This window comes from Mchenga conophoros, linkage group LG23, assembly GCF_057382185.1.
Source record: "Mchenga conophoros isolate Kocher_MC1m ecotype Shallow Benthic linkage group LG23, M_conophoros_male_GT1.1, whole genome shotgun sequence".
NCBI lineage: Eukaryota > Metazoa > Chordata > Actinopteri > Cichliformes > Cichlidae > Mchenga > Mchenga conophoros.
The window spans coordinates 16,468,541-17,013,915 of record NC_140547.1 but is presented as its reverse complement, the minus strand read 5'-3'; the positions used below and the strand labels follow the sequence as shown (position 1 = coordinate 17,013,915).

General features: G+C 40.0%; 4 protein-coding genes and 1 long non-coding RNA gene across 8 annotated transcripts in view; 3 read left to right on the top strand and 2 right to left on the bottom strand.

Annotated features, from left to right (window-relative positions):
• Positions 1-59,908: 59,908 nt before the first annotated feature.
• LOC146546934 (uncharacterized) lies at positions 59,909-60,801 on the top strand. Its single transcript, XR_014890773.1, has 2 exons — positions 59,909-60,205; positions 60,740-60,801. It is a non-coding gene; the product is annotated as an uncharacterized LOC146546934 (long non-coding RNA).
• Positions 60,802-71,833: 11,032 nt separating this feature from the next.
• On the top strand, positions 71,834-387,860 carry nlgn1 (neuroligin 1). 4 transcript variants are annotated; one of them, XM_085263596.1, is made up of 12 exons: positions 71,834-72,276; positions 101,488-102,551; positions 103,297-103,356; positions 187,599-187,658; positions 200,019-200,171; positions 370,329-370,541; positions 372,266-372,532; positions 372,612-372,973; positions 374,645-374,805; positions 376,552-376,708; positions 377,661-377,738; positions 379,712-387,860. In XM_085263596.1, the coding sequence occupies exons 2-12, from the start codon at positions 102,014-102,016 to the stop codon at positions 380,309-380,311; spliced, it is 2,649 nt and encodes an 882-aa protein (XP_085119722.1). In that variant the 5' UTR covers positions 71,834-72,276; positions 101,488-102,013; the 3' UTR covers positions 380,312-387,860. The 4 variants fall into 4 exon arrangements, with proteins under 4 accessions (XP_085119722.1, XP_085119723.1, XP_085119724.1 ...); XM_085263597.1 differs by lacking the exon at positions 103,297-103,356; XM_085263598.1 differs by lacking the exon at positions 187,599-187,658.
• LOC146546933 (uncharacterized) lies at positions 241,277-247,367 on the bottom strand. Its single transcript, XM_085265420.1, has 7 exons — positions 247,270-247,367; positions 246,955-247,060; positions 245,195-245,265; positions 243,129-245,094; positions 242,672-242,830; positions 242,537-242,590; positions 241,277-242,107 (listed from the first exon to the last, which is right to left on the bottom strand). The coding sequence occupies exons 4-7, from the start codon at positions 244,789-244,791 to the stop codon at positions 241,860-241,862; spliced, it is 2,124 nt and encodes a 707-aa protein (XP_085121546.1). The 5' UTR covers positions 244,792-245,094; positions 245,195-245,265; positions 246,955-247,060; positions 247,270-247,367; the 3' UTR covers positions 241,277-241,859.
• LOC146546932 (histone-lysine N-methyltransferase set-1-like) lies at positions 258,305-261,654 on the bottom strand. Its single transcript, XM_085264585.1, has 5 exons — positions 261,127-261,654; positions 260,312-260,432; positions 260,066-260,228; positions 259,755-259,947; positions 258,305-258,433 (listed from the first exon to the last, which is right to left on the bottom strand). Exons 1-5 carry the CDS (start codon positions 261,163-261,165, stop codon positions 258,305-258,307), a joined length of 645 nt encoding a protein of 214 aa, XP_085120711.1. The 5' UTR covers positions 261,166-261,654.
• A 35,251-nt stretch (positions 387,861-423,111) lies between the features above and the next one.
• The window catches only part of naaladl2 (N-acetylated alpha-linked acidic dipeptidase like 2), a 526,866-nt gene continuing 404,602 nt past the window's right edge, over positions 423,112-545,375 (top strand). The window contains exons 1-3 of the mRNA XM_085263600.1: positions 423,112-423,175; positions 427,660-427,705; positions 518,990-519,062. The gene's annotated coding sequence lies outside the window, so the exon portion shown is untranslated. The remainder of the gene's footprint in view (positions 423,176-427,659; positions 427,706-518,989; positions 519,063-545,375) is intronic.

The window sequence follows — 545,375 nt, the reverse complement described above, 5'->3', positions numbered from 1 at the left end:
GGCCATCTTTGCAGTACTTTATTGAACACGACATTGACAAAACAAAACAGCAGTGCAATTAATTTGTTTTTCTCTGTAAATGGGCAACAGCAAAAGGCCAGAGAGGCAACATGGTTACAAAAGAACAAAGCACAGGTGCCAACACTGAAGGAAAGAAAAAGTGAAGTTAAAAAAAGACATTCAGGAAAAGCAAGGGGGAACTGTGACAGCAGATACTAACAGAGACTTTTAAAGACAAGGATTCATGGTGCATGCTGTTGCAGAGGAACTTTAAATATAAATTCTGCACTGAAATAAAAGATTGACTCGCACAATGACGTGTAGCCAGATGAAGATGTTTCACCTGAAGTGTCAGTTCAATTAAATTTGATATCCCGATTCCACACGATTCCCTTTGTCCTATTAAAATTGGACTTCCCAGCCAATTTGAAGAAGTGTTAGTGGACACTGAAAAGAATCTTTATTTTTCATGCAAGTTCTCTGTAATTACATGTCACATGTGTTGTATGTGTTGTTTTTGACGGTACAAAAAAAGGTACAGTTTGCGTCATAACCTTCTCTGTAGGTACACAAGGACTTTTTCAGAGGTAAGAAAATTGCCTGTTATTTTTCAGTTGTAGTATTTTATTTATAATAAAGTAATACTTATACTTATGAGTGCTGAAGTCTGTTTGAATGCAAGAACACAATAGCTATGATCAAAGAAAGTATGATGTTTCTAAGTTCATGCAATAATTAAAAAGTTTGACCAAAAAAAAAAAGGGTGCAAGTATGCACTTATGTCAACAACATATGTTGTATGTATTAGCAATATACTTATCTGGGACTGAGCTTTTGACCAGATGTTAAATGTACACTCATGGGTTACGCCAGCAAACCAAAGTTAATGTGGTCACTGGTTACGATGTATATTGGCGAGGCACAAACAAATGGATGGACAAAGGTGACCATGGAACCTTCTTGTCACAGGGAGATAATTAATACCTCTCAGTTTAGTCCATTAGCAGAAAAAACAAAACAAAAAAGTACAGCACAAACAAAACGGCAAGAAGAAAAATATGGCTTGTTTTCTGTCTATTTAAGACTCTTGCTGCTTGGCTTTTGCAAATTCAGTGTAAATTCTAATTAGTAAAAAGAAAACATTGGTTGTCCAAAAAAACCCACCAAAACTACAAAAACCAAGTGGAATAGTACTTCTGTGTTGTATTTACAATGTAGTTTTTTTTAGTTTCCTTACACTTACAGATGATAGAATTAGTACGGCCTTTTGCGCACAGAAACAAAATGATCCCACAAAAACTAGCAGGATCAAAACTACTGGGATTGCTGATGCCAATAGTCAGTTGTGTACCCTCTTTCCTGGCTAACAACCTGCAGTCAATTGCTGTAGTTTTCAACAAGTCTCGCACGTGTCTCCTGAGCAATCTCAGCTCATTCTAGTTTGGTGAATCACTCAAACCCTTCTGGATTTGATGGTCTTCTGACATATGCTTTGGGTTGTTGCGGTGTTGGAAGCCAAAGGGAATTCCAAGACCCAGTTTTGCTGCTGACTGCTTGAGGTTTTCTGTCACATATCCTTCATATAGCCTTCTTTTGTCATGATTGCTTCCACTTTGAACATCACAACAACTATAATACTCTCAACATCCTGTTTCATTGTGGGCTAGTACGATTTTTCCTTTTCTCTCCAAACATAATCAGCACCTTTAATAGCAGAAACGCTCTACTTTCATCTCATCTGAAGGACACGCTTCCAGGTTGTCCTTACCATACTTCTGTCTGGCCTCAAGGTATCTTTTCTGTAGAGGTGTCTTTTTTTTTTTTCTTGGTCTGCAACCTTGCAATCCATTCCTGTGCATGGTTTAACCCTTTAAAACCGGTCAGAGTGGGCACACTCCGTTTTGCTTAACTATTTTTAAATCCCTGTAGAACCGGAACCACGTACGCTAGCACAATAATTTTTTTTGCAAAACCGAAGGAGCTTGTCCTAAGTCACGGTTTACTTAAACATGGCTTTGCAAAAACTGCATAAAAAGCACTTGCAGCAACAAAAACAATGTTCCAGAAAAACGCTTTGCCGATCTGATCATCTGTTCGTAACATTTGCTACGTTGGAATAGACGTCAGCGCGAACTATCACGTGTCCACCATTACTTGGCCGAAGCCGGAAATGACGCCATTTCCGCGGAAAATGTAGGTTGTTTTTTTTTTTTTTGTTTTTTTTTTTTTTTTTTTTTTTTTTTTTTTTAATACCTTCGGGGCCTTATAAGCCTATACTGGTGTTTTTAAAAGTGATGTTTGACTTCATGCTTTTCTGAATAGTTTCTGGGATGCTTAGAACTCAAATTTACTGACGAAAAAAGTTTATTTTGATGCACATGCTGGTTTTTTTGCAAATTTGCATTATAATATTTAATTTTGTTTTTTCAGCAGTACATAAAAAACCTCTTAAATTTCTCTAACTAGAAATATATGTTATAAAACCAAAACAATTTTCAATTTTTTATAGTTTATTGCTCTTTTGAAGAGATTTAGAGTAGACAAATTGAGAATCGGTAAAATTGGAGTAGAGTTAATATGAGTGAGACTAATGGATAAGGACTAAGAAAATAAACAGTGGCTAGTTTCTTTAAGCTGAAGATACAGATCAGCTAGAACTTTGTGAAACAGAAGTAGACTAGGACCTCAAAGAGGACGTTTCACACAAACTTTCCCTGTCATTATCCTTTCTTCACTTAATCGGCAACCAACAATGCTACAAACAACTTTTGTAAGTAGTACAAAGTACTTTTGTACGACTACTTGATACGTGTGGTTTTGGATTTGAGAGAAAGGGAGATCAGTAATATCGCTGATCACTTGTCTGCCAGGACTTGTCACTTACCTCTGGAGTCCCAAAAGCTTTGCTCCAGATGTGCACTTCATGGGCTCATTGTCATGCTGAAAAACTAAGCAATCCTCAGTTGGGCAACTTTCCAGAGTATTTTCCATAGTTAAAAAAAATCTAATTTTAAAGATTTATTTAGTAGTTTAAATTCATCACTAAGACCAAAACATCTATTGCCATTGATTATCAGTCTAGTTCTTCTGTAATTTCACTTACCACACCATGTTCTCCCTGTTTTTGACTTACAGCTTCTTGACAGCTACCTTTCCACTATGACCAGATCTGATGTGGTTTCAGTGAACCATAGATTCATCAACTTAAGGGCCAAATGCAGATCTCTCAAGTCGTGTGTCAGGTTTTCGCTAGACTTTTTCCTTTTTGTTAAGGATGTTATTTTAAGATGATGTTTAGTTTTTAGGCCTGATGCTTCTTTTGTCCTCCATTTGTCTAGTGTCCTCCTAGGACACACTGCATATCATGGTGTGATATGCCACATTTTTGACTAACAGCTCTTTGGTTTGTGCAAAAAATTGTACATTATTCTTGTCAATTTTTTTAAAAAAAATATTCAGATAAGGTAATTTTTGTGGCATAGTCTGCCAGCACCTGATGACTGAGAACCTGCACAGAAATCTACTACAGTATAAATAGTTTACTATACTCCTGTTTCAGGTGTATAGTATTCCTTAGCTCCTTGTTTTCTCTGTTTAATGTAGTCTTTCATAGATTATTATTCACCTCAACAACAGGAAAAGTAAAACATTGTAGAAATCACATGCACACATTATCCATGCAAAGAAAGCAAATGCTCAAAATACAATTCATTGCATGAAGCATATCTATCCATGTACTGTATCGATCACATTATTCACATAATATGAGATTCTGTGAAGTTATGCAGCATCTTTATTAACAATGTTGACCTTTAATCTGAGCAGACTTGCTTGCATATTGCAAATTTGTTCATATTACAGTTTATGAGCATACAAATGTGACTCATTTATAGCAGAGAAAGCTTAAAAAAGTGTGAAAAGCTCAAGCAGTAGTGCTCCTTGAGCTATCATGGTTTGTATTTGTATACCTCAGCCCCAACATTTACATATTAAAGCCTCCTGTAAGCCAGAGGGCAGAAGGGTGAACTGCCAGTGGAAAATCTCTGTGCTGGCTCCAAATTCCTGTCAAGAGTCATTAACCTGCAATTCCACAGCAATTTACAGGGATGCTTATCAGGAAAATCCTACTCTTCTTGCAGTGTTCATGTTTTTAGTCACCTGGCAAATTTAGCAATGTTTCTGTATCATCCATTTAATAAGGTACATTGGTTTTTCTTTCTTTTAAAATAGTTCCATCCCGTCCTTTTTGGATGTCTAATCTTAACTGTAAAACCTAATGCCTTCTCACAGTTTTAAACTGTGAGCAGAACTGAAACATTTCTTTGAATATAACTAAAATGAATAAAGTTAAGGTACAAGATTAGTAAACATAACAAATGCAGAAGAAAAGCCATGTCTACTTAGCCCAGTGAGAACCAAAAACCTGAAGCCTACATTAATCTAAAACATCTATTTTATTGCTGTAGGGGACACTCTACGTTCACTTGTTATACTTTAGCTATAAGCACATAGACTTTGCAAATTTAATTTGCTGGGTGCTCCAGTCATTTTATTCAATTAAATGTACCTGAGACAGTTACTTTTCACAACCACGTAGCTTTACATATCCTTGAAAGTGTCTGAGGGAAATCTTTGAAGCTTTAAATAGAAAAGAAGTTATGGAACATCCATTGAGTCTTCCTTTCTCTATTTTTACCTTTCATTTTATCAGAGATGTCTCACCTTGCTCCCTGTTGCAGTTTGAGTGGATCATCTGGGAGAGTGGTCAGTTCCTGTTTACTTTGACTCCTACGGAAGTTTCAGGGTCAACCATTAATATGCTTAAAAGTGGTTTAGCCCCAGGTAAAGAATATCGAAGTAAGATTCAACAAAAGTAGCAGAGATAAGTCAGAGCCAAGGACAAACAGATTGGTACAGATGCCAGAGAAGGAGAATATTAGATTATCTGTAAATGTGAATTCTCCATCCGACATTTGACGGTGGCTGAAAACAGATCCATATTTTGCTGGAGGGAAGTGCAACACACACACAAAAACTATTAAAAGGTCTTTAAAAAGATGGAAACTTCATTATTCCGGAGCTACTACTAGATCCAGCGAGGCACGCATTTACAAGTGCAGTCACACAAATGCTCACCAAGGCACACACACAAGTGGCAGTGGCAAGCCTAGGAACATGATGCTGACGAAGTAACGCGAAAGACACTCTGTATGTTTTTGATTGGAAAGAGAGACAAAGATTACTGTGGTGGTACCAGCTATCTGCCTCTAATTTTACTTTACCATAGATACCTTTGATCCCCTGGCATCTGACACAGTTAAATGATGGCATTATATCTTAATAATGTACACTACTGTGCAAAATCATTTCTATGTACAGGGTGCATCGAAAAGAATCATTTTTTTGAAATAAAGCCTATATAAATTTTTAAATACATGGCTGAATATCAAGTTTTACATGCAAAACTCCACACGATAGTCAAACCTATCCCAATCACAACTGCTGCTATTGTTATGCTAGCTACCGAGAACCACAGGAAATTCACAAATCCCCTTTTTCGTAACGGTACGTGTTTTGATTGTTACTGAATGTTACAGAGTCAAAGTACTACAAGGTGTATCAAAAATAATCATCTGATTTCAGACCTTCTTGTAATTTTTAAAGTGATCTTGAGAAATAGTTCTCCAGGATTCTCTTTTGTTCATTCTCTTTGGACATTGGCTGCTTTTCCATTCATTTTCAGTCAAGTCCTGATATCTGACTATTTTTTGATTTTTTTTTTAACTTGTTTGTTACACCACTTAACACTGTATGAATTATTCAAACACAGAAAAGGATGAACCAGATTTGTACTTATACAAAGGAGGCAACTTGGCAAAGAAAGTAAATCAAATTCTCTTTTTTGTTACTTGTAACCAGTTGCAAAAAAACAAAAAACATGGCAAATGCTAGAATTAGGGGTGCAACGATACACAAAATTCACGGTTCGGTTCGGTTCGATACTTTGGTGTCACGGTTCAATATTTTTTCGATACAAAAACAATGTTCATGCCTTTTTAATTTGTCATTTATTAAATTTTCACGGCACATTTAGCACCAAATCTCTGTGCGTTCATCATTTGTTTGAAGCCAGCTCACCTCCTGCAACCACTTTTCCGAGAATACGTGCTTCTTTTGTGGTTCGGACTCCTTCTGACATTTCTTTGGAGGTGGAGGAACACCACAGTAGCTTAAAGGAGCTTCTTTGGCATCTTTAAGAGTTCTAAACAAATGTCTGTCCTCCTCCTGAAAATCTTATGTACGCAAACACGCGTTGCAACTTATCTTGTGTGTGTTATTTATTTTGACAGCGAATGCGCACCTGCGGACCACTTATGTGCAGCCCTGGTTATTTAGCTTGTCATATCGCAGCCACAGAAATTATTTTGTCCATGAAACCATAAAGCTGCACTTTCTTTTTGCCTTACAGTCTGATTTGTCATAACTTTTCCGTTTTGTAGTAAGCTTTTCTTTGGCTGTCACTTTTTCACCCTGACCTGTCTTATTTGGCTCAGCAGAACTAAAATATATATCCTTGCTGCTGCTTTTACACACGCACTCACATAAGCTCAGCGAGTCTCTGCGCGATCAACCTCTCACATGTTTAAGCTTGTTGCGGGAGAGTTCACTTGTCATGTTGACAGTGGCTCACCGATGCCAATGACATAATTACCCAGCGACATTTCTGAAAGAATGCAAAAGCATTGACATATATTTTTCCTTCCTACGATAGGCCGACGGGCAGGGCAGAGATAGATTTTGGTAGCCCGACTGGAAAAATCGCTAGCCCCGGGACGTTGGGCTAGCGATTTTGCGAGCCCTGTATCTGATTGAGGAATCACTCATCTTTGAAATTCAATGGTATTTTTAAAGCAGCAATTTTACTCTGCACTGTTACTAAAGCTTTAATTATTAACTAGCATATTTGGCAGAATTAATGTAAAATATATAAACCAGTAAATAAATTACTGTGTGAGTTATATTGAATTAGTCCCAGCTCCATCACTGAAGTGTTGTACACTTGATTCAATAATTATATCGAGTCTTGGACAGTCTTGGTCGTTGTGTCCTTGGGCAAGACACTTCACCCGTTGCCTACTGGTGGTGGTCAGAGGGCCCGGTGGCGCCAGTGTCCGGCAGCCTCACCTCTGTCAGTGCGCCCCAGGGTGGCTGTGGCTACATTGTAGCTTGCCATCACCAGTGTGTGAATGTGTGTGTGAATGGGTGGATGACAGGTTGTGCAAAGCGCTTTGGGGTCCTTAGGGACTAGAAAAGCGCTATACAAATACAGGCCATTTACCATTTAAAGTTAATGTTATTAGCTGTAGTTACAAATTAATATTAACTGTCCACGGATTTAGTTCCAAGGAGCTATACGTTACCTATAGCTAACTATTAACCACTGAGGGTTGAGCCATTCCTAAGTGCACCTACTGTAACTAGTAATATATTTGAACCTAGTTATTTATTAAAGCGAAGTCTTATTAATCTAGATTACATCAATAATGATCGGCTCAGCAGAAGATAAACTTAACATTTTATTTATTAATGAAAATTTCAAATAAAAACTGCTTCTGGCCTTTATGGATATTTTCTTTTGCAGACATGCTTGTCACTGTAGTGAGCCCAGGGAAATTGCAAAAAGCTAAGTTGCAGATTGATATTAGGTGAGGTGTCACTCATAAAAAGGAGCAACAGTTCATAATAGCTGAGCACTAAACTTCCATGCCTATCTATGCAACAGTTTCCCACACAGATTTCTAATATAAAAGTCAGCTTAAAGTGATAAACCTATCTGTTGCATCACCCCTTTTCACTTTTACACTCGCACAGCAAATTCTACTCGATTGCCATTTTACCTATTTGGTTACTCTCTCATTTGTATTTATTAATTTCAGTACTTTCTTTTCACTTCAAAAACTATTGCAAATATAAAGTTGGTCAATAATCATCCAAGTTTTCTTGCTTGGCTTAAAAAACTTCTTGCCATCTCATCACACATCTACTATTCAAATAGCTTAATTTTACCTCAGTTCTGTAGCTTCCTGCTTTTCCTATTAGGGCGTCCAGGTTGCTAATTACCCATTTGGCTTCCTGCCAAATTCATTTGTGATTCAAAATATTCAAGAGCTAACCGTTTGGGAAATCTAAACACCCCGATGTGCTTAGACCACCAACTTTAGAATGGATAGCTATAGTGACTAAGTTTTAGGGCTTTCGAACACATAAATGCTTCTCCAATGAATGATGTACCCACTTTCTCATGGTATCTTCATCACCATCATCAGCCCTTGACTGGGTTATACATTTTAAGCTCCTAAGGAATATGTAAAATATGATTTAACTTGTTAAAACATACAAAGTTAAGATTTGAAAAAAAAAAAAAGAAAACTTTTGATTTTGCATTAAAAAGTTCTTAACACTTTTTATATGCCAGCAATTTTCTGCTTATAATGAGCCACACTAGAGAAGGAGTGAACTCTTTCAGGAGAGGTAGATGTTGCCTGACTCAGTTTGAGATTTTATGTAAATGTAAGTAGCGAAAGTGGGATTGTTCAAGGGTCTTTCTGTGGCATTGTTTGTAGTCCACAACTTAATTGTTTCAGTCATTTTGACAAAGCATCCAGAAATCAGCTCAAAGACTGAAGATGTGGTCACATGCTGCCACAAACAGAAAGGCAAAGCCTTAAACTGTCAAGGCTCTCTTCAAGGCTCCGTCTGTCGCAGTCTACATCACAAAAATTCACTGTTTTACTACAGTTTGACAGCACATTCCTGTGAGGAGCACAAATCCGAACACTTAAATATCATCCCACACACATACTGCTGGAGATACACATATCTCTGTATGTGTATCTCTTGATGAAAAGAAGTGGCAGGATTTTGGAGAGTGTAAACAGAAAGTGTAGTGTACTGTAGCGTGAGTATCTGTCCCCTCAAGGGATGTGTTGTACAGCTGGCTGCTTCCTCTGTTATCGGTTTGTGTCTGTGTGTGTGCGTGTGTGTCACTTGTGAGACAGTTGATGAATGTATGTCATGTCATTTCAAGGTAGAAGCTAAATGGCCTAAGTGGTGGTGTGTCCATCACTCTTCGGTTAGCACCTGCTGACAGTAAGAGACACTTTCACTTAGACACGTCACGCATTATGTGTGATCAAAGTCTGTGTGGAGCAGAGGTAATCAACACTGTAAAGTATATATGTGGCTGTCAGAATGTATGAGTGAAGAAAACTCATGGAAAAAGACAAAGAGGAAGTCCACTTTCTAGCTTAGCTGGTGCCAGCAAAATAAGCTGTGAACATGGTACAGTCATATTATGAGGTTCATTTAGCTCAGGTGAATCAGTTGCCAGTAAAATGTTGCATGTCTGCTTAAATTAAAGTATTCCTACATTTATTTTGTCCTATTAGTGAAGAAGAGCATATAAACAAATAATTATTTAAAATCAGTAACAGGCCTACTAGCAACTTATTTATACTGTTCTGCTTTAAAACCTGTTAAGTGGCTTTAAAATGCCTTCTGGCCATCAAGAAATGAACAAAAACCACATTTACAAACAGAACTTGATTTCAAGCAGATTGAGTAACTACTGGTATGCTAAAAAGCTTAACCCTAACGTGTACTGAACAAGGCACCAGTTTAGTGCAGAGCCAGTGAAAACCAGTGCAAGGATATGTTACTGAGTTCAGGTGCTTGTAAAGAAATGAAAAGAATGATGCAGCCTTTGTCATCAGAAATACTACTCGGCTGAAAACCTTTACCAGACATGGACTTGAATGTTTGAATAAATGTAATTTGTTCATTTTCTTTGTCCATCTGACTGTTTGTTAGCAGTCTGGTGTCCACAGTTAACAAGATATCATTTTCAAATTTTGAATCTGAATCCTTTATCATCCGCAACTGAAAATAGTTGTGGATGATTACTATATCTTTCTAATGTGACGTTGTTGTCCCTGGCTCTCTTTCTCTGTCTCTCCCTCCCGCTCTGTTCCTGTGCTACAGCGAGTGTAACTACCGCCCCTCCCCTCTCTTCCCAGCGCAAGCACAAGCCTCGCGTGCGGAGTGAAGCGAAAAAAAAGTGCAAGAGAGAGAGTGAGAGAAGGGGGGGAAAAAAAAACCTCACGGCTCGCAATAAGGAGCCAGCTCGCGTCATTCACGTTAAAGATCTGGCTCTAAGAGCCATTTTGTTCGCGACCGACACATCACTACTAAGCATTTGACCTTGACCTTCATTGGTAGCACCCAAGGTCAAAGTTGACCTTGAAATTTTAAAAAAAAAAAAAACCAAAATATGACAACCAACTGTATTTCAACTTGGGCTTGTCCAAATAGTGCTTCCGCTATGAGGGCTTTGGTGGATTCTTCTAAGCCTTTTACACAAGAATGTAATGCTTGGAAGCTAATTTTAGCCATGATCTCAGTCTCTGCTTTTCATTCCATTTTACCCTTCTTATGACCTAAATCTAGCAAGCTTAGTTCCCTGGAGTTCATGTTTTGGGAATTGATTGCAATACCAACAGCTTGGTTGTTTTTAAACTACAGTGATAGCATATGGTCTGCTAGCTAAGTAACCCTCGTGTTATCCAACTCCATCCAAAGGCTGCCTTGTATCTCCCAAAGTGACAATGTTTGGGCTTTTGTTTGGCTTGAATGTAGACACCAAAGATGTGCAGTCTATGAGGTTTTGATTTGTCTAGAAGGTTCTTTTGATGTAAGAATATGACTAAACCAATTGTGAAATCTTTTGGTCACAGAATTTGTTTATTTATTTATTTTAACTGCAGGCAGGTGTGCAATTTTATAATGCAATGACAATCTGGTTCAGTCATATCAACACTGTTAATCACAATACAAGACCACGTCCAGATTTAGTTAAGTTGATGATTTAGTGAAGATTTAGCTGATGTCTGATTTAAATGTTGGACACACCATTGTATAAGAAAGTTGTTCAACACCACTGCAGACCTGGAGACATTTTCGTGCTTTGCAGCATCCTTTATTAAGATTTACGGTTGCACAGCACGGAAGGCCACGCCCCGTCATGCACTTTTTGTTTTATATCAACCTGTTTTGGGGGTTTCATCTTAGCATGCCTATCCTGATGGTAAACAACCAAAACTTTCCACCAGAATCCCCATCAAAAAATCTATTTTTCCCTATCATATTTTTTAAGGCCTTCAGACACTTTCTCACTATATTTATTCATTTTTGTTGTTTTGTTCATGTCGTAGTTAAAATGAAAAGAATATATTAGAGCTTGAAATAACCTTGTGGCATTTTTTAGCGGCGCATTGTTTCTCTATGTATTACAGGTAAAACTGGTTCCTGTCCTGTCTTACACTACACTAAATATCTTGACAAAATTGCCCTAATTATTACTGTGAACTGCTTTTTTTCCACTACATTTTTTAGAGCACGGAAAGCAAAATGTTTGAACATAACATTGCTTCATGTATCACAAAATTAGGCAATTGGGTTCCGCTACTGATCTGTACTTTGCAAATCTGGGTTGAGACACACTGGCTCATGCACTGAGAATACTGCGAGCCAATTTTGTTTGCTGCCAAAAGAAATTTGGAAAAAGAAGTCTTGTGACAAGTTGGTTACCTAATGAAGTGGCAGATGAAATTGACAGGCATTTGGCATCAGTTTTTGTTTCAGCCTGTGGTCTGAAAAAATACAAAAAGAAAAGGTTGAAAATAAATTTCAGAGGTCAGAGACTGCAGCTTCAAAAGCAGATAGTGTGTGTGTTTACTGTATTTGTTAATATTTTGTTGCAGTACACCATGTAAAATAAGTTAAGTCCCTCTCTGGGCTAAGGCATATCAGGAGTCTGCAGCTTCTCTTTCAACAGGCTAAGCTTACTGAAGCAGTGGCACTACACTTGCATTATACCTTTAATGATCACTAACCGGGTCAGCACAGCCTCATTCATCATGGATTTATTTTGAAGACTCGGCAGCAGTATACAGTACACACTGCATCTCCGCCAAGATTTGGGCCACATTTTCTATTCTGTGTATGGAAGATTAGCTGAAGGTTTCACAAAAAAGAGAACTGGCAGGAGGATGTGTTTGACTGTGTGTAGAACAATGTGTCTCATCACAAACAAATGCAGACTTGCCAATTGTTCCTGTTTTAGGGATAAGACTCATTCAGAGCTTGCAAACAGGGAGCATTGTTTCTCCTGATTAAGCTTCTCATCCACACACCGCAGTCTAGACATGAGGAAAAAATTAACAAATGCGCTGTAAGAATACCATAACAGGATTTAAGCACAATGTCTTATCTGGAGGTGGTGGAGACATTAAAGGCACACCTTGACACACACTGTAGAGTATGCAGTCGGGCACATTTTGTTTTGTCATTTTGTAGCCCTAAATGAAATAAATAAAGTGCAAGGCCTACTGTTTCATTAAAAGAAGTCTTAGAAAGGTTTATTTTTTAATGAATCTCCTACTCTTGGTGTCAGGAAGGGCCTGTTCTTGCAAGAAAAGAAACTGAATCCATTTATAGGTTTTGAGATATTTGTGAACTACAAAGAGTGTCACCCCCTTAAGAAAATTTAACACAGCAAGAACTAATACACAGCATACATTCAACATTCAGACAGAGTAATCGCCGGTGATTGTGTCACTCAAGAACAGCTTGTGCCACTAAGGGGTAGGTTCAGTTTTCTAGAGTATATGTCAAATAAGCCCATCAAATTTGGCCTAAAGCTGTTCTGTGTTTGTGATGCACACATCCTCACCTCAACCCACAACTGATCACATTCTTTGACAAGAATAAAGGAGGTGTAGATACTACAGACTAGATGGTTGGCACCTACACCTGTAAGTGTCAAACACAGGTGGCCCATGGTGCTGTGGTACACGATGGCACCCTAAAAGCCTACACCTTTTTGATGGCTAAGCGCCCTGAATTCTCGAATGGTATTACCAATGGACAATGACTCTTCTTGACTGAGCTCTCAGAGCGTACCACACCACATATGAGAAGTTGACTGGAAGGTTGCGCCAACCTGCAAACCCCAATCACTGAAGCAATGGGGTCACAAAAGCGCCAACAAAGAAGCAGACAGGGCCAACCATAGACAACAAGATTTCAAGTAACGAAAATTGTAATGTCAGACGCAATGTACCACGCAATGTGTGCAGGGATTACAGCCAGAAACAGGTGATTTGTCACAACTCCGTACAGTGAGGAGACAAGGCATAAAAAGAGTGGACTTGTCTGTACAGTTACACACATTTGCATATACTCTCGCACACAAAAAAAATGGGGAAAAAAAGGGGACAAAATCTGGGACTCTCCACTAGTTGCACTTAGAACTGAAGAAGCTCCTTGGATGAACAGTGAAACGTCTTCAAGGAAACTCAAAGAAGTCCAGATGCTTTTCTTTCCGTAGACTACGATGACCAGGATGACTGAGAACCTTCACAGACATTGTAAAATGTAAAAAAAATGAAAAATGCAAAATATTTTGAACATTAAATCATTATTGTGAGGACCAAAATATAGTAGAAATTGTAATATAAATAATCATTCAACATATTCGCGTCAACATGTTAGCACGGTTAGCTTGTTAACGTCGTTTTAACGGGATTAATGCTGACAGCACTAATATAGAAAGAGAGACAGAGTAATCGGTCGCATTTTTGAGTAGATGTTTGTGGAGGATATCTTAATCCAGTTTTGGAGTGAAAGGATGTCTGGCTGATGATTTTCATGCCACATTAAATAAATGTAGCCAAATAGATGCAGTCTATTAAACATCCAAGGTAGGTCTGAAATGGTCATTATACTTACAAAGAAGAAGCAAGCGTGTGCTCTTTCATAATGAAAATGTACTGAATCTGTGCACACAGAAGACTGAGAAAAGAGAGACAGTTTTTGGTTGTGTGTGTGTGTGTTTTCTTTTTTCAGTTTTACCATAAAAAAATGTAATTCATAAAGAAGGTTATATACATTTCTTCGGAAGGTTTTGTATTAATCTGAATTACCTTCAGGGAAACTAGACAGTAAGCTATTCAGCAGAAAGGGCTCTGTTTTTGCACCAGGTTTGAGTCATAAGCACATGGAGATTATATTTATATGACAGTTTTTAACAAACTCGGCATAGAATCTGGCCGCATCTGAGATGTCTGAACAACGTGTTACAAAACGGTAACAGGGTGTTGTTTAGTAACTTTGGGCCTGACCAAAGCGAGAGTGCATCTATAGTGCATATAACCTGAAGGGGAGTTCATATTTTTACCTTTTGCTAAATCTTGCTTGATTCAGTGTGGTAATTGGAGGCAATTAGCTTAACTGTAATTATCATTTCTCACTCATCCAACAAAAGAGTGTTGGCTAGTGCGTCAGTTGTACTGACTCTACCTCTTACCACCGCAGCAATGAAGCCAGTACCACAGTGGCTGAGTAGCAGCATTTAATGGGCCCTCGTGGTGTGAGACAATACTTGACTGCAGTGTCCAAAGTTACAGAATTAGCTGTGGATAGAAGTGTGTTTTCCATAATTATGATAAGTACCTGTACTCAATGCTTGATATTCTGACACTCAAACTGAGCATCAAATGTAACCTGGCAACTAGATTATATAAATGACTTCTATGTTCAAGCAAGAAATACGCAACAAGTTTCCATCTGCCTGCTGATACGGATAGTTTTTGGTTTTCTCTGATGAGTAAACAACATTAGATATTAACTGCTGCATATAGTATTTAATATTGCTGTCAGAAATAAAGCCAGAAGACAAAACTTGTGCTGTCTTCTTTTCTGACTTATTAAAGAAATACACTTGAGTTCATGGCAATGTCAGTTATAAACATGTAATAGAACATCACCCCGCCAAGGTTTAAATTCCAAAAGTTATTTATTTTATTATTTACATGTATTTAGATGTTTGAATATTTACATATAAACCTATTAAAATGGCTATAATAGTGTGTTAGATCTGTCTTCCCACTTTACCTTTGTCTAAAGTCTTCTAGTTTCTGATTGATTAGGGTTAGTTACCTGTCTCCATCTAGCCCCATCTCTTCTGTAGATTGTCTGCTCTTTTCCAACTCTAGCAGTAATCTCTCACTGAAACGCCTGCAGCAACAGAGCTACTTACACGCTATCCAGTCCATCTGCCATGCAAAAGGACGACGAAAGTGAACTTAAATTCCCTGCAATGAACAAGGGTAGTGAAGGCTAGCCTTTGGAGGCTGATTTCACTGAACAAGAAATTGCTGAAAACCTTGTTGTTTGCTATAGTTAAAATATCTGAGCACACTACACAGCTTGAAGCTGAAAAGCTAGAGACAGATCACAGGGCTGACCACTGCACACCACCAAAATGTTGGACATTTATGTGTCAGAACTGAAACATAAAAAGTTCAACAGCTGACTTTGCTTTCAGAGTCACAAGATTTCAGTTTCAATGAAACATCTATGGAGGCAACTTGGAAGATGAGCCTGATTCCCACCAAGACATTTCCACAGCTTACCTAATACAACAGTCCATGCCTCCATGTTTCAGTTTTGTGGCTGATATTTATTACTCTAATTTTCTAAGACACATACACATGGACTCATAAGTTCTGTGGTATTACTTCTGTGTCAGTTGGCACGTTAAGGATTTTTTGTTTTTGTAGCAAAGTTTTCTCCATCTTTTTTCATTGCCTATTTACGGTGAAAAGGTTATGAAAGATGTGTTGGAAATATAAATACTAATAAAGGAAATTTTGGAAGAAATTTTAAATGCAAATTTATGGAGACGATTCATTCAGAGCAAGTTCTAATCCATTAGAAGAGTGAAATCTCAGCACCATTTGGTAAGAAATGTCTTCTGCCTTTCAGCAGGCTGATAAACGGTTATTATATTGCTGCCTATTAATAAATGGCCTGTATTTGTATAGAGCTTTATTTAGTCCCAAAAGACCCCAAAGCGCTTTACACGTTCAGTCATCCACACATTCACACACTGGTGATGGCAAGCTACATTGTAGCCACAGCCGCTCTGGGGCGCACTGACAGAGGCGAGGCTGCCGGACACTGGCACCACCGGGCCCTCTGCCCACCATCAGTAGGCAACGGGTGAAGTGTCTTGCCCAAGGACACAACGACCGAGACTGTCTGAGCCGGGGCTCGAACCAGCAACCTTCCGATTACAGGACGAACTGCCAACTCTTGAGCCAAGATCGCCCGTAATAGCAATGTTATGTCTGGTGCTGGTAACCACAAATGTTAGTATGTTTAAGTAAATCAAAGACTCATTCCACAAGTGTCCTGTACAAAACACCAAGGTGGGGGTGTAGGTGTAAATCACATGAGGTCCCTTGGTGATACTCATCCCATTTTATGGCTTAAAATAGTCTTTCACCTATACATGAGCCTTTTATATACATATATATTATATCATATTTGCAGAATTGTTCAATTGAGTTTGATACATGAGCTTGGCCTGGATGTTGGACATGAGGACATGCTTCCATTTCACCTTAGGTGCACTGGCATTTTTTGTTTTAGTTTCCTTCCTTTGCTCATGTGTTTTAATAAGGTCTCGTGTGTGCAAATGTCTAATAAAATTCTTTTTATTTTGAATTTGGGTAGGAGGCCTTTGAGAGTACTCAATTCCAAAAGGTGGAACCAGTGATGCACTTGTGACTCGTAAACATGTTTATATATCATTCATTACCTTTTGAAAATGCTACAAGTTCACTTACTGCTCTGGGAGCAGCTATTTGCATTAAACCCTCACTGCAGTTTTGTTCTCACTTACTAACACAAGACAACATCAATCAATAACAGGCCTCAACCAGTCCTCTTGTATTAAAAAGCAAACACACATTTAGTGTGCATTTGCATTATAAAATGAAGTGCTGGAATGCTTCTTCCCAGAGATATTCCAGTCTCTGCTCTTGCTCTAGCCCATCCAATTACTGTTGTAATTCATTTTCTGGCCTCTCACTAGTGAAAACCAATGCTTTCAGATTAATAATATTTTCACATAAAATTAGATTAGATGATATAATGCTAGATTGGCTGTTGTCTGATGTTTATTTGGTGAAAGTGTCCAATCTATGTTGTTAGTAGAACCGGTATAGCTGGGCTGACTATTCCAGTTGGAGATGTAATGTGATGTGCATATTAATCCACAAGAATATTCATTTTCCAATCCTGCATTCTTCACTGCTAATGTATTCCCTGTTGTAAATACCTTGAGGACTAGCAACACTGCCTCTTATAAATAATGCACCACTGATAAATGAAGCACTGTGCGGTTTAGTTTGTGTGTGTGTGTTAGAGTGAAAGAATGTGTGCAAAAGCAGTCATTCCATTTTGTCTGACGAGGTTGTGTGTGTTATTTTGTCAGTGTGCTGCTATGATAAAAACGCAGCATATGTTTCTTGCTGTACGAACGCCTCTGTCACAACCAGCACTCTTGTAAGGTTCTCTCCCCTGACAGAACAGCTGTAGCAATTATCCACATGCAAGCGTACAAAGAGACATACTCTAGCACTGATTTAGGCACTAACCTACATTCCTAAAAAAGCACTTACAAATCATCATTCTGTGCACATATTCTTGGATCGGACTGAAAATCATGCAGAAATCATAAAAACTGTGGAAAAGACCGTAATTTTGTGTTGTTGATGGTTTTACATGACTGGACTTTGTTGCTGACATACAGTTACAAGATAAGTGGAAGAAAAAGCTGAATTCTTAACCCTTTGTAATTTTGGTGCGTTCAGTCACTTAGAACCTGATTATTTTGTTCTAACTTTTGGTACCACTTTACAATAAGGCTCCCCTTATAGATGCTAATAAATAGTTTATAGCTATATTATTAATTAATTTGTAAATGCTTTATAAACCATTATTAATGGTTTATTATGCATTAGTTAAGGGTGAGAAAGAGGAAAAAAACTGACCGGTTTCTTGCCAAATAGTGAGCCAAATGTGTTCACCTATATATTTCATCTAGAGTTGCTATATTAAACATTTCAGACTAAGTTACTATCCTGTAAGCACAATCAGCATTTGTAAACATATTTTTTATCATATAAAATTGTACTTCAGAAATGCATTATAAATATCCACAACTATCAATCGGAGCTTTGTTGTAAAGTGTAAAGCATAAAACCATTTATTAATGAATAATAAACATTTATAAATGCCAAATGGGAGCCTTATTGTAAAGTGTAAAGCATGACACCATTTATTTATGACTAATAAACATTTATAAATGCCAAATGGGAGCCTTATTGTAAAGTGTAAAGCATAACAGCATTTATTAATGACTACTAAACATAAATGACAAAAGAGAGTTTTGTTGTAAAGTTTAAAACATGTCAACATTTATTAAGGACTAATAAACATTTATAAATTGCTATTAATGTCTACATCTACATATACCTGTAAATGAACTTCATCCAACTGAAAAGAGATGTTTTTGATTTCTCAAAGAGATAGCCAGTTCTAATTGTTCTGGAAACTCTCCTATGACTTGCTCTTTTGCAGCACCTGAGAACATATCAATGAGTTAAGTAAAGAAATGGACCCTTAAACAAGAGCATTAATTGAAAAGATAATCACAAAATTAAGTATGAAGAAAATAATAATGAAAAGAGGTTAATGCTCCCTCTTGCATTGATAACCGAAATATTTTGTTATATTTACTACATGCACTACATTATCATGCATTATACATACCACATATATTGGTCTTTCTTCACCACGGAAATCATTTTCATCTTATGGTGACAAACAGGACATCTAAGCTTCTTTTTTAGCAGGTGTTTCTTCTGCAGCCATTTAATGAGCCTTAGTGCCTTATATTTAGTTTGTTTTCCTTCTATTCTGGCGCGCAATCTCATTCCCAAAGACATTCTGGTGGAAAAAAATGAGTAATTTATTTTATTATCACCTCGAAACACCGTAAAATACTCTATGGGAGTCTAGTGCAAATCGGTTCAGAGTTAAAGGACTTCACATGCTATATAAAACAAGCCCTATAATCAAAAATAGTCCCACGCAAAAAAGAGGATTGTCTCACCTGTTATAATGTATCTCCGACTTTGTTATGTAGATCTAACCCGCTGGATTCATGCTAAAAAAATATGTTCTGCTGCCAAAGGGAGGGAAAACAAATTTAATTTAAACGCAGAGGAGCTTATACAAGCATCCAATCACAGTTAACTTTATTAAGGAAAGCCCCTCCTCTCAGAGCGCGACAGGCAGTGGAGCGCTCTGGAAGGTCAAGCCAAAGGGGCACGAACAGACACACTGAAGGCGCTCGTTCAAGTTGCTGCGCCATGGATGGAGCAGAAGATAAAAATTTGTGTGCGTCTGCGACTTACACAGTTAGCACACGTTCGAAGAGATACAAAAAGCAGAGACTGGATGATCTAGATTGCACTAAGCCAACGACGTCAGCAGTTAGACATGAAGGTGAGTATAATGCTAGCTAGCTAGCTACCGAGCCATTTGGCTGCTAGCTACAGTGGCTAACTAACATCACATAACATGTGAATAGCTCTATTACTATTGGTTATTCCAAACGATTGATATCACTTAGTTGTATATTTTTAGTTTTGTTTATGTGCATCATTAAATTTATATTAAACACCCTGGTAAGGCAGTACACATAAGAATTATTTGCCTTGTTTTAGAAATGCCTGAACCACCACATGTGTATATAACATAATTTTTACAAAGTGGCTTTTTATAAATTCAAGTTGTAACCGTTTTTAATCAATATTTTATTTGAGTTTCCCAAGTTTAGATTATAAATTATTTTAGTATTGTAATTTAATAATTGTTTGTTCTTTAGATTCTTCTTCTAATCCTGCCCCTACTGCAACTGCCCTTCTTAACAAGGAGCGAGAGAAACTGACTTTTCTTAAGGAGGAACTGGAGCGCGACACCCTGATGGACCACTGGGACGCTTATTTAAGGACATACAAAAAATATTTCCAGTTTGAACCAGTCTGGCATGAACTTTTTTTGGAGTGGGTGACTGTTTGGTGTTTTAAAAAACACATTTAATGTTACATGTGTTACTCTTACAATACATTGCCATTTTTGACAGTAGTTAAATGTTATTTCAAGCACTGATTGTAATTTAGGTCTAAGTGTTATAAATGGTGACATTATACATTTAAGACTCACTTTTGGCAATTATAAATGTTTATTAGTGATTAATAAATGTTGACATGTTTTAAACTTTACGACAAAGCTATCTTTTGTCATTTATAAATGTTTATTAGTGATTAATAAAAGGTGTTATGCTTTACACTTTACAATAAGGCTCCCATTTGGCATTTATAAATGTTTATTAGTCCTTAATAAATGTTGACATGTTTTAAACTTTACCACAAAGCTATCTTTTGTCATTTATAAATGTTTAGTAGTCATTAATAAATGGTGTTATTCTTTACACTTTACAATAAGGCTCCCATTTGGCATTTATAAATGTTTATTAGTCCTTAATAAATGTTGACATGTTTTAAACTTTACAACAAAACTCTCTTTTGTCATTTATAATGTTTAGTAGTCATTAATAAATGGTGTTATGCTTTACACTTTAAAATAAGGCTCCCATTTGGCATTTATAAATGTTTATTAGTCATAAATAAATGGTGTCATGCTTTACACTTTACAATAAGGCTCCCATTTGGCATTTATAAATATTTATTATTCATTAATAAATGGTTTTATGCTTTACACTTTACAACAAAGCTCCGATTGATAGTTGTGGATATTTATAATGCATTTCTGAAGTACAATTTTATATGATAAAAAATATGTTTACAAATGCTGATTGTGCTTACAGGATAGTAACTTAGTCTGAAATGTTTAATATAGCAACTCTAGATGAAATATATAGGTGAACACATTTGGCTCACTATTTGGCAAGAAACCGGTCAGTTTTTTTCCTCTTTCTCACCCTTAACTAATGCATAATAAACCATTAATAATGGTTTATAAAGCATTTACAAATTAATTAATAATATAGCTATAAACTATTTATTAGCATCTATAAGGGGAGCCTTATTGTAAAGTGGTACCTAACTTTCTTCAACATCTTTGCAAAGTAAAAATAGATTTGATTGAATTTAAGTATAAATTTAAGCACAGAAAGTAAAAGTGAAACAATGCTATTCTCACTTTACCTAACAATAGAATGGACATACTGCCTTTTACCTTGACACTAAATGCTAGTTAGATGTAAATCATGCGTAATCACATAGGACCATTTTTAAAGCTCCTTACTTTACCTGAACAGAGTGGTTCTCTTTTACATTTTTGTCAGACTCCTTCCTCAAAAAGTAACAAATAAATTGTGAAATTGGAAAAAATTATAAAATCGGTCCTGTATAAACAATTATTGGCATTCCCTACAGCAAATCCAATTAGTGTGTTTTTTTTTTTGTTTTTTTTTATCATTTACATCTTTTGATCTCGTCCTTTCCTTTATGTATGTCATGTTTGTTTACAGCGACAAGGAGTGGGGCAGATATTCATTTTTAACTGCCTCAGTTTTATCAAAGCTGACAAAAACTAGAGGGCACAGTGAGATGAAGAGCAAGATGGAAGGCCACAGGCAGTCAGAGCCCTCACAAATAATACCAGAATAATAAACACACTGAGCAAATCAGAGAGGCCATGCTGGCAGACATCTCTTTATCTGGAACGTCACTGCAGCTTGATTTAAGATTCACCATTTCTAACACATTAGCTGCTGCCACCTGGAACGGCAAATGTGTGCCATGTTACAATTCAAACATCTCTGATTTGTGTTGAAGGAGAATATATTAGGTTTCTAAAATGGCACTCAGGATATTTTAATACCTTTTCAATAATGCCTGGAATTCAATTCAATAGAACTCCCAAAGATATTTTGTAAAAAGTGGAAAGTTTAAAATCAGCAGAATACAACAGAAAACAACTTACTCTTATGCAAGAATTGTTTCCCCTACTTAACTAAACAAAGGTTATTTCAAGGTCCACCACTTGAAAAGCTTTGTATGATTCCAGAAAGCTATATTTATGTTGCCTTTTAGATAGCCCTTTTCTTGGAGTGTGTTAATCGCCCTTCCCTCTAAAGGTACATTTTCTCATTTTTCTAATGTGTGTGTACTTCTCAAGCTCGGTTCCTCTACCAGTAACCTAGATGTTTAAGGGAACTGCATGTGAAATTTTGGTCAGACACCTCTGATGTTGTGATTTGGCACTATATAAATAAAACTGAATTGACTTGAACTTACCAAGTCCAAATTACATCCTAATGTCCTTGTTGTAGATCCTGGTCAGGTGGTTTAGTCAACGTCTCACTCAAACCTGGCTTGATCTATATTCCACTCCAGTCTTACTGATGAGCTAGCTTAGACTGTTGAAGCCTATGCAGAAGAGCAGCAGGGATAGTACACCATGGTACTTTCTGCACTTGATAGTGACTTGTGTGATTGCTTTGAAGTAGGCTTCCAGTGTTGTCTTCCAGTCCCATTGAGCTCCTGATGAATGTTATCTGTCTGCTGTTAGCCTTGTACAGTCCCAGGCACTCTATTATCTATGTGTGGAGCACTGCGTAGTAGGCTCTCTTGTTGTCAATCAAGAGAGTGCTCAGGTTGGACTGCTTGGTCAGAGTGCTGGTGTACTGCTCTATCAACCAGTAGCTGGTGCTTTGATTCTCTGGTGTTATTTCCAGTGACCTTCCGAACTGTGCTTACTGTGTCCCTTCAATACTTGGTTGGTTTCATATTACTGTGAGGGAACAATGATGTATTAAAGAGTTAACATAAATGTTAACCTAGCCTGTAAAGAATTTAACATTAGCTAATTAACTATTAGCAGTTACCTGATAGCCCCGTTAGTCACTTATTATCATTAATGTACTGGATACCAGATTGCAGGTCATGGATGGAATATTGAGCTGTGCTAGAACAGATTACAGACGCATGGAGAACGGGCAGGTTGCTGGTTGTTCGGAGCTGAAACCGCTGAAACCAAGCAGAGCTAAGCTGAGCAAATAACAAATAAAATCAGAGCAGCCCAGTCAGATGGTTTCAGTCCTTAAGATATTTTCTTATAGCTAATACCACACTTCATCCAAACTTTATTTGCAGATTTTCCATAAATCTTTAAATTTGATCTTCTTCTACAATAATTAAAGCATTTAGATGTGTTAGCTACTGTGTTGTTTGTTGTACCCTTGTTTTGGATTTTTTAAAAACCCTGGAGAGTTCAGGTTGTGCTGAAGAATAAAGGCGGTTATACCAAATATTGAATTTCAAGCTCACTTGAATTGTACAAAGCTTTTTTCTTATGTATATCTTATGTTCTTGTGTGTGTGTGTGTGTGTGTATAGATAGATGGTTATATCTATAGATACATATAGATATATCTATGCATATAATTCCTGCAGTGTCAAATACTGCACCAGTGTGCTTTGTTACTAGATCAGCCATCTAAGAATGCCTTGTGAACGCAGGCTTGCTTTATTTTCTGTTGCTGGTTCACAACATTAACCCTGCATGCTGTGTCCCTGTGTACAGTAGAGGCATTCAGAAAGAGTACTGAGATCTGAGTAGGTCATCCACATTTTGTCAGTGCTCAGAGTCCACAATCATTGTAGTTACTTATATAAGGAAAATAAACGTGAAGTATAAAAATAAGCTTTGGATCTCATATGCATATAGCTCAAATAAATCCAGGCTGTTCCACTGCCTGTGTAGACAGATGGATAGAATGAAATCTGCATAACTGTTCTGCAGGTGGAACAACTAAAAATGTGGCTGAAATGCTGTCACTGTAAACAAACCTTAAGAGTATCTGTTAATGAAAAGTGGGGAAAAAGTGGGAACCACTTGATTTTTATTGCCCTTGGATGAATATGGGGGCTTGCAAGAGACAAGTTGGACGTTGGACACTCTACATGAGCAGGCTGATCCCACAGGTATTAAAGTTGGTTTGAGGTCTGTTGTTGTTTGTGATAGGTCAAGCATTATGTCTTGGACGTGAGTCAGATTTTAAATAAAAAATAAAGTAGGTCAATTCAGGAGTCCTGTATTTTATATTGACATGCAACTGACACACATGGAATACTGCAGTCACAGCACCCTCAACCTTAACCTCAAGATGCTTTATATTGCAAGGTAAAGACTATAGAACAATAAGAGAAAACAATCACCTCCTTTAAGAAAGTGCTTGCAGCAGTGGGAAGGAAAAACTCCCTTTTAACAGGAAGAAACCTCTGGCAGAACCAGGCTCAGGAAGAGCAATCCGCCCCAACCAGGTGGGGATGATGGGAAGAAGACAGGACAAAAGCCACACTGTGGAATAGAGCCAGTAATTAATAATAACTAATGATTAAATGCAGAGTGCTGTATAAAGACATAGAGAGTGAAAAAGGGGGAGTGTAGAAGACCACTCAGGGCATCATGGGAAGCCCCCAGCCTGGGCCTATGAAATGATTTAAGGCTAATTTTAAATGTAGAGAGGGTGTTTGTCTCCTGAATCCAAACTGGGAGCTGCTTCCAAATGGGCCTGAAAGTTGAAGATTCTATACCCCAGGAACCATACGTAAAACAGCAGTCTGAGAGTGAAGTGGTCAATTTGGGTGATATATTTTAAGATAAGATGGGGCATGAGTATTCTAAGGATGTTAAACTCTAGATTTAACAGGGAACCAAGGAAGAGAAGCCAATATGGGAAAATGTCCTCTCTATTTCTAGTCCAGTACCATAGCATTTAGAGAGCAAACAACAGAGGAGCCGAAACGTCACCTCTTTCACTGACCACTGCAGAGGCTAATTGTAGCTCTAGTTGTGATTGCAGTCACTGGATGTCATGGCTCTTTGTAATTGCATCTGTTTGTGTTTTGGCTCTTGTGATTCTGGCTGTGACACCTTGGTTTTTAATGAGCGTAACCCTGACTACATGCAGTTGTTGTGTGCATGCAGTGATGGTTGTGCTGTCTGAGCATTGCATTGAAGCAGCGTATTCCTGAACTCCTGCAGCGTGTTTTAACACATCTGTCATAGAAGCACAGTAGGTTCAAAGCTGCAACCTAAGTCAAAATAATAACCTCAAAATTACAATGTTTTTAGACTGAACCAAGATGCAGATGCAAAAAAAGACTCAAGCACTGACTGAAAGACAAACAAGTTCTATCGAGGAAACAAGGGAAATTTGGGTGTATGTAAGAAAAATCAGGGACAGGTCAGTGAATGGGGTTGACAGGAGGTAGGACCGAGGACAAGTTAGCAGCTGAGGAAAATAAAACCCACCCAGAGACATATGTAAACTATTTAAAGGGATGTCAATGGCATGGAATCATCAAGAAGAAGATAAAGAAGAACAGACACAAAAGAGAAGAAACTAAAATAACAAAACATGAGCATAGTAAAATAAAAACTGCATGATGAACTAAATGTAACATTTCTGTATTAGTCTTGTGTTTTTGCCTGTGATTCTGTACTACACCTCCCTACTTGGTTTGCATATATATGTTTCTTTATTGGATAAGCTCTTTCATCACCCTGACGATATTTGACACTGATGTGTTTCTTGGTTTTTTCTTAAGGATATCCATAACAAGGCGTATAAAGGCTTGTTTCGCTCATTATTTAGAGGTCTAAGCATATAACAGTCCATTAGTGAGTTGGAAAAAAACAAGTACATAATACAAGATATCTGGTGTCATCCAAAGTGAGTCTAAATTCCTGCATGCCAGGCACAATTACATTAGAAGAGAAAAGTGTGGAAGTGTGAGTGATAGGGAAAGTAGAAACACAAAAGAAGAAAATTCCTGTGCTTTTCAGATCCACAATCTCTGACACATTTGCAGTGTAACTTTTGACACACTATCATTATTTCAGCGGGAGCTGATGGGTGGAATGCACAGCAGAGAGCAAGGTCCTCATCACAGCAATGAAGATGGACACGGTAAGCACCCGTGATTTTATAATGTAACTGACATTTCACTTTAGATCCTCCTCTAGAAAATAATTATAATTTCCACACACATAGTAAGACGTCAATGGACCCTGAAGTCACATTTCACCTTTCATTTTCTAAGAAAAATTTTTTATTTTGACAGGTAAGTAGGAGTCTGAAATTTCATAATATAATACGCAAACTGTAGTAACTTTAAAGAGTTTTGCAAAAATTCATTGTCATTTTAATGTCACAGTACTCTGCTTACAGAAAATCTGAATTAAAAAGTCATTTTGTGAGGTAAGTCATAAAATCTATAAGCCTGTGATGGTGAATATTTGAACCTACACCAATTGTAAAACTTTTTTCCATCATTTCCACAAGCAAATTTATATTAAATATGAACTGAAATCAATTCTGCTACTTTACAAGATGTTGTCTTAAATAATAAATATGATGTGAGCAGCTGTGACATTGTTGTAGTTCTTGGCATGGCATGGAGAACAGTATGACCACTAGGTAGGTCTTTAGTCTGATGTAGTGCTAAATGTCAAAATGTCAGTGTGAATGTTATCTGAAGACCGTAAGACCCAACAAGAAGAGGAAAACCGTTTGTAGTGTTGTATCAAATACAAAATTATGTTGAAAATACTCACTATATAATGCAATCATTTGCAAACCTAAAGAAACAACAGAAATATTAGCGATGAAAAGGTACAATCTGCTGTCACTGGGTGGTTGTAAACACTGGATCTTGAGATGAAAGCTCTTGATGAGTTGCTCTTGTCAAAACAAGTTTTTGTTATGTTAAATCAAGTAGTATGAGGTTTGCTGCCTTTGCAAACTGTGGAGGAAAACCCTAACACTTACACCGCTCAGGAGTGTGTATCTGGTCAACTTGCTGCATCACACCAAGTAAACACTATTTGTCTAACCCAAGGGTAGCAGCCAAATAACTTTTTTTCCCCTTCCATCTACTGCCAGGAAAAGTAGTTTTTTGTGTTTTGTTGTGTTAAAGGAAAAGACAGTGAGAGCAAGTGAGATGTAAGATATAAGGAAGTGTGAAGAGAAGGAATTTAAATTGGCTCTCAAGCCACAGGTTGCACACCAATGAGGGTTTACCCCTGGCCAACAAATGTGATCTTAAAGTCAGGGTCAATTTTGTTTGCAGATGGAGGTTGAGAAGGAGGGGATGAGGGGCCCTGAAAAAAAAGGACTACTGGTGAAAGAAATAGGAAGAGGTGTGTGGAATTCATATAGCTTCAGCCCTATCAAGTCGACCTTGCTACAAAATGACAGAAACAAATTGTTTCAGATTCTCGCTTCTCATCCTCTCTGTTCCTCCCCTCCCTTTCCCAGCGAATACTCTTTCGCCTACTGTTTCCCCCTCCTTTTCTCTACAACACTTATCAGATTACACTTAATTGGAAAAGTCATTTTGATGGAGGGGGAAATTATTTGTTTCTCTATATTTGTTAATCTATTTCACTGTCATTTCCTTAGCTTCAGGAAGCCAATGTTGTCATTCCACCGTTACCTCCTCACTCTGTCTCCTCATCATCTTTATCTTTCTGTCATGTGTCAGTAAGCCTTGACTGTTCTGAACAGTCCATCAGCTTATGGACAGTGGATTTAATGTTGAATTAGTGGCCATTTAATTTGTGAGAGGTTGATAACCACTTTCACCTAACACATCAAAAGTGGTGCAACTGTTACGTAGTTGGTTATGAAAAGCCAGTGTTGGGGAGTAACGGAATACATGTACCGCCGTTACGTATTTAAAATACAAAATATGAGTAACTGTATTCCGTTACAGTTACCGTTTAAAAGGGTGGTATTCAGAATACAGTTACTTTGTTGAAATAAATGGATTACACTGCGGTACTTTCCTGTTTCATTTTGTCGCGGGTCAGGACTGTTTGGGTTTTGTTTGACAGCTACGTGCTCTTGTTCCAGGCGGCAGCGTTATGGTTGACTGTGTGTTTGCGACTGTGTGTTTCCTGGGTGAGAGAGCGCCTTTTCGTTGTTGTTGTTGTTGTTGTGCTAAGCTAACAGGCAGAATGCTACAAGCATAGCTCTAAAGAATGTAGCATCATGGGCAGTGTAGTCCGTGTTGCAGGGAGAATGGACTGCCATACACGTTATGTGTCTGTGAGCGCGAGGAGGGAGAAAAAGGGGAGTGGAAAGGTACGAGTTGTCATCGAGGAAAAACGGCAGCTGGAAGCATGTAAATATAATAATAACCAGTTCAGCCAAGAAGAGTGCCTGACGAGCCCAGTTGTAAGTAAGCTATTTTGTGGTAAAACAATCAGCATGCTGTCGTGGTCTGGGTGAGTCACAGTGCCTGGCTTTCCTCTTCTGGGTGGAGTCATCATCACTCCTCCCAGGGTTCCCACCTGGAGCTGATTACTCACGTTGGGCTTTTCTGTTCCACCATAGCTGGTACGATCCACTGTATGTTCTCCAGTCTTCGCTGCCTGCCTCCCTGCCTCACCATCTAGAACTCAGGATCCATTTATCACCATACTCACGTAGGCCTCACATCCACGCTCCCCCCCCCCCCCCCCCCCTCCTGTGCTACTCTACTTGCAAACAATGCCCTTCACCCCTGACTCTCGAAACCCTGTTTTCCAGTCAAGCTTTGCCTGTCACTGCCCGTGCTCACAGCCCTCCTCGCTTGGGAATATCACAGCTCATGTTCATGCTCCAAGCTCATGGTTAAGCTCACAGCGCCTAGCTCGTGCTCACGCCCATAGCTCTATAGAGAACACAAACGAACTGCAGTTTATGAAAATTAAACTTATGCCTTTTGAAGCAAGTTGGCTTCAGTGCGGAAGCCCAACTTTTACTTTGAAGACATGCATCCTCCATTACTGGTTTCATCACACTTTTTCAAGTATTACTACCACTTAGCTAGTGGTAATGTTTTGCTACTAGTGCAGACAAGTGACCAAAGCAGCACATTTTTGATGCAGCACCAACTTTTTGACTTTACTTAACCACAACCAACAGCTTCAGTGAACCATTCACCAACCACACACATTGTTCCCTCGCAGTCAGTGGTTGTATCTCTTCTAATACGGTGGACCTGCTTTGTATGCACAATTTCACATAAGAAACCTTTATGCTAGTGAGGTAACCGTCATTTCTGAAGCGCAGAAACATCGATAGCTTTAAGGATCTGAGTGACTGTAATAAAGGCCACACAATGATGGCTAAAACAGTGAGTCAGAACATTTCTTCAGTGGTAGGTTTGACAGTTTGCAGATCAGGTACATGTCTTCATCACTGAAAACAGAAGCTTTATTACAGTTTTTGCCCGTTGCTTGAACACATTTTGCAAAACTTTGCTCATTGTGCCAAAACTCTAAACACAAGTAAACATGACACAACACTGGGAAATATACAATTCACATCTGTGCCAAATTAAAACTCTACTCTCAAAACCTAAACTCTGCTGTCAAAACCTAACATTCCTTTGTCAAAATGAAACTCTGTTGACAAAATGACACATACTTGCATCATATACAAACACTTACAGATCAGGGGGAACACACTAGTCTACTTTATATAAAACACTGCAGTCTTTGATTTTCATTGTTTATTCAGACGCAGATGCACAGGCAGCTCAGTGCGCACTCGCGGAGCAGATACTGCACATGGAGCGGACATTCCCGGACTCTCTCATCATTGCTCTTGGGGACTTTAACAAAGCCAATCTGAGCCATGAGCTTCCCAAATACAAGCAGTATATTAAATGCCCGACCAGAGAGGAGAGGACATTAGACCACTGTTACAGCACGATCAGCGGGGCCTATCGCGCGGTGCCCCGCGCTTCACTCGGACTTTCTGACCACGTCATGATCCACCTAATCCCCGCGTACAGACAGAGGCTGAAGCTCTCCAAACCTGTCGTGAGGACTAAAAAACTGTGGAGCAACGAGGCTGTGGAGGAGCTTCGCACGTGTTTGGAGTCTACAGACTGGGACACAATGAAGGCTGCTTCTAACAGCTTGGACGAGTTTACGGACACTGTCACCTCCTATATCCACTTCTGTGAGGACAGCATTGTGCCATCACGCACCAGGGTGAGTTATAACAATGACAAATGAACAATGACAATGAAAAGAGAAAGGCGTTCAGAAGCGGAGACAGGGACTGCTACAGAGAGGCCAAGTACAGGTTCACTAAAGAAGTGGACATTGCTAAACATCAGCACTCTGAGAAGATGCAGCAGCAGATCTCAGAGAATGACTCGGCCTCTGTGTGGAAAGGTTTTAGGAATATCACCAACTACAAGCCTAAAACCCCCCACTCCACTGATGACTTGCTCTTAGCCAACACCCTTAACGACTTCTACTGCCGTTTTGACGAGCCATCAGGCAGCCTTCACACCTCCAACGGCCCCAACAATAGAGGCACTTTGGACACTAATTCCCCCACCTCTCCCCCCTCCATAGAGCCATCACCACCTTCAAACTGTTCACCTACAACACCCCCCTCCTCACCCCACACAAAAGAGGATTTCACACCACCTCCTCCCACCACAACTCTTCATATTCATGAAGCAGATGTGAGGAAGCAGTTTAAGAACCTGAATGCTCGGAAAGCTCCCGGCCCAGACGGCGTGTCTCCTGCCACCCTCAGACACTGTGCAAACGAGCTGGCCCCAGTGTTTTCTGGCATTTTCAACTCCTCACTGCAGGCATGTCATGTGCCTGCCTGCTTCAAGTCCTCCACCATAATCCCTGTCCCCAAGAAACCTAGGATCACTGGACTAAATGACTACAGACCCGTGGCTCTGACATCTGTGGTCATGAAGTCTTTTGAGCGCCTAGTTCTCTCCCATCTCAGGACCCTCACGGCCCCCCTCCTGGACCCCCTGCAGTTTGCATATAGAGCCAACAGGTCTGTAGACGACGCCATCAACATGGCCCTACACTTCATCCTGCAGCATCTGGACTCCCCAGGAACCTACGCCAGGATCCTGTTTGTGGACTTTAGCTCTGCCTTCAACACCATCCTTCCAGACCATCTCCGAGACAAGCTTTCCCAGATGAATGTGCCTGATCCCATCTGCCGGTGGATCACTGACTTCCTGACGGACAGGAAGCAGCATGTGAGGCTGGGAAAGAATGTCTCGGACTCCCGGACCATCAGCACCGGCTCCCCTCAGGGCTGTGTTCTTTCTCCTCTGCTCTTCTCCCTGTACACCAACTGCTGCACCTCCACCCACCAGTCTGTCAAGCTAATCAAGTTTGCAGATGACACCACCGTTATTGGGCTCATCTCTGACGGGGATGAGTCTGCCTACAGGAGGGAGGTTGAACGTCTGGTGTCCTGGTGCAGCCACAACAACCTGGTGCTGAATGCCCAGAAGACAGTGGAGATTATTGTGGACTTCAGGAAGCACACAGCCCCACTCCCCCCCCATCATTCTGACTGACACCCCCATCACCTCTGTGGACTCATTCCGCTTCCTGGGTACCACCATCACCCAGGACCTGAAGTGGGAGCCCACCATCACCTCCGTCATCAAGAAAGCCCAGCAGAGGATGTACTTCCTGAGGCAGCTGAAGAAATTCAACCTGCCAACACGGACGATGATGCAGTTCTACACTGCAATCATCGAGTCCATCCTCACCTCCTCCATCACCGTGTGGTACGCTGGAGCCACTATCAGGGACAAACAGAGACTGCAGCGTGTTGTGCGCTCTGCTGAGAAGGTGATTGGCTGCAGACTCCCATCTCTGCAGGACCTGTACACCTCCAGGACATTGCGGCGTGCAGCTCGGATCTCAGCTGACCCTTCTCACCCTGGACACAGTCTGTTTGACCTGCTCCCCTCAGGCAGGAGGCTCCGGTCCATTCGCACCAGAACCTCTCGCCACAAGAACAGTTTCTTCCCCTCTGCTGTTGGACACATGAACAATAACCATAGGACTGTTCCCACCACTAACACATGACCCTACGCTGTGTCACTGCATCATTCCATGTTTGGCACTGATCACCACCTGCACTCATGTATATATCTTTCTACGTAGCACTCTTAATTCTTATTCTCATGTATATATCTCATGTATAGCTCATGCACATATCTTTCTACGTAGCACTTTTAATTCTTATCCCTACTTTTATTTTTTCATGTCTATTTAAGTGCTATTTATGACACTATTTAAGTGCTATTTATGACACTATGTTTGCACTGAAGCACCGCAGCAATTTCCTAATGTTGTAAACCTGCTCAACATTTGGCAATAAACCCCTTTCTGATTCTGATTCTGATTCAGAAAGCATATTTTCAGGAGACACATTTTCAAACAACCAAAAAAGCAAATAGGCCTACTCAATATTGTACATTGCAATACCATGAATTCAGATAAAGCAAAAAAACAAAAACAAAACAAAACAACACAATAATATTGTAATAGAAAAAAACACTATACTGTAAACACAAAAAATCATGACAATTGTGCATACATGGGCTCATGGATCCCGCCGTCTGTTGGGGTCTGGCCACAGGACCTCATTAACATCGCAAGCAATGTCTTCTCCCGCTAGGCACCAGGGAAACTATCCTCTTGCATGTCGAAACCATCCATGGATTGCTGTCACCTGAATGTCACCGCAGGCCTGTTCCATTGCCTGCAGAAGAGGCATGCGGGCATGTGGTTGGCGGTCATATACATGCCATCTCTGTGACGGCCAGTGGGCTGGCCTTGTGTTTTGTTTTTTCTTTTACCTGTTTCTTGCAGGTAGGTGGAGCTGACCCAATTAGCACACCTGAGAGGCCAGTCCCAGTGTATATAAAGACACCTTGACTGAACCAGTGGTGGCTGGCTTTGACGCTCTCTCTGGCACTTGTCATGTTCATTTGGAAGTTTCAGTTATGGCTGTTATGTCCTTTAAATTGTGTTTAAGTTGCTTTACCTTATTTTCATTAAATATGTTTTACAGCCTTTAAAAGCATGTGTGTGGTCTCCCATTTGTTTGTCACTTCCTATGAGCCGGGTTGTGACAAATGGGGGCTCGTTCGGGATCGTCTGTGCAATTATCCTGGTTTGGTAAGCTTTCTAACATTTGATTGATAGCTGGTCTGTTTGCAGCTGCTTGTCTAGTTGTGTCTTGGCCTGCGCTTGGTGCCTGGTAGGCAATTGTTGAGTTGATTGCTGATCAGTTTGGTTATTTGTGGTGCTTTGATATTCTGGGTCTGCTGTGTATTGTGTTTGGGAGGCCATTTGGGTTAGGCAGATTGAGTGGAGGCAGTCATGTTAATACTGTTGTTTGCTGTAGACTTGAGCTAGTGTTGATGTGCTGTCTTGTGTCAACTTTGGAGCGTATGAGCTGTGTTGATTATTGAATATGCAAAGTTAAAATCAGTGCTTTCCCTGTTAGGTTGAAGGAGTGTTTCTCTCGAGAATCATTCACTGAAATTTCTGTTGCAGTGAACACGGTTAGAGCAGTTGTCTCGGGAGCACGTCCCCAGGATTGAGGGGGTCGCTGTTTGTGCAGTTGCCTTTCTCTTTCTGGCGTTTTTAGTGCATAAGTACCCACTGTAAGTAACTGCATGAAGACTAGGCTTTAGTTAAGTAGATTTTGGTTAGGCAGTTAGTGGGAAAGTGCTGTTTTCAATTGCATGTCGAGAATCAATACTTCGCTGTTATGGCTACTGTTGATGCTTTTGTTCAGTCTCTATCGGAGGAACTCTTGAATAGTCGTACTAAAGAACAACTCTTGAAGCTTGCTGAACATTACGATGTCGACGTTGGAGATAAACGGTTGAAAGATGAGATTAACCCTTTAGAGCCGATCGGAGCGGGAACGCTCTGTTATGCGTAACTATTTTTAAATCCCGGTAGCACTGCAACCACGTAAGCTAGCGCAAAAATTTTTTTTGCATATGAAACCGGAGGAGTTGTACTTACATATTGTGCCATCAGCTTGTCCTAGGTCACGGTTTCCTTCCACATAAAGCTTTGCAAAAACTGCATAAAAAGCGCTTGCAGGAACAAAAACATAATATTCCAGAAACACGCTTTGCCGGTCCGATCAGCTGTTCAAAACACTTCCTACGTTGGAATAGACGTCAGCGCGAACTTTTGCATTTCCGCCATTACCTGGCCGAAACCGGAAGTGACGTCATTTTCGCGGAAATGTAGTCTTTTTTGCGATCAGGGCCTCAGGGCCTATACTGCTCTTTTTAAAAGTTATCTTTGACTTTATGACTTTCTGTGTCGTTTCTGGGATGCTTAGGACTCATATTGCACTGCTGGAAATAGTTTATTTTGATGCATATGCTGCTTTTTTGCAAATTTGCAGTATAATATTTATTTTCGTTTTTCCTGCAGTGTATAAAAATTGGTGTATTTCAAAAATAAAACTATGAAGACACTCAAAATAAATTTCCTGTGGTGGGAAACTATTTTGTGCAACTTTTTTGTATTTACAGTTTTGAGGGATAAGCCTCTTAAATTTCTCTAACTACAAATATATGTTAAAAAATCAAAAACGATTTTCAATTTTTTTGTAGTTTATTGCACTTTTTTGCAATTTATGTAATTACTATGCACTTAATGAATACATATTATTAAAATCTGGGCTATAATGGTTGTATTGATGTATAGCAACTTGAAATGCTCCCAAAAATGGCTCCACAGCATGTAAAAATATAATATAAGCTCTGGCGGACTTGGTTCTATGGTAGGTCTTAAAGGGTTAAAGGAGTGTTGAAGGCTGCATTAGTAAAGAAAGGCGTGTTGCCACGTAAAATGCAGACCTTAGTGGCTGAGGTTGATCAGTCTGTGGTCTCAACTGCCGTTGCTTTGTCTTTTGAGCAGCAAAAGGAGTTGTTACTCTTACAAATGGAAAGAGACAAGCTGAGCATTGAGAAAGAACGTGTAAGGCATTCTTTAGAAAAGGAAAAGTTGGAGCTAGAGCAGTATCGGCTAGACCTAATCAAGGCGGGCAAGTTATCAGGTCGTGTTGAGGCTAAAGAGTCTTCTCCACAAGGAGTTGAAACTTTTGATGTCGTGCGTAATTTGCGCTTGGTGCCGAAATTTGATGAAAGAGAGCCAGATGCCTTTTTATCCCTTTTTGAACTCATTGCCGAATTGAGAGGATGGCCAGAAGCTGACTGTGTGATTATGTTACAGTCTGTTTTGACTGGAAAGGCTCAGGAAGCTTATTCAGCACTCAGTGCAGTTGATTGTCGGAGGTTTGCTACTGTTAAAGATGCAGTTCTGAAGGCATATGAGTTGGTACCAGAAGCTTACCGTCAACGTTTCAGATCATGGAGGAAGTCTGATAAGCAGTCGCATATAGAGTTTGCGAGGGATTTAACTAAACACTTCAACAGATGGTGTTCGGCACTGGGAGTGACAACTTTTCAGGATTTATGTGAGTTGATGGTTTTGGAGCAGTTTAAAGAGTGTGTTCCTCCTGTGGTTGCCACTTATATTGCTGAACGGGAAGTGACAACAGTTTCTGACGCTGCTAAATTGGCAGATGAATATATCTTGGCACATAAGGGGCAGGTTGGTAGAAACTGTTTTTCAGTTGGTGCTCCTGCTAGAGCTTTTGGTCAAACTAAGTTTATGTCATCGGACCCTGCGAAGGCCATTGGTGGTGTGAAGCCCAGTAAGTTTGGTCAAGCATGCAACTACTGCCATGGCGATGGACACTGGAAAACAGAATGTCCCTTGTTGAAAAGCAAGTTGGCGCGTACAGGCAAACAGGTTAAGCCTGCAGCTCTTACCATTCCTGCACGGGAAATTTCAGTAGTCTCTCGGGAGACGCCAGTTTCGACTAAGTCTGACTCAGAGAGCTATTCAGGGTTTGAGGATTTTGTGTCCGATGGGTTTGTATCACTCCCGGGTGATGTTCATAAAGTTCCTGTAAAGATTTTGCGTGACACAGGAGCGAAGGATTCTTTTATCTTAGCCTCCGTGTTGCCATTTTCACAGGTTACTGATACTGGTGAGTGTGTGCTTGTTCAAGGCATGGGTTTAACCACTATCTGTGCTCCATTGCATAAAGTCAGGCTGTCATGCAGTTTTGTGGATGATGATATCTGCCTTGGTGTTTGTCCTGCTTTGCCACTTGAGGGCATACATGTGATTTTGGGGAATGATTTGGCTGGAAATCGAGTCTGGGCTGACAATTCTTTACCTGTTAAATCTAGAGTTCTGAATGATTCCCATGAGTGTGAACAGGGTTTTTCTGACTTTGCAGCTTGTGCTGTTACAAGGGCTGCAGCTAAAAGGGATGCAGAGCCTGTAACTCAAGCAGAAGAGTGTCAGGTTGAACCAGATTTGATTGTTCCTGAACATTTGTCAGTTTCCCAGCAAGAGTTAATTCAGGCACAGCGTGCTGATGCTTCACTGACTGAGCTGTTTCACAAAGTGCAACCTAGTGATGACGCTAGAAGTGCGGCCTCTGGTTATTTTCTGCAGAAGGAGGTACTAGTCCGTAGGTGGATTCCGCAAGGGTTGGACTGTGTTGGGAGTCCAGTTGTCCAGATTGTGGTTCCAACTAAATACCGTGACGAGGTGTTGAAGTGTTCTCTTCTTTCTTTCTTTTTTGCCTGTCCCGTTTGGCTCTTTTGCCATCAGAATTGTTGTCTAAAGGCAAAGAAAGATGCCCAACGGATTTACTTTACCAAATTGACCATCCCAGCCTTGCCGTAATGGTCCATTTGATTCACCTTTTATTGTTTATTTTATTTTCACTTACTGAATACGGGACAGACTTGACTGGGGGAAAGAAGGGGAGAAAGAAAGAGGGAAAGAGAAACAGCTGAGAAGAGGGACGGGGGAGAAGGGCAAAAGACAAAAACCAACAGAACGGGCAGAAAAAAAAAAGAAAAAAAAAGAAGAAAAAATACATATATCAATCACCTGGATCACCTGCTGAGAAAGAAAAAAGAAAACAAGCAGAAGAGAACAAGAGTAATAGAATAAACAACATCACAATGATATATGGGAATATGACAGTAAATACTAAATATTAAACATTATTGTGCAGCACATAAGATCAACAGAACACAGTGTGCTTTGAGGTAGGAGCCAAAACGGGTGTAGTTTGTGGGTGTGATCACCCGTGTGTACACCTGTGAGCATGGACGCGCTTGTTTGTTTTTTTTAAAAGGTTCCTTCATGTAATGATCTGCTAGAGGGTGTGGGGGGGCCACAGCCCCGTCCTCCAGGGCATGAAGCAGGTATGGAGGAGATCAAAACTCCAGACATCCAGAGGCCCCCAGAACACAAGAGACCAAGGAAGACCAACAGAGGGGCAGCCGCGCCACTGTCCCAGAAAGAGCTGAGGAGAGTCCCAGATGAGGGCTCACTCAGCAGCCGCGGAGCAGAAGCCAGGGGGAGTTGCAGTGACGCGCCCGTGAGCTCCGCCGGCAGCCAGCCGTGCCTGAGTGACCGAGGCCCAGGCCGAGAGGCCGGGGGCACCCCACCTCCGAAGTGGCCCGAGCGAGCCCCAGGCTCCAGGCCCCGATAAGCGGCCGCCAAGGAGTGAGCCGGTGTGTACCTGGACGCCCATCCCCGGACACAAAGAACCACCAACGCACTGATGTCTGAGGGAGTCCGCCACTGGCAGGGGAAGTGGTGGTAGAGCGAGATAGGCCTCCATACCTTGGAGAGCCTGAGATGTCCCCAGAGAGGTGGCGCCTGACACCCAACCTGACATATAGACACAGACATACAGGCACACACATATACAAACATCCATTCCCACCCTCATGCTCTCATATGCACTTACTCCACACTCAACCAACGTGGAGACAGACATAAAGAGACGTTGTACACACGATCACACTCCCCAAGCGTACTCTACGAACTGGGTCTAGGTACCCTTGCCCCTGGAGGGGGGAACTGCACCCAGACCCAGGTGGTGTTACCCTTTTCCCTGCGGTGGGGGGAGGCAGACCGCCCTGACTCCGCAGCAGCAGGGAGGCCCCACACTCCAGACCGCAGTCGGACGGCCAACACCTCCTCCTAGCCCCCCTGCTCCAGCAGGCCGCAGAGAATGGGGGTGAGAGAAGACTCCAAACCTCCCTCCACCCGCTCATTGTAGTGTTGATGCATGTGTGTTCTAAGGTACATTTAAAACCCAGGAGGGCATGGAGCTACCTGCCAGAGAGCAGCAGGTAAGCGCATGGTCCCTCCTGCTAGCCCTCAATGTCTACGTGTATTTAAAATTGAGAGGTGGGCAATGACGCCAGGGGTGAGGTGTACACCCTGATGGTAATTTGGATTCCGTGTATCGTGCCTACCCCCAAGATCCTATATGTATGTGTAATGAGAGTGTGAGTAATGTGAATGTCTAAGTTGTGGGATAAAATTGAGGCAGAGGCAGCCAGAAGGGGACAGGGGGGGGGGAGGTAGCCTCCTCTGCACCCTGGTGACATACCCCTACTCCAAGGTCCTGCATGTGTGGGTGGTTGTGGTGGAGCGGGAAGGGGGAGGCAGCTGGAGATGGGGAGGGAGGGAAGGAAGGGAGGGGCAAGTGACCCCTCCCTGGGGCCAGCTCCCCCGCTGACCCCAGTAGGCAGCCCCATACTCAGCGACCCGCCAGGGAAAGGGGGCCCAGGCCCATCCAGACCGGAGTTGTTGAAGTGTTCTCATGACAAATCTGGGCATTTGGGAGTGACGAAGACTTATAATTACATCTTGCGCTACTTCTTTTGGCCACGTCTTAAGCGTGATGTTTCAGCTTACATTAAGACCTGCCATACTTGCCAAATTGTAGGCAAGCCAAATCAGTCTATTAAACCTGTTCCACTTTGTCCCATCCCTGCTGTGAGTAACCCATTTAAACATTTGATCATTGACTGTGTGGGCCCTCTTCCTAGATCAAAATCTGGTTCGGAGTATCTGTTGACTGTAATGTGCCAGGTTACGCGTTATCCTGCTGCATATCCGCTGCGTACCATCACAGCCAAGTCTGTGGTGAAGGCTTTGACACAGTTTATTTCTATATTTGGCATACCGAAGATTATTCAGAGTGACCAGGGATCAAACTTGTCGTCACATCTATTTTCACAAGTTCTTAAGCTGTTGAATATTGTACATAATAAAGCCTCTCCTTATCATCCACAGAGCCAAGGTGCTTTAGAGCGCTTCCATCAAACACTGAAGTCCTTGTTACGTGCCTATTGCACCGAAATGAGGAGTGACTGGGAGGAAGGTTTACCGTGGCTTCTGCTGGCAGCGCGAGAAGTTTGCCAGGAGAGTACTGGGTTTAGCCCAAATGACTTGGTCTTTGGCCACAAAGTTCGGGGACCATTGACAGTGCTGTGCGATAAGTGGTTGTCAGGGGAACCACCAGTGAACTTGATAGATTATGTTAATGGTTTTCGGCACAGACTGTATGTGGCAGGTCAGTTGGCCAAACAGAACCTTGAAAAGGCTCAGGTCAAGATGAAATATTTTTATGGCTGGCGGTCTGAAGAGCAGCAGTTTAGTGCGGGTGACCAGGTTTTGGCTTTACTGCTGATTGCAGGGTCACCGTTCCAGGCACGGTTTGCTGGGCCTCACACCGTGGTACAGAAACTGTCTGAACAGAATTATCTGATTGCTACCCCAGATCGCCGGAAAAGAAATCAACCTTGCCATGTTAATTTGTTGAAACCATATCATGTTCATCCTTTATCCGTCGGTCTGTCAGGCTCTTTCATTTCTCCTTCCGCATCAAATCCAGGGTTGACTGCTTGTACAATAGCACAGTCAGTTTGTGGAGGGGAGGATGTGGCAGCACCTGATGATCCTTTATTGCTTGGTCGTCTGAAGAATTCAGAAACTCTTCAGAACTTGGATGTGCTGTTGGGCCATTTTCCTGCTGACAAATGTGCAGAACTGTCTGCATTAATTAAAAGGTATCCAACCTTGTTTAGAGACATACCTTCTAAAACAACTTTGATAGAGCATGATATTGATGTGGGTGATGCAAAACCAATCCGGCAGAGGTTCTACAGGGTCTTTGAGGAAAAGAGGAAAATAATTGATAAGGAAGTTCATTACATGTTAGAAAACAACATTGCAGTGCCATCGTCATCAAGCTGGGCTTCCCCATGCTTGTTGGTTGAAAAAGCTGATAAATCACCACGTTGTTGCACAGACTTCCGTAAAGTAAATGCAGTGACCAAACCCGATTCCAATCCCTTGCCTCATATTGACGACTGTATTGACCAAGTCGGTGCAGCAGAATATGTGAGCAAGTTTGATCTGTTGAAGGGATATTGGCAGGTGCCACTGACTCCCAGAGCTCAGGAAATATCTGCTTTCATCACGCCATCTGGTCTTTATTCATATACAGTCATGGGTTTTGGTTTACGCAATGCTCCAGCTACATTTCAGCGACTCATGAATATGGTTGTTAATGGGCTGAAAGGCTGTGCTGTTTACCTAGATGACATGGTGGTATATAGTAGCACCTGGGAGGATCATCTGGATCGCATTCGCACTCTGTTTGAACGATTAGTTTGGGGAAATCTGACTATCAACCTGGCAAAATGTGAATTTGCAAAAGCAACTGTGACCCATCTTGGTAAGGTTGTGGGCCAAGGTTATGTGAGGCCAGCTGATGCAAAGGTGTTGGCCATCAAAGAGTTCCCTGTTCCAGTAACCAAAAAAAAACTCATGAGATTTTTGGGTCTGGTCGGTTATTATCGCTGTTTTTGTTGAAACTTCTCAACAGTGGTTGCTCCTCTGACTGATTTGTTGAAGGCCAAAGTAAAGTTTATTTGGTCTGCAGCATGCCAGCAAGCTTTTTGGGATGTAAAAGCTTTACTGTGCTCTGAACCTGTGCTTTTATCCCCTCGTCTGGATCAGCCCTTCAAGCTGTACATGGACGCAAGCCACATTGGTGCAGCTGAATTATTTGGTCATTGAAAAGGAAGCTTTGGCATTAGTCTTGGCCTTGCAGCATTTTAGGGTATATTTAGATTCTGCTCGGCCAATTGAGGTATTTTCTGACCATAACCCTCTCACTTTCTTGAACACATTGCAGAACCCAAATCAGAGGCTTATGCAGTTGCAAATTCATAATGTAAATGTGTTTGCCAATTCAGGGTGAGACCCTGTTCTATGGGGGGAAGTGTGACGGCCAGTGGGCTGGCCTTGTGTTTTGTTTTTTCTTTTACCTGTTTCTTGCAGGTAGGTGGAGCTGACCCAATTAGTGATGCAGCACACCTGAGAGGCCAGTCCCAGTGTATATAAAGACACCTTGACTGAACCAGTGGTGGCTGGCTTTGACGCTCTCTCTGGCACTTGTCATGTTTATTTGGAAGTTTCAGTTATGGCTGTTATGTCCTTTAAGTTGTGTTTAAGTTGCTTTACCTTATTTTCATTAAATATGTCTTACAGCCTTTAAAAGCCTGTGTGTGGTCTCCCATTTGTTTGTCACTTCCTATGAGCTGGGTTGTGACATCTCCAAGCCAAAAAAAATTCCTCTATAGGGTTTAAAAATGGTGAGTAAGGGGGCAAGTATACCACTTCAAGTTGGTTGTGGTTGGAGAACCAGGCCTGGACCAGAGCAGCCCGATGGAAACTGACATTATCCCATATCATCACAAACCTGGGCTGATCTGGTCTGTTCTGTACAACTGTTATGGAGAGCATCTAGAAATGTGAGTATATGTTGGCTATTGTATGGACCTAGTTTTGCATGATGATGCAGAAGCCCTCGAAGGGTTATGGCGCCACACAATGTGATATTTCCCCTGTGCTGCCCTGGGACGTGCACAATTGCCCCTTGGCCAATGACATTACGACCCCGTCGTCTTGTTTTGCATAGGTCGAATCCAGCTTCAACAATGAAAATGAATTCATGAGGCTGTGCAGCTCCATCCATGGCCAGGATTCTCTGTTTAAAAAAAAAAAAAAAAAAAAAAAGAGAACGTATTACTGTACTACAGTGCTGCACATACAGAACCCTCACCCCATCACACAGGTACCTGTGTAGCTTTCAGAATGGATCCATGTGGTATTGATATGGTACATATTCAGCTGCTACTGGATTTCACCAATACTGTATTGTACATGTAAAGGACAGTTACACTTACCCATACATGTTCAGCTCGACAAATGGGACTCTGTAGAGCTGCTTCATGGTGATGCTGTGTTTTCCCAAGATGCGCCTGATGGTGGTGATGCTCACAAAGTTTATGTTGTTGAACACTTGCCTGTCTGCAAGTATTTGCTTTCGTAGCTGGTGGAGACGGATGGCATTGTCTGCCCTCACTAGATCCACAACGGCAAGGTCCTGCTGTTGTGTGAACAGGCGTTGGCGTCCTCCCCTTGAAGGTCTTCGAGTCATTCTAGAGAAATACAACCACATATTGTCATCGCTTTGCTTATTTTTCTTACAGTACTTTACTGTATATACTGTATCATCCACTGTATAACACTGTACTTCAATATAAGTAATCATGGTATGTTTCACAGAAACTACCACTTTAGCTGCAAAATGAGCATTAGCACCCTTCAATACCCTGAACACTTGATGTGGTAATGTGATATACTGTGGAACAGTGCTATAAAAACCATCAGAGTAGAGTAGAAGGTAGAGAGGTGAAGACATACCTGTTTTCTAGTCGGAATGTTCTTGTTACAGATGCCACTGTGAAGCGGCTTAGATGTGGGTGGACTCTCTGCACAGCTTCAGGCCATGGTTGATGACATGGTCCACCAAAGTTGCTCTTATATCATCAGAAATATGGGTCCGTGCATGGCCTCTTCGTCCTCCTCCTCCTCCTCCCTCCATCCATGCTTGCAAATTTCTTGAATTGGCTAAACTGAGGGCTTTTTGTAGTTGGCTAATTGGTGTTCAGTTTTGCAAGTAAGCGCCTTCAGGTGTGTATTTGAGTGGTTGCAATTACACGATGTGTTTTGTATTTTGGATACATGTGTTTTCCAAATGGCACCCTGAAATTTCATTTTGTGAACGAAGTGTCTTATGTATGGAATAGAGTGTAGTATGCAGGACCATGTGTGTTGCATAAAGGAGTAAGTGTGTTGCATAATTGCAACTAGGGTGCAAAGCAGTGCTTTTGTTTAAGGTAACGGTGCATGTGTTTGAGGTATGGTAACAAAAGCTTCAAGTTGTGTTACTTTAGTCTAAGCATGGGTTTATAGTGTTCAAGCAACGGGCAAAAACTGTAAGTAGGATAAAGTGGTTTTCTTACTAAAACTGCTATTAATATCAGGGTGTTTAAAATGTCATCAATCAAGTTTTGGATTGATGAGAGAGGCACAAAGGTGATTTTTAATTTTGTGATTTGTGAGTGTATATTAATTACAAATTTCATCTAACTGTATACGGATTTAGTAAAATGTATTCCATAAGTGGTTCAAATTTATGTAGATGAGAACGGACAAAAGAAAAAATTAGGCAGCCTTGTGTCTCTAATGGAAGCAGGCCAAGGTCCATGAATGAGGAGATCAGCCAGTATATTACTGGAAACTGTGTGTGCGTGTGTGTGTGTGTGTGTGTGTGTGTGTGTGTGTGTGTGTGTGCGCGCTTGCTGTCCTGGGGCAGGAGTGACTGAATGTGTAACTAATGATCTGCTTTTAATGATGGTACCTGAAGGCATTTCTTTCAGTATGAACTTCTGAATGAGTAACTGGCCACCTTGAGCAGGAAAAGCACAGACAGTGTGTGGTTACTGAAATGATTCAGGAACAGCCAAATGGAAAACAAATGAACTGGTACTGCAAAAAGCAACGACAGGAGTCTACTGAAGTGAGGTGAGCAAGCTTAACTGGCAGCCCAGTGCCAGTAACAGTGTGAAGAAATCAAATAAATAATCAGAAAAAATTGGCATTGTGAAAGCTTTGATGTTAATGCTTTGCATGTTAGAGCAATCAGATCAGCCAGATATAAAACTGCCAACCATACATGTGCAATAAGAATAGTTTTTGTATTAGAAGTTGGCAGTCTTTACCTGCTTTTTCTTTATTGTTCAGTTGATTTTAATTTGATATGTGATATCTGGATTAAAAACAGAATTTAGTGCAGATTGTAACTTTAAAGATTTAGGGAAGGCTAGAACTAGATTTCTCAAGGAAAACTACTATAAATAGGAGGATAGAAGAGCTTGGCCTTCCCAGTTGGACTCCCAGGAATATAATTGAATTGTTAATGTAATGAGGCAACACGCAAACCTGACATCCAGCCAGTAACACTACTGTTTTTATCAGTGGCATTAAGCTTTGTTAGGGTGGATAAGGCAACTCTGGCCACTCTTACTGGACTCTTTTGTACTGTAATGACCTTCACAAGAACAAGGAAAGGTTGGGGTGAATAAGGAAAAACAGTCTAATCTTGGCTCTCCAGACTTACTGCTAAATAATCTCAATAAAATGCTGCTGAAAAAGTGTTTTCAAGGGCGAGCAATGACATCTCACTCAAGTGGGGCTTTGATTGTTTAATGCATGGTCAAACTACAGAAAAATTAGCTTCATACAATCAGATAGTATATTGTGTTACACTGCAACACACACATTATAGAGATTGCTTTTCACATTGCATTGTGAGAAACCTTTCTCGGCTGGGTTGATTGGAACTAGGTAGAAAAGCTAAATTATTGTTTGTTCATCACCGTTCTTTTCACACAGTCTCTGCCAACATCTCATCACTGTGGTCACTTCCTGAGAATTCAGAAATAGCCACTTTGATCGGAAACAAATTTACCTGACTTATTTCTAATTATGAGCGGTTACAGCTGAAGAAAAGCAAGGAATTTTTGAACTGAAGAATATGTTGTAATTAAAGGCTTTTTGAATCGGAAATAGCAAAATTATTGGGTCCCAGCTGGTTACCCCTTGGACTAGGATTGGTCAGTAGGTGAAATAAATAGTCCATTACGACTTGAAAGAGCATAAAAAGAACACTGCACAGTTTCTGTTGCCTAAGACCCTCATTAGAGCATAATTATGGAAATGAATGAGCTGTAATTTGAAGGGCTACCCAGCATACCAGAGTCGGTATCTGTGCTTCCATTATCTGGACACCTGGGCATTTTAGGACAGGAATAACGGCATGCTAAGTGTAGCGTGAGTATGACCTTAACAGACAATCATCAGTTTCAGTTAGTAATTTAATTGTTGATACATAATATAATTGTAGCTATACTTTTAGACTTTTTCTTCATTCACAGTTTGTCTACAGACAGATTAGATAATGAATAAATTCTGTTATATTTTAAACCAAATAATTACCTATTACTTAGTCTGAATAATGGGGTGGTTTTTCAGGAGATGGGCTTGACCCCTAGTTTAAGCAAAACAAACCTTCAATGTTTTAGCATTCTAAGACATTTTGGACAATTTCATACTTCCAACTTTGGGGGAACAGTTTGGGAATCAACTCTTCCTGTTCCAATGTGACTGTACACCAGCACACAAAGCAAGGTCCAAGAAGACATGAATGTGCAAGTTTGATGTTTTTGTAGGTTCTCAGTCACCTATGTCATGGTAGTCTAAGGAGCTTGGAAAGAAACAAGAAACTGGACATCTTCAGGTTTTGAGAACATGCTTCACCTCTCATCCAAGAGGCCTCTACAGTTCTAAAACCAAAAGGTGGAGATTCCCAGGTATTTAAACCCTAGTGGGGGTTGTCTCTTAAAATATTGTTTTTGTTCACTATTAATTATGCACATTGTCACAAAGGTGTAAGTCATTACCATCAGAGGTTCAGGTGAAACCACTATCATTGTGTCACTTGACCAAAGTAATGTGCAAATCCAGAAACAGCTGTTCTTTTTATTTCGTTGTTCTTTGATTGTAGGACAATTCAAGGACTTTGTGAAAATGCAGAGAAAAAGCACAGAGATCAAATGTATTAGTTAACATATTTCCAGATTATATAATAGTGTGCAAATAGTTTTGCTTCATGAAACAACTCGCCATATTCTGTATATTATTGTTATATCATAAATCTGTTGCATTCTAACATTTCTGCACAAATATTTTTCATTTCATTTTATTTTTCATTGCATCCTTCTTTCTCAAATAAACTAAACCTTAATTGTCTAACAATTGGAATTTTAGCTTCAGATATCAAACACATTTAAATATACATTTTATTGAAAAAATAAAGCATATTTTTCACACATTTGACACAAATTTCACAAATCTGAGGCAATAATAGATACATCTGATTATTAGTTGTGGCATTTTTTTTCCTTTTACTCTTTCAATGCATTTCAGCTCTGCTTGTAATGCACATTTTATTTAATGCAGTAACAAATCAAAACTATCCTCCGGTCATCACTGGGCTTTTCATTTACTGTGCATGACATAAGCAAATACGAACAGAACATGCATGTCTATCAGATGATGAGGCTTTTGGGAAACAGGGAGACGTAAGCAGTGCTTTGGAAGGATTTAGAGCCAGTGAATAAGCCAGCCATAAGAGGGTTTTGCAGCTACAAATACATTTATTTCACCCTGAATTAAAGGTTATGTTGGACCAAGCTGAATAGGGATTATTTGTTGAATCATAAGATTGACAGCCACCTGAACATTAGTTTAAAATAAACTACATATTTACATTTATTTAATAAGTAGAACAGGAATCAAAGCAGTAATTAGGAAAGCAAAACATTTCTTCTTTTACACGTAGTATCCAGTATGTCTTCTAAATCTGCTTCCACAAACACATGAATCATACTAGCTGGTGATCCATTCACCAGATGGCTCAACCGATCTCAGCTGGAAACAAATATCAGCCAATCTGCACCTCCTAGAACCATCTCACAAAATATGAAATATCATTGGTAAAATATGAGTTAGTTAAGTGGAGGGCTAGATATACCAAGTCGTTATGTTTCATCTTCTGGGGATCATGAATTTTACAGTAACCCATAAAATTCATGATGCCCAGTTGATGAAATTTCCATCTGATCCAAAGTGGTGGAACAGCTGGCCATCCACCAAATTCCACTGAAGTTTGTTTCTGAATACTTGACCAGATGTTTGATAAACTTACTGTTCCTCATTACAGATAAAGAACTGAGTGAAAAATCTCATAAAATGTATAATTATTGTTTTTACACTTTTATACAGCTTAAATAAAAATCAATGATTGATAAGAGTGAACTTGAGTGGTGCTGGCAGATTCCTGGATGCAGCCAGGCTGTTGTGCTTAGCAAACCAAGAGGTCTCTGTGATATAATGTTAAATATATATATAATATATAATGTTAAAATAAATAACAATAATGTTTTAACTTTGAGAATCTTTTTCTTGAAATCGGATCTTTTTCAGTGTAACATGTAAAAATAAAGGGGAATATGGTTTTGCAAAAATCATGATCTTGTTTTCACATAATAGAGGTGTGGGTGTGTGTGTGTGTGTGTGTGTGTGTGTGTGTGTGTGTGTGTGTGTGTGATATGGAAATAATGTGTGACAACTGACTTACAATTCATACATGTTGCATAAGCTTGTCAAAACATTTAAAACTACTTATACCCCAAAAGGTTGATTCTGTTCATCTGGACGTAGCGTTTTCAGTGGGAGGAATGTTTGTGATGCTGGAAATCAATTTTTTCAGTTAAGGTTCTGATTCTGCCAACATAAAAAGGGGCACTGCACGAATCATATGACTCTTTTTCTACACTGTCCTTAAAACGTGCTGTAAAAGAATCAGTGAAAACCTGGTGTTTTCTGTTGATTTAAGTGCAACCTCAGAACATAGCCCACTCCTGACTAAGTTATGTGTTTCGAATATGTTACCTTGGTGATTTAGCCAGGAAAAAGGAAGCCACTTACATATCACAGAAAACTGATTTTTAGGTCGACATAGTTTAGTAATCCGTTAATCTCGCTTGGTAGTATACCTGTCAGTACAAGCTTGAATAAACAATACATTTATTGTGAGCTGCCATGGCTTTAGCAAAAAAATACTATCCAGCATGATGTGACAGACCAACTCTGGCACTGACTGCAAGCAGCGGACAAAGATAGTCGCACATATGCACATATAGGTCACCAAAGAACGAGAACAGCTTCATGTGCATTAAGCAGTTTAATAAAAACATTGCTATTATTCCATGCATTTTTAATGTAACCAAGAGTGCACACTTGGCTTTAGAAGCAGCCACACTACCGTTCTGCTTAGCATTCATTCAGGGGTTGCATACATTCTTCTCCATGGTTTCCTATAGAGGAAAGGTTGGATTGGTGAAGCGATGCAATGACATTCCCCGTTGGTAAATAATGGGTTTGTGCGCATTCATCCATCCATCCATCTTCATCCGCTTTATCCGAGGCCGGGTCGCGGGGGCAGCAGCCTAAGCATTCATGATCATGTGAACTGCATATTTTTCAAAAAATACATTTTCACTGCAATGACCTGTTATGGTTGCGTATAAATGTGTGAATGCATAATGTTTTGTTTATTAATGAACAGTAAATGTGTTGTCTAGTGAGAAAAATGTAAATGTATTTTATATTTGGAAATAAGTTCAGAGTTAGATTTATTTAGATTGTCTTCATAGGCTGTCACGTAAGTGTTTGTGTGTCCTAGAGCAAACAGTGATAAATAGAGCAGGAGAACAAAAGAGATAAGAAAGTAAGTCAAACAGGTTTTTGCTTTTTTTTTTTTTTTTAAAGATGGAAAACAACCTGCAGGATTGCTCTGGCAGCCTCTTAATTCCATATGTCAGTTTGTGGGAAAAAAAAAACAACAACAACAAAACAGTTTCTTGGAAAACTGGTTAAACATTAATGCCATGGCCTTGTAGTCTCTTTCATCCCTGTTACTTTTAATCGAGAGCTGACACATTGAATATGTGTTGTTCATGTAAGCACCCGCTTTCTTGGTACATAGTAGATGTCTGGTTCAGTAGGTGGCCATATAAGCTTTTCAATTTAAATAAAAGTTAATTAAAAGTTCTCAGTAAGAAAATTACACTTCACCATCTAGAAACTGGCTGTTTTAAACTGCACATGCAGATAATCCCATTTTAAGCACTCTTCTTGAAAAACTGTGATCTTCTGTCATAAGGCCATAACCTTGCACTCTTTTTTTTTATACCTCCACCCCTCTTTCTTTTCATAGCGAGCTGAGACTGTTGAGATACTGAATATATGTTGTTCCTCAAGTAGGCAACTGCTTTGTGGCTGTATAGTAGCTGCCTCGATTAAAGAGTGCCACAACTATAGATTAAAAAGAGACTTCCAGTGTTCTCCTTTAGTTCTTTCCCTTTGAAGCACTTGCAGATACTAATGTAAAACATTTTACTTTGTAGTTATATTGGCAGAATGAAATGTGTCTCCTTCATTGTGAGATACACACACACACACACACACACACACACACACACACACACACACACACACACACACACACACACACACACACACACACACACACACACTTATATACTCATTACAGGGCACCTGCATAACTAATTAATGCTGACAGCTCACTCTCTCTCCCAAAGAAACACTTACATACTCTCACACACAGCAGCATCAATCACAAATAGAAGCGTTTTCATTTCCATTAATTTGGCTGTGGATTAAAGCTGACCCATTTTTGCTAATGGAGCCTGCTTTGGACAGGAGAGATGGGGGAATGAGGACAAACCAGATTAATGGTTATTATACACCTACATAAAGACTGGGGTACCTACGTGTTCTCTGACATGCTGTTCCTTTTCTGATGTTTTTACTCTGAAATTTTGTTGAAATGTTTGTTTTTTGTCATCACATGCCTCTGAGGAAAATATGGTTCACATATAGCTAGAACAAAATTATTTAAATTGATTTGAAAAAATAATAATAACTTTCTTTTTATTTATTGCAGTGTATTCTCTGGTAATGTCTTATTTTCAGACACTGCAACTGTCTTCTGTTTGCTGCTGCTTGAATTTTTTATTTTTTGTAGTTCAGTGACTTTAAGCTAGTCTGTGTGAGTTCTGGAGAAACTCACTATTAAGAGCAAGGATCAAGCAGCACAGTGCAATTTAGGTGTCAAGGATTAGTGGGATTTTTGATTGCCCCAACAGCTTCAAGAAGGTCTAGCATTTTAATAGCAGCTCAATTTGGCTGTGAAAGGTCATTTGGTTATTTAGATGTTTCTTAGTGGAAGAATGCTGAGAGCTGCTGTGATGCAGTCTATTTAAAACTTAAAATATTTCTTTCATTATTAAAAACAGAGCTAAAAGGCTGTGGGAGGGATTATGATTCTTCAAGTGAAACATATAATAATATTAAAGAAAGGTATTTACAGGTACCTGTTCTCCCAATAGCTTTTGAATGTTCTTTCCCTTTCTATATGTAGTTTCATACATACATACATTACACAGCCACCTTCAACATGTTGCATCATTTGTGCTGTATTCATTGGATATTTACAACCATTTCAAGGCAAGTAAAATACTCCACAAATATCTGAAACATGATATTTTTTAATGATGGTGTTTGATATTAAACTCTTGTGCATTTTCTTATTAAAAACAGTTGGTTTTATTATTGATCAGTTTGGAGGTTTGGGTAACTACCAAAAGCATTTCCTTACTGAGAAAATCTATAATAAATTTTAAGCACTGAATATTTGATAAAATGATTTGTGTTCTTTATAGATTTCACCGTAGCTACAGAGGTATTTAAAAGGGACCTTGGGTTCCTGTCTTCAAGCTTTGGAGGCTTCCTTCAGCATATTAACATACACACCCACACAGGAAGTTTGTGAACTGTCTTGTACAAACAACACTTTTTTCTTCTTCTTCTTTCCACACCGATACAGTTTACACAATACTATGTATGTACACACTGTATGTGTGTTTTTAGCTCTTGTGGAGGTCTGTATATAAGATGCAGTATCACTCTTTGTCACAGGCAAATAAAGTTAAGGAAGAACTGGAAATGAATAACTCGAAATCTGAATCTAAATGAAAGTATAATATTGTATGGTATATGCCATATCAACCCACTTTGCTGATTCTTGAAGAGTTATAAACATGACATGTTCAGTAGCATCAGACATTAATTTAATCAACAATACAAAATGCCCTCTTATATTGCCCTACTGGACACTGGCTAATAGAAATCTCCACTAACCCTGCCATAATCAGACATCGTCCTTGCCATTTCTTTTTTAGTTATCAACATCTAGCTCAACCAACTAGCTAAATTTAACTAACTGGACCGGTCTGAGCTGAAGTCTTTTTTTTTTTTATGAATATCTTAGCCGGGACACTTTAACTGACATTCTTTAAAAAGTTGTCTACCAACCTAAACTGCCCCAGTGATGACCAAACTACGGTTTGTGGGGTTTGAAGTGATGTAGGGCTTTACGTGGTTGGTTATAGACACCATCTGCTCTTCCCAGGCGACACCTTAGATCCTCTGCAGTTTGACTGTCGCCCTAACGGAGCCATCAGGCATTGCACACCATACAAAACCACCTTGACAGCTGGCACGGGAACTATACCCCCACTTGCAGATGGGTGAAAAAAATTTGGAAAAAGAAAGAAAATGATTATTACTCGAGTGAATCATCTTTGAGTATCCCAGAAGGCGAGATGCCAGGTTGTATGAGGGGGGAAAAAAGTTCACATCTATTCAGCCCAAATCTACTAAAATCTGATGTGTGTATTCTTCTTCTTTTAGCTTGAGGGATCATCACAGCAGATTATTTGCCTTCATCTTACCCTGTCCTTAGTATTCCCATCTGTCACACAACCTCTGAATGTCCTCCTTCCTCATTTCATCCTACCTGGTAGCTCCATATTCCACATCCTTTGTCCACTATGTCCACTAACACCTGTCCAAACCATGTCAGCCTGCTTCTCTAACCTTTGACTCCAAACCGCTTGACCCTACTTGTCTCTCTGACCTACTAATTTCTAATTCTGTCACTCCCAATAAAAATCAACTCCTCAACTCTACCACCTCCAGCTCCACCTCCTATCTTTTTCTTAGTGGTATCATCTTACGATTCACATATCATAGCAGTTTTTAAACCTGTATTTTCACTTTTGCTGCTGTCTTTCTGTTACATGTCACCCCTGACACTTGTCACCCTCCCTATAGTCTCTTCTTCACCTCTCTTGTGCACGGTCCATTGCTTTAGATGGTTGGACCTGATATTAAAATTCCTCTACCTTCACTACCTCAACTCTTTCCCTCTTCACCTTTTCACCTGTCTCCCTCTCATTCACACACATGTATCCTGTCTTACTTGTATTTCTTTCATTCTTCTTCTCTCGAGAACATATCTCCTTCTCTAAGCTCTCTTCCACCTGCTACCTACTCTCACTACAAATTAATGTTGTCCTTCAAACGTCATACTCCATAGACACTCTTGCCTGACTTCAGGCATATGCCAACCCGTCCATCATCTCATCAAACAAGAAGGGGAAGCTGAGCTCTGATGTTATCCCACCCTCACCTTGAAATCATCTGCCACTCCTACAACACACCTCACCACTGTTTCACTGTCCTCATGCATGTTCTGGCCCACCCTCACAATTTCTCTGTCACTCCTGCCTTTCTCTTTCAGTACCACAATCCGTCTCTTGGCACCCTGTCGTGCTTTCTCTAGCGCCTCAAAGACACGATGCAATGACTTCTGACCTTCTCTATACTTCTCCATCAACACTCTTACAGAAAATACAGCTTCTGTAATGCTCTTTCTTGGCACCAAACCATACTATGACTTAATTCACCTCTCTTCTTAACCCAGCCTCAACAACTCTTTCCCATATCATCATGGTCTTCAAGGTCACATCTTCATGGATCATTAACTTTATCCCTCTGCAGTGACTACAGCTCTGAACATTACCATTGCTTTTGAAAATCTGTACCACTTCCTCCCCATTCCTCCGGCATCCTCTCACTCTACAAGACTGTGTTAACCCTTTAGAGCTGGTCGGAGCGGGCACGCTCTGTTTTGTGTAACTATTGTTAAATCCCGGTAGCTCTGCAACCACGTAAGCTAGCGCAATAATTTTTTTCGCATATGAAACCGAAGGAGTTGTACTTACATCTTGTGCCATCAGCTTGTCCTAGGTCACGGTTTCCTTCCACATAAAGCTTTGCAAAAACTGCATAAAAAGCACTTGCAGCAACAAAAACATAATAATAAACATGCTTTGCCGATCCGATCAGCTGTTCGTAACACTTCCTACGTTGGAATAGACATCAGCGCGGACTTTTGCATGTCCGCCATTACTTGCCCAAAACCGGAAGTGACGTCATTTTCGCGGAAATTTAGTTTTTTTTTTTACCATCAGGGCCTCAGGGCCTATACTGGTGTTTTTAAAAGTTATCTTTGACTTTATGACTTTCTGTGTCGTTTGTGGGATGCTTAGGATGCTTAGGACTGCTGGAAATAGTTTATTTTGATGCATATGCTGCTTTTTTGCAAATTTGCAGTATAATATTTATTTTCGTTTTTCCTGCAGTGTATAAAAATTGGTGTATTTCAAAAATAAAACTATGAAGACACTCAAAATACATTTCCTGTGGTGGGAAACTATTTTGTCCAACTTTTTTGTATTTACAGTTTTGAGGGATAAGCCTCTTAAATTTCTCTAACTAGAAATATATGTTAAAAAAGCAAAAACAATTTTCAATTTTTTTGTAGTTTATTGCACTTTTTGCAATTTATGTAATTACTATGCACTTAATGAATACATATTATTAAAATCTGGGCTATAATTGTTGTATTGATGTATAGCAACTTGAAATGCTCCCAAAAATGGCACCACACCATGTAAAAATGTAATATAAGCTCTGGAAGACTTGGTTCTATGGTAGGTCTTAAAGGGTTAAACAATATTGTCAAAAAAGACACTTTTGTCATCTGGACCACCTTTCCTCTTCATAGCAGTTCTCAGTTCCCCTTACTAATCCTCTGCACTTCCTAATTAAGGAATCCTTCTATTTTCTATACTTTAATTTTCTTCATTCATCAGCTTCTTGAAGCACTCTTTCCACCTTCTCAGCACACTCTCTTCACTTGTGAATACATTTCCATATCTATACTTAATCACCCCAAGCAGCTGCACATCCTTTTCAGCTCAATCTGTCTGGCCACTGAATATAAGTCCTCCCCTTTTAAATCATTTTTAGTGTGTTATCTTAAAAAAATCTTAAGGCTTAGGGAAATCTTAAGAAAAAAAAATCTCTTCTGAAACTTTAGTTTCTGTAAGCAAAACAACTCAACAACAGAGTACAAGAAAATTGTTACTAGTCTGCCTCTTTGAAACAGGTCCCAACCTTATTGTTCTAATAACCATCTCAACACACAATGTTGAGATGGTTTGAACATGTGTAGAAGACGAATGTGAATATACTGGGGAAATCTTGACTATTAAGTTGCCAGTAAGGAGAAATAGAAGAAAACCACAGACAAAATTCATGGATGTACCGAAGGAGGACCCGTAGAGGCTTGGGGTTCCACATTAGAATCTGGAGGATTACATTTTGCAACTTTTAGGCATAAATTGTAATCTCAGCTTTGGTTTCCTTCATGAATCTGGCATTTAGTCTGAGATCTTAAATTAAATGTATAGATTTGCGTGTAAGGTACCTTTAGAAGAGAGGCTATGCCAGACTGAACACTGTATGTATGTGTGTTTACTTGGCAGGGGCGACCAGTCCCCAGAGTCTCTCTGTCTCCACTAACATCTGGCCTCTCCCAGAAAAAGCCTGGAGACACATACACATACATGCAAACACAGACTGACTCACCAACTCTATCTTACAAATGCACACACAGTCACGCACATGCATTTTCACTCATTTAGTCTTATGCACTGCAGGCTGATAAATTTCTCCAGTCTTTGTGTTGCCAGCTCCTAGTGTGAGTGATTGATCAATTGTAATGAAGAATTATTTGGTCCAGCTGAGACTAATAAGTACTGACAAATAAGTACTATTATGTCATTGATAAAATACATCCAGGCTTGGGCCATGGCTAATTGGTGCTTATGTGGTCTGTCGGAATTATGTTTTGCCCTTCAAGTCTCTAGACTGGAAACTATAAATAACTGATGCGAAAGCTGTCATAATGAGGAGGAAATGTGTCAGATATTTTCAGATAGGCTCAGTCTATTCAGAAAGATATTCAAATTGGGGTTCCAGTACAAAAAAATGTCACATTGAGAGAACCCAATGTACTTTCTCACCTCTTCACCACTGGCCATGCACAAAACAAAGTGCATGTCAAATGGTCTGTTTTGGGATTTCAGATGCATAGTTGTAAATATGCTCCCTAATCTAATGTCAGAAGGTGCAGGAAATGGGACGTGAAAGCAATCCGATTTCCTGTCAAGCATTTCAAACAGAACCTGAAGTCAAAGGAAGACTTGGCTCTCTTGCACAGCTTGTCTCTGTCCTGTCTTTCTCCCCTCACTATCTATCAGTTGAGGCTGATCACCACCCCTCCTGCCCCACTTCTTCTTCAATCGTCATGAGGTTTCTTCCTGTTTAAAGGGAGTTTTTCTTTCCTACTTTCGCCACAGCATTTGCTTAAAAGCAGCCACATGATTGTTGGGGTTTTCTGTGTTATTTTAGGGGCTTTACCTTACAATACTTAAAATATAAAGTGCTTTGAGGCAACTCTCATTTTGATTTCATGCTATATAATTAAAATGGACCTAAACTGAGACTAACTCAAGATCATGTATGTGGGATAACAATGTATCTCACATTTTCACAGCACCTTACAGTAAGTGATCTAATGGCTGTTTCATACCTAATTTTTGTGAAGAGACTTTCAAAGTAGAGCAGTAAATGCATTAAACACTGCTCTTGACAAAATAAAGAGCAGTGTTTAATGCTTTGAAAACAACTAACCAGAAGGCTTTGGTGTACAGCAGAATATACTCTAGTATCCTCATCAGTGTTGGGTAAGTTACTTTAAATTAGTAACTTAGTTACATTACTAGTAACTCAGTTACTTCAAGTTACTTGTTACTTTCAAAGTAACTAGTTACTAGGGAAAGTAACTTGTGTGTTTCTTCCATAACTTTGCCAGTCTTCTAGCTTGCTTACTTGCCACAAGTGCACTGTGCCACCTACCAATAGAAAGGAAAAGATAATGTGCATATTTCCACGAGAGAAATCCCACGCCTGGACCGTCATTGACTGCTGCCATGATTCTAGCCTACGTCACAGCGTCATGTGCGCCTTTTACATCCAACACAAAAACTGCAATTGTGGTGCTTTCGATTGTACTCAGAACTCGGAAATTCTGCCTTCTGAATAGGAAGATGTAGGTAACACCAGACTGCAGATGAGCTGCATACAGAGCTGGACTGGGACAAAAAATTGGCTCAGGCATTTTGACTAGAGACCGACCCACCATTATAGGAAAAATCATAAAGACTTTGAATGAAAACAAACGCTGTTGTGACAGTGATGTACACTGTTCTGATGGTACATATGTATCAATTTGTTGTAAGATTCAGATAATTATTTTTTAAAAGCTAGACATTTTAAATGAGAATAAGAAAGAAAAGTATTTCCTTGTGCTCCCCTCTCCCTGTTAATGCCCTACCTGGCCCCCTGGCAACACTTTGCTAGATCCGCCCCTGCACAGTTACCAGCTGTCAGCTACTTAGAAAAGGATCCTGGTGTTATTTGTCTCTCAGAAACAGTTCATAACTTCCCTTCAACTCATTCATGTCACCTAAAAGGTAAACCTGTTTCTCCATCACCTGTTCAGCTCTGATGATCCAGTAAGGACATCTCCTGGTTTCATCTTCATGTTTCCCTCTCACCAGATAACCAAAACGACATCATGACCAGCAGCTTTTACAGCTGTGGCTCCAGCAAACATCAGCTGATACTAGAAATTAATATTAAATAAATTCTAACAACAGCTGATCAAACTTAAACGTGCTGCTGTTGTTTAACGTGACATCGGCTGATTTCCACTTTCTGGCGCAAAGTGGGCGATAAACAAACGAGAGCTGATCATTGATCAGTTTTCATGATTGAAGTAGAAACAGGAGAGGGAGGGGGTAGAATGGGAGAAGAAGAGGCAGCTGTGCAGCAAAGACAGAATAACTCCAGCTTTGTGCCTTTTTCATTGTAGCTGAATTACGGGACAAACTGTTCCTTTTCACCTCAATAAGAAACGCGTAATATTTTCTCTGAATACCAAACGGGACGGTTGGCAACTCTAATAACATATGAACAAAATAAAGTTCAACATCATTAACATCATAGCACCCACCCAGCTGTATAGAAACTCCGTCATGCTAGCTAGTACGCAGTATGGAAAAAGTCAGAATAACGAAAATAAACTCCACCAAAACTTGGTTTATATCTGACCCAGAGAGACTGCAGGTCATAACTTCTTACCTGAAGTTCAGTTCACACTTGGACCGGCGGCCGCCTCGGGTCGCTCTTCCTTCTGTGTCCCCTTTCCCTCCTCCACTTGCTAATGTTACTGAATGTGTGGAAGCTCCGCGATAGCCACCACACGAAGTAACGAGTAACGACCCTATGTTCCTGATTTTGGCATAATAACTAGTTACCGTGCTCGTTACCACAATAATAATGTAGTTACTATAACGCGTTACTTAATAACGCGTTAGTCCCAACACTGATCCTCATCCATACAAATAATAATGGATTTCCTTTAGACCCACATGGAGATCATTTTGTTCAGGTTAAAAAGTTGATTTAGGGAAACACTGCTGGCTAAAAGTTAAATAAATTAAAAAAAAGACCAAACATTTTTTTTTTAATTGCAGCATGCAGCTTTCTGTTGTCATTCATTTAGACAGTGCAGTTAATATAGTGAGAAAGCTTTTTTTTTTTTTTTTCAGGAAGCTCTGCAATTAAAACTTGTCTCAAAACTGTCAAACTACAATCTAATTTTTATGTCACATGAGAGCGTGTGAGCAAAGCCTTGTGAGATATCTAATACCAGCTCGCAGCAAAACAAACAAGATTTCAATGTAGGCCTGTTTCTTCCTTCCACTGAAACATGAGGAGGAGGAGACCGTGAATAACTTTGACAGTAGCAGTGATATCATGTGCTGTGTAATTTCATATTGAAATGTGATTGCAGCAGCCACGTGTATTTTTTTGATCTCATTTGAAAATCAGCAGCTACGTCTCACAGTATGACAAAATGTTTAACACAGTTTTTCAGTCGTTTTTTGTCTGGGATACAATGGTATTTTCATAAATATAGATTAATGATTAAACATATATAAAGAAATATACATATTGTATATAAAATGTTTAAAATCTATCTATATCTAATTAAAATGTTCTGCCTGTGTCGACAGAAGAAAGAACAAAATGAGACACCAAGAAAATCAGCTGGATTTTTAGTTAACCTCTTGATTAAAACAAACATTGATTCAGAAGGTACAAAGTACATGAAAAGGTACATTGTGTGCTTCTAAAAGTATTAACTAACCTGATGACCTACTTTCAGTTCACTTTGTATTAATATGCTGCCTAATTGCATTAGACAAGCTTCTACATTGAATCTTTACAATATTTTTGTTTCCCATTTTCACCAGACTGCAGAGGCTACAGACAGGCAGCCAAAAGGCTCTTTTTCCAGCAGTCTTTTTCATTTTCATGCCAATGGGAGAACCAGTGATTTGCTTAGAAGCTATCAACTTGGAGGAGCATACGGAAGCAAAGGCACAGCGTGACGACATAGGATTTTGACAGAGATGAGGCTGGGAAGGGAAAAGGAAAAAAGGAAACAAATTAGTGGTGAAGTGGACATGGTTTTCATTTTATAACTGTAACATAATCTGTCCTGCTAAAGAAAAGACCTTTTACAGATAGGCCAGGATTTAAGCATGGCCAATAAAGAATTTCTGGATCTGACTAAGCTGTGTTCATGTTCACCAATGGTAATGAGAAATGTTTGTCTCAGAAGGGATGCTACCGGATGGTCAGGTGAACTAGCATACCTGCAGTCAGTAGCAGAGCTTCTAACGTCCTTGCCAGCGATGTCGCGTCCAGTTAGGATCCATTTTTTAAAAAGCAGATATTTTGGCTGTAAGAAGTTTGTGTTTAACACCGCACCAGTCTTTGGTGTTAGGTCAGTTAATAATTGTTGGGATGCCTTTACTACACCTACAGTAAAGTAAGTGCGATTATTTAATTGACAAAAAAGACACTTATTTATGTGGGTTTTTTCTTCGCTTCTACTATCACTCCTCTGCTCTAGTGTGCTTTGGTGAGGAGATGAACTGTGGAGAAATACACACACACACGCACACACACACGCGCACACACACGTGCACACACACACACACACACACACACACACACACACAAACTCAGGGTGAACAGAGAGGAGAGAGACCCCTAAGCGATTCTAAAGGACAGAATGAATCGTATAATTTTGATGTTCTGTTGGCACCGAGGGTGGCCAAAAAACAAAAACTGTGCGTCATCATAAAAACGTTGAACAAAACTTTAAAGCAATCATTGGGATTTTCTTTTAAATGATGAGTTAACAGTGCATATTTGCAGATGGCATCCCAGGTGTACTCAGATATTGTGTTGTAGGTGCGAGTCACTGCAGGTGCGCTGTGTTTAATCCAGTGCAGGTGTGTGGAGGTGAGTGTTTCATTGAAGGTGTTTTGCATAGATGACATTTTGAGTTCTGTACCTGTTTGTGAAAGGCTGGAAATGTGGTGTGCACGTATACTGAAAGTGTTAGATATCGCTTCTGTGTGTGACATCACACGTGTATCTGCGATACTGTACCTATTTAAAGTGTGACATTCGCAATTGCTTGTGGGATTTACATGTGCATGTATTCCATTTGTATGAAGCAGGTATTGGTAACATTTCAGTGGTACAGTGAAATGAACTATTTGCTCCGTACCTGATTCTTATCCATATTTGTTACAATTTAAATCATCGTGTTTCAGTATTACACAGCAAATTCAAAAGTGTTAAATTTTTTGGTGTTAATAGTCTTCTTGCAAAAGTAGAGTTAATTTTACTCTAAGCAGAGTCACATTCTTTTAATGTAACTCTGAGGTGTAAAATGATAGTAGTTAAAATCGAGTGTTAAAAATGAGTGTTTCTCTGTCAAATCTGGAGGTGTTACAATGGAAACATTAACTCTTGACCTCTTAACTCTGAACTCCTACAGGGGCTATGACACCAACAGAGTAAATTCACAGACTCCGCCCCCAGCACGGCTCCAATCGAAGCTGAAGTGAAGCCGTTTCGGAACATTTTGCTCTACATATTTGAGTTGTTTGCCATGCTTGGTAAGTCATTTTTTCAAAGCTTGTTTCAATTATTATTATGAGCTTTTACTTCTGTGGCTCTTTGGAGTTGAGACAAAGCTGTGTGGAAGGCATTAGCCATGTTGCTCGGTGATAGCATAATATTCTGTTTTAGCTAGCTGAAAGGTATTGTTTGCGGGCAAATACCACAGCCTTGAAAAAAGCTTGCATGTGAATTTTCAGTCAAACTTTTGGTCAAATACACCTAAAACAATGTCTAGAATGTGAAATGTTGGTATAATGGTGCTACTTGAAGCCTGAAAACGATCGCCCATAAAAATAAAAAAAAACGAGCAAACAGCAGTAGCAGGCGTCCTGACTGGATTCTACGTTAGCATAGATCCCTCCAGAGTTTTGTGCACACGGTTTAGGTAAAAATGAAAAAGTTTTACATTTAGTTCAGTATTACCTGGCTCAAAGAGGATTCCTTTTTTTTTTTTACTGTGCTGCAATTGTTTACTGGATTATTTGTGCCATTAATTAGTGTCAACTAATTTTTATTCAATCTCCGCACAGGATATGCTTGTGAAGATGGAATATGGGGGAGAGCAGAAGTGCGTTGAAGTTCCACAAAGTGATGAATGAAGGACATGCATATTGTATTGAAGAAATAAGTGATGAGATGCTGTTATTTGCATTTACCATGTCAGACCTTTTGATAAACAAAATTCTAATGAAAGTGAGAACATGTATACTGTTACATCTTTCAGAAAATGTTTTGAAATTGTGGTGCACAGTTCAGAATAAATGTTTTTCAAAAACCATTGCATCTTTTTAGTAAATGTTTATTTCCAAAAGAAATTTCTAGAAGTTCAGAACAGTAAAATTCCCGCTTTTTAGAATGAATTAGAAGATAACTCTTACGTAGTTAAACTAAAATACTCTTTGAGAGTTAATATATAAACTCTTAACACCAAGTGTTAAATTATCAACTCCAGACAGATTTGGTGTTTAACACTAAATCAGAGTTAATGTACCAACTCTCCAAAAAGAGTTAAATTAACACTCTCTGGTGTGGACCCATATAGACACTTTAATAGTGTTGAAATCAAATCCGACAGTGTTAATTTGGACATGCTGGATTTGCTGTGTAGACAAATATCACCCAATTAAAGACAAAATACTGTGTTTAAATGATCATTTCATTCATTAAGGGAATAAAACTATTCAAATGTACCTGGCCCTGTTGGGCCACACCCAGGCCTGATTACTCCCAGACCCAGACTCCCAAACTTAAATAGAACCTGTCTGACCTAGTGAAAAAAACATTTTCATTTTTTGAAAGCTTTAAGTCGCATTATAACTAGTTTAAAACTAACACGGCATTTCGTAAAAAGAACATTCAAACATGATGGTAGTGTGATAGTCGGAGGCTGCTTTGCTGCTTCAAGATCTGGATGACTTGCTGTATTGATGAGAAAGCCTGGTCATCAGTTTGTGCTCTAAAGCTTAAGCTCACTTAAGGTCACTTGTTATGCAGCAGGACAATGATCAGAAATACACCTGCAAGTCTACCTCTGTATGGCTCATACAAACAAACAAAGAACAACAAAGATCTAGGAGTACCTCAGGAAGATGAATGCAAGTGATCATATACTTAGTGAATACCTCAGGTAGCAAAAAAGTGAGAAAGAAGAGGACCAGGAACAGGAACCATCACAAAAGAACAGGCCCCTGCATGGCACGTACCATCAGCAGATAGAAATCAAGAAATCCTAGACTGGACTGAAAGACAACACAGTGTCACTATTCATGGCAGCACAAAAAAGGAGCCCTGAACACAAAATCGATAGACCTCAGACGTAGACTGTGCAAACAATCCCCCTGAGACAATCCAGGACGTAACAACATGGTGCAAAATGCCAACAGGCGGAGCATGCATGGAACACCAAAACCACATAGCTGGCATGGTATACAGGAAGATCTGTGCCGAGTATGGCCTAGAAATCCTGAGGTCACAGAATATGCCCCCTAGGGTGATTGGGTATAACTAATATAAGATTCTTTTGGACTTCTAGATAAAGATGGGCAAACTGGTGATGGCCAAACAACTGGACATAGTAGCGGTGGATAAGCAGAGGAGAAGAGCTAGAGAAAATGTGGAGAGTGAAGGCAATAGTGGTCCCTGGGGCAACTCAAACTGGACGAGTGGCCCTAGCAGATCCCATGAACGCCATCCAAGATCCCTGGCCAGAAGAGTGCAGTCGTAGGACAATCAGATAACAGGAAGTTGATTCTATTCTTTATTCTTCAAGTTTGAGTCCTCTACCCGAGGCCTGGGAGCTTAGCAGTGTCTTTGCTGTTCTAGAGCTGCACTCTTTTGAACAGAGATCTCAGGTGTCGTTCTTCATATCTGGGGGAGCCACTTGCCCAGTTTGGGGCTTACTACCCTGAGTCCTCTGATTACCATGGGGACCACTGTTATTTTCACCCTCCACATCTTCTCAAGCTCCTCTCTCAGCCCATGGTACTTCTCGACCTTCATCCCAATTTTGTTGTCACTTGATATAGCTACATCTATCACTACAGCCGTCTTCCTCTGCCTATCCACGACTACGATCTGTGGTTGGTTAGCCATCAACAGTTTGTCCATATATATCTGGAAGTCCCACAGGATCTTAGCTCAGTCATTCTCAGCCACCCAGGTGTGTGTCCCATTTTTACTTCAGGGCTTCTAGACCATATTTAGCACAGATGTCTACTTATATAACACCTTCTATCTATACCTGATGACATCTTTGAAGATGCCTTTAGTTTTATAAGGGCCAAATTGGCAGTTGTATAGTAGTGAAGGAATTTTTCCATTACTGTATGCGCTGGGAATTTGCAGGAAGTCCACTAGAGGACATTGCAGATATCTGTTCTAACAAAGCTTAAAACATGTTTCCAGTGAAAAAATGCCATTGACATTAGTGTTGGCATAAAATATTTCTAAACACAGTCAGTTCAAGATTACCTGATGTTATTGGCAACCATGTGAACAACAATAGCTGAGGTCAGTGAGAGCCAAGGTTATTATCGTTAACGAAAACTAACGGAATAACGAAAACTAGAAATGAAAAAACATTTTCGTTAATGGAAATAAAAATAAAAACAAAAAAAGGAAAACTAACTAAAAATGTAATGAGTGTTCACAAAACTAACTAAAATTAACTGAATTTATAGCAAAAATGTGTTTAGTTTTCGTAGATGTGTGCGTGTCATACAATAGTCAAGAGTGAAAATGAAGTTTAGTTTCCAGATTTTTTTCTTGCTGTCTCACTATGCCAGCAGGTGGCAGTACGTTAGTCGAGTCGTCTGTGTTGCTGCTCCGTCCACGCGCAGAATCATGTCAGGAAAAGTCGGGAGAAAGCGCCAGAGTCCAATTTGGGATTACTTTGAATATGACTGTGTTTTGGATAAAGCAAGTGTCTTGTAGTGGAAAGAGACAAATTATGAGGGACATTTCTAAAGGGAAAAAAATCCCACAAACCTTAAAGTGCACTTGAAAAGCTCACACAAGAAGGCTAACCTAGCTTACCTTGAGAAGGTAAGGGAGCACACTCAACCCTCATCCCCAGAAACAGAAGCTAACCCCAGGCAAGGCAGCGTGATGCATCCCGAGACAACAGGACGGGGACATCTACATAACTGTGTGAGTCAATTGCCTTCAAAAAGTTTATCAATTCACTTGAACCAAAATTACGAACACCCGGTGCTGCAAGAGTTAATAGTCTCATTGGGGCCAAGATATACATTTTATAGTTGCCTGGTATCAGTGGTTGTTCATCTGCCTTTATTTATTTATTTATTTATTTAAAGAACCCATAGGTGGGAATGTGAGTTGTCTGTCTCTGTGTGTTAGCCCTGTGACAGACAGGCGACCTGTCCAGGGTGCAGGGTATGGTAGCTGGAATGGCAACATACCCAAGGATAAGCAGAAGAGAATGACTGATATGATGAAACTGGGATTTTGTTACACTTAATTATTGCAAACACAACTAAAACTATAAGTGAAACTAATCAAAACTAAACTGAAACTAAGGATTTTCAAAAAATAAAAACTAAACTAAACTAGCAACCAATTGGTAAAAACTAATTAAAACTGATATAAAATTGAAAATCTGAAGTCAAAACTAAATAAAAATAAAAACTAATGAAAATTGCAAAACTATTAAAACCCTGGTGAGAGCAGGGATGAGCTTAAGCAGATGCAGGATTTAGCTGCCACACATATGGTAGCTTAAATCAACGGGGTAATTCACAAATTATTGAATCTAATTAGATTCTTCGAGAAAAGAGCTGTTTCTTTCAGCACCACTGCAGAGGGCACATTTGAAGGAGGTTAAATGGATGGAAACACAATTACCATTGTCTCTGCTGACTCAATATGAGACCATCAGCTTTAACACTGTTCGCAAGAGTGCAAGGAATGTTACCATAAGGAAGTAATAGAACTCAAAATTGTAATTTGAATAAGAAGTTGTCATATTTTGACTAAATTAACTTACAAAGTTATCTATAGTGATTTAGTCCTGGTCCTTAAAATCCTAGTATTTGTTAGGCTTTTACTTAGCTCTAATTAACAGGTGTCTGTGTTATTTCAAGCTACATTTCATAACCCATAAAGTTTATGAAATGTAGCTTGCTAGCTTTTCATGTAAAAACAACACACACACGCAAAACAATCAAACAAAAAAACAAAACACACTGGAGGCTAATGGGCATATTTACACTCTGGTCCTAGACAGTCATGAAGCAAAAATGATTTGTATGTATCTGTCTAACCATACAGGACTTTGAACTTTAAAAAATAAGCACAAGGTCATTTGAGTTGCCAGAAACTACATTGACTTTAATGATAATAAATGTAGATATAGTAGATATACTAACTCACAGTGTTGCAAAAAAAAAAAAGAATAATACGTTGTAAGCACTTTATAAAGGGTTGTCTTTATCAAAATGACACATTGGGTCAAAATGTAGCTGTAACAAGGACATATCCAAAGAAAAATCTCCGTTCACTGTAGCTTTAAGGTGCATTACATGAAGCCTTGTTGAAACCCTTTATTCATCCACAAAGTTATTGGAAGACCATGAGCTCTGCACCTCTGCACTGCCATGATCCCAGGCATTTGTTGAGGCTGGTGTGGCTCTTGTTTGGAAGAACACATTTAGAAATTTTTCAGACACTTCACATTATGCTTCAGTGGCATCATGAGATAGATTAGTTGTTTAATGTCTGTGTGCATACATATCAAAGTGTTTTGTAAATTTGTTACAGGGTGGAGAATAAAAGATGCTTATGACAACATAATTTTTTAACATAAATTCTTCACATATCCTTTGTTGTTGTAACTTTCCTGTATTGTACATTTGGAAACAAAATGTGACTTATGTCAATATGGCACATCGTCTGTGTGTTTGTGGCATTTGTGTACTAGTAAAGATTAGTAGAGTACTAACTACTACTAGTCCTACTACTAGTTCATTTAGTTAGAGTAAATAGGAATAACTTGCACAAATAAAAAAATAAACTAAAGTGCTCCTACTTCAAGACAGTCTGTGAAGCTGCCTTGGGAGAGGAGGTTAGCTGTATAATAAACTAAAAACACCTCAATGTACATGTTATTCTAGATCATTTGCAGTTCTATTGCATTGCCATTATGTTTCCTCATATTCTTTAGCAAACATTACAATATTTTTTACTGTTATTGAAAGCCTCCAATGTGTATATAGACCTGTTAAAGAAGATGATATTCCAACTCGGCTCCATAGAGAGAAACAGACGGGGAAACATATCATATAACTGCAAAGTAAAGGAGTTTTGAGATTACTATTATTTATGTCACTTTTCAAGTTGTTTTAGGATTGTTTCTCATTTTGTTACTGTCACGTCCGGTGTGGCAGACGTGTGGAGTTGTAGAAAGGACCCAAAAGGCGGCAGCTCTGGTGCAGGTGAGTATTTATTTACAGGAGTGGGTACAAACAGCAATGGTGGGTGAACAAGAAACTGGAAAACCTAAACTGGGTAAAACTAACAAAACAAAACAGGAGCACCCATCCATCCAGTCGCTTCCGCTTCTCCTTGTCAGGGTCGCGGGAGCCTATCCCAGCTGTCATAGGGTGAGAGGCGGGGTACAACCTGGACAGGTCGCCAGTCTGTCGCAGGGCTAACACACAAGGACAGACAACCATTCACACTCAGATTCACTCGCACATTCACACCTAGTGGCAATTTGAATTATCCAATTAACCTATCCCCACAAGCTGCATGTCTTTGGACGGTGGGAGGAAGCCGGAGTACCCGGAGAGAACCCACGCAAACACGGGGAGAACATGAAAACTCCACACAGAAAGACCCCGGCCTGATGGTGGAATTGAACTCAGGATCTTCTTGCTGTGCGGCAACAGTGCTAACCACCGTGCCACCGTGCTGCCGGTGCACTAGGAGCACCGGCAGCGGACGGAGGTCCGGAGGCCAGCCACGCGAATGGCAACGGCGCCGAAGTGGACACAGTTCAGGGGGCCAACCGTGCGGAAGGCAACGGTGGCGACTCAGGTGAAGGGAGTCTGGGGGCCGCCCACGACGGTGATGGCGCCTGGCCAGTGGCCTAGAAAGTGGCCGGTTAGCTGCAGACCCAAACGAGGCCGGACCAGGCAACGCCGAAGACAAGGAAGCCGGACCAGGCGACGCCGAAGACACGGAAGCCGGACCAGGCGACGCCGAAGCAGAAGCTGCAGCTGGCGTGGAAGATGAGGCCGCAGCTGGCGTGGATGATGAGGCCACAGCTGGCGTGGATGATGTAGCCGCGACGAGTCTGAAGCCGGGCCAGGCGAGGACGACGAGTCTGAAGCCGGACCAGACAAGGCTGAAGGCGGCGGCGTGGAACCCGGAGACGGTGGCGCTGCAGGTGGCGGCGTGGAAGCCGGAAACGGTGGCGCTGCAGACTGGACTGATCCCTCGGACCCTCCAGCGACGACAGGAGACGAAGGCCGGACGGGCCCCTCAGGTCCTCCAGCGGAGACACGAGACGAAGGCGGGAGCGGTCCCTCGGACCCTCCAGCAGAAGACATCACCAAGCCAGCAGTCATGGAGCCCACTAGCTGACACAAAGGCGATTGGCTATGCACTGAGCACTGGCTCTGCCCAGGCAACGCTGACATGGTGCAGTTCTCAGGTGGCTGCTTAAACTTCAGGGGTCCAGAATCAGCTGGGGACTGAGACCTAGCCTCTGGGGAAGCCCTGGAGCGGCAAACTGTGCCAATGGCGGCTAAACCATGAAAAGCACCTTGAGTAGAAACAAGTCTTTCTCCCTGCATGGAGTGAATAAGTGAAACTGGTGATACTGGAGCTTGAACTACGAGTAACGGTGACACAGGGGCCTGAGCTACAGGTGACACTGGAGGCGCTGGAGCCTGAGCTACAGGTGACACTGGAGGCGCTGGACACTGAACTGAAAGTGACACTGGAGGCACTGGTGACAGAGCAGAGAGTGGCTGCGGGGCAGCTAACTGAGCTGAGAGTGGCTGTTGAGCAGGTGATACGCTGTTCACATAATCATCTGCCGCACAGAACACAGCCCCTGAATGAACAGTCACACAGTCCGAAAACGGAAAAGAGTCCTCACTCACCACAGCCGGCGAATTAGAAGCCCGAATGTCCGGCTGTGGGGTGGCGCGCCGGCGGCGCGATCAGCGTTTCCTCCCCGCAGACGGCTCTGACAGGCCGGGCAAGATCACATCCGGCGAGTCGGGCAGTGAGGCAGGAGTGGCTGAGAGAAGGTGAGGTGTGAGCCGGAGAAAAGCCTGCATGGTCGGAGGAAGCGACTTCAGAAGCCATGGCAGGCCAGAAAAGAGCCGTTGTAGCCGGCTTTCATAGCTGGACTGGCCATCGGGCATACCGGGCATTTGCCCGGTGGGCCGCTGGCGATTTTTTGTTTTTATGGGCCGATGGATTTTCTTTTTTTTTTTTAGGAAGGGTATATATAATGAAAGGTGTTGGATTGGCCAATTGGTCATGATCGACTCTGGGCTGGACCAATTACAGCCGAGGAGGCTGGATGCACCCTCCCCCTTGTTTAGCAATCACGTGATTTTCGCGCATTGCATGCCGGGAACTCGTGGCAAAACAATCCAAGTACCGCATCAAATGCAAGCGTTTGCAGCACCGCTAAATGGTCATTCTCCGGTTCCAATACCTTCTTGTTTTTTCTTTGCCGCACAAAAAAGGAATGTACAAAACAAAAGGAGAACAATGCCGGTCCGTACAAAGACAGACTCGACGAAAAGACAAAGAAAAATACGAGGAAAAAATCAAAGGAGTGAAAGGGTCAGACCCTTAGGAGCACCCAGAGTGGACAAAAGACGTCAGCGTGCTGCCCAACTTTCACCACGCTCAGATTTATAATTATACGGTTCTTGGAGTGAGTACATACACTCGTGAAGTTTAGTAACTTCAGATCACTGCAACAAGCCCAGGTACAGTTTACCGACGGATGGGTGCAGGACCTTGAAATGCACCGTGTAGAACGAAAGACCATCGTACGAACAAAGGTAAGTTTACCAGTCTCACAAATCGTCCTCATAGATACACATTCGTTAACCGTTTATTAATATAACCTTTGAGCTCAACGGTAATTAATTAGTAGTGGAAATAATTTCTGGTAGCATCACAGAAATGTAGCAGTGACAATAATATTGTATGCTGTAATCGTACTGGACAATTAGTGATACAAAACAACTGTTTTACCCTGTGAATAAAAGTATATGTTTTTGTCAATGTACCATGGTAATAACAGAAGCGAAACGCAATATTGTGTCAGGACAATTCACTATTTATGCACAATAAACAAAAGAGCATAGCGCGACAATTTCTGTTCAGCGCCAGACTTGCTTGTAACCTATATCACCAATTATGTTAAGAAAAATGACGTATTAACTACTACAGCAGACTGACCTTTGTGGGAATGCTTGGAGCAGACTAACATGTGAGCTGAAGTGTTCTGAGACGTTATATTTGGTATATCCAGACCATCCGTCGGCTCTTACTTCGGAAACATGGCTTAAATTTCTCTTCAACGACGTAATCCGATAAAAAAAACCGATCTCTTTACCCGTCGGCTTCCCGTGGCTGTCATGCGACCAGCTATTGCAGTTAATAATACAACACCTTCTTGGCATTTTTTGGGTTTCTTTTTATCGCTAGTACCTCTTGCCACAAGTTCCCAGAATCCTTTGCGGTTTTACCCCTGAATGACGTCACATTTTCAATCTTTATCCTGGTGGGCCGGTCTCTAGTCAAAATGCCCGGGCCGATTTTTTGTCCCAGTCCAGCCCTGCCGGCTTTCCACGGTGCGGCGAAGCTCCTCCGGAGGGTTCTCTAGCCACAGCCCGAGGAGAATCTCCACATTATACGTAATGTTGTCCCGGAGCTCCTCGGACGGATTTACTGCCGCTGGGTCCATGGTGGCTGGTTCGTACTGTCACGTCCGGTGTGGCAGACGTGTGGAGTTGTAGAAAGGACCCAAAAGGCGGCAGCTCTGGTGCAGGTGAGTATTTATTTACAGGAGTGGGTACAAACAGCAATGGTGGGTAAACATGAAACTGGAAAACCTAAACTGGGTAAAACTAACAAAACAAACCAGAAACAAAGATGCAGGGAGGTCCGGGGAAATACATAAGGAGAGACGCATGGAGACCGAGGGGAAACAACACAGACGAACCAGCAACGACTAAGACAGGAGACAAGACTTAAAAACACTCAGAGAACACAGGGAGATCACGCACAGGTGGGGGACACAGCTGGGAGTGATTAACGTGATGAGACTAGGGAGGCAAACTAAAAACACTCACATAAGACGCAGACCTTCAAAATAAAACAGGAAACACATACACGCAATGACACAACAAACAAACTTCACACAGACTGGGGAACACATAGGAACATGAAAACAAAACCCAGAATAATAATAACTACTAAAACATAAACACGGAGTCACAAACTCCGGATCATGACAGTTACCTGCATAATCTGAGATGTTTCTTTTTAATTTTTTAACAGGTTATTTTTAAGTCAACCAGTTTCTAATAAAAATTTTCCAGTGTAATATGTTCTATCAAGTAACATTTTGTTCTGTGTATAGTAAGAACACTTGGTCCATGAAAGAAACTTTCATGGAACAAGTGTTTTTGCTTTTATTACGGACATGTCATTATCAATGTGCAGTTTTGTGTTGAGTCTCATATATGGGCTTAGAGCAGAGAGATCGAGTAGACAGAAAATGTGGTTGCCATGCTGCTGCCATGTGCATTGATGTCACACAGAATAAGATGATGGTTAGTATAAAACAAGCTACTGGTTCAGGAGGAACATTTTTCTATTTTGGATTGGTTTTGATTGATTTTTTTATTTGCTTTTGTATAACTTTTGTTTGTGTATAATTAAAAATAAGTAGGTTCCTTTTGATAAACTGAAAGCACAGACATCTTTTCTCTTCTTTTGGTATTCCCACTTTCTCAGCTCCAGAAGCTCTTCACAGGAGAAAAGCCAAAGGTCTCCATGTCTTTCTAAGTGTTAGAATTAAGCTAACCCATATCCCCCATGAGGGGAATGTAACTCAGACTACTGAGAAAGAGACACTATTTTAAGGTAAATCAGAGCTGAGACTTGTGTTTGGCAGTTAGACACCAGTAATCCCTGGGAGTAGAGATTTTGGTGACAGTTTACCTTCCACCTCAGTAAGAACATGGTAATAATTTAATCAAGGTCGTTTATAAATTCCTATGTGATTTCCAAATGGATGACCATGCAATAACCTGTTACTAAAATTTATATTATAATAGTGGCGTAGAATTCAAATGACAGCATTATGAATGACTAGAAAAAAGATAATATTACCGAGAAACCCTTTTAAAGATGCCAGCAAAAACCTCTGACTAATATTATGGTAATATTTTTGTAATAATACAGTAGACTGCTAACAATCAATTTTAAACATTTTAAACATTCAGCCTAATGCCTTTAAAATCATATGAAAATATCTATATGTTGATAATGGTGATAGACATATAATTTCAGTATTTGCACTATTTACTTGTTTTATTTTAAGGTAATGCAAAAATGTTGTGTTTTTTGTTGTTGTAGCTTATATGAAACAGGCTTCAAAATACAAAACGATACATTTTGAAAACTACTTTTAATATTAATATTTTCAAACATTATTATTTATAATTATTCATAAAGCATGAGTGTTAAAGATATTTTACTGTACACCAATGGGCAATAGGAGTTTCCCTTTTTTTAAATCTTTGTTATATATAAGCAACAAGCTGAATGGTGGTCTAACTTTTCAAATCACACTTCACGAAGGTTTTATTGATTTCTCTTTTTACACACACGCAAAAAAGTCTCACATTTTAATGTTTCTTTAAGAGCAGTCTGTATAGGGGGCGGGGTGGGAATAAACTCATGTGGCTGTGGAGTTCCCTCTTAGGCCGCTAGGTGCGTCTCTGCTCCACGAAAGCTTCCGAGAGAGACTGGGGGCTGGAGGAGAGGAGGAGGAGGAGGGGGGAGAGGAAGAGAGAGCGAGAAAGAGAGGACGGCGTTTTATCAGCCAAGTGCAACCTGAATCGTGAGGAGCGGACGATGGGGGGGAAAAAAAATCCCACTGTTCTTTCTTTTTCTCTAACGTGACCGTCATTAACATGTAGACCGATTCGCGTCAAAAGACCCGGAGCGTAATGGTTTCTTCTGTCACAGGAGAATTTTATAGTTGTGAATAAAAAAACCATTTTGGATTAACGGAGCACTTGTTTTGGACTAAAAGGGTTTCCTTAATTTCTTTCTGCCCGTGTGTAAATGTTGGACCGCATTTAACCCGAGTTTCTACCCTCTGGAGTGAAAAGTGCGCCAGTCTTATTTCCAAGGCTTATTTCCAACGCTTGAGCGTCGGGATTTTTTCAGGGGTACTATGTGGCTTTTGGAAGGACTGGACCTTAACCTAACGGGACTTAAGGCACAGAGGAATATTGTCTGAGGTGGAAAAAACAGCGCATGGGATCGTTTCTTAACGGTAAACACACGCTCATACTTAACTCTGAGCACTGTCGGGTTTCTGTGGGCTTTGAGAATTCACCGGTAGAATCAGCAACTGTGATGCAGTGGGTTGATTTTGTTTTTTTGTTTTTTTGACTTCATGATTTACACTGCAGAATTATTTACAAGATGTGGTCGAGGACAAGTTTATGTGGTTGAAATAACGAATAGCATTAAACATCTCCAAATGACCCTGTTTCTTCTTAGTCTAAGATGTAAGTCATGGGAGGATCTGCGCCTTGATGAGCGTCCCGTGCACAGCAGAAAGCAGCATCTCGTCTTCTTCTGTCTGCCACTTTTGACTCTCTCACTCCGTTCCAAGCGCATGAACGCACAGAGCTGCGCACTCTCGCCGACCAAGCTGCGCAAAATACTTGCTTTAGAAAAGAAACCTTTAGGTGAAAAAGGCTCAGTGATTCTTGTTTTTCGTAAAAATACTGACTTGCTTTTGAAATAGGACATATAGCTGATATTCGTTACCGTCGGTCGATCGCTTACCACCTGCAGACTGTTTGTGAGCGTGCATTTCTGTCACTGTTCAGGAGGAGCTTCTGTTAATGAAAGAGAAAATATTTTTAAAAAATTGTCAGCATTAAACATTTGAGGCAATGTGTTTAGTGTGCAGCTGATACTTAACATTTATCGAAATTTGTCTTCGTTTTCTCTTGGTAATCAAATGAATGCAAACCTCCTCTCAGGCTGATTGCTGAGGGTCAGGATGGAGGGAGATTCATAAAGTGTGTGTGTGTGTGTGTGTGTGTGTGTGTGTGTGTGTGTGTGTGTGTGTTGAATGGAGTCTCTCTATCCTCTCCTCGATCCAGGAGGAGGAGGAAAGTTGCGCCCGTTGGCCGCTGCGGGGGCACCATCATCATATAAAACTGGATGAATGCGGTATTTGTGTGTGCACGCCTCAGCGACTTGTCACACACACACACACACACACACACACACACACACACACACACACACAAATGCAGCAAAAAAGGACGCGTGGATGCTTCGATGTACTCCGGTCAGATACAATATTTAATGGCATTACCCCTTACCCCGTTACCCTTACACCCCTTTAAGTTCAGCCCAGATCAGGTACCTTTTGAGATGGTGAGAAAGAGCTCAGGTACAGAAATGTCTGCACTTCTTGAGCTATTAGAGCATCTTTTCAAATGCCCCGAAGATCCCAATCAAGGCTGGACAATCATGCATATTTATGTATTTGCTTCAAATAGGCTACTGTTCAAAGGCAGCACAGCAGATCAAGATACTAATGCATTTGTTGAGATTTCCAAAGATCTAGTAACTAAACTAGGGAATGCGGATTCCCCGGACTACATATGCCACTACCACCTACCCCAAATTACCACAGTATGTAATTAAAGCACCTTAGGGCCCACTTGATTAAATTAAAAGAAAGACATGGCATAACTCATAATGACATTCTGGAATAAACACGGAACGCATAGTATAAGAAATCTCAAGGCTAAACTGTTTCATTCATCTAGTAATGAGATGTGGATGAAGAGTGAAAGGAGGGCAATCATGTGAGCAGAACACTGTTCCTGGCAGTAGTTGATGATGACATGATCTGCAGATGACCTTTTTAATGAAGTTTCGCATTGCTGTGTTTGCTGTGGATGTGTTTGTATGTGTGATTTGGATGGAGGTAGGGGGCAGTCAGTTCATACCTCTGTGTCTCAGGGGATCTGATCTACATAGCTTAGCCCTGAAAGAAAATGTCCATTCGCCACTCATCAGTGTGATCTTCTTTTTGCTCATCACACACCTCTATCCTTTTTAACCAACATTTTTCTACTTTCCTTCTCATATACCAGTTCTGTGCATGGCAGGGAGCTAGTTTGTAAATTATAGATTTGTTGGTGACTCATGCTGTGGTCCTGTTGTTTCACCTCACTCTCCACTCGGTTTTTATTTATTTGTTTTTACGTTTTTATTTATTTCTTTTGGAAGTTTCTCTTGTGTAAAGCAGGGAAGTTCTACTTTAAACTGTTTTTGTGCCACTGGGTTTGGTCCTTGTGAATAATCCTCCAAATGTAACACTATGAACACTGATCTGAGCTCAATATAAACTCCAGCCTGTTCCTTCTTAACAATTTACCAGCATTCTTGAGATATTTTCTTTCTCCCCAGACACGAGAGCACTGGTTATTCTACTCATATCTGTGTTGTTACTAATAAACGGACAAGCCATGACTTACTACTAACCACTTTTTTAAATTGGTCATATGGAAACGGGACCTATCTAAGGGTTTTAAGTGGTAAAGTGAAGATTATGTATTGTTGAATCAGTGGTATAGAAACACTGCTGAATGTACCATATTTTAAGATCTAATTACACTCGAATCGTGGCGATGAAGAAACAATTAGAGGATTTTAAATATGCGTCTTTCTTTCCTGAGACAGCACAAAATAAATTAAGTATTGACAGAGCTACAGAGAGGGCACAGGGATTTTCACTGAGCTAATTTGTCTTTAATATTTAAGATAAAAGTGGTTCAAGTTTACATTTGCAAGTTGTTGGTGCTTACAGATCCAGGCCACGATATACAAGAATAGAGATTCAGTTAGTTATTATTTTTTTTTATTAAATAAACCAAATCAACCCAAAGTAAAGTAGGGGGGAAACATAAACAGACACATATCAAGGTTATCCACTCATGCAAAACACCACTACATGCTGTGTTTATTACAGCTACAAAACACTTTTACGTTTGTGGGGAACCTATGAACAGTAGGAGTAAGAGTATAAACTATAATTCCTCTTCTCTGGCTTTAATAGTTTGATGCTGAGATTCTGCTTCAACATTTGGAAGCTCCTGGGCTCTAGGATGTGCTGAAGCTCATGTCGCTTCTTTTATCTTTTTGAATTTATTAATTGCATGGATTGTGAAATAAAACAGTCAGTCTGCATGCTTAAAAACAGAAGGTACAGACAGGATGTATCAAAATGTGAAACTCATCAGAAGTGATCATTTACACATTGACATGATATATGAATGGAGCCAGAGAGTCACAATTCCACCAACAGACCCATCCCTATAAAATATTCTGAGATGGAGCAAGCTGTTCCTGCTCAAATGAAGTAGACACGAAGGTGCACCAGGGATGGCCGAGGGGATAAACATGGTGTGCAGCAAAACAGAATACTGTTTTGTGCGACTTCTTTGTGGGAACCTTGTTTATGGCAGGTGCTGCTGAAAACGGCGCAATGGAGTGAGAAGACAATTGAGCCTTGTAACATCTCAGGAGTCCAATTTTTGTTTAAAGAGTTGGAGAACCTTGTCTGTAGCACAGAATTGCACAGGAGGTCTCAGGAGGACCCAGATTTGTTGAAGTACCTTTTAACTGCAAACTTGTCATCTGCACCATGTATTGCCACTTCTCTTCTTAATGTTGGAACCATTGGTTAGTCATATGTGCATGCTGTAATCCAGAAGTTACAGTTGAATGTGGAATAACTAGGAGCAGATTTCACAAAATGACCTGTTGCAACAGTGGCACCCTTTTACAATACTACAATCGAACTCAGTGAGTTCTTTATTGTGACTCATTCTTGTTTGTAAAGGTAGACTGCATAGCTAGGTGCACACCTAGTAGGACTGAAAAAGCCCGAATTAAAAAAATAATAGGTGTGGTCCAATAGCTATATTTTTCTATATAGTTGAACTATCATAATGTCCTGCACTGATAATGTATTATCATGTTGTGCAAAATCTAAGAGAGTCAACAAGAGTCCCCCATTATGTGAGACTATGTACTCTACTGTCCTACTTATGTCATGTGACAAGAAACTGTAATAACTAAGGAAATGTCTGAGAAATTCGTCAAGGTTTGTCTTTTACCTTGTTAAAGGATATAATTTAACCTTAAATTCACCACACACTTTAAACCTTAATCAAATTGTAATAAAAAGGTACATTTGCATACAGAAGTAAAATCTATAAATAAATAAAAAATATTCATACATAAGAGTTGAATGCTTGTCTGCTGGTGTCAGAAATTATGTGCTGTCCACTGTTGCACACACCTCGTAGTTCAGATATTAAACACTTTTTTCCTCTTGACATCAAAAAACAATGATTACACAAGAGCCTTTTCATTAAAAGAGAATGTGAAGATCCAGAGTTCACATGAGTAACCGGTGAACTGGGATTAAGAAGGTCTTGGTTACGTGCACGCTGGGTCACCCTTAAAATTTTAATAAACAAAATAAAAATGTACATTTTTTTTTTTTTTTTTTTTTTTGGCCTGTCCCGTTTGGCTCTTTTGCCATCAGAATTGTTGTCTAAAGGCAAAGAAAGATGCCCAACGGATTTACTTTACCAAACTGACCATCCCAGCCTTGCCGTAATGGTCCATTTGATTCACCTTTTATTGTTTATTTTATTTTCACTTACTGAATACGGGACAGACTTGACTGGGGGAAAGAAGGGGAGAAAGAAAGAGGGAAAGAGAAACAGCTGAGAAGAGGGACGGGGGAGAAGGGCAAAAGACAAAAACCAACAGAACGGGCAGAGAAAAAAAAATGCATATATCAATCACCTGGATCACCTGCTGAGAAAGAAAAAAGAAAGCAAGCAGAAGAGAACAAGAGTAATAGAATAAACAACATCACAATGATATATGGGAATATGACAGTAAATACTAAATGTTAAACATTATTGTGCAGCACATAAGATCAACAGAACACAGTGTGCTTTGAGGTAGGAGCCAAAAAGGGTGTAGTTTGTGGGTGTGATCACCCGTGTGTACACCTGTGAGCATGGACGCGCTTGCTGACGGACGTGGGTTACTGACCTGGTAGCCTGGCTGGCCCTGGGTGGGTCTGGGATGGGCATGAGGTTCTGGGGGCGCTCCGTCTCTGGGCTGGGACCCGGACCGGGCCTCGGGGGCTTGGGTCCTGGTTGGTGTGTTGCCGGGGTTGTGGGCGGGTGGGTGCATGGGGGCCCAGCCCTGGAGCAGGGTGCCGCCGGTGCGTCGAGCCACCTGGGGGGCTCTTCAACTGGTGGGGGAGATTGTCACATCTTGCAGGAGCTTTCCTCTCCTCAGGAGCTCCCTCTGCAGGAGGGGGAGATACAGGAGAGGTGGAGGAAGATCTCAGCCTGGGTGTTTATTGTCTTATGTAGTCTGGAAGATGAGTGGATGGTGGGGTGGGTGCAGTTTTCTCTGTGGTGGGGTTGGGTGGACTGTCCCGGGCTCTGTGGGGCCGGGCGGCGCTGCTGCACTGGGCCCGGTCTGGATGGGCCTGGGCCCCCTTTCCCTGGCGGGTCGCGGAGTATGGGGGTGCCTACTGGGGTCAGCGGGGGAGCTGGCCCCAGGGAGGGGTCACTTGCCCCTCCCTTCCTTCCCTCCCCATCTCCAGCTGCCTCCCTCTTCCCGCTCCACCACAACCACCCACACATGCAGGGCCTTGGAGTAGGGGTATGTCACCAGGGTGCAGAGGAGGCTACCCCCCCCCCCCCCCCCCCCCTCTGTCCCCTTCTGGCTGCCTCTGCCTCAATTTTATCCCACAACTTAGACATTCACATTACTCACACTCTCATTACACATACATATAGGATCTTGGGGGTGGGCACGATACACGGAGTCCAAAGTACCATCAGGGTGTACACCCCACCCCTGGCATCGTTGCCCACCTCTCAATTTTAAATACACGTAGACATTGAGGGCTAGCAGGAGGGACCATGCGCTTACCTGCTGCTCTCTGGCAGGTAGCTCCAAGCCCTCCTGGGTTTTAATTGCACCTTAGAACACACATGCATCAACATTACAATGAGCGGGTGGAGGGAGGTTTGGAGTCTTCTCTCACCCCCGTTCTCTGCGACCTGCTGGAGCAGGGGGGCTAGGAGGAGGAGTTGGCCGTCCGACTGCGGTCTGGAGTGTGGAGCCTTCCTGCTGCTGCGGAGTCGGGGCGGTCTGCCTCCCCCCACCGCAGGGAAAAGGGAAACACCACCTGGGTCTGGGTGCAGTTCCCCCCTCCAGGGGCGGGGGCACCTAGACCCGGTTTGTAGAGTACGCTTGGGGAGTGTGATCGTGTGTACAACGTCTCTTTATGTCTGTCTCCACGTTGGTTGAGTGTGGAGTAAGTGCATATGAGAGCATGAGGGTGGGAATGGATGTTTGTATCTGTGTGTGCCTGTATGTCTGTGTCTATATGTCAGGTTGGGTGTCAGGCGCCACCTCTCTGGGGACATCTCAGGCCCTCCAAGGTTTGGAGGCCTATCTCCCCCTACCACCACTTCCCCTGCCAGTGGCGGACCCCCTCAGACATCAGTGCGTTGGTGGTTCTTTGTGTCCGGGGATGGGCGTCCAGGTACACACCGGCTCACTCCTTGGCGGCCGCTTATCGGGGCCTGGAGCCTGGGGCTCGCTCGGGCCACTTCGGAGGTGGGGTGCCCCCGGCCTCTCGGCCTGGGGCTCGGTCACTCAGGCGCAGCTGGCTGCCGGCGGAGCTCACGGGCGCGTCACTGCAACTCCCCCTGGCTTCTGCTCCGCGGCTGCTGAGTGAGCCCTCATCTGGGACTCTCCTCAGCTCTTTCCGGGACAGTGGCGCAGCTGCCCCTCTGTTGGTCTTCCTTGGTCTCTTGTGTTCTGGGGGCCTCTGGATGTCTGGAGTTTTGATCTCCTCCACACCTGCTTCACGCCCTGGAGGACGGGGCTGTGGCCCCCCCATACCCTCTAGTAGATTATTACATGAAGGAACCTTTTAAAAAAAAAAAAAAATGTACATTATATTACATTTTTTTCTAATACACACAACATGCTTTTTTACTTTAGATGTGAAAAAACGATATAAACTTGATGTTGTTCTTTTTTTCCCCAGACGTTTCAGGCAGTGCTTCCTGTAATGTAGGGGATTTTTAAGACACTGAGAGCTAGCCTCTAGATAGGTCAAAATGGACTCAAATGAACTCTAGCTCATTTACACTCATTTCTAGTACTTGAAACTCCACCAAAACCAGATAGAGATGAACCACATCTACATGGCCACTTCTTCCTTGCAATTTGTGAGGTTTATGCAAGAAAAATGTCAGAAAAATGTAATAAATAGCAGTTAGAGGACAAATAACAAATATGTCTATTCATTTTTACATCAAGTAGTTTTTTAATGTGACCACCTTTACAGTCAGTTTCATTAAAAGCTATATGTAATGCACATATAATGTTCAGTAGAACGCAACATGACTTCCTACCAGTCACATGATTTGCAGGAAGTAGTGTTGCAGGGTGACATTTGTTGAACGTGTCAAATAACTGAATCACCATATGACTTCACACCCATCTACATTTCTGTGTAAGAAGCCAGCATGCAAAAAAAAACTGAAGCAGAATTGAAATAATTATTTTTATTCTCAGTCTGGCCAAAATGAGTCACTGCTTTAATGAGAATTTCTGGTATAAATGGTGATTAACGCGCTGATATGCAACAATGGACTGTGCGAAGATACCATAGCATTAAATTTAAGTATATGCTATACTCTACCTTTCTCTGATTTTGTCAGTAAGGAGAACCCTCGAATAATAATGGGCAGGGACAAAACATTCATTTGACAGAAAGGTCTATATAGGCACATTGGTGAACTCTTTTTCTTGCTTTCTTTGCTGTGTGAGCCCAGCTGAACGAGCTGAACAGGTGTAGAAAATGTAAATGTCATTGTGATACAGACAATAAAGTGTTTTGCTTTTGCCACAAAACCATCATCCTACACTTAACACTACTTTTGAAGAGTATAGCAGTTAGGAAACCATAATAATAGTCTTAAAAAGAAACAGCCCGATGTTGGAAACCAAACTGTGGGATTAACTGTGGGAATCCAACTCAAACTGCAAATTAAATATTGAAACAGAGCCAAATATCTTCCAACTGGATGTGCTTCCAAGTGAGAAACAAACTGCTAGCTACTATATTGTGAACATGTTGCAACTACTTGTCTAATGTTACTGCATTATTAAAATGATGAATGTAATATGTCAGGATTTGTTTGGTAGCTGTATGCAGTGGTTGAAAGTACTCTGTTTTATGTTTCTCTGAGCTTATCTGTACTAAAACATTTGTTTTGAGATTAGAAAGTCTGAAACGAGTAAACCGGCATTTTCATTTGTTACTCACTGGTTTAGTGATGTTGAGCTGAGGGGTGGTGTGTGGGGGATGGCTCAATGCAGCAGCATTCTACTGTAGCCTTCTTTTGCTTTTCTGGGAGGTTTTTCTTTGTAAACAAGTGCTTCTTGTTACTGTATACCCAGTGTCCCTAGAAATCCCATTCAAACTAAATTGTTCTTCAAAACAAGAATTATTTGTGCCAAGAGTAACAGTCAGAACTGAATAGCTATGTATTGTGTAGTAAGTAGAATGTAGCAGTGTAACAATTTTATAAACAGTCTAAAATTGTGATTTAAACATTCACAATTTTTTACCGAGGTTTTAAGCTCCCTGTGATTATCAGTGTGGAGCTGGTAATGCCTAGTTAAATTATGTTGGTCAGATAAAAGCTGTAATATTAAGATGAAAGTTATTTAGACAACAAGTGAAATGGAAATAAATCCATACCTTTATAACATAACAAGAGCTGTTACAAGTCTGTGTCCTGTTGCCTAGTCTTACATTAGATGAGTTAGGTAAATGGAACATAGTTTGTCATTTCTTCAAATTATGAGAAAATGTCATGCCTTTCCAGTCATGACTTTCTTTAATAGATTAATAATCTGCAGATTAGAATATATTATCATTTTAAATTTAGTATGGACACCCAGGTAAATACTTGACACTCAATAGATTTTTACCCCTCAGTTGTAAAAGGCTGATGGGGTACTGTTATTACCCTGTGGGACAGACGAGCAGAGGAGCGGTATGGACACCAAATTTGTGAATGTAATAACTTGAGAATCAGTCGATTTAGGATTTTGAAAACGATACCATACGTGCAGCTATTAAACATCTCAGACGAGCTTGAATCTCAGCGACATAAAGGTCAAAGGCAGAAGTCAAGTTTACTAAAAATGTTATGGATGCGATAACTCAAGAAGGAAGTCACCTAGGTTTGTCAAATTGATACCATAGGAACAACTCCTTAAAATCTTGTTTGAGCCAAGGCCCAGGTGACATTGATTTCAAGGTCTAGGTCAGAGCTCATGTTTTCTGAAAAACACAAAAAAATGGGAGTTTAGTTAAAAGTTTACATTTTAAGACAAACACTGTTTAGACTTAAATATTTTCGTTATCTTGTTAAATGAACACTGTCAATTAACATTACACTGATAACACCCCTGATAACATTTCCTGTCTCACGCCAACATTGGCATTGTTATTTCATTAATTAGACATCGCTCTTAGCCACTACCTTACCTGATTACAGATGGCTGATTTTGCTGTTGGTTATTGGTCGCGAACAGTTAAACAGCTAATATTAATATATTTGCCAGTCGCGATAACGTTTATGATAACCGTTCATTAAAATGTAATTGTTCTTGTTGAAATGGGAGCTTTACTGATATCTTGATATCGCTCATAAAATGTTGTAAGGTGTTCTGAACATCAACGGATTATCTGCCAGTGAGTGGAGTGGGTGTCTGTCTGCAACTCTATGCAATGGTATACATACATATGTGAAAGTAAAATCTTAATTCTGAAACAGTAAAAGCTTCTGGTGTTACAGTGTCAACTAAATTCTTTGGCCAGTAAATAAATGTAGATGTAGATATGGATCCAAAAACATCTGAAAAAAATATACTTGCTCATGAACAGTGTAGTTATATAATATACTGTAAATATACTGTATATATAGATAAACTCATATTCAGGCCGTTTTCAATTATTGGGGAAAAAAAATCCAGATATAAATAGATGCAATCAAAGGAGAACATAAAAAATCACGTATTAACTCAGCTGTGCTACATTGCTAACAATAAATAAACTTAAAAAAAAGTTTTTTTAAAGAAAAAAAAAAGAAGTGCAGTACTGCCTCAATAAAGTGGGCATTGATGCTCATACAGCTGATGGACCAAGTGTGTAACTTGACCATTCCTAAGTGATAGTGTGACAGTTGTTTGGCTCTATAATCTGTTTATACACTGGAAACTACCATTTGACTGAGAAATGTTTTTGGTAACAAGAGTCAGTACTTTCATCTGCTGCTTAAACTGAACATTTTTTGACTGCTCTTGTTGATATCGTGTATTTTACAATAAGGTATGCTATTGTATTATGACATCAGTGTCTTTCTTTATTTTTTGTTGTAAGGTATGGTACATAAGTGTTTGGAACTGTGAAGTCTTGCATTGTGCATTGCATTGTGCAAGTAAACAGTCAACTGTGCACCGTGCGAGGATGGCACTGCTTCAGAAGCATAAAAAGAATTTGTGGTGTTATCTGCCTTTGGGGGAACGTGCTTTTGACACAGTTTGCAGTATATGTCACTCTGCTTCTTTGTTGGACTTTAAATAGCCTGGGTCTGTGTCCCTCAGGGTGTCATGTCTGTTGTTCAAGTTTTCCATTGTCTTCACATTTGCCATCATCTTTTACCTTCCTCACATTGCTAACATACTAGTGCGTACGTCTGGAGTAGCCCATGCACCTGCACATGTGCTGCTGCCGGCTGCTCTTCCTACGCCATGTGTGTCAATCTAATCTGACGTGACTCCAAGTCTGTTCCAACCACATGATTGGTTTGGCAGGAAGCTATTCTTATTGTTACTGCCCTTTTAAATTGTCTGTCAAAACATGGATGAGATGAATTCTGTCCATTTCACATTGACCATGACTCATATTACAACTGAGGAAAGGTTTTTAGTTATTAGCGGTAGTTATCTTTATCATATTATTGCTCAGCCCTAGTTGACACCCATCTTATCTGGGTTATCAGTGGTCATATTATCTTTGAATGGTCTGCTACAGGATAATCCAACTGCATGTCAACAGGTGTGACCATTAACAAAACAATTCTGCGTCGCACAGGCACACGGTTTTATGCAAAGTGACCCACTGAACTGTCATTTAGTGCTCATGATTAGCTTTTCGTCACTCTGCCCTGGCCCTTGCTCTTAGGTTATGAGAGCCTTTTGCTAGCATTCTGAAATGACTTCGTACAGACGCTGTGGTGAAAGCCGATAATCATTGGCTGTGTTTACATAATTTTTTTTCTCCCAGATTTAATAACTGTGACAGTCCCTGCTGAATTATCTGCAAGTGCTGAATAATACTTTTTTATGCTACAGTGCAAGCAGCTTGAAAGACTCGACACAGTATCCTCCAGGACTTCTTGAAAAATAAATAAACTATTTCCATAGTGTTGATGTGAAGCCAAGTTGATGAATTATGAGATGATGGCTTTGCTCTTTTTTGTCTTACATTTGCCCCAGAGGGTGTCACTTTTAGAGTCTTCAAGTCCTTTCACACATTTGTATTAGCTGAAAGCTCACCTGAGGATGAAGCTGAAAAGAACAGACTGTGCTGGCAGGCTGATAGGGCTGTTAAGGTTAAGGCTGTTACATGGCCAGGGAGTGTGTCTTTGTATGTGCATGAGTGTGCCTATGTGCAGGCATGCATTACTCAGACTAGAGGTTTGTAGAGAAACAACAGTAGAAGTGGAGCAACGTTAATGGATAGCTGTACTTCCAAGAGACAAAGCTACTGAAGTCTTCTCTTCTCATCTCTTCTCTTCTCTTCTCTTCTCTTCTCTTCTCTTCTCTTCTCTTCTCTTCTCTTCTCTTCTCACACACAGACACAGACACACAGACACACACACACACACACACACACACACACACACACACACACACACACACACACATTCGCCTACCAATGGCAGTGGAGATGTTATGGCAGGTGGTCATCTGTTAACAGCAACCAGCTCCTTAAGGGTCTCTGTGGAACCTCAGGGACTCGAGAGAGGAAGGTTTTTCAAATGTGCTCCTCAAACTAACTGGCTACAGTAATTATGTCTTTGAAGTAGACTTGAACTCTCACCAAGTGTAACACAGGTTGGAAAGATGAGTCGAGTGATTAAGAGAGGTAATGGATACTGGGGAGGGTGAATGTAAAAGGTTAGGAATGAGGTATAATGATCTAACCTGCACAGGTTCCTTGTGATTTGGGTGCATAATTGTGTGTCCTTTTATGTGTGATTGTGCTTTAAGTTGAATGTGTGTGTGTGTGCGTGTGTGTGTGAAAGCTTTCAGGAGGCAGCCTGTACTTGCCTGTGCCTCTGTCCTGAAGGGATACATCTCACGCTGAGCCAGTGTGGTGGTGAGGAAAGCCAGTTTCACGCCAACCTACTGCTTTCCCCATTGACCCCAACCCCTTGCAACCACGCAAAACATGTCTGCCAGGTGAAGCAAACAGAGTAGGGAGAACTCAGCTCTTCCACCACCCACACAGATAACACCGGTCACTTTCCATTTTATCCCTGCTGTGGTACTCATGGCACCAAGCCGCTTAGTATGGACGCCTACTGTTAGACTTTGTGACCGAGAGAAAATTTCCACACATTGATTATTCTCTGTCTAGGTGACTGAATTGAATACAATGCAGGCCGATGAATGCTTAATGCACACATAATTCATGTAAGGTTATTAGGCTGTGTGTGTGTGTGTGTGTGTGTGTTTGGCAGGGCACATTGGACTGCTGTAAGAGGCCGCTGCCTTCAGGGAATACCACTGCCATGAAGGATGTGCATGGTCTGCAGCAGCATTTGTGTGGGTGGTATGTGTGTAACATTGAAGGTTTCTAATCAGAACATCGCTCTAACATCATACTGGATGATCTTCAAATTCTATAAATCCAAGCACATATACACACTTAATTTCATAGACATACAAAAGTGTTTTCTCCACTCACATTGTCTACATGAATGGATGTTGACGCGTCACTATTTCATAATTTGCATCTAATTTATATATAACTGTTGCTGCGATAAAGATGACATCTAAGGTGTGCAAAACACCTGACCAGAGAGGACATGAAAATGTTTTTGATTCCTTCTGAAATTGTAAACAGATGAAAAATGGAAAAACTGTTAGTTCACCGGGCAGTCTCAACATTAGTATGAATGGATCGAGCTACTTATGGCAGCACATTGACAAAGTTACAAAGAACAAAAAAAAAATAACCAATGAAATGAAGCACACAGTAAATTTGCAGTGAATACTTTGAAGGGTGAATTTCACAAAATAGTATAAGTAATTGTGTAAACTTACAACAAAAGTCCACAAAATACAAGAAATGTAAGCTTTGTTATTTAAGCTTTCCTACACTTCAACATGTGGGCCTTGACCTGCTCTAGAAAACATCGCTAACCCTCCATCTGAAACATACATCAGTTCTGCAAAAGTTCTTTCAGGTTTTATACATCCTGCCTTTGTCTCACAGAAATACTTGAAATGACCAATTACTATTAATACTTCATTGCTTGGTGGTAACATGTTTTAATATGTTAAAATTATGTGCCCAGCAAAACAATCCCAGTAAAATTCTTCTTGAAATTCCTGTAGTTCAAATGATATATAAAACAAAGTCTTGTTTAGGGAGCGCATTACAATCCAAAATCTGTAAGCCTTACCGCAAGCCATCTCTTTATAGTATATCATAAATACATGGATATACAATGTATTTAACAGATTACATGCCACTTTACAATCCTAGGCATTTTCATTTATTTCTTGGAGAACAGGGTGTTTCCTGAAGTGGAGAGGGGAAAGGGTTTAGTTGATTTTATCAGAGTAGATTGAGCATGTGACAACATTTTCTAATGTGAGTAGAAAGAAAGGGGGGGGGGCAATGAAAGCTGTTTGATGAGAAGGTAAAGAAAGGAAGAGAAGTCGAACATGGTGAACACATGGACACATCCTCTCAGTACTCCTATACCTTACTGTTCCGTAGGCTAGCATGTGTGTATTTTTTTGTGTGTGCTTGCGTGGACCGTGTGTGCGAAGTGCCCTAGGCTCTGTGCTGGAGTTTAACTCTGTTCGTGAGAGCCAAGGGCACACAGCACACTGATCCAGACTGACAGGCCAGCACACAGGCTACATTCCCTAGTCAACAGCCTGAACAACAGCCAGTCAGCCTTGTTCACGAGTAGGCTGCCTCGAGACACGACAGTCAGCAGGCTAGGTTTTTTTTTATATGAAACCAGCACAGTATCCATCATGATTTCAGCATTTCTGTCCAGTGCCAATAATGAAAGATAAGAGAATGGACATTTAAGTGTAGAGTATCAAACTCAAAGCAGAGAAGTAGAAAGTTGTCTGCTTATAGTCTTCCGTGATATTTCCCCAGTCTTACCTATAGCGTAGATTTATTCAGAGGTTTTGTAAAAAATGTAAATGCTAATTGCTGCAAATGTTGCAATTATTGTCTTAAAATATCTTGAGAAATGCTGTAATAATTACCCAGTACCAGTTTTCTCATCTGACAGTGAGATTGAGAGATAAGATCAATACAGCAAGTGTAAAAATAAGGACATTTTATTGCAGTTAGCTAAAACATAATGAAAATATTTAAAAATATAAAGAATGGTAAATATTCTGAAATATGTAAAAATATGTATAACAAAAAAATACTATGAAGTGTAGTTGCAAAAGCGACCTGTGGAATTAAGATTTTTCTAGCTAGTACGAGCGCTGTATTTCATATTTTGGGCTAAACAGCTGAGGAAAGACTGCGAAATCTACATGAAAACTATGAGAACATGTCCATGGTGTCCTTGATTCTACAGCATCATGCATAATAAGGATACAGTAGCTGAAAAACTGAAGCGTAGTTCAGTATTCTGTTGTCACAGAGGTAGCTGTGCTGCTCGTGCTTTCTCCTTTCTCTTGGCCTGCCTAGCCGTCTTTATAAACTATATTTGTAAAATGTCCATATTATTGTAATCATGTACCGTATATTCTGAAAAATTAAAACCCAGAGTGCAAATCACCAGCACCAGATTCAATATCTTTCACACACGCTTGGTTGTACATACAGGCATCATAATTTTTAAAGTGACTAGTTCTCTCAGACCACTGAGAAGTTGAATCTCTCCTGCAAGCTAAGCACATCCCTCAAATAGTCATAAGCACCTCTTCAATAAATCCCTTCCACAATCCCTGATGTGTGTGCACCTGTGTGTGTGGTTGCCACATACATAGGTGAGATGAGATGCTTAAAATAGGACAGACAAAGGGATAGAGGGATGGCTAAAATGCTGTGATGTTGTGAGGATTTATCACACAAGAGCAGCTAGAGGAGAGATGGATGGATGGACGATGGAAAATAGAAGGTGGATATGGATGAGACTGACTAAAGCATAGGCTGATGGAGTGTTTAGCTGAATGACTGACTAAGCCATAAGTCTCCTGTGAGCCCTATGCTTCTCTCTCACTCCCCCCCCCCTTGATCTGTTCTCTTGCTCTCTCTGCCTCTCTTTAAAATAACACTATGTTCTGTGTGGTGACAAGCCAGGATAAAATGATTGGCCCTTAGTTTTCCCCCGACTGCCCTCTCAGATAATCACTACACCTACTGGCTGCCTCCACATGCTGACTCTACTTTATTAAAGGCAATCTGTCAATGCATTATCTTACTGTGGTTAGGTGTCACTGCTTTGACCAGGGGTGGGTTTTAAAAAAATCCATCTATGTACTTCCTTTAATTTTGTACTCCATATACATCTCTGATTTTTTGTCATTTAGTCAGCGAGCAACAGGCAATCAAGTGGGTTATAAGCAATTAACTTGGCAACATCTCAGCCCTATTTACCAACGCAATTTGAAGGCAGACTTCGAGTGATGTGACGAACGAGTGAAATATGCAAATGACAAAAACTCCACTAGCACCTTACAGATAATTTAAGCAGACTGACATTCAGCAATTTTAATTGACAGTGTGTTTATTGAAAAAGAAAGCTGGCGTATGCTACTCAAATCATTCTTTTGCAGAGCAGCACTTTGGGGGTTGAAAAAACAATTCTCCAGTCACAAATCTGGAGATTTATATCATGCGCAAAATGTTGATGTAGAAGAACATTTATGAACAGTACTTTGAAAAAGTCATGAGATACCCCTCATTTCTTTATATTTTATTGGGAAATGGGTGCAGTGATTTATTGAAGAATGTGCAAACGACTACAGGAACAGGGTATACGCTTGTATATGTCAAACAAGCTTAAATGTAAATATTTCTATATAACCTAAACTCTCATATTCAAGCGTTCTTAGAATTTCTTTAATTAATCTTCAGGAAATGTTCTCTGAACATTCAAAGCACTTTTTTGGATGTTAGGTGCCTCAGCGCTTCAATTGAGGACCAGACTCTGGGAAGCTAATTCATGACTAAAAGTGTTCCTTTATCTGTTCAGTTGTATCCTTTTTACTAAGTGTGTTTAGAATCACTGATATGATGACAAATCAAGGCATTGCCAGCCAGTTTCTCAATGGTATTGCACGGTGGATCAGAATTTCATCTAATTTTGGCAGGACGGACCATGTCTCTTCCTAAACGGGATATATAATTAAGGGGAATACAATTCAAAAACAAACAAATAAATAATACAAGAGTAGGAAAATTCAGTGAGGTGTTTGCGCAGCTTGACCTTTCTTTTATAAACAACAAAAAGGGTTAAAGTCTTTGCCACGGTTATGGTTTCAATTATCATCTTCTGCAAATATTCTCCAAATTAATCCATTCTGAATCTTTATTTATTTAACGAGTCCTTCGGCACAACACATTCTTGATAGAGCTCAGTTATTTATAGCTCTTTTCAAGTATTGGAGTTACTAAACCATGCCATTGGTTGGAGTAGATAACAGTTAGAGGGATGACAAAAAGATCCGGTAGTGCAGCTCCTGTCACTAGCCTATATTTTTATTTTGTAACAATTTCTAAAACACTGAATTTATTCAGCATGACTGCTGGTGAACATATTTCAGTATTTATGAGGCATTATCAAATACTCATCTGTGGTCTGATAAGAGAAACAAACACAAAGTAAATGAGATTTGTGAATTGGACTGTTATAATGTTGGAAATTGGATTGCAGAGACCGGGGAGATGAACGTAAGTTTAATTGGATATCAATTTCCCTTCTTTGCTTTTCTTCTTCTTGACTTTTCTCTAATAAATGGTTTTTAATCCATGAACTGCTTACAGCCTGATCTGATCTCCAGTGGGCCAGGCTAGTAAAACCAATGCATGATAATGTAGTGTAAAAATATGCAGGTAAATTCTGAAAATCTTCACATGTACTGAACCTTTTTATATAATAGTTGGTGAGCAGCCTGATATCTCTTTAGAAAAATACAAGCAGTTCCAAAAAAAAGTACAAAAGTCAGTCTACTGTCATTCCAAATTAAAACTACTTAATGTAAATCATAAAGCGGTCAGCACAGCTCTTTGGCTTAACTATCTTACTTTGGTATGTGGACCTAGGATGATGTATTTAACAGGGAGAAGGCTGCAAAACTGACAAATGTCAAATCTCCAGCTCAGAGGAAATTAAAAGTTTAGATAATCACGTTTGTGATGTTATCAATTCTTATTGACCTGCAACACAATGAAAGGTTAACAAGTAGGTTAGATTGGATCAGTTGCTTTCCTGTGTTAAAGTGGGAGTGGGGGGGTGAAAGGAATAATCATTATAATGATATAATATAATAATTGTGCTTTTCTACTCTTATCAGCAACTTAAAATGCTGTAGACTTCAAGCCCAAATCACCTATTCACACATATTTATAAGGTACAATTATTGTGTACCCACAGCACTCATACTACTACATACATCTTGTAACAACCCTTACTATGGTGTAGCACCGCTATGGGGTGTCGTCCCGTTATTATAGTAGTTGGAGAGTCTCCTAGTGCGAGTGCAGTGGCAGCCATTACAGCCGAGCATGCTGCTCTCCGTGCATCTGTTTAGAGAGACCGTACCATTGTAATGGGCTGGCGCTGGCGACTACCTAACCTCGGCACATGTATGTATGAATAGTGTGGAGCCATGGAGACCAGGCTTGTATGTTGTTCTGTTAACGCCAAATAAAAGCCTGTTGTTCTATTTAACTAACTGGCCTCCAAGTTGTCCGGCTAACCTCCACACCACATGCCCGCTGAACCTGCTGGCCGCTCCTTCCTCGCCGGGCCGCCGTTACAATATGTAGACATTAATATGTGGCAGCTATTTGCGTGGCGGGCATTGTTTTGTTTATTGATGCTTCAGTTGCATTTGTCTGTGTTAGACCTGAACTGTAGCTCTTCAGTGACTGATTTTACAGTTGTGCTATTATTTTTGCCTTGGTAAGCCTAATTTTCATTTATGTGTTGTTTTTGGTTTAAATATTTAAATTTTTCAGCTTTGAGGCCCTTAAACACCAGACGCGTAAAATTTGTGCAAAAGTTTTGTCTGTTTAAAATATTTTTTGGACATACCTATTTTTAATTCAAACTGACACCATGAATGAATTTGCAAGATTGATTGTTTTGGATTAAGTTAATTTTTTCACATTTTATATGTGAATAAACACATTTTACCAGTCTGACCAATGTATTTGGCAACAAGTGCGATGCTAGTACAAAACATTCACCAGTACTGAATATACAATGATATGGAAATGATAAAATAACACTATTCTATTCTATTCTATTCCAGGTCAGTCAACTGACTGAACGATAGCTCAAACTGTCCCATTGACATCCTGAAATATGTGTGAAAGTACATTTGTTGTGATACAGCATCAACTCCTGGATCCAACCATCAAATTCTCTCTGCTGTTGTCTTCTCTTGAGAATTGGATGAACCGAGAATCTCTTGCTTTTTTTCTTTCTTGCTTTTCTTTTTTAGGAACATCAGGACCAGCTCAATAATGCTTGATGTTAACTTCACTTTTTTGCAGGGTGTCTTTTGAGGACACGTTTTTGGAAAAACATGACATGTACATACTTTAGAGACCAGTTTGCATCTGAAAAATTCAGAATTTCATGTAATTTTATTACAACTTGCTTGGTGTGTAAAGGCCTTTAAGCTTGAGACAACATCCTTCAGGTACACATATGTATGTGCAACCATCAAGACGCACATGTGTCATACAGCTACTCTTCAGAGGACATTATCTTGACTTAAATGCATATTTCATGACCTTAAGATAAACCTAACCCAACCCTAACATTAATGTGAGTCTTCCTACTTCATTTAAAGATTTATGTTACAGTTGTTTTTTGTTCATAGGAGAGATGCGGGTACCCACAATGTGACTGTGTAAACAGATTTGTGTCCTCATGACATGAGTAATACACACACACGGACACACACCACTTTAATGGCTGTCACTGAGCGTCAGTGAAATGGCAGCAGTGTGGCTGCGGGCTGCCGTGGCTGATCTGAGCTCATTAGAACAGCGACTTAGACTGAGGGGATTCAGTGGGGATTTGTTACGCAGCTACAGCACTTTTGCCCCGGCCAGGAGGTGAAATTGGGAGAGATGAAGTGAAGGATGAGGAGCAGGGAAGGATGAGGAGAAGGTAAAGAGGTGAGGTTAAGGGAGGAGACCAAGAGGAAATTGAGAGCAAAGGGAGGAACGTGATGAAAAAGAGACTGGGAAAAGGAAGAAAGAACATTAGTAAGAAGACAACAGAGGAGTTGAAATGGAAGCGGGAAGAGGAGTGATAAGTAGAGGAGTAGGGGAGGACAAGCAAAGAGCAAAAAAGAAAGAAAGGAAGTTAAAATGTGGATAAAAGACAAAAGAATAAAGACATAAATTGAAAAAGTTAGAAAACAAAGTCTCAGAGAGTTGCAGAAGAGAAGAGCAAATATGTGGGGAAAAAAGGAGGTGAAGGCTGGATGATCTTATTAAAGGTGTGAAAAAATGAGAGTTGAGGATGAAAAGTAGGAGTGGATTGAAGAGTACGAGCTAAGAGTGTGCAAACAGATAAGAGGAAAATTTTATTGATCCCTGCAGGGCAAAGTAGCAGCAGAAATGAGTGGAAAAAGCTTGAGAATATAGATGATAAGAGGGGAAATCCAAAGTATAAACCATGTACGACTCACAACTTCAAAACCTGGTCATGTTAAGATAAGATAAGATAAGATAACCTTTATTAGTCCCACACGTGGGAAATTTGTTTTGTCACAGCAGGAAGTGGACAGTGCAAAAGTTATGACGCAAAAATTAGAATACAATAAGAATAAATACAGTACACAGCTGTACATAATAGAATAAAATAATATACTATATACAGTAGAATAAAATAGAATAAAAATATACAATAAGATAAAAATAGAATACGAATGCTATATACAACTGAGTAAAAATACAACGATGCCAGAAAAGATTATTGCACTTAGTGTTATTGCACATGTGTGGATGTGTGTGTTTGTTCAGTTAAAGTCTTTGTTGTGGAGTCTGACAGCAGTGGGGAGGAAAGACCTGCGAAATCTCTCCGTCCCACACCGTGGGTGCCGCAGTCTCCCACTGAAGGAGCTGCTCAGTGCTGTCACAGTCTCCTGCATGGGGTGGGAGACGTTGTCCAACAGGGATGACAGCTTAGCCGCCATTCTCCTGTCACTCACCACCTCCACTGGGTCCAGAGGGCATCCTAGAACAGAGCTGGCCCTTCGGATCACCCTGTTCAGTCTCTTCCTGTCCCCAGCAGAGATGCTGCCGCCCCAGCAGACCACACCATAAAAGATAGCAGAAGCCACCACAGAGTCATAGAAGGTCTTCAGGAGTGGGCCCTCCACCCCAAACGACCTGAGTCTCCGCAGCAGGTACAACCTGCTCTGCCCTTTCCTGTAGAGGGCGTCTGAGTTATGAGTCCAGTCCAGTCTGTTGTTCAGATGAACACCAAGGTACCTGTAGCTGTCCACAGCCTCAATGTCCATACCCTGGATGTTCAGTGGTTGCAGTGGAGAATGCTTGTGCCTGCGGAAGTCTACCACCAGCTCCTTGGTTTTACTGGCGTTGATCTGGAGGTAGTTCAGCTGGCACCAGTCCACAAAGTCTTGAGTCAGTCCTCTGTACTCCTTGTCGTCCCCATCAGTGATGAGGCCGACTATTGCAGAGTCATCAGAGAACTTCTGCAGGAAGCACTGGGTGGAATTGTGGGAGAAGTCTGCAGTGTAGATGGTGAAGAGGAACGGAGCCAGAACCGTTCCCTGTGGGGCCCCCGTATTGCAGACGACCCTGTCCGACACACAGCCCTGAGTCCTCACATACTGTTAAGTAGAAACTAATAAGTGAAAATATCTAAAAATGTATGAGATGGTGCAGCAGAAAGTGATGAAAAGAGACAAAATTATCAATATTAATGTCAGTTTTTGTGTGTATTTTATAGCAGATAGGAATATGAGAGTGTGATAAAAGACTGTTGCATAACAGATAAGAGAGCATATACATATGTACATTAGAGAGAGTGAATAATGTGCTGGTATCCACATTAACAGGTCTGCAGAGGGTCAAGTATGTATAGAAATAAATCAAGGAGAGGAGCAGGCAGGAAAGGGAGGGGAAATTAATCTGAGGATAAAAAAGAAATGGCTATGAAATGAAGAGATGTGAGTGAGTGGAGGATAGTAGGAAGAGGAAATGGAATGAAGACGAGAGGTGAAGATTGAAGAGGGATTTTCCAGTTGGTTACCCGGTCTCGACCACGTGTGAAATTTGCTCTGAACACCCGGTGGCATTCAATCACCACTCAACTGAAGCAACAAGAAAATTAACACAAAAGTAGAGAGGAGGAAATGGAGGGAATTAAAGAAATAACAGGAAAGTGACAGATTTATGACATTTTATAACAGCATTCTTTAAGCACTCCGTCTGCCCAATAAAACATTTATATTCAAAATATACAGACTGGCTGAAAATAGTTTATAAGTCTTTAAGTCAGCTATTGAGTCTGAAATTGTACTTTTTACAGGAATACAAGTGAAATATTCAGCCAGTGAGGTAATTGTATTTTTCATATTAATTTATTTCATTTTCTGAGCAGTCTCATATTTTGAATATTTTATCACTGCACTAGAAAGTATTTTTCTACATTGTTTCAGTAATTTATACTTGTTATTGTAAATGATAACGCGACGAGAAATTGCTGTGAAAACAATTGCAGTTATTTCCTAATTTTTGCAGACAATGTGCTCTGAAGCATGTCAGGATGCTAGTGACTTGGTTTTATAATATATAACCTATTGTTATAATTTAATAGAAAAACAGTTGGGGATTGAAATGCATGTTGCATCGTTTAAACTGCTGTGAATTTATTAAAGTATTAAGTTTGTATTTTATCTTCTTTCTTAAGATTAAAAAAGGCCCTGCAAAGACTTAAATGAACAATAATGCACCTCTTTGACAACTGTTCTGGCAGTTCCATAATCTTAAGAAATAAATGAACTGTATTCATTGACGTTGTCAGAAGTTATGAAAATAAAATGGGTAACCAGTAATTTTATCTACTCTTGGACATTAATCACCATCTGTAGTGAAGTGTTCTGCAATAAGTCCTGCAATAAGTGCAGTAAGACTGACACATAGAATTATATGAAGCGTTTTGAATTTAAAAAATACAGGGGATCTAACTACAGACTAGGGGTGGAGCCGAACCTGAATACAGTATTTGGATAGGCACAAATAACGTGTTTTTTACGAATATTTATTTCAAGCAAATACTTTTAAAAATTTTGTATTCGGTAACAAGGGAAAACTTTATATCAAAAAGCTGAGTTTCCTTATGAGACTATTTTTTTTTGGTCTCAGATTTTTATGGATGGTATACATTTTCTTAGTTTGAATCAATCATAGCGTTGAAGCCAAAAAAAACACCCCTGCATTGCTTGATCCATGAAGGCTCAGAGTCGTTGCTATATTGGAATACTTCTAAGACATAAACTCTGTCCACTGTATTGTGTTTGAGTTCTGTAAGAACTGCTGGAAGTTTAATGTCAATGTAATTTCAATTTTGTTGCCAATGTGGCTGAAATCTATTTTTAGACCAAGTGGGAATAAAATTTGAAACATTTTCTTCATGTCTGTGAAGTTTCTCAGTCATCCAGGTCATCGTAGTCTAAGGACCTTGGAAAGAAAAGCGTCTGGACTTCTTTAAGTTGCTTGAAGACGTTTCACCTCTCATCCGAGAAACTTTTTCAGTTTTAGGGTCAAATGTGCTATCCGAGGGAAACCAACTCTTTAGGCTGTTTTCACACAGGGCTTAAATCTGGGCTCAAATCTTCATATGAACTGGTTTCAGTAGGGCCAGCTATATTGTGTGAACCCTCACTAGCAATAGCAATGCACTCTATAAAATGCATTCGTGTATAACACTGGTCATCTGCCTCTCACCAGCTGCATAAATGGAACGGCATCAGGATGAGTTTCTTTTTAATATATATTTATTTATTTTATGGCTAGAAAGGGAAGAGGCAGAGAGTGTAATTAGTAATGGACAAGTTATTTAAAAAAGTAACTAAATAAATGATTACTTGAATTGAAAAATGACAAGTAACCTCACCAGTCATATCAGGAAACTAACCTGCATATTTCAATGGGTTACTCTGTGTTGTTACAGCAAACACATCCCAAGGTAAACTTTGACAGCTTTTGTCATTTCTTTCTTTCTTTGTCAAGTTCTTCTTTGAACTTACCTAATTGCGTTTCAGCAGGACAAAAATGAACCCAGGAGAGGAGACAAAAGCCTAGAGTGTAAAGACTGTCATCACAATGACAACTATAATCAAACAGAGTACTTAAGAAAAATATAATCTTGTGGCTATAACGATTTTGCTTTAGATTTTGCATTTTATTGTATTTTGATTTAGTCAGCTGAGAGATAGAGATGCACAGTTAACATTGTGTATGCAGCAAACACATATTAGTACGAATCAACATTGCAAAAGCAGAAAATGAACACCAACAGTAATACATTCAGATAAAAACGAGCACAAATTTTATAACACAGCAGGACAAAATTGAAAATACCTTGAATTAAAATTGGTCTTCAAAGAATGAAAAATGAACATGGCTATATATAGAAGAAAAAAACACACAAAAGATTGGATGGAGACAAACAAGCTTCTTAGACGTTAGATTTGATCTGATGACAGGCTAAGCATAAATTGCAGGAGCTATTGGCAGCTGCACATATACACAACATGAAATGAGGCTGGCATGTCTAAGTTGATAGCTGCTGACTGAATTAGCACCTCAAGCACTGATAAATTTCTCTCTGCAATTTAGATGGATTTATAATCCTGCAAATTGCATTAAAATTTTGGCTAGATAGTTGCAAGATCACTGCAGTACCATTGCCACCAAACAAATCAAGTAGATATAACACAGCTGTTTTGAAATAATCACTTCATGTGTTCCTGTCTTTAGTAGTAGAGTTTCCCGTTCTTTCCATGCAGATGCATCAATTACAGATGATGACTGCTCTGTGTTTACCACCCATGAGGGAGACTGTTGTATTTAGTGACAGTGTCATATCATGCTGTCTACTCTCCACACAATGTCAAACTCTGCCTTTATACACACAGATATTTAGTGTGTACCAGCCAGAAGAGATGTGTTGTAAGTGTTGTGTTATGTGCTCGTGACCTCAGGATTCTGGCTACGTGTGTCATAGTCTCAAATGTCCTTTTAAAAAGTTTTTCTTTAGCTTTTTATGAGTTTTGGTGTTTTGTTTTTTACCTAGTTTGTGTGTCTCCTGTTTTTGGCTTTCTCACTGTCTGTCTGCTTGCATTGTCTCATTTGGTAATTGCTTTCTTTGTCTTTAGATGTTAATTTTCTGTCTTTGTCTTCTCTACCATCTTCAGGATTGGTTGGCATCTAATTAGTTTCACCTATATTCTGTTAGTTATTTAGTTTTCTATTAGTTTTTTTTTCTTTTTTTCACTCCCCTGTGTGTGTGTTTTTTTAACCTCTTCCTGCATCAGTTGTTGGGATCTGATTCCTAGTGTATCCTAGTATATCATTTAGTATCTCAGCAACTCCCCTGAAATCCCTTCAGATGATTTGTCTACATATATAAGTTCAGTAACATTGCCTCATAGTTGCCTTGTAATTCACTGTATTTCATTTCAAAAACCCAGTTTTTTAATTCTGTTATTTTTCTGGTTAATTTTTCATTTGGTAGTGTCTATCTTCATATGACATTCACAGAGATATTCATCAGGCAGCTTCTGTAATGCTAAGCAAGACATGAGTTATCGTTTAGGGCAATGTGGAAGTAAAAACTACTGAATTAAGTTCTTGTTGGGATGACTCCAGGCAAGGAAATCCAGAACTAATTTGCTGTAAGTGAAAAATTCCATATAACCTTCGACCGTACAGGCTGACCCACATACAGCCTTTTGTCTAGCAAAAATTCCCTTTGAGACTGATACTACGGTTTAGAGCCTGTTTGTGTGATTTCATACTGAAAATAAGATGATACAGTTGTAGAATAATAATTTGAAGATTTCCAAACACACCGCTTGATCTGATATATTGCTGTGATCTGTGCACAAACACAAAGTTGAATAACTTTCTCCAGTGTGGTGCTAACATGCAATTTTCCTCCTGGCTTTTAACTATTAAGTGTCTGACTTGATGTGTTCATAGCAACTACTACTGAAAGACCATGTGATTGGTTAAACAGTTGTGCTCGTAAACAGTTTCTTTGGAATGTTGAATGACATACACCAATCAACAATGCAGCAGCTCAACTGGATGAACCAGATTCCACCAAAAAGCTTCAACATAATAAGAAGGATTTTGACAAATCAGTGGTTCAAATTCTAAAGTAGTTTCAGACGTCTCTGCTTCTGTAATGACCAGCTCTTAACTTGTTGACTGGTTTATGTGCCCCTCCAGCATTTCATGTGCTCATAATGACAAAGAGTATCATGTCAGTTGTTTCTCTTCAGCCTTGCTGTAAAAATACTTGCAACTAGTTTTATGGACTCATTGACAAAAGAGTGGAACAATCAATGCAACTGCTTTCTTTCAGCGCTGTCACAATGCTCCTGTTGTTTGTCAGCCATTATTGCGTGAATGTTGGATATTTGTTTTACATTTGTTTGCGTACGTGGATTTCTCAGTGCCATTGTCGATAAGCGCTGGTTTATGTAGAAATATGGCTGTTAGGAGGAGGGGCAGGAGGGCTTCTGTCTGCCAGGGTGGTTGTTTGTGCTCTGAGGATGGAGAAGATTGTCAGACTGTCAGCTTTATCGTCATGTATACTGGGAGTTCACAATTCTTGTTCCTCTGCGTGGTTTGACTGGAGACAGGTCCCACGTCTGGGGTATCTTAGTCTGACTCAACAGATGTTTCAAAGGAAAAGTAAAGATCTCCATCCCTGTTTCTGAACTAGCAGATGGGAGACTGAAATAGTGTGACCCTTTAATGCTTCACCTTCACTCCCACATTGTGACCATTCAGCTGACTGCAGCCTGCCTCCCATGAGGCCTCAGAAGAAATAACAGCAGATGCAAACTGTCACATTTGAAGGTTTAAACTGAAAATATAGAGGACCTAAGAAATAACCTCCTTACATTGTGTCATATTCACAGTCTGTTTGTGGGTTGGAAACTAAGTAGTAATAGGAGAAGAATTTTACTGTTTTCAATAATTTTTCATAATTATCTCATGACATACAGACAGCCATGATTTTTTTTTTGTTCTTAATTAGCCATTATGTCTTTGTAAACTCACACATGTTGTCTTACCAGGTTGAACATATTAAACCTTAAAACAAAAGGAAATGCACTCATTTCCAAAGCTAGATTACGTGCTTTACACTTCTTTTCAGGAGATGATTGGCATCATCTTCAGCTGTTTCTTTTAATTATTTTTTAAGCATGTTTTTAGTCTATACAGATCTGTAACTTATTTTTATTAGTTTAACTTACATTTTTCCCCTTTAAAAATATGGCTCTGGTTTGGACAGATGACAAACCACACACAGCCTTACAACGGTCATGAGATTTTACCGCAAATATCTCTAAACACTTGAAAAATTAATGAATTCAGTATTGTCACTTTTTACAATAATTAAATGAGTAAAGAGAAAGGACAAAGCCATGAATAGATAAATATAAAAAAAATATTGAATATTAAAAATTTAAAATATTGAGATTGTTTTTTAGTTTTCTCTGATCCAAAGTATGGGAGTCATATTGTAATGTTCAGCTCCAACAGCCCTCTGTGTTTGCAGCTGCTGTAATTTTCCATCATTATGCAGAAAACGTGGGTATATTCCACTAGTTCCCTTGTTTGACATGATCCAAAGGGACTATTTAGCATGCTTCAGTTTGCTAAAAGTAAAAGAGGTTTAGTAGGCAATTCTTCTGTGTCCCTGAACAAATAACAAAAACTGCTGACTTTTAAAGGCGGCCAACGAAGCAGTTTATCCTCTGGCATCAACATGGCTGCCAGCATAATTTTATACAATGAATATGGATGGTATACAACTGGCCTATGTGTAAGAAAGAAAATAATTCAATCTAGAGTCAGTCCTTTTTTTAAATTATTTTAAATTTTCAGTGTATACGTTAGATTAACTACAAATAATAGTATACTGAATATTAAATGTGGTCATGTGTTGGTAGTTATTAGGATTTCTTTGAAGATGCATGGCTCCAGATATATTGTTTGTTTTGGGTTTTTTTTTAAATAATTAAAAAAAAATTTTTTTAAATGTCTTCAGCAAAATCATTTGGTGTGTGTGTGTGTGTGTTGTTCATAAATCAGAAGGTGATGTTCAGAAAAAAAAAAAGAAGCACTTATCCAATTCACACTCACTGGGGGCATGGGTGTTGACCCTATTCCAGCTGTCATAGGCCAAGAGGTGGGGTACAGCCTGGAAGGTTGCAAGTCCATCACAGGGCTAACACAGAGATAGACACCCATTTTTGCATTCCCGTTTACAGACAGTTTCATATTACCAATTACCCTAACTGTAGCTACTACACATCATTTGACATCATAATGGTGTGGGTCCTTTCAGGAGTTTTTATTCCTTAAGCTGATGAATTAAAGCAAAATTGAGATATAGAAGAAATACATTGACACAGTGAGAGGGCATCAGCTGTATTCAAAAAAAAAAAAAGAAAAGCATTATGCTAACACAATGTTTTCAACAAAATATTCAGTCTTGCAGGATAGTGACAGTAACTGGGGCTGGGTAAGATATTATCAGATATTAATATGTAGGATTGTGCATCAGTCAACTTAGCCTCCTTAGATTTCCTGTTTGTGTATGGACACTTAGGTTCAGGTTCTAGTCTTCCCTCATTGTCGTGTTTCTTCCGTTAATCACAGTTGTACTTGCTTGCATGATCAATCAGTCTTTCATATACAGATATACACATAAACTTTTAGGAGTATAACATGTTAGTGTTTTAGTGAAAATGCAGTTCTGTGTTAATTTTAGCTAGTTTGACAGTTTGCTGTGTGTGTGCAGTTAAACAGGATTACCTCAGTGTATGAAATTGAAGGTGAGCTCATCCAGATGGAACAGTGACTACTAAGAAGTGTGGGAAAGGTAGAAAACCACATAGTGTGAAGGACATACCTTCATGTTCGACAATTTCATGCACACACACAAACACATAGTGGCGTAAAGGGTGAAGTAAAAATTGTGTGTTACCTTGTTTCAGCTGGAATTAATTTGTGTTACTACCATATATCTCATTAGACAGACTTACTGGGAGAATGGTAAAACAGGCAAAGTTTCTGGGGAATGTTAATACAAGGTCTGTGACATGACACAAACTGTAGCCACCTGTATGAAGTTCCTTGCTACATACCCATTTACCATCTCCAAATTTTGCCTCTCCATAACATGTGGTACACTGGCACTAATGATGTCACAATATCCACTTTCATTGAAATGACCTGTGGCTTTGACTGTAAGCCTTGTTGCTGCTGGGATCCAAGTTAAGGTCTGTCTAAATATCAGCCCCTCTCGGTGGGATGGAGTGTCACACAGTCAGTAGTGTATACAATTAAACTCTACATTATAATTTGTTGCCATGCATGCTGATTGATACCTTGTGTGTTGCTCAGGAATGTTATCTCATGTAACCATCCGTGCATATGGGTATGAGACAAATTAAATGGCATGTCTACAATGCTGTGAAGTAAGAAAAATAATTTTGTACATTTAAAATGGTACTGGTTAAAAATGGTCATTGCCTTCTTAGTGTGAATGCTAAAGGTGTGTTTACTGTGTTGCAGGGGACCAACTTTGGACTTGACTCTTCACAGTACAAGTACCTACTAGACCCACTGCACCGCAATCGCTGCTTCTGCCGCTGTACATGGCAATATGGAAACCATCACCACTGACTGGCTTGTCTATCTCCTGAGAAGTGGTGCCTAAAGATGAAATCTTCAGTGTTTTCTTCTTCAGTCCAGTGATTGTTTACAGGACCTTTTTGGGGAATATATTTCCATACTGTGAGGAATATTTCACAGATTTTCTTTCACCAATTTGGAGGAAACTGATGGCTGCTACAGTTCTACTGGATGCTTTGCAGTGCTTTGGTTTTAAAACGGATCATTAGCATCCACAACCCTCATTTGCTCCGGAGTTACCAATTTCCTTATACCTTACTTTTGTATGAATGTCAGTTTTGTGATTGTGTTTGTGTTTGCATCTGCATGGTATAAGTGAGAAAAAGGAAATAAGTAGTTTGTTTCACGAGCAAGAACTGGCCAAAAACAGAGAAAGCAACCAAGTGTAAAACGTGGGACAGCAGCCATGTTCGAGTGGAGGCAGCATTCGAGGATTGGATGTCGGCTACTTCAGAGTGCTACATGTGGGAGCAGAAGCATGGGATATGTAGGTCTAGAAGGTTCCTTAAAGGCTGGCTGGTGGGTATCCACTCTAATATGGCTGGGATTGCTGCTTCTGCAGGCATGTCCAGCTGTTGTGTTAGCTCAGAAACTTGATGAGAATGACCCAATAGTAACCACAGCCAATGGCAAGCTTCGTGGTATCAAGAAGGAGCTGAACAATGAGATCCTGGGTCCTGTCATACAATTTCTGGGCGTTCCATATGCCGCTCCACCTACTGGTGAGCGCCGCTTTCAGCCACCTGAGCCAGCGGCACCATGGCCTGACATTCGCAATGCCACACACTTTGCCCCAGTGTGTCCCCAGAGCATCATCGAGGGCCGTCTGCCAGATGTCATGCTGCCAGTGTGGTTTACCAACAGCATCGATGTGGTGTCTACCTACGTCCAGGACCAGAGCGAGGACTGCCTCTATCTTAACATCTATGTTCCCACTGAGGATGGTGAGTTTGCCTGCAAGCCCAGGGTAGGATGGCTGAGTACAGAGGGAGGTGGGGCAGAGAGAATTAAACCCACAACCTTCTGATAGAGGAAAAAAAAAGTGTTGTTGGGGTGTGTTGTTACTATGTGAGAGTGAATTTCTGTTTCTGTCCTTGTATGTCTGTCATTAGAAGGGAAAGCATGACCTTGTGCATGTTAAATGTGCATGATATTTCTTATACTACATGAATGTGCAAGAGTGACGTGTGAAAGAGAGAACAGTGTGCATACTTTTAATTTCACTCCACATCTGCCTCAATATTTTTTCTTCCACATTCATTCTTTCAGACTTTTTGAACAGATTTTCCTCTCAGCTCCTCTTTTTTCTAATTTCTTTATTTGCCCTGCTCTGCAGGCCCCCCCCCCCCCACTCTCATGTCTGCAGCTCATCATAGCGTATTGTGCTCATCCACAATGGCTACAGTTCATTAAACAAGACAGTTGTTGTCATGATCATCACCGATTGATTTGGCTGACTGGCTGAATGACTGGCTGGCTGGCCGACTGATAGAGTGAATACTGCTCTGATTGAGCTGGTGTTATTCATTCTTTCCCCCTGTCTTTATTTCTCCCTTCCTTCCTCTCCAAGTCTTTTTCAGTCAATCAGCGCTGCGTGAGTGTTCATGTGTGCGTGTGCATGCCAGCTCCTGTGTGCACTGCGCGTCCAGGGGCTCCATGTTATTCTTTAGTTTTCTATTCATTTTACAGTCAAAAGAATATCCAAGGAATGTGCCAGGAAACCGGGCAAGAAAATATGTAGACAAGGAGGTATGTATGATCTGACTCCAACCTATACAATGCCACAGAAAGAAGAACACCCTGCAAACAGGAAGAAAAAAGAAGAGCTATATGTTACAGCATGAGAGAGAGAGAGAGTGAGAGAGAGAGTGAGAGAGAGAGAGAGAGACTGAGATGGAGAGAGAGATGTGAAATCAAGGTCTACAAGTTATTAGAGTCTTTACTCTGCTGGTTTTTAGAATGCTGCAATTAAGAGACTGGGCCTTTTAAAACACTACCTGAAAGTGAATTTAGGGCCAATTTAAAAAACCTTAAGAAGAAAGTGAAAATGTCAGAAGCAGTATTCTCACTGAACACAGCTACTGCATTTCAGAAAGTATAAGTGCGCACATCAGGAAATACTTTTTTGTCATTTGTCAGGTCTTGTAAAGACCCTCTGATATACTCAATGTAATAACAGCAACATACTTGCATCTAAAACCCTGAATAAGACAAGTAATTTGCAGACCTTGTGATGGTGGATTGATGTGAGGTGTGTTGCACCACATCCCCAGTACTCATGTGTGCTCGCCTTGGTCAGCAATAGTGGGGGATTTGATTGGCTGCCAGATCATAGGTCTGGAGGTGTGCAGTAATTATGGCTGATGTGTCGCAAGATAGCAGCATATTAGATCATACACACTGTCACAAACACACATGCACACACTCACAATGATGTAGTTGTATGCAGTGTTAAATAAGATGAGCTCAGGCTGGACCTTGACTGTGTAATCTCCATTAAAAGAAAGCAGAGCTATGTTCTGGTTGGCTCTGGCTACTGTATCAAGCGCTGTTTCATCAAGATAATGTCCTCCACCTCCTCTCTGTCTTTCTCTTTTAGCCTCTCCCTTCTTGGCTGTGTGTGCACTTTTTTTCTGTATAGATATTTTTGAGTCAGAGTGAGTGACAGAGAGAGCAAAAGCGAGAGAGGGGGAGAGATGTGCTGACAGCGTCCTTGATAAGTTCTGGGTGTTAATGTCATTGTCTTGGCAGCAGTCAGCATTATCGCTTATTGTATATTTCCTTTTTTCGTACTAAATAGATACGTGCACATTATAAATTCACTGCTCTTCTTCGCCTCTAACATGTTACACATACAAATACACTGAAAGGAAATGCACTGACAGATTACAGAAGCTTATTTAATGTTCACACACCATGGAAAAATCATAATTCAGAAAACAAGATTTTGTGATTTGATAATAAAGGAAGAATAGCTGTGAAACACAGTGTATTGCACAGAAAAAGAAAAGCAAGATCGCAGAAATGTCCCTTAGTTACAGGAGAAGTTGCTTTCCTTGAGTTTGTTTCTGTGTCTGCAGTTTGCCACCCAGTAACTATGCACAAAGTTGAAAATAACAATAATTATTTTACAGTATACAAGAAGACACATTAATTTAGATATTCAATACATGGAAAAGCCCTAAATAAAAGTGACATGAAGAATACAGATCCTAAGACAATACTCTATGGTCTATAGAATTAAACGGTTTTTTTTAAATATATTTTTTGTTTTTTATATTTATAAAATTGATAAAAGTGAAATTTTAGCCTTACGTAAAAGGCACAGGTCGGAAGCAATTTTTTAGAGACTAAAAAGTGACATTTATCGACCAGAACTTAGTAGTCTTACATCCTAGAGACATCACTTCTGACTGGTAAATTAAGTGTAACTTTTAGAGACTGAAGTGCTCAACTTCATGTTTTAAAATTATATTATCTTTCAGAACAATACATTATCTAAAGCAGTATGCCTCAATTCTGAAAATGTTAGTACATCAATTGCTTACTTGTTTTCCCGAATAACATTTTATGCAAAAAACCCCAAAACAAAACAAGAAAAAAACAATTTTGATAAGAGATGATGCCATGGATATCAGCCGATCCAAGCAATCCATCTAAGTAGATAGTCAGTATTCATGTAGTTCAATCACTGTGACATGGGAAGAAACTGTTGGAATTCAAGTAATTTTACTGTCTAGTGTAATCTGTAAGAAGTCATTATTCTAAAGATTTAATTTCACTATTTACATTTTGTGCATAAACATCTAAACTGAGGTCTGAATGATGGAGGGTCACTCATTTTTCGTCTTCTGCTACTGGCCTGCGATTTACATTTGACTTTTTATTTATTGTTAACCAAACACATCTTCCCCAACTATACCTTTTCTATAGTTTGTCATAAGAATGGGTTTCCCATAATGTTAGCCATATTGAAATCTATTCGCAATTAAATTGAATATAATGAGAATTTTCAAACCCAAGGTACTGAAGAAAAAAAAATGGCTTTATAGTGTCATTAAATGTTGACATTCTTACGTGGCAATAGTTCTCTGTGCACGACTGTGCTGGGCAGTTGAGCCTGGGTTGAACACCAAATCGTGTCTTGCTACTGATGCTAACCACGGACATCCAATTGAAGTCTGCACTTTTCAGATGAATATTTCTAGGCAGAAATGACTAAAATGTACCACACGTTTCATTTCTCAGGAATCATGAACATGTATTGGGATGGTGTTCTTCAGTACATGTGCATGGCTTCTATATTCAGATATTACAATTAAAGTGTGCGTTGTTGAGTTACTAGCCATGCTGTCCAGGCTGGGATATCAGTTTTACAGCATCAGATAATGTTTTCTGGTACATCATTAGAGTCTAATGTCAGTTCCGCAGTGATGGTGGTGGTTTACTTTAAAGAGGCAAAAGCTATTTCAGTGGATACTTTTAGAACTTGAGTCATTATCAGTGACACAGTAGTGCAGTGTACTCAGTGGTGTGTGGGGTGAGTGGATAGATTATGGTGAGTGACTAGGTAATTTCATGGCTAGATGTGTGCAGCCACAGTGATGGATTTTATAACATGTTTGGATAGGAAGTGGAAATGGGGTATTATTAATAAAATCAACTATAATGTCTTCATACAAGTGACATATTGACAGGCAATACACTACAAATATTTTGTGATAAAAAGCACATTTTAGCTCTCAAGTTTTTCCAAAGGAAAATGATCAGGTGCACCTGCAGAATTATAGTGAATATGTGAAACTTAGGATTTCATCTGCATAGGTGAAAATTTGGAGGGCAATCTTACAGCGTTCCCAAATGCTTCAGCATCCACTGATCAATAACTACACGGTTGCTGACAGATCTGTAGATAACTTATGATGCACAAAACACATCATGGAACATATACACTGTTTATTTTTGGTTTTAGTTCCGTAACAGTTTGTATAACACTTATACCTTCAGCTAACATGAAATTCTGATGTGCTTTTGTTAATGGCTGTTCTCCACACCATCATGGAAGACTTCTTAATGGACAAAACAAAGAAAAACTGTATGACTGAGGTGATTAGAAGGAAAGCTAGCGATGGAAAGCTATGAAGACATATGACTGTGTTAAAGAAGATATGGGGTAGTATTAGAAAGACAGACAAAAACAAAGTAAGAGCAGGACACACGCAGCCAAACAATAGAGCAGCGGTGAAAGTGAAGAAGGCAGAGTGTAATTGCTGTGGGATTTGCCTCTTTGTCCACATAAGGACTATTGTACTGTCCTGTGTCACACAGGTTCAAAGAAATCTTCTGTGGTTAAAAGTAGTGCTTTTTGATGTCTCTGGGATGGAGTATGACCATTAAGTTATCACATGCTGGGATAATGGTTTCTGTGTTGAGATCAGAGGTAGCAGCTCTGTGGTTGGTCTTCGTTCTCTGTGCATGCATTCACAATTCATTTCTGAAAATGAAATAAATGAATATGAGTGGCTTGAAATTCAATTATGGAATTTCAGACTTGGGTTAAGTAAAACTCATTCTGATGCATGAGTCAGATGTATTTATGGCTATGGAGGGCCAAGCCTTCAGTACGTTTGGGGGAAATGCTCTTTTTGCTGCATAGAACACACTCAATACCAACTCTGGGGGGAAAAAAACAAAAACCTTTTTTGATAAATAAGATAAATCTGTAGACTTTTTAATGATTTCCAAAAATGAAAAAACAACAAGGAAACAAAACAAAAAATTAATAAGATAATGCAGTTTGCAGTTTGAAGGAAACACTGCAGGACAAAAATTTTTTTTTCATTTCTTATTGCCTGTTATATATTTTTACTACTCTTCACATAAGGCCAGAGCTGACTCAACTGTGTGGGTTGTCAAAAGACATCATGACTACAAGCACAAGCCAATATGGAAGCAGATGAGATGCGGTGAAGGTAATATTATTTAACACAAATCTTTACATTTCAATCCATAAGAACAAATGTCTTAAACTCACATGCTGACAATATTAGCACAGAACTGTGTCACAATACTGAAGGTGTTGTTTCTTTAACAGCATGTGGCGAGACTGTCACTTTGTTGCTGCTTCAGTGCCTTAAATGCATCTCATTGCATATGACACTTTAGCTATTACTGACAAAGTTGAGTAAAAGTTTTCCTGCCTGACCAAAGATTTGCTGAAAGAAAATGTATGGGGCTGTAAGCACTGAAAATTTGCATTGGCAGTTTTGAATCTGGACAATACTAATTTGTACAAGTTTAAGCTGTCTTGATGTTAAATGATCAACTTGCACTCTGAATAGAGCATTTTATTTAAAAGGTCATAGCGCTTTGCTTACCATGTGAGAAAATAAACTAGCTGCACATGCTTTGTAATTCATAGGAAAGTTGGTTCCCAAATACACAAATAATGTTTTATTACTAACAGCGATGGTACAGTATTGGCACCACTGCTAAGTGCTGTTAACTTTCTTCCACTTATTATATTCATGGTGGCAGGAGCTTATAACTGTCCTAGCGTGAGACTTGTTACACTCTGAACACATCACCGGTCTGTCACAGAGCTAACACAGACAGAAAAACAACCATTCACTCTCAGATTCACACCTATGATTAAGTTTAGAATCTGAGAATCTAACAGAACCCCACACATGATGTTGGGAGGAAGCCAAAGTACCCAGAGAGACCCGTCACAGACTTGGGGAGCACACGTGAACTCCACGCTAAAGGCCCCAGACTGGATGGAACCCAGCAATACGTTAGTTGAGGTTTAGATTCCAATTGTTGTGATTGTGCCTTGTGATTTCTAGGGTTTTTGTGCTTGAGAACAGTGTTGAGGTTGAGCTAAAAATGAACCACCATTGTGGAACTCCTACTGCAAAAGTCATATCATGCAAATGTTGAGCTACACTGTAAGTCATAGTTTAAGAAAGACAAGAAACCGATTAAGGATGAGGACATGTATATTTTATCGTAATAAACTGAATATCCGGATATCCTAAAAAAACCTAAGATAACAGTATAAAGGCAACCAGACAGCTGGCTGTCTTATACTGTAAACAGCACAATACTGTTTTGTACAAGAGGATATTGCTGTTATCATTCCCAATAGGTAAACTGTAAAATTACATTTTTATGCTGCCAGTGTAATTCAACAAGGTAACTTCTATGCACAGCATTCGGTCTTGGTCTAGAATCAGTGTCACTTAGGGTGGTGGGGTTGGCTCTGTTTTGTCTGCTTTTCTGATTCCCTTTTTCTTTCTTACATTCTTACATTAAACTGCAAACTTGATCTACTATCCCAGGACATGTACACACTGTTTAATATCTCCAGTAGTTCTCAAAATATTTTAACAAGTTGTATTGTTCTAAAATTTCTTTCTGCTGTTATCACTCCAGAGGGGTTTAGAACAGAAGTCCTGCTGTAGATACGAATTCCGTCAAGATTCAGTGAACTTCACACATTGTGAATGTTTGACTGTTTTTTCCCACAATTTCCCATTTCCCTCATTACCTTGTTCTTCTCATGTCTCTTTCCATCCATCTTGGTTTCCCTCTGTACAGGTTGGCTTTTTCCCTTGTGTCTGTCTCTGTCTCTATCCGTCTTGACCTTTTCACCCTTTACCATCTCACTTTCCTCTTATGTCCTTTTCTCTTGCTTTTGTCTCTTATTTTTTTCCTGTTATTCCTTGGGCTTTGTCTTAGTTTTGTAGTTGTTGAGGGACGATCCTTTGGGAGGTGGCATGCACACATGCCTACAAAGACACACAAATGGGCAGGAATAGGCATGGCCCTGCTTGTGTTTGGGTTTCCCTTGAGGGCCTCTGTCACCTCCACTCACAGCTTAACTTTTCCACACTGGTATTTCTTCTTATGTTAGTGTGTTCTAGTCTGTGTGTCTGTCTGTATGTGTTTGTGTCTATACCACATACTCAGTATGTGGTGAGCTTGCCATTTCCAGCTCAGCCTAACCAAACTTTCAAATTGAGTTAAAAACAACAAAAATACTGAAAGAAAAAGACAATTATGTTAGATTATGACCAATTTCTTGTGAAGAATTTAGAGTTTAACATAGTTGTACTAAAACCCCAAAAAAGGTGATTTAAAAGTTTGCTGCTGGGACAAACTTTTAAATCACCTAATAACGGTCGTGGTATGGTCTACTTATTTTTTTTAGCGCTCCATTCATACAGGAAAGTCATAACCAGAGGACCTCAAGTGCAATACCCCCTGCTGTCTGCGTTTTTGATGTGCAAAGACTGTTTCACTTGGATATACTTGGTCTACTCTGGTCACCAGCTAAGAACCTGCACTCCAGACTAACTTGTTATTGCCAAATGAGCCGCCTTGTGCAGGACACAGCAAAGGGAACCTTACAAAAGCAAACTAAATAAACTGAACTAGATCAACAATCACATCATCCCTAAATATTTTTTTTTCTTGGAACCAGGAAAGCTCTAATATAGTACCCTTTATCAAACTTGCATAGTAATATTTCTCTGTAACAAAATGTAGTGTATTTTGAATTTGAAACTTTAGTTCAGGTTGATATTCCTGTATGGAAAAACAACTTGTTTTAGGGTTTTTTGGTATTTGTTGTTATGTTTTGTTTTTCAGCACTTCCAGGTACAACTGTTAGGAGTGTTGCTTTTTATCAGTTGTTCCTGTACAAGTCAGTGATTTAGTTTTCACACTGGCAATATTATATTCTCTTTTCTAGTCAAGTCAATTCATTTATATAGCACATTTAAGCACAACAGACATTGATGAAAATGCTTTTAGCACTTTGATTGATGGATGCAACAATATTTTGAAATTGATCCTGTGCTTCAAAGAAGGCTAGTGCAATTGACTGGCCGAAATATTATCACGCCTCCATGTGCCTGTCAAGAGTGTAGCAACAGCATTTTGAACCAGCTGCAATTGTGATATTAGTGTTTTCCTCAGTCCGATATATAATTCATTGCAGTAATTCCTGTGTGTGGGATTATTGCTATGGGTGTGGCTAACACCATGATCATTCACATGAGGTTTAAGACATGATGACATGGGCTCAAGATCTGAGGGGGTCATGGAAAGTGAAATTGTCTGTCATTGATTGGGATGAAACACTAACATGGTGGTTTTATTTTCATTAACTTTCAGAAATTTTTTTTAGTCAGGTTTCAACCTTAGCTAAACAACAAATTAATAAATTTGTAGAGGACTTGGTGCCTGGTTTAAAAGGCAGATATGTCTATTTTTTATTTAATGTTATTATTGTTATTATTTTTTTAAAGAATATAGAATGAAAAAGGGACTGGACCCTTGAAGTATACTATAGGCTAATGGGAAGAGTGGGAAGAATGGGAAGAATGTTAGAAGAGTGAGTGCCAATACTTGTATTGCCACTTTGTCTTGTGCACATGACAATACAAGTATCTAAGTACAGGGCTATAGACTAACTTTTTGCCATGGGCGCACCGGCACAAAATTTAGGCGCACTCATATTTTTCAACTGCATCGCTTAACACCGCAGTTTTACATGTGCACATTTTGGGGGGGGATTGCAGTCCATACAGAAAATATTAATTTCTAAATTATTAACTAACAATCTTGTGCTTAAAGTGCTTTGACAATATTGTAGAAAATGTTAAACTTAATCATCATCTCGCCCTCCTCTGACGACCTGTTTGCTGTTGCATGCTGCTGAAAGGCAGTGGGGAGAGGGGACACTTGCAGTGCATTTATTGCAGCATATAATGTGTTTTCTGGATACACTGTGCTTTTTCAGCATTCAGAGGTTGATAGTACTGTGTCAGAGCACTGGCTATGAATTTCATACGGACCAGGCCTTAACTTAACAAAAAAGTTATCAGTAGTTATTTTCATCTTTTCTTATTACCCACAGCTACAGCTAGGCCTAGGCTGCTCACTAGGGCTGGATATTATCACTGATTTCTATAATCCATTCGATTCCGGTTTGTCAAAGTCCTGATTCGATTCAATTTAGCCTCAGACAGTCAGAAATATTATAATTCTGATCATTTATCAGTACTGATACATGTGAGACTTCATCAGAATTGTGAACATCACAGCAGATGCCTTTGTGTCAAAGTAACTGAGAATAAAACACAGAAAAACTTGAAGGAGATTTTTCTGACCTGACTTTTTATAGCAGATAACCTTAAATTATTCTGCGATATTCTGTAATTTTGCATAATTTTAAAAAGTTTTAATTTCTTCAGTATTGAACAGCAGGTTTTCTTGTCCGAGGTCATTTAAGTGAAAAAAAAGAAAAAGACAGCGGCCGACAGTGCTGTAAACAACGGTAGACTGGTGGGTAATAAGCGAATGAATAATGCAGAAAACAGAGATTTGAGACGGGAAACTGTTCTTGAAGTACAGAGAGAGAGCTGTGCATGAACTGTGATTTTTATCGTGGTGGAAGCAAAACAGCAAAAATCAGAGGGAATTCATGATGACATTGATCAAATGTAAAGCCTAGTTTGCTGCTTCTTTTGCTGCTGGTTCGAACAAGATTTTTTTTTTAGTCGCACCACTGAAAAATTTGGTCGCATTTGCCAAATTGGTCGCCCTCTAGAGCCCTGACATCAGAGTTACCAGCATCGATAATTATAGATGGGAATCAAGAACTGGTTCTTGTAGAGAACCGGTTCCCAGTAGTCCAATTCCTTTAAATCGTTAGTCTCCCTGCCTAGCGATCCCACTTATCGGTTCTTCTACTCTCACTACGATCAGCTGATTTTAGTTTGTGTGCTAGAGAAGGACAATAGTGGCACAGCGTAGATATGGACATTACTTTTATTTTTATAAAGAGCATGATGGTAAAATGGAGACTGCTCTAGGACAGAAACGACTGCATTATGTTGCTAACATTAAAGGTGGGCAGATCGATCGAAATATCGATGGAATCAAGCAATGTTCCCTCTAATTTTTCATGTGTGTGAGCGAACGCACAAACTCCCCGAGCGATCCCTTGGACCACTCTGAGCAACAGCAGACGTGTGCACTGTGGTCACGCCAGCATCGAATCCGTCCAAGTTACATGGTTTATTAAAATAATCAAATCACAGCATTTACATTTATGTTAGACTACTTTTAATTAACTGCTTTATCCCACTTACAATGAAAATGTAAAAAAAAATCTTGTTGATGACCTGTGTAGTATGTTAACACTATTGGAAGTAAAAATAACTTGAACTCCAATTTTGAAAACACAACTTTTTTTTTTCTTCTTCTTCTTCCTTTTTTTTTTTTTAATTTTAAATAAAGCTCTGACTTGTATTATGAGTCTGTGGTCTGAGAGAGAGTCCTGTAACTCTCTGACTACAAAATACAGTATATAATGACCAATGTTGGACAATTAATTATTTAGTTACTTCTACAAAAACATAACTGAGTTTTGCAGCGAAGGCATTTTTTAAAATAAACATTTCAAACTATTTACAGCACAATCAGCTGTTCTGCATCAAATTTGATGCCACACAAATTATTTGTGCCACTCCAAAAAAATGTTTCTGTCCACTATGAGATAAAGGAGAACAACATGATATCTGCAGGCCTGACAACAGGAGATGTATCACTGCTGTAACGCCTGTAACATTCAGCAGTTGCCTCATTGTTCTGACACACACAACAAAACTATTGACTACACTACACACTAACTACACAAGAGTTGTGCTAAACATCGCAAATCTCTCACATGTCAAAACACCACCATCACTCCTAAAGCTTCCCCCTTCCTAAACAACTAAATGCCATGTTGCCATATAATTTTCTGATTGGTCAACATGGTACATTTTTCGACCAATAGGAAAGGGTGGGGTTTTTTTGGTTTTGTCTTTTCTCTCAGGCGGAGAGTGCTTTCGAGCGTTTTCCTTATAAAAGCTGTTTTTACCGTTTCTTCCTGCAGTAAATATAAACAATGATAGTATTCAGGAAGAAAACCAAACATTGCATATATTTTTATCATAACTCTGGTTTTACGTGGCCTATCAACACAATTTAAAAACTGGTATAAAGTCCACAATTTTTCCATCAATTGTTCCGACTGTCCTGCTCACATCTCCAATGGTTGTACACGTTGTCATTAACGTGGCTTCACTGCACATCAGCCACGCCGCTTTGCTAGCTAAAACACCGGTGTCGGCACATAAGGACGCTGTCATAGCCTGTCAACAACGTTGATTAGCTGCCTATATACGAATGTGAATCACATTATTGGCTGCTCCCGTATGGGATAAGTTGACATCGTTCTAATCCCATACGGGAGCAGCCAGTCACTGACTGACTAACACTGCAAAACAGAATTGTTAAAGTATTCATTTTAATTTCAATTCAGGTTAGAATTTTTTTTCTGTGTGCAACGCAGGTTTTCTGTGCACAGAAACCGTGCCAGCAGTGCGCAATTGCGCACCGAGCAGCTTAGAGGGAACATTGGAATCAATACCCTACACTACTCTCCCCCAATAAGCTGCCTGAATAACTTAAAATTATTGGTACTGATATCGGCAATACTGGCCCTGTAATTACTTGGTATTGGATCGATACCAAAATTTGTAGTGTGGGACATCACTACTGTGAATGAGGGAAAGTGTGAATGTTGAATGTTTTTGTTGAAATGTCCAGGCAAGTAAATGTTAAATAACAAGATATGTGTTCAAATAGCGTAAATTAACACACAACTTCAGGTTTGTTTTCTATATGATAATTCTTCATAATTCAACAATAACAAGTTGTCTGATGGCCGTTATCATTATGAAGCTGTACCGGTAATTTGAAATACAATAACAAATTCAATTTTTGTACAAAGTATTGGTAACGGACCAGTATCGTCGATACCAACCTGAATTTTAATTGGTATCAGATCGGAAAGGAAATCAGTGGTATCGCAAATCACTAGCTAATGCAGTGGTTTGCAAACTTTTTTTTCTGGGTCCCCTTTTGTTTTACAAGAAAAATGTTCTCACCCCCCCATTTAGTAAACAATTAAGTAATTACAAGTAACCTGCAATAAATTACAGGTAGTAAGAAAATATACTACTAACTCATTTACGCTACGTCCGCACCTACACGGGTATTTTTGAAAACGCAGCTGTTTTGTCCACACGTAAACGGCGTTTCGAATCACTGAAAACGAAGATTTTTTAAAACTCATTTTTTGCGTTTACGTGTGGACGAGGAATGCAGAGTTCGTCACGCAACGTTAAAGGTATGTGCCTTTTTCCACGTTATTGTTTACATGAGATGAATTGCAGAATAGCAGATAGTCAGATTAACAGTATTTTGTCTCTATCTTCAGGTTTTACACTTTTATATATACACGCAGTTACTGTCCCTCCATTTACAAAGGCAGAGGCTCACGGTGTGATTATTTTACATGTAGTTGTTTTTTTCCTGTGTAATAATATTCAACATTGCTATCAATACATTTTTCAAAAAATGTCTCTCTGTGCAAAATGGGTTTAAAAACATAAACAGCTGTAGGATACTGTTTGTCCGTGATTTAGACAGGGGGAACAAATTGTGAGCCTGATATTATTTGTATCCCACTGTAACTTTACTGTATAAAGAGCTAACATCTCCAAAATGTCAGGAGTAGTTAGTCATTACAACAAATGTTTGTGAAGTAAAAATCATGAATGTGGGATACTGTTTGTCCGTGATTTGAACAGCCCAGTGCGTGCTCCCCAGGAAGGGAAAATCAATTATGCAGGTGAAGCCAAAGGGAAGATATGCTTCACCATATTTTCTAGTCTTTGGCTTAGAATGAAGTTGGTTTGGAAACATATTCAGCTATGCTTCATCTCCTGCTTTGCTTTTGTATGGGTGCCGCTTGCCAGCAGTGTCCAAGCTTTGTTTTTTTTTTGTTGTTGTTGTTTTTCCCTTTTCATACCGTGCCCCCCCCCGCAATGGCTCTGTGCCCCCCCCCCCCCCCCCCCCCCCCAGGGGGCAGGTCCCGCACTTTGGGAAGGTCTGAGCTAATGCAACTTGTACCTGTACAGACAGCATGCTAATGCTAAGCTAGCAAGAGCCCAGAGTGGTGTTAAAGCTGAGTGACTGCTGTGACCAGCCCAGCACTGTGAGCCGTCATTTGTGCTGAAATCGGTCCTTGCTGAACTTCAACAGTCAGTGGTAGTCGATGTAATTATGGTAGAGAGTGAAGCGTAGTCCTAGGTTTTGTCCCTTACCTCAGGAACCCTGATTTAATAAAATGATGAGGCACATAGTCAGGAAAAGTGGATATACTGCAGATATAGGAAGCAATAGAACCAAATCAAGTGTGTGGCCCAGCCAAGACTCAATCGGATCAAAATAACCCCCAGACTTTATAATAACTTTAATAAGAATTAAAATCAATAAGAACTAAAATGCTGTCACATTTAACACAAATTCATTTAAAAATTCAGAAAACTCTTGGATAATTAAACAGTTATAAACAGCTGCAGTTCAAACTAGAGAGAGTTTTGAACTGTAACAGAGAATAATGTTGCCATGTATTCCTTCCACTAGGTGACAGTCAAATATATTCTTACAAACTCAAGCTGGTTAACTGGGGAGAATTAATAAATACACATTTATTGGGCAAAAGTTTAAAAAAAGCACGGGACTCACCAGTTAGCCAGGTCTTGGTCACACATACTGAGAGGAAAAAAAGGTGATTTAATATAAAGACTTTATGGGTGATCTCTTTTAAAGAGGTAATAGCAATTCTGGAACAGGTTGAAATTGTCAGTTGTCAATTTTGTGCAGTCTGCAAGTTAACTGAAGCCAGGTGTAGAGACTGAGGGGCCTACTAAAGCATTTGTAGCCACCTCTATTATCTTCAAAAACTGTGATAGTTTAGAAGTCATCAATAGCAATTTAATAGAATGCCATTTTGTAAACTACATATGCCAGGATGACTTACTGAATAATGACACACAACAAGCTGTTTTCCAAATAGATTAGAGTAAAACAAATGATTAAGCAAAGCAAAGAAATAAATGTAGATTATTTGATGGGACAAACAAAGAGAGAAACTTGAGTCCAAAGGAGAGTCTAGTATGATGTGGTTAATAATAGAGACTGAAAATTGGCAGAATATGTTTGCACTGGTGGGAACAGAAAGCTCAACCAGATATTTTGCCAGAAATTTTAATGTGCCAACGTTTTTGATTTAGTCGCTCTGAAAGCTGATAACAGTAGGGATCTCGTTTACTCAGCTTTCTACTCCCAAGCAACATTCAGTATTTTAAAGTTTTGCCCCAACACTTGATGGTTGTATAAATAGCAACAGAACTGACTTTAAATCATATATCAAAGCTCTTGGAAATTGGAGACATCAGGTTCTTAACTATATGTAACTAAGTGAAAACAAATATCAGTCCTTTTAGTATCCAAGATGAAGAAAACAAATCTCACAACTTCAACTGGTTGTATCTACATGCTTTTCTCTGCCTAACTGTACAATTTACCTTGGAAACTGAGTAGTGTACATTCTGTAAGTGCTGAATGTGTTACAATAAAAAAATGGCTGTTCTGTGACTTCTGCTATATTCACATGCAAAATGACCACTGATCGAAAAAGTTTGAAGCCACATGAAGCCAAAGTTGAAATAGTGCTTACATTATTTTCCTTTGCATGCAGAAACAAGTTTATTTTACATAACCAAAAACCAGTGGTGTTTCATCAGCAAGTCTAAAAATAGGCATTACCGAAGTAAAGCTTCTTTCAGACAGTGCTGTCTTAGAGCTCCTGGTCTGTTAATTAATATGCATCCCTCCTTTACGTTACTGCCACCTTGTGGCTGCTGTTGGCTATTGTTGCGCTTCTTTCAGTTTTATAAGGGACTGTAGCAGTCTCTGTTTTGAGGGTTGAGCTGGGGAAGTTGATAGACCAGCAGCTTTTTCAGGTAATTTATACGCATGGATTGTGGATAAACTGCTGGTCTTTTCACAGTAAACTTAGTGGAGACCAGGGCACAAGGCAAGCTGGTGCTGGCCCAGCTTTCACTGCTCTAAGCTCACTTACGGTCTGTTCTTTGAGTGAAAACACAGCTAGCATTAGCAAGTAAATGAGCTTCAGTGATTTAGCATCATAAGAGATGAGCTTCCTCTTGCTCGCCACGTTGCACCTGATATGTGTGATACAGAGAAGATGGAGTATGAAAAAGTTGTTAATGACTCTTTTAGGATATTAATGAGGAAATCTGTGATGATGATGGAGAGAAGCTCTGATTATGTCTGCTTTAATATGGTTGACCAGGTGCAGGCTCAGCAGCACTTTCAGATGAGCATCTGTGGGAATGTCTAAATATAATCCTCAACGCTTTTAATTCAGCTGATTTTTAAAATTATTATTAAAATATATATATTTTTAAAAAACAATCAAGATGTACGCCTGTGTTCATGAGCTCATTTTAAAAGATATGTGGTCCTCACAGGACAGCTATTGCAAACATTGGTTATGGAATATGATACTAGACATTAAACAGAATATAAAGTATTTAAAATGAGCTTAGTCTTAAACCTATGTTGCTGTAATATGAATCCATTTAACACTGATGCAGAATGGAGACATATGCTTTGGGTTATTGTTGTCTTTGAAGGCAAAGTAACAACCCAGACCTAGTTTTTCTGTTGCCTGCTAGAGGTTTTCTCTCAAAATCTTCACATATCCATCCTTCTTCATGAGTTCCTCCACCTTGATGAGATTCTTAATTCAAGACATACTGAAGCATCCCCATAACATTATACTCCCACTCCCCATAATACTCTCCCCACTGTGTTTCACTCTGGGACAGTGTACTTGGGTTGTATGCCTCTCCCTTCTTTCTCCAACATAAGCAGCGTGTCTTTGGTCAAAGAGGTCTAGTTTTGTGTCATCTGACCAAAGCATTCACTTCTGGTATACATTTTTCCCCTATGTTTTCTTTTTTTTGTAATTTGCGATCTATTTAAGAATAGTCACAAAAAACAAGAAAATTCCTGTTACAGGTTTCTGTTAAATACTACAATGCGTACTCACAAGAAACCAACTCTGTAGTGTCACATCTAGTTGCTACCAAATGTCTATTCAGAACCAGGAACAACCCTGGCTGTGTACAAGAAAAGTCAGAGCTGCAAATTGTAGCATATTGTCAGAAATTTTAAAATATAGTGCTTGCCTTTAATTTTATATGACCTAATTGACCACAAATACAGCAATAGAGGCGTATATGGCTAGATTCAGCTGCTCCCTTATTCACAAGTGGTTACCACAGTGGAAATCTCTGCATCTTTGATTTGGCAGATTTTTATGCCGGATGCCCTTCCTGACACAACCGCAAAGGGATTTGTGTCTCCTCCAAGGATCAAATCAGGGATCGTTCTCTTGTTAAGCAAATGTGTAAACCACTACACTTGGGGCACTATACTAAAATGCTTTTCTCTTGTTATTATGCTTAGTTTTTGTTTGTTTTTGTGGGGTTTTTTTATTGGAGCACTGAAGGAACGTACTTTCACCGATACAGTACTTTGTTAGTTTTTTTTATCAATGCAGGGATTCATTCAAATAAAGCAAGACAGAGAGAGATAGAAGGCGACTTCCCAAAAAAGCTATTTACTAGTATATTAATCTTAACAATGTATTGTTAGTGATGATGAAGTACATTAACCTTTCTTGTTTTGGAGCATAACAGGTAAATCATATAACTACAATCAACATCTGCCTTTCTTTCTTTAAGATCTCTAAGATTTTATTTCCAGAAATGTAAAGTTTTTAGGGTTTTTTAAACTAAAAATCCAGTTTTATGTGTGTCCTGAAATATACATTAACAAATGTATGTGTGATGTAAAAAGATAAGTATTCCAAAAACAACCTAGATATGAAGTAGATCAAAGATACTGTACACCTCAATAAAAATGTTGTTTTTACATGCTAATAAAATAGATTAATTTGTTAATACATAAAAGTCAATTTATCTCAATCTATGCCTAATCTTTATGTCAGACATTCAACATAGTGCACCTCTCTTTATTCCATTTTATTTTATTCGTTCATGTGTATTGGAAGAGTTATACGCTTTATAAAAGCTCTGTGTTATCAGCCAGAGATGGAGGGAAGTTTCAGTACAGTACATCTGATATGAATTTTAATAAAGTATGTACAACATTCCTCAAAATTAAAGGAATTTATTCCCAATTTTACAGTCACTATGGTGACCATATTTGTTGAATAGGACCACTGCTGTCTGAATACCCAGCACTAGTTTATAGCTCAGTGAGGTAAATGTCAAAGAAAAAGGAGAGACTGACCTTGAGTGCTTGTATAAACTGGTTTCCAAGCTTTTGTTTTTCTAAATAGCTGCACATACGCATCAGCCTCCACCCACCTAAACTCAAACCTGCACACGTACATGCAAGCCACTCTGCTCAAGGTGACAGCATTGATAGCTGCTCATACATATTCATGACACTTGCATTACAATAAATAAATAAGCTGCTTATGTTTTTCCCCTTTCCTGAATATTAAATAAAGGACATTTGAACCTTCAGCACATTGCCAGTGTGAGCCATTGTAGTGGCACAAAGACGCACGGATACAAATGTCATAACATTACCTCCTTTTTAAGATTCATCAAAAAAAAGGGAAGAAAAGAAAATCAATCTTTTTTTCATTCCCTCTTGTCTTTAGTGCTTCGTTACTACAGTTGTAGCGAGGACACATTTTGCCTCATACATATTTCAGACACAGCACATTGTGAACAACAAAAGTAGACACACTGTGGTGAGAAGTAACAGCTTTTTCCATAGTTTCTATTTCACTTCTAGTCATTATTTATGAGGGCCCTTTCCAAAACAGCCGTACAAATATGTAATGCATGAAGCTATTTGCTTCAATGATGATGGAGAGGCTGCTGTAAACTAAATATGGGCAATGATGTTAGCCATTGCACACACATGGCAAGAGAATGGAAACGACTGACTGAATTATAACAATATTTCTCTTGCACCACATTTTTGTTCCAGTGATTAGAATTGTATGGTAAGTGGTATGTGTCTGGTCGCTGAGGCGGATATGTACTTAAAAACAGACAAACTAACAAACAAACAGAAAAACTCTGTAAAACGATAATTTTAAAAGAGGAAATACAAAAAAGGTTTACATGACAGAAGTGAATAAATTGCTGTTAATGCTTCAAAAGTATTAAAAGAATTAAAGCAAGACAGTATAACCACAATTGACTTGTGGCCAAAAATAGCCATTAAAGGTCCATGTCATCATTTTGAAGTAATAAAATTCAATATAATAAAAAAAAAAGTCAATTCTTCTTGCTGAGAGATATTTATTTAGCTGAGTACTATGTATGCTAATGGTTTAGTCTTTGGGGTATATCGAGTTCATATAGAAGTGATTCGTGCTCTTCTGGAGCACTGAAGTGCACTTAATATTGATAGCATATCTTAAATAGCTGCACATGTTGTCATGTCTCACATGGTCACAAGAGTTACAAAGGTAATTGGTTAGACGGGCTGTGAACTTACTCAAGAGTAACTCAAAAAGGAATGAGTACGCTGCATCAAATGTAGACCCGCATGTATATTAGTGCAGTCAAGGAGAAATAAATCCATGAAGTATGTATGTTATTAAAATATTTTAGGTAGTCATTCACAACTTGGATGAATTTTTAACAAGCTATTGTCAGAGGTGCATCCCAGAGGCAGCCTTTAAGAAGTAAAGATGGAGGAAGCATTCATTTATTTCAGTGTTTTTATTTTACCTTTCACTTTAACACAGGTGTTAAAATGTCATTTCAGTTATACTTTTCTTTACTTCTACCAAGACCTGAAAAATCCTAGCTAAGATTCATGTTCATATTTATCCTACAACAAATAACTATTCCAGTAATTAGTTTATTTATGGAAACAGTAAGCCACCTCATGTTGGTGTGGTATTCTGTGTTACTCCTGTGTTGCATGTGATCAAGCATCCCCCTCCAACAAGCTCTAGTGCAAGGGACTAGGAAATCTGCTCTTAGGGACTGCCAAGTCTCTTTAATTATGCTGTGATGTTAAATTGGGTAAGAAGGAATAGAGCAGGTTGCATGCTGTAATGCTGGCCCCATGCCCAGCTTCATTCTACCCATAGATACATACAGAGTTCTACTACTTTCCAGTCCTTTACAGAGCTTGTTGGCACAAGGAAGTCATCTAAACCTCACGGTTTGGAGAAAGAAAGATGTCACAAAGTTTGCTGTGTTGCCACACTATATCCCCTCTAATGGCTTCTGCTCAAACACAGAACTACTGAAATGACATTTGTATTCATTCACATGTAGTAGTGTTTTATTTTGGGGTTTTTTTTCCTGTTCATGTTTATACTGTGTGAGTGTGTGCATTTGGAAAGGTAATGGATAAAGTAATGCTGGTTTGGTGGTGCTCAAAACAGAAGCCAAGGTGTCACTTTAGCTTATGAGACAAAGTTGGTGTGGTAGGGCCAGTGGATTGGATTGGATTAAGAAACACAAAATAATCTAATGATTTGTCAGTACACAGTTAGTTTAGTGGGAAGGTTCACTGTTAATACGATTTTTACATAGTCTTCATGGATGGTATAGAAGTTCTTAATATAAAAACTGTGATGTACAGTAAAGCAGCCTTTTATAGAAAAAAACTGAGTATACACAAATAAGCTGTAATGCTGTCAAAATGTCCTTCATTAGTGTCACTGCAATATAAATAAGTCTTTTGAAAATAGATTAGCTTTGCTGGGGGAGGCTCAGCAGCATCCACTCTGTGTAATCACACAGCCTGTCACATCTCACACTGTCTGATTATCTTGATTTTTCATTTTAGGACTTTAAAATATTTTATTTCAAAATGTGTGGATCGCTATCATATCCTCCTGGAGTCTCTTTCCTCCACTTTCTGTTTACTATTTACTCACACTTAAGCTGATGAAAAGTCATTAGCTCTACCGCAATTACTACCTAGTGCCTAATCTGTAATATTTATGTGCTGCACTAGCAAATACAGAAGAATGACAGAACACTTTATTGCTACAATAAGACATAATTAGATGTAATTTGCTTTTGCACAACTATATAAATCACTTAAAGGTGTTCAGTCATATCCACTCCAAAGCTGTTTTGCAGTGGACCTGCCTTGCCATTAATTGATCCTTCTCGTTCTGTCTCTCTGTCTTTATAAAAGGAGAAAATGGAAAACATTCAAGAAAGCTAACAGTCTTCCCAAGACTTCTGGAGCAATTTTCTTTGGACAGATGAGACTATGAGATGAGTGGAGATGTTTGGCAATAGTACACAGTGCCACATTTGGCAAAAACCACACACAGTATATTGGCACAAACACCAACTGTCAAACATGGTGGTGGAGCAGTGATTCAGGCTTATTTTGCAACCACAGGACCTGGGTACCCTGCAGCCATTTCTGCTGCTAAAGTTAGTTATACAAGCTATTTAATTAGGTGTATTTAATTTTTCACACACTGCTTCTGCATTTTGGCATCATCAAAGAAATAATGGCAGAAAGGCCAAATGTGTGTGTGTTTTTTCTTGTATTACTATATCCTGATACAGTAAAAGCCTGTAATTTGTGTACTTTGTTTTCATGACTGTACAGCAACCTTTACATGGCTAGAAAGTTTGAGACGGCAAGAAGATTAATTCCTGGCTGCATTTCAGAAAGACTTAGTAAAAAATAAGCATCTTATGGAGAACCACAGACTGTTTTTTAAAAATCCCTGGCTGTGGGTGGAGGTCAGTTCAGTAGAGTGAAATTTAGTTGCTTGATCCTTCAGGTTGTGTTCAACATTCTTATCTTTAATCCAAAAAATACTTAATATTGCAATTATGCCTTCCTTTGCGTTACAGGAGCTAAGAAAAACCTGGTACTGTTTTACTGGCTGTGAAAAATGCTGATGCTCTCTTTACTGTAGCTTGTTGCACTCATATTGCATCACAGCATAACATGAAGCCACTTTGTAAATAGGGAAAATAGGCACATATATTGTACTAATTATATACATAAAAACTACTGTATGTCTGTAATTTTCTTTCTCTAAGCTATAGAAACACCATTAATGTTTGTGCTTGCAGTGCTCTCTAGAGCTTAGTTTCATTACTCCTTGTTGAAGTTTCTTTACAAAATATGAGAGTAAAGCAAAATAAATCATATTATTTATTTTCCATACCATTAGAAAATTACTCCAAAGTGTTAGCTTTGATCATTGACAGAATAAGTAGCTTATAATCTGTAGAACAAATAATTCTGAATAGCAGTGATATGCAAAATAGCTAGAAATGACCCCAGGTTTATCAATGGGCAACACTGGGCCCATGTTAGAGTGGTACATTTAAAAAACAAACAAATAAAAAGCAACAAAAAAGTCCTTTAAGCATTATTTTGTTTGTTTTCAAATCGCGTCTGCCATTGCAGTTTTTGTCACTTTCATAAATCGACCTCCGTGCTGTGTACAACAGCTTTACAGATGGAATGGCCATACAATGCCATGACAAGTAAATTTACTTGTCACAGCTGGTGCACTGTTTTGTTCAGGACTGAATCATGTCAACAAGCGCAGCATAGATTGCCACAACACTTTGGACTGATGTCCATGTATTTCTTGTGGGCTTCCTGTGATTTCTTTAATGCTCCTCTGACTCATCCAGGGCAGATAATTACACGTCCAGATACATGCAGGGATAATGTTACAATCAGCTGTAATTGTGAGCAAGTTAGCTTGGTGATATTAATATTAGTTTTATGCCACCAGTGTCCAGCATGACAGAGCCACTAGCACAGCTTTAGACTTTCTGTCTTACTAAAAAATTCTATGAGAAAATTGAGAGTATTGAAGGCATGAGCTAGATACTGAAACGGCAGTATTTAATGACAGTGCACGATTCAGAGGGTTGGGGAATTATTCAGCTAAGATTTTTACTAAAAATGAAGATACTGCTATCTCAGTGTCTGCTATGCTTCTAATGAAGTTTTGATCATTCTTCAGTTAACTGCTTTGAGTAGTCTGTAAAACTGAACAGGTTAGATTGTTAATTTCATGGCTGGTGTATTGGTTGGTTGCAGTTGCAGCTTTGTGTTATAATAAACTACATTTGATTTTTTCTTTATTTCTCTGTCAGTAAATCCTCACTTTATTTATCTATATTACAGCAGAGACTTATTAGGAAATTGTTCTAGAAAATGAATTCATATTTGAGCACCTTAAATCATTTGCTGTTGGGCTTTAATATTTAATTTCACACCAAATGAGAGGAGGGGGCAGGGAGGAGGAGGAGGAGGACAAGGTGGAAGTAGGAGAGGGAAAGAGGATCACGGGGGCGGATACATTTGTTAATTTTATGTGTGTTTGGGGGAGTCATGGGAAACTAAACCATAAATCCTTCATGGGGCCTTTTCTCATCCAAAGCATATTTGTTGTGTGTGTGTGTTGGAGGGCAGTTGCAATTGTGTGCAAATATAGTAATTGGTCTCAGTTGTGCACTGGTTCTGTGGTTCTAAATAGACCCTTAAACCTACTGTATCTCAAATATGTTATTGTTAAACCTAACCTAAGAAGCTGAAAGACACAAACCCATACTGAATTATTGAATCTTCATAGAATGCATATAGCTGTGCATTTCTACACATGTATGCTCATTCAAAGAAAAATAGCATTCATCAACCTGTGTGCTTAATGATGATGTGCTCAATATTCAGGCAATGCCAGCAACACACCCCTCCACACACACAAACAAAAATATACACAGGTGCACACGCACAAACTTATAATGAGACATAACTGTTTTTGCTTGGAGTGCTGTATTGGACATTAGATCTAAATTCCAGGGCCATCCATGTGCGTGTCTGTGTGTCAGCACACAGGAGACAGCAGTAGACACCTCAGCAGCTTTAGCTACAAGCAGCTGTCAATAACTCATCACTTCTTTCATTAAGTGTATTGGCAGACAGTCAAACAGGGTGTGTATGTCTTCTTCTGTTCCTGCCTGTTCAGTGACTCTTTGACTGCGCTGGCTTTTCTTTTTTTAAAATTCAAGGCCCATTTAACCATTAGGCCACTGTTTGGGTCTGTGTGTGTCTGTGCGTGTGTGTGTGCCTATTGGCATAGCCCACACAGATGGAAATGTAACACTTAGTAATGAGTCTCAGCATGCAGTCTGTGTGGGTCCTTGCTGACAGGTAAAAGCAAAGGTGATGGATAATGTGCTGTACCGTGGAGGGGATTGACGTAGGCGGAGGAGATGGTGTATTAAGAGACCGTCGGTAAACACGTTAACTCCTCTGAGACAGGAAGAGAGCGGGGGTGCGGAATGAGCAGAAGCTAACAATCGTGAACAAGAGATCAACAGTGATCTAGAGGAAAATAATGAATTAAGCCTAGTGGGTGACCATCTGAACAAAGCCTCTCGTTGTGTGAATTTTACACACTCAGACATGGGGCTCTCTGTCTGTGGAAGCCCTACTGAGAGTACAGAGTCAAGACTAGTGACTAAAGGGGCAGTTTGGTTCTCTCTGCAACAAATGCAAACTATACAGTACAAAATTAGTTGAAATGATGAGTAATGATGAAATTTTAGGAAATAACAGTGATTAAACGCTCTCTAACCCCTAAACATATTTAGACTCAGATCAGAAATTATTTATTGAGACTAAAGCATAACCACTGTAAAGGGAGACTGGAATATCTGTGTGTAATTATGGATAAAGGCTTGACACACATACTGTCCGCAGCAACTTTATGAGAAGATTCAATACATCCCTGAAGCCACGTCAAGGCATTAAGATTCTCATTTAAGGAGTGCCAGAGCACAACATTATTACCCACAGCATGCTACTCTGATTACTAAAAAACAAAATTACCTTCAAATAACAGCATGATGCTACAAAAGAGTTTGACACTGAGACGCGGTTCACTACATGCCGCCACTTCCTGCATGCGTAGGCTGTTCACCTACAGCGCCTATGCACCTGAGACAGCATGGCATTTCAGATCAATTGCCATGGGCTGCGTTTGCCACAGATGTGTGTGATCCCACGTCTCTCAGGTGGCTTATTATAGTATAAACCTAAAATGTGCATGTAACAGCTCACCTGAAGGATGTCTAGAAGAACAGAAAATATTATTTATAGTCAGATCCTGAACCAGCCATGTGTTAATAAAGCTGTTGTTATTATGACACTATTCACTTTTTCTGTGCCATGTAATGCTGGAGGTATTTATTCAAAGTTAATAATACTTATCAAAAGATTCAGATATAAGTCTAATACAGAGATCTGCCTTATTAATAACTGTAGTTTGACAATGCAGTAATGTAATGTAGAGGATCGTTGCGCATCTTGTATAGGGATTAGAACGCCTTGATGCTCTTTCAGCCAAAGTCCATACCTCAACCTGTTTGAGACCTTAATAGAGCTGCGCATAAACATGTATATGCAGACTTTAATGAACTAAAGCAACGTTGTAAAAAGAGTGGACCAAAATTCCTCCACAATGACAATGACTGATAAAAGTCATACAGAAAATAGTTACTTTAAGTTGGCTCTCAGCATTCAGGCTGAGGACTCAGCGATGAGCTAAAGGAAACGTCCAAGTCCTTGACACCAGGAACACCACTATCTGCCAATTATGCAGTTGTTCTTATAACATCTCCCTGTGTCCTTCTAAATAAATACATTTTAAATAAATTCTAAATAACGTTCATAGCTGAAACAATCATAGCTACATCCAACACCATATAAGTTTATTTGCCTTGAAGCTAAATTTGACTACATTTTCCTGCCTACCTTAGTTAATCACATTTACACAATTCATTTAAATATTGTCCTCCTAAAATATTTAATTTCAGAAAGGGAAACTATGACAATTCTAAACTCCAGCTGCAGAAAAACTAACTCTGTCCAAACCTTTCAGTCACCAGACTGACATTGCACCTCTTCTTAAATCCCTAGAGTAGTAGTGCATTGACTGGCACTAGAGCTTCACATGATATTGGCAATACAAATTTTTTATTCAATCAAACTCTACCTGAAAACCCCAAGCTTGTAATCGTGTTACTGTGAAGACAGTCTTCATATGGGGAAAAGCTGACAAGTTCTAAGAGCCTCAAGGCTTTACTTTAACAGCAGCATCACAAGAGAAAAGCTGCAGATGAACAGGCCCCTTTAGTGACTGTTGGCATCGCTGGTCCTGCCATCATGTACATAAATAGAAAAAGAAATGATTCATGTTGATTACATTGAGGTAAAAACAGAGAAGAGCAAAGAGAGAAAATAATGACAATGTGCTTAATTAAAAGGAGACCTCAAAACAGAAGGCATTCATTTCAAACACCTTCAGTCAAGCCAAAAAGAGTCTTCATCGAAAGAGAGTAAAGACTTTCATATCTTCAGGTACGCTTAGCTACTGCCATGAATTAGATCTCATTTTTTTGCAAATACTGCATACCTTACTCTCAGCTCAGACAGGTGGTAATACAGTGGCTTGCAAAAGTATTCGGCCCCCTTGAACTTTCCCACATTTTGTCACATTACAGCCACAAACATGAATCACTTTTATTGGAATTCCACGTGAAAGACCAATACAAAGTGGTGTACACGTGAGAAGAACGAAAATCATACATGATTCCAAACATTTTTTTTACAAATAAATAACTGCGAAGTGGGGTGTGCGTAATTACTCAGCCCCCTTTGGTCTGAGTGCAGTCAGTTGCCCATAGACATTGCCTGATGAGTGCTAATGACTAAATAGAGTGTACCTGTGTGTAATCTAATGTCAGTACAAATACAGCTGCCCTGTGACGGCCTCAGAGGTTGTCTAAGAGAATATTGGGAGCAACAACACCATGAAGTCCAAAGAACACACCAGACAGGTCAGGGATAAAGTTACTGAGAAATTTAAAGCAGGCTTAGGTTACAAAAAGATTTCCCAAGCCTTGAACATCCCACGGAGCACTGTTCAAGCCATCATTCAGAAATGGAAGGAGTATGGCCCAACTGTAAACCTACCAAGACAAAGCCGTCCACCTAAACTCGCAGGCCGAACAAAGAGAGCGCTGATCAGAAATGCAGCCAAGAGGCCCATGGTGACTCTGGACGAGCTGCAGAGATCTACAGCTCAGGTGGGGGAATCTGTCTATAGGACAACCATTAGTCGTGCACTGCACAAAGTTGGCCTTTATGGAAGAGTGGCAAGAAGAAAGCCATTGTTAACAGAAAACCATAAGAAGTCCCGTTTGCAGTTTGCCACAAGCCATGTGGGGACACAGCAAACATGTGGAAGAAGGTGCTCTGCTCAGATGAGACCAAAATGGAACTTTTTGGCCAAAATGCAAAACGCTATGTGTAGCGGAAAACTAACACTGCACATCACTCTGAACACACCATCCCCACTGTCAAATATGGTGGTGGCAGCAGCATGCTCTGGGGGTGCTTCTCTTTAGCAGGGACAGGGAAGCTGGTCAGAGTTGATGGGAAGATGGATGGAGCCAAATACAGGGCAATCTTGGAAGAAAACCTCTTGGAGTCTGCAAAAGACTTGAGACTGGGGCGGAGGTTCACCTTCCAGCAGCACAACGACCCTAAACACAAAGCCAGGGCAACAATGGAATGGTTTTAAACAAAACATATCCATGTGTTAGAATGGCCCAGTCAAAGTCCAGATCTAAATCCAATTGAGAATCTGTGGCAAGATCTGACAACTGCTGTTCACAAATGCTGTCCATCTATTCTGACTGAGCTGGAGCTGTTTTGCAAAGAAGAATGGGCAAGGATTTCAGTCTCTAGATGTGCAATGCTGGTAGAGACAGACCCTAAAAGACTGGCAGCTGTAATTGCAGCAAAAGGTGGTTCTACAAAGCATTGACTCAGGGGGCTGAATAATTACGCACACCCCACTTTTCAGTTATTTATTTGTAAAAAATGTTTGGACTCATGTATGATTTTCGTTCCACTTCTCACGTGTACACCACTTTGTATTGGTCTTTCACGTGGAATTCCAATAAAATAGATTCATGTTTGTGGCTGTAATGTGGAAAAGTTCAAGGGGGCCAAATACTTTTGCAAGCCACTGTATACATGTGAATTCAGATGCACAATATACAGCAGGAACAATAAATCTCAAATGTCACCAGTTTTCTAAGTAAAAATATTTCTTTTTTTTTTTTTTAATATATTTTTATTGATTTTATAATTGAGTAGCATACAACAATCACCTTCAAAAGGAACACAATAGAAGGTGAACGGCAAGTCAACAATGTGGTGATACATCATACATAAATGTCAAGACATAGTATACTTCAATTAAGGTTGTCCATCAGGCTAACGACCGGTTGCCAAATCTTATCAAACACACTCTCTCGGTTAGACAGGGTAAACCTGATTTTTTCCAGATGGAGTACATTTCCAAATGCTCTCAACCACATTTCGAAGGTAGGGGGTTTATCAGACTTCCAGCAGAGAAGTATCAGCTTTCTAGCCACAAGTGTGGTCATTGACACAACCTGCATCTCCGTCTTGTCCCTTGCCCATCCCAGTTCACACACCCCAAACAACGCTGCAAAGGGGGTACATGGGACCACCCTGCCAATGGCTTTGGACAAAAAATCAAACAGATGATTCCAAAAAGGCCGCAGCCTTTGGCATTGAAAGAAAAGGTGAGATAAAGTTCCTCGACCACTTGAACACTTAACACAGAGGGCTGAGACGTTCTTATATATCTTTTCCAGTTTAGTGGGAGAGAAGTGCAACCTATGCACAACCTTAAATTGGATCAAACAGTGTCTAGCATTTACAGAACTACAATATACATTCTTAATGCACTCTTGCCAAAGATCATCAGGAACATCCACCCCCAGTTCTTCCTGCCACTGCTCCCTAAAAGTATCAGAGTAAGGACTGCACATATCCAGTAAGGCCCTGTAAAAGCGGGACACAGCACCTCTAGTATAGGGCTCAACCGACATGAAGCTGTCAAGCACTGGGCTTCGAGGAATCAGACCGTATCGTGGAACAGATGCTTTGATGAAATGTCTTAACTGTAAAAATCTGAAAAAATGTGAATTAGGAAGATTAAATTTCACCCTCAGTTGTTGAAAAGATGGAAAATATCCATTAATGTAAATATCTTTGAGAGAACAAATCCCTCTTCCCTGCCATGACACAAACGTGCTGTCCTCCAGCCCAGGCCTGAAGGCATGGTTGTTACATAGCGGAGCATCCAAATACATTTTAGGAGCCTTTAGGAGTCCAATAGTTGGTTCCAAACCTTAATTGAATTTTGAACCACAGGATTTCTGCCATATAGTGTATTCTTCACTTTTATCGGGCTATTAAGCAGGGCCGGGAGACAAGTTTGTCTACAAGATAGGTGTTCCATCATCAACCATGCGGGTTGTCCTTCCAAACTAGCACCTGGAGCACACCTTCGCCAAAAAGAAAAAAACATTTAAGTGTGCAGCCATATAATATAACCTAAAGTTTGGGAGTCCAAGGCCACCACAAGTCTTATGTTTAACAAGATGTTTTCTGGAAATTCTAGGAACCTTACCCGACCAAACAAAAGAGGATACAATAGATTCCAACTTCTTAAAATATGACTGGGGAACGCACACTGGAATTGACTGAAAGATGTACAAAAATCTGGGCAAAACTACCATTTTGATGGCATTAATCCGCCCCACCATGGAAATTGGCAATGTGACCCAAAACTCAATATTCTTCTCCAATTGTTTAACTTTTCTATCCCAATTTTTCTTTAAAAGCTGTGACACCTTACGCGTGACTGTGATACCAAGACATTCAAACATATCCAGCGCTATTCTAAATGGAGTACTATGTAAGTAAGTCATGTCCACCCCGTCCGACAGAGGCATGAGTTCACTCTTTGTCCAGTTTATCTTATACCCCGAGAGAGAGCCAAATTCGTTAATAAGTTGCAATAGTGGACCGATCGAGGTCTTGGGTTTCGACACGAATAAGACAACGTCATCAGCATAAGCGGAGAACTTATGAGGAATACCCTGATGCATAATCGGTTGTATATCAGAACTGAGCCGTATACGGGCTGCTAAAGGTTCTAGGGCCAGGGCAAAAATAAAAGGAGAGATGGGATCTCCCTGACGCGTGCCCCTGTGCAATCGAAAAGGAACCGATACATCATTATTAGTCCTCACCGAGGCCATAGGTCCTTTGTACAGAATTCTAATCCAATTAATAAAAGAATCACCAAATCCAAATTTGGATAATACAGTAAACATATACGGCCACTCGACCTGATCAAAAGCCTTTTCAGCATCCAAAGCTATTACCACAGAATCATCCGAACACCTAGCAGAACTATATATGAGATTAAACAATCTACGCAAGTTAAAATAAATGTAGCGGTTAGGGATAAACCCTGTTTGATCCGGGTGGATAAGTTTAGCAATATGATCCTTAAGGCGGTTTGATAAAACTTTCGTTAATATCTTGGTCTCAACAGAAAGGAGAGATATAGGTCGATAGGACGAGACAGACATAGGATCACGATCTTTTTGAAGAATCAACGAAATTACCCCATGATATAATGAACTTGGCAAAGAGCCAGACAATTTTGAGTAGTTAAACATACGCAAAATCAGAGGAGCTAGCAATGAGGAGTAAGCTTTATAGAACTCTGCTCCAAAACCATCCGGTCCAGGGGCCTTATTATTTGACATCTGTTGAATAGCTGTCTTAATCTCATCTAATGTAAAGTCCACCTCCAAATCTGCAACTGCCTCATCATCCAATTTCGGGAGATCACACTTTTCCAGAAAGTCCTCAATTGACGACTGACTCGCAGAACTCTTAGAGCTATAGAGATCACGATAGAAGTCTTCAAAACACTTGTTTATTTCTTGGGGGTTTCTAGTGGTCTGCCCATGCTCGTCATTGATTGACAGTATTGTTTGCGATGCTTGTGTTTTTCTAAGTAATCTTGCAAGCAACCTATGAGGCTTATCACCTAGTTCAAAGAATGTTTGCTTACACTTAGTGATTTGAAGGCAAACTTGTTTGCTGAGCAGAGAACTATACTCGCACTTCAATTTAGTAATTTTGCCCAGTAATTCTATATTGGGAGAGGACTGATAAGTTTGTTCTAGCTGCAGTAAATTTAACTCAAGATCCTTCAAAGCCATTTCCTGGGATTTACGTTTAGCTGCAGAGAACGAAATAATGTGGCCTCGAATTACTGCCTTCATACTCTCCCAGAGAATTGCATCGTCAACATCGCCTTTATCATTATCATTAAGAAAATCCAAAATGTGCTCCTCTAATTTCTTATGAAAGGTCTCATCTTTAAGCAGAGTTGGGTCAAAGCGCCAATCCCGTCTCTGTAAGGTAGCTAAACCTGCAAAATCCAGATTAATGGACACAGGGCCATGGTCAGAAATCAAAATGGGATGGTAGGTAACATCCCTCATAATATGAACAAGTTTAGAGTCCAGAAAGATATAATCAATACGGGAGTACGACCCATGTACGGAAGAGAAAAAGGAGTAAGCCCTGCCTGTGGGGTAGAGTAATCTCCAAGTATCCACCATGTTCATGTTTTTCAACGCACTCTTCACAGCATGACTGGATTTAGACTGTTGGGTATGGGCCGATGCACTTTTATCCAAGCGGGTGTCCAGTACCAGATTCATATCCCCAGCTATTACAATATGAGAATTATCCACATTTGGCAGCAGCTTAAAAGTCCTTTGAAAAAACTCAGGGCAATCAAAGTTAGGACCGTATACGTTTACAAAGGTGACAGGTAAGGAGTTCAAGAGACCTGTAAGAATGAGGTACCTTCCCCCTGGATCCGCAGTAACTGTGCTTTGACAGAAGGGAATATTCTTCCTGAACAAAATTGCAACCCCTCTTGCTTTAGCTCCAAAATTAGCATTGTATGCCTGACCCAACCAATTGGCACGGAGCACTGACTGAACCTTGCGTTTAGCATGCGTCTCCTGTAGAAAAATTATGTCAGGTTGCAATCGTTTAAGGTGTGCAAGAACTTTAGCCCTTTTTACAGGATTACCCAGGCCTTTCACATTCCAACTAATCAACCTCAGTGTAGACTTATTGAGTGTATTTAACATAAATGCTACTTATCCCAATTCGACTAGCTAACCAGTAGTCATACACTCTGAAATTATCACGTTTAAGCTTGTACCACCATAGAACAAGAACATCCAAACATAAAACACAAAAAACAGTCCCACCAAAAATGAGGGGCCCCCCCCATCGAAGCCCGTCTCCACCCAACATACCCAGTAGGAACATAGTAGTAGCTACAATCCTTCCCATAACCCATCCCGCAGCCCCACACCAGCAAAGAGAGATTTATAAGACACTTTATAAGAAAGAAAAAAAAAAAAAGAAAAAAAGGCGAAAATTCAGATAAATTAAAATACGAGAGCCATATAAACCATATATGTGCGAGCATTACTAGGCTCCCATACAGCAAATCAAAGAATAAACAAGGACCCTGAGGGCATATATTGTCCACATTGTACGGAGCAATATCAGCAACAATACTGACCCAAGCTATATGAGTCCACAGCAACACGCCCAGAAGAACAGCAATAATAAGGCTTATACAGAGAAAACATATAATCGAGGACGTAAACCGTTGTGTTGGAGAGCCCTACTCATCCGACCCCGCGGCCAGTTTCTGGTCCAGGAATTTTTTGGCTGCCTCTGGCTTATCGAAAGTCTGTGTGACCCCGTCCATCGTCACCCGAAACCGAGCCGGATGAATAAAGCCGTAGCGTAGATTGGCCGCCCTGCATCGTTTGCGGATTTCTTCAAACTTCTTGCGCCGTGTCAGCACCTCCGCGGTCAAATCCGGAAAGATAAAAACTTTCGCCCCATTGTACTGCAGCGGAGCTTTTTGTGCTGCCATCCTCAAGATACGCTCGCGGGTTTGGTAGTAGTGCAGCCTTACAATTAAAGGACGAGGCCGGTCCCCGTCAGCTGGCTTGGGGCCCAGGGCACGGTGTGCTCTATCCACCACGACCCTGCCCGGAAAATTCTCACTCCCCAGGAGCTTAGGAATAAGCTCAGAAACAAAGTCCAGCGGGTTCCCTTTCTCTGTTCCCTCCGCGACTCCAAGGATCCTGATATTCTGTCGTCTGGACCGGGACTCGAGGTCATCCAATTTTTTGTGATGTAAATCGTAGCCTTTCTGGAGCGAGTCGCAGAGCGCCTCTAAGACGGCAATCCTCTCGTCATGCCCATTTACAGTTTCCTCAACATCATGTATCCTCCCAGTTACCGCGGAAAGAGCGGCCTCCACAGCATTCATCGTGGTTGAGATAGCAGTCAATTTGCTATCAACCGAAGCCTCCAATCTAGTGATTGCACTCATTATGTCGGCGGACGTCGGGTTAGCCACTTGGGAAGTTACGGGGCTAATTGCACTCGGCTCCCCAGCTAGCGCGTGCCCGTTAGCTAAACTAGCTGGTTCACCTCCATCTTCTCCGATTTTCTCAGTCTTTTCATGGACTTTTGGAGCCTTAGGCTTCGTCATTGTTATAAGATATATCCAAACGTCAGAAATCAACAGAAAGGTGTCAAAAAAACAGATGGGTATAAACAGAAAATTACAGGCTGGTGCGGAGCTCTTCCAAAAAACGTCCTACGCCATTGCTTGCTAACCACGCCCCTCAGTAAAAATATTTCTAACCAACCCATCCAGTCCACACATACAATGAGATCAAATGAAAGATTTCGATAAATTAAGTTATGTGAAAAAAATAAGAAATGACAATGACAGTATTGAACACGCTAGCTGAAATGTATTTAATACTTTGTACAAAAGGATTACATTACAGTATTTCAAGACACCTCCTGTATGGAGAAACTAGTTGCATGCATGGCTCAAGTGTAATTTTGGCCCATTTTTCCACACAAAACCGTTTTACACTCATTCTTACGAGCCATGGCAGTTGAGTTCATTTCTTCTTGTTTTCTTTGAAACAGCTGTGTGTGTTGATTCCAGGTCTTTGTGTAGTGCTCAACGAGTGGTCTTTGGCTCTTGAACAGGTCTTCTGATAATTCTTTTCACTCCTGTGTGTGAAATGTTGCACAGAGCACCTATGAGTTTGGCGGAACAGGGTTAGGGTTGTTGGTGAAATGATGTTCTTTCCGCTTCTAGATAGTGGCCCCAACAGTGTTCACCAAAATCTCCAGTAACCTTGCACTAAGAAGCAGGATTGCTTTCTAATTACTGACAGATTTCAACCAGTGTATGACTTTCCATGCCTTTTTGCACCTCCCTTCCTTCACATGTTACAAATCCATACAGTGGACCTCAAACTCCATTATAAACTAGTAACCAGCCTGAACATGTCAACCACGATTATGGTTTTTAAACATAGATGTGTCACATTCTGCTGGAAGTTATCCTCCTAAAATCTGATCCTAAAAAGGTTTTCAGTTAGCTTTAGATTTACTGGCTGTCAAGGCCTTACCACATGACTCATATAATATTATCACTCATCACTCAGTGAGTCCTTATAAACCCAACTAAATCTGTTGAGTGCCCACTCATTTAATTCATTAACTTGTTGCTCTCTTTTGAGCATTATGGCATTTTTGTGGCTGGACTGATGTCTGAGAAAAGTACTGGCATACATAGATCTAGATATGAAATTGAAGATGATATAAATACACCAACGTTGTACTAAAGCTGAGAATATTTAGAAGGTTGATGTATATTAAACACGCTAATGTTACATTATATAAACATTAAAATGGTGGAAAAAGGGGAGACAAGAGGACTGTCATATCTGCCATCACATGAGATCAGGCTACAAATTCGAGTTCTGCCTGTCTCCTCAAAACAGAAAATAGGCCACTTCCTGTTCAACACAGCCACTGCATGGCACTCTTTGACAGTAGAACACAATACATTATATAGGACATGACAACACAGCTTCAAAGGGAATTATTTAGTACTCAGGGTTTGCAACAGATAATTTCCTGTTGCGCACTGTATATTAAAATATGATTGTTACATACAGATTGTGTTTATAATGCACAGTTTTTAATGTATCTTGAGTTGTGCTTGCTTTTTAAAATGTTTTGCTGTACTCATCCTGTTTAATCTGTCTATAACACTTGTGTATTACCGACTCGTGGAAACAGTTTTCAGGAGCTTTGGGGAAGTGGATTTTCAGTGATATTGTAAGTTAAGATGTCTAATCAATTTTCTGTTTTTTTTTTTTTTTTAATTAGATGTAGTTAAAGCGTTTAGCGAGGAGAATGATTTGTTTTATATCAAAATCACAAACTGTTGTTCTCAATCCAACGAATAATGGACTAAATAAATACCTTCACTTTAATGAAGACAAATTTTGAAAAGGTAAAACAGACGTTTATCACGACTGCCATCATCATTATGAACATGGTTTCATTGTTTTGCTCAGCTACTTCTTCGATCTTTGATCTTCACATGTGACCATTACATTAGACGGATAACATAAAAGTATGTCTCTGAATGTTTTTGGATTCTATATGACCCAATTTGACGATGATATATTATGTTCTGGTAACAGTCTAAGTAATTTCCTTGTTAATACCATGTGAATGGCTGTCAAAGTCAGCAGCTGTTCCACTCCCTGCTCTGTCTCAAGTGCCAAACCCACATGTATTGATCAGCCTTTTGTGATGGTAGCACTTTTAATTTGGTGCCCTTAAAAAGAGGAAGGTGAAGTGGTTGTTGTTACTGGAGCTATTGCTATTTTTCTTTACAGAAATTACAGGTTTGTTTCTTTTTAGGAAACCTTGAATTTAACAAATGGGATTTCAAGTTGGATTACCTGAAACTGATTGAAAAGGCAGATTGTTTTATTCGTTTGTTCATTTGTTATTAACACTGCATTTGATGTTGAATTCACATTTCATTTCTGAGCGAGAAAAGAAAAAGAAAGAAAGAAGAAAAACAAGACTGTAAATCAATATAAATGAGGAGTGTTAGTTATTAGCAAAAATGTAACCTGCTTGTATCCTCAAGGCCAAAGCATTGAGCACTGAATGTTAATGCGGGTTTGTTTTTCCTTTTAAAGCCTGTCATGCAACTAAGGAAATGTGACCACAGGTGAGCTTATGTTAATTAACGAAGTACTGATAATAGGTGGAGCCATGTCTTTCAAAGAATGTCTGGACTAACTCTTAGAGATACGCTGAGAGGTCCTGTCACTCAGGAGGACATCAGAGTACAGCTGCTGCTCCTATGCATTAAAATGAGCCTCCTGAATGGTTGGATGTACCCAAAAGTGTTTTTGTACATCTAACCAGGAGGAGAGGAGACATTGTGGAAGGGTCATGTCCCTCACTTGGTTAGGCATCCCTTAGTATCCTCGCTGGAAGAGCTTGAGGTTGTAGCTGAAAAGTTCGCCTCTGTAAATACTGCTGCCCCTGTGACCAGGACCTTGGTAAGAGATAAAAGATGGTTTTATGGATGTTACAGTGAAATTCATAGAACATAAGTGAGCAAAATTTGGGCTTCAATGCATCAATTTATTAATATTTAATATAATTAATGTAAAAGACAACCACTATCACCACCAAAATAAACTAAAACTTTTTTAAAAAGCTGGCCAAGCCTAAAAGCTGGTAAAATAAGAGCAAGTCAGTTTTGTGGCGTCTTCACAGTAGGCACTGCCATAACAATAAAATTATTCTGTAACAAAAGCACTAATGTAACATTCAGTAAAAAAAAAAAAAGAAGCAAGAACACAAAACAGCGATCTCGATACTCTAACTACCTTAACCACAGAAGAGAAAACTAGGATGGCAAAGACAGCGAGAGAGAGAGAGAAAGAAAGAGGCTCTGTGACATAGTGGAAAAGTCAAGGATGTCTTTACCTGATATCCATACAACCTGATATCAGCATATCAAAGCTCATCACCTGGTTGAAGCCTTGTCTGAGCTTTCCGAAGGGAATGTCAAACATGAAAGAGACGGTGTTTGAAGAGTTAAGGTAGAACTGAGCTCAACTGCCAGCTCCTTTTTAAATTGTCATTTCAGTTGGTATGGACTTCTGAACTACTTGAAACTTAAGAAGTAGCCTTGAAATGATGAAATGCTGCCATGGCTCTGTATCCAAGCTTACAGAAATCTGATGCTTGCATTCCTACACTGCTGGTCATTGAACAGAAATTGTGTGTTTACGTAGGCGCGTGGGTGTGTTTGTCTGTATAAGTACACGTTGTTGTACTGCTTATAAGTTTAAAATATGGTGTTCTAAGATGGATTGATTCATTCAATCAACACGCATCACATAGATAATATATAAATAAATAAGATAAATGTCAGCTGGCAAATGCAATCTTAGAACTTTTCTTGAAACAGTTTCAGCAGCAGCTATAATTTCAGCTGTGTGCAGGCAGGGCGTGGACTCAGATGCAGGACTCGGAAACGGAAGTTAACTGAAAGCGCAGCTTTATTTACTGGAACATCCGTTAATTTCACCTGAAGACGGGGGCGAGACAGCGCAGAGAAGGTCAGGGTGACGTTAACGACGCGACAAAGAACTGAAGGAGACGCTGACATCAATACACAGAAAGATAACGATGACGTGGAAGCACAGCTGACACGGATAATCAAGACAGGGGAGGAGCAAAGACCACCTGACGTACACTGACGGAGACTAAGTAAAACAGGGAGTACACAGAGACCCAGACTGGAAGGGGAGAGAGAGAACACGGAGGAGCACGAGGGAGAGAGGCAGACATGACGGGCAGGAAAAACAAGATGGAATAAAGGACAAGGGGAAGCAAGAACTCACAGTACAACATAAACAGACACACAGAGGGAGACACAAGGGGGAACCCTAATAACCAAAAGCTAAACTGAACAACCTAGGTACTATAGAATAAACACAATGGACCTGAAAACACAAATACTAACACCAAATGACAGAAAATACAAGACAACTCAAAACACTGGGTCAAAAGGACCCAGGACCATGACAATGACAGTGATCTATGATGGATGCTTAGTGGAACACAGGGGCATGTGTGAATGTAAACTTCCTTATTCTGTAAGTAATAAGACCCACTTCTACACTCGTGCCAAATAACCTTATTCTAGCTCAAGTAAGTAAGGAGTCAGTAAGCCATCAAGGTTGTACTTTTTAGACCACTGGTGCCAGACTCGTTTTACTCTATGGCCCGTGGACAGCATGATTTGATATCAAGTATCATCCTAGTAATGTTTTGCCAGTTTCCCTTTTCCTTTGAAAGTTCAGATAGAACATCCGTTTCTTTATTCTTTTATATATTTAATATTTTATTTCAAACAAGAAGGAGCCAACAAAGGTTGCTCACTACTTTTATAACCAACTTTTATTGACTGTACCGGTTTTTGTCCACCATAGCAGGTATAAAAACACCTCAAAGGCAGTGTTTCAAACCAATATATTAAGAGTTTCTTTGGGATTGTTCTTTTACTTAATCTATAGGATGAAGTGATGGACAATGACAGGGGTTAGTGTTTTTAGGGACAATCTGCTGCCAGCACAACAAGAGTAATGACAAAGGATCACTCAGCTTTGAATAATTATAGTCAGGCACCGTGTTAGGAGTGACTGACTAACACAGTGTGTTTGTGTATTTGTGTGTGCTTGTGGGAAAGAACTTTAGGAGGAAATGATGATTAATGAGTGAGCAGACCTTGGGAAGGACAGGCTGCCAGTGGGACAGATGACAGAAGATGAAAGGATAGGAGGAGGAGGGACTGAGTGGAGAGGTGGACAGAAGTCTATAGAACCTCTCATTCTGGCAAATGACTGTTGAATGCTGACACTTACAATAGCACTCAGTTCCTCACCATGCTATTTATTTTCCTACATTGCACTGATTGATGATACATCATTTCTTAATGCCACAGCCACTGTTAGTTGGGTTAGAAGGCAGGTTGCTATTTTTGTAACCTCCTCTGTAATGAAACTATACTGCTTCTCCTGGAATTGATTCTTCCACCTGGGCTTTTCAACGAATTTTACTTAAAAGCAAATGTAGTTCACTTTCTAGTTCCCTGATTAACACACGTAATACTCAAATTTCTGGTTTTGCTTGTTTATTTGTTGGACTGATTTCTGAACAGCTTTACTTCAAGATAAAAGTGGAATTCGTCTACATGAAAGACATGAAACATTATGCCTGTGTGAACTGATGAGAGACGCTGAAATTGAGGCTGATTGATGCCCCTGCTATACAGGCATGATTAGGTTTCAGTAGTTAAGCACAGAGTGTTGACCTATGTACTAGCAAAACCGCTAAAAGAAAGGAAACAAAGGGCTGATCCAGGCATTGATACTGTATTCTCTCACATTTTAATTTAAAAAATGTAATATAAATTTTGTGCAAAAAAACATGTCATACAATATCATTCAAAAGTGGAAACTAATTGATTGGATTTTATTTAGAGGCGAGAATTGAGATATTTCTTTGCAGGCAACATGAATTTTATTTCCTTGTTTAATTTAGGTGGTTGCATTTGTCATTGTTCATAGTGAAATTAAAATGCATCTTATTTAAACTGAACAAAAAAAATGAATTGTAGATGTATCTGAAACTTCAGTTTGGTGGCAGCCCTACTTACTTGTGCACAATAAAACCAGAAATGTCAAATACAACGATATATAAGGACATAAAGACAAAAAACAAAAAAAAAACTCCTATGTTTGCAGTGTTTTATGATTGTTGTGCTTGTGATGCATGGCTAACTAGAGAAATTATTGGAGAGGGCGGGTGTGATTTTGCTGCCACAGTGTAGATAATTGTGAGTCATCTAAAAGCAAACGCAGATACATTTGCCTTTGCAAGTGTTTCTCACACAGAAGCAATTTGAGAAAAAAAACACTAGAAATATGCAAAATACTTATTGAATGATCTATATGTCATTATAACATTTCCCACAGTTCTAGCCTAAACTTGGAAGTAACAGTAAAATGTGTTGTTTCTTATTCCTGTTATAGCTGGAATCTTGTTATATATATAGGAGTCTACCATGAGTATATTGGGACTTTTTTTTTCTTTGAAAACCTTAGAAATCCATGATGTACTGTTGCTTTCTTATAGCAGTGGGTCTTATGAATTGGCATGAGATGAGTCCAGTGTGGTGCAGTAGTGAGTTGGCATGCCACTGCCTCAGATTATGCTATTCTTTAATCCATTTGTTCCAGGCACTCATATGAGGACTCCAGTCAGCAGTCTCAAAGAAAAGACTCCTCTTCACTCTCATCCACTGGGATAACACCATGGCTAAAGCACAGGCACCCTGAGAGGCAGTTGCTGTCTGCTACACACATCATACTCACACACATACAGTACTTGTGTAGTCCTCTTTCACACAGTCTCCTGGGAGCCAGACACGGGGAGACCATCCTAGTGTGAAAGCTCTTGGTTGGGGTCGTCTGAGAGAAGAAATGAAGTCTTATGGTTATGTGTTGATGCACACATGCATGTCTCCTTGAGTCAGTACACAGATGTGTATGTGTAGTCTACCTTTACTTGAACTTGTGTATGTGTGACATAGAGCGAAGTGAGCTGGAGCAGTGTGACCATATTTGGCATTTAGTTTGAGCAGAGAGGGATTGAAGTGCTGAGCCAAAGATGCTTGACTGCTGACCCTTTTATCTTTCACTGCTTCTCTCTTTCACACATTGTCAGACTTTAGAGGTATTTTATTTTTTCCCACTAACTAAGTAATTAATGTTAGTTGTTAACAAAACTACCTGTACTGATATAAGAAAAGCCACAATATGATTCAGCATGTTAGAATCTATGCTTTGTATGTGTTTGGATAGATTAAATCAGTTACTTTATTGGCTAATCTCTAATTTCTTAGCAAGTGGGGGCTAATGCCAGTGTTTCAGGGCTTCTGGCATAGCCAGCAGATATCTACATAACTAATATCCAGGCTAAGATGTCCCATCCCATGGGGTGGGCATTGTTTATAGTTTTACTATGAATGTAAAATATATTTTAACATTTAATAGGAAATAGTTGTCAGACTATATGCAGTTATTTCAGTAGTGCGTCCCACTTTAGTTCACAGACTGTGAAAACCTGCATGCAGCCAAACACCTCTGCATATATTGGTCAAGAGAACAAAGATCACAGTAAGCTGGAGACTAACAAGCTTCCAGTAAAGAAACATCTATTCCCTTGCCTACAGACTAAATATTCATATTCAGTTTTCAGTTTTTAGAGATTATACATTAAGTAAGGTCTGTGCAAACTTTGTGTTTCGGGTTCATAGCAGTTTGTGTGTGTGTCATTTATTGACAATGTGATGCCATAGGTGTTGACTGGGCTCCTGCAGCCGTGGTAACAGGTGTGAATTTATACACTGTAATTGGCAGATGAAAAACAAATAATTGAATCTGTTGAAAAGCTCACAAATGCCTGACTGAGTAGAAGTGGGTCCCCGTGTGAGCAACTGGGGTATATTTAAAAAATATTTTCTTTGTCTGCAAGAAATATAAAGAACAGAGAATCTCACTCAGATAATAGCTGTGTTGTGTTTGATCGTTTTGAAGAAAGGATTTTGATCATCATTGATTACAGTAAATATTTTATGCTAGTGTTTTGCAGCATTTATCTAAATTTATATGACATTTATATGTCTCTTTACATGGCCAGTTCATCTTGCATTGCCTGTAGATAAGTGTTAGGTGGATGGGTATATTAAAATATTCAAGGCATCTCAAACGTCACGATTCAGTTTCATTCAGCAGTCATTGTGTATGATATATATAAATTAAACAAAGCTTCATGGCCTTCAAATGAAAGCTGTTTGTTATAAAATGACATTTTTTGAAATTGTAGTCCCGTTTTGCACTTCATAATTACTGTTTGCTTGCAACCAAAGCTGTCCTGCTTTGTTATGCTAGTCTTTCTCACCAATCAAGCTTACTGGCTACCAGATTCCAACATTTCTCTATTTTGCCCAAAAGAGGAAAACAAAAACATTTGTTATTATGAATAAGCTTTGCTTTGGCACTGGAGGTAGAAGAGCAAAGTTTTAAAAACTTAGATACCCTTTAGATATGGTCGATATGGGAGGAAAGGAGGGAAGGGAAAATGAAGACTGTTAGTTATCTTTCTCCCCTTATTTCAGTTGGGTCACAGAGAATCAGTTGCTTCCATGCTGCATCAGTCTTTCTGCTGTGATGGTAAATTAAGAAGTTGTGAAATGGCAGACAGCCTCTCTGTTGCTACAACTAACCTCTCCAGCTTCTTATGACTCTGAATACAAATGAAACTTAAATGTGTCTTGGTGATTATGTGTGTGTGCGCGTGTGCATGTTGTCTTTAATACGACACAGACTCAGGTAATTAGCAAGATCTCACTTTGTGATTTCTCAGTCAAGAGTCAATTAGTCTAGTGGTTTGTGGATGAGCCAGCGTCAGTCCTGTGGTACGGGGGAAAAATTGTTAATGTGTTTGTGTAATGCGAAAGGCGAGATGGCATATTGAGGAGTTTGACAAGTATTCATTATCTCAGGGCTACCCAGAAATCTAGGAAATCAAATGTGGGTGACACATGTGTCTTAAACATAGAAATACAAAAGCCACTATACACTAAATGAAGTCCTAAAAATTTCACAAGAAACTAAGTTTATTCATATTTTTAGCATCGACAAAGGAGTTGTTGAAGTTGTTCTTGCTAGGCTTGCCATCAAGTTCCAATGCCTTGAAGACTTGTTGTATGCCTCCAGAGGAGCACTTGCATTTTCAACAATTTTCAGCCACCTTCAGAAGCAAGCCTCTATGACGTTTCGCAGAATCTCTTTCCCAACTTCGCTGCAGACCGTGCAGATTCTTTCCTCAAACTGTGACAGGTTAAGGGGCTTAGCATACAGCTTGCTTTTGATATAGCCCCACAAAAAAAGGCATGAGGTGTAAGGTTAGAAGAGTGCAGAGCCCATTCAAGTGTGATGGCCATGAAGCTTTTCAAACTCGTGCTGAACTGCAGTCGGGGACTGAAAAACTTCTTGCCAAGCAGGAATTTTGCAAAGCAGCTCCAATGTCAACTGGTGAGCAGGCAAGGCAATGATATCCTTTGAAAAACTGCAGAGCCTAAGCTGTCATATGCTCATTTATGTCCTCTTTAATGGACAATTGTTTTTGGTCTATATCATTTGACTTTTCTCTTGTTATTTCAGTTATATTTGAGCTACCCTAACAAGTCCTGTTGTGCTCAAAAGTGGACGTCTTGGCTTTTCCAATGATATCTCATGTGCTTGGGTGGCCACTGTCAGCTCCAAATAGGCAGGACATCTAAAAAAAAAAGATACTTGTTTCCTCAGTTCTCAGGAGGATATGCTGATGGCCTCAAGTCTCTCTGAATGATACCTGGAACAAAATAGAAAAAAGGAATTGTGTAGTGCCTTTTGGGACACCCACCCTCCAGTAGGCACAGGTTTTGGCAAACTGTCATACCTTAAAATTTATCGATGTCATGTCTTTAATGTGCAGTCTTCAAGAAACATGCTGTCTGTCTAACTCTGAAATCTCAGAGATTAGTCTCTACATTATTTCATTACTGATTCAGTATTCAAAAACTGATAAATTGATAAAAGCCATGCATCTGATCCAGTCTTTCATCACTGCACTATTAAACTGTTTTTTTAAACTCCCAACTAGACTTGGAGTTTTTCAGCGATGTTTTAGTAAATTAATCCTCAATTGTCTTTTCCCATTAAACATATTATGTAGGTCACCCAGTTTCATTAGTCCAACTTACTTTTACTCACTTAGTAACTTATTTTTTAATAGATAATAACATTTAAAAAAACAACCCTATGTGGTCATTGATATTTACACAAATTATGAGAGTAAGGGCTTCTAAAATGTCATTATAATGCCATATAATTAAGAGGATTTCATTAGTGGTCTACATACTATGTTTTATTTTCTACCCAACCAACAGCATCAGGTTGAAATCACAGGAGCTGATGTCAGTTGAAATCCTGAAGGTGATATCTATTCCTGGGCTCCATTTATTCCTTTCAGAGTTTTTACCTCCTATGGTGTTCCTCACAGGGTCCCTTTCTGTCTTAGCGGCTGTCATCCTGGCTTCCTTGCAGCTCTAGGTTTTGGTAATGAGCAGCCTCAATACTCATTGCCCCCTCATTACAGTCATGGGCCTGCTAGAATTGCAGCTTCTTTTTCTTCTCTTCTGGATGTCGCTATCAAAGAATCCACTTGCTCACTGCTAGACACAGGTATGCTTCTGGCAGGCTCTGTGACATATCTGGGTATACAATATAAAAAAAATCAGTATCTAGTATGTACTGAATCTATTTTACATTTCTTCTCATTTTTCTGCTGTCTTTGTACCTTATTATTTTTTGTTTGTTCTCCCAAAAATATTGGAACTCTTTACCCCGTGTGTGGTTAATTAGTCTTTCTTTGCAAAGCATAAAACAAAGATCTGAGGACCTCGTCAAACTCTATTAGGGAAGAATAGAGAGCAAGATGTGTTTGGTATAGGAAGAAGTTGCTGTCTAGTTCTACAACAAGTACTCTTAAATTAAAATGAAGGCAGTCTTCTTTGGTTGAAACATGACAGTCAACTGTAGTTGAGAGCCAGACAGCTACAAAGGAGATTCAGGTATAGGTTAAAATGTCCTTCACAATATTCAGGACAGTAAAAAATATTATGAAAATTAACTGAACCTTTAAAACGTAGTTATATACACACATATCTTAGTGAGGACATCTTATTGACATAATGCTTTCACTAACCGCTTACCCTAACCATCAAAAGTGAATGCCTAACCTTAACCCTTAGCCTAAACCTAACCATACCTCACAAAGATGACTAAACATGTACACATAAACACACACACACACACACACACACACACACACACACACACACACACACACACACACACACACACACACACACATATCCCCTGGGTTTTTGTTTTCCCTATTGAATCCCACTCCACTTGTCCCCGTAGAGATTATCTTGCCGGCTTGCACACGGTGCAGCAGACAGCTCATTCCAGTGCTACAGGCCACCAAGGCTCAAGACTTTATTACCCACACAGGCCAAAAGAAATATTTGTGCCTCTGCCTCTCTCTCTAGTTTACCTTTGAAGCTTGAAGGCTTAGCCATTATTGGCAGGGGAGTAGTATTGAGCCCTGGAGAGGTGCTATGGAACCCCCTACATTTAAATTTATCCCCCTGTTTTATCTCAGCTTTCTCATTAGCAACACAGGAGACTACTTGTTACTTGTTAAGTCTTTGTTTCTGCAGGTCTTTTAATGTATTCTCTCTCTCTCTCCTTCTCTCTCTCCCGCTGTATGTGTGTGTGTTTTTCCTCTCTCATCCTTTCACTGTGGCACAATGGTTGGGGCGTTTCTTTGTATGATGGTAATTAACTTTTATGATGTTGCTATGAGCATGGTCTTTATGCTGCCATGGCCGCCACTCTGTTCAACCTGTCACTTTATCACCCCACTATGTTCTGAGCAATTAGTCTGCAGGGACACCTCTTGCCCTACCTCCTGCTGCCATTGTCCAGCTATATCCTTCCAAACCTCAGCACAGAAAGATTGCGCTTTTACAGAAGGAATGAAAATCAGCCGGCTCATGCAGCTTTCCTTTTTGTCTGTAGGAGGAGCTGTGTCTGACCTGCCATTTAAAGACTGAAAATATAGTGTTTTCCACTGCATGTTATTTTGCTAAACACCAGGCTCTGGATGGAAAAATTGTCAACACAGAAAAACAGGAATGTCTGTGGTATCTTGTAGTGGACAATTGTTATTTGACTTCCCCTCCTTTGTGTTGGGTCCCTACTCCGCACAATTATAGCTGTTGTGTGCAGAATTCTTCTCAGCAAGCTGGCTTTGGAGCATAATTTGTGTATTTATGAAAACTGATCTGCCCACACACACCACATGTTATTACCAAATGCCAACCCTCATTTAGATATTTATCACAACAGAGAAACGCCTGGAAAAAAAATAAAAATAACGCTTTTTTTTTCTTTTTTTTTTTACCTTAAGCAGGTATTTGTCATAATTACCTGACTGTCGTTAGATGGCTCGAAACTTTACAAAACTGTGAAATGAATATACCGTATAGTCATTTGTGACTCTTTTATTGGTCTCTTGGGATGCCATGGAAAGCCCGCTGTTATGATAACAGTGTCCTTCTGAAAGAGTCCTAATTAAATGAGTGTATGCATACCTGGGTGTTGTTTTGAAGTGAACCGCTTTTAAATCTAACTGGATGAAATGTAAGAGCAAGGCTGCTTTTATGCATAGTTTCACTTAACTGCACTTTGTTGACTGCAACCCATTTCACACACACATCCTTCCTCTTATCCCATGAGAATTAGAATATGTAATTTTACTGCACTCTTCTATTCAGTAAACAAAAGTGTGGCAGGTGTGAAATGGTGTAAAATATGCACATTTAAAGTATGTGAGTAGGTAAAAAAAAGACTGAAAAAGCAGAATCAGGCAGATCAACTAGTTCTTTACATGTAAATCTGACACTGAAGAAGTGAGATAACCAAGCACTGCTTATGAATAAAAACAGGTTCTTTCCCAAAATCCTAATTTGTTTCCATAATGTTTTTTGTTTGCCATAATTTACAGGCATATATATTAAATAATTACCGTAAAATACCAGTTTTAGTTATTACTTTCATTCATTACTTCCATCTTAGATGGAACAACTGAGATCTACATCTACCATATACCCAGTCAATAGCTGCTTTGACTTTACAGCTCCAGTAAGAATGTCAGATTTGAACCCAGGGAAACATTTGAACTCCTGAGTCCTATTGGTTGTCTCGTCACTGAGCTGTGGTCTTTCCTTCTTAGCTCAGATATTGATCTACCGCTTAGGCAATTAGTCTGAGCAGACCCCTTTTACCTTTTTTATCCTTTCTCCTCCCAGCTCCAGTCTAAAGCTCTTAGAAAATACCAAAGGATTGCCTGCAGTCAAAAGAATCTAAATTACCCGCTCTTCTTTCATTGTGATCACCTGCCAGCTTTAGGAGATGGGAAAGGTTTTCCCTGTTGATGCAGCTCAATCATCCCATTCTTTATCCCCTATACTACACAAATGATCTGCAGTTCAGTGACAATATTAGATCAGAAAAACAGAAACACTGGAAACGTAGGGATTGACACATATTACTGTAGGATTATTTTGAAAACAGAAAGATAATTTAAGCTACAACCAACAAACTCCGAGTGAAAACTCAGAATATAGTCAGAAAGTAAACCTCTCTTGAGACGTAACCATTGTTGTTTTTTATTTTTTATTTGTATTGCCTGTAATTTCCTCTCATTGATCTCTACTCACATGCTCACAGATCAAATGGCACTAAAGCTACCAGGTGAGGCATCTACCTGCCATCAATAGCAGTGGAGGAAAAATTAATGCAGACTATGTAGCCACATTTACTTTAGTACAATTCATATAGACACTGTCCAAGAAAAAAGAAAAACAGATTTTTGTTTTCAGTAGTGCTGCTATTTTTTTAAAGCTCAGTTGCCTTAAATTTTCTCCAGTTTGACAGTGAACTCAAATTGGCCAGTCTCCTGTTTAGGTAGTCCTCATTCTGCCTGCTTTGCCCAATTTTGTCTCTGTTGTTGTGAAAGAAATGTGAGAGAAGCAGAATAATGATCAAAAACTGTTGCAGCTTGTCTATTTGTCTTAAAGGTGTCCTCGAGGTTTTTCTTGAAAATAAACTGCTTAAGACTGTGTGACAGTCGTTGGCGTCAAAACGTAAAGTCTACAGCTGCTGCAAACGGTCAACAAGATGATACAAATATATAAGAAGGGCACCGGAAGTGGTAAATGATTAGATTGGGAAGGTTAGTATTTTTGTGTACGCAAATATTCTTGTGAGACATATAAAGTCTTCCAGTGTAGTTAAACTACTTCTGGTTGTCGCTGGCTTATTAAGATTGTGCAGCTATTAAGCACAAAGGATTGTCTCCCTTTGTCATCATTTTTCCCCTCGCCTCATCAAACTGGCATCATTAATTTACCAATTGAAAGGGTCTTTAGGCAGTTGACTTGCCATTTTTAAAGTAAACAGTGTCTAGGAAGGGAAAAAAAAAATCTCTTAAAAAATCGTTAGCTAATGAAGCCTTAACAGCAATGATTATTTTCTTACTTGGAAGGCAGTGTGTGTGAAACTAATGACTTCTGAGCAATAATTAATTGATTCTTGGCCACCTGAATAAGCAGAATTTTAATAAGTAGTGACAAAGAGGACAAATCTCATTATAACCATCTATTTAGCATATGTAAGAATCATTGCAATGCTTTGAGTGGTGTGGAAGGAAAATATACACTGAGCCTAGATCATTCCACACTCTAATTAAAAAAGAAACCCTACAAATACGAGCATCGAAGCAATATAATGTTGATTGTGGTCTGCGACACTTGACATTTTAGCCATTTGTTTAGATTTTTAAAGGGTATCTGTTAGTGGCAAATGAAATAGTGACTTCTCAGTAAAACTTTAGGACTAGTTGGATTATTTATGCAGAGAAGAGCAGCAGCTACATAAGCGTGAAGTAGTAGTTGTGAAGCTGGGGTTGTGTAAATCTCTGTGTTGCTGCTCTCAAGTGTGATGGTGTAAAAGTTTTCACTCTAATACACATTTTCCAGACGCTTGAGGTGCGATTGATTGCTGTTTCTCCCTCTCATTTCCCCCCCAGATCTATTATAACTGCACCTTTGGGCCCGAAGAGAGTTCTTTCAGCAGACAAATATATACCACGAATACACACAGAAACCCTCTGTGGACATAGCGCCAGTCATTGTTGTATAGTGTGAATGTGTGATACATCTCATATTAAAAGTTCTGCAGTGAGCATTATGAAAGGTAAAGGTTTCTTAAATAGCCAAGGGTTGACAGAATAGATTATCGAGAACTTAATGGCTTAAAACCATAAAAAGATGTCACCTCTGTAGTCATCAGTACAGAGACTGATATGCTGTTTGTGAGTGAAGGCAATTCCCTCAAGGCTCACAGGCACTCTTATCTGTCTAAACCAGGGGTGTCAAGTCATTTTACATCACATGCACATACAACCCACTTTGATCTTAAGCGGGTTGGACCAATGAAAGTCTACTTTCTGTAAAGTAGTCACAACTGTTTTTTGACATGATACACACAAAGCTGCTGTGATAAAGAAAGAAATCTGTCAGCATGACTCTTTGGACTTAAATTGTCAGAAATAAATGTGTTAAATTATAGAAAAGGTTCTGGTAGCTCATTGCTCAGACTGTCCAGTTTATTGTTGTTGTTGTTTATCTATGTATTTATTTTTATAGTAGTCATAAAAAACAATTTTTTTTAGTTGAAAGTGAAAAACAAGCTTTTCTGATTTTCACAGTTACAGAGGTTTTATTAGAGATATAGCTAAGCGTTTTGTAATTTGGCATAGTTTATGAAAATTTCCTCGGTATGAATAGCAGAAATTTGGCTTTGTTGTCAGAGGTCATTTTGGGGAAAAAAATAAAACAGTGGCCGCCAACACGACACGACGGTAGACTGCTGTGTAATAAAGTGAATAAGGCAGAAAATAGAGATTTATGATGGGAAACTGAAAGTGAACTGTAAATTTAGGCTTTTTCAAGGAAGCTGTTTTTATTCAGTGTTTTAATAAAAGCCTTATTTTTATGCATTTACTACTACTAGGGGGAATTCACATGAGGTTTAAGGCCTGGACAAGTTTGAAACCTTTTGTCCTCCACAATGGAAAATGGATCAAAATAAAAAAACAGTATCGCTTTAGCCAGCTCCTAATTTTTTAAATTCTGCACTCTTAGTCTCCAGCATCGTTAAATGCTGCTCATTTTCTCTCTGTGTACCTGGCCTGTGCCACTAAACTTGCTCTTCAGAACTTCTGCCCCCTTCCTTCCTTCACATAATGGTATGATCTAAGTCTGTCTTTGCATGTGATTGGGTGCATGGTGTGCCCATCAAAATAAAGTCCCACCCCTGCCTGTATGGGTTCTCAGCAGGGCTGAAGATTCAGCTCGCACGTACTGATGGGCCATTAATAACTGTCTTAAGAATTTGTCTCACAGGCCCGATATAATTCTATGGCGGGCCGGATATGACCCGTGTGCTGTACGTTTGACACCCCTAGTCTAGACTATACTGTGAAACTGATTTTTTTTTTTTTTTTGTTTGCCTCTCAGTGGATACGTTTTTTATATCAGTTTGTCCGTGAGTATGTCCTTTGGATTTTTAAATGTGAAGCTGGAATACAGCTTATTTTGAAAATAAAAAACAGTTTTTTCTTCAAAGTGTGAGGATAAAGCTCAAGTAAGATGAACTAAAATTTCTAAACACAGTGTTCTCAGCAATGACCATCATCAGAAAACTTTGCTAGTATCCAATTATGCAAAAGCCCTCATGCAACTGTTGAAACTTGACTAAGGTTTGGGAACGCAATAGTTTAACAAACATTTTAAACCATTGCAGCTCTGTATTTGCCTTGTCTAAAAGTCTCGTACACTGCAAAAACAATCCTTAACTGCCATTTGTATTCTCATTACATCAAATACTGCTGTTTTGTCAAAGGTGTCTCAAATATATGCACAAGGGATCCCGTTTGCTGGCCTTAGGAGAGTATGATACAGGTGATGCAGGTATTTCACTCCCATCTAGTCCCTTATGGACATGCATGAATGTAGGTACTACCTACAATTAAGCCTAAATAATTTCTTCCTCACTCTGTCACTCTAAAAGCCTGTGGGTTAAAAACTATTTATAAACTTCATCCCACTGAACTTTGCTCTCTGTAAACACATTTAGAATAAATTAATGTTTAGACTGCTTCTCTCCAGCTAATGAGTTAGCAAATAAGGAATTTTGTTATTAACCCCCCAAACAACAGAATATCTGACTGTTCATTGGATGACATGATATTCAGTCAGTTATGTGTTAAATTTGACACAGTCATTGCCAACATAACAACAGTGAGTGAGGTTACTGGGTTATAGCGTTTACTTTTAGAAAGTTGCTCATGGCTACTAACACATGCATGGATACATGTGTGCCATGCTGTGGTGGCAGCAGGGACTCAGCATTCCCATGCACGACACGTACTAGGGCAATTGCTGCGGCGATTTACCCTCTGCTCTGTTGCCGTGGTGACTGAATCACTAAGGAGAAGTGTGTGTGTGTGTGTGTGTGTGTGTGTGTGTGTGTGTGTGTGTGTGTGTGTGTATCCAGACGGGATCATACAAGGGCCCTTGTTACTTAAAGATGATAGCTCCCTCTCCCTCTTTTTTTGTATCTCGTTTTTATGTTGTCTTTCACCCACTCACCTTTTCTCTGCATCATTTCATTGTCCTCATTGCCCCAATCATGCATTCTTTCCTTTATCATTTTCTATTGCTCCATTCCTCTCATTTTTCAAATCGTACGTCTGTTCCTTTATCATTTCCCATTTTTTCTTGAACTCTGAGTATTACAGTTTGTTCGTTCCTTTCCTTCATAGCAGTTGCCACTAAAGAGTTCCTGTTACCTTGTGTGATATTCTGCATATCTGTGGCTAAACAGTCTCTATACTTCCATAGCCACCATTGGTTCTTTTAAGCTTTGTGGGGACACAATATTAAAATGAATGTAATCAGTTAGCATGAGACAATCGTTGTTTGTCTTAGCATGCTGAATGTTTCTCATGAAAAGAAAAAGCTGGATAACACAAGACTCTCACTGAAAATCCTTAATAGTGTGGATGAAAGATAATACAGTGCTTAGTACTTTATTAAAGGTCCAGATTAGGAGCTGGAGAAAAGAGTGCTCTGCTGTAAATCCTGGAGGTTTGGATAGCTTAAGGTGTGATGGGAGAGGTATTAAAATCGTGCAAGTTTATATGCTGATGAGATGAGAGTCAGATAAGACACCAAAAACAGGATCAACAGAGAAGAGATGTAAATGTCAAGAGAGGTGGTTGTGGCGACAAAAAATATTAGGAATCTTAGCTTTCTATTCGTCATATCTGCCTTTTTTATTTAGCTCAAAGCTCTTAATAATTTTATTTAGATTTTTCTGCCTTACCTGTGTCATGTCAGTCCAATTAAGTAATACATAACTGTCTTCTTTCCCAGCTAGACTGACTTCTTGAAACTCCATTTCCCAGTCACATAAGGGCTTCCATTATGCTTTTTGTAATATATTTGAGTTGAGAGTTGTTTTGTTTTTTTTGGTTTTTTTAATGCATGGGCTTATTGCACCTTGCATGCCAGTTTCCGTTGCTTCACTATCTTCATATGTCACCCTAGAACATAGGTGTCAAACAAATTTGGCCCGCAGCCTACTTACATTTGGCCCGCGAAGCCATACCAAATTACTATCAGAGCTGGCCTACTGGTATTATACAGCTAATGTATATATTGTTTAGTATTAAGCTTTGCTTGTTCCATATTCAGTTTTTCAGCAAAACGTGTTTGAGTCCATAAGAAAAGATTCATTCTTATGTCTGGAGGAATAAATATATTTCAATAAATATTAACGTTAGCTCGCGACTTTGTTCCAGTTTTGAATTTTGGCCCACTGTGTGTTTGAGTTTGACACCCCTGGCCTAGAATATTGGATTTTTGTCTGCCTTTGAATCTTTTTCTGCATTTGAGCCCACTTCTCACAGATGTGGTGTTGTGATTGCAGTTTTTCAACCAGAATTCTCACAATAATAAACTTTCAATTGTTTTTTTTTTTCCTTTAAAAAAAAAATATTTTTCTTTAGCTGTATAGGTCACCACACAAACTCATATATCTGCTATTTTGACATGTGCAGAAAATTATTTAAAAATAAGGGAGTCCATTTTTCACAGATGGGGTTTTGTGGTCGCCGTGAAAACCCTTAGTTACGTAGAAATAAAGCCAAATGAGCAAGAGGGACACAAGGAATTAAGGAATGATTTTGCTTTTTACTCCAAATATGTTGTTTTTACTCATAATAACATTAAGTTCAAATACAGCCCTGCAATAACAGATTCACTCTTCACTACAGTAACAGCACATCTTACGATAATACATAAAATTTCTGTCTGTTTGGCAGCAAGCTTGATGTGACAAAGTATAGTTCATCAACCAAACATGCCACACAGGTACATCCAAAGGACTTGAAGGTTCAATATTAGATATTATGATGTCAACCTGTTATTTAGTAGCCACTTACCAATGCGCTAACACGACACATTTTTAACATTTATTCAGTTAAAAACATTGTATAACACTTTCCTGTTTACATGATTATACATTTTAATGTCTTTACATTGTTTAATAATAGACTCAACTGAAATGTATACAGTATAGCAGAGCAGGACCGGAGCATTGCAGTAGACTTCAATATAATCTTATATTTATTTTGATGAACAAGATCCACCACCCCTATTCTTCTCTTCATAGTGCGATTGAGAATAGTAGTTTGCCATTGGCACAAGTAGACCACACAGTACACGCAGATTCTGTTTATCCCTCGTGTGTGACAGTGATATGCAGCTTGTGTAACCGTTGCCGTGAAAAGGTTATATACACATTAACCTGTTCTCACTAGAAGGGTAACAGATACTGTTGTTTTGCCAAACCTGCTCTCATTTCACTGATATGCGCCTGCTAGAGCAGTTTAAATAATTAGATGGGTCTTAGTCCCAATTGGTTAAATGCAGATCTCATTTAATAAACACACTGGGTAGGACTCATTCTTCAAAGTACAGTGTTAATGCTGTGAAAGGGCATGTTTTAACTGAAACCGCAATCTTTTTATAATTGTACAGAAGCACATAGTCGTGCTTAAATATTCTCCTGACAGATTTACACTTTGCTCCATCTCCACCCCGCCTATCATGAAATACAGCTATATTTATGGCAGTAAAAGGAGACCTTGTCCGTGTCTCTGTCAGGTAAGTGGTGTTTGACAGAATATCAGTATTTTTTTCTGCCCTTGAAAAAAAGAGGCTGCGCCACATGATTGAAAAAGCCATCCTTTAATTTAATCCTTCAGATTCATTTTGAAGTTTGGCGATCCTTTGATTTACTGTGATAACAATTAATTATTAAAATAAGCAGCTATATGACAGGAGAGTATCACGAATCTGCCAACTCTATTCTCTTAACACATACTTTACATCAGCCTGGTACAGCCATGCATATTTCAAAAACAGAAACTATGTTGATCATGCAGCAGTGAACAGCAAATGATTCACTTAATTAACTCACAATACCATAATCTCCTTTAGCTGTATCAAAGATCTGGAACCTAAAAAAAGTGTTTCACCTGACCCAGAAAGTTAATGATTAAAATTACACCTCACCTGACTACAGATTTTGACACTTTGACAGCATTAGGAAACAATAAGACGAGCACGCATCTTGTCTGCAATTACAGCGATAGAATTGTCAGTTTAACAAAGTAACTGAATAAAGGCAACAATGTTAAAGGTTGACATAATACGGCTATTATGATAAGCCAATCTGGCTTCTCTGCCTTTTGTTCATTCAACAGATTATTATGCTGCTATGAACTGAATGGAGATGAGAGTGTGCAGACATTCACTAAATTTGACATTGCCCTTCAGATCCACAGGGAGGAAGCCTTAATTTAGGTTGCCTGAGATTCAGCCTTTCTGTCTGGGGGAAGGTCAAGGAGTGTTAGGCAACACTTATTCACCAAAGCAATTATATGTAGGCCTGTTGAGCTCCAAAAGAGGGACCAAGTCAAACTGTTGCAAAGCTGACAAGGTGAAAAAGGATAAAAGGAAAAAAAAAGAGAATACTACAAGTTATACTAATGACATGACAAACACAACTTTTTCCCTATTCAAATTGTTTTGCTAGCAAAGCTTAATCACACCTGATTCATAGCAATGTTAACTCCTCAAAATTATTTTCATACCACAAGAGCCATTGTGGCATTATGTACAAAACACCTCAGGCACATTTATTAGGACTGGATAGAATCGAATCGAATAATCCTTTAATTGTCCACAAGGGGTAATTTGGTTGTAACAGCAGCCAGAAAGACACATATATAAACAAACAGTACACAGGACACAGAACAGAAACATACACAATTTTTTCTTACATATGTACATCAAGGACAATGGTTACTATAAACAGAGTACTGTACAGGTATTACATTAACTAAAATTAACTACAGATAAAAGGCAAACCCAGGTTGTAGTGTGAATCGGTTGATTAAATTATTGAAGTGATTAGATCAAAGGTTGCCTTGGTATGAACGGGTAAGAATTTAGTGGACAAAGTTTAAAGATCATAGTCACTACAAATATAAAGAAACAAATAGTTTAGTTTATCAGTATCTTTATGGCAAGCACAAAATTTAAAGAAAGACAGTAATGAATGGGTCAGATCTGTGTGGAGTCCATTATGTACGCCTTTATAAGAGCACACTTTAGCCCGTTTTCCATTACTACCTACTTGGTACCAGGTACAATGACTTAATGGAAAACCCTGAAAACCGTGGCGAATCGATCCAAGTACTACCTACTACCTACTACTCCTGCCGAGTAGGTACTACTCGGCAGGAGTTCTAAACCAATCAGAGCAGGAGCTAATATGTGACATCATCAGACTTCATGCCACAGATTGACTGGTCAGTGGCATCACACAACGAGTCATGAGAGGGGCTTGCTCACAAAAATATAAACCACTATTTTTGAAACCTGGCAACGAGGGAAATGGCTACAAAAAACAACTTGCTGCTCAGTCTGGCAGAAAGCCACAGACTGGTTAGCAGGTACATCGTCACCTCGATGATACCTTTATAGCGTTCGTGTCGCATACTAATTACGTCACAGGATACTCAGCAGCTGTGTTGCTGTAAGGATTACCATGCACATTAGGTGGTATCCAATTGTAATGGAAAACCAGTCGACCCGAGTTTGAGTTGTGGTGAGGTGATCCCAGTAGGTACTAATGGAAAAGGGGCTTTTGTAGTCTCATATAACCTTCACATCTGCATAATCAACTGTTTAACAGTGAATTGCCAAAATAGATGCCCATTACACACAGACACTAACACACACGCACACCAAATAGTTTGGGTGTCATTCACAATAATTACAAAGATGCAACGTGCTGAATATACCATGGAAATAAGATACTGACACATAACTTAAACCTAAAATATGTTAAACGATCCAGACAATATTCCATCTTAATAATATTGATTTATTATCGTACAGTCAGTACTCACTTTTTAATTAATACTAGACAGAGGTGGTAATAAAATATTTGTCATATGCAAAACACACATGGGCTAGAAGTCCCTTAACAATTAGTTTTTCTGGTGTCCTTTTCCTAGGCTGTTTATTTCTAATTTCAGATCTTTATTAAATGTGTTCACAATGAGAGGGAAATACAGAGAGGTTATATTATTGGCTTTAAACTAGTGTTTAATTCCATTCCAGGCTTCTAGCAACTTCGTTTCCTTCATAGTTTTTAGAACAGATGTGCTAAGAGCATCAGAGCATCTAATTAATTACTGTAGTCACTAACAAGCAGAATGCATATGCGAATGAAATGTTTCAGTATAAACTGAACTTTATGTAAAGGAAGCTATGGCAGGACCTCTGATATTGCTGATACTGCACCACAGGTTGCAGAATGAATTGTGGGAACCATTCTTAGTGGATTTTTCTCTTTCTTTCATTGAGCCAGTTCCTATACGTAAGAATAAAATAAGCTCCTATCCGATCCCATCCTACCTTAAGTATATCTGAGATACACTTAAGGTGTTTTTTGAAGTAGCTGCTATGATGTACCTGTTGCAGTGAAAGATTTATTTCCTTATTCATCACATACAGACATCTGGCAAAGTCTCCTTGGTTAGACACTGTGTGTGTGTGTATGTTAAAGGGCATACTTAACCTAAAAACATGATCATCACGGCGTTAATACCTAAACCCAATCAACCAGGGACTTGAAGTGAAACAATACAGTGTTGAACAAGGAAAACCTGCAGTTTCTAGGCTCACAGTTTTGTGTACTTTAACTCTTTAAACATTTATACATTCGTCCTATTATTGGTTGATTGATTGATTGATAATACTTTATTCATCCCGAGGGAAATTGGGTTAAGGCTGCCAGCCGTCCCACCGCCATCTTACCCTTCTGACCATGCATACATTACACAAACATCACGTGGGGTTGACAGGTCAGAGAGGTATAACAAGGGAAATGCACAACATGAGGAAAGACGAGGAGAAAAAAGAACTCCCCCCAGACTGAGCTCCAACAGGAAGATCAGTTTGAGAACAAAAACCCACCTCAGCACAAAACACATGAATCATCTCACAACATAGAAGACATAAGCTTCGAAGGCGTTTGGAGGGGGGGTGGGGTGGGGGGGGGGTGAGTGCAGGTCTGTGTCAGTGTACATGTGTATGTGTGCGTGTGTGTGTGTTCCGTGTTCAACCAAGAAAAAGTGTCCCTTCACCCGGTTAAGCAAAAGTCAACAATCTTCGATCTACGTGGATGAAGGAGGGACAAGAGTTCTGACAACAATCATTATAAGAATATAATAAACTGGAATATAAAATTTCTAATTATGCACCTGCAACCACCATAACATGCATTAACGCCACCTTGTGTATAGGGATTTTCTTTTGTAAAACCAAGTATTTACGCATTTTTTGCTCTGAATGAATATAGAATTTTTACGATTTTCATGATTATGATGGTTTAAAAATTAAGTTTAACTGTTAGGGTATGCAGCTGTTATTGGGGTAAATACTGGCAAATGCAAATGCTGTTAGGGTATGCAAATAAATAGGCCAATATATAAGAAGAAATGGGTAGTGCTACCTGGCAGTAAACTATTTCCTAAATAAATAAAATGCTATGCACTGTGGATGTCTTTACAGATAAATATTTATGATATCCACCTGACAAATGCTCCTTTTTTGTTCATTTTATTTATTTGTTTACAGAGTAAAGTCAACTTTTCCACTTACTCATCAGTAGTGGTTTTTGATACGGGCGACATGGGCGGTTGCCCGGGACGGCATCATGGTGGGGGGGGGGGGCATCACGGGCATCGGCAAAAAAAAAAATTACTCGTACTCGTGCTGCCCCGACGTCATGCCAGCGCATATCGGGAATGTCGTAGGCACCGATTGGTTTTCTATCGCCCATTTGCTGGGAGTAAGGGTGCCCTCTGTTTGCCATGTGCGCCTGCTGCTTGCTGCGCAGGTAGGAGAGGGCGGGGCGGCGGGGGATTCTCTGGCTGGCTGGAGCAGCAGCTAATAACCAACTCGCAAAATAAAACAAAATTAAAACAAACCAACAAACACGAAAACACCAGACATCATGATACAGACTTATAATTTGCACCGATGTTTTTTTGAAATTCTATACGCGAAAAGTGAGCGCGAGAGCCCTCGGTGCGCCTGCTTGCTGCTGAAGTCAAAGTAAACTTTATTGTCATCTCCGCTACATACAGTCCAGTATATAGAGACGAGATGACGAGGCTCCAGTTACAGCAGTGCAAGTAAACAAACAATATATATAAGAAGAATAAGAAAATAAATATACACTTTAGGACCAGGGGTAAAGGGATCAATAACAATTTAAAATTTATAATTTACAGTTTGATGATTTAAAGTCTCACACACAAGCCGTCGAAAGGGGAGGGGGCCCTGCTGCTTCCAAATAGAGCACATTTCATTCATAATGATGTAAATCCAAGTCCATTATGTATTCATGATTTGAATCCTGGGTTGTGCGTAATCCCAGAAATAAACCCATGACAAAGTGAATCTGTGAAGTAAGGTGTAGGTCTATTAGGTTATGCTGTGGTGATCCTCGGGTTGGGGGGTGATTGTTCATACTGGAGTGCAAAATTAAAACCAATGGAAGATGGACAAGAAAAGTACAAAGCTATCAGGTCCTCAGTTTAGAAAAAAGAGAAAAGAAGAGGAGGAGAAACGAGCAAAAGATGCAGGTAAGCAGATGTGTCATTGGATAATGGCAGGTCATCCTGAAACAATCAGAATCATATTCAGAATACTTTATTAATCCCTAAGGAAGTTATGTGGGTTACAGTTGCTCCAAGAAGAAATGGTAAAAAGGGGAGGGAGTGTTCGCCCAGGGTGCCAAACAGGCTAGGACCGCCACTGCTACTTATAACTTATTTTACTAATTGTGAAGTTGCACTGATATCCTGTTTACAAAATGCCGAGCATATGTTTTTATATTTTAAGAATTATATGTGTTTAAGAAAAAAAAACAAGCAAAAATACATTTCCAGAACACATATTTTGTTTTAACTGTCAAGAAACGTCAAGAAATAACTTTTCAGTCAGGTAGATATGTGACAGTTCATGTGTGTTAAGCAAGACTTGTATCTCTTGAGTTGGCTATACTCAACACACAAGCACACAAAGGTGCAAAAGAAATCAATCGAACTAGAGAGGCTTGCAGTCTATCTGTAGTGCGGTGCATTCTCCAACGATTTCCTGCCGACATTTTAATGTATCTATAGGACAGGTCGATGAGCACGCCGGAAAGAATTCTATATTTCTGCCTGATGAACTACTTAATCATCTCAGGAATGGTTGGCTGAGTGAGAAAAATCCATATCCATTTTACCTTTTGTCTTTCATTGGCCACTGCCTCTCAGGTCATCAAAAAATAGAAAGAGAAATGAGGCGGGAAAGTGAAGGAGGTAGCGAGGGTGGATAAGAAAATATATCTCAAAACAGAACATGTGAGAAAAAAGAAAAAAATAACGGTAGGTGCAAATCATAAATAAATAAAGAAAAAACAAAGCTGTCATTCCAATAACAAAAATTATGTTTACAACATGAGGATTGTTTAAAAAATATTTTAAACAATTAGTATCCAATCATTGATTAATAATAATGTATTGAGAGCAAATTATTCACTATTATGATTTTTTTTTTTCTGTGATACAGACGGGGTTAAAATTTAAAGGGTACATTAAATTGTGACACACCACTAGCTTTTAGAGACTTTGTTACTGCTGTCTCTCCTTGCGTATCATTTGTCTTAATTTCACTGTATTTACATGGATAAAAAATGGTTCTCAGGACTCAAGACCCAAACCTCAAGTCTAACTCCAGTCTGAAGTCTTTGCTTTCTGCGACTTGAGTGCGACTCGAGTCTAAGTAGCAAGTGTCAGTTGCCATCTCTGCTAAAAGAAGAACTTTTTCCATATCCATATTATTTTCACAAGCTGCAGTGATTTAAAGGAGTATTCATCGCATGGTTTCTTGTTCAATGTGAAACACATATTTTGCTGTCTTGGAGGTAGGATTATATATATTTATAAAGTATAAACTTGATCCGACTCCTTTTTAAGCATGCAAATTGTGTGGTATATTGAGTTATTCATGACAACTTGATTTATGTATTTTGTTGTTATTTTATTATCTATATTTTAATGTTCAAAGTAAGTCAGTCAATCAATCGCGTGCTGCTCTATCAACCAGCAGCTGGTGCTTTGATCCTCTGATATTTCTAATACTCTACTGAGCTGCACTCATGTGTTGACTGATCTGCCAACTCAGTTTGATTGCTATGATGCCAGAGGAGCTTCCAAGTCGAGGTGAGACAGGTAATCACTCAGTAGTTCAAAGATGTTTTACTCTTGCGGTGAACGTTCGTGACTAGGATTGTCTCGCCCTGTGTTAGCCAGTCTGAGTACCTGAGTATCTGTTGTTAGAAGCCCACTTATTTGTGCATCCTGGTGCTTATGGGGTACTATTACCTTCTTCAGCTAGGTGTAGATGTCAGTGCATATGTCTTCATAGTCCAGCGTGTTTGTTGGAAACAAGTCAAAACTTTATGATATTAACTGGCTCTGGTCTGGTACTATCTATCTGTCTGTCTAATATTATTATTTTAAGGCCAATAATATGAAGGACTTGTTTCAGATGGAAATATTCTGCTGTACTACACTTGTCAGATAAATGTAGATATGTAAGTATTCGAGAGTTATATGTAGGTAGAATTAGCTCCACTTCAAGCCATGCATGGTTAAGTAGCACTCAAAAGGACATACTCTTCAAAACCTTCTTACGTAATATTGTTAGTACTTCCAGATGGCTATGGATCTCTATTATTTTTTTTTTAGTAATTTTACTTTGTGACGACTGTAATGAAAATATTTTGATACAGATTAACGTCTACTTCTGGAGAGCTCGATATGAAATAGTCTATATATTAATTTACAACATGTAATTGAATTATGTTTAGAGCAAATTTAAGGTTAATTTTACCAGTTGTTAATTAAAGTGATAGGATTAATCTTGTAGTTTTGCTGCTTTTTTGCAATAAAAACAAAGATCAGCAACAAAAAAATATACATATTGTTTGGAATACTTTTTGTGCAAGGGAGGTAGTATATGAATAAACTCACAAAATAAACACAATATGTGAGTTTATTAGTTTATTGCAAATCTTTTTTTACGCAGTCTAAAATATGAACAATTTATTTGAATCCCATAATAGGTATATCATTTCCCCTTATCTCTGGGAATAATATGTTTTATTCTGTGTTTAGTCTCAGCTGATTCTAGACTATCCAAAAGAGCCATAACATGGTCAGATTAACCAGTGAGAGTACTCCAGTAAGACTCTTTTAATTACTAAAATACTTGGATTGAGAGGAACTCAATTAGCTAGAACTTACTGCTGACACTCTTAACTAAAATGCAAACAGAGAACAATGATTAGGCTTCAGGCTGGGCTGTAACATTTTCTACCCAAGCAAAGATTTTCTACTTAAACTGCAAGGATGAGCAGCACCAACCATTAATCACAGAGAAGGGAGCAGCTAGGAACAAGGGAGTTGGATCAGAACTGATTTAATGTCACTTTAGTGGGATTAAAAAAATAGATCAAGTTAGGTGCATCCTCTGATGTGATGTGGTCCATAACCACAATGTTTTTAGTGTTTCATGATATCTGACTCAAGTGGGAATCTGTATGAAGTTTGTCTCACTGTGCCTTAAGGGAACTGTTAACGTACCAAATGGAAGTTCATTAGAAGGCTTTCTAACAGGGATTAGTGTCACATCATGGTCCAAGCGTTCTCTTCTTGGTTCCGAGCATTAATCATTTGCGTAAAAAATAGATACAGATGTAAAGATACTTAGTGTTCACTAGTACAGCAGTGTTGACTAAAATATCTGAGATTCCTTCACACATTTTGTCCTATCTATGGATTATTGGGGAAACAGTTCTGGGCTGCAAAGCCTCTGGTGCGTGTCTGAAGATAGATGAGCAAAATTTGTCAGCCAGAGCACCTATAATTACACACAGGAATTATGGGTGCACACTAAAATTACTGACTGAATAATAAGAAGGAACGCAAACACTTAGATTCATTTCACAGGTGCTTCACACGTAACCAACAGCTAATTGGGTGTGGGACCCAGTTTTCTGAACAAAGCCTCGGCTGTGAACACATCTCTTGAGATAAGATGTCTTTAAAAAGCATCCACAAGTGAGAGTAAAAGGGGAGACAATGATCTAATGTATGTAACAGGTATGGTATGTATGTGACCCTTAAATTGCAGTTGGTATGAAAGAACATTGTCACTTTAGGTCGCTAAACAGCATGGTGCACCGCATAGAGTTTTTATACAAAAGATCTGTATTGTATCAGACCAAGAAAGCATCAACTAGTCCCACGTTAACTAAGGATTTTTCTTTATGATCAAATCACGGATGATGCTAAGCTGTACATTTATAGTTTCTGTGAATACATACAACTTTACATTCTTCCTCTCCATACTCCTCTTGTTACCCTTTCGCAGCCTGGAGAAAAAACAAAACAACTTCTGCCTGAATTCTTGCTGAATCTGTTCGTGCAGTCGATTACACAGCAGCTCTTTACCATTTTAGTGGTGTTTCCCATATTTTTCCATGTGAATGCATCAATGGCACTGACTGCTACATATTTTCCATTTTTACTGTTGTGACTTCTGTGCTTCTGTATGAAGACATTAAGGAAATACTCTTCTCTTTGAATGGGACATACAATGAAGCTGTGCTGAAACACATTATAAACTTGTATTATTACGAGAATTAGTATCTTTACAACATGAAATAAAGTTAAGCATTTTATCTATAGAATAGAACAGAATAGCCCTTTATTGCCATTGTACATGTAAAACAAAATTAAAGTCTGAGTGATAAATATATTGAATGAAAGCCTAAATATAGAATGAGCACAGACATGTGATGCTGCGACAAGAATCGGTAGCGTGGAACGTGGAATTGGCTGACGGCGTGGAATCGGTAGTACAATGCACTACGCCAAACGCATGCACTGTCCAAACTAATACTAGTAATAGGGTTCAGTATTGTACTACTGAAGAAGAAATTTAGTCACTGGTTGATAATAGAAGGCAGAATGTACTGAACCTTTAGTTGACCTTTAACTATGCTCAACTTAACAGAAAATTCTTGCAGAGAAAAATTATCCCATTTTCAAATCTGTAAATTCTATGTGTCTCACTAAATACTTCGGTAAGACTCGGCAGTGAACCGGTCGGGGAGGGTTTGGCTTTAAATAATTCAAGAGCATTCCTTGAAGTATAGGAATATAGGAGATGGGAATAATTTTTCTTTTTTTAGCATCCTGTTTGGACCTTCATGTTGTGCATTTAATATCTCTCAGCAAGTTATTTTGCAAATTGGAAAGCAGGTCTGAAAAAACATCTCAAAACTTGGTAGATTGGACACCATACCCAAAGCACCCTATTGATGTGACACACCACTAGGTTTGGCAAAACAGCATTTGCATTTGGAAAATTAACTGTACGTTCTTTTATGTTTAATCTACAGGCCTAGTATAATAGATTTTCATATTTAGAAATGCAATTGAAGTAAACTTTATTCTAATGAATTTCTGATATATATATATATAGATAGACAGATGCTTACAAAATCATGCCATACAGGTCATCAAAAGTTAATACATAGACCTTTTGAGGAGTGTTTCCTATTCTGACTGTCAGTCTCCTGCTGCAATGTAAATATCAAAGATGAAATGGTGAGCAGTCGCTTGGCTAAACAACTAAAACAGCTGAGAACAATAAATCAACATTCAATTTCGAAAACTGTGACAGCAGAGATAATAATAGCATCCAAACTTAAAATAACACTTTTTTTTTTGTCAAACAGGAAACTATCCTCCTCTCAGTGGTTTTATCTCTCAGCTTCCACTTCTCCATTTCTGTCTGCCTCATTATTCCCTTCCCCTCTTCCCTACCTACCCTTGGTGTTTTAAAAATAAAAAGAATCAGTGAGAAAGAAAATGATGTAAAATGTTCCTCCAGTGTGTTCCTGCATTGCTTTGGTAATGTCTCCTACTTCTGCTTATCAGGAAATATGATTCGATTTTTGGCTCCAACAAGGTATGTTAGGGGAAGGTAAATCACATAAATACAAATTACTTTTTGTTCTTTTTAGTAGAGAAATAGAAAAGAAATGGTATTCACTAACTAGAAAATATAGTTAGATAACACACTTAATTTTATTTTTAAACACACACTATAATTCTCTATTTTCTCTAAAATGTCAGCATGTTTCTGAAAAAAATGCCTTTGGTCTAACTTCTTTTTGTCAGCAGTTAATAGCAGTATATATTGTGCTGGCAGTATTTATTTATTTTATTTTATTAATTATTTTATGTCTCTGTGTGTGTTTTCTATTCTTTTCTATTTCTATAAGATTTTGCAAAGCTGCCCGCTTAATATATAAGGCAAAATAGAGCATCACAGAATCACAGAATAGCTGAAGCTGATTTGATGATGTAAACTCTGCTCTTGCTGACTTCTGCTCTGCCAAACTTCTATATGCCATTAATAAACTAGTTAAAAGTAAACTTAAACTCTAAATTAAACAAAGCAGCAGTTTGATTGGCAGACAGAGGCTCTAGAGGAACCATACAGGTACAGCTACTGGCTGCTCCCAGTCCACTGCCAGCCGGCTGTCATCAAGCTCCCAGTGGCTCCCGAGGCATATCTATTTTCCATCATTAATCCGCTTTGGAAATGGAAGGCTGTTCTCTTTTCAAGTTCAAAATTATGTGCAAATACAAAATAAATAAATAAATAAAATAAATCTTTCAATGCAACTTTCAGTGCATACAGTGTCAGGGCTTCTGTTTTGAGTACAATTTGCCACTTTTGATTCACTTCTTATTGCCAAAAAAGTGCCACTTTTCTGGCTAACTGATGACTGCAGCCTATTGTAGAAATAGATAAATTAGGAAAAATAAAAATCAATTTTTATGTCTCTTGCCTTCTACTAGTGGATAACACAAAGTAAAATCATCTTAATTCGTGGCTAGAATATCATCAGCAACCAAGCTAGTAGCTTTGAAATCATCAACAAGTCCCATGACAAGGATATAAAATGGGTTTCATGTGGGGTAGAGTTTAATGTATTTAATTTTTTTTTTTTTTTAATTTGAAGGCAAACATTGATCTCACAGGAAAATATGACGAGAGATATTTTAGTTGAGAATTACTGTTTTTTACAAATGCGTACAAAATAGCAAATATAACCACACATAAATACTTCCAATATTTGTTTGCTATTATGTTAAAACCTGACCCTCCAAGACAAATAACTTGACCCCAGCCTGACTTGGTTATCCATTCCACCGTGAAGCAAATGACTTCCAAATTCTCCCATAGTTGGTGCTGATTTAGAGAACTAGAAAGAGCAGAGCCAAGGATGGATAGATGAAATATTGATGAAAAGCTAAATGTGTGATTTGTAGCATGGCATCAAAGGCATCTGCTTCACTGGTGCAATGAGGAAGAGAGGGAGCAAGAAGTGAAGACGGGAAGGTAGTGAGAGAAAAAGATATATGGATGCGTCCAGACCACAGATGATGACAAGAAGTGAACGAATTCCTTCACCGACAGTATGATAACATCATATAGCTGTATGATAAGGCATCTCTTTGTAGCTATTTTTGTCACGCTATCAGAAAGATACCATATGAAAATATTACTTTCTAAATATCTTTTTTATTGTAAACTAGCTTTAGATTTGGATAAAAATCGTCATCATAAAATGCAATGTGATGAAGATGTGCTACATATTTGGAGTTGGATGAGTCTGTAATCTACAAACATATATGCAATTGGCGATGTAAATTTTGACTAGAATAATAAATATTTGCTTATTGCACCTTCATAAAAGTGAAGAGCTTTTGGCTCTATTCCCTTTCATATAATTGCATAAATGCCTTTGCACTCCAGAAAGTTTTAAAGAGGAGACCCATTACACTAGAATCTGTTGATCACTTGGGCTCATTTTATGAGTATGATAAATGTCTCACTTTATTTTTTCCTCACCCAAGGCTTAAGAGTGGGTATTATTTAAGGTCATATTAAGCCATCATCTACACAGGTGAATGGGAAACCACACTGGCCTCTTATACCAGATGTTTTGAATTATATGTCTAAGCAGTGTTGCAAGATGTTCTCTTTCCGCACATCAACATTCCTCAGCTGGACAGCAGTCATAATTCTTTCATATACTGATTGATTTTCACTGCAATTGCAATTCTATTGCATAGAAAATAGCACCTAAAGTGCTGGCATCTTTAACTTTTCCGAGCTCATTGAAAATTTAGATTTAAATGCAGTAACATCTATAAGGATAGCATATGGCATTTGACACATCATTATGTTGATCAGAATAAAGGAAGGACGTGGAACAGGATCTCAAAATCTAGATGATGGCGGTGGTGAGAGAGTATATTTATGTTTGGAAGAGATTTTCTGAACATCTAGAAAGAGGTGAGCGTGTGAATAAGAGGTTCCATATATGATGGTCTCAAAGGGAGAATAACAGGTGAGATTTAAAGTATGTGGAGTGGAGGCTGATTGGCCTGATTAAGGTAGGCAGAAAGATGATTGGACTACACCAGTGATGTCAGCATTGAGCTTGACATCATGGGAAAGTGGAAGTGATGTAAATCATAGATTAGCCACCAAACACCTGGGAAGCAGAGAGATGTGTGACTACAGATGTTCCTTATTGAACGTCTGTGAAGGTTCTCAGTCATCCAGGTCATCGTAGTCAAAGGAGCTTGCAAAGAAAAGCATCTGGACTTCTTTAAGTTGCTTGAAGACGTTTCACCTCTCATCCGAGAAGCTTCTTCAGTTCTAAGGTCAAATGGTGGAGAGTCCCAGATTTAAACCTAGTAGGAGTTTCCCCCCACAGAGGGACAAAAGGACCCCCTGATGATCCTCTAATCGCCTGAGCCAAGGTGTGAAACTGGGTGTGGGTCCCAATCAGCCAGGGTTTCGGGTGAGCTCAATGTAAAACCTGGCCCCACCTCATTCCACCATTTGACCTTAGAACTGAAGAAGCTTCTCGGATGAGAGGTGAAACGTCTTCAAGCAACTTAAAGAAGTCCAGACGCTTTTCTTTGCAAGCTCCTTTGACTTCCTTATTGAACCTACTCATGTGCTTCATTAATATTTTTGTAGCTACTGTTGCTAAAGTGTGGGCATCTTGAACTTTCCGAGCTCATTCAAACTTTTGATTTAAAAGCAGTAAAATCTCTAAACATAGCATATGACATACAACACTGCATTGTGTGGTCCTGAATGTATAAAAGAGAACAGGATCCCAAAGACTAGATGGTGGCGGTGGTGCTAGAGCAAGGTTATGATTGGACGAGATTTTCTGGATGACCCAGGTGACTGTGGGAAAAGGAAATTCCATAAATGATGGTCTCAAAGGGAGAATGATAGAACTGATGATGATTGGTAATGATATGGCCAAAAACGTTGGATCACAGTTTTGAAGACTGGATTGAGAGAAGAGCTCGATAGCTGGGAGAAAATGAAGCTGAAAGAGCAGAGCAGCAGGATAACTCAAGAACCTGTGTTACGCTTAATAAATGTATAGAAAACCCTCATTTTAACATTCAGGGTGTTGCGTATGTCCTGCTAGTTTTCTCAAGTGAAGTCAAGTGAGTTATTTTTCACCAGTTTGAGAGGTAATTTTTTTGACTTGCTAATTGTCTTGTCTTATAGATAAATTAAATGTTATAGTCCATACTTAATTACTTACCACTTGCAAATGCAAAACCCTGACATACACATTAGGTGTATCTGATAAATGCAGCAGCAATAAAATTGTGTGCTGTAAAAACCCATAATTAAAGATGATGGCAGACAAACAGGACACCAGACACACCATACAGTACAGGACGAGCACCCATTGCAGTGGGTAACGTTCTGCAACTAATTTTAGAAATGGCAAAAAATCTGTGGCAGTATCGGTACATAAAGTACCGACTTATTGCTCTGTTTGCTCGTCTTTCACCCGTTCCTTCTTTTGCTACCCTTCTACCCCTCCACTAACTTTTCTTTTATCCAAGCCAAATGCTAATGCAGCCAGAAGGTTCTTTGAAATTGAAATGATGTGAAAATAGAATTTCAGTGGCAAATGAGCTGTGTTTGCTGGTACCGCCGGGGCCAAACGAACCCTTTGAACGTGTCTCTCCCCCAGTGAGGAGGCCCTGTTCTGGGCCGCTGTCTCTCTGGCGCGCCCCTCCCTTTTGACGTCAGCTGGGAAGCTCCCAGTGGAGAAGAGATCAAGCTGAAGCTGAAGTAAAGTAATTGAAATTTTGTTTCACACAAGCGTGCATGCACACGGATCTATACATATCCACATTTGCACATAAACATTGTCATGACAAACTTCAAGACAAACACACATTTGAACCTCCATTTGTACTTTCTTCAAGTTCACAGTCCTTAAATAATTTCCCCCAGGGATCAATAAAGTATTCTGATTCTGATTCTGATAAAAAGACAGGAATCAGGATTAAAATAAGCCAAATTCTTTATTTTTTTCTTTTCTTTTTTTTTGACTGGGGAAAAGAAAGAGGGAAAGAAAAACAGCGGGGAAAAGGGACGTGGATAAAGGGCAAAAAAACGAAAACCAACAAAATAAGCAGACAAAGAATACATATATCAATCACCTAGATCACCTGTTGAGAAAGAAAAAAGAGAGCATAAGCAGAAGAAAAAAAAAAGAGAGTAACATAATAAACAACATCACGATGATATATGGGAATATAACAGTAAATACTAAATATTAAACATTATTGTGCAGCACGTAAGATCGACAGCGCACAGTGTGCTTTGAGGTAGGAGCCAAAAAGGGTGTAGTTTGTGTGTGTGAGCACCCATGTGTACACCTGTGAGCATGAAGCAGGTATGGAGGAGATCGAAACTCCAGACATCCAGAGTCCCTCAGAACACAAGAGACCAAAGAGGGGCAGCCGCGCCACTATCCCAGAAAGAGCTGAGGAGAGTCCCAGATGAGGGGTCACTCAGCAGCCGCGGAGCAGAAGCCAGGGGGGGTTGCAGTGACGCGCCCGTGAGCTCCGCCGGCAGCCAGCTGTGCCAGAGTGACCGAGCCCCAGGTCGAGTGGCCGGGGGCACCCCACCCCCGAAGTGGCCCCAGCGAGCCCCAGACTCCAGGCCCCAACAAGCAGCCACCAAGGAGTGAGCCGGTGCGTACCTGGACGCCCACCCTCGGACACAAAGAACCACCTACGCACCGATGTCTGAGGGAGTCCGCCACTGGCAGGGGAAGTGGTGGGGGGAGATAGGCCTCCATACCTTGGAGGACCTGAGATGAGCCAAATTCTGACGTGAAATAAGATAATTAGATATACCTGAGAGTTAGTTAGTGAATGATTTTAACATATTCAAACACTGTAACTTTCAAAGACTTACACAACTCATAGCCTTTGCTATATTTCAAATCCAATGTGCTTGAGTGTAGAGATCAAACAGTGGACTGCTTTGTAGATGAAGATTAGACACATGCACAACAGACCTGTCTTGAACAGTTTTTTTGGAATGGTGTCAGTGTCAGGAAACCAAAGTTTAAAAACTCTGAGACACGGAATTTGATCAACAACATCCTCTTGTGGGGAAAGACAAACACACCGACCCACCGAAGACAGCCAGGAGATATGAAATGAAGAAACGGAAAGAGAAAACGCTAACGAGAGATGAGAGAAAGCAAAGACAATGGTTCAACTGAAGAGAGTGTTTAAATTGTCATTGTTTCAGATGACAGCAGTCCCAGCCCAAATCCCTCTGAACATGCTCTTTGCTTTCTGACACGTGCATACACACGCAAATTCTGCAGGAGTGAAAAGACGCACACTAAAGGAATTCATAAGAGCATCAAATGTGTCTTTAACTTGCATTCTTCCTAATTGCTAGCAAGGGGCTCCTCCTCTGGCTCCAAAAAGACATCTTGTTGTACTGAAACGTATGACCATACTAGTCACTTGATCTGTGGCCTCTGGAAAAAGTCTCTTATGAAACCCATGCATTTTGTGATTGCTACTTTTAGGTTTGGTTGAATATAACATGATGTACATTTTGTAAATCATGGTCTGAAATTCCAATAGACACACATGATTACCGTATGAGTGTGGCGTGCCAATGGGTTTATGAGTCATATGTGCCTTTTGGTTTCAAAACACCACAAAGGCCGTGGCAGGAATGTGCAGCTCAAAGCTTAAAGATGGGTTTTCACTAACAAATCTGTGAGATCACAGTGGCTTCATCTACAAGATACTTTTACTTCTAATGGCCATATTAAGTGATTTACCAGTATATGAAAATTGTGGAAATTTATTCCAGTCCAGTAATCACATTTCCAATTATTTGTTTTTTTGTTAGTTTGTTTTCTTTTCCCACAAACGGGTGGGTAATGTGCATTTTGTTAAATATGTCATGGAGTAATTTAATTATGGGAAAATAGGTGTAAATGACAGAGTTATTGGGACAGACTGGATACTGGATTAGAAGCAGAGCAAGTGAGTCACACATCATGGTAGAGTAATGAAAGATATGAATGTGATATCACTGTGTGGGACTGAGACAACAGGTTGTTTTGTTTTTTTGCTGGAATATGCGATGATTGCATACTGCAGTATATGAATGTACAGTGTGTGTATGCGGGAGCGGCGGTTGTTTACTTGTATAAGTGTTTGGGTGTACGCTCCTTTGTTCCTGTAGCAGACATGTCAACACTTGTCAAGTCACAAAAACTTCAAGCAGTTGCTTTCTTTGAAAAAGAAAGAGTCTGAACTTCACAATCAGCGGTTGTATATGAAACACGAGCATGGCCTGACATGGCCTCTCTTCAGTCTCTGCGTAGATGCCTTTGCTGCCTTGTGCATCACATTCTGGCCCTCTGCCCAGTATGGAAATATCCCTCAGCCTTAATGGACATTTCATTTAATAATCAGTGATTGATCACTGCTGGTAATCGTGTATAAGTAGGAAGATTCTGGGATGAAGAATATTCTCAGTCAATAATTGGAAAATGTAGAGAGCTCTGCAGAAAGACATGCTACTGCGCTGCCAATAGCAGCATGTCTCCTTAACTCTCCACTTGTCAATATGGCATCTCTTTATTTGCCAGTGGCAATTAGCACCATGAAGTCATGTTCCTGAGTTAGAGTCACATCAACCTCACAGAGCTAATTAGACACACTTGACCTTTTCTGTAAGAAGCTAATTTTAGCAATGAAACTTCACTTGAAGATGAGACTTAGACAATTTGTTTTCGATTGTAAGTGGGGACATGTTAAGTTTAGCTTACATGACAATTCAAAATTTGTTTGTGGGTGAAGTACTTAATAATAACCATGGAATAAATAGTGTTTTTGAATTGCTTTTAATAGTGTAGATCGATAGCTCTGTTAAAATGTCCTGCCTACAGAATTAAGTCATAAACAGTCATAAATATACGTGTTGTTATTGTAGATACATTTGAGTTAAAAAATAATGAAAAGTAATTGCTATGGTTTTTATTTATTCTTGTTTGTATATTTTCTGACAGATATTATGAACAACATTGACAAAGTTCAGAATAGTCTAATTCTATAAACACTACGAAATGCTTCCGTTTTCAAACAAAAATGTGTTTCTAGTATTAGAACTGTTAATAAAATAAGGATGTAACATTTTCATGTATGAATCTAGAAAGTTATAAAATGCTAAAAAAAAAAAGTTGCTAAATGTTTAAAAACGAAATATGTGTTTTATAAAAGAAATGATCTAATGTGAAACGGTATCAGTTTAAGGTAATTATTGTAGAGCCTGCCACCCTGTCTCATTTGATGGTATCTAGATTCTTATCACTTAATATGGCAATCCAGGTTGTGTTTTAATTGTATTGGTATTCAATCTGGCTTGGGTCAGCCCTATACAGTCAAGATGTGTAAATAATTGAACAGCCAACGTTAAACCTTTTTTGTGACTAATGAGCTTCTCAACATCAGTTTTCATTGATGTTTTTACCTCCTCTGGTCCATAGCAGATATGACCCCAGGAGAGATTCTCCAATCAGACGCACACAGGGATAAGATGCACACTCAAACACGCACACACCTGTCTTAAGACGTTTAAAAGTCAACCATGTTTGTGACATTTTATGACATTTATTATTCATGAATGTGGCAGTTCGGTTTCTGTTTGTGATAGAGTAACAAATGCAATTTACATTTCATATTGCTACTTCTCTAAACTGAACATGATGGTATCCATCAGTGGATGCGAGCAGAGAAAATGTGTGGCTGTGTGTGTCTTAGTTCATGTCGGTCAAACAACCTATACTATACAAATGAATAGCATCCTACTCTTTGCATTGTGCACTATGCTGCAGAAACATAAAGCTTCCTTATTGAGAAATTATTCATATCAAGCATGCAAAAAAATATACCATGTCCTGTGACAGGTCCTTTTTGTAAGGGCCTATCAATACATTTTACAGAATATTAAGAATAATGCCTTTTAAGGGCTTTAACTGTTAATCTAGAAGGAGTACTTTGTTGACGTGTGATCCAAAAAGGCAACTTTACGTACTTTCATCTGCTCCCTTTCTACAAGGGGTTGCCACTTTGGGTTGCTCGTTATGTTTCATTTGGCAGTTTTACTCTACATGCCCTTCCCAGTGCAACTCCAAAGGTGATTTGTGTATTTAAACAATAAACTTTAATGGACTAAAATTGTTATTGTCAGTCACTGACCTACAAAACTAGTTCACACCTTATTTATAAATTCTTGAATTTAGTTTTTATGGCACTTTAAATGCATGTTATTTGTTACCTTGAATGAGAATAACGGTAGATCTACCCTTTTAAAATGTTTTAATTCAATTTTCATGTGTTTTATACTGTAGAGACAGATGATAAGGAAAAGTGAGAAAGCTGAGCTGCGATTCATTCCCATGGAGCTAGATGTACGTGGCTTTTATAGTAATTGGTTTTATTCCCATGAAGCACGTTGCTTCCTTTTTAAGGTCTCCTTTACATCGTGTGCACAAAGCAGGAAACAAATATTTTGGGAGATGCTTTTTAACACGCAAATGCGGCTTCTGGCTGCTTCGGTAGCTCGGTAGGCCAAGGCACACGCACTGTTTGTTCCTACCAAATCCCATCCTGTTTCATCTTTTATGTCATTGTTGGTGCCCGCTGTCTACAAAAGAAAACAACTTTGAAACGGTGCCTTAAAGAAAATAAAATTGTTGGCTTTTATGGTGTATAATAAACTGAGCTCAGTCTGGTGGTGATTATGAAGAGGTAGAGGCTTAATGCAGCTCTCAGCCCCTGTTGGATTTTTTCCATTTTCATTATTATTATTATTATTATTATTATTATTATTATTATTATTATTATTATTATTATTATTATTATTATTATTATTATTATTATTAACCAATCAAAAAAACACTTTGGTTAAAATAATATTTCTGATTATCTGAACAGTGCCACAGCGGTTGGCATGGTCACCTCATGGTTCAGATACATTTTCCTGGAGTTTGTATGTTCTCACTGTGTATGTGCAGGTTCTTTCTGGATATTCCAGCTTCCTCCGGTGGTTCAGACATGTATGTTAAGATATTCTGAATTGGTTGTGACAGGCTATGTGATATACTGGTGTACCCCACCTCCCATGCTATTTGGTGGGTGACTGTGTTGGCCAACAACTGTTTGTTTTTTGGGGTGGTGTGTGGCAGTGGAGGAATCTACATAAATAAAAATAAGTTCATAGAAATTGATGTCAAATTTTAAACTCTTACATGGATATAAAGGTCAGCTAAAGCACACATTAAGCTCATAATGCTGAATTTTCCAAAGATAAACTGAAGCATGTCATTTATGTCATGTAATCTAAAAATAAAAGCTGTGCCATACATGTGTTTAGACCATTAAATCACCAATGAATTACGATACATTCTATCACCGGAGCCATTTCTTATGCAGTTCTACACAAACATCTTTTCTCCCGAGCCTTGCCTCAAAGCCTGAAGTCAAAATCCATATTTCTTTCTTGTGTAAGTAGGGTTGCATACTCGGGTTTAAAACCTCTGCAGTTCCTGTCATGGCATATTTCACAGAGCAGTGGGTGAACACAGAGCAGAGCTGACAAGTCGCACTGCATGAGGAGAGAAGGCTCAGTTCAAAAACAGCTTGACACACTGATAAATGCACTGGCCACTGGCCTATTAGCTGACAGTGTTGGTCAAAATGAGTCAGTTAACAAAACGAGAGAGACAAATAGAGAAAGACAAAAACATTGTCTCGTTTGATGACAGACATGCTGTTCTGACACATTTTATCGTATACGTAAGATTCATCAGTAACTACTCAACTATGCTGGCTGAGGTTCAGTCTCCCAACCATTTTTGGTAATGGGTTGAGTCAAGACTGACAAATCCAGTAATACTAGTGCTGTCCCTGCTGGCGTGGACATACACTGCTGTGTGATTCCGCCTGTTTATGGAGGCTTTACAGCTACATACTTGGTCCAGTAAATCTACTCCTTTTTATCATGACTCTCTCTAAGCAAGACTGACTTCAAACTTAATGCTTCACTTATTTGAGTGTCCAGAAATAAACCTGGCAAGCCTGAGGTAGTCCATCTTAATGTTTATGCGATAGGTAAGAAGAAGACTAACCACATGCAGAGATTTTTAAGTTCATATGTGACATAATGACAATTCCCAACAGTCTGATTACTGAGTACCCCAGCTCTTCTTTATCAATATTTCCAGGTTTACACATTTATTACAATCGAAGTGACTTTATACTATGAAACACAAGAGACGATTTTACATATGTCAATCTGTCACTCCAAACTAATCTTTTCATGATATATTTACAGATATAATCTTCATAACAACTAGGTCTCTCCTGTGTTCAGTTAACAAAATAAAAAAGGGGAGGCAAGTCACGATCTGAGGAGGCAGACCGTGCGGTGGTGTGTGTGGTGGACCCAGGTGCGAACACACGAAAGTAGACTGGAGTAAACTTAACTGAAAGCGAGCCTTTATTGTGGCTGGTGACAAGGAGTGCAGACAAGGCAGAAACGCAGTGACAAACTAAACTATGACTAAACTGGGAAAGTAAAACTAGGAAAAACTAAGAAGACACAGGAAACCATAACTATGAATACTAAGACTGGCTGTGACAACATGGAGGGTAGGAACACAGACAACGCGACACAGACTACATGAAACACAGAGACTAAATACACATGAGGGATGATCAGGGGAAGTGGCCACACATGGGAGCACAGCTGACACACATGAACCTAACGACAGGACAGGAGGAGTGAAACTGAATACACTGACAATGAATACAGACTTTCAAAGTAAAACAGGAAACATGGAGATTAGACATGACAAGAACTAAACATAACCACGCAGACATGACACATGAACCAGGGAGACTTAGTACAGGGGGAGATGACATAAACAACTAAGGAACAAAACTAAACTGCAATCTAGAAATTAACTAGGTGAACTAAGCTAGGTGCAGATGAATACAAAAGATACATGAAACTCAAATACTGGGTCGCTTGACCCAGGACCATGACAAGGCACTCTTTAACTCTGGAAAACAACTTTAAAACAAGATCAGTCATCCAGGTTATCGAAGTCTAAGGAGCTTGGAAAGAAAAGCGTCTGGACTTGTCTAAGTTTCTTGAAGGTAAAACATCTTCAAGAAAGAAGACTTCAAGAAGTCCAGACGCTTTTCTTTCCAAACTCCTTAGACTACTTTAAAACAAGCAGATGTGTAAATACCCTTGAATAAACCCATTGCTTTAAACTTCTGACTTCTGTTTGAGCTGCTGCTTTAATTGTTGACTAAAACATAACCAAAAGCTTTCGTCCCACCTTATGCTGATGGACATTTAACAGATATTTCTCTATAAGACCTCTATAAGCAAGATTTCTGCAGGAGTCAAAAGCTCCAATTGGTAAAAATGAGTTTTTATTTGATAATTGACGCATGTTTATGCAAATGCAGGTGCTGTTAGCAGATGAATTCCTCAAAAAATGTGCAAATTAAACCTAAGAGCTCCTGACATTTATTTTTTGTTCTTCTCTTTCTTCTTACTTCTCTGCTGTTCTTTTTTTTTTTTTTTTGCTCGCTCGTTTGCATACTAGTCACACATCTTCGCTCATGTCCTCCCCTCCCAGACTTTGACTCGCTGACATTGACAGTGTGGGTGTTTGTTTCATCAGAAAGCAGTAGAAGGAGAAAGAACAGTGGAAGAATACAAAGAAATTAGCAGTAGCAGGGACGGATAGGAGAAGAAGAAATATGAACAGATAAAAGGAATGACAGGAGAAAGCAAAACAAAAAAGAGAAAATAAATGCAGTGTGAAACAAGTCAAGGTGAGAAGGATATTTAAGTGGGTGTGAAAGCTTTTAGTTCTCCAGAACATTACTTTGTAACTAGTTACAGCTCAGTTGATCTTTCCAGATTTTTATTGCTGGTCTTTCCAATTTTTTTTCAAATTTTCTTTTCTCTAATTATTTTAGAAAAATTGTTTTAACAACTTCAAAGTTTTATGTTCACTGGCACCGGTTCATGTTCTCTTCTCTTATGTTCCTTCTTGTGTCATTTGCAGTAGGTAAACATGTTGCCTGAATTCAATTCTGTGATCAAGTTTATTTCAAGTAAAAATAGTTGGACATATTTTTCTACTGTTGACAACCAAAACTAGGTATGTCTGCATTTTATTACTCATTTGTGTATAGTCACGAAATGTGGACCCACTTCCCTTAAGGTACCATAAAGCAACCCCCTGTAAATTCAATTAGTCGGTTTTGCAATGGCAAATAGTTTAAATCACACGGCACACCACCAAACAAAAATGTAACACAAAGCATATTGATAATTTTTTCCTGCACACCTGGCATGGTGGAATTGGCTTGGTTTGTCCTCAGCATACCCTCTTTTGCTTTCCTCTGACCACTACTCATGCTATGGCCTTCATCTGGGTCAGAATTTTCTCCAGGACCCAGGTCAGATTGACCACTTTTTTTTTCTTCAGATATTTATCTATTGCTATTACGTGTTGTGTCATCTCACAGCATGACTATTATGTCATTTCTTCTTCTGTTTTACTGGCAGTTGGCAACCTATTTAATTAGAGCTGGTAGTTGTACTGCCCTCTAGTGAAAGAGAATTTAACTGTTCTGCCCGTAACTCACGCCGATCACTTAGAGTACTAATCAGGTGGAACTAGATAATTTTCCATGGCACACCTATGCACCGCGGCACAGTGGTTGGGAAACACTGGTCTAGATTATCTTACATGAAGCATAGAGTAAGTGTGATACCCTCCACTGTACTGAGTAGTTACCCAGTTATCATATGTTAGTGGTAGGTATTACATATGCATATGCTTTTTTCTTAATTTCACATTTACCCTCAATATGGAGAATGTTGTTTGAAAAGTTGGTGCTTGTACCACCTACACATTACTGCAGAACTGTGCATTTCAGTGATCAGCATTTCTTGCAAAATGCATCGACTTCTTTTATTTTGTTGCCACTGGTATTGCTTCTAATATTCACATTACTGCTACCATAATCTTTCATAGGTCTAAGATTAGTTCCATTTTTTTCACTTGTGCTGGTAGAGGGAAAAACTGAAAAACTCATGAAATGATGTTCAATCCTGTCTGTCTCTTCTGCCTAATCTTACTTCATATGCTTCAGGCATAGTTCCTGATGATGATATGGAATATTAATGCATCTTCCCCCATGAACAGACTTCCCTTTAGGTTTTCATAATCTTAGGATCTTCTGTGTTTGGACACATTTTCCCATTTGCATCACATATTTCAGTCATTTCCCAGACAGCTCGTACACATTATGTTTCACAGTCATCTGAATAAATGGCAGCTTTATTCTGTTCTCTGATGCACAACTGTTTTGATGGATAGCTTCTTTTTTCTCTCATTATAAGTAAAGTATATATATTTCAAAGCCCAAACACTTCAAATCTAACCATAAAATGTATGGACACTTTTATAGAACAAGCTTATGTACATTGAGAAAAGGATAACAGAATGTAAGATAAGCGCCAGTTTTTATTGGTTATCATTAAAATATTTGACTGAGGAATAGGAAGTCTTTCGTCTTTGGTTCAAAGATACCAATGGTGACTGATTGTTGGAATGCAACAATCATTATAACAGTGTTAATATTTCAACAACACTGCAATATTAACCAGTTATAAATATTAACCCAGCTATTGCACTGTGCATGTTAACATTAGGTGCTGAAACGTTAGTAATTACCCGCATCAGTATTCTGTTATCATTAAGTTAGCAGCTAGCGGTTATGGTTATCATGATCCTGTACTTCTGTGATGTTAATAGACAGTCTATGGAGCTTGGAAAGAAAAGCGTCTGGACTTCTTTAAGTTGCTTGCAGACGTTTCACCTCTAATTTGAGAAACTTCTTGAGTTCTAAGGTCAAATGGTGGAGAGTCCCAGACTTAAGCTCTGTGGGAGTATCCCCCCACAAGGGACAATGGACCCCCTAATGATCCTCTACCTAATCACATGAGCCAAGGTGTTAAAACGGGTGTAGGTCACAATCAGCCAGGGTTTCGGGTGAGCTCATTGTGAAACCTAGCCCCATCCTATCATGTGATTTCCTGAGGTCAGATGGCCCAGCATGTGAGTGGGCGTTAAGGGAAGGGGAAGGGATCTTAAAACTGGATTATGGATGGCAGACAGTTGGTGTCGTAAACCCCTGACTCTGTTCAAAGATGGTCACTCACAACATCCCAGTTTACTTCAGCAGCAGCACACTCAGACAGAAACTGGTTCATCCCAAAGACAAAACTTCTAAACACAAACTTAATAATGTGGTGTATGCTGTACAGTGTAGTGAGGAATGCCCAGACCTCTACATTCGAGAGACCAAACAGCCACTTCATAAACGCATGGCACAACATAGAAGAGCCACCTCCACGGGACAAGACTCGGTAGTCCATCTGCATCTAAAGGACAAAGGTCACTCTTTTGAGGATGTCACATTTTGGACAGAGAAGATAGATGGTTTGAAAGAGGAGTGAAAGAAGCCATCTATGTCCACTGTGAGCGACCATTTTGAACAGAGGCGGTGGCACCAACTGTCTGCCATCTATAATCCCGTTTTGAGATCGCTTCCCAGATGCCTTAATGCCCACTCACATCCTGGGCCATCTAACCTCAGAGTGGGGCCAGGTTTTACAATGAGCTCACCCGAAACCTTGGCTGATTGTGACCTACAACCATTTTAACACCTCGGCTTGTGTGATTATGTAGAGGATCATTAGAGGGTCCATTGTCCCTCGTGGGAGGATACTCCCACAGGGCTTAAATCTGGGACTCTCCACCATTTGATCCTAGAACTGAAGAAGCTTCTCGGATGAGAGGTGAAACGTCTTCAAGCAAATCAAAGAAGTCCAGACGCTTTTGTTTCCAAGCTCCTTAGATTACAATCACCTGGATGACTGAGAACCTTCACAGACAAGTTAATAGACAGTTTCAATATAGCGGGATAACATGAATTTGATCTAAAAGGCGATTCTTCCAAAGCCCCAGATTGACCCTGAAAATTTTTTACCAACAACTTGACATGACAGCCTATCTTACCTACTCAAATATATAATATGTATCAAATTATGTGTAGCTGTATCTGTTAGGTGTGGCTGTGTGCAGGCAGGAATAGGACCCAAGGTGCAGACTCCGGAGACAGACGTGAACTCAAAAAAGGCTTTAATTTAATACTCAAAATATAACAAAACTAAAAAAACTCAAAACAAACTTAACCTGGAGAAATGACAGAACACACAGCTAGGAAAACGGTAGATCGCGACACAGACACTAAGAAACACAGGGCTTAAATACACAGAGGGAGTAATCAGGGAATGAATAACAGGAGGGAAATACAGCTGGGGCAAATCAGAACTGACGAGACAAAAGGAAGCGTAAACTGAACACACTAAGACAGAGACCTTCAAAGTAAAACAGGAAACACATAACATAGACTCACATGCAGGCACTACAGAGGGAACAGAGACGTGGGACCAGGGCAGACACAAACACTGACTGAACACGGGGATATAGGAACTAAGGATACATAGAGACGCGAACTAGACAAGGGGATGCAGGTGATAGGGGAGACAAAGCAACTAAAGAAGACAGAGACATAAGCCATAAGACGGAACTCAAAGAAACCAAAAACTAGAAATTATAAATAATATCGTAAACTCAAAAACCCTGGGTCAACGACCCAGGCATCCTAACAGTATCAAGTTTGAAAGTGAAGTATTGTGACAACTCTACATCCTTAACACAATTACTTTAAAAAGAACTGAATACTGATGGTAGGTCATGGAGAAAAGTCTAGAAACCTCTCAAATGTCTTAAATTTTATTTTAAAGTTCTGTATGTCTATATTTCCATAACACATCATTTTACACACAAGACTACAATAATCCAATGATGAAAATAAATAAATAAATAACTTCAGTTCACACAAAAAAGGACTGCAGGATTTAATATGATCTCTTGAGAAGAAACGAGTAGAAACCAAAAAAGATATTTTTGGACATCAGACTCATTGTATGACACAGTTCTAACATATCTGTAACACACCTCTCTGAGGTTTCACACATTCTGCTTATTTTCATGCTTCCTGAGTGATTCTCCTCATCAGAGAGTTTGTTGAAGTGCATTAAAGTCCCAGTTCTACCTTGGGTATGGATTCTGTATTTATAGTTTACAGCCTGTGGGGATTTTATCCAAGGTCAGTTGTAGATTACCTATTTGGCTCATTGAGCAGCGAGCTCTGTTAGATCCCCTTTTTAATGTGCATCGGTGATTGATTATGCTAGTGTGTTTCTATGCCAGTAGAGGCCTTGACTGATGCATACAGAGAGCAATATATGTATGTGTGGATAGCTCTTGTGCAGAATGTGCAATCGATGCATGGACTCTCCTCACAATAATTACCTCATCCAGAAGAGGGGAAAGCCTGAGGGTTTAGTGTGTGTGTGTGTGTGTGTGTGTGTGTGTATCTATCATTCTTGCTTCCCAGCTGGCTTTTTGAGTCATGGATTGTTGCAGTGTCAGAGAGCGTGAAACTCCTCTTCATCAGTCTCCAATCAATGCTGTTGGTGGAAGCAGGGAGATATGAGGATAGAAGGGAAAACGATGGACACAGAGAAAAAGACACCACAAACGTCAGAGAAAGGCAGACGATGTAGACTGAGAGACTGAAAATCAAAGTGTAATATTTTGCTCCACTGAATGATGAAGAGGAAAAAGAAAAATGAAATGTGCTGTACGGGGTCCTTTTAGGTATGAAAAGGAAACTCAGTGTCCCTTTCATACTTAAAAGAATTACAGGAACCATAAGAATATAACAGGGGGACCTTGGGTATTTCTCTAGCTTTAACTTGATAAGTGCTAATTTTTAACGACCCACTGACCAAGTTAACTGCACATATCTGTGAATATAATAATTTAAAACATGCTGAGGCCATAAGACACAAGACTTCCAAGTCCTAAACAAAGTCAGACGAACTTCATTGTAAAGGTATTATAGTGAGCTGCTGGGTTGGATAACAGTCTGCACTAATTTACCTAATTAAATGGTAACTGATTGCATATTTCAAATAATTCATAGAGCATTTTTAATCTTTGCCCGGTTTTCTCTGCAGAACTAGTACCAAATTTCTAAATTTCAACTTCTATCTTCAAACTTCTTTCAGTGTGTTTACTGAGGTCCTGTTTGAAGCAATTAAGCTCTTTCCCTCTGAATTACACCTCTTTCACATTTACAGGTCAGCCTGTTAGTCTACCAATCTGTGCTTTTGTTTGAAAAACAAAGGGGGGTATAGTGCAGATATAAGAGAACAGCAATTTGTTAGCATGCAGAAGTAAAGGTGAAGTGATAAGAAGTAGTCACACAATGTAGAAAAAGATAACCTATTTTGAAAGCTGTTATCCCATTGAATCACCATCAGTTGTTATCTATCTTATATTGCCAGTAATTGGCAGGTTCAACCAACTGGTAGGATACTGGTTTGTGTCATTAACTCTTTTAACTACGGTTTTGCTGCACTGCTCCAAAAGACACATGTGCCTAATCACACGTTAGGCCAGTGTTATACTTTCCTTTGCCATATACAAGACGCAAAAGTCTGCTTACACAAAGGTGATGCAAATTTTGTTATCAGAGGGTGAAAGAGACTCGTGGATGTATGCGTGAATTCCAATTTGCTGCGACTCCACAGACCTGTCAGCACCCACACAGCAGACTAAAAGGGCACCAACTGTGAGCCCTTGTAGTCTAGTAGACTACGCACATAAGGACAAATACACCTGTGTTGCGTCTACAGTGGGGATAATCCTAGCTGTAGTGAGTTTTATTTACTTTTTTAATATATATATAAATACCAGGGTGAAAATATACAGGCACATTTTTCTAGATGTCTACATTCCTTTCTTTTTATTGGTGTTAAAATGGATTATAAATGACTTCATGGGTTGCAATAGAAGTACAGTATATTTGGTTGGTTATTATCTATGGTAGGGATTAAAACAAAGGTTATCTGAAAAATGTTTGAAGTGTCACGTTCCTAATCACTGATCAGAGCTGATGCCAGCTGAGACTTCACCAGTATCTCTGCTTCAGTTACCCACACACATATGAAAGCACGCATACACTGGTTCAAAATAGCAGGTGAGGACAGGTCGGTGTCAGGACATTCTTGTCACAGCGACGTTCAGTATTGGCACATGATTGTTGAATGATGTCTCTCTCGTTTTCTCTCTCTCCACGTGTGTGTGTGTGTGTGATATGACATGTCATGCAGCTGTCTTGCTCTGATCCCAACTAACCCTAAGTCAGAAAAGGTGCTCCTATAAAAGCAGCACATGTGCAATTCAGAGAGCAGTCGCATTGTTTTTGTCTTTTCTTTTTTAAATTCTCATAGGTTTTCCAGTTGCTCACAGCTTTTTAATGTTTTTATTTATTTACTTATTGTCTTTCGATGATACTCATTTCATGTTGATGGTGTTGAGACATATGTAGTATATTCAGTGTACTGTGCCAGTTGAAGTATTTTAACATTCTAAAATGGATAGTTGCTTTGGTTCATGGAGACTTAAGACTAGACTAGATCTGGAAGTTAGGCTTCTACATCCTATAAATATAAATAACACAGATAAAACAGCATTTTAAATTTAAATGTCCTCTTGTAGTTTGGATATTTTTCAGTCAAAAACATATAAACACACCACTTTGTTTTGCTAATTTTATATCTATCTATATATAAAAATTAATTGTGTACTTGTCTGTCCGAACATGCATTTAAATTGTAGATGCAACAGTTTGAAAAGTAACTGTAGGCTTGCTGTATATTCAGGTATTAGCACGAAGACATATATCACTCAGCGTCGTGTATGCTGAAAGGTTACCACAGATTTCTCACAACCTTTATGTATTGTTTTGTCAGTGATCTCTCTATGCGGCATACTCTATAAACAGGTGACACATCCCTAGACAGTGGCTGCTTTCTCTTTCTTAGACATTTCCCATTTCCTAAGAAGCGACTTGGTGTCTCGGTGCTTATTCAGCACATTGAAAGCACGAGTCAGCTCTCCCTTATCAAATTGCTTGTCATATTCACAAAAGAGAGCTGGGAGACTGCTGCAGGACACACTGATATGCAGTAAGCCAGCCTCCTTTTTAAAGTCATTGGAAAGAAATCAGTGAGCTTAAAATAAACCAAGATATTATGATGGAGGAATTATTACTCTTGGATATGAGTTACTGGCTAGAACCATCTTAACCATTTAAGTCAGTCATCTGCCATTATGATCTATTTCATAAACATTAACAACAACTCATTTAGTGACATTTCTAGTTTAATATGAGCCATTTATTAGCGTTGACCTTATAAATAGAATAAACTGCTAGATCAGTTTTTAAAAATGGAATTGAAGTATATTTGCATAAAAGTGCCGGCTATTTGCTGCTGTGGTCAATTAAGATAGATTAAAGGACTAAAGTGGTGATTTCCTCATCCACTGATGGCACTTTGAGGCACAACGGGCTCACGTGTTGTCGATGCCATTGCATGTGTGCGCAACTGTATGTGTGTGTGTGTGTGTGTGTGTGTGTGTGTGTGTGTGTGTGTGTGTGTGTGTGTGTGTGTGTGTGGTGGGTTGGGGGAGGACCAGTATGCTACTGATGCTATTCTATGTGTCATGCACCTTGACAGCTTCTGTTATTTTTTGTTAAGACTGCATGTTTCTGATCTTGTTTGGAAGATACATGTATATTCTTTTTGTATTTGTGTGTTTGTTTGTTTGTAGGTGTGTAAATACTTTAAGCTAGCATGCATTTTTTTCTCTGTGTATGTAAACAATACTGATATTAAAATGACAAACTGTTGTTTTTATGGAGAAGCATCTAACCACTTCCCTTGACAGACAATTGCCTGATAAACTTAAACACTACACAAACACTCAGGTTGAACAAAAAAAATGTTTAAAGAGTATTTAAAGAATCTACTGAAAAAAAAAGAAAAAAGAAGTTTAATTCAGTACCCTTATTGTATCTGCTCAAAGTGTCAGATGCTTTCATACTTTACTTTTTTTCTTGTATTGATTAAACAAACATACATAATTAATCTCAATATTATTATGCCAGAGCAAAGTCATTATTGTGTTATTGCTCAGTTTGTTTCCTTTAAATAAAACTGATTATTCTAAATTGTATTATGAAAATTACTATGTGTGCTTATTCATGCTTTATGATTTATAGCATGCCTTGGCAAAAGCATGAAAATAAATGGATAAAGAATAACCCAATAATCACTCAAAAAATATATATTTTTTTGGGGGGGTCTCCTTTCTTTCTCTCACTGCCTTTAAAATATTGGGATAGTTGATATTCTAAACAGGGATATGTATGGACAGATGTTTGTGTGTGTTGTGACATCAAATCACTTTTAAAATCCATTTGGGGAAGTTGTCACATGATTCTCTAGAGTGCTCTGCTCTTAAAAAAAAACTCTGCTTCTTTTACAGTCTTTGTTTGTTTTTCTCTTCTATTCTGATCAATTCAGTTGTTACCACAATATCTGATGTGTGTAATTTATGCTACTTTATGCAATGTTTTAAAGTTTATGATCTTGAGACGTTTATCTTTAGTTCAGTCTTCATTTTCAACAGAAAACTAACATTTTTTGCCTCTTTTTTTAAAGTCCCTCTTTTTTTGGTCTTTAACTTCTTAAATGAACTCAAGCAGAGTAAATTCCAACATTAAACAAAGTGGACATTGTGGTAATGTTTGCCCAGTCTGCTTGTCAATGTGAGGATTTTTCTAAAAAGAAAAAAAGAAAAGAAAAGAAAAAAGGGGGCTATAAAATCAGTAATGATTGAAAAAACTTTCTTTCTTTTGAGAGCATCTTTTGAAGACTGTTTGTGTTCTTGATCACCCTGTTTTCCTCCATCTTCTCCTTCTTGGTCCTATAGGTCCCCTTACAAAGAAACACAGTGATGATTTAGGTGATAGTGACCGCACGGACGACGAAGGTATTTTTTCCCCCAATGCCAAACTGATTTGCATGACAAGGGAAATCAAACTTACCCTTTCTCCTACAATTTTTATCTTCTTTGATTTTCTTACATTTCTTGTCCTTTTTTTGAAATTGATGGACATTTTCTTTTTGCTCTTTACTCGTAAACTCTCTTTTTGGGCTGGATGTGTTTTGTCCTCTTCAGCTTGATGTCTAAAATTTACATGTCTTCCACCATTCTTTGATATTAAAACTGTAACATATGTAGATTACCTGCTTGGATTTGCTGTTTCCTTTTCTTTACTTTTCTATGTTGCATCCCACCAGCAGATAGAATAACTATTAACCCTTCAGTCAGCTCTTAACACATTTTTGCATGTTTTTTTTGTTTTGATTTGCCTCGTTTCTAAATTATGATCATGTTCAAAAGTTTAACCGTTGGCTAACTGGCTTTTTTCTACATTAACAGATCTATTTATGTTTTTGGCATCAAAATAACCTTTGTAAATATGATAAAAATACTAGAAGACATGTTAACATCTTTCTCAGCCCTAGTTGCTGCAAAGACTTGTGGGGTGCAATGCTGGACCAACTTACTACCTATTAATATGTAAAACTTGAATAAATACACTTATTCAGCATTTGCAAGGAACCCACATGACATAGCATTATGTTTAAGGTTTTCACCGATGTCCTCACTGTACATAAACACTTCTATCACTTGGTAATTTCAGTGGAGCAATCATGTTGCTTCTTTGATTGCAGTGAATGCTCACACCGCAGATTGCAATTAAAATTTAGCAAACATCTCTGTGAGACAAAGCTGCTTCTCAGGGGCAAATACCTCACTGGTGGAATTAAATCTCCTGTGAACCAACTCAGCAAAAGGTAAGACAAGGTGAAGTAATTATTGTGGCTTAGCTGATCAGTTTTCAAAGCAGACAAACTTGTAGTTAGAATGTATGTAATATATTATCATTAATATATTTAATTTCCATTAATATTGACTTTGGTAGGTAATTATTGATCCTGGTAATTAAAGACTGACATGTAGCTACATGTTTTAATTTAAAGCTCTGGAAAAGTGGACCCTGAAGTAAGATTTACTTTATACATTTTTTTCTGTAAATAGTATATCTTTACAGGGTTAAACAGATTCCAATCTGCTGCACTTTAGGTCACTCATTGTAATATAAATAACTATATGGGCTAGTTATATACATTATATATAAAATCTGTGTCTGCATAGGGACAAGATCAAGGATGCTAACCCACAGTTTCCTGCCACAATGTGCTAGTACAGAAAATTATAAAGAGAAGACTCTATAACCATATATAGTAATCAAGACATGCTAATTAACCCATAAATATGCCTGGTTCTGTCAAACTCACCATGTGTTTGAAAATAAGCAACATTGTTACCTGTTCTGCTCTTATTGCCATGAATTTTCTAAACTCAAATGCAATAAAAATAAATTATTTTGTCCCCATGTACTGCTAATCATTTAAAGCCATTTAATCCTTTAATGCAAGGCGTGTTGTATTGTTTAAAAAAAAAACACTTCAGGGTTCCGGCGAATGTCTTTTGAAAACTGCAATGACTCTTCTTTGTATTGAAATGAGTGGTGTTATGATGCTATGGCATTCCACTTGAAACCCATTAATCTCATCAGTAGAAGAAAGAAGAACCTTTGCTCAATTGCCATAAAATAAGAGATCTTTGAAAAGTCATATTACAAATAAAATGTCTTTGATAAAACCCAGAGATAGTGTCATATCCCCTTGAGACTGCTGCAGTGCAATTCTAATGACAGGCAGAAAGTCTTAATAAAGCACCTCTACTGTATAATGTGATGGAGTAAACAGCAATTACATCCAAGTAAAACTCACAACCATCCAGATCCTTTTGATCTGCATCATCATGCAGTTTTTATGGGAGTTCAAACACACACGCATACACACACACGTCAGTAAGATTATAGAAAGTCACAAAGCTCACACAGATCTATTCAATGAATTCCATGCTAGCTTCAAGTGTTATCTCGATAAAGGATGTGGAGAAGACAAGTAATCCAGTTTAATTTACAGGGAAATATGTTTCAGAATGCCTGCATGGACACGCAGACCCTCACTCTCTTTCAGGGCAACTCCAATCAGTCTGAACTCTCCCTCCCCATTTTACTTTCCACGTAGCTCTAGAGGCTTTGACCTTTGACATAGTGTTGCCTTTTATCTGCCAACTCATTGAGGACATCCCTTCACAACCCCTCCCATCCAGTATCTTGCATTTTATAATCTCTTTATATTCTCTAAAGCTGCTATTTGTAATCCTTTTTGTGCTGGGAATAGAGATGTAAACAGGAAAGCCCAGAGAACTTGTTAGAAGCTTCTGTTTCAACATCAAATATTGCTGGAATAGTTAAGAGTCAGAATGTGGAAGTGAAGCTGTTTCAAACTGTGGCATCTACTTATGGAGGCTCTAAGTATTACATGTTATTACCTGTGAAAGATTAACCTCCAGGGATACAGTATAGATTAGAGTGTTAGGGGCCCAGAGATGTTGCTAATACCATGTAGACAATCTTGGAGTAAAAGAAAAGATCATAACAGTATCAACGACTGTAGGAGGAAGCCGGAGTACACAGGGAGAACTTGCAGACTCCACAATGAAAGAGGTGAATGGTCCAGATGGTGGAATCGAACTCAGGACCTTCTTGCTATGAAGCATCAGTGCTTACCACTGTGCTCCCCTTCTTTAGTTCTGTGGATTTAAATTCATACAAGATGGTAATTTTCCTTTGGCTTCAGGTCAGGGAAGCGGGTTGTCACTATTGATAGTGCTTAGATGCCGAGACTAGCTTAGAACACCTGGCCTTCTTGAAAATCTTGGGTGGGGTGCTGCAAGCATCCCTCCGAAGGCACTCTTGTCTACTAGGTACTTCAGTGCTCACATGGATAATGATAATGTAACCCCAAGAGTAGTTCTGTTTCTAGAGTTCAGTGCCGATCATGGATAGTCCATAACGGAAACTATGTTTGACCATGATTGTGTCCAAAGTGCACTTGGCAACAGGAAATGTTGCCAAGTTTGGTTGGATTCTGGAGGTAGCTGATCAATGCTGGAAAAAAAAAAAGGACATGGCTCTGTCAAATCCATACTGGCAAACTTTGGGAGAAGTCTGATGAGGCCAGGGAACAAGACTTTCAGTCGACTTCAAATCAATTCTGGCAAACCGTCAGGTATATATGGTTGGGTTGGCGTGCTGACGTCAACTGAGGACACAAGAAATAGAAGCAGTGTTTGTGTGATGCATATGACTTCCATCACTAGGTGTGAAGTCACTGAGGTAGAGATGGCTGAGCTTTCCCTAGACTCCATTCAGACTCTGGATGTTGTGGAAATGAATTGGCAAAGTGTAGTGGTGGAGAACGCATTTAAGCACTTCCCTTGTCCTCTGGAGCGTGGTGGTGCGGGGGCTGTCATTGTTGGCTATTTAGTCCACGTAGAGCAGTAGTAATAGTTTGTTTTTCATTGCTGGCAAGAAGTTGGACTCATTTCCCTTAGGTATGGGGCTCCACCAGGTCTGGCTCTTGTCATCGATTCTGTTTGTGATTTTAATGGACAATGTTTCTAGATTCAGGCAAGGGGAGGACAGTTTCAGGTATGGTAGCCTCAGGATCTTATCTTGGATTTTTGCTGTTGATGTGGTGCTCTTGGCTTCACTGGTTGATGGACTCTAGCTTTCACAGCCATGGTTTGCAACCAAGTATTGAGCAGCTAGGATGACAGTTAGTACCCCAAAGTCTGGTTCTCATCAGAAAATGAAGGCATACCCACTTGGGGCAATGATCCACCATCCCAAATAGAGAAGTTTAGGTATCTTTGGGTTTTGGTCATGAGTGAGGGAAGAAGGGAGTGGGAGACAGTCAAATGGATTGATGTAACACCCTGCAATAATGGGGTAAATATAGAGCTTAATTCAAAAGTGTGACCTTACTACTTGAGCTATGTTTTACATTTTTACCCTTACGTATGGCCGCAAGCTCTGGGTAGTGACTAAAAAAGTGATACACAGATAGAAGTTGTGGAAATGGACATTATTGAAAAGGTTCCCTGGCCTCAACCTTAGAGATATTGACCTTAATCATTGGAAAGGAGCACAGGGTAGAGCTGCCAACTGGATGTCCAACTGATAGAAGACCCTGAAACAGAACCAGGACAGCGTTTATTGTAGATTTAAATGTTAGTTGATTTGGGAATGATCAATGTTTGTACTGCATATTATAATTTAGCTGAAATATGGTTTTCTAATTATAATAAAATGATTGGTCACTGTTAATACATGGTAGATTTAAATAAATATATCTAAATCTCTTCATCATACATCTCTACATTGATGCCTTCTTAACCATGTTAGTGAAGAAGTTTTTATGAACAGTTTTCACTGAATACATTTTATTAGGCAGCCTTTGAATCAGTTTTTAGCACTTGGCCTCATTTTTTTTCTTGCTGGCCTTACCAGGATTCCTGTGTCTTTATTCCCTGCAGCAAAAAGCTAGAGCTAAAGAAAAAAAAACAACCCTTTTCTTCTTGTGACTGTTGTTGGTTTGATAAGTCCTCTACACTGGCAAAGGGAGAGGATACCAAAGTTTTTGCAACAGCCTGGGGGCCTCTCTTAGGGTTTGCCCAGAGAAATCTAAAGCACCTGAAGCTCTTTGATCATAACCTCATCCTCAAGGAAGCAATGATCTACTCCATGCTGGCATGGCACCTCTCCTCTGACAAACCCTCCCTGACCCATACTCATCCCAGGGAAGATTGAGTGGTAGAATCACTACATGATTGCATCTTATTTTCACTCATCTTAGAGCAAGCTTTCATCTTTCTGCTCACTGTGAAATACACAAACCCACACACACAGACACACAGAAAAGAGAGAGAGGACAGTTGAATTTTCCTGCCTGATTCTAGACACATTCATTGAAAATTAAGTTACAGGAATCAATATTAACTACTGATTACAATAATCACACATGTATTTGCTAGTTCAATAATCACCTCAAATACAATTTATTCACTGATGGAAAGTGGTGGGTGGTAGAAAGTGTTGAAATATGCTGAATAAATTGATAAGTAAGGGGAATGAATGGAGAGGCTGGGATTTACAAGATTTTTTTGGCTCTGAATGCTGCACTTGGCAGCCAATGTAGGTTGCCAGGAAGCCATACTGAGAGCAAGCTGGATAGCATAAACTTAAAACCTTAATATATAATATGTTGAGTATACACTGGGAGTTGCTTTAGTCAGTAAATCCAGGTAAATTCAGGTAAATCCATCAATGTTCGAGCGTCGCTGTGGCAATTTTATCCTAACCTCACCTCATTACCGCTGACCTTCAGCAAAGAACAAAAAAAGCCACACTGGATTTATATCACTTCAGCAGAATTTAATTTCTATTTTCAAGTAACACTTGAGAGGACTCATAAAAATACAAGTGACTCTAATAATACACAGCTTCCATTCTCAAAAATTATGATTTTTATCATAACTCTTTCCTTATCATTTTGTTTACAAACCCATGTTAACAATTACAATTAATGCTATTCATGTTTTTTATTATATAAAGCCCATTGGATTTCACTGTAATTTGCGGTTGTTGTAATCATCTACATCATCTTCATTTGTTGTTCATAGCCATGATGTTGGCATCATCTCTACCATCTTCACTGTTGTTGCCATTATCAAAATCCAAGCCATTCTTTTCCCCAGAATTTCAAATATTGCAGTTTTTTTTCAGCACATATTTGGCACAGATGCTTTGAACCACAAGCTGTGGCGGTGTTATTAGACACTAAGAGTGAATGGTCCTGTTTGACAAAATCTCCAAAAGGAAGCAGAAGGGGCGGTGTCATCAATCACAATACTGTCAACCAGGAAACTTCACTTTGTCCTGTTTCAGAAGTTTGTTTGTTTTTTTTCATTCACTATATTTTAGTTTATACACCAAAATTACCAATTTAGTTTAAAAAAAGATAATAGTTTGGGTCAAAATATTTGCAATTTGGATTACATTTTAAAAAAACATGCTTGTTGAAAAACAGCCCTTTTGTTCCAACTAGTCAAAAATTCACAGGTTGGAAGTTGCACGTTACCTGGCCCCACTGCTGTTTTCGTAACATGATGTTGACTACATCATAACTGCCACCACAGTAACATTAATATTAGCATAATTGTTGCAATATTGTCCTTTAGTAACATCATTGTCTTGATCATAGCTATTGTCTGTTATACTTGTCCTCATTGCCATCAATGTAATAGGTAGCTATCATGATTTTTTAGCATGGTTGTTATTTGTCACTGAGATCATTTGCACCATAATAGTTTTCAGTATCATTACTATCAACACCATTAGCAATGTAATAGTTAATCGCTTTCATAGTTAGCTATTGCCGTCATCAAAACCATCTTGGGTGACACCAGCAAAAAGTATTTTTATTTCCATGATTGTCACCACTATCAAGTACATTACCATTACTGTCACTATCATGGTTGACATCATTGACATCATTGTCTAACTCATTGCAATCACCATTTAACATTCCCACAGCTGATTCCACTATATATCCAGTATTAATTGCCATTATCCTCATCTCTGTCATCATCAAGGCTGTCAGTTAATTATCACTACTGCCACTGTCATGCCAACATGACTATCAGCATTATCATTACCATTGCATAACCACCATCATAAACAGAATCATATCATCACAATTACCCAGTTCATTCATTCTTATTATATGCTCGGTTTGTCTCCCCTCCTCTCCTTTTGTTAGGTTGCACATATATCTGGACTGTACAGCACCAGCACACATACGCACTTGCCATAATCTCCTGACCTTTTTTGTCAGGAGTTTCTGGAAGTGTTCCAGAGGAGAGTTATGATGTGTCGGTACATTGTGGCTAGTGCCTGCTGCGACAGAGGGAGCTGAATAGCTTAAAAAAAACAAAACTGTAAAAGGACAGAGACTGTGGAGTGATGTAATGGTCTCTGCACTCAGGGAAACAGAAGAAAAGACAAACATAATACAAAGACATGCATTCAGAGAGAATTTTACCAGAGCCAACCTACCTTTTCTTTAATCCCAATTCCTTTTCTGTGTAAGGTCATTCTGACTAATAAAAAAAAAAAAAAAAACACCCAGCACGCCCCTGCGGGCGGTTTATCCTTCAAGCTCGGGTCCTCTACCAGAGGCCTGGGAGCTTGAGGGTCCTGCGCAGTATCTTAGCTGTTCCCAGGATTGCGCTCTTCTGGACAGAGATCTCCGATGTTGTTCCCGGGATCTGCTGGAGCCACTCGCCTAGCTTGGGAGTCACCGCACCTAGTGCTCCAATTACCACGGGGACCACCGTTACCTTCACCCTCCACATCCTCTCGAGCTCTTCTCTGAGCCCTTGGTATTTCTCCAGCTTCTCGTGTTCCTTCTTCCTGATATTGCTGTCATTCGGAACCGCTACATCGATCACTACGGCCGTCTTCTTCTGTTTGTCTACCACCACTATGTCCGGTTGGATAGCCACCACCATTTTGTCCGTCTGTATCTGGAAGTCCCACAGGATCTTAGCTCGGTCATTCTCCACCACCCTTGGGGGCGTCTCCCATTTTGACTTCAGGACTTCCAGATTATACTCGGCACAGATGTTCCTGTACACTATGCCGGCCACTTGGTTATGGCGTTCCATGTATGCCTTGCCTGCTAGCATCTTGCACCCTGCTGTTATGTGCTGGATTGTCTCTGGGGCATCTTTACACAGCCTGCACCTGGGGTCTTGCCTGGTGTGATAGACCCCAGCCTCTATGGATCTTGTGCTCAGAGCTTGTTCTTGTGCTGCCATGATTAGTGCCTCTGTGCTGTCTTTCAGTCCAGCTTTGTCCAGCCACTGGTAGGATTTCTGGATATCAGCCACCTCCTCTATCTGCCGGTGGTACATACCGTGCAGGGGCCTGTCCTTCCATGATGGTTCCTCGTCTCCCTCCTCTTTCTTGGGTTTCTGCTGCCTGAGGTATTCACTGAGCACTCGGTCAGTTGGGGCCATCTTCCCAATGTATTCTTGGATGTTCGTTGTCTCATCCTGGACTGTGGTGCTGACACTCACCAGTCCCCAGCCCCCTTCCTTCCGCTTAGCGTACAGCCTCAGGGTGCTGGACTTGGGGTGAAACCCTCCATGCATGGTAAGGAGCTTTCTTGTCTTTATGTCAGTGGCTTCTATCTCCTCCTTTGGCCAGCCTATTATCCCAGCAGGGTACCTGATCACGGGCAGGGCGTACGTGTTGATGGCCCGGATCTTGTTCTTACCATTCAGCTGACTCCTCAGGACTTGCCTGACCCTCTGCAACTTGGTGGTTGCAGCTTTTCTAGCGGCCTCTTCATGGTTCCCATTCGCCTGCGGGATCCCCAGGTACTTGTAACTGTCCTCTATGTCTGCAATGTTGCCTTCTGGTAGTTCAATCCCCTCAGTTCTGACTACCTTCCCTCTCTTTGTTACCATCAGACTACACTTCTCCAGTCCGAATGACATTCCAATGTCATTGCTGTATAGCCTGGTAGTGTGGATCAGTGAATCGATGTCTCGTTCACTCTTGGCATACAGCTTGATGTCATCCATGTACAGGAGGTGGCTGACAACTGCTTCGTTCCGTAGTCGGTATCCGTAGCCAGTCTTGTTAATGATCTCACTGAGGGGGTTCAGGCCTATGCAGAACAGCAGTGGGGACAGAGCATCTCCTTGGTAGATCCCGCACTTGATGGTGACTTGTGCTATGGGCTTGGAGTTGGCCTCTAGTGTTGTACACCACATCCCCATTGAGTTCCTGATGAAGGCTCTTAGGGTCCCATTGATCTTGTACAATTCTAAGCATTCCAGTATCCAGCTGTGGGGCATTGAGTCATAGGCCTTCTTGTAATCAATCCAGGCAGTGCACAGGTTGGTCAGTCTGATCTTGCAGTCTCGGCTGACTGTTCTGTCTACCAGTAGCTGGTGTTTTGCGCCTCTGGTATTCTTGCCAATCCCTTTCTGTGTCCCGCTCATGTATTGACCCATGTGCCTGTTCATCTTAGCCAATATGATGCCTGACAGGAGCTTCCATGTAGTACTGAGGCAGGTTATTGGTCGGTAGTTGGAGGGGACCGGTCCCTTCTTGGGGTCCTTGGGGATCAGGACCGTCCGACCTTCGGTTAGCCATTCCGGGTGTCTCTCGTTAACTAGCAGCTGGTTCATTTGTGCTGCCAGAAGCTCGTGGAGTGCAGTCAGCTTCTTTAGCCAGTAGGCGTGAACCATGTCGGGCCCTGGTGCTGTCCAACTCTTCATACTGGAGACCCTTTCTTGGATGTTGGCCACTGTGATGGTTACTGGACCCTGTTCAGGGAGGTCGCTGTGGTCTGCCCTCAGATCCACTAGCCACTGAGCATTGCCGTTATGGGTTGCGTCCTTCTCCCATATGCTCTTCCAGTATTGCTCCGTCTCCAGCCTTGGTGGTGCTGTTCTCTTATTATTATTGTTCCCTTGCCACTGAGAGTACACCTTTGCCTATCTCTCTGGTGTACCTCCTCAAGCGGCTGGGCAAGGCTATGAGTCTTTGCTTGGCAGTTTCCAAGGCCTCAGGTATGGACAGCTTGCTGTATTTCTTATGCACCTTCTTTGTCGCACCTTTCTGCAACTCCATTAGTTGGCTGACCTCCCTCCGTGCTACTTTGATCTTGCCCTCTAGCCTCCTTCTCCATGGAGGGTACTGCCCCTTGTGGCTGTTCAACTTGTAGCCAAGCATCTCACTGATCACTGCTGCCGTATTGTAGATCAGCTTGTTAGTGTCGGTAATCGTGGTTGTAGGTATCGTCCGTAGTGCTGCATTAACATCATCTAGCAGACCTTCTGAGGGTACTTCACGTAATCTTGGTAACCGACTACGGGGGATACAGGTTTCAAGCTTGGCGATGATCCTATTTTTCAGGTCAGTTCCTCTTGCACTCAACGATCCTTCTCCTATCGCACTTGGGGCTATGTACCCAATCTCGGGTGGGGGTGATGATATCTCCCCCCTGACCTGGCGTCCTGACTCCTCCTTGCCATAGCATTTGTGTTGTACCTCGTCAATCTCTAGCTGTGAGAGCAGTCCCTTCTTTCGAATGTTGGAACACTGAGCTACTAGTTGTTTCGCCGTCATTGTGGATGTTGGATATCGAAGAATCCATAGGTCCCGCATCCTATTCATGTAGCCCCTTCCGCCGGGGTTACTTGCGTAGTAGCATTCCAACAATGCCCTGTTTTTGTATTATTATTGTATTATTATTGCAGAACACAATGCATAATCTAGGAAGAATACTACAAATAAATTAAGTTATAAATAATACAAAGTGCCCTGTAATATATATATATATATATATATATATATGTATATATGAAGACCCCAGGTGCAGGCTGTGTAAAGATGCCCCAGAGACAATCCAGCACATAACAGCAGGGTGCAAGATGCTAGCAGGCAAGGCATACATGGAACGCCATAACCAAGTGGCCAGCATAGTGTACAGGAACATCTGTGCCGAGTACAACCTGGAAGTCCCGAGGTCAAAATGGGAGATGCCCCCAAGGGTGGTGGAGAATGACCGAGCTAAGATCCTGTGGGACTTCCAGATACAGACGGACAAAATGGTGGTGGCTAACCAACCGGACATAGTGGTGGTAGACAAACAGAAGAAGACGGCCGTAGTGATCGATGTAGCGGTTCCGAATGACAGCAATATCAGGAAGAAGGAACACGAGAAGCTGGAAAAATACCAAGGGCTCAGAGAAGAGCTCGAGAGGATGTGGAGGGTGAAGGTAACGGTGGTCCCCGTGGTAATCGGAGCACTAGGTGCGGTGACTCCCAAGCTAGGCGAGTGGCTCCAGCAGATCCCGGGAACAACATCGGAAATCTCTGTCCAGAAGAGCGCAATCCTGGGAACAGCTAAGATACTGCGCAGGACCTCAAGCTCCCAGGCCTCTGGTAGAGGACCCGAGCTTGTAGGATAAACCGCCCGCAGGGGCGTGCTGGGTGTTTTATATATATATATATATATTAGAGAGAGAGAGAGAGAGAGAGAGAGAGAGAGAGAGAGAGAGAGAGAGATCTATAGATAGATATAGATATAGATCTATATCTCTATATATAGAGAGATATAGATATAGTCCTAAATTTTAGTTAAAAAAGGAGCAATAATGTTAAAATGATGCTGATGCATTGCATTTATAGGGGCACCTACAAACTATTTTCATATCAGTCTTTTAGTGTCAAGAAGTTCCATCAAAATGTGTGTTTTTCTTGAGGTTTCTAATTTGCCACTCCTCTGGTTTAGAAAAGTATCAAAAAATATTGACAGAATCTGTCTTTTGTTTTCTTGGTTGGTTTACTTTTAATTCCCCGCACACTCTCTCATCTCTCTCTGGACCTGATCCCTCACTATAAAACATCATTAGGATAAATGATGTGTACTGCTACATGTACTGATAGAAACAGTTAAGAAACAACATGAAAAGGCTTATCACTGAAAAACGAGATGAAAGTGGAACCTTGTTTTGAACATGGGCTCTCACATGTTGTTAGATCTCCTGGGCCATACCTTACATTTGCCAGGTGCAAGTACACATACTTCTTTTTTACATTATTAGATTCTCACTGCTCAAAATGATTAAATCTGCTTTAAATCACGCTGAGTTATTTTAAAAGACAAGCTTAGTTAGTTTTTACATCTATCAGTCTGTGCTTATATGCATTCATATTCACAAAGTCAAGGTAAGCTTTTCGCTGCAGTTGAAAAAAAAAGGATACACTACTTTACTGAAGTAAAATTATGTCCCAATAAAACAAAGCTTTTTCATAAAGTTGTCAAACCTCATGTGCTCTTAAATTAAATTAAATTAAATTAAAATTTATCCCATGTTATTCTCTGAAGTTCCTCAGTATAGTGGGACATTTCAGATTGCCATTCTGGCATTTTGGACAGTCCATTGCCTGAAGGAAAATACAACTCATTAAATTAAACACATCAAATATCGTTTTTCCTTTACATGCATATGGAATTTAGATACATTGATAAACAAATTAAACAGTATATCTCAATAACAACAGTCATATAGTGCTTTCATATTGACAAAATATTTTGATGCCTAAAACTGACAAGGTCTCTATGTTGAAAGCCAGTGTGCCAAAAAGGTTGGCGAAAGCCCCCTACAAATGAAAGTTTTGAAAGTGAATCCCTGACCGTCGCTTTCAATATGTCATCTAACCAGTCCTTCTGCCTCTTCCACCTTCTCCTTTTCACCCCCCCACCCCCCCTCCTCTAGACATTAGGGAGAGTGGAAGCCCCAAACCAGTGATGGTTTTCATCCATGGGGGCTCCTACATGGAAGGAACTGGGAATATGTTTGATGGCAGTATCCTGGCCAGCTATGGGAACGTGATTGTCATCACTTTAAACTACAGACTTGGCGTCCTAGGTAAGGATCCTGCAATGAGTGACCATTATTGCTGTCATGTTGTGTCGTGTCTGTTCTTCCTTTATTTATGCCTTTTGTCATGTTGAGTCTATTACGTTAGCCTTAAAAAGACGAAGACCAGGGATATCTTTATTTCTTTCTTTTCCTTTCTTTCTGCCTTCCTTTCTTTTTTTGGTCTGTACATTGTTCTGGCTCAAACTGGTATTTCTTGCTAATATCTGGTCTCATTTCTTTGTTGATTGATTGCGATATTTCCAAAGACTGAATTTGAGCTTTCTATGAGATGATTGCTTTTCATTCTTCCTTGACTTTGACGCTAAAGTAGGCAGGTGACAGGCATAGTAGTACAAAATGTTTGTGCCATCCCTTTTCTGATCCTTTGCTCATCTACGTATTTGTTTAAAGTGACATGTTGATTGCATCTCTGCATAGTTTGAACCTGGTTATCACTCTGCTGTACATCTCTTGCCTCCTTTCATATATAGTTAGTACAATGGATTTTCAGTCCCTCTTGTTTCTGGATATCTCAGTTTTCTGTCTCCCCTGTCTTATTTTTTCTCATCAGAGTAATTCCTAATTCCTTTTCCCTTCTTTTAGATGTCACTGCCACATGATAGAAACAAAGGTGTGCTGAATGAGATTATGCTGTCATGGAATGGACCGCTTTCATTTAAATGCTCTTTTGGTTTATGGGGTTTTCACCCGGTGTGATCAACGGATAGCAGAATAAAGACACAGGGCAATATCCGCCTTTCACTCAAATATATATTAAAAAAAGTTTTCTTGGCATGTGTGTGAGTGTGCGTGCATGTACAGCTATGTGTTTGTGTGTGTCAGGGCGTATTTAGCGAATTAATATAAATGCTCACATAATATTCTTTGTGAAGAGCTGAAACACAATATCAGTGAAATATTAGTGTGATCTGCAGGTGGTCTGCATCATCTCTGTAATCTCAAAATTATTCCCTCTGATATTTTACATTAGTTATATTTTAATGGGAAATACTAAGACTGGCTGAAAAACCTGTTGCTTTCTTACAGACGTCCTAATGATACCCAAAGATCAACAGTGGTACTAAAATTCTTGACAGCTAGAAGTCAGATAATTAATATACATATATGAATATTTAAAAAAAAGATCTAGTGATTAGATATGTAGCCTTCCTATCCACCCTAAAGTTTAGCTTCATTGCAGACTATTACAGTTTGTAGAGACACCATGTGTATAAAGTGCACATACTCTACATACACTAAAAAACTGAACTCCACACTCCAAAACCTGCTGTTCAAAGCTGAAATCTTGGATTTCCCTGTTATGAATAAACTGGCGTAGCCAATTCAAACTCTGTTTGCAAATAACATTTAAAGCTTTAGATTATAGTTATAAAGCATTATGGAAATTACATAAGCAGCTGAAGTGTACAACCACTTCCAAACATCAAAAGCTTGAGAAAGGATAAAAAAGGCAAGTATGGTGAGAGTAATCCAGCCAAAGATCAGTCAGTTACATTTTAGAACATTTAAAATTATTTTAAAAGTGGTGAAATCCTCAGTCCCTTAGGCATTCCCTCCTTCTCATTCTTTTCTGTTTTTTTTCCCTCCGTTCCCCACTCGCCCCTTTTTCATGTGCAAGCTCTTAACTGCTCCAAGCCTCATAGTGTTGAGGGAAAGTGTATTCCTGCTGGTTAACATGAGGCACTGCTGTTTGCTCTCAGATTAAACTCTGTGTGTTTGTGTTTACCCCCCTGGCAATGGGCAAAAGTGTGCAGCTTTACCTTACCCAACCTTCTAGTGGGCTGTGTGTGTTTGTGTGTGTCTGTGTGTGAATGACAGTAGATATAGGACTCATAATCAGTGGGCTTGTGGGCTTTCCATTCAGTTATCCAGTATAATTGAGTACAAGTTCTGTGTTGGACTCTAAGTTGTTTTTCTTTCTCACTGTTAAGAGTCAGAGCCCACACGGCTCTGACATTTATATGGGAGTTCTTCCTCTCCGAGGTCACCAAGTGCTTTTTCAAAAGGGGGACGCAGTAATATTGCAGGGCCTTAAGGTTACATTATATAGTACCTTGATATTACTGTTGCTGTAAACTGTGAACTGGATATATTAATAAACTGAATTGAATGTTAATGTTTCATTGGTCCAGACATGATGTATATGTATTATCAGCCTCTTTAATTAAAGTCAGCCGACCACATGTTCGTAATATGAATAAACCCGTATATTAGGTATGATAACTAAACATGTGTTTGGTTTAACATTTGGTATGGGGGAAAAAAGCTCTTTATTAGAGAATGAATACAGGAGTTAATGAAAGATATTACACATCTCAAAAATTAAGAAGGACTAGGAAACAATGTTTGTTTAAACCTTTTATACCTACTAACATTTACCAGGCTCTCAGCATTATTATTATGTTCTCTAGTTAGCCAGTTGGCCAATGTTGGCTAAAGTGTGGGACTGACCTATACGGACGATCGTGGCTCAAGAGTTGGGAGTTTGCCTTGTAATTGGAAGGTTGCTGGTTCGAGCCCCGGCTTGGACAGTCTCCGTCGTTGTGTCTTTGGGCAAGACACTTCACCTGTTGCGTACTGGTGGTGGTCAGAGGGCCCGGTGGCGCCAGTGTCCGGCAGCCTCGCCTCTGTCAGTGCGCCCCAGGGTGGCTGTAGCTACAATGTAGCCAGTATGTGAATGTGTGTGTGAATGGGTGGCTGTAAAGCACTTTGGGGTCCTCAGGGACTAGAAAAGCGCTATACAAATACAGGCCATTTACCTTGCCCAGCCAGCCATTGCAGCACCTGTTTGCTTGGAGATGCTGCTCAGCTGACAGAAATCCCTACCCTCGCTCCAGTGATTTTTCTCCTTGGTTTAGTGTGTTTGTGTGTGCAAGTGAGCACTACGAAGGAAACCATTAGCGGCTTTAAATATGTAGAGCTGCTGGCGCGAAGCTGTATTTATGGGTTAAGGGCCTTGGCTGCAATGATTTTGGCCATGGGGCATGCATATAGTATGCTACTGTCAGTGTGTGTTCATGGGTGTGTAGGAGGTTGTGTGTTTAATGAATCAGAAGTTTCTCCAGGGTGCAGATTGGGTGTTTATGAAACACATAGTATAGTGCTATCAAAGTGCCATCTCAGTCCCCCTTGGTTTATAATCAGAAGTCCTGCTGTGAGGTTAGTTTTGGTTTGAATTGTTTGGAAGTGCTTAAGAAGCTAAATGCTCTATCACAAATATGGTATGATGTTTTTTTTTCCCTTTAAAGTGACATAATATTCTGAAATTTGCTGGATATTATCATATAAAATCTTGCCTTGTCATAAAAACATTTCGATTCCCATCAGTGTCCCCAGTGAATAAAACTTATATAGGGGATTGTTACTGAGCAGTTATGAAACTGTCACACTGAGTTATTTAATATTGTTTAATCCCAGATGTCTATCATACTGGCATTGTGACAAACACAGAGTCACAAATGTTGACTGCATGTGGTAATATGTGAGTTTTAAGCCTCCACGCTTGGCTGTTGGAGTGCTGAAAAGCGGACTGTGCCTTTAAGGCCAGGCCCTCACAGTGCGGAGTTTGTTTCAGCCCAGCCAAAACCTTTAATCATGCTGATTGATGAGGTGCATTTCCCTGACTCAAACCTTCTCCAAATACCCCTTCCATTCCAGCCATACATCAGCCATTCAGCCAATTCATCAAGCCTCTGATTGTTTTAAGATATACCTGGCCAGTAAAATATCCATTTCTCTGCATGCTACTGCTCCTCTTACTTTCAGCACTGATCAAGCCCATAGAGACCTGGCATGAGAAAAGGACCGACTAGCAGAATATAGATGTTTTAAAAACATGTTAATATAATAGTTCGATAATTATGCATTTAAAATGAATCCATAACTTGATCCATTTGTCAATTCTTCCATTTATTGTTTTACTATACTAAGGTTCATAATGAATATGTGAGCTCCGTGACAAATTTTAAAGATAAAGCAACCACAAAATAAAACAAAAAATTAATAATAAAGAAAACATATACAGGACATTTTTATGAGCCTAAACACTAGCGCTATCGTTAATTATTTGATCAGCAGCATAGTTTAGTCCAAACAGTCCCAAGATATGTGCTGAGAAACTTTACTGATTGCATGCTTGTTATTTTTTCTGCATGCTGCACACATTAGAAAATCCACAAATATCAGATTTGGCTAGCTAGTTATTTAAATTAGGACTGTGTGCATTTCACACAGGCATTTCCCCTAATATTTACCTTCCCAAATAATGCTCGCTCTCTCGCTCCCTTTTTTATTCTAATATATCTTCTTTTCTTTTCCCCTTCCACAGTAATTGGACTTTTTCTTTCCTGTTAGTTTTTGTCCTGCTGGCAAAGTGTGGAGGACTATTATTTTCATGCTTATTAATTTCTTTCTCCCTGAAACAAATACTCCAATGATTTAGGTTCATTACTCCTTTTGCGCCTCTTTTCTCTACCTTCTCCTCTTGCTAGTACTCCTGACACAGCTTTCTCAAAAACTCGAGAGCATCTAATCTTTAAACAAAAGTGTTTGAGTTCTCATCCATGTGTAATGATTGCTCCACCTGCAAACATTGGTATTGCTATTAGTTCTCTTTCATTTTGTCACACTTTTCTCAGGCTTTCTCCTGAGCTAACAATAAACACATTTTCAAAAAGTCCTTAGCCATTACCTGTATGTGTGCAGATATTTGACAAGGGCTTTTGGGAGGGGCAGTTGTGAAGCTTATTCCTCGTATGTAACTAAGGGAGTAAACGTATCAGTAGTAGGAGTTGTGGAAGTCCTTGCAAAGCTATTCAGCACTATTAAGCCATTTTATGTACAAAAACTTTTTTGCCATAAAAGCTTTACAGTGTTGTAATGCTTGTAGTTTTGTATCCTGGACACTAATTGTCACAAGCTCTCTCTCTCTCTCTCTCTCTCTCTCTCTCTCTCTCTCTCTCTCTGTGTGTGCACATAGGCATATTTAAATGCATCATCAGCAGTCCTTTGCCGTACTGCTTGGATGTTCTTTCTTGTAAATTTGCCAAATAGGGCTCAAACATTTCCTCTGCTATTTTAGGGCAGAGAAGTCTTTGATCAGTGGACAGACTGCATTGAGACATGTTGTACTATTTGCTTCAATATTTCCCAGTTTCACTGTGCTACCCGCTGCCAAGATCCCAGCATTTCTGAGGAGAAAGCTAGCAAGCTGACAAGACAGATGACATGATTGGAAATCATGACTTTCTATCCTTTTGGTGTGAAATCAGCCCAGATGTGCCCTTTGATTAAAGTGCAATCTGCCCCGATCTGTGTGGTCCAGTATTTTGCATGTTAATTTAATTGCTGATAGTGATACTAGAGTATTTCTTTTTCATTTTGTTTAACAGAATACACGTTCAGATAGAGAATTTGTATTAATTCCTAAACTGTTTTGTAATCAGGCTGCCTTGTACTGGCGGTTTCTATACTGTACCATTCGAAAGGTTTTTTTCCCCCTTGGTAAGAACTGTGTGTAAACAGTAAGTACTGAAGAAATCACAAAATAACAGCAAATATTTACTGCATCTGTAATACTTGTGTGGACGTTCATTAACAGAACCAATTAGATCAGGTTAGCAAGTTTTAGTTGAAATTGCTAGAAGTATTTCAGTCATATGAAAATCATTCTTTTTTTGTCATTGCACTGGACTTATGTTGAAGTATTCTGGTTGTGAGGTGAGCTGTGTATGTCAGTGCTCAGTTTGCTTTTCACCTACTCATTTGGCTGAGTTTTTCTGTGATTTATTCATGAGTGAGCAGCAATACTAATGGAAGCTATGCTATGCTAATGGTGATCTGGCAACAGCAAGGTTGGCGATGGAAGGTTACAGCAGCTTTCCCGATGCATCACGGATTGGATTAATCTAGCCAAGACTTGGACAACAGTCAGCCATCTGGGCATGTTTAACAATGCCAGGTTGCTCTAGCCAGAACCATTGCACCTTGCCACCAACACACCTCACAATAATATGCACGGTTCATGGCTACTAATAGCTACAGGCAAGATGGCAAGATGGCGCCGGTGTGTGTGGCTGCTCGTCTGTCACTGCCAAGTTTGTTCCTGTTTATGTTATTTTTAATTTGTGTCATCCATGAAACAAAGTCTCTGCTGAGGTATGATCGCCAGACACTATTGGACCTCAAACCTGTGGTCCAAAATATTGTGTCCTTTGGAGCTGGTGGGCAGCAACCCCTGCCCCCATTTGCATCGGAAACCCCGGGTTACCTGTACCGGGTTCCCACGCTACCTTCCCGGCAAAAGCGTCCTCGTCGCCGGGGTAAACGAAGCGGTCGCTTGGTAAAGCTAAAGGTTTACCTAAAGAATTATTCTGCTGTTTTCCGACCAGTGCATGGATTCTTGCCAAGGCTGTTTGCGTCTCGGCGTTTTCTGGATCCTGTTGATGCCTGTTTGGTGCCTGTGGTCGGCTTTGATGATCATGCTCCTCGGCCTCGCTGCCCATGCCCTCCCAGGCTAAACCTCCGCTGTCAACATTATCGGAATCTGAGATCGCTGCGGCGGGTTTCTGGACCCCCTGAACCCCGAGCGCCAACTCCAGCTCCCGCTAGGATTGGCCTGGTGAACGCCAGATCACTTTTAAACAAAACTTTTATTCTTCGGGACTTCTTCAGTTCCCGTGATCTGGATTTTCTGTGTGTGACTGAGACGTGGCTGAGTGTTGGTGAGTCCAGTGTTCTATCTGAACTTTTACCTGTGGATTGTTGCTATTTTAACTCGCCACGGACGTCAGGCAGAGGTGGAGGCACAGTGACTGTTTACAAAAAGGATTTTAAATGTAAGCAGTGTTTTCTACAGCCTTCGTTCTCCAGCTTTGAACTTACCTCATTTGAGGTGAGTCGTACAAACCCGATTTTCTGCGCTGTCATCTATCGCCCCCCGAAATACAATAAGAACTTCATAAACGACTTTTCTGATTTTTTAGCTGGGATTATGCCCAACTATGATAGTGTTCTTATTGTTGGAGATTTTAATATACATGTATGCTGTCCTGATAAGCCACTGGTAAAGGACTTTTTAAGCCTTATTGACTCTTTTAGCCTGGTACAGTCCGTACGTGGCCCTACACATGAGCACGGACACACACTGGACCTTGTTCTGTCATATGGTCTGCCTGTCACTGACTTGGAGATTTGTGACTGTGCACTCTCAGATCATATGCCTGTGTTATTCAACGTTGGTTTGACATATACCGCAGTTAAACCTGGCGCTGCTACTCGGTGCTGTCGGGTTATTAACCCCGCCACTGCTGCGCAGTTTTCTGCTGCTTTTAATCAGCTCGGCGGGCCTTCTGACTTTGTTTCCTCTGACACAGAAGACCTACATTCCTGGTTTAATTCTTGCTGTCAAAAAATCATGGACTCTGTGGCTCCTTTAAAAACCAGGCAGCTTAAGGCTAAACCTGAGCCTTGGTTTAATGAGAGCAGTCGTGCTGTTAAGAGGGAATGTCGTCGAGCAGAACGGAGGTGGAAAAAGGATAAACTGCATGTATCATTTCAAATTCTCAAAGACTGCTGGCATCGCTACCAGAACACTGTTAAAGAGGCAAAAAGGGAATATTTTGCAAATATTATTTCTTCCAACTGTCATAACCCACGTGTGTTATTTAGGACCATTGACACTGTTCTTAATACTCCTTTGAATGTCTGTTTGGAAGTTTCTCCTGAGATTTGCAATGATTTTCTGAACTTTTTTATTGAAAAGGTTGTCACCATCAGGGCTCTTATCACAGCTCCTGACTCTGACCCTTCTGTCTCTGTCCCTTGCGCTGCTGTTTTCACTCAGTTTGAGCTTGTGACGCTCTCCTCTTTAGAGGATGTGGTTCGCCATATTAAGCCCACAGGTTCCCCACGGGATCCTGTCCCTCCACAATTCTTTAAAGAAATTTTTCCTAGTATACAACAGTATGTCCTTGACATTATTAACAGCAGTCTGTCTTCTGGTGTGGTTCCTGCAAATTTCAAACATGCAGTAGTACAGCCACTGCTTAAGAAACCTGGCCTTGATCACACAGTTTTAGCGAACTATAGGCCTATTTCCAAGCTGCCTTTAGTCTCCAAGGTTTTAGAGAAAATTGTTTTTAGTCAACTGAAAGATTTTCTAGATGAAAATGGAATCTTTGAGGTTTTTCAGTCAGGTTTTAAAACCCTTCACAGCACAGAATCTGCATTACTAAGGGTTTTTAATGACATCTTTCTGGCATGTGATTCTGGTAACCATGTTGTTCTTGTCTTGCTTGACCTAACTGCTGCCTTTGACACAGTAGACCACAATATTTTAATTTCTCGATTACATGATGTAGTGGGTATTGGTGGCACTGCACTCAATTGGTTTAGGTCTTATTTTTCAGATAGAACTTTCTCTGTCAGCCTTCTCGGTTACGAATCGTCTTCTGCTCCTCTGTCATGTGGTGTCCCACAGGGCTCAATTTTAGGGCCACTGCTCTTTTCTCTGTATCTACTGCCTCTGGGTTCTATCCTTAGAAGGCATGGGATCTCATTTCACTGTTATGCCGATGACTGCCAAATTTATTTGACACTAAAACGCAAGGATGCCATCTCCATAAAACCTCTCTTGACATGTCTAGATGACATTAAAGCTTGGTTGGCTCGAAACTTTTTAAATTTTAATAAAAAGAAAACAGAAGTGTTGGTGTTTGGACCCAGTGGTCCCTGTGAGTCCTCCTCTGTTGTTTTAGGATCCCTGGAAGTCTATTTTAAATCTGTTGTTACTGACCTTGGTTTTAAGTTGGACAGTGATTTTAAATTGGACAACCAAATCAGAGCAGTGGTGAAGTCCAGTTTTTATCATTTAAGGCGACTGGCAAGACTAAAATCTTTTCTTTCGAGGCAGCACCTTGAAACAGTGATCCATGCTTTTATTTCTTCCCACCTGGACTACTGTAACTCACTTTATGTGGGGGTCAGTCAGTCATTGCTCTCACGTCTGCAGCTGGTTCAAAATGCGGCTGCACGACTCCTAACAGGAACTCGAAAAAGAGAGCATATAACCCCTGTGCTGGCCTCTCTGCACTGGCTGCCTGTGTCTTTTAGAGTTAATTTTAAAATTCTTATGTTTGTTTTTAAATGCCTACACAGTCTTGCCCCGCCTTACCTCTCTGAGCTTCTTCATCCCCACATACCCTGTCGGTCTCTCAGGTCAGCTGACCAGCTGCTCCTGGAGGTACCGAGATCCAGGAGGAAGCTCAGAGGGGACAGGGCCTTCTCTATCGTGGCTCCAAAATTATGGAATAATAATTATCCCACAACTTAGACATTCACATTATTCACACTCTCATTACACATACATATAGGATCTTGGGGGTGGGCACAATCACGGAGTCCAATTTACCATCAGGGTGTACACCTCACCCCTGACGTTGTTGCCCACCTCTCAATTTTAAATACACTTAGTCATTGAGGGCTAGCAAGAGGGACTATGCGCTTACCTGCTGCTCCATGGCAGGTAGCTCCATGCCCTCCTGGGTTTTAATTGCACCTTAGAACACATATGCATCAACACTACAATGAGCGGGTGGAGGGAGGTTTGGAGTCTTCTCCCACCCCCATTCTCTGCGGCCTGCTGGAGCGGGAGGGCTAGTAGGAGGAGTTGGCCGTCCGACTGCGGTCTGGGGTGTGGGGCCTCCCTGCTGCTGCGGAGTCGGGGTGGTCTGCCTCTCCCCACCGCAGGGAAAAGGGTAACACCACCTGGGTCTGGGTGCAATTCCCCCCTCCAGGGACAAGGGTACCTAGACCCGGTTTGTAGAGTACGCTTGGGGAGTGTGATTGTGTGTACAGCGTCTCTTTATGTCTGTCTCGACGTTGGTTGAGTGTGGAGTGAGTGCATATGAGAGCATGAGGGTGGGAATGGATGTTTGTGTCTGTGTGTGCCTGTATGTCTGTGTCTATATGTCAGGTTGGGTATCAGACGCCTCAGGCCCTCCAAGGTTTGGAGGCCTATCTCCACCCACCACCACTTCCCCTGCCGGTGGCGGACTCCCTCAGGTGTCGGTGTGTTGGTGGTTCTTTGTGTCTGGGGGTGGGCGTCCGGGTACACACCGGCTCACTCCTTGGCGGCCGCTTGTCGGGGCCTGGGGCCTGGGGCTCGCTCGGGCCCCTTTGGAGGTGGGGTGCCCCCGGCCTCTCGGCCTGGGGCTCGGTCACTCAGGCGCAGCTGGGGGCCGGCGGAGCTCACAGGCTCACTGCAACTCCCCCTGACTTCTGCTCCGCGGCTGCTGGGCGAGCCCTCATCTGGGACTCTCCTCAGCTCTTACTGGAACAGTGGCGCGGCTGCCCCTCTGTTGGTCTTCCATGGTCTCTTGTGTTCTGGGGGCCTCTGGATGTCTGGAGTTTTGATCTCCTCCATACCCGCTTCACACCCTGGAGGACGGGGCTGTGGCCCCCCCACACTCCCTAGCAGATCATTACATGGAGAAACCTTTGGAATGCAAGCATGCTGATCCACACAGGTATGCACACATGGGTATTCACAGACGCGGACTAAAGCTTTCTTGGCTGCTACCTCAAAGCACACTGTGCGCTGTCTATCTTGCGTGCTGCACAATATCGTTTATTATTTAGTAAATATTGATATCTATGGCTAGCTAGTTTATTGTGATGGTGCTTTGTTTTCTCTATTATTATGTTGCTCTTTGTTGTTTGCTGTCTCCTCTGTTTGTTTTTTTTGTTTGTTTTTTTTTTTTTCTCCATACAGGTGACCCAGGAGTTCTTTTTTTTTTTTTCTCTCTCTCTTCCCCCCCTTCTCACCGTCTCTTCTCCCCTTTGGTTTTCTTTCTTTCTCTCTCCCTCTTTCTCTCATTCATTCCCCCTGTCCTATTTATTAAAAAAAAAAAAAAAAAAAAAAAAAATGACAAAGGATGAACTGAAGCTCTGCCATCACGTAATGTCGCATACTGCTGTTTCTGATGTCATTTATAAAAAATAAAAATAAAAAATAAAATAAAATAAAACCTCTCTTGACATGTCTAGATGACATTAAAGCTTGGTTGGCTCGAAACTTTTTAAATTTTAATAAAAAGAAAACAGAAGTGTTGGTGTTTGGACCCAGTGGTCCCTGTGAGTCCTCCTCTGTTGTTTTAGGATCCCTGGAAGTCTATTTTAAATCTGTTGTTACTGACCTTGGTTTTAAGTTGGACAGTGATTTTAAATTGGACAACCAAATCAGAGCAGTGGTGAAGTCCAGGTTTTATCATTTAAGGCGACTGGCAAGACTAAAATCTTTTCTTTCGAGGCAGCACCTTGAAACAGTGATCCATGCTTTTATTTCTTCCCACCTGGACTACTGTAACTCACTTTATGTGGGGGTCAGTCAGTCATTGCTCTCACGTCTGCAGCTGGTTCAAAATGCGGCTGCACGACTCCTAACAGGAACTCGAAAAAGAGAGCATATAACCCCTGTGCTGGCCTCTCTGCACTGGCTGCCTGTGTCTTTTAGAGTTAATTTTAAAATTCTTATGTTTGTTTTTAAATGTCTACACAGTCTTGCCCCGCCTTACCTCTCTGAGCTTCTTCATCCCCACATACCCTGTCGGTCTCTCAGGTCAGCTGACCAGCTGCTCCTGGAGGTACCGAGATCCAGGAGGAAGCTCAGAGGGGACAGGGCCTTCTCTATTGTGGCTCCAAAATTATGGAATAATTTGCCCATGCATGTTAGAGAGGCCCCTTCACTGTCCACTTTTAAATCACGTCTTAAAACCCACTTTTATTCCTTGGCTTTTAACCTCAGTGAGACTTAGTTTCTTTTTTAATGCAGTAGTTATTTAATTAATGATTTCACTCTTCTTTTATTTGTTTTTTATTTATATCTCATGTAATTTTATTTTACAGTTCCAATGTACAGCACTTTGTGTCAGCTGTGGTTGTTTTAAAGTGCTTTATAAATAAAGTTGATGATGATGATGATACAGCCTTTATGTGAGCTTTCACCACATAGTGTTTGGAAGCATTCCTGAAATTGATCAAACATGTGTAAACTCTTGTTGCTGGTTTCATTCAGGCAATCACGGTGTTCTAAACCCTGCACCCTTTTTTGAGTACAAATTAATACTTTTACAAACTTCCAAATCCTAATCAGCTTTTAAAGTTTTTAAGTTTAAAGTAACTAAAATCCCATGTAATACAACTCTTTAATACACAAAGTGCTCAGATCAGAAGAGCTAAAATGAAACCAGTACTTAATTCTTGCATGTGCATGCTTCCAGTCCCTGATACATGATGAAGTAGCAACGTTCTCACTCTCCTCCACTGCTTTACTGTCCAATGGAATCAATTATACAAATATTAAACATACTAACACCAAATATACTAACTGGAGTGAATATTTTTAAATGTAGTAGTGTACTAATTCTACTCATCTAAAATATACTAACTGAATTGCAAAGTGTGCTTAATGTATGGAAAAACTGTGAGCTTTAAAATTATTTTGAGCTTTGTTTGCTTTCTACCTCCATCTTACTCACAGATGTGGCGTGAATGCTAATGTCTGCTGATGTCTGAATGCTCATACAGCTAACCTCCCAAGTAACTATTAACAGTAATTAAAAGTAGCACACATACACACACAAACACACACACACATACATATACATATCAGTATGAGCTTTCAGACTAAGCAAGCTCTTTTCATTTCCTCCTCATCCTTTTTTGTCGCTTCTTTGTTTTCTTTGCACATTTTATGCTTGGATTTCTTTTGTTCTGTGAGATCAATAATCAAACCAAGCAGTTGTGTTTTTAACCCCCCTCGGTGTTTTACAAAATGTCCTGTTTCAGCTACATGCTTTAAAACGATTTACTTTCACAGCTGCTTTGATGGTGGCTTGATGTGTCTATATACCTCTCTGTATTTAATAATTATTTATTATTACTCTTTGGCTCTCTTCCACAGTGTGTCTTTTATACTGTCCTCCTCCCATCACCCCCAACCAGTCCCAGCAGATGACTGCCCCTCCCTCACCCTCGTTCTGCCGGAGGTTTTGTCCTTTTTAAAGGGAGTTTTTCCTTCCCACTGTTGCCACGTACTTGCGCATACGAGGTTGTCTAATTGTTGGGGTTTTTACTGTATTATTGAAGGGTCTTTACCTTACAATATAAAGCATCTTGAGGTATTTGATGTGATTTGGCACTATACAGTACAGATAAAATAAAACTGAATTGAACTGGCTGCATATTGAAGAGTTTGACCAGATGCTGGGCTGATGTGGTCGTCATTGTTGTTTTTTACTCTAAAATCTATTTGAATTTAAGTTACATCAATCAAATTGGATTTGACTGGATGACTGATATGACTCTACAGAGTTGGATTCCTGGGCATACTGGAATTAGTTCTGACCAGATTTGCGGTTGTATTTCACATGCACTCTTGTGTTAATACCACTGTTGTTCTGTCTGAGACAGCTGATTGGTACAGATTGTACTGAAGCTGATTAGCTGGGTAGAGACGCAGGGGGCAGATGGAGAGACGTGTTGAGAAAAAATAGATATTACATCCCTTCATATCAAGCTATTACTAAGCATCTTTTTGCAGTCTACATGCATAGGTAACCCGTGTATATTTACACAACCCCTGTGACAGTGTTAAGTATTTATCAGAGTGTATCTTGTGCTTTTGTATTAATGACTGCTTACACATAGATGCCCACAGGTATAAACCATCCTGTGGGTTTGCCTGTCACGCTACATGTCCATCTACCCATAACAAAGTGTGTGGTGTGCAACAGGTCCAGTCACTGCAGGATATAAATGTAGTGGAGTAGATCAGTTCTGTCTCGAGCAACTACATCTGTATGATTAGTTTTCTTAAAGGGTTCATTTTAGAGCTGCCTCACTCTATTCATTTCATTGGACTGATGTATTTACTGGTAAGTCTGAAGTTGATATGTTTAGTTTCTCAGTCTGCCAGCCTTTCTGCAGCCCAATAAGAAACTCTCATACTATCTGCCGGCACCAAATAAAACCATCGCCAACAAGCAATAAAGAAGACAGAGAGACCAAGGGAGAGAACTATGAAGAGAAAATGTGATTTAGGACTCTATGGGGGTTGTCCTCCGTGCACGACAAAAAACATCTGATTGGTTATCAGCTTGAGTCACAAATCTGCCGTCACCATATTTTTAGAGGTCAGATAGCAGCATCTTGCTGAGACACCAGGCAGCTAGGGAGGGAGTGGAAAGCCGAATGAGAGTATGTTAAAGTGCAAAACAAAGAAATAGTATGTGAATGCCTTTAAAAGTTTGAGAGCTCTGGTTTGAGCAATATACAGTATGCATTTTTTTTTAAATTAAATATAGGAATATTTGATTAAAGAAAATGTGCCAGAAGCTATTAATGTCACGGTTCTGGGTCAGTTTGACCCAGTATTTTGAGTTGTTATGGTTTGGTTTATTTTTGAATGATGGTTTGTTCTTTGTTTCTCTGGTGCTTTGCTGGGTTTTATGATGAATCTGTGTTTCAGTTATTTTGGTGTGTTTTTGCATTATGGATTGTTTTCTTATTCTCTTGTAGTGCTTGTGGTGGTGGTGGTGATGATAGATCATTATTAGTTTCTTGTTTCTGTTTATCCATATTTAAGGATTTGTTGTTTCATGTATTGTTCGAGTTGCATGTGTTATATTCTGTCTGCCTCTCTGTCTGCGTCTTTGTTTAGTGGGTTCTTGTTTCCTGTTTTGTTGTGAAGGTCTGTGTCTCATGTGAGTGTGTTCAGTTCTACTGCGCCCCTGTCTCGTTAGTCCACTTTCTCCCAGCTGTGTCTCCCTCCTGTTTCTCATTCCCTGATTACCTCCCTGTGTATATAAGCCCTGTGTGTTCCTGTGCTTTCTGTCGTGTCGTACCATCAGATCATGCCTGTGTGTTTCCGGTTCTCAGTGTTCATTGTTTTGTGGTTTGCCAGCAATAAAGTTGTGGTTTTCTGTTGAAATTTGATGAATGAAAATATTCAAGCTGAAAATCTTTACTGGCATACATTGTGTAGTTTGTTGAGAACAAAATGATATCAGTGAAAATGAAAATCATCAACCATTCGCGAGCTGATCCAGAATGAAGAATGATGATCCTGGTATTCTACTGATTTATCTGCAGTGCCGAAAGCAGAAACTAGTGCCCTTTATACTGCACCTTTAAAAATGGGAGGTGTGGAGCTCAGGGTGATGGATGCACACACAGTGCATCTGATTTCATACGGGGTGCATGGAGTTAATTTCATTTGATAATCAATAAACACAGGGCTGCTATCCTTTTCTGTGTGTGTTTATTGCATACCATGAATAAACACAAAAATGCTGCTAGAGTTGACCTTACGTTGGAGGATGGCTGCCCCCTCTCCTCTGCAGCCTCTTGTTTCTCTCATCTGAAAATTCCTCTGGGATTAAACAGGCTCGTCTAATACAGATTATTCCTCTCACTTCTAACCATTTGTTATCATGTACCCACTCCTTTTTTAAATGTATGTAGTTTTTTTCAGTTAGTTACCAGCAATACAAAGAAATGCAGCCTACAAGAGTAGTTAAACGTGATCATAACTGCAATGCCAACATTTCGTTCTGCTGACTGGGTTGCTAAAACTTTGTTGAACAGTCAAGAAATGTATGGACGCATATCAAAGCATGTGATGTGCAAGCTAATCCAGATGGAAAGAAAGAGTGAGAGATGCCCCAAACCAATATGATACTGTATTAATAAATCTAACATTAAGTATGCAATCAAACCTTCTAGCCGCTGACAAACTATCCTGTACTCTGACAGGATCAGAATGCATCTCTTCTGGGATTAGTGATCTGCTTTTCGGAAACCTTTACATTAACACATTGATCCTTTCCTTTTTGTCCTCTATTCTCTTGCTCTCTGTGCAATTCAGGCTTCTCACTATCAAATAGTCTATTTTACCGAATCCATCTGCCATATTTGCCTCCTCGCTTTGTTCTTAAACAAATCCCATAATCCTCTCAAAGGTCAGCATTCTCTTTTGCTGCTACTGCTCTCACCGCTCGCTGTGTATTCATTTGTTTTTTTCTCGATGGAAATAATAGAACAATATGGAAGATAAAAGAGAACGAGGAGGTGGTGGAGACGCAGGAAGATCCTGTTGTTCCTCTCCATCTCCCTCATGCATTATTGTTCTCTCTTGCTCTCCTTTTTTCTTTGTTTTTAATTCATTTGAATTCAGTTGAATTATTTATTTGCATAAGAAGTGTTTTCAGAAGCCAACAAACAGCATTTTACACATAGTACTGACGTGGTGGGTTCCAAAACTTGAATGATCACTTTCAACCCATCATTGATATTTTTAATAAAGGAAAACAACATTTTTTATTTGAATAATTAAAAACTTGGTGAGTGAATGTGTGTGCATTTGGATATTATCTCACAAACTCCTGGCAAAGAGATTTCAATGCCTCGAATCACTAACTGCTATCCTAAGACATCATCTTCTACAGAACCTTTTATTCAAAGTTAAATATACACATTGTCCCTTTTTTGGCTCAGTTTGTTTAATTTGTGGTGTTGAATCTGAATTTGTTGTAATATTTGTATTGTTACAAATGAAACATGAAGGATCTTGTGTTTCTTTCACCTGAAAATGTAGAACAAGTTAACACCGCAACCTCGGCTAAATTGCATTTTGTGAAGGAGTGAAGTGCCATATCATCACTGCAGACTCACTGCTTGATTTGCATGTGTAAAATTAATCCACAGCATATTGCATCCTGCTGATGCTAATTAGAGAAGTAACCATTAATATCAACCACTTAATCATCAGTATTAATATGCATAATTATTAATGATTCGGTTTCTCCCTTCAAACATAACAGCACTGCAGGGCTTCAGCTACTTGTGTTTACACCAACATCTATCTTCATTATACACCTTCAATTAATCAACTCTCTCTCTCCTTATTCTGCTCTCTCCTTCCCCTCTTGCGTCTCTTGCTCCGACTGTATGCGGCTGTCATTTGAATTGGAAGCGTCTCCCTTGATTACTTTTTAGAATGCAAATGACCTGTTAGTGCCTGCCCCATATTTGGTATAGTTTAATTAGGATGACATAGATTTAAGTGAGTCTCAGTACAAGTCGTAGGTATTTGACCTATACCAATACCCATACCAACTGTTGCAGCCCTCTTTCTTCTTCTTGTCATTACAAAAACAAAACAAACAAAAGTAAAACCTCAGATTCACAATAGGTACCAGTTAGTCTGTGTGTTTGCTGAGTGTTTGTGTAGGTGCGTGTTTGTGTATTAGAGAGAACAGGAGTAAAGATCCATAAGTGCTGGGCTTGCAGTTTCATAACAGACCCCAGGGAGCTGTGAACTGGTCATAGTGTTGACAAGTTGTGTGTGTGTGTGTGTGTGTGTGTGTGTGTGTGTGTGTGTGTGTGTGTGTGTGTGTGCGCGCGTGTGTGTGTGTGTACGAAGGTGGTGTCTCTCTGGCTTCTCTAACGGAGAAATGAAAGTGTAGGCGCATTTCATTTACTGCCCCAGAGAGACCTTTCCACCACCCTTACATTTATTAACACTTACACTGTTAACCGCTGCTGACCCCTGCTTATAGGCCGAGCCTAGCTAACCTCTGCTTTCAGTCTATATCCTTATTGAACAAATCTGCCCTTCGGCCTCCTCAGTCTGTACTAATCACAGAATTTCAGGAAGCTGAACAATTTGATTATATTTTCATTTCAATCCTTATGTTCAATTTAAGGCCATCACACAAAACCACTGGTAACTTATACCAATATGATGCTCTTTCACTGCTGCTGATCAAGCTTGGGCTGAACATCCTTTTAAGACCATCGCAAAGAACTAACATGGATTAATCAAGAGGGTAGCTAACACTGAAATAGGTGGAGTTACCAGAAGGGTGTAAACATATGACAGCTTACACCATATATACCATGTATACACCATGACAATTTGTGTTTCAGAGATAGTGAACAGGGGGAAAGAAGCACTCTTGGAAGCATAAGAAATGAGACCATTGGATTAACGTCTAAGTGAGTACATTACAGTGGAAAACAAAGGGTGATGAGGAGGAAAATAGAGGAACTGGCTGACATCGAGATATCCAGTCAGCTGCTTGAATAGGCTCAAGGATAACGCAGAAGGTTTGCTCTTATTGCAGAAAATGAAGAGTAATAGAGCCACACAGCTTCTACAGCAGACTGAATCTGAACTGCAGAGATAATGTCCGAAGTCCAGCACAGTGGATAAGCTGAAGACTTTGGACAGTATATTCCAGTAAAACTGCCTGGAATATTCTATTCCATAGGCGAGCTTAAGCACCCCCATATTTCATCAGAGCACTCCTAAAAATAACTATATTAATAGTAGTAATAATAGAACTTTTTAGTATCATTTCCTGACATTGTCTTCAAATGTTATATTTTCCTAACCTGTCTGTTGACAATAGTACAGAATAGAATGAAAATAGGTTTTCGTCCAGCATTGTTGACGCTATAGTGTTACACTTACAGAGGCGTTGCTGCTTTAATAGTGCAGTTTGTCATTAATAGCCTAATGAGACTTTCATTGTTGTGGCAGAAGGCAGAGGAAAAGGGAATTTCATGACAGAAATCAGCGATGCATTTTTAAAACACACTTTAACTGAAATGCAAAAGTTCAAACTGTTCTGATAATGTGGAGTTATTGTTGTGACTTGTAACGTTTCTGCTTATTTTTATTTGTTCTCTAAATAGCTTCAAAAACATTTTCTGATGCTTAAATCTCTAGAAATTATTACCTAATTATAACCTTCTGATCCACTAGGCGGCTGGTATGTTGGGGGTTGCCAGCTAAGGAGATCATGTACTTTATTATTTTAGTTTGAGAGCAGGACAAAGAGAACATAGCGACCAAAAAGAAACAAGTAAGAGTGGACATAGACGCAGAGAAGACAGAGATATACAAGAACAGTAAGAACGAGTGAGCAAATAGTGAACTTAGATGGAAGAACAAAAAACATTTTTCACAAAGTCATTTTTCATGTATTTCAAGGATGCTCAGTGTGATTTCCAGTAGCATGCTTAAAAACTGCCAGTGGACGTTCTAAACAGAAAACATTGATATGAAAGAATGTGCATGTTTCTCATCTTATCTGTTTTGCCACAAATAGTTATTGAAGTTCTTTGACGACTGAGCCTCAGGTTTGATAAGTAAAGGCTCCACACTAAAACCAGTGAATATGTTGAAATCTCTGTATTATTCACTCTGAATTATTCTCAGACACTACAATAGATCATCCAACTAATTAGGTTGCTTTTGAAGCTAACGTTATATTGTGTATCCAGTTGGATTGAGGTTTGCAAATGTGAAAAGAGCTGATTACATTTGGAAACAGCATATTCCCTTAATATTAATTATAAGGGACTGTATGGAAGACATAATGATTTGGAGGTGAGGCCCACTAAAGGTTTGACCCTAGAATCACCCCAGTTTTATTCAATTCAATTCAATTTTATATATATATAGCCAAATCACAATAACAGGCAAGGCGCTTAATATTGTAAGGTAAAGACCCTACAATACTACAGAGTGACCCCAGCAATGAGACAAACCCCTAAGAGCAATCGCTTCAGTGACAGAGGGAAGGAAAAACTCCCTTTTAACAGGAACAAACCTCCAGCAGAACCAGGCTCAGGGAGGGGCGGGGCCATCTGCTGTGACCAGTGGAGGGTGAGCGGAGGGAGATATGACAAAGAACATCTGTGGTGTGGAACAGAAAGAAAAGACGTAAATATGCTGAACAATAGCTATACTGAATAAACAGATATACTTTCAACAGCCATGGGCAAAAATAACTGAATACAAACTAAAAAAATGTAATGGAGCATTTGTCAAAAGATCTGATATATTATTAACTGCAAGTTAATACTATTAGTATTACCATTAGCCATATCTAATCTCATTGACGTCTACTGGTTTAACTTAGACTAATCCCATAATAGATTCACTGCACGTTCCACATCCCATGGGACACATAGGCATAAGAGTTAAGATACACACACACACACACACACACACACACACACACACACACACACACTAGAGAACAACTGAGGCAGCTGTACATGCTTCCAATATGCCTTCAGGTCAAGTTGTAAAGAAAGCCATAGACTTATTGATTGGAATAAAGTTAAGTGACAGAGTGCAGAAACATAGCGCTTGTGGGGTGGATTATGAAGAGCCAAATGTGTTGTCTTCTGGAAATCTACTTTCTAAAGTGGCTAATATTAATACCTTTATTTTAAAGTATATCACTGTATATGTGCGTGTGTGTGCAAACTCTGTTTTGCCAAGGCCAGAGAGATCAACCAGGGGTTTGTTCCATGCATCGTACAGGTTACGGTCTTCTCTCAGAGTGTGCATGTGTGTATTTCCTCCTTATTATCTCCCTCTCTCTCAATTTGTGGACTCTGCACACACAGCAGGATAGTTGGGATTTGCCAAATAGCCCCAAACACCCTGATAAACTCCACACACACACACACACACACACACACACACACACACACACACACACACACACACACACACACACACACACACACACACACACACACAAAACGTAAAAACAACTCCCACATACCACTGAATCCTTCTAGTTCCCTAAATGTGACCAAACTATAACTAATCAACATAGAATGCCCACTCTGTGTGACAGTGCGGCTGATTATGTGATGAGGTGTGTGGTGGCGGTGACCTTTGCGTTGCATTTAACATATAGTGGCATGGTGTTCTTGAAATGAATGGCACAAGATTTGCCATTGTTTCACTCCAAAAAGTGAAACATTTTAAAAAGGAGTGAGCGTATTTCCTTGTATATATGGTGCTGTGTGATTCACGCTGTTAAGGACTTTAAAAGTGACACATGGTATTAATCACAGTAATCCAATTCTCTTTATCAGTACCCACTGCTGTGCTTTAATGAGCGATTCACATGGAGAGGCTTTCACATAGACGGGGTGTTGCTGGAAGATAACCGACTCACTAACTGACTCTTAACCGTGCACGCCTTCTTGTCAACCTCAAATCTTATTAGTCGAGAATACAGGTGTTTTTCTTAATAGCACTTCTATTTTATTTGTGTTCTGAAAATGAACACAATTTATTAGAATATGTATATATAATGAAGCATCACCTACATGCTGGTCGATACTGACAAAGACTATTATTGTTCAAAAATAAGTTTTGGGCATAGCAGTCCACTTTATTCATTCATGTGTGCCTTTGCATTTCTGCTCATGAAACAACATACATTGGAACAACCTTCCCTGCCAAATGCAACATGATAGAAAAAAAGTTAAAAATGTTAAAGTTAATGGACCTCTAAGTTTAAGAAATGATTGGTAAGGTATGTCTCAGGTAAAGATTTTAACAAATGCTTGCCTAAAATGACAAGATCTCAGCAAATGGAGTGTATTTTATGTAAGTATAAGTAAATGGAATTCCAGTGTGAGTCGAACCTCAGTATGAAAGTTGTAACTGGACTTTTATCAGTTTGCTGAACTGCTGTCCCCAGCTTTTAGCCTTAAGGCCTTTACACACTGGACATGTAAAATCCGTGTGATTATTTTGTGGGTTAAAAATAATTTTCTGACTCACCTGTTCTTAATGCAGCTTATTACACTAACTGTGTAATTTCACTGGACAAATGTCCTGCATTTATTTTTTTGACGCAAGCAAAATTTTTTAGATTTTTAAGAACCGAGTAAACATATCTGACCAATCAGACCAACCGCATTTGGCAAAAAGTGCAAATGTAATTCAAATTGTGCACTAGTACTTAATACGCAGTACAACAAATCTCCTCAGGTGTGGCCCCAACCCTGATAACATGAGTGCAAATTGCAAATTATGTATGAAAGCGGACTGCGATACAGCTGTAACTCCTGGATCAAAACATTCAATTCTTCATGCTTCTGCAATTTTGTGAGAGTTGGATGGACCCAGAATCTGTTTCTTACTTTTTTGTTTAGAAAAATGAGGACCAGCTCGTTATTGCTTGATATAGACTTAATTTTTTAGGTGAAATAATTCGCAAAAATGGCAAATTCAAATCTGGAAAATTTCGAATTACGTGTTGTTTTTTCACAACGCGTTCAGTATGTAATGGCCTTTAAATTTAATCTTGAATAAAACACCAATACCAACTCCAGTCTCAAGCATGAAACCTGCACATGCTACACAGTTATTCATCACATTAAATGGCCTCAGTGCGGGTGCACTGCTACTGAACATTAGCATGTGAATTATCAGGCATTTAATGAATTTGTAGCTTAGTTGCAAAGATTACCTTTGGTCCTGCATTCAGCGGAAATTGCTTCAAATGAGTTTGGAAAGAAATATAATTACTCTCTGAAGATATTGTAAAGATCCACACTGATGTTGTATTTTTAGTTTTTCCCACCTATTTGACCATCAGCTGCAACTGTAACTAAGTTGTAACTATTTCCAGTGACCTAGGCAAGATCTACATTCTAGATGAAACAACTACTTTGGCACCAGGGAAAAATTATGTTAAACTGTGATATTACTTGACACTGTCCAGAGCAATCTGGAAGATAAAATAAAGTCAAAATTGCTGATCTCTTATTAGTAGTTGTCATGCATTATGCATCTGAATTTCAAAGAGCTGAGTAGGTCCTGGCTTCAGCTAACTGCAACACAACTCTCTGTGTTTTTGTAAACGCCAGTAGCAGTGACAGGATGGAAGATGTTTTGGCCCTCTGTGGTCTTTCTGTGAGAGCTGCAATCACATTCAAGTGATTGTGATTGGCCTGGCTTGAAGGAAATTGATTTAGCTGCTTGAGCCTAGATATGGAATGCTTCTCTGATATCACTGGTATAGAGAGCAAAAGGGAATGAGAGAGCAACGAAGTAGACAAGACAAGGAGACATAATAAGGGGTGGATGTTACTCTGAGGCCCATTGTAATCTTTGGAACTATCATTTCCACTGTCATTGCCATTGTCACTGGCATTTCACTGGATTCCCACGGTAGTGTTCGGTAGTTCTGACAATAGGACAAAATTTGAAAATTGCTCATACACAGGGTGACATTTTTTCTCTTGGGCTCGCATTGATCAGTTGCTAGTCATTATTGTCCAGGTCCTGATCCACCATGATCAACTAGAACAGTGGAGCCAACTTTTGAGTAGGATATAGTATGCAGTAGCACTGAACTACTTAGAAAACTCTCCCAATTCTTTAGGACGTTTATCGGGATTACTTTCATTTTTAAAAGTTGAAATGTGGGGACTTACTGACCTATGTACTGTTTTGTTTCTTGTAAAGAGCATATTTGATTTCTTGTCATGATTTGTTCTTGATGTAGTCTTAACCTTAGTAGCATTGATTTAATTTGAATCCCTGCTGGTTTGTGTGAAATGCAGCGCAAGAAGAGGGTTAACATAATTTGTTCATTATCTACCTACCTACCTCCCTCTTTGTTATTCTTGAAGGCTGTAGTGAATGATAACATTGGAGGATTGTTGTGGTTAGACTTGACTAGGGTCAAATCCCTACTGGCCCAAGCAAGATTTTCTTCTTCTGTTTATGTTTTGTTTTTTTCTCGGTGTCAGTGCCACATTCCATTTCTTTTTAAACATGGGATTGTTTCCCAAGGCTTCAGACCTCTGCAACCTTATCAGGTCACATCCATTGATCTCTTACCAAGAGGTCGAACTCTTACGAGACAGAGTGTGAGCAGCACTTTCATAGTCCAATCACTGCTATAGTATGATCACACTGTTTAAATCAATATTGCCATGATCAGCACGCAGTTGTTGTCACAGCATTTCATCTGCTTGGGGTCATTTGTGGCACACAGCCACTATTTTGTCCCAGCTGCTTCTCCATTCATTAAGCTACACTAACTGCCAGAAAAACATTTTCAGATATGCTGATGAAGGAATTCAGTGCGTTCATAAGGGAAGCTTTACATCTCTTTTATCTTTGTTTGTGTCATGTACAGGGTTTTTGTGTGTACCATTGCTAAAATCAGGCTGTCGAATTTTAGATTAATAGAATTTCATACATTTTTATTGCTAATATACAGAAAACAATAGACTGCATAAGTCAGCTTGGAAAATCTCAGCAGGCATTGCTCAGCATGTCCAGAGAGTCCAACACAGTCAAATAATAACAGCCTGCAAAGCCTACCGGCAGGTAAATTGTGAGATGGTAATGGTGCTCGTCATTCGAGCTGCTGCCTTACTTCACATATCACTCTTTTCAGCTGCTCTTTATTTATACTGGAACTATTGTTCTGTTAAAGTTTTATATGAAAAAATCAGGGAATATAATAATTTCGAGGTCTTTCTGCCTCTAACTGTCTGCAAAAAACGTCCAAAAGACCCCCTGCCTGCAACTGCCTCTGTCATCTCCCATTTGTCAAGCTTTCATGGTTTGTTTATTCTTTAAATGCAATTGCACCTATTTAGATTTAACAGTGAAAGATTGTTTTCATTAGCGAGTGACATTAAATGGGATATTTAATCAGCTGACTGGCTTTTCAATTTCACATCTCAAGCATCACAGCCGCACAAGACGCTTAGCAGCCACTGGTGAAGGAAGACAGAGAGAATGGTAAGGAAGGCATAACGAACAGAAAAAGATGGATACACGGTTTGTTAAAACTGCTTAACATTTGGAGTCGTAGCAGTCTAGGCAAATCGGTTTATGTCCATGTCAGGGCAAGTTAAGCAGTCTGTGATTATTGTGAGGAATGGAGAAAGTCAAATTTGATCTATCGCCTTGCCTTCAGGAGGTTGAGGTGGTATATTTGTTTGGCTCCACCCCTGTCAGAAGGCACCATCTCTTAATCGACATTGCCATTGACCATGTGACCACAAGGGATCCTTGCCACTTGGCAAGTAACTTTGAGCTGGAAGAAGTGAGCAATACAAGTACTTTAATTCCGGGAGTAAAATGTCGGAGTCTAATCTCTCTGTTGTGCAGTTTTCCTGTGACAATCTTTCCAGTGTGTGAGCATTTGCTCTCAGGTCTATGATATATTGAATTTCATTTTAATTCGGGCTTGGTTCCTCCTAGCCTTTTTTTTTCAAGTTGGTCCAACACCCCCTGTGGCTTCCTAGCAAGCAGCAGTTCAAAGGGATAAAATCCTGCAGAGGCCTGGAGCACCTCCTGCCCTGGGAATCATGGGAACCATCAGGGGCTCCTGATAAGGCCTTGCAGGTCCTCCCTCCCTAATAGCAGTGTTGGACAACTTTGCATTTGTTAGCACATCAAAAGTACCTCATGTCTTTAGGTATTGGGAGTGTATACCTCAGTCAGTAAACCAATCTGATATTACTTTATGATGATAGCATTCAGTGTGCTCTGATTAGCATGTGTGTGCACTGACAGCAAATTTTGTCTAGTAATACATCTAAAAATGTATATTTGCAAGATGAATTAAAAAAAGTCTTGTATGGTAGTTTTGAAATGTCATTTAAAACTGAGATTTACCCAAATCATTCCTTCATTTCTTCCTTCTCAACCACCCCTTGGTGGAATCATTGCTGTAGCATCAGAATCAGCACAAATTCCAGATTCTGGTTCTGTTTCAGAATTCAAAATTGGATAAATTCCTGCAAGCTGTCTTTCCCCCTCAAGTAGCGAAGTAATCTCATGTCATACAGAGAAAATTTAAACACCATGCTTTACACTTAGCATAGCAGTCATCTGCAGCAATCCTAGGCTGCCTTTGGTCTCCATCCAACTCTTACTGTGACCAAAGAGCATCAGTTTTACAGTATGCTTAGTATTGGACTGGGGAAGGGCTGACCACACCGTCACGTCCTTTGCAACTAGTAATGGCTGTAGTAATTATAGTTGAAGTGAAAATTTTCTATTAAAGTAAATTTGAGATGTTTTGTAATGTTTTTCAGGGTCACACACATTTACACTCTTGGTATGAAACATATTTTGTCCATAGCAAAAAAAGTAACTTTTTTTTGTCCAAATACAGAAGTCACATATTAGTGATCTAATCAAATTTATATTTTGTGGATGGGGAAAGAAAAGCAATGAATCCCTGTAACAGCCTTTTTACACCATTCACATCATTTGTAAGTCCTAAACTGTTAAGAGGATACGCAGCTAGACAGAAACATGATATTCATCCATATGTAGCATCTTTATTTAAATTTCAGAATGGCAATCACCACTGGGACTATGTCACTGTCATATTATGAAACTGGGAAGAAAAGTATAAGAAGGTCAAGCATTGTATTGCAGTGAACAGTTTCTCATACTAGAAGATCAAAGATCAGATTTGGTTAGATAAGTGAGCTGAGATCCTTTCTTGTGAAAAATGAGCCCTGCAATGTATGTCTATAAAAGAAAATCGAAAGAGTCAAGGTAAGACAGAAGTTCTTTCCAAATAACTACTAAACCCTTAATGCATAAAACACAACTTTTCTACATCTTGGACAAACTTTTAGTTGTTGATGCTGTTTGTGTGTTCTCTGGGTGTTTTGCTTCTTCTTTGATGCATGAGGCAGGTTGTTTGATGAAGACATGACAGCTTCACACAGTTGTGTGTGCGTGTGCGTTTGTCTATTGACAGCTCCAGATTGCTGTGAAACGCACAGAGAGAACAGTCTATTCCCTTTTCAGTCTGAAGAACAGGCAACATCCATCACCACTGACAGAGAGAGGGGGAGGAAGGAGTAGAATGCAGGAGGGGGGAGTGACAGGTGAAGAAATGATCTTAATTCTGAAGGGATTTTTTTTGTGTTTAAAGCTTGAATACACACACGTTACATTAGAAAGAGAAATGCTGAGCGTAGATGCAGTAATGGTGCTTTCCTTCTCTGCTTTTTTGGGATGGTTCGTTTGTTTTGCCCATCAGCAACTCCACCAAACCCAGCCGACACCAACCACTGCCACCACAGAACACAGACTGCTCTGACCTGTATATTTTACAGGTAGAGTGGCCAAGTTGGGACTGACAAAACAGAAATACTTAATGAAACCTTCTCATCCTATCTCTGCTCCTATTTCAAAACAAAACATGAGCCAGACTTGTTTTTTTATGCCCTCTACTTTCCTTACTGTTTGCTTTTAAAAAAAACCCACAACCATCCTCTCCTTCCCTCTTTCTGAGTCTTCCTCTTCCTCTCCTACTCTCCATTCCATCTGTTTTATCTGATTAGAGTAAGAGTTATAACTCCTTCTACCTAATCTATATAGTTGTCTATCCTATTTACAGGGGCATCCATTGGATTATACTGGCTTTTCTGCTTACATTAAGTTTGTCTTATGGGATTGATGACTCACACACATAAGCAATACACAATGCACGTGCATATAGATAGTGAAACCACACAGCATGCATACTTATGTATGCACAACTGTTGATCCAAATTTACAAATGAGTGCAGATAAGCATGAGTTCAGAGAGACATACTTTCATACAGTTAAATAAGTCACATCTTAAAGTAATGTATAATCTTAAAGTAATGTATTCTTGGATTCTGACTCAGTATTAATGGACTTTGAACATAAGATAGGAAACTATGCACTGTTATGCACAGTATTTGTTTTTGTGTTTTACAGAGTAAATCCATTTTAAGTGAATCTTAAGAATGAACAGTAGTGTTCAAATCATTATCACAGATTTTTTTTATGATACACTGACTGGATTAAAGCTTTTTAACTTGAAATAAAAATTGCAATATTTCGACACCTTAACATGTTGGACTAGAGTACTTTGAGGACCTGAGGAATGTAGAATATGAGAGAGAGAGGAGGGTGGCTGGAGCGCAGTTTGTAGATCAGCAATCACGCAGCATTGGTAAGGAGAGAGAGGACACCTATGAAATGGATGAAGAGTGGAAATACCTGTTGGCATACCTGTAGAGTTATGGACATGTCTAAGAGCAAGGGCAATGGACATTCTGACCAGCCCAATTTTGGAGATTGAGAGGATGCCTAAGGAATGGAGAAGGAGTGTAGTGATACCAATTTTAAAGAACAAGGGAGATGTGCAGAGCTGTAGTAACTGCAGGGGGATAAAGCTGATGAGCCACGCCATTAAGCTTTGGGAAAGAGTTATTGAAGCTAGGTTAAAAGAAGAGCTGGTGATCGGTGACAGCAGCACGGTTAATGCTTTGATTGTCTTTGTGTAGCTAGAGAAAGCATAGGGTACCAATACAGGAACTGTGGTACTGTGAGAAGAAGTCACAAGAGGCAAAGAAGTATGTGAAGGACATATCAGGACAGCAGTGCAGTGGTGAGGTTTGTGGTAGGGGTGAGAGATGGGTTCAAGGTGGGGGTGGGATTACATCAGTGATCTGCTCTGAGCCCTTTCCTGTTTTAACTTGCTAGACTGGCAGGAGTCTATGATGTTTGCAGATTAAATTGTGTTCTATAATAAGAGCAAATACCAGGCAAAAAAAAAAAAAGCCTGGAGAGGCAGAGGTATGCACTGGAAAGAAGTGGAATTCAAGTCAGTACAAGAAAAACAGAATACATATCTGTAAATGAGAGGGAAACAGATGTGTCGAGGTGAATATGCAAGGGTTAGATTTGTAAAGTTGTGACGTACCTGGGATCAAACATTCAAAATAACAGACGATACATAAGAGCTCAATAAGAGGGTGCAGGCAAGGTGGAGCAAGTGGGAGTGTCAGGTGTGAGGAGTGGAAGTCAGTAATGGTTTGTTTTATTTTCAGTATACAAGAAACATTTTAACTCCTCAGAAAGGAGATCCATTGGACCAGACAACGGTTCAGAGGTGTGCAAACTGTGTTCTCACCTTACTGAGGCTTTGACGGATGCAGGTGGTGGAGAGTTTCAAAGGGATGTTAAATAAGTCACATAAGAACTGGTAAATCTAAATCTTATCCAAACAGTCCACAATTGATCAACAGTGATTTTTAAAAATGCTTTTAGTTTGATTAACCAGACATTGTAATAGAATTTTTGTTGCAAATATTAAAAATATAAATGAATAAAAAATCTCCTAAATATGTCATTCACACTTTAGTGAACCAATTGTGCAAATTCAAAAATATGGGTTGATATGAGATGCATCAGCTGCCCTCGCTTGGTTTAGCTGGCTTGCAGATACCATTGCCAAGACTGTAGCTGCTGCGACATGTTGGGAACCTTTAGAAGTCGAGTCACTGGTTTGAGCTGGTGGGGAACAACAGAGGACGAGGCTGTCTCAAGAATATGATAAGAGTTTCTACTAGAAGCACTGCCCCTCTCATGCAAAACCAATACATGTTTTTAATTGACCTAATTATTTGGCGTCATTGTACTGTTCTCTCTGTAGTGTCGCACACTAGGGAGAAAAAACAAAACAAAACAAATGGGTGAAGCACATTCAATAAACTCCCTGACATCCTCTGTTAGAAATACTTCTAACAAAATGAAATGCCTTTTTATTCTAGCAGCACTTGACTCAGGGGAGCTCTGCAATCCAGCACAGTGCAGCTATATGTAATGTAATGGTTGTAGTGGTCTTAGTGAATTTCTGTCTTAGCCTGTCCCAGAATATCCTGAGTAGATACTTCCTTTCAAGTGGCGTTTGCTCTGTGGCTGTTGAGTTCACTAGTGCCAGCTTGCTTATCCGCTTATCCACTGAGCCAGTCTAGCTGGTACAAAAGCAGTCTGGGAAGAGGTGTGTGATCCCACTGTAATTGTGCTCTTGACTTGAAGAGATTGCTCAAGCAATAATTGTAGAACCCTTTGCTCTGGGTAAATCAATCTAAATGGAACAGGCTTGGATGACACTACTTGACCTACTCGGTTCCTTCCTACCTCTGATTTTCTCAATCACTTCCCAGATGCTCAAGTGACTGTTAAATTGGTTAAACCTTACAGGAAAATATGCAAGTATGGGCTCCACACACACGGAGACCCACTGCATACATTACATTCATGAATGAGATGGTTTCACAGTTTTGATAAAGTAAGGCAAAAAAAAAAAAAAGCCAACAAATACATTTTTTTAAATGTATCAATTGTAAGTGTCATCATCAAATTATGTCATTATTATTATTAGTAGTAGTAGTACTGACTCGCCTTTGAAATGGACTAGGACCAAGACTGGGATCACTTGTAATCAGCTGCTCTCTTCAGAGTGATTTTGGTAAGTCAACATGGGCATAAAGTCTGCTGTCAGTCTGTCTGCTATCACTCTGTGATTTAATGGGGTCAAGCTGGCAACTACATGCAAACAGTTTGTGATAAATGTGTGACAAATAACTGAAAGTTGCAAGTTTGTTGCGGTCTACTTACACATAAACTCACATTAAACAAAGTTTCACATTAACTACTTAGATTCAGAGATCAGCCAGAGGTGGTAAAAGTACAGGCATTCTGTACTTAAGTAGAAGTACAGATACTAGTGTACTCAAGTAAAAGTTAAAGTGCAGGTGGACGTGGAAATGTTTTCTACTCTTTACTTATGATCAAATATTTTATTTTCCTGTGAACCGTTGTGCCTTCTTCTTAAATATGCATACCTATACATAATATGGTTTTTACTGTGTACATCTCCTAACATATCCCAGGTGTGACTTTGTATTCATAGAGCCCCCCATTGCATTCTGTAATCGTGCATGCTAATGATTTTTGCTATTATGATTTCACAGCATGTTCCTGCTAACATGGTTGTTTTGCCTTGTTTTTTTTGGTTTTTTTGCTATTTGAAAACAGTAACAATTACATCTTGTACATTATCTAGATAGAATAATTAAAATGTATTTTTGAAAATGAAAGAAATGTGAAATTCAGATCAAAAAGTATCAAAACTAAACCTTTAAATGCAATTTTAGTATTTAGAGAAATGGCTCGTCCACTTAATATGCTGCTAATATGCTGGTACAGCTGATTGTCTAAAAGCCTGAAAACTACTTTTAATACTATATGCAGATTTCATGGCATTAATATGCCAGTGACAACCTTGAAAACACCACAGCAGTGCATGGCGATGGAACTGGCACTATAGCAACTGTAATTCAGAGCTTCTTGTAAGGGTTGGAGCTTTGTTGTCCCTCTCTGTTCTTACAATGAACAGAGTGCAACATAAAAACACTGGTCTCCTCTTCCCAATTCATAAGAACCAACATGATCAGGATTTAGCAACATGCTTATTTAAGTCTTTTAGCTTCCAGATGAGGTAAATGCAAAATTAGTGCTGTTTCACCTTCAACTATATTCAAATCAAAGTATTTATAACGTATAACTTAACAACACAAAACTAATAAACAAAAAAAGTTAAAATGCCATCCGCCCTTTCCAAACCTCGAGCTATTACTAAACAAATTCAGCATCCTGCACACGAAAACATTGCCTGGCTGAGCGTGGAAAGAAGAGCGCTCGGAAAAGCTGTTGAAAAGCTGGCCGTTAAACTTCACGGCTGGTGGCTGGAACCAATCAGCTCCTTGTAAACAAGCTACACACACACATACAGTCACAATCACTCACTCAACCAATCAGCCCAGCTCACCTGCGTCACATCAAGCAGAAATCTCAGCAGGCTCAGTAGAGGGAGAGAGAGAGAGATGTAAAAGCGCGTGCACAAATGGCAGAGGAGGATAAAATATAGATAAAATGTTCAGACAACCACAGGGCCATAATAATAAGTTGAAGTAATACATGTGGTGGTCTGGTTGCCAGTCCGATTTTAATGCAGAGAAGAAAAGCTCTGTTCACTGACAAGGCTCGTCTGCCTCATACTGCTCAAAAGGTGACGCCACTTTCTGCCCTGAGGTCCACTAATGGGTTAACTGGGCCATGTGTTTACGCCCACAGCTTTGGAAGCTACTCAGAACACAATAAGCTCTGATGGCTCTTTCTAGCAGTCTCTCACCTCCTTTGGTTGTGCCTACATTATGCTTCTGTGTATCTATTTGCCCCTGCCCCATATCTCCGCGTCTCCCTCTGTCTGTCTCTGTGATGCCCCAGGTTCATGTCACACCATAACAGGATTCATCTAAGTCAAGGGTTAGATAAAAAGCAGTAGGAGGGACCGAAATAAAATAGGAGAGAATCCTCCTTTTCATCTTAGCCCCTTGCTGTCTCACTGTCCCTATAAATGCTTGTACAGCCTGGTGGAGCATTGCGCCTGCGCCGCAGGTCTCTGCCCTAGCCAACCATTGCTCTAATCCTGTTTACACTTTCACATGCTCTGTGATAGACTACTTTGGGGTGCATTTATGCTCTGAAATAGTCTGTGTGAGCTATTTCATGCACATTGTGAAATGTTGACTGCCTGTTTCTCTGTGCCTACAGTGCCAGGATATGTGGTGAGATAGTGAGCGTGTTGGTCAGTAGATCCAGGAAAATATATCGTGATGATTTATGGGCAGCAGACCCACCCTAGAGGTCATTGTGGGAGCATGGTGCATTACAATGATTGAAGCCGATAATGCACCAACAGACTCCATGTGCCCCTTTTAACCCAATCACAACTCTGCTGATGGCAAGCCCCGACATCTGTGCTTCTTTGATTGGATGGAGGAATGATGTATGTGCACTTGAACCTCTTCCACTGAGTTATTGTGGCCTGCTGTAGTCTTTAAGACAAGACTCGGTGGTCATTTTTCATCTGCATACAGCAGTTTGTCGTACTGTCCTGCTTTGTCCTCAATTCACTTAATCTTTGATACAAAGATAAAATACCTCATGCTATCGCAGATAGTTGTGTGATGTATTGTCATTTTCTCTGTCTTCCCGTGAATGTGTTAACAAAATGTAATAGTGGAAAAATGTAATCTCATCAGCAGTACTTGGATAGAGTTGTTTTGCATGAAACTACATTGTAAGTATTTTGAAAATGTTAGGTATAATTAGATTAAACGAATGCTTCTAACTCAGTGATGGAGGAATCATATACTTTTAACCTTTTGATTTATAAAACAAAATCTTCTCTAAAACTGACAAAATCATGATTTAAACCTCAAAATCTATGATATGATTGAGCTGAATGTGACTATTCGTAATATGAATGAAAATGGGAATATAGCATGTAGCATAAGATGTGACATTGTAACATATACACAATACATATACATGTATAGTCTAAAGGTGTTGCAACTTTACTCATTATATGCCATTACACATGCCCTTTTTTTCTTCTCTTTGCTTTATCACAATTTTTTGTGTGTGGATGTCTACGTAACACATACTGGAAGGAAGAGTAGAAACATCTCTTGCTGCATAATTCTCAGTGCCAGGGGAGCAGTGCCTGGTTGGTTCATTCAATGAGCTCTCACAGTATTTGAAGAAGCTAAAATAGAACAGTACAAAGCCTATCAGGGTTAAAATTAATATATAAATAAATGAATCTGTATTCCCAACACAGACTCTGCACAGTGAAACCTGGGAATAGTCTGTCTGCCTGACTGACTTCACTAATATTTTTTTGCAACCCCCTGAAAAAAAAGAAAGAAAAAGCTCTAAATTGAGAAGGACTTTAATCTTTGAAGTAGTTGTAGATGGGGATTCGGTTTTCCAAATCCTTTGGGAATGGCTCTATGCATCTCTGCATGAATCCCAAAAATGAATGAAAAGATTGAGTCACGTAGCTTTACGTTTAGACTCTTACTCAGGCAGAAAAATAATACATATTTTATGATTTGGTGTTTTACAATCAACCTTTTCTGCATGTTTTGTTTCTTTTTTATTTGTCTTTCTTTCTTTCTTTCTTTCTTTCTTTCTTTCTTTCTTTCTTTCAAGGTATCCCATTATATTTAAGTTATATAACTTAAAAACAGCTTAACTATAGCACTGTATTGTTTTACAGTGTTAGGTTTACACACTCACTTTGCAGTTTATCACAGCTGTCTTTTCTGTTATCAACTGCTCTACTGCAAGCACTACACACCTGTCTACAAACTCTAAGGATGATTAAAGAACGATGACAACAGCTGAAAACGATCACTTTTCTGCCACAGCTTCTTCTACATTAAGAGACATTCACTTCCCACAATGAAGGTACTGAGTACATGCAGGTGTTGTTGCTTCAATGAGTGAAGCATTGGAGGCTGTTGAGGAATTAATTATTAATTTAATTATCATTTTGCTGCCTCACGTTGTTGCTCTTTCTACATTCTTCGTGTAAATACAATATGTGCAGCTCATTATAAACTAAGAAAAAACACAATCCGTAGACCCATATGGCCTCACCCTTTCTATCATTACTATAATCCACTTGTGGGAATAGATCAACCCAAATTCCACATGTTGGTTCTTTAAAGAAGGATGAAGCTGGCAAAGCTGTTCATGTTCTTGTCTGCACTATAGTCAGTGACTAACAACCTTTAAAAACATATCTTGTTTACTTGTTGTCTTTAGGTAACACACAGTGTGTGGAAAGAATTAAATAATTTACTTTCAAAACTCTTCTACTTTCATCTTAGCATTGTCGAAAAATATTGTGGTTTTCTGTGAGGATTCATAGTGTTGCTTCACAATGGGAATAACTGAATTTTGTAGAGAGCATACATATATATACATATACAGTATATATCTTTTTCTGATCAGGTATATGTATTGCTCTTAATACTGAATCTTAAAATTGAAATCCCTTCATTGCAGTCCACATGTTATAAAGAAAAAAAGATGAGTCATTGGAAAAGTCTAACTTTAAACTGTCGTCAAGGTGGAGGTCACTGCATGCATGGTTACCTTTGTATAAATGCCAGTGTGTACAATATACCCCTGTGTCTTTTCCCCTTTCCTTCATCGGCTCTTGTTCTTTTGCTCCAGATCTCCTTTACTGTTTCTTTTTTTTTCTTTACGTAGCCTTTCCCTTTGTGTCACTCCTCTCAACCACTTTACTGGAACTGGGGTCAAAGGGCTGTACACCCTAATCTAATCATGCCTGAGAGAATAGTTTCTGTGTCACCTATGTGTATGTGTGGTACAGCTGAATAAAACAGAAAAGACACCTAACAAAGACATGAGTCCTTTGCCTTGAAACCAAATTCAGTTCACCTTCATGCCATACTAGAGTCAGAGTTTGTGTTTTCATTGGATTGGGAATTCCTCAGTATCTAACCCGAAAGTGGTGAAAGAGTTGACTGAAGAGAAAGGTCTTAGACTGCTGCCCTCTTGACCTAGACCGGGGGGGAGTCTGACGCCTGGGTGGTTTGCTGCATCAGTGGATGAATGGATGAACAGGCAAATGATGGATGGATGGATAATATGTTATGCAGTCTTTTACTTTGATACTTTGGAGTATATATACAAAACTAAATCTCTGTGTGGTTAAAAATAGCAGTACGTTAAGAATATATTTTTTACAATCTTTAGACTGAAATAGTAGCTCTAATTTTTTTTTGTAGTTTTTCATGAGGTGGGATGAATTTGCATTTTATTAGGGACATATAATAGTCAGGAACAAATGCAACTCTGGAGTCAGGTATCCCACAATGCAACAAAATTAGCTGAGCTGGCAATAATAACAACTTCAGCGTTATATAACTGACTCCAATGGGTGCAAGAATTTTGATAAATGACTTTCTTTTTTTATGTAAGAATAGACGCATTTTACTGAGAGATGACTGCTGAAACTGTTTGTTGTCACTGTCATACTGAGCAGCATTTTACTGAGCAATTTACTGAGCAGTGACCAGATAAAAAACATATTTTGAAACACGTTATTGAAATGTGGAACACAGACAAAGGAATTTAACACGGAATATCTGAAATAGCTGTTTTAATATCAATTTTCACTCAAATATTTAGATAACATCACCTATGCCTAGCATTTTATTAAAGGAACTATTAAGAAATAAAATGACTCTTCTGTTTTTCAATTTACTCAGTGAAGCCTTTTAAAAACATAGACGAGAGCCCTGAACTCTTCCTAGTCTTACCTTTATGGAGGTGTTTGTGTGAATGCAAAAGCTTTGAGGACTTCATCTGACTTTAACCAGCTAGTTATTTTGTAGAAATCCCACGTAATGTCATGTCGTGCTCAGGTGCAAACAGTCTAGGAAATATTCAGGTTCAGTCACTGCTAGTGAATTTGACCCCTGTACTACTGAATGGAATAGATAAATTTGGTATATTGTATTCGGCAAAAATAAATTAATAAGTGCTCCAAAACTTTTGTACAAGTCATATACAGATAAGTTCTTATCTGTATACTTTTCTCACAAAAGGTAGAAAAGCTTTACAGGATGCTACCGAATGTCCTCTGTCAACTCCCCAATTCCTCACACAGTAAGATCATTTATTGCTTCTGCGTAAACACTTTTGGTATCTTTGGTGTCTCGCATGTTAAACCATTCACCCGTAGAAAACATTACAAGTAAAGTGCAAGTTAATGGTACTTCCCCATAAATGGAGCAGAAAAGTTGGACTTCTAAGGATAATTTTAAAAGCAATTTGCAACTGATAAAGTTTAAAGACGTTGATAAAACTGACTTGGAACTCACTAAGAGCAAGCTTCAGAAATGGTACAAAAGTCTTTTTTCAGGGAGCCCTCATTGTGCTCTTATAATTCCTTTCTGCGTATTTACTACCATCCTTGCATCAGGCAATCCCCTATCCTTTAACAAGGGGCAAAAGGCTGTGGCCTGTATATCTTTTAATATCCACAATATAGTCAGCACACATAAGTAATGTGCAGGGTGCAGGTTTATATCCACAAAGAATAGTGGATGGAAAGAGGGTAAGGGGAAAGAACAGTAAAAGGAAAAGATATGAGATTAGAAGTGTGAAATGAGGAGTGTGAGGGTTGGGATGGGAGCTAGAATGGTTGCCAGGGTTACGGTCAGGGTTGTGACCTCTGATGTCAATCCATCCATTTGGAGCATATTGCAGAATAAGAGGATTGGATTTTTATGGAAATGGATTTCATTTGCTGGAACACTCTGTCTATACCTATCTCCACTCCCTTCTATGTGCTGTAATGATCACACTTTTTCTTCATGTTTCTAGCTGTTTTTATCAGGGTTTTTCATATTTAATGTGTTCATTCGGCCACATCAGGATGTCAATTCATAAAATAGGTTCTGTGTTTACTTTTGCTGTCTGTCTGAAGGTTTCACTCAGAAGTGACAGAGAGGCTGTGATGGAGACAGCTTACCTGGCTGTGTCACTTTTTTCTCTTTCCATCTGCTTCACGCAACGACTGTCAGATTGTGATTGTACTTTGATACTGTTTGATGTACTCCACTACAGAGAGCACAAGTTAGCAGTTCAAACCCATTTGTTCTTTGTATAACAAAATGTGCTATTGAGCTGGATGAACATTAATTAATGCTTCAGATTTGAAATATGGTTCTTGGGTCTTTATAAACAAGCTACTTACCAGAAGCTTTTAAGGTGGCTGTAATTAAACTACTACTTAAAAAGCTCTTACTTGATCCAGCTGTCTTAACTAATCGCATACTGATTTCTAACCTTCTTTACATTTGAAAAAATCTTGAATGAGTAGTTGTTAAACAGGTAACTGATCATTTGCAGAATTATTTATTTGAAGAGTTTCACTTAGGATTGCATCACATTACATAAACAGCAGTGGTGAAGGTTAAAGATGATCTCCTTACGGCCTCTGACAGAGGACTCACCTCTGTGCTTGTACTGTTAGATATCAGTGCAGCATTCACAATATTTTATTACAGAGATTAGAGCACTTCACTGGTACTGAAGGAATTCTGCGGCACTGATTTGAGTCATATCTCCCTGATAGATTCCAGTTTGTGCATGTAAACAGGGAGTAATGGAATTTCTTGGAGTTCCATTCTGGGACAAATATGTTTTACATTGTACATGCTTCCCTTAGGCAATATTACTAGAAAACACTGCCAACATTTTCATTGCTAATCAGATGACACACGGTTTTATTTAACCATGAATCCAGATGACACAATTAACTAGTTAAACTACAGGTATCCTCAAAGAGATGAAGGGTTAGGGTGGATGACCACTAATTTCCTACCTTGAATTCAGAAAAAGTTAAGGTTATTGTACTTGGTCTTAAAAACATGGCGTCCGCAGAGAATAATACCTGGGACTGCAGTCGCTGCAGATGGATGTCCCTGTCTGAACCTGGTTCTGCCAGTGATTTCTTCCTGTTAAAAGGGACGTTTACCTTCTCACTTTCACTAAGTGCTTGCTCACATGGGGTTGTTTGATCGTGGTGGTTTCTTTCTAATATTGTAGGGTTTTTACCTTACAGCATAAAGTGGGTTGAGGCAGCTGTTGTTGTGAAACTGGGCCCATATAAGTAACTGCTAGCAGTTCGTTATATTGAACTGTGGATGTTGAGACAGAGCATGGGAACATATTTTGTCTGTGTAGCTTTGGGAATGAAGCAATATGTGGAAGCTACACTCTGAACAGTAATATGAAAAAGATCTGTAAAGTTTTTCTCATACAAACTATGGGTGACCACAATTAGGGAAGTAGGGAAGTACACATTTTTCCCTTGCACCCAGTTACCGGGGGTCACTAACCAGTCTCCACGCCTGCCTCAATGACTGCTAGCAACCACTCACAACAAGTTGAGAAATACTGATTTTTCCTTAGCAACTAGTGGTTGGCAAGTGGTCACCTACTGACAGAAATTACTGCTAAGAACTTTGTAATAAATGACCATTACTACCCTTGGTTTCAGTTCATCGTGGGTGTTTTAGTGTCTCGGTTTTGTTGCAGACTATTTTTGATGTATTTTTTGACTTTAGTAAAAGAAGACACTTTTACTTTATCCTGTTTAAATTTGGTATAAAAGTGGTGTGACAGTAGGAGATCAGTTCTGTATTCTCATGTACAAAGCGTGTTTACTGGAATTAGAAATATATGAATATATTTAAGTCAGTCAAGACTGGGGTTCTTCTAATTAGCCAATTAAAAAACAATGACATCAGTGTGGGCTGAAATGTTGGTGCTAAGCGGATATGCATGCAAATGCATAGTGTTTATGGGTTAAACGCTTATTGAGACTGAGGCATTTTATGGGCTAATTGTTGGTTTTTTGTTCTTTTTGTTCTTGTTTTTCTGCCATAAAACTATACTAACAGTGTCATGCTTTGAAGCTACTGTGTATAGCTGCTATCATTAGCAGTTTAATGGAGCTGTTAGATTTACATATTCTAATCAAGTCTCAAAAGTATGGAGAAGTTATAAGCATTTGCCTGACAGTTAGTCTATATGTTTTTATTGTGATAGATTATTTGCCCAGAAATTCTGCAGAACCTTTTTTCCATTTGGAGAAAGATGAATGAATGATAATGCTTTCATGTTTAGAAATCTGACCTTTCATGTCTGTCTGCCCAGGATTCTTTTGGGAGAGACTCAGTTATAGTTGTACAAGAAAGCAACAATTCAACTGATTATCAAGAACAAAGAGCAGGAGAGTGTGTTTTTTCCCCCCAATAAACATATTTTTTATACTTTTATTGTAAATTCTTGGCCATTTGTAACACTGTTTGTCAGTGGATGTATTGCCAGTCTGTATTGCCACACTTGGCTGCCAAATTGTGAGGCCTGACACTAATTTGACTAATATCTGTCCTTGTTTCAGATGCTATAAATTTATGTGCATGATTGTTTCTATCATTTAGAAATGGCCGGAAACGTCATTCCACTTTCTGTGTTTGAATCTGTGTTTGAAATTGTAATCTTACACACAACTTATTATTTTTTAGATTTAATATTGTGTGCTACTGCTGACCAAGCAACCTCTGTCCAGGTCTCCATTATAAAAAGTCAAAATTCTCAGACTGAGCTTCCCTAGAGTGCTGTGCAGCTGATGTAGCTATGACATCTTGGCTATGAAAGTGTTTGTCTTCACATTTGGAAATTTCTTTCTTTTTTTCCATAAGCATCACCTTTCTAAAACAGTCCAATTCCACAAAAATAATTTCTGTTGCTAGCCTGCACTCAGTAGCGCCGTGGTGTGTCTTCCTTCTCTCTCTGCATTCATTTAAAGTTGAAATGCTTCCCACTCATGCAGCTAGATCAATCCTCACTGGGGAGTCACCATGAGAAATCAGCACCATGAGTTCACACTAAGCACCTCGCTATAAGGCACCTGATTTGCTAGTGTATATCCCACACCCCAACCCGCCAAGTTTCCCAGCTGTTTCAAGGAATTCAGTTGGTGACCTTGGCAGCATAATCCTGCTTCTTGAGGCAGTGCCCACCCACGGCTCAGCAACTCTACATTGTGAAATAATGAAAAAAGTCTGCATCTTGACACAGTATCTGTATCTATAAAGAGGAGAAGCCCAAACTATATAGTACAAAAAAACCTTAAACTGATGACACTCAAACAAACTAGATACATACTAACCTGACAAGGGAAAACATGTTATGTGTCAATCAATTTCTAATTCATGTTATTTATGACTCTGTGTTGCCTATGCAGCACCTCTGGTTTAGCCGAATGCATTTATTAATTTGCATACACTGTGTGTGTGTGTGTGTGGGGGGGGATGTATGTTAGCAGAAACTTGTGCCAAGTTCCTGACTAATCTTATCGTGCCAGTATCCTGCATTGGTTTGCATGCTGGGTAGGGTAAAGACTGACTAAACTGTGTGTGCATGTTTATGTGTGTGTGTCTGTGTGTGTGTGTGTGTGTGTGTGTGTGTGTGTGTTTGTGTGTGAGGCTACCAGGTTAATATGTCACTCAGCTGGGGGTTCTGGTAAAAGCTGACTTTTTGTGACACCCCACATTGCACCAGCGGCACTGCTTACTGTGTCAGAGGATATTTGTGTGTGTGTGCGGTGTGAGTGAGAGAGAGATCCAAACCTCCATCCCAGTGAGAGTCACAGTGGAAATAGCCTCTCACCGTTAAACGAGCCCATCCTTCAGAGATGGAGCTTTCCTCTGCATAATGTCTCCACTGTAGAGTCCACACACACACACACACACACACACACACACACACACACACACACACACATACGGGTCTATGTGGTATGGCGGGACTATACTACGTCAATCCGCCCGGTGGTGGTTTAAGTGGACTACCCTTTTGAAAGGACTTAGAGCCAAGGGAGCGAGGTTAAAGTGTTCGAAAAAATCTGAAAAAAATTTGGGTCACTTCAGACCTCATACACTCCCTATAGAAGTCTAGATACACTGATACACACCAACCAGACTCTATTGTGTTTTCTGGAGACATTGTCCACTTGACAACAATGTGTTTTATGAGGTCCAAAAAAAACAATATTGGGTCTTTAAAGGGACAATGATGTAATATGTAAATAGCTCATCATTACCATGAATACACATCTGACAGGACACAGGATTACTGGAACATCATTTTATTAGTGTTCTTGGATCTGAACATTAATTTTAACCATAAATAAAAAAAGAAATCTATGGACAAAAATGCCCACGCTTCCCACAGAAATATAAAAATATAGAAAACAGAAAAATTAAAAACATTTAAAATGAATTTTAATAGTTTAAAGGTAAATATTAAGGGGAGAAAATATGCATTTATAATTTTTTATTTTAAATATAACCCGTCAAAAAAAACCCTAAATAAATTAAATGTAAAAATTATGAAATACAAACTACTTCTGTATTTAACAAGAACTTTTTTTTCTTTAAACAGAACATCAGTGTTAACAACAATTGGCAATCTGACCAAGATGTAAAACCACAGCTCTCTAAACAGTTATTTTAGTTCATTTTTTTCTGCCTTTTTGCAGTTAATCCTCTGTTTCTTACAAAATCTCTTATGTTTTGAACTGTTCTTCCTGCCAACACCGGATCTTCTACCAATTTGCAATGACTGCATTCATTTTTGGTGGCTAGTTTCCCTTCGTTTATGTGGTCTTTAAAATGCCTCATCACTGCAGCAACCTCAGCCTTGGACCACATGTTTTTGGGAGCTCTTCGGGAATTGTGGGATTGAGCAGCATTTTTCTCTGGAAGATATATAAAGTAGTAGTAGTTAAAACAAACAAAAAACCAAACAAAAAAAACAAAAAACATTTGGTGGTTAAAAGAATGGATGCTACCCTGTACTAACTTCTGAAATGTGTTGCTACCATCAATATCAAAACGAGCTAAAATTCTCTTTGAAAATTTATCAAATTTCTAAAATGAGACATTTAGTGTTCCGCTGTGAATAAAAGACTGAATAAAAAGTTGAATAAAAGTCTCTTGATGCATGCTCAATCATCCAGGTAAGTAAATCCCAAAACGTTGATTCTGTTAATCTGGACGTAGCGTTTTCAGTGGGAGAAACATTTTGTCACTCATCCAAGTGACTTTTTGCCACCACTCTGCAGTTTGCCATATGTTGCAAAGTGATGAAACAATAATAAGCTTAGAGAACCAACTGCACCCCTTACCTTCAGAGGGAGCAGCAGTCTCACTTGCTGCAGGCATTGTGAGTGGTCCTTCATCTGCTGATTACACAATTTGATTAAGTTTTAATATTTGTAACAAACATTTTATCCACAGAAACCAAGCTAGTGGTAACTTACCACAATCTACAGTGTCTTGGAGCTGCGCTGTGTTTGTGGAATCAGCTACTGCATGTACAGGCTCACTGGTGCCACACGCCAACATTGTGAGTGCTGTGTCATCATCATCTGATTCACTCTCACTGTCCTTTGTTTCAGCATCACTTAATGCAATTTCATCTGAGAAATTGTGGGAAAACCCCCCCAAAAAACCAAACACAAACCCCCCAAAAACCTCACATTAACAACGAGATATGACAAAATACAGAACAAATACTGGAAATTATAGTACATAGTTTTACTATTTAAGGCCACCACTCTGCAGTTTGCCAAATGTTGCAAAGTGATGAAACAATAGACTTCAAGAACCTTAAATCATGGACATTTAACAGAATGGTCTGTGCTTTTAGGTTTTAATTCGGTTGATAAAGCATAATATTCAACTACTGCCCTAATATTTGCTCCTTTCAATACAAACCTTCTATTTTGATCTCATCCAGTGATTTCCCCTGGATCTGGGAAAGTTGTCCTTTTTCCAGTGTTAAAAGCAGTTTGGAAATCTTGGCCAGCTGTGTTGTGGGAACTGGTAATCTGTAGAATTCGCGGTGAACGCGGATATCATGACCCAGGAAATCTGCAACCTGATCAAGTTCGTTGTTTTTCAAATTAAGGACTTGTGAGAGTGTGGCAACATGTTTTCTGAGCTGTGTCGATCTTAGATACTCAGGCTGCTTTGCTCCACACTGGTGTGCATGAACACGCAAGGAGTCCATTCCTCTGTAATGACTCATTGATCGGGGTCTTGCAAAGAGGTAGATATTAGTGGCACAAATACCACAGTCAGGCCTCCTACTAACCAGTAGTGACAGAGCATCCAGCATGCTTGGTGTTAGCAGAACTGGAACATTTCTGTCCCTTTTTCCCATTATTTCTATTCTACAGAAATAGTTACAGAGTCTCTGTTCCATTTCTGAGAGCCCCATGGCAACATCTGTGTGGAGTGCTGTTTTGTCTCTTTCAAGAAAACTTTTGAGGCGCATCTTTGAAACCTCTCCAGAACGTCTTCGGTTGAACACAATGATTTGTGAGAGTGTAACTTGTGCAAGTTGGGCATAATTCTGAGCTGTGGCTTCGTTCTCCAAGCTGCAAAAGGCACTTTCTGCAGATTTTTGAAGGTAGTGATGGAGAATCCGAACATCTTCTGTAAAGGGCAATGTTGATGGCTTGTTAAACTTTGCCTCACTCAATGTGTTCAAGGCACGGTGAGACACCATCTCAGACCATTTGGAGACATACAACTTCTTGAACGCATCAGTGGACTTGATTAGGGCTTCATCCTCTGTCATGAGGGCACGACAATGGATAATGTCAGACATTTTATGCAGTGTATGTCCCAGTTTCAGCGCAAGGCTTGGAGTTTTGTATGACAGTGTCTCTTCATCAAAACCTGAAACTTTCTTTACTGCTTGCACAACTCTCTGGAAATTAGCAGGCTTAATAGCTTCTTCCATGTTATGCACTGAGAATTCTGTGCGCAGACACAACAACAAACGTCCCGCTTCACGAAGCTTCTGTCGTATATAATCATACTTTGTAGGGTCTTGTCCATGTTTATTGTAGAGGGACTGGGCAAACTGAATAACAGTAAAGTCATTTCGCACAGCTGAGGCAATCTCATCTTGTTTCATAACAGCAAGAACCTTCCAGACTCCACTTGACACCTGCGGATAACACTGAGACTCCAGAGTTAAAGCCAGGCCGAGTACTTTGGTTCTTCCAGGTTCTTTATCCGTGTCATCTTTTGGTTTGTTAGGACATCTGCGGACATGTCTCCAAAGATCCTTGCGAACATACATCCCTTGACAATAAAAGCAATGAGCAAACTTTCCCTCTACTGCTTTAATCTTGGGTCTTCTCTTCACTTTCAGTGGTCCCACTCCACCATGCAAAACTGCAGCATTATGCTTAAAATTTCCCTTATTTCTCAATTTCTCTAACAGACTTTTACGCTCGTTTGAGTCTCTAGGCAGGGAAAATGCATGCACAACATCAGGAGCCGTTTTGTGCGTTTTCAGGTGGCGGGAAATTTTAGCTTGTGGTTTGCCACAAAAATAGCAGTAATTTCTTTTACTTAAAGTCATTTTTTCTGATTCAGTTTCGCAAAGCTCACTTTTATCTTGTGGCTTGTCCTTTGTCAAGTTGTGGATTAAATTCGTTGAATCTGATTGTTCATGCGCTTTGGAGATGTCATCTTGGCATAGCAGACCTTTTGATGTGCTTGGCAATAATGAGATGTCTTCATCTGAATCTTCATCATATGACTCTGAATCTGGCACATATTCTTCTTCTGATATGCTGTGGTTGCCATCATCATCGCTTGATATTTGATCCAGAACTGAATGTGGCAATCCATCCTCCCCTGAATATTCAGAAATTTCTTCTTTCTGGAATGTAAGAACAAAAGTTTTTTTAATTGATCAATACTTTAGACAGGTAAAAAATAAACTGAAAAAAAGTCAAGCCAAATATGAATGGGATACACACCTGTGTTGACTGGTGGCAATTCTGATTTGCCAATTTTGCAAGGCAAGATTTGTGCCAGACCCCTAAACAAACTGAAACACATTTTGATAGACTTAATTTAGCTTTGCAGTTCTATTTAAGTGAAGTAGTTTTTTGTCAAAGCATTGCAGTAATGTCAAATGCTGAAAAAACAAAAAAAAACAAAACTGTTCACATTAAGGATATTTTAATGACTACACATACACTGCTAATCCCCCTCCCCCCCCCAAAAAAGGACATCCCAGATGTGAATGAAGGAATTATTCTTATTAAATACTTTGTTCTTTAGGTAGTTGAGTGGCATGAAAGTGTGTAGTTGAATGTGTGTGGCCTCCAGATGCCTGTACGACTTCCCTACAATGCCTGGGCATGCTCGGGATGAGGTGGCGGATGGTCTCCTGAAGGATCTCCTCCAAGACCTGGACTAAAGCATCTGCCAACCCCTGGACAGTTTGTGGTGGATGGAGTGAGACATGATGTCCCAGATGTGCTCAATTGGATTCAGGTCTGGGGAACAGGCGGGCCAGTCCATAGCATCAATGCCTTTGTCATGGAGGAACTGCTGACATACTCCAGCCACATGAGGCCCAGTGTCGTCTCGCATTAGGTGGACCCCAGGGCCAAATGCACCAGCATGTGGTCTCACAAAGGGTCCGAGGACCTCATCTTGTTACCCAATGACAGTCAGGCTCTCTGGCAGGCACAGAAATGCCACCCCTCACCATTACTGACCCACTGCCAATATGATCATGCTGGAGGATGTTGCAGGCAGCAGAACATTGCCCACGGCATCTCCAGACTGTCACGTGCTCAGTTTGAACCTCCTTTCAGCTGTGAGGAGCATAGGGTGCCCGTGCTGAAGTTGCCAAACTTTGTGTTTTCTGGCAAATGCCAAACATCCTGCATGGTGTTGGACTGCAAGCTCAATCCCCACCTGTGGATGCTGGACCCTCAAGTCACCCTCATGAAGTCAGTTTCTGACCATTTGAGCAGACAGATGCACATTTGTGGCCTGTTTGAGGTCATTTTGCAGGGCTCCTCTTGTTCCTCCTTGCACAAATGTGGAGGTAGCGGTCCTGCTGCTGGGTTGTTGCCCTCCTATGGCCTACTCCACATCCAGGTAGCACCTCCATGCTCTGGACACTACACTAACAGACACAGCAAACCTTCTTGCCACAGCTCACATTGATGTGCTACGCTAGATGAGCTGCACTACCTGAGCCCCTTGTGTGGGTTGTAGACTGTCTCATGCTACCACTAAAATGAAATCACCGCCAGCATTCAAAAGTGACCATAACATCAGCCAGAAAGCATAGGTGCTGAGAAGTGGTCTGTGGTCACCACCTGCAGAACCAGTCCTTTATTATGGTGAATTGACTATAATTTCCACTTGTTGTCTACTCTATTTGCAAAACAGCATGTGAAACTGGTTGTCAGTGTTACTTCCTAAGTGAACAGTTTGATTTCACAGAAGTGTGACTGACTTGGAGTAACATCGCATTGTTTAAGTGTTCCCTTTATTATTTTGAGCAGTTTATGTTATGGAATGGGGAATTGAGGACAATCCCAAGTATACCATTTTTACAAGGTCCTGCACCAATGAGGTAATACTGCATTTCTTTAATTAGACGTGACCACCCATTAATTAAAAAGGGAGCAGTGTTCATTTCAGCACGTCTTAACTTGTTGAACTCTATTAATGCTTTTTACTATACACTGTACCTATTCACTAAATGTCTCACCTTTGCACTTAAAGCCAAGCCACTTGAGGGAGGAAACCGGTCCCACACACTGAATGCACTTGTCCAAAGATGATATTGTTGTGCACACCAGACGATGATTGTGACACTGTTAGCAAAATATTGCAACATTTATTTGTTTTGGACAGTTGGAAAGGTGTGTTTTCAATTCAGTTGCAGATATCAACTAATAAACTTCGTCCATGTAAATCACATCACACCCAGGTGACTGCCAAACACACACACACACAGCATCCATAAAGAATGATGATAGATTAAATTATTAGTTCATTAAGTGGTACACTGGATTATATTTACCCTTTCAGGCTCTGGATGTTTCAGGTCCAGATCATTGTTTGGAAAGCTGTTTGGTTGCGGCTTTAGGCAGCTCACAGTCTTCTGAATCTGGCTGGTCTCAGTCTTCGTGTGTAACAGATAGAGAATGAAGACAAAAGAACAGTAATCTGACAGTTACTAAAAATGCATCACTCAAGAGGATGAATAGACCATTTCACTATTGGCAAATAGCGTAAGGTACACATCGTGCATGAGAAACATTCATTAAAATCTGTCCTAGGTCAATGTTACCTCTTCAAAATCTTGCACTGAAGAAGAATGCATGGCTTCTGAGCCTTGCTGAGGCATTTCTTCATCAAGATCCTGCAACAAAGAAAAGATGGCACAAAGATTAGACCAAGTGCTCTTCTTGCAACTGTACTGGGCAGTCCTGTGCTTCTGTCTTTAATTTGCATGTGTGTGTGTGTGTGTGTGTGTGTGGGGGGGGGGGGGGGGGGCTTTCCACTCAAGAAATGTTTTCTTCTGAAAAAAATACTGGCTACAATAATTAACAACTGATTCCTTTGCAATCATCCATCCTCTTCCACTTATCCTTATCAGGATTGTGGGGTAGCAGTTTTGGGGCCTATACCAGCTACCATAGGGCAGTACAACCTGGACAGATCACCAGTCTAACATGGAAGGACAAGCATTTGCATTCACACCAAAGGGCAGTTTTGAATCACCAGTTAACCTAACCCCATAAGCTACATCTTTGGACTGTGGGAAGAAGCCAGAGTACACAGCGAGAGAGCCCATGCACTACCAGCAGTAAAAAGTGCCTAAAACAAGTTAAGTTGTATAGTACTATCTATCTTAATGTTCAAGCCTGAGTTTCAAACCACATAGAAACAAAGCACATGTAGTCAGTTCTGCATGCTGTAGGTCAAACTGTCAAGAAATACGAGAAGACCCCTCCTAAAACCAGAGTGATGTCACCATGAAGCAAACTTTGACAGAGTCTCCCAATAACAGTGTGGTCCTCCTAAGTCACATTTGGGTGGTTAACACACACACACACACACACACACTCAGATGTTATCCAGACTTGCACTTTGAAACAATGAAAAGGACCTACAAGCCACAGTCCATGTAAATCACATCACACCCAGGTGACTGCCAAACACAAACACACACACAGCATCCATAAAGAATGATGATAGATTAAATTATTAGTTCATTAAGTGGTACACTGGATTATATTTACCCTTTCAGGCTCTGGATGTTTCAGGTCCAGATCATTGTTTGGAAAGCTGTTTGGTTGCGGCTTTAGGCAGCTCACAGTCTTCTGAATCTGGCTGGTCTCAGTCTTCGTGTGTAACAGATAGAGAATGAAGACAAAAGAACAGTAATCTGACAGTTACTAAAAATGCATCACTCAAGAGGATGAATAGACCATTTCACTATCGGCAAATAGCGTAAGGTACACATCGTGCATGAGAAACATTCATTAAAATCTGTCCTAGGTCAATGTTACCTCTTCAAAATCTTGCACTGAAGAAGAATGCATGGCTTCTGAGCCTTGCTGAGGCATTTCTTCATCAAGATCCTGCAACAAAGAAAAGATGGCACAAAGATTAGACCAAGTGCTCTTCTTGCAACTGTACTGGGCAGTCCTGTGCTTCTGTCTTTAATTTGCATGTGTGTGTGTGTGTGGGGGGGGGGGGGGGGGGGGGGCTTTCCACTCAAGAAATGTTTTCTTCTGAAAAAAATACTGGCTACAATAATTAACAACTGATTCCTTTGCAATCATCCATCCTCTTCCACTTATCCTTATCAGGATTGTGGGGTAGCAGTTTTGGGGCCTATACCAGCTACCATAGGGCAGTACAACCTGGACAGATCGCCAGTCTAACATGGAAGGACAAGCATTTGCATTCACACCAAAGGGCAGTTTTGAATCACCAGTTAACCTAACCCCATAAGCTACATCTTTGGACTGTGGGAAGAAGCCAGAGTACACAGCCAGAGAGAGCCCATGCATTACAGCAGTAAAAAGTGCCTAAAACAAGTTAAGAAGTTGTATAGTACTATCTATCTTAATGTTCAAGCCTGAGTTTCAAAAAATTTCAACATAGAAACAAAGCACATGCAGTCAGCTCTGCATGCTGTAGGTCAAACTGTCAAGACATACGAGAAGACCCCTCCTAAAACCAGAGTGATGTCACCATGAAGCAAACTTTGACGGAGTCCCCCAATAACAGTGTGGTCCTCCTAAGTCACATTTGGGTGGTTAACACACACACACACACACACACACTCAGATGTTATCCAGACTTGCACTTTGAAACAATGAAAAGGACCTACAAGCCACGGTCCATGTAAATCACATCACACCCAGGTGACTGCCAAACACACACACACACAGCATCCATAAAGAATGATGATAGATTAAATTATTAGTTCATTAAGTGGTACACTGGATTATATTTACCCTTTCAGGCTCTGGATGTTTCAGGTCCAGATCATTGTTTGGAAAGCTGTTTGGTTGCGGCTTTAGGCAGCTCACAGTCTTCTGAATCTGGCTGGTCTCAGTCTTCGTGTGTAACAGATAGAGAATGAAGACAAAAGAACAGTAATCTGACAGTTACTAAAAATGCATCACTCAAGAGGATGAATAGACCATTTCACTATCGGCAAATAGCGTAAGGTACACATCGTGCATGAGAAACATTCATTAAAATCTGTCCTAGGTCAATGTTACCTCTTCAAAATCTTGCACTGAAGAAGAATGCATGGCTTCTGAGCCTTGCTGAGGCATTTCTTCATCAAGATCCTGCAACAAAGAAAAGATGGCACAAAGATTAGACCAAGTGCTCTTCTTGCAACTGTACTGGGCAGTCCTGTGCTTCTGTCTTTAATTTGCATGTGTGTGTGTGTGTGTGTGTGTGGGGGGGGGGGGGCTTTCCACTCAAGAAATGTTTTCTTCTGAAAAAAATACTGGCTACAATAATTAACAACTGATTCCTTTGCAATCATCCATCCTCTTCCACTTATCCTTATCAGGATTGTGGGGTAGCAGTTTTGGGGCCTATACCAGCTACCATAGGGCAGTACAACCTGGACAGATCGCCAGTCTAACATGGAAGGACAAGCATTTGCATTCACACCAAAGGGCAGTTTTGAATCACCAGTTAACCTAACCCCATAAGCTACATCTTTGGACTGTGGGAAGAAGCCAGAGTACACAGCCAGAGAGAGCCCATGCATTACAGCAGTAAAAAGTGCCTAAAACAAGTTAAGAAGTTGTATAGTACTATCTATCTTAATGTTCAAGCCTGAGTTTCAAAAAATTTCAACATAGAAACAAAGCACATGCAGTCAGCTCTGCATGCTGTAGGTCAAACTGTCAAGACATACGAGAAGACCCCTCCTAAAACCAGAGTGATGTCACCATGAAGCAAACTTTGACGGAGTCCCCCAATAACAGTGTAGTCCTCCTAAGTCACATTTGGGTGGTTAACACACACACACACACACACACACACACACACTCAGATGTTATCCAGACTTGCACTTTGAAACAATGAAAAGGACCTACAAGCCACGGTCCATGTAAATCACATCACACCCAGGTGACTGCCAAACACACACACACACAGCATCCATAAAGAATGATGATAGATTAAATTATTAGTTCATTAAGTGGTACACTGGATTATATTTACCCTTTCAGGCTCTGGATGTTTCAGGTCCAGATCATTGTTTGGAAAGCTGTTTGGTTGCGGCTTTAGGCAGCTCACAGTCTTCTGAATCTGGCTGGTCTCAGTCTTCGTGTGTAACAGATAGAGAATGAAGACAAAAGAACAGTAATCTGACAGTTACTAAAAATGCATCACTCAAGAGGATGAATAGACCATTTCACTATCGGCAAATAGCGTAAGGTACACATCGTGCATGAGAAACATTCATTAAAATCTGTCCTAGGTCAATGTTACCTCTTCAAAATCTTGCACTGAAGAAGAATGCATGGCTTCTGAGCCTTGCTGAGGCATTTCTTCATCAAGATCCTGCAACAAAGAAAAGATGGCACAAAGATTAGACCAAGTGCTCTTCTTGCAACTGTACTGGGCAGTCCTGTGCTTCTGTCTTTAATTTGCATGTGTGTGTGTGTGTGTGTGTGTGTGTGGGGGGGGGGGGGGGCTTTCCACTCAAGAAATGTTTTCTTCTGAAAAAAATACTGGCTACAATAATTAACAACTGATTCCTTTGCAATCATCCATCCTCTTCCACTTATCCTTATCAGGATTGTGGGGTAGCAGTTTTGGGGCCTATACCAGCTACCATAGGGCAGTACAACCTGGACAGATCGCCAGTCTAACATGGAAGGACAAGCATTTGCATTCACACCAAAGGGCAGTTTTGAATCACCAGTTAACCTAACCCCATAAGCTACATCTTTGGACTGTGGGAAGAAGCCAGAGTACACAGCCAGAGAGAGCCCATGCATTACAGCAGTAAAAAGTGCCTAAAACAAGTTAAGAAGTTGTATAGTACTATCTATCTTAATGTTCAAGCCTGAGTTTCAAAAAATTTCAACATAGAAACAAAGCACATGCAGTCAGCTCTGCATGCTGTAGGTCAAACTGTCAAGACATACGAGAAGACCCCTCCTAAAACCAGAGTGATGTCACCATGAAGCAAACTTTGACGGAGTCCCCCAATAACAGTGTGGTCCTCCTAAGTCACATTTGGGTGGTTAACACACACACACACACACACACACACACTCAGATGTTATCCAGACTTGCACTTTGAAACAATGAAAAGGACCTACAAGCCACGGTCCATGTAAATCACATCACACCCAGGTGACTGCCAAACACACACACACACAGCATCCATAAAGAATGATGATAGATTAAATTATTAGTTCATTAAGTGGTACACTGGATTATATTTACCCTTTCAGGCTCTGGATGTTTCAGGTCCAGATCATTGTTTGGAAAGCTGTTTGGTTGCGGCTTTAGGCAGCTCACAGTCTTCTGAATCTGGCTGGTCTCAGTCTTCGTGTGTAACAGATAGAGAATGAAGACAAAAGAACAGTAATCTGACAGTTACTAAAAATGCATCACTCAAGAGGATGAATAGACCATTTCACTATCGGCAAATAGCGTAAGGTACACATCGTGCATGAGAAACATTCATTAAAATCTGTCCTAGGTCAATGTTACCTCTTCAAAATCTTGCACTGAAGAAGAATGCATGGCTTCTGAGCCTTGCTGAGGCATTTCTTCATCAAGATCCTGCAACAAAGAAAAGATGGCACAAAGATTAGACCAAGTGCTCTTCTTGCAACTGTACTGGGCAGTCCTGTGCTTCTGTCTTTAATTTGCATGTGTGTGTGTGTGTGTGTGTGTGTGTGGGGGGGGGGGGCTTTCCACTCAAGAAATGTTTTCTTCTGAAAAAAATACTGGCTACAATAATTAACAACTGATTCCTTTGCAATCATCCATCCTCTTCCACTTATCCTTATCAGGATTGTGGGGTAGCAGTTTTGGGGCCTATACCAGCTACCATAGGGCAGTACAACCTGGACAGATCGCCAGTCTAACATGGAAGGACAAGCATTTGCATTCACACCAAAGGGCAGTTTTGAATCACCAGTTAACCTAACCCCATAAGCTACATCTTTGGACTGTGGGAAGAAGCCAGAGTACACAGCCAGAGAGAGCCCATGCATTACAGCAGTAAAAAGTGCCTAAAACAAGTTAAGAAGTTGTATAGTACTATCTATCTTAATGTTCAAGCCTGAGTTTCAAAAAATTTCAACATAGAAACAAAGCACATGCAGTCAGCTCTGCATGCTGTAGGTCAAACTGTCAAGACATACGAGAAGACCCCTCCTAAAACCAGAGTGATGTCACCATGAAGCAAACTTTGACGGAGTCCCCCAATAACAGTGTGGTCCTCCTAAGTCACATTTGGGTGGTTAACACACACACACACACACACTCAGATGTTATCCAGACTTGCACTTTGAAACAATGAAAAGGACCTACAAGCCACGGTCCATGTAAATCACATCACACCCAGGTGACTGCCAAACACACACACACACAGCATCCATAAAGAATGATGATAGATTAAATTATTAGTTCATTAAGTGGTACACTGGATTATATTTACCCTTTCAGGCTCTGGATGTTTCAGGTCCAGATCATTGTTTGGAAAGCTGTTTGGTTGCGGCTTTAGGCAGCTCACAGTCTTCTGAATCTGGCTGGTCTCAGTCTTCGTGTGTAACAGATAGAGAATGAAGACAAAAGAACAGTAATCTGACAGTTACTAAAAATGCATCACTCAAGAGGATGAATAGACCATTTCACTATCGGCAAATAGCGTAAGGTACACATCGTGCATGAGAAACATTCATTAAAATCTGTCCTAGGTCAATGTTACCTCTTCAAAATCTTGCACTGAAGAAGAATGCATGGCTTCTGAGCCTTGCTGAGGCATTTCTTCATCAAGATCCTGCAACAAAGAAAAGATGGCACAAAGATTAGACCAAGTGCTCTTCTTGCAACTGTACTGGGCAGTCCTGTGCTTCTGTCTTTAATTTGCATGTGTGTGTGTGTGTGTGTGTGGGGGGGGGGGGGGCTTTCCACTCAAGAAATGTTTTCTTCTGAAAAAAATACTGGCTACAATAATTAACAACTGATTCCTTTGCAATCATCCATCCTCTTCCACTTATCCTTATCAGGATTGTGGGGTAGCAGTTTTGGGGCCTATACCAGCTACCATAGGGCAGTACAACCTGGACAGATCGCCAGTCTAACATGGAAGGACAAGCATTTGCATTCACACCAAAGGGCAGTTTTGAATCACCAGTTAACCTAACCCCATAAGCTACATCTTTGGACTGTGGGAAGAAGCCAGAGTACACAGCCAGAGAGAGCCCATGCATTACAGCAGTAAAAAGTGCCTAAAACAAGTTAAGAAGTTGTATAGTACTATCTATCTTAATGTTCAAGCCTGAGTTTCAAAAAATTTCAACATAGAAACAAAGCACATGCAGTCAGCTCTGCATGCTGTAGGTCAAACTGTCAAGACATACGAGAAGACCCCTCCTAAAACCAGAGTGATGTCACCATGAAGCAAACTTTGACGGAGTCCCCCAATAACAGTGTGGTCCTCCTAAGTCACATTTGGGTGGTTAACACACACACACACACACACACACTCAGATGTTATCCAGACTTGCACTTTGAAACAATGAAAAGGACCTACAAGCCACGGTCCATGTAAATCACATCACACCCAGGTGACTGCCAAACACACACACACACGGCATCCATAAAGAATGATGATAGATTAAATTATTAGTTCATTAAGTGGTACACTGGATTATATTTACCCTTTCAGGCTCTGGATGTTTCAGGTCCAGATCATTGTTTGGAAAGCTGTTTGGTTGCGGCTTTAGGCAGCTCACAGTCTTCTGAATCTGGCTGGTCTCAGTCTTCGTGTGTAACAGATAGAGAATGAAGACAAAAGAACAGTAATCTGACAGTTACTAAAAATGCATCACTCAAGAGGATGAATAGACCATTTCACTATCGGCAAATAGCGTAAGGTACACATCGTGCATGAGAAACATTCATTAAAATCTGTCCTAGGTCAATGTTACCTCTTCAAAATCTTGCACTGAAGAAGAATGCATGGCTTCTGAGCCTTGCTGAGGCATTTCTTCATCAAGATCCTGCAACAAAGAAAAGATGGCACAAAGATTAGACCAAGTGCTCTTCTTGCAACTGTACTGGGCAGTCCTGTGCTTCTGTCTTTAATTTGCATGTGTGTGTGTGTGTGTGTGTGTGTGTGTGTGGGGGGGGGGCTTTCCACTCAAGAAATGTTTTCTTCTGAAAAAAATACTGGCTACAATAATTAACAACTGATTCCTTTGCAATCATCCATCCTCTTCCACTTATCCTTATCAGGATTGTGGGGTAGCAGTTTTGGGGCCTATACCAGCTACCATAGGGCAGTACAACCTGGACAGATCGCCAGTCTAACATGGAAGGACAAGCATTTGCATTCACACCAAAGGGCAGTTTTGAATCACCAGTTAACCTAACCCCATAAGCTACATCTTTGGACTGTGGGAAGAAGCCAGAGTACACAGCCAGAGAGAGCCCATGCATTACAGCAGTAAAAAGTGCCTAAAACAAGTTAAGAAGTTGTATAGTACTATCTATCTTAATGTTCAAGCCTGAGTTTCAAAAAATTTCAACATAGAAACAAAGCACATGCAGTCAGCTCTGCATGCTGTAGGTCAAACTGTCAAGACATACGAGAAGACCCCTCCTAAAACCAGAGTGATGTCACCATGAAGCAAACTTTGACGGAGTCCCCCAATAACAGTGTGGTCCTCCTAAGTCACATTTGGGTGGTTAACACACACACACACTCAGATGTTATCCAGACTTGCACTTTGAAACAATGAAAAGGACCTACAAGCCACGGTCCATGTAAATCACATCACACCCAGGTGACTGCCAAACACACACACACACAGCATCCATAAAGAATGATGATAGATTAAATTATTAGTTCATTAAGTGGTACACTGGATTATATTTACCCTTTCAGGCTCTGGATGTTTCAGGTCCAGATCATTGTTTGGAAAGCTGTTTGGTTGCGGCTTTAGGCAGCTCACAGTCTTCTGAATCTGGCTGGTCTCAGTCTTCGTGTGTAACAGATAGAGAATGAAGACAAAAGAACAGTAATCTGACAGTTACTAAAAATGCATCACTCAAGAGGATGAATAGACCATTTCACTATCGGCAAATAGCGTAAGGTACACATCGTGCATGAGAAACATTCATTAAAATCTGTCCTAGGTCAATGTTACCTCTTCAAAATCTTGCACTGAAGAAGAATGCATGGCTTCTGAGCCTTGCTGAGGCATTTCTTCATCAAGATCCTGCAACAAAGAAAAGATGGCACAAAGATTAGACCAAGTGCTCTTCTTGCAACTGTACTGGGCAGTCCTGTGCTTCTGTCTTTAATTTGCATGTGTGTGTGTGTGTGTGTGTGTGTGGGGGGGGGGGGGGGGGGGGGGGGGCTTTCCACTCAAGAAATGTTTTCTTCTGAAAAAAATACTGGCTACAATAATTAACAACTGATTCCTTTGCAATCATCCATCCTCTTCCACTTATCCTTATCAGGATTGTGGGGTAGCAGTTTTGGGGCCTATACCAGCTACCATAGGGCAGTACAACCTGGACAGATCGCCAGTCTAACATGGAAGGACAAGCATTTGCATTCACACCAAAGGGCAGTTTTGAATCACCAGTTAACCTAACCCCATAAGCTACATCTTTGGACTGTGGGAAGAAGCCAGAGTACACAGCCAGAGAGAGCCCATGCATTACAGCAGTAAAAAGTGCCTAAAACAAGTTAAGAAGTTGTATAGTACTATCTATCTTAATGTTCAAGCCTGAGTTTCAAAAAATTTCAACATAGAAACAAAGCACATGCAGTCAGCTCTGCATGCTGTAGGTCAAACTGTCAAGACATACGAGAAGACCCCTCCTAAAACCAGAGTGATGTCACCATGAAGCAAACTTTGACGGAGTCCCCCAATAACAGTGTGGTCCTCCTAAGTCACATTTGGGTGGTTAACACACACACACACACACACTCAGATGTTATCCAGACTTGCACTTTGAAACAATGAAAAGGACCTACAAGCCACGGTCCATGTAAATCACATCACACCCAGGTGACTGCCAAACACACACACACACGGCATCCATAAAGAATGATGATAGATTAAATTATTAGTTCATTAAGTGGTACACTGGATTATATTTACCCTTTCAGGCTCTGGATGTTTCAGGTCCAGATCATTGTTTGGAAAGCTGTTTGGTTGCGGCTTTAGGCAGCTCACAGTCTTCTGAATCTGGCTGGTCTCAGTCTTCGTGTGTAACAGCTAGAGAATGAAGACAAAAGAACAGTAATCTGACAGTTACTAAAAATGCATCACTCAAGAGGATGAATAGACCATTTCACTATCGGCAAATAGCGTAAGGTACACATCGTGCATGAGAAACATTCATTAAAATCTGTCCTAGGTCAATGTTACCTCTTCAAAATCTTGCACTGAAGAAGAATGCATGGCTTCTGAGCCTTGCTGAGGCATTTCTTCATCAAGATCCTGCAACAAAGAAAAGATGGCACAAAGATTAGACCAAGTGCTCTTCTTGCAACTGTACTGGGCAGTCCTGTGCTTCTGTCTTTAATTTGCATGTGTGTGTGTGTGTGTGTGTGGGGGGGGGGGGGGGGGGGGGGGGCTTTCCACTCAAGAAATGTTTTCTTCTGAAAAAAATACTGGCTACAATAATTAACAACTGATTCCTTTGCAATCATCCATCCTCTTCCACTTATCCTTATCAGGATTGTGGGGTAGCAGTTTTGGGGCCTATACCAGCTACCATAGGGCAGTACAACCTGGACAGATCGCCAGTCTAACATGGAAGGACAAGCATTTGCATTCACACCAAAGGGCAGTTTTGAATCACCAGTTAACCTAACCCCATAAGCTACATCTTTGGACTGTGGGAAGAAGCCAGAGTACACAGCCAGAGAGAGCCCATGCATTACAGCAGTAAAAAGTGCCTAAAACAAGTTAAGAAGTTGTATAGTACTATCTATCTTAATGTTCAAGCCTGAGTTTCAAAAAATTGCAACATAGAAACAAAGCACATGCAGTCAGCTCTGCATGCTGTAGGTCAAACTGTCAAGACATACGAGAAGACCCCTCCTAAAACCAGAGTGATGTCACCATGAAGCAAACTTTGACGGAGTCCCCCAATAACAGTGTGGTCCTCCTAAGTCACATTTGGGTGGTTAACACACACACACACACACACACTCAGATGTTATCCAGACTTGCACTTTGAAACAATGAAAAGGACCTACAAGCCACGGTCCATGTAAATCACATCACACCCAGGTGACTGCCAAACACACACACACACAGCATCCATAAAGAATGATGATAGATTAAATTATTAGTTCATTAAGTGGTACATTGGATTATATTTACCCTTTCAGGCTCTGGATGTTTCAGGTCCAGATCATTGTTTGGAAAGCTGTTTGGTTGCGGCTTTAGGCAGCTCACAGTCTTCTGAATCTGGCTGGTCTCAGTCTTCGTGTGTAACAGATAGAGAATGAATATACAGTGCATTTTTGAAGAGGCTTTTGAAACATTAAATAAACTGTATGAGAAAGATAAGTTTCAAGCTATTGTCTTTAAAATATTCACTGTCATGTATAGAGAATTTAAGGCCCTATGATTAAGAGACAAATAGTCAGTGTGATTTCTTTATTTTTTAAGCCATTGCTAAAGGAGTAAAACAATCACCTGTAGCAGCAACGAACTGTCACTAGGGCCCATTTATCTTCAAGGGACAAAATTTAAAATGAATCTAACTAAAGAGGCTACACAGCAAAATCTCCAGTGTTAAATTAACACTAGAGAGTGTCTATATGGGTCCACACAACACTGTTGAGTGTTGAATTAACACTTTTGACAGTGTTATATGTTTAAAAGTAACCTAGTCAGTTTTGAAGATTAACAAAGACTAACACTGAGCAGTGCTGATTTTCTAACACTGGAATATTTCTAACATTTTGAGTTATTTTCCAGTGTTAGAAAATCAGCACTGCTCAGTGTTAGCCATTGTTAATCTTCAAAACTGACTAGGTTACTTTTAAACATATAACACTGTCAAAAGTGTTAATTTAACACTCAACAGTGTTGTATTTAACACTCAGAGGTGTGGACCCTTATAGACACTCTCCAGTGTTAATTTAACACTGGAGATTTTGCTGTGTAGAATCACATTAAACATCAATCACTGTTAAAATTTAGAAACCGAAAGCCATTTTTTATTTCTGCATACCTGCTGATATTTTTTTAGTGCTTTTAGAGGGCTTTGATGTGGCAGCCATCACAATTGCCTGTTTTCCATTAGTACCTACCCCTGTTTTTCCAGTAGGTTATAGTACCATGTAGTTTTTCAGTAACTACTGCACCAAGGTTCCAAGTGATCCAAAGTGATCAGAAAATTTGACATAGACTGAATGCCACCAGGTGGCTGGTCAATGGTGTCACTCGATAAGTTATGAGTGCGCCTCCTTCGTGAAAATCCAAGCCATCATTTTTGAAACTCTGAAATGTTTGAAATAGCGACCAAAATTAACAGCGTGATCCCTGAATTGAACACTAAAGTATAGACTGAGCAGCAGGCATTTTGTCACCTTGACGTCCATGCTTGCTGTGGCATTTATATCACTGGATGCTCGGCTGCATTGCTATAGTTACCCCAGGCACAGTAGGTGATACTCAATTTCAGTGAAAAACTAGATGCCCTAAGTCACGTTAAGCCAATTTGAGTAGGTACAAATGTAAAAATGGCTTAGGGTATGCAATTTATCAGTTCCAAAAAGTACAATTGTAGAAATACCTTGCATCTCCAGAGCCAATCCGAGTCACCATAATTATAGTCTATTTCTTCGCCTGGACTTATGTCTCTGCTTGCAAATAAGCATAGATGGGGCTTTCCATTGATATTTAATATTTTCATCTTAGCACTTGGACTGATGTGGTTGTCCTTGACAAGTCTGCCTAATGACCCATCTTCTTGAGATGCATCCACACTGTGGGGTTAGGCAAAAAAGTATTAGCTTAACTAGTTAGTTAGGAAGCTTTTTTTTTCATAAATCAAAAGCAATGTGTCATTTAATCTTAATCAAACTACACTGATATAATACGCACCACCAGAGTTTTCCATCAAACTTGAATTCAAACATGAACACCTTCAGGCTGTCATGATAAACTCTGTGTCTCCGCTCACATTCTTCTTTTGTTATGAGTTTACCTCTGTATTCCAAAAGAAAGTCTCCTTTTTGGAATGGAACAGTCGTGAAAATGCCCCGACCTGAATTGCAGAGGCATACCAAGTGAGTGACAAAAGACAAAGTGACAAACTCCAAATCTAATCCAAACTAAAGACCAACTTACCTTTGAAGGCATTTATGTAGTGGATATCAAGTCCCAGTTTGTCCCTTCCAGCAGAAACATGACAGACTGCATCCTCCCGTGGAGGAATGCGTCTCCTTCGCATGTTCTCCTGTACGATTGGCTGTATTACCAAAGCATATAAAGTATTACGATTATCGTCATCATTGTCATCATCATCAGTAGTAGCAGAACTAGCAGTAGTGTAGTTTACAGCATAAACACAGCTGACTTATTCATAGTGCTAATTTATGCCTTCTTTTAAAATGTTAAAGGCCTAGTACTCAAAATGGCGACATGTGACATTTCTGTAATGGCGACTGCAGAGAGTGATACAAGTACTGAGAAAGCTTAGGCATCAAAACTGTAAGAAGTTTTTTCTTCAGGCATATAAATAAATACACGACTAAATACACTTATACCCTTGCTTTTATTTTAGGGCTGTCAGCAGAATGGACAGACATTGGACAAACTGCCCGAAATTAGCTAACAGCGACATCAGGGATTTTGACTCAGACTGCGCTGGTTTAATTGTTAATCGCGTTAGTCGCGATGTCGGCATTAACACGTTTAAGCCACAATAATGCTTTAACACCGAGTAAATCCTAACACGGGTTAGCCCGCTTTATCGCGTTGACGCGGTTAGTCGTCAGCCCTATTTTATTTACTCAATGACAAACGCTGGGGCCGTTTTACTTCTTCAAAGACTCACTAACAGTCCATAAAGCATAAATTAAACCAGTTTAATATAGGCCTGTGCACCTATAATTTCATATAGTATTAAAGTCATGGTGCATTTTACATTAAAAAAGGCTTACCTTTGTGTTTTTAATCCGTCTTCGTATTGCCGTCGACATACACTTGTTAAAGGGCACGCGCGCGAAAGTTGTGGCGCCGTTTCCTGTAGGTACCGCCTATATATATAGCCTACCAATCACAATGACTTCCGGCCGTGTGTATTGAAAATGTGTATTAAATTGCAGTACCTACACACATCCACTCTAACTCGAAACGTCGCTGTGCAATACACTGGAATACACAAAAATCAGGTGAGGGGTATAGGTGGACTTTTAAGAAAATCAGAAAATCTTTTAATTATAGTTTAATAAATGAATTTACACTACAGTTTAAGCAAATACAGGTCAAAAGATAAATAATGACCTCATAAGAAGTAGAAAAAATTATTATTTAGACACTTAAAAATGCATTTACAAGTCATGTTTTAGGGGGACACATGAATACACAGCAAAAAGTCGAAATGTCCCCGGAGCCCAGGTACAGCGCAGGTCAAATGTCAATCCATACCACATAGACGCACTCACACACACACACACACACACACACACACACACACTCAGGAGAAAAAGAGAGTTTCAGATCATTAATCTTTGTAACTCCCACCCCCTTAACCCCCCACCTCTGCTCTACTGTCCTCACTCCCCTTGGCAAAGTCATCGCTGTCTTCCTTGACCAACACAGACCCCCCGAAGCATAGGAGTGTGTGCTTACAATCCTCTGTGTGTGCAGATTTCCTCTGTATGCCTGAAGGCCCGGCATGTGTTTGCACTTGTATGTGCCAATGTGAATGTACTGTAAATGAGTTTGTATGGGTGTAGCGCTGACAGAGGAACGGTAAAACACAAAACAGAGAAACATGGGAAAGCAGAGCATGTGATATGATAAAAGAAGAACACATATCCTTATTTCAGTGCCAATATCAGGACTTCATGCCAGCAAAAAGGATGCAGCTTTCTCTAGAGGATCCAGTCCTTATTTTTGAACCCCCACAAATCAAAAAAAGAAAACACTAGTGGGGAAATGTATTTGTGCGAACTGCCAATTATCACTGAATAGATTGTATGTTTTTCTTGGAACAACTAAGTAATTTATTTTTTATTACTTGTAGTCACACGATTAAGTTCAGCACAGGAATAGCTTTCAATAGATCCGTTTTGTTTTTTTCTGAATATCTACAGTACAGCGTATACTCTCTCGACTGAGAATATAAATATAAATCCAAGGACAAATACATATGCATGGCACATATGTATGTTCTAATTAGAAAGTGAAAGCAGTGTTAGATTTTTTCGATGACAAGAAAATAGCATAGAGTAGGTGCTGCGTTACTGAGAGATAAAACCTCCAGTAAAGAGGTTCTACAGCATGTCTTGCTCATTCATTGTGTATTGAGGAAATTCACATTTTACACCTTATAATTGTGTAATTACAAATCCATTAAACAATTACCGCACATATCTGTGTAGCATAATTTAATGTGACAGTTCAGATAAAAAGAAAGCCAGTACACAACGGCACATTGTCTTAACGTAATCCCTGCACGGTGGGGGCTGAAGCCCTTTATTCTTCTCCCATGACACTATCAGCCTGCAGCCACAGTGGCAAATCCCACTGTTGTTGGAGGAAGACAAGGAATTACTTCCTGTGTCAGATTAGGGTTATCGTAACAGGCCTGAGAGTTATTATTATTGTGACTGACATAGGCACTGTCTCACACACACACACACACACACACACACACACACACACACACACACACACACACATAGTGGAAGAGATATAGTATTTACAGTTATCAACCCATTATAATGTTGGATAATCTGCACTCTGGGGCAGTTAGCTGGCAGTTAAATTCTTCATGGGGAATTTGGGCTACATAAAAACTACAAAAAGCAAATCCACGGTCATACTCAGTAGAGACATGCTGCACATTGTTGGCTAATCAAAAAGCAAAACAAACAGACAAAAAGCCACAACAAAAAGCTGTTCATCAAGAAGTGCATTTTTAAGGCATTTGGAAATGTAACTATACAGGCTAAAGGGGTGGCTCTGAACACTGTTTGGCAGTTGTGCAAATAAGACACAGATGGAGTAGAGAGAGCAAGAGAGGCAGTGAAACCAAAGAAAACTGATTGTCTGATTGATGTAAAACAGAACAAGTGCATTGTACAGCTACAATATATTTTTCTTTCGTTCTTTTAGGAAACATTAAGAGTACCTAGAAACATAATTGTCAAATATTTATAATAATATAAAAGAGACAAGGTGACTTTTTAGAGTTTAGAGTAAGACATAGAAAATGTTGCAAAAGAAGGCTGCATTAATGTATTTCTAATTTCACAAACACATTTACATTTACATTTTATTATATAATATGTCAATTATTCCTTTAATAAAAAATAGCCTCCAATCAAAAATCATGGTTCTATATAAAAAAGAAAGGGCCACTTATCCTGAACATCAAAAATAAAATTTCACATGAAAATGTGAAAAAGTCACTTAACTTAAATTTGATTTTACATTATGTATAAAAATGTCTACATAATAGCAATTTACCTTGTTTTAGAAATCACACAAGTTGTATTCTCACAGAAAGAAGAACTTCAAAACTTCATCAAAATTTACAATCAGACAATATCAGACAAAGAGAAAGGTGACAAGTTTACCTTGAGTTGGCAAGAGTTGGTAAAAAGAATTATTACCAGAACATCAGCTTTACTGAGCGTTATTCTGAGACTCAACATCTAGATGTTGTTTTCATCCTTAGTGGCCAAATTATTTCAAGTCCACACACTGAGATTTTTTTCATTGTAGTGACCAAGTGTCAAGCACAGTGGATCATTTTTGAAGTTTCAAGCTTAAATTGTATCATTTTTTTAATTGCTTGTTTTCTTTTGAAAATCTCACTTGAGTTCTGTGGGAAAAGATGCTCATATACTTTGTATCCTTGCTCTGCACAACTCTGCTGTTCAGCTGTATGTGAAATATTAGGCAATCATGCCTGCAATACTTGATCTGGACACAAAATATATCCAGCATGTCAATCCATATCTTACTTTTTCATGAAGAAATACACAAGCTCTCAATGTGATTAAGATAATGGAAGTACACAAGGTATCTGCCCTTTTGGTTAAATGCACAAAATATGATTATTCGTCCTTTATGTTTGTTATTTTCAATAAAGAAGAACGTGATTCAGTTGGTCTGAAGAAGATTACATTTGCAATGTAACTTTTTAAATTATAATTTAAATATGATTATTTATAAATTATATGTTAATTATGTGTACTCTAATTAAGATAAACAATTGCTGTTTTTGGTTCATTTTACTGTTATTAGCAGTGGTAGATATTAACTCATTTATATTGTGTTGTATGAGGTAAAAGGAAGCTATGTGCCAGTAAATGTAGGATGTAGGTGTTTGTTTGTGGTCAGAAATCATAGGTTAAGAAACATAAACAGGGATGTGGACTGTGTGTTAGAAATACTAAGTACAGTATAGAGGCTATAGACATTTGCTAAATATAAACTTTAAATCTAAAGTTTTATATCCTGGAGAAAATAGGTTGTTTTGTTTGTACGTGTAACTGAAATGAAGGAGGGTAGGTCAACAGTAAGTGACATTTTCTGTTACTCCTGTAATGGTTGGAGAATGTTTTTATATGCCGACAGTTATTACAGTTAATATTCTATCCCTTCATCTTTCTCCAACTCTTTGATCAGCCAGTGCTCACGTCTTTCTTCGATTAGTCACATTAGAGTCCCTTTTTAAAACAATGCTAATAACTTGTTGAGTTGGTCCTGCTGCTGCTGTTATCAGTGTATTCTGATGGCTGAAACAGCTTGTTGTCAGATCAATAATAATTACATGATGAAAGGCCTCCCATTAATGATTTTTACAAAGCAGAGCTCTATTAGAGGAGTCTGGGTAATAAACATTGCTCTTTTGTATAGGGAGAGGGGAAAGTGGGTAAGTATGAAAGTGCAGTAAAAATAAAGGGCAGCAGTGGGTGGTGATATTGAGGTGGAGTTATTCAGTCACTTTTACTCTACACGTTCACATTTCTTTGGCAGATAGGATCATTATCAACATTTTTCATGAGACTGCGTGCACTAGTCTCAACAGATATAAACCAATGTTCTGTCACACAGAGTCTAAAAATGTTGCTTAAGGCTTTTAACCGATAAGACAGAGCGTCATCACAATCAAATTAGGTTAGGTTAGATCAGACTTTAATGAGCCTCGTGGGGAAGCAAGTCCATTGCAACAGAAAACAAAGTAGTAGCATAGAACCAATAAAAGTATAGGGAAGAAGAGCAGAACACATCAAAGTGATGTGTGAGCTTTGTGGAATAGCCACAGAATTAAGAACATTATTCTTGTTCATGAGATGTGAAGTGTGAGGTGACAAGGTGATGGGGCTTTCTCTTCATGAGCGAAATGTGGGATCTTCTTTTTCTCTTTTAAAGCTCTCAAAAGTCAATTTCCTTTTCTAATATTTGAAATAATGACTTGGGATTTAATTTTCAATGCCTCCTATGTGCTTAGAAGGATAGAAGAAGGAGAGCAGGGGTCTAGTAGGCAAGAGACATGAGGATAAAATAGGAATAACATTCATTTTAATTGTAACAAAAATATGTAAATGATTATTCAATGGTATTTAAACTAGATATAATCATGAAAATATTGTAGCTAGGGATAGGGGATAGACGTTGTGTGGAAGTCCAAGATTTTACAGGGTCATCTCCTTGATATTCAAGTGGCTTAGAGGCCCAAACTATTAATCTAACTGGTCAAGATATCTAAGATAGATGCACAACTTGCAGCTCATTGGTCAATACGAGTTATTTAAACACATTATAGATATTGTCTGATGTTCTCATATGAAAAATATGAGCACATCAGGCATAATGATAAATAATAATAAGAATAAAACCTTCTTGCTTCCGATACATTATTTGCCTCCACTCTTCTGTATGTTTGTGTTACTGCTGGTATCTTTTTCTTACTGGAATAAATTGCTTTTATCCATATGATATTGCCATTTTATAACAATTGCGAATTCATCCTGTCCCCTGGCAATAAAGAAAAGGTGAAGGTGCATTTTTGCTTTGCGGCTTGGAGGGTATAAGTCTGTAAAAGCTGCAGTGAAAGCTTCCTCACCCCAGCTTAAGGAGCTGCTAACCCACCAAAAACAATTTCATTTGTCATGGTGTCAGTGGAGAGTTTCAATGGCTCCATGATGGTGTGTAAGGGCTTTTTCACTCCCGCCAGTGAGTGTAGCAACACCTGTGGTGGAAAGTCTGTTAAATCCTGGGCAGAAGAGCAGCCACGAAGAAAGTCATGGGAGGCAATAATGTGATCACTTTTTTCAGTGATGAGCGTTTTGAGGGATTGCACTTTCACTGTAACTAGTGTCATATTTTTTACAGTAATACTCTCAGTGATGCTCAGGTACTCAAATTTAATACCGTTGTAACAGAATTGTCTACTTCTAACTGCAGCAGTATTATGGTGACTTAACTAAAGGCTAAGCTAAGCAGCACATGTAAAATGCAAATGTCCTCCGACTGCTAAGTTGTCGGCTAAATTTCAGACCTTCATTTAAAGCTGCAGTGAAAACAGGTTTGTTTTTGTGAACTTTGGAAAACTGTTCAATTTCAGGAATAAGTTACTCAGTGAATTTAAAAATGATATTATACTTTTAACTGCTTTGGGCAAATAAAACAATTTGTTTTAAATTTCGAAATAATTGGTTCAGCATATAACTCTTCATGTAATACAGGACATGCCTGCGTCTTTCACTTAGTTTACTACAGCATTACGCAACACAACCTGGTTTAAAAAGCTGTTTGGTGCAGATGAAAAGGACTAATATATTAGCTATTTTCAGCCAGAATAAATAATTAAAATTGTTAATGACTATCCAAATCTCATAATACTGCTTCTCAAAGTCTCTTCTCTTATACTCGTCTCCTTTCTTGATTTATGTGTTTTTCACTTTGCTGCCATAGCACTCGGTCAATCTTGTGTTTCTCATTATTACATCGTGCACTTTCTGGGTGACCCCTCATAAACTCTGTTTTGCACTCTTTGGGGGTTTTGATATGATATATTCAAAGGTTGATGTGCGAAGGCAACTGTTTGTCCTTCTTGTGTCTTGCCTTGTTTCTGGTGACAAGATGAACTGCACCTCAAATAGTGAGATGGCAGCCAGTTGTACATGGCAAATAGGAAATTTAATCAGTAAACTAACTTTCATTAAGGAGCAATGTCAGATGTTTTCCTTGCTGAGAGCATTGAGAAGCACTGACTGAAGAGAGAAGCGAATGATGCAATACACTGATTGTGGCATCCATTTTAATCATGAGGTAATTGCTGTTTTATGCAAATGATAATACAGGATGTACTTGAGGTTTATTGTGTTGCTCTCTTCATACCCGTCGTCAAAATCCACTTTATATTGTTTTGTAACAAACCATTATTTCCTCTCCCTCTTTCCTCAAATTGTTGTATTAAAAACATTGGAGAAAATTGATAAATATTGTTTTACTAAGTTAATCGAGTGTTATTAGTTGTTATCATTCATGGAATTTACCCTACATCCCTGACTGCTCATCTGTCCCAGCACTTTGTGTATCCTCCAGGCATTTGCCTGTATCAGGGAGTGGTAAAGGGGGTCACCTCAGGATGGCCTTGGGGGGGCAACCCATCCAGGAAAAAGCTAACAGTGTTTAAACACCTCCTCCAGCATCCCCCAGAGCTCAGTAGGAGACACAGCAGGAGTGTGCTTATCATGAACTAAATGTCTTGCTGTGATACAGAAACTCCAGAGAAATATTCAGGCTTCAGGTACCAGGAAATCAACAGTGTTTACATGTGCAGAACCAAACTGACAAATCAGAGTGTGTCAGGTCTTTGTGTGAGTTACCATCTGTTTAAAATGGCTTAGTCAATTCTGACTAAAGAGTTACAGCTTGATTTGGCAGTGTATGATAACAAGTAGTGCTCTCAAATAGAAACTATCAGTAATTAGTTAAAAGATTGATGCTGTTACATTTGATAAAAAGGACTAAATCTCTAATGGGGAACCTGTACCAGTATAGCATTTATTTACCATTACCAGTCCAGTCATGCAGAATCTTTACTGTGATGGCTAAGGAGTATGTAGGATAGTGAGTGTACATGTGTGCATGTTGAGCTACTCGTGTTTGCAGTAAAAGCATCTCTTTTCAGGAGCTCTGACACGGACAGCTCCTCATCGGCCCTCGGGGTGACTTTTACCCCTGAACACTCTTACATTTGAGAATAACTGGTTGGCAATATTTTAGTTTTCTGCTTCACTGAGCCCCTACTGGGCATTCTGGATGACTGTCATGGTAAACGCATGGATGGATGGAGGGACAGATGGATGGCTAAGCAAGGTGAAGATGTCGCAACATGGAAAAGAAGCAAAATAGCTAAATAAAGGATTTATTTATGTCTATATATATTGAGATATTGCTCAAGTATTTCAATAAATCTTATGGCACTGAAGGACAATGTAGCTGGGTGACATGCTGCCAGCGGCTGTGGGTCCATGCACCTGGATAATATTTTTAAAAATCAAGCAAAAAAAAGAAGTAATAAGACAACAAAACAATACAAATGTACTTAATTTGCCACATATCTATATGAATAAACCTACAAAATATAAAGGCATTTTATTTGTCACCAATTACACAGACACACACACACAAAAAAAAGAAAAAACACCCAAAAAAACAAGTAACTTTTTATTGTCTATTAAAAAGATGAAGCCATGCAGACAATAATGGTTGTCTGCATGGCTTCATCTCAAAAGAGAGCAGCTCACTTCACACCCCTTTTTCAGAGAGAAATTGCTCGACTTACATAATGTACACAAACACACTGAGACAGACACTAAGAGATTCTCAGAAATGCTCTGACAAATTGCACATGTAAACGCTTGAGCAAGTGGAGCCGAGTGTGCCATCAGCTTGTCTGCCCAAGAGCACTTCTATGTAATTGTGCATTTAAAATAGCCGAGTTATTGTTGTTGTCATGCAGAAGGAGCAGAGAATGAATGGGCAGATTTGGGCTTTATAGTGCACCACTTAATGTGGCAGCAGACACTAGTTGCTGGCAGCAGAAATCAGTGTTGAATATGTGTGTGTGTTTATGTGTGTTGACAGCCCAGACATCAGTGTAATGTACTCTGTGTTGATTGAAAGGCCCAGTAGGGGAGTTTGGGGACTAATAACTATTATGAAATTGATAATCTTGGCAGTCGTCAGCTCAATTCGCACCTGCTACTGTTTTCAATAAAACAACAGAAAAGCAACATCATTGAAAATTATGCCCCAAATATGAACCCACTTCATTTTATTCTGCCATTTCCACTCTGCCGTAACAATGGCAAAGCAGGAGAGAGGGAGTGTAATGGCTTTGAGTAGTGGGGTTGTGACTGGCATCTCATTGATGTGAGTAGCTGCATCGGATGAAAATCCTGGTCATTTAGGGGAAACGGAAAATCTCTTACACTACAGCTGTGAAGTGCTCGAAGCGAGGCATTGTCTGCCCATTCATTGCTTCATACTTACACTTCACAAACCTGTCAGGACCTCTGCTATTAATAAAAAGTTGTAAAAGTCATCACATCAATTAACCTTTGACCCTATCACACTAGTTCCTGGATACTAGTTCCTGTTCCTGGTCCCTGACCTTACACACGTAGGGGAAAATTATAATGTTAGCGGAGCAGCTGCAAAAAACCCATGGAAAGGATGTGCAGCAACTGTAGGCAACCTAAACAGTGTGCTTTATGTTAATTTTGCCTGTCAGGTTCATAGTAGGGCGTCACCTGGGGGATCACCTGATCTACTTGGCTTGTGGCTGACCATAGGTTTGTGGCCTCTTCAACATTAAGCTAAAGTTTTAGAAAATGTATTGCACAGGTAAAGTAAAAAAAGAGAGAAAAGAAAACATTTGTTATCTGATTATCATCTTTATTCATAGTTCAGTAGTGAAAATGCACATTTTACAAAGCCACAAATATTAAAATTAAATTAAATCTTTTCTCTCTAACTAGTATTGTAAATGTAGCTGTATGAATGGGTAGTTTTAGATTCCTTGTACCATTATGAAAGTTTTTTTTTTTAAATGTATTTAGAGATTCACAGTTTCATCTGTTTTTCCTGTCTTTCACTCTCTCTCTGTCGCTCTCACTCACTCAGTCACTCACACAAACAGGTCCTTTAAAAAAGATGGAAAGAGACAGCAGGAGAAACATTAAGAGAGGCAGATGAGTGAGAAAACACAGATAGATCTCCCTCATACTTTATATGCTAATTGAGGTGATGCTCCGACACGCTGTAAGCATCCTGAAAGCAGCAGTCAAACAATGACCTCAAGGTGATCGTGAGTGTAACACACTGTCAGTAGCTGATGCCAAGAGAGTGGCTGCAGCCAGAAAGTAGTCTCATCTCAACTCATCCTGTGCACTGTGCACCTGGCACGCTGGACTTATCCTCCTTTTATCTAATTATTTTTCGTCGTTGCTATTCGTCTGTTGTTCTCTGATTGGCCCGTGTCTGTTGGATCAAGAGTCAACAATATAATAGCCGGGAATGTACTTTGCACATGCTGGAAGTAGAAATTGCTTAATATTCAGATCACGCATGCAGCTATCCTTTCAACAAATTAATCTCCGCTGATTTTTCATTTATTTGCTGATTAGCACAAATGGTAAACTTGTTGTTTTGTAATTAATTGGTTGGAGGCGAAACGTAAAAAGAAACAGATGATGCAGAGATTTTTTAATATTAAAAGTATAATAGATGTTGAAGTTAATGATGAATGAATTGACCTGAAGCTTATTGGTAACATATAAGTAATTTATGCCTTCAGCAATATGTTTTACATTAAAAAAAATGAACTATTTATAGACCAAAAACTGACATAGACAGCAATATTACAATTAAGCAATAAAAATGACATGTAGCTGACTAAACCATGGTGGACACGTAAACATTCAGCTTTGGCAAGAAACAATGAAATAACTTCACAAAATAACAGGCTGCATGCTGAGTTCAACTTCTTTTAAACAAATGTTTCCTCGGGAAAGTCACTTTAAGATGTGTGATTGTGGGATCGGATTCCTTTCCCCTAATATTTCATCTTCCTGTTTGTGTTTTCAGTAACACAAAGTTATGCCTATAAGAGTAGATGACCAAACAGCTATGCAAAGTGGAGCTAACCTTTTGTTACTCTATCTAACAAAAGTGTATAAAGACCAGCAACCATCTGGGCTCACTATGGCAGATTATCTTCTGCACAGCATTTTAAAGAAAAAATGTTATGATTAAATAGAATACATCTGTGCTTGACAGCTGCTGGATATTGCTATTCTGCCAGAATTCGTGAAATGAACTAATGGTTTGAAATGCAGTGGTTCTCTTTGGGATAAAATGCCTAAGTGCTAACTTGTTAAATACGATGCTTTTTGTCTGCTCGTATGTGTTACCTGATCAAGAACACTTTCCTGTAGTTTAAAGATATTTCGGAGTGGATTAGTAAACATGAAATCACCAGACGTCAACTAGACGGCTTGGTAAAAGTGGACTAGAGTGGCAGAGCAAACATAGCTGCTCATATTCACAGAGCTGATACCCAATCAGGGCAAAGAACAGGTGTTTGCTCTGTAAGATTGTTATCAGTGTTGTAGGTACAATGTGATTATATCACTAAGGACAATTGTATAATCATGTTGCCTGGCATTTATAAAAGTAGTTCTCATCTCTTTTCTATTTTTTTATAATAGATAATAAACCAGTTGTTTTATTTAACCCAAATTGAATTGATTTAGATAAAGATGAAGTAATAAAAGCATTTCAGCAAGACATTAAAGCTTAACAATTAAAGGCTAACAGGATAAATATTAAGCACAATAACCCCTGACAATTAATGTGGCCTGCACTTTATGAAAAATAAAAGTGTGCATGCAAGCGTGTGTGAGAGAAAGAGTCCATAAAACGACACTACTGGAATTATTCTTTTAGTTGACCGATACTGGGAAAGCCTTATAGACACAAAAGCTTTAATTAAATTAGTTGGAGGGTTTACAAGATTGGGAAGCTGTTCCCATAATTCTGCTTTTGTAAAATCACAATAAATAACTCAAACGAAACGATGCTGACCAAGCATCCACATTCAGTTGTCACTGCAATGACCCAAATGTCTGCAGTACTGTCTAAATGATTTTTAACCACATTCCATTGCCATTTCTGGCTTTGATTGTGCTTGTAGGTTCATTATGAGCTAAAATAGTTGTGATTCTTTCATTTTGAAGAGTAGAATATGTTTACTTCCCATCTGTGGCGGCATCATTTTTGAATAAACAATCATGTGAATAGGGCTGCTGCACAGAGAGATAGAAAAATGGAGATGGAGGAGCAGAATAGAAAGTATGAGTGTGGCAGGGCTGGTGTGTGAGCAGAATCCTTAGCGCCAATGGGCTAATTTATCATTGCCCCCTGTTACTATGGGAACCAGCATTCTGGGCAAATCAAGGAACGCTAGAGTGGTGTTTTTCTCCTCTTTTTCTTTTTCATTTCTTTTTTTAAGGCCATTTCAAGGGAGTTGTGAGTTTAGAATGTCTACAGCAGAGCACAGTAAGAGCAAGAGGTCTCAGGAAAGTGTAGCTTTAATAAGTCATTAAGTCAAGCATTTAGTGGATCCATATCCAGCTTTTATTACATGTAAGAAAGAAAGAAGGAAAGAATGAATGAATCAAGTGTTGAAGTGAGATGATTTCACTTGGCTTGAATGTAAATTGGCTTTTTCTTGAGTACACATCTCATGTTTCTCGTGTCTTGAAAGACACAGGTGAATCTGGCTTTCAAGAGAGAGAATTATGTGAACCTAATGGCACAATCTTTTCACTTTCTTACAAAATCTTCACACTAATTCAACCACTTTATTAACTGAAGGATTTTTAGGAACCATTCTGACGTGTAGATTTTAGGTAAAATCATGTTAATACTACTTCTTGATGTAGTGTAACATTAACTGATGTTAAATGCCTCTTCAGAAAACATTTAAGAATATGTTTTCTGAAGAAATTATTACAGTTAGAGCTTTAAATTCTTTAGTGTTTATATATCCTTTGTATATGTGATTTGTAGTGCCATTGTGTGCTGAGTATCTATGCGTAAAGCAACACACAACTTAGAGGGCAGTGGCTTTTTTCTGGTGGTTTGCGCATGAGCATTGTGGACGAACCGCTGGTCTTTGACGGTAAACTGAGGGGAGAGTGCGAGGCAAGCTGTCGCTGGCTCAGCTTTTACTGTCCTAAGATCAGTTACAACCTGTGCTTCGTGTGGAAACACAGCTAGTGCTAACCGGTAGACGAGCTTCAGCGAGTTAGCATTGTAATAGCTGAGTTTCCTCTCGCTCCTTTAATACACTAGCAAGGAAAGCTGTAACCATGATGGAGAGGGGACGGCAGCTCTGAGCATATCCGGTCTAATAAAACAGGGAAGCTGAGCAGATGCAGTTTAAGGAGCACTTTCTGATTAGCATTTATGAGAATAACTGAATCTAATATGTTAACCAGATGCTTTGTTAGCACTCTACAGTCACACATAATCCACTTTTCCCTTTCATCTAAGTTCCCCTGTAAATGTTGACAGTTCAGCTGATTGTTTTGTTATTAATATTTCAATATAATAAAAAAAAAAGATTTAGGCCTGTGCTCATGAGCTCATAAACTATAAACATATGATTTATAAAATATGATGCTGGACATTAAAAAGAATATAAAGTATTTAAAATGAGCTCTATCTTAAGCATGATTTAAGATAGAGAGGAAAAAAAAAGGGTGTACGGCGGTCATCATGTGAAAAAGGATTTCATATGCTATTTTTATTTTTTACTATTTTGTTTGTTTTTTTCTTTGTTTTATTTTTCTTTATTTATTTTTTTTGATGATAATTGTCGCAATGATAACATCACTGTGAAACGTCATCTCCTGTAGTGCATGCTATGCATCCTCTGCATGACTTTGTGCTAAAAAATATCCTGCACTATGGGAGTTGTATGTGACTTTGTAGCAGACTTTGTCAGAATATGCCAGATAGTAATAGTGATAAAAAGAAAAAAGAAAAGATACTATTTGATCTGCAGGGGGTGCTCATCTTGAAGCACGGCACATAAAATGAAGCTATTTTTTCTTTCTTTTAAATTTGTCATATGCAAAGCCTCCTCAGCACATAGCACAGCTTGGCTGTCAGCTGTGAGTGGGCAGGACACATTTAACACCGTGCTTAGGAAGACAAAGAGTGGTTACTTTGCAGTCCATTCAGCAAGGTTTTGAGTGAGTGTTTGAGGTACTTTTAATTAATTTGAAGCATGCTCATACTTATCTGTGCTACTTTTATCTTTAGTGGTTTGGTTGCCTTAACTTCACTAAACACCAAGTGAAAGCCTCCAACACCCAAAAGTGCAAAGGTGTTTCTTTAACTCAAGTCAAAGTTCTTCGACCGCCACCTCTCCTTCACCCTAATGTTGCTGTTAAAGTGAAAATACTCTGCCCATTATTTCTGTTCAACAAGGCGGCACAACCACCATTAAATGAGGTGATAACTGCCTACTGAGCCCAGTAGTTGGTGTAGGAAGCTGGAAACTAGCGGTATCAAAAGGAATATCAACTATCAATAGCTGGCAATGGACTGATAACACTGGAATAGAGTGATGAATTCAATTGTTTCAGGTACTGTATTGTTTTTTAACCAATCGCGCCAAAAACACTGAGACCCCCATCCTAAATTCTTTTCTGTCTACACCTGTGGTAATATCTAATTAAAGTTCAACCAGTCTGGACACACATACTCACTCTATTGTGGCTCTTTTAAACAATTTAGAGTCCTGACAACCCTCCAAAATCAACACAAGACATGACTTTGACCACACTTCACCTTTTCTTTGCATCAGGATGTTTTCTTGTTTTGATTTTCAATGCAAAGGATTATGAAAAAGCACCCAGCTGTGTTCCCTGTTTCTACCCTCCACCCCCTCAAATTATGGTAGGAAGGAGGAAAACATGTTTACTGTGCTTTCTTATTCTCTCTCCCTCTCTCTTCGCAAGTTGACAGCACATCATAAATCCATCTCAGCCTGGAGGAAGAGCGTCTCAAGGCTGCTGCTTCTCCCCTAAAAAAAATTCTTATTAGAAAAAAAGAGAGAGAGAGAGAGAGAGAAAGATCCTCCAGAGATCGTGTACAGTGGGGGGAAGATGAGGAGGACGAGAGAGGAAGAGAGAGGTAGAGAAGGACAAGCAGGAGCAGTGAGAAGAGAAGGAGGAGAAGAGAGGATATGATAGATATGCGGCTCAAAGAGAATTATTCAGCTTCTGTTTGGTGAGCAACTTTGTCTAAATGAGGCTTGACAAGCGGCTATAGCAACATACAGAGACTCCCTTCATATAACACACACATAGTGTTAGTATGTGCAGGCTGAAGCTCAACATTCACAGATCCTAGCAGACGCATACATTAACACTTCTGATTTATTTAAGATGATGGACACTTTATGGTTGTGGGCTTGTTATACTAGTTATACTAAATGAAAATGATCCCTGTATGTGTGTCACTGTGTTACCATATATATATATATATATATATATATGGTATATATGTATATGTGTGGCTGATTGTATTTGTCCAGTCATGATGTTCTGAAACAATGTTTCACTTGCCTTTCGCTGTGCTCATTTAATCCCTAAATTGGTTGATTACAAGGGCAAAGACGTGATGATGCATTCTAATGTCTTTCTAAGGAACTTAGAGTAAGAATGTGTGGGGCTTAAAATGACTGTGCCTGGCCCAAGGGCACAGTGATATTGCTAACTTTAGTGGCACAACTTTTAAGAACTCATTAGTTCCTGTTGCGTTCTGCAAAATAGTTCCTTCATCTTTAGATGTGAAAAGAAATGACACATGTTAAAAAATGCCTCCTATAAGTTTCATTTATCCATACTTTTAGTAAGACTGTACTTTAAAAAAAAGAAAAGAAAAGAAGCAAAACAAAATAAAAAACCCCAAAAACAAAATCATCCATCATCCATTCATCCACGTGTCTTAGTTATAGTGGTGTGATTTGTTAAATCTGCTAACACACTGTTGGCATTTAAGCTAGCTTTCCTTTAACTTCAACAACAGGTTCAATTTTATTAATATAGCAGCTATTTTAAAATCCTACTGATCAAAGAATTAAAGGCACTCAAACATTCATACGTCACCTTTCCTCTCACACATACTCACACTGCTGATTTGTCTGCAGCAGCCGTTACTTCAGTCAGTATTATGTTTAACATCTTTAGATTTAATATTATAGTTTTATTTAACCTTGTACGTTCAGCCGCTCTGCTGTCAGTACACTTATCCATGGCTATGATTGGTCAGATGCTGCCACCACCACCTGTTTCATGTAAATGTGCAAGGCAGACCCTGGGTTAGCATAGCGAGCTAATAAAACCAGCTTTGTGCAACTGCTTATCCTGATTATGGATGTTATTTTAATATTAGATTAATATTTTTTACACAAAGGTGATTATCACCTTTACCAGTTAACATAGAGTTTAGGCCTTCAGTCTGTGAATTTTCCAGGTCATTTGAATCCTAACACAGATATTTCCCTCTCAGAAACAGTACTTAATTGCTCACATAATGTTTCTTTGGCAGAATTCTACTCAACTTTGATTTTTCAATATCCTTTATAGATTCTTTCGAACTTTGGGAGTAAGAGACCTTGTCAGTGCCTCAAGTTGCTGCTTGCAGAACATATTCTTTTGCTTTATTAAAATCAGTCTGATATCCTCGATAGACCTCATTGTATGAGAAGCAGAAGTGTTTAAGTTCACTTGTGTATATTTCCATCCCTAACAACACTTCTCTGATAATCCTAGTCTGTGTCGTTTACTCTAGCTGTGTGTCCCAACTCAAGCAATACTTGACTGCTCATTAACTTGGGATTTCTGAGAGCTTACACTTATGATAAACGTCTCACTTAATAGAAAAAGACCCAATACTTAACAGCCAATAAAAACACTCAAACACTCTAGAGTGACATTTTAGTGAAGACCATGCCAAGACTCTTTTACTATGCATGACAACTGGACAAATATTTTTCCCACAGATTACTGAGTTATCAATGGTTTCATGAATTTATAGGCAACCTAGATAGGAATGATAACAATAACCCATTTATTACCTCTCATCATTCCACCTGTTAGTGGGTGGGATATATTGGCGAGCAAGTGAACATTTTGTCCTCAAAGTCGATGCGTTAAAAGCAGCAGAACAGGGCAAGCGTAAGGAGCAAACCTGTTGAACTGTATCTATATCTCTGAAACTGCAGCTCTTGTTGGGTGTTCCTGGTCTGCAGTGGTCAGTATCTATCAAAAGTGGTCCAGGGAAGGGAAAGTGATGAACCAGTGACAAGCTCATAGGCAAATTTATACATACAACCTGAATATTAGAAGTCAGTGCTTTCAATGTTATGGCTGATTTGTGTAAGGTGGATACCTTAGGCTAACAATCTGTTAAAGTTAAGTAGTCACATGTTACTTGTCTGGCCTCAACACATTGCTTAACCCCATCTTTAGCTTTTAAACTATAACACAGGAGTCACAGAAATGGCAGAGATGAAGTTTTTCATTATAATAGAGGGTTTGAAGTGAAAGTAGGCCACCTATTTCTGACTCATTTTCATTACAGCTAAAAGTCAGAAAAACTGAAGGAAGTGGAACACCTGGGTAAAATTGAGTGAGAGCTGTGTGTGTGTAAGTGCCTGTGTGTACGTGTGCACAGATACGAAGCACTTCCGACGGTTCACTGAAGGGCCAAGTATTTACTTACATGGCATCGCTGTCGAGCAGACAAGAGAAAGGACATGCGTGTACTTTGTCTTCTGTCTCTCTGTCCTGTGACACGGAAGAAAAAAATACATGCGTACGTACACCCTGCCCTCATACTTTCTCTCCCTTTGATTGTTGTGTGCATGTACCACTGAGGCATAGTGATGGAGAGAAGCAGACAGAGAGAAACGGAAAAGGCCAGTGAAGAAGAGAGATGAACAGAGTGAAAGAGAGTGACAAAGTTAGACAGTCGAGCGGCAAAGAAATATATACTTATGGCTCTTTCACGCAACAATCTGCTTCCTGAGCATCTCCCAACCAAAGTGGTTGATGTTCTGTATTTAGAACTGGTGGCAGCTGACTGCTGCAGGTACTGGCTGCATCTTAATCTTCCACTGTCGAGAGAGGTGGGACATAGAGAGGTTTAAGTCCCCACGTCTTTTCTCTGACATCTGGGAAGGGGTGAAGGGTCTTAACATCCAGCCTATGTGTTTAAAATGATTGGAGTGCTACAACAGAGCTTTTCGTTGTTTAACTCCATAAAGCATTTTTATTCTTAACTAAAAATATAATTGATGCATACGTCTGATTAGTATGTAAAATGAGAAATGTAGTTTCAGTAGTGAAAATGTCTGAATTTTGTGTGCGTGGAGTTTCTTAAAGCATAACAACAAATGGTTGTTAATACAGGTTATATAGGTCACTGATCAAAGTCACTGAGTAGATTAATAACTAATGGTTAAATGAAGAGTATTATATAAACACATAGTGAGTGTAAAACCACGAGTGAACATTCTTAAATATGACTGACTTCATGTATATGACTTGGGTGCATCCCAGCTAGAACTCTCCTTTACAGTTGTTCCTATTGTTTTTGGTCACCACAGTCACATGATCACTAAGGGCAAGTTAGACAAATGCAGCAATGGATGACCATGACGGATGAAGATAGGCAAGTGCCTTGTCCCTCATCACTACTGTCTACTTTTTATTGACATTGCTGCGACTATTCAAATATGAATGTGCCTTTGTAGACAAAGAGCGATTTAGACAGACAGAGACTGATAGGGGAAGTCAGATACAGTTACAGAGGTTTAGAGAATATAAAGTAACACAAAACAGGACTAAGCAGAATAAAAAACATACAGAACTCAAAACAAACAAACAAACAAACATGTAAATGTCATCTTGTTGTAATTTGAAATACATACTCCAGCCCGTCCTTTGAATTGTTTTAATTTTATTCTTGTATATTTGATTTTGGAACTGTGAAATTCTATCTATCATTTTTACACTTAGGCTTGAGTGTATACAATCAAATATTCACCACATGGGAAATAAACCAAATTGTTGCAAATAGACAGAACAAACAATGGCATTGTCTTGCTAAAGGAAGTGTTACAATTTTTAGATTTTTTTTTGAATTGCAGAACTAAATAAAGATTCATAGAGAGTGAGTCTGCCAGAAGAGACTGAGCTCTTTATCATCTCTGCAGCTTGTATCATGCACAGTCGTATTATCCATCTAGCTGTCAGATCCAAAAGCAGCATTGCTGCTCGATGACTTTCTTGCATCTGCTTCTCAAATATGTTTTTTGTTTTCCTCAGTCGGTGTGGCACAGACTCTGACCTGTTTTATTCTTCTGTTTCCATTCAAACATCTATGGGGTGGAGAAAACATGCATAAATGTGAAAGCTTTATTTTTGAAGCTCTTGCAAACCTCAACCAATTAGCACGCAGCTAATACCAGTAGAGAGACACACTGATGCATGCCTCAGTATATAGATGAACACACAAACAAACACACAAGTAAAAACAGGGATTCAAATTTAATTGGTTTCTGTATAAAAAATAAAACAAACTAATTAAAAAAATGAAGCAAAATGTTATTGCAGTAGCTCGGTTCATGAAAGCGTAAATGTAAATGTCATCCTGTTGTAATTTGATATACACTAGTCTCAATATAAAATTTCTAATGGGCAAGAATCTTTTTTTTTTAAATCCTTGAAAGAATGAACTGACCACAGAGATGAAGTTTAGCACAGGAATCAGGCGACAGCCACTCTCCTCAGTTATGATTATTACCATTTTAAATTTAAAGAGGTTAATAAGAAAGTAGAAAAAGTGAAGAAAAGAGCAAATGTGAAGAAAAGTGGCAGGAACTTCTAACGATAATACATTAATAGGTAGTGAGCGATTAAAAAAGACTTTCAGCTGACAGACACGGAGAAGGGAGTTGAAACTGGGGCATGTATAGGGTGGGAAAAGGAAGGCAAAGAGACTACGGAGGAGAAGCAATAAAGAAGCAGAGCTGGAGGCCCAAAATGCAACAGTGACGGTAGTTGTTACGTTCCCCTGAGGGGTCTAGGCGGGGAGGGGGAAGTAACAAAAGTGACCGGGTCAGAAAAAGGAGTCAGGGAGGCAAAACAGTTAAATAAAACAGTTTTATTGAAGTAATTCAACTAAAAGAGACGGACAAGCCGTTATCACCATAAAAGAAACAAACAAAAACTCAGGCGTCGGTCAGTAAGGCAAAAAGTCAAAAGGAAAACGCAGCTCACTAGCTGACAACCACAAAACACAGCTCACCAGCTGGAAACACCACAAAAACACTCAGCTCACTAGCTGTAAACCACACAAATGGCACTCTGGCCCAGAGCTCACCTTTCCCTGGGCTTAAATCTCCTTGATTACTGACGAGAGTCAGCTGCACAAAAGGGAAAGGTGGCACCTCAGGCAGAAGAGGTAGTGTGACACGCCCACACAGGCACCTTCAGGAGGAGGCCCTGCTAGGGCCGTAACACCCCCTCCCATAAATACAAACCCGTGGTTTGTCAAATGATTATGATAACCAAAACAACTAATCAAGTCCGTAACCATCGCATCAACAAATCGCAGGCTTTCCACCTACCAAACCCCATAGCAACGGTTAGGCATTTCCTGCGGAAGCTGCCAACCCCATCTCAGTGGGTTCACAACATTGACCGAGAGTGGCCCCAGACCCTCGAAACAGTGTCCCATGTGATAGCCAGGGCTTTGGACCATCACATGTGGAGAACACAGCAGGCAGTCAGAAGACCTTACTGCAACAGTTTTCAGACAATTGCTCAGGTCACGGGTACAGGCATGTTTGTTAGTCAGGGGTGCAGGTCTGAGTGGTGGTGTTATACATGATCTGTCCACCTGCAGGTCATGTTGAGGAACGGGGACATTGTCAACCAGCAGCAGCTCAGGGTTAGGTGACCTCTCACACTGACTACATGACACGATTGAGCAATTATGCTCCAAGTGTAGCCTTTTACTAGGCCTGGCAACCTTGTCGGTTTGAGAACCACGACTAGCTTTTCTCAAAGCAGGCACTTGTTGCTTTGAGTCGGCTTTCCGTTTGAGTTTCAATTTTGAACAGTCAGCAATGAGGTGTCCAGGGTTGTGGCAGAAGAAACAAAGCTTTGTTTTGGGTCTCGAAACCACAACTTTTTCAGCCTTGTTAGCTGGCTCCCTCCTAGCTCTCCAAGATGTGTTACCGTGAGAAGGGATGTCACATTCCACCGCGTTTGTTTTATGAGTTAGGGTAAACCCATCCGCCAGTATGGCAGCCTGCTGTAGAGTGGAAACCCTTTGCTCACTTAAATAACAAGAAATAGACTCAGGAACAGAGTTTTTGAAATCCTCCACAAGCATGAGCTCACGTAATGACCCCAAACTGTTAACCTGGCTTGCAGAGCACCACCTACCAAAAAGCTTTGCCTTCTCCCGAGCAAAGTCAAGGTAGGACTGACCCTGTGCCAACTCCAAACCTCGAAAGTTCTGCCTATAGGCCTCAGGCACAAGTTCATAGGCTTGGAGGACAGCACTTTTAATCTTTTCATAAACTAGGCTGTCCTGCCTAGACAGACCAGAGCAAGCTTCCTGAGCCTTAGCTGTGAATTTACACAGCAACATCACCCCCCACACATCTTCAGGCCACTGTAATGCAGTTGCTATGCTTTCAAACACACTGAAGAAGCTCTCAACACTGGATTCACAGAAAACGGGAACCAGGTGGATGTTATTGCTTACAAACGAGCTTCTAGACACCTGTGCACTGATGGCTTCATCAGCCATTTTGGGGGCCGGAGAAGGGTTAGAAAACACCCTAATTAGGACACTACCACACCTGTCTGCCAACTCACACAGACTACCCAAAAATTAACCGATTAATGGAAAACTACACAACTTACTTTAACTGACCAACTTACCTCTTGCAGTATACACTAAACAAACACAACTTACCCAGTTCCTAAGCACAACAAACTTTACCTATCTTCTGGAGCGTGCCGGGCTCGAGGCAACTTGAAAGGCGAAACTTCAGCGACTGGAGCCCTGAATTGCCTACCCCCAACAGGGAACTAATCCCCGCCCAGGATTACTCCGAAAATAAAAAAGGCAAAACAACAAAAGAGTGCCCGAAGGAAGAACTTAAAACAAAGCTCAGCTGGACACTCACCTAACTAAACTGGGAAGTTGAATCTCCAAAGGTAAAAAACAGCCAGATAATCAAAAACCAATTCCAACTCAAAACTCCCTTTTCAACGATCCCGGACGAGCCCCCACTTGTTACGTTCCCCTGAGGGGTCCAGGCGGGGAGGGGGAAGTAACAAAAGTGACCGGGTCAGAAAAAGGAGTCAGGGAGGCAAAACAGTTAAATAAAACAGTTTTATTGAAGTAATTCAACTAAAAGAGACGGACAAGCCGTTATCACCATAAAAGAAACAAACAAAAACTCAGGCGTCGGTCAGTAAGGCAAAAAGTCAAAAGGAAAACGCAGCTCACTAGCTGACAACCACAAAACACAGCTCACCAGCTGGAAACACCACAAAAACACTCAGCTCACTAGCTGTAAACCACACAAATGGCACTCTGGCCCAGAGCTCACCTTTCCCTGGGCTTAAATCTCCTTGATTACTGACGAGAGTCAGCTGCACAAAAGGGAAAGGTGGCACCTCAGGCAGAAGAGGTAGTGTGACACGCCCACACAGGCACCTTCAGGAGGAGGCCCTGCTAGGGCCGTAACAGTAGTCATACAGAGAATTTGAGCACTAAGGGAGCAGGAGTGTGCTGTAAATGGGGTTCGAGACAGGCCAGTACACAGTACCAAACAATCGTGATTTAGTCTACACTATCTGACATATGGTTTTTGTCTTGTCTTGTCTGGTCTTTTCATGTGAACATATTCCATCAGAAAACAGCAAATTTGTCATTTATTTTTGGTAACTTGTATTTTGAAGACCTCAACTTAGTGGTTCAAATCCTTTTAGGTGGAAGAGTGTTTCAGCTATCCACTGTTTAGACCATTTAGTAGATCAAACCTTTTGCTACATTCAGAACTTCTTCACTGATTCAAATTCAAAGATTTTAGTATTTTTGTAACATCAGGAAGAGCACTACATAAATAAGAAGAAAGATTGGGTGACATTCAGCTTCAACGAAAATGTATTTGTATGGCAAACACACATATTCAGTGAAAGGAACTTGTGCAACATTGATAATTAATGCAGCAAGGTTCTTCAGGTAAATGGCGCTGCAAATACTGAGTGAATAGCTTCATTATTTTGCTCTGATGCACTTTGGTCAGTTGCTAAGCTCCTAATATGAAAACTCATGAATTCATTGATTTTTTTAAAAAACTTTTCTCACTGTTCTTTCGACTCGATTATACGGAGAGCAAAAAGTCCAGAGTGATCATGTCCATCAGCGGACAACCAGCTACATTGACAGGATTTCTGAAGCTATTATACATTTTTATTCAAGCTTATTTAAATGTAAAAAAAAGATCACAGAAGCCCAGCCCATACTCTTAGTTTTTAGCATCAACAGAAGAAAACACTATAGTTTACTTTTATTAATCTATAACCAATTATTATACATTTTTTCCATGATTATGTTTTAAATCTTGTGTTGTGGAAAATTCATAGCCAAGTAGTTTCATCATTTTTAGTTAACTGACAAATGGAGCTTTATATCTTATGGTAATTATGAATTAAAACAAGGCATTGTAATTAAGACTTATTTCCACAGTGGATCTTCATTCTTCACAGTTTCTTGTCAGCAGAAATAATTTATATGCAGCTGGTGTCTTCAGATGCTGAGCTGTCATAAATTCGTTTAAAAGGGTGACAGTATTAAAGGAAAAAGACAAAATTGTTAGTCGGTACTTTCCACTCTCCACACTATATTCAGACATTGAACCACAATGAAATCTGTACTGGGACTTAGCAATGCACAGCTTGTCGAAACATAGGTGAGTGAAGCAAAACTTTTTATTGTTATATATAAATATAATATTTCACTTTTTTTCTTCTCATATTTCTCTCATCATAGTTTTCTGGCACTCTGATTAAATTTCATCACGGATATTATCCAGACCTGGGCTATATGCGTATGTGCGCGCACGAGTGACCATAAATCTTATGAATCTGGCGCCCCATTGAGCCAGGATATTGGCCAGTAGCCTTTTGATGAGTACAGAGATTGTTATATCCTCAAATACGTAAAAGATGGATCTGCCCTTCATCTTCTGTCAGATGGCTTCTAGCTGTGACACAGATCATTATGTGTCCATGTGTATAGTGAGGGATAATGAAGGTTTCAACTTATGTCATTAAATATTTTTTAAACCCTTTTACCGTTTCATGTATTCGTTCCCGAATAACTTCTGGGAATAAATTCTGGAACTATAAGATTGGATGCCAGTTGTCATAATTTCTGTCTCATTTGTACATTTGCATGATGGGTTATTAGTAAAATACTTACAGTAGGAAGAAAAGGTTAAGTTTGTAACATTATTAATGTCGCTGTCTCTCCTCTGTGTGCATGTGTGTTTTTCAGACATAAGATTAATCTTCTTATAAATGTTTCTTATAAACGGTCCAGTATAAGATTTACAATGTTGCATGTTAGACTGACAGCGATTTCCAGTTCTGCCACAATTACTGTGTGTGTTACACATAATTGACTACTGGGATGTTTTGTACTTGAATGCATTGTTACAGATGGTGGAGGTGGGTTTGTTGAAGGATTTCAGGTGGTTGTAAGAGTACACTCTGTCAGGAGACGGTAATCAAAAATTGAAAGCAAGTGGCAGAAAATAGGAGGTAGAAGCATATAATGTAGAAACAAGCTCAAGACCATGACCATTCATTTACGACTGTGCTTTCTTTGAGTTTGGGAGGGGAGGGGGGGTCCCTGCCAAAGCAGCAACTAAAAGATATAGAATCATGAAAGACATAAAATGATTACCACGCACTGGTGGTTTGTGCTAATTTAAAGCTCTACTTGCATTTTTTTATTTTATTTTTTTTTGATATTCAATATCTTTGATAGCTGCCAGGAATTTCCCAAGTCAACAAGCTTCCGTAACACGACAGTCTAACAACCGACAGAGCACAGAGGATCAGAAGGAGCAGCCTGTTGACACTGTCTGGCTGCTTCGGTAATAAAGCCGAATGATGGCAAACAGCAAGACACAATTTCAGCTCAGCGATGGAAAATAAAGCTGTGTAATGAAAGCGCAGATGTAATCTGTACACTGTCTGCAGAGTGAGTGGAGGAGAGACAGCAGAAGAAGGATAGAGGTAGACGGAGAGAGTAATTTCTTGCAGATCGATAGAGAGATGAAAAAATTTGTTAATAGCTCAGTTTCGGTGACACAGAGTAGTGTTGCTATTGTTGTCCTTACTGTGGGAATCCATGAGTCATCAAAATGGTATTTTTTTCTCTGATATTTGCAGCCATGTTCTTTCTTGGGATGAAGTTTAATAAAATGGTGAAGATTACGAAACTAACATTACATTCTGTCAGTATTGTTTTTATTCAGTGAAAATATCAAGAGTTTAAAACTGCACATGGTTTAATGCAGGAAAAAATAGTAAAATAAGTCTGTTTTTGCACAAAAGTAAATTTGTCTGATTTATGTTTTCTTACCTCTGGCACTGTATTGTAATGCACAGCACGCATCATAGTATACCCTCCTCCATCCATCTGTCTGTTGATGCTCTGTCCTGGTGCCTACCTCTTTAGTTACTCTATTCCGTGCTGTTCTCCTCTTGCTTCCTCTTACAGTACTTTCAGTCGCAATATATGGGTCACTCCACTATGATGAATTAAAACTATGTGTGTGTGTCTGTGATGAATTATGGCATTATGTGTTTAGTTGTGTGTGTGTGTGGTATGTGTTTGATATATTAAAACAGTGCGTGTCCTGCATCCATCTAAAGCAGCCATTCTGCGCCTGCTATAAATCAGCATCAGCTTCGCCATCACATCCAGGAAGCCTGACAGGACACGCCACAGCATCAAGACACTGTGGGGGTGTGTTTGGATGCCTTTCAGGGTGTGTGAAGGGATCCCATCAGCTGCTTGGTTAATAATGTAACTCAATGTTATAATTTTATATATATTTTCTTGTTTGATTTGATGATCGCTCGTGATAGTTCACGAGCCCAAAGCAACTGATGGGCAGAGCTGCACACCATAATAGAGGGAGTAGGCGAAACAGGATTGAGTAACACTGTTGCTGATAACTGACGCACAAGGATGGCATATCATCGTCCAAGGGTTACGGGAATTCTTTTACCTGATTTGAAATTTAGATTTTCGAGAATCATCTACCCGTTCCCATCTCTTCATTTTCCCTGACATTGCCTGTTCTCTAACAGATTTCTAATAAGAAAGAGATTCGATTTTTTTGTATGAATTAAAAAAATGGTTTTAGACTCATGGTGTGTCTCTTTTCAAAAAGCATTTAATGCAATGATGCTATACGAATAATAAAGTGAACAGACAGAACACAACTGATTTTATCAGAAAACGATGAGAAAAATTTATTGTCCCCAGTGATAATTTCAAAAGTATGATCATACTGTTTAGCATACATACACGCTCATGCTCACGTGCATGTGCCACCCACTACAATGGAATAAAATCAAATTATGCTCTATTGGATTTACTTATAGTCCTGCGACAGACTGGCGACCTGTCCAGGGTGTACCCCGCCTTTGGCCCTATGACAGCTGGGATAGGCTCCAGCGCCCCCCGCGACCCTGAAAGGATAAGCGGAAGCGAATGGATGGATGGATGGATGGATTTACTTATCAGACATAACAAATGTAAAAGTGTAAAGTAAGAGATTCTTTTAATAAAAAGATCCATTGGACTTGAATCATTGTTAAAGAGATGATGTTTGGTCTTTAGCAGTGTAGAACTAGTATGGCATTTTTATTAGTAGCCCATTAAATTTAAAAAAAAATAAAATTTAACTAACGCCAGTTCAATGCACTGCAGTAGATGAGACTTTAATCCATGTTTTAGTGTACAGATTGAATGCAAAACACAAAGACGTGCTTTAATCTGACAATGGCTTTTCAATCCAGCAAAGGGGTTTTTAGAGCTGCTTCGTTCTGTTAACATAATACATACACGCATACACGCATACACACACACGCACACACGCACACACACACACTGCAACACCTCAACACCTGGTCTGTATGAGATGGCAGTTGGTCACAGATGTGGCCATCTGGCATCAACTCTGATGTGTGTTTATCTACATGTGTGTGTTTTTATTTTTATCTGTGTGTGTGTGTGTGTGTGTGTGTGTTTGCCCTAAAAGAACAGTGAGTCCTAGAACAGGGCTGTTTTTCCTCTATATTAGCAACCTCCTGAAAAACTCCTGGGGGCTGGATTAGGAAGTACAGGCATTTTAGCAGTGAAAAATAGAAAATATCACACGAGACTGCGTGTTTGGGGGTGTTAGTGGTGTTAGAGAGAGAGATAAAGAATATTCAGAATATTCAGAGGTTTTTGTGGGTTATTATTTCAAACAGTGCTCTGTGCATTCTTCAAAGATCCTCCTCAGGAGTTTACACCCTCCACCTTTTGCAAGATATTTCACTGAGATACTTTTTAAAATAGTTCTAAAGGGATATTTTTCCTAGATTCTTTTCTTTCTGCAAAAGACTGAGTAAATTTGTTTTGTGGACAAAAATCCCTCTTTACATTTTTTAATGATGTGATATTATCAATCCTGAAGAAAGATATTAGCCCAGGCTTAAACTTGATCACCCAGTCACGTGTTGGCTTTTCAAATTGGAGACAGTTCCAAACAAACGGACATATATAGATTCAAGACTAAAACTGTGTGAACACACAAATGCAGATATCCATATATACATTGTTATTTTTGTCAGAGTTTTATGAAACACTGAGGTCCTCTCTCATATATGTCTATCATCGTGATTGCAAAAACTCGATCTTCATTGCTTTTTTTTAGACATGATTTAAAGTCTTGAAAACTTGCTTTCCATATAAAAGAATGAAATTTGCACCACAAACTTTACATAGAAATGTAAATAAGTAGAGTATCCCAGCAAGGGAGATGTAGGAAGGAATTGCCAGACAAGATCTCTCAAATATTCCTCCATAGTTCAAAACCTGTTTTATTTTTCTGTTTTCACCACTTTTACCTTGATTTGCTCCAAGCACAAATGTGCACGCCTGCTCTAGAGCATGTGTGAGGTATATTCTCCCAGCAAATTTCTACACAAGTAGCAGCATGTGTGGAAAATGCTGTATGCATGCTTTTTTATAATATACATATCACACATAGATAAGGCTCTCGATTCCACAGTGTCACCCTGTCTGCCTGGGGCCTCTTAAGAATTCAGGATCTCAACCGTCTTATTTGCATTTCTGTTGTCTTTATTAGCTGTCATTATTTCTTCTTTTGTATTTTTTATTTTCCTTTTATTATAAATTTGTGTTACTTCTTCCCTCCATCGTCATCTTCCTATTTTTAAACCATCCTGTCTTTTTTCTTCCTTCTCCTTTTTGTTCCCTTTATCTTCTTCCTTTAACGCCGCAAATCATTTTCTCATTCTCTCCGTCGTCTTTCTCATCTCTTTCTCTTCCCTCTTTAACCTCTATCCATTTACTCATCTGTCTTCTTGCTCATTTTGAGGTCGACCCCTTCGTCTGTTTCTGGCTCTGTGGAGGAGGAGGAGGGAGAGGGCGGCACTGACTCACCCTCCTACTCTCATTATCTCATTAAGATGGCTGTCAGAGCACACTGCAATTACCAAAGCAGCTATGTCACTACTCCTCCCTACCTATATCTGAATTTGCATGCATGTATCCATACATTATGGCTGCGTACATTCATCTCTGTTTGCCTGAGCACGAATGTATGAGTGTGTTAATTGCGGGACTGGACACATCTCATTTCAGGCACCCCGCAGAGACCTGCTATGAACTGTCTGCCACATATGACGCACTGTCCAAAGAATACTGATGAAAGGTGCTGCTGGAATGGACTTCATTGTGTTAGTTTGCATACGAAGCTGCCAGATGTTCACTGATCACTGCTTCATGAATGCAAGTGTTTATATCTTTCAAAGTGCAGTCATGTGTGGTACGAACAACATTAGTAATTCGTTAATCTTTCTCATGCACTGAACAGCAGTTCAGCTTATCCTTTTCAAATATGTATCACCAATTTTAATTGCAATTTTCACTTGTTTTTAGAGTAGCATTTAGAGTGTGACATGCAGATAAGTGACAATGGCTCTCTCAGCCAGAAGTATACACATTTTAATGAGGATCTTTATATATGAAATATATGAAATACACCATAGGTGCAACATCAGTCAAATAGGTATTGGCGAACAGTATTTAGTATTTCAGAAGCAAATGTTCAAATAAAATTCATGCTTTCTTTTACGGCTGCTCAATTAATTGAATTTTAATCACGATTACGATCTGGGCTTTCAACGATCATTAAAAATGACTGAGCCGATTATTAGCCCCTCCCTCGTGCTTTACTCTCGCGCTGCTCCGTGTGGCAAATCGAGCGCACCTCTCTGCATTTCGAACACGTGTCACAACAAGAGGACCGAGGGAAGCTCGGAAAGCTAAGCAGAAGTTATTTGGAGAGGAGAGTGACTGCCGTTGGTTGAAAAGAGAGGTAAAAAAATCCAAAAAAAACCAGACGTGGATCAAGTAGACATAGTGTGTAAACTTTGCTACAGTGTCGTAGCTGCACCACAGAGCAACACTGCAAAGTTCACTAAACATAGATGTTTACATTTTTCATTTATTTTTTATATTGCAAACATTTGCACTGTTATCAGTATTTGCACACTATTTTATATTATTTTTTGACAGTCTTTAAAGTCATTATTCAATACATTGTTATTGTTAAATAAATATCGTCAAATAATCGAGATCTCAATTTCAGTGAAAATAATCGTGATTATCATTTTTGCCATAATCGAGCAGCCCTACTTTCTTTTTTCTTTTTCTTAAAGTTAATTTTGTAAAGATGCTATTGTACATCAAAATCACTCAGTAGTCCATGCAAAATATTTCAAACTTGCAAAAGATTCCAGTAGAATACCCTCTTCCATTTCTGGATTTAGTGGGAGTAATAATTCTGTATATCTGGGTTTGGAGCCTTGACTGAGTCAGCGGTTCATTGCAGGTTTGATCTGGTTATACAGAGTATACAGGCAGCTCAGAGAAAAACGTCAGGGAAAGAATGAGACGAAGAGCTTGATGAAAGAGATTTATTTTGGGTTCAGATTTGATAACCTGTATTCAATCTTCTCTCCAATGTCCTCAGCCAGGCTCTGCAGATGCTGTGTGCCATTTTTTTCTCTCCTCTTTCATAATTTCTTTTCAATCAGTTCCACCTGCCTTCAGTGATGGTGCTGAGATAAAATATTGGGCGAGCCCAAGCCTCTAAAGTGGTTTATCGCCATAGAGACATGGTACAATACTGCACTGAGGCCTGTGATAAAACACTGCAGTGTACAAAGCCTCATCAAAGAATCACCATAGCTAGTCGTGAAATCAAAGCTGAAGGCCGGCGCCGAATTCACAGCGATGGCTAAAACAAGATTTCAACAAAGAGGTCATTTTAAATTTGTCATCCAGTTTAACATGTTATGAAAAAACATCTCTGCGCTTTTTGTGATCATTAGTCATCAACAAGTAAATAAACTTTTTCAATTCTTTGTTCTCACACAGTGAGATGCCTCACAAACATCACTTATTGCATGCCAATTTGGCAAGAAGCCCTTTTTTTTTTTAAACATGAATTTGGGAAAACTTTGAGTTTTCTTGTCTAACAGCACACTCGAGGAGTTTGTGTCCACCATGTTCTCAAAACTTGAATTTACACCAAATACCATTTGGTGTATGGGAGGGTGCCATCTTGGTAAAGCATGCAGAAGGCGGAACACAGAACAACCACTCACTAGCTGTGAAATCACTGCTGTTACTACGCTACTCTTCACTGCTACACTATTACTAGACAGTCTCCTGGGTTATTCCCACTTTGATGCAAACTAGCACAATCCGATATCCCACAGACTTTACTAGGAAGCTTGCAAGTTAGACTGTTCAATAACAAACCTGACAGCATCAGACATTTACACTGTGAAATGCCAGTGCATATGTAAAAATGGCTAAGGTGACCATAGCCATTCAGTAAGTGAAAATGAAAGTTTTATGAAGAAATACGTCATAGGGAACCAATCAATCTAAAGTCATTAACGATGGATTTGCATCATAAATGCCATCTACATGATATACTATCAACTCATCAAAATAATGTAGTGTTTGAAATGCAATAACAAAGCAATAAAAAAAGAAAATCTACTCTTCATTTGTAGCTTCAAAACAACCTCACAACGCTGAGTTGAAAAATATTTTGGAGTAAGAAATATGTAAACGTAGCACAAATCACCACAAATAGTTTGCAAAGAACAAGGGACGGGTCTGCAGTCACGTCCATGTGTTGGTAACGATGCAACGAGCAGCACCCAGGTTTATAAATCATAAGACTAAAACTGTCAACTGAATTCAAATACATTGTTTGGTTTTTAAATCTACCGGTGTAATTATTTTCAGTTTTCCCCGAGTAATCAGTGAGATAATTCACACATAAGTGCATGCTTACTTTCAACCAAACATAGCAAACATCTGTCTGAAGGTTTGCACTCTGAGCATTGCTCCTGTCATCGGTGTGATTTAACAGTCATCTCATCAAACAATATAAACATCAGATAAGATCCATAAGTCCATACTGATAAGTTGTACCCACATCATCGCTTTGTTAAGAAATTAATCATTTTCATTTAAAGTTTCACACAAAGGCAGGAGACAAGTTTCACAGTAGTTAATTGAATGAGCTTTTTTGTTTGTAGCATTTAGATTTAGCCCTCTGGCTAAAACTCCAGTAATGTTGAATGCTCTGAAGGTTTTCTAGGAATTTGTAGAAGATCAGATTGTTTGCACATTTCTGGTATCTTCCAAAAGCCCTTTCTGTTAATCTGACATCATCTGAATGTGTCAACTTCATGTCTGAGCGACACCGTGGTCACTTTACTCTATCTCAATATTACTAGGTTGGTCGTTTGAAGCGAGAGAGGATGCACTCATATTGTGGCTTCCTCTGTCACTGTTGCGGGTATGTCTGAGTGCAGGTGTGAAGAATATTAAGGTAGAAGTAAAATATATTTTGAAAACAGAATGCCGTCTCACCATCAGTGTTGTAATGGTGGTTCAGAGTAGACAACAGAGATGCTAATTTGAATCTATTTACCAATTTTCTCAGACACGCAGACATGGCAACACTTTTTTTTTTCTTCGTGGGGTTGCTGCGACTATGCATTAAAATGTTTTACTACAAATAGCCCCCAAAAATGGCAGAGTTCTTTATTTGTTATGATAGTAATTCAATTCAATTTTATTTATATAGCCCCAAATCACAACAACAGTTGCCTCAAGGTAAAGTGAGGTAAAGACCCGACAATAATAGAAAGAAAACAGAGAAAACGCCACCAATAATAGAGAATATACAGTGTTATTTTCTGATTTTTTTTTATTTAAATGTTGCAATTTTAGATAAATATGTTTAAAATTGAAATAACTGTGCTATATGTAATGACAGAAAACAGCAACGTGTCTGCTGTTGTCACTCCGTTATAATCTAATCTAATCAAATGTAATCTCATACAATCAAATCTAATCGAATACAATCTAATAAACACAATCATTAGCTGGTATCTTTTTCTCGTTGATGCTTGTGCTGAGGTGGCTTGCAGCCGCTGATGTGTTTCTAAGATACATAGTAAACAAACAGGGGGAAACAAATAAAAACAAATAGAGCAGAGGCCAAGCAATGTCCTGCAGAGTTTCCATAGTGACTAGTTAAGCATGTTCGTTGCCAGAACCTTTTTCAACCTGATTTGCATTGCAAGCAGCAAATCTCTGGGTGCAGTGGCTTCACTGTGCTTGCATATAAGGTGTGTGTGTGTGTGTGCGCGCGTGCGTGTGTGCATGTGTGTGTGTGCGTGCACGCGGGAATGACTGATGCCTCAGCCAGGCAAAGAAGGAAGGTTTAGTTGGAACTTCATGGTTAGTCTGCCGAGAAAAAGCTCCTGTCGTTCCCAACATCTTTAGTTTGATTGGCTTTTTGCTACTGTCTGTTTTTCAGATTCACATATTTTGCTCTGTTAAATTGCTCCGCCATGTGAACTGCATGCATGAACAGATTTGTTGTTCCATATGCACATTTTATATGAATTCTTATTAACACTGATTTATCGTTTGGCAACACTAGAGGAATCAGCATTATTGCGGAACCACTCTGACTCTGCAAACTGACAGGCTGACAGACAAGCAGGTTAACACTCTCCTTTCAATCCTGTCATCACGGCACTGGGAGCACAGGAAATTCAGAAATACTTAGTCGTAGCTTCCAGGGTCTTAAAATCAAACCAAACACCATAAAGAAGTGGGACAGCTGTTGATTTCTTTTTAAATTGATAGCAGTTGCAAATCAAGTTCCATTAACGTTTTAAATGAAAGTGAAAGCAAGAGATTTGGTTCAGTGTGTGTGCTGTTTCCCTTCATTCATATTTAAAAAGTTTGCAGTTAGAGGAAGTTCAGATTGCTTCACATCCACAACCAGCATTGAACATATCATTTGATCATAGATCAAATTATTCTATTATATAGTATCTTAGTTTTAGCTGCAAATCTCACTAGCATGAGAAAATGTTTTTGATCAAATAATGAATATTTTACATGTGTTCTTTTATCTCTTACATATGTGGACATGTCATGTTTTCCAAGGGGCAAAACCCCACACTGTTCTATACCTTTTTCTGTTTCTGTTGCAACATGTTTATGAATTATTTTGTCTGTTGCTTAACATTAGCTTAAAAAACATAATTACTTAGAATCTTTTAAACAAGGATCAGTATACTGGATTCATTAAAAATTAAGAAAATCTAATTATTTATTTATAGAATAAATTAAAAATAATATTGAAATCTGGACTTTTCAGTCTCCAAAAGTTGTTTTGGTTTCTTGAAATCATCCTTACAGTGCAGATGCCCCTCTGTCACCCAGCAGACGGTTTTTGAAGCTATTTACTCTTAAGTTTCATTATTCATGATTACTTATTGCAAGTAGCTCGAATTATGGCGTCAGGTTACCCTCCAGCCAATTGGAACACTACCTCATGAATAATGCAAATTTGCATATGCCATATCTTTGATGTAATAATTTCACCTGGAGATGTAAAAGCGGATGTTCATGGACTAGACTATGATCTTGAATAGAGAGTGCAACAACTTGCAAGCAGCACTGGAGAGATTGTTTTAAGCTGCCTAACAATCAACAAAGCTACACTTCTGTCCTGCGCTGATTACCTCTGGCTATTGGAGTTAGGTATGCATTTGAAATGGGTGGCAGAGAGGGCAGAAGTCCTACTTGGTGACACTACTGCGTGCGCAAGAAGAGGAGATAGTTGAAGTGCTTCAGATAGCCTCCTGCGCATGCAATGCCTCAAGTTTCCAATGGAGAAACATAATAGAGAAAAGATAAAAACAGTAGTACTGAGAATGGGTGGAAAGAGACTGAGACCAAGGAAGTAACAACACCTGAGAACATCTAAAAGTAGCTAGAGAGGGAAAATGAAAGGTGGATTAGATCTAACAAGACACAAATAATAGTGGAAGAGCGATACCTTGCTTATTTATAAAATCTGTTCCTTGATTCAGACTCGATCTATCCAAAACATCCCATGTTTCTATCCTCTCTTTAAAACGTGCCTTCTATCTTTAGCTGCCATCACTGTCCTAAATAGACTTCCTCTCTATTTCTTCCCTCTACACACACACACACACACACACACACACATACATACACAGACACACACATACACATACACAGACACACACACACACACAGACACACAGACACACACACACACACACACACACACACACACATACACAGACACACACACACACACACACACATACATACACACACACACATACATACACATACACAGACACACACACACACACACACACATACACATACACAGACACACACACACAGACACAGACACAGACACACACACACACACACACACACATACACAGACACACACACCTACACACAGATACGCTGAACAGAAAAGCAGCTATTAAGATATCTCGTACATCCCCGGTGCAGCTTTTATCTAAAAAGCATGGAATGACCACATATAAATCCATTCCACATGCTTTTTTAAGTCAGGAATGAGCAGACTGTCCAAGCTTGAGGATCAAACCTGATTGGCCACTGCTAGTTTCCCTACCACCATAATTAAACCAGTTCACTTATCTCGGAGCTGCACTCTGCCAGGCAAGTATTTGTTTGATCAATTTCAGCCTTCGATACTTCACAAGTTGGGCAGATTGTTTTTTTACTAAGGCTTATACACCACTGTATCTGAAGGAGGTTTGAAACTAATTTACAGAAAAGTCGCAATAGACAAATAGAGACCAAATCAATTAATTTGCATGTTTTTTATAATAATTCAAATAATTTATTTATCACCAAATCTTAGATGCCTAATTTATATATATAATATATATTGTATTTGTATATCACAAACATAGGGACACTTTGTATTTTATAGCAGTAAAAAAACCCATAATAAAATGAAATAATGGCAGCATGGTTCTTGTGACCATAAATAGACTGAGTTTGCTGTTGTATGTGCTCAAACTTTATTTCATCAAGAAAAAATTAGATATTAATGCTTTTTTAAAGATGTGATTCAAGTGGGTTTCTTTCTAGGTTGTGCGCACTTTGGTTCTGTTTGATATAAAACACTAAACTAATGAGCCTTACTGGAAATTTGTTAATATCCAATATGTGTCAAGGGACAGGAAACACTTCTAATTAATATATCAAGGCATAATTGTGAAATTCAGATGTATTAAATGCCTTCATTAAATGGAGATTAAAGGTGGATATGACATGAAAATAAATGCTGTATAACTGAGTTAAAATCCTGCAAACGTCATTTTGCTACAGTTACTTCATGAAATGGTAAATGTGTAAACATATAATTTCCACATTAACTAATGAAGGAAACTGTGATATTAACTATGATGTTTTTATTTCTTTACTTTTCTGCACACCTCCTTGATCCCCACAGCACCAGCATTTAGGAATTTATCATGTTTTTTGGACATTTTTGTTCATTTTCTTGGGTTGGATGATAATGTCTCGAAAAGTTTTCGCACATTTGGTCTAAAGACACACGCCTGTTTAAATAAAAGCTTAAAGACGATATTTAGATGAGAGTTTTCATAAATTCTCTCTCAGGAAATCCACACAATGGTGGAATAAGAATAAGAACCAGGGGTAAAGAAATCAGTTAAAATCAATATGTACCAACCAGACAAGTTGCAGGGTGCGTACTCCAATATCTTTCTTTTTGTCGGTCTTGTTTCTTTATCTGTCTTTCTTTCTTTTTATCCCTCCATCTCCATAGCTCTTCCTTCTCACCTCGGGTGCAGGCTGTTGCTAAGAAACGAAGCCAGTGTATGTGTTAGATATGCTTTCTTTCTTCTTTTTCAAGTCTCTGTGACGAGTTCGAGACTTTTTCAGTGGGGAATGTCAAAGAAAATCAATCTCTTCCACCCTCCTCAACTTCATTTTACTCTCTCTCCTGATCTGTTCCTGCTCTTTTGCATTCTACCTTCCGTCGCTGGCTTCAGTCTAAATATACACCAAGAAGGCAGCCTGTCTGTGCTGGGTCTTCATGACTGCACAACATGTTGACTTTCTTAACTCGCCAGTGTATTGTGAACATTGCTCAGCTCTCCTTGGATTGTTTTTCATGACATAAGAAAAAGACTATGTAGAGTTTTTTTCTCAGCTATACAATTAAGCAGGATCCCTGGTTCCTGAGACTTTCTCTATCGCACCAGAAACAACTGGTCTGTGGAGCAGTGGGCCTCAGATCTCTAAAACGTTGGTCACTGATGACAATTTCAGATGATGGAAAAACAACCAAGCAAATCCTCTAAATCCAAAATATCAAGCAGCAAATAACCAAATAACTTGATCTCATTATTTTTTCTGAACCTTTCTGATTCATCCCACTGGACTAAACAACTGATTGCCTGTTTATGAGGATTCTTATTTTCCATAATTAGGGCCAAAACAGTCAAATGGAGACAAATTTGAGATTTCTCACATTCATTCTCTCAGCATCTTGTGAAATTATACTTTAGCCACAGCAACCTGAAGCACCCCCACAAGGACCTTGACTTAGTTTAGTCTACTGTTAGCCCAAGGTGAAGGGCAAGACCACCTTGGGTGAAATGAGGGGTAAAGGAACACATTGAGTCTGTCTGCAGAGGGCCAGCACTAATGGAGAATAAATTATGTCAATTAACACTCTCAGCTGGGAAACATTAATCAGCTAATGATGGTTCAGTGACAACCAGAAAAGAGATGGAGGGGAGAAGCTGTATTTGACTGCATTGAAGAGATGAGATTACAGAGTATTTAGCTCGCTGAAACAAGTGTATATCACAGTCTTAACTTGGAACACAAATTATGAAAATATAACCCTCATGTTAAAGATGGATGTTTAATTATAGATACTTCTTCTTTGTATTTATTTTATAGTGTTTATGCAGATATACTTGCCCTCATTTTTGAGTTTAGTTAATCATAGCATCTTCAGAAAGAATGTCCATCACTTATTATTTCAGAAAGGTTTGTTTTGAAAAGTCAGTAAGTGAATTTATTTAAATATTTGTTTAAATATTGTCTTCACATTTCTTGTATAACTAAGTTAACACAGACCACTTACACTTAATGCATTCGTATGAATATGCCTTCATTAAATATATCACTTTCTCTTTCATAAACTTTAAGTCTCAACCCAACTTCTCTACCTCTGTATTTTAGTGCTTCTCACTCTGCCTCCTCTGTGTTTATGCATCCATAAACACACTGGAAACTTTCCACAAATGCTTACTGTCAGGTGTAGACCTAGAGACAGCACAGTCTGTTTATTTTATGCAGCTAGTTTTCGTATAGTTAATGATCTGTAAAATGTAGGTCAGAGTTCCACTGTATTTTGTAGAAGAGGAGGATATATGAACCACTGCTTCTCAAAGAGGGGCTTGTGGACCCATAGGGATTGTTGGGTTAACATAGTCCATAGAGAGGCAGTGTTTGATTACTTTTTAAAATCATATATTCAAAATAACACATACAGTCCCCCTATTTCCTGAGCCTTGGTTTTGCTTCATATGCAGCTGATTAAAAGCTTTCTGTTGGTTGAGAGATGACCAATGGGTGTATGAGACATGTAATCATCACACAAGTTATTTGCAGTCTTTAGCCAGACCAGATCAGACCACAAATACTGGAATGTATGTGAATTTTAATCTAAAATAGAGATTAAACAATAATATCTGCCTGTTTCCACATGGGGTGACGTATCTGCTAACATATCAGGACGTTTTTGCATCCCACACTGTCCTATATGTGTAATAAGGCCAATTAAATTGTTATTTTGCGCATAAATTGATACCATATGTGTATATTTATAGTCAGTCCTCATGCATATAACGTATTTATAGTAACTAGTTATCTGTCCTTTATGTATTACATAATTTATTCACTCTACACCATTGCACAATAAATATGCTAGATTTTGTTTCTGTCACATTGTCAGTATTGTCTGTTGTCTACTCTGTTACCTGAGAGCAAAGGACCAGCCAGAGCCCGATTCATTGTATGTGTACACAGACTTGGTCAGTAAAACTGATTCTGATTTTAATTCGAAATATTTTTATTTTTTTACAGAAATGTTCAAGTCATGCTTATTTCAAGGGTGAAGCATTTTCCGTTTTAGCAGAGAGTCTGGATTTCATTTTTTTCCCTCCGTGAGTGTGGCTCAGCTTGCAGGCTTGCATTTACACATGCAAATGCTTTCACAGACAGTCTGTGATTAGAATGTGTCTGGCCACCAGCAAGCACTTGAACTAACTGTGGTAATAATATTCATTCCAGTATTAATATGGCTCCTTAGTCTGAAAAGTGTCAGGAAAAATAAAAGATTTTCATTTCAATTTTGATTCAACAGTCCACCAACTGTCAGAAAAATATCATAAAATCAGTTATAATTTAGCTTTAATCATTTTCAGCGACTCTTAGTTTGTTTAATGTTGGTCTTATTATTAATATGAACTAATAGTAAACCTGCTATTGGTTTACTTATACTAGTAGAAGATATGTCCTTTCTGCTACGGGTTCAATGCTCTGATAGACTAAATAATACGTCAAGGTGAAATGACAAGCTGAGTATTTGAAAATTTGACAACATGAAACTTTGATTGACCAATAAGGTGATTTGCACACTAGACTGTAGACATAAATCATATACTCAGGTTGTTTGCAGGTTTGGCTGCCATGTATATGCATGCTTAAGTATTTCACTGATCACTGCGTGGGTAGCTAGACAGGAAGGCAACAACAGAAAATCTGATTTTTCAGCATCACTTACAGCTCTTTTGCTTATAGGAAGAGCTGTGAGGGCTTTTACATCCAAAAACATCACAGAAATGAAATGTAAAAGATGAAATCTCATGAACAGATGACACTAAGGAATATAAAGGTCTTAACTGACTGTTTAGGATTTGACAGACTTTTTTTTAAAGAAAAGTGGAGTCTTGACTGAAACAATATGTCTACCTGACTGATTCCACTTTCTTATCCTTTTATACTGAGTTTGATGCATCCTTCATCTGGTGGACGCTTAAATTTATGCAAATTCCTCTTCACTCCAGTAAGGTGACAGTTTCAGTCCCTGTTTTGATCCTAGTTGACTTGACAGACTAAAGTTCTGTCTCTTTCTTTTGAGTAGAGAATATGCTGCCTCTCACTGTGATGATACACTCCCATGTCCCTGTGGGATTGGACTCACAGGGCCTGATACACTGCAATTCACCCCCCACTCCCTCCCCAAAAGGCAGGAATTGTCAGTTTTCTTCAAGAGATAGAGGAGCTCTATCGGTAGGAGGTAATATAAAGTACGTATTCAATATCATGATCACATGGAATAAAAAAACATCTTTACTTGACGATTGTTTTATATGAATAAATGAATGAATACTTCTGCTATCCTTCATATTCGAATAGTAAGAAGAAAATGTGAGTAATATAGTTGTTTGTTCCTCCCTCTGTGCTCGCAGATTAACTTTGAAAATTGCGTCTCTAAACAAGCTTATAGTCAATGTACTCCCACTGTGTTAGACTGTATTAGATTAAATAAATAAGGATTTAAAAGCAGATCAAGTTTTTTAAAAAATACCGGCGTTTTAATTCTCACAGGTTAGATTTAAACATCTGTTGAATTCACTTTATAAATGAAACCCCCAGCCTTCGTTTTTCAGTAATTATTCTGCATCTACTGAAGCATAAAAAGGAGGTTTTAGAGGAGGAGAGAAAACAATAAAATCCACTTAAGAATAGCTCTTTTGCACAAACATTGTAGTCCCCTCAGATGGTCGAAACATGTTTATTATTGTCATTCACAGAAGCCCCAACGAGTTTAGTATGCACTATATCACATGCTCTCGCATTATTATTTTTTCTTTTGTTCTCGCCACTTTTGCCCCTGTTAAATATAAATAAATAAATACTGTAATTGAAACAAAAAGGACCAATCTGTCTTTTTCCACACATACAGTGGGGATGTTTGTGAGACAGTCTTCCATAGTAGAAGGAAATTTAGAGATAGCAACCACTGACTTGTTGTACATCTTTTATTAGAGAGACCACAGTTAGATCTTGTTTCTTAATCTATCAAGGCAGAGAATTGGAAAGAGATTTGTTAGTTTTGTAGCTAAAACTTGAGGCTTTTTTGTGACAAGACTACACTTGAGCTGTACTTGTTTAAAAAGAAAGAAAAGTCTGCAGCCCTGTCTTTCCACCTGTTCATTTGCCATTTGCTCTGTGTTCATCCAGCGCCTAATTACACAAACAGAGGTGAAATTTCCAAGTATTTAATGGTTCTCATTGAGGGGCTGGCCAGTGTGCTGCTGGATGGTTCACAGTGAACGGACATCAGGCTCTAATGAGGCACAAAGAGAATGGAAGGGGTTTGTCTGGACTAATTTCATTAGTGTCCTCCTGTCCCCGGTCATTGTAGTTAGAGATAAAAAGAACATTCTCAGATGGGGCATAATAGTCCAATAGAAGGCATAATGCAGAGATAACAGCTGATATATTGTTTAAAGGGAGGTGACTGGTTAGGGTGTTTTTTCTGCTCGGCTCTTCGTGTGTGTTTAAGAGAAAAACTTTTTAAACAAGATTTATACATCGTGATGTGATGTATATGTTATTCCCACACTTATTTATGATACTCGACACCAGCAATGATATCTCCCTGTTGATTATAATAATCAGACTCTCTGGCTCCATGCCGTAGACCGCAAACCTCACTGACAACATGTCCCACTCTAAGTAGCTGAAGGAAAACAGATGTGTTAGTAAAATATTGTGATGATAAAACTCAACTGTAGTTACTATCTTTCATGAACACTCGTGATTGGATTGTTGTTATTTACGCTAATAGTATCGCTACTGTGACTGGGAGGCCCAATGAGAAACAACTTAAAGAATTTTATTCTTTTTTTTGTGTGATGAATGTTAAATTTAAGGAGAAATTTAAAGGGAAAAAAACATCCTATGGATTCATATATGTCATCTGGTTTGCTTTTAAAGTGCTTAAAAAACCCTACATTGTTGTTTAATTTAGTTAGAAATGCAAAATAATGAACGCATTACAGGTAATTATAGAGTCTCTGGTTTCACCCACCTTGTTGTAGTTGCTATGCACTGTTGACAGTCAATGCAATGCAGGCAATATTGTCTCGCAGTATGGATTAAAAAATATATTTTAATTTTTTTTATTATATTAGTTACACATAATTTAGGCGACTTCATTTTAAGTACAAATTATAAATGCAGTAAAGCGGGCAGCAGCTGCTGCTAGGTGATTTGTTGATGACTCATTGATGCCAAAATGGTACCCAGAACACTTAACTGATAGATCAGCATTAAACAGAGTTAAATGCTGCTGCTGTTTTATTCCACAGATATTTATCTAAACTTTGCAGCTGAAAGAAGGCCTCGTTCCTTCTCTCTATTTCACCTTCCATCGCTCACACACACTCTCTCTCTTCTTCTCTCAAGGTGCCATTAAAGAAATCCCCAATTACTCCTAATAATGATGTAATGAAGCACGGCTGACGTGCCAGCGAGCTTTAATTAAGTTATTAATTAGCTGAATAATGGGGTTTTTATTCACCGGGACAGAAGCCACAGACTCCCACGGCAAAAGAGAGAAAGCGAGAGAGACACAGTCGAAAAGAGCGACAGTGAAACCGAGAGGACTGTGTGGGTGACCACGTGATATTACGTCCAGAAAGAAAAACAAAGTAATTTGAAGATATCTTCTAAATTGTAAATAACAATTTTTTAATATAAATCCTGCACATATAATTTGAAAGGAACACACAAATTAGTCGTGCCACGGATGCATTTTTCCCTCCAGTTTCAGCACCGTATCACAGCCCCTTAAAAATGTTATGGTAATATTTTCACCTTATTTAGTCCCCGTGCACCACTGCCAGAGGCCAGTTTAACCTTCTCACATGTTGTGGTGAGTTCAGGTCATAGATGGCAGGCTGACAAAAAGACATCCAAGCAATACATAATTACCTGGATATGAATAATCCGAGGTGACCCCGGAGACTGCAAAGGTGCACTGTCGGTTGATCCAATTAACTTTAAACCAAGGCCCTTAATTTATCTGCAAATGGCTGTGCTTCTCCAGGGAGGCTGATAATGTCAGGCTTCTAATTCACAAAACAGCTCTTTAGTACTTTCTCTGAGTGTAGTGGTTTGGTTTATTTTATTTTCCTCTCCACACCAACCACGCGTGGTGTGCGAGACTGTGTAATAATGCACGCACACAGGACCATTTGTAAGCCACTCACACACTTCTCTGCTTTGTTTGCTTCTCTTGTTTTGCATGTATGTCTTATTTACATGTAACTCCTAAAAAAATGAAAGATTTGGGGGTTAAAGTTGGTGAACATCAATGTTTACATACATACTCAAATCAGTTAGGTGCCTCAGACTAGTATGCAGGAGTAGTAGTTGCAAGATTTATTTTGGATGCATTATAAATACCTGGGTTGCATGGTTAAGATAAGGAAGAGATTCTGTTCACTGCAAATACACTTTGCCTATTTTCCGATTACATTTTAGTTGCTCTTTGCAATACTTGTCTTTTTTCCCAGCTCTTAAACAACTTCACTGTTCAAACAAATAATGCGGTAAATATATATTGCACTCACGAAGAGAAATGGCAGATTTCTGTAAGTATTACCTGCAGTTTGCTCTGTGATTGGTGTAGGAGAAACTTGTGTACACCATGTCAGTGCCCAGGGGCGCATGGTCTTGAAGCCCGTGTAAGCATTTTTCTTTCGTTTCTAACGCCAACAGTTTTGTATTTTTTTGTAATACAGAGAAAACTTTCAGGTTATAGTGTCTTATAAAATACGTAAGTGCTCGTCTTTTATTTTTTTAAAGTGTCAGTGTGTATTTTCATATCAAGTGTGAAGTCTTTCTGTACTACATTATCACAAACAGTTGGCCACATTTATATTCCAAATGCTTTTTTATTCATAATGAAATCCTCAGCAATTTGGTCATACTGTATTTTCATGTTCACCAATTTCAAACATCATTGATAACATTTTAACCTCATGCATTTAAATGAATCCTATGCATGGTGGGTCCTTGAGTAAAGGCAGCTCTTAAGCTACAAGTGCTTACAATGCCCTCCTCAAAGCCTGTTTGGTTATCACTGAATGGGAAAGCTAATAGGAGGCAAAATGACCGGCTTTAATAGAGATTTAGAGATTCCTACATCTCTTCCTGCCTGCTTCCATCCACTGTCTGGCTGTGTTTTCTGACCTTGGTGTGTGAAGCAAGGTCACACCACTGCAGTGACCTAATACTGTAGTTAGACTAGCAGCCTTCTATGAGTTTGTGTGCAATAACGCTGTGCATAAATGAAGGGAAACCTCTTCTTCACTTTCTCCCCATTCAGTCTTCTGTCATGTCTCAGACATATTTTTTTTCCTTCCATCTCTTTTGTCCTCCTTTCCTTTGCTTTCCCATATATTGTCTTAGCTATCAGCCAATCCACCAATGAGTCTTATTCTTCAATAAGTGGAGGCGATCCCAGCCTGCTGGGGAAAGCGGATGGAAGCCGAGTGAATACAGAAAGCCCTTTTATCTCTTTCTCTCTTTATTTTCTCTCTCCCTCATGTTTCTATTCCCTCACTCCCTCTCTTTATCTCTTCGCTACTCTCTCCCACTCTTTGTCTGTGTCTCAGGAGATTGCTCTGAAAGCCGGGTGCATACAGAACTATGGCTCGTCCTATGGCTGTGTAAGCTAACAGAATTATCAACTTGGCTCCATGACTATGGTGCCAGTTTGACTCACCTTCACCTTTTTGCTTTGTACACTATGCAGCCACTGCCAGACTACAGTGCTGGCCTTGGCTGGACAAATACAGAGATCTGGCTGTGGAAGAGAAGCCTGGGGTCTATGGAATAAAGATGTATTAGGTGCTTGAGCCTATACTATTCACTCAGGCCTCAGGATATAATCCAGCTTGACTTCCAATAAAATGGTAGAGCTTTAGGCAGATAATACAATGGATTTATTGATTAGATACCCATGGGAGGTTGGAGGGTATCACATGTGTTATATACTGTTATATTAAACCAATACCTGTGAGGAAATCATGTGAAAATAACCCTAACTGATAAAGTTCCTTTAAAGTTACCTTTATGTTAAATAGAGAAACACATATGTCAGAAAGAAACAACAAAAGTTTTGTCTGTGCAAAATTTAACGTAAACTTTAAACAGATTTATCTGCAAATAATCAGGTATCTGAAGAGGTTTCAGCTTAACTGTAGACTTAACCAGAACTAAAATAGTGTTTTCTTCATCTTTTCATTTCTTTTATCACCATTTCTTTACCAAAGTGCATCATAACCAGGACATATTTATATACTATCATAATTTAAAATACCCTAAGCTGCACTCACCCTTCACTTAAGACAATGAATTTGGTCTCGTGTCAGTGTTTTCAATATATATCCAAAAAAGTACAGGCAGTTACCAGTTTTCAGTTTTGCTACATCTCTATGATATTGTTTATGTTTGGTGTGGGCTGAATGTTGTTTCCTCTTATTTCAACTAACTGATGCCACATTAAATCTAATGTAAGTCAAATGTGCAAATGTTACTGGATTAAAAGGGTCAGATAAACAATCTAAAGGAAATGAGAATTAATTACACGATATAAAGGCTCCTCTGTCACACCCAACAAACACAATCAAACCGATGAAGATTTATTCTCCAGAGAAAATGTAAATGATCTTTTGCAAACAGTACACAGTTGTTACTTTACATCCCTGTTTCTACAGTGTGAATTGAAGTGATTTGTTCCACATCCTGTATCTCATGCATTTGCTTCAACGTAATGAATGGGCAGCTCTTAATCCAAGTCTAAATTAGTCTGATCAGATTAGCACTGAGTTAATTAATACAAACCCAACACTGGATTGATGTGTTAAACCCACTTTTCTTAATAAACTCATAGTAAGATCTTTTAAGATGTTACCTGTCTTGTGAAAAAATGTATATTTTTTTAACTCACAGCTGTTTCCTAACAATATTATCAAACGGATGGTGGAACACGGATCTTTACATTCTAGTCAAGTAGATATAATTCAGTATGAAGTATCATTTTTATTATTTACATTTTTTATATATTTTTAAATTATTAGGTAACAGACATACATTTATATCTGGCATGATAAAAACATCTCTATATCTGCTGTGCATCTTCATGTCTCGACGCTCTGCTATTCCTATTGTTGCCTATAGATGGTGCACGTTGCCATAATCTCTGCAGCAAATATGCTGCAACTCCACTGCAATTGGATTATATCAGTAGTGGTTTGTCTGGTTGGTCTGGGATGCTGTGTTGATAATAGATTAGTCAGAGCTCTCTCTCTCGCTCTGTGTGTGTGTGTGTATGTGTGTTATTGACTGTGCTTGGGAATAAAACGATCCGCCAGGCCCTGATAGTCTGTTCTGTTGCATTTTGGTTCAGTTCCACACACGAGTGTCCCATGCCGCAGGGCAACGGCTGTTGTTGCATTGCCCTGAGGGTACGTGTATTTTCTGTGTATTTGCTCTGTGTTTGCTCTGTGTTTGCTCTCTGTGCGTGTGTGTGTGTGTGTGGTTGGGCAAGGTTCAGACACAATCCGTTGGCCTACTGGCTTGGCGTTTTGTCTACAGTGAGCCGATGGGAGTTGGATGTTGGAGTTGGACGTTGTTGTTTTCAGTAGCTCACTTCCCCCTATTTTCTCATTATAAAACATAATGTATACATAGAGTATATTTACATACACACGTTCTGGCACCATGCATTAATAAGCAACTACATCCCATAACGAGATAGAACTACTAACACATGAACACCGTCACAGATTTATGCACTGATGAAGAGCTTTTGACCCCACTATCACACAAACAACTCCAGCTGCACAACACACAGTTTACACTCCTTATCTAATAGCTTTAACTGTAGCAGTTTGTTGAGCACAAGCCCCAAAGGGAAAGAAGGACTGTAGGAATGGGACAAAAACAGAAAGCGAAAGATGCATTTCCGATATGAAACTCTTCCCTGTCAGCATATTACCAGCTGCAGTAGAGACACCATACATTTTTCTCTACTTTTGCAATCTGCTGGTTGACTCTCTCTGTCTCTCTCCATATATATATATATACAGGTTGGGCCATTTATGTGGATACACCGAAATAACATGGGGATGGTTGGTGATATTAAAGTCCTGTTTGTGGCACATTAGTATATGTGAGGGGGCAAACTCCTCAAGATGGGTGGTGACCATGGTGGCCATTTAGAAGTCGGCCATCTTGGATACAACTTTTGTATTTTCAATAGGAAGAGGGCCATGTGACACATCAAACCTATTGGTAATGTCACAAGAAAAACAATGGTGTGCTTGGTTTCAACGTAACTTTATTCTTTCATGAGTTATTTACAAGTTTCTGACCACTTATAAAATGTGTTCAATGTGCTGCCCATTGTGTTGGATTGTCAATGCAACCCTCTTCTCCCACTCTTCACACACTGATACCAACCATTCCCATTTTATTACAGTGTATCCATATAAATGGCCCACCCTGTATATATACAGGTATGTTGAACTTCATACTTTACTCATGGTTGTGTCCCAAGTTGTGGCCAATGGCAGGAGAGTATAATGAGTTCTGCTCTGCTGCCATTGTTCTTTTTTGTTAGTGACCCATTATGGAGGTCTTTAAAGAATAAAAGGCAATGTACAAATGTAGACCTGTTAGTATTTAGTCATGGAATAATGTCTCCATGTGTGGATAAGGATATTGGATGTAGACTTTCAGACAGAACAATAAATGGTTACAATAATAACCAAAGATTTTGCTGTAATTATAATGTCTAATTTGTCAGGACTAATTATGCAGTCCTAATATGATGTGTAACTTTGTGTTTTTACTATAAGGATCTGTACAATCACTGACCTCTGTTATCTGCATCTCTATGAATTTGTCTAATGTTGGTCAGGATTATGTTTTACATATATATATATATATATATATATATATATATATATATATATATATATATATATGTATATATATATATATACATAACATCACTCTCTGTCTATCTCTGTCGATTCCCTCACACACACACAACTTTGTGTGTTCCATATGCACTTTTAAATGATGAATGAAGTTTCACACAATGAGCAAAGAACGGATTTCAGTCTCTGTATGCTTCATGATGGAGACTGTGAGACCCAAAGTAAGACAGACATGAATAAGCTGGGTAAGATAAAAGCATCATTTTTAGGTTGTTCAGTCTGTTTGACAGCTGAAATATGTGATGAACACCATCATTATTTCTGTTCTCAGGTAAAGCATTAGATTAGGTAATGGAACGAAGGAAATACAAAGCAAGGTGTTTATCATATTCCCTGTAAGGACCAAAGCTGTTGCATAGACCAATAAAAGAAAGAGAGATTCAGAGGGGAATGTGGTGACTTGAAAGTAAGATAATGAACTGGTAAATAACAACAGAATGGAGACTCCAAATTAAAGTTTCATAAGGGGAGACTTATCTGCACTGAACTACTGGATGGTAGGAATAGAGAATTTTGTAAGATTTTGCTGTTGCACAATTAAACAGTATGACTCTCTACTGGGATAAGTAATGTGAAAAATTTTGTTCTGCTGTGATAACCTAGAAAGTTAAAAGTTATACATAAGTTTGTGACTATTTTATCTCACATTGTGTTACTTCTGATTCACCTTTTTTCATACACAACAATTTCCCCACACACATACAGTGATCTCGTCTTCGCTCTGTACATGTCACCTAATTTATGATAAAGGACAGATTGCCATTTGTCTGAAAGCTTTTTATGACTGTACAGGCCTTGTTATAGTACCACGCCATCTATTATCTGATAGAGGTCCGTGTCCATGTACTTGTGTGTGTGTGTGTGTGTGTGCGTGTAGAAGAGCATGAGAGAGAGAGAGAAATCCTGGACTCACGCTGCAGCACTATAACAGGGCCTCTGCTCAGGAGGCGTTATTTATGCATTGACCACTCTGTGAAACCCCACTCTCTATGCCCGATTCATTATCCTAAGAGAGACACAGAAGAGGTGAGGAGAGAGAAGGAAAAGCCCAAAGGCAGCCTTCTCCTCTCCTTCCTGTGCTCTTCTTTTCTCCCCTCTCTCCCCTCATTCTCTGCATCACACAGATCTCCCCCAAGCAGCTGATGTGAGTATGTGGTGCTAGCACATCAGGCTTTTATTGTGATTGAGTCAGCTGCTTACTAGGAATGAAGCAGGGTCTGTTGTCTTTGTCTTGCAGACAGGCAGATAGCTCACTCCTCAGGTGCTTTACCTTCATTGAGGAAAGTACATATCATTGTAGTTCAGTAACATGCAGATTCGCTGTACATGTACAGCAGAGTTGGTGGTACTGGAGGTATTAGCTGGAGCTAAGATCTTAGAAGCAGTGTTAGCATTAAGAGACATGCATAAAATTATTAGTAGTAGTATTGATAGTATTACCATGAGATGTAATAGAAATGTAATTTTCTCTCCCCCTCCTGATGTTAAGGCTTAACATAATTATAATATAATTACAGTAATAATACTACCACACACACACACACACACACACACACACACACACACACACACACACACACACAAATTCACATTCTGCTCACTCGTCCCTGTTCCCAGCTCAGGGCCATCTGTCCAGGGTTAGGAGTGGTGTTAAACGCCAAGATGTCCTTGCTGTGTGTCCAATCACTTTTCTCTATCACTAACTCCTTATTTCCCTCTTCTACTCTGTGCATTTCTCTTTGTTTCTATCCTAGAAATCCAAATAATTTACATTGTCTTTTTTCTCTCCCTCTCCAACCTGCCCCTATTTCTCCATGCATCTCTAACCTCTCTCCACTTCTTTGGCTGTGGGGAGAGAGAGGTAGAGAGAAAAGAGGAAACGTGATTGAACATTTACAACTATCCTGAAAATCTCATTGCAGAGGTCTCGTCACTGTGACAGCTTTTATTGCATTTTACCAGGAACCTTCAGACAGGAGGGCTAACTTTATCTCTTTGGACAGATGCACATACACACCCATGCATACATATCTGTGGGAATAACCTTCTGTGGACATAGACAATACACTTGCATAGTCATACATATATTATAAAAAAAAATGTGTGCATACTGCTATGAGTGCACAGCTTCTCTGAAATATGCATGCAAGCTTGCAAAGGTTTGTTATAAATTGGATTTTGTCAGTATGAAAGCGATATGGTGAGAGAGAGACAGTGAAAGCTAGGACCTAGTTAGGTAAAGTGTTGTGCCAGAGTCTTTGCAGTGACCCCAAAGTGGATGGGGTGGGGGGGTGGGGGGGGGGGGGGGGAGAGAGGAAATAGATTAAAAGTAATATTAATTAAATTCTATTCCATTTGTATAATGGAATACAAAGACAGGAAAAGCAAAATTAAAACATTATGACAACCAGAAAGGATCGAGATGAAAAACTCTCTGTATCCTCTTAGTATGCTTGTACATGATTACCTGATTGTACAATATTTATGTGTGTTCACTTCAATGAATCGCACCTGGATAAGCAGTAGAAAATGGATAGATGCTCACCTGAGTGGCAGGACTGTGGTTTATGATCCTTAGCCATCAGATAGCACTAAAGGAGAAATCTATTGAGGTTGTACATCTGTCTGGAAATGAGTTCTCTGTAGCTGTTAGAGTGAGATGAAGATGGACTTAAAGTGCTTTACATACACTAGCCTTTTGCTCTAACCAACATGATCAAGGATACAGTTTAATCTTAAGATGAAATACAGCAGCACTCTAACAGCTCTGCAATCAGAATCCGGCATCTAGTCCAGCGCTAGTAAAGGAAAAGTAAATGGTAATGCAGTGCATAAAGCAGTAGAGTAGAAATGCACAGTATCGACAGTAAGACCCTAGTTCTTGTAGTCGTTCTGTATTCAATTTCATTAGGTCACTATATTAGCACACTGAGAATTTTAAAAACTCTTAGTTCAAAATCAGTTAATGTTAAAAAGGTTCAAACTAGTAGCATTCATTAAGTCGGCTGAGTTCAGTGTTTTAGAAACTGACTTTTATTTAAAGGAAGTTTGTTCCACTGACCACTTAAAACAATATATCTATCCTGGAATTGTGATGCTGGATCACTGCCACTACTTTCATAGGACAAAAGCTAGTGATTATTCCTCACAACAGTACCACTGCCAATTGTGCAACCATTGATAAGTTTCTTGGATGAGAGTGGACCCATTGACCTGGTTGGTACAGCCTTCATGGTGGGTGTTGGATAGTTGGAATTGAATTAGCTTCAGTTTTAATCTTTGCAGTATCAGTATAGTTGTGATAGCTATGTGCAAAAGAAAACAGAAAGCATTCACAGCAGGAAAAGCTATTCTTAGACTGAAGATGCAGAACCCCAAAAGTTGCAAACAAAAGATCTATTCTCATTTGACATTTTAAGCACTTGACAGAAACTGTGTAAACATCAACTAGGATTTATCACCAAGAATTTGACCAAAAAAGTATAAATGTTTAGTGATTTCCGTGTAGTTATCTGGACCTAGCATGCATTACAGATTTTGTTTGCAGAATCTCTTTCTACCAACAGCAGACAGAGACTGTGTGACAATTTTTAAAATCATACTATGATTGCTCACGTTGGTCATGAGCAACAAAAATGTATGAGTTCATGTATTTATTATGACTTCAAGATGCTACAAATGTCTGCTTTTTTCATAACCACAGAGTACATATTTTGTACTTCAACTGAGGTGCAAAGCACTTGAGAGCCTTGGCCTATTAATATGACCAGCAGAAGGTAATATTAGATCTGCACAGAAGCCAAAATCATTCTGTGATTACGGTTCACCCTGAGGACTGCCAGGTACTTCTCAGCTTGATGCAGATTGCATTACTTAAAACACAGCCTCTGGCCTCTCTTCATTGTACAGCACTTGACATAAAAACCATTCCCCTATTCTGCACACCTTGCTGTGCAGAATAGTCAAGTGATTGCTGCTTAGCATGCACTGTCACACAGTCAAAGTAAAAAGTTTGATATAAGCATTACTTACATGTTATTTTATGCCATCAAGCTATGCGACCGAAGCACTAAGTGTCAGAATAAAACCTTAGCTAATAAGCTACGAGAAATCATGTCCATGCCACTACACGATTCTCTATGGATCAGTTTTTCTCATTTCTTCCTTACATTCATACATTGCTCACAATATAAGCAGACACTATTGTATTTTGAACTACCTTGTATGATTTTGGAAGACAATGAAAAGGAATGTCCTTTCAAAAGTTGTGCAGTTTTATTATGGTTTAAAAGCCCTGTTATTACTTGTATATTCAACCACCTTTCTACCTCCTCAATCCGTTATTACTACATTATTATTTTTCTTTTTTCTGTTGATTTCTTTTCTTTTCTCTCTCCACCTGTTTTGTAAGATTTTAACTCTCTTAACTTTAGCTTTCTCCTTTTTTCATCTGCTTTATTACTTCTTCTTGTCCAGTACAATTCATCATGTTTTAAATGGTGGACATGCCTTCCCACTGGTCTTGCTCCTTTCTTCCAGAAATGGCAAATCGAAGCTTATGCACTTCTTTACCATTGCCATTTTCTTTTCTTTCTTAGAAAAAAAGGCTTTGAATTCAGACCTATACAGTTGCTGGAGCTTGTGAGTCTGGAGTTTGCATGCTTCTCATAGATATATTTTTTTTTGTCTGTGGGTGCATTAGCTTACTGCTACTGCCAGATTAATTAGCCCTGAACTGGTAACCTGTTTAAGATGTAGCCAACCTCTCATACAATGTGAACTGGGATAAGTCTGAGTCCTGCGACTTAGATAACCATTTAAGATAAAGGCATGAGTGAATGAGCTGGGTGGTCGGTATAGGTCATATACCATATGTCAGAGTTTTTTAATCAACTTATCTGACAAAGACCTATAAGTTCTGCATATCTGTATATCTGCTAAAAAATAACGTCTCCCAGTCAATTAATTTCATCACTTTGCTCTTACAAGTTGCAGTGCAGCAAACCCATAAAACTAAAAAGGATGGGGGCATATGTGCACACATGTGTAAAGTATGTGTGTGCATGTGTGCACATCCATATTCCCATATCTGCACATCCATGTGGAGAAAAACGTGCAAACTCCCACCGTGAGACATATGTGCGAGATATGCATGAACCTTTGGACAGATTGGGGTTTTGTTCTGTCATTCTTCTCCAGAGATTCATTTTCCCTCCATCCACTCATTGTGGAGAGAAGGGTTACTCCCTGCCGTTCTCTCTGAGGTAAAGGTAATTAGGTTTGGCATGAGATCTAGAGTCCTTTGGTCTACCTTTTTCCCTGTTCTTTCTCAGTGCTCCCTTCATGTCCCCTGGCCCCAACTGTCTTTTCAAGTCCAAAAATATATCCTCACCATCATGTTACCTCAGACTACTTCTGGTATTTTCCTTCTCTACTCTTTCTCTGCCCCCTTTTTTTCTGCATCATAAATTAATAATCTTATCCCATCTATACACAAATAATCTAAGATTTAATGGTGAAGTTTCTCTTAATGTCTTTTGTTTGTTTGCCAAGAAAAAGAAAACTCTAATTGTTTGTGTCCTATACTATGCTTTCTATTTAATTGTCCCTGTTTGTGTGTGAGGTGAGACAGGTGAATGAAGAGTTTTGCTTTTGCTTAAAAAAACAAGATTATTGTAAACTGTATCACAACATCCGCTGGCAGAAAGTGCCATTCAGTTCAGTTATTTACTTAAAATCTTGTCCAGTTTCACAGTTGCCAGTGTTACTACAGTGAACAGGCAATACGTTTTAAAAATTACATCTTTAGGTATCAAATCCATCAATCCTGTGGTTAGTAGCAGAACAGTGACTGTGAATGAGTACTGCATGGAGGGCTATCCACAATAAACTTAGCCCTCATTTGTAGACTTTTTGAAACTTTAATTAATGCTTGATTTTATTGTTTAACAAAATTAAAGGTCATAGTGTATCCAGCTTTGTGTTAATTGCCACATTGTAGAGTCAAATGGCTCTTTCCCCAAATGTATCTGTTGGGACTAAACCGGAATGCCCTGAGAGACGCCCATCCATCCCATCTTTTTTCCTGTGTTCTCCTCTGTAGCCCACTGTAAAGGATTTTGTATCAATTAAGCATCAAAGTTGTAAGTGTTCCACAGCAGGGCAAAACAGTGTCTGAATCACTGCCCAAAACCGGGTCCACTGGAGCAGAAAATGCATGCCAGACACACTGTTCAGAAAACCGACCATCGGCTGGATATCTGGACGATGAAAAGTCCTGATCTTCAGCCAGCTCAACTCTACCATTCACTTCAGACTAATGGGGTTCTGCATGTACTAAAGGCTATTTTAGAGTGGAGACTTGTAGCTGATGGTTATTATCTAACACCAGTATTCACTTGATAAATGTATTAATACATCTAAGGTAGGAGTTTAGGAGGGGTCTAAAGTGACGGGTTAGTATGTCGCCACTACTCATCTGCAGTTTACTTTTTTTTAGCTATGCAACTGGTGATCTATATAGCCTAAGTATAGTTGCATAATGTTGTTGTCTTGTCTTTTATCCATGCAACATTTTTTCTCTGTATTTTAATCATCTTCCAAATAAGCTTAAGGAAGTAAGAATGGCATGCATAGGCCCAAGGTGTAAATATCAGCCTTTTCTGCCATAAGATAGCACTTGTTGGAACAGGAATTTTTCAAGTGTCCACCTGAGGCTTCAACAGTGAGACAGTCCTCACAGAGTCCAATGTAAAAATGCTGACAGCTTCATTAGTCATTATAACAACAAGGCGTGACCCTGAACTGTGTTTTTGGGTCGAATACGGAAACAGCATATACTCTTTATTTTCTTTGCATTATATAAATACATTGCCATTTACAGCTTTGAAAGCAATTGGTGATGTGAAAATCCAAGTATTATATACCAGTCTATCGGTAACATTCAACACCTCATGCATTTTGCAGCAATAGAATTATTTCCATCATCTTTCTGAAATTTCTCAAAGGTCTCTCCCATTTCAAACCACTCAAAGGTTTCAGTTAGAAAATTCAATATGTAGTCCTTGCTCACATTCTTATCCAAAGAAAAGACGATCAGACTTCAAAGTTCTAATTTAGTCACCTGTATAATGTATACAACTATATAGAAGAAAGCTTCCTGTAGCTTTGATATGCAAGCCTAAATTGTAGTTTTTCCACAAGATCTTTTTTAATAGCACATTATAATATTATTTAATAGCACAATATTACAGTTTGACTCTCTTAGTTGACGTATTAAGCAGGTTAAAATGACTTGAATTAAGTGCAACTATTTCTTGACCAATTTGAAAGTAAAAAGAAAGTAGATGTCGAAAAAGAGAGCAGTGCAGCAGGTTGTGGAAGTAAATTTCAATGACAGTAGTGATTTTACACTTACACTAGGTTATTATGATACCACTTGAGATTTTAAACAGTCTTTAATAAATAAATACAATAAATAAATCTATAGTAGATATCACGGAGGCAGGAAGAGGATAGGGTTTAAAAGAGAACCCAACCAGAGAACATTATCCACTCAGCTAGACAAGAGCAGTTCACCTTTATTTCCTAATACCCTCAAACCTCCCAGAAGTAATGAGGTACTTTGAAGAGCGCAAAATGAAATGAATGCAGCATTGAGCATGGTGTAATTCGATGCATGAGATCTGTTAGCCTCCTCTCCGTGTGTGATATGTGTTTGGGTGTGAAAGTGAGGAGTCTGATTTGACTCCTGATAAATCTTCCTCTGCTGTGGCATCAGAATGTATTACTGAGCCAACAGCCAGGGCAAAATCCATTTTTATCTGAGTGCAATTGATGTCACTCCAACCTCTCATAAAAGTGCCTGTGCCAAGGCACCAGATGTGAGGTTTTTCCTCTTTGTGTTTGCATGTAAGGGTCTGCGTGTTTGAGTGCAATTGTGTATGTGTCAATGTGTGTGTTTGAGGCGAAAGGTGAATCGATTTCCACAAGATGGTTTCAGAGAGGAATAGGTCTCACAACTGCCCAGAGCCGTCTGTAGAGAAATAACCCTGTTATACTGGATAGTGTCACACATATACACACAAACACACACACACAGACGCATGCACTGAACCTGTTTTGACAGTGGTTTTTGGCACAGCTTAACCTTAATCTCATGACTGCACAGTTTTGACAAGATGGTTTGTTCTTGCTAGAAGGCTTCACACACCTCTCCCTGCAGGCAGGACGAGCGGTCTGATCTGATGGTAGCATCGCAGAGTGCCCTGGCGCTGGACAGCCCGTCCCCATTATCTCGTTCACTACCACTTACTAATGGCAAATGAAGGCCATTTATCAGCCCAACTATCTTCATACTCCAAACTTTGTGCAACAGTTGACAGGAGAAAGATGAATTTTTATTACTTCCTTCCTACATTTTTTCTGGCTTTCTCCATCTGTTGCATGCTTTTTGTCTTTCCATGCAAGAACGCTGGTTTTACAGTGTTTTATTATAGCTTTGTGCAGCCATTTCATACTTGTTTGCACTTGTCTTATAACATTTTCATTTTGGCTTTTTAAGACTTTTTGATTTCTCTCTCTTTTCATCATCAAACATCAGCACTCTGAGAAGATGCAGCAGCAGATCTCAGAGAATGACTCGGCCTCTGTGTGGAAAGGTTTTAGGAATATCACCAACTACAAGCCTAAAACCCCCCACTCCACTGATGACTTGCTCTTAGCCAACACCCTTAACGACTTCTACTGCCGTTTTGACGAGCCATCAGGCAGCCTTCACACCTCCAACGGCCCCAACAATAGAGGCACTTTGGACACTAATTCCCCCACCTCTCCCCCCTCCATAGAGCCATCACCACCTTCAAACTGTTCACCTACAACACCCCACACAAAAGAGGATTTCACACCACCTCCTCCCACCACAACTCTTCATATTCATGAAGCAGATGTGAGGAAGCAGTTTAAGAATCTGAATGCTCGAAAAGCTCCCGGCCCAGACGGTGTGTCTCCTGCCACCCTCAGACACTGTGCAAACGAGCTGGCCCCAGTGTTTTCTGGCATTTTCAACTCCTCACTGCAGGCATGTCATGTGCCTGCCTGCTTCAAGTCCTCTACCATAATCCCTGTCCCCAAGAAACCTAGGATCACTGGACTAAATGACTACAGACCCGTGGCTCTGACATCTGTGGTCATGAAGTCATTTGAGCGCCTGGTTCTCTCCTATCTCAAGACCCTCACGGCCCCCCTCCTGGACCCCCTGCAGTTTGCATATAGAGCCAACAGGTCTGTAGACGACGCCATCAACATGGCCCTACACTTCATCCTGCAGCATCTGGACTCCCCAGGAACCTACGCCAGGATCCTGTTTGTGGACTTCAGCTCTGCCTTCAACACCATCCTTCCAGACCATCTCCGAGGCAAGCTTTCCCAGATGAATGTGCCTGATCCCATCTGCCGGTGGATCACTGACTTCCTGACGGACAGGAAGCAGCATGTGAGGCTGGGAAAGAATGTCTCGGACTCCCGGACCATCAGCACCGGCTCCCCTCAGGGCTGTGTTCTTTCTCCCCTGCTCTTCTCCCTGTACACCAACTGCTGCACCTCCACCCACCAGTCTGTCAAGCTAATCAAGTTTGCAGATGACACCACCGTTATTGGGCTCATCTCGGACGGGGATGAGTCTGCCTACAGGAGGGAGGTTGAACGTCTGGTGTCCTGGTGCAGCCACAACAACCTGGTGCTGAATGCCCAGAAGACAGTGGAGATTATTGTGGACTTCAGGAAGCACACAGCCCCACTCCCCCCCATCATCCTGACTGACACCCCCATCACCTCTGTGGACTCATTCCGCTTCCTGGGTACCACCATCACCCAGGACCTGAAGTGGGAGCCCACCATCACCTCCGTCATCAAGAAAGCCCAGCAGAGGATGTACTTCCTGAGGCAGCTGAAGAAATTCAACCTGCCAACACGGACGATGATGCAGTTCTACACTGCAATCATCGAGTCCATCCTCGCCTCCTCCATCACCGTGTGGTACGCTGGAGCCACTATCAGGGACAAACAGAGACTGCAGCGTGTTGTGCGCTCTGCTGAGAAGGTGATTGGCTGCAGACTCCCATCTCTGCAGGACCTGTACACCTCCAGGACATTGCGGCGTGCAGCTCGGATCTCAGCTGACCCTTCTCACCCTGGACACAGTCTGTTTGACCTGCTCCCCTCAGGCAGGAGGCTCCGGTCCATTCGCACCAGAACCTTTCGCCATAAGAACAGTTTCTTCCCCTCTGCTGTTGGACACATGAACAATAACCATATGACTGTCCCCGCCACTCACACATGACCCTACGCTGTGTCACTGCACCATTCCATGTTTGGCACTGATCACCACCTGCACTCATGTATATATCTTTCCACGTAGCACTCTATTCTTATTCTCATGTATATATCTCATGTATATCTCATGCACATATCTTTCTATGTAGCACTTTTAATTCTTATTCCTACTTTTATTTTTTCATGTCTATTTAAGTGCTATTTATGACACTATGTTTGCACTGAAGCACCGCAGCAATTTCCTAATGTTGTAAACCTGCTCAACATTTGGCAATAAACCCCTTTCTGATTCTGATTCTGATTCTGATTTTACAGTTTGATCAAAATATATGGTTGGCAATAGGTCAGTGAGGTAGGTCTATACTATATAGTACTTTTGTTTGTGATGGGCAATAATTACAGATTCATTAGGTCCAGCTTATGAGGAGGTTATGGCAATGGCCAAAATGCAGAAATTACATCACTTTACTGTTTTAGTATCTTGACAACAGTATGTGCAGGATAAGGATAAATGCTGTAATACAATATCTCCTAAACTAATTTTCTTACTTGATCTATATGATATATATTAGCTGTTCTGCGTTGTTTGTTGATTGTTAATACAAATCGTGTATGCATCTTTACCGTCTCTACTTTATAATTTTCAGTTCAACTAATTTTTATTTATATCGTGCGATTACAACAACAGTTGCCTGAAGGCACTTTATATAAAGACCCTTCAATAACAGAGAAAAAAAGCCTTAGAACCAAAGGACCTTATTTGAGCAAGAACATGGCAGCATTGGGAAGGAAAAACTCCCTTTCAACAGGAAGAAACCTCCAGCAGAACCAGTCTCTGGGAGGGTCAGCCATCTGCCGCGTTGGGGGTGATGAGATAGAACAAAGACACTGTGAAAGAGGGTTGATCTGATATCCTCATGTTGGTGTTGTTCCCAGATCATCATACTAAATGTTGTTCCAGGATCAACATTGCAAGTGACCAATCAGAATGTTGTGACGTCATACTTTTGCGACTTCGGGAAAAACCGGCATAAAACAAAAAACTGTACTTAAGCTGCGTGAAACCGCCTCTGTCCGCCGATCAACGGACCCTGACCCTAACCCTAACCGTAACCCTTTAATAAACAGTAAGCAGAATTGATATTGTCCTTGCAACATTGGAATTTCATAAATGCACGAATGGCTTGGCGCGCAAAGGAATAACGTCACAACAATGTGATTGGTCACTTGCAATGTTGAACCTGGAACAACATTTTCATGATGGTCTGGGAACAACACCAACACGAGGATATCAGATCATCCGTGAAAGAGAGCCAGAGATTAATAATAATGAATGATGAAATGCAAAGCAGTGTATAAATGCATAGAGGTTTTTTTGTTTTTGTTTTTTTTAAAGGTTATGAGGAGGAAGCATTCATGGGAAGCTTCCAGCACCATGGGCCTACTGCGGGACTAAGGGAGGAATCAGGGTCACCTGATCCAGTCCTAACTATATGCTTTATCAGGCAGGAAAGTTTTAAACATAATCTTGAAAGTAGAGAGGGTGTCTCCAAAATCCAAACAAAAAGAGGAGCCTGAAAGCTGGAAGCTCTGCCTCCCATTCTACTTTTAAATATGCACTGAACTACAAGTAAGAAACCAGTCTGAGAGTGCTCTGTTGGGATTACATGGTACTATGAGATGAGACTATGAGAAACAGAACAAAAGGCATAAGAGAAAGAAGGATATAGCAGCAAATTACTCCACCTGTTAAATGGGTGTACCACTATCCCAGCAACATACCCAAAAGACAATGTTTATGTTTACAAATATATAGATTAATATAATTTAGTAAAAATAAATAGTTAGAGCACTGGTATAAATAAATAAACCAAATTTTAAAAAAAAAAATCCATGGTTCATCAAGCCCACTCAGACACACACTAATAATTATTGTCACAGGAATATATTTTGTGGTGATGTTGCTGCTAGATCACTTGGAACCCTCATAGAGTTAATGGTATTAAAAAAACTGTACAGTACAGAGCTTTTAGTCTCAGACAGTCTTCTGAAATTATGTTCAGTGGCAGTCTCACGCTGTATTGTTGTTTTGTTTATCTTTGATGTTGTGTTTTTCATACCTGTCCCATTACTGGTAAATTCTGCTGTCGTTCCCTTCCCTGCTCTGACCAACTTGTCAATCAATCAGCATGCAACCAATCCACTGTGCCATCCACACTGAGAAACTTGCAGTTGGGATTTTGGAAGCCTGCACTGGAATATGTTTGCATTGGTTGAAAACTTCTCTCCACAGCCAAATACATATGGAAACAGACACAATCACTGTATGATAAATTAAGCATCAGTCCACATATGGGTGGACTATTTTCACACTATATGCCACCAGAAGACTGTGAGAAACATCAAAGTGTTGGGTAAACCCATTAAAATTGTTCACTTTTTTATCATCAAAGCAAAGCTAAACCTCAGAAATTAAGGGAAAACGTAGTGAGAACCCTATTTTAAACGGTATGTTTGAAAAGTTAGGACCATGAAGGCAGTTTCCAAAATCTCATCCAAGTGTGTGGTTACCTAGTGTGCATATGTTAATTACTATGTTAAAAACACAACATGTTGACTATGATTTTCAAGCCCCCAATAGAAACATGAATAATAAAGCTAAATAATAAAAAAATAAAAAAATAATGGTAATACTTATGAAGTAACATACTTCATTACAGCTGACAATATAAAAAAAGTCTCTGTGACCTGTAAAATGAACCAAGGGAAAACCAAAATGTGGACCTGCTTTTGTTGTTTCAAACATTACAGTTCAAATGTAGCCTTGTTCCTCTCTTTGAGCAAAAAGGTGAGAGGACAAAATATAGCGCAGAAGAGTTACTATAAGAGAGAGTGAGAGAGAGAAACTACAAAAGTGAGAGGAGAGTAAACAAGCTTTGCTGATGGGAGAGAATGAGCGGAGAACAGGAGCTGTGAGAACAAGTAGGATTAGCCCGAAAGTGAAGGATTAGCAGGGGTGAAAGGAGTCCCATAGCATAAAGCTGAGAAGCCAGCATCAACGAGGCAGCAAGCCGATAGCTGGAGGGGTTACACGACTGGATTCTGCTAACAGATAGTAGAGAGCCACTACCAGGAGGGAGCTACAACCAGCTGAGAAATTTAGATGCACTGCTGGTTGGCAAAATTAACTCCCTTTGGCCTCATAGAGTGGTTTATTGCTATTGGCTAAAATGTGGTAGTGGGGGGGGTTGGGATAAGTGTGTGATCTATGTGTTTGTGGCCTAAGAAAGCTACGGATTTTTTCAAATGCAGGGTTAGCATTGCACACTGGCCACTAGTTCTTTTGAGATGTACAAAAAGCTAAGGGTATAAGATAGTTATTTTAGTGTGGATTTAATGAGGTTGGAAAAAAGCTGGAAATATATTTTAGTCAAAATTGTTTATTTAAGGATCCATTTGTTTCTTATAGTTATGGAACAAACCATGCTGCCTATGCATTTCTTATTTTAATATGATCAAAAGACCAAGTGTATAACCATACCTGTGAAATGTTCAATTGCAACTGAAGGAACAACATTATCCAAGATTTCAGAAAGTATAGGAGAAGGAAATCAAAACTTTTTTTTATTATGTTACGAAAGGAAATATGAAACAAAAGGAAAAAACATTCATACAAAGATAAATTAATTTGAAAATCTGCAACTTTGTCTGCCAGTTCAGGGGGAAAGGTTGGCTTTGTATTCAATCATTTGATCACACTCTCGCTTTTATATTTGGATAGAAGAGTATTTAAGTGAAGCAAGTAGTTATCTCTCCAAACAGCACTGAAAAAATATTTGAAGCACTGATGCAGGATGGAAGACTACGAGTGCAGATACTATGATACCAAAAAAAAAAACAAAGAAAGAAAAAACTGCTAAGTTGCGATCTTTAAAGTCTAGTGCAAATGAGAAAGTGGAAGCAGTTTTTTAGTGCTGTATATAATTTTGTTGTCAGTCCACATCAAGTTAAACTGCAGTGGGGTGAAGGAGTCTATGGTGTCTCAGTGGTATAAATAGGCTTATTTTGGGCTCCCTGTGGTGTCTTCAGAGAAATATGATGAATAATTCTGAAGTTCATGTTGCAGTCATTGCACCAACAAACAGACACACATAGGCATGCCCACTACCCTTGCACACACACATACACACACACACACACACACACACACACACACACACACACACACACACACACACACACACACGAGCAGTCAAAGTCAAAAGAATATGTACATACATAAATATAAAGTTACACGCATGTTGTCATGTTGTGAATACATTTTTGCAAAATATGCATTAAATGCTGTGTATTAGAGCTAGAATTGCATGCTGTAATGGCCACCCACTGAAGTCTGAAGCTGTGAAATTTCACAAGTTGCTCCTCTGAATAAAAACTCTCGGAAGTTATTTGACTGAACTTTTCTTCAAAGACATATTTGATGGTGTTTATTTCCTGCCATGGAATGTGAGGCTCAAATAGAGGGGGGAGAACAGGCGAGAGCAAGGGAATAGACAAACCCATGTTCATTTGTCTTGATGCATTTTCAGAATCAAAATATCGTTATTGTCATTGTAACAAGTACAATGAAATTAAGTGCAGTCCCTGCCGTGTAGAGGAGTATAAAAAAGAGGTAGAACGCCGCATAACACATATGCTGATGTGGATATCAAATATTTATTGCACACGACCAAACCAAAATATATGTTGTGTTCTTTCTCAAACATTTAAACTTTTTCATGTTGTTGGTGAGTCAGTGCTTGAGTAAGACAATACACATTACATTCTACAATCATTTAATGTGACTTAAAATAGATTATTAGAAAATAAAGTAGAGAAGTAAATTAATAAAACAACATATTTTACCGATATTAAACCAGAACCTACTGTCTCACACGCTGACACGAATCACTATCCTAATTAGGACACATACATTTTTTTTCTTTTAGGGTTTATGTATGAACACAAAATTAACCGCAAAATGCAAAGTTTAAAACCAGTGCAAAGAAACGGACTCTACTGTGGAAACATGCACGGGTCGAAATGGATGTCACAATGATGCTACATTCTCAGTATAGACACATACATATGCACATATGTCTCTATGGGTTCTTACCTCCACACCTCAAAAATTGTAGACCATTCCACTATTTTCTCCTTCCTGCACATGAACCAATATCAGCTGTAGTGTTCAGGTTACTTTGGAATGGCACAGAGCCATGAAGGTAAACCCCAAGAATTAACTTAATTTGGTATTTTACTGAAAGAAAGAACATTATTAACAGCTATGCCATTGATAATGTATTTTGATAAGTATTTTAACAATGAAAAGCTGATCTGCTGCTCAAATACCACTTCAATTATCACAGGTAAATTAACAAGCAGCACTTTGCATTTACTAATAGTATGTAGCCAGCTAAAGTGATGTAAATCAAATTTACCTTTTACATCACACTTGTAAGTCTGACACTTTAGCCCAGTTGCAGCTTATCTACACAGCACTGAACATTTGAGTATGACTGGTTATCTTGTCGGGTTTGCGCGCCAAAGCTGCATCAAGCTGGCTCAGTGGTGCTTTAAAGCAGACCAAATGCACTCGAGGTGAGAAAGGTGTCCAGCATATCTCTCATGCTGGAGAAATTGTGCAGTGATGTTCAATATTTCAACACACACATACAGACACACATAGCTATTTGGGGCTCAGGTGACGTTAGTGCAGGTGTTGTCAGAAAGCTTTAAGCTGACTGAGTGTATTGGAGGATGGAAAGATATAGATACACTTCATGCACGTAAGCCTGCATGCGCGCGCACACACACACACACACACACACACAGTAGTTTGTTTGGTCTGAGCAAAAATGTGGAACAAGGAAAATTCATATTTCATCACTAAATATATCGTAAACCAAACTCTTTATAAAATCATGATTAAAGTATGATGGCCGAGGTTGTGTGGAGGTGATTATTATGTTTTTATATTCTTTTTTTCCCAGGGTGTATAATTATTTATTTATTTGGATTGGAGTGGAGTGGAAACCAACATCTGTCTCATTTCATTTCCTTCTTCAGTGGATAGCGATAAAGAAACTGCCCTTTTTTGCACTCTTGCTCGTTCTGTTTGTCTGCCACTTTTTTCCCTTGCTCCAACTCTCTAAATTAAAGAGGCTTTTAGCTCTCTAAAGTGAGAGCTGTCGGCCCAGCTGTCCACTTTAGCATTAAGCAAATTGTCGGTACACACACACAGACACACATAGAGACATGTGAGCATGCTCACACAGACATCTCTCTCTCTCTCTCTCTCTGCCTTTCTCTCTATCTGGCCCAGTTATTTGAGAAGGTCAAGTATGTGCTGCGGCAGCCTCACATATGCTGGGAGATCAGTAAATTACAGCCGTCCAGGAGGGAACCGAACCGCCCAATCAGACAATTAACTCGGCTCCGTAAAGGCCAACGCAATTTCATCTTGCACACATACGCACACACTTCCGTGCACTTTTGTGGTGCAATACTTGTAAAGTCCTTACATTGATTGCATTAATTCCCAAACCAACAAACTTAATCCTAAATCTAAACTACATCCTAAACTGAGTTTCTACACAATAATAGTCACACCTGTCCTGAAGGTCAATACCCTCAAGGACACACAATGGCACATTTATATATATAAAGTGTAAGAGAGAGAAAAAGAGTGTATGTAATTTTTCCTGGATTCCTTGTAATCCTCTGTAACCTCTTTGGGAGGGTAGCATTTGAAGCATTTGAAAGCCTGTAAAACGTAGAATCCTAAAAGAGCTCCCTTTGTCTGTTCTGGATTGTGTGATTGTGAGCAAAGGGAAATGAAACGAAGGGATAAAGACAGAGGAGACAATTTTGCAGAGCGACATGGCAGGAAATTGGACAAATCTCCTGTTTTTCAAACATCTGATTACAGGGATCATATTCAATATGAAAGCAACTGTTCACTTGCATGGGCTGGCAATGGAGAAAATAAGACAGATGCACTGAAAGTTTCTACAAGAAGAAATTAGAGTGAGTTAAGACCTGAAATAACTACTCAGTACAATTTCAGCACCAAAATGATTCAGTCACTTTTACTAATTCTGTTAGGCTATTTTTTCTCTACAGATTTTCTACTGAATAGAGAGAAAAAAAACCTTCACTTAGCTGCACTGGTTTTACATTTCCACTTTATAGACATATTATGGCTGATTAACCTTTTGCTCCTTCAAACTAATGTTATTTATTATGCGGTTAATAATAATGAAACAGATCAGCAGATAAGAATACAAGTGTGGAACCACATACCAGGTGTGGTTACATGAAGTGTATTTCCTGGTCTGAGCATAACACAAAAATGTCTCCCCTCTTTCCCACGTCCTAGTAAGGACCAGGACCACAGAGTAACTGCTGTCCAAACAGAAAGGTTTTATTTATTCTTTTTATCTTGATATCTTCATCTTGGGCATTGTCAAAATGCCAAGCGAAGCATTCTCAAAATATAAACAAGTAACATACATTTTACTCATAGGAAAACAAAAGTGGCTTAATTGCTTTTTAAGCATAAACAGAAGAAAACGCGATAAGGCTAAAAACAGGACAGCATGTTCAAGAAGATATTTGCAATGTGTACAATAGTTGTCGATCTAGCTTGTCTAAACACAGACGATCACTCAGGATTAACGCAGCACTACTCAGTTTGAAGCTAGGTAGGAGGTGGAGTGAAGCCAGGCTAGGTCTCAATTTAAAGTAGGCTCATTTTAAAGTAGGCTCAATTTAAAGTAGGCTCAATTTAAAGTCGGCTCCTCCAGTGTTTGGCTTATCACTAGCTGCTACAAAAAATTACCCCCAGGTGGGGCGTAATGAAAACAGTGTTCATATAAAATACCAACAATAAACAAGTGGGATTTAAAGGTATATCGTACATATATTTCATGATCATAAAACACGCCTTTTCTCTTTTCTAATACTTCTCCGCTTTTTGTTGGCACATGTCAGCAAATATCGATGAGTTGAAAGGAATTAAAGCAACTGAAGGTATGCTAGGATGTGTACTCAGGGATGCAAGATCCAAGGGAAAAACAAAAAAAAAACAACTCTTCCTCCATAGCACTATTCGTAGAAGAAAGGAGATCAGACAATAAAGTGAGCAGAAAGATGACAGACAGCTGAGAAAAGGCAAATAAACACAACTAAAAGAAAAAGAAATCATAAGTCCCATAATGCAAACTGTCAGTATGTGCAGCCCTCATTACAAAGTGATAATTAAAATAAATGGCAGTGGAGAAAGACTGATCGACAGCCAGGCAACCTCTGACTGTACAAACCTACAGCACGATACATCATTAACCTCTCTCTGACATCCTACTGTTATTTGGCCTCACTAACTTTTTTTTTTGCCATCTTGGGGACTTAAGAATATAATAAAAGCTTTGCGTGTGAGTTATAACAGCCTTAATTATCCTTTTGAAGTCAATATTGCTTTTATGTATATAGTGAACAAATGATTTCAAAATATATCATGAATATATTCATGAAATATCTGTTATTGACTCAAAGTAGACTAATTACAAATACAAATTTAGGTCAAATATAACACCAAAAACCTGATAAAAACAGAAAAACATGATTTTTTTTTTTGCTTGATCATAATTTTTATACCTTTGTTAGTATGTTAATGAAAAGCTGACAGTGACAATAAAGCATGCTGACTTAGACTTAGAATCAAGGATGCAATCTACAGGCACTCATTCAACACCTTCCACAGTCATAACTAACTGAAGAAATCACTGTATATCCTGTTTATTTTTAGTGAATCTGTGTCCTAGAATTACAGCTGGAACTGACTTCTATAGTGGGATTCTCACATACAGCTGTTGTTGTTGCTGTTCTAATATATGAATCACAGTTGTTTACAGGAATACATGGATAATACCTCATTAGCACTCACAAAACTGAACTTTGTCACAGCAGGTAGTGTTTTTGCTTCAAAGAGTCGTGTTTCATACTAAGGATACAGACTGTGACCTGCAATTAATTATAAACGCAGCAGTAACGGGCAGTTATGCCAGTAATAACCAATCTTACCCTGTAATTGTCTTATTTGGTTTGATGATTACAACGAATTGCAAGAAAAGTCAATCTGCTGGACAGGACTAACATAGCTGACCTCTCTCTCTCTCGTGCTCTTGCTATGCGTGTGTGTCGGTGTGAGAGAGAGTGAGAGAGAGGATGTGTGAACCAAGATGCTGACGTGCAAGCCGAGCTGTTCGCTGCTGTTAATGGACAGCTAATATCATGAGTGAACGGTAAAAGTAGAGGCTGCTTCGTGAGCAGATGGAAAATCAATAGCCTATTAGAGGGTACAGGGCAGCAGGGACATGAAGAGACGGGGAAGAGGGGGGACGACGAGGTGAAGCGAGTGAGTTAGGATGAGGAAGAGGTGAGAAGAAACTGCCAGAGAAGATGGTAAATTTATTCTAAGCCTTTAAGTAATATTAATCCCATTTAAAAAAAACAAAAAAAACTGAGTACAAGATTGTTTGTGGCACACGTACTTACTCACACATAAAATATATATATATAAAAACCACAGAGGCAGTAATTAATTTCTCTGTGATTTTTATTTAAATGCATTTCTGTACTTTGTCAAAACCTTTAAACTTGTTCTTTATACTTCTAACGTTCTCCCAATAAAGCACAATAAATTGAACTTAAAATTGAGAGCACGACATTCTCGCACAAACACTGACAAATTGCAGAGGCCCATTAATTTCCTACACAGCAAATGGATCTTGCAGTACACACACATACAAGTTCAAAATCATGCCATGCAGGTTATTACTTTACAATATTTCTATTCATTATGAAATTCTTTTACAATGGGATTCTTCTAACATTTGTGCCACTCAAGCACATTACACTCAACCAAATAAGCCGAAAAGCAGCTGTAGCACAGACTTTCTGGGAGACAAGGAGGAAACGAGAGCAAGAGCTTGAGGGTAGCAGTGATAATGAGAGAAGTCCAGCTTCTCTGTGTGTCCGCTAGCCTCAGCAGCCTCTAGCTGGCTATTAGTAGCTGCAGCACAACCACAAGGCTCTGTGACAGTCAATTAAACCTCTTTATCTGGGATGCCTGCATCTCTTTTTGCTCGTCCTCCTCCCTGCTCTCTTGTCTGCATGCCCTTTCCTTTTGTTGTCTTTATTCTCCCCATATTCATTCTCCTTCCTGGTTCCGTCCCCCTTGCTACCTTCTCCTTGAACTGCAAATGTGCTACATTTACAAAGCGATACCTCCTATTGGCGGAGCTCGCCAGGCAAAGCGTTGTTTACACGAATGGCCTTAACAAGCCAGCTCTGAGTTTGTTGAATATTTGTGTGTGCTATGCCTTTGGACTTACAGCTATCTAGAAATCATTTCTTCTCTTAAGGCTTCACATTGGCTATTTATGAAGTCAAACTGAAGATAAGTGTCTTGCCTTTGAAAAAGAGAGAGATTAGAAACTGCTTCACAATACAGTCTACACCCTAATTAACTGGTTGAAATTTAAACAGCATAATGTTAGGAAATCGTAGCCTTGTTGGTTATCGCAGTGGGTAAAATGCTGTCTTACTCAATCTCTTGAATAAGCCTTCGGACTCACTGACCATGACTATGTTTGGTTGTTTTCACAGACACATGACAGATTATCAGACCAACACTTCATACAAAATAATGCATTTCATAGACTCAAGAAATGCAGGAGTTCACATTAGAAAGTCGTCATATGTGATGCAAATAAACATACGCTTCATATCAGAGTCACAGTGGCCTTGTTAAGCAAAAGGCATCAATGTCATATGGAGAGAGCAGCTAAAGAGGGGCGAGACAGCAGTTACACACCGGTTGAATGGTGGCCACATTCTGTCATCTGTTCTGTCTGTGTGTGTGTGTCGCATTAATAAAGTCCACCTGTTTGTCTCATTGCATATTTATTTTTTGTTTGATCACACAGGTTGTCTGTAGGATGACTATAATAACTATCCATGCTGTTGCCATACTTGGTTTCTACACAGAATTATTATCATTATTGTTTTTCAGTGGTTTGGGAGCTTTAGTGCCAGATGGTGTGTGCTGTTTCAGAGACTTTTACACCCCAGGAGGACAAGATAATGGCCGAAAGCATACATTCTGCAACATTTTGAAATGTCTTCATACATGTCAAAATTTTCTTGGTTAAGCAATCCGATCAACTTTGGAGCATTTATTGTTTTAGTACTTTTAGTACCTGACAGAATACACACACACCAAAGCATACTATACAAGCTTTTTGTCTGTGTTTTCATAGTTTATAAGCACTGCCTTCCCCTGTTCTCCTTTGTGGTCGCATGATGTCTGCTGTGCTATGTCGGCTATGCTAAGTTGTCAAAATGATTATGTTGTGGCAAAGTGATCAGTGCCTTCAGCTTCTGCATAGCGAGCAGAGAGAGAAAAATACAGACTACAAACAGTGAATGGTTTTAGAATAGGACCAGAAGGAGGAACCTAATGATAATTTATTGAACTGCTGATGATGAAATGTTTTTCATTGCTTGGAGTTGTTGAATTACCAGAGACAAGACTAAACAATAATTTGAAAGAAAAGGAGAACAAAATGAAAATTGTGGTAGAAAATAGAAAAGTAGCAAGAAACTGGAGGAAAACCAAGGTGCTTGGAGGACACCAACAAAGTGTGTTTGTTTCAGTAGACTTAAAGTTAGTGACCTGGAAAGACTTCCACATGGCAACTCTCAGCCAAGGGCCAGGATTGTGTGTTCGTGTGTATGCGAGGCGAGTGTATATTTGATGATAGCGTGAGCAGTCATCGACCTGTAGATTCCTTTCCTCTTGTATAAGTGCAGCTATTTCAAAGCTCTACCACTGTTCACTGTCTCTGAGATGCAGTCACAGTTTTTTTAAAAATCAATAAAATAAATCATTAATAAAAAAAAAAAAAGATTCCCTATGAGCAAAGCCACATGTTTGCACATCTACAGTGAAGATTTACGCTGCCCACACATGCACCAATGTGATTTTTTTGAGGGAGGTGGAAACAAATAATAGATAACTTGGTCAACAAAAGATGAGTCAGTCAGGAAATCGTGGAAAACTTCTATCACAGCTCAGTTAAGTATTTTTTTTCCCCTAATAATACCTAAAAGTCCACAATATTAAATGCAGTATTTAATTATTTCATATTTAACTGATATATTTATATTTTGACCATCATTCATTTTCTTAACTACATATTCAGCTCAGGGTCATGGGGAGACTGGAGCCCATCTTAGCTGTCACACAGTTAGAGGCGGTGAACAGGTCGCTAGTCTATCACGCAGCTAACACGTGGGGACAGGCTCACATTCACATGTATGGACAATTTATGTGGAATGACAAATTCACCTAACATGTATGACTTTTGACAGTAGCCACAGTATGCAGAGCATTTCATGTTATTACCTCATTTTTCCATTTTTAGCTGGTTACACAGTGAGCAGTCTCACACAGCACGCTTTTCTCCGTCTTCATTTCTTGAAGTACATGTAATTCTTGAAAGACTGTGTTGGTTTACAAGTTTCCACAAGGTTTTGTACTTTATGTTTATTTATAGAATCAAAGGGCTTTAGTTCCTTTTTTGTGTATTTTCTATCTTTCTTTATGCCAGGCTTTTACAATTGTTGGTTCCTTTATGCTGCTAGTAAAGCATTTGTATTCCTTTTTTGTTGCACTAAAGGAAGTTAAAATGCCATGTTTTAGCAGACATTTGAATGCAAATTCTTGCAAATTGTATTTGCATACCCTCTCAAGTCGCATTACCATACAGTACAGTCGGACTCTAGTGGACTTATTACCTTTCTCATAAGATGCAAGAAAAATGGGAGGACAAAGCCAGAATGATTTATTGTATAAACGTATTCTCCCTAAGTAACCTTAAATACAATCTTAGGCTAAGCAATATAAAATGTAGTGTGCCACATAAGTAGCTATAGATGTTTACAAATGAGTGCAGATTAACACAGACTATCTCTAAATTAATAGTGCACATATATCAAGTTACATCAATAAGCTCTTTCAATTTTGTGGAAGCTATAATATAAAGAAACGTGTGCACATATGTGTCTTTCACATGGTTGGCATTTGTAAGGATGAGAAGAAAAATGTCTGCCCAAAAGGAAAGTTAATAACAAATATAGTCCAATGGACAGAATCCATTTTTTTCCTAATTAAAAATGAATTCAAGTTACTCTGTACAAATGGTTTGCTATTATGTTACCATAGCAACTTTGTAAGGTTAAAAAAAGTGAAGCGACTTTTCTTTTAAAACTATGGCAATAGCTCTGTAGTTTGCTTTAAAGAATATTAATGCAAGAAGGCAAAACTTCTGATCACCTGCTCAACTCAGCTGTATTGCAGTACATCTAAGTAGATGAAAGGATACACGTATTAAAGGATATATCAAAGAAACTTTGACTGATGTCTTTAAGAGGTTATTTCTTCCTGTGTATCATTATTTAAAAGGAAATGTAATATTTCTGTCAAAACCAAAACGCATTCAGCAGCATTATTTGTTTGAACACAACGACATAACATAACGTTTGTTTGAATATATAAAAATATGACGGTTATCAATACATCTTTGTCACTTTTTTTGTGACGGTGTAGATTATACTCGTGGTGGTGATGAAAGCCTCTATCATGCCAGATTTTCTTAGGCAGCATCATTATTAGATGAGCACAGACTGGTTTTAGCTAGGAGCCGTATCCTGTCTGTTCACACCAATGCAACTTGCATGCATGTGTCTGTGTCTATATCTGGCCATCTTCTTCCACACTCGGTGAGCTGATGGCTCATGACACCTGCACTCACATCACCTTGTCCCTCAAGAGGGATGCGCGTTTTCATGAGTGCACTTCTATGTGTGTGTGTGTGTGTGTGTGTCTGTTTGTGTGCGTATGTTGAAATATTGAACAAAGCTTACCTGCAGTATGAGAGCTTGCTGAGCTACTCTCAGATGTGGGATACATTTCTCACTTATAATGGGTTTTTTTAACCTATCCTGCTCTTCTGGTTCAGTTTGAGAATAGGCTTAAAATCTTGACTGAAGATATCCAGAAATACTACTCTGTATGATGGAGAAGACAAGTAAAATGTAGGCTGATTAATAAAAGGTAGTTTTAAGGTTAACCATAGCAACTTTCTATAACTGTTAACGAAAATAGTCAACAGGTAGAAACTGTAGGGTCAAAATTTCTTTGAGCATGAATTGGTAGACATTCATGCTGAAATGAAGATGCTGTGCTGAATGCATTGGGATTAATTAATGAAATTATGTTGTTTTACCAGTGGACAATGGACACAGTCACTCCACTTCCACAATGACACTTTACAGGCTGTCATTTTTCTCTATAAAAAAACACTGAGACACTTCAAGAAGGACCAAACAGGATCATTTTGGAAGCCACTAACTTTTATTTTTTTCTCTCTCTTCTCCTTACAAGTGAAAAGTAGACTTTATATAGGGACATCACACCTCTCTCTGCACATCCACCCACATGGCACACACACGCTCTCACACCATTGCCTGGAGTGTGCAGGGGAGCAGGCAGGAATGTCACAGCTATTACAGATCCTGTTGTCTCTGTCTTTGGGACAACAGCAGCCACCCAATTAACCTTTCATCTGAAGGCACACACCCACGCACATACATACACACAGACACACACACAGATGCATCACACATCGAGAAGATTTCATTTGAGAAGCGTGCAGTCCACCATTCACTTTATGTTATCTCTTGACAGAGTACATGTTGCAGGATTCTAGACTAATAGGCATCGCCTTTTCCTCTTATCTCACTTTCTATCATTATTTGTCAAGATAACACAAACAGATATATAGTGCATACACCTCCTTCAGCATATTCTTTTTTTTCTGTACAAAAAACAAAAGTAAACTGTCAACGCACCAAAATAAAAGAAATGAAAGTTTTTCTTTGATTAAAGTTTACAGACAATCAACATGCATTATTTTACTTTGCTATTAAGAGCACTATAGTGACTAAATGCATATATTAAATATAATATTAAAGAAACTGCTGGACATTATGAACAATGCTGGGCATCCTCTGCACACGGCCATAAACAATCAGAAGAGTCTGTTCAGTGACAGGTTGCTTCTCCCAAAGACAAGAACTAACAGACTTAAAAACTCCTTTGTCCCACACGCCATCAGACTGTTTAACTCCTCTCTGGAGGGGAGAGGGAGGGGAAACAGGAGGACAAAGGAGGGGGGAACAACTAAGCTGTAGTGCCTCTTCACCTCACTGTACAATACCTTGTGCAATACTTTTTGTAAATAGTCAACAGTGCAATAGACTCAATACTTGAAATGTGCAATACACTTGTATTTTTATTTTTTATTCCTATTTATTCTATTTATCCCCTTTGTATATTTTATTTATATTTGTCTCTGTATTTATATATGTGTGTGTGTGTGTGTGTGTGTGTGTGTGTGTGTGTGTGTGTGTGTGTGTGTGTGTGTGTGTACATATATATATATATATATATATATATATAAATTTTGTAACTGTAACTTCGGTCGTTGCTGTGCTTTTTTTTGGAAGTCGAATTTCCCAGAGGAACCCACCCGAGGGATTAATAAAGTTTTATCTTATCTTATCTTATCTTATATGAGGACCAGATTGCACTAGACCATATCAGAATTTTTTGTACAATGCATATGAACTGTAATAATTCCCCCACCCCCAATTAAACAGTTAAATATACAAATTAACCTAAATTAATATATTAGTAAATCACATCTCGACTCCTCTGGAATCAGCTTTGATAATGTTAGATTCTGAATATACATCATGTCAAACTTATGAAAAGAAGGAAAAACAGGAAAATGTACACAAGATCGGCTCCACCACTGGGGGGTTCCTGCTCAGTCTTTATGTGCATGAGCTGTACAGTCCTCCAGACCAATAACACCCCGTGCATTTTTTATTAAAGTCATCATTTATTGTCATTGCTTAAATGTGGCTTCTGTGGTTGTTCCCCCTTGTTGTAGCAAGTTGGCTGTCATCTAGTGTTACATCTTGCCCTCCCTCTCTCTCTAAAAGGGATTATGTCCATCAGTGGGATTGATTTTGCATCAGAGCAGCAGGATGGCTGACACTTTCTGTCATTTGGTGTGTGTGGGTCTGTGTGCATGTCTGTGAATATGTGTATTTGTTTGTTTGTTGTACATCATAGGTTTGGCTTGATAAACAGGCAGTCAGCATAAATATTTGGGTGACTCCTCATCACCTCCTCTGTCACAATCACAGGGTTGTGATGGTGGTCCTACACAGCGTTTCTATATAAAACATAGCGATACATAAGTTCTGACACAGTTTATGTTGTTATTTTCTTCTGAAAATGTCTATTTGTAAGCCTATTGAGTGTTTTTGTCTTTTTATTAGTGTGATACTGAATATATAGAGCCCATTTAGCTTGCAGGTCTGTTGCATTAACGGCTTTGTGTCATTCAGACATATGGGAGTTTTACATAAATTTACCTCTGGTGTCAGTCAGCCATGAGACCACATTTATGAAAAGAGCTGAATGCTGCAAAGTGAAACATTTAACTGATGTGCAAAGGTTAGCAAAGGGACAGGCAAGACGGGGAGCACTGAGCGTAAAACACAATAATTAGGAAAAAAGGTGTCTGTTCACTCAAAATTAACAAATGTGATATGAACAAATATGAATAAATATGTTGTTATTGTCTTTGTTACATGTGTTGTATTATTTCAATAACCATTCCAGTGATATTTCAGTGTTATTCCAACATTGTAGTTACTTTGTTAAAAATTAACCTGTGCGAAAATGTAAGAAACACTGGTTCAAATGACAGGATAGAAGACGTAAAATGATCCTAATAATGAAAAAAAAGGATCATTATGTGAAAAGAGAAACACACACACACACACACACACACACACACACACACACACACACACACACATTCTTGTTGCTTTCTTACAAGCAATCTTATTACTTACCGCAGCTGCCCTGAGAAATGAATTTATAGATCCTGACTTCCATCCCTCCCCCCGTAGCACATTCACAGAGCACACACGTGCACAGACACACGTACTTACTCCAACATCATCATGTGTGTGTGCGCGCTGCCAACAATAAAAAGCATCCGGAGACTGTTCTAATTGCACTACCCAGAACATCTTTATATGAAGATTACATTCTGCTAGAAGATAATTAAATAAATAATTTAATTAATTTCAATAAGAGAGACAGAGCAAGGTAGAAAATATGAGAGAATAGTTTAAAGTATTACATTGTTTCCAGAGCAAAGTGCTTTGGCCCTGGGGTTTGTTTTGAGTTGGTTTTTTTTTTTAATTCACTCCCCTTTTCTTAGTTATGTTTGTGTGTTTGTGACTTCTGTGTTCTACTGCTTCTTGTTTTGTTTCCATGTTCGGTATCTATCTTTTTCTTTTCTTATCGGTATCTATCAGTTTTTTACCTGTCTTGTTTTTATGTTTCCTGTGTGTTTGATTGCCATTAATTACTTTAATCTGTGTCGTGTTTCCCATCTGTTTTTTATCCCCTGTCTGTCCCTAACGGATGGTCCTGTCCTCCCCTTTGTCTTTGTCCAGTCGTCTGGTTGTTGATCAACCTATTTTGCGGTCTGATGCTCTGCGTTTTTCCCTTTTCGCTCTAGTCTGAGTTTAGCTTTTATACGGTCTAAACTAAATCTTGTGCCAGTAATGTGCAAAGCCCCCCCCCCCCCCTTTTTTTTTTGTTCGTAATAAAGTTCATGTACATGATTCACCTAAACTGTTTATGCCTGAGGGCAGGACATGGTAATAGTCATAGTTATAACAAACAGAAGACGCTGAAGAGACTTTTGTGGCAGTGCTTGGTAGCCATGAAGAACAACAATGAATCTTTCCTTGTGTTAATAGTGAAGATTTGATAACTCAGAGAGATGAATATTATCTTGGATACCAGATGAACCTGAGATGTTTCATGTGATCTGGCAGAAGGCATCTGGCTCCCCTCCCCTCCCACCTGGACTTGCCCATAGCAGGCCTATTGCAATTTAATGTTTGATACAATTGCTATAAGCTCTGCAATCTGTAGTAGACTTATAGTTTTCCGTTACTCAGCACTACATCACGCATTTTGTTCACGTGATTGATTGATTGTGATTGATTGATCAAAAGCCTGACAGTCATTTACAGTGAATGAATAACCATTACAGGAATTACATACGCACTTTCATGCCTCTCCCTGCATGGATTTGTTTATTTTGTTTGTCTGCTTGCCTTGGCATGTGGCTTGAAAAGTGTCTCCCTTATCAACCAGTGTGTGTTATTGAAGTCAGTGGAAGTGGATTGGCTGTAAACTAATAGGAATTGAATATGTAGGCCTGCAGTGAACAAACAAGAGTTTAATGAGACATGCTGGTGAAAGAGTGACTGGGTGAATGAAACATCCTACCTCTTATATCTGACAATCTCAAGTTAGCTGTTTAAGACATGAGCACATGAGCGGAATAGATATTTAAGAATTTTATTTTTTTTACTTAAGCTATAAACAGTGAGAAAGTGAAGTCACAGAGCAGTTTTAAACAAATGTATATGGAAAAATGGGATCATTCAGTCTCATATGGTAAAAAAAAAAGAAAATACAGCAGCAGGAAGAAAATATTATACAATATACGGGCCTATTAGAATAAAGTTATGGCTTTTAACTTCAATTCAAGGAAGTAAAACATCATTTACTTAGTAAGGTCCACTTTGTGAGCAGTAATTTTACACTCAAGTTTTGGTTTTTACAAAAAAATAACAGTTGAAGACACATTCTCAAGTAATGATAAAGGTTCTTTCATAAAGCAATTTTCAACAGCTGCCTGTAACATCTGAAATGTGCTCTTCGAAGTATAGTGAAACACTGAGGAGTGGATTATCTGCCTGGATTTCACATGTCAGATCCAGCAGATGGCTCGCCTGGAGCAAGAGGACTCGATGATGCTGCACAACTCTGAAAAATAACCAGTTGTACACCAGTTACAGCCGGTTACACCATGGTACAACATGTCAGTGTGTCAAATGACTGACATGGCGTGGAAATACAAAAAGATCCAGTATGCACGTGTATGTGTGTGCAAGTGCTGAGAAGGAGATCATGGGCTGACATTAGCCAGTTCTCAGCCTTAGCCAGAAAATGTTTGCATGCACACCAAGGTCCATTCTATTGTCCATTAGATCTATGACCCAGACCTTGGCCTATACATCACCAAGACGAGCCCTTTATATCTAACCCTGAGGTCATATATCTACCCGGTGTATGTGGATGCTTGTGTTTGAGGGTGGATGTGGGTGTGTTTGTTTGGCTACACTTCTACACAGTTTACTCATGATGCCGAGGCACTGAGACTGTTATGGCCCCCACAGTGACTGTAACCAGAATACACACACAATCCCTCTACACACACACCGAGATGCTGTGGGTCGTTGAAGAGCCCCTTGTGTGCTCTTTCAGGAAAATGTGTTATTGAAACCCCAGTTTTATGGTGGTTCTTGGTTTCACCGATGACCACACATGTACACACACAGAGGACTGTCTGTCATTCACGGCCTATAAGACATGGTGTGTCTAAGTGTTAGGCTAATGGCCCTGCACTGCCCTCCCTGCGAGAAGCCGGCACATCAGTCTGTGTATTTGTGTGTCTACCCTGCTATTGTGTGTAAGTGTGTTATTATACTTCTTAAAATGTTAAAAGTAGCCAAGAGAGCACTTTGAGTGATTTTCTGCATATTAGCTTTTATTTTCTGCCTCAAGACTATAAGCAGTAAACAAGCCCTACCCAATAAGACTCATTTGGGAAAAATCAAATATAGCAAATAAATAAATAAATAAATATGAATACAATAACCAATCTATCATTAATTATCTCTGTGTGGTTTTATTCTTCAAATCACCCCTCTCAATTGGGTGCAAACACCTGGCAACACCAGGCAAATGTGTCTTGTTTTAGGTATTCTAAAGATTTGAACTGAATTTTTGAAGGTTATTTTTAGGTTAGCAATCAATTTAAAGACAAAAAAGTTACAATTTCAAAGAGTCACTTTCACTGCTTCCTTGGCCAGAGGAAAGCCATAGTACACATGTAGAGAAAGTTGACCATTCCAGAAGAAGTGTTTTATTCAAAAATGTGAAATAACGTCAAATATACTTGAAATAAATTTCTACATTTATTGCACAAAGCAAAAAAAATAGCCAAGTGAGTTACATGTCTTGTCTTAGTTAGCCTGTCAGTTTATTAAATCTGTAGATTAGTCAGTCTTTTTAATGTGAAATAGTTCCACATGCATTAGAATGTATAAGCAAAATTAAGACCAGTCTAACCCAAAGTGTCTTTGTGAAATCAGTCGTGGTTCAGGTGTACACAGTCATTGATCCAAAAGGTGGGCTGAGCAAAAATGAAGAGTAAAATTAATGTATCATCCTCTAATTTTCATTCATATTGTTAAATAAATATTGATATTATGTCTACATGTAACCAAACCAAAGCCAAACCAAACACACCTCAACATAATCAGATTGTTGGAGCTGGATCTTAAAATTGACAGAACATTTAACTGAAATATCGCTATTTACATATTTTATGCCACAAAATTTCTTGAGAGTGCTTGAGAAGACAAACCTTTACAGCCCTAAAACACAAGAATTTATTGGTACAGTGAGATAGAGCAGAGGTAAACTCACCTATTTTTCATTCTAACAGCCTAACATTAAAAAAAGAGAAATAAGCAAATAGTAGTGTGCACTGATGATCTTTTATTTTTAAACTGGCAACTTGGTAAAGTATGTCAGGAGTTTGCAAAGTTTGTTATACAACTCTTGGGCCACAATGTTTGTTGTTTCCATCATTAACAAAAAAATTGCAAGAGTAACTTAAAAGGGTCTATGCACACAAATGCACCTTACTGAAAACTATTGTTATTTAATTAAAGAAACCAATAACAATCGTGTTATTTTTGATGAAGACCTGTAAAGAAAACCAGCTGTTTAAAAAGTCACATAACTACTGTGGAAATCCCTGTGCCCAGTCATGACCTGTGCCCAGTCATGACTGGGCACAGGACCGTTTTTGGCGTTTTAAAACTCTTCTGGACACACCGCTGCTTTGATATTTAACGCTCTTTGCCCATCAATTCAGTGAATGTTCAACATTTCATTCTTGATAAGGTGATGTCTGGGCTGAAGCAAAGCCTCATGGGAGTGCTGCTGAGTGCTGTTTGTGCAAAGACTTCAATAGACGTCAATCTGCGTGGACCTGCTGTTGGTGTCTTTGAGTGTGTGAGAGAGAGTGTGTGTGTGTGTGTGTGTGTGTGTGTGTGTGTGTGTGTGTGAAGCTGCTTCTTTTTCTGCTCACAAACCTAGAGAGGTTTGACAGTAAGTCCCCAAAGATACCACACTGCCTCCTCTGCCTCCTCTTCCCCTCCATATGTCTTCGTCTATCTCTCTTTTTTCTTTCTTCGCCCTTTCACACCCTCGCTCTATCTGTCCTAGTGTCTGAGCCTTCATTTGTAGTGTCCCCCGCATTCCCACCACCCTCTTTCTCTCTGTGCTCCAATCTTTCTTTCCCAGCATGCATAGGGAATCCGACAGTGAGTTCTCATCTTTGAGTTCGTATTCATTGACAGGTCCATGTGGAGCCTCACAGCTCCTTCTTTCTGAGACAAAACAACAAAATCTGCTAACAAAATCTGCTCCCCATCTGTGTGTGTGTGTGTGTGTGTGTGTGTGTGTGTGTGTGTGTGTGTGTGTGTGTGTGCTTGATCCCCCACCCCCACCCCAATCTTGTGGGTGCACGTGGCTTTGTGTTTGGCTTAGACTGATATATGGATTTGCCAATATTGGTCTTGAATTAAAAATCAGATATCAGCCAGTCCGAGTGAGCTGCCTCTCTTATGGCATAGGATCTTTGCAGACTGCAGCACGTCAATAAGTTTTTATTATTTCATACCAGATGTCTGAGCTGCGAAATCACTCCTGTGTGCTCTGAGGGGATTTTCCTCTTCACTTGTGAAACCTGCCACACAAAGCAGATGCTCACCTTTCCAAAGTGCCTATAAATAACCCGTTTTCATGTACTATCATTATTTTTAATGTTATAATGAACACGGTTTCTTTTGGTGGAATTGGAGCATAAAAGTGGTCAACTGCAGTTCTAGAGGTTAAACCCAACAATCAGCTGGAAAAACCACACATGCATAACGCATTACCTCAAAGACAGACAAACAAACGTGCAAATGATGCGGCAACCACCTGGCACTAAAGGTACTCTGACACCTGTGTGTGAGCTGTGTATGAAAGCAGGGCTATCAGCGGGAATCTGTAAGTGTCAGTTGTCACCCACTTGAAGTGAAGGACCAAATAATCAAAGGCAGCTTAATGGAGAGAAGCTCAGCAGGTGGCAGGTGGCAAGATCCTATCGGCCCTGAGGTGGATTGAGAACACTTGTAAAAACAGTTTGATTTCAGCCTGAGCTGCAAAAAGGAAACCTTTGTCATGAAGTCATGAACCTTTGTCATGCAGCACATGGAGAATGTTTGTCGTTTGTGGATTCTGCTCCGTAATCTGTTGACCAAATCTGCAAAAACCTGAAGTCTGCTTGGTTTTGTTGTGCACATCTGTTTGCAAACATGCCAACCATATGACAGATGAATAAAAGATGCCTCTGTTGGGTTATGATGAGATAGGCCATGCTTAATTAATATGTGAATATGGTTCTGGTTCTGCTCTGTTTTGCAGGAGCAGAGGAAGCATTAGATGCAGGATAAACTCATCAACATTTGAGAGAAAAACTTTTGCTTTCACAATGACAACTGAAGCCTTATCACAGGTTGACCCTGTTCCACTAGTGCCAAACGTGTCAGCATGATATGTAAATTCCATCTACACACCTATCAAATTCTGGAATAGCATTTATCATAAGCCCCCGTTTTTACTTATGTTGTTTGTTTTTTTGTTGGAACATTGTATTCCCATCATAAACTAGTAAGTTAACGTGCTGCACTTTAATAAGGCATTTTTGTTGTCTTATTTACAAATCAAAGCACTTTAGACCACACACAGGCCACAGACACAACTGCTTTCAGTATCACACACACACACACACACACAGTAGTTAAACCTGAGCACACTGATATTTGACATGGACGAGTGTAAAAGAATGAACCAATAACACAAAGCAGTTAAACTTTCTACAGGCATCAAACCATAGACCTTCCAATTAGTGGAGGTTTTCCCTCGATGGCACCTTACATTCTGTTCACGTGGAACTGTAGACCCACCACCCACTCATGCGGCATGATGCTTTAAACAAACATAATATCTGGACAGCAGCTAGCAGCCAGGGTGTAAACACAGCAGTATCTGAAGTCAGTAGAAAATAAATGACTTATTCACTTTAAGCAAAGGATCAAAATATATTTTCTTCATGTAATTTTAAGTAAGTGGGCCCTGAGAAGCCCTACATGTAAGGAAAGACCACAGTGTTGATTTATTCCAACCCGAACTCAACATAAATAATTTGTTTTATTTTCTTATTATGTTTAAAGTGTGTTATATTATTAATTATCAAGGCTTGTGGGCAAAGTAAAATAGACGGCTTGATTGAGAAATAGAAATGTGTTGTTTTTCTGCAATGAATAAAACTGTTTATGTATTTTTATTTGTTTTCATTTTACATATTAGATGAACTAATGCTACAAAACAGTTGAGGTTTCTCTGTATTTTATAATTATTTGGTAAACCTTGATGACTTCTTCAAAAACTACTAGAGAAATCAGGTGTTTCAGTTAAAGACAACAGAATTGGAAACAATATCTGACTAAAGATGTGTGCTCTTCTCAAGAAAAAGAACCATACTTCAATCACTGAGACTACTAGTTAGGAGAAGTTGGGAAAAGCTTTATAGACATACACAGTACTGGAAAGTGTTATAGAAGGGTTTCTAAATATGTACATATTCACCACTCTATGATAAGATAACAAGTGGTGAAGAGCTAAATTGGGGCTTCTAGCCTAGATATTACACGAGGAGCAAAATGTGCGATCCAAAAACTGTGGAAAATGGTCCACAGTTCTGACTAAAACACCTACAAAAAACTCTACAATTTGATAAAGCATTTGCTCCTCTTTCAAATCAAATCAAATCAAATCAAATCACTTTTATTGTCACATCACATGTGCAGGCACACTGGCACAGCACATGCGAGTGAAATTCTTGTGTGCGAGCCCCACAAGCAACAGAGATGTGCAAACACAACAACACAAACGAGCAAAATACAAGAATGGCCAACCTGAAACTAATAAATATATGTACAATATATAATAGTGTATGCATTTCTGGATGTGTATACTAAATATTTTCCTACGTGTGTGTGTGTGTGTGTGTGTGTGTGTGTGTGTGTGTGTATACACATTTTTACAAATTAAATAGTAAAAAAAAAAAATAAATAATAATAATAATAATAATAATAATAATAATAATAATAAAATATATAAAATATACAGAGTTGAATATGTGCAAAACAAGTGGCATTACTGTACAGTATGGAGTGCATAATGTTGAAGTTCCAGTAGTGAAGCTGAGGTGTCTATGACGTGTTCAGCAGTCTGATGGCCTGGTGGAAGAAGCTGTCTCTCAGTCTGCTGGTACGGGACCGGATGCTGCAGAACCTCCTTCCTGATGGAAGCAGTCTGAACAGTTTATGGCTGGGGTGACTGGAGTCCTTGATGATCCTCCCCGCTTTCCTCAGGCACCGCTTCCTGTAGATGTCTTGGAGGGAGGGAAGCTCACCTCCAATTATCCGTTCAGAGCACCGCACTACTCGCTGGAGAGCTTTGCAGTTGTAGGCGGTGCTGTTGCCATACCAGGTGATGATGCATCCAGTGAGGATGCTCTCAATGGCACAGTGATAGAAGGTCCTGAGGATGCGGGGGCTCATGCCGAATCTTTTCAGTCTCCTGAGAAAGAAGAGGCACTGCTGCGCCTTCTTCACTGTTTTGTTTGTGTGTACTGACAACGTAAGATCCTCAGCCAGATGTACTCCAAGGAACCGGAAGCTGCTCACTCTCTCCACAGCAGCGCCGTTGATGGTGATGGGGGTGTGTACTTCTCTGCACCTCCGGAAGTCCACTATCAACTCCTTTGTCTTTGCGACGTTGAGGGTGAGATGGTTGTCTTGACACCAGTGGGTCAGGGCGCTGACCTCCTCCCTGTAAGCCGTCTCATCACCGTTGGTGATAAGACCCACCACTGTAGTGTCGTCCGCAAACTTCACAATGATGTTGGAGCTGTTAGTGGCCGTGCAGTCGTAGGTGTAGAGTGAGTATAGGAGAGGGCTCAGTACACACCCCTGTGGAGCACCAGTGTTCAGTGTGATGGGGGATGAGGTGATGCTGCCCAGTCTGACCACCTGGCGTCTGTCAGACAGGAAGCTAAGGATCCAGCTGCAGAGGGAGCTGCTCAGTCCTAGATCCTGCAGTTTCCTGTCCAGCTTCGAGGGAACGATGGTATTGAATGCTGAGCTGTAATCTACAAACAGCATTCTCACATACGTGTCTCTCTTCTCCAGGTGTGACAGGGCAGTGTGTAGTGTCAGGGCTATGGCATCATCAGTGGACCTGTTGTGGCGGTATGCAAACTGTAGAGGGTCCAGTGAGTCGGGTAGTGCAGAGCAGATGAAGTCCCTGACCAGCTTCTCGAAGCATTTGCTTACGATGGGGGTCAGGGCTACAGGTCGCCAGTCGTTCAATGAGGAGATGGTGGAGGATTTGGGTACAGGGACGATGGTGGCCATTTTGAAGCAGGCTGGGACTACAGACAGAGAGAGGGAAAGGTTGAAGATGTGTGTGAACACTCCAGCCAGCTGAGCCGCGCATGACTTGAGGACGCGGCCGGGAATCCCGTCCGGACCAGTAGCTTTGCGCGCGTTCACCTTCCTGAAGCACTTCCGCACATCCTCCTCAGACACAGTGTGCGCACTGACGTCATCCGCGGTGCGCACACTGTCCGGTCTCATGGTGTTCGCTGCGTCGAATCTAGCGTAGAATACGTTTAGATCCTCACACAGGGAGGCTGTGGTCTGCGGTGTGCTGGTTTTCCCTCTAAAGTCTGTGATCGTGTTTAGTCCCTGCCACATACTCCGAGGGTTGTCAAACTCTTGCTCCACCCTGTCCCTGTACTCACGTTTGGCTGCTTTGATCGTCTTCTGGAGTTGGTAATGTGCGTGTTTGTAGTCCGATGTGTTCACGGAGGCAAAGGCGGTGTTCCGTGCCGCGCGAACATCTCCGTTAATCCAGGGTTTTTGATTTGGGAAGGATTTAACTGTTCTGGATGGGACAACATCTTCCACGCATTTCCTGATAAATCCACAGACTGAGTCTGTGTACTCATCAATGTCTCTGGCGGCCACGTGAAACATTTCCCAGTCCGCGTGATCAAAACAGTCCCGCAGCGCAGACTCCGATTGGTCCGTCCAACAGTGCACCGCCCTCCGGGTTGGAGCTTCCTGTTTCAGCTTCTGCCTGTAGGCGGGCATGAGCAGGATGGAGCAGTGATCTGATTGGCCGAATGGGGCGCGGGGGAGGGCTTTGTACGCATCCCGGAAAGAGGTGTAGCAGTGGTCGAGTAGCCGGTCTCCACGAGTGTTAACATGGATGTGTTGGTGGAGTTTGGGTGAGACTTTCTTCAGGTTTCGCTTATTAAAGTCTCCGGCTGTGATAAACGCTGCCTCTGGGTGTGCGGTTTCCTCGCTGCTGATCGCGCTGTACAGTTCCCTGAGCGCTCGGTCAGTGTCGGCTTGTGGGGGAATGTAAACAGCCGTAATAATCACTGCTGTAAATTCCCTCGGTAGCCAGAATGGCCGGCACTTAATCATCAGGTACTCCAGGTCCGGTGAGCAGAAGGATTTGACCGGGTGCACGTTCGCATAATCACACCAGCTGTTGTTGATCATGAAACACACACCACCGCCTCTGCTTTTCCCAGTAAGATCCTGTGACCTGTCCGCGCGATGCACGGAGAACCCCGATAGTTGTATTGCGGAGTCCGGTACCTTGTCCGATAGCCAGGTTTCTGTGAGGCAGATCACGCAGCAGTCCCGCATCTCTCGCTGGAATGAGATCCGTGCCCGAAGCTCGCACAGCTTGTTCTCCAGAGACTGCACATTAGCCAGTAATAAACTGGGTAACGGTGGTCTGTTAGTGCGCCGTCTCAGTCGAACCAGAACGCCAGATCTTCTCCCTCTGCGTCGGCGTTTGCGGCCTCCAGGGCCAGAGAACAAAGGCGTCTCAGGTGAGATGAATGGGGGGTCTGCAAACGGAGCGTCCGTGTTGCAAAACTTGAACTCCGGAAAGTTATAAGAAAGACCGTCTTTTATGTCCAGTAAGGTTTGTCGGTCGTACACAAGGAGACATGTGCTACTCGCGAAAAAATGAAGGAAAAGTAAAATTAAACACAGAAAAAAGCTGTTGCTTGGGGGAGCTCGCGACGAGGCTGCCATACTCGGCGCCATCTTGTCATCTACAGTCATTTACAGTCTAGGAAAACTCCTTATAGGTGTGGTATTAATGGAAGGCACCACTCAGGGAATCCTGCGCTCAACAACCGAGAAAGCAAACTAACAAGCTAACAAAAGCTACAGCAAGTCTCAAGTTTTCAAGTTTGCACTTCTGTAACCGTGTCCTGTGGACAGATGAGAGAAGCTGGCTGATGCAGCAAGACACTGAAGCAGAAAAATAAAACGGGTTCAGGAAATAACTCAGTGTGTTTAACAAATATATGAGAGGGAGAACTGTTTAGTTTAGTTAGATTGTGTTTGTGTCTGGTTGTTCCTTAGGTGAACATGGTTGTTGTTGGTGTTGTTATTGTTGGTGTCGTTTTCTAGTAGAGTATGTCTTTCCATTATCTTCATTACCAACCCAGTTTATTCGCCCTACCGTCATTAATGAATTTCCTTCTTATTACTGTGGTGGGATGGTATGGTTGTGGCTCGGGTGTAGGTTGGAGAGGTGGGGCAGGATGGCTGAGTGTGGCATCAGTTGGAGAAAATGACACGCCTGGTGTGGGCCTGCTGATTAGTCTCTCCTGCATATGTAAGGAGCAGGGCCGGAGGAAATGCTCTGAAGCAATAAATAATAACGTGTATATCCAAATCCGCTTCAGCTCTGTGGTTACTGAGGAGAACCTCTTACAATTATATTAACACATCTGCTCAGTGTTGCTGTAAGTACAGTCAAGGTACTTTAAAGGTTTTATTCCTTTGCTGAACAATCTTTGATTTGTTTGTTTGCTTCCTTTCAATTATCAGTGCTAATCAGAGCCTCAAGCTCCTTCTTTTTGCCTTTAGCTGCAATGTTTATTCCAAGATAATCCTTCCTACATTTGGGCTAATTGAGTCGATTAAATAAATGATTTCTTTCATGTCCGTTCCCACAGTGGTGGCATCAATAAATGTTCGTTCCATTCAAGTGTGTGTACATGTGTTTGATTCATGTGTATGCATATTTAAAACTTGTTCTGTGCATGCTTTGATAAACGAGGCCGCAGTTGGAAGCTGCAGTGCGCGGTGGGTAGTCTGTGGGAGTTTGAGTTTTAATTGAAAAATTATCTGGTGCTTCTTTTTGGGTGTGCCTCAGTGCTGTGTACCTACACAGATGCCTGCTTGCTCGCTCACCTCCCTGTGGGTACATTGGTGTCTGAGAGAGTGTGTGTGTCTGTATGCCGTAGGTGAAATAATGAAGTGGATTATGAGTTGCCCAGCGGTGTGATGAGGAAGAACAGATCAATAACTAGATATGCGCAAGAGCATCGAAGTACAGCGGAGAGAGAGGAGAGGCTGAGCTACAAAATGACATTTTGATTATGAAGAGCAAAACTGTGTGGGTGGCAGAGAAGGAGACAGAGAAGAACAAAAACGGTGACACTTGGGCAAAACAAGAACTGAAGGCAATAAAAAAATGGTCATGGTATTTTATTCAACTGTTTGTGCTAATGCTCACCTTATATTATCATACTTCTTTTTTATTTACATATTTTCATATTTGTCATTTTTTTTCTTTACCTCTTTACAAGTTCCTGCTCAGATTGATTGACTAAAAAAGCGATAGGGGCCTACTGTAGGAAAGGTATGAAGGAGGCAGAGGATTTCAGGCTAAGAGACAGCAATATAACATAGCTATTGTAGTAGGAGTCTTTTCTCTTGACATGAAATCCACTGTCACTTCTCTAGACAAATGGTTTTTAATCAGAAGAAATCCTCCCAGCAGAGGTACAGCTAGACAGTCTGGATCTGTTGGGCATCACAAATCAAAGTTAAACCCGTCCTCTGCTCTTTTCTACAGTCCCAGAATTAGTTTTGGGTTTGTCGTCTCACATTTGAAGACTTTTTCCTTTTTTTCCTTTTTCTTTTTTTGTGTATTGTTTTGCATTTTTTCAGGCTGTGTATTTGTAGAATATCTGAACTGGATTCATTGTACTTTGTTTTATTCTTCATTTTCAATGGATCATTGAGTAAGTCGGTCCACTCAGCATGGTGGCATCAACTAATGAGAACAGACAGTCTGAAGAACCTGACAGAGGTCTGGCAACCTGTTTTTTCTGATGGTCTCTCTAGAATTAGAGTGGGATTTTTGTTTGTGTCTCAAATCTCTCGCCCTAATTTGACCTCAAGAAACACATTTTGTCATAACGCAACTTATGGAAACAAGTTCTGAAGGATGCCTTTTTGAGAATTTTTTGAAAGGTGAGCCTGTGCCTGCCTTTCATAAAGGTGGGACACTGCGTCGTGTTTTCTGCTAAATTTATTAAGATACTTGTTTTTATTTTTAAATCTGGGCAAATAACAGTCACACAATTTGGCTAATGAATCATCCAGACTGGCTAACTTATCCCATGCTTTAGTATGTTTCCCCTTTCATATGTATGAAGCAGCTCAATAAACTCAATAAATGTTATGTGAATAAACACTGGTATAAGTCAGATAATCCTCTGCAGCCTGAGGAATATAAGCCTTGCCTTTTTTAGCTTTCTTGTATTCCATAATAATCCTGATTCGAAGCCAGAAGGGATTTTATCCACCAAGATCTGCCATAAATATCCATTTACAATGGAAAAAAACATCTGTAAGCTAAAGTGAAAGAAAAGTGAACTTTGATAGCCATGAAACAAGTGACCACAGGAGACATCTAAAAGTAGCTTCAGCCTGTAGCTTCATTGGTAAAAGCAGATAATAGATAGATAATGCTCTGTCATTAGTTGGAGAAAAGAGAGAAGAAGTTGCTAATGCAAAAATAATGTAGTTATAAAATATCTAGCAAATATCTAAGTGTCTAAGGAGCTTGGAAAGAAAGCAATTTGACTTTTTAAAGCAGGAAAATGACCTGATATCAAAAATGAGGAATATCTGCATAAGTTGCTTTATCAGAAGAAAACATTAGTTGCCATTTCCTCTATGTAAAATAGGAGGAGACAACACAAAACTCACAGTAATCAACTCTGATGGTAAAAGTTATCATGTCATATTATAATCATAATTTAATGTGTTCTGATATTATTGATAATGATATACTACCGGATTCTTTTGGATCAGCATGAGAAAGAATTTACATATAAACAATGTCAATTGTTTTTTATTGCAGGTGATATAACTTCAAGTTCAAGTTCAAGTTCAAGTTCAACTTTATTGTCACTTCAACCATATACAGTTTAAAAATACACAGTGAGGCGAAACAACGTTCCTCCAGGAACCAAGGTGCTACAAGACAAGTTAGTGCAAAAAAAAAAATAATATATAATATATCTAGTAATAATATTGTGCAAAAGAGCATTTACAGGTTGGTGTGTGCGATGGTTTGGTGGTGTAGGTCAGTGTGTTTGCGCTTGTGTTGGTTAGTCAGTCCAGTCTCAATGTTTTGAGGTATTTGAGTTAAGCTGAGTGATAATGTTAGTGTATGTGTGTGTGTGCGTGTTTATCAGTCAGTCCCTTTTTGCTGAGGAGACGGATGGCTTGTGGAAAAAAGCTGTTGCACAGTCTGGATGTGCGTGCCCGAATGCTTCGGTACCTTTTTCCAGATGGCAGGAGTGTAAAGAGTGTGTGAGAGGGGTGTGTCCGATCAGCCACAATGCTGGTGGCTTTGCGAATGCAGCGTGTGGTGTAGATGTCCTCAATAGAGGGTAGAGAGACCCCGATGATCTTCTCTGCTGTTCCCACTATCCGCTGTAGGGTCTTGCGGTCTGATATGGCACAGCTCCCAAACCAGACAGTGATGCAGCCGCTCAGGATGCTCTCAATAGTTCCTCTATAGAAGGTGGTCAGGATCGGTGGTGGAAGCCGGGCCTTTCTCAGTCTTCTCAGAAAGAAGAGACGCTGTTGGGCTTTCTTGTGCAGGGAGCTGGTGTTGAGGGACCAGCCGAGGTCCTTCTCCAGGTGTACGCCCAGGAATTTGGTGCTGTCAACGATCTCCACAGAGGAGCCGTTGATGCTCAGCGGTGAGTGGTCGCTTCGTGTCCTCCTAAAGTCAACAACCATCTCTTTTGTCTTGTCAACATTCAGAGACAGGTTGTTGTCCTTACACCAGTCCGTTAGTCTCTGCACTTCCTCTCTGTACGCTGACTCGTCGTTCTTGCTAATGAGACCCACCACGGTCGTGTCATCAGCGAATTTAATGATGTGATTTGAACTGTGTGTTACTACACAGTCATGAGTCAGCAGTGTGAACAGCAGAGGACTGAGCACACAGCCTTGTGGGGCCCCAGTGCTCAGTGTGGTGGTGCTGGAGGTGCAGTTCCCGATCCGTACTGACTGAGGCCTTCCGGTCAGAAAGTCCAGGATCCAGTTGCAGAGGGAGGTGTTCAGGCCTAACAGGCTCAGCTTTCCGATCAGTTGTTGGGGGATGATCGTGTTAAATGCTGAGCTGAAATCTATGTACAGCATTCGGACGTGTGAGTCCTTCTTGTCCAAGTGTGTCAGGGCAAGATGGAGTGCAGTGGAGATGGCGTCGTCCGTTGAGCGGTTATGGCGGTATGCAAATTGCATTGGGTCCAGTGAGGGGGGCAGCAGGGTCTTGATGTGTCTCATGACGAGCCGTTCGAAGCACTTCATGATGGTGGGTGTAAGTGCGATAGGGCGGTAGTCATTGAGACAGGACACAGAAGACTTCTTGGGCACGGGGACGATGGTGGTGGCCTTGAAGCACGTGGGGACAACGGCACTGCTCAGAGAGATGTTGAAGATGTCGGTGAGAACATTTGCCAGCTGATCAGCACATTCTCTGAGCACTCTGCCTGGGATGTTGTCTGGTCCAGCAGCTTTACGTGGATTGACTCTGCGTAGAGTTTTCCTCACCTCAGCTGTAGTGAGACACAGGACCTGGTCGTTCGGAGGAGGGGTGGTCTTCCTCGCCGCCACGTCGTTCTGCCTGTCGAACCGAGCATAGAAGTTGTTAAGCACATCTGGGAGGGAGCCGTCACTGTCACAGGCAGGTGGTGTCGTCCTGTAGTTAGCGATGGCTTGTAAGCCCTGCCACATGCGTCGTGTGTCGCCGCTGTCCTTGAAGTGGTTGTGGATTCTCTGGGCGTGTGCGCGCTTCGCCTCTCTGATGGCCCGAGAAAGTTCAGCCCTCGCTCTTCTAAGCGCCACCTTATCTCCCTCTTTGAAGGCAGAGTCTCGGGTCCTTAGAAGTGCACGCACTTCCGCAGTAATCCACGGTTTCTGGTTGGGTCGTGAGATGATGATCTTGGAGACAGTGACGTCATCGGTGCACTTGTTGATATAGCTGGACACTGATGATGTGTACTCCTCCAAGTCAGTGAAGTCGCCGTAAGTTGCAGCCTCTCTAAACATGTTCCAGTCAGTGCTCTCAAAACAGTCCTGAAGAGCAGAGATGGCTCCTGCTGGCCAGGTTTTCACCTGCTTCAGAACCGGTTTTGATCGCCTGACGAGTGGTCTGTATGCTGGAATTAGCATAACAGAGATGTGGTCTGAGTAGCCGAGGTGGGGGCGGGGCTCTGCCCGATATGCGCCGGGGATGTTTGTGTAAACAAGATCCAGCGTGTTTTCTCCCCTCGTTGCAAAGTCCACATACTGATGGAATCTAGGAAGCACTGACTTGAGATTTGCATGGTTGAAGTCCCCAGCAACAATAAACAGTCCATCCGGGTGTGTATTTTGCAGTTCACTGATCTTTGTATACAATTCCCATAGCGCTTCCTTAGCATTAGCGCTAGGTGGAATGTACACTCCGATAATGAAAACAGTGGTGAATTCCCGTGGTAAGTAAAAAGGTCTGCATCTAACAGTCACAAACTCCACCAGCGATGAGCAATAACTAGAGACTAGCACAGAGTTCTTGCACCATTTCTCGTTGATGTAAACACACAAGCCGCCACCGCGAGTCTTACCGCACAGAGCTGCATTTCTGTCGGCGCGAAACGAGGCCAGCCCGTTTAGCTGAATAGCGGCGTCCGGTACTCTTTCGCTGAGCCATGTTTCCGTGAAAACAAAGACACAGCAGTCTCTAATCTCACGCTGTGTGGCCTGCTGGAGTCGGATGTAATCCAGTTTGTTATCCAGGGAGCAGACGTTGGATAAGATGATGGACGGTAGAGCCGGCTGGCTAGGGTTTGTTTTTAGCCTAGCACAGACTCCCGCCCGCTTGCCGCGCTTCCGCTTCCTCGCGCAACGCTTCCGATGTCTCCACCTCCGTCCGCCGGCATCAGGCAACGCCGAGGCTTCGAGGCCTGGTTCGCGGAGCAAGCCGAGTTCACGCAGCGTTTCCCGCAGCCCCTCCTGGATGTCGTCAACTAGGTTATTTAGGTTGAAAAGTGTCTGGCTGTTGTATGCACGAACACCGACACCAGTTGCGACGTTATCCATACATAGTGCAAAATAAGCACGCTACACACAAAAACGTAAACAATAAACAATGCAGCACCAGTTTTGGCTCCGGAGTGGCCGCTGCGTGCTACTGCCGCGCCGCCATTTTTTCATACAGACAAACTTAGTTGCACACTGTCCTCTGAGAGTAATCAGCTAATGTTAGCCAAAGCAAACAACTTTGCTTTCATCCATTGTTCTCCATGTGTTTTGTTTTCTATCCAAAATGTGTCCTTTTCTTTTATAGTTCAGTGTTATGAATATTCATCCAACATTACATGATAATTTTATTAACATTTATAAAAGAGAAACAAAAGCTAAGTAGATTGTTAGAGCAACACTGCACGCAGTCGGTGAGAGGTGTACAGTGTCTTTACATATTAACATCAAATTTGGGGTTTATAGTATCACTTTCATGCTAATACTGTCCAGTTTATTGATTTTAATTTTTTTTATTTTTTCCAGAAAGTTGGGAATACTGTAAACAGTGGCTGGTTTTAGTAGTTTACTCCCAATTTTTCTTCATCAGCTTCCAACAACTCTAAAACTAGATTCTCAGTGGAGAACCACAAGTGAAGTCAGAAGTAGTAAAGGCCAAAGAATGACAAAACGGCCACAGAGAAGCGCCTCAGCAATCCTAACCTTTACTCAGCCTCACACAAATTGACAAAAAGAAGAAGAGAGAAAAGAGCAGAGTGTTCCATCTGGGCAAGTAACCTTTTCTCCAGCCGCAAATCAGGTGACTGGGACTGATGTCTGTGTGATTGTGTGCAGGTGTTTACAGTCAGTCTACGTGTGTTTAGAAGGGTGAGATGCTGCTTGGTCGTGTGATCATGTGTGTCCACTCAAAGTGAACGCAGTGATTATGTTTGTCCGTGTCGATGTTGTGTTCTTCTGAATATAACATCTTTTTTATGTATGCGTGCTTGAGTTTCTAGTTCTAGTAAAGTTTCTAGTAACTAGTAGTTTGTGGTAAGAAAAGGCACTTGTGATCCTAAAGCATTAGGACATTATGCATGAAGGTATATGTGCAACTACGTTTAAGGTGTGAGCTGTATTGTGTGGGTGTGCAGAGCTCAGATAGTGCAAGAGGCAGGCTGACATTTTCAGCCAGCTTGCTTATGACTGGAGGCAATGGGCAGCCGTACAGCGACATCACCTCCTGGGTGGCTCATTAGGGAGGAAGCAATGACACAGTGAGAGAGGGTTGTGGGAGGGTGGAGTGGCAGAGGACATGAATGTGAGGACAGAAAAGATTTAATGTAATATGTTTATCTTTTTGGCAACTGTTCTTTCCTTTCATGCCAATAAAAGGTCATTACTGAGAGGGCAGGTGAGGGAAATAGAGAAGAAAATGAAACATGGAGAAATGTGATCCCCAGTCTCGCTGTTACTGAGCATGTAATTTAGAGTCTTGCGGTGTTAAATGTAGGTGGTAAAATCCTAACCAAACTAATTCAACTGGATTTTAGACATTTGATATTTTAAAATTGTGCATTGTTAATCAAACTTGCTGGATTGAAATAAACGTTTCATTTTTTCGCTTGACAGATGCATTTTACAGATCAGCTGAATCATCTTGTTAGAGAAAGTGCTGCCTCTCCAGTAAGTAGTGCAGAGGCAGATCAGGATTATCCATGACTGAACAACTTGTTCAGTAAACTCCTCTCTAGTACATCTTCAAATGTGTCCAGTTTGGAATAAATCACCATCATCTCCAATGCTGCTCCCCCAGCATATTACAGCAACACATTGACAGAAAATCTTCAACATTTTTTCACATGAATGATCTCAACTTTCTTTTTCAATAGAGCCTGATCATCTTCTTCTTATGTGTTGGTGTTCCAGTTCAGCCTGTCTGTCAATGTGGACGCCGGATACTTGTACTTCTTCGCCTTATCCTGTCCCAAGATAGATGTGGGCCATTTACAGTAGCTTCCCTCTGGAGATGTTCGCCACATCTCTAGTCTTATAAACATTTAAAAGTAGATGATTTTTCCCAAACCACCACAAAATCATCCACAAGTGCTCTGCATTCCTCCTTTTGCCTATCACTTATATATCAAGTGAATGCAGTATTGTATTTCTGTAGGTGGCATGTTCTAGAGTTGTACTGAAAGTGTCCAAGGCGAACAAGAGTGGGGACAGCACAGTTCCTTGTTGAGCTCCTGTACTTCACATTATCAAATCAGCTAGATGCACTTGAGAAATCAAAGAAGGTGATTCTCGCAGTGCAGCAGGATGAGGGAAAGCTATCTGCAGCTTCCAGATAACCTAATCATCTACTGCCAGATTAGTTTGATATCTGACCGGCAGAGCGTCAAGAGAGGTTTTCGCCTATAGTTTCATGTGGGCCAAGAGTACTCTCTCCAGTAGGGATGGGTATCGTTTAGGTTTTATCCGATACAGGTGCCAAACCGGTACTTTTGAAACGGTGCTGATGCTTAAACGGTGCTCAAACCGGTGCTTAAAGAATGGAGAACACAAAATTGGTCCAAAAACCTCTCATGTTTAGCTGTTTTTTGTAAAAAGATAACAATGTTAGCCTTTTCTCCAGCTATAGGGCATACAGTGGGGCAAAAAAGTATTTAGTCAGCCACCGATTGTGCAAGTTCCCCCACCTAAAATGATGACAGAGGTCAGTAATTTGCACCAGAGGTACACTTCAACTGTGAGAGAGAGAATGTGAAAAAAAAATCCATGAATCCACATGGTAGGATTTGTAAAGAATTTATTCGTAAATTAGGGTGGAAAATAAGTATTTGGTCAATAACAAAAATACAACTCAATACTTTGTAACATAACCTTTGTTGGCAATAACAGAGGTCAAACGTTTACTATAGGTCTTTACCAGGTTTGCACACATAGTAGCTGGTATTTTGGCCCATTCCTCCATGCAGATCTTCTCGAGAGCAGTGATGTTTTGGGGCTGTCGCCGAGCAACACGGACTTTCATCTCCCGCCACAGATTTTCTATGGGGTTGAGGTCTGGAGACTGGCTAGGCCACTCCAGGACTTTCAAATGCTTCTTACGGAGCCACTCCTTTGTTGCCCGGGCGGTGTGTTTTGGATCATTGTCATGTTGGAAGACCCAGCCTCGTTTCATCTTCAAAGTTCTCACTGATGGAAGGAGGTTTTGGCTCAAAATCTCACGATACATGGCCCCATTCATTCTGTCCTTAACACGGATCAGTCGTCCTGTCCCCTTGGCAGAAAAACAGCCCCATAGCATGATGTTTCCACCCCCATGCTTCACAGTAGGTATGGTGTTCTTGGGATGCAACTCACTATTCTTCTTCCTCCAAACACGACGAGTTGAGTTTATACCAAAAAGTTCTACTTTGGTTTCATCTGACCACATGACATTCTCCCAATCCTCTGCTGTATCATCCATGTGCTCTCTGGCAAACTTCAGACGGGCCTGGACATGCACTGGCTTCAGCAGCGGAACACGTCTGGCACTGCGGGATTTGATTCCCTGCCGTTGTAGTGTGTTACTGATGGTGACCTTTGTTACTTTGGTCCCAGCTCTCTGCAGGTCATTCACCAGGTCCCCCCGTGTGGTTCTGGGATCTTTGCTCACCGTTCTCATGATCATTTTGACCCCACGGGATGAGATCTTGCGTGGAGCCCCAGATCGAGGGAGATTATCAGTGGTCTTGTATGTCTTCCATTTTCTGATGATTGCTCCCACAGTTGATTTTTTCACACCAAGCTGCTTGCCTATTGTAGATTCACTCTTCCCAGTCTGGTGCAGGTCTACAATACTTTTCCTGGTGTCCTTCGAAAGCTCTTTGGTCTTGGCCATGGCGGAGTTTGGAGTCTGACTGTTTGAGGCTGTGGACAGGTGTCTTTTATACAGATGATGAGTTCAAACAGGTGCCATTCATACAGGTAACGAGTGGGGGACAGAAAAGCTTCTTACAGAAGACGTTACAGGTCTGTGAGAGCCAGAGATTTTCCTTGTTTGAGGTGACCAAATACTTATTTTCCACCCTAATTTACGAATAAATTCTTTACAAATCCTACCATGTGGATTCATGGATTTTTTTTTCACATTCTCTCTCTCACAGTTGAAGTGTACCTCTGGTGCAAATTACTGACCTCTGTCATCATTTTAAGTGGGGGAACTTGCACAATCGGTGGCTGACTAAATACTTTTTTGCCCCACTGTATATGATATCATCATCATATGGTCATCACACAGGATGTTGTCAACCATCCAGGTACCATCTCCAGTTTCAGAATCAGGCTGTAAATGTCACTCCGGAGCAAAGATAGCTGGAAAGCACAGATCCTCAGAGCCTTTTGGCTGATACCATCAGGGCCAGCAGTGTTGCCCTGTGTAATTTCTCCAGCTCTCCTGTCTCCTACAGTTAAGCACAGGGTGTTTGTCACAGATGGAGGTGGGTCTGATCCATAGAGTTCACTTGGGGCTAAGCAGGGAAGAAAGGGAAAATCACTGACAGTGGTGTGGGTGTGTGGAGTGTAGAGAATAGGGCTGTGAACTAAATCTGTTGAAAAGATTATTTAGGTCATTTGCTTTCCCCAGTCTTTCCTCTGGTGGTCTTTCTGTCACCTTAAACACGCAGATTTAAAAAATAAATAAATTCCACTCTACATACTCCCTTATGACTTTTGTTGAGCTTCACCTGTAGGTCGTGCTGCACTCTCCTCGTTTCTCTCATGTCCAAAGACCTGAACACTTTACCGAGGCTTTAACATGCAATGAGTCCTTGTCCCAGTCAGGGCAGGTCATTTTTATAAATACAAACTTAATACAAATTAATGCTCTTACTTTCTGTCACTTTAGTAACTACCTCAGTGGAAATTTGAGGAACAGATTTTTACCAACAACTTCTGAATTAATTCAATTTTTTTCCTCTGATTTCTCTTACCTGGTAGAAAATGAAACAGAAGAGGGGGGTCAGTGTCATGTTAATACTGCCCTCTCTCTTCTCAGTCTTTCTCTCTCTCTCCCCCATTTACCTCCTTCACTTTATAAAAAAAAATAATAACATGGATAACATGTTCTGTATTTTCTATTCAGAGGAGAGGGGCTGGTGATGCCCAGTACCATGGCTCTGAGTCCACTAGAGTGCCTTCACCATAAAAGCACTAAGCAGCTTAAGCTGCTCTTACAAGAGACATGTATATCTGAAAGCCACCTCACTTCAAGATTGTAGCAGCATGCGCTCTGACCTATATGGGGTTTTGAAGGCCAGGGATGCATTAGAATGTTGATTTGATGCTTTCAGACACTCCTGTGCTGTGGGCTGATGGATTTTGGGACTGTGAAATCTGAAGAATAGTGTTTAGTGTTTGCAATGCACTTTTTGTTTTCTCATTCAGGGGGTATTTTACAGTGTGTATTTAAAGAAAGATTGGTATTATTATTATTAGGGCAGCATGATAGTGCCGTCATTTGCACTGTTACCTCGCAGCAAGAAAAAAATTGATGAATTGTGATTAATTATGATTTATAATCAATCGTACTAAGTAGATAGATTTCCATGCTTGAGGCAGAGGACTGGCTTAGTCACACTTACACTCCTTTCAACACTCCCTCATATATACTATGAATGTAGCTTTGATTGGTTATTTACTGTTGTGCTTGTTGCTGTTATTGCGTTGCTGTCAAGCATTTTTATACCAATCAGTGGTTTATTTAACAGACTACATATTTAGAAAGGCAAATGTTGCCTTTACTGTTGCCTCATGGACTGCTTTGTTGTCCTTTTGGCTGATTGTGCAGATCCCAGCTTTTCTAACATTGTGCATGTGAGATGGCTTGTGCACATGCAAAACTGATGTGCTGGAAGCACAGATCTGTGAACAGTCTCCTCTCTACAGGCATCTCTATAATCCATCAATGTAGAAGCATATGATTTCCAGATGGCACATAACCGATGTTAGTGAAACTACTGCAACAGTTGGAAAAATCCCACATTGGGTTTGTTTTGGAATGGCATATATCCTGCGCATTGTATGTTTTATTGGTCGTTTAGTGTTGTGGCATAATGTGTGTTTTGTTTTTTCCTTCACCAGCTATGCCAGTCATTTAGAAGAAGAGTTCTTTGAGTTGAGTGCAAAGAGCAAATATCACTGTGCTGACGTTTGCATGCACAGTGGCAATGTGTCAAGCACATCCCCAGTTTAATTCAAATTATTCTTTTCCTTTGGGACTTTCTATTTTAGGACTTCTCTGTTTGTGCCACTGTTATTACACTAGAGAAATGGTTTAGTCGTTTTATTACACAATTAGTACAATTTGAAGGTGTGCACACACCTCACCTTACTCTACTAAATATAGTGTATGCTACCATAGGCTCTCTATCTTCTACACTAAAGCCTTTGGACTCTTGAGTAGCTCCATTACTTTTTCATTCCCTCAGTCCATCTTTGTGCCTCCATCTTTATTTTATTATCCATCTACAGGACTAAACTTGTCAGAGCTATCTTTGTCTTCAATTCTTATGCAGGTTTTATGTTCTAAGATGCCACCTTACATTCTGAGTGCCCTCTTCTTCCGTTTTTCTTTTTTATTCCAGTTTTTTCTCTTTTTCAGCACCTCCCACACTCTTTTCTCACATTGTCATCTACCTCTCACATGCCTCATTCTGTCTTTCTCTGCTCTCTCACTGAAATGTCGCGCTTTCTGTCCATTAGATTTTTTTTTTTTTGCCACTCTGTTTTCATCTCTCATTCTCTTGGGTGCACTTCTACTTGTATGCTAATAATGTTCTTGTGCTAAGAAAGGAAGCTGCTTACCTATTCACATCAGGACTCAACACATGCATGCATGCATACACATGCACGCACACACAGTACTTTTGTGCCTGTAGAAGTGTGCATCCATTTCTGTCCTACAGCGAAACCTCACATCTTCTCATCCTGCTAAGCTTTGTCTCTTTTTTACATTTTGTCCTTTTACTCTTGTGCAGCTTTATGTTTTCAGTTTTCAATTATTTTTCTCTAATAGTACATGATTTAATGCATGTTCAGATTTTATGTACCCCAAAAAAGTGGTACAGTTGGTGCATTAAATCACAGAGAGAGGTCAGCGGATGCTGAGGCGCAAAGTGTGCGCAGGTCGCCAACATTCTGCAGAGTTATTCGCTACAGACTTGCAAACGTCATGTGACCTTCAGATTGGATCGAGAACAGTGCATAGAGAGATTCTGCCACAAGCTATCTGGTAATCAAAAGGACGAGTCTGGATTTGGAGGTTACCAGGAGAACTGTACATGTCTGACTGCATTGTGCCAAGTGTAAAGTTTGGTGGAGGCAGAATTATGGTGTGAGATTGTTTTCGAGAAGCTGGGCTCAGTCTCTTAGTCCCAGTTAAAGTTTTAGTTTTAGTTCCAATATGGCTGCGCACCAGTGCACAAAGCAAGGTCCAGAAAGACATGGATGAGCAGGTTTGGTGTGGTAGAACTCAGCACAGAGTCCTGACGTCAATCCAATAGAACACCTCTGGGATGAATTAGAGCTTAGATCTTAGCCAGGCCATCTCATCCAACTTCAGTGTCCAACCTCACCAATGCGTTTCTGGAAGAATTGTCATAAATTCCCATAAACACACTCCTAAACCTTTTGGAAAGCCTTCCCAGAAGGCTTGAAGCTGCTATAGCTGAAACGATGGCCTGACATCGCTTTAAACACAATGAATTAAGAATGAGTTGTTACACAAGGTCATGCGTGTGAAGGCAGATGAACGCATATTTTTGGCAATATGATGTATGTGTTACTTTCAGCTGTTTCCTTGTAGCAATGGTTGGCTACAGTGGGCAGCCCACCCACACTTGGCTGTGTTTTATATCAATTACCCTTCCTGACATAATCCCAAAGGGAATTTATGTTTCTGTTTGGAATCAAACAAGCAATTTTTCACTTACCAAGCAAATGTGGAGCTGCAGCATGTATAAACTAGAAATTCTAACTATATTTACAATACCCCCAAAAAATCTTTACAAAATCTTTACGTCTCCAGTGGTTTCAGGACCATGTGCCAGGATTTTGTAATTTCACCAAGCCTCGGAGGAATACAATTTACTAGTAAATGATCTTTCTCTTTCTCTCTGCTTGCCAGATGGTAAACTATCTAGATTAAACTCTCTTTTCGCAAACAACACTTTTAATGTTATATGGAAATCCAAAAGCTGTTCAAATCATAAACAAGCGCTGTCTTTGTAGTAAAAATAATCTCAGACAGAAAGCTATTATACCAAATCTGTGGATAAAGTAAATTCCAACTGGAAAATTCCTTCATTGCTTACATTTTTCCTTGCATGGGTCACATGGTAATTATGGGTAAATCGGCCAACCAGTGCACAAATAAATCTGTCATAATTGCAAATATTTTATATGCACAAGAATGTCTTTCTATATACAGCTTGTATAAAGATGTGGTGTTGTTATATTGGTTGCACCATAATATTATGATTCCCATGGGTCATGGTTCTGTCAGTTTAATATATATATATATATATATATATATATATATATATATATATATATATATATATATATATACACACACACACACACATATATATATATATATACACACACACACACACACACACATATATATATATATATATATATATATATAAAAAAAACACCCAGCACGCCCCTGCGGGCGGTTTATCCTTCAAGCTCGGGTCCTCTACCAGAGGCCTGGGAGCTTGAGGGTCCTGCGCAGTATCTTAGCTGTTCCCAGGACTGCGCTCTTCTGGACAGAGATCTCCGATGTTGTTCCCGGGATCTGCTGGAGCCACTCGCCTAGCTTGGGAGTCACCGCACCTAGTGCTCCGATTACCACGGGATATATATATATATATATGTATATATATATATATATATATAATTGTGGCTTGTATCTTTGCTTGTACAAAACTTCATAATGTGGCAGGTCCAGCCAGGGCATTATGCATTCAGTCCACAAAGCCGGAATAGCTTGAGTAACAGTTTAATCACATCCACACCCACACAGAGAAGTCCTCCCTACTCCCTCATTGCCTTCAACCCTGCAGAAGGAGGTAATCTATACCAGCTTGTCCTGCAGGCAAATCTGTTAGGGCAGCGACACAAATTAACACGTGTTTGTGTTTGTGCAGAACAAGAAATATGAACGGTGGCTCATTTCATTTTTGAAGTCGAGAGTGTAATTTGATTTGTGAAAGGAGGAAGGAGAAAGGCAGGGAGGTAAGGGAGGAGAGGATTTAATAGACAAGAAAACGGAGACGCTAGATTAACATATCAAGATAGAAGGTGATGGACAGATGATGATTAGAGAGTTTACCGTAAAATGACACCGTAGACTAACAGCCTTTGACATCCTATGTGAACCAACTGCTGTGTGTGCGTGCGTGCGTGTGTGTGTGTGTGTTCTAAAAGGTGGTAGGTAAAGTATTTGTTTACCTTAGGTTTAGTATTTTTATACAATTACACTAATTGTTTCATATTCAGTAACTCCTCATTACCACTCTTAAAGCTGCTTAATTTTTCTACTTGCGGCTGATAATTTTGATCAGTTCCCTTAACACACACACACACACACACACACACACACACACACACACCCCTTGCGCTGTAGGTGTGTTCGGCTGCCTTGTCTCGTTCTCTCTAGTTGTAATATTTAAATGGACCTCTTGCTTTTGTGGTGTCACTTTACTGAAGATAAGGTGTCTCTTCTAAATGCAAATTCAGACACACAAAAGCATCTACACACACAAGCACACAGCTGCTTTGAAAATGTATTAGCAGTTTAAAACGGTAAAATGACTAATTTATTTATTTTGCATGTCTGTAAAAGTTCTCTTGGGGAAGTTTCTAGCTAATATCATTTCATGTTTTTTTATCGGTTAGCCATATGAAACAGCTATCTGCCTGGCCTAAATGAATTGTGTGAAATTTAAATCTGCAATATCTTAAGCATGAAAAATACAGATCCTATTTGATAAATTGTTATAAGCAAACCATTTTAGTCTCTTTAATCCCTTTTTTCAGATGTACTTCATTACTTTATTCAGCTGCCAGGTACAAAGCAGAGTAAAGAGTGAATACTGGATGGTCAAGTATAGTATGGCGCTAAAGTAGGTGGCACTGGATAGGCAGCTTCTTGCTAAAACCTCACCCATAACAGGAATATAAGTTGATATGCATGCTTGTATTTTGTGTTCACCTTCTTCTCTTGCTCTCAGGTGGGCTGAAAAGCCAATTATTCAACTTGAAAACCATCTAATTGTTTTGTTACTTCTTTTCTTCCCATGTAATTTCTTACTTTTCCTCTTAAAAGGGTATAATGCTACAGTTAGTAAAAAGGATTTAATATACACAGCAAATTTGACACAGCCTGCTAAATAATTTGCAGCCCACAGGTACTTGCTAAAAAGCCATTTTACCTGGCATATCCTGTCATGTGACTTACAAAATGTCATGTATTTAGTGGTAACAGGTGAAACACAGGATTGATCAGGTGCAGCCTAAAGTGAAATGCACATGTTTTTAAAGTTATGTATAAAAGCACAGCTGGTCTTACATTTAGAAATAAGAAGATTTTATTTATCTCTTGAAATATGGAGCTAAAATTTTATCTTTAAAAGTAACACGGATCTTCGTTGTTCTGTGTCATATGTTTACCCATTTATCATCCAGTGATCACATGCTAAATTAATTCATATAATAATATGCTCTGCTAAATACCGATGTCCATTTTGCTGGTAATGCACAATTTTGTAACTATGCAAGGAGGACACACCTGAAAATGAGAACTGGCTCTGTGTTTGCCCCGAGTGCTATCTAAATAAAGGTTGAATGAGTGAATATCCTGTAGCTCTGTATTCATTATTTCCAGTGAGAAATGCTTTGTGCCTCATCAGCATATTCCCCAGCCGGCTGCCCTCAGCGCGCCGTTGTCTTCAGTGTTGTTGTAAGCAACGAACAGATATAGATGGAGCATTGCTGAGGCACTGTAAATATTTAGAGCTGCTGTTGCACCATTTGTTTTAGGAAGACATCCATAGACTGCAGGGCAGAACTGGAGGAGTGTACTAGATGAGTTGAGGTTATGGTTTGGCCATGCAGTGTATTCGATCAAAAATGACTTGTCATCCAGTCACTGAGCTACTAGTATATAGTATAGTTCAGAAGGCCCACATAATGAGAACAGAGCATTCCATTATATTTATCTTATTTTGTCATTTCTCAATGGATGCAAAAGTATCTGAAGAAGGGTTGCAGCTTCAAAACTGGAGAAGAATTAAAAAAAAATCTGATTGCACTAGAGCTGCTTCCGCTAATTTGGAACTATGTATGCTGACCCACTAATGCAACAATATCAGTAGTTTTAAGCACATTCCCACAGACCTGAGCTACGGTAAAATTATAGTTCAGTAGAACAGTTAGCAACTGTGGAAACCTGGACCATAAGAAAGAAAGAAGAAAGAAAGAAAGTGTACTTTATTGGTCCCCGTGGGGAAAATCCCTCTCTGCATTTAACCCATTCACTCAGTGAAGCAGACCAAATGTGGGTTATTGTATATTTGTGTTGATTTTTTGCGTCAGTGGAGATTCTATGGCGTTATTTTTGTGCCACTATTCTGAGTGCACGTAAAAAAAAAATTGCAGGTGCAAGTGTTCCATTTTGAGGAGAAATTCTGAGCGAAGAAAAGCTAAATTTGAGTGAACAAAATTCATTGCTGTGTGCAAAAAATGTATTTCAGTGCTTGCTATTATCCATAGACACACACACACAATACCAGCCCCTCTCGCTCAGTTTTTGCATTTGCGCTCGCTCGATATGTGTTGCTTGCGCTGTCAACATTTCTGCCCGTGTGCGTTCAACTCTTTCTGTGCACCGTTATATTTGTGCCACAAAAGCAGCCAATCACAGACTTGGATGCAAAAAAATCTGATTGGCTGTTTTGGTCTCCAATCAGCTCAAAATGATGAAATGCAATATCCCAGAATCCATTTCGTCCAAAACTCAAACGAGGCAGTGGCGGAGGAACAGAGTGGCGGAGTTTGAAATATTACTCTTTCTGGGTCACAAAATGAACTTTTATGCGAGGATGGTGCTGTGGAAACTAGTGATGTGCAATACCACTGATTTCCTTTCCGATCCGATACCAAGTAAAATTCAGGGTGGTATCGACGATACTGATCCGATACCGATACTTTGTACAAAAACGTATTTTATTTATTGTATCTTTTATTGTATCTCAAATTATAGCGTCATCATGATTACAAGAAATCAGACTACTTGTTCTTATCTCTTAATAATGCAGAATTCATCATATAGAAATAAAAAAACTGAAGTTGTGCGCTATTTGAACACGCTGCCTGCCTGCAGCACTAAAGGACTCCGCGAGAGACATCATATTCTGTGATATGATTTACTCTGAGGTGTTTGACGAGGTTAGTGGTGTTGCCACAACACCTCACTTTCTTGCCACATGTATCACAAACCACGTCTCGCTGTTTGTGGAGGTAAAATACATCCACACATGACTCCATTTACGCTCAGCCATTGTTGTGAGTGCGCACGCCAAGGGGCTGCAACACATTTATACAGCCATATTTCGCATATGACTATGAAAGGTGGAAGAGGAAGTAGTTCCTTCCAGTGTAGACAATCTGAATGATATAGTTTATTTCCACTGTGTTCCTGTTAATGATAAACTACAAATTTTTTCCTAAATTACTAAAACATCTATATTTTAATATGAGAATCGATTCAAGAACATAAATGACTGGTATCGGAGGAATCGATATTTCAGTATCGATCCGCACATCACTAGTGTAAACTTCAAATATCTGCTCAATTTATCAAGACATCACATATTTACAAAAGCGCTCTAACGCTTTATAAATGTTGAGAGTGCAAGCAACACATTGCGAGCAAGCGCAAATGCAAAAACTGAGTGTGTGTATGGTTAATAGCAAACACTGAAATACATTTTTTGCACGCGGCAATGAATTTTGTTGACTCAAATTTAGCTGTTCTTCACTCAAAATAAATTACTCCTCAAAATGCAACACTTGCACCTGCAATTTTTTTTTTACGTGCGCTCAAATTTATTTTACGTGTGCTCAGAATAGTAGAACAAAAATGACGCCGTAAGATTCTGTATTAAGAGACATGCCTCGGAAATCATTATTGTCAATTCTGCTGATTCTACTGAGATTTCTTTTTGTTTTTTAACCTGATAAGAGCGTTATTTCAAAGGATGTGAGATTAAGGGAATTGTTTTTTTTATAAACCTGCATTGTAGTAAGGCATGGGATAATCATATTTAACAATTTGAAGAAGAATCTCTAAGCAGTTCAAGAATGCCACCTCAGACGTTGGTCTACACAGCACAACAACAATGACAGATTCAGCCATTTTTCTTAGTCATTAAGCTTCTTTCTCTCACTTTCTGCGTCTTTTCGTCTTGTTTCATTTTCCTTGTCATTCTTTTGTCTACTCTAGACTCGCTGCCTCGTTCTCTGCATGCTTGTTAATCTTGCTACGCTGCGAAACTCTTTTTTCCCTCCACTTTAACTTCCCATTTCCCTTTGGTCTCTGAATTTTGCATTTTCTTTTGATTTCACCACCAGTAATAAGCCACATCTGCTGGAAGAGTTTACATGCTTGAGTGATGGTGTTTTCCCTCTTCCTTCTTCCTCTACTGTTCCTTCTCATTCTCTTTCTCACCATTCAGAGTCAAAAGGACAGAAAGTAAAAACGAGAGAAAAGAGAGAGGATTATAGTATACAGACCGTGACTGTGAAAAATAGATGTGTGCAGAGAAAGAAGTATAAAAAAATCCCATCTTTCTCTTCGTCTAGCCTTCTCTTTCTGGTTCGACAGAAATAGGAGGGATAAAAGCTGGATTCCTGGATCAGGGTTCACCTCAATATTGTCATCCCAGGAAGCTTAAAGGCCGAGCTCCTAAATCACGGATGGTGGCTTTTAGCCAAACCTGAGACACAGACACGTATGAACTCCTGCATAGAGGAGGAAAATAAAACATGTTTGGCATCACTCTGTAGAGGAAATAAAGCATGTTTATTGTAACATCAACGCACCACTTTTTTTCATATATTACCGCATTATGTGCATGTTTGTATATAAGACAGCAAGGGAATAGAGCCCCACCCCACTGCCCCACCACTGTTGGCGTAGTAATCATTCTTTCTGTCTCACTCTTTGTGATTGCCAGCCCATCCTTGCACTACAGCTAAATTGAATCAATTAAAATCTTTCTTTTAGATGGCTGCTGTTGCTTCCACCAGATTAGGCTTTGATCAAGAAACACACAAATAAATAAATAAGCAAGTGGAAGGGGAATAGAAAAGGAATGAACTTAATTAAACAGTCAGCAGGGGTGTGTGCTTGTCTGGATGTTAGTAGGAATGTGTGGATGCAGCTGCACTGTATAGGATTTTGGCACATGTGTGTGATTCAAATGAGTGCTTGTTCAGAAATACTTGCAGAAATACAAAAAAAACCCTAAAAATTGTGCATATGTGCAAATGAGCAAACTTGCAAGCAAGTGAGCGTGCATGCGAACATAGAGTGGCTCTATCATAAATTTCATAAAACAGATTTTCAGCTGACTATGTCAGCGGTTATACTTGACAGTAGATGAATCTGTGTGAGCCATTGTAAACATAATATGCATTATGGTTATTATGACCACAGTCACATGTGCTGCCATGCATAATTACAGCTCTTAACAGCCACATTAATTCAAATCACTGTGTTATGCAATAAAAATGAATATGATTTGTGATCCCTTCTAATTAATTTTTTTTGTAAACTGGGTTCAGCATAAAGTCATAGATTTAACTCTTTAAATATCGAAGTGACAGGCCAAAGAACAATAAACACATTAGTTCCATGATGCTAGAATGGTTCAGTAAGTGTTATCTTGGATTGGGCAGATATCATGGAGGTCATATTTATTGTTGTAAAACTGGATTTATTACTCTCACATTATTAGAATTATGTTGTATAGCAGGAATTCTCATATAGAGTTCTTAATTAGTCCTCAACAGTAGAAAATCAGACAAACCTCAAACCTCAGAGCTGTGAATATAACACTAGATATCCCCAAGTCATTCCATACCAAAAACTGTTCAGGTATCAGAAGAAGTAAATGTCGTTGTTCTAGAGAGTTTTAGTGTGTAGTAGTGAGAGTGATGTAGAAATACTAATAAACTTGCTACAATCACTGCTGCTACTACAACTACTACAACTACTACAACTACTACCACTAATATGACTAATAATAATAATAATAATAATAATAATAAATAAATTACAATTTATTATTACTAATATTAATTTGCTTTTTTCATGTCCCCATGTATAATACTGGGTTTTACTTTAAAGACATTCAGCACATATAGTAATTATTTACAAACCAGTGATGCCATCCTTTCTTTTTTTGCACCAAGTGATTTTAACGATGATGATTTTTATTTCAGTAATTAGTTACAACTTTTGGAAAACAGCAGGAACAAGCAAAAAAAATAAATGACAGCAAATAATTGAATTAATGCAAATAACAGATATGCAGGCTGAAGTGCAGGATGGTAAATATATTCTTTTAGCAATCCTCAAAGGCTTTCTGTGGGTGTACACATAATGCATCCAGTGTAAATTACCAGTGTAGTGTTGACTGAGACTGTGAAATAGGCATTTCATTTTCACTGATACAAATAAAAATATCCAAAAACATATGGAAGAAAATATGTGAGCATGTGAGGTTGAAAGGGACAGTTCTTGGGTGTGGTTGTTGGGTGTCAGTGCCCAGGATGCATGGAGGGCTTAATGGGGCTTTTAGTGTGGAAGTGTTGGGAGCTGGACATGAAATTGCTCTAAAAGACCTCAGCTCTCCTGTGGCTCTCCTCGTCTCCTCAGTACATTTGTACCTTACTAGTATTTGATGTTGAAGCCTCACTTGCCATGGATTTTGGCAAATAATCTAAGCGATAAGAGGTCGTCAGATTGCTTGAAATTCAAAGAAAAGTTGCTTCAAAGATTCCTTTCTTATCTTTTTTAGCATTGCATAGACTGGTCCGTACCTTACAAAAGGAAAGGAGATAACGCCATCCCACAATCCTTTGCAACAGTGACATTTAGGGCCATGCAGCATCAGGCTGTTCACATTATACTATTTATTCACATCAAACGTTTTTTTTATAGCAGTGACATCAATTGCATTTAAATTTAGGGGATATGAGTGGACAGGAGAATGAGCGTAAGCAAACATCTTAACATGACATTTATTTTGTTTCACTTTCTTTTTGTTTATTTGTTCACTTGTTGTTTTTTTTATTAACGGTGCTATAAACACAAACACAGAACATTATAGCTTCACCTCATCAAAGAACCAGCAACGTCCTGTAGCATGATGCATAGCTAAACATATGTTCAGTTGAAGGCTGTTAGCACCATAGTTTCACTGGATCAGTAAAAGAAATAAAAGTGATGTATATGGTGTCTTGTAGCTCGGATGGAGAAGGAGGTGATTTTGGTGAATGGCACTGACTTAGTGAATAAGTCAGTGCCATTCACCGACTATTAATTGAATAGTAAGTGATAGCTCCGACTAGCTAACAAACAGTAACAGATTCGTTTTTATGATTCACGAATGACTATTTGCACAGGCCTGAAAAAAGTACCTTAGAAAAGGTAATTGCTGCAGCATGAAAATATAATACAGAAACACTTGTGGAAAAACTGTAATAAACAGCATAATTATTTCCCAAACTATCCTTTGTAAAGATCTAGCCAACTCTGAAGAACTAATTGTAAGACAAGCCCAGTTGTCTGGTGTCAAAGGTAAATATTACATTTCAGATACAGACATCTGGCCAAACACTTATTGACCTGACCTCAAACTTTTGAGATCGCCTATTGTTATTGTGGTTAAAAAGCATAATGATAATAAATGCATAAACAACAACAACAAAAATTAATATCCTTAATGTTGTTAGTTAAATTACTCCATGACCTTGTGTATTCAGTGTGTTTTTTTAACAAATCAATTCAACTTGAAATAAAAGATCATGGAGGCGTTGAAGCAGTCTATAGACAGTTCAAATAAAGTCTTCTCTTGAAAGGCAGTCTGGATGTGGGCAGTGTGTTGTACTGACCTTTGAAAACACGAGTTATTATTATAGATTTATCCACAAAGACCTTGATTTGAAATTTGTATTATGTTATTAAACATATCACTGCTTCTTTGTGACACATTATCATTTTCCATGAAGTTTTCATTTGAATTACTCGTAACTCTATATCTCTCTATATTGCAGCAAATTATTAAAGAATGAGGCTTTTGGTTTTCTGTGTACAGTGGCAAAATATACCTTAATAGCTTAATCAAGGAGATTAAAAAAGAAAATAGATTTTAAAAAATGCAAAATCTTCAAAATACAAAAGTACAAAGAATGTTTTTGAATGATTTTTTTTTCGTGATGTGTGATGATAAACTGTAAGATTAAACCTACTAATGTAAAGACATAAATAAACATAATTTCTCATTTCTAAAGTTTGTTGAAAAGGAACCAAACTCCATAAATGAAATGTGTAGATTAAGACAGAGAAAAGTCCTGATGCCATTAGGTGTCTTTTCTTTGTTAATGAAGCCATCTGCTTATGGTCAAATAAGAAAATTAAGGAGAAGATATTAAAATAATATCTACTATTTTTAATTTGTCCTCTCATCCAGGTTTCCTGAGTACCGGTGACCAAGCAGCAAAAGGGAATTATGGCTTGTTGGATCAGATCCAGGCTTTGCGCTGGACCAGTGAGAACATTGCAGCCTTTGGCGGCGATCCATTGCGAATCACTGTGTTTGGCTCCGGAGCTGGAGCCTCCTGTGTGAACCTGCTCACGCTGTCTCACTACTCAGAGGGAAACCGCTGGAGCAACTCAACAAAAGGTAAAGCCCAAGGACTCGAGTTACAGGGATCCATGTGGGGTCTTCATACGTTCTTAAGTCTCATTTCAGTAGCGAGTGACCATAAAAAAGGTTGTGATCTGCTTTTGCTGATGCTTGTTGTCATTTTGGATGCGTGTATGTTAACGTCGGAACGTGCTGAATGGAGGGTTTTTTTCTCTGCGTTTCACTGTACTTGCAATATTCAGCTTTGACATGAAAAAAAGCAATTGATAATATACTACTATATAGAAAACAAAAGATTTTGTGCTTCATAATTTTCTGAGAATGCCCGCTCTGAGCAATTAAAAGCAGTTGTTTTACAAACAGTTAAATAAAAAATAAAAAAATGAACAAAAACATCACATATATTCTAAACACAGGTTTCATATATGATTTTATTTAATGGGATGTTGCTCTTTATTCATACAGAGACCAATTTTTCAAAACGAAGAGACTTGGTAGTAATAATGTGTTACAACCATGTATATCTGCAGCAAAAAAAAAAAAAAATGTGCCTCTAACCATAAACAAAATTAGGTGATAAGATATGTAAAGGATATTGACATTACTGGGGAACAAAATATATGGAAAGAAAGAACTTGAAGCACCTCTTTCCCTAAGGTCAGGTAAGCAATAAGAACGATAAGGACAGTGTTGACCAGTAGCCTGACATTGCTGTAGTTGGGATTTCTGTTTGAATCCTACACTATGTGGCAGGATAGTCATTTTGTCAGAGTATATGAAACCTGAGCTTTGAGATTTGTCTATTTCCCAGGCTAGCTGTCCACTGTAATTGTAACAAACATTTCTCAAGAAGAAGGAAATAGCGAATTTAGGAACATTCAAGTTATGTTACAGACCAATGCCTTCTGTGGATTTGTCATGCTTTATAAAGAAACAGAAATCTCATTTCAGTCACACCACTCACGTTTGACATGATAGATTGGATGATTCAGACAATCTCCATGAACTCTCATAGGTTTCTACCATTATCTATGATGGAGCTGTTTAGCTTAGCATCAATAGGGGATTCAAAATCAGCTTTGTTAACAACATTTATAAATATCTGAAGGACCCCAATATCTCACTCTGTCAACACCTTTTTATTACAGTCAGTTTGGTGATAATTATCTAAAAACTGTGATCATAAGTGTTTCACACATTTGGATGGAAATCAAAGAAAAGGGAAAGGGAAAACATGACATCCCCCATCACACTAAGCCATGAAGATTTTTCTTGCATTCAAGATGACTAACAATCACAGGATCATTAGTAAATGTTCAGATTTGTTTCTTGTCACTACTGAAAACTAACAAACCAAAGAATTTGACAGTTTTTACATCATTAATGTTACCCTCAACCTGCAGGGCATTAATATGGGACTGACTCAACAAACCTGCATTGTACTATGTTCATGATGAAAATCAGGATGGCTGAGTTATTTTTTTCTTTTTTGCCAAAAGAAATATTGCTTTGTCTGTTCTAATAAGCAAAACTATTTTTCAGTGTATTCAGTTTGCCTCTAATATGACCTATGATCACTGAGGTTCCGTTCCATTTTCTCAATCAGCTGCTTTATCATATGATATTTTTCTTTATATGATTTTCAAAATGACATTTTATGCATCTATACTTATTTTGACATATTTTGGGATAGTCTCTGAATTGCACCTAATTAATTGTTTTCTCCATCAATGCTGCCCCTGTGCTGTTTTTGTCTTAAGGCCTGTTCCAGAGGGCCATCGCTCAGAGCGGCACAGCTCTGTCTAGCTGGGCTGTCAGTTTTCAGCCTGCCAAATATGCTCGAATGCTGGCTCGGAAGGTAGGCTGCAACCTGGAGGACACTGTGGAGCTTGTGTTGTGCCTGCAGAGAAAACATTACAAGGAGCTTGTGGATCAAGACATCCAGCCGGCCCGTTATCACATTGCCTTCGGCCCTGTTATTGATGGCGATGTTATACCTGATGACCCTCAGATTTTAATGGAACAAGGTATTCAATTTATTTTCCACCAATGGATGCTTTGTAATTACAATTTGTAAGTTAACCAAACTCTACTGTCTCTTGCTAGGTGAGTTCCTCAACTATGATATAATGCTGGGAGTGAACCAGGGCGAGGGCCTTAAGTTTGTCGAGCTTATCGTGGACAATGAGAATGGCGTCCAAGCTAATGACTTCGACTACGCCGTGTCCAGCTTTGTGGATGACCTTTATGGCTACCCAGAAGGCAAAGACATCCTCCGAGAGACCATCAAGTTTATGTACACTGACTGGGCTGATAGGCATAATCCAGAGACACGCCGGAAGACACTCCTAGCACTTTTCACCGATCACCAGTGGGTAGCACCAGCAGTTGCCACAGCTGACCTGCACTCCAGTTTTGGATCTCCAACCTACTTCTATGCTTTCTACCACCACTGTCAGACGGAACAGGTGAGCTTCAAACTATCACATGCCTCATCAGCTCTGAAGGTACTTTCAAGTATTATGGTACCTGGAATCTAGGAATGAACACCCGGTCTTGATTTGAATTGTATCACTGAGCAGAAGCCATTTATCAACACATGTAAACAGAACGAATTCAAGAATAATGTACAATCAAATAAAATCACTTATTTCTTATTGCTAAAGGCAAAACAAAATGCTCCCAAATGAAACTAAAGTAATTGATTTGAACTGATAGTTTGATAGATAAGCCGACACATTGTTCACATATGTAACAACATGTGTATGATAACTGCTGCTTTACTTATGAGTCTTTCTCCATAAATAATCAGTGATGTGTAGTTGGCTAAGCAGTAGTGTCAAACCATGTTTTATATTTTAGATTCTTCCAAATAGCCACCCTTTACTTTGATTACTGCCTTTCACACTCTTGGCTTTCTCTTGATGAGCTTCATGAGGTAGTCACCTGAAATGTTTTTCCAATAGTTTTCCACAGGTTACAATAGATGCAGAGCACTTGTTGGCCCTTTTGCCTTCACTCTGAGGTCCATCTTGATTGGGTTTAGGTCAGGTGACTGTGGAGGCCAGTCCATCTGGCCAGGCCATTCTGGTTCAGTGTGCCTTCAATTTCGAATAAATCTCCAACAGGGTCACCAGCAAGCTTCCTCCAAGCCTCCTACAGTGGGAACCATGCATGTGGAGACCATGCGTTCACCTTTTTTGCGTCTCACAAAGACATTGTTAGTGGAACCAACGATCTCACATTTGGACTCATCAGACCAAAGCACAGATGTCCATTCCTGTTTCTTTGCCCAAACAAATCTCTGCTGCTTGTTGCTTTTCCTTAATAGCGGTTTCTTAGCAGCTATTTGACCATAAAGGCCTGATTCTCACAGTCTCCTCTGAACTGAACAGTTGACATATACATATGTATACATACATATTTGTTTGCTGGTTGCCTGGTTCTGCCAGAGGTTTCTTCCTGTTAAAAGGAAGTTTTTCCTTCCCACTGTCGCCAAAGCACTTGCTCATAGGGGGTCATATGATTGTTGGGTTTTTCTCTGTATCTTTGAAGCGCCTTGAGGTGACTTTTGGTGTGATTTGGCGGTATATAAATAAAATTGAATTGAATTGAATTTAAACTGGTTGGCTGGTTTTTTGATATTTTTTTTTTACTGGTATCTTAAATCCTTACTTCTTCCTGTATTACTTGATGCAACATTTAATGTTAATGTTCAAATATGTCTAGACAAACTAATGAAAATAAAGAGTGCTCATTAAATTGCCCACATTCCTTATTATATTAACTTCAACTTGGTACAGCTACCATGTATATGTACTCTGTATTCCAGTTTAAACTCATCTCAAAGCAATTTTCCTCTGTCAGCATCATCCTTTTATCTCTTGTCTTCTCTCTCTCTCTCTGTTCAATTCACTGAATAATGAGCCAAAAATGGCAGGTAAATTAATATTAACAACTTATCTCATTCCCCCTTTTTTCCTCAACAACTATTCTATTTCTCCAGCCTTTTTAGTCTTGCTGTGTCTATGCATATTGTCAGAATATCCACCGTGCAAAAATAAAGTCTTTTAATGTCCTGTATCTGTCACATAAATGTAATAATACTGACGTGATTTGATTCATCTGCTGCTCGTTAGGTACCACCCTGGGCAGATGCAGCACATGGAGACGAGATCCCATATGTGTTTGGCCTGCCTATGATTGGACCAACAGAGCTGTTTCCCTGCAATTTCTCCAAGAACGACGTTATGCTCAGTGCTGTGGTTATGACCTACTGGACAAACTTTGCCAAGACAGGGTATGATGACTCATAAGGGCCAATGCAGTGTTATGAATCTCATGAATCTGAACAAAACCATCACAGCTTTTTCAGTTATGAAAATGTTAAGTGCCACATCTGAAATAACTTATAGCTCATACTTAATATTTGTACTTGATCTAACCAGCACCTCTGGAAAGTTAATAATTTCACTTCGCTGTAAATGATAAATAATTTGATGTGATTATTAGTTATATGGAAATGAAATAATTCTATTGTTTGACATGATTGGTTGTGATTTTGCCAAAATACATTCTATTCATTTCCAAAAAAGGGTACATGATTGTTTACCAAGTGAGCTGGTTTACATGAAATAATCAATTAGTTTATGAGCTTATGTAGTGTTAATTATATGTTAATATACATATAATCACCATTAGAACATTGTGATCATTTCACAGTGAAGTTATAATTTCACTGTAATTTTGTTTCTTCAGTATGACGAGGAGTAGTGAATCATACTATGGGTTTTATGGACTGTGTTGTATAATTGGTATTCTTTGAAAATACCCACTACATATCTTCAAATACATTATTAATTGATGATCCTAGCCTGGAGAGTGACATTCTGAAAGCGACAAAATTAAAATCCTTTTTTTCTCCCTCTGTCTCATGTTGCCCTCCACTATATAGTCATGGCGGTAATTGTTTTTCTGCAGCATAATAGGGGGACATTGGCTTTTCCTGTGCACTGCCCAGTAGCCCGGAGGGGAACAAAAAGAGCATTAATGATCTACATATATAACCCCAAATTGACGTAGAATGCTGGGTACCTGAGAGATTTATGCCACCAATTTGAATGGTTAAGAGTGTTCCTGATGAGGTTTGGCTGGCTCCATATGCTGCTCTCAGACAATGGGGCGCTCACTGGGTCTGAATGGGCCTCCATAGTTCACATGGCTGGATCTGTTCTCCTCAGATTAAGTGCGAGTGGCTCTATTTAGTGCAGGATCCAAACTCAGTGCGTTGTCCTCCTCTGTACTGAATATATGAGGGGTATTCACATGGGTTACTGACCTGCATTTACAGTTTATTTAAGCCTTGAGTTATTGAGTCAAACATTTAAAATTGATGGCACATAACATTTAAAAAAGTAGCTATTCTAAGTGTGGTTTATAGCAACCATTGAACCATGTACTTGTTGGAAATTATCAGCATGGTTGAACTGCATATTCAACTAAACATATTCTTTGGCAGGAAGCTTCTTTTCATGTTTGAATTATATATAAATGCATTCACTTCCAAGGAGATATCCATAATTTAAAAAATAAACAAAAAACTGTGACAGGGATTTTTTTTTATGTCTCAAAATTTAAATTAGGTATCTTAAGACCTTTCCATTCAGTCAGAATCTTTAGAAAGCCCTACATCTATGAGCAATAATTTCCCTTCTGACCTTTTCTGGATCTTATCAGGTGTGATATCTTAGAAAGCGCTGATTAAAATTTGATGAAACCTGGAGGCTGCATTTCACCACTGCCTTTCAGTATTTTCATAATTATACTGATTAACCTGAGGCAAATGCTACACTTATGTCAAAATTAAAATTTGAATAGCCAAACAGCTGTGTCTTAAGAGGTCCAGTTCACCTTTAGCCTGGTTTTAGATCTTCCTGCCCTCTAAGGTAAACAGCCAACAACATTTTTTTTTCCACTGTAAGACTCTCAGCTCGTCTCTCCTCTGTGACCTCTTTAACGGAAACTCATTCCTATTCTTTCTTCAAAGGGACCCAAACCAGCCTGTACCCCAGGACACCAAGTTCATCCACACTAAGCCCAATCGTTTTGAAGAAGTGGCATGGACACGCTACAACCAGAAAGACCAGCTTTACCTCCACATTGGCCTGAAGCCCCGGGTCAAAGAGCATTACCGAGCCAATAAGGTATAGTTAGATGTAACTCTGTCATGCAGCAGATAAGCTTTTTACTGTTTTTAAGAGAACTCCAATAGAAACTTCAGTACACTGGCTCCCTGTAGATTTAGAATTGATTTTAAGATGTTACTGATCACTTTTAAACCATGTGATGGTTTGACTCCAAGCTAAATAGCAGATTTGTTGACCCCATATGAGCTGTCTTACTGCCTTAGAGCCTCAAGAGCTGCCATGCTGGTGATTCCAAAATCAAGATTTAAATCTCATGTTGACCATCATCTTTGGAATAATCTATCTGAGGAGAAACCGCTCACAAAATCTGTGGCTTTTTTCAAATCCCTTATAAAAACACATTTTTATAAACTTTTTTTGCTTTTTTTAATGTGATATTTTCTATGTCTTCACAGGTTATATTTTGATAGCATTTGCATGCGTGCATGTCAATCTATCTGTAAAGAAGATAGCTTGAAATAATTCTGATATGAATTTGTAGACTGTTAAAAATGCATTAAAACTTCAGACTTAAAAAAAGTTGACTTTCTCATATATTATGATATATTTGGTCTATTTTTCTGTTTATTATGTATTTAAATTAAACTCTAATTAATTCTGTTTCTATTAACATCTTACACATTTCTCTAACTTTTTAAAAAACGGATAAATCCAGTGTATGCAATCTGGATTTATAAAAATGTATTCCAATTAATTGTTTCTTGCATTATTTTAAATTTTTCGTCTCTATAAAGATGAAATTCCTGCGTGTTTCCTCTTTATGCATCACTTGTGCCCTAGTCTTGGGTTTGTTTTTCACAAGCAGGGACATTTTCTGAATGCTTAAAATTGAACTGCAATATTGTTTCATTTTCATCCTATTGTAATTCCATACTTTAAGATGCTCTTCTGAAGACAGTTTTCATACTTGCTTGATTTTACCACCTACGCATTTCTGTCCTTTTCTCAGGTCAACTTGTGGTTGGAGCTGGTTCCTCATCTACACAGTCTCAATGAGGTCACCCAGCTCATCCCAACCACCACCAAGGTTGGTTTTAAATAGTCGATGTGTGATATCATGGCAAAAAGTGTCTATGTGAGCCATTCCCTCCACAGAAGGCTTTTTGAAAAGTTTTAAATGTAACATTGAGATTGGTTGTTGACCTAGTTTGCCTAATTTTCCGCTCAAGGGGCTCTTGTGATCTCCTACTTAGGTGATTATATATATAGACATGATAGACGAGCACATATAAACACAGAGCAGCAGTTGAAGTATATTGAGGAATGAATTTAAAGGCAATGCCAAAAGTGTTCAGTAAATGCAGCTATCAGGTGTGACAGAGAAGAATTATACATAAAAATCCAGTCTGACTTCAGTTTGATGCAAATTATGAGTAGATACTTGATGTACAAGGGGCTGATTCTGAAGGTTTGAGGTTGTGAATGTGTGTAATATTTTTAATTTCATTTTTAAAAAACGTATTTATGTCACATTTTGATAAGTAACTTTATCAAGGTGCGATCGTGGCTCAAGAGTTGGCATTTCGTCTTATAATCGGAGGGTTGCCGGTTCAAGCCCCAGCTCGGACAGTCTCGATCGTTGCGTCCTTGGGCAAGACACTTCACCTACTGGTGATGGCCAGAGGGGCCGATGGCGTGATATGGCAGCCTTGCTTCTGTCAGTCTGCCCCAGTGCAGCTGTGGCTACAACTGTAGCTGCCTCCACCAGTGTATGAATGTGAGAGTGAATGAATAGTGGAATTGTACAGTGCTTTGAGGGTCCCGATAAGCACTATATAAATGCAATCCACTATTATTATCAAGTCAGGCAGTGGCCATATGTTTAAAGTAATTTCAGGATGTACACAATCTCACTTTGCCACGAGTTAGAACAAAAATTTGTGTCACTATGCAACTTAAGCATTAAGCTGCAGCAAAGAGATTATCAACATTACATTAACACTTGGAGCTGAAGGAAACTGAAGTTGCTCCTTCCTGATATTGTCTTCCTTTTCCTCCTTTGCTCTCCATCCCTTTCCTGGTCTCCATTTTATTTACGTATGTTAGACCCATGAGTATTTGAATAAGGGCACTGTTTCTGTAATGTTGCCTCTCTACATTATGTTTTAAATCAAACAAACAGTTGAAGTAAACTTTGACTTTCAGCTTTAAATCGAGAGTAGCCAATCTCACTGGTGAAAAATAAAGAAATGTTGTCAGAAATTGCTAGTTTTAGGCCACTAAAACTGAAAATAATTGGCTTTGTTTTTTTTGACATCCTACTCAGAAGTGATCTGATGTCTTTAAAGACACAGTGCAATCATTCTTACAAGCACTATGTAATGATGAAGAAAAATATTTTGACTCCTGAATTTGAAAAAATAAGGCCCCAAATCGAAGTAGGTGCATATTTACTATTGATCTAATGAAATTGTATTTGACCTTCCTGCTAGAAGGAAATCTGCAAGGCTATGAAGTTGGGTTTTCTTAAAGGATTATAAAATGTCAAACAAGTAATATTTTCCTTTTCTTTCAAAATATGCTGTTAAAGTCATGTGACTCTTAGAAGCTAAATGAGTGAAATGTCAGTTTGGTGTGCACTGCAAAGTTTTGAATGATGTGAAATTCAAGCCACAGGAGACACAAATAAACAAACAAGAGTTGAGCTTTAATAGCAGATAAATAAATGTAGAATCCAAAAGTCCAGCTGGAATATAATGTAAATACAAGAAGTAATGAAAAAAACTTGGGGGACACATGTGAAACAAAGCAAGAACATGCACTAACCTCAGCAGGACTAGGTAGACAATGCAATAAAACCAAAGAGAAGGCAGGATTGCTTTCTATATTAAAGTATTTATTTATTGCAAATGAAATCATGCTTTTTTGCTCTAATAACATTGAAAGCCTATCATGGGGTATCCAATATGTAGTTTCAACTTTGTGGTACCACAAGCTAGACTATACAGTTGAACATGATCAGATGAATTAGTTATTAACCACTGGTTTTCTTGTCTTCAGATTCCTCCACCAGAGACTACTAATCGAATACCGAAGAAAGTTCTGGTGACCAAACGTCCTAACCCAACCCCATTCCCCACTGAGACACAGGACAGTCACAACCAACCACATCTTGTGGACCAGCGTGACTACTCCACTGAACTATCTGTAACCATTGCTGTGGGAGCATCCCTGCTTTTCCTTAATATCCTGGCTTTTGCTGCACTTTACTACAAAAAGGACAAGCGCCGGCACGATGTTCATAGACGCTGCAGCCCCCAGCGGAGTGCCGCAAATGACCTTGCCCATACTCAAGAGGAGGAAATCATGTCTCTACAGATGAAGCAGCACTCAGACCTGGACCGAGATTGCAGGGGGGTTGGCGACTCCCTGCACCCGCATGACGTGGTTCTGAGGACTGCCTGCCCACCGGACTATACTCTGGCCATGAGGCGCTCACCAGATGACATCCCGCTCATGACACCAAACACCATAACCATGATCCCCAGCACCATGGGAGGGCTCACCTCACTCCACTCTTTCAATACCTTCCCCAGCAGTGGCCAGAACAACACCCTGCCCCACCCGCACCCACACTCACACTCCACCACCCGAGTATAGCCCTGTGGATGCACCCATGCAGGCGGGACTCTGATGGCTGAGGCTAAAGCTAATGCCGCTGACGCAGCAGAGACTGAAGGCCAACTTTCTGACAAACACAAGTATGTCATGAGATGAAATGCCATCCTGGAGTTGCCAGAAACCCATGGAATTACACTGGGACTGTACGACACCCTGTTAATACCTGAGGAAATATAGTCAAGAGTTTCTGAGGGTTTGGACCAGGGAAAAAAGAATAATTATCTTTTTGTACAAAAATTTAAGACAAGAAAAAAATACATATAAAGAGCTGAAGATAAACAACCTCTAAAGCTAAAACAAAGAGGAGGATGTTTTTTTATTGTTATTATTTTTGTTCTGATATTGCAGCAAAACAAGGTACAGTAAAAATACTTTCTCTTTCTAGCAACAGATATGGCCTTCGGGATCTTTTGACAAATGACTGCTTGAGAGTATTATCTGGATACAGAAGAGAGCATCAGACACACCTTGGAGGTGAGAAGAAGGGAGCTCTTTGTAAAAGAAAGAAAGCGCGTTGTTTTCCTTCGGCATCACGCTAGAGATTACTCTGTGGGGCACAATGTAGATGCCATGCAAACCAATTTAGGCATGTCTTGACATCATAAATGGAGGCTATGTAAGATAAGGTAAAAAAGAAAAAAAACAATTGTTGAAAAGAGCAAAGGAAAGACTGAAAACTTCAAGAAAAAGAAATCCTGTATGCACAACAGAACCATTTTGAGGAGAAAAAAATCTTGCAAATACTTTTCATCCATTTATTTTTGAGGATTGGGAACAATTTTATTGTATAGAACCTATTTACATATCTAGATCTGTACACTAAGCACCGAGGCTGTTTAAGCTCTCCTCTTTTCAGAGGGGCATCCATACTGCAAACCTGCCAGTAGAACTGAACCAGTAGGAAGTGGGGATCCACCTACTGGCTTTCTGGCATTTCCAACTTCAACACAGAGAGCTGGGGGACAAAGGATAATTGGATATTTTAGCACGATGCGCATGACAATTTATCTGCTTGATGGCTGCTCTGCTGATTATGTCATTATTAAGAATCATTTTCACCCTCTCCCTTGCATTGGAGAAATTTCAGACATATTTCTTGATTGGATTACAAGAAAACACACACCCTTGCAGGACCATGGGAAATACAATTCCAGGTTATGGATGATGTGGGCTGGAGTCGGGGGTAGAAAGGGGAGGGGCTGGAAATATGGTTCAAATTTTCTTGCATAACATGATATAGCTTGAGTGGAGCTGGGCATATAAGGACTAGTTTTGTACTCCGTGTGTTGGTACTACTTTTTGATAGTGGTTAAATCACATTACACTGTATCAATCAAACTCATTGTACCTTCAGTTGAGATCAATGTTCTTTGGTATTCTACCTACTTGACCACTATACCGTATAGAAGTAATTACCTGCACTGTTTATTCCATTGCCCGGTTTTCTTTACTTTTAACTGGGAGGTGTGTTGACTGTGGTGGAGGGTGAAACTACTGGGGAAAAAAATGGTGGGAGAGTAAATTTCTGGACCGTGTAGATTTTTTATTCATCCAATCGGGCACTGTAGAGCTCTTTAAACATGAATGCCTACACATGACTAACACAAGTCAAAGGGCAAGATGATAGGAAAAGTTAGGGTCACGGTAGGCCAATTCCCATTATGCGCATTTCATCTAGTTTTGATCATTAGCCAAGGCTGGTTGTGTTAGGAGACACATTGCGTTGGAATTATTGAATTATGTGAAGGAAGTAAAAAGGCCTCTCATAGCAGCTCTGAAGCCCACAGTCACTCCTCTTCACCTACTTCTTTTCTTTTTTTAGCCCCACTCGTTTTCTACCAGGGATTCTCTACTGTCTCATCTTTTATACTGAGCTGACAGCTGGGCTGTTTAGCAAAGCGGCTCGTCTCACATCCGCACTGTCTTCAGTTGACCATCTACTACAATGCTGTCTGCCTTTGCTAACATCTTCAGGTCAGTGAAGCCTCAGCAGCTAACGATGTTATCCATCGGTGTAGAAATGAGTCACAGTGCAGTCGAATCCAGTTGCTTAAAAGGTTGGAGTCACTGTGGGGGTAAAGTGGTGATCTTCAAAGCAGACAGAGACATGAATATCCTAGATGGCAACTCTATTGTGCACGGATATAGAAATGTGAAAGCTGGCGCAGAGATGCTACTTGGTAAGCTGAAACGCTTTTCTCCCTGTTTTCCCTTCGCTAAAATGTAGATGTGTAGAGGCCTCTGTTGTGAGAATTCATCCTGCCCCTTTTGGCTTCCTTACAGGCACTGTGCAGTCATTCAAAATAATGAGTGCAGACTACTGTTACCCCATGTAACATTGTGGCAGACAAGCTGGATGAGGGGATAAAATCTTGTCTCTCACAGGAAATGTTGCTTTTTGGAATACGATTTAAATTGAATAAACTAATTTTATCTGTTGGCTCCAGATTGTTTCTCTGGATGAAATGAACAGCCAGTGCTTGATCTGGGATTGAAACAAAAGAAAGATTCCAAGGTTATTATCGCACATCATCCTCGTGGGAATTTCAGAATCTGGGGAAAATCTGCTCTGTAGTTTTGTTGGCACTGTATCGACAAATCAAAAGCTTTCATACTTTAATACCGATAATATGTATAAACAATCTCATACACAACCATGTGATAAGAAATTACACCTGGGCTTTCCAAGTATTTTGTTTCCCCACACAAAATGTTTTATATAGGAAAACCCTCTACTTGAACTCAAGATTTATTAGACCCATATAAAAAGCAACATGACCTTGTTTTTGTAACCCAATTGCTCAAATGCACTTCACTAGATGTGGAAAGGACTCTTGAAAGAAAATTAAATGATGACGTTGGCTGTGCAGGGATTTAGGAACATTTGTGCCTGAATATGCGCATCAGCAACAAAGTAATTCCTATTATGTAGGTTACTAATTTAAAATGTGCAAAGAGTCACATGGGGTAGGTCAGATTGCACAACGTGAGTCCAAGCAAGACAAACAAAATCTGTTTTTCTTTGTTTATATTGGTTTATTACTGTTTTCTCGCATTTGAATACCAAAACAATGTGTTTCATGATGTAAATCCAGTGGAGCACTACACTTGTTCACTTTTTTCGCTACAAACATGGCAAAAACAAAATAAGATTTTTATCTGTTAATTTTTTTGTTTGTGTTGTGTTTTGATTTTTTTTTTTTTTTGTTACAGTGAACATTTGATACTTTTATATGACACTTAAACCATTGAATTTACAATCCCCGTTGACTAGACATGACCCTCTGCATGCCTACTGCATCTATGTAAGTATACAGTGCACCCAAACATGCAGTTGCAACAAAGAAATGTCACTTTCTATGATCAATCTTCCGCACATGCTGTGGAAGATCATATCCTATGATTAATTGGGATCCAGTGTTCAATCTTTAAAATCTCTTAGCTAACTCACAACAAGTATCCAGTGGTCAACCCGTTCCAAAACAGCCATCTCAAAAGACAAAAAGCACTATGTAGTTTTGTCTTTTGTCTGGTGGAACCACAGCTTACATGACTTTCCATCACATTTTAGGATTGCATTTTACATAAATCCACGTAATATGACAAATCATTCTGCATTTTAGTCATATTGCTTTACAAAGCATCCCAAAAAACATTTCCCTTTTAAAGTTTGCAAAACTGCAGCATTAGCAGTAGGATGAAAGGCACTGAGAACGAGCAATTACAACTCTACATGAAAATATCACAGAGGTTGAGATCGTATATAGCTAGCACTTGCCAAATTCAAACGTTGCTCTCCAGAGAAATGACAAAGGGGCAAAGGCAGGGCCACCCACTGAATTAAACATATAATTGCACTGATGGGTAAATAGTCAAGCAATTGCAAGGCCATGCTAAGTGGGTGACAGCCAGGGATGAATCCTAATTAATAACTTGCCATGCATCCAATTGTCTGATTGATGATAGTTGAAAAATGTAAATCAACTGTAGCGTGAAAAAAAATGAGAGAAATGTTGGTCAGCACCTGACATATTTGGAATTATAAATGGAAATTGCTAGAAACTGCACTGAACTTAATTTATAGTGGCAGTTGCTAACAAGATTTAGCCTCTGCAGTGACTATATGCAAATATAGTCCAAATTTTCTCATAAGGAAAAAGCAGTTGTGCTAGATTGCTTGAGGATGTAAAACTAGACAGGAAGACAGCAAAACTTTTTGCAGGAAAATGCAAAACGCAATGACTCAATCAGGAAATATATAAGTAAGCAAATGCATTAAATGCATTTAACAGTTTTAAGATAAGATAAGATAAGATAACCTTTATTAGTCCCACACGTGGGAAATTTGTTTTGTCACAGCAGGAAGTGGACAGTGCAAAAGTTATGACGCAAAAATTTTGACAGTTGTGTGTGGAAAAACATGGTTATCAAAGCAAATTGAAAGCAAATTGGCATAATTTGTGAGAAAACTGCAGCACCGAATGACCTTTCCCTGAAGACAACTGCAGGCATTATGAATTAGAAATCTTTAAAAGATTAAATCTTGAAAGCGATGCACAAATTGAAAGTCTGATTTAAGCACCAGCTAGCTGCTGTTTCCCTTGCAATCAGGAAGATGTGAAAAAGATTTAAAATACACAGTAGCAGAAGAAGAGAATGCTGTGCCGAGCACCTCTCCGACCACAGAGCAAAGTTAAGACAAAATGGTATTTGACTGATGGCATAAAACCCTATCAAAATCATATCACACTACTCCACTTAACATACCCAAAATGTGTATTCTAGATTTGTTCATGTATTGTCTTAACAACACCAAAATTGAAGGATTCAGTAAATTTCACTAAGGCAACCTTACTGGAAGACTGATGCATTTCAAAGCAAACTAACTTGTTTTGCCTGGTGACATTTTCTCTATTAAGATTCGCAGTCTTTGGGTAAGAAATGGTCCACATCTAAAGCCGTGTCACCTTTTAAGCTGTGTGTTGAATATGCTCTGTGAAAATGTCAATATTCCTTTCTTAGTGTTTCCATTAAAAAAAAAATTTTATGGTATAAGGAATATCTCAAATGCATTTCCTACCTCATAGATCATTTGCAAATAATAACTTTTGTGAATGTTGCATTTTCCATCCTGCTGTTATTCTCTTGTATCAATAGTAAAGTTTTATCAGGCGTTACCCTGTCCAGCTGTCAGTAAGCATTGCCAACCCCTGCAGCCGCCATAAATGTAGGTCATGTCTCCCTGCTCTTGACACGAATGTAAACGGTTGTGTACATATGATGGTAGGTACTAGCAGTGCTGAGACTTTATCATTTAAAAGATGCTTAACAGCACCTCTAGTGGTCATAGGTTCCACAGGGTACCTCAGAGTTGTGTTCTTCATGTTGGAAAAATCTCAGCTCACAACTAAAGTACAACTACATGTGTTTTTAAGAAAGGGCTAGCTTTTAATAGACTAGGGCTAAGAAACGTATATAATTATGAAACGTATGACTGAAACAAGGTGATAAATTTTCCCAATCAACAAAACAGCTACAGAAACCAAGTTGCCCTTCTCTTTTCATCTAATTTGTTGAAGTTTTGATTCACTGCTAAGAAGGAAAAAAGGAAAAAGAAAAAAAATCCTTCCTTTCTGATTTTAGGAAACTGGGGTAATTGACACTCATTTTTTAAACGTTACATATCCAATCCCAGAGTGCCACTGAGACTTTGCTACACATAAATGACACTCTTTCCAATGAGAAGCATTTTGATTACGTTAAAGAGTGGGAAATGTCATAAACATATATTCTCTTAACACATCTTTTTAAAGTTAGGGCAAGTCACACGCCTACCCTATGATAGAGGAAACATTAAGCCTTAAAACTGAGAACTAATAACAATAAAACTTTATTGGATAGTGAAATGAGCAAATTAAATACGAAGGAAGTTCAAATTTAATTGCAGTTATTATACTGTTTATACACTGTGGTAGTTTTACGTGGAACATTACAGAGTTATGAGGAAAAGGGTATACCTTTTGTTTGAGTGCTGTGTACCATAACATCATAAACATACACCTTTCGCCCATCTTTTCTAATTCAACCTGGTTCATAACTGAATTTCTCTTTTTTTTAAGGAGATTATTAAAAGTCTGTTATTTTCTAAAGCCGTCGCGGGCAGGTTGAGCACACTGATTACGTGCAGCATGCGTGGGCAGGAGGGTCTTTACATGTGTGTTTGCTAAAATACACACATCTTCAAAACAACAACAGCTAAAACACACACCACACACAGTTGTAAAATCTTAAACATGACCTGCAAAAATCCGTCACCCCCTTTTGAATGCATATGCTGGTATTGTTCATTTCCAGTTACCAGTATGCTCCTTTGTCAGCCTTGTAAACATTATTTCCATTAGTGTTTAATTCTATATTGTGCCTATTTTGTGTTTCTGTGTTGAATATTTAAATATTCTGTTTATTTTGTGTCATATGATGTCTTGCTTGTCCTGAATAAGACTTGAATTTGGATTTATTGGCTTTGTGCTTGTAGCAGCACTCATTTGTAAGAGTGTTGACATTCAAATGGCAGATGTGAGATATTAGTCTGAGAATGCCCCATAGTTGAGAATGACTCCCATCTGGTGTCACCCTCCTTTAAAAAATTGTGTCCAATTAGCCCAGTCTCATGGCAGCTTGTGAAATAGTCCCAAAAATGTGATCTGTGCGCTTCTGTACAGGATGACTTTTGCTTTAATCGTGACAGAGAAGCAACACTCCCATCAGATGCGACTTATCTACCAGAAAATTACTTTTAGTAAAACGATAGCGTATAAGAAGAATAAAACAAAAGAATGGTAAAAATGTCTCTTTGATTAAGTTCTTGTAGTTATGCCACTATCCTCCTACTTTCTTGAGTGGACTTTAGTACATTAAAGTGGAAGCTGTCTTGATCTTTACATACGTAACATATAGGTATTATTTACATCTATTTTTCAAGCTACCGTGAGACGGTGTTAGTCTGCCATTTGCAAAAGGGGAAGTTTCACCCAATCCAGGTAGCATTTCTTCGGTCATTTCTTTTGACTCCCAGCACCACTAGATTTTATTAAGCCAGTCAAGAAGGGTGAGTATACATCCAAACAGTTTGGGACTGCAAACACTTGTGAAACCCTGTTCTAGGGGGAAGCTTCATTTTTTTTTTTGTTCTTGTGTAAAGCTACGCAGATCGTGGTCGACAGTGAGCCTGTGCTGTAGTGCAAGGGCAGAGAGGAACGAGCACTGCGAATGAATGTAACGCAACGTGCCATTTTCTGACCTCAAAGCGCAGCAGAAACAACAATTAAACCTCAGATTCATCCTGAGAGGTTTGTGCAAGCAGTCTGAAAGCTAAAGGTGGATTTGTTCTTTGAAAGTCATGTGAACCGGAGGAACTATGTGAGCAGGTCTGGCATTTGTATTGTAGATTATTTGTCACTTGTCTTTCTTTCTGGTTAAATAGTAATTACTCTTCTGGAGCACAATAAATGATTTTAATATGCTGATATGTTTTTTTTTCCTCTGGAGTCTTCATTTATTATTTTCTGTGGCTGTTGCTGAGTTTACTAATTTAATTGGTGAAGCACACATCACTTCATACTCGCGAGTAATTACTCTGGCAATTTATTTGTGGCGTGATTAAATTTGTTTTCTGTGACTGAAGGCTGAACAAGCTTTGTCCTAGGTAGAATGCATTAAAATAAAAACAGTGCCTGTAAAACCTCACCATGTTCTTACAGGAAGTACACACGGTGATAGAGGGTGAACATCTGTCACTTTTGTTGAAATGGGCAAAAAATGTGACAACAAAATTAAAGAGTTTCTTCTACCGCACTTTTTTTTTCATGAATTCTATGCGTTTATGCTCTTTGTGAACTCTGTGTGTGGGTTATTATGCATTATGGTACTCCATCCATCAGACAATAGGTTGGGTGTGTTTGTAGAACTGCAAAAGGTGAAGACGTGCAATATGGAATATGTATCTTGGCTGTTACCTTTAAATTACTACACATTATTGATGATTTTCATCTAAGTTTTAAAGTTTGCACAGAAGCACTTAAAGCTGAATAAACAAGTGTGGCTCAAAAGTGACAAAATGAAAAAATACACTATTACAGAAATCCTTTAAACTCTGCAAAACTCATCAGAATTTCTCACTAAAAGCAGCCTGGCTCATTTTGAAACATGCAACATTGACGCAGTTTCAGAGGTGCCCCCTCTGATCAGGTTTGCATTTTGATTGGCAACACAATAAGAAATCATCTGACTTTTTTTTTAAATTTTACTTTATTTTGAAATATAAGAGAATTCGATACTGAGTAAAATCTCTTTCTTTCTTTAGAATGATTTTTGTCATAGATCTTGGAAAACAATAAAATGTGTCAGACAGAGAGAAACTTTCTAGCAGTAACCCATGTGTAAATGCTCATTATAGAAATATGAGATCAACAATAACTGGATAAATGAATAGGATAAAAAACAGGACGAAATAGAATATTAAACTAATTCGTCTTTATTGCTGTTCTCTTATTTTGTTAAAACACATTTCGTCCTGTAACACAAATTGAGATTTTGAATCATTCATTAGTGGTTAATGTTTTATTGTTTTCCAATATGTGATGAATTTAGTTATGCGTTTTAGTTCTCTGAATGCATGCTAAGAGCAGAACAACAGTATTTGTAGGGCTCAGCCTGAGAACTTCAGGGACCTTTTTGCGCCTCAGGGCTTGATGTGATGCATTATCAGTTTCCTCTGATCTTAAATATCACACAAATACAAGCACTCTCTCTCTCACACACGCAGACCAAGAAAAAGAAAAAAGCAAACTGGCATTTTGTTTAGTGCTAATTGGAAATCAATCGAAATTCATCCTCCTTGGAAAAGGGTGACATTTTCTCACTCTTTGCCAATGATTAGAAACAAATTATGCCAGACACTGACTGACATTTGGAGAGCAGGCGGCTGTTTGGAGTGGAGTGTAAAGGATCAACAGAGCATGTATTTATGCTCTCAGGCACTGATCCTGTCATGTGTGTTGTGTGTTGTGTGTGTGCGTGTATGTGTGCATCTATTTGTCTGACCAAGGGCACACACGACTGTGGGCTGCTCAGCCAGAGGGCCCTGTAGGAATAGCTTGATAAGGGAGGCTTATTTACCATAATAATGCATCTCATCTCTGCACATCAAACACTCCTGCCTGGTCTGATAACCCGCTCTTTAATTTAGCACAACTGTTTGATCTAGCTGTGCTGCCGTTGTCCCAGGGCCATTGTCGCGAGCAGCACAACAGTTGGGTAATTGCTGTGTACTTTAACAGTGTTTCACAAATAGAACAGTTACATAATGTTGCACCTATGGAGTAGAGCTCCACTAAATTGTGTGATGCTCTAGACGATATGCGAAGGGGAAAAAAAGGTATCGTATTGATATCTTATTCTGTCCGTGCTATTGCCTGTTATTAAGAGGTCAAAGGACTCATGACAGACTTTCTCATTAGACAGAGCTGGTGGTTTGTGATGCAGGGACCGGAGAATCGATACGTCTGGATCATTACTTTAATACTCACAAGCCACTCAGTTGGTGTTGATTTCAGCGATAATTATATAAAATGCATGTTTGGCTGATTCACTTTTTGTTTCTAGTATTTGTTTTTAGTGGTTGAGCCAAAGCAAAGCAGCCATGTCACATGACTTGTCTGTGCCACATGACTGAGAACCCAGAGGACAGCTATGCTCAGTCACACAGATTAAATTTGTGACAAATAGTGAATGACGGCAAAATAAATAAATAAACAAAGAAATCATTAGTAACATAGGCCTATTATTACTATTATTATTGCTATAATAATAATCAGAATAATAATAATATGTGATGTCACAGTTTCAGTATGCAGTCAAGATGTATTTAGTTTCAGGTAATAAATGGATGGTTTTCATTCCATTTTCTCCTCTTTTTTGTGTGTTTGGTTCCAGCATCATGAAAGGGTTCTTTTAAAACTAAGATATAAGTATCAGATAGTCATATACTACCTCCTTTTTACTTGCTTTCAGGACCGCAATACACAACTTATCTGGATGGGTAATAGTCAGATGGAAGGTTGCTTGAATGAAGCTGCTTTCAGGCCACAAAAGATCCAAAAGACATTCTCCCGATCTAAAAAGACATAAAGCTTGCTGAAATACATTACGGCAAACTAATTTTTCCTTTATATTTCAGATGGGAAGATTAAAACTGTGAAATTATTAACTGAAATTCCCAAGTCACTTATTAGATATCCAAAATTTGCTCTGCTTTGAGGCAGATGAGTCACACTTTCCCCCTTAACAAGCAGCTTTAATCACTCTTTTGTTCTGTTCCTGACAAAACACACAGCAAAAGCTTTGTTCATGTCTGTGTTCGTTTTAATTGGGATTTGCTGGGTTTCTGCATCGTTTGAGTTGGTCCACTGGATGCTACCTTCAGGTAAGGCAATTATAATCAATGCACTGTCTTTCTCTTGTTCTAGGCCCAGCTTCTTCTCAAAGAGCTCATTTTGCAAAAAAATAAAAACAAAATAGAAATAACAAAACATACATGCACACATACAACGGACTCGATCTGTGTTGTGTTTACAAGTTTAATGATCAAACACTTTTATATTACTAACATCTGTTCGTCAGGTTTGAGTCCTTACTCAGCCAGTATTCTATTTCAAGTGTACACGAGTGAAAGTCAAAAATGTGACTGCTGTTTCAGCTATGAAGTGAGCAGATGCAAATTTAAGTTTAACACTTAAAACAAGGGAAGCTAACCAGTGACAGCCCTGTTAACAAATTAAAATTCCAGCATATTGAAAACAATTAACACATTTTGTTTCATTTTACTTGATCACAATCGCAAGCAAATACAGGCCCATATTGTCTAAGTTAGAAATGAGGTGCTGTCAACACCAACGGATGAAGTATTTCTCTCATGTTTCATCTTATGTCTACAAGCGATCAGCCTGCACTGATTGAACCAAACAAATTAAATCTGAGAGGATCTGAAGCTTCGCTCAGCCTGTCCGTCTGAATATCTTTGAACTTAATGAGATCTGGCAGTCAGCCTGTTCCCGTTGTCTCTCTGGAGGTGAAGAAAGTTGGAACTGTCCAGAGTAACGCTAATTTAACAAATCTGCACCACAAACAGTAAGCTGTTAGACACTTGTGGTATGCATAGATATACTGCACCTTGAATAATACAAGGGGTATTAGTTTTGTATACTTTTGTTCCAATTCCTAGAGGAGTTTTTCAGGGAGTTACTCAACAGTGTAATTCTTGCTTTAATTCTGCCCAGATCATCTGGATGGCTAAGGGCAGTGTTAGCAGAGGCCAGCAGGGCAATGGGAAGGGGTTGGAATCATGCACATTGCAGGCAACAATGCCCAATCCATGCATGCCCCAAGACTATGAGAGACAATGTCTCCTTGATTAGATACACTGATTCCCCCATTTTTAATTAATTACTCTTGGTTCATTCCATCAAAACCCTGACCTATATTCTCTCTAGATGTGCTGGCTTATCATTCTGTCAGAAAGTGTGTCCATTCAAATCACGTTTGATTTCTGATGTGGTCAGACAACCCAGCTTAGGAAATTGTCCTAATGGAGTGATGCAAGGCTTGTGATAACCCCCTCAGGTTTTGTGCCATAGTGTTACCAATTATAAAATTGAAAAACAAAAGTTGCTCTTTATTAGCACAAAAACTGACACAGACTGACTTTTGGGCATCTGTTTGCTCGAGCCCTCGTGCAGGTTCCCGCTTTGCCCAGTTTGTCAAGTTTATGTTGCCTTGGTGATTAAATGGCCTGACTGCCAGTATGGTATTGTGTCTTTCATGACAACAAATTTGCGAGCTCTAATCCTACCAGTTGACCACCCATTGAGGACCTGCCATTCCCACCCTGTTTTCTGATCTGAGCTGCAGACCTGTTCACCATGGCATCTTGGTGTGGTGTGCCAGCTGCACTGAGACTGACAAGAAAGCTCTTCAGAGACTCATCAAATCAACACAGAGGACCACCACCAGTCAGCTACATTCACTCAAGCAGTCCTACAGAACACGGTCATCACCATGTGGAGTTGCAAAGATCATCAAGGACTCTAGTCTTTCTGGCCACCACCTTTTCACTCTGCTGCTCTCTGGAAGGTGTAGAACCACAGAAAAGCTGCTGTGTCCAAATGCCATCAAAGTACTGAACTCTAGCTCATATAGCCCATGTGTGGTGTATGTGAGTTTTAACTCATACTGTTAAGTTCACATATTTTTAAATCCATATTTTCTTGTCTTAACTGTATGCACCTTGCAGGGAGATACTCCAGATTTCATCGTACACTAACAAAGACAAATAAAGACATTCTGTTCTATTCCAAAGATGTATTTTCCTCATGGACATCCCAGTACACTTGACTCTTGTAGCTGTAGCTTTATAAATAACTGCCTGTTGCAATGGTAAGACAATAGTTGTTACCTCTGGCTTTGTCAAGGACTTCTCTTAGAGTGTTTTGACACATAAACACCAAAAAAGTAAATAGTATAATAAAGATAGCAGTAATGATTTTCTGTATTCAATATATGTTTTAGAAAGCATAGCATGAAAATGTGCCGCTTCAGTTTGGGACCAATGGTGGCAGCAATGAGCTGGGAGCACAGTACCACTAAATAGGAGCAGCTGTATGTCATTGCAGCAACTATTACAAGTTGGTGATACCTCAGTTTGAGGAAAGGCAAGAGATGGATCACAGGTATTTTTCTGGGTGAGCTAAATTCATTTTTTCTAACTTACCTCCCAAAGTCATGTTTCACATCATGCAAATTGTGTTTTTTACTAGAGTGCAATAGCAGAATTATGTTTGTCAGTGTTTCCCAACTTCTGCTGTGCTGGCGTCAAATATTTAACTTGCCTATCAGATCTTAGCTGCTTTTTGACCCAAAGCAAAGATCAATAGTTCACTGGGACATTTTATGTTTCACAATGGATTTCTCATATCCAGAGTGTGATTAAACAAAATCAATACTCCTTTATCAGAGTCTCAAATGAAAGCATTAATCCTGAGGCTGACGTGCATGATAAACAGCTTACCAGGGCAACAAAAAAGCAGCACACACTGAAAATTCTCTAAAAGGCCTTTTTATATTATCACCATTTTTCTCTTAAGACAGTCAAATTGTTTTTGTTTTTTTACTGAACAATGACAGGGTTTGTGATTCCTGAGTATGAGTGACCCTGTCTGCTGTGAAGTTCTGCCTTATAGGAAATGCTTTAGTCATCAAGGCTTCAGCCATGCTAAAATTGTTTCTGGAGTTCAAACAAGACTGAAAGTCCTTAGTGATTTTAAAGTGTGTGAGACTGTGATCAGACACATTGGTTACAAAAGAGAAAAGAAAAAAGCTAGACCACTGAGTACACACTTATGCAAGTGTTGTTTAATTATAAACTCTGCCATACTAGAATATTTCTATTATATCGTTTTGACTTATTTAAAAAGAAGCTAGGAACCCACTGAAATGCAATATGTAAATCAATATGTTCTGAAAAGTACACTTTCAACACAACAAAATCTGATTATAGGTGTATTTTCTCTAAGCTTATTGCATGAATAAGGTTATTCCATATTACAACGCAGAATGGCCAAGATGCTGAACATCAGTGCAGAACATCAGTTCATGTCATTTAAAGGAACTTTGCATGCATTATTGGTATATATACTCTATTAGATTTTTGGTGACAAGACTGATGAAACTAAACAGCAGAGAGGAGTCCAACAATGGTAGGAAGTGGGACAGGACCCTCTGGAATCTAGACACTGGTGCCGAGGCAGGTTGACACTTGGACAAGACTTTATCTGGCCAGGATGAGGTAGATGCCTCAATGAGAGTCTGAAAAGCAAGATTACAGAAGAGCACTGAGACAGATGTGACAGAGGCTGATTAGCTCGCAGAATAAGTTAAAAAATTAAAATTGTCCTGTGGGAGAATTTGTGTATATACAAAACTTAATGGCAGCAACAAGTCGGTGAAATGCTTTAAAAGAAAAAAAATATAATATATGATGACTGTTTTTCCTAAATATATTTTTATATTTAGATAAATAAAAAATGCTTAAGGATCTGCGGCATCAGTGCTGTCAATATGCTTTCTGTCTTTTCCAGAGAGCACTTCTTGCCTCTCAGGTTTTGGATGTCCAGCCATCCTTGTCCGTCAACCACTGTCAGCATCACATACAAATTCTCCCACAGGACCAGATAGGCAAGGTACATACTATCTTTTTCAGCCTTGACACAAGTCACCCGTAAGGGGAAGGCAAAAAAGAAAAAGGGAGAAGATGGTAATGATAGATGGGATACACAAAAACAGAAAGGGAGAGGAAGTCCTCAAAGAGGAAGGTAAAGGAGGTATGATAGGCGACAAGAGCTGATGGGAGCGTCACGGGGAGATGCATGATATAGTCAAGATTTAAGAAAGATGGAGCTTTTCATTGTGCACTGAGAGTCATGTATGGGATAAAGAGCAGCATTTTATTTAAAGGCAATTATCGTAGTCATGTTATATTCACAATTAGTCAGTGCTGCTTTGTTTTTTACAGGGAAATAATTTTTTCAGATTAAAGGAAAACCTTTTATCAACTTGATTTTCTCATAAAATTTGATAGGTATGACACGCAGAGGCAGAGCAGACGACTCAAAAATGGACTAATTTGGCAGAAACTACAGTCCAAAAAAATAAAATTAAACTGGACATAAAACTTAATCTGAAGAGAAAACTAAAACCAGGAGCACATGGTGATCAAAACTAAACTGGGCATAAAGTAAAACTGAAGAGAAATCCAGAAAATTAGGAACACAAACGTAAGTATAAATAGAAGCCTTGTTTGAGAACAAAGGCAAAATGGGACTACGTGTACACTCGCATGTGATTGGGAGATTACAAAGAGAAAGAGACATAAGTGAAAACACAGCCGAAGGCAATCATGAAAGGGCAGACAGTTACAAAGGAATGGAAACCAAATGAAAGAGGATATAACCAAAAGGCAAATGCAGTACTAAACACAAAAAGTCACACTAAACATAACAGTGGAACAAAAGAGGACCAAAGCAGAAACACTGGAGAAACTAAATATGAACAAACTCAAAATAGAAACTGAAGCTAAATGAAAGAAGAAAAAAATATAAACCATCATGGCAGACTTCCAAAAGTTCATAAAAAGTATACAATAATTGAAAGGGTGGTAACGAAGGTAAAGCTCCAAATTGCTAGAGAGCTAAGGACATCACAACAGGGATAAAAGTGAACCTGCAGGACATAAAGTTCAAACACTAGAATAACAGTGAACCCCACTCGCTCTCCTCCAAAAATGATATGTCTTTACTGTCTTCTTCAATATAAAGGTAGTGTAGTAGTATATGAAATGAAATCAAAGCAGCAACTTTAAAATGATATAGTTTACACATAAAAGAATGAATAACGTGATCTAATGATATTGAGTAAATAATTCCAAAATAAGTAGCTCTGCACCACTTTTCCTATTTCCCATGTATTTTAAAGAAAAAAGTTTACTTAAGTGAAAGCCTTTTCATCAAGTAAAGGGTCTAAATATTCGTTTCAAAAAGAGATGCATTGTGAAACACTTATTAAACACTTGTGCAGTGTCACTTCATACAGAAAACAAATGGTTATGCCTATAATGTTTTCCTCAGAGAAGACAAGTTATGGCTATAACGTTTGTTCCATGAAGGAGAAGAATGAGGTGCAATAGACATAGTATGGGATATTACACCACTGCATATCCTGAGCTGAAGAAACCTATATTCACACCTTTAAGGCAGATAACCTATGATGCAACGTGCAACTCCTGATGCAACATATCCACCTTGTCACCACAGTCATCCCTTAGTTTGCTTCACTGAGCTGAGGTGCACAGTAGGGACACCTGGTGTTGTACCTAGTTCCTCTCCTTCAGGGAACACAAGTTATAGACATGCTGTTCATTGCCTGAATGAATGGTAAACCCAGAAAAAAGAACAGAATGAGCAATGAAACAGAACAAACAGTGATGATCAGCTAGCTCCAACACAAATAGGCCTACACTATATTGGCACAAACAAAGTATTCACTCAATTCAATTTTATTTATACAGTGCCAAATCACAACAACTGCCTCAAGTCACTTCATATTGTAAAGTAAGGACCCTACAAAAAACAAGACATCTCCAATAATCATATGGCTCTTTTTGGGCAAGCACTTTGGGGGAAAAAGCAAGATCCATTAAGACATGGATGAGTGAGAGCAGGCCTAGAGGTAGCACTGGGAGGGAGCTGGAAAAAAGTCAAAGGACTGCTAATTGGCTGAGAGCTTAACTCTCATGAAACAAGGAGAGCTTGAGTTTTAGAACAGCAGCTGTGTGGTAACTGGCTGGACCAGATATTCGTAGGCGATGAATTCCAACCTCAAACTGCCTGTGGTTTTGGTTGTATAGCCATATGAAAGTAAGCAGCTGTTAGACTCATTGTTGCAAACCAATCCCCCAGGGCAACTGTATTCAAAAGCTGAGTGTTAGCATCTCAAACTCACAGGTTGAGAAAGGAATGAAGCTATTTTGAAACAACAAAATAGCTGGTTTGTAAAAGACTGCTAGGAAAGTGCGGCGTCTTCTGGGAACGACAATTTAAATGAAACTGGTCCTTATATTCCGAACAAAATTGCAGCTGAGTATCTTGATGTGGGTGATAGTATATCAGGCAAACAGCAGAGAAGCAGATAAGAGCCAAAACAAGGCATCCTGAAATTTAAGCTACAAACTAGGAGCACACAGCACTGCCGGTCCTTAAATACAATACGCAGTCTTGATGATTGGACCGAAGTGTGCACAGTAAGCCTGGGAAAATGCCACTCCATGGGTGGTTACACAGGATTCATCCACACCTCCACCTGAAAGTTAAACATAAAAAAAATTCAAATCCTGTTTATCTCATTGACATTCCAATCTGTTTTCATTGCCAGGGAAACAAATGCTACCATTTTTTTTAAGTTGCCCTTCGGTTTCAGGTGTCATTTTTTAAAAAGTTTTTTAAAAGTTAAAGGTAAAGAGTCGTATTTTGAGCAAAATTACAAACTTTTCTTACATCGAACCAATTACTTCAGTATATAACTACTGTAAAATGTTTGAAACCAAAACAAATCAGTGAGTGAAACTTCAATCGAAAAACATCCAAGACTAAAAGGTCTCAAAAAAATCTGACATACTCTACTGTTAGCTCTCCACTCTATTCAGTTGAATTTGTCCATCTTTTAAAAAAAGGAAAATTGTCTTTTGGTGTCCGCTATTTCTATGCCCAGTGCATTAAGGCAGAGGCACAGGGGACATGTTATACATGTAGTATGGGCATAATCAATCACAACTAACTGCAGTTAGTAAGTAGTAAGTTTTTTGAAACCCGTAGCAGAGAAGAGATGGGGAGCCTTAAGTTCTAACATCTTCATTAAGCCCACTGTTTTCCAGTATATAGTTTCTTGATTGAAAAATAATGTGTCAAATGTTTAACTGAAATGACTAACTTAATTAATTAAAAATAAAACAAAGTGACAGATTTATGCCGGACTTTTGTTTTATGAAATTAAGCACTTGGCCACTCAAAACAGTTGATAGTTTTGAAAATTTGAAATGTAATGCTTTTACTTTTTTACCTCATAGATGGGCATATGATGTGATGTATTACAAAAAAAATTGGCATGATAGGTTCTGGAACTGTCAGTGATTCAGGGATTTGGCTGTGCATCTCTGATGCCTTAGCAGGAAACCTGAAGGAGGTAGGAGAATAAAGAGAGACAGAAATTATATATATATATTTTTTTCTTACAGCCAGCTTTTTATTACTTGCTCTTCTTTAGTTTCCAAGGGCTAGATAGAGCAGTCCCTGGAGAGGTTAAGGAAAGGCATACGTGTATGCTAGAAAGACAAAGAGCATCAAAAGGAAAAAGGAGAGAAGACAGACAGAGCCGAAACATGACAGAGGCAGAAGAGTCATCGCAAGGTGTCTCAAAGCCGTCAATCATAGGAGAAAACCGGATGTCTTGCTCTGAAGCAACTGTCAGAATAAAAAGTGTGAAAAAAAGTAGAAATGAGGAGCTACTGCTCCCTGTGGCAAACAAATGCACTCTAAATTTTTCAAATTAAGTTACTGACCTGAAACAGACTTTCTATAGAGGTGAGGATAGTGCAGGTAAGATTACACACAAGATGAGAAGGATGCCAAAATGTAATTAAAGAGAGGTAGAATTTTTAGTGTAAACTGCATGTCTGATGTCTTCAATCAGTGCAGTTATGGTTTAAAAGGTATGTTGTCTATTAGTGTAAAGCTGAAAAAAATAAATGTCCTTAACAGTGCATCAAATAAAGTAAAATGTTAAGGAGGACGGTGATCGTGACAAGCCTACTAGAAATGACATTCGTAAATGTTTTTGTCTCATTTAACCTACTAGTTAAGTTGACAGAACAAGGGCTCTCAATAACCAGTCCTTGTAGGATGAATTCATTGTGAACTACCATTTAATGTAGATAATGTGAAATGATTGCTATTGTAGCAACTTTTTTAAATTAATAGAAATAGTGTTTTCATATTATCTTTGCTGCTCTAACTGCAGAAATTTCAATTCTTGTTTGCATAAACAAAAAAAGACCTATGATTACATCATCTGTAAAAACACATTGTATACAGTCCAATTCTATTACATAATTTCAGGACGTGGTTGTTGTTTTAATCCCAACTCAAAAGGCTTATATTGCAGATAGCTGTGAGCATAGGTGATAAAAAGAAGGTTTAACATTCCTAAAATATGTACATCTTTATTAAAAAGGGATATTCTTTCGTTAGTGTGTATTTTCAAGTCTCACTTTTCTGTTACTTTTATGATTTGATTCATCTCCACTGGATGCACTTACACCAGAACCCAGTGCATCCACAAAAGGTCTTGAAAAGACCAGACCTTCGTGGGGCCTCTCATGTAAATATTTGGAAATGCTTTGGTGACAAGCTGAACTAACAAGCTGCCTTTAAATTAGAATTTACTAGTGTGTCACTAGAGAAGCAGAAAGACTTAAGCAAAAGAGTGAAGCACAGCCATGTGGATGGTTTTAAAAAGCCTGTATTTTATTGTCTGTTTGTTGACAAAATTGCAGCCAAATCTCTTCATTTTCACTATGTTGATATTTAGTTCTTGGAATTTCATTGTGTGTGTGTGTGTGTGTGTGTGTGTGTGTGTGTGTGTGTGTGTGTGTGTGTGTGTGTGTGTGTGTGTGTGTGTGTGTGTGTGTGTGTGTGTGTGTGTGCATAACATGAAGGAAGTTTAGGCTTTTATTGTGTTAGCTGGCTCAACAAAATCTAAAACCCCAGTTTAAGATAATGGGTATTGCAACAGTAAATAATAGATTTCTCTGTTAAGTCATACTGTCTGTGCATGCTCTCATCAAAAGAGGTGTTTCATGTGCTATTTCAGTCTTCTTCCACATACAGTGATTCCTAGAAGTCTAATGAAACACTGCTACAAAGAGATTAATCAAACTGCATTTCGAACAGTATAACACAGAGCAGCAGTTTGGAATCAAGTGTTGAAACATTTTGTGCATTACTAGCTGGATATCTGCAAATTCCAGTGACAATATGAGACAGTTTGCATACCTGGATTTAGTCAGGTGCGATTTTAACAACTAGCACATATAAGATGTACTCACCCAGCAGAATCACTTTTTGCATGTAAAACCTGCTGTAAAAGACAAAAACATGTGAAAAGAAGAGCTTCCTATTGATATTAAACTTAAAGGAAATCTTCTTACATTCACTTCAATTTTATTTAGAAAGTGCCAAAATCACAATAACAGGTTCCTCAAGTGGGAAAACAGCATAATCTGCTCCCAACCAGGTGATGTGTCCATTATAAGTTATCTATGGTGATTTAGCAAGCCTCAGGCAAAACTGACTTTAAGCTGGACATAGGTCACTAACTCATTAATCTAATTGTGATATGCTATATTTCTTTATTATAGCAAAGTCTTTGTTCTCATTAATATTGTCGGGGACTGCCGAGGTTTTCTCTGTGTTATTGTAGGGTCTTTACCTTACAATATTTCAATAAGGAGAAATGACTTGGAAGAACTGCACTGATTTATTGAGATGGAGAAATTAATGTATTTGGTGATTAAACTCCAATGACCCATCATGGCAGAACGGAATCCTAGCAGTTATGAAATTTAGGAAAAGATCCCCCGAAGTCTAGGTGCTGGTGGTGGTGAAGATGAAGACTGAGGCTTGAATGGAGCTCTGGCTGAGGTGTCTGAAGGGGAGGTGGAAAGTAGGTGGGTTTAACAAGTGAGTCTGAAAGGTGGAATGATGGAAAGCACAGATTTAAACCATGCAAAGCGGAAGCTGATTGGCCGAGGTGAGAAAGAAGACGACTGGACTAGAGTAATGATGTCAGTACTGAGACTGACAGCATGTGAAAGCAGCAATCATGTAAAAAATAGAAAAGCAGTTGAACACCCAGGAAAGCAGGCAGATAAGTGATTACGGATCTTCCTTACTGCTGACAAAATATTAGGGAAACATGACGATACCTTTTACAAATCTGCATTGGTTCTGTGCTGTGCTGGTCCGACAGTAGGTTTTGTGGCTGTATAGCCTGGTAATGCCACCCTGATTAAATCTTTTCCTCTACTTGTAAAGCTGTGGAGAATTGCTTGTAGTTTCTCTCTAATAGAAACACAATAACAAGGGTTCAGTAGCCAAATAGATCTCATTAAACGAGACTCATTCTCAGTTATGAGCATTTTTTTTAATAACAGATCATTAAATTGTGTTTGCCATTTTGCCAACAGTCTACAGTCTCTACTGATGTCTATTAGTGTAAAAAAGCAAGTCAATGCCAATTGTTAAATCCTGACCTTTATCCTATTTATGGGCTATTGTACTACATCAATACAAGAGAGCAGTGGGCAGTAATTATAGGCTTATCGGATGTAGAATATACAATCATTCAGCTTCTCCATTTTGTAGCTTGCTTAATGATTTAGGTTTGAAGGGACATAAAACACCGTCACCTTAACATGGTTGCTGTCTTACAGTTGTCGATTTAGAAACATTGTTTAATGGATTGCTTTTCTGTACCTAAGTAGCTGCATAAATATTCAGAGGACCAATTAGTGAGAAATGTTTCAGTGCCATTGATTGTGAATAAAAGCATGAAGACTGACAACTGCAAGGACCTATCTATTGCATTTAAGCCATGACCTCATTAGATGAGACAGATGGCCCTTTGACTGATTATGTTATTTTGTTTAAATACCAGGAACACAGATCTAAACAACAAAGGTATAATGGTGCAAATATGCCAGTACACAGCTTGCATGTCTCATGGTTCATTTAGGTTTGAGACTTCCAGCCAAGCAACAGAACAGAAGCAATCAGGAAGAATTCAAACTGGATATTTTTACAGAGTAAACATTTTTACCATATTTATAACGAAGCTAAAAAGCTAATTTTCTTTCATAAGATGGATAATTCTGACTAACATGGGGTGAGCCCATATTATGCTCACTTATTAACTAGAATAGGTTTACACATTATAGCAAAGACCCCTGGTTCACTGTGACAGTAGCCACCACAGGAAATAGCTGACTGTGCCAGTGCAAGCCTGCAGGCTTGAAGTTCTGAAGGATAGCAAAGTGTCTGCGATCCTGTGTCACATTTACAACCTGAATCCAAAGTAGGAGAATATACCAATGTTGTGGACAATAATGCATTTGGTTCCAGTAACAAAGATGAGCGCAGGGGCGATTTTAGCCCATTAAAATGAATCAAAGCACCCCCAAATATTTCTTACTTTTTTTTGACAATATTTGCTGTTTGTGTGACACACTACTAAAAAATATAAAAGGGTCATTCTTACTATTCGGTGCCATTTGAGTCCTAATGACATAATATGCTATATTTAGTGTAAAACTTGTCTAATGCTTATTTCTAAACCATTTTCTTGTATGTTTAACCCCCCTCTACCATAGAACACATTGATATATACACAGGATAAATACATTAAAAGTAAATTACTTTTATTTTAGCACAAGTCACTAAAGTACTATGTCCCCAGTCATGCTTGCTCGACTTCAGTTACAAATATAACTTAAAAAAAAAAAAAATCTAGATTTTTCATCATTTCTGGATTGGCTTATTTCTAATGTTCCTCATCAAATGTTCTTTTTTATTATTAATGCATGTTTAATACTTAAAATCTTTAAAAAATGTTGTGTCCCTGAATCAACTGTCACCCCTAATTTTTTTTCATATTAATGTAATTTTTCATCTAATTGAATACAATCTATTTGTGTATGATTGTCAGTCCAAAGAGGGAGAGAGGAAAGAGGGGAACGTGAGGAGAAAGTACAAGGTCAGGAAGAACCAGGTAAGAAAACAGACAGGGAACAGTGACAGGCACAACAGAAACTGTTAAACTGACAAAGAGAAAAAAAACCTAATTTTACTCACACAATCTGGAAGTTGTGTCCTCCCTATATTAAAGCTGTTATACAGAATCTGCAAAACAAACTGGGTTGAAACATTTTTGACCCTCTTTAACAACATTCCAACATAACATTGTAATTGATTGGGGAGATTAAAATTAATGATATATTTTTATGTGGTTCAGCCACAACTCTGCTAAAACCTCAGCCAGTAATAGGTCGGCCAACTTTTGGACCATTCAGAAAGTGCCAAACAGCCCTGGTGGAGTGAGGAGCTGTAAAGAGAAGCAGAGTGCTCTGTTTATATTCTAAAAATGTTTTAAGCTTGTTTCAAAGATTCTGTACTGCAGCTTTAAATGTTTTCCAAAAGCACACATACACTTAACTTCTCAGTGTTTCTCAAACTTTTTACAGTGTGTACCACCTGATAAAAATGTCAAGCTCTCCTAAGGACCACTATGAAAGCATGAAACTCATAAATCTTACAACACAAAATTAGTATTATTAAATTAGTAAAATTAGTAGATTTTTTTCATACATTGTATACATTCTACCACAGGCAAAGTTGCCTCCATTTTTATAGTTTTTATTAATATTTTGTAATAATTTATTCTGTTTTGGGGGTTTTGGGAGTTTATTTTTAAGTATCTGTATTATATTATACATACACATTAAAAGTGAATCTGTGTCCAAAAAATGCACTCAGTTTACTTTTTACTCACTATGAGCATCATTCATTATTCTCCCGCAGTAATTAAGGTTAGGATATGCATTTTTTCTATTCCAATCCTTTCTTCTTTTGCAGCATTTAAATAACCTTGATCAGATTTGATGGTTTTGTTACAGACTTTTCAAAAAAGTGTTTTGCTTCTCTTTCACAAATGTGGGGATTAAATTGTGTTAAAATGTAAAAAACAGTGATCTCATGTTTTGTGACGAGGACCCAGGCACGGAGAGACTTGATGAATTTAAGAATCTCATGATTTAATAAAGAAATTTGCAGACTTGCACAGAGATGGTAAAATTATGATGACTGATAATGGAGATGAAGACAACAGACGATGAGGACAGGGAAGAACAGGGGTTTAAATGCACCAAAGTGACAGTCAGAGAGAACTCGGGACAACATTTAAGGATGCAGGGACTGAGAGAGACAGGTTTATCTTGCCTGGCTGGGCAGCTCTCTGGGTGCTCAGCACCCCCAAAGCTCTGATCCTAGAATTTCCCCTGGATGAGGTAAATGACTATTGCCTATTTGTTCTCACATCAAGTGATGAAGGCACTGGAAAAACTAGTCCTAGTGCACATGAGATTGGCAGTCAAAACAAAACCTTAGTGTAAATGATTCAGTCATCAATATGCCAAGGGTCTTTACCCTACAATAAAAATAAAATTAATTGAATTGAAATAAACTGCTACTGACAGAGAAGCAATACAAAAACCCGTAACATCTGACTAAAAGACAAGCTCCAGTATGGTGCAATTGGGGCGGGAAGTGGCTTACAACATAAACTCTGCTACTTATAATCCAGTTTTGAGATCCCTTCCCAGATGCATTAACGCCCACTCGCATCTTGTGTCGCAATAAGTCACATGATAGGTTCAGGCAGGTTCTCACAATGGTTTCATCCGAAAGGCCTTCTGAGATACGGAGGACCACATTTCTAAAATAATTTTGTTTATCCAAATATTGCTAAATTAATGTATTATTTATATTTGAATAAAAACATATTTAAAAACATTATTTTTAATTCCAGTCACTGTCCCTCCATTTAGAAAGACAGAGGCGTCAGAGTGAACTTCTACATTCAACACAGACGCTCTCACAACCCACATTCCGACGTCAACTTGTTGATGGTTTTGAATAAATGTAATTTTTTGAAATTGAATTTATGTATGCTGTATGCATTTTGTCCATTCCTAAGATGTGAGTCTACAACAGCCATATTTCAGATTGCTGTGACTTATGATTATGAATCTCTCAGAATAATGTCAAATTTTCAGTTTCTTTCTTTATTGAATAAACTCTGGCCAAGGGAGCCAATGTGAGAAAATCCAAAATACTGTCTTTAGTTATTAACATTTGAAATGATGAAGGCACTTGAAAAGTAACACAAAATTAGCTGTCTTTCCAGAAAAAAACAAACTTTTCAGAAGTAAGGTTTTTGTGAGCGTACAAAACCCTGTTTACTGTTTCCCTCCCAGGCCTTCTGACTGGCCAACATTTCTTCTTGGTTTGGCATGTTCTTGACAGCGTTCAACTTCATTTTTTGCATTTACATTTACAGATATTTTTTTCAAAACTGCTCGCGTGGACAGGATTTTTCTATAAAAACGAAATCTGAAAATCTCAGCTTTCTAAAATACCTGTGGCCTTAGCCTTAAAAATTATTTTACGTGTAGTTGTTTCCTTTTTTACTGTGTAAGAATATTCAACATTGCTATCAATACATTTTTCAAAGCATGTCTCTCTGTGCAAAATGGGTTCAAAAACATAAACAACTCTGGGATACTGTTCGTCGTGATATGGACACAAAAATTGTGGTAGGATCAACCTGATGTTATTTGTATCCCACTGAAACTTTACTGTATAAAGAGCTAGCATCTCCAAAATTTCAGGAGTAGTTAGTCAATATAAGAAGTGTTTGTGAACTAAAAATCAAGAATGTTGGATACTGTTTGTCCGTGATTTGGACAGCCCAGCGTGTGCTCCCGTCCCAGGCGAGACAGGTGAAGCCAAATGCAAGATATGCTTCATCATATTTTCTAGTCTTTGGCTTGGAAGGAAGTTGGTTTGGAAGCATATTTGGCGATGCTTCAACTTCTGCTTTGCGTTTGGGTGGGAGCCCAATCAAAAACCTGATGTATTCAGAGAATCTTGCTTATCTGTCTCTGATGTTCATGACCTTCAGGAATAGTCCCGCTTCTCCACTCCTCTATTTCACAATGTTGACCACTTTCTACAAGTTTTGTTCAGGTGTTGAAATGATTACAGTGTCATCTCCATGCCTCAGGTTATTAATGAGGAATCCATCAACCACAATGCCTGGGATCAAGGCTGGACTGGGACAAAAAATCGGCCCGGGCATTTTGACTAGAGACCGGCCCACCAGGATAAAGATTGAAAATGTGACGTCATTCAGGGGTAAAACCGCAAAGGATTCTGGGAACTTGTGGCAAGAGGTACTAGCGCACGCAGGCTTTCAATTGAACTGAGTTACACAGCGATAAAAAGAAACCCAAAAAATGGCAAGAAGCTGTTGTATTATTAACTGCAATAGCTGGTCGCATGACAGCCATGGGAAGCCGACGGGTAAAGAGATCGTTTTTTTTATCGGATTACGTCGTTGAAGAGAAATTTTTTAAGCCATGTTTCCGAAGTAAGAGCCGACGGATGGTCTGGATATACCAAATATAACGTCCCAGAACACTCCAGCTCACATGTTAGTCTGCTCCAAGCATTCCCACAAAGGTCGGAGTTTTGTAGTAGTTAATACGTCATTTTTCTTAACATAATTGGTGAAATGGGTTACAAGCAAGTCTGGCACTGAACAGAAATTGTGGCGCTATGCTCCTTTATTTATTGTGCATAAATAGTGAATTGTCCTGACACAATATTGTGTTTCGCTTCTGTTATTACCTTGGTACATTTACAAAAACATATACTTTTATTCACAGGATAAAACAGTTGTTTTGTATCACTAATTGTCCAGTACGATTACAACATACAATATTATTGTCACTGCTACATTTCTGTGATGCTACCAGAAATTATTTCCACTACTAATTACCGTTGAGCTCAAAGGTTATATTAATAAATGGTTAACGAATGTGTATCTATGACGACGATTTGTGAAACTGGTAAACTTATGATATGTGCGATGGTCTTTCGTTCTACACGGTGCATTTCAAGGTCCTACACCCATCCGTCGGTAAACTGTACCTGGGCTTGTTGCAGTGACCTGAAGTTACTAAACTTCATGAGTGTATGCACTCACTCCAAGAACCGTATAATTATAAATCTGAGCGTGGTGAAAGTTGGGCAGCACGCTAACGTCTTTTGTCCCTCTGTGTGCTCGTAAGGGTCTGACCCTTTCACTCCTTTGATTTTTTCCTCGTATCTTTTCTTTGTCTTTTCGTCGAGTCTGTCTTTGTACGGACCGGCATTGTTCTCCTTTTGTTTTGTACATTCCTTTTTTGTGCGGCAAAGAAAAAACAAGAAGGTATTGGAACCGGAGAATGAACGTTTTGCGGTGCTGCAAATGCTTGCATTTGATGCGGTACTTGATTGTTTTGCCACGAGTTCCCGGCATGCAATGCGCGAAAATCACGTGATTGCTAAACAAGGGGGAGGGTGCATCCGGCCTCCTCGGCTGTAATTGGTCCAGCCCAGAGTCGATCATGATCATACCTAAAAAAAAAAAATCCATCGGCCCATAAAAACAAAAAATCGCCAGCGGCCCACCGGGCAAATGCCCGATGGCCAGTCCAGCTATGCCTGGGATTCAGTTCAGTCTTGCACTTGGTGTACTCACTGATGGCACACACCCTCTCCGTGTACCTCTTCTCTTCTGATTTTGACAGATTCTCCAGTTTCTGCTGATTTTCAGTTTGTTCCGAGTACAGGTTCTTTATAACTCTGAGGTCTTTTTGGTCAATGTTCAGAGCTAATAATAACTTTATCAGATGTTCGTAACTTATGATTAGTGATGTGCGATACCACTGATTTCCTTTCCGATCCGATACCAAGTAATATTCAGGGTGGTATCGACGATACTGATCCGATATGATACTTTGTACAAAAATTTTATTTATTGTATCTCAAATTATAGCATCATAATGATTACAGGACATCAGATTACTTGTTCTTATCACTTAATAATGCAGAGTTCATCATATAGAAATAAAAAAAACTGAAGTTGTGCTATCCAACCACCTTGCCTGCCTGCAGCACTAAAGGACTCAGTGAGAGACGTCTGTCTCGCCCTAGCAGCACCTGTCCCTCTCCTCCTCTTCAGTTCGCCTCAACATACGCTCGTCATATTCTGTGATATGATTTACTCTGAGGTGTTTGACAAGGTTAGTGATGTTGCCACAACCATACATGCCAAACCTCCCGATTTTTCCGGGAGAATCCCGAATTTCAGTGCCCCTCCCGAAAATCTCCCGGAGCCACCATTCTCCCGAATTTCTCCCGATTTTCCATCCGGACAACAAAATTGAAAAACCATATCGCAGAATTCATAGCGGGCCCAGCCAATTCCAGTTTCCAACAATGGCGGCAGCTACTTAGTTTTAATATTACTCTTATTTCTCTTTCTGGGTCGCAAAAAAACGTTTAACATATTTTCAGGTGAGAATGTAGCTGTGTAAACTTCAAATATCTGAGCCGACCGACACATCGTTTTCAAACCCCCGTTACTCGGGTTAAACATGATATATAAGTCACTTTGATAACTTCAAAATGTTATCGTTTGGCTTTTTCAGTGTTTTATTTGTTCGTGAGTAAATCGGTTTGGCTGAGATTAAAGTTATTAGATTAGATTAAATTATATGTAACTTTATTAATCCCTCGGTAGGGTTACTCTGGGGTTTTCACACAGCTGAATAAAGGTCAAACAGAAAACTGATTAAATAGAAGTGTGAGACGGTCGACAGTTTATGCCAGTGCCCGCTTATATTTTAGATAGCAACGAGCAGACGGCAGAGTTTCACTCCACTGAGAGAGCTCGTGACGTACTACCCGGCTTTCTTTAGACCACGAAGGCCGGGTCCTCAGGTGGAAGCAGCCTCTGAATTTGGACACCCCCGCTGTTTCCGGGCCGGCCAATAATAACGGTGATATTTAACGTATTTTATCCGATAAATAAACACTGTAATTTATTTATCACCCCCCCCCCCAACAGCCTTTTTGAATGTCTCCCTAATTCTGAGGTCTCAAGGTTGGCAAGTATGGCCACAACACCTCACTTTTTTGCCACATGTATCGCAAACCACGTCTCGGCTGTTTGTGGAGGTAAAATAAGTCCGCACATGACTCCAATTACGCTCAGCCAGTGTTGTGAGTGCGCACGCCAGCGGCTGAGAGACATTTATACAGCCGTATTTCGCACATGACTATGAAAGGGGGAAGAGGAAGTAGTTCCTTTGAATGTAGACAATCCGAATGATAGTTTCTTTCCACTGTGTTCCTGTTAATAATTACTAAAATATCGATATTTTAATGTGAGAATCGATTCTAGAATATAAATGATTGGTATCGGAGGAATCGGTATTTCAGGATCAATCCGCTCATCACTACTTATGATGTCGAAAGCCTTCATATAATTAATAAAATATGAGTATGGATCTTTCTGAACTTAAATTGCTATCTACAAGGGTTCTAATATGTATATAGTGTTTTTTTGTTCCTTTGGTTCTCACAAATCCACATTGTTCTTCTGCCATTTCAGGTTTAATCTATAGTAGTAATTTTGTTACTCTGAATTCATCTCAGTTTTTAAAGCACCAAATCACAGCAACCATTGCCTCAAGGCAGTATTTGACTCAAGAGACTGATGTTACATTCTATTGTTCCGAGTTTCTTTGGGAGTGGGGATCTCAATTCCACACTCTTGTTTGGTGTTATTTATTTGATTGGATTATTGGAGTCTAAAGAAACAAGTCATATTGGAAATTTAACAGTGCCACTATGTCTTGGCACAGGGGCCTGTTGTTGGTTGCTGTGGCAGAAACAGCATCCCACGCTGCCTGCACTTCTGGGGTTGAGGTCATGACTGCAAGAAAACTATTCCATCCTCCCCACTCCCTCCCCACATTATCAAAGTAATCTCTGATAAACCTTGCTCCATGGGGGCAAGCATTGTCATCTTGGAGGACAGAGTTTGGTCCCGGACTAAGGAAGTATGGGATCGCCACTAGTTGCAGAATCTCATCTTGATATCGCTCTGAATTGAGATTGCCTCCATTGAGGACAAGGCTTGTTTGCTTTTTTTTTCTTTTTTTTTTTCAATGAGGGAAATACAACCCATGCCATTACACTGCCTCCACCAAAAGCTGTTGAAAGAATTAAGTTTTTGTACCAACATTGTCCTGTGAATATAAAAAAACAAAGAAAGAAACCTTTTCACTGCATCAAATGGTGGAAGTGCATAAAAACTTGTTCATTCTCCCTTTCAACCAATAATAAAACATACAGCTGACTATTGTCCTTGACAGTAGGCATAACTCTGCTTGCCTCCAAATTCTTTCAAATCTGAAACACAACTCAATCTCAAGGCTGTGATCATTCTCATTAACAAAGGGATAATTGACATTGTTTACTTTTCAGTAAGCAATGTCAGTGGCAGTCATGTAGATAAAAGGTTTTTCACAAGACTCTCTGCAGTCAGGCCGCAGTCAACATTTAAGCACACCCTGTGATATAATAACATGTAGAGCCAACTTTACCAGTAATAAATTGAAGCAATAATTTTTTTATATAACTACAATCCTCTCACATCATTATCACAATTTTTGCTCTTTCTATATGTATTCTCATTGAGGTTTGCAGGTATCCATTTATTCACAACTCTCTGAAGGTCCTGCCAAGGCATTTTAGAAGGTTGACTTTTGGACTTTAATTGGACAAATACAAAATCTTGATTCTTTTTTTCTGCCATGCTGGAGATCATTGTCCTGTTGCATGCAGTGTTGCCAACTCCTCAGTAAGGAAAATCGCTATTGGTAACATGCTAAATAGAATAGAATAGAATAGAATAGAATTCAACTTTATTGTCATTGCACATGCACAGGTACAGGGCAACAAAATGCAGTTTGCATCCATCCAGAAGTGCTTTAGTGATATAGATATATTACAATATATATTAGCAATAGTATAGATATGTAAGTATATTACAGAAATGGGTCTATTATGGTATGTTATAATGTACACGGTATGAAGTATGTTGTGAATATTCTATAACTAAGTATGTACAGGCTGTAGTGAGTACAAGCTATGTGCAGGCTATGAACAGGATATAAATATGAAAAACTACACAGAATATGAAATAAATAACTTTACAGAAATCTGAGATATACAGCTATACAGAAATGGGAACTATGCAAGTTGTAAACAGTTGTAGGATTAAAGATTATTGAATGTACAGAATGATTATTTACACAGAGCTATACAGTAGTGCAGTTAAGATAAGTGAGGGTGTAGATAGTTTCTACAGAGGCTATATAAAGTGCTAGTGGTTGTGAGTGGTGGTTCACTCCATGTTATTATTGTGTGTTTGAGGGTACAGTTGTCCATTGTGGGGGTGTGTATGTTCAGTCCATGAGTTTAACGTGGGTCAGATGTCAGGAGGCAGAGTTCAGGAGTCTGACAGCTGTGGGGAAGAAGCTGTTCCGGTACCTGGTGGTCTTAGTCCGGAGGCTCCTGTGGCGCCTCCCAGAGGGCAGGAGGGTGAAGAGTCCATGTGATGGGTGACTGGGGTCTTTGATGATTTTCCCAGCCCTTTTCAGACACCGCTTCCTGTAGATGTCTTTTATGGCAGGAAGTGGTGCTCCGGCGATGCGCTGGGCAGTTTTCACGACCCTCTGCAACGCCTTCCGGTCCGAGGCAGAGCAGTTCCCGTACCAGACTGTTATACAGTTGGTCAGGATGCTCTCGATGGTGCAACGATAGAAGTTCACCAGGATGTCTGAGGACAGGTGGTTCTTCCTCAGAGTCCTCAAGAAGAAGAGGCGCTGGTGAGCCTTCTTGACCAGCTTGGAGCAGTTGGTCGTCCAGGTGAGATCCTCGGAGATGTGGACTCCCAGGAACTTGAAGCTGCTCACACGCTCCACAGCCATCCCCTTAATGTGGATGGGTGGATGTGGGTCAGCATTCCTCCTGTAGTCCACGATGAGCTCCTTGGTCTTCTCGGTGTTAAGCAGCAGGTTGTTTGTGTCGCACCACTCAGCCAGACGATCCACCTCCTCCCTGTAGGCGGCCTCATCGTTGTCACTGATGAGGCCAATCACCGTGGTGTCATCTGCAAACTTAATGATGGTGTTGGAACCATCAGCAGGTCTGCAGTCATGGGTGAAGAGGGAGTAGAGGAAAGGGCTCATCACACAGCCTTGTGGTACACCGGTGTTCATTGTGATGGTAGATGAGCAGTGGTTATCCAGCCGGACATGTTGGGGGCGGTTGGTCAGGAAGTCCAGTAACCATTTGCAGATGAGGGAACTGATGCCCAGGTCTGTCAGTTTCCTGATGAGTTGTGAGGGGTGGATTGTATTGAATGCTGAACTGAAGTCTATAAACAGCATTCTGGCGTAGGTGTTGTTGTTGTCCAGGTGTGAGAGGACAGAGTGCAGTGCGATGGAGACTGCATCCTCTGTGCTCCTGTTCTGGCGGTATGCGAATTGGTGGGGGTCCAGGGTGGGGGGGAGACAGGATTTGAAGTGTGCTAGGACCAGCTGCTCTAAGCACTTAGTGATGATGGGGGTGAGTGCTACTGGGCGGTAGTCATTGAGGCAAGATGGGTTGGAGTTTTTGGGTATCGGGACGATGGAGGTGGATTTGAAGCAGGCCGGTACCACAGCGTGGTAAATGACATCGTCTCATAAAGTGAGTAAAAAACACAATACATTTAGAATATATTTAGAACTACTAATTCAATTTCTTTTAGCAATTATTGTTTTTTTTAAATGTCACAATTCCAAGCCACCTCCTTTATCTGGGCTTGGTACTGGCAAAAGTGACCTGAAATAGGCACTCTGGTAGAGTTACTTTGTGTGTGTGTGTGTGTGTGTGTGTGTTTGAGTAGTTTTAAACCTTGTGATCCACAAGAAGTAACAGTAAAAGAAGAACTGACTGTGTGACAGTCAGGGCAGCAACAAGGGCTTCACTCATGCGCGATTCATTTGCTGTTTTGGAGGTGTAGGTGATCAACAATGCTCTGACAGCCAGTGTTGCCAAGTTAGCGACTTTGTCGCTATATTTAGCGAGTTTTCAGACCCCTTAGCGACTTTTTTTCTAAAAAAAGTTGCTACAAAAAGACGTGAAAGCGCCTATCGCTTTTACTCTCAACAAGCAGCGGGTGCTGTAACGCAGTCAGTTCTTCTTTTACTCTTTTACTCTTATGCTGTTTTGTGGATCACAAGGTTTAAAACTACTTATAAACACACACACAAAATAACTCCACCAGAGTGCCTATTTCGGGTCACTTTTGCCGGTCCAAGCCCGGGTAAAGGAACAGGGTTGGAATTGTGACATTAAAGAAAAACAATAATTGCTAAAAGAAATTTAATTTGTAGTTCTAAATAAACTCTAAATGCATTTAGGACATTTTTTACTCACTTTATGTCTCTTCCACGATGTTATTTCTCTCTCCAACAACATAGGTTACAATCAGATTAGCATGACCAATTATGCAAATTAGCCGATGACGTCATTTAGCGACTTCTAGTGACTTTTAGGACAACCAATAGCAATTTTCCTTACTGAGGAGTTGGCAACACTGCTGACAGCAGTTGGGGGCGACTGCTGCAGATGACGATCCGTCGCCTGTGAGCGCTTGGCACAGGTGAGGTGCCCATGGCAACACCGCTGCTTGTTGAGAGTAAGAGCGATACGTGCTTTCACGTCAAAAAGTTGTCCTAAGTCTTCCTAATAACGCCAGCATTCTTTCATTCTTTCTCCCTGTCCTATCCCCCAGTCATGTCTGTCCCGTTTGTAGCAACTGAAAATAAAATAAATTCATAATTATAATAAAGGTCAGTCAAATGGACCAATATGGCAAGGCCATGATGATCCACTTGGTAAAATAAATCCGCTTGGCATCTTTCTTCGCCTTAAGACAACAATTCTGATGGCTAAAGATCCAAACGGGACACAAAAAAAAAAAAAGAAGAAAAAAAAATGTCATAAATTCCGTTTTCATGGATGCCTGGATGTTAAACTCAATTGTTACACCTGGTAGAGCAGAACGCTGATCATTTTATTAAAGATGAAAGACTTTAGACAGTTTTTCAACTCTCAGTAATGCCATAGTGATCGTTTGATATATGGACCTGCAGCGGAGTTTAGGCCCAGACACGGCTAGTGACGTCAGACTTAACGACCGGATAGGCTAATTTAAACTTTTTAAAATTATGTAAAATTGCAAAATGCTTAGCTGTGTCTGTAATAAAACCTCTGTAACTTTACTCTGCTTCACTTCAGCAGTATCAGGTAATGTTCAGATGTTGATTAATGACTTTCTTTCGTTTTTGATCTACTGCAGAATATTTTTAAGGTCATCTGCTATAGAATCCCAGGCAAGGAAAATCGTCTTCATGTTTTATCCTCAGTTACTTTGACACAAAGACATCTGCTGTGATGCTTACACTTTTGATAAAGTTTCGCAAATGTCAGCTTTCTTTTTATAGATATAAAAATATAGAAATGTACTGATACGTGATCAAAATTATAATATTTCTGACTGAGACAAAATTTCTCCGATTCAAATAGAATCGAATCGAAACGTGGATCAAATCGATTCGGGACCTTGTGAATCAGAATTGAATCAATTCTAGAAATCAGTGACAATGCCCAGCCCTACTCATGTGTATATATTGTGTGAGCTTCCCTGTGGTGGTCATCAGATTGTCTGTTATTCTTCCAAAATGGCTCGCTTTTGATTAATTCACGTTTCACGCCTCGTTTTGTCTGCATTTGGGTCCTCACCTCTAAATCCAAGAGTCTGCAGCTGTAGACTCAGACAGCATAGTTCAGATGCTGTACTTCTTCACTTTTATTTAAGTAAAGAAATAAAACTCAAAGTATATCCTCTGGAATATGCTGAAAAATATAATGGCAAAAAGTAGCTTTTAAACGGCATTTCTAGCTGCTGATCTGTGCAAAGGTAACGCACTAATGTCTTTATTTATTTTTTTATCATGCTGCTAACTGTACTTTTTACTGTCACAGGCATGACTCTGCTTTGTGCTTTAGTTTTCTGCCTTTTCATCCCTATGCCAATAAGTACAGACAAAGAATACACCAATAGAATTGTCTTTATGTGTTCCCTCCATTTATGTTCAAGCTAGTTTGATATTGAGAAAGCATATTATAATGTAAAATACTCAGTAAATGTTCGCATATGGTATAAAATTAAACTAACCAGTCCTTTTTTTCTTTTTTTCTTTTTTTGAGTAAAAATTAGAGATAGGGAAGCCAAAATTGATAGTCAACTACTAATACCTGAAAAATAACAAACAATAACTGCTTTGTTAGTTCCTTCACAAAAAACACAAATCTAAACCCAATTTCGATACTGCAGTGACTGGTCATCAAGATTTATAGGATTTACATTGTAAACTTAAAGATGTCTAAAAAAAGGCCTAGCAGCAAAAATTGCAGACTTACAGTAGGTCCTGGGTCTGTAAGCTGAAAGAAAGTTCTTTCAGTAACTGTGAATCAATAATGATCTAACCTTGCCTGAAGGAGGTCAGTGAAAACTCTGAGTTGAAGAGATTCTCATCTAAAGAGACAAGGGGATGATTCAAACCCTCTGCTTCATTTAATACAAGGGTGATTACTGACACATCTCAGTTTGACCCTTTTCCTTCTATCACACTAATGGAGCAGGTCGCTGTCACCAACCTTCCCTATTTCCACAAAATAATATTATAAGTCAACACTAGATTAACGGATTTTGCACTTTCAATTGAATCTGTCTTTTTTTTTCTTTTTTTTTTTTACTGTGGAGCAATTGTTCTCTTGTTGATAATTAGTTAAAACTGGTAAAGCTTAAATGGTCTTTCGGCATGAACAATACAGTGTTATTGACAGAATGAATGACAAAATTGACAGTGACAGGAAAATTAGCAAATTAATTTTCTACTCAAGATTTTCAATGCTGGCTCTGTGTAGCCATTAGTCAAACAGAGTTTCCATCGACACATAGATTGACATTGAGTAGAGGAAATGTTCCTTCAACAGCGACAGTAATAAATGTGCGCTCACTGAAGCACAGTGTTATTCAGCTCCACTGCCTGGTTGTTTTATAAAAGGCATCTGTTTTTATTTATGCTCTGACATTATAGAGATTTAAAATGGGATGAAGCGAGTGCTTAAATATCCAAACCGCCATCTCCATAATCTCCAGCTCAGTAGGCTCCACTGGACTGAGAGAATGAAAATTACAGCCTGTCAGGCATCAATGACATAGAGGAATGTGAAAATAGTGGACTTTTAACACCCACCTTTTCATCTTATATGCCCACAAAAACATTATTGATGGTCCATTTACCATTATGTCAAATAAGGTCACTCCCCCTTAGTTACATCAACTAGGAAATTGAACCTACATTTTCTTAGATGAGGATGAAACTGCATGATAATTAAGGTAGAAGATTAATTGAGCTGGAATGCCTTAATTTAAGCAGAAGTAAAATGCAGGTGTGCGTGCTCCAAATGTACACATTAAAAAGCATGGTAAAGCATAAGTTTCATGTTATGATGCTTTTTGCACTGCTATTGTCACATAATTCAGTTTTATCCAATTCAGTTTTATTTATATAGCGCCATATCTCAACAACAGTTGTCTCATGGTGCTTTATGTTGTAAGGTGTAGACTCCACAATCATGCAGAAAAACCCCAACAATCAAATGATCCCCTATGAGCAAGCACTTGGCGACAGTGGGAAGGAAAAACTCCCTTTTAACAGGAAGAAACCTCAACCTAACCAGTCTCAGGGAGGGGAAACCATCTGTTGCAACCAGTTGGAGGTTGGTTGGTAAGGAAAAAACAAGTAAACACAAGGTTCCATTCATATTCTGTATTTTACATATATCTAAATGTCAGTGTAACATATCCCATAGAACAGACCACATATCCCCCTTTTGTGGTTCGCTAGTTAACAAAATAGTTACTCTTGGGATTATAAACTAGTGCCCCTGGCTGAGCTGAATTTAACATGACTGAAATGAACAACAAAAAATAATGAACTAAGTGTTAAAGAATTAAATATTCCCTTTTTACTGTTGCTTAACCACATTCAGGTATGTTAAAATGAGTCTGTGATACAATTCTAAAGGTCTGTGAGCTTGAGGGTCCTGCGCAGTATCTTTGCTGTTGCTAGTACATAGATCTCAGATGTTGTTCCTGGGATCTGCTGGAGCCACTCACTTAGCTTAGGATTACCACTAAGACCACTGTTACCTTCAATCTCCTCACCCTCTCAAGTTCTTCTCGCAGCCCTTGGTACTTCTCCAGCTTCTCATGTTCCTCCTTCCTGATGTTGCTAATATTCACTGTAGCTATATTTATTACTGCAGCCGTCTAACGCTGCTTGTCCACCACTACTGTGCCTGGTCAGTTAGCCATCACAAGGTTGTCTGTTTTTACCTCCAAAAAAATCCGTAACCCCCCCCCCCCCCCCCCCCAAAAGAAAAAACAAAAAACAAAAAACAGAAATCAGAGTTCCAAACATGAACCCAGTAATGAGTAGCTCCACCGATATTGTTGCAGCATGTTTGATGCAAGCGTTTCCAATGGGTAAGTGGGAACATTTTTCCAAGTGGTGGAGACGGCTGCACGACTGTTGTCCATTTTTGTAAACTTTCCTTGCCATCCATCCCCAAAGGTTCTCAATTTGATTTAGATCAGGGGAACATGCAGGATGATCCAAAAGAGTGATGTTATTCTACTGGAAGAAGTCCCTTGTTCTGAAGGCATTGTGTACTGTAGCGTTGTCCTGTTGAAAAACCCAGTTGTTACCACACAGATTAGGGCCCTCAGTCATGAGGGATGCTCTCTGCAACATCTGGATATAGCCAGCGGCCGTTTGATGCACCTGCACATCCTGAAGCTCCAATGATCCACCGAAGGAAAAAGCACCCCAGACCTTTATGGCGCCCCCTCCACTGTGGCATGTAGAAAACATCTCAGGTAGGATCTGCTTGTCATGCCAGTAATGTTTGAAACCATCACGACCATCAATGTTACATTCCTTTTTTCCTCCGAGAATAACACTTTCTTCCACCTTTCAATGTCCCATGTTTTTCAATGTCCCAACTGACCGTTTGGACTCTCTTGCAAAGTCCAAACGGTCAGTTCTGTGGTGTTCAAGGAGACGAGGCCTTTAAAGACGTTTTTTGTTTTTGAAGCCCTTTGGTCGCAGATGCCGTCTGATGGTTATGGGGCTACAGTCAAAACCAGTAACGGCCTTAATTTGGGTCAAGGATCGTTCAGCATCTTGACAGATAGTGTATTGGATCCTCCAGCTCAGTGCTGGTGAAATTTTTTGGGGTCTTCCACTTGACTTTTTTGTTCCATAACCCTCAGGATCATATAAGAAATTCCAAATGACTGTCTTACTGCATCCCACCTCAGCAGCGATAGCTCACTGCGAGAGACCCTGGTTATGCAGTTTAACAACCTGACCAGGTTCAAAAAGGGGACTTTTTTTTGCCTTCCCCATCAGAATGTCATGACAATGTGACTACCTGACAGAAAATGACAATGAATTAAATTTTTTTAAAACAGATTTGGCCTAAACTTTTGATCAGCTATAGAACAGCCTATAAAACAGCCTGTTTCAGTTTAAGCATTGTTTTCAATAAATTGCATGCTCAAAAAAATGTTGTCCCACTCCCATTTCTTCTTTTTGCATGTTGAAGCTCTACTTGGGACCTTGTTAAGATCCAACCGTGCAAAACTGTTGATTGGGACATTTTAGGGGTGGGATAGGTCACCTCAATTTAATCGCACTTTGCGTTCCAAGCAAAAGGGAACTTTTGTCAATACACCATTTCCTGGTATACTGATTACACCGATGCACACATCAGAGCTACAAAGAATCAGAAGAAAGTGCTTCGCTAGGACTGATAAGAGGCAAGTTTAATTTCAAAAGACTACCCGACGTAAGCCTTGATAAAAGTGTGGTTTTTTGCAAACTGTGCAGAAGAAGTCTGCATACCACCGAAGGACTTCAACCTTACGGTATCATCTAAATGCAAAACATTGGACAAACTTACAAATTCTCTCGCAAAATGGATTGCTCTGGACTGTAGGCCACTATCAGAAGATAGTGGGTTAGAAAATGTGCTACAGTTAGCACATGTGATCCAACTTTCCAACTGAAAGACTATTTCAAGTAAAATTCAACAGCTTTATGACACTCAAAAGCAAGAAAAATTGGATATATTACAGACAACCCTGCTAATATGGAGGAACTACACCAGGAGCAAGCAAGACTGGGGCAACAGAGCCCCTCATCAGGATGTTTCCACACGGTGGAATTCAATGCTGGATATTGCTGCTAAAGAATCAAGAGGCTGTTTTTGCTGCTTTACACAAACAAAAGCACAAGGTACAAGGTCATTTTAACTCCATCAGAGCTGGTAAAACTCCAAATGTTGGTGACTGTCCTTGAGCCATGCAGGTAGATAAAAAAATTTTTAACTTGTTGTTACTGTTCCTTCAACAAGCTCTATAGTTGACAGTTATTGTGTATATTAATAATTACTTTCTTGAACTGTCTACTGCAGGTTTGTGACTGAGCCTCTTGGAAGTGAGAAATATGTCTCATGTTCAGTGGTTTTACCTGCTTTCTTCCACCTGCATCACACCATGGAGGTCTCCGATGATCAAACTCAAACTACAAGGACCTATCCCACCGTGTAGCTACACTCAACCATCTGTGGCTCAGGATAGCTACTGTGCTTGACCCACGCTTTAAGAATTTAAAGTGTCTTGCAAGGGGACAGCGAAAAGAGGTTTGGACCAGCCTTGAGGCCCTGCTACAGGAACAGTGTAAAGATGCCACCACAAAGGAACCAGCAAAGACAAAGAGCTTCCTCCTCTCTTCAGACTCTGATTCAGATGAGGAAGCCCTGTGTAACAGGGTCCTGAGTTTATACAGAGTAGAATCCACCATCAGCAAGACAGACTACCCGCTGCAGTGGTGGTCCAGTTGAACAGGGACCCACCCACAGCTGTCTGTCCTGGCCCGCAAGTACTGAAATTAGTCCTGCCACTTCTGCACTTTATGTTGAAATTTTTATTTTTATTATTTTTATTATTTAAAGACAATATCACTTTTAAAATGTACTTAAAATAGCACTTTATTTTTAGGTCTGCCCAATTTGGCCAGGGATATTATTTTTGTTTCTCTGTTAATCGAGATTAATTAATTACAAAGCCTCTAATTAATTAGTTTTTTTTTTTCGAGTAGGACACAAGTGTAAAGTAACTTTAAACATTTTTATATATGTTAGATTCTTCAAAATAGCCACCCTTTGCTATGATTACTGCTTTGCACACTCTTAGGTCAGGCGACTGTGGAGGCCATGCCATCTTATGCAGCACTCCATCACGCTCCTTGGTCAAATAGCCCTTACACAGCTTGAATGTGTGTTTGCGGTCATTGTCCTATTGAAAAATGAATGATGGTCCAACTAAACGCTAGCAGGATGGGATGGCATGTCGCTGCAAAATGCTGTGGTAGTCATGCTGGTTCAGTGTGCTTTGAGTTATAAAAAAATCCCCAATAGTGTCACCAGCCAAGCACCCCCACACCTTCACACCTCCTCATCCATGCTTCACTGTGGGAACCATGCATATAGAGACCATCCTTTCACCTTTTATGCGGTTCACAAAGACGTAGCAGGTTGAACCAATTTTGGTTTCAAGTTTGATGATATCAAATATATCAAACATGTTTTGCATTTTGTGTTTGAGAAAATCTTTGTTCAATCAATTTCTGGCATTTACATATAGTCAACTGATGAACTGTTCATTAGCGCATATATCTAAACAACCAATCACATGGCAGTAACTCATTGCATTTAGGTAAATAAACATGGGAAAGATAACCTGCTGAAGTTCAAACCAAGTATCATAATGAAGAAGAATGGGAATTTAAGTGAATTTGTTGGATGACTTGTTCTTGGTGCCACGTGGGCTTGCCTGAGTATTTCATAAACTTCACTGTAGTCAAATGGCCTCACCAGTTAGCAGGTCAATTCAATGGAGCACCTTAGGGATCTGGTGGAATGGGAGTTTTATGTTTTCTTTTTTAATTTGTAGGTAACAAATCTACAAAAACTGAGTGATGTCATCATGTCACTTATGTTTCCTTTATCTTGTTGTCATGAAGAATTAAAGTAACTCTGAAGTCAAAATGGTTCTAACAGGGGTGCTAGTAAATCTTACCTAATAGTGTTTAATTTATTTTTAATTCATGAGATCATTAATTTTCTCAAAAAGATTAATGAGAGAAGAAAAAAGTAAATAAATGAGGAAAAAAGGAGAAAAGAAGAAAGATAATAAATGTTGCCAATGCTTGTTCATGTTTCAGTGAAACGCACTCTTAAACAAGGGTGTCTGTTCACTGAAATTGTAAGCCTTTTATTTTGAAACAGTAACAGCAACACTGTAACAGAACATTCCAAGGGACCATTTCAGGAAACTGTGTTCACCATAGCAAAAATTATAACATCAGAAAAATATTAGGTATTTTATGCGATATTGTATTCTGTTTGTTGTTCTGCTTACAGTTTTATTTCAAAGCATTATCACTATAGATGAAATAAGTACCTGGGTTTGAGGAGTGATGTGCTTGTATCCCAACACTAAAAGAAGTACAATTAACGCACACTTACCAAATTAAATTGTTAAATGAACCTTTTCTTGTTCAATTAAAGTTTTTTGTCTTTTAAATTTATATATAATATGTCCAAGTTTGGATAATGCTGCTGAGGTTTGGTCTCACGCTGATAATGAATCTAATTACTGTCGTAGAATTATTAAGGAATTAGCTAAAAGGAAGCAAGAAATTAGTTAAAAAGTAAGACTGATGAATTGCCTGCCAACCGATAACCTACAGCCTTTATACACAACAGCAACAGTTAGTTACGCAAGTATCTTCGACACCATGAAGAACCTGGTCTGAAGCAGACAAATTTACCTACATTGTTATGACGCAGTGCAGCATTGTGCTTTGGAGAGCTAAATTTAGCTGATAGCTGCTGGGATGGATTACTGAGAGGCTTGAAGGCGACGTGATATCTGGGAGGGAAATTACTTGAGCTTAATGAAGTACATAAGTCATTCCTCACATGCTGCCCACTATATAGCACACTCTCTCAATCTGTGAGGACAGTTTAGAGGGCACTACACATACTTGTAGAGGGTAATAGTTCATTTTCCTTGCAAGCTCCTCCATTGAGACCTCGTTTCAGCTTGACCCAGTTTGTGGAAGGAAAATTATGACTCAATCATTGCATTTAATAGCAATCCAATCATATATAGTATTAAAATATTTAATTCTGAGGTGGTGAGAGAAATACTCAGACATTGAACATAATAACACAAAATATGTATAATATGAATAATGCTACATTTAAGTAAACTTAATTAAAAGTAGGAATAGCATTACACAACTCTTCTAGATTTTATTTTATTTTTTTAGATGTACCAGTGTTTAAGCAGGTTTTTACTGTTTAGACAGTAACTAGGTTAACCTATTTTATATGAGAGTTGATCAGTCTTGTTCATATAGCACGAAAAAACCAAGAATATCTTCATTATTCTGATATCTACTCAGATATATTTATTTTTAGGGATTATTTTTTTAAATCACTGCAACAGTCATAGCAACGTATTTTATATTGTAAGGTAATGTTCTAACAATATTGGAGAGAATCTCAATGATCCCCCGTAAGTACAGTTCTTGGCTGGTACGTAGTTATGTTCCAAGTGTTTTTCCGTGTTTTACAACCACTGGCTGTTTTTTGGTGAAGTAAGGCGATGCAAGCAGTGAATTGTTCCCCAACTTCCCGTAGCGTTGAATGTTTCGAAATCCTTTTCAAAAAAGCATTTGTATCATCAAAGGCATCTCTGAGAAGCTAAACCCACAAAGGTTTTATCAGAGCACCAAAGAGGGTTAGTGTAGTTTTTCATAGGGTTAACCGTTTCCAAATGGTTGGGGTGGTAGATTGGAAGTGAAGGGCGTGCTCCTGGGCGAGAGAGGGGAGAGTGGATGAGAGAGCGGCCCTAATGCGGCATCTCATTACAACCTCTGTCAGGATCCCTCTATTCTACCATCAGCTCCCTTTAACTTGGTAAGAGCCCAACTGTCGTTTCGAGTGAGTGTGCCGCCAAAGAGGCATTTACAAATAAATGAAAAATGTCACATTTGATTTCACTCCTCTCGGACTGCGGCGCCTCAGCTTTGTCACAAACTGTCTTTGTTGTTCTGGTCTCTTGCAGGTCCAGCTCCCGGTCGCCGAAGATAGATTCTGGCAGGCTCAGGCCCTCTACTTCTCTCCCAGGGTAAGCTCGCAGACAATGACCTTCCCGTAATGTTGCTGAAACACTGATTCCTGCTTTTTTTCAGCTCTGCTTCTCTCATCCTTGTCCTTGAATGGCATGCGAGCGAGCAGGAAGTTGGAGCTGGTTTGCTATGACCGGGAAAATAAAGAGCTGGTAAAATGGCGTGGCATGTCGTTTAGGGAGAGTCAGCATGGTATCGTCTTTAACCCTTGGCTTTGTGGTTCGCCTGGGATGCCCTCGCTATTGCTGCTGCCGCCACCACAAAGGCGAGGAATTAAAGACACACTACACCTTTTTTTTTGATCGCGTACGTTTGCTGAGAATATTTATTTCTTTAAATTTTGCCGAAAATTGTCGTTTGCTTTTTAGGGTTTCGGAATTGGGATATTTCTGCATTTTATTTATGACGCTTTACGGTGGCTTTTTTGTATTTATTGAAAGATTTTATTCCTACGCCGAACCGTATGTATTATTATTATCATTATTATTATTATTATTATTATTATTATTATTATATGTCCGCACTGGCAATAACAAAGTCTATGATCATTATTATCAAAAACTCTACAAAATTACTGCGTTTCTATGAAGTTCCGAAACACGAAATGCAAAAATGTTTCGCTGAATACTACGAAGAATGACAAATATTCTATCAAAATAAGCACAACGTCCTGTTTGCATCAGTGAATTTAATTTAGATTTCAAAATGACTGAATTCAAATCCCGAACGTTTACATTCTATAGTTCATTTAAACTCCTATTTTTTTCTATTGCATTCATTCATTTACTGTGCAGTCCAAGTGAAATATGAAGCCATTTTAGTTCCCCCATAGTGTTCTCCTTATTTATCGTTTTTTTTTTGTTTTTTTTTCCTTTAATCGCTTCAAGGCATGATTAATCTCATGGACTGAATTCTTACGCAGGTTCAAGGCTTTCATGTAAGCTTCATGACACAGTAATCTGATTTTAGACACAAGCAACTGAGGTACAATGGTGTGTACTTTTCTATTTATAGAAATCTAAACGTATCCCACAATCCCTACTACAGATTTCAGTCAACAACACATCCTCAGCATGCTAAATGCATCCACACAATATTGACATCAAACGCTGGCACTTCTTTAAAGCTCATTCGTCTGATGTAAAACAGCATATACGTATTGTTTGATGTTTCAGTGACGTATTACAAGGATCCATCAGCTCGCAGCGCTGAAGCAGCCAAATGCACGTTTTGTTGTGTAATATCATCATAACAAATGCCTTTTTCATTCATGATCACTTCCTTTTAGCCTGCGTTTGCAGTTGCCTCAAAGGAAACAAGCTGGACGTTACAGCCGCTTCAGATTTCACGTCATGTCGTGACACAGTCATATCCTGAATACTTGTCTAAAGAATGTATATATCTATGCTTTTACAAGATGTCCTAAGGCTATATTTTTACCGTCTTCTGTTTGTGCTCACAGATCTTTGAACAATTATTGGACAAGAAGTGCACTGTAGAGAAAACACTTTTACTCACCTGCTGCTGTCCTTAAGCGTCGCAGTACTGCAATCGGTGTGTGCTCCTCAGTGAAGTGTCATTTGTAGCTTGTTGGGTTTTTTATGGGGTACAAATGCCCCATGCAGGCTTTCTGGAATGGGCTGTTAAGCCTCTTTAGTAACACTTTAAAGAGTGTATGTAGTGGGTGGGATGTCGTAAGAAAGGGGGTATGGACAGCCTGTTAGAAGATCCTGAAGGCAGGACGCCTCTGCATTTAAAAGCTGTTAATGATGCATGTCGCTCACTGAGGAATCAGTGGACCGCAGCCACCATGTTTCTCAGACTAAACGTACGTGTGTGTGTGTGTGTGTGTGTGTGTGTGTGTGTGTGTGTGTGTGTGTGTGTGTGTGTGTGTGTCTGAGTAGGACACCTGTTGTGCTGTCTGTAGCAGACCTTCCCTTTGGGAATCAGGATGAATAACAACAAGCAAAGTCTACTGCTAAATAGATGCAAACCAGTGTAGTTACTCCATTATTGAAGTAGCTAAGTTCAAGAGTTGTTGATGGGGAAGTTTGTTATGGCTTCAGATCTTGATCTTATGGAAGATGCTTATTTGCAATTTAGTAGCAAGTGGCTCTGCTGTTTTGCATTTCTGTTATCTGTTTGCGTGCAAGAAGTGTAAATGGAGCTGCCTTTAGCTTTAACTCATGATTCTAACCAATCAGAATTGTCCAAATTGTAGAAATAATGTGAAACCTGAACACATGTCGTCTGAAGGCTTACTAGAACTGGCTATTCATAATATCCTGTGCTTAACTGTTGCTGTTGTTCACAAAGATAAAAAAAAGACCTTGGGAGCCTGGATAGAGAAAGGATTATCTTTCAATAGACTTCAGGGGGAATGTGATTAGAAAATATGCACTTTAACAGTGAATTCATGTTTGCAATCATACTCTAATTATGATTTTTTTTTAATTGCATATGTAAGGTTTTTTCACCTGACAGATGAAAGAAGTGAATCATTTAACGGGTTAACAGTTAAACAGGTTTAAAGAATAGGATTTGGAAAATTAATACTTTTGGTGGCTTCAAAAGAAAAGAGTAATTTACAGCTTATATTACAAACACATACCCCTGGATGTTCACAGAAGACAATACTGACCAATGATAACAGGATTTCTTCACAGAACATTCAGCCAGAGGAGTGTGGCCATGGCTTAGGAGGTAGTGGGTCTGTTAATAGGATCTCCCAATCATGAACAACCCTCACTAAATTGAGATAATCTGTAGGGTTAAAATCTTACCATGTACAATCAGGTTGTGGATGTGACCACTTCTATAAAAACAGCTGTTACCTCTTGCTAGCTGTCAAGCTTGGTGGTAATGAAATGGTATTGCTGCTTAACGTGGTTCTAAAAGTTGTCTAACCTTGAGGAGCACTTAGTTTTTCAAAGGACTGCAAAGACTTTTTTTACATGACTGTTATATGTATACACTTTCCCTGATATAATTGTTTAGAGAATTCAGACTGTCCTGGAAATGAGAATCACATGCAAATCCCATTAAAACAAGAGCTGAATTTGCAGGGTGCAAAATATTTGGATAGTATGCTGCTGCCAGCATTGTCATCTTTAGTGTTGATAAAGAAAGATTTGGTAAAAGACACAGTTAATGAGTGTCAGTACAGTACAACATGGTCTGTGTCCTCTGTGTTGACAAAGACCTTGGTCAGTTGCACTCAGCTGGAGGTGTGTGTGTCTAGCTGTCTGTCCGTGCGTGTGTGTTTGTGTTTGGCATATGAATGATGAGTTCTATTCACTCAAGGTGACTTTTGAGGAGTCATCCATTTCTCCAATCACTGCCTCCTATTACTTGCTCCAGTGCACCACTTAGGCTACACACAAGCAATCATGGGCTGTTATCTGACTTTAAAGTATACTTCATCCTATACTGCAGACAGACTACATGTAAGGTTATACATTTACAGGGTGTTTGGACCAGAACTGGTGCTTATTTTATATAATCTCTTAATTTATTAACTTCAGAAATTTTAGATAAAGGGTTTCTAAACTGATTGAACAACAGAACTACAACAGCATGGCAGTTACTACAAATGAGCTTATTAAGGGATGTTTTCATTTTTATTCAGTATGTGGATTGATTTAATTATCGACTTGTTTGACAAAGTGTTACATGATCTTTTGTGTCTGCTCCCAGAGGGTTTACGATGACTGGCCCACTGCTGTACACTGATCTACACTGGTCCACTCTGTGCTTCTTATCATTGCTGTTGCTAGCCTCACTGCTAATGTGTTTCACCACCAACTGTATTAGCATAACTGAGTCCTTGTGAGATTTATAGTTGCCTGTGCTGTAGAAGAAGAGGAGTATATGGATATTTAGCTCTCTATAAAAAGGTGTAAAGATTAAATGGCACAACTTTTAAAAAGTTATTGCAGCAGTGGCTGGTGGTAAAGTTAAAGAGTGGAGGAAGATGTGTTTAGGTGGGGGTGGAGCAATCCTCTTTGCCTGTGTCAATTTCTACAGTCATTGGTGTCAATGCATGATACTGCATTACACAGTAGCTGTGAACACAGTGGCTTTTGCTGATGAATGGACTTGGCGCTTCAAAGTTTCTATCTCCAAGGGGTATTTTGTCATTTTTCATTGAGGTGTTGTTTAGTGGATTTTGTATCTGAAGTCTTCATATAAAGTACATATACAAGGGTTTTAGCTATCTACTGAGCTAGGAAGAAGCTCTTTCATCAAAGGTAATGGGAGTAGTCTTCACCAGTTCTTACTCAATCCAACACCATTTCAAAACAATGAAAACAAGTTGACTCAGGCAAGTACACTGTTAATGGTAGCAGCTTTCAAAGCACATTAGCTGGGAACATCACTAAATGCATTAAATGAATGCCTATTTAAATTCCAAGTGCATGTGCTCATAATCATTAAGTATCTTGCTACTATACACCAACTCTTTTTCTGTTTGCTTACCCAGGAACTCCTACACATCCAGGAGCTGATCAATCAAACCTGGCACCCAGGTACAGCTAAAGGTTTTTATTTATATTGCTTGCAAACATGCAACCACCTCCCAATGACCTAAAATGACCGATTTGTAGCATTTATGCACCTGCAATACCTTATGAATGTGATTTTCATTTTATAAAAATAATATTTAATTTATCAAATTTACCATATTTCTCATTTAATATCTACCACCCCATGTTTTTTCTTAGTGTGATTTATCAGTTTGCCAGCAGTACAAACAGAACAAACAAAACTGTAGCTTAGGCATGTCCTGGTTCAGATTAATGACTGACTCCTGGCATTATTTAGTTGAGGGTTTTTTTTAGTGGTGTCAGCGTTAATCTCGTTAAAATGACGTTAACGCCATAACCTCATTACGCCTTAACGAGCTAACCCCGCTACGGCTTTGACGCCGTGCAGCCCCACGCACAGGGCGATCCGCGTTAAATCGCTAACGGAGATTTGCCACCTTAATGCGGTTATGGTGTTAACGTCAGATTAACACTGACAGCACTAGGTTGTTGTTTTTTTTGGGTTTTTTTTTAATGGGAAATTGTTTCATATTACGAGTGGGGCATTTACAGGTATGTTTCACTGACTTTACTTACAGACTGTAATTTTACACAGGGAGTATGTGCAGATGATGATGATGATGATGATGTGTGATGAAATTGGAGGAGGTAGAATATGTGATAGCCACCACAGTGACTCTACTTCTTCACTGCAGTATTTTTACACACAAAAATAAAAAGTAATATTATACTCGATCCTACTGAAAATCTTAAATTCTATTTTATGTTTAACTTGTATTGATAGTGATTTTGTCAGGTATCCTTGTTAAAATGGTGAAAAGTACACACATATTCATGCCTGAAAGTGAGGAAAACAAACTTTTCTGTTATCATCCTGCATTCCTCTTCTGTGAACTCCACAGCTGACCATGAGTGTTAGCAGCATACAAGCCGACCCTCTTGTCTATGCTGGAAGAGGAATGCATGAGGAATGTGACAGGGTGATGACAAAATACTGAGTGTCTGGGTGCTTCTAGGACTATCCAGTCTTGTCTTATCTCAAAATACTGGAATAATTAGGTCTGACCTCAAACTAATGGTTTAAGACAAAATTATGATTTACAGTCGTTCTGGCTTTCTTACTACAGAGTAAAATCTGCCTTGCAAATACTGTGCATGGTTTATTGTACATTTGTGGCTTCAAAAAGGATTGATGGAAGTAAATCATTCTTAAAATGTTACAAGCCAGGATGTTAATATTATCCTGGCTTGTAATAATAAACAGACTGTGATTAAAGGTAATAGATAACGTATTGTATTTATATACTGTGAGTTTCTAAAAGTGTTTGTCAGATACCCAAATCACTTCGTCTGGCTCTATGCAAAGAGTCCCATTTCTACTCTGAGCCCCTTACAAATGGCCAATCTCGCCACCTTATCTTTAAGACTGATCCCCTATCGCCTCTCCTTGGGTGGTGGGCCTGCAGGCCCATGGCAGTTTGGAGCACACACCCTAAATCACATGTAGCATGACAGAATACAATATTCTATAGTTGCCTGGTGCCTTCGTTTACATTCTTTAGTTTTACCAAGAGCCTGATTCACTTAATTGAGGTGGAAAAACAGTGACAGTGTTTAATGGTGTCGGGTGTAATACAAATTTTAAAAATTATTTGGAACTGCTAAGAATTGCTGATATTATTAGGATATATGATGTTAATATTCTAAGAATTGAAAATTGTTTTGGCATTTATGGACTGTTATCATTTCCACATTGTGTTGTTTGATTTTTAATTGTTTTGACTTCTGTCTTGTTATAAGTAACATGCAGAAGTTCACAAAAAATTCTGAACAATAGTGCAGTATATCACTGGACAAAAAATATTGGGGATTTTGATTTTAAATCCAATATAAAAATTAAAATGACAGATTAGTGGCTATTTCCTGTTACTTCATTACTCACCTGAGAAAATAATTTATTGCACACGTTTTGTGTTACTCTTTAAATTGACCTGAAAAATACAGTAAAACAATTATGAGTTAACAATAAAAACCTGAGGCTACAGTCCCATGTACAAATCCATATCTCAATCCTAGGACACACATACGATGTTTTAGTTTTTTATGTATAAAGATGAAAAGATAAACCCAAACCCACCAAATCAGTGGCTTGCAGCACAATCACATAGAAAGAAAAAGGGATGTTTTAAGTTGGGGTTATCTCTTGTCTACAGATAATGGATCAATCTTTATAATGCAATTAATGATACAATTGAAATTGTAACCTAATCACAGAATTTTGTGCAGTAATTGAGTAATTTACTTTTTTCAGTTACACAGTAATATGATTACAATAATTCATTGCTTTAGAATTTGTTACAACCAGTGCTGGTTTTGGCAGTTTCACAACTGCATTTCATATTTAACACAATTCCAATTCATACAATCTCAGAATTTGTAAAAATGTGAATAGTTTAGATGGAGTAACCAATCAGAATTGGTACATACTTGAATTTGGGGGATTTTCCCAAAACTTTGAGGTCAAAATAAAATTTTCTGTTATCTGGCTCGAGTTAAGAACTTTAGGTCTTAGAACTCATCCTGTAGAGTATCATTAAAACTAGAAGCAGTCATAAAACCTAGAATGATTCGACTTTGCCTGCTATCCACTACAAGGCACCTCCCTCCTCCCTGCTAAAAATTTCCATTCTTACTCGCATGTGTGTGTGTTTGCAGTGTCACCACTAACCTCGACATAGCGCAACAAGGAAACATCAAATTGTATTTGCAGCTGTATCTATGATCATTCACAGGGTTTTGTACTGTAAATCTGTGCCAAAGGGGTCAGTCTGTCAGCTGGGTGCTGTATAACATCTCCAAGCATCTGATATAAGTATTTGCTTCAAAATAACTACAACTATAAACTGTAGTATTATGGCATTGTGAGCTGTTTGCTGGCCACAACAACACAATCATCACTCACCACCTACCCCAGCTTGACAGATTTGGCTCTTTGAGACTTTGTCCTCTTCTGATGTTCAAATGGTTAAATTTTAAGAAGTGCATAAAAATAGGCATGCTGGAAGTCAGACACAAGGAAACGACCTTGACAGGGATATAAGCCAAATTTAACCCTGGAGAACCCATGGGGTCCCTAGAAAACCAATGGGGTCGGCTCTGACCCCATGGGTTCTCCAGGGTTAAATCATGTTTGTTTTTCACTCTTAATAATTAAGATGGTCCACATGGTACACATACAGATATTGTGTGTGTGTGTGTGTGTGTGTGTGTGTGTGTGTGTGTGTGTGTGTGTGTGTGTGTGGAACATGGGAAATTTTCATCATGTCTAGTGTGACTAAATTGCATAAATATGCTAGATGCACAGATCAATTTTGCAGAGGAACAATGGTAATGGCTTGATAAGATGGCTATGTGAGCCTGTTGAAAATTTAGTTTCCAGCTGCTGGAGACAGTAGGGGTTGGGAATGCTGATTTCATCCAGTGTTAGATGAGCCAGTTATTTAGTTCACGGGTCCTGAAAGTCAGGTGAAGGTCACACATAACTGACAAATAGAGGAGCCAGTGAGCTGGCACATGGTTAGTGATGTAATCAACATAAAACCAGTGCTATAGCTAAAAGTGCACATCCAACAAAGGGCAATACCACAACAATGTGTGTTCGGTCTGAGCTTCTTGAATCCACTAACACGATACTCTGTGCCTCTTTTATCCGGGTAATTAAAAAACATCTACAAAATGCAAAGGATGCAAATTTTGTGGTGTCCTTTAAACATTTGACTTATGTCATATTTGTAATGCTTTGAGGATATCTAACACACAAACGTATTGCAGTTGCAGCAAAACCCCCACCTCCACTTAGACAACCTGGACCTTTGGAATCAGATTTGAAAGGCCCCTCATTAATAGACCTAATAGTTTTGCACAAGGCCACTTTTTTCAACTGGATGTGAAATGATATTAAATGGACTATGAAACAAGTTAATTTGTAGTGACAAACATCAGTGCAGAAATTTATGGTAACTATAGTACTAGTCAGGTTAACTAACCTGTTTAGCAGAACAGCACTGGGGAAAACAGGAAGTAGGCAGAGACTGGAGCTATATCTAGTTTTGTAAATATGCTTTCTCATACTTGAAACATTTTTATTTAAAATGCTGTTATTATCAGATGCTCTTTGACCCTATTTTTGATAAGCGAATCCTGCTTTGTAGGCACATACAGCCATTGCTGGAATATCAACTTCTCCTGCAGGCTTTGTAGCACTGAATTAGGCTTTCCATCATCTGGAGAGACGTGCATGTGTAGCTGCATTTGTAGAGCCACCAGCAGCAGCACCCTTTCACTGAAAGACTTGTCACTGAACAAAGTTGGTAGTCAAGGGTTATATTTCACATTATATGTGGATATAAAACCAAGAGCAGGGTCAGAAGTTGTTACAGTATTTTAATTTGAAGAACAAAATTGCAACCTAACATGCAAGTATTACTTATTGTAATGTTTATGAGAATTTTCTTTTCCTCACTATCAGCTTTCACTGTGTTTAAGGAAGCCATACTTCAGTGAGCTTTATGTATTAGATTCTGTATTGGACATAAAAGCAATTTCTGTCTCCAAAATGGTTAGGAATAGTCAAGAAAGCATTCTTTGTCCCCATGTATGAAGCGCCCATGTAGAAATGCACTAATCTCCTTCCCGAAAGGTTAGCCCTGCATTTTAATTGTCTGTGACATTTCCCACTTAAACTGCACACAGGGACAGGCCATGCAGGTTTCACGGGCAGTGTGGAGGCTTGTAAACGTCTTTTGACAAAGTCCTTAGATTTTAGTGTCTTTCTAAGATAAGATAAGATAAGTCTTTATTGTCATTGCACAGTCATACATAGTACAGTAGTACAATGAAATTGGAAAAACTGTCCTACGTCGGCACTACATATAACACAACACGACACGATATGACACATCACAACGTAACAAACAACACAACACAGTATATTAACTTAGTATAAAAAAGAAGAATAAGTGTATGTGTATTGCACACTGTTATTATTGCACATTAATTATTATTGCACCTTGTTATAAATATAAATATTATTGTTATCATTTTAAACATTGTTACCTCCCCCTAAAAAGTCCAGGGAGGTATCCAGTCAGGTCAGCTGTTTGCATTGATCAGGGCTATTGCCCTGTTGTAAAAGCTGTCCTTGAGTCTATTTGTTCGGGACCTCAGCAGCCTGAACCTCCTGCCAGACGGCAGCAGCTTAAACACCCGGTGTCCTGGGTGTGTGCAGTCCCGTAGGATGCTGTGTGCCCTCTTGAGACAGCGAGTGCTGTACAGGTCCTTCAGGGAGGGAAGAGGATGTCCAATGATTTTTTGGGCCATGTTGATGACCCTCTGGAGTGCCTTTCTGTGTGCTGTGGTGCAGCTGGAGAACCACACACCGATGCAATATGTCAGCACACTTTCAATGGAGCAGCGGTAGAAGACGGTCAGCAGCTCCTTCTTCAGGTCCATTTTTCTGAGGATTCTCAGAAAGTGGAGACGCTGTTGGGCCTTCTTTAAGACCGCAGAGGTGTTAGAGCTCCATTGGAGGTCTGTGTCTATGTGCACACCCAGAAACTTGAAACTGGAGACCCTTTCCACGCACTCCCCGTTGATGCTGACAGGCTGCAGCTCGGACTTCCTCCTTCTGAAGTCAACTACCAGTTCTTTTGTTTTGGTGGTATTGAGGTCCAGGTTGTTGTCTACACACCAATCTGACAGCCTCTGAACTTCAGCTCTGTATGCCGTCTCATCTCCCCCTGAGATGAGCCCCACCACAGTGGTATCATCTGCAAACTTGATGACTGTGTTGTCTGGGTGGGAACTAACACAGTCATGTGTGTACAGAGTGTACAGTAGGGGACTCAGTACACAGCCTTGTGGAGAGCCGGTGTTGAGGCTGAGGGCTGAGGAAAGATGAGGCCCCACTCTAACTCTCTGTACACGGTCTGAGAGGAAGTCTCTGATCCAGCGGCAGGTGGTGGAAGGAAGTCCAATTTCCAGCAGTTTATCTATTAGTCTGTCCGGGAGTATCGTATTGAAAGCAGAGCTAAAGTCAACAAAGAGCAGCCTGGCGTAACGGCCCTGCACTTCCAGGTGAGAGATGGTGGTGTGGAGCGTTGTAGCAATGGCATCTTCAGTTGATCTGTTAGCTCTGTATGCAAACTGGAGCGGGTCGAGTGTGGGTGGCAGGCAGGACATGATGTGACGTCGGACCAGTTTCTCAAAGCACTTCATTATAACAGGTGTTAGAGCAACTGGTCGGTAGTCGTTGAGGCTGCTAATGTTAGTACGCTTTGGCAGTGGGACAATTGTGGCTGACTTTAGGCACGGCGGGATGCAGGACTGGGACAGTGAAGTGTTGAAGATCTTAGTGAAGACCCCAGCCAGCTGGTCTGCACACTCTTTTAGGACCTTTGCGGTTACCCCATCTGGTCCGGTGGCCTTCCTGGGGTTCACTGCCCTCAGTGTGCGCCTCACCTCATATTCCTGCACTATGAGGCTTGGGCTGCTGCTGTCCGATGTTTTTTCTGCTGCTGCCTCTGGTCCCTTCACCTCAAAGCGTGCGAAGAAGTGGTTCAGCTCCTCTGCAAGCTCCGCGTTACCCTCAGTCAACATGGTATTGCCAGGTTTGTAGTTGGTTAAGTGCTGAACTCCCTGCCATACCTGTCGTGAGTTGTTGGTGGTGAAGTGGTCTTCGATCCTTCTCTTGTACGCTGCCTTGGCCTCTCTGATGCCTCTTTTCAACTGAGATCTGGCTGCACTGTACTGCATACCATCACCGGATCTAAAAGCGGCGTCACGTTGCTTCAGCAGGACCTGGACCTCTTTAGTCATCCAGGGTTTCTGGTTGGAATACACCCGGAGACGTTTGTCCACAGTGACACTGTTGACACAGAAGTTAATATATGAGAGCACTGATGTTGTGTGCTCTTCAAGGTCCTGATGTTCGAACACGCTCCAGTCCGTGTTTTCAAAACAGTCCTGCAGCTGATGTGATGCACCTTCTGGCCAGGTTTTCACAGTTTTTGTGACTGGGGGGGCTCTTCTCCTAATGGGAGTGTATGCAGGGATCAACAGCATGGACATGTGGTCTGACAAACCTAGATGTGGTAGAGGGGTTGCTCTGTAGCCTTTTTGGATGTTGCTGTAGGCTTTATCCAATGTGTTTTTCCCCCTCGTTGCACATTTAATATGCTGTTCAAATCTGGGGAATACTGACCTTAAATCAGCATGGTTGAAGTCCCCAGCTATAATGTGCACTGCGTTTGGATGGGAGTTCTGCTGGTTGCTTATTGTCTTGTGCAGCTCCTCCATGGCAGAGTTAGCATTAGCATCGGGTGGTACATACACGGCCGTTACCATGACAACAGTAAACTCGCGAGGTATGTACACGGGTCTGCACTTCACAGTCAAGTATTCCAAATCCGGGGAACAGTGGCTGTCTACAGTCTTTGTGTTTTTGCACCAGCTGTCATTGGTGTAGATGCATAAACCCCCTCCTTTGATCTTACCGGAGTGGCCGTTCCTGTCGTGACGGTGAACCGTGCGGCCTGCTAGCTCAATAGCCGAGTCCGGAATTGATGGCTGCAGCCAAGTCTCTGTGAGTAATATTATGCTGCTGTCCCGTACACACTTATTGACTGCAATTTGTAATCTCAGTTCGTCGATTTTGTTGGTTATGGACCTGACGTTGGAGAGGAAAATACTCGGAAGCGGTGGCTTAAATGGCTGTTTCTTTAGCCGAGCTAGTGGACCCGCCCTGCAGCCACGCTTTTGCCTCCTTTGTTTACGTTTCCTCTTTGTCTTGCCGCTGGGAAGAACCAACCACGGAGACCCTGGAGCTCTTATTATGTCCTCCGGAATGCTGTGAAAGTGGTGGTAGTCCGATGTAATGCTCCTTGCACAGCGTAATCCCAAACTCAAAAGGTCCTGACGACTGTAGGTGGACTCTACTCGATGTATAATGATAAAAAGCACACACATCCACACATTTCTCATGGCTCTGTCAGTTTACTGAAAGAATTGGTCAATGAATTTTATCTTTGTGTATTGAATTAGGCTTTTTTAAAGTGTCTGGTGTTATTGCATAGATATCTTTAAACAGTTTTTTCCTGTCTTCTGGTTTGATCTGTGTACCTTCTGCATGTCACACCCATCCAATTGCTTGTTGGGCTCTTCAAGCACCCTTTCCTTCCTGTGCTCTCATTCTCTTTCTCTATCAGTTTCCCCTTTCTACCTATTCTCTTATCGACCTTATCACATCCTGCAATGATACATAACTCAGCAGCACACCTGTGATCCGTGACAGCTGAGCCCCTGGCCTGGTGCAGTGCTGTCACTCAGCTAGCTAACTGCCATTAAACAGCATGACCCTGCCGCCCCATTAGGCTTGAGTCAGATGGGAGTGTCAAAATATTCCCCCATGCACCTTGCTGTTTGGCACTACTGTGTAGATGTGGTCTGGGTGGAATTAGCTGTGAGCTCAAGAGCCTTTTTAGTTTACAGTTACACTTGCAGTTACACTTATAATAATTTATATAATGTGTGTTTGTGTGGATGTATGTTTCTATGTATATTGTTTTTCACTGCCTCCCTATTATTCACTATTGGCTACCCCTTATATTTAAAAGACTAGAAAAGCTAGTAGATCTTCACCAAAAACTAATAACTATAGTCATAAACAACGCCAAAAATAATGTAAACATTTTAGAAATAAATGTTTTAATAAATAAATGCTTCTAAAATCCATAGATTCAGTTCAGGTACATTTGCATTGTGGCATCCAGTCAAGTCATTTCATGGACGTCACATAAATTTGTGCCTGCTATGAAAGTTGCTTCGTGTCCTGTTTGCACACATCATTAAAATGCTGCAAGTTTTAAACGAGTTTGTATAATTTCTGCAAATTAAGTCTGTGTCAGTGTGCATTTCTATCACCTAGTTTTTGCATATGTAAAAGGATGTGATAGATTAGATAATTTTGAACCAGCACATTTTATTGCTGCAGCCCACATGAGACGGCTTTTACATTTTCCTCTTTCATAATGACTGACCTTGACTCTTCACTAAGTAAGCTTCTAAAAAAAAAGAAAGAGGGAATGGAAAAATATTAAATCCACTTTCAGGGGATGCCAGTTTAGCTCAGTGCGTTGAGTGGGCGACCACATGCCATACGGCTGAGAGCAACCGGCCTGGGTTCGAGTCCGACCAGCGGCCCCATTTGCTACATGTCTCCCCCTCTCTCTCTTTCCCTCTGCTTTCCTGTCAGTCTTCACTGCCTCTATCAAATAAACCTGTCATGGTCCTGAGTCTGACTAGTCAGTGTTTTGTGTTTCCTTATATTTTTCTAGGTGCTTGTTTATTCTGTTTTATCCTTTAAGGTTTGCCATTTGTTAGGGTTTTGTTCTGTGCCTGCCTTCTCCCACTTCTGTGTTCCCTCTGTCTGTCTATGGTGTCACACAGTCTGCTTGTGAATCTGTCTGTTTAGCTCAGTGTCTTGTCGAGTTCTCTGTGTCTGCGAGTTTCCTGTTTTATTCTGAAAGTATCTTTCTCATGTGAGTGTTCAGTTTACGTTGCCCCTGTCCCGTCAGCTCTGATTTCTCCCGGGTGTGTTGCCCTCCTGTCTCTCATCCCCTTGATTACTGCTGTGTGTATTTAAGCCCTGCGTGTTCTCCTGCCTGTTGCTGATTCGTCTGCGTTCATGTCCTCCGTCTCCCTGAGTGATTTCCCTTCATCTGTCTGCGTCTCTCTGTTCCTCTCCACGTACGGTTATCACTTCAGGTTTGCTTTTTAGTTTTCCAAGTTTGGGTTCTCCGTTCTGTTTCTCGCCTCCCCTGCCTTGTGTATTTGTTCCACCTCCCTTAATAAATTCTCCTCACTTCAGAAGTACCTGCGTTTTGGGTCCTTAAATAATTCCACACGGCTCGCCTCGACAGCCGTGACAAAACTTTAAAAAGGCTACAAAAAACATATTTCGGGGGTTTCTGTCTGATTGGCAAGCAGAGACATAAATACCATGTCACATTTGACCTCTGACCTCTCCTGAAAATAAACCAATATAGAGCCATTTCTTACTGCCATTGTTTGTATTTGCCACATACATGCAAATAGAGAATGACATTCCCATTATCATTATTATTACTATTATTATTATTACATAATAAGCCTGAGTTATTCATGTCCAGTTATTTACAAACCAGTATATATCACTATCTATTGTCTATTACTTAATTCTGCATAATGTCTTTCTAATCAGTGTAAACATCTGTCATGGTACCGCTTATATGAATTTTACTGTAGTGTAACTTATTAATCTGTCTTTAAAAAGAACAAAGAAAAAAATGAATATATAGAAAACAAAATAATATTACTTTAATAATAAATGCTGACCAAACAGTGAGCTGCCTTGGTTTGCACTCTTATATTGCTTCTTGTTCATTATGTTATCTTTATTTCTTTCTTTCTTTTTAATCTCAAAGTTGAATTTGTTGGCCTTTTTTGTGTCTTAATATTTGACATTTGGGTTTTCTTAATACACATTCATAACGAGCATATTACTAACACGCCTGTAAAGGTAATACAGTAAGATATACATATGACCTCATGCTATGATTCCATGCCCTGTGCCCTTTTTCTCAAATATTGTTTTAATAGTAACAGCTACTAAAACAGCAGCAGTGACAGCGTGTTAGTTAACCAGAGGTTGCTCAGTTTGCTCCTATTTGTTCATAGCTGTATTTATGTAGTGTAACATTTATTATGAATATGCAAATTAGCTGTTCCACATTCATTATTACCAATTACTCTCTTACTTGGAGGTAATTAGCACTGATGATGATATGCTACCCTTTACTGTCACCTTGTGTTGTGGTGAACGAGGTTGATGAAATAAGTGGGCTATGATATAATATTGCTATGCTAATGTAAATTTAGTTTGCAAAATAGCAGCACCACCTAATACACATGACTTCAGCAGGAGTTATTCTGTGAGAGTCCTTGTTCCACAGATGCAGGGCAGTTCATTTAACTGAGGTCACATCATGTTTGCACACTGTTGGTGAAAGACCTCATCCTTAAGGTGTAAGCAGAAATCCTGTGGTTATATTAAAAAAAGTAAAATAAATGGTTAAAGCAAGTAAACTTTCATTTGCTGTGAAACTGCATGTAAAGATGACCATGACCAGGATATTTTGCTTTTACTTAAAATAGTATGTTAATGGTATGTTTTCCTACAGTAGTTTGAGTCTTGTGCTAATTAAGGCTGATTCTGACTTCCTTTGAACTGGATGCATAGAAATTAAATTCTGTGAATTTTAGGTCAAAGTGTTTTTTGTTTGTTTTTAAATATGTTGAATAGGTCCTTAAATTAGCAAAGCTCAATAGGGATCTAAACTTTCTAAATTTCATTAAAAAATTAAATTGATGGGGAGGAAGAGACGCTTGATAGAGAAAAATGAGAAGAAGACAAGCTGCCTTTTGAGATCTGCAGAATGCAAAGCAGGGCTTCCACCAGGAAAGTTGTTTGACCCAGCACTGCAGGGGGCTTAACTGAGCACTATCCAGCTGCAATACATCATTCTTTTTGACAAACTCAGTACAGCAGAGCTGTGTAGGTGCTGCTTTCAATGCATCAGACACTGCTGCTGATGTAAGTAGAGAGACAGATGATCAGCTAATGGTAAACATTATGATTTCACAGAATGTAGCATTTTTTTATTTTATTTTTTACTACTTTTTAAGTTCTTAATGCCTCTAATCACTTTTGCCGACTCTTTTTCTGCTAAATTGGTAATAGTAGTACTATAGTTTTGTTTTTTTGTTTTTTGAAGACACTCACCACCTTATTTTTGGGAACTGACACACATCTTGGGGGGAGGTGTGTCAGGTTGTCCATCTGGAGGAAAAAAATCTGCCAAACCAAACATGTACAGCTGCCTGGTGTAAAATGTATTAGTAGTAGTAATAACATATGCAACTTAGCCTGGTTAAAAAGCACAAAAATCTTCACATTATAAAATCCCTAATCTTAAAATAACAGCTATTGCCAGATTAGTAATTCAACTGAAAACATGCACACATTGCCCTTAATTTATAATACCTGTACCTGTAGTATATAACTTTAAGACAGTGTATTTAGAGTCTGAAAGCAAAAGGAACCTTTTTAACCTTTTCTAGCAGGGTCTAAAACATCTGTTTAAGAAGGTGTCTAAGAATCTCTTGAATTCACCTCACTTTTGTGGAACAAATCCTTGGTTCCCTTTAATTTTACTGGTTTAAAATTTAAGTGTTCGGGCTGACACTAGAGCCTCGTACAGTGTTCAGCTGTCTAATGCTTAGTACACAGTGCACAAAGGACAGATGATGATGTGTAAAAAGTACAGTAAGAGGCAACATACAAGATAATGGATAGAGAGGAAGAAGCACTAATTACCTCTGTCTCTCTTCCACAGCATGTCTTTATCCTGTTTTCCTTCTCTCACCCCAACCGGTCGCAGCAGATGGCCGCCCCTCCCTGAGCCTGGTTCTGCCAGAGGTTTCTTCCTGTTAAAAGGGAGTTTTTCCTTCCCACTGTCGCCAAAGTGCTCATAGGGGGCCATATGATTGTTGGGTTTTTCTCTGTATCTATTATTGTACGATCTACTGTACAATATAAAGCGCCTTGCGGCAACTGTTGTTGTGATTTGAATTGAATTGAAATTGAATATATGGTTTTGTGTCTAAATTAGTAGAGATGGCACGATACCACTTTTTTATGTCCGATACCGATACCGATATCATAAATTTGGATATCTGCCGATACCGATATGAATCCGATATAGTGTTTTTTAATCAACAAAACTGTTTTTTAAATATCTTGCTGCATTTTGTATAAGTTCATACTCAAGTTTAAAACAACAACTACACTAAAGCTATTCTGTTATACCTGTATGCAAAAAAAAAAAATTTCATATTTCAGCAATACTGATCAATCTAATAAACTTAAACCTACACCATCCTCCCTATTCTGGTATTTTAAAGAGTACTTAGCATAAATATTAAGCAACCTAACTAATAGGGTTCCAACTCCCAGCAACAACAAAAATAAATAAATAAAAAATAGGGAACCACCCCTCACGCTCCACCTCATGATGCTTAATCGCCGTAATCAACCTTAATTTGATGCAGTGTGAAAAAAAATGCACAGAAATCAATTATTTTTCAAGAAATATTAAATAGATTCAACATCTTTCTTCAACAGAATTGCAGACTGCACAGATGGTACCTTCCCAAAGGAAAAAGTACTATAGCTTACTAAGGTATATATATTAGACTTAATAGTTACTATATACAGTAATGGACTTCTATTCATTTTGCATCAAATTAAAACTTTGGGTGTCAGATAATTATTTATTAAAAGCTAGACATTTTAAATGAGAATAAGAAAGAAAAGTATGTCTTTGTGCCCCCTTTTCCCTGTTAATGCCCTATCGGCCCCCCTGGCTAAACTTTGCTAGATCCGCCCCTGCACAGTTACCAGTCGTCAGCTACGTAGAAAAAGATCCTGGAGTAGAAAGTAATATTAAATACATTCTAACAACAGCTGATCAAGCTTAAACGTGCTGCTGTTGTTCAGCCGCTGGTTTCCTCTTTCTGGTGCAAAGTGGGCCAAAAGCAAACCAGAGAGACGGACTCGCGACAGAAAAGCCGATCAGCTGATCGTTAAGCAGTTTCATGATTGAAGTAGCAGCAAGAAGAGGCAGTCGCTCCATATATCGTTTGTTAAGCTTAACGCAGGAATGCTTTACAAACATTCAGAGATGGACTTACACACTTGCTTTACTTCTCTCGGGATAACTTTGTCGGAGATGAAATGCCGGGTTGCTAGCGAAGCTCCAAATGCTATCCAGACCACCGACAGGTCCCGCATGCCACAGCCGCTCTATCACGTGATGCATACTGCTCCGAGTGCTAACGTTCTGAGGTGAGTTACGGCATGTTGCAAGTTTTGTGAGATGCTTTCGTGATATTTAATGGATCGGATTAAATTTTTTATTTTTCTCCGATATCCGATCCAGTAATTTAGGTCAGTATCGGACCGATACCGATACGTAATATCGGATCGGTCCATCTCTATAAATTAGCAGCAGTATGAGTAGATGTGTGGCTCCAAAGCTTTAAATTCTTAATGGCAATGAAGGACACTTTGTATTTGCATCACAAGTTTCGTAGTATCCCGAGTTTGGACTATCATGGGGTCGAGACTAATGGCATAGGTCAGCGGTCCCCAACTTTTTTTGCGCCACGGACCGGTTTATGCCCGACAATAATCAAATAAAATAAAATAAAATCACTTTTATTGTCACATCACATGTGCAGGTACATTGGTGCAGCACATGTGAGTGAAATTCTTGTGTGCGAGCTTCACAAGCAACAGAGTTGTGCAAAATACAATAATGTAAACAAGCGAAATACAAGAATGGCTACATCTGAAACTAATAAATATATGTACAATATATAATAGTATATGCATTTCTGGATGTGTATACTAAATATTTTCTACGTGTGTGTGTGTGTGTGTGTGTGTGTGTGTGTGTGTGTGTGTGTGTGTTTACACATATTTTCCAAGTTAAATAGAGTAAACAATAAATAAAATATATAAAAATATACAGAGTTGAGACATGTGCAAAACAGTGGCATTACTGTACAGTATGGAGTGCATAATGTTGAAGTTCCAGTAGTGGAGGTGAGGTGTCTATGACGTGTTCAGCAGTCTGATGGCCTGATGGAAGAAGCTGTCTCTCAGTCTGCTGGTTCGGGACTGGATGCTGCAGAACCTCCTTCCTGAGGGAAGTAGTCTGAACAGTTTATGGCTGGGGTGACTGGAGTCCTTGATGATCCTCCCCGCTTTCCTCAGGCAGCGCTTCCTGTAGATGTCTTGGAGGGAGGGAAGCTCACCTCCAATTATCCGTTCAGAGCACCGCACTACTCTCTGGAGAGCTTTGCAGTTGTAGGCGGTGCTGTTGCCATACCAGGTGGTGATGCATCCAGTGAGGATGCTCTCAATGGCACAGTGATAGAAGGTCCTGAGGATGCGGGGGCTCATGCCAAATCTTTTCAGTCTCCTGAGAAAGAAGAGGCGCTGCTGCGCCTTCTTCACTGTTTTGTTTGTGTATACTGACCACGTAAGATCCTCAGCCAGATGTACACCAAGAAACCGGAAGCTGCTCACTCTCTCCACAGCAGCGCCGTTGATGGTGATGGGGGTGTGTACTTCTCTGCACCTCCGGAAGTCCACTATCAACTCCTTTCTCTTTGCGACGTTGAGGGTGAGATGGTTGTCTTGACACCAGTGGGTCAGGGCGCTGACCTCCTCCCTGTAAGCCGTCTCATCACCATTGATGATAAGACCCACCACTGTAGTGTCGTCCGCAAACTTCACAAACTTCACAATGATGTTGGAGTTGTTAGTGGCCGTGCAGTTGTAGGTGTAGAGTGAGTACAGGAGAGGGCTCAGTACACACCCCTGTGGAGCACCAGTGTTCAGTGTGATGGGGGATGAGGTGATGCTGCCCAGTCTGACCACTTGGCGTCTGTCAGACAGGAAGCTAAGGATCCAGCTGCAGAGGGAGCTGCTCAGTCCTAGATCCTGCAGTTTCCTGTCCAGCTTTGAGGGAACGATGGTATTGAATGCTGAGCTGTAATCTACAAACAGCATTCTCACATATGTGTCTCTCTTCTCCAGATGTGACAGGGCAGTATGTAGTGTCAGGGCTATGGCATCATCAGGCTATGGACCTGTTGTGGCGGTATGCGAACTGTAGAGGGTCCAGTGAGTCGGGTAGTGCAGAGCAGATGAAGTCCCTGACCAGCTTCTCGAAGCATTTGCTTACGATGGGGGTCAGGGCTACAGGTCGCCAGTCGTTCAGTGAGGAGATGGTAGAGGATTTGGGTACAGGGACGATGGTGGCCATTTTGAAGCAGGCTGGGACTACAGACAGAGAGAGGGAAAGGTTGAAGATGTGTGTGAACACTCCAGCCAGCTGATCCGCGCATGACTTGAAGACGCGGCCGGGAATCCTGTCCGGACCAGTAGCTTTGCGCGCGTTCACCTTCCTGAAGCACTTCCGCACATCCTCCTCAGACAGTGTGCGCACTGACGTCATCCGCGGTGCGCACACTGTCCGGTCTCATGGTGTTCGCTGTGTCAAATCTAGCGTAGAATACGTTTAGATCCTCACACAGAGAGGCCGTGGTCTGCGGTGTGCTGGTTTTCCCTCTAAAGTCTGTGATCGTGTTTAGTCCCTGCCACATACTCCGAGGGTTGTCAAACTGTTGCTCCACCCTGTCCCTGTACTCACGTTTGGCTGCTTTGATCGTCTTCCGGAGTTGGTAATGTGCGTGTTTGTAGTCCGATGTGTTCGCGGAGGCAAAGGCGGTGCTCCGTGCCGCGCGAACATCTCCGTTAATCCAGGGTTTTTGATTTGGGAAGGATTTAACTGTTCTGGATGGGACGACATCTTCCACGCATTTCCTGATAAATCCGCAGACTGAGTCTGTGTACTCGTCAATGTCCCTAGCAGCCACGTGAAACATTTCCCAGTCCGCGTGATCAAAACAGTCCCGCAGCGCAGACTCCGATTGGTCGGTCCAACGGTGCACCGCCCTCCGAGTTGGAGCTTCCTGTTTCAGCTTCTGTCTGTAGGCGGGCAGGGGCAGGAGCAGGATGGAGCGGTGATCTGATTGGCCGAATGGGGCGCGGGGGAGGGCTTTGTACGCATCCCGGAAAGAGGTGTAGCAGTGGTCAAGTAGCCGGTCTCCACGAGTGTTGAAATGGATGTGTTGGTGGAGTTTTGGTGAGACTTTCTTCAGGTTTCCCTTATTGAAGTCCCCGGTCGTGATAAACGCTGCCTCTGGGTGTGGGGTTTCCTCACTGCTAATCGCGCTGTACAGTTCCCTGAGTGCTCGGTCAGTGTCGGCTTGTGGGGGAATGTAAACAGCCGTAATAATCACGGCTGTAAATTCCCTCGGTAGCCAGAATGGCCGGCACTTAATCATCAGGTACTCCAGGTCCGGTGAGCAGAAGGATTTGACCGGGTGCACGTTCGCATAATCACACCAGCTGTTGTTGATCATGCAACATACACCACCGCCTCTGCTTTTCCCAGTAAGATCCTGTGACCTGTCCGCGCGATTCACGGAGAACCCCGGTAGTTGTATTGCGAAGTCCGGTACCTTGTCCGATAGCCAGGTTTCTGTGAGGCAGATCACGCAGCAGTCCCGCATCTCTCGCTGGAATGAGATCCGTGCCCGAAGCTCGCACAGCTTGTTCTCCAGAGACTGCACATTAGCCAGTAATAAACTGGGTGACGGTGGTCTGTTAGTGCGCCGTCTCAGTCGAACCAGAACGCCAGATCTTCTCCCTCTGCGTTGGCGTTTGCGGCCTCCAGGGCCAGAGAACAAAGGCGTCTCAGGTGAGATGAATGGAGGGTCTGCAAACGGAGCGTCCGTGTTGCAAAACTTGAACTCCGGAAAGTTATAAGAAAGACCGTCTTTTATGTCCAGTAAGGTTTGTCGGTCGTACACAAGGAGACATGTGCTGCTTGCGAAAAAATGAAGAAAAAATGAAGGAAAAGTCAAATTAAACACAGAAAAAAGCTGTTGCTTGGGGGAGCTCGCGACGAGGCTGCCATACTCGGCACCATCTTGAATATTTTCATGGACCAGCCTTTAAGGTGTCGCGGATAAATACAACAAAATAAAACTAGTACCGGTACCGAAAAAAAGAAAATTTTTTCATAACACACGTGAAAAGACCAAGGAAAACCGAGTACACGATAAAAACAATAACAAAATAACCCTGAAAACTATACATTTCACACCTGAGCCTCAACTCTCGCGGCCTGGTACCAAACGACTCACGGACCGGTACCGGTCCGAGGCCCGGGGGTTGGGGACCGCTGGCATAGGTAACAAATAAACTGTTGAAGATATTTGGCACTGATTAGATCTGAAAGAAAATTACAAAAATGACTTTTCCGTTTCCATTTTGGCCAAGAAAAGCATCAGTTTCACAAAGCTCAGTCAAAATGTCACCTGAAAGTGATATGGCCTGAAAGCTCAAGTTGCTATATCACAGTGGCTTTGTGGTAGAGGTAGAACCCAAAAGCAGGGCTCAGAAACTCAAGGAGTAAACTAATAGGTGGTTTTAATTAAACTAAAATCACATGCAAGTAACAAAACTAGAAAATTCAAACCTTTGACAAAATAAGGAAAACATATTGCAAGGGAGGACACAACCATGAGGGAAAACGTGACAGAGAACAGAAGGAAATGCAGACAATAGGTATGTCCCAATTCATAGGAGGCATCCTTCGGAGGACCCGGCCTTCACGGTCTATGTGGGCTTGGTCCTTCGAAGACCGAGAAGGCTGGAAGTGCGAGGCTGTGAAATGGGACGATCTAGCCTTCAGATTTGCATCACCAGCTGTCTCGGTGGAGTTCAATAAACTCAGCCGTTTGCTCCTCACTCGCTAATATATAACACGACACTGGAGTAAATTCTCGACCATCTCACACTTCTGTTTAATCAGTTTTCTGTAGAACTTTAATCTCAGCCAAACAGATTTACTCACGAACAAATAAAACACTGAAAAAAGCCAAACAATAACATTTTTAAGATAATAAGTAATTTCTATATCATGTTTAACCTGAGTAGCAAAAGACTGCAGGGGTCTGAAAACGATCTGCAGGGAGTCCGGTATTCTCGTCGGCTCTAGTGAGGCTCGACCTCCCAGTTTGCTATCAAGCTGGTGGGTAACAGACATCTCCGACAATGTCGGAGCACTTTTGCAAATATGTGATGTCTTCATAAATCAAGCAGATACACAGCTACATTCCCACCTAAAATATGTTAAAAGTTTATTTTGTGAACCTGAAAGAGTAATATTACAACTAGGTAGCTGCCCCCATTGTTGGAAACTGGAATTGGCTGGGCCGTGCTATGAATTCTGGGATAGGTTGGGCCTTGAAGGATATACCCGACCCATCCTTTTAAATTTGGGGGAAATGAAGGACTCATTTGTCGGCCGAATTGGGACCGCCTTCGTCGCCTGGCTGTGACGTAATCGGCCTTCAAATGCAGCCTCAGGAGGATGCTGCCCCTGAATTGTGACTTACCTAATATATACACAAGGAGCATAATGAGGGAACAGGCTACAGGGTGGAACACAGCTGACACTAATCTGACTGATGAGCCAGAGGAAGCAAAACTGATCATAATACACATGAAACAGATGACTATCAAAATAAAACAGGAAATGCAAACCCTGAAACCATGACTAAGAAACCTGGATGGGAGAAAACAGACACACATGACTGGGAAGGCAGAAAGACAAGGAGAAAAGACTCAGGAAAACAGACCCAAGACCACAATAATATAAATAGAATAATCCTTTACCAAATTTCCCCTTGTGGGACAATTAAAGTACTCACTATTCAATAACAGCTGAGCAAAAGTAAAAACAGTACAAAAATGAACCAGTTGCAGAAACTATTCCAATAAGGAGAGATGATAAGAAGGAATTGAACATGATTTATTTATATTATTGGCTAACAATGTATTGCTGTATGTTTTAGAAGCCGTTAGAGTGATGTGCAGAACTTTAGCTGCTTCTCAGTTTTGCAGGTTATCTTTTAAGCATCAGAAGTAATTCCTTTTATCCCAGCAGCAGATATCGAGCAGCCATTACCCAAATCAAGCAATAGGAAGTAAGAAAAGTACTTATTTATTTTTAATTACACGAACAGGGCACAGTGTATTATGATACTGTTAAAGGGATTAGGAATATCACTGATACCCTCAATATATCTTTTTCTGCCAAGTCATTAACACATCTCTCTGCTGATAACATTATAAGCTCCAAAATATAAAGTGGAATTTACTTAATATATTTTTCTCTGTTAAATGGGGTGAACATGTAGCCATGTATGGAAGAAGTTTGTATTATATTAATTATCAAATTTTAGAAATAGACAACTTTTCATCAACAGGTGTGCTAGAATCCCACCAGGGATTGCATGGCTGTGCCCTGTTCGTGTAATTAAAAATAAATAAGTACATTTCTTTCTTCCTATTGCTTGATTTGGGTAATGGCTGCTCGATATCTGCTGCTGGGATAAAAGGAATGTGCCATAGTTACTCTCAACCATTTAATCCAGTGCTTGTGATTCCACCAGATGTGCAGCAAAGTGTTTCAGGAACATCCTAGAAGCTGCTCTCTGACCTGCATTCCTAAAAATGCATGACTAATCTATTTTTAACAGAAGCTGAATCGGCTCAGAGCCGATTTGAAAGGCGGGGACTTGGATACAGTAATGGCATATAGACTCTGGTCAGTTTTCAGAATAAGAGACCCAGTGCAGGCTACATGGTTGGGGGGAGGGGGCAAAAACATAAACATCTCTCTTTTGGCTGTCATAAAACTGTACAGTGGTACCGTTCCTGCCATCTATTTTCTAGGATCACAGAAAGGCTTAACACAATAAGGACAAGTTGTACAGTACAACCTGAACAGGGTGCACTTTCTCAAGAAAGGCACACAGAGATGGACAACCATTCAGTCTTTTTCAAACCCATGGCTAATTTATAATCTGTAAACTGTTTTTTCATGGTGGAAAGAAGCTGACATACCCTGATGAAACTCATACAGACATAGGGGGTACATAGGAATAACATGCAAACTCTACACAGCCCCAGCAAGCCCGTGCTGTGAGGCAACAATGACAAGCACCAGTGTATAATTGTACAGGTAATAGTGAATCCATAAATACATCCATTTACCAAAAACTGTTTGATGGCTCAAGTCAATAAATTTAGGCTCTGTTGTGGTTGCTGGTAATCATAGTCACTAACTCCAATACAGACGTTATCTAAAAGCCTCCTAAAGTCAAAGCCTCTAGCTCTATCATTCTATCATTGTTGAAATAATTAGAACCAGATTAGACCAATATAGCTACCTTTCTTTGCAAGGACACTCAAAAGCCTGCCATCCATGGATTCTGTCAGTGTTTTGATCTGTTCACCATCAACATTGCGTGCAGCAGCAACCACAGCCTCCCAGACACTGTTCAGAGAGGTGTACTGTTTTCCCTCCTTGTAAATCTCACATTTGATGATGGACCACAGGTTCTCAATGGGGTTCAGATCAGGTGAACAAGGTGGCCATGTCATTAGTTTTTCTTCTTTTATACCCTTTCTTGCCAGCCACGCTGTGGAGTACTTGGACATGTGAGGGAGCATTGTCCTGCATGAAAATCATGTTTTTCTTGAAGGATGCAGACTTCTTCCTGTACCACTGCTTGAAGAAGGTGTCTTCCAGAAACTGGCAGTAGGACTGGGAGTTGAGCTTGACTCCATCCTCAACCCGAAAAGGCCCCACAAGCTCATCTTTGATGATACCAGCCCAAACCAGTACTCCACCTCCACCTTGCTGGCGTCTGAGTCGGACTGGAGCTCTCTGCCCTTTACCAATCCAGCCACGGGCCCATCCATCTGGCCCATCAAGACTCACTCTCATTTCATCAGTCCATAAAACCTTAGAAAAATCAGTCTTGAGATATTTCTTGGCCCAGTCTTGACGTTTCAGCTTGTAAAGTAAAAGTAAAGTAAAGTGTAAAGTGTGCATGTTAGTCCCCATAGGGAAATAGTTCCCTATGGGGAACTATGTGTGTCTTGTTCAGTGGTGGTCGTCTTTCAGCCTTTCTTACCTTGGCCATGTCTCTGAGTATTGCACACCTTGTGCTTTTGGGCACTCCAGTGATGTTGCAGCTCTGAAATATGGCCAAACTGGTGGCAAGTGGCATCTTGGCAGCTGCACGCTTGACATTTCTCAGTTCATGGGCAGTTATTTTGCGCCTTGGTTTTTCCACACGCTTCTTGTGACCCTGTTGACTATTTTGAATGAAACGCTTGATTGTTCGATTATCACGCTTCAGAAGCTTTGCAATTTTGAGACTGCTGCATGCCTCTGCAAGATATCTCACTATTTTTGACTTTTCTGAGCCTGTCAAGTCCTTCTTTTGACCCATTTTGCCAAAGGAAAGGACGTTGCCTAATAATTATGCACACCTGATATTGGGTGTTGATGTCATTAGACCACACCCCTTCTCATTACAGAGATGCACATCACCTAATATGCTTAATTGGTAGTAGGCTTTTGAGCCTATACAGCTTGGAGTAAGACAACATGCATGAAGAGGATGATGTGGACAAAATACTCATTTGCCTAATAATTCTGCACTCCCTGTATATGAATGACTAACTTCATATTGTGGCTGCATTATCTCAGTTGTTCTCCTGGCTGAAGTTTGGTCCTTTTACAGCATCCTGCCATGCGATTACATTTGTTCCTGACCACCGAGAACACTCACGCTAACTTTTATCGAGTGGAAAAAAAGTTAGCTTGTTTATATTATGCTAACATAGCTGTGTCGCTAGCGGTCACGTAGCACATCATTATATACCAGCTAGCCCAACTTCAGTAACCCTACAAAGGTCACTGCTGTTTAGTTTTCTGTCTTCATTTATGTTGGACGTGATAACAGAGCTGTACGTTTGAATTTGTTTCCAAAACCCCGCAGTCAGGACATGCTATATTGTATTTAGATAGAAGCTAGTGAGCTAACTTCCTGCTAACTTCTAAATGTCATAAATTCCGTTTTCATGGATGCCTGGATGTTAAACTCAATTGTTACACCTGGTAGAGCAGAACACTGATCATTTTATTAAAGATGAAAGACTTTAGACAGTTTTTCAACTCTCAGTAATGCCATAGTGATCATTTGATATATGGACCTGCAGCGGAGTTTAGGTACAGACGTCAGACTTAATGACCGGATTGTGAGCTACATCTTAAGCTTTGTTTTATATTCATGCATATCTAAGCATCAATCTTTTGTATAAATTTACTTCATTGTCAGAGTGGCTTGAATAAACATCCTTTTATGCATCCTTGTGTAAGAAGTCAACTGCCCTTCAAGGAAAACATGATTTCCCCATTCTTGTCTATTTATCTTTACTCTGAAACACAGCAATGCACGTCTCAAGCGATGAAAGTCTCCCATGAGTAAAATATGTCCTAAAATTCCTTTTGGTGCACTGTATCATGCAGATTTAGCCAGTTTAGCAGTAGCTGGCAGCACCGTGATGCTAACTGTGGATATCTATATGGAATAAAAGAGATTAGGCACTAAGAGGATTGGCTGCTGAGAGGTATAATGTGGGACAAGCTTTTTCTCTCAGGGGCCCAGATAGCACACAGGGAGATGATCAATGGTAGAGGTAGAGATAGCACCATTGTTTAGAACAAGATTAGACAGATTAACACCAGTGGCTGTTTCCTCCAGGGCTTCTGTTAGGCGTTATTAAACCCTAAACACTAAAGCATCTCTACGTTCACTGAAGGGTTTTGCTTTAGATACGAGCCCCTCTCTTAAGGTTTTTCTGCTTTTTTTTTCTTTCCCTCCTTACTTTTTTTAAAGTCTGAACATTTTTACCCATGGCGTCTCTTCATTTTTTTCATTATCTGACCCTCTCTAAGCCTACATTTAGCCCAGCTTACCTTCCTCTCTGGAGCACCAAATCCTCTGAAACAAGTTCAGAGCGGAGTAGATGGTTGAGACACACTCTTTAAAAGTGTTGCTAAATGTGCTTTTCCAGTAGCAAACGTATTTTTTAAAGCACTCCAAAGAAAATTGAAAGTGGAAGGGGAGGGATCCTCACCCAACTAAATTGCCGGTGTTATCAGTTGGGCATTCTTTGACAAAAAAGGCGTATGGATTATTATTGTAGATATATCAAGGACTTTTTGTCCCTGCCCAAGCCTACCGATAGCCATCTGTACCCTCACAAGCCTGTCAATGCTGCTATCTGACAAACACACACACACACAGTATGATACGCACTAACAAACATACAGAGCAGATGGGAATGATTGCAGAGTGGAATAGAAGATATGTATTTGCTATTTTTGATATCTACTGAGACTGATAAAGAATTTTTGGTACTAAATGTCACATGCAGTATACCGCGCACAGATGAATACACTGATGCTTTTCTACACTTAAATCTCTTTTCCTGCAGGCCCAGCATTTGCTGTTCTTTACTTCCCCAGACCCACTTCTTCACCATATGCCCTAAACATTTTCCACCCCTCTCCAGTCATCTGATTCCCAGCCACATGACACATCTGGCACTATTTGAACTACAGTAATCCCAAATGAATACTTACTATTTGATAGTGTTAGCACTGTCCCGTTGCAAGTCAAGCTCTGCAGTTCCTGAAGTACTGGCCCTCATATTCTCAAGTATGGGACAAATTTCCTTCCAATTGTTTTGTTTTTTTTTTCTTTTAACTAACTCACTGCTATAGGATTGGTAGAAACATACACTTTTGAGCATGCATCAGCTATAGGAGAATCTTTTTTTCTGTTTCTCTATGTCATGTGTAGAAAAATCAAATATAATTAACAGTCTCAATGCACAAAGAAGATAAGAGGTTTTTTGTGAACTATTATGGAACAGACGTCTGGCATTGGCAGGCTAGCAGTACATTTGGTGTGCTTACAATTTGAAATACTATAATTTATAAAGATTTTTTTTTTTTTAATAGAAGATCAGCTCAAATAATTTATTTTTAGGGGACAGCACTTCAAAACACATTACCATGAAGTGGTTGTATTTATCCTGATGTGAAATAGCAGCTACTCTATCACATCTTACATTTTTATGATGGGGCCCCCTTTCATAATCTCAGCTCTGCTCTAATGTGTTGCCCTAATAAGCCTTAAATTGTCATCTTGGTTTGATTTAACTCAGCCATAATGAGAAATCTGCCTTTAGAATGACAGTAGCCATCCATTTATCCTCTCCATCTTTCTTTACATGGCCTCTTAACACCTCCCCCGGACTGTCCAAATTGAAGTTGGAAGAGACAGCGGGGTTGGATTGTGAAATGACAAAAATATATATATTTTCCTAGACAGAATATTGGGTTTTTCATCATTCATATTGTAGACTTATGAAAGGCTAGGAAGATTATTTGAAAAGTTTAATTCAAAGAGTTTTTTGCAATAGATCACTAATGGGTTTGGTAAAATATATTTATGAGTTTTGTGACCGTGTTGACTTGATGGAAGTACAGAGTGAGGGCAAAGTCTAAAGGGATAATTTGCACAAGGAAAAGGTCTTTTGTGCTCACCAAGCATCACTCAATCTCCATTTTCCTCATGTCTCCAAGTGCATGTCAGAGAATGAAAGTAAAATGAAAGCAGACCCATTTCCATTCAGGCTTTGTTTGGTTTGTGACATCTTTGTTAGGCCTTTCTGTTTCAATACGAGTATGCCACAGAGTCTTCCTGTAGAATAGCGCCTCAGAACCTGCTGTATTTCTTAAACCAGAATGCATTACCTGCACTTTACTTTTCTTTTGTTGTGACATGTTACATCTTTGGATGTCATTAAAATAACATTGTAACAATTCCAATTTACTTCTACTTTCTACATCATTGCATATTTCTGAACACAAGTATGTAAATGTGGCATATAGACTTAATAGGAGATGTCCTTTTTTATTAAAAAAAATTGTTACAACTATTCACAATTAAGTAAAAGTGAATCAGTCTCACCATAATTAAATCTAGCAAAGGATTATGGATTTATAAATGGTAAAAGACAGCAGTATTTCTCCATATTCAACATTTGAGTAGACCAACAAATATATTTAAAAGCATTTTTATTGAAGTTAAAAAACCTCACACTATATTCACTAAAACTAAAATAAATGTGTGAATGTGTCCTGTGAAAGAGTGTGTGGAGAATAGAAAGTATGTGTTTCATATACAGCATGAGCACAGATTTTAGGTCAAAAGAATAGATAAAGTTTCCTTAGTTTCCTTTTTGAATGTTGTAATGCTTAATGTTAAATCAAAGTATATGTGTGTGCTCTGTGTGAGATGGTGATGCAAAAGAGTTTTTATGAAAGATCCTATTTCTGTGTGAAGCATAAAATTAACTTAGCCATAGAACTAACTGTACAGACCCTTAACTATAAACCAGATCACAACAACGTAGACTACCAAGGGCTACCATAGGATTTAGCAGTTGGGGGAACTAATCTCAAGTGTAGTGATGCCACATAAGGAAAGGATTTACACTAGTAGATTTTATATTTTATTTATATTTCACTATAATTGCCATCATCACTTTAAACATCACTAAATTTTATTCTTTGCCAAAAATATTTTCATTCAATCTTGGAATTAAGCTTCAATTGCTTTTACAAGATGTTTCACAAAAACATAATTCAGCAACAAATATATGCTTCCAATATCTGATTTAAAAAGCTGTGAAATTAATTATGACAAGTTAAGTCTAGTTTATCAAATTTCAGGAATGTGTTGAAGGTGCAATAATGTGGGATGTATTTCATTTCTTATTACTGAGCAAGTTTTTCCATGCCATCAGTCTGCAGCACAAAAAAATTTAACTAATTCACCAGTAATTTACATTAATCTTCCTATCACATTCGACTTCTCTTTAACTGAACGCTGTTCTGGCCCACTTAAACTCTTGATAACAGCCTATGAAATGGAAGTGGTTTCTTGGTGTCCTGCTGTGCTGGATCATAAGCCAGTGCTGGAGTAACAGTGTAGTTTTTGACATTTCACACTAAAAGATCAGTTTAAATCACATAAATGAGGGGAAAAAACCAACATCTGTTCCTTGTTGTTCCTCATTGGGATTGAGCAACACCACAATGAAAACCCACTCTGTAGTTGATCTGTCCTTCAACTGTGTCTCCATGATGGAGTGGCTGTAACTCAGGAGTTGGAGCAGTTCATCTGCTAACTGGAAGGTCGGTGGTTTGTTCCCTGTATGATTGGGCCAAGAAGGCATGTTGTAGAAAGTGCTTTGAGTCCCCAAGTAGAGGAAAAAGAAACTACATAAGAATCACTCCAGCCACCATGATCCAACTGAATTATTTTTCTTCTCACATGCTGGCAACTTCAGCTGTGCAACTGACCACTCCTGGACACATTGTGTTTACATCAAACATGCAAGAATCTGTTTCTTTCATCTGTTGAAATCTCCATCTTAATGCATGGTGAATGATATAAGTGTCTCCAGATTCGGAATGGGCATTTTTATGCCTACTCTTAATCTAATCTGGCAGTAATTTAATTATTTATGACTATGAATTATCTCATCATCAAAACAGGCACTGTCTGACTCTAATGATCAGTGACAGTGTGTGTTTTTCTACACATCACATAGAGAAACTGTAACAGATTCAATGCGAGTTTATCCAGTCTTTTGGGAATATGGCAGTTGTCCTCCTCAGCCCTGAGCTACACTGAATCTGTCAGGACATTTTAATATTACTTTTGGTGAAAGTACACACTGTGCATACCACACTTGGCAATGTTGGTTGACTAATCAGAGGAATGAAACATCCTGGCTGTGTTATTAGTTTGAAATCTATCTACTTATACTAATATGTGACTCAGTGTGTGCATTAGCTTAGCTGAGGGAAAGAGCTCCACAGCTTGAACAGGTGTAAAAGAAAATGTTAAAGTCCCAGACAATCCTCTAATTCCTGCATCTACCTTGCAATTCAGGTGTGAACACATATGTGATGCGATGGTTTAGTCAGATGACTTGCATTTAACAGAATTCGTGCTCGTCGGTTTTTCTCTCATCTGTGTTCCACTGAATGAGTTAAAGCTGGACAGCCTGTGACTGATGCGCTCATCATATGTCTCACAGTGGTACTCTGATTGATAGCATGTGATTTCTCACAAAGATGCTGAGGAAACTTGTACAGATCCAGGATGCGGTTCTACTTCACACTCTGCCTTGACAGCTGGTACTGCTGTGCAGGAGGAGGACAGCAGGGTTGCATTTCCTCATAAGTGTCACAAAAATCCTTATGTGTCACTTATGACATCTCTCATTGAGTTTCAAATATGAAAATCACAGTATAATAATTGTTTCAGCATGCATCTGAGCCCACACTGACACTATATCACAAAGCAAAATAAATGAATAATAACAATAATTTTTCTCCACCTTTTATTAATATCTTGCAGTGACAAATGATATTGTGAGATAACTTTCCAACTGCAAAGTGTTTCCTCCTGCTGTGAGGTTGTTTTTTTTGGCTTCACTTTTTTGGAACAATCTCAAAAGGGCACAAATTGAAACATTTTTCTATTTTTAGAATACAAAGGCAAAATTAGTTTACAAAAAAAAGCATAGTGGAAGCAAAAGACAAGGACATAAATGACTTTGATAGGGACTGGGTTTTACTAATCTTTATTGAAAATATGAACGAACACAGCTCAATAAGCAGAATATACAGTACTACGCAAAGGTTTTAGGCAGGTGAGAAAAAATGCTGTAAACAAAGAATGTTTTCAAAAATGGAAGTGTCAATCATTTATTTTCATCAATCAACAAAATGCAGTGAAATCTAAATCAGATCAATATTTGGTGTGACCATCCTTTGCCTTCAACACTGTATTAATTCTTCTAGGTACACGTGCAAACAGTTTTTGGAGGAACTTGGCTGGTAGGTTGCTCCAAACATCTTGGAGAACTAACCACAGAACTTCTGTGGATGTAGGCTTCCTCACATCCTCACATTTTTCTGTCTTGTCATATAATCCCAAACACACTCAATGATTGTTGCGATAGGGCAGCGGTCCCCAACCCCCGGGCCTCGGACCGGTACCGGTCCGCGAGAGTTGAGGCTCAGGTGTGAAATGGATAGTTTTCAGGGTTTTTATCGATTTCAGCGTTTTGTTATCGTTTTTAATCGTTTACTCGGTTTTCCTTGGTCTTTTCACGTGTGTTATGGATAAATTTTCTTTTTTTCGGTACCGGTACTAGTTTTATTTTGTTGTATTTATCCGCAACACCTTAAAGGCCGGTCCATGAAAATATTGTCGGGCATAAACCGGTCCGTGGCGCAAAAAAGGTTGGGGACCGCTGCGATAGGGCTCTGTTGGGGCCATACGATCACTTCCAGTACTTCTTGTTCTTCTTTACACTGAAGATGGTTCTTAATGACTTTGGCTGTATGTTTGGTGTCGTTGTCCTGCTGCAGATTACATTTGGGGCCAATAAACAATCACTTATATTTCTGAAAGCATTCTTTGTTTACAGCATTTTTCCATACCTGCCTAAAACTTTTGCACAGTACTGTAGTTTGAGTACTTTTGATTTAACAAAACTGTTCAATTAGACTCACAGAGACACTCATTAGCTCACAGAAGAAGGGCAAGAAAACTACTGGACCAGAACAACAGAATTGAGTGTGACAGCATGGCAAAGCGGAAGTGACAAAAGGAATAGAATAGCAGCACAAAAAATGAGTGAGTACAGAACTAACTTATTGAATTTACAAAAAAGCTTCATAAACACCTGGCAGGGCTCTAGACTAACTTTTTGACATGGGCGCACCGGTACGCCTAACTTTAAAAATTTAGGCGTACCGGCACAAAAGTTAGGCGCACTCAAATTTTTCAACCGCATCGCTTAACACCGCAGTTTTACATGTGCACTTTCTTTGGGGGGGGAAGTCCATACAGACAATATTAATTTCTAAATTATTAACTAACAAACTTGTGCTTAAAGTGCTTTGTCAATATTGTAGAAAATGTTAAACTTAATCATCATCTTGGCCTCCTCTGACGACCTGTTTGCTCCTGTCTGCTGCTGAAAGGCCGTGGGGAGAGGGGACACTTGGGCAGTGCATTTATTGCAGCATATAATGTGTTTCTGGATACACTGTGCTTTTTCAGCATTCAAATATTGATGGCACCGTGTCAGAGCACTGGCTATGAATTTCAGACAGATCAGGCCTTAACTTAACAAAAAAGTTATCAATAGTTCTTTTCATCTTTTCTTATTACCCACAGCTACATCCACTTCTCTCAGGCCTAGGCTGCTCACTAGGGCTGAGTATCATCACTGATTTCTATAATCCATTCAATTCCGGTTCTCAATGTCCTGATTTGATTCAATTTAGCCTCAGACAGTCAGAAATATTATAATTCTGATCATTTATCAGTACTGACTTCATCAGAATTGTGAACATCACAGCAGAGGCCTTTGTGTGAAAGTAACTGAGAATAAAACACAGGAAAACATGAAGGAGATTTTCCTGGTCTGGCTTTTTATAGCAGATAACCTTAAAAATATTCTGCAATATTCTGCAATTTTGCATAATTTTAAGAAATTTAAATTTCTTCAGTATTGAACAGCAGAAATTAGGCTTTCTTGTCCGAGGTAATTTAAGTGAAAAAAGAAAAAGCGCTGTAAAAAACGCTAGACTGGTGGGTAATAAGCGAATGAATAATGCAGAAAACAGATTTGAGACGGGAAACTGTTCCTGAAGTACAGAGAGAGAGAGAGCTGTGCAGGAAGTGTGATTTTTATCGTGGTGGAAGCAAAACAGCAAAAGTCAGAGGGAATTCATGACGACATTGATCAAATGTGAAGCGCAGTTTGCTGCTTCTTTTGCTGCTGGCTCGGTGAATTTTGGTTGGAGAGAGGAAAAACCTGCAGCTCAGAATCAGCGCAAAAAGACGTAAACACAGTGCGGACCCGAAGAATCGCTAAGCTCCGACAGCGTGTCCGTGTTCAGGCCGTCGAGTGAGAAAGCCGAGAAAGACGAAGCTGATTCTGATGTGTTGGGTCCGCTCCGTGTTTAGGTCTTTGTGTGGAATCCGTTAATGAATTGATATCGCTTTATTCAAGCTACTCACCTCTCTCTTCCACCTGCACTTTCAACTGGACCACGGCCAATCAGAGAGGTCCCGCCCCTGACTATCTCTGATTGGTTTAGTCCACGATAGGGGCATAATGTGTGTCTGTTGTTGACCACACGGAGAGTTAGAGATTTTTTTTTTTGTTACCGGAACAGTTGGTCGCACCTGTGCGACCAAATATTTATTTTTAGTCGCACCACTGAAAAATTTGGTCGCATTTGCGACCAAATTGGTCGCACTCTAGAGCCCTGCCTGGAAAAAATCAAACATTGTTGATTGAACACTGTCTCATAGTATATGTGGACAATAAACTAAAAGAATTTAACAGTTAAAGAAACTAAACATTCTACTGTGGTTGTCAGTCACCCAGTCTCCCTTCGATCTGTCTCCACTTCAAATGTTGAAGAGAAAACTAAATGGAGGAGGAAAAAAATGGAAGACATGCAGGAAAGAGACTTGGTAGGAGAAAACGCTTTCTGGTGATGTCCATGGGTTCCAGGCTTCAGGTAGTCATTGTCTCTAGAAAAGTATAAAAATGCACTTGTGTTATTGTCTATATTTTTTAAACATCATTTCTGAAATATGGGGGTTTAAGACTGGTTGTAATTCCTCAACCGTTAATGAATAATTTAGTTTTTCCTCTCAAATTGATGCTCATAATAAGATGAAGCTCATCTTATTATATAAGAGCATGCAGTGTGTAAGAATAAATATTTGGACCTAAATGCATTTCTATGATAGTATTGACATGTAGTGTTCAGTGCCATTGGTGATGAAAATAAAAATGATCATTTACAAGTCTGTAAATTCACCCAGACTATCGCCCAGGTTGTCCTGAAGCCACCTTTATCTGCTATTGCTGTTATCTCATTATCCAACTCTTTTGCTTCTTTTCCATAATAGACCTCAATTTTGCTGTCTTTGAACTAATGCACCATTAGCGACACTGCATTTCAAAGCTGACCCACTCAGGCTTTTAATGTAAGCAGCCATGTTTCCAGATGTTTCCAGCCTTTTTTACTTTGATGCCCCATTCCTGATTATTCTTTTTTCACACAAACACGTTTCCTTTCTCTTTAAAGCATTTCCTTACCTTAATACATTTATTTTCTTTGGGTAGACTGAGGCATGGACTGTTTGAGCTCCACATATTGATTGTTGTGGGGAATTTGATGCCTAGAGACTTGCTGTTCTCCTCTACTCTTCTTTCCTCTCTCTTCCACCCTGGGGGAATTTTAAATGGAAACACATTACTATGAATCACACAGCAGGGAGCTCCATGATTGATAGCATTGCTTACCATTTACTAGTCACTGTCTGGAGATAAGCCCTGAATTTATGGAGTATTGGAAATCCTTGCCGTTGCTACATGAGGATTAGAGTGAGGAACAGCTCCCCCCGTACTGCCACTGGAGTCACCCGGTTAACAGCATAAGTGGAAAGTAAGGAGCCCCTTTTATTATTTATTTTAAAAAAAATAGTATTTGCGTTTTTGTTTTTTTTGTTTTCTGGATTTCTGCTGTAAATGAAACTGGGAAAGCTTGGAGGACAGTGTCACCTGCTTGTGAGTGAGTTTATGTTGTACACTTACTTCTCAGCAAAGCAAATGTGACTTTCCTTATTTTAAAAAAAATCATATCGTTACACTAACTGGCTACTTTGTTAAGTACACCTTGCTACTACTGTGTTGGACCCCCATTTACCTGAAATCCTTTCTTTCAACCAGGTCCTGGAAACATTCCTTAGAGCTCACGCAATTGCTGCAGATTTGTTGGCTCCACATCCCTGATGTGAATCTTCCGTTCTGCCATATCCCCAAAGTGTCCTATTGTCATGAGATCAGGGGACTGTGGAGGCCATTTCAGTACAGGGAAGCCATTGTTCGAGCAGCCAGTTTGAGACAATCTGAGCTTTGTGACATGACGTACTATCCTACTGGAAGCATTCATCAGAAGATGGGAACACTCTGGTCATAAACAGACGGGCCACAACAGTACTCGGGCTGTAGCCTTTAAACAATTCTCAATTAGTTCTAAGTGGCCAAGAAAATATACTCACAGCATGAACACCCGAATTGTTGATACAAAGCATGATGGATTTGTGCTTTCATGTTGCTTATGCCAAATTATGACTACAGCATTTTTCCAATCTTCAATTAAGTAATTTTGGTGAGCCTGTGCAAATATTGGCCTCTATTTCCTGTTTCTCAACTGACTGTAATGGCACCTGGTGCCATCTTCTGCTACTGTAGTCCACTTGCTTCAAGGTCAACATTCAGAGATGTGTAATCAGAAATGCTTTTCTGCATGCCTTTGGTGGAATGATTATTGGAGTTACTGTTGCCTTCTTATACGCTGAAAGCAGTCTGGCCAGTCTTCTGACATCAACATGGCATGAACTCACTGTTATTTACTTACTCATATTTCTCTTTTTCTGATTATTTTCTGAAAAACCTATAGAGGTTGTGGGAAAATGCCAGCAGATCAGCAGTTTTTTGGTTTTTTAAATTCTTAACCAACAACCATGCCATGATCAGTCAGGTAAGTCACCTTTCTTACCCATTCTGATTCATTATGTACTTTAAAAGATCACCTCAACTATGTCTACATGCCTTAAATGCACTGGTTTGCTACCATGTGGCCATATTTGTGTTGACGAGCAGTTGAATGGGTGTACCTAACAAAGTTACCAGTCAGTGTATATTTAGTTGAAATGTAAACAGAGCAACCCCAAATGAAAAGAAAATTACAGACCTTAGATTAATATAATAATAATATATTTATGCTGAATCTTTTATATGCTTGTCAAATCAACCTTCAGGTAAATTATCCATTTTCTTCATAGTTCATTTAATACAATATGATAAAATAGATATATGTAATATTCAGAAATGAATAATTAGTCCATCTACTAAGGTGGGCACTATCATAGTTCATTTAAAATCCCTGAAGGCATATATGCAGGAATCCCTAGACTTTGCAGGGTGCAGACAGTAGTTCACCAAAGACTTTTGTTTAAAGAATGTGCTTGCAGACCAGTTTTTCCTGTGCCTCAGATACAATTTGCAGACTAAAACTTTTCTTCTTTAGAAATGGCTAACAGTTATAGATTTTAAACATCAAATGAAAACTGTGTTTGCACAAATAGAGAGCTGTCTGTACTTTTATCCTGCACTCCTTGTGTGTGTATGCTACACAATTCAGCAGTAGCCTAACTCCACTTGAAATAACGCGCGAAGTCAGGATGTAGCGTCCAACTCCTTTTAATTAGTAAGTATTTCCTCATGGAGTAAAACTGAAATACAAATAACATAGCTAAAATTAACCTAGCATCATTAGCACAACAAAATTAGATTCCAATACACATCCATTAGCTTTAGCACACAACTACTAAAGTATTCATCTACAGCAAATATTTTCACAAAATATACATAAAATACAATCCTACAATTCAATACAAATGAAAACTTACAGACGGTGGTGTCGATGGCACAAACATAAGGCAGATGTCGCTGGATTAAATTTCCCCACATGTGATCCGCTAGGAACTAAACAAACCTGGCTGACATTCTGTCACTTCCCGAAACTGGTTTTCAAAATAAAACGAATTTCAAAATAAAATTAGCTCATTGCAAAGAGCGCCTATATCCGGTTGTTCAGTGATGACGCGACGAATCCTACTTCCGGGTCTAAAGTAGTCTGCGTTTAATATGGCTTTTGTGTTGTTAACATGTTTAATGTTATGTATTTTCTTCTATTTGATCTCAAAAAGCTCCTAAAACAGTCAGTGATCACTGTTGACCTCCCTCGGCTTTTATTACCGCTAATCATTTATTTAAGCTTAGTTTTTAAAACCTTAGGATGTAACTACAGCCCAGCCCATGCAGCAGTATATGAATGACTAACCTCGTATTGTGGATGGATTATCTCAGTTGTTCTCCTGGCTGAAGTTTGGTCCTTTTACAGGACTTAGCTTCAGTAGTTTAAATGAGTTTGTGGACCTTAGCTTCTGCAGCTTAAGAAGGACACATTTTTACAGATTTTATGTGTTAGAAACATTTCTGAGTGCTTGGTTTACACATCTCCATTTTTGGCTGTCAGGGGCAGCTTAGACCTCAGATTTCATACCTCAGCAGCCATAGCCATAGACCAAGGGCTTTGGGTTTTTTAGATTCCTTGCAAGTTTGTGCATCACTCTGAAGAAAGTCTAACCTTACTGCATTTTTGAATTATTTGTTACCAAGCTTGGTTTACCAAACACCACTGCAGTTTGTATAATGGTGTGTTTAGCAAGTAGCCAGGAAGATGACTGATCAAAATCTCATTGCTGCTGCACCCTGAACCATCGAGGCCATTTCATCACATTAATATCCTGCCACACTGTGACCGAATATTTGATCTACACACACTGATAATCAACAAGTCGTTATACATCCACACTGTGCCAGCGCATCACACATGGGGGCTGTTTCTGTGGTGCTGATCCCATTATGGAACATGACTTAATTCTCCTTGACACAAAGCCAATTCAGGGAGTGATTGTCTCACAGGTTCATCCTCTCTCACGCAGCGTGAGGGCAGAAGGGAAGTGGTGGTGAGGAGGTGGGTTGTATTAGGCGCTGAAAGACCACAGCTGAGGGGGAAATAGCTGTCAGGCCTGTGGAGGAAGGAACAGGACACAGTATAGCCCATCACTTGTGCTCCCTGAGAGACTTATTACAGAAGCAGGCCAGGGAGAGAGCTTGTAATTAATTTGGAGGGAACTGATATTGGTTTTGATGCACCAGAGACTGACAACAATGGCTGTCTCCTACATGTACCTGCACTCGTGGCTATATGTGTCTGCATAAAAACAGGAAACCAAGACGAGCAAGGGGAGAAAGGGCTATTTACATGGAATGTCTGCAACAATGCATATTAATGCCTCCTTTAGTCGCCTCATCCTCCTGCAACTCGTATTCTCATCTCTCATCTCTCTCATTCCTCTCTCACTTATCCATCTCTGCAGCAGCTTTGGTTAGATTCTTCCTCTATCATGAGTACGTGTTGTTCAGGGCAGCATTTTTTTTTAAATAATGAAACTATACTCGGCATGGCAAATTATTAATGTCACAGAAAGGAAATAAGCTTGTTTTCCTTCAGCTCATTCATTTAGAAAGCTCCATGACTGCACCACAGAAGCACAATTACAGCACTAAGGAATCACAGAGATTGAAAGGACCACAGAATTTGCATTCTTAGTCATGCAAATCAGCTGTTAGGTCATATCCGAGGACAAATTCAGCATTATTTTCTAATGACTGAGGAAGAATGGAAAGAAAAATGTGAGTGACACGATCAGAATGGATTTATAATATCTGCTGCCATTATTAAAAGTTTTTATCATATCTTTGGGTATATATATATATATATATATATATATACTGGAACTAGATGATAAATCTGTAATTTTTGAAGTTAAAAGAAAACACATGAACAAAAATAAATAAATGGGTTCCATCATTTAGCCCAGTATTAGCTCACAATGACATTGGCGTTATGACAGTTTTGTATGACTGTTACCACCTGCTTCTGGGAAGGAGGGCGATCCATTTGATGGAGCTTCAGAAAAGCAAGATGTATATTGTCATAGTTTTGAGTGAGAAGGACACAATCAAATACACTCAACAAAAATATAAACGCAACACCTTTGTTACTGCTCCCATTCCCCATGGAATGGACGTAGAGACCTAAAATTCATTCCAGATACACAATATAACCATCCCTCCCAAACAGTGGTCACAAATCAGTCCAAATGTGTGGCAGTGGGCACATCTGCTATATTGAGATAATCCATCCCACCTCACAGATGTGCCACATCAGGATGCTGATCTGACATCATGAGTAGTGCACAGGTGTACCTCAGACTGCCCACAACAAAAGGCCACCCTGGAATGTGCAGTTTTGTCTCACAGCAAAATGCCACAGATGCCACAAGCAATGAGGGAGCATGCAATTGGCATGCTGACAGCAGGAATGTCAACCAGATCTGTCGCCCGTGCATTGAATGTTCATTTCTCAACCATAAGCCGTCTCCACAGGCGTTTCAGAGAATATGGCAGCACATCCAACCGGCCTCACAACCGCAGACCTCGTGTAACCACACCAGCCCAGGACCTCCACATCCAGCAGGTTCACCTCCAAGATCGTCTGAGACCAGCCACCCAGACAGCTGCTGGAACAATTGGTTTGCACAACCAAACAATTTCTGCACAAACTGTCAGAAACCGTCTCAGGGACGCTCAACTGCATGCCCGTCGTCCTCATCGGGGTCTTGACCTGACTCCAGCTCGTCGCCGTAACAGACTTGTGTGGGCAAATGCTCACATTCGATGGCGTCTGGCACGTTGGAGAGGTGTGCGCTTCACGGATGAATCATGGTTCACATTGTTCAGGGCAGATGGCAGCTGGGAATGTCCCAGTTCTTGCATGGCCAGCATACTCACCGGACATGTCACCCATTGAGCATGTTCGGGATGTGCTTGACCGGCGTATACGACAGCGTGTACCAGTTCCCACGAATATCCAACAACCTCGCACAGCCATTGACGTGGAGTGGACCAACATTCCACAGGCTACAATTGACAATCTGATAGACTCCATGCGACGATGTGTTGCACTGCATGAGGCAAATGGTGGTCACACCAGATACTGACCGGTTCTGGGTCCCCAGACCCCCAATAGCGCAAAAAACTGCACATTCCAGGGTGGCCTTTTGTTGTGGGCAGTCTGAGGTACACCTGTGCACTACTCATGATGTCAGATCAGCATCCTGATGTGGCACACCTGTGAGGTGGGATGGATTATCTCAATATAGCAGATGTGCCCACTACCACACATTTGGACTGATTTGTGACCACTGTTTGGGAGGGATGGTTATATTGTGTATCTGGAATGAATTTTAGGTCTCTACGTCCATCCCATGGGGAATGGGAGCAGTAACAAAGGTGTTGCGTTTATATTTTTGTTGAGTGTATAATAATTCATACCTTCATGGAAGGTATAATCTCCTGTTTTTATGTGACTTGTGGGGAAATAATGACTCAGATTTATGGTCAGTTTGAGGATGTTTAGGAGTACAGGTGTTTAGCCTTTAGATTTTGGAAATTTGTTGTGCACAAAAGCTCATTTAGGCCTCCGTGACATGTTGGTGATCGTCTGGCAGCCACCGGTCACCAGGGTAAAAATGTATTTTCTGCAACTGATTGGTGAGTTGATGGATTGCTGGAAGTTGCTAGGGTGAAACTGGTTGCAAAAAGGTAGAAATATTCAACAATAATTGCTTTGTAATTACTTTGGGTGCTAGCAGGTTGCTGCGATCAACAGTTATTTGCATGGAAGACTAACAGGTCTGCAAATGCTCTCAAACTGCTCCCCAAGCAGTAGTCAAACTGTGAAAAGTATTGTCATGTTTAAAATGAAAGTTGTGCTGTGTGAAATGTGTTGGTTGCAGTGGTAATCCACAACTTCCCCTTTGAAGGTAAATGGCCAACTTTCATTTTTTCAAGTTTCACTGCTGCTTGGGGAGTTAATGGTAAGTGTAGTGTAAGTGCAGAAAAGTTGGTGTCTTCCATACAGTCACATTTTCCCCTCCTGATAGGGAGTTGCTGACTAGTCTCTAGGCCTGTGTGACTGGGGTCCATTTTGAGGTGGTGATACAAAATGTTGAAAGTGGTAGAATCCACAGTGCCATTTAAAGATAATTTAAATAGCACAGGTTACCAATTAGACAACATATCAGCAGCATATAGTATACATTATGCATTCTTGTGTTTCTGCTTCCTGATATAATCACTAAGCTTTGTACATCTTTTTGATGTACAGATCTTTGTTTCATTCTGACACTGACTGTGATGCCTTCTGGTAGTGCAATCCCCTCATTTCTGACTTACTTCCCTCTCTTTGTTACCATCTGACTTTTTATTTGTGTGTGTGTGTGTGTGTGTGTGTGTGTGTGTGTGTGTGTGTGTGTGTGTGTGTGTGTGTGTGTGTGTGTGTGTGTGTGTGTGTGTGTGTGTGTGTGTGTGTGTGAGAGAGAGAGAGAGAGAGAGATAAGTTACTTTGTGATTAAATTAGTGGGTTACACCCAACACTGTCAGTAATTCATCACATGGGCAACCTATGTTAGTTTGATGTTATGGAATGAAAAGAAAAATGTAGCATTTGTTTCTAATTAGATTGACCTGATTTCTATTAATTTGACATAGACTGGTCTAGTGAGACAAACCCTCAAACTGTACACTTAACAATTTAATTTCAGTCACAACACTCCTTCTCTGTCTCATTCTTTTCTTTTTTTTAAATGTGCATCTAAGACAGAGCCCATGGTAGTAGTGAAACTAGGTCCTGGGCTTCAAATAGCAGCCCATTGTATCCCAGGGGTCCACAGCTGAGGAAAGGCCAAGAGGAGCAGACATACACACATACATAAACACACACACACACACATGCACGCACGCGCGCACACAGACAGACAGCAGGAGTGAGAGATAGAGGGCGAATTGTTTGATGAAAATTAATATTTGTCATTTGGTGCCGCACATAATACCCTGCGGACTCATAAAGTACAGCGCCTATTGTTTGAATCTATTTCTTTTGAAGATACTACAATGTACCTGTGTTTTCAGCACAGTTTGGGGGATGTGGGTATGTGCAGTTCTTGTATATTTGCTTTGATGTACTTCGGAACTGCTGGCTGTTTCCAACTTTGTTCCAGTCCGTTACTGGAACCGTCCATTCATCAGGCTGTGAGGTGTCATGTGTGATAACTTTTGTGTGTTTTTGAGAGAGAGAGAGAGAGAGAGAGATTTAATACCCCTGACAATAACTAAAATTGTGTTTTATTGCTATCTTGTTGCTATATATTTGTTATTTACTTTATATTTAAGTCTGTTTTTATTTATTCATGTTCCAAGATCTTTTTGAGGCATTTGAGGCATCTTTTTGAGGCATGGTTTAAAAGAACTAGTAAAGTAAAATAAAAAAAATAAAAATCCCAGGAAATTTGAAGGTACATAACAGCTTTTAAACATTGTTGGTCAGTCTGTATCTTAAGTGCATGACTGATAAAAGCTGTACCAAAGCTCATGATATAATTTTAAAGAAAACAAAATGAAAAAAGTACAAATGTTCTCATTTTATGCATTCGTTTTTCCAACTGTAAAAATCAAATATTATCCCTGTCTTTTTCCCAGCTTTTTAAAGCCGGTGTCTTACTCACAAACAGATGCTTGCAGAGGACCATGGGGTTACATTTAAATCCATTATTACTGTTAAGTGTTATTTTAGTTTATGTAAGGTTAATGTTGTCTTCTTCTTCTTTCAGCTCTTTCTTTTATGAGTCCCCACAGGGGATCATCTGTTTCCCTTTCACTGTGTCCCTGTCACACCAACCCTCTGCATGTCGTCCTTGACTACGTCCGTGCCCCCTCTCCTCCTCATTTGTCTTTGGTCAACAATAGCAGTTTCCACTGGTTTGACAGTTTATTAGAATCACAGTTCTGCTGCCTTAACCCAACAAATGTGTTAAACCAAAAATAAAAGTGCCAGTGAAAAACAAAGTGAAAACAAAGAATAAAACAGTTCAAATGACCCCATAACTTGAGAATGACTCAAGTTCATCAGTTCAACTTTTTTTTATCTTTGCTCGCTCCTTCTTTAAAAGAGATTCATGAACTCATCACCTCATACTATTGTGGCCAGTGCAGAACTGTGGGTATGCTCTGTAATGCTAGTGTCACCTGGCATGTTGAAAAAGAATCTATGGTTTATTATGGTTAAGTTTTACATATGTAAATAAATGCAGTTCTTAATTGGGGTCTTTGGAGAATGGGCTGCCACTAGCAGTTGGCAACTGTGTATATTATGCATGTATAACACAGCTGGCAAACACTGTCTTGAATATTCACTTTTCTAGTGTTTAAGTGAGTCCTGCTCTACTGGAATGCCTCCAACATACTTGTCCCATAAAACTTTGGTTTGGCACCTCATAATACAGGACCTCTGGATTGTCAGTATGAATCTAGCCATTGTGCATCAATACTACAGAACAGGTTTCCTGTTGTGAAGGATCAGTGTAAAAAGTCTTCGTTAGCAGCAATGAAGATAGCAGTAAACAATAAAACTGGCAGCTGCCAGTGCAGAAGATGGTCATTCCAAAAAAAAGAGCAGTGAGGGTTAAGTCACAGATTTGTAATACATTTGCTGCTAATGGAACAGATGTCTTGTCTGGCCAGTTGTAGTTTTGCTAACATTATAACAATTTTTCATCCCTCATGTGCTCTCTGACGTATTAGTGTAGCTCATCATCCCATAATACCAACCTACCTCAGTGTCTCCTTGGAGCAGCATGGCAGCATTTTAACACTGGTTACCGTGGAGACCACAGCGGTGCCACTGGCAGAAGCAGCCTCTTGCTCATTCCGGATGACATTCAGAAAAGCCCCTCTAGTGTTTGTATGCACACACACTCTCTTACATGAGCATGCAGCCACACAACAGCACCCCCGTGTGCTATGCAATAATGTTTCCTTGAATACACACAGTCAGAGACATATGCTCTTACAAAAGATCAATGGAATATGGATGACACACACAAACATACAACAGTCAGTCAACTGTCATCTGTTGTAACAGCTTTCAGAGTATGTGACTACAGCTTTCTAATATGCCAGAACTATGGTGACTAACACACGTGTGTGTGTGTGTGTGTGTGTGTGTGTGCGTGCGTGTGTGTGTGTGTGCATGCGGATTTTTGTATCCAAGTAGATCTTGAGCACTTGGTTATCAAGTGGATATAAAACTAGCAGATGTAAAAGTTTAAAGGGATGTTTTTCTTTTTTTCCTAAAACTACCTGTACGTTTCAATTTACTTTGTAACGCCATATTGCAGTGATTTACACATTTTCCTAACACGCGAAAGGACACCCAAATGCCTCTGGGATTATGTTGGGAGGAGCATCTGTTGTGAAAATTGTCAAGATCAAATATGCAGAGCTATCTGCTGTGGTGACCCCTTTTGAATAGGGGAACAGCTCAGTCTTTACTTTGTTTATACTCAACATCCTTTAAATATACCTATATGAGAACTCATATAGTTATATTTTAAGTTTGATTTTCATTTTGCTTTATTGGTTAATCCAAATAACCTTAATTCATCATGGTTTATAGGATGGGTTGAAGAAAATGGCTGGCAAATACCACTATTTGGTCAAAGTTGCTAGCCTCTGTTGAGAAAATTGTCCTTTGGCACTCTTGCTGCCACAGTTTCAACAATAGTGAGGTGTCATATAAGAGTCCTCCAGTGGGACCTCTTGGTGATGCTTGGATACAATAGGTACTCTACATCGTAATCTTTCAGCTTGGCAAGTTAAAACTGGGGCTGTTGAAAACTGGCACTATGCTTGATATACATAGCTATTACTTTTCATGCCAAAACAATAGCTAAAGGGCAAGTGATGATGATGATCATGATAATAATAAAAATTTATTTTTAAATTTAAATTATTTAAAATAATTTTACATTTAAATTTAAAATAAAAATGAAAACAAAGCAAAAATAGTCCAGTACAATATTGCCAGGGGTGGCACAGCAAGGCCAAAGAACATAGTGTGCATATCACCAATGAGTATCTCAATAATAGCAGCTAATTCATGAATTTGTTTTCTAGTAATAAAACACAGTTTTTGCATGACAAAAATCTAATTTCCATTGCAATATTCATTGTGTCATATGTCATCTAGTTGTCATTTCAATGTTAGATTCAGTTTGTCATGGAAAAAGATGACAAGTGTGGGCTGTTTATAAGAAGGCGTTGGAGGAGTGTGACAGCACTGTCAACATCTCTGTTATGTTTGCACATATCCAATTTGATGCGAATTCTTCGTTTTTATGTTGCTTGATGTTGTGTTCAATGGTTCTTTTTGTTACCTCACAATTTGGATCATGAAGTCATGTTTTTCACTGCTTAACCCAGAAAAAAAACGGCTAAGTGGAGATAAAGCCTGTCCTTGAAAGACCAAACCAGCCCAAGACAGCAGGTAGATACTGGACATGAGATTACGTTTTCAGCCAACTGAACAGGCGACTGCAAGTTAGAGGAAAAGCAATGTTAGTAGAAGGAACACGCAAGAGAATTTCACAAGAAAAAAGGAGCCTGATTACCACACAACATGCAATGACAATCTGTCAGAAAAATGGTTGTTTGAGCTGGTCCTTAAAGTGAGGTTTCATATAAGAGTCCTCCAGTGGGACCCACTTGAAGGTCAGAGAGACTGAGATAGAAAGCAAAAAGAAAGAAAACCCTGACAACCCAGTACTATCACATTCATTTACATTAATGACATACTGCATTTGGCTGCCAATAACCAATCATTGGTGATGATTGGTAATTGGTGTAAAAAGAAATTGTTAAGGTATTTTAGTTAACCTTTTTCATGTTTTACAATGAACAAGGGCAACTGATGATCATTTTACACTCAACAAAAATATAAACGCAACACCTTTGTTACTGCTCCCATTCCCCATGGGATGGACGTAGAGACCTAAAATTCATTCCAGATACACAATATAACCATCCCTCCCAAACAGTGGTCACAAATCAGTCCAAATGTGTGGTAGTGGGCACATCTGCTATATTGAGATAATCCATCCCACCTCACAGATGTGCCACATCAGGATGCTGATCTGACATCATGAGTAGTGCATAGGTGTACCTCAGACTGCCCACAACAAAAGGCCACCCTGGAATGTGCAGTTTTGTCTCACAGCAAAATGCCACAGATGCCACAAGCAATGAGGGAGCATGCAATTGGCATGCTGACAGCAGGAATGTCAACCAGATCTGTCGCCCGTGCATTGAATGTTCATTTCTCAACCATAAGCCGTCTCCACAGGCGTTTCAGAGAATATGGCAGCACATCCAACCGGCCTCACAACCGCAGACCTCGTGTAACCACACCAGCCCAGGACCTCCACATCCAGCAGGTTCACCTCCAAGATCGTCTGAGACCAGCCACCCAGACAGCTGCTGGAACAATTGGTTTGCACAACCAAACAATTTCTGCACAAACTGTCAGAAACCGTCTCAGGGACGCTCAACTGCATGCCCGTCGTCCTCATCGGGGTCTTGACCTGACTCCAGCTCGTCGCCGTAACAGACTTGTGTGGGCAAATGCTCACATTCGATGGCGTCTGGCACGTTGGAGAGGTGTGCGCTTCACGGATGAATCATGGTTCACATTGTTCAGGGCAGATGGCAGCTGAGAATGTCCCAGTTCTTGCATGGCCAGCATACTCACCGGACATGTCACCCATTGAGCATGTTCGGGATGTGCTTGACCGGCGTATACGACAGCGTGTACCAGTTCCCACGAATATCCAACAACCTCGCACAGCCATTGACGTGGAGTGGACCAACATTCCACAGGCTACAATTGACAATCTGATAGACTCCATGCGACGATGTGTTGCACTGCATGAGGCAAATGGTGGTCACACCAGATACTGACCGGTTCTGGGTCTCCAGACCCCCAATAGCGCAAAAAACTGCACATTCCAGGGTGGCCTTTTGTTGTGGGCAGTCTGAGGTACACCTGTGCGCTACTCATGATGTCAGATCAGCATCCTGATGTGGCACACCTGTGAGGTGGGATGGATTATCTCAATATAGCAGATGTGCCCACTACCACACATTTGGACTGATTTGTGACCACTGTTTGGGAGGGATGGTTATATTGTGTATCTGGAATGAATTTTAGGTCTCTACGTCCATCCCATGGGGAATGGGAGCAGTAACAAAGGTGTTGCGTTTATATTTTTGTTGAGTGTACATTTCATCCATGTTAGAAAAATCGCACCAACAGTTGTCACCTTCTTACAAAACGTCTTGCTGATGGTCTCCAGTCTTGTCCCTGATGTTCTTTGACATGTCTTTGGCCTTTCCCGTGGTGGTGTAGAGGTTAGAATGACATAAATTGATTCTTTGGACAGATGTGCTTTATACAATGAGATAAGATCAGCAGTATCTATGATAAGTTGGTTGGTTGGCTTGTTGGTTGGTTGTAATATAGGTGCACAGAAATCTGACCACATTACCACAGTACTGAAGGCACTTCATTGGCCCCCAGTGTAGAGTTACCTCTAAAATTCTTCTATTAGTTCATAAAGCTCTCAGTGGTTTGGCCCCCTGGTATATTTCTGTTTTGCTCACGCTCTACAGTCCAGTCAGACCTCTCAAATCATCAAGCGCAGATTTTTCCCTGTTCCCAGAATCAGATCTTAGTCTGCTGAGGGTGCTGTCCGTTATTGTGGTCCTGTTTTTTGGAACAAGCTTCCTGCTGACTTCACATCAATTACATCTCTCTGAACATTGAAGAACAAACCTGTTGCTTTGTTTTGTTTAATTTGGATGTTGATGTATTTATTTTAATGTTTTGTTTATGATCGGATATTATAGTACATAATATTGAAAATATTCATTAGAAAGAAGAATTTATTAATTCAGTAGCTTTATGATGGGGGTTTAGCAGTGCTGTAAAGTGTAGTGCATCCTTACAATCTGCTGTTGTTTTCTCTGTATTTTATTCTCTGTTAGTTAGCTATTACAGTTTGGCCGTTTGCTTTTGGCATTGCCAAAATTTTTGAGCACCATGTCACCAACATAATACCATTGCTGTAACTGGACTTGCAACAACTCAGCAATATCCATCCAAAGTGTTGGGAGACTGCAGGATTTCAGTTCATAGTGCTGAAATCCTGTCATCAGGGTTCTGATAAAGTTCTGTCTACAACAAATTACAAATCGGAATCTTTAACTGTCAATGTTTATTGCATGGGTCCGCCCCAAGTTCCTGAAGACTCTGGACGTTGTAGGGCTGTCCTGGTTGACACGCCTCTACAATGTTGCATGGAAATCAGGGGCAATACCTCTGGACTGGCAGACCAGGGTGGTGGTCCCCATCTTTAAGAAGGGGGACCGGAGGGTGTGTTCCAACTATAGGGTGATCACACTCCTCAGCCTCCCTGGGAAAGTCTATGCCAGCATGCTGAGGCCATGGTTCTCAGCCGGAAAAGGGTGGAGTACCCACACCGGATCGGGGATGAGTTCCTGCCCCAAGTGGAGGAGTTCAAGTACCTGTTCGCGAGTGATGGGACAAGTGAGCCGGAGATCGACAGACGGATTGGTGCGGCGGCTGCAGTGATGCGGACGCTGCACCGGTCCGTCGTGGTGAAGAGGGAGCTGAGTGTAAAAGCGAAGCTCTCAATTTACCGGTTGATCTACGTCCCTACCCTCACCTATGGCCACGAGCTGTGGGTAGTGACCAAAAGAACGAGATCGCGGATACAAGCGGCGGAAATGAGCTTCCTCCGAAGGGTGGCTGGCCTCTCCCTTAGAGATGGGGTGAGAAGTTTGGCCATCCGGGAGGGGCTCAGAGTAGAGCCGCTGCTCCTCCACATCGAAAGGAGCCAGTTGAGGTGGTTCGGGCATCTGACAAGGATGCCTCCTGGGCGCTTCCTGGGGTTGGTGTTCCGGACATGTCCCGGAGGAGGCCCCGGGGCAGACCCAGGACACGCTGGAGAGATTATATCTCTCGGCTGGCCTAGGAACGCCTTGGTGTTCCCCCGGATAAGCTGGAGGAGGTGGCTGGGGAGAGGGAGGTCTGGACTTCTCTGCTTAGGCTGCTGCCCCCGTGACCCGGCCCTGGATAAAGCGGATGAAGATGGATGGATGTTTATTGCATGTGTTTTTGTGAACCTAGGACTGGATCAGATTGCAGATACTGATGTCAGTTACACATAAGACTTGAATATTTTGGAGGAGTCTAGAGATGTGTTCTTTCCATAAGGAAAAGTGTTAAATGTCAGCTCATTTGTGGAGGTAATATTAGTAATACATAGCAATCGGCTACTGTAACGGCCAGCCGTAAGTATTACAGTGGTCTTTCTTTAAAGCAAAAGGCAACTGTAAGAAACTGAAAGGTCAGATTCTAATAAAAATAAAGGTTTATAGCAATGCTACCTTTTTATCTTGTCTCTCTACACTGAGCATAGACCTCAGACAAGATAGCTTCATAATGCATATTTTAATGTGTGTCTCACTTCAGCTTGTGATCTGTCGGTTGGTCGGTCACTCAGAATGGGCAGCATCAGGCCCTGATATTTACACTTACTGGCTACAGAAGCTAACTGCGTTCCAAGAACATCTTGCAAAACAAATGAACCAGATGCTAATGGATGAGATGCATTAAGCATAGTTAACTGAAGGCTGGACAGTCCAGATCCCCAAGAATCCAAAAAAGGGACCTGTCCTACCTAACGACCAGATAATAACCTGCCTCAGCACCACATGGATGCTCCTGTTAGGCATCATATCAGCGCAGGCATATGGCTTAGTATGGTTTGAGTAGGGCCCAGAAGGCAACTGGGAATGAATCCAGAAATGCCTAGAACTATACAAGAAAGGGAGGTCTGGGTGTCCTTGCTTAGGCTAGTGCCCCCACAACCCAGCCCTGGATAAGCAGAAGAAAATGGATGGATGGATAGTTTTTCTTCAGTAACATTATTCGGTTTGTCACATTCTTAAATACCTATTAAATGTCTGGCGCTAAGAGATTTTTCTACTATTTTGCATGTACTGATCCTATTTGAACTTGAACTGATTAAATGAATGTCTGGCATCTGTTTGCTGTTGGACCATTAGTCAAAACCATAGGCTACAATGGGTGCTGAGACCTGAGATCAGGTGTGCAGCTTGTAACAGCCGTTATGGTGTGGTGTCCCTTTAAGACACCCAAGTCGAGGGTTGATGGTGTCATCAGTGTGTGCCACTGCTCTCTCGCTCTCTCTCTGTGATTATGAGGACACGTGCCTTCACGCTCGTGCTTAACGAGGGACGGACTTATGTTTTCTTTTCGAGACCCTTTTTTTGTTTTGTTTGCAGCGCTTGGGTTGTATGAACGCTGGGCATTTTGTTGTTGAGCCGCAGCCGTTCAGCCGGGCTTTTATACGGTTGCTGAAGAATGCGTATTAAAGAACCACCGTGGATTACTGATACCAGTGTGGGTGTGTATCCTTCCGCCTAGCCTGCTAGGTGTTTTGCCGCCTCTTCTCAACCACACAACACAACCCAACGTTACAAGCTTATGGAAAATAATGACTTTACATACAATATTTTATTTATATTTTGTTTTGTGAGCGCTAGTATATTTTTCTTTGTGTACGGGCTTTGAAAAGGTCCCTTGTATGGATATTCATATTATCAGATTAGCATTTTTTTAATTTTTTTTTATCTCCCTTGGAAACATAGAAAAACATTAGGATTAGCTACCAGATACATTGTGTGACAAACTACAGAAATGGTTAGTATGTTTGGTGATGCTCTTTACCTAGTTTAACATTACTCTGTTTATATGCCCATCTCTTCTGCAGTGTTAGGTGTAGGTTTATTCATAGTATACATGAATATCGACTCCTTTGTCACGTGGTGTGAGCAGAATCATCTGCAGCTCAACGTGGCAAAGACCAAGGAACTGATCGTGGACTTCAGGAAGACCAGGAAACACTTGACCCCTGTTTCAATCCAGGGGGTCAGTGTTGACATTGTGGAGGACTATAAATACCTTGGAGTACACATTGACAATAAACTGGACTGGGCTAAAAACACCACAGCACTTTACAGGAAGGGCCAGAGTCGTCTCTATTTTTTGAGGCGACTGAGGTCCTTCAACATCTGCCAGAAAATGCTGAGGATTTTCTATGAGTCTGTTGTGGCCAGTGCGATCCTCTATGCTGTTGCATGCTGGGGGAGCAGGCTGAGGGTCGCAGATGCCAACAGACTTAATAAACTGATCCGTAAGGCCAGCAATGTTGTGGGGATGGAGCTGGACTCCCTCAAGGTGGTGTCGGAGAGGCGGATGCTGTCCAAGATAAAGACAATGTTGGATAACACCTCCCACCCACTCCATGACATGTTGGTCAGTCACAGGAGCACGTTCAGTGAGAGACTGAGATTACCGAAAAGCACCACTGAACGACACAGGAAATCATTCCTGCCTGTGGCCATCTCCCTGTACAACGCATCCACTTAACACACTGTTTGCTGCTACAGCTACACATGTTTCTTTTCCAACTATTTATTTATAAGTGACTTATGTATGTATGTATGTATATATATGTATATATTGTACTATTCTTAGTTAGCGTATTGTCTGTCTTGTCTTAATGTTGGTTTTAAATGGAGCACTGTAAGAAAAAATAATTTCCCCCAGGGATCAATAAAGTATTCTGATTCTGATTCTGATTATATCAAAAGAATGACACCATATCAGACAGCCCTGTGTCAACTGTGAAGACCTTCAAGTTCCTGGGTACAACCATCTCCCAGGACCTGAAGTGGGAGACCAACATCAACTCCATCCTCAAAAAGACCCAGCAGAGGATGTACTTCCTGAGACAACTGGGGAAGTACAGTCTTCCACAGGAGCTGCTGATCCAGTTCTACACTGCGGTCACTGAGTCTCTCCTGTGCTCCTCCATCACAGTCTGGTATGGAGCAGCCACTAAACAGGACAGGAGCAGACTGCAGCGGACTGTGCGGGCAGCAGAAAGGATCATCGGCACGCCCCTGCCCTCCATCCAGGATCTGTACCTCTCAAGAACCAGGAAACGGGCAGGGAAAATCATCACAGACCCCTCACACCCTGCACACAGACTTTTTGATCTGCTGCCCTCTGGCAGACGGTACAGAAGCCTGCAGACCAGGACCACCCGACACAGGAACAGTTTCTTTCCCCTCGCCATCTCCCTTCTTAACAGTTGACCTGTCACACTGCTCCCACTGCCAGACTGCAGCTGCACCTTATGTACATTTTGTAGTATTCATTCCACCTCATTCATTTCTGTATTTTATGTATGTAAGTTTAGATTTGTTATTTATAGTTGGTTTACACAGCTTTGTGTATGTATGTGTAATGTGTATATATAGACACGTGTGTGTGTGTGTGTGTGTGTGTGTGTGTGTGTGTGTGTGTGTGTGTGTGTGTGATTTACATTGCTGTGCTTGAGAGCCACCATCTACCGGAACCAAATTCCCTGTATGTGTCTGCACATATAGTTGGCCAATAAACACGATTCTGATTCTGATTCTGACAAGAAAAGTGGATGTGTTGAAGGTATAGGCATGGCTGTAGAGTGTCATAATTTTATCATTACTGAGCGAGTATCTCCATGCCATCCCTGGGAGCAACACTAGGCTGCAGCACATGAAACTATAACTAATTTAACAGTAATAAACATTAACCTGCCTATCAGATTTAATTGCTCATTAATGGAAGGTGCGGAAACACTGTTCCAGATCGTTCCGGCCCACTTTAACCCCTGGTTCTACCACTTGAGGTAGTTGATTTTTGATTCTGAGGCTTTTTGCAGATCATTATCCTATTTTAGAAACCGTTCTCTTTTCATCTTCAACTTTCAAGCTTCACATATGCTTCGCTGTTTGCTAGTATTTAATTGAATCTATTTTCCTCTGTATCGGTGGAATTTTGCCCTTCCGCTGGTTCCAGCACAAGTCCAAAGGAGGATCCAACCTCATGCTTAACGAGTGAGGTGTTCTTTTAAAAATGTTCTGCAGCCTTTTTATCTCTAAATATATATTTACTCATAGCATTCTTTGTTTGGCCATAGGAACTGGCCAAAATTTGCATAAAAGTTAATTTTTGTGGTAAGCATGAAGGAATATACATAAATGTATATGTATACTACCAGTCAAAAGTTTGAGCACACCTTCTCATTTATTTTTTTTACTTTATTTTTACTACTTTCCACATTGTAGATACATACTGAAGACATCAAAATGAAGCAAGATATAAGGAATTATGTAGCAAAGAAAAAATTGATATTTTAGATTCCTATAAGTAGCCATCCTTTGCTTTGTTCACAGCACTGCAAACCCTTGGCCTTCTCTCTCTGAGCTTCATGATGTTGCTATGGCCGGCAAACAAAACTATAATTGCTATAACTTTGAATGTGTCCCCAAGAGCAGTCCCAAAAATCAGACATAGGCTACAATGAAACTGGCTCACATGAGGACCGCCTCAGGAAAGGAAGACCAAGAGTCACCTCTGCTGCTGAGGATAAATTTATCCATGTCACCAGCCTCAGAAATCCCAAGTTAACAGCACCTAAGATTAGAGCCCAGATAAAAACCACACAGAGTTCCAGTAGCAGACACATCTCTACATCAACTGTTCACAGGAGACTGTGTGAATCAGGCCTTTATGGTCAAATAGCTGCTAAGAAAACACCACTAAAGAAAAGCAACAAGCAGAAGAGATTTGTTTGGGCCAAGAGACACAAGGAATGGACATTAGACCAGTGGAAATCTGTGCTTTGGTCTGAGTCCAGAGTTGAGAAGGTGAAGGGATGGTCTCTACATACATGGTTCCCACTGTGAAGGATGGAGGAGGTGTGATGGTGTGAGGGTGCTTTGGTGACACTGTTGGAGATTTATTCAAAATTGAAGGCAAACTGAACCAGCATGGCTACCACAGCATCCTGCAGTGACATGCCATCCCACCCGGTTTGCGTTTAGTTGGACCATCATTTATTTCTCAACAGGACAATGACCCCAAACACACCTCCAGGCTGGAGAGTGATGGAGTGCTGCACCAGATGGTCTGGCCTCCAAAGTCACCTGACCTAAACCCAATGAAGATGGTTTGGGATCTGATGCAGAATGAAGAGGGCCAATAAATATATGAGCAGATTTTTATACCTTATTTTTACATTCACAATTCTGGTTAAATGGAATTTCTTAACAATATGAACTAAGGGACAAGAAATTTGAAATAATAAAACTGTTGCTTTCACCATAAAATGTTTTCTTGTTTTGTTGCATCTGTTATTTTAAAAGCAGTTGATGAGTGCAAGACATAGAAGTCCTGTTGAGACTATGTTTGAGTAATCAGAGAACTCATAAAACTTCTAAATTTGCCTTAATGATTGTGAAAAGCCATAACTTTATCAACCCCATTAGGGTCAAAGACTGTGGTTTCAAACACTGAGAAACTTCCGAACTTTTGATAATTTTTTAAAAAGCTAAATTGTAAATTGCAATTTTTTCCATGTAATCTAAATCTGGGTTAATCTAAAAGCTCCAGGCATGCGAAGGTTGTGAGCTGCACTGTGGAAGATTGCCTGCATTTAAGAGCTGGTTGTAATATTTTGTCATTTCACATTAAATGGTGTGCTCTAGGATCGAGGTTGCAGTCAAGTCAGATTAATGGCAGGCATGCTCAATAAGCTCAATATCTCCCCACATTATATTTTCTCTTCAAATTTAACACAATCACTGCTGTTATTCTTGGACAGCTTTTGAATATTGAATTTCAAAGCAAAGCTGCTTCCCACTGGCTGAACAGCTAGAATTAAATAAATGGTGTTTCAGCAGTCACATTCCTCTCTGCACTCTCTGATAACACTCCTAATTTAGCATCAAAGTGATTTATCTTTGGTGACCAATCAAACAACATATGTTTTAAATTTAAGTCTGACTTTTCTATTGTAAGATTCGTTTCACAGAACAAACTCAGACATTCCAGAGATGGGGATAAAAGAAAGACAAAAAGTAGGCAATATAACACAAACGGCTGGTCGAAAAGCAGAAAATGTTTGTCACCAACCCTCTACTTTCTGGCACTTATCCAGGCCAGATATGTGGCAGAAATGCACAATCCTCCTGTAACAACTCAACTTTTGATTCAAAGAAAGAGAGGTTCTAGTCCAAACTTCCTCGAGTTGTCAAGTTAATTTTTGTCTTATTATTTCATCATTGTCAAAAGCCAAAGGTGACCAAACCTGTTGTTTGAATGTAGATCACCTTGTAAATTCAACAATTTGTCCCTTGATTCAACTAACTCTTTTACACAAAAGACCAGTACAAAGTCCACATATGCTGTGTTATTGTTTATATAGTACCAATGCACATTTGACTGTTTTATGTTTTATAATACATCTTTTATTTCATATTATTAATGATTGTGTTGTTGTTGTTGTTGTTTTGCCTGTCTGTCATTTGCCTTTACTCCTTTGGACTTCACAAAGCTCCTTCCACTTTACCTTTGAACCTTTATCGTTACCATAAGACAGAGGCTAGGTTTCCCATGATCTGGCTGGAAGTCAAAATAAACCCTTCGCAGCCAAATCCGAGAATTGGAGCAAGGTATCAAAGACTTGAGAACTGATTATAAAATTACACTGCATCTGGATTATTTGAGTGATTATGCATACACTGCAAAAATTTAAGCTTTTCTCATTTCCACAGTTTTGGTCCCAGTAGAACAATAGCATTAGCAACCTCATCAGTTAAGGCAGATTCTGACCAAGATTAATGCTGACCGAGCTGACTGGTTTTCTATTGGCTGCCCAGTACAGTGCTTGACCTACAGGGGGTGTAATTTTCATTGTTTAGGATGAACCAGCAAAGTGCATAATCAGTCACTAGCAATCTATACACAACCCTTATTAGAGTTCTTTTTGCCTACAAAACAAACTAGTTTATAGCAGTCAGACACAAGAAAAACTGCAGGGCCTGAATTCATGAAGGAATTCATGGCTGTGACTAGAAATAACATGGGCTGGTTTTACAGTTTTATTTTATATTTTGTTCAATTATTATTTTTTTATTTTGTTGTTAAAGACCATACATATAGACCATAGCTGGCATGATACACTATTATCATAATCTACTGTAATTTTCCTTAAATATTTTAAGCTAATATAATGTTTGATAATTTTTCTTTCATTCTAAATGTTAAACAAATGCAAAATAGACACATTTTCCTCATGGCATCAGATTTTTTTCCCAGTAATAGTACAGAAAGTACTATGTTCTAATTTCTCTGTCATGAAAAGTGATGGATTTTCATAGAAATTCTCCATGGCAGTTTAATAGTGTCTATATAATAATACCAATACTGTCTGCCTGATGCAGTCTCGGTTCTTTCTTGCTATGCAGCACCAGAACAGATGCTCTATTGTAACTTTCTCCTATTGTCTGAATCTTTCTTTTTTTTCTGACTTTGTGTCTCTTTCCCACTCTCCCTCTCCTCCTCTATGTCCTGTTTCTCTACTTTTCTCTTGTAAGCCTTTAATGGTGATAAGCTGTTCCATGCTGAATGTGTCCCTGTGTCTCCACTCTCCCAGGAGCACTATCACTGAACTCAGTCCTGCACTGTTAACTGATTCACCTCAGATGAACGATTTTGGATACAGTATAGGAATGTGGACTAAGGATACTAGGCAGCAGTGCACAGTTTTGGTTTGGCTGAGATGACTTCTCTTACCAATGATGGACTTGTATGTAATGAGTATCAGGCTTGAAAACATTTGCTGTCTATCATAATGTGGAGCAAAATTTGATAATGCAGACAGACATACAAACACACATGCCAAGAAATAAATCTATCTAAACTGTACCTACTTAGCTGCACAAGTTACATTCTACACTGTGCCACTCTGTGATATTACAGCAGTTTTGTTGTGTCTTTGTTTCAACATTGCATTATATTATTCAAAACAAAGCTCTGACATAGGGCCCAGTTGCAGTTTCCTTGTTTATACAGTGGCTTGCAAAAGTATTCGGCCCCCTTGAGCTTTTCTACATTTTGTCACATTACAGCCACAAACATGAATCAATTTTATTGGAATTCCACGTGAAAGACCAACACAAAGTGGTGTACACGTGAGAAGAACAAAAATCATACATGATTCCAAACATTCTTTACAAATAAATAACTGAAAAGTGGGGTGTGCGTAATTATTCAGCCCCCTGAGTCAATACTTTGTAGAACCACCTTTTGCTGCAATTACAGCTGCCAGTCTTTTAGGGTATGTCTCTACCAGCGTTGCACGTATAGAGACTGAAATCCTTGCCCATTCTTCTTTGCAAAACAGCTCCAGCTCAGTCAGATTACATGGACAGCGTTTGTGAACAGCAGTTGTCAGATCTTGCCACAGATTCTCGATTGGACTTAGATCTGGACTTTGACTGGGCCATTCTAACACATGGATATGTTTTGTTTTAAACCATTCCATTGTTGCCCTGGCTTTATGTTTAGGGTCGTTGTCCTGCTGGAAGGTGAACCTCCGCCCCAGTCTCAAGTCTTTTGCAGACTGCAAGAGGTTTTCTTCCAAGATTGCCCTGTATTTGGCTCCATCCATCTTCCCATCAACTCTGACCAGCTTCCCTGTCCCTGCTGAAGAGAAGCACCCCCAGAGCATGATGCTGTCACCACCATACAGTGGGCATGGTGTGTTCAGAGTGATGTGCAGTGTTAGTTTTCTGCCACACATAGCGTTTTGCATTTTGGCCAAAAAGTTCCATTTTGGTCTCATCTGACCAGAGCACCTTCTTCCACATGTTTGCTGTGTCCCCCACCAGTGTTGGTCAAGTTACTTGAAAAAAGTAATCAGTAACTAATTACTGATTACTTCCCCCAAAAAGTAATCCCATTACTTTACTGATTACTTATTTTCAAAAGTAATCAATTACTTAGTTACTTAGTTACTTTTTAAAAACACGATTTACAACCTGAATAGGTGATAAAGCGATAGATCTCTCAGCCCAATTCTACTTTTTCTACATAATCCATCATACAAGATGTAATCAAATGGAAAAGTCCCTTTTTAAAACTTTATTAGTTTTAATCTTTTAACTTTTTGCATCAAGCAAAAATGCAATTATATGCAACATTCACTGACTGGAAGAAATTTGTTTAATATTTAAACCTATTTTCTGCACATTCCAGCACATAATTTTTATTTTTTTGTGTTTACACTCAGTCTTTCAAATAGATGCAAGTAAAACACAGCAGAAAATAAATAAAATCAAAGACTAGCGGTCCTTTTGCTTTATTTTCACCTGTAAAGCAGGTGAAAATTTTCCATTACGTGGTAGCGCACTCGGAGCTTGCTTGGAAGTTTAGGGGGTTTTTTTCACTGTAAAAAGAAGTTTTCTTCCCACGCACAATGCTAATGGACACTAATGTTTTTGTCACTTTTTATGGAATCAAACTTAAAGTAAGGTCAGTACTTCCACGCTTTAAACGCTGCACGCTCATACTCTCTCCGGTACTCGATATATTATCCATTGTTGATCTGCACACAGCTGTTGTCATGAATGTCGCACTCGCTTATGTCACTGTCATGAGACATTCTCGCAAAAAAATCATGGTTTTAGTAACACAGTAACGCAGCGTTCCTACGGGAAAGTAACGGTAATCTAATTACAGTTTTTGCAATAGTAATCCCTTACTTTACTCGTTACTCGAAAAAAGTAATCGGATTACAGTAACGCGTTACAAATAACGCGTTACTGCCCATCTCTGTCCCCCACATGGCTTGTGGCAAACTGCAAACGGAACTTCTTATGGTTTTTGTTAACCATGGCTTTCTTCTTGCCCTCTTCCATAAAGGCCAACTTTGTGCAGTGCACGACTAATAGTTGTCCTATGGACAGATTCCCTGGCTGTCTTGGTAGGTTTACAGTTGTGCCATACTCCTTCCATTTCTGGAATGTTCCTGGGATGTTCAATGTTGTTTGATGGCAGATACTCCCTTCACCCTGGCCAAAAATGACCAAAGAAAAAGTGGAAAACAGCTAAATATGAGAGGGTTTTGAACAAAGTTTGTGTTTTTTCCATTGTTTAAGCACTGCTTCCAGCCAAGAGTGATACCATATATGCCCTATAGCTGCAGAAAAGGCTAACATTGTTATCTTTTTACAAAAAAAACAGCTAAAGATGAGAGGTTTTAGGACAAAATTTGTGTTCTCCATTCTTTAAGCACCGGTTTGAGCACCATTTAAGCATCAGCACCGTTTCAAAAGTACCGGTTTGGCACCTGTATCGGATAAAACCTAAACGATACCCATCCCTATCTAGGATGCCCTCTGGACCCAGTGGAGGTGGTGGGTGACAGGAGAATGGTGGCCAAGCTGTCATCCCTGTTGGACAACATCTCCCACCCCATGCAGGAGACTGTTACAGCACTGAGCAGCTCCTTCAGTGGCAGGCTGCGGCACCCACGTGTGGGACTAATAAAGGTTATCTTATCTTATATACATCAGTCTAAGTGGGGTTGACCAGATTTCTCTTCCCCGAGCCTCTGCCTCTACCTCTGGGAGGACACCAAGGGGTTCCTGGGCTAGCCAAGCGACATAACCTCTCCAATGCATCCCAAATCTGCCTTGAGGTATCCTTTCAGAGGTTTCTTCATGTTAACAGGGAGTTTTTCCCTCCTGGTGACGCCAAGTACCTGCTGATAGGGTCTCATCTGATAGTTGTCTAATTGAATTTAATGAACAACAATGTCTGAAAATATTGTTATCTTCTTTTGTGTTATATTTCATTATGAGTTTTTGTCTGTTCTTTGGATCTCTGTACTTTGTAAAATAGTCTGACAGAACAGAGTGAAAACCATGGTTAAGGTGGTTGGAGCACTCTCCTCTAGGGAATGAGATGGCAGACGTCAGTGAACAACTCCCACTGTAATTAATCTAAAAAGTGTTTAATCGGCTTGTTAATTAGCAGCACTCGGATTGTAATGGGACTCTTAAAGTCAGGTGCACTAGAAAGGTCAGACAGTTTCACATTTTACTTTAAAATGTAGATGTGTTTAATTAATGCTATCAAGATCTAGTGTATTTGTGATTAGTGAAGTCATTTCTAATAAGGTGAAAGGCCGAAATTATTATTCTATTTACAGACACACACTCAGTGTTTGGTAATTTTACCAGCACACCTCCAAAAATTTAATTACACTATAAGACAGAGTGTCCAATAACTCCTGACTGGTGTGGGGTGTTAAACTGTTTCAAATGACATTAAAATGTAATTCCTGCCAGTAAGACCACAGTGAAAGAGGAGTTTACAGACTAATTTGGTTACATGTCCTTCATGCCTATGGATGGATGAGGCAGGAAAATTAAAGCCTCCCCCACTTTTGGCCCAGTATGTAGTCTTATACTTAGAAAATTATCATCTTCATGCCTAATGGCATATAAGGACAGACAAGCCTCCTCCACTGTTGGCTATTTGTGGATGACTTGGCAGTGTGACCACAACTCATCATCACTCCTTTTTAGCTTAGCTTTTTGTGGACATAAACCAATGTCTGCTTTTATAAATTTAATTTGTGTTGACTTTTGGACTGAAATGTTGACGTCTTGAGACATTCTGGATTGAAGATTGAAGCAGATCTGTTGAATTTTCCCCATGATTTAATTATAAAGTGTAAGTATCTTGTCTAGTGTCATATAAATGAGAAACCAGACTCCTCCGGTCCTGGCAGTTTACAGCATGCTTGGCAGCAGGACTTCTGCTTCTTGTCCATAATAGGTTTTTCCCATTTCTCTCTCTCTTTTTTATAGATCATTTAGCATTTAGTCATTTCTTGCATGTCCTGATATTCTTGATATCCATAAAAAGGCTATATTTATAAAATAAAATTGCAAAAACACCATCTGAATAATTTTGCACTTGGTACCTAGCAACCATCAGTTCTTAGTAGTTGGTGCTCGTTATAGTGGAAAAACACTGGCTATTGTTAAAGGAATGCAATTAAACTGCAATATAAAATATATAATTGCCCAGCTAATGCAATCTACAATATGACAGAAAAAAAGAATGATTAAAATACATTTTAGCATTTGTCTGTGACACCTTGAGGTAGTCCAAAAAAAATTATTGGTGATTATCTTGTAATTTTCCAGGAAGCATCAGTTTAAATGGTAAAAGCTCATCAGAACAACTAAAAGAAAAAAAAAATCAAACAACAATGTCAAAATGGCTTTTTTTTAAGAATTAATATTTCACCATATAGTGTGACAGCCTCTTGTCAAGGAACTCAAATCAATTCAGTTTTACTTATATATCATACAATCAAAACAGTGCTGCCTGTAATGCGCAGCAGCACAAAGCGTAGCTGCACAAATAACACTGGCACACTGGAAGAAGTAACCTCTGAACCAAAAATAACTGTATAAAATTCTAAATGTCCCTCAAACTCATTTTAATTAGCATATTTACGTGAAACCCTATTCACAGCACTCAGACTTCCAAGCCATCCAGACTCTCATTTCCTTCTCTTTGCTTATGTTCAGATTCAACTTCTTCCACTTCCACTGCATAAAACATTCAAAACTTGGCTTAAATATAAAAAAAAAGTATCAACTGCTGTTCATTTAAAATCTCATTAAATTTTTACATTTTAAAAAGTAATATTCCTGCAGCTGGCACACCAGAAAAAATACCATAAAATAATAGAAATTTACCATTAAAATATAGTACTTTTCAATAATAATAAAAACTCCTCCTAAATATTTAAAATACCTGATAGTAGGGTCAAACACAGATGTAATGCAAAATATCAGACTAAAAATTACACAAACATATTGTTACCATTTGCTTTTAGTATGTTCAAGTAAAAATTGAATGTTCAGACTGGACTTCACAGTAAGTCATAGATATAAACTTTGCAGTATTTACACTTCTTAAATTATCCAAGGCCACTTGATCATTTCGTATGAGATTTATGAATACGAGATATGACAACTGTTAAACAGTTAGGGCACACTTATCTACTGCTCTCAGCATTTCATTTTGTTAACAAATAGACCACAATAGAAAATAGTTGCCCCTCTTTCAACACTCTTGGTAATTAATTTGAACTTATGTGCAGTTTATAACAATCCTCTGAGCCAAATGGCTCTTTAGGAGCCATATTAAAAAAAGCAGAATAAAAATTAAAAACATCCATCAGTTAAACCAAGGGTACCTTAAACAATCACGTTGAACATGGCAAGTCTCCATGGTGGTTCTTATCTGAAAGTTAACATTTACACACTTTGGTCTTGGTCTGTTAATGCTCTTTGACCTGGTTCTAACTATAAATTGCCATTTTCTTCCCCAGGTTTTTACCTTGTTGTATGCATGCCCTCTTCCACTCAAAGTGGGCACTCCACTCTTTTCCGGCATATCTGTGATTTTATATAAAATTTTTAACTCTATCTTTAGTCTAATTATCTCTAAAAAGTGTTTTTACATTAGACATGGTAATTCAGTCGCAAATGTTTTTAATGTATTGCTGTCAGCTCTTCTGAGAACTCTCCACCTTTTGTCTTGCTAAAACATTGTGGAAGTTTGTACACTGAGTGGCTGTCCTTTGCTGGTAGGTTATTGATTAGTTGCTAATGAAAGGCCTATTAAAGACAAGCATATTGATTCAGAGAGAACCCGATGACAGTTTCACTGCAAAAGGGACACAATGGAAAAAGACATGCAATGCCAAGAGGCCAAAGTATGAGGATTGAATAATGACTGTATATTTTGGTTTAACATTATTTATATATTTCTTTTGATTACTTGTTCTATCCTCTAACTTATATACTGATGACTAACATTCTGCAAAAACAACCTTCTGTAAAGTCATGGTTGCAGTATCATTGGTGTATCATTACTTATCAAAATCATTAGCTCTAACATTAATTACTCAACCCATTACTAAGGAGAACACTGGCCCCAAAGGCTGCTCCAGGATCCATTGGTGAATTATCTTTACCATTTACTATAACTGGTTAAAAAGCATAAAACATAGGTCCAAATGCCCAGGGTCCACAGTTTCATTTCTGGCTGGCTGCACCATATGCTGCTTGTCATTCTTGTACTGTGTTTACTCATATATTAGTTTCTCTCCACTGATTATATCAAATGTGCAAAAACGTATGAAAAAAATATTTGCTCTTGTGCAGAGCTGTAGTGACTACACAAGCATTAAAATAAGCAGCCATGTGATAGGGTGCGATTAGAGGAACTGTGGTATTATAGGAGAAAGTTAGGACTGGCAGAGAAGTATGAGAGGGTGGTGCAGGACATGAGGACAGTAAGTCTGTGGCATGTGTAACAGGTGTTACAAACGGGTTTCAGTTCAAGCCGATACATCAGGGATCCAGTCTGAGCCTCTTCTTGCAATGTTAGTTAGCTAAAACAAAAAACTAAAAGTAGATGTGAGAAAACATTTTCCTTAGTTTTGGTATTTGTTTGTTTGGTGAAATGTTATGAGTTGCCTGATGAGGCATCAATGTATGAGGTGCCGTAAGGGACATTATTACTGAAACGCTCTCACACACACAACTGAAACGCTCTCACACACACAACTGAAACGCTCTCACACACACTACTGAAATTTTAGCTCTCACACACACAACTGAAACGCTCTCACACACACTACTGAAAAACCAAGACATTTCAGTTGAACAGGAAGGCATTTCAGTTAAACAGGAAGGCATTTCAGTTGAACAGGAAGGCATTTCAGTTAAACAGGAAGGCATTTCAGTTGAACAGGAAGGCATTTCAGTTAAACAGGAAGGCATTTCAGTTGAACAGGAAGGCATTTCAGTTAAACAGGAAGGCATTTCAGTTGAACAGGAAGGCATTTCAGTTAAACAGGAAGGCGTTTCAGTTAAACAGGAAGGCATTTCAGTTGAACAGGAAGGCATTTCAGTTAAACAGGAAGGCATTTCAGTTGAACAGGAAGGTGTTTCAGTTGAACAGGAAGGCATTTCAGTTAAACAGGAAGTTAATTCTTGACAAGGAAACTGAAGGAAAAAGTGTTAGATTTCAAACAAACCACTACACAGATGTCTACTCAGCAACCTGTTAGTTAGGGGTGGGTTTTTATAATCGATTTATTGATTAAAATCGATTCTGGCTTTGGATAACGTGAAATCGATTCATTAAAATCCTGAATCGATTTTTTAATATAAATTTATTTTGCCCGAAATGCCAGAATCTCTGGTGAAACCTCACAAAATTTCAAATTAATATTTAGGGAAATCGAATTTTTTAAGTTGCACCAAATACATTGTGTGATAGGGCATAGAAAAAAAAAGATGTTCTAGGGTTTCATTTTCATCAGTACAAAAAGAACACTGATCCACCTCAAAGCCAAATCTCTTTTTTTAGAAATTCTGCCACAGTATTAGTTTTGTTTAAAGTGTGTTTCTTTAACTTTAGGTAGAATAGGCTATTTCATAAATTTTTTGTATGCTTTATCCAGTGTATATGAAATAACTAAATTAGAACCATGCCATGTAACCATTCTGTTGTAACTATGAAATATTCTGTCTTTGAAGAAACTACTAACAAATTTCTTATTGCATTTTTATCAAACAGCTGACATTGCCCTAGCAATAAATTTGGGAGCACTGATGAGAAATTATTGTATATCATAAAAATTTTAATCAAATGAAGCAGAGGCAGTGGGACCAGTTCACAAAATTTGTTATATTCTCTTTGAGAACAGTTTAGACAATATTTTTCTGAAAGTTCTGTGTAACTTAGAATGACACCTTTATCATCCAACAAATCTGTTATGAATATAATATTTTTGTTCAAACCAGTCACTCTTGAAAATTGATTTTTGATTAAGTGTTATTACCCTATTATTCCATAAGGTTGAATTATGGGGAGAAGTTGTGGGTAAATCTCATTTTCCCAAAAATGCAACGTCTGTTTTGGAAAGTTTGATATCTTTATGGGGATTTTATTTGCCGCAAAATCACATTTCAAAATAAAGTCTAATCCTGTATACTATTTTATTAAACAAGAATCATGGGATGTGGAGCTAAGTAGAGTCTGGCTGTGACAGACAAGATTTTAACCATTTAATTCTAAGGGTGCCAACCATAAATTCTAATTCTGGAGTTTTGATACCACCTTTATTGTATCCCTTCACAAGCTGAGATCTTTCTATGTAATGGGTTTTATTCCTCCACAAAAATTCGAACACATTTCTATGGTTTTCATGGTATTTATCGTTTTTTTATTTTTATATCGTTTACGTGGCGCAAAAAAGGTTGGGGACTGCTGTACTAGCAGGTTGCTGAGTAGACATCCTTGTGGTGTTTTGAAATATACCACTTTTTCCATCAGTTTCCTTGTCAGGAAACAACTTCCTGTTCAGCGGAAATGCCTCTGGTTTCAGTAGTGTGTGTGAGAGCGTTTCAGTAGTGTGTGTGAGAGCGTTTCAGTAGTGTGTGTGAGAGCTAAAATTTCAGTAGTGTGTGTGAGAGCGTTTCAGTAGTGTGTGTGAGAGCGTTTCAGTAGTGTGTGTGAGAGCTAAAATTTCAGTAGTGTGTGTGAGAGCGTTTCAGTAGTGTGTGTGAGAGCGTTTCAGTTGTGTGTGTGAGAGCTAAAATTTCAGTAGTGTGTGTGAGAGCGTTTCAGTTGTGTGTGTGAGAGCGTTTCAGTAATAATGTCCCTTTCGGCACCTCATATCAATGGATGTGTTTTTTGAGATTCTAAATGTCTAAGATATTGCAATTCAGCTGCTTTCAAAAAGTTTGTTTTTATTGGAGTACCTATACTATGTTTTTTTTATTTTTAATATTACCTCTGACATATGCCCTTCACACAGTAACTAATAAAAACTAAACTTCAGCTAAAGATTTTCAAACAATAAAAACTAAACTAAAATAAGAAAATCCACTCTGTAAACTGCAACTAAACTGGAATTAAAACAAAAAGTAAGCTTTTTATAAAAATAAAACCTATTTAGAAAATACAAAACTAGCTCTCTAACTAACTACTAACTATCTCATTGTTTTCAATAGGTTAACAGATGAGGCTGAATTGTAATTTGTAGTTAGTGAAGTTTCTTTCTGCTGAAAGTGCTTGCTCAGAGTGGGTTGTTTGATTGTTAGGGTTTTCTCTGCATTATTGTAGGGTCTTTACCTTATGATGTAAAGCGCTTTGAGCTTTTGTCATTGCTACTATCTAAATAAATCTCAAAATCCTTGTAGAAAACTTTCAGTTTTTACCTTTGATGAAAGATCATTGTGATGATGATAAAGTAGCTGTCTGTGTAATAATGGGGTCATAAAATTCCCTTTCACTATTTATAAATCGCTTTGTTTTGAACCACTTACAGACCAGAACAATGGAGCAACTCTAATCAGTTATTCACAGATGGAATGGCTATGAGACTTTTTTAAAAGAAAAGAAAATTGTCTTTCTAACAAAGCAGACATGAAAGTGTCAATACAGTACATCTGTAATGGTGTAAACCTTTCAGAGCCTACTTGGACTGTCTCCAGTTGCCATTGTTATTGGAGCTCTACAAGCAGTTTCTTTAAGACTGTGCCCATATCCAGTGTCCAACCTTATGGGAGGAGCTCTGAGCATGTTGTATGACTCACTCTTTACACCGCTTCAGTGAAAGCTATTGCACCACATTTCACAACAATTTATGTTCACGGTGCTTTATGGCATTTACAGTATACTGTTTTGTCTGTAAGATTTTTAAATTTGTATTGATTTATTTTGTTTGCTTCTTTTGCTTTGTTGTAGAGGTAGCAACAACTTCTCATTTTTACAGTGAAAGCAAGTGTGCTTTCAGTACAGTGGCTACTGTGTGTAAGGTGTGTGTCTGTGTCTGATTACAGCAACCAATGTAAAACATAACCGCAGAGGATTACATCATAGAAGCTAAAAAATGTGCCAATTACACAGAGACACACACACACCCTCTCGCACACACACGCACGTTATGCTGGCAACACAGCCAAACAGGTTAGTTGAATGCAGGTAAGAGAGGAGGAAGGACTATGCTAATGTCAGCACTTGGAGAGAGAAAAGCTAGCCTACTGTTAAACAGTTCAACTAAAACACAGCCGGGGTAAATTAACAGGTGTACGGGTGAGCAGTGAGGGCAGACATTTATCGTAGACGGGTAAATAGTCAGAAAGGTGTAGACAAGCAGTCACACAAGTTACCAAGCAGTGTGTTTTTTAGACAGGCAGAGTGTCAGGTAAACAAGCAGCCTGCTCTCCCTGTCTGCTATGGTGTTGTAGCTGGAGAAATACAAGCAGAGGCAGCAACACAGAAAAGAAGCTATTAGAAAGGTCTTTATCCTCTGCTGCCCCCTCTTTGAGACACACAGACTGAGGCTACTCCAAGGCTATTCAACCAACTCGGCTTTGAAAGGTAAATGTGTAGATTCAGTTTGCTTACATCTCAAACACTTGATCTGTACACATGACTGTGTATGCATGCACTTCATCCATGCTTTAATCTATCTGTGTGTTTACATGGAGTTGGTCAGATTCATTTAGTTTAACATGAATCTCTGTTGTTCTGAAACTCCAGTAAATGGTAAACAAGCTAAGAATATCCTGCTCCTTCTTTTTGAGTGGCAATAGGCTAGTTCAGATACATGCATATTGTCAATGTACTCTGTTATGTTTTTGCACTGAAATTAAAATCTACCTAAAATGCAGTGTGAGATTAATGGGAATAGATGTTTCTTAGAGTTGAGCAAGTTACTTCAGTTAAATTTGTTTTTGTTCCTGGGTAACCAAGTGAAGGCCAATGACAATGAGTATGTAGGCACACTGGTTACCATTGTTACAGGCATGGTCCTTTAAGGGTGAAGCCTGATGGGAAATGTATGCGGGTGTGTGTAGCGGAACTGCCTGTCGGGTGTGTGAGGGTGAGCGGAGAAGGAAAAGAAAAGTAACGGTTAACTACAGAAGAGACGAAGAGAAAGTAAATAAAAGGAATATAATAACTCCCTCGGAAGCCAAAGTTGTATCGGCGATGCCCGCTGTGAGTAAACTGTTTCAGCCCACTGTACGCGGTGTTCGTGCCTTGGAGGAGAAATAAAGGTTCGGTAAAGCAGTTTCCTACGCCTCCCTCGATCTTCTTGCTAGCGGAGTTGACCTGTATAGTAAGCTGTTGCCGGCTGCGAGTCAAGTAACTGCCAGAGGTTTCCTTACTACGGTTCGGGGCCGCGGATCTGGCGCGGTAACACTGGGGGCTCTTTTCCGGGATAAAACTCCGCAAAGCGCCGAGAGAGAGGGAGCGAACTTTCTTTTTCTCTTTTCCCTCGGACGACAGAGAAAATGGCGGCTCCGAGAGATGCTGAAGGGGATGGCATGGGAATGTACTTCAGTAAGAGCAGCAACCCATTTTTGCCAGAAACCCCAGAGAGTGGCACAGCTAATGTGGACCGTGCCACTTATGTAAACAATAGAATCCACAGCAGCAACCCCTTCATCACGGACATAGAGTTAACGCCAGCGGCGAGCATAGCAGCAGTCTATACGACGGAGTTTGAGGCTGCATGGCATCTCACCCCGCCACCTTCAGCTCACACCAACCCTTTCTTAACACCAATAGCGAAGCAGAATGCAGTGTGCAGTGAGTTTAAGCAGTTGCAGTGCTCAGACTGCGAAGGCCCTGGTAACACTGCATCTACACCGCTCACAGTGGGACAGCATGGCTCGCATGATCACCCACCTCGGATTGTTACATCTCGGCCATGCAGCCAGCCATTCACCGCCATGAACTGTACCTGCAGTGTCCCTAGAAAAACGCAGTTTACTGAGCCAGCGAAGCTACCCATTATGCCGGGTATACCCCAACCTGCGCAGTACAGCTATGAAATGCCAGCTCAGGGCTATTTTTCCCCAACAACTCGCATGGCAATACCAGCACCAGATGGGGGGTGTGGGCTTTGCAAGCATGACCAGGGTCACAGTTCAAAACAAGCCATGCCAGGGCCACGCGGCTGTTTTCCTGGTGTAGTGCAAGACGGGGGTTTTGCAGATTGTAGTGCTGATGGACAGACGAGGGGCAAGGAGAAAATCCCCACATTACAACCAGACCATTTCGATGGGTCAGGGTCATGGAAAGACTTTCTCTATCAGTTCGAGACCTGTGCAAAGGCCAACTGCTGGACGGAGAACACCATGGCTGTCCAACTGAGATTCAGCCTGAGGGGCGCAGCTGGAGCCATAATCCACAAAAACCCCAAATCTGCTCGCTGGAGTTACCAGAGGATTGTGGAGGAGGTGGAGGCTGCCTATGGGCCGTGTTCAGAGCATGCAGCAGCCATTGGCATTGAGCTACGGCAGAGAATCCGGAAACCAGGTGAGGCCCTGCACACCCTCAGAGATGATATATACGAGAAGGTTTCCATTGTGTATGCCAACCGCTCCGAGCTGGAGCAGGACTGCATTGCTGTAGAGATCTTCACTAATGCTTTGGCAGATGCTGAAATGGTCCAGAAATTGTTGGAAGAACAACCACGCACCCTGGCAAGAGCCTATGAAATCGCCCACAGGTTCGAGACAACGAAAAGGGCCGCCAGGGCAGTCACACAGCTTATGCAGCCAGGGCCACGAGTCTCTACAGCACAGGGGACCCGAACAGCTGCATTACGGGAGAGTGTTCATATGCTAAGTTATGAACCACCGGAGAGGGCCCAAAGACCTATCCAGCGTGGGCGCCAAAGCTGGAGCACATCTAACAGGTCAAGCAGGAAGGAGGCTGTTTGCCATAACTGCTCCGGCATAGGACATCTACAGAGGAACTGCCCCTCTCCTCGCTCACCTGCCCAAAAGCCTGTAAAAGCTGCTAGAGGCCCAGCCCCTGACCCAGGCACAGTGTTCCACAACGGAGGCCAAGATGTGATGTGTGTCCAGATAGCAATACAGGGACGGGAAATACGGGCCTTGCTGGATTCTGGTGCACGGCGGAATGTGCTGCCCCTCCACTATTTTAACACCATCACCGCAGAGTCAAGACCTCAGGTGCAGGCATCCATTGCTCAGACTCTACAAGGCATTGGTCCAGAGGGATTGGCCGTTCTGGGCGAGGTCAACCTGCCTGTACAGGTGGGGAGCGGTGTTGAAAATGTAGACTTTCTTTTGGCTGACATGGCTGAAGGCACTGAAGTTATTCTGGGGCACCCTTTCCTGCAACAATCGTGCGCTTGCTTAGACTACGGCCGCCAAGAGATAACCCTGTTTAATGAAAAGATACCATGTTCTGGCGTGGGCCCTCGACCCCAGGTGCTTGTTGTTAGGGTGGCACGCACTACGGTTTTGGAACCAGGCTGCGAGTATGTGGTCCCCGGGTTTTCCAGCTCCCACTGTGCCGCCCATAGAGACATGATGCTAAGCCCTACAAAGGGCTTTGTGGAGAAGCACCAAGTACTGGTAGCTCACGCAGTTGTGCAACCTAGTAAACCCTCTAGCATCCCAATCAGAGTCTTTAACCCTGGGGCCGCAGCTGTCACCTTAAAGCGTGGTGCCGTGGCAGGGGTTCTTCAGCCCGTGCAGGTCCTGGAGGGGTCGGGGGGTCGCCCACCAAGGGTCCTGGCAGCCCTCGAACTTAATGGTACTCCCCCTGCTTCTGTACCAAGCCATTTGCAGGCCCTTTACGCCGAGAGCAGCCCCGGTTTGACTCACGTTGCCCGCTACGATCTGGCAGGCCTGCTGAGGTCCTACAGTGATGTCTTCTCCACTGGCCCGAATGACCTTGGTCGCACTGGTGTTGTTCAGCATGACATCCTGACCACGCCAGGGCCACCAGTTAAGCACCCGCCGCGCAGGATGGCAGGGGACAAACAAATAGCGGCCGACCAGCAAGTACAGCAGAGCTTGGAGGCTGGGCTAGCTCAACCTAGCAATAGCGGCTGGGCTGCTCCAATTGTGATGGTGAAGAAGAAGGACCAGAGTCCCAGACTATGCGTGGACTATAGACCACTAAATGAGCGAACCCTTAAAGACGCTTATCCCCTGCCACGCATCCAGGACACCCTTGACACGCTTTCTACTGCCAAGTACTTCAGTACACTAGACCTGACTTCAGGGTACTGGCAGGTAGAGATGACCCCCAGAGCCCGAAAAGCAGCTGCATTTTGTACCCGTAAGGGATTGTTCGAGTGGAATGTGATGCCGTTTGGACTGTGCAACGCACCGGCCACATTCCAAAGGCTTATGGACAGAGTCCTGGCTGGGCTGCAGTGGGAGACATGCCTAGTGTACCTAGATGACATCATTGTCCTGGGCCAGGATAGCACCCAGATGCTGGAGCGGCTCGAGCAAGTGTTCTTCAGATTGCGTGGAGCCAACCTAAAACTGAAGCCATCTAAATGCTGCCTGTTTCGGGAGCAGGTGGCCTATCTGGGCCATATCATCTCTGCTGGAGGTATTTCCACGGACCCCCAGAAAGTCCAGCAGGTGACGGACTGGCCTGCACCGCGGACCGTCACAGAAGTGCGTCAGTTTGTTGGCTTAGCCTCATACTACCGCCGGTTCGTGGAGGACTTTGCCACAGTGGCTAAACCCCTCCACGAACTCACTAAGAAGTATGCCCGTTTTAACTGGACTGCCGAGTGCCAGGGAGCATTCCAGGAATTAAAAAGACGGCTTACGGCAGCCCCTGTCCTGGGTTACCCACTGGACCAGGGTGACTTCTTCCTCGACACTGATGCCAGCAATTGTGGGATTGGAGCGATTCTCTCCCAAGTGCAAGGGGGCGAAGAGCGGGTCTTGGCCTATGGGAGCAGGCGGCTGTCGGCTACCGAACAAAACTATTGTACGACCAGGCAAGAGCTTCTGGCGGTTGTGGCGTTCACTTCCCACTTCAGACAGTACCTGCTGGGTAGGCCGTTCACTGTCCAGACTGACCATAGCAGCCTCCGCTGGCTGACCAGGCTGAGGGAGCCCGAGGGCCAGCTGGCCCGCTGGTTGGAGAAGCTGGCAGAGTATAACTTCCAGGTGCTGCACCGACCTGGGAAAAACCACCAGAATGCGGATGCACTTTCCAGGAGACCCTGCCGCGCTTCATGCCCGTGCACACTCCCAGAGCCCACCATCAACAGCGACCGGTTCGAGCATAAAGGTGTGCAGTGTAACTTAGAGGACTGTGGTACTAGCATGACCCCCCCAGGGCAGCCCCCAGTGGGGGTAGTGGGGCCTGATGGTACCGATGAGAAAAGCCGGGTAGCAGAACCAGAGTGTGCACCCGTAGCAGCAGTGGACTGTTGTTCCAGTAGTAGCCACGACACCTGCCCAAATATCCACCGGGTGGATGAGTCCCATCACACTAGCTTGTTCAGTGGCTGGACCCCAGAACAGCTCTTGGCTAGCCAGAAGAACGATGTGGATATAGGCCCAGTTTGGGAATGGAAGGAAAAAGGGGAAGGTCGGCCCGTCTGGGCCGATGTAGCGGCATGCAGCCCCGCAACCAAAGCCTACTGGGCGCAGTGGAAGAGACTGTACCTAAAAGATGGAGTGCTGGTGAGGAAATTCCACTGTACAGAAAGATGATGTGTTTTTCCCCCAAATCCTTCTGCCTCACGCCTATCGTCACTCCGTAATGCAGCAGATGCACGATGGCCCAGTGGGTGGCCACTTTGGGGCAGAAAGGACCCTGGCACGCTTGAAGAATAGGTACTACTGGTACAACATGAAAGATGATGTGACCCTGTGGTGCCGCACTTGCACCAGTTGTGCTGAAAGGGCGCGGCCCCCAAAAACCCCCCAGGCAGCGATGGGCACGGTACGTGTTGGCGCCCCCATGGAGAGGATTGCAGTCGATCTGATGGGACCGTTGAACGAAACAGAAAGGCATAACCGATTCATATTGGTGGTACAAGACTACTTCAGCAAGTGGGTGGAGGCTTATCCAGTCCCCGATGCACAAGCGCCCACGGTGGCAGGAAAGGTTGTTGCGGAGTGGGTATGTAGATATGGAGCCCCACAGTCTCTGCATAGCGACCAGGGCACCAACTTTGAGTCGGCTGTGTTCCAGGGGATGTGTGAACTGTTCGGAATCAAAAAGACACGCACCACGCCCCTTCATCCACAGTCCGATGGCCAGGTAGAGCGTTTTAATGCTACCCTGCAGAAGGCCTTAGCCACCACCGCGGAGCGCTGCCACTGGGACTGGGATATAATGATCCCCTATGCTGTCATGGCTTATCGGGCAACTAAGCACAGTTCCACAGGATTGACCCCAAACATGATGCTTCTGGGCCGAGAGATAACCGAGCCTATTGACCTGGTCGCGGGTCTGCCGGCCGACGACACCCCCAACTGCACTACACCACAGTATGTGGTGCAACTCAGGGAAAGGCTGGAGCTTTCCCACCAACTGGCACGGGAGGCTCTCGGGAAATCTGTTGAGCGCGCTAAGAAACAGTACGATAAGAATATCTGCCAAGTTCAGTATCCAGTCGGCGCTGCAGTGTGGCATCTGATCAAAGGGACCAAGAGAGTGCGGCACAAGGTTCGCAAGTTTCTGCCTTCCTATGAGGGCCCCTACTTCGTAGTGGGCCTGTTGGATGATTTAGTCTACTGCATTAAAAAGGGGCCCCGAGCAAAGACTAAAGTGGTTCATCACGACAGACTCAAGCCTTATCACTCAAGAACGCCGCTGGACAACAGCTGGGTCTTCCAAGACTCCGACCAGGCAGCACCCACCGAGGTGCCTCCTCCAGCGCTCGACGAAAGCGATTCTGACATTGATTTCGGCCCCTTCGACTTGTGGGAGACCCCAGCTGGGGCAGATCAACCAGATACTGGTGCTTCCCTGAGAGCTGGCTCTCCGCCACCCGCTCAAGGAGATGGTAGTGGGTTGCCAGCCAGCCCTGTTCAGCCTTACGTGGATGGGGCTGAAGGACCAGAACAGCACCCTTCCTTCAGGTCCACACCCCGTTCCAGACCACAGCGTGTGCGGCGGGCGCCGGACATGCTTGGTGACTGGGTCAGTCACTAGGCTAGTATGTCCTAACTGAGTCGGGGTGTAGGCGGATCGCTGCCCTGCTCAGTAGTTCAAAAAAAGAAAAAAAAAAAGAAAAAAAATTGTTCATGTTACATATGTTAAGTGATATGACTGTTGTAAATTGAGTTGTTACAGGGGGCTATTCTTACGTGTACTGTTGGGCTTGTTTGTCTTGCTGTTTCCTGGCAACATGGCTGTCGACGGGCTGCAAGTTATTGTTTGAACTGTTTATACTAATGAGGTAAAGCTGGATATAGGGGTAAACGTTCAGCTGTAGTGCCTTAATGTCTTTCTTTATGAATACTGTCTATGTGAAGGGCGGGATATGGACATTGACTTGCACCCTCCTCAAAGTGAACCCTGTACATCCTATGTTTTCTTGTGCTTAAAATATGGACAGTTGTCTACTTCAAGATTGTTCCATCCTAAGGATCGCCATTTTTGGACTGGGGGCACGACTCCTGTCCCGCATTGAATGCTGTATGTTTCCTTGTTAATGGGGGGTTCATGTGCTGGAATGATGTTAAGGGTTTAATTATCATCCAGAGTGGGGGTAGTGTTACAGGCATGGTCCTTTAAGGGTGAAGCCTGATGCTCACACTGCCAAACCAATTCACCAGACAATTATATCCACGCTCTTTGGTTCTGTCCACCAGTTCAGAAGTTTTGGCGCGAGATATGTGAAGACTTATCGAAGTGTCTGAAATGTAACATTCCAACTTCCCCCTTAGTGTGTTTGTTGGGCAGCTTAGATAATGTCACTTCAGAAAAGAATATCGCCCATATGGTTTTCACTGCCCTATGCATAGCCAAGAAAACAGTCCTCATGAACTGGAAAAATAAAAATAATCTTAATTCTAACCAATATAGAAATTATCTATTAGATTACATTAGTCTTGATACAGCCTCTGCCACCACATCAGATCAATTGCTCTGGGCTCCTTTGATCAGCTCCATCACCTAGTGGGGGTGGGGGGTCATAGTTTGGTCCCGCCTTCACTGTTGTGATTGGTGTGGGGGTAGGGACAGGCTTAGGGCGTCGGGGGGTTCCCCGGAGGCATCTTCCTTGGGGGGCTCAACCCGGGGTAGCGGTCATGTCCGGTTAGGGGCTCTGTTGGCTCTCCGGTGACTGTTTCCTCGCGGCTGCGTGCAGCGGGGCTAGGGGAGGGTCTGTGCTGACGGACGTGGGTTACTGACCTGGTAGCCTGGCTGCCCCTGGGTGGGTCCGGGATGGGCGTGAGGTTCTGGGGGCGCTCCATCTCTGGGCTGGGACCCGGACCGGGCCTCGGGGGCTTGGGTCCTGGTTGGTGTGTTGCCGGGGTTGTGGGCGGGTGGGTGCATGGGGGCCCAGCCCTGGAGCAGGGTGCCGCCGGTGCGTCGAGCCACCTGGGGGGCTCTTCAACTGGTGGGGGAGATTGTCACATCTTGCAGGAGCTTTCCTCTCCTCAGGAGCTCCCTCTGCAGGAGGGGGAGATACAGGAGAGGTGGAGGAAGATCTCAGCCTGGGTGTTTATTGTCTTATGTAGTCTGGAAGATGAGTGGATGGTGGGGTGGGTGCAGTTTTCTCTGTGGTGGGGTTGGGTGGACTGTCCCGGGCTCTGTGGGGCCGGGCGGCGCTGCTGCACTGGGCCCGGTCTGGATGGGCCTGGGCCCCCTTTCCCTGGCGGGTCGCGGAGTATGGGGGTGCCTACTGGGGTCAGCGGGGGAGCTGGCCCCAGGGAGGGGTCACTTGCCCCTCCCTTCCTTCCCTCCCCATCTCCAGCTGCCTCCCTCTTCCCGCTCCACCACAACCACCCACACATGCAGGGCCTTGGAGTAGGGGTATGTCACCAGGGTGCAGAGGAGGCTACCCCCCCCCCCCCCTCTGTCCCCTTCTGGCTGCCTCTGCCTCAATTTTATCCCACAACTTAGACATTCACATTACTCACACTCTCATTACACATACATATAGGATCTTGGGGGTGGGCACGATACACGGAGTCCAAAGTACCATCAGGGTGTACACCCCACCCCTGGCATCGTTGCCCACCTCTCAATTTTAAATACACGTAGACATTGAGGGCTAGCAGGAGGGACCATGCGCTTACCTGCTGCTCTCTGGCAGGTAGCTCCATGCCCTCCTGGGTTTTAAATGTACCTTAGAACACACATGCATCAACATTACAATGAGCGGGTGGAGGGAGGTTTGGAGTCTTCTCTCACCCCCGTTCTCTGCGACCTGCTGGAGCGGGGGGGCTAGGACTAGGAGGAGGAGTTGGCCGTCCGACTGCGGTCTGGAGTGTGGAGCCTTCCTGCTGCTGCGGAGTCGGGGCGGTCTGCCTCCCCCCACCGCAGGGAAAAGGGAAACACCACCTGGGTCTGGGTGCAGTTCCCCCCTCCAGGGGCGGGGGCACCTAGACCCGGTTTGTAGAGTACGCTTGGGGAGTGTGATCGTGTGTACAACGTCTCTTTATGTCTGTCTCCACGTTGGTTGAGTGTGGAGTAAGTGCATATGAGAGCATGAGGGTGGGAATGGATGTTTGTATCTGTGTGTGCCTGTATGTCTGTGTCTATATGTCAGGTTGGGTGTCAGGCGCCACCTCTCTGGGGACATCTCAGGCCCTCCAAGGTTTGGAGGCCTATCTCCCCCTACCACCACTTCCCCTGCCAGTGGCGGACCCCCTCAGACATCGGTGCGTTGGTGGTTCTTTGTGTCCAGGGATGGGCGTCCAGGTACACACCGGCTCACTCCTTGGCGGCCGCTTATCGGGGCTTGGGGCCTGGGGCTCGCTCGGGCCACTTCGGAGGTGGGGTGCCCCCAGCCTCTCGGCCTGGGGCTCGGTCACTCAGGCGCAGCTGGCTGCCGGCGGAGCTCACGGGCGCGTCACTGCAACTCCCCCTGGCTTCTGCTCCGCGGCTGCTGAGTGAGCCCTCATCTGGGACTCTCCTCAGCTCTTTCCGGGACAGTGGCACAGCTGCCCTTCTGTTGGTCTTCCTTGGTCTCTTGTGTTCTGGGGGCCTCTGGATGTCTGGAGTTTTGATCTCCTCCACACCTACTTCACGCCCTGGAGGACGGGGCTGTGGCCCCCCCACACCCTCTAGCAGATTATTACATGAAGGAACCTTTTAAAAAACAAAAAACAAGCGCGTCCATGCTCACAGGTGTACACACGGGTGATCACACCCACAAACTACACCCTTTTTGGCTCCTACCTCAAAGCACACTGTGTTCTGTTGATCTTATGTGCTGCACAATAATGTTTAACATTTAGTATTTACTGTCATATTCCCATATATCATTGTGATGTTGTTTATTCTATTACTCTTGTTCTCTTCTGCTTGCTTTCTTTTTTCTTTCTCAGCAGGTGATCCAGGTGATTGATATATGCATTTTTTTTCTCTGCCCGTTCTGTTGGTTTTTGTCTTTTGCCCTTCTCCCCCGTCCCTCTTCTCAGCTGTTTCTCTTTCCCTCTTTCTTTCTCCCCTTCTTTCCCCCAGTCAAGTCTGTCCCGTATTCATTAAGTGAAAATAAAATAAACAATAAAAGGTGAATCAAATGGACCATTACGGCAAGGCTGGGATGGTCAGTTTGGTAAAGTAAATCCGTTGGGCATCTTTGTTTGCCTTTAGACAACAATTCTGATGGCAAAAGAGCCAAACGGGACAGGCCAAAAAAAAAAAAAAAAAAAAAAGGGTGAAGCCTGATGGGAAATGTATGCGGGTGTGTGTAGCGGAACTGCCTGTCGGGTGTGTGAGGGTGAGCAGAGAAGGAAAAGAAAAGTAACGGTTAACTACAGAAGAGACGAAGAGAAAGTAAATAAAAGGAATATAATAACTCCCTCGGCAGCCAAAGTTGTATCGGCGATGCCCGCTGTGAGTAAACTGTTTCAGCCCACTGTACGCGGTGTTCGTGCCTTGGAGGAGAAATAAAGGTTCGGTAAAGCAGTTTCCTACGCCTCCCTCGATCTTCTTGCTAGCGGAGTTGACCTGTATAGTAAGCTGTTGCCGGCTGCGAGTCAAGTAACTGCCAGAGGTTTCCTTACTACGGTTCGGGGCCGCGGATCTGGCTCGGTAACACCATTCAAAAATCCTATACCACACCAGGCCAGCCCTGTCTCCCTGTGCTTTATGTATTTGTGTGCCATCTTCTAGAGGATCCCCATCAATCACATTTGTTAACATATGGTCCACACACTGGACCTGCAGCTCAGTGTGCTGCTGTGGTTTTTTCTTACTGTGTTTTGCATGTGTCACAGGCAGTATGTATATACACATAAACACACACACAGCCAAAAGTTGGTATTTAACAGGTGTTGAGGCTCCAGGCATCAAATAGCAGCGCATCCCTGTGTGTGCTGAAGAGATATTCTGGAAGTGATTTACAGCTTTGTAAATCTGAATCACAATTATTCCTTAAATATGAAAGGAGGCGATGGAAATGAATCCTCACAAACAACAATTATGGGAAAGTTGATATTTTTGTTGTTTTAAAATCATTCTTGGTTCATATTGGTTCCTAAAGGTATGTGTAAATAATACTGAAATTTACATATTAACATTACCTTGCAGATTCAGGTTACTCAGGTTATAAATACAATGAAATAAAATTTGGAATAAAAAGTACATTAGATATTAGTTAAACACTGGAACACAATAATCAGGAATAAAAAGAATAAATGAAATAATCAGGATAAAGGTGATCAGTGGACAGTCGTAACTTCTTTACGTTTGAAACAAGTTGGCACTTTTGTACTGTTAATGGAAGAACATAATTAAAAGAACACATTTTAGATGTCACATGTCCAGTTTGTAAGGGCTTGTGTTTGAAATAAAAGTTAAAAAAAATCAAAATCATCAGTAGTTGTAATATTACAGAAATATTGCTGAAATTGTGTTATATCATGAATATATTGTGGGCACCATTAAAACTAGAACCTCCGATTTTCCAAACCCCTTTAGAACCGCTTGAATAAGCTGTTAACATTTGATATATACCTAACAAGTCTAAATCACTGAATAAGTATTGTAGCATAAGAAAAATATTTTAAAGAGGGAAAAAACAGAGAAACGCACGGAACCCATCATTGCCGGTATTTTAAAACTGAGCTCACAGTTGACTACAACAAAATCAGAAACACATTTTTGTTAATTAATCAATGTAAAAACTAGAACTGTGAAAAGTTATCACGCCATACACAACTGTCTTCTCTCCACGAAACTGGAAGTCTCTCTCACGTCAAACGTCTACCCTGCCCCATTCAGTCTGCAAGCCTCTTCAGTTCTCTCAGCTCTGAAATCTGTCAGATTTAGCTGCCCTGCTCAGACTTTCAGTGGAGATTATGAGACCGTGGACCTCGAACATTCAAATGTAATTTATACCAATTTACAAGTGGGCCACATTAGGTTCAATCCACTGAGTCCAGTACACCTAGCTGCGGGCCAGCTAGGTGTACTGGTATTTAGTATTTAGTTTCAGTTAACTAAATACTGAAAAAAATAAAACTAAAGAAAGTCGCACATATTCATGTAAGCCATTTAATACTATGTTATTATACAGCACTTTTCCTATTACACCTATCACCCTGCCGATTTGTCTGCAACAGCTGCGTCACTCTCTGCCTGCACCATTTTTATAGTTTTATATTTGTTTATAGTTCATAATTTTCCCATATTAGATCTTTCTTTATGAACTCAGTTGCTTTGCGGATTAATATTTTTAAAAAGCTCATTTGATTATTAATGCTTTTTTTCTGATGGTGGGCACCGTTAGCAACACTTCCATGTAGATGCCTTGTAACGAGATCGGGAAACCTTCATGTGACTGCTTAATCTGAATACTGAGGTTAGGTTAAGTGAAGCTAGATAATGGCTACCCATCCTAGATATGTTGAGCTTCATAGTGTAGGGTCCAGTTCAGTTATTACAACATAAACTTGATCATTTGTTTGTTCAGTTTTTCCGTTTTGTGTTTTTTCACCCAACAGGTGTGAAACATAAGTAACTTAAGCTTTTGGAAAACTTTTGATGCCTGACTTTTGTGAACTCAACTTCCCACCTTCTGATTTCTTCAGATTGTTTTATCAGTAGCAAAGCTTTCATGTCCTGAACGTCAAGTCTTTGCCTTTTTTTTTAATTCTACAATTTTATCTTAATTTTTCTGTTTCTGCATATCACTTTCAAAATGTTCACTTTATCCAAAAGGCACATGGATATTTTCTTCTTGTTTCGCACATCTTCTTTGATTTCTCCCGAGCTTTCCTTTTTCCTCTGTCCTTTTTTCATCTTAATATCATCTGACATTCCTTACCTGCAAGCAGACGGGGTATCACCTGTCGTCTGTTCGCTTTTTCTTCTGCAACACGATCTGATGCGTCTCTCAAACAACAAAAGGGAACAGAGAAAAAGAAGGGGTGGGCGACAGTGGAGAGGGAGGAGGGAGAGGATGGGAGGCTGGTCTGCGGCTTGGTATCTTAGACAGTCCAGCACTTTCTTTGTTATCTGCTCTCAGTGTGGGAGAAAAGCATCCCACCTTCTATATTATCATCAAGCAATGATAAGGATGGCCCTGGCTACTCTTCTCTCACAAAGGCAAGCTGATGCCTCAAGGCCATGTATGTGTGTGCGTGCGTGTGTCTGTGTGTGTGTCATGGTCCTGGGTCTTTGGACCCAGCGTTTTAAGTTTGAGTTTATTTTGTTCATTAGGTTATCTAAGTTCATTTGGTTATTAGACTCCTTGTGTTTTCTTCCCCTGTATTTAAGCTTCCCCTCACCCTTCGTGTTTCATGCTGCGTGTCTTATGTTATCAAGTTTGTATTATTATGCCTAAGTGTTTCTAGTTATTATTTTCCCCTCGTGTTTCCAACCATGTTAAATCTCCCCTGCTCTTCATGCGTTTCATGTCTGTGTCTTACGTTGTCAAGTTCGGGTTGTCATGTCTATGTCTCATTATGTTTCCTGTTTTATTGTGAAGAGGTCTGGTGTTCTGTGTTCATCATGTTCAGTTTTACTCTCCCACTGTGACGTCATTATGTTCATGTGTGCCAGCTGTTTCCTCATGTGTCTCCACTTCCCCTAATCACCTCCTGTGTATTTAAGTCCTCTGTTTTCAGTGTGTGATTGTCAGGTCGTCTGTTGTCCACGCCATGTTTCCTATGCCATGCTTCCAGTCTAGGTTTTTCTTATTGTTTGTTTAGATTTCCCAGTTTAGGTTTGTGTTAATTTTGCTTCAGTTTGCCTTGCCCTTTGTTTGTACCTTTTTTTCCAGCCATATTAAACGGCTCGCTTTTTGTTAACATTCAAGTTTTGTTCCCTGTTCCTTGGAGTCTGCATTTTGGGTCCTTTTTCAATTCATACAGTCTGCCCTCGCCAGACTGTGACAGTGTGTGTCCGTCCATGTATCTGAAACCATGTCATGAAGACTCCAAAAACACCAAGGGATGTCTTATCCTTTTATTCTATATAGAGATAACAGTGTTAGCGTGATTTTGTTGCGACTTTGAGATACTGGCTTTGGCTCACCTCAGTACAATGGAACTCAAAGGCATTGTGGCATTCAAACAGCCCTGAAATTCACTGACTGAAAGTTTCCGTTTCCAAATGTATTTGCATGGTTTCTTAGGATAAACAACCAAAGAAGCGTCTGTACACATGCTTAAAAAGTTTTCATTAGCTCGGCTTTTGTGGAGAATATCTAAACTATGATTAGATTGGCCAGAAGTTGAAACAAGTTTAATCTTTTCAATTTAGCTGGAAAAGTGTTCATTCAGGCAGTTTCTGTAATAGATGCATAGGAAAAGCCTCAAGAGCTGGATGACATATGCAGTATACGCATCCATGTGCAGGAAGCCAGAGAGGATTCAAGGTAATTTTGACTGGTCTGCCACTTAATTGGTGTGTGGGATCTCAGGAAGTTGGTATTGTTGGGCTTTGAAAATATGTGCATATTTATTTTATTGTATTGAAATAGGGGTTTTTTTGTGTTTTTACAGGGGAAAGTTGCACCACACAGTTTACAAAACATCACATTTTTCTTGACATCAAATGCGAAACGTGTCCATATGTCTCCTCATCTTCCAAAGCGACACCAGAAGCAACAAGTTGCATGGTCAGTGGGGGTTGAGAGAGCTTTTAGATCGGTATGCGTGCCCATTAAGTGCCATCAAAGGGGTCCATATTAATGATAATGATGTTGTTGCACTATAGGACATGTTTGTGAAGAAGCATCCTAGCAACATAAATTAAAAATATCCAAACTCCAATCAGTTACAATTGTTACAGTGTTGTGTCAGCAGTGTTTTAAATCAGTAATTTTTCAGTTTTTCAGAGCCAGGAGGCAGAAAGGGATGCATACAGCATATGGTTATTAATGTTTAAAGATTCTGAACATAAAAGCTTAAAATGATTATTTAACAAAACTGCAGTTGTTTCCATGTAAAAATTAAAATCTAAGTTTATGAATAATTATTACTTGGTGCTGTCAAAGAACAGGGCATTTTATATGCATTTCAAAAGGGTGAGCAAGCTAGAGAGAGCTTGGATTGTGCAGCACTACTCTATTTTTCTTTTTTGATTGAATTATTTTTCATTAAATTAACTTAAAACTTGAAATGAACCAGTGAAGGAATGTTGGCATGGAACAGAAAAAACAAATGAACATAAAAGATAAAATGCCAAATTCCAAAGTTTGGTTTGTTTTAGTTTTAGGATAGTGTTAAAGGCCTTCTGTGGGGCCTGTTTTATACAGAAAAGTCGAGACAGGAGACATGAGTTGCGTTTGGTCTGCAGGCTGTTCCTCGTCTGTTTTATTAAACAGAATTTCACAGCATTCTTCTCTGTTCATGCAGACACACATTCCTCTTGTAACACCCCCCCCCATCATCCAGCCCATTTGGTTGCCTTGTTTTCTCACAAGTATAAGTTGTGAGTACAAGTATATCAGTCTCCTTATTTACAATGAATCTGCAGCAATTACATTCTGCTGCTGTTCAGCATCAACAACATCTCTGTGCAGCAATGTTAACACTGCAACCAACCTGCTTATATTACCATTGTACATTCTTTATATCTTAACAGATTCAAACATATATTACACTTGTAAACAATAAACAACCATATCCTGCAATTGCCCACAAAACCGTATACATCAGACTGTTTACTTTGAACAAAACAATAAGTAAGATTTGAGTTATGCTGAAAGCATCTTTATCAACTGTAAACCCTCCAGTAATGTCAGGATAAAAGAGGTGTGTCTCGGGGCTACATTTGTCACGAAATAAAACATATGTAATAAGATCAGCTACCTCTTTACACTACAAGTGGAATCGCGGCTTCCATTACAACTGGCGGGAAGGTTAGCTTTTTCTCAGGCTATAAAAACACACTTTCTCACAAAATTTATGGTCTTTAAACTAGAGATGGCACGATACCACTTTTTTATGTCCGATACCGATACCGATATCATAAATTTGGATATCTGCCGATACCGATATGAATCCGATATAGTGTTTTTTAATCAACAAAACTGTTTTTTAAATATCTTGCTGCATTTTGTATAAGTTCATACTCAAGTTTAAAACAACAACTACACTAAAGCTATTCTGTTATACCTGTATGCAAAAAAAAATATTTCATAGTTCAGCAATACTGATCAATCTAATAAACTTAAACCTACACCATCCTCCCTATTCTGGTATTTTAAAGAGTACTTAGCATATATATTAAGCAACCTAACTAATAGAGTTCCAACTCCCAGCAACAATAAAAATAAATAAATAAAAAATAGGGAACCACCCCTCACGCTCCACCTCATGATGCTTAATCGCCGTAATCAACCTTAATTTGATGCAGTGTGAAAAAAAAATGCACAGAAATCAATTATTTTTCAAGAAATATTAAATAGATTCAACATCTTTCTTCAACAAAATTGCAGACTGCACAGATGGTACCTTCCCAAAGGAAAAAGTACTATAGCTTACTAGGGTATATACACTCAACAAAAATATAAACGCAACACCTTTGTTACTGCTCCCATTCCCCATGGGATGGATGTAGAGACCTAAAATTCAGTCCAGATACACAATATAACCATCCCTCCCAAACAGTGGTCACAAATCAGTCCAAATGTGTGGTAGTGGGCACATCTGCCATATTGAGATAATCCATCCCACCTCACAGGTGTGCCACATCAGGATGCTGATCTGACATCATGAGTAGTGCACAGGTGTACCTCAGACTGCCCACAACAAAAGGCCACCCTGGAATGTGCAGTTTTGTCTCACAGCAAAATGCCACAGATGCCACAAGCAATGAGGGAGCGTGCAATTGGCATGCTGACAGCAGGAATGTCAACCAGATCTGTCGCCCGTGCATTGAATGTTGATTTCTCAACCATAAGCCGTCTCCACAGGCGTTTCAGAGAATATGGCAGCACATCCAACCGGCCTCACAACCGCAGACCTCGTGTAACCACACCAGCCCAGGACCTCCACATCCAGCAGGTTCACCTCCAAGATCGTCTGAGACCAGCCACCCAGACAGCTGCTGGAACAATTGGTTTGCACAACCAAACAATTTCTGCACAAACTGTCAGAAACCGTCTCAGGGACGCTCAACTGCATGCCCGTCGTCCTCATCGGGGTCTTGACCTGACTCCAGCTCGTCGCCGTAACAGACTTGTGTGGGCAAATGCTCACATTCGATGGCGTCTGGCACGTTGGAGAGGTGTGCGCTTCACGGATGAATCATGGTTCACATTGTTCAGGGCAGATGGCAGCTGAGAATGTCCCAGTTCTTGCATGGCCAGCATACTCACCGGACATGTCACCCATTGAGCATGTTCGGGATGTGCTTGACCGTTGTATACGACAGCGTGTACCAGTTCCCACGAATATCCAACAACCTCGCACAGCCATTGAAGTGGAGTGGACCAACATTCCACAGGCCACAATTGACAATCTGATAGACTCCATGCGACGATGTGTTGCACTGCATGAGGCAAATGGTGGTCACACCAGATACTGACCGGTTCTGGGTCCCCAGACCCCCAATAGCGCAAAAAACTGCACATTCCAGAGTGGCCTTTTGTTGTGGGCAGTCTGAGGTACACCTGTGCACTACTCATGATGTCAGATCAGCATCCTGATGTGGCACACCTGTGAGGTGGGATGGATTATCTCAATATGGCAGATGTGCCCACTACCACACATTTGGACTGATTTGTGACCACTGTTTGGGAGGGATGGTTATATTGTGTATCTGGACTGAATTTTAGGTCTCTACGTCCATCCCATGGGGAATGGGAGCAGTAACAAAGGTGTTGCGTTTATATTTTTGTTGAGTGTATATTAGACTTAATAGTTACTATATACAGTAATTGACTTCTATTCATTTTACATCAAATTAAAACTTTGGGTGTCAGATAATTATTTATTAAAAGCTAGACATTTTAAATGAGAATAAGAAAGAAAAGTATGTCTTTGTGCCCCCTTTTCCCTGTTCATGCCCTATCGGCCCCCCTGGCTAAACTTTGCTAGATCCGCCCCTGCACAGTTACCAGCGTCAGCTACGTAGAAAAAGATCCTGGAGTAGAAAGTAAGATTAAATACATTCTAACAATAGCTGATCAAGCTTAAACGTGCTGCTGTTGTTCAGCCGCTGGTTTCCTCTTTCTGGTGCAAAGTGGGCCAAAAGCAAACTAGAGTCACGGACTCGCGACAGAAAAGCCGATCAGCTGATCGTTAAGCAGTTTCATGATTGAAGTAGCAGCAAGAAGAGGCAGTCGCTCGTTAAGCTTAACGTGGGAATGCTTTACAAACATTCAGAGATGGACTTACACACTTGCTTTACTTCTCTCGGGATAACTTTATCGGAGATGAAATGCCGGGTTGCTAGCGAAGCTCCACATGCTATCCAGACCACGACAGGTCCCGCATGCCACAGCCGCTCTATCACGTGATGCATACTGCTCCAACATGCTAACCTGAGGTGAGTTAAGGCGTGTTGCAAGTTTTGTGAGGTGCTTTCGTGATATTTAATGGATCGGATTACATTTTTTATTTTTCTCCGATATCCGATCCAGTAATTTAGGTCAGTATCGGACCGATACCGATACGTAATATCGGATCGGTCCATCTCTACTTTAAACTCAGACAGAAAACGGTTTCTTGTCTTTATATGGGCATCGGAGTCAGCTAACTCAAATTACTAACCTGTTTTATACAGAAAAGTAAAGACAGGAGCCATGAGTTGCATTTGGTCTGCAGGCTCTTCCTCGTCTGAGGTGCAAGAGCGTTGCAACGGCCTATCGCACTCACAGCTACTTCCCCCTATTGGCGATACCACATAATTACATTCTCATAACTTCAACTGAAAAGTGCAATATCACAATGCCTTTTACATAACTAAATATTTAAACCCAATTACAATTGTGACCATACACTTGTAGGTGTCACAATAAGACAGACTTGCCGGCCGGCAAGACTATTCTGTGTTGGTAATTTGTTCTAATAGATGTGAGCAGAAGAGAGAGGAAGACATCATACAATGAATTTTGATTATAAAATCTTATTTGGTTTTCATATGTGCCCATTTTCAGTGATATCAACTTTAATAGTAAGGAATTAACTAGGCATATTATTCTTTTCTTTCTCTATTTTTTTCCTTTTCTTTTGCCCCTGATTAAGATAAGATAAGATAAGATAGAACTTTATTAATCCCTCGGGTGGGTTCCTCTGGGAAATTCGACTTCCAAAAAAAAGCACAGCAACGACCGAAGTTACAGTTACAGAATTGTTATATATATATATATATACACACACACACACACACACACACACACACACACACACACACACACACATATATATAAATACAGAGACAAATATAAATAAAATATACAAAGGGGATAAATAGAATAAATAGGAATAAAAAATAAAAATACAAGTGAATTGCACATTTCAAGTATTGAGTCTATTGCACTGTTGACTATTTACAAAAAGTATTGCACAAGGTATTGTACCGTGAGGTGAAGAGGCACTACAGCTTAGTTGTTCCCCCCTCCTTTGTCCTCCTGATTAGAATCACTTTAACATTTGAAATATATTTTTGAAATACTTATAAAAATGCATCTACCATTTTCAGATATATGTAACTGCTGGATATATCGTGAAGTGATTTAGACCATATGATCAAAGTCATGCTTCAACTATTTGGTTGTCTGTCTGTTTAGTTACACAATTTTCTGAAATTGTCCCGTATTTGCAGTCAGGTGAAAGCGTTTTTCTTTCTTGCTTTCTTTTTCTGTCTGTCTTTAAACTGTTGCCTTCAACACCGAGCTGCAGGCTAGAAGTAGAAGGAAGCAAATGAGCTCTGAAATACTGACTCCTTGGTAAAACACAGTCGGAATGACCTTTAGTTAACGGACAAATTGAGTTGCCGCCAGGGCACACTTCTGACTGTTGAGTGAACACTGTGAAGGAGTATGCATGTCTATGAATGCTGAAGTCGGCAAGTGCTTGAGATCAAGCTAGGGATGTGTGGGCCATATTTTATTTCAATACTTCCACAATACAACAGGCTCCGGCCCCCTGCGACCCTGAATTGGATAATCAACCGAGTTTTGCTTGATCTGTATTTAAGTAAGATAAACACTGGTAAATATTTAATACTAATGTTAGGGTTGGAGGAAAACCACCTTTATGAAATATATCCTTATAACCAATGTTAATAACCTGTTGGCACACGCAGTTAAGTAATGATTAGGGGCATGCTTATCTTTAATTGTTGGTGATTGTAGAAAAAAAGAAAGAAGTGATTGCTGCAGATGAAGTGTACCTGTCTCTGGGTTTCATTTACATAAAGCCAGAAAAAAGTCAAGGTTTTACATTTTGCAGTTTGTCTGAATCTAAAGGCAAACAAAATCATATATTCGGTCTGCATGCCCTGCTTAGAATCAGTTGTGTTTTACTGTTCCAAGTTACAATAGATCATGAGCAGAGATTACTGCCAAGAGAGAAAACCGCTGTGATTTTGAATGTAGTAACTGGATGTTTCTGTGACACCAACAGGTCGTAACAGGAAGACTTCATTCTTTCCCAAGGATAACTTAATTATCTATTTACATAGACATGGTTCTGCTGGCTCCACAACACACTAAAGCTACTTCATTCAGTGTATTGATATTGTGTAGAGATGGTAAAATTCACTGACAAATATTCATTAAAAAATGAATGTTAATAAAAGTGTATATATCTTTGAATATAGTTTTATTTGTATAGCAAATCCAACTTATAGGTATCGCAACACTACAAAATGCTGGTAAAAAGAGTAATTTTATTATTATTACATATTCAATTCAATTCAATTTTATTTATATAGCGCCAAATCACAACAACAGTCGCAAAAGATTGTGAGCTGTCAGAAGCTGTGTTTTTCTTTTTTTTTCATTGCTTAACAAATAAAATCAAAACAAAAAAAAACAACAACCTGAGGATAGTGATATATGCAAATATCACAAAAGGGACAACTTTAGGTTTCATTGCACCGCCAAGATCCTTCATCTTTCTTTTTCCTTGTAACTAAATGTAACAAAACTGTTTTGGTTCTAGAAGTTTGTTCTATGCTTTGGAGACAAAAGCTTTTTGTCTATGCTGGGGAGGAGAGCAGTCTCACTACTCCCTGACTGAACCCTAAGAACCAATCTTCCCATTTTTATCATCCTGGGAACTAGGAGTGTGATCCAGTACACTGATGTATTCTCCAGATGAAATGAGATATTTGCAATAACTGTCACAGGTGCCCACTTTACACCTCCGGTGTAGTTTAGGATAAGGACTCTGAAACTTGAACATAACTGAGGCTGGGGAAACTTTAGTTGCAGCATGATTTCTGGAATGCCACGACATACCTCAAGAGCTTGAGTTTGACCAAGTCATCTTTCTGATGTTTTAATTCCTGAGATCAGGCACAAAACTCCCAGATTTGTAATAAACTACCAGGGAAAATTAGTAGGCTTACCATTTCTTTAAATATATTGTTTTTAATAATAATTCTGTAAGTGAGGTACTTGGAAAGTTTTTAGTAATGCCTCTCAGAGCGTTTTGTCATGTCAGTGTCAGAATATGTCAAAGTATGCTTTACTTAGTAAGAAACAGCTTTGCATGCAAGCATTTGAATAACTTTGACATGATGCTTGGTGTGTACTGTCTGTCTGTTCCTTAGATGAAGCATGTAATTACACTTCAAAGAAAATGGAAGTGAGTCTGCAAATACGGCAGCCTTGTCTATGTGGCAGCACACTGTCATGTGTGACGCCGTGGCTTGACGCAGAGCAGGTTGTCACAATGTGCAGTAGTCTTTCATCTGTAATAACTCTGACTTCCAGTAAATGATTAAGACTTTAAAATTAAAAAGAAACTCTAATCTCTTTTTTTTTTTTACGTCAGTATTAAGGTACTGCCGAGGAATAAACCAGCTAAAAACTACAACTGCCTTCAATCTCCCTTCCTTTTCCATATTTTCGTGAAGAAAATACTCATTACAGCTGCGCACGAAACAGAAACGGCTTAGCATGCATAGCATCAAGACTGAAACAAACCGGGGCATACATACAAAATATCTTAGACTCGTGTACTTTTACACACATACACTCATCAAAGACCATTTTGTGTTCATTTCCCTCCCTCCAAGCAGCTCCTCTCCTCCCCAGTCAATTTGACAAATCCATTAGGGATCCATTACAGACTTTATGAAAAGCAGCTACATTATTTTTCTTCCAGTGCCGAGGAGCCACATAAATAAGCCCAGTGATAGTAATGGCAGTCCTGATGGGGGTTTAAGCGGGATATTTGTGTGTGAGCTGACATGTGTGTGTACACTTGTCCCTGGATATGTCATATTTATCCCTGCACAAATGTGATAGCTCTATTTATAATTTCTAAGCTCTTATATTTGGTAACATTTCACTGATTTCTTTGATGCTGTGCTTTTGGTAGTTCTTTTCCCCGAACTATCAAAATCATCATGATGCAGTTTCACAAGTTGCATGTGTGTCTAGAATATGGTTTATGTATTATGTTTGTTATTGACTGAATGAATGATCTTTATTAGTTCAATAAAGATCATTCATCAATTCATTCATTTATGTTCTTTGTTTATTGCTATATGTTTTGTATGTTACCAAATTCTCCCTGGCAGATACGTGTGTTAACTCGGTTGATAAAGTGTAATGCAAACAATATGGCACATCTTAGACCTTTAGTCACCTTTAAAGGACATTGTCATAGAACTCTACAAAGCAGTGAACCATGTTTTGAACACATTTACCTTGCTGCATGCTTAGCTTTCACACTGATTTTCTTTCTTGCTGCTTGCTGTGACCTTCATGCTCAATGGCTGCTACTGTCTTTGATAGCCATATCACTACTGGACAGGTCCATATGGTACCTCCACAAATCTCTGTTCAATACTATTTGTAAGCTGTAAGGTGACCTGTAACCTCAAAGCCTGCAGAAATTTTTTTCAGCGGATTCAGAATGAATTAAACTTTGTGTTACCAATCGGATTATTACTGATAAAAAGTGTGACATTTTTTCTTGCTGTTTTTCCTCTTTGGTCAGGTTTAGGCACTAAAATCTACATTTTAGTATTTATACGCTAACAACTACAGCAATTTTTTACAAAGCTTGAGAGACATAGTTTGGTCACATCTCCGTCACTACATTAACCAACATTGAGCCAATGCATGTAATTCATTAAAGCATCAATGTTAGTGCTTTGGCATCTGCTGCATTGATTTTTGGAAACACAAGTTACCGTATAATGGTAAACTGATGGAGTGCTAATTTATCAGCTAATGCTAGTTAGCTTGGTTAGATTGCAGGTTGCATTCATAAACTGTAAATCTACTGCAAAGTTGTTGACTTGATAAAACATTTCACCAAAACTGAGGTGGAAACTTCTGGTAAGGTGTTTAACACACAGCAAGTCATAATATTGGAGAGATAATCAATTAGAAATGCCCCAAAAGGCTCAAAAAGCAAACACACAATGAAAAAGTCAAGTTTAATGACTGAAAGCAGAGAATGAAGCCTCACAGATCGTCTTTATCCAGACAGCTGAAGATCAATGTGGCCACGCCCCAAACTCAGTTTTTAATTTTTTCTAAAACAAAATTTGGATTTTGGTGGCATTTTTCATATTCCATTAACAAAGTATTCGAAGAATTTTTTTTTTCATTTTTTAGTATACATTTTAATATGGGGATTGACACCCTGGGGCCAGCCTCAGGTGGCACGTAAAGAAACTTGTTTTTTTCCCCCATTTTAATGTTTGGTTACTTTTTCAGCTCTGAAGGTTGACCCTTGGTGCGTGTCCAGTGGGCACTTTCCAAGAATTCATATGTGAGAACCATAATGGCAGAAATAACAGTGACAGCAATATTTAACAGCCTGTGAATAAAGTGGCCTACTTACAAAAGTCGCAATTTACTACTACTGACTGATATCATTCATTGTGATTATAGATTTTAACATCTTCATCTTCGCTGAAGTTGTTTGAAATTACAGCTGTCACATAGATATACATAGTGGAGTAAAAGGTGCACTGTTTCTCTCAGAGACATAAAAGTTTAAATACTCAAACTGTATATATCTAATAATTGTACTGCAGAACTTATTTGTGAATGATCTCTGATATTGTTATGTGTTCACCCAGAGTGATTGGTAGTAATAAAATTACATTTTTGGTCATAGTTTTCAGTTTGATGCCTGGCAATGTGACAGAAAATGCCAAACTGGTACTTGATTGTGTAGTTTATATAGGGACTCTCTTTATCTCTTTCACACACACACACACACACACACACACACACACACACACACACACACACACACACACACACACACACACACTGGATTCATGAACTTTATTGGCTGACATGCACATGAACACAGACACACACAAATTCACACAAGAACGCACAGATATACTTGTACTTGCACTTATACTGTGCATGAAAATGTGAGAAATTGTGAGAAAAAAATGACATCAAAAACAAATAGATAGCTAATAGATTCTGACAGGTGGAAAATTGAGATTTCTCTTAAAATTGAGAAGTGGCCCTGTAAAACCAGACAATCTCACCTTGCTGGTGTTGAAAAGACCTGCCACGAGGAGGAAGAGGATATTAGACAAGCTGTCACAAAACCCAACTGAGCTGCACTTTATGCACAAAGAGGAAAGGCCTAAAGGTGTGTCTTCTTGCCTCGTGACTTAAAGATGGATTCTCATGTTTATGTTTCAGACCTCCAAAATCTGCCCATGTTTTGTATTTCTTTTCTTGCTCTCTCTTCACTCTGTCTTGGCCTACAGCTTCATCAAAATCCCTGTCTTCCACTCAAATGCCACAAACTATAACAGTTCCTCTAAAATAATGTCAAATGTAAACCTCCCTGGGGACTTTCTTGCTGTTTTTACTTAACTTGACGAATAGCTCAAGTCATGTTGTGCTGTGGTGAGTTAACAGTGATAGAGCACCAATCAGACGTGTAGAAAAGTAGAAAACTTTGCACTGGTGCATACATGATATTGTGAAATCTTTGCTCTCTTTCATTTCCTTTGTTCATTGTTAGTATTCTTCCATCTTGTCTCAGTCCTGCTGCAGAGGCCAGGACCCCTGACACCTGATGTATTAGTCTGTCTGTGGACTCAGCAGTAGATGTTTTGATACCTTGAGTTCCTGCAGGGTGTGCCTGTGTGTGTGTGTGTGTGTGTGTGTGTGTGTGTGTGTGTGTGTGTGTGTGTGTGTGTGTGTGTGTGTGCATTTTATGTCATCACATGCAGGCCTAGTGCTGTGTGTGCATACATAAATGCCTGTGTGTGTGTGTGTGTGTTTGTGGAAAGAGTGCAGTGTAATTGCATGTACTTTTTCCACAGATGGCCACATGTTGTGTAATCAACACCTGCACCATCGTGTGGGTGTCACGGGTCAGGAATTGGTGCTACAGTATAAGCTGCTCTGCTCCACCACCAACTGATGTGGCCAGTGGATTAAGCAATTGTTCTACCAAGGAGACAAATACTTACCTACACTATATCTGTCATGACCTTACCATTCAGTCTGCACTGAGTGTGCAAAGTACAAAGGAAGTGTATGCAATATAAAAAGAATACAATTTATATGCTTTTAACTCTTAGTTGCCTCTATTAGCAGCGAGCAGACAAACAGCAAATGGCCCGACAGCAAAATATTTTGCTCACCGTCTTCGGGGAGACTTCAAAACAAGAAAATCTGAAATTAACCTACCAGAACAAGGCAATTTATCAAGGAATATCTGGGAGCATGTTACTGACACCTATGTCATTACCACAGCAACCCATTCAAATACTTATATGATGTCTGGATACATCATTTGATCTGACCATATAGAAGTATTTATATAGAGAAGGCCAGTCCATCCTTAAAATCTGCTTTGAGAACACATATCTGATATGCCTGATTGTTCAGGAACATGTGATGTGTTAACTAAGCCTTGGGATTTGAGTCACAACAAAGTGATTCTTGTCAGATCTTTTGGTTTCCCAGGTTTGAAACATTGTCTTTCAAACTTCAGAACATATTTACATACTTTATTTGCTTTAGGTATAGCGATGTAGCTACATAGCTGGTTTTAAGAGAAAATCCATACATGCCATCATATAACATTAGTTGTAAACTTTTCTTTTTTTTTTAAATAAAGACACATTTTCCTTTGCCTGTTTTCTTTTACAGAACTTTCCTGTGTGCTTTGTGTTCAGCAGTACTCCTACTGCAGCACTTGAGAGCAACAACAACTCCAGCACTTGTGAGTACATTCTCATTTTTTAAGCATTGCCCTTTTATCAGCATAAAATTCATTAATTTTGGCAAGAACTTCTTATTAAATAAGAACTTCTTATACTTTGTGTTTCAGTTATTCAGTTATTATTCCTCAATATATTAAAAATAGTCAAGGAATCAGATGTCAACCTGTCCATAATATAGTTACTAGTACTATGCTGGCAACCTGCCTGTAGCTGGTACTGGTACTTGTCTTTTTTCCTTCCATCTCTATGGTAATAGATTGATTAATTCACAATTAGCTCCAGTGTTCAAAGTCCATCTTTGACTGCTTCCAGCAGTAGGGAACATCTGTTTTATGAACACACACACACACAAGCTCTTGCTGATGCTCAAACAAGTACACACATACAAGTTGCGGCACATGCACACGCACGCACAGACAACTACAGAGCTTTTGTTGGGTGGGGGTGAGACATCTGCTGTTTGTTGTTCACAAATTATTGATAGCAGTAAACAGAAAGTTGAGGGGAAAACAGGCATTTCTCATGCTGATGAAATTTTCACGACCTGTCAGCCCATTCAAGCCAACACTTTGTTACCAAGTAGGATGGCATGACAAAAAGAGACGCTCCTTCAATATGCTTTTCCCATATCAAGGAGAGTGCAGGGGAGTTACAGAAACAAAGAAATACACAGGAAAGAGACCTGAGACAGGTGAAGCACTTTTTTTTAAGTCATTTGTATTTGAAAACCTAATGAAAATGAATGTAAAGCTATGCTGTTGCTATAAATGGCAGTGTGAGCTGAGCTAATGCATATTTCTGCATTTTAATCATAAAGAGAAAAAGCTCTAATATGTCTTACAGGAATAACTTAATAACTTGCAGTACTTTATGATCAAATAAATACAGACATATAATTCACAAGCATTTTGTCACAAGGTGTTAACAAGGAGAAAACATTTATCCATCATCATGGCATACTTGTCAAGTTGTAGTATAATGTAATTAGCGGGAGGGTGTATGCATGTAAATGATGCCTCTCTGCTTGGCTCTCACCATCTGTATGCCTCTTACTCCCCAACATGTGGCCTATCATTAAACCAGATTAGTGGCACTTGTAACTAAGACAGAACAAATGCCCAGTATCCTAGGTGTAATGTCCATATACTGTATAATTCTGCACTGCATTATCTCATGAAAAATGCCAGTGGATAGGAAGGCAAGACTTTAAAGGAAAGTAACAGGGTATCCTATCACAAACACACTTTGGCAAGAGATATAGAGGAACATCTCTCGCCTCATGCTGACAAGTAACAAGGAACTCCTCAATACTGGCGTTACAGTAGCTAAGAGGGCCAGATTAAAATGCATCTAAACATCTTAGGAATGGTTTGAAAAATTCATCCACCATGTGTCATTTTCAGCAAATATTAAATAGTTTTATGTAACATTGTAGATATTTTTTAAACTATAGTAGTAACAATATTTTACAAATCTTCAGGCAGAAAGAAAATGGCGTCCATGTAGGGTGCAGGCAGGGAGCACAAACGCTATGTTTTCATCTGATCCAATTTATGTTGTTAAATTGGTAAATAGTGGAGGAAGATGTTTCTGTCTGTGTGTGTGTTTGGTGGCGGTGGTGTTGGCAGGGCTTCTGAATTCTGGTCAAGAATATGCAGAACATTGTATAGAACAGCTGTTGTTCTTTTTGAGTGTGATGCTACGATGTAGTTTGATTCAAGAATGAAACTTATAAAGCAGAGCTTTATATTGGGTTCTGCTAGCTCATTACAAAATTTGTATATGCACTAAAAATTACAGTTTATATTGCAAGAAATGTTGATAATTGTTTAATATACTTATTTAATGCTATTTAGTTTACTACTACTATTTAGTTTGTTTTTGTTTTTTTTACATAAGTGAATCACTCTTTTTTGTTTTAAAATTTTAAATTACTATTATGTAGCTCTTTTCCCATTGAGAAAAACGTCCCACCAATGAAATGTTGGTCTGAGGGAATATTAAAGTCGTAGTAAGTGCAAATTTCGGTATTTTGCTGATTCTGGCAATGGGCAACCTCCTGAGCTGAAATATGTATGCAAGTGGCAAAAACATCTGTAGGTACCATGCAGCTGGTTGTAACAGAGTCCCATGTTAAAATGTCCATCTTTGCATTAAATAATATGTTTAAGGTCTGATGCAAACAACAAACAATATGGACATTTAGATGTTGTATTGTCATACACTGAACACACTTACTGTGTATGTGTGCTGTTGTCGTTTGGAACATTTTTTAATGGACTGTCTAATAAATACTATGGCTTACTTTGTAGTACAAACCTTCCAAGAAGTACTGTATTATTGTAGGGTCTACCTTACAATATAAAGCACGTTGAGGTGACTGTTGTTGTTATTTGGTGCTGTATAAATAAAATTGAATTGAATTGAAGAGGCTTGTCCTTCAGTTTTGGTGAACGGAATTTTAGCATTTTCTTAATTAGCGCTAACTAGCCAATGTGTGTCTTTTATTGCATTCATACTGTTTATGAATGTAGCTTGCTTACTAAGCTAGCTCGCTAGCATTAGCAGATAAATTAGGAATACTCAACAAAAGTTATTTTAATATTGCTGCTAATGTTGAAGATTCAATGTTCACACGCAGCAGGTGATGTCCTGGTGGCTACTGTTTTTATACAGTCTATAAACTTTAGAGACCACAGAGATTAGTTGCTTATGCAAAACACACAAAATCATAATATTAGTGCAAACAAGTGATCGTAATTTCACTCAGCAGCCTTTAATTTGGGACCATTTGTGGGGCGATCATGGCTCAAGAGTTGGGAGTTCGCCTTGTAATCGGAAGGTTGCCGGTTCGAGCCCCGGCTTGGACAGTCTTGGACAAGACACTTCACTTGTGGTGGTCAGAGGGCCCGGTGGCGCCAGTGTCTGGCAGCCTCAGTGCGCCCCAGGGTGGCTGTGGCTACAATGTAGCTTGCCATCACCAGTGTGTGAATGGGTCGATGACTGGTTGTGTAAAGCGCTTTGGGGTCCTTAGGGACTAGGAAAGCGCTATACAAATACAGGCCATTTACCAAACTAAAGAAATACCAAAATGCAAGCATGCAGCAAACATTTGACAAAAATTCAACGCAATAACATAACTTCAACACAAGCACATGCACAACCATAACATGACAGCTAACATTGGAATGCAAAGCAAATTAAACATGTAATGTTACAAAACCAGGCACAATAGAAGAATAGTGGGCAGCAGACCTAGCATATTTGGAGACATAAGAGGCAATTCTTTGACCAGCGATTTTCCAGTGGCTTGATATCTTCACAGAAATCAGTACATAGCATTTGAGCAGCACATGTGTTATTAACAGGAGAAGCAGTTTGGAAAAAGTGAACAACATAATAGAGAGGACAAACCAAAAAGAACTTTGTAAAAGAATATGAACTGATGAGTACTATATCTGATGCGCAAGCATCAGATTTAAGATAGAGTAGATAGAGTGTGGTGATGAGTAATGGGTCACTTCTCCAAAACTGGATAGACTGAAAGAGTATCAGGATAGAAGTTAAGCATGTGTCTTTGGTAATTTATAGCCGCTGTTGCTTGAGACACAGCCCAGCACACTTTGCTTTACACAATGCTTTGTCTTACAAGTAAAGGTCTAAGATCTCAGCTCATCAACGGAAATACCTCAAAAAAAAAGAACAAATAAAAAATGTGCTTTTGTCTAAGTTTAAGAAAGGTCTTTCAATGTTATTTTTTTTAATACAGTGTAAACAATAGCAATCAAATACACCAGAAATATAATGGACAATGCCAGGTCACTTCAGGGATCAATGTTGTTTTTTCAGAAATTTTGAAGTCTTCCACAGACTGAACAAAAAAGAAACCAAACCAGAAAAAAAAGGCCTTCTTTTCATTTGTTATTCTCTTCAGGATTCTTTACTTCTCTCAGAGATATCTTCTTGCTATTCCTGGTCTCTTTATTGACTCCCACAGCCGCCTTTGTTATGTCCCCACTGTGCTGCCTGGAAAAGTGGCCACCTTAAGTGTTCTCTTACTACTGCTCCCATTGTGGGAACATATTTCTAAAACAACACAAGATAGGCAGACTGTTTATAGTTTGATATAGAAGCAGAAAAAGGAACCTTCTTTAGATCCAGAAGGAAGAAATAACTTGAAATGCATCGACTGTTTGCAGTCAACAAAATTAGTACATGGAAACATTCCAAAAAATGAAGAAGAGAAGCAAAGGAAAGCAAGAAGAGTCATTCTGTTTTTATCAAACGCGATGTTTGAACTATAAAGAGGATGAACATCTAAAGTGAAAGGTAATGCCAAAGTAAACACTTGTTTTGCTACTTTGATTTTATCACGGTATCTCTTTGAACCTCCCGTTTTCAGGTATCAGTGAACTGTCTCACTTTTAACCTGAATTTATCCAATTTATCCCTCTGGTCACTTATTCTGAATCCAGAGCAAATCGACTGTTATCAAAGCCAGTCAGTAGCCTAACTGCTGACCAATAGGATTACTGAAAATACAAAAATTATGTTTCTACCAGATCCTAATAGAGATACAAGAGTTTATAATAATGTAACACACTTAACTAGAAATAAAGACTGTTGTGGGTTTTTGATGAATCGATTTTGTTGCAAAACAGAGCTTCAAGAATGGAAGGAGAGTTTATTACACTAAATGCTTACATAATGATAATAATAGCCATGTTTTACTTTTACAAAGATTATTTTATTCCCAACAGAATTTCTCACAGTTGTTGGGTTTTATTTTTATTTCATTGCTCTGCCTCAGGACAAAATGAAGTGCTCTTTATTTTAATATTATGAAACTGGTTCACTGTCACCACTGTAGTATTACTTGACCATTTAAAGTGTCATAATTCACAGCGGGTGGATGCAGAAAGCGGTCTGCTCCATTTTTGTGTGTGTATCCATATGTGTGTGTGTTTTCTTTTGTCCTTAGGATTATTTGACTGTTTTCTCTAACTTGCTGATTGCATGTGTAGTACATGCAAATTTCATTAAGCAAGCTGAAATATAAAACCTGATATGAAGGCCCAAATATTAGCAGAGGTTGTTTGATGGCTATGTTCAAAATGCCAGTAGCTTAATTCTCATGCAATATTAATCTTCATATGAGTCTGTGGACAGAGATGATTTTTAAAAAAAAAAAATCTTTCCATCAAACACTAATTTAACTTTAATGTACACAAAAATAGTCATTTATTTTTTGAATAATTTGAGTTGTTTTGTTTTTGAAACCAAATGTTTAATTATGAATGCTTAGGTAGAGTAGAAAAGTGCTATATAGTCTTAGCATGAAGGATATTAAAGTGTTTTGGATTACCCTGCATTAAAAAAAAGTGCTAAAGAAGAACACAGCATGTTAAAATACCTAATGACCTAATAATACTGAACACGTTCAAACGTGAAAATAGGTTGTTCCACTGGGTCTGAGGACCTGTTGGGCATTCCAGTTGTTGGTTGACCTTTCTGCTAAGCGTGGGCCTCTATATACTCCTCTGAAGTACAGAAAAGGGCCAAGCATTGAGCCAACCAATCTTGTATTCTCTTTACCCCTTTCTCTTCCTTCCTCCATTAGTCTTCCCTACTCCTCTCTTTGTTCCACCCCTCTTCTCTCTTGTGGACAGTGAGATTCTTGGGTATGTGTGTTGTTAATAATTCAGCCTGGAGGATGGATTTTGGTCTTCATTTGCAGCAGGACATGCCTTGCTCCACTGAACAATGCACTCATGTCCAGGACCCTAAAGTGTCTTTGGAGGCAGAAATAGGAAAACCCCTTTTTTTTCCTTTCAGTGACTGCTGGGTGTCTGAAACTATGGGGAAAGAAAACGGACAGGAGAGAAAGAAACAATGACTTAAATTCATTTTCTTTGCGTGTTCACAGAGCGCATTCTCTGACAAAGAGGTTATTCTCCTAGCAGAGGTTGATGTCAGTGTATAGGTACAAGGCATGAGAAGATCAGGCATTTTTAGAAACATTGTTTCTGCCTTTTGAACCTCCTCTGATAGATTTGAGGGTCATTTTTGCTCCATTTCCTCTCTCGATCTTTTTGTATTTTTGCGTTTCCATTTGTTTCTGCCATGACACATTTTCATGTAGTGGCATATTAGTATCCATCAGTTTTGAAGGGCAGGGCGATCAGGGAGGGCTGTCGACTGCTGTGTGTCATACATTATGTCGCAAAACTAATTTCCTGCCTAAGTTTAACAATGTCTGCGTCCTCTGAGAGGTGATACTATATGGGGGTACAAATCGTGAGGTTCTATGTGTTTCACATATTGTGTATGTGCGTGGAAGCTGGAAAAAATGTGGCAAAATAAGGTCAGAAGAAAAATCATGTTTGTGCCAATGTGACATTCAGAGTTACTCTGGTGTCATGCTAATTGATAATAAACATGTCAGGGTAAATTAAGTATTGTTGGAAAATACTGACATAAATAAATGATTATGGAAATTAATGTATTTATTATAATAACACTATATCAAAGTTTAGTCTGATGCATGAAGGAAAAAAAAGGTAACAAGCAACTGAGAGTTGAGATGAATTATTCTGTGAATTTACTATAAACGTATCCTTTGGTCCTGGTGCTGCTTTTAGTTTCATTTACTGGCTTTGTGGGTGTGAGAAGTGCCTGAGACTCCACGTTTAGGGTCTTTAACTGAGTCTTGTTTGGCTAAACCTTGCCTTATCTAGCACACTGGTGTTCCAAGTCATCAAGCTTTGATAGAAACATTTGAAATATAGGACTTACTAAATAAATAGTTTAAAACTTAATTTGTACTGTCAAAAGAATGCTATCTTTTTTTAATGGTTTGTTAGGTTAAGTAGCACCCACTAATGTATTGTTACTCTAAGGGTTGCTTGCTTAATTACTTCTAACTAGACTTTTTTTTTATTAGCAAACAAAAGTCCAGGTAGTCCAGACCCTCTAAGTCAGTAACAATAATAATAATAATGATGATAATAATAATAACCTGCCTAATATCATATGAAATCTTTTAGTCTTTTAAAACAGAATCTTGAGCTAAAATATGTAGCTGTGAAAATTCCCCCTCTGGTCTTTTTTCAACATGTAGATCTCATGTTAACAGAAAAAAAAAATGTTATAGTAATTTTACAAAACAGTAAAGGAGGCAGAGTGTTTATACGTTTTAAAATTTGTTTTGACCTAAAGGAAGAAACTCATTTTTCAATGGAGTGTTACCCAGTCTGTGTTCATACGTCTACATTTTTGCTCCAGCTTTATCACTTTCTGGTTTTGACGTGATAATTATACACCTGGATCATCTGCTCGTGCTTTTTGTTGTCATATCCAGTCTAAGAAGCTGAGCCCTCCGCCCTACAGCCCTTCATCATTCTTCATCTCACAAAATGTCTGTGGTTTAAATATGAAATGGAGAATGACTGACAGGCTGGCACAAGGAAATAACTATCACCATTTTCTTGTAGTGGTTAAAGCCCTTTAAGAGTGTCAGGTTTGGTGGAGGAAGTGGAGGTGCTAGTAGGGAGGTGGGTTTCTTATCTCTCCTAAACACCTGTACCTGCTCTATAGTGCCATTTAAGAATTCATCACTGCATAAACAGGAAACACAATGCAGATTTTTGGGTCCCTTTATGAAATACTGCAGGCTAACTGATAATAGTTCCTGGGAACAGTGAGTCTTGTATTACTGAGCCTTGAATTGACTTGTATTGCTTTGCAGAGGCATTTATGTTTTAGATATATATCTTTGTGGTAAAATTACTTAGTGCTAATTTTTGGAAATGGTTGTATTTTGTTTATAAATTAGTTAATTGTTGGTATCTAATTTTTGTGATTCCTAAAATGCACGATCTGATATCGTCGTGTTGGTGTTGTTCCCAGATCAACATAGTAAATGTTGTTCCAGGATCAACATTGCACCAATCAGAATGTTGTGACGTCATACTTTTGCGACTTCGGGAAAAACCGCCATAAAACAAAAAACTGTACTTAATCTGCGAGAAACCGCCTCTGTCAGACGATCAACGTACCCTGACCCTAACCTTTTAATAAACGCTAAGCAGAATTGATATTGTCCTTGCAACATTGGAATTTCATAAATGCACTAATGGCTTGGCGCGCCAAAGAATAACGTCACAACAATGTGATTGGTCACTTGCAATGTTGATCCTGGAACAACATCAACACGACGATATCAGATCATCCTCCTAAAATAGCCTTATTGTAAAGGTCACAGTGGAAAACAGTAATTGAAGTAATAGTAATAGAACAGTAATACTCACTTTAGTCCAATTTCCATCATTATATAGCATGGTCATGCAAAATTACTGTTGGTTTTCCTGGAATGGCATTTCTTTCAAAGTTTTAAGGTGGATGACTGTCGCACCTTGATTGGACTGACTCAAGCTGGGAAACTAGAGAGTCCGTAAGTCTCAGACAGCTAATTAACATGTTGATTTTAATCAGGCTGTCATTAAGCTGTCACTGGTCTGAGGAAAAGGGTGGTGTGAATTTGTTCATTTACCATGCAGTTAAAATCATGGTAAATATTAACACATTCAAATGACTCAATAGGGTCATGCCTTTTATGTGAATATGCTAAGATGAAATTATAGAACATGGAATGACTTGTCATTTTACATACGTAAGAGACAATCAGCTTAATAATCATCTGTCTATCTATTTCTTTGACACCAGCAATTTAAAGATTCACACTTTTGTCTTGTCACAAAACACAATTTTGACAAAGCCAATTGTTTCGCATCGAGTGTGCTTTGCAGATGCTGGTGATGAGTCTTCATTTTTAAATGCATTTGTCAAAGTCAGAGACAAGAAAATTATAGAGAATCCAATAAAGTATTTATTTTTGTTCAATGTCAAAGAGGTGCAATTTCCCATTTAGAAGCCCAGTAGTTTTATTTCAGAGAAACAGGCCAGTTAATTTTTGTTGCAGGCTAATACCTCCCTTTAAACGTGACATAAATGCCCATCACTTTCTTTTTTTCACCTCTTCTTATTCCATTAAAAAGTAAAGTGAAAGTGAAACTGCTTTGAAGCAATGTCATCAAAGTCGGGAAGTCTGTTGGGAGGGGGCTGATTTAGTGGATGGCAGGGATAAGAGGATCTTAATGGAGAGCAGCACTTTCTGTTTTGTTAGATGCAGTTAGATATAGCAGGCTGGTGAGTGACTACTAATGAATGACCAGACAAATCACACACAAACAGATACACAGTCAGATGTGAAACACAATGAAGAGTCTGATTCTCATTTGGATCTATTTTCTTCTTGGTATTCTGTCCTTTGTGACTCTTTGTGTATATCTGTAACGAACAGCAGACTGCAGCATTGTTACACTAACAGCAATGGTGGATCACCAAACAAAGAAAGGCTTGATGTTTATAACCTTCTGGTTGACTTTGACGTTATTCTATATGCTTCATATAGGATGATCAGGTGAGCACCTAATGAGCACGTGGTGTGAAAGAAAACAAAATGAAACAATCGTTAAATAAGTCTCAAAAGAGGTAAAAAAAAAAACAGAACTTAAAGGAAAAGGTTAAAAAACCAAGATGTTTTAAAATATACTTAGCAAATATATCAGATTCTACACTTGATTAGGGATGTTACTTTGTTAACTTTCATCAAAAGAGGAGGACCTAAAGAACAGATTATTATCTCAGCTTGACAGTAGACAAAAAGATAACGTGTGACATTCTTGGCATTCCACAATATTGCACAGGCAATTTAAAGCACTAATATTCTTAAAAGCTAAATGTAGGGGATGAAGGAATAGACTGCAACTATGCCTGTAGTTGTGTTTCTGGTACATTTTATGACTTTGCATTCTACGGATTCAAACATGCTCAGAAATTTTAGCCAGTCAGGAGCCTCAGGGGCAAATGATTCCGTTTACATCACATGGGCCCTTGCAGGCCCCCAGGGTGATGCTGACTGGGAAAGGAAAATTTGAGATTAATTTTTTTTAGCTCTTTATGTGTGACCATCTGTCAAGTCAAATCATGTCAGTTTTATTTACAAAGCCTAAACTTACAAAATATAAATTTCACTCAGGCTACAACCCTGATCTTTCCTGTGTTTCTTAAGAAGTTATGCTGGTTTAGCTAAATGATTACTTCTCAGCAACTGTTCAATGCTTCACACTCAGAGGGCTGAACATTTGGGTGCTGTCAAGTGCTTCTCCCCGCCCCCTTTGAGGTTGTATCAGGAAGGGCATCTGGCGCAACCTCTTCCCAGCACTGTGGTACAGTTTGCACTTACCATAGTATCACATGCATAGATTCAGGGGAAGAAAAATGTGTGTACGTGCTTATTAATTCATTAATAAAATCAATGCAAAGCATTTCTCACGTGGCTGCTAACGCTGCTGTCACTTTCCATTGGCTTGTATTAGGAAGCTAGTGGTTGGTTTACACATTTACTTGACTTTGCTAGCATTTAGCATAGACAGCATGAGAGCAGCCAGCAGAAACAGGGACAGTTAAGCATCACATCACTGCACTACACATCACTAAGCTTCTACTTTTTGTTTCTGGCATTGTTACGTTCCCCCCGAAGAGGTCTAGGCATGTGAGTGAGGGGACCAGTAACAAATGAGTCCAGAATCAGAATGAAAAGGAAAACAGACAGAGTTGTTCTGTATTAATTTAGCTTTATTACAAATGATATAGGTTTATTACAAACGACATTAACTTAAAAAGCCGGCAACGCCGTTTTACCAATAATGCCAAAGAAACAAAGGAAACACTCGCAGCAACAAAAGACAAGAAGACTACTAAACAAAAAAGGGAGGCACTTCCCACACTTCCTACCCTACTCCTCACCACGGGGAGACACTCTCAGGGCCCACAAGCCCATCTACTCACTAGTCAGAAGGAGGCTGTCTGTCCAAAACGTAGCACAAAAACGTGTCGAGCCACAGAGGGAAAAGACCACCCTGCTCACAGCTCATCCCCAGTTTAAATAGCCTCAGAGGTGATTGCTGACTGGAGTCAGGTGGCAAACGAGGCTAATCAAAAGCAGCTGTGTCCTGGGGAGAGAGGAGAGTGAGAGAGACAGAGGGGGTAGGAGTGGCAAGAGAGGAGGAGGCGGGGAGAGCGGGCAAACACCCCACCCACACACTCCCACAGCCTCAAAGGATGTAACATTCCCCCCCCTTACATTAAAGCTCTACCAAAACAACAACAACACCTTATCGCGAGCTGCGTTAGAGTGCATCAGCCACTATATTGTCAGTACCTTTCTTGTGTATGATCACCAGATTATAATCCTGGCATCAGTCGCTGGTTGTGGTTGTACATCCGGTTCAGAAAAACGAGGGGATTGTGATCTGTGAAGACGGTCACCGGGGAAGCGCTGGAGCCCACATACACTTCGAAATGCTGCAGAGCTAGAAGCAGAGCTAAGGCTTCCTTCTCTATGGTAGAGTAGTTCAGCTGATGGTGTTTGAACTTCGCAGAGAAATAACAGACCGGATGGCACACACCCTCCTCATCATCCTGCAGTAGAACTGTCACGGCTGGCGGAGTGAGCCGTGTGGTGTGGAGGAAAGGGAGGACCCAAAATGCAGCAGTGACTGATGATACGAGTGATGTTTATTTACAAAGTGACAATGGCAGAAACAGGCAGTGAGGCATGACAAAACAACTGAAGAAACCTAAACTGGGAGAACTAAATGACAAACCTGAGACCATACAAAAGGGGTGCGGGGCAGAGAGATGCAGAGACAGGAACACCATAGAACGCAGACGAGCCGACAATGAACACAGACCGACACCCACTAAATATACACACACAAGGTAATCAGGTAATCGTACACAGGAGGGAAGAACAGCTGAACCTAATACACATGAGGACCGGAGGACACAAGCTGAACACAATGACAACAGACACAGACCTTCAAAATAGAATAGGAAATCCAGAACATGAGCCTTCAAAGTAAAGCAGGAAACACACAGACTGATTTACAACACAACACGGGGACATGAACAGAGCACCAAGAACAGACACAGGTAGGGCTGAATACACACACCAAACTACAGGTTCAACCCTAAACCAATACAAAATCAGAATAAACACAAAGCACAAAAATGAACTTCAAGGAAACACAAAACGCTGGGCCAAAATGACCCAGGACCATGACAAGAACTGCTCCGGCTCTGGTGGCACTGGCATCGACCTCTAGCATAAAGGGTCGAGAGAAGTTAGGAGCCGCCAACACAGGGGTGCTGCACAGGAGAGATTTTGCTGACTCAAAGGCATGCTGGCACTCAACTGACCATTCAAAAGGCACCTTTGGGCTACACAGTTTGGTTAGCGGAGTCACGACCACAGAAAAGTTCTTACAGAAACACCGGTAATATCCGGTCATACCTAGGAACCGCCTTAGTTCCCATCTGGTGGTTGGACTCGGGTAGTCCAGGATCGCAGCAATCTTCGCCTCCACTGGGCGGACCTGTCCAAACCCCACCTGCTTACCTAGGTAAGTGACTGTTGCCTTACCAAACTCACACTTAGCGAGACTGAGGGTCAATGAGGCCTCAGCTAGCCGCTGAAACACTGTCCTCAGAAGGGACATATGATCTGCCCACGTGTCTGTGTATAGCACTACATCATCTAGATACACATTGCACTGGGGCACATCTCCCAACACCAACTGCATCAGACGTTGAAAGAGCTGGGGCATTTTTCATGCCAAAGGCCATTACTGTTTATTGCATGAAGTGGTCAGGAGTGACAAATGCAGAAATATCTGAAGCTCTGGAAGTGAGAGGCACCTGCCAGTAGCCTTTAAGGAGATCAAGTTTGGTGATGAATTTGGCAGGGCCGATGCTGTCGATGCAGTCTTCCATACGAGGAAGCGGAAAAGAGTCAGAGACCGTTACAGCGTTTACCTTCCGATAATCTGTGCAGAAACGGGGTGTGCCATCAGACTTAGGCGTTAGTAGACATGGGGAGCTCCAGGGGCTACAACTAGGTTGTGCCAAGCCGTTTTCTACTAAGTACTTAACTTCCTTTTTCATCACCTCACGTTTGGCGATGGGGCAACGGTATGCATACTGCTTGATTGGGGCTGCATCTCCAACATCAATGTCATGCTCACAAACATTGGTACGTGAGGGTACGTCACTAAAGAGAGACGGGTAGGAGTGCAACAAGTCAAGTAAATCTTTACACTGGGACGGAGGAAGGTGAGACAAGTGGGCCTCGGCCTTAGCTAGAAAAACAGAATTTGACAACTGCCCACATTGCTGTCCCTCAGAAAGGGTACCCAGATCATCATCGCCCTTAACTTCTACACTTAGCAGGGTAACAGGGACTGAACCGGGGACAGCCGTCCCAGCAGTGTCTGATGATTCTGTCATGCTGGTGTCTCTGGTATGGTATGGTTTCAACATGTTAGCATGGCATAGGGGAGTCTTCCTTCTGAGTTCCGGGGTGTTGAGAATATAGTTGGTGTCGGACACTTTTTTCACTATCACATAGGGGCCTGAGAAACGAGCCATGAGGGCAGAATTAGGCATGGGCAACAACACAAGAACTTTGTCCCCAGGCTGGAACTGTCTTTCCACTGCTTTTTGATCAAATCGTTTTTTCATGTTTGCCTGGGATACACAGAGAGCTTCTTTTGCTAACAAAGTAGCCCGTTGCCACCTGTCCTTGCATGTTTTTACAAACTCCACCACATTAGTTTTAGGCACACAACCGCTGAGAAAACTCTCCTTCAGCACCTTTAGCGGACCCCGCACATGTCCAAACACCAGGGTAGCTGGGCTGAACCCCAAAGACTCCTGCTTCGCATCACGTATAGCAAACAATACAAAAGGGACCTCTTCATTCCAGCTTTTTCCTGTGTCATGGCAATACTTACTCAACATTGCCTTGAGAGTTTGATGCCACCGCTCAAGTGCACTTTGTGACTCTGGGAGATAGGCACTAGACACAGAATGAGAAACTCCAAAGGACTGTAAAGTCCGTTTAAAATCCCTGGACATGAAATTGGTACCCTGATCTGTCTGCACAGTTTTTGGGAGGCCAAAGGTGGTAAAGAATTTGACTAGTGCTTTGGTAATGCTTGCTGTAGTGATTCTCCGCAGCGGAATTGCCTCAGGGAATCGAGTGGACACACACATTATGGTTAACAAGAACTGATTCCCTGCCCGCGTCTTTGGTAAGGGGCCAACACAGTCTACCATGATATGCTCAAATGGTTCACCGACAGCAGGGATAGGACGTAGAGGGGCGGGGGGCACCGCCTGGTTCGGTTTACCAACAAGCTGGCAAGTACATGACCATGCATGATCATGTGCTAACTGTAGCACATGCCACCGCAGACTTGTCGGAACCACCATCTGCCGCACTGCGCTCCAGTCTTCTCCAGGCCTTGGGGTCCACTTGCGCATCAATAAACCTTCCCAAATGAAAAATGTCTGCTTCTTGCTCCCTTCACCACCCTTATCCTGAGCTGCAGCGGTAAAACACTTAACTAATGAAGGGTCTTCTTTCTGAGCCTTCACAAGTGCTTCCCGGGTGAGTGGAAAAGGAGCTCCAGACTCACGAGCTGGCTCAACCACACTTTGAGCCGACTCTAAGGCTCCATTATCTCCCTCATCAGTACAGGGCATCACATCCTTCTCTAGAATAGAGCCAATCACTGATTCTGACAAATCAACCCCCCCACCTTGTTGCTGGGCACGTGAACGAGTCAGAACGCTCACCGGGAACACATCCGGGTGCTGCTGGCTGAGAGCATCTAACACAGGCTCCATAACAGGATTGATGGTCACCTCAGGGGTAGGATAAACTTTCCCACCCACGATATCATTTCCCATTATAAAATCCACCCCATTAATTGGGAAAGAAGGACGCACACCCACTGGGAAGGAACCACTCACCAGCTCACTCTGTAACCAAATACGATGGAGAGGAGCAGGCACAAAACTCATCCCAACACCTCTTACGATGATGCTAGAGTCACAGTCAGACTTCTCATTAAATTCAAGCACACTAGCTAGTATGAGGGACTGTAAACCACCAGTATCCCGCAGAATGGTCACTTCACACTTATCCTCGGTCTTACCAGAAAGCAAAACTGTCCCCTTAAAAATGAAGGGCTTAAAACACTCATCCGGGGTCTCAGGGGAGGGGGGCCTACTGACAGGAGGCATGGTTTTAATCAGCCCGACCCCTTTTGGTTTACGTGAAGTCGAGACTGATTGTTTCCGTTTACAAGCTTCACAATCTGCGATCAAGTGGCCAGACTTAAAACAGAAAAAACACTTTCGGTCTGCCTTGGGACGAAATCCAAGTACCTCACTCTTTGGGTGCGGTGCAACTAGCACCTCGCTAGCCTTCACTGGGGCATCGCACCAGTCATACCTACTGACACTGGTTTTATGGACGAGCGCAAACTCATCAGCCAGCGTCGCAGCCTGCTGTAGCGAGGAAACCTTCTGTTCATTAATATATACTGCAATGCACTCAGCAATGCAGTTCTTAAATTCCTCTATGAGCATTAGTTCCAGGATCGAAGCCAGGTCAGTGGCTTTGCAGGCCGCACACCACCGATCGAAAAGAACACCTTTTTCCCTGGCAAAATCAAGATAAGACTGACCCTGTCTCCTTTTCAAACCCCGGAAACGCTGCCTTCTGGGACCAGCTCATAAGCCAGCAGGATAGCACTTTTCAGCTTGTCATAGTCCAAGCTGTCCTCAGCTGACAACGAGGAACAAACTTCTTGCCAGCTTACATTGGAGCAAAATGGCCCACGAATCCGGTGGCCAGTGCAAGGCCGTGGCTATTCGTTCAAACGACTCGAAGTAGCTGTCGACCTCAGTGTCACGGAACACCGGAACCAGACGACTATTTTTCCCTACATCAAACGGTGTGTCTGCCTGACGAATGGAGGCAGTCGGAGGAAAAGAAGCCTGCCGGAGTTCCAGCTGTCGCAACTTAACAGCTGTCTCCGCCTCCACCTCCACCTTTTTCAATTCGACCTCCCTGGCTCTGGCAAGCTCTGCGTCTAAACGCCTAAGCTCCAACTCCTTCTTTAGCTGGAACTCCCTCTCACGATCCTCCTTTTCCAACTGGAGACGAGCCAGGCGTACACGGAGCTTAGCATCCTGCTTCGAGCCTACACTTGATTCAATGGAGAGAGGTTCGAAGCGAGGCAATGTCATGGCTTTGTCCTCAGGCAGCCCCTGAGCAACAGGTGTAGACACCAATGGACCTACAGCTTGAGCTGGCACCTGCGGAACAGGCTGAGATGCTACACCATGCTCAAGTGGACTGGCAGACACTGGCAAGGCCACTATCCCTTTCTCCACCAAGCCAGACACAAGAGCAGCTTTCAGCTCAGCCTTACGCAAAGCTTTGGAGACAGAAATGCTATAAAATGATGCCACCTCATGCAAATCCCTCTTTCTACAGGCGTCCAGTTGGACAAGCGAGGGGTTTTCCTTAAACACGGCAATATCAAAGGTAGCCATTAAAACCAAAACAAAAATTACCTGAGGCTAACAATAACAACAAAGAAGCACCACCTCCAATACACAAATGAAAAACAGGTGGGAAATGTGTGGCCACAGGTTAACCAATAAATAAAAATACCGCCGACACTCTCCCCAGACCTACCTACTAAAATTTCAGCCTAGTTAGCTTCTGGAGTGAACCAGAGTTGTTCTGTATTAATTTAGCTTTATTACAAATGATATAGGTTTATTACAAACGACATTAACTTAAAGAGCCGGCAACGCCGTTTTACCAATAATGCCAAAGAAACAAAGGAAACACTCGCAGCAACAAAAGACAAGAAGACTACTAAACAAAAAAGGGAGGCACTTCCCACACGTCCTACCCTACTCCTCACCACGGGGAGACATCTACTCACTAGTCAGAAGGAGGCTGTCTGTCCAAAACCTAGCACAAAAACGTGTCGCGCCAGAGGGAAAAAACCACCCTGCTCACAGCTCATCCTCAGTTTAAATAGCCTCACAGGTGATTGCTGACTGAAGTCAGGTGGCAAACGAGGCTAATCAAAAGCAGCTGTGTCCTGGGGAGAGAGGAGAGTGAGAGAGACAGAGGGGGTAGGAGTGGCAAGAGAAGAGGAGGCGGGGAGAGCGGGCAAACACCCCACCCACACACTCCCACAGCCTCAAAGGATGTAACATTCATCAATGCAAAGCATTTCTCACGTGGCTGCTAACGCTGCTGTCACTTTCCATTGGCTTGTATTAGGAAGCCAGTGGTTGGTTTACACATTTACTTGAATTTGCTAGCATTTAGCATAGACAGCATGAGAGCAGCCAGCAGAAACAGGGACAGTTAAGCATCACATCACTACACTACACATCACTAAGCTTCTACTTTTTGTTTCTGGCATCCTTTCCATTGTTGTTTCTTTGAGTCATTTTGGAGAAAGGTTTTTTAAAATATGTGTTTGTTCCTTTGTTATAACTGCTTAACAGCTTTTTTTTGTTAAGTGTTTGCTACAGGCACCTAGCTAACTTTTTTTGTTTTTTTCTTAAATTATAATCCATTCATCCATCTTCTTCCACGTATCCAATAAAAACGTTTTCATTGGATACGTTGGATACAAACACATTGTTGCATTTACCCAGACCTAAATGTTCATTCATGGGTACATGCAACAATGTCTTTGTGTCCCTGGTATCAAAAACTGAGTTGCTAGTGTAACAGAAATATGCTGCAAGTGTCGATTGGTGTTGGTTTTCCTGATGCACCGATAGACTTTTTAAAAATGTCATTTTAAAAATGGCGCCGGTGAGGTCGGCTGCCGTGCTGGATGCTCTGCCCCAACTTCTCCACTTTTTGCAGTTTTTCGTCACTTTTTGCTATATCTGCGATAATCTTGCATGGGCATCATGCAAAACACACAAATCCGCTACAGTAAAGACACTTTGGTTTCTATTGGTCTGCAATACATGAACATTTCACCATGTTTAACTCCGGACCCAACCTGGCCAAAGGAGATCCTGAGAGAGAACAAAGGACGCGACCCTAAGTGACGGCCTCGAGGTAAAAGGCATCAGGAACAGGCTACGGGCTCGCGCACACCGCGCACCCATGCCCAGCATCCTGCTAGCCAATGTTCAATCCATCGAGAACAAGCTTGATGACCTCAGAGCCAGAATCAAGTTCCAGAGAGACATTCGGGACTGCAACCTCCTCTGCTTTACCGAGACTTGGCTGAACCCAGCGATACCAGACCACGCCGTGCAGCCGACGGGGTTCTTTTCGGTTTACCGCATGGACGGGACAATGGAGTCGGGGAAGAAAAGAGGTGGTGGAGTATGTTTGATGGTGAACAACAGATGGTGCGACAGCACAAACACAAACACAAACACCCCACTCGCACGCTCTTGCTCGCCCAATCTGGAGCTTTTGATCGTTAAGTGTCGCCCTTTCTATCTCCCTCGGGAATTCACTGCGGTCATTGCCTGCACTGTTTACATTCCGCCTCACGCGGACTCGAACACTGCCTTATGTGAGCTACATGAGGCTCTCACACATCAACAAACACTTCACCAAGATGCCGCACTCATTGTTATGGGAGATTTTAACAGAGTGAATCTCAAACGGACATTTCACAACCTTCACCAGCACATCAACTGCGCCACCCGGGGCACGAGGACATTAGACCACTGCTACACCCCGTTCAAGAACTGTTACAAGGCTCAGCCCCTGCCGGCATTTGGAAAATCGGACCATTCCGCCATCTTCCTCATGCCTGCTTACAAACAAAGGCTAAAGCAGCAACCACCAATCAGGAGGGAGGTCGCTCGCTGGACGGACCAATCGGTGGCCGCACTGCAGGACGCACTGGATGACGCAGACTGGGACATGTTTCGGCGCAGCTCTGATGACATCAACATGTTTACGGAAGCGGTTGTGGGATTTATCGGGAAACTAGCGGACGACACAGCAGAAAGAACTATCATCCGAACGTTTCCCAACCAGAAGCCGTGGGTGGATAAAAACATCCGCGACGCTCTGAGATCACGCACCGCTGCCTACAATGAAGGGCTTGTCTCCGGTAATATGGACCTATACAAGGCGCGGTCCGAAAGGCAAAGCGGAGTTACGGGGAAAAACTAGAGTCACAGCTACGACAGTGCGACTCTAGGAGCCTGTGGAAAGGACTGCGGACTATAACGGACTATAAACGACCAGCTTCTTCAATGATGAATGCAGATGCTTCACTGGCTGATGAGCTGAACACGTTTTATGCTCGCTTCGACGCCGCAGCAATTAAAACAACAAACGACTGCGCGCGCTCGGAGTGCACCAGTGAAGAAAATGCATTCGTCATCACAGAGCATGGCGTGAGGAACACCTTCAGGAGGGTGAACACCAGGAAGGCAGCAGGACCAGATGCAATCCCTGGCCGGGTCCTTAGAGCCTGCGCTGATCAACTAGCACCGGTGTTCACGGAGATCTTCAACCTCTCCCTGGCCCAAGCTGTGGTTCCCACGTGCTTCAAACAGTCCATTATTGTCCCTGTTCCAAAGAAACAACAGCCCACTTGCCACAATGACTACCGTCCAGTAGCACTGACTTCAATTGTGATGAAGTGTTTTGAAAGACTGATGAGAGATCACATCACTTCTTCACTTCCTGCCACCATCGACTCACTTCAGTTTGCTTACCGGACTAATCGTTCCACAGACGATGCCATATCTCACCTGCTCCACACATCCCTGAGTCACCTGGACACTGGCAGAGGGAATTATGTTAGGATGCTGTTCGTGGACTACAGTTCAGCATTCAACACAATAATTCCCTCTAAGCTTTTCACCAAGTTGACGGATCTAGGACTCAGCTCATCACTGTGTCAGTGGATCCTCAACTTCCTCACAGACAGACCCCAATCAGTGAGGGTGGGAAAACAAGTCTCCCCCTCCATCTCACTCAGCACTGGAGTGCCTCAGGGCTGTGTTTTAAGCCCCCTGCTGTACTCACTGTACACTTATGACTGTGTAGCCACATCCGACACCACCTCCATTGTCAAGTTTGCTGACGACACTGCTGTTGTGGGCCTGATCTCCGACAACATCGAGACGGCCTACCTGGAGGAGATTAGAAACCTGGAGACCTGGTGCCAGGAGAATAACCTCCTCCTAAACATCAGCAAGACTAAGGAGCTGATCGTGGACTTCACTACAAAGCAGGCGAGGAATTACAAACCCCTCATCATCACCAGTGGAGAGAGTGGAGAGAGAGAGCTTCTTCCCCCAGGTGTAGGACTGGACTCTCCCAAACACGTCACTATAAGACTGGACTCTCACACACGTCACCACACGCACCAACACACATTTCCTATAATCCTATAATTCCTATAATTTATAATCTTTATAATCTCTTCTGCTATTTGCACATTCTTTACTGTAAATTCCTAAGTTAATTTGTAAATTTTTGTAGTAAACTGTAAATTGTAAATATTGTAAAACTTTTCTTCTGTCATTTAATGGTCGGGCATTGTACAGCTACAAGCATTTCACCCCCATGTCATACTGTGTATGGTTGTGTGTGTGTGACAAATAAAATTTGAATTTGAATTTGAGACTTGTAGTCAAGACTGCCTAATCCGAGACCAAGACAAGACCAAGACCAGAGGGTATCGAGACCAAGACAAGACCAAGACCAAGTCGAGACAAAGACCAAGACCGAGACCGAGACAAACAAAGTATTTAAACTGCAGCCAGATGCTGCTTCATTTATGGGTGTCAGGCATATTTATGTATTTTTGCTTTCGCATAGCCCTCCTCACCGCTGTCTACTGTCTCACTCACATGCTCAACTTGACTGTCGCGTTTCTCACCCTCTCTGTTTTTCACATAATGATATTATCCTATATCCTTGCATGTAATTGGCCACAGTATGGAGGTATTGGAGCATAGCTGAGCCACTGTGTGAGAGCTGAGCAGCGAAAGGAAATTAAGTGAGGGTAGAAATGACTGAAAGATTAATAGGCTCTGTTTTGAGTTTTGCTCAAAAAACAATGACTTCATATAGGAAAAAAATAAATATCAGGTATGCAGGACACCTTAAACTAGGTTTTTAATTAAGCAGCAAGGCAGAACAAAGTCGGGGCTGTATCAAGACCCAGGGACTAAACCCCAATTCAACCAGACCCAGAACTGATCCGGAATTAAAACAGGACTACAACAGTTCAAAATCAGGACTACTTAGGACTTAACCAAAACAGAACCAGAATCTAGAACCAAAAACTAGATGATAGTAGCACTAAAAATCATCATAGACCTGCACTAAGACCGGTCTCGAGACATCCAACTCTATGCAATATTTCATGTCAAGAGATAAAAGTAGTCTTTGCAAACAAAAATTCTGCATTAGTCACAATTTGTCAGCCAGGACATGATTGTGTTTCGAGATTTTTGCACTTCTTATCAGTTTGTTTATTCTAACTTTTTTTTTTTTTTTAATTTTGATGTAATTAATTTATTAGATTTAGGCAACAAAAACATGGGTTTAGGATTGTGGTTTAAGTTAAAGTATCCATGTATTACACGTATGTGTATTCTCAACCCATTAGAGAATGCTCGACATTCAATTTGTTTAAGGCAAAGGTTAAAAACTGGTTATGGACAAATCAAGTGTGTGATCATGTATAAGTTGTATAGTTTTAATGTTTTATTTGGGAACAGAATGGTGTGTATGTGTAAGTTTGGTGATGGAGTTTTTATTATGAATGAATGATGAATTTTTATGAATTATTATGTCTATTTTTGTGCTTAAGGACAACAGATGGAAATTAGCCCTTGGCTATAATCTGGTATGTTTACATTCATGTAATTTTTTTTTTTTACATTTATGTTCATTAACATGCACTGTCCTAAATAAATAAATAAATAAATAAATAAATAAATTTATGGTATTAATAATGACATATTACTCTGAACATCAAAAACAGCTTCCATACATAGTTGTTTGTTTGTTTGTTTTTAAGGTCATCTCTGTCTACATGCATGTCTACTGGACTCTTTGTCCACTCCATTCATAAAATCTTTATTTAAAAAGAAAAAAAAAGAAGTGGGATTAAATTAGTTTCATCCTGTAGTCCTTTGCTTCTTTCATCCACCTGCTCTCTCTTACCCTTTCTGTCTCTCTCCAATTTGAGTGTGTTGGGCCTTTTGCCAACAGTTAGATCTCAGTGGGGCCCATCCATATGGCCAACATGTTCAGCAGTCATTATTGGCCCATTTAACACATCTAACTGTTCAACATTTGACATCTTGTCAAGACAGTTAGTGTAGATTATTCCTGCCTAAGACACTGTGATGTTGATTTTCTCACAAATTTCTGGAGATTTGTTTGTGTTGCCATGCATGATACTGGTGCTATAAATAGTTGTGCATGTGACAAATATAACAACCTACTCAATAGTTTTCACACTCACGCTCTTTCCCTTTTTTCACCCTTTCCCTCATTCTATTGTATTTACTTGTTCAACAATGCTGTTTAACATCACGGTAATGATCTCATTCAACCTAATTTTTTTGGGTGTAAGCAAAGAGACAAATTGAAAGATAACCCAATGCATAAAGAAACATGTTTTAATTTTAAGTGATTTATTTATTTACTTTGATTTATTTTATTAATTAATGTATTATTTATTTATTTGGGGCAGGGGTATTACAATGCATTAATATTTCACATTTTTTGTTTTAAAGGGTGGCATGACAAAAAAAAAAGATCTGTCACAAAACTCTGGAAAAAAAACTGCAAATTTCCAGGGCCCAATCAGGTCCCATATTAATTACTTTGTCAAACAGTGTACACCCAAAGATTTTAATTTGCAATGATAGCTTATACAACAGGGATAAATAAGGATTACCTACATTTGAGAATTTTACATCAGTGATTTTTTGTTGTTGTTTTTTGTTGTTTTATAAATGATATAAACATATCATCAGTTATTCTCTGTGGATAGACTCTGATTAATTGAAAATTGCAATAGTCCTTACATAGTTAAATAGAGGAGGTAAGTTTTACAATGGTTTTATATATGTTTTTACATTCTAAAGAAATGGTACATACATATGCTATAATATTAACATTTTGAGAGTCTCCATAACAGGATAGTGTGTGTGTGTGTGCGTGTGTGTGTGTGTGCGTGTGTGTGTGTGTGTGTGCGTGTGTGTGTGTGTGTGTGTGTGTATGAGAGAGAGAGAGACCTACTACAGTAGAAGCGCATTCGTCCCTGAGGAGAGGTGGAAAGTGTAATTACCTGGCATCTGTCTTGCTCTACCTCATTCACCTATTTAATTCCATCAACACTCCCATTTTTCTTAATCTATTTCCTGATCAGTTCATCTCTCACCTCTTTCTCTCATCTCTTTATTTTCCTCAATAACTATTTTTTTCTGATTCCTACAATTTTCACTAAACATTGTTCTTCTACCTCATTTGTGACGCTGACGCTGAAAAACTAGTTCATGCATTTATTACTTCCAGGCTGGACGACTGTAATTCATTATTATCAGGATGTCCAAAAAACTCACTGAAAAGCCTTCAGCTAATCCAAAATGCTGCAGCAAGAGTACTGACAGGGACTAGAAAGAGAGAGCATATTTCTCCTGTTTTGGCTTCCCTTCATTGGCTTCCTTTTAAATCCAGAATTGAATTCAAAATCCTGCTCCTCACATACAAGGTCTTAAATAATCAGGCCCCATCTTATCTTAATGACCTTGTAGTACCATATCACCCTATTAGAGCACATCGCTCTCGCTCTGCAGACCTACTTGTTGTTCATAGAGTATTTAAAAGTAGAATGGGAGGGAGAGCCTTCAGTTTTCAGGCCCCTCTTCTGTGGAACCAGCTTCCAGTTTGGATTCAGGAGACAGACACTATCTCTACTTTTAAGATTAGGCTTAAAACTTTCCTTTTTGCTAAAGCATATAGTTAGGGCTGGACCAGGTGACCCTGAATCCTCCCTTAGTTATGCTGCAATAGACATAGGCTGCCAGGGGATTCCCATGATGCATTGAGTTTTTCCTTTCCAGTCACCCTTCTCACTCACTATGTATTAACAGACCTCTCTGCATTGAATAATATCTGTTATTAACCTCTGTCTCTCTTCCACAGCATGTCTTTTATCTTGTCTTTCTTCTCGGTCGCAGCAGATGGCCGCCCCTCCCTGAGCCTGGTTCTGCCGGAGGTTTCTTCCTGTTAAAAGGGAGTTTTTCCTTCCCACTGTTGCCAAAGTGCTTGCTCATAGGGGGTCATATTATTGTTGGGTTTTTCTCTGTTTCTATGAAGCGCCTTGAGGCGACTTATGTTGTGATTTGGCGCTATATAAATAAAATTGAATTGAATTGAATTGAATTCATTTACCTCCATATTCTCTTTCCTTTTCCACCCTCTCCTCACTTGTCTACCTGTACTCCCCTTTTATCTTGCAGCTCCAATCTGTTACTGTGTCACAGGAAGTTAACAGGTCAAGCGTAAAGACTAATCTAAATTTCGTTCTCTCTACTCCAGAGAGAGTTTATGATAAAGATGGGAGAGAGGGGTTGTATTTTTATCTAAAACTCTCTTTTCTTCTTTCAGTCTGTGACAGGTATATCGCCCTTTCCTTTCTTCCTGATTAATCTTTTGCCATGGTGTTTAGTAATGTAAGACTGCTATCACAGTAGTAAAGGGCACAGATTCATGGCTCCAGCAAGGCCCTACAGTTGGGACACATGGAATAATATACTCTTATGTTTGTACTGTTGTTGTACAAACTACTGTAGAGGCGTAGTTAAGTTTACAGTCTGTCTTTCTTACACCATAATACTAAATGAAGAAAGAAAAAAACTCTTTCAGTCAATGATGAGCACCATAAGACAGCAGTACGTTGGGACCTTGTACCTTCATTATAGAACACTAACTACCTTTTAATTTTTGGGAGTTGCTTTAAATCTGTCATCAACTTCTGCAACAAACAGATGTGTTGCTTGGTGATCCTTAAAGACATTTGTGGCCCTCACAAATTAATATACCCTGAGTAATTTTGAATCTTCATTTAATGGTCTGTCTTTCATAATTAGCTCAGAAACTGTTCAAGTCTATTTATGTGTAAAGGACATGCTACATCCTACACCACCACAGACTCACAGCCTGAAGAGAATACTTAATCATATGTACTTCACAGATCACATGCAGAGAGAGATTAAACTGTAAGTGCTACTGCAGGTCACAAAACATTCATGCCCTTTCTCAAAAGAGTGATATTTTAAAGTGTTAGTATGCATAAATTCACAACGTTGACCTTCATGTGACATGCTGTCTGCTCCTAAGAAAGTGAAGTGTACATTAGTGTGTGTGGAATCTTACCATGGGGAGCATTGTTGTCTTCACCTTCCACACCTTCTCTCAATTTCAGCACATCATAGTTCTCAAGCTTCTTGTGTTCCTTCTCCATGACGTTGCTATCACTTGGTATTGAATCAGTCACTACAGCCTTCTTCCTCTACTTGTCCACTTCTTGGTTAGCCATATCTTGTTTGTCTTAGCTTAGTCATTCTCAACCAACGTCGGGGGTCTGTCCCATTTTGATCTTGGGACTACAGGGCCATACTATTGCAGATGTTCCTGTATAGGCCTGGTAAATTCCAAGTATGCCCTGCCTGCTACCATTTTAGACTCTTCTGTTATGAGCTGGATTGTCTCAGGCGCATCTCTGCAGAGCCTGCACCTTGAGTCGAGCCTGATGTGGTAGACCCCAACCTCTATTAATGTTGTACTTAAAGCTTGTTCTTGTCCTACCATCATTAGTGCCTCTGTGCTGTCTTTTAGTCCAGCTTTGTCCAGCTGCTGGTAGGATTTCTCAGTATGAGCCACTATGTCTATCTGCCAGTGGTGCAAGCCATGCTGGGACTTTGTTTCCAACAGTGGTTCCTCTGCTTCATTCTCTTCTATTTCATTCTATGGTTTCTACCACCTGAGATATTTACTAAGCACATAATCAGCTGTGTACTCATTAATGTTTTTTCTGATGCACTCATGAATGTTTATGTTCCATCCTGGATAGTGGTTCTAGCACTCACTAGTTTTTGGTCACCCTTCATCCACTCAGTGTGCAGTCTCAGAGTGCTGGATTTGGGTGAAACTGTTGATACATTGTAAGGAGGTTGTTTGTCTTGATGTTAGTGGCTTATATCTCCTCTTTCAACCTCCTTTGATGTTCTTCCAGTTCTGCTGACTCCTCAGGATTTGCCTTACTCTCAGGCAGGTAGCTGTA

What these genes read in the sequence shown, in the direction of transcription:
- LOC146546933 (XM_085265420.1), bottom strand. Translation starts at nt 244,791, where the DNA reads ATGACTTTAAGTAAAAGAAATTACTGCTATTTTTGTGGCAAACCACAA. An exon ending in CCAAGACACTGTAGATTGTG is followed by an intron (nt 242,591 to 242,671) that starts GTAAGTTACCAC and finishes TGTAATCAGCAG; the next exon opens with ATGAAGGACCACTCACAATG. An exon ending in GACTGCTGCTCCCTCTGAAG is followed by an intron (nt 242,108 to 242,536) that starts GTAAGGGGTGCA and finishes TATATCTTCCAG; the next exon opens with AGAAAAATGCTGCTCAATCC.
- nlgn1 (XM_085263596.1), top strand. Translation starts at nt 102,014, where the DNA reads ATGTTCGAGTGGAGGCAGCATTCGAGGATTGGATGTCGGCTACTTCAG. An exon ending in GAAAATATGTAGACAAGGAG is followed by an intron (nt 103,357 to 187,598) that starts GTATGTATGATC and finishes TTGGTCCTATAG; the next exon opens with GTCCCCTTACAAAGAAACAC. An exon ending in CTGGAGCAACTCAACAAAAG is followed by an intron (nt 370,542 to 372,265) that starts GTAAAGCCCAAG and finishes TTTTGTCTTAAG; the next exon opens with GCCTGTTCCAGAGGGCCATC.
- LOC146546932 (XM_085264585.1), bottom strand. Translation starts at nt 261,165, where the DNA reads ATGTCGACGGCAATACGAAGACGGATTAAAAACACAAAG. An exon ending in GACGGATTAAAAACACAAAG is followed by an intron (nt 260,433 to 261,126) that starts GTAAGCCTTTTT and finishes TTGGTAATACAG; the next exon opens with CCAATCGTACAGGAGAACAT. An exon ending in ATTGGCTCTGGAGATGCAAG is followed by an intron (nt 258,434 to 259,754) that starts GTATTTCTACAA and finishes TTACACACGAAG; the next exon opens with ACTGAGACCAGCCAGATTCA.